General features: G+C 35.0%; 1 protein-coding gene, 2 non-coding genes and 1 pseudogene across 6 annotated transcripts; 2 read left to right on the forward strand and 2 right to left on the reverse strand.

Moving 5' to 3' along the window:
* The first annotated feature begins 142,539 nt into the window (after nt 1–142,539).
* CDH18 (cadherin 18) lies at nt 142,540–458,408 on the forward strand. Of its 4 annotated transcripts, none has more exons than XM_045888209.1 (11): nt 142,540–143,025; nt 222,122–222,416; nt 249,935–250,054; nt 342,616–342,783; nt 370,602–370,789; nt 384,209–384,462; nt 400,035–400,171; nt 422,279–422,400; nt 428,676–428,793; nt 449,677–449,928; nt 457,727–458,408. In XM_045888209.1, exons 1-11 carry the CDS (start codon nt 142,798–142,800, stop codon nt 458,215–458,217), a joined length of 2,373 nt encoding a protein of 790 aa, XP_045744165.1. In that variant the 5' UTR covers nt 142,540–142,797; the 3' UTR covers nt 458,218–458,408. The 4 variants fall into 4 exon arrangements, with proteins under 4 accessions (XP_045744165.1, XP_045744158.1, XP_064451683.1 ...); XM_045888202.2 differs by having other exon boundaries at nt 142,595–143,025; nt 422,279–422,395; nt 428,644–428,793; nt 457,727–458,242; XM_064595613.1 differs by lacking the exon at nt 249,935–250,054 and having other exon boundaries at nt 142,595–143,025; nt 457,727–458,242.
* On the reverse strand, nt 219,617–219,723 carry LOC123836319 (U6 spliceosomal RNA). Its single transcript, XR_006788937.1, has one exon. It is a non-coding gene; the product is annotated as a U6 spliceosomal RNA (small nuclear RNA).
* LOC123836912 (U2 spliceosomal RNA) lies at nt 234,662–234,786 on the forward strand (annotated as a pseudogene).
* A 111,099-nt stretch (nt 458,409–569,507) lies between the features above and the next one.
* Nucleotides 569,508–569,646, reverse strand: LOC123836166 (U4 spliceosomal RNA). Its single transcript, XR_006788873.1, has one exon. It is a non-coding gene; the product is annotated as a U4 spliceosomal RNA (small nuclear RNA).
* Nucleotides 569,647–576,716: the final 7,070 nt, after the last annotated feature.

Consider the following 576,716-nt stretch of genomic DNA (forward strand, 5'->3'; position numbering starts at 1 on the left):
TTTATGTAACAATGCAGACATCAACTTACAAATTAAGAAATAGAATGTATAGCAATGTATAATGTATAAACCACCTTTCCCCTTTTCACTTTTACAGTAGGAAATATTCAACTTTTGAGCAATACCATTTTATAAAAAGCAAATTTCATTATGATACGCCATTCAGTAGTTTAGAGGGTATAAAGATATATAACCTGGTATGATTAAGAAAGATGAATTTAGAATGAGAATATAGAAATCTGTGTTCTTTCAATGGTCTAACTATTTTTTAAGATTTATTATTTTAGAGAGAGAAAGAGTGTGCAAATGGGTAAGGGGCAGAGGGAGAGGAAGAGAGAGAGAATCTCAAGTAGACTCCCACTGAGCATGGAGCCCCATGTGGGGCTCAGTCTCATGACCCTGAGATAATGACCTGAGCTGAAACCAAGAGTCAGATACTTTTTTTTTTTTTTCAAATATTTTATTTATTTATTTGAGACAGAGAGAATGAGAGACAGAGAGCACGAAAGGGAAGAGGGCAGAGGGAGAAGCAGACCCCCTGCTGAGCAGGGAGCCCGATGCGGGACTCAATCCCGGGACTCCAGGATCATGACCTGAGCCGAAGGCAGTTGCTTAACCAACTGAGCCACCCAGGTGCCCCCCAAGAGTCAGATACTTAACTGACTGGGCCTCCTGGAGAACTAACTATTTTTAAATAAGTGAATGAGATGACTCTTAAACAGGAGAAAAGTTATTTAGCCTCCCATTCTGAATGGCTCTTCCTCATGTTTAAAGCATAACATTCAGGTGAATGTTCATGGAAAAATGTTGTGCATATTTCAAGTGTATAGAAACTAAAAGAATGTAGCAAAGCAAATCTTCTAGCAGTATTTGGCTAATTACAATTTTATTTCAGTCTTTGAAATGTCCCAGATATATCATTTGCTCATACCTGGTTACAAAAGCCCTATTCAGCACATGGTTCTAATAGTGACAATAGACCTGCCCACCTGCATGTGAACCATTCCAGGGCAGGAGGAAAACCCAAATGAGTAACGCACACCTGTCTTCCCTAATCTGGCTGGCTGGTGATATTGGAGGCACTGGAACAAATTGTTCATCTGAGCTTCCATACTCTTGATCCATGTTCCATGATCTGCTTCCAAAATCCCTGGCTGGCCGCCTAGGGACAGAACCAACTCTGTGCCATGCATTCATCCCTGGCACATAATCAAGTGACATTTCATTTTCTTCTTACATGTTTTGCTTTTCTGATTTATATTCATTCTATTAATCTTTTAAATGGTAGGTGCTCAGTATAACAAGTCAAATGATAAGGTTAACAACCCCCATTTCCCTTTCTTCAATGCCTACTGAGCTGAAATATCCAAAAATTAGAATTTTTATCCATGTATACCTTTCTTTATACATCTATAAAACATGTGTGAACATATATGTGTGAACTTATATATGCATATAGATATAATACAGACATAGATTTTTTCTACTTTTTAATGTAAATGTGTATGTTATTTTACTGTGCATTTTTACATAAAACTGGATCACTAAAATCTCTACACATCAGTTACATCAGTCTGATTCTTCCTTGTCTTTATTGTCTCTGGATTAATTTGTTTTCATCCCTGCTTCTGTGTTTATGTCCTGCCACATTGCATCATTTTTCTCTTTTGTCCCTCTTCAGTCTTATCCCTCCAAATTTTCATTTGATCCTATATCAGTTGACTAGCTTGGGCAGCCATAATGAAATCCCAAGGACTGTGTATCTTAAACAATAGGAATTTATCTTTCATAGTTGTAGAGGCTAGTAAGTCCAAGATCAAGGTGCTGGCCCATTCAGTTTCCTGGTGAATGCTCTCTTCTTTCTTCCTGCTTACAGATGGCCCCTTGCTGTGTCCTCATATGGCAGAAAGCAAGCTCTTAGGTGTCACTTTTGATCAGGACATTATTCTCATATGAGGGCCTTACCCTCATGACTTTATCTAAACCAAATTGCCTACCCAAAGGCCCTTCTCCAAATTCCATCACACTGGGGGTTAGGGTTTCTATATAGGAATTTTGGAGGTACATGCTTCAGTCCACAGCAACAGTTCCTTCTGTTTTCCTATTTTCAACTCTTTTAAAAATTATTATTATTATTATTATTTTTAATTTCTAAACATCCTCTTTCTTCCCTCTGCCATTCTTTATTCTACCAGTCATTTCAGTCTCCTCACTATGTTCCAGTCCTCATTCACCTCTTTCTCCAAAGTCACCTTATATGACTTTTAAGAATACACCTGAATGTTATAGCCATCTGTTTTTCTGAAACCCTTCAAAATACTAGAAACTAAGTCTACACTCCTTCCCAGAAATGTTTGGTGATAATCATCAGTTAGGTCCCTTTTCAAGACAGTTTAAAGGTCATGAGTATTGCTTGACTTCTGTGCCCACTCTGTACTCTAAAATGCTGAAGCAACAAGTTTTTAGTAAATGTAAATGTATATAAATATGCAGAGAATAATATATAATATATGATACTTATGTGCATGCACAAAATATATTATCTTTTTTTAAATTATTTCTCCTATAATTATGTAGGTTGCTGAAATCTGTGACATTTTGTGTTGTCTAGGATATCTCATGACTTTTTTGCCCCTGGATTTATTGAATGCATTATATAAAGTGAAATTTAAAATTATTTGTTTCAGGGCTTTTAAACAGAATTTCTGGACATTTCATTAAGGAAAAAATTGACTTTGATCCATTTATTACTCACTTGAGTAATAAAAAGAAAAACTCAGGAGATGACAATCAGTAGTATATGAGTATCACTGGTTTGAAATAGTCGAGGCATGAATCACCCTTTCAGATGAGATGTTCTCACCAACTTCGAAGACATCTCCTGTGTGACTCTGGAGATATATAGCAGTTGGGAAGAGCTTGTTTCTCCCTGAGAAAGAAACTCACTCTATTTTCAGTCCAGTGCTAAGGAGAATTTCATGTGTATGCAAAAAGGTATTTTTAACACAAATTTGGTATTAACATGGAATTGCTGACTCTTCCAAGTGTAAAATTGTGGCTTTCAGAAAGAAGTAAACTGGGACACTCTGTCAGCATCCTGGAAATGATACCCATTCTTTACTAAAGCAAATGCCAAACATTTAAAATGAAAAAGCAACACATTAACTCAATGAAAAGGCTAGATTGTTCTAATCAATAAACTCTACAAGAGTAGTTTATTCTTAGCTAATACATGTTTATGTCTCTAACTTATCACAACAAAAGAACATTCTTTATAACATTTTGATTTTCTAAACAACATGAAATATTTAAAATAACAATTGCTTTACCTCAGATTGTGTTTAATTGTTATTGATCTTTCTGCTCTATGTAAATACTAACTCAGAGCTTGCTTTTCAGATGTTTATCAAAGTGCACACTTCTGGAAACTCCTCAATTTACTTTTCTGCATATTAATTTTTCACCCAATACAGTACATTTTCTCCAATTTATTGCATTTCATTAAAAAATTACTGCATTAGAAATATAGCAATTTTATAAAATGTAAAAGCACATTCTGGCAAAATATGTTTCATTGGATAAAAAAAGATGAATTTCATGTAATTTTTATAGAGACTTGATATACTGAAAAAGTTGAGAGAAATTATCTAATGTATACTTTGAACTCATATTTCAATTAACTTATTAATTTATTTACATTTATTGTTATATAAGTTATCATTTATAATTTATTTGTATGTGTGTAGTTAGCCACGCTAACTGGAAGTCTTTTCTGGGACCTCTGGATGTTGGGCAGATATTATCTTCATTGTTTATGGGAGTAAACTGAAGTCATACAAATTCACAGACTTGTCCAATGGGGCACACTTCATAATAGCTGAATCACAATGGAGCATGCCCTGTCTTCTTCCATTTTTTGTACCTCTCCACCATTCATCCTCCTTACCCCCTTGATTGTGGATCTGATGGCCTTGCCTCATGTTACAATTCTAAAGCTTTCTAAAATCAGTGGGACACTGACTATCTCATGTCACTACCAAATCTACATGTAAACTGGTAAAGAGCATTCTTGTTATTACCCATACCCAGTTCTCAGGATTCCCACCCTAGACCCACCCTGACTCTTCCTCTGAATCGGTTGCATCATCATATTATCCCTTCTTAACTAATCAAATTCTACATAGTCCATATACCGAGTTTTATATATTGTAGCCCTAAAATATATTTAATATGTGTTCACGACTTTCATATCTGCTGGCATCACACTAATTCAAATCACCGTGACCCCTTCTATAAAGGTTTCCTCTCATTTGCTTTCATCAGCAGATGCTGTCCTTAAATCCTTTACGATATACCAGCTAGCAGAAACTTCTTAAAAATATAAATCAGCAGTGTTGCTCTTCTCTTTCAAAACCCTTCAATGAATCTCAATTTTATGTACAATAAAAGACTATATGTTCTTGTCAGGGCCTCTAAAATCCTATATGACTTCACACAGCCTCCGTCTCCAACTTGATTCTCACTTATACCCACCAAATTATACTTTAACGCTTTCCCCTCCTCATATATTTGAGCCTTCCTTGGGGGCATTTGAACTTGTTATTCCTTTTGTCTGAAATGCTCTTCTCTACTATTTTCCTATGGCTACACCTTTATCTTTTGTGTTTAATCTCATCCAATTAAAAATAATGCCCTTTTTCCTAAAGTAGCTGCTATACTCACATATTTTCTCATGTTCTTCAATGATACTATTTATTAATTTACTCCTTTTTTTTTTTTTTCCCACCTCCAACTAGGAAGTAAACCCTCCTTGAACCAAGATCTTGTTTTCCATTCACCTTTGGGTCAACGATATTTAAAATATTGCCTGCACATAGCCCAGAATATATCCAAAGACAAATATAGACTATAATTCAAACAAGTTAGGCTTTTAGAAGTAAACTTTTAAAAACATTTAATTCAAGTATACATAGAAGATACTGCATAAGTCATGTACATACACATAAATAACTACTGCAGATTGGACATACTTATACTATATAAAATAGAGTATTACCTGTATTCCAGAAACCTTCCTTGTATACCTTCACAACCCCTCCCTCTTCCCCAGATGTAAACTTTTTTCCTCCTGATGCCTTACCATATAGATTAATTTCATCTGTGTACTTTATATAACTAGAATCATACAGCATAGTTCTATTGTATTTGGCTTCTCAACATTACTTTTGTACAATTCATTTTGTTGATTGAATCAGTAGGTTTTTAATTTTTTTTTTTTATTTTATTACTATAGATTATTCCATTGTATGAATATACTATGAGTTATCCATTCTACTCAAGGGCATTTGCCTGTTTCCAGTTACTATTAAAAATAATACAACTAAGAACATTCTTATATTTGAAATCTGGGAAGACATATGTGTACCTTTTCCTGGGTATATGGTAGGAGTGAAATGCTCTGTTATAGGGTAATGTTCAACATTAATAAATACACCCTAATGCCTTTCCAAAGTAGTTGTACTAATTTACACTCCCACATCATTGTATGCGAGTTACTCTTGTTACTGTTAATCTTGCTAATTATAGTCATCCTGGCAGATATGCAAAGATATCCCATTATGTTCTTCCCTAAACTATATTTTTCGTATTTAAAACTACAGTAAATTTTATTTTTTAATTTTTTTAAAGATTTTATTTATTTATTTGACACAGAGATAGAGAGCACAAGTAGGCAGAGCAGCATGCGGAGGGAGAGAGAGAAGCAGGCTCTCCGCTGAGCAAGGAGCCTGATGCGGGGCTCCATCCCAGGACCCTGGGATCATGACCTGAGCCAAAGGCAGTCGCTTAACCAACAGAGCCACCCAGGCACCCCTAAAACTACAGTAAATTTTAATAAGTAATGTAATTAGCATTCACGTTCTACCACTGAATCCATCAGTTGTTTTTATTTGCCCCTTTGCTTTATTGGTAACTAGCTATCTTTATTTTTCTGGCCATTTGAAAACAATTATTAGGCATTAGATGCAGGCTTTCTGAATGGATAGATTTAGCACTTTTGACATTCTCTGAACATATTTTTTTTAATTTTTTTATTTAACAGTTTTCCAAGTAAAATGGTAAGGTGCAATATAAATACAATGTAATAAGTACACTTATTTCAGATGCTAGAGAAACAAATTATGTTTTGTAACTTGTGAGGATAAAATATAAATGAGAAAAACAAAGGCCATGACAAAAATAAATGAGCTCATCCATTTTGTTCACCATATTTAAAATATGACGCTGGCCCCACCTGACATTTGTAGATAATACCACCATCAGGGCAAAAGAAGAATATCACCTGTTCTTTGTATCTTTCATTAATTAGTACAAAGATAGTTATTAAACACCAAAGGACGGTAGTTTGGAAGCTAGGGAGCAAATGTTTGCATTTTTTTTTTAACTTAAACAGTTTTCTCATTTTTGTAATGCTTATTGGCATAACAGGGACAGCCAAAGAGTTGCAGCATGTTTGTCTATGAAAAGAAGCTCTGATAATATATTTCAAATCTGTTTCCACAAAGTCTTTGTTAGGGGCATTGGATTTTTTTTTTCTTTAATTAGGTTTATAAGAAATGTGTATCATTAATTCCTTATACCCTATCTCTGGAATGAATGAGAAACTACAAACCATTTTTATGAAATACTGATTTACTGTTTATTGTTATATGAGGTTGTTTTTAAAATATTTACTTACAAACAAGCATTTTGGATATTTGTTGCCTTATACATTCCCCTTATCAGAAATTTTACTTCTTTTTGGTCTGTGAGAGTTCCATTTAATCAGTAAACATATTTTGTTTTAATTTGATTTATCTTAAAATCATCATATTAAAATATATATTTTAGAATAAAATCTGAAAGTAAAAAAGATATGCTCTAGCAGTTAGAGATGGATATGAGATCATGCCACAAGCTTCGATAAGCTATTTTCTTTTTCTGTAAAACAGATTCATTCCATTTTCAATATTCTTAATTATTTGATGTAAAAAAAATTGTTTTACCTCTATCTATCAATGTTATCTTCCCTAGAAATTCTAATTGGATTGTTTTCACTATTATTTAAAATACTAAACTGATCTTGTGTGGCAGAACAAATATATATATTTTTTAATGTTCTGATACACATCTCAAGCTTAAACATGATTTTTAAAGTGTACATAAATACATTAAAATTTATTTGTCCTGCTAAGAATTAAAAAAAAAAAAATATCGTGATGAACTGCATCCCATGAGCCAAGTAAGTTAGCATTTCCATTTTGTTCAGTTAAATCTTTGCAGTTGATGTCATTTATCCAGAAGACCACATACCATTTTAAAAGAGAAAGTAATAAGGTATTAGTTTCAAACACTTGAGATAAAAAGTTAGAGGGTTTCCTCTACTATATATTAACCTGATTATGTTTAATTTTTTTCATTTTCTTCTTGTGATATTAAATTAAAAAAATGAAATGTAGAAGAACAAAATGTTTAACATATATCTTGGAACAAAGGATATCCTATCTTATTGACAAATTTAATTTCAAATATCCATACTTATATTTATTCTAAATTTAAAAACTGGACATGGCAGTATCTGTTTTAGGAAAATACTATTTTATTTTTTATAATATATACTACAATTTATTATTGCTTGATTGGTTTGCCTCTTTCTGTCTCATTTTTTAGTCCCTTTTATTCTTGCCGCCTTGTATCTGTAGGTGTCCCCAATCCTCTTTTATTGGCCATTCATTACTCTCCAAGTATTCTTACTCCCTTGTTCAGCTCATCAACTTTCATGGTAATCATTCATAATTTTATGACTCCATGTATCTAACACTGACTCTTAACCTCTGATCTGATCTTTTATTTCCAGCAATGAACAGACCTCTACCACATGATCATGTTCTTTCCCTTAATCTTATTCAGTATATAACACTGTTAGATTTGTAATACTAGATTTTTGCTTATATTACTCTAACAAAGTACTAAAATATAAACTATTTAGGACCCCTCTTTGGAGTCTAAGAATATTTTTTTATAATTGAAATAAGAGCAATATGTACTATACCTTCTTTTATTTTTCTGAGACCAACACGATATAGTATAGAGAGTGAGATTTAGAATCAGTCAGAAATTGGTTTGAAGCTTGATTACATTAATATTTGCATCACCACAAGCAGATTATTTAATTTTCTATTTATAAAATTGCACAACACTAATGGAAAGGGTTAAAATGTTATGTTTCTAGCACAGCACAGTGTCAAGCAGAGAAAAGGCACTCAGTAAATCATGGGTCTTCATCATTTCTGTTCTAGCAATTAATCTACTGATTTTTCTGTTTATAACATTGACAGCACCATGATTCCATCAAAGTCAGAAAGCCTAAAGTAATAGTTGAGTATTCCTTTTCTAATCGGATTCCAGTTCCATCATTCTTTGTCATTAAGTATCTTGTGGATAACCAGATTTTCTGTATTCCAATGACTACCACTGATCATTATCCTTAATCTGGCTCATTTGGCTTGCAGTAGTTCTTACTGCATTTCTTCTCTTTTCCATTTACTATTATTTTTCACTTTTTTTTTCTTTTATGACCTAAGTGTTCTACAAACTGCTTGAGAGCAAACATCACATCATTAATTTCTCTTATATGTCCCCCTGGCCTGGTGGTATGTTATGTGGTTGGCATATATTTTATTTGGTTGGTTTGGAAGAAATATACCTAATTCCATTTTGACATATAGGTCTGATGCCTACTCAATCTGATTATACTTTTTTGTTACCTAGGTATCTTTTAAAAATAAACCTGATCAAACTGTGAGGATATTCTGAAATGACTTTAAAACAGCTGACCAGAACTATTAATTAAATGCATTGCCTTATTTCTTTATTATTGACTATGTGAATAAGTAAGCACATAGCTCTGAGAATAATAGCTTGCAATTTGCTAATGGAAAAGGAAGTTTATCCAAAATGCCAGTCTTTGAACTCATTTCAATGAGTAGAATGTTCAACAACTAGAATGTGTTTATTAAAAAAAAAAGAAAAAGTTGTTTTTCCTATTTAATGATGTAGCAATTTTGTTACTTTTTTTTAAGATTTTATTTATTTATTTGAAGAGAGAGACACAGTGAGAGAGGGAACACAAGCAGGGGGAGTGGGAGAGGGAGAAGCAGGCTTCCCGCAGAGCAGGGAGCCCGATGTGGGGCTCGATCCCAGGACCCTGGGACCATGACCTGAGCTGAAGGCAGTTGCTTAACGACTGAGCCACCCAGGAGCCCCAATTTTGTTACTTTTTTAAGGATTTTTGATTAATATAGATTTGCTATATATATCATTTTACATCCTTCAGGCATAATATAGAGAAAATTAAAAAAATTATACTATCTAATTGGAATATAAAGTTATATGTATAGCTAATGTAATATTAAAACGTGATAAACTTTCCCCTTTCTTATCCAGATTTATGAGCTCTTAATCTTCTCTCAGGCTTCCATATTTTTAGTTATTAAAGATTAGAAGCCCAACTCATATCCATAAAGTTATGCCATATTTTTCTTTCTGAACAAAAGCATTATTGGAAATATTATTTATGTCTCATCATAATTGAATTAAATAATCTGAACAGAACAGCTGCCCAGAAATAAGCATATACTATGTTTTAATGACCAGTAACCTCCACTTGGTGGTTAGAAATGATCTATTGTCTTTCTTTTCATATATAAATCAAATTAGAATGTAAGATAGTTCAAACACAAAATAAAAATATTTTTTCCCTTCCTGAAAACACGTTGCTTTTTTTATGATCACTCCATACCATCTGTTCAGTATTTACTATATAGGTGTCATTGTAGAAAAAGGAAACAAAACGTTGTGTTCCATTGTAGTGCATGCATACATCCTCCATATTGCAAGTGTCCTCCCTGGGACAGATTTAGCTATTTATTGACATGGAGGGCAATACATTAAGAATTTCTGTTCTCTGGTAACACTCTTCCCCATAATGTAACAAGCCTAGCTCTTTAAAGTCCTCTTCTCTTTTCCTTGTTCCTTTCTTAAACCTACCCTCACCAGGGAAATATAACCTACAGGATAGTGAAACTGGTGATCCCCCGTACAGATTTTGTACTCTCCACACTAATCACCAGAGTGAAAAATATCTAAAAAGTCAATGCCACAATTCTAGCTCATGAATTCAGCTTCAATAAGTACTTTGCTAATATATAATGCTATTTATGCAATCTACTCAATAAAATTATTTTGAATATATTTCTCTATATCAGGAAAATTTGCTACAAGATTTTTAAAATATACTAAAGATAGAAATGGTCTGAATGTATCGAGCCATCTAAACACATTGTATATACATCAGAGTTCATAATTAGTTTCTCAGATGTTTGGCAGGATTCACCAGTGAAGCCATCTGGTCCCAGAGATTACTGTACTGGGAGGTTTCTTGGTTGCTGATTCAATCTCTTTACTCACTATTGGTCAGTTCAGGTTTTCTGTTTCTTCCTGATTCAGTCTTGGAAGGTTGTATATTTCTAGGAATTTATCCATTTTTTCTGAATTTTCCCGTTCATTCTCATGATCCTACGTGTTTCTTTAAAATCAACTGCAATGTTTCTTTTTTAATTTTTAATTTTATTTGAATTTTCTTTTTTTCTTTGTCTGGCTGAAGGTTTGCCCATTTTAGTTTTTGTTTTTGGAAAAACCATCTATCTTTTAGTTTTTTATATCTTTTCTTTGTTCCTCTGGTCTTTATTTCATTTATTTCTACTCTGATTTTTAGTATTTCCTTCCTTCTGCTAATTTTAGGCTTAATTTGTTCTTCTTTTTCAAGTTCCTTGATGTGTACAATTAGGTTGTTTATTTCAGATCTTTCTAATTTCTCTATTTTCTTTTGAAATCTTTCTAATTTCTTAATAAAGATTTTCTCTTGCTTGTCAGAGTTATGGAGAAAATCTATTATGTTTGTCCTCCCTTATATTCTCACACAGATATTGTTATACTGTTAACTTATATTCAGGTAGGACTTATTATTTGTTATAAATTTCCAGAGAATTGAAGTTTTTATTTGTTTAAGAATGGCTTATAGCATTGCTATGCTTGCATTGTTCATTTTTATTTAAGTGTACAATAAAGTAATACCAATTTATTTTTTATGCATGTGTAGAAGATGCATAAAATACAAAACAAAGACCTCCTACAATCCCACCATTCAAAGATAATCACTGTAAACACTGCATATTCTTCAGAGTACATATATATAGAATCACTTTATTACATTACATGTTGCACATATAAGGTTTTAGAACACTTTCCACCAAATGATACAGCATTGGTTGTTCCAGTAGCCTTAAATATTTCAATATAATATTGAATGGATGTGTCAAAATGCATATCCAAACCACTGTGTTTGGCTCTTTATTGCTGCTATCCAAATTTTTGTATGGTCATTTTGTTCATACATTTTGAATTTCTGATCATTTTCTTAGCTTAGGTCCCATAAGGAAACTACCCAAAATGCATGATTTTTTTTTAAGATTTTATTTATTTATTTGACAGAGACACAGCAAGACAAGGAACACAAGCAGGGGGAGTGGGAGAGGGAGAAGCAGGCTTCCAACTGAGCAGGGAACCCTATGTGGGGCTCGATCCCAGGACCCTGGGATCAGGACCTGAGCCGAAGGCAGATGCTTAAGGACTGAGCCATCCAGGCACCCCAAATCTTTTTTTTTTTTTTTTTTAGGTTCTAAATGTATAGTTCCATGATACAATTTAAAAACTTTACTCAAGTTCTCCTTATCTGCATGACTAACCCATTTTGTGTACTTTCATTGACTACTCAGCTGGCTGAGTGCATTTTCTGAAACAACATATGGAAATATTCTTGGTATGTCTTTTCTTTGATATTCTATCATGTTCTAGTTCTAAAAATTTTCAGTCAAGTGATAGACTTTAAAAACATTTGAAAATTCCGGGTATTATGTTTTTTCTCTTTCACACCACTGTTCTCACTTTTTCAACAGCATCTTTGTCTTATACCTTCAAGGGAAGTTAGATTGGAATGAAAGTCAATCATTTTCATCCTTTTAAGAATTTTTTGGAAAATTCATAAAATAATGTATGCAAATATATCGGGGAAGGTCAAGAAACTAGTTTTTTTTTTTTAAAGACTTCATAAATGGGAGTAGTGTAAATCCATGATTTTATGAAAACTTGTGTAATCTAAATAAATAAACAGGAAGTAGATATTGGCCCACCCATGAGGGTTATGCTTATTATGGCTCATTGTTGCTATATGTTCTTTTTCTTTCAGATCGCTTAAGAGCCATGTCTGGTTCAATTTTAAACTCAAGATCAAAAAATAAATTTAAACAATCTAATATCAAGGAAATACAAAGTGTTCCTTTATCATTATATAGTATCAGTGAGTTACAAAAGAGAAGTGATAATCTCATTAATATCTTTCCTGCCTTGGTGAATTAGATGGGAAGTCATATCATTTTAAATGGATCATGTATAATGAATACTAAAATAATATTTTCTGAGACTTAAGCATTAGACTGAATCTCTTTAAGATTTTCTTGGAAAACTTAGGATAATATTATCTAGCATAGAGCTTTTGATAGCAGAGCTAACTATGTCAAATACTCTAAAGATAGTGAATTTTCTGATTTTTTTTGTTTTTTGGTTTTTCTAACTTACAGACTCATCATTTATTAATTATGGGTAATTTATCCATTAAATATGGATTTTTCACTGGGTCCATATTACCTTTCCAACTTATTAAATGTTTGTAAATAATAAATATGACTCACAAATATATATTTCTATCTTTAAAAACTAGAATCTGACACTGATGTAAGACAAGAGAGACAAAAATAAAAAATAGATAAATCATGGTAACAGAATATCCATAAGTAAATAATTTTACACATAAGCATTCATCATGCAATCAAGGAAACGTCATATTAAGGTTAAAGAAGGTATCTGATAATAAATTATGCCAATATTGGAGAAGTCAACTAAAATCTTTTCAAACAAGATAATAGTGCACTGAGAATGAATTATAAAAAATAAGATCTTAGAAAACCAAAAGGAATTATAGTGAATATTTATGTTACCTGTGGGAGGAAAGGTTAATATAATCTTGCAAATTTTAGAAAAAAAATATTGCAGAAGAAAATGGTTAGGATTGAAAATATATAAATTAGAGCCCTCTGGAATAATAATTAAAAATAAATAAATGGGACTAATAAAATATTTACTTCAATCTCAGTGAAAGGACAGCAATTTTATTATGTTATAATAGTAAAAACATGGAAAATCTCTTGACTGTTATCATTATTATAAAATAAGGAATTATATAAATAATGCATAGAAACATTGAAATTAAAAAAAATCATAGAGGACAGGCAGTAAACAAAACCAAGAATATAATCTCAAAGAATGCATACAATGAATCCCAGTCTTGCATGTAATTAATGGTATAAAATTTTGCCAAAGAAATCATTTTTCCAATATTCCAATATTGCTTGCAACCTATCAAGTTCCTGGCACATGGGGGGCACCGAGGGCCCAGAGTAAGATTAAACACCTAAACCCTGGCCTCCAGTAGGTACAGTCCAGCTTTGAAACTTACTAACAGCAGATCATAGGTTTTAGATGTAAGTATGGGTCTTTTTTGAAGAGCGAGCATAGCTCCAGGTCAGTAGTAGAGGGTATCTACTCACATCAGTTAGGGATTTAGGGTGCCTGAAGTTCTGCCATTAGCAATATATGGCTTTGTTCTATAGCACATGTCCAAAACCAAGCAATATTGGCTGAAAGAATACATAAAATAGCAAAAATGTAAGAGGAAAGGGCTGTGTAAAATACTCCCTGTGTCATACTAAAAGCCTGTTAGCATCACCTTAGTAGGTCACTAACAGTCAGCTAGCTGAAGGGGAAATAGGATCAAAGATGGAAAACATGTGGGTTGGCCAGTCATCACTGGTCGTTCCTAAAAGCAAAGTAATTTAGTTGTAAGCCCAGAAAGAAGAAAAAAAGACTTATTTAAAAAAGACTTCCCTCATAAAGACTTATTTGTCTACTTTCTTTCATTTTAAAATGGATTCGTCAATGAAATGCTTAAGCATCATAATGATTAGTAAAGTGTTTCCCTTTTTTGGTTACCCAAATATCACATTTTAATAGAAAATATTTCCTTAATGAAAATGCGGATTTGATTTTCTCAGATGGGCGCTTTAACTCTGAAAACAAACAGTCCTCTTTTTGCGTCAGTTCACAATTACAATAGAGGATAGAAGAGAAGAAAGAAAATGCATGCAATCTTCAAATGCACAGACAGTAATGCCAATGTCGACTCTTAAATAAATTACAAACATGTTTTTGCCTAAAAAATCCAATACTAGATTATTAGAGTTTTGTTGACAATTCTTTCTGTATATAGCTAGTCTTTTATAGCCATGTAACAAGCCATAACTAGACCAACTCCATATATCTAAATAGAAATTTTGGTCACAGCTGGCTGCAATGCATGTCTTAATTTAAAAGAAAAGGATATACAAATATTATGTAGCTATTTTAAAATAAACCTTTATATGTACATAACACATATAACCAATAGATAAATTATTCCCTGCTTTGTAAAATACTTTCATATATGTTTTATTTTCTTTGTTTCATATTTCCAGACATACATGTTTCCAAACATACATATATATGTTTATGTACACATATATATATTTGTCTACAGAGGTCTGAAATCACTGTGAAAATAGAAAATGATTCTCAATGTTTTTTTCTTGTTTATTCATCAAATTAAATGCAGATTGCCTAGTGCTTCTCTCTCCTAAAAATGGTCAATAAAACAGGCAAAGATACTTAATTTCTATACTATGAGAAACATAAAAAGATACTGCTTGACACTTTACCAAGCTAAGGAACAGAGTTTATTTTTCTCCAGAATATTCTACACACTTATCAGGGTAGAAATAAAATTTAATTAAAAGGGGATATATAATATATTATATATATATATATATAATTATTATATATAATAATTCAGATTTATAACCACCTTCACTACTTGAGATTTTACTAAGGTATTCTTAGTTCACAGTTTTCTGCTTTTGAGATTCTTATATGAATTATGTATGACAACTGAAAACAAGAAGAGTTGAAGTGTGAAAATCTCTGAGAAGGATTAACACCCATGAATAGTCTAAGGATAAAGCTGCATAAGAATCTCTACTCTACATCAATATTTATCATATTTGTTGAGGTTATGAAACTCTATGATATTTAATGACAAATGTGCTTCACTTCAAAATATAGCAAGTGTATGGAAAAATGCCCTGATATATTGTCAGTGCTGGTCTCAATTGCACTGGAATTGAAATACAACGGATTTACAACCTGTTATCAGGAAGTTTCAAAGAGAGCCTGTAAGCCACCTGAGGTCAGGGGTTAGGTCTTTATTTTTACCCTGTTGCTCTTAGTGCCTAGCACATGTCCAAAACCAAGCAATATTGGCTGAAAGAATACATAAAATAGCAAAAATGTAAGAGGAAAGGGCTGTGTAAAATACTCCCTGTGTCATACTAAAAGCCTGTTAGCATCACCTTAGGGATCCCCAGGTTGCAGCCCTAAATGAGTTTTTTAAGCCAGTTCATTTAAGTTTGGAAAAGCTAATGAGTAAAAATAAGACATGAACTCATGTGTGATGTTCTGTTCTGCACCATATTCTGTTATTTTTATGGATAATGTTAAACTTTTAAAACCGTGTGATGTGGCATCATTTTGTCAAATCACTTGCAACAGTGTCCCTGAAGAAAGTTTCTCACCGGTTCTGCTATGTGTCCTGACTGGTCTGACCTCTGCCTGTACCAGGAAGTAATTTACCCTTATTTAACTCAACGATGGCCGCATCTGGTCTTCCTGTTATTCTGAAGCTATTATTGGCAGTTGTTCAATATATTATGCAGAAGAAATATAAAATATATGTGTGTGTATACACACATATACATATTTTTCTCCATAGCACAAATATTCCATCATTAATATATATTTGCTATGATTTTAGCTATTTGACAGATTTTATTTTTTTAAAAACAAAACTATACAGTTTAATGAATATTTGTAATATTACAAATAACGAATATTTGTAAAATGAGTATCTGTTTAGCTATCACCCAGGTCAAACAATACAAGATGGCCAGCACCCAAGAAGCTCCAAGATTCCCTTTCCAATCATCACCCTCTTCCATGCTTTTAGTGGTAACCATTAAGCCTAACTTTTATGTATTAATTTCCTTGGTTTTCATTTTAGTTTTGCCACCAAATTACACATCCCTAAACAAATATTTCTGTCTGTTTTTGACTTCAGAGAAATGAAATCACATATTATATATGTATTTTGTGGCTTTCTTTTTCCATTTAAAAATGTTTTGAAATAAACTCAAATTTATAGAAAAGTTGAAAATATGGTACAAAATTTTTTTCTGCACTGAGATTAAATCGCTAATATGTCCTATATAATTCTCCATAATGTCCCTTACTTCTGGGATTCTTTAGTATGTATTTCTTTATTTTTTAAATTTTATTTTATTATGTTAGTCACACAATACATCATTAGTTTTTGATGTAGTGATCCACGATTCATTTTTTTCATATAATACCCAGTGCTCCATGCAGTACGTGCCCTCCTTAATACCCATCACCGGGCTAACCCATCCCCCCATCCCTCTCCCCTTTAAAACCCTCAGTTTGTTTCTCAGAGTCAATAGAGTCTCATGGTTCATCTCTCCCTCCGATTTCCCCCCCTTCATGTTTCCTTACCTTTTCCTAAGGTCCTCCATGCTACTCCTTATGTTCCACAAATAAGTGAAACCAGATGATAATTGACTTTCTCTGCTTGACTTATTTCACTTAGCATAATCTCCTCCAGTCCCATCCATGTTGATGTAAAAGTTAGGTATTCATCCTTTCTGATGGCTGAGTAATATTCCATTATATGTATGGACCACATCTTTATCCATTCATCTGTTGAAGGGCATCTCGGCTCTCTCCACAGTTTGGCTATTGCGGACATTGCTGCTATGAACATTGGGGTGCATATGTCCCTTCTTTTCACTACATATGTGTCTTTGGGGTAAATACCCAGGAGTGCAATTGCTGGGTCAGAGGGTAGCTCTATTTCTAATTTTTTCCAAAGTGGCTGTACCAACTTGCATTCCCACCAACAGTATAAGAGGGTTCCCCTTTCTCTACAACCTCTCCAACATTTGCTGTTTCTTGCAGTGTCAATTTTTGCCATTCTAACTGGTGTAAGGTGGTATCTCAATGTGGTTTTCATTTGAATTTCCCTGATGGCTAATGATGATGAACATTTTTTCATGTATCTGTTAGTCATTTGTATGTCTTCTCTGGAGAGGTGTCTGTTCATATCTTCTGCCCATTTTTTGACTGATTATTTGTTTTTTGGGTGTTGAGTTTGAGAAGTTCTTTATAGACTTAGATACCAGCCCTTTATCTGTAGTGTCATTTGCAAATATCTTCTCCCATTCTGTGGGTTGCCTCTTTGTTTTGTTGACTGTTTCCTTTGTTGTGCAGAAGCTTTTTATCTTGATGAAGTCCCAAAAGTTCATTTTTGCTTTTGTTTCACTAGCCTTTGGAGATGTATCTTGAAAGAAGTTGCTGTGGCCAATGTCCAAGAGGTTACTGCCTATGTTCTCTAGGATTTTGATGGATTCCTGTCTCACATTGAGGTCTTTCATCCATTTTGAGTTTATCTTTGTGTATGGTGTTAGAGAATGGTCGAATTTCATTCTTCTGCATGTGACTGTCCAATTTTCCCAGCACCATTTATGAAAGAAACATTTTTCCATTGCATATTTTTTCCTGCTTTGTCGAAGTTTATTTGACCATAGAGTTGAGGGTCCATATCTGGGTTCTCTATTCTGTTTCATTGGTCTATATGTCTGCTTTTGTGCCAGTACCATGCTGCTGTTTCTAAGACTTCTAGTACCATGTTGAACAATAGTGGCGAGAGTGGGCATCCTTGACGTGTTCCTGATCTTAAGGGAAAGACTCTCGTCTTTTCCCCATTGAGGATGATATTCGCTGTGATTTATTCATAGATGGATTTTATGAACTTGAAGAATGTTCCCTCTATCCCTTTACTCTGAAGAGTTTTAATCAGGAAAGGATGCTATATTTTGACAAATGCTTTTTCTGCATCAATTGAGAGGACCATATGGTTCTTCTCTCTACTCTTATTAATGTGTTCTATCATATTGATTGATTTGCGAATGTTGAACCACCCTTGCATCCCAGGGATAAATCCCACTTTGGTCGTGGTGGATGATCCTTTTAATGTATTGTTGGATCCTATAAGCTCGGATTTTGTTGAGGATTTTAAAATCCATATTCATCAGGGATATCAGTCTGAAATTCTTTTTGATGGGGTCTTTCCTGATTTGGGGATTAAGGTAATGCTGGCTTCACAGAATGAGTCTGGAAGCTTTCCTTCTGTTTCTATTTTGTGAAACATTTTTAGGAGAATAGGTATTTTTCTTCTTTGAATGTTTGGTAGAATTCCCCAGGGAATCCATCAGGCCCCGTACTCTTGTTTTTTGGGAGGTTTTTGATCACTGCTTCAATCTCGTTACTGGTTATTGGCCTCTTCAGGTTGTCAATTTCTTCCTGTTTCAGTCTTGGCAGCTTATAGGTTCCCAGAAAGGCCTCCATTTCATCCAGATTGCTCAGTTTATTGGCAAATAGTTGTTGATAATAATTTCTAATAATTGTTTCTATTTCCTTGGTGTTAGTCGTGATCTCTCCCCTTTCATTCATAACTTTATTATTTTGGGTCCTTTCTCTTTTCTTTTGGATAAGTCTGGCCAGTGGTTTTTCAATCTTATTAATTCTTTCAAAGAACCAGCTTCTAGTTTCTTTGATCTGATCTACTGTGTTTCTGGTTCTTAATTCATTGATCTCTGCTCTAATCTTAATATTTTCTCTTCTAACGCGTGGCTTAGCATCATTTGTTGCTTTTTCTCTAGTTCTTTAAGGTGTAGAGTTAGTTGGTGAATTCGGGATTTTTCTATTTTTTTGAGTGAGGCTTGGATGGCTATGTATTTTCCCCTTAGGACCACCTTTGCAGTATCCCATAGGCTTTGGACTGATGTGTTTTCATTCTCATTGGTTTCCATGAATTGTTCAAGTTCTTCTTTGATTTCCTGGTTTACCCAAACATTCTTGAGCAGAGTGGTCTTTAGCTTCCAAGTGTTTCAATTTCTTCCAAATTTTTTCTTGTGATTGAGTTCCAGTTTTAAAGCGTTATGGTCTCAGAGATGCAGGGAATAATCTCAATCTTTCGGTACCGGTTGAGACCTGTTTGTGACCCAGTATGTGGTCTATTCTAGAGAAAGCTCCATGTGCGCTTGAGAAGAATGAGTATTCTGTTGTGTGGAAGTACTATATATATATCTATGAGGTCCATCTGGTCCAGTGTGTAATTCAAAGCTCTTGTTTCTTTGTTGATTTTCTGCTTAGATAATCTGTCTATTGCTGAGAGTGGAGTATTGAGGTCTCCTACAATTAGCATATTGTATCAATATGACTCTTTATTTTGGTTAACAGTGGCTTATGTAGGTGGATGCTCCCATGTTGGGGGCATAGATATTTACAACTGTTAGATCTTCTTGTTGGATAGACCCTATAAGAATGATATAGTGTCCTTCCGTGTCTCTAACTACAGTCTTTAGCTTAAAATCTAATTTGTCTGATATAAGAATTACAACCCCAGCTTTCTTTTGAGGTCAGCTGGCATGGAAGATGGGTCTCCATCCATTCACTTTCACTCTGGTTGTATTTTTAGGTTCAAAATGAGTCTCTTGTAGACAGCATATAGATGGGTCCTGTCCTTTTATCCAACCTGCAACCCTGTGCAGTTTTATGGGAGCACTTAGGCCATTCACGTTGAGAGTGATTATTGAAAGATATGAATTTATTGTCATCATGTTGCCTGTGAAGACCTTGTTTTTATAGATTGTCCCTGTAAATTTATTTTCTATACACTCTTGGGGTCTTTCTCCTTTTAGAGAACCCCCCTTAATATTTCTTGCAGGGCCAGCTTAGTGGTCACATATTCTTTCAGTTTCTGCCTTTTCTTTGAAGTTCTGCATCTCTCCAACCATTCTAAATGACAGCCTTGCTGGATAAAGTATTCTTGGCTGCATGTTCTTCTCATTTAGTACCCTGAATATGTCTTGCCAGGCCTTTCTGGCTTGCCAGGTCTCTGTGGATAGGCCTGACGTTATTCTGATATTCCTCCCTCTGTACATAAGGAATCTCTTCCCCCTACCTGACCTTAAGATGGTTTCCTTGGTTCTAAGATTTGTGAGTTTTACTATTACATGCTGGGGTGTTGGCCTGTTTTCCTTGATCTTGGGAGGGGTCCTCTCTGCCTCTAGGATACAAATGTTTGTTTCATTCCCCATATTAGGGAAGTTCTCAGCTATGATTTGCTCAAATATATCTTCTAGTCCTCTCTCTCTCTCCACTCCTTCAGCAATTCCAGTAATTCTGACATTGGAACATTTCATGGTGTCACTTATTTCTCTGATTCTATTTTCATGGATTCTGAGTTGTTTTTCCCTGGTCTCCTCTTTTCCCTTTTTCTATTAAATGGTCTTCTAGGTCACTAATTTGTTCTTCTGACTCACTTACTCTAACTGTCAGATTATCTAGATTAGATTGGATCTCATTGATAGCAGTTTTAAATTCTGCCGATTCAGCTTTCATTTCTGCCCTTAGAAACTCTATGTTGCCATTAATTGATTTCTCCATTCTAGCTATTGTCTTCACAATCGCTAGCCTGAATTCCATCTCCGACATCTTGGTTATATCTGAATCCATTTGTAAATCTGTGACATGAATTATAATCTGAGTCTTTCCTATTTTGGGGGTTCCTCCTCCTAGTCATTCTGTTGGTGGGTGGTTGAGGGAATGTATAGGGTCCAAATTATTGACCACAACCTGAGCAAGATGCAGCTGTTTCCTAGGGACCTTAGGATTGCTGGCCTCTTGTTTCTCAACCTGTCTTGTGGGGGAGGGGCCAGCTGCACTGTTACTCAGGCAACACTGTTTGGGCAGAGTTGCCGGCCCCTCTGGTGGGGGATGGGCTCAGTGAAAACCATTTTTGGGGGGCTTTTGTTCTCTGGTGGCTTTCCCTAGCGGCTTTCCATGTCTCTTCTGAGAGTCAGAGCAGAAGAGACTGTTTCCAACCCTCTGCCTCAGAGCAGAGAGACTGCAGTCTGTTCTTCAGTGAGCTCTCCAGGCCACACTATCTCTATATCTGTCTGTGCTGCTATGAACAGCAGCATCCTGGGTTGTGCGCCCCTCAGCATCGCTCCCAGTCCTCGCCTTCAGGTTGGGGCTCATCTCTGCCCTTTGTGCTTCTAGAACCACCAGCCACCCCCAGTTCACACTTGCAGCCCCACTGCTCCAGGTTTCCATTGGGGGGTGCCCTAAAGTCCCTTCCCAGTCGCTACCAGTCTGCGAGTCTGTGTCCGGTCCCCAGCAGGGGAGGCTATCGCTCACCGGCGTTGTAGGATCCCCACGGCTGGGCTCCCTCCCGCTGCCATTTATCCTCTGATATTTGCCCGTGGAGTCATGGCTCCCTGCTTCGTACCTTGAAACCAACCACGTGAGATATTCTGTTTGTAGAGATCCAGATTTATCTTCTTAAATCTCAGGCTGATTTCATGTGTGTTCAGAGTGGTCTGGTAGATATCCATCTCAATTCTGGGGACTCGTTGGAATAGGGCCCCCTACTCCTCTGCCATCTTTCCCCCCCTCCTATTTGATAGTTTTAAAAGGACAATAATTTAATGCCTACTGCTTTCTTCATATGTATAATTTGAAATTCAACCTGTATTGAATATAAACTATCACTAAATATTTCAAGACACTTTTACTGCACAGTAAATCCTGCATAGTAATTAATAGAGAAGCTCACCATGGAATTAAATACTAAATTTATTGTTAATTAATACTAATACTAACTTAATGCCAGCTTAATACTAACTGCTGATGATTAAAAATTATTATAACTGGGAGCCTGGGTGGCTCAGTTGGTTAAGTGACTGCCTTCGGCTCAGGTCATGATTCCAGAGTCCTGGGATCAAGTCCCACATCAGGCTCCCAGCACAGCGGGGAGCCTGGTTCTCCCTCTGACCCTCTCCCCTCTCATGCTGTTTCTCTCTCTCTCTCAAATAAATAAATAAATAAAACTTTAAAAATAAATTAAAATAAAAATTATTATAACCTATTTTAGTAGCTAAGAAATGTAGTCAGAGGGTTACCTTCAGAGTTCCTTACTACAAATAAATTCCTATTTAGAAAGTGGAGAGGTGAAAAAGGTTGAAATTGAGCATATGTTTATTTCATTTTATATAATATATAATTCATGAAAGAGTATGGAAAGAGTTACCTAAGGTTCAGTTCCGTTTGGTATCTAAATTATACATAACATTGGTTTTCAACTGAGGAGAGAAAACCTACATTTCCAATGATATCTTTGATTTTCCCCTTGATTTGAATAAAGCTTAGTTTATGGAAGTTTATTTTCCCTTATAAGTATGCCACAGTAAGGTAAATAAGGTACAGCCAGTTTTTAAGTAAGTATGATGGAATTAGCATGCTGCTCTGAAGTGGGCATTGTTTTTAATTGTAAAATGCCCCTTACTATGTTCAAATTTTAGTATTTTAAGAAAAAATAAAGCAATGTATTTGGGCTTGGGTATCTCAAACTTTATATGTAAATTTGTTTTTTTGTGATGGATTTCATAAAAATAGATATTTACAACAGGCGTATTTCTCTTTGTCAGCAAGCTTATTTACTAGGTGACTAGATCCACAGACTTGTGTACATACCCTTGTTCTGTGTAGCTACTAACCATGAATTTGTAGCCACTTTGGCCTGTGAATTTTCCTGTTCATTCTTAAACTCTTTCTCATTCTGCTCTAATTTTTTCAACTCTGACTCTGCTGTCTATACATTCCATTAAATTCTTTAGCAGTTGGTAATATTCATTATATGCTATAAAATTTAAATGTTGCCTCTTCCTTTGTCCTCAGGCTTGCCAGGCCACTCTATTATTTTTAAAACTAATAACAGTATTATCTCTTAACCATTCTCTTAAAATATTTTTTTAGTTAGTATAAAATCAATATAAGCACAGGTTACAATAAATGTTTAATACAAAGTTGTGGAGGCACAGGGTGGCTCAATCAGTTGAGCAGTGGACTCTTGGCTTCAGCTCAGGTCATGATCTCAAGGTCCTAGGATCCAGCCCCTTGGGCTCAGTGCTCAGCAGGGAGTCTGCTTGTGGATTCTCTCTCTCTCTCCCTCCACCCCTCACCCACCTTGCTCGTGCTCTCTTTCTCTAAAATGAGCGAGTAAACAAATAAATCTTTAAAAAAATACAGAGGTGTGGATCAAATTTAATTGATTCACCACTTTCACCATGATTGATGAAATTGTTAAAATAGGCACCATTTTTTTGCATTTTGTCCTTTTTTTATGGCTTATTTCTGTAATGCTACAATTGTGAAACTTCTTTTCCTTTACCATCTTGACACTATCATGAAATGGTGAGCACTCTAACTCACTCTTCCCCTAAACTTTGCTTCTCTTCATTTTACAGTAATGTTCTTAATTCCCAAGAACTCCTTTTTTTGAGATTACTACTTTCTTAATGCATGCTTCTTGTGTTGATTGATGTTATTTTCAAATATGTAGCATATTTGACAAATAAAAAATTAGGAAAGAAATATATTTATTAAGAATACATATTTAGAATAGTATATACATATATTTAGAACATGCTATTGTCATTCTAGAAATCTGTTCAGATTATCTTGTTTTTTTAGTTTCTGCTGTGTTTTATTATTTGTTTATTCCAATTGAAGTGTTTTCTTTAAATGTCTGCTGATCTTTGGTTTTCCAATGTATTTATGAATTAAGGACATATTTAATATAAATCTCTATAGGGTTTTATCTATAGTCATGCTGGGCCATATCCCAAATATGACACCCAATGTAGCATATTTTTTGCTGTATCTAATGAGAACTTTGTAATCTTCCAAATATGGATCTATATTTCTAGGTTTTCTCTCAATTTTCATATTGAGTATACTTTTTTTAGGACAATCTTGGTGCTTCTCTTCACAGCATTAATGCACACTTCTATAAAACTAAACAAACTAAAAAAAAATCAGTTTAATACTGATTCCAGCCTTTTTACTTTTTCTTTTCCTAAAATTAGGTTTATTATATTAACAGAAATCAACATGGAGTTACTAAGTGGTCAGTAATAGCTTTTTGAAAAGCAACATATATTTTTCATAAATATCAATTAGGAATCCCAAATGATCCAAAGGTTAGATTTAGATGTTATTTTAAAAATATTTACTAAGTATAGATAATGTAATAGGGCCTAAAATGAAATGCAAAGATATGGTAGAATGAAATTCTATTAATTCACTGATTATAGTCTCCTAAAAATAGATACTCTAAAATGATGCTATGATTTTTAGTTTTCAGCTATAGATTTAGATTTTTATAGCTATAGATATAGCTCTTTTGTCAAAAAGATTTTCCCTTTTCTAAAAACAATTAGAACTCCCATACTCAATTGATCCAATAATTTTTTTTTTACATTTAACTCCCCAGCCCTGCTCTACCACCCCTAAATACTCATAACACACAGACAAAAATCAAAACAGTCAAACATTCCCGTATTTTGACTAGATTCAAATGCTCCAGTTGTGCTTTGCTGGCAAGACGAAAGCTATGTCAGGATGACATAAAGCAACATACTGATTTTCTGTGCTGTTTTCTAGTCTGCAAAATAATCTACACTATTAAATCTACTTCAGGAAACAAGCTATACATCACTTTGTCAAACTAAAGATGAACAGCAAAGTGGATTCATTTTTCTGTCAGAGAAGAATATGTGTGATATTCATTAGTTATGGTGTTGTCTGCAATTGTTTTTAAACACTAATCATTTCATATTTTATTCGGATGGAATTTTTCTGCCTACCAATAATGCCTATCAAGTATAATTAACAAACCAGAGGGATTCTAAAGATTACTTATTGTTGCTATCCATTGCATTGGGCCAAAATAATGCAAACCAAGAACAAGATTATAAACATTACCCTAATGAGTGAATGAATTAATTAATATTTCTTTTTGTAGGTAATAAAAACACATTTATTCCTTGTTTTTTTTTTTTAAGATATTCAGCATTAATTCTGTGCACAGACTTCATGTGTTTTTGTTATGGTTAATTATACTCTTTCTAAAAAATTTATAGGCTACTATGAATATGTTTTAATCATAGATATTCTAGGTATTTTGGAAAGAGCTGAGATTTTATATTCTTTCAAAGTAATCTGTGAGTATCGTGCATGCCTTTCTGTCCTAGAACCCAATGATGGATATTTTGAGCATAGCTGTTTACATGAAATTCTTTCCTAGATGATGAGTCTTTTGAAATATAACCCAAGTAATTGCTTTATTTAGTAATATAGTAAATATGTGTTCACCAATCTTATTTCCCTGTTTGATCAGTAAAAATGGATAGAATAGATATTTGTAACAATTCAGATGGTGAAATTTCCATAGATTCATTTTCTGTTTTAGAGCTTCTAGTTTCAAGCAATTGAACAATCTTATAATTACATTTTACTGTTGTGACGCATCTTCATTTCTGTCAGAATTTTTCCTCTACATTTCTCTCATATGGGTAAATATATTATGTGGAGTTTAAGTACACTAAATATTGAGAGCCCTGGAATTGCTAACTTTGCTACATAGCAGCCAGTTCAATTTATTGCAAAAATGCTGATAATTTAAAAATGCAGTGAAATATAATTTCATAAGTTACTTCAGTAACTTTTTATCTTGAAGTATATTAACGTTTGCCTATTCTATGAAATAAACTAGAGACTGTATGAGCTAGTGATTACTGAAGAGTCATAGAGAGAGCCACATCATGTATTTGCATGATGTATGTGTGCATCTTTATATGTATTTTGACTTTAGAGCATCAGCAGAGCTATGGAGACACAAAGGGATCAGTAAGCCAGGAGAAGCCATCAGACAATATTCTGGGAGGTAGTCATTAGGTTACAGTTCAGCCTCTGTTGCAGTTTGAAATAGAAACAGAATAATTAGAATGAACATTCAGAAAAAGAACTAAGGTGTACATGTATGTATATATTTACTTATTTATATATTTGTATTTATATATAATATATATTTATATTTTAATTCTAGATTTTCAAATTGAGTTGAGAATTAGTGAGTTGCTTTTGTGTTTAGAATATAACAGATTCAATGACTTTGAAATGCCTCAGATTTCTAAATATTTATAACCATCTGGATCCATACCTCTGAATGGTGAGAAGTCAAAAGCAAAGGAAGATAATGAAAACACCCCCCTACTTCCACCACATAATTGAAAAGCAGAGAGTATTTTTAAGATGCAAATGTGTATTCTTATGCAAAATGTCCTTACAATACAATAATTTTAGCACTCCTACCAGAAATATATTAATCCAGAGTTCTGTACACTATAAAGTTACTATAATTGTTTTTTTTTTTTAATTTTAATTCCAGGATAGTTAACAGTGTTGTATTAGTTTCAGGTGTTCAATATAGTGATTCAACACTTCCACACAACATCATTAATCCCCATCACCTATTTCATCCATTCCCCACCCACCTCTCCTCTGATAACCATCAGTTTGTTCTCTATAGTTAAGAGTCTGTTTTGTTTTTATTTAATTAACTCAGCTTTATGATATCAGATCCCTGATTACTCTGTTAAGGTTTCTCAGGCACAACATAAGCCAGTTTCAAATTAAATAGACTACATTCCAATACTTTCTAAATACTTGAGGAAAATAATGAAAATAAAGTGTCAATTTCAAATGTGTTGTCAATTAATAGTGTATTTTAAAGGAAAAAAATGAATTATTCTAGAAAAAATACAAAGACTGGGAAAAAACAATCCTTTAAAGATGCACTGGTAGAGCATGGCTCACCTGGGTGGCTCAGTCAGTTAAGCATCTACCTTTGGCTCAGGTCGTGATCCCAGAGTCCTGGGATGAGCCCTGCCCTGGACTCCCTGCTCAGCAGGGAGTCTGCTTCTCTCTTCCTCTGCCTCTTCCTCCTACCCCACCATTGCTTGTGCTCTCTTTCTCAAATAAATAAATAAAATCTTAAAAAATAAAAATAAAAAAAGTAAAGCACGGTTTTATGATTTCTACTTTTAAGTAAAATGAGGTTTACAATGCCACAGATACACAAACTTTCAGCCTCATTTACATTTACAGCATTTAGATGTTTCACCCAAGGTGAAAAATACTTAGCTGGTATGCCATGACACTCTGCGTCTCACACACTTGAAAGCTATCTCTGCGCTTTCTCACTGAGCCTTGGATTCCTACTCAAAATTGTGCTCAAAAAAAAAAAAAAAAAAGTCGTGCTCAAGGCTGTCACAGCCAATTGAAAGGAGCAGACCCTGAACTTGAAACTTATTCACCCCAGATCTAATTAAATATAATTAGTGCACAAAAACATGAGTTAAACTGATTCTTAAAATAGTCACTGTCAGTGAACCCAAGCAATGAATGACCCAATCCAAGTGAGGCAAAAGTATCCTGATAATTTTACTTAATACAATTTTAGTAAGGAAGTATGGGTTTAAAAATATTTGTCTGCAGGCTGACAAACTTTTGATAAATAATTTTAAGCCTTATAGTAAAAGTCATGTTTGTTTTCCATTTATTAATATCTATATGCAATGTAAAATAACACATTAAATATCAAATATATACATTTTCAAAAGCTATTTACAGTAACGTTCTTAATTTCATGACTGAATGCATGCAATTGTTTCTTGATATCCACATTGTATGGTTTACCTGATAACTTAAATTTCAGGCAGTACTTAGCAGAGACAATTGGTATTGAGAAAAATTTCGGTCACAGAAAATCTTCACAATTGTAGTTAACATTTTCCATATGTTATGGAGTAGAATTATCTTGATAGTTATTTTTTTTTTTTAAGATTTCATTTATTTGACAGAGAGAGAGAGACAGCGAGAGAGGGAACACAAGCAGGGAGAGTGGGAGAGGGAGAAGCAGGCTTCCCACTGAGCAGGGATCCCAATGCAGGTCTCGATCCCAGGACCCTGGGATCATGACCTGAGCCGAAGGCAGACACTTAACAACTGAGCCACCCAGGTGCCCCTTGATAGTTACTTTTTTTTTTTTTTTTAAAGATTTTATTTATTTACTTGACAGAGAGAGACACAGCGAGAGAGGAAACACAAGCAGGGGGAGTGGGAGAGGGAGAAGCAGGCTCCCCGCAGAGCAGGGAGCCTGATGCGGGACTCGATCCCAGGACCCTGGGATCATGACCTGAGCTGAAGGCAGTCGCTTAACCAACTGAGCCACCCAGGTGCCCTGATAGTTACTTTTTAAAAAATATTATAAACCTTTTTTCTTTTGTAACTGGAGGCAGTTGTTAGACCAAAACCAACCAAATATTTATATATATATATATATATATATATATATATATATATATATATATATATATATATTTATTTATTTATTTATTTATTTGCGAGAGAGAGAATGAGAGGGGTGAGGGTCAGAGGGAGAAGCAGACTCCCTGCTGAGCAGGGAGCCCGATGTGGGACTCGATCCCGGGACTCCAGGATCATGACCTGAGCCGAAGGCAGTCGCTTAACCAACTGAGCCACTCGGGCACCCGAACCAAATAATTTGTAACTATATTTTATCTATTAAGCAAAGCTGATGTGTTCTGGTTTAGCCAAAAATTATAACTTCCCTACTTCCCAGCAAAATTAAAACAAAGTTTCAATTTATAAAAGAGTAATGTACTTATTTTAAATACTTTTTCCCAGCCCAAATTCTGAAAAGAAAGGTATATTTACTTGCTTATATTCTCTTTAGAATTTAGAGGGAATATTATTTAAATCTAAAACTTACACATAGTTTCCAAATGGACAAGACTGAGCTTGAGGGTGCAGGTCTAGCTTATATAGTTCAAAATAGGAGTGAGATCTCACACATAGTTGCTTCTATGTCAAAGATTCTGTCAGGAAGCTGGGAAGTGGCTGTAAACTCTAATGCGTCAAATACTTAGATGAGTTTCTGTTACCAAGTGTTTAAAGGGGGAAAAATGCACATACCTCAAAACCTGTTTTCCTTTTTCTAAACAGAAGACTAGGATTGAAGTACAAGACCAAGGAAAACTCATTTTAAGGCAGAATCTCTTGGGAGATACTAAGAATAGACTTAGTGTTACTCCTTTTATGCCCAGGGAAAAAACATCCTAAGAACATGTAATTTTATTATTATGGCTAATATAATATTTGATTCCACATGTGTAGCTGGGTTTGCTTTTATTTGTTAAACATTAACTGTCTTATGATTATGAAGTAGGTCAACCATTCAATCATATATAAAATGGAAAGCTTGATTCATTGCTTAGACATAAATACCATGGAGAAGAACAGTCCTGACCACTTCAATACAGACTAAACTAAAGCTAGCTTTCTTTAGCTTGCTTGAGTTTTTGAGCAAACTTTGGGCACATGGAATACATTTCCTCTGTACCTTTATTTTAAGGTAGTTATAGGTTCTCAGAAAGTTGAAATAAGTACAGGGAGGCCCAGTTCACTTTTCACTTCTCTTGTGACGTTCACATCCTGCATAGATGCAGTACACCATGATGTTTACATTTGTACAATCCACAAAACTGATTCAGATTCTGTAAAATATACACTTATTTGTGTGTACATGTGTATGTATAGTCCTATGCTATATGCAACAGCAACAATCAAAATGCAGAATTGCTCTATCAGACACCCTAATGCTACTACCCAAATGCAAACCCATTCAAATGGTAACCATTAATGTGTTTCAGTCTCTCTAATTACTTTATTTTATTTTATTTTTTAAAAAAATTTTATTTATTTATTTGACAGAGAGAGACACAGTGAGAAAGGGAACACAAGCAGGGGGAGTGGGAGAGGGAGAAGCAGGCTTCCTCCGGAGCAGGGAGCATGTTGTGAGGTTCTATCCCAGGACCCTGGGATCATGACCTGAGCCGAAGGCAGACGCTTAACAACTGAGCCACCCAGGCACCCCATCAAATTACTTTATTTTAAACATGTTATATAATCTGCTTGAGGTCTATTCAAGCTATCACAGGTGTTAACATTTCATTCCTTTTCATTGCTGAGTAGTTTCCATGGTATGGGTAACTCACAGTTTGTTTACTCTTCACCCATCAAAGGACATTTTGGGCTTTTTCACTTTTTGATTATCATAAAGTTGCTATGAACATTTATGTACAGATTTTTTGTATGAACAAAAGTTTTCATTGCTCAAGGATAAATGCCCATGACGACAACTGCTGCTTTGAATGGTAAATGTATTTTCCATTACATTTAAAAAGATGTAAAAAGAAACTGCCAATCTATTTTCAAGAGTGATTGTACCATTTTACCATTTTACATTCACACCAGCAATGAATGAGTGATCCAGTTTCTCCATATCCTTGTCAGCATATTTTGTTTCAGGCATTCTAATAGATGTTTCATGATATTGTATTGTGGTTTTAATTTACATTTCCATAATGGCTAATCGTGTTGAACATCTTTTCAAGTGCTTATATGTTATCTGTATTTCTTATCTAAAGATTTCTTCAGTGAAATGTCTGTTCATTTCTTTTGCCCATTTTCTTTTTTTTCTTTTTTTTCTTTTGCCCATTTTCTAATTGGATTGCTTTTTTGTTTACCATTGAGACTTGAGAGTTCTTTATATATTTTATATACAAGCCCTTTGTCAGATGTGTGGTTTGCAAATATTTTCTCATAGATGTATTTTGTCTTTTCAGCCTTCTAACAAGGACTGTCAAAGAGCAATGATTTTTACTTTCCATGGGGTCAAACTTCTCAATTTTTTTCTAATATTGATTATCCTTTGGAGGTTAAGTTAAAGAACTCTTTATAAATATAGATATATGCACAAATATAAGATATATAACACATATGCATATTATATATGATATATATATAAAGATGTAAGATATATATACATATATAAATCTCCCAAAGATTTTTTCAATTTTTTTTTTCTATAAGCTTGTGGTTTTATATTTAGACTTAAACCTTTGATTCATTGTAAGTTTATTTTTTTATAAAGGTATGAAGTTTAAGTCATTTTCAGTATGTATATCTTAATTTCTTTTCTTCCTTTATTGGCCTGGCTAGAGCATCTAGTAGTATGATGAATAAGAGTAGTGAGAGCAAACACTCTTGCCCTTTTCCTGATCTCAGGGTAATAGCATTCACTCTTACAACATCAAATATGTTAGTTGTAGATTTTTTTGTTAATGCACTTTATCTATTAGAGAAGATATCCTCTAATCCTAGATTTCTAAGTGCTTTATAATAAATTGGGTTTGGACTTTGTCAAGTTGCTTTTTTTCTGATATGATCACATTTTTTTCTATATCCTGTTAACCTGGTGGTTATTATATTGGACTTTTGAATATTTAACCAGTCTTGCATATCTCAAATAAGTCCCACTTGATTATTGTATATAATTTTTTCATGTTTTGTTAGATTAATTTTTTTAGTATTTGATATAGATTTTTTATATCTCACATCATGAAAGATACTATTCTGTGTTTTTCATGTTCCACACTGTATCTGGTTTTGTTGTCAGGACTACCAGCCTTATAAAATAGGTTCGGAAGAGTTCCCTCCCCTTCTATTTTCTGGAAGAGATTTTATAAAATCAGTGTTAATTCCTCTTTAAATGTTTGGTAGATACCCTAGTGAAAACATTGTGGCTTGAGGATTTATTTTATAGGAACAGGTTAATTACTTAATTTCTTTACTGGTTATTGGACTATTGTCTGTTCCATCTGGGTTCAGTCAGGCTCTTTCTTCTTGCTGTTTTTTAAATATATTGTCATAAGTATTGTCTTTATATACATTGAACACCACATCTGATGGTGGAATTATTTTGACTCAGCAAAGAAATATGGCTTAAAAAACTCATGAGAAGAAGAATGGTATATTGTATATTCTCCTTTTTTTACCCATTTCATTTTTCTTTCCTTCCATTAATACTTTATTTTTATTTATCTTGATTCCTTTAGTTGTGTTTAAAGGAGAGGCCCACTGATGACAGAAATTAGTTACCTTCTCTAAAAATGTGTTTATTTCCCCCCATTTTGGAATGAGATTCACTGAATAATGATTGAATTCATGGCTGGCATTACTTTTAGTTCTTGAACAATGCTGTTCTACTTTTTTCTGGACTCTATGTTTTCAGATAAGACAACTGCTATCATTCAAATATAAATATAACAGTATGACATCTTTTCATATTTTCCCACAGATCCCTGAGGCTCTACTGTTTTTTAGTCTGTTTCCTTGTGTTGATAGGATTCAGTAAATTATTTTGACCTGTCCTAAAGTTCACTGATTCTGTCTTCTGCCATTTCCCTCTACTATTGCTCCCACCCAGATTGTGTTGTTGTTGTTGTTGTTGTGCTTTTCAGTTTTGTATTTTCCACTTGGTGCTTTTTTATAGCTGTTATTTATCTGCTGAGATTTTCTACCATATCATTTGTTTCAAGATTCATAATTGATTATCAAAACACTTTTATGATGGCTGCTTTAAATTCTTGCCAGGTAATTCCAAGATCAGATTCATTTTGATATTGACATTAGTTGATTGTGTTTTTCTCACCAAATCATGAATGTCTTCATTCTTTTTTTTTTAATTTTTATTTTTTTTATTTTTAAAGATTTTATTTATTTATTTGAGAGCGAGAATGAGAGAGAGAGAGAGAGAGCACATGAGAGGGGGGAGGGCTAGAGGGAGAAGCAGACCTGCCGCCGAGCAGGGAGCCCGATGTGTGACTCGATCCCGGGACTCCAGGATCATGACCTGAGCTGAAGGCAGTCGCTTAACCAACTGAGCCACCCAGGCGCCCCTGAATGTCTTCATTCTTAGTATGATAAGAGAATAGGGATTTTATCGTGGATCTTTGGTTATAGTTAGGAGACTCAATCCTGTTTAAATCTACTATGTCACCAGTTGCCCTTTTACTGTTTTGTATATGTTCTGGCATTCCTTTGTAGTCTATGGTTTCAGTTTAATTTTCAGGTCCCTTGTAATATTTTCTTATCTTATTTTTATTTATTTATTTTTTTTCCTGGGGCTTCTGGATTTCTGACTTGGTCTCTGTGCTTGCAGGATCACATAGTGTTTTCCTGAGCCACCTTCTGCAAGTGGGAAAGCAATCTCTTTCATGGGTAGAGAACTGGCAGGTGCTGGGCCTGGGTGCCCTCATGCCAATAAGTAGAGGTTCAGAGATGCCAGGGTCTGCTGGCAATGTGAAAGAATCTGCCCCACTACACTGGAATGGGGGTGCAGCCTGCTCACTTGATGTGTGCTTGGCTTCTCCTTTCTGGGTGATTTGTCCAGAGAGGCAGGTTCTTCTTGTTTGTTATTGATGGTTCTAGATTGTAGACTTCTCTGGAGGCCAAACTAAGATTAATAGTAAATGAAAAAGAAAACCCAGGCAATTCACTATCATGCCATTTTGAGTCCTAGAGTCCCTACCCAGGCACACTTTGACTTTCCCACTTTTAGATCCTTTTATAGTTGTCTTTGGATTATTTCCAGTGTATTTAGTTGTATTTAGAAGAGGGGAGTAGGGAAGAGTAAATCTATGCCATCTAATATGGGCATGTATCCTAATTATTGAGGGAATGAACATAGCATGTATGTATCTAGATCACTAAATATACCAGCTTAATATAGTGGCTAATTAGGTGAGTATTTTATTTTTAACAAAGTTATTGAGTGAAATGGGCAGAGGATAAACATCAACTCTAAAAACAGAAGGTACCTCTGTAGAGTACAATGCATTCTCTAGGTATGGACAATGTTGAAAGGGGATGGGATTTATATATTTCTGTCTTCTAAACCAGTCTAAGCAATTGCTGCCAAAAACAAAATCTTAATATTAGGAGTTGTGTACCTTTATTGCATGTAGACTGTAGGGACTAGAATTTCCCAAGTTTTATACTTTGTTTATTAAGTACAGACTTTTTTTTCCCCCCCCAGTCCTAAATTAAGGTTGAATAGTTGGAGTTTGTTCTTTTTTTTTTTTTTTTTTCTGGTCAAATATCATTATATTAATAGACATAGGACACTTAGATATTTAGATGAAAACAAAACAAAGCTTGATAACATTGGAAACTCCATTAGTTATTAGAAGACTGAATGTTAGACCAGAACAATCATTTGGACAATCATCTATTTTTTATTAAAATAGAAAAGTAAAAGGGAAAAGATGTCAAGAGGTAATTTCATCCCCAGCTCTTCAACTCATATAGATCTTTAAATTGTAAGTGAATATCAGTTTGTTTTACTTTACTGGCTGAATTAGTGAACCTGGTTTTTATGATAGTGGTAGTTAGAATGTTTGAAGTCAGAATGAGCATGTGTAACAACTGCTTTTTAGTAGATATATATATATATATATATGTATATATATATATAGTATATATGATAAAATAATTATTGGAAAAACAAAACAAAACAACTGCCTGAATCTCATTTCTTAGAGAATTTTTTTCTTTATAAATTAATGACAAGTTTTCCACAAATAGCACAGCAATGGATATTTTTTTTTCTTTATAGGAAAGTTTTAAATACGTGTTCTGCTAGTTTTTTTCATATTAATATTTAATTACAAATGGAACATTGTAATGGCCTAAGGGGTAAGGGATTAGGAAATAAAAATAGTTTTAAAAGTATTCACTGGGGAATAAAAAGTATTCACTGGAAACTTTAGATCCTGATTCTCAAAGATTCATAGGATATTATACATTTTTTTATGTTGAGATAAAAATAAAGGGTTAACTTGTTTGTTTTTATTTTCTCTGAAATTAGATCATAAAATGTAAGGCAGATAATGGATCAGAGGACTGTTATTCAAATATGATATTTAAATCACATCTCAGTTTATAGCTTGGAATGGCTTTTATAGCTTGACAAGATTGGTTATTTACAATCTGAATTCTATCTCAGGATTAATATGTTTGGATTCATTCTATATCTCCTTGAAATATTACATTTAGTTTCATGTTTCCTTCCAATTCACTTTGAGAACTGAATTACTTAGATTGATATGGTATAGTGGGATGAAAATGGCATTTGGATTGAAGAGACTATATATGAATTTGAACTTCACCATAAAGCAACTGTATAGGCTTGTTAAAGTTTTTAACTATTCTGATTCTTACATTCCTTACTGGAAAACAAGGATTATAAGCATTTCTGTCCTGTGTACCTCATGGTCCTGTGAAGATCATGATTCAAGATGAGATGAGATGATGTAAACATACTTTTTAAATTATTTTATTATCATTGGTTCTAAAATTATCTCTTTACATCAAACTTAGCTAAAAATTATCTTAAAGAGGCATCATGCTATCACCTAGCAGAGAGTATGTCATAAGGCAGGTTTTCCATTTGTGATATGGTTCACTCAGTGCCATCTCCAAATCTTTTTTTTTTTATTCTTATGTTAATCCCCATACATTACATCATTAGTTTTAGATGAAGTGTTCCATGATTCATTGTTTGTGCATAACACCCAGTGCTCCATGCAGAATGTGCCCTCCTCAATACCCACCACCAGGCTAACCCATCCTCCCACCACCCTCCCCTCTAGAACCCTCAGTTTGTTTTTCAGAGTCCATCGTCTCTCATGGTTTCTCTACCCCTCTGATTTCCCCCGCTTCATTCTTCCCCTCCCACTACCTTCTTCTTCTTCTTCTTTTTTTTTTCCTTAACATATATTGCATTATTTGTTTCAGAGGTACAGATCTGTGATTCAACAGTCTCACACAATTCACAGCACTCACCATAGCACATACCCTCCCCAGTGTCTATCACCCAGTCACCCCATCCCTCCCACCCCACCCCCCACTCCAGCAACCCTCAGTTTGTTTCCTGCGATTAAGAATTCCTCATATCAGTGAGATCATATGATACATGTCTTTCTCTGTTTGACTTATTTCACTCAACATAATACCCTTCAGTTCCATCCACGTCATTGCAAATGGCAAGATCTCATTCCTTTTGATGGCTGCATAATATTCCATTGTATATATATATAGCCATCTCCAAATCTTGAATTTGGTGTGTGCTAGTCATCAATCCCTATCAGGAGCTAGAGTCCAGTCCAATTGCTGCTTTGACTGCTTGTCCCTGAGTTTCAGGGGATTTTTTGACATTGACTGTACACTGGAGATTTACCTCATGTTTCTGCCTTCACCTCTGTTTTCTGCTCAAACTTGGCTCTGGCTTTTGACTTGATGTCAAGCTAAAGTCATATTCCTTAATCTGTCTCAGCCAGCCTCAAACGGGGTAAATCAAGAAAGGTGATGTCTGTCAGCCTTGTGAAATCCTTTTGGAAGGATTCAGCCTGTGGGTTGACTTGTTTCAAGAGAATATCGGTAAAATGGCAGATTGAAACCCAGAAGTCAAGGATCAAAGTTATCTTCTAGAGTTTTAGAATAGACATATTTTCTGTGGCAAATTTGACTATTTGTGAAAATGTAGCTCCCTTGATAAGTGAAAATATTTTATTTGTACATATATCTGGATCCAGAGAGTCACTTCTCAATGGCAGAGTTCTTTATTAATCTGTTAGTGATTCAGTGGCAGGAGTGTATTATACTTAATTTCAAGGGCCAGGGCTTTAAGAACTTTGTGTATGATTTAAGTTATCCCAGGTAAAGATGAGAATCTGTTGAAGTGAAATCATATCTGACTCAATTTAGGGGAAATAGTCTCACTGAAGTTTTCACATTCTTCTTTCAAAAAGGGGTCCGTACCCTCCTGAAATTTCAGCAATGCTAGGGCGTAAGACCTCTGCCCATGGCATGGATCTTAATGATCTCGATCCCTGACTTAATATACTCTTTGATGCTGAGCTATTATTTAACTGTCTGATATCTTATTTCCTATTTGAAATCCATTTTCTTGGTTGTGTCTTCATGCCCTAGACCTAAACACAACTGCCATCTCCAGGCTTACATGAAGCTCCAGGAGTTGAAAGGAAAACAGTGTAGTATGATGAATGAGCATGATTTGCAAGACAAGCCATTTATATCAGTCACAGTTTCTCATCTAGCTTGAAATACATTCTTAGGAAGATATGTCAGTGATGCATCCTATTTCTTCTCCTGTAAAACAAAGAAGATAGGATGGTTGAAATAGTTCTTAACCGTAATTAAGGGACAGTCCAAAGCAGATGTTTAGGTCATGGACAGTGAATTCAATCCTGTATTCAATCCTGTCTCAAACAAGTGTTTATTGTATGACTTTTGCCAGGTTGTTTACTCTCTCTAAACTTTTTTTTTTTTTTTTACATCCACTTTTTATTAAGGGGATGATAAATTGAAAATATATTGAATCCTATAATAGGCATTGGAAATAGAGAAGTAAAACAAGAAAAAATGTAGCTCTTGTATTCTGGGAATTGAATTCTACTTGAGAAAAAATAAGCAAGCAAACAATACAAAATTATGAGACAGTTCTAGAGGGGAGGAGGGTGGGGGTATTGGTTAGCCTGGTGTTGGGTATTAAGGAGGGCACGTTCTGCATGGAGCACTGGGTGTTATACGCCAACAATGAATCATGGAACACTACATCAAAAACTAATGATGCAATGTATGGTGATTAACATAACAAAAAAAATATGGGACAACTTTGTTGTTGTTGGCAAATGCTGTGAAGGAAATAAACAGATTTTTGGAGAAAAAGTACTGGGGGAGGGGTCTCAGTTTAAGCAGCATAGTTGAAGAACCCCTCTCTGAGGCATTGCTGTTGAAGCATACTATGAAAACTGAAAAGGAACTAGGGAAAGAATTCTCTGGATCCATAGGCCAATAAATACAAATGTTAGTATGGGGTCTTGATTGGTTGGAGCAAGTGAGGGGAAAAAAAGCCTACATGAGTGAAGCACAACTAACAAGAGATTTGGGGATACATTTGGAGATTTATACAGGGATCAGTTTATGCAGAGGAATGAAAGCCAAATAATGAATTAGAAGCTTTTCTAAGTGCAGGTCCAAAAGGGTTTTGACACCATCTGATACACATATTAAAAAACAGTGGTCTGGTTGATGTGCCAGAGAATGGGTAGAGGGGAGAAACATCTGAAGATTAAAGATCTGTAGTTAGCAAAATAGTGCAGTGACTTAAGATAGAGAATTCTGGTGTAGGCTAGAAGGATGGCAGAGGACAGGAGACAAAAGTCAGCTATATTTTTACAATATTTAAAACATATATAACTCAATGAACATATATTTGTATATTATTATTACTACCAATTCTCCATGTTTAATGTTGATTGACCATCATATAAACAGGAAGTTTTATCTTCAAAAAGTTAAATACAATAATATCCATCTATTGGGATTTCTTTCTTCTTTTTTTTTTTTTCTTCTTTTTTTTGTGTGGTATTAGGTTGTTAAAGTCTTTCTAGAAATAAGGAAAGACTGTCAAGTTGCTAAACTCACAAACGTTGGTAACTTTCAGCATTTCTTGCACAATCACCCAACACTTGTCAAAGGTATAAGAGCCATGTCTTTTTTCTGTACAACTAGAGTAAATAATATGAATAGAAGAAAGCATTACTAAAGCTAATAAATCTAAATAATTCTTGATTTTTATTTACTGTCTCCTAAAATTACAATATAAGAAGTTGAAGTGAGATAAAAGTGCGCTCTAACTAGATGGCATTTTTTTTCAGTCCACACAATAATGGAAACTCTATGCTATTGCAAGCTTCAGTCCACAAAATAATGGAAACTCTATGCTATTGCAAACTTTTTTCCAAGTCTTAAATTTAATAATTCAAAATGATCACTAATAATATACCATCCCGTATGTTGAGATGAAAGTTTTGGTCCCCAGTATATAAATTGCATTCCAACCCAAGGATGGAAAGAAAATATCTTAGGTCTAATCATTCTTTAAGAGACAAAATACTTTTCTAGCATTATGTTTTAATTCATAATTAGTGTACACACAGTTATAAATATAATTAGGACAGAAAATTATCACAAAAAATGTCAGTAAATAAAGGAATTGGACTTTTTTTTTTTTGTCAGTGATACAATGGTAAAATAAACTATGAAGCTAAATAAATCCAGATTATAATCTGAGAAAATGGACATATTTATACAAATTAAATTACTAAGAATACGATAAAATGCTAGGCAGGATTTATTGCTTGCTTGTAATTTTAAGAAATGTAACATTTTATTACTGAATTTCATAAATATGTTTACTTCATGAATTGTATTTAAAATGCCACTGAATTAAAAATAATCATAATAATAAACTTTGATGTTTACTACCGGTAGACCTACAGTAGGGAAGAGGAAAAAATTAACTTGGATTGTTGTCGAAGAGCTCATTTTAAATGAATTTTACTGGCAAATAATTTTATCTTTTTAAGGAAAGAAAAGGTGGTTCAATTATGAAAGGCCAGTTATTAAATGTATTTGCTTTTTTCTGAAATTATTATTAAAATCTAATGCTTTTCTTGGTGTATAAGAAGTAGCCATTCCAGTAATCCTAACTCCAACTAAAAAAAAAAAAAAAAATTATAAAGACATACTCAAAATATGTTTAAGTACACTAAAAATTACATTAAATTAGTCATTTTTTTAAAAAATGAAAATGTGTCCTTGCATAGATTATCTTCATAATTTTTGAAGATGTAAATTAGGCAAGGACATTTTAATTAATTAATTAATTTATTTATTTATTCACTTGTTTATTTATAAAAATATTTATTTATTTGAGAGAGAGAGAGACTGAGAACAGGGGGAGAGGCAGAGAGAGAATCTCAAGCAGACCCCCAGCTGAGCAGGGAGCCCAAGATGCATGGGTCTATCCCCCCTGACCACCTCCAGATTATGACCAGAGCCAAAACCAAGAGTTGGCTGTTCAACTGACTGAGCCACCCAGGAGTTCCAAGGCCATTTATTTTTTCTAAAAATTTTGGTCAATACTATTTAAAAGTACCTATATATACACTTTATGTCCTGAGAATTATTTCAGAAACAAATTATTACATGCAAAATCAGTTTGCTTAAGTCATTGGACACAATATCTGGAAAATATGTCCTACAAAAATAATAGAAGGGCATATTCTTTAAATTTCTGGTGGGGCGCCTGGGTGACTCAGTTGGTTAAGCGACTGCCTTCGGCTCAGTTCATGATCCTGGAGTCCCGGGATTGAGTCCCGCATCGGGCTCCCTGCTCGGCAGGGAGTCTGCTTCTCCCTCTGACCCTTCCCCCTCTCATGCTCTCTCTATCTCATTCTCTCTCTCAAATAAATAAATAAAATCTTAAAAAAATAAATAAATAAATTTCTGGTGACCTTTGTAATTTATTTTGATTATATTTACCTTTCTAGTTCTAAAATGGAATTATAAAATTATGTATTTTATTGGGATATGAAGTGCATTATATGATAATACATCTAACTGCTGAAAGATGGTACCTCTATTAAATCTTTGATCCAAGATATCTGATGTAGGGGTGCCTGGGTGGCTCAGTCGTTAAGTGTCTGCCTTTGGCTCAGGTCATGATCCCATGGTCCTGGGATCGAGCCCACATCGGGCTCTCTGCTCCACGGGAAGCCTGCTTCTCCCTCTCCCACTTCCCCTGCTTGTGTTCCCTCTCTCGCTGTCTCTCTCTCTGTCAAATAAAGAAATAAAAAAATATTTAAAAAAAGATATCTGATGTAATAATAATAGTTAAAAAAATAACTTTGGGTTTCAATCAGGAAGACTATAAACCAAAGGATATGAAAAAAAGTAAACCATGGCAACAGAGTAAGTTCCCCAAACCTGGAATCACTGGGCCCCCAATCCCTCAAACTTTGCCCTTCCTTTTGTCATGGTCTTGGGATGTCACATATTTCCTGAATGTTTCATGGCTTCATGATATATGCTGTTAAATTGACTTATTTTTAAACAGTGGATAACAAAGGATGGGTCTATGTATCTATTGCTTAAATAAGAAAAACTTCTGGAAGTTTTTTGTTCAAGACAATGGTTATTTCAAAAAGGAAGTCTCATCCTTCTCAACCACCCCCTTAAAAAATTAAATGGAATAGAATAAGAAATGTTTACTGCCCATAATGAGGATAGATACTGTTTATGTTATATTTTTCTTGAAGTTTTATATGTGTATTTGTGTGTGTGTGTGTGCGTGTGTGTGTGTGTCTTTACACATGTATATTTGGTTGTTATGTTTATGGTTCTGACTTGCTATATAAAACATTTGTAACCCAAAATAATTGAAAAACATTATTCTAATCTATATTTATATTCGACCAATATCACTCAGGTTCTCCCTTTCCACTATGGGCATTCATTTAACCCTATTTGGCCATTTTGCCTCACCACATCAGACCCAAAGTTAAATCATAGCTTCACTACCCCACTTAATACTTCCATGCTGATTTCTTGCTAAGAATGTCAGTCTCTATTACATAGCAAGTGCTCAAGAGATGTTATTATACCAAATGAAAACTACTGCCTAACCAGATGAATGAATGATAAGTATCCAGAGAAGGCGCTTTTCCATAACCACAGTTACATTGTTATTATAGATCCTGCCTACCTCAGTCTCAAATTTCTGTCCTGCAATAGTCTAATCATGAAATTTAGAACCTTGATAGATACTAATGGGGCGCTTGGGTGGCTCAGTTGGTTAAGCGACTGCCTTCGGCTCAGGTCATGATCCCGGAGTCCCGGGATTGAGTCCCACATCGGGCTCCCTGCTCAGTGGGGAGTCTGCTTCTCCCTCTGACCCTCCCCCCTCTCATGTGCTCTCTCTCTCCTCTCATCCTCTCTCTCAAATAAATAAATAAAATCTTTAAAAAAAAAGAATCTTGATAGATACTGATGTTTTTTAAACATCTATGATGATAATCAAAGGTGATTAATATTTTATTTTTCAAAGAATTATTTTAATCATGTATAATAATATCAGTATGTATAATTACTTGAAAATAGCAGACCTAGGGTGCCTGGGTGGCTCAGTTGGTTAAGCAACTGCCTTCAGCTCAGGTCATGATCCTGGAGTCCCTGGATTGAGTCCCACATTGGGCTTCCTGCTCAGCGGGAAGTCTCCTTCTCCCTCTGACCCTCCCCCCTCTCATGTTCTGTCTCTCTCTCAAATAAATAAATAAGATCTTAAAAAAAAAAAAAAGAAAATAGCATACCTAGTCATACTGATACTTACAGTGGTATTATTGTCCATGAGAAGTATATTTGAAATTGAGATCACAATATCACAATCTATATACAAGTATTACTACATCTGTATTCATTAGTCACCTGTTTTAACTGAAATATTTGACAGCCTCTATATTTTATTTTTAAATCTTTTCCCCAAAAAAGGAATTTTGTATTCACATGCTAAATAAATAAAGATAGCTCTAGTGTTCTTTTATTTAAAATTTCAAGGTATACATTAAGAATCCCACAGTTTTCCCCAAAATGCAAGCATTTATATTATTCCAGACCATCAAGTTTTTGTTTCATTTTGTTTTGTTTTTTTAAAGATATCCAAGGGGCATCTGGGTGGCTCAGTTGGTTAAGCATCTGCCTTTGGCTTAGGTCATGATCCCAGGGTCCTGAGATCGAGTCCCGCATCGGGCTGTCTGCTCAGCGGGAAGCCTGCTTCTCCGTCTCTCCCCTGTTCACATGCACTTTCTCTCTCTCAAATAAATAAATAAAATCTTAAAAAAAAATAAAGATATCCAAGAAACAAAATTGGAGCATATTTGCAGTGTCTATTAATTTCATTATATTGAAAGTGTCAGAGTAGCTATTTGACCCCTCTTTTTACAGAAGTATAGAGCACATTGCTTTTAACCATTTTCGTATTGCTTTCAAATTTTTAAATATGCAGTATACAGTGTTTTAAAAACAAGATTCAGAACAATTCAGGTTAAAGGACTTACTGTATAAACATTCCCACATTATCCTTAAACATTTTGTACAAATTTTTAGCAAGAGAAACAAATATCATTTATAATTAATTCTTTTAAAAATAAAAGGAATGCCCTTTAACTTACTTGTACAGTATTTCTTGTTGAAAAACAACTGAGACAAAAAGGATACATTGCTCTTTTTACGCCTAAGGAGGAATGCTTAAAACTAGCAAGGCAACACATGACTCAACAAAACAAAACAAATAAAAACATGTAACACTACATTTGAATCAACTGCCTTGATATGGAGAACTACAGCAACTTTTTGGGATTGTTAGCATAAGAGAATTAGAACTGAAAGTGTCATAGTGTTAGCATACTATGTGGCATCACGTTAAATTCATATGGATTGTCTAAACATGAATTTGTGCCACTGTTATCATGTAGTACATCTTGTATGTGATCTACAGAACCTGGGAAATAATCACCATTTCAATTGTACCATTTAGAACAATCATGTTAACAAATTAAAGGAGACCAATCAGGAGAAAACACACACACACACACACACACACACACCAGTAGAAACAAGCACGGGGAAGACATTCGGAAGAGACAGAGGGGGAAAGAGAGCCTTACTGTTCCTAAAATCTAGCTCAGTATTTTTTTTTTTTTAAGATTTTTATTTATTTGACAGAGAGAAACATAGCGAGAGAGGGAACACAAGCATGGGGAGTAGGAGAGGGAGAAGCAGGCTTCCTGCAGAGTAGGGAGCCTGATGCAGGGCTCGATCCCAGGACCCTGGGACCATAACCTGAGCCGAAGGCAGACGCTTAACGACTGAGCCACCCAGGCGCCCCTCTAGCTCAGTATTTATGAATGACAGATACATTAAGATTCTTCCTTTTCTTTAATAAAAAAAAAAAAAAAGTTCTCAAGTAATTAAAATTACCTGGCCTAATTAAGGATGCCCATAGAAAATACAGTGAAGCATGCTAAAACAGGCCATCTAAAGCTTATTATTAATACTCATTTTTCCAAGTTGGAACAAGTAAACGAAACATTGCTCTCAAGATGCAATAAGCTGGTCATTAACAAGTGTATTGCCTATGGACTGTGAGAGCCCTTGAGAAATTTTGGAAGGGCCTTCCCTTTTGAAGGTACAGGACAAATGCAGACAACAAAAGACCAATCCCTGGAATAACAACTTAATTTCTCTTTCCCCATTTCCAAACTGTGTCTTTGAAAGCTTATGCATAGGAAATGTGCTAAATAAATTAAAGATATTATGAAACCCATTGTTTTCTTCCCACATTTTATCTAGGGTTATATTAACAGAGCAACCTAGGTCTTAAGAAAAATGATTGGAAAGGCCCAAACTTACCCACTTTGATGGATCTAGACCTTTGGATCCTATCAATTTTCTTTGCAATTTCAAAAATATATTAATCACATGAAAACCATGGTCTAAGCACTTGCAAAAAAAAAAAAAAAAGAAAAAGAAAAGAAAAAAAAATGATGCTTATGTAAGTAAAAGCAATCCTATGTGTGGTAGCATGGTATTGTTGCAAGAATCACCTAAGACCCCCCTCTCCCATATCCATACCTCAAAGCTACATTTTTTCTAATCAAAGCCCCTCCAGTGCATACTTTCTGTGTATGTGAACGTTCTTTTTTCTTATGAAATGGAAGTAAAAATGGGCATTTTTAAAAAAATGTTTAAGCATTTTTTCTGGCATGCTTCAGGCTTCAGTGTTTGTAAGAATTTTTTAGGGACCCGCTTGTTTGCAATTGGCCTTCCCATACCTGTTAGAAAGAGAAGGCTGGAATTCTTAATCGCAGGGAACAAACTGAGGGTTGCTGGAGTGGGGGGTGGGGTGGGAGGGATGGGGTGACTGGGTGATAGACACTGGGGAGGGTATGTGCTCTGGTAAGCACTGTGAATTGTGCAAGACTGTTGAATCTCAGATCTGTACCTCTGAAACAAATAATGCAATATATGTTAAGAAAAAAAAAAGAAGAAGAAGAAGAAGGTAGCGGGAGGGGAAGAATGAAGCGGGGGAAATCGGAGGGGTAGATGAACCATGAGAGACGATGGACTCTGAAAAACAAACTGAGGGTTCTAGAGGGGAGAGGGGTGGGAGGATGGGTTAGCCTGGTGGTGGGTATTGAGGTGGGCACATTCTGCATGGAGCACTGGGTGTTATGCACAAACAGTGAATCATGGAACACTTCATCTAAAACTAATGATGTAATGTATGGGGATTAACATAAGAATAAAAAAAAAGAGAAGGCTGGTGCATAAAATATTAAAACATTTAGGAAAGATGAAACAGGAATCCACTGGATTATCTTCGTCCCTAAAAGAGAGATGTTTAGTTTTCAGAAACTGAAGTGCAGCAGAGTGTTGTATATAAACTCAGATTTACCTCATTCCACTGGCCTGATGTATACAAAAAGAGCCCAGCTCATTAAAACTCTTCCCAAATCTAATGCCCCTGAAATCATTCGTGGATTAACTTGTTCATTCTTTTATACAACAATAGGGAAAATAGCCCCTCCTCTCATAAATTTTATATATATCAAATTTATATGTTTAAAACTTACTACTTTTTTTTTTAAAGATTTTATTTATTTGACAGAGAGAGACACAGCGAGAGAGGGAACACAAGCAGGGGGAGTGGCAGAGGGAGAAGCAGGCTTCCCGCTGAGCAGGGAGCCTGATGTGGGGCTCGATCCCAGGACCCTGGGATCATGACCTGAGCCGAAGGCAGCCGCTTAACTGACTGAGCCACCCAGGCACCCCTAGAACTTATTACTTAAATGGGGAGGAATTCAAGAGAAATAGGGTTGAGAAGTGTGGTGAGGAATATCAAAATTTAAGATGCTATTAGAGACGGAAGTAGATATGATGTGTTGGAAATTGAACATTTTAGTCTATTTCAGCAGAAAAAGCCACAATAGAGGTAAAAATTGTCAAGGCAATAATACACATTTATTATTTAAAACCATGAGAATACATATGATCTCTTTCCTAGATAATACAAAAGTAAAGAGGTCCAAAAAACTGGTCCTCTTAAAAAATTTAAGGGTCAGAAGGAGCCTCAGAAAATGAGGCTAAGAAGAGGTGCCAGTAAGGTAGAGAAAATCCAGGAGACTCTAATTCTTAGAAGCAAAAGGAGAAATTTGAAGTAGGAAAGAGTGATCAACTATCTAAATCCCCCTGTTTGGTCTAGGAAGATGACACCAAGAACCAACTATTGGATTTAACAATAGGGAGGTCACTGGTCATCTTAAGATCAGTTTGAACGGAGTGACGATAGGAAAATGCTGACTAAAATTGCTACAAAGAAGAAAAAAAGGAAGCAAAATGGAGATGGTGAGTATAGGTCACCCTTTCTCAAAGTTTTGCTTTCAAGAAAGTAGAGAAATGATGGAATAGATAGAGAGGGAATTGGGGCCAATATTGAGCATATTCATATACTCGTAGAAGTATCCAAAGAAAGTGAGAAAAATAATGGATGGAAAAGAAAGAGGGAATGATTGATAGAATGATTTTCTCAGGAATATAAGAAGTCTAATGCACATGTCAATTACCTGGAATTTGATGGTATCACGAATACATTTATTGATAATTTTAAAAAAGAGAGAAAACAGATAATATGGAAAAGATTTAAGTTGGCAGTTACATGTGATAGTAGGAACTTATGTTTCTTCTGGTTGTTCCTTCTTGTGGAATAAGAAGTCTGATCATCAGTTGAGTGTTAAAGATGGGGGATAAAGTGGTCAAAGTTTAAGATAGAAGAAAGAATGAAAGAATCAGCTAGTAGCAAAGGATATTGAATGGAGCAAGATTGTATAGTTTCTAGGGTATTGGGAGCACATTTTAGAGTAATCATAAATTTAATGAGAAACCAGTGAGCATGGACACAAGCATAGAGTAGAAAAAGAGTTCAATCTCGCTGGTGTTACAATTTAGTCAAATGATGCATTTAAGTATTTAAAGAAGAGGGAATTAAATGAGTTGAGTGTGTATGCAAGAGAATATTTTTAATAATTCTACATGGGGTAAACAGGAAAGTGAGGACATGGTGGATGTAAGGTACTATGAAAAATGATAGAATCACTGGACCATAGGTTCAAGGATGGTCAAAGAATTGTTAAAGTTGAGATAATAAAGGGGATGAGCTGCAAAGATTGGAGATGGTGGGAAAGAAGTGATGCCTATGAACAGAAAGATAAAGTCTAGTGGATGAACATTATAGAGAGGAATTGAGGTATGGTGCAGATCAGTATCATTGGAGTAAAGTAGGTCAAGAAATTGAAAAGCTCAGCGTATTGGAAGGGCCATCTAGGTAGATTTAGATGGCATTATTGCAGGGAATGAGTGATTCAGGATTTGAAAAAGCAGGGCTGGGGGGACTATATAATACACATTCTCTTGTATATAGAAATTGTATGCTAAATATGTCTTCACTGGCTATCAAACAGACCCTTTCTTGTGTCAGTGTTTTTGACTGTGAAATCTTCAATGTGTTCCCAGCAGACTGGATCTTACATGCTTACTGCTCTCTCATCCTTCAAATGCCTAACTGCTAGTATATCAGAGAACCAAGAATCCTACAAATAGGATATATAGTGCATCCTTATTGGCTTGCAAAGTGATATGCTCTAGCCCTTCTTTAGTCCATAAATTTCAATCCAGAAACTCAACTCCCAGGGGGGAAAAAAACAAATCATACACTTTAAATGGATGAAAGGCAGACTAGGTAAAGAGGTCAAAATGGGGCAGTTGGAGTTATCTTTGTTTAAAGGAGAAGAAAGATGGCACAGGAAAGGGGTAGACTAAGAGAAAAAGGAGAAAATGAAACTTAGAGAGAAGGAGGTATAGGTATCTACGTAAAGAGATAAACACTCAGAAAACCGGTTGGAGAGGCATATAGGCCAAGAAAGGGACATTGGAGGCAGGAGTTAATATATGAGCAGAGAGATATATGAAAGACTTGAGAGATTTTGAACAAAATTCTCATAGTAACACTCAGTGTTAAGCAAAAAAATAAATATATATTCAATATACATAATATTATACATACATAGTATATATACATATTTCATGTATATATATTTATATGTAACATTTTCCCATCTCTGGACCTGAAAAGTTTACCAAGTTTCAGGCACCTGCACCATATGCAAATATGAATGAGAAAACTTTTGTATTGGATCTGTAGTCAGCCACCAACAGATTTTAGACTTCTGCTTTAAAATGCCCTGTGTCTGAAAGCTTAAATGAGCTAGTGCTATATTTAAAGCAGAAAAAAATTGTCATTAGGGAATATATCAATAGCTTTAATATCCACGTCTCAATTTAAATCACGTTTCTTTTGGAAAAATATCCATCACAATTTTAAAAGGGCATGTTAATTTCAAAAGAAAATAAAATTTCATTTTGGAGTCAGTAATATTTTTTTTTTCCTTTGTAAGACCTATACAACTGAGAGAAAAAAAATTAGCTGTAGATATGTGTTAGCATTTTAACTAAGTTGAAGTTATCTTGACAGATGAAATCACAACTGAGATTAGATTGAAAAGATATAAAATTGTCATTGAAGAATCCCGTGTTTGAACTAACAGGAATCATTTTATTAATAAAATATGTGTAGGATTATGACACTCAAATAATTCTTAAATATGACAAAATTAGTATTGTAATTTATGTAAGCAGTGTACCTCATGTGACTTCACTGGCATTGTATGTCTAATACTATTTGTCTACATGAATATTTCAGTAACTGAGTACATATTGCACCAACCCATGACTGTAGCATATATTTAAATTATATCCATCAAGATGTAGCACATGGCAAGGCCTTGATGCCCTTTCCACTCTCAGATTTTCCAAGTTTTGATTTATTTTTCATTTTTCAGATTTTTTCTGACATTTGTCTTATGTGTTTTGAATTGGGTTATTAAACTACAGAAACATCTTTGATATAGTTTTTTTGAGTATTTATTTTTGCATTGTTTTACTTTGTGAGCACTGATGATGATGATCTTTAGATATATGATGGATCTTACATAACACAAACAAGGCCTATTTTACAAGATTAGCAAGGCTGGCATTCATGAAGCATGTTCCTTAGCAGCCTGCTAGACCTCTTGTAATCAAGTGCCTCTGAACTCCTTGCACTTGCTACCTTACAGTTTTATTTATTTCTCACACATGTGTCCCTGGGAGCTTTATGGAACCTCTCAAGCAGTAACTACCTGATCAATATTTCCTCCTCGATTGATAAGATTATAGAACATGAAATGCCACTGTGGAAAATGTAGAAATGCTTTCTCTCTCATTTCCATGGGATGGAGGGATTTTTGATTTTTAGTATTTGGGTATTCCTCACAGCCAACTTATTTTCCTTTTCATTGTTTCCTTTACTCTTATGTTGTAACTCTGCTTCTCCAGTGTGTATATATTGTTTGTGTCTCCTCTCTTACTCTACATTTAGCTTTTGAACACATTCCATGGGCAATAGTGTAATTAAGAATGTACATTCTGGCACCACATTCCGTGAGTTGGAATCCCAGCATTATTAATTATCAGGGATGTATGAAGAAGATCTCTAGTAAGTCACTTAGCCTATCTGTATTCTATTTTCAGCATCCATATACTGGGGATGATAATTATAGGATGTGACCCTTCAGGAACTTTTAGTACTAAATGAGTTAATATTGCAAAGTGCTTTGAATATCACCTGGGATGCACTAACCTCTTCTTGGTCGATGTCAGTTGCCATTCTTGACTTTAATTCTGTCACTCTGATTATGCATCTGAAACTATTTCTCCCATCTAAGTTTCTACTTCTACCACTACTTCTCATTGTGATTGAGTCTAACCAGCATTAGCCCTGCCACAGAAAGCCATTGTGTTTTCATTTTTAGTAAATCATTGGAAATTTGGGAATCCTGAAATTTGTGGATATAATATGAAAATTAAACAGGTATAGATAAGTTTAGCTGAGTCCATTTACCACTGAAAGTGTAAATAAAACGCAGTGCCTAGGCTACAAAATTTGGCTTATGGTAGTCATATTAGCACATCAAAATATAAGGTTCTGATTAATCAGGGTCTTTCTTGATTTTAAAGTCCTTGTAAATCATGCATTAAATACCATGCAGGGATGCCTGGGTGACTCATCAGTTAAGCGTCTGACTCTTGGCTCTTGCTTTTGGCTTGGGTCATGATCTCAGGGTTGTGAGATCGAGCCCCATGTCAGGCTAGGTGCTTAGCACAACTCTGTTTGTCCCTCTCCCTCTGCTACCCCCCCATAAATAAATAAAATCTTTTAAAAATACCATGGAGATGATTCCCAATTTCTGGGTTTCAGAATCTGAGGAAAATAATGCTGAGACCTAGTTAAGGCATTCACTGATTGATTGATTGATTCATTCATTCATTCATCCATCCATCCATTTATTTATTAAATAACTAGTGCATATCTACTCTGACTTAGAAAATCAGACTTGGGCAACCAAGATAAGTTTGCATACTAATGGAGACCTAACACATATCTACCAAAATTAAAAAGTTGATTGACAAGGCAAATTATAAATGTAGGAAGGTGCCATGTCCATAATGCTTCCTGTCTGCTTTAGTCTGGTGCCACCTAAATATCCATCCTTATTCCCAACACCTCTTGTTTACTGGTCACCCTAAGATCCCTTTATATTACTGTCCCTTCCTTCTATGGCTTGCTCCCATTTCCCATAGAAAATGTTTGAGCCTTTCTAGTAATTCAGACTTTTCCCTAATGCCTGTAGTCTGTGTGTATAGTAGCACTATTTTGTTCACACGGAGCATGTAGGTGCCCTCAATAGCTATGCCTGATGCCAAACTAAACCTAAATGGTTAAGTAATTAGATTCAAAGGCCAAATTTTGAGTCATCTAGTACATGAATGGAAGAATTGGTGACTCATAACTATTAAGAGGTTTATCACAAAGATGAGTTGGGGCTTTTTTCTTTGCCATTGATCATAGAAAATATGAATGTATGTGTACTTGGCAAGCATAGTGATTCCCGACGATTATAAAAAGTATAAAACATGTTTTACAGTCTTGAATGGACTCCCAAAATATTCTATGGAAGTCTACTTCCGTCATATAATCAAGAATAGAAACCACTGTGTGAGGCTGAAATCTCAAAACATTGGAAAATGCTCTAGTCCTCTTTCAGCCCAGTTTCTGGAACTGCCTCTGACTAAGGTCCATCAGCCAAAAAATGGGATGATAATAATAACAGTCCCTGTATCCAGCTGTGTGGTGGGGATTAAGCAAGGTCACATTTTAAAGAGCTTAGTAGAGCTTGACTTTCTGTGAGTGGTCAATAAGTTTATTAACAGATCCTGAGGTTCGGGGTTGCAATTCAGCTGACAGATAATTCACAGCAATACCAGCTTTAGGCTCTTATCTGTCCAGGCTCAGCCCTATGTTTCTTCCCAGTGTCTTGCTTACTTTTTTTTTCTATTCTTGGCCATTCTACATTTCTTTCTTTAAAAATACTTTGTTCCTTGCATGCAAGTATTGCATATCGGGTCGTACTTTTCCATGTGAAATCTATATAATGTTTGGCAATTTCTAAATCAAATGCAAAAGGAAGTAGTCTTGACCATATCTAGGATTCCCATCTCTTATATTTTTTGACAAACTCTTCAATAGTTTTTACATAAAGCTTTCTATGGCAGATCCTATTAAGAGTATTTGCAAACATTAATTCATTTCTATCAATGATTTCTAGTACTGGGAAAAAATTAATTCATTGGTGAGCAGCATATTTGGTGGAATCCATTCAGTATTTGGGTGCAATTTAATTCAGTTTAAGTGTATTTGGACTGCAGCCATTGAAAGCCATGGGGTTTCTTTGCAGGTAATCTGGAGATGCCTTTGTCCTCCTCACAGAGTCTGGGTATTGCTTGAGCTTCTCCATGGCAATAAATCATGCAGCATAGACCCTGGTGTGCTGTGTTGTTAGGATCTCTGCATGATCAAAGAGCAAGTTGTGTAAATAAATAGATTTATCTCAAATAAACACGATAAAATAGAATGGATTTAATAGACATGAAATCTCTTATGGGCTCAGTGACCAAATTCTGTTTAAAGGCTCAGAATCACAATAAAAAAGCAGAATTTAGAAAAGGCATGCCATCACCTGAGTCAGAGGGTAAACACTTGTAATTTATTTACAAATAAATGTGTACATCATAAATTCTTCAGTATTCTAAAGATAAATTGAGGCTCAATTTCACATTTCTTTTTTTTTTTTTTAAAGATTTTATTTATTTATTTATTTGACAGAGAGAGACACAGCGAGAGAGGGAACACAAGCAGGGGGAGTGGGAGAGGGAGAAGCAGGCTCCCCGCCGAGCAGGGAGCCCGATGCGGGGCTCGATCCCAGGACCCTGGGACCATGACCTGAGCTGAAGGCAGTCGCTTAACCAACTGAGCCACCCAGGCGCCCCTCAATTTCACTTTTCTTAATTCACATCAGATACATATTTTCCCCTTAAGTTTTTTATACATAGTCTTGACAAAATTACCTTCCCACATTAGAAAGCAGCTAACCTGCAGTGGCTCTAATCAGAATATGATTTTATTAAAATAACATATTACAGGGCACCTGGGGAGCTCAGTCATTGGGCGTCTGCCTTCGGCTCCGGTCATGATCTCAGAGTCCTGGGATCAAGCCCGGCATTGGAATCCCTGCTCTGTGGGAAGCCTGCTTCTCCCTCTCCGACTCCCCCTGCTTGTGTTCCCTCTCTCTCTGTGTCTCTGTCAAATAAATAAAATCTTAAAAATAAAATAAAATAACATATCACGACAATTTCTTTCATCTATCTTTTCATACTGTGTTTTAGAATCTTGGATCTTTAATATTAAAAGAAATATTTTATGTTATTACTATTGCTAAGGTACTGGTTACATTTACTCATTTTAAGAGTCAAGATGTTACATCGGTTAAAACTTTAGTATCTGGAGTTAGGCACTTTTTGAGTTCTAATCAAGGCTTCACCACAGTATAGTCTTTTGACTTTGCAAGTTATATAACCTCCTCTATAAAGTGAATGCAAGAATCAAAACTATCTCACAGAGTTTTGTGAGGATGAACCGAGTTATCATATGTAAACTAGTATGCCACCTGGGAGGGAGAACATTCTCTGTGACTCTCTCGTGTTTCTGCACATGTTCTGAGCAAGAGGCATCGACATCCCTGTCTAAACCATAGATGAGAGAGAAGATAGATATGGAGATAGGAAGAACCATCGATCATAGAGATAGGATCTCTTTTCATGAAAGGGGGAAAATTTATTTTTTTTACCTCATAATAAAGATAATGTCTCCATCCTAGGGAAAGGTTGAGTGCGTGTGCTAGGAGCTACCTTTGAAAGTTAGGGATTTTCTATGCTTGGATTCCTCAGTATATGTACACATGTGCAACATGCATACAAGCTATTTCATAGGGTCCCCATGACACTTGTGGGGCAAGGAAAACTAATGTGAACATGAAACTCATGCTGTATGCTGTGTCCTGAGTAATGATGTCTTCTGTGTCTGAGTTGGGAATCCCATGTTTTATGCCACCATTTATAAAAACCTCATAAGCAGGCTAACTTGGCTTAAAAGCAAGGTAAAAATTTAAATCCTTTTTATAGTTATTTGGTTACATAATTAGCACTCAATAAACATTAGCTGCTGTTAGTGTAAGTACTAGTATTATTTACTTTAAAGAAGTCAATGTAGGGGTGCCTGGGTGGCGCAGTGGGTTGAGCACCAACTCCTGGTTTTAACTCAGGTCATGATCTCAGTGTCGTGGGATCAAGCCCTAAGCTGGGCTCCGTGCTCAGCACAGAGTCTGCTTGGGATTCTTTCTCTCTCCCTCTGCCCCTCCCGCTTATGCTCTCTGTCTCTCTAAAAATAAATAAATAAATCTTTAAAAAAATAAAGAAGTCAATGTAAAATTCCCAAAACTATCAAGACCAATAGAATGCCAACTGACAAAAACAACCCTGCAGCAATCCATTTAATTTTTGTTTGCCTTTTTTTTTGAATGACACAATGTTTAGATTAATCAGACTATGGTCTAGCTATTTGGATCCTTCATCTAAATATGGATTTTTTAAATTTATGTAGATGATTTCCATGTTGAAAATAAAAGTTATTTATGTTTAAAAGAATTAATTAATTTGGTTGCTAGCCATTACATTCTGAAATTCCTAGGCATAGCTTATCCAAAAGAAAAAGGAAAAAAAAATGGTAAGTAAAATTTGTAAATTGGATCACTGATTTTCATTTTGGTAGCAAATTGAAGCGTCATGCCATATCAAATCTTTTGTAGTCTCTCCACATAGAAAATATGTCAAAGCAATATAATCATACTTGAGAGTCAATTTTATTACCTATAATTTGTTTGGAGTCATTCAATTAGAAAAATGAGACTGTTTTGATTGATAGAAAAGTTGAAAACTAGGGCTTATGAATAACACATGTTAATGGTAGGGGCGCCTGAGTGGCTCAGTCAGTTAAGCATCTGCCTTCGGCTCAGGTCAGGATCCCAGGGTCCTGGAATCGAGCCCCACATCGGGCTCCCTGCTCCACAGGAAGCCTGCTTCTCCCTCTCCCACTCCCCCTGCTTGTGTTCCCTCTCTGGCTGTCTCTCTCTCTTTGTCAAATAAATGAAAATAAAATCTTAAAAAAAAAAAATCTTCTCTGCCATGTCAGGTGTATGGGAAGTATTGAAGTTGTATTCCATTTGGGGAGGTGTTGGAACTGCACACTTTCAGATTCCGCATGGGTCCCCAGTACTCTTCAGTCATGACTCGTCTCTGATGCTCACTCAGATTTCTCATCTACATTACTTCTTTGTTTCCTGTATGCAGCTAATTTTAAACTTGTGTTAGAGGATTCCTAATGTCTTATCAAAATTTAAAATGCTATAATGGGGGAAAAGGAAACAAAAATAGTAAACATGACTACTGTTTGAGGATGCGTTCTCATATTTTCATTAGAGTACAGTCTAGATGGATAGATGTTGCATTTTCTGTAATATGTGTGAAGTTGGAAGTGTAGTGACAAAGGGAAAGCAAATTGAACCCATATACAAGTGACAAAGATACTTAAAGGAGATAATCTCTTTCAGATCTATTGATGTGTAACAAAATCCATATTTATTGGTATAAGGTAACAACTTTTATTCTTATGTTGACAGTTTCTGTGGAACAGGAAATCAGACAGTACCCAAAGGGCATGGCCTGTCTCTGCTTCATGCTTCTGGAGCCTCATAAGGGAAGATATAAAAGGCTTGAGGTTTCCTAACTGATTGGCTGCTGAAATCATCCAAGGGCTTCTTCATCAATATATCTGGGGTTGAGGTTGATATATCTTGAAGGCTGCACTCAACTGGGCCTATCGGTACATGCCTATAAGTGGCCTCTCCATGTGACCTGGGCTTTGTTACAACCTGGCAGTCCATGGATTTACATGGTGGCTCAAGTCTCAATGAGCAGAGAGTTGCATAGTCTTCTGAGACCTAGTCTTGCCTAATCAGAGTGTTACTTCTATGCACCCTGTTGCTCAAAACAACCACAAACCCAGATCCAAGTGGACGATACAGAGATCCCACTTTATTTTATTGCAAGACTGTTGCAGAATTCATGTTAAAGCTGTCACCAAATATATGTAAAGGGGGCTGTCTTTCTAATGATAAAAATATAGTAATCTATAGCTAATTTGGGAAGTAAGTCAATGTTTTCCTTTCCTCCAAAAAAATATCTCACAATGCAGGAGCATCTTGAGCATTTTTTTTTTCTTTTTTAAAGATTTTATTTATTTGACAGAGAGAAACACAGCGAGAGAGGGAACAGAAGCAGGGTGAGTGGGAGAGGGAGAAGCAGGCTTCCCGCTGAGCAGGGAGCCCGATGCGGGGCTCGATCCCAGGACCCTGGGATCATGACCTGAGCCGAAGACAGACGCTTAACGACTGAGCCACCCAGGCGCCCCAATTGAGCATTTTTAATGATACTAAGAAGACACATAATGCTTTTTTTGGTTCAGCTTTTTGATTCCTCAATAATTATTCATATGGTCTTTGGAAGAATAATAGCAAAATAAATGTTTCAGAGGCCAGTAAAATTAAACAGAGAATATATATAAATATCCAAGGATGAGAGAATAATTGTTGGTAGAGAAGTAAGACTAAAAGTAAATTCATTAAGTATGTAGCATCTCCGTGATTTTATATATATATATAATATTTTTTTCTATTTCTATTGTAAGCCAATAAGGATCTTGTTAACAACAGGTGGAGAGGAGGTTTGGGATGATTTTTACATCAAAACATAGATCTGACAGTGTCATATATAATATTAAGCTGCATGATAGCACTTGATGTTTATTTGACAGGCTTTATCTACTATAATATCTACACAATTTATTTTTTTAAGACTTATTTATGTTAGAAAGAGAGAGAACATGTGATTGGAAGGAGGGGCAAAGGGATGAGGAGAGAGAGAGAGAGAGAGAGACTCTTGAGCAGACTCCCCACTGCGTACCGAGCCCATTGTGGTGCTCGATCCCAGCACCACAGGTCGTGAGATCACGACCTGAGCTGTAATTAAGTCAGATACTTAACTGACTGGGCCATCCAGGTGCCCCTCCACATAATTCTTTAACTGAAAAAGTTTGTTTCTATATTTAGCATTTGTGAACATTTTGATCATTTTTTAAAGCACTATTTTGTAGTATTTTCAGGCTCATTTAACCATCACAACCTGATGGAGAGAAGTATTAATACTGCTTCAGTTGACCGAGCAAAAGCAGAGTATATGTGAAACATGAACAGAACAAGAAATGATTTTGTTTATATTCCTCTATTAAAGTGTTTCCTTTGGCAGTTTATGTTACAGGGATGGGATTCGTTACTCTGAATAAAAAACACTCTCCTTGTGAACTGAGATTAGTTGTGACAATACCCTGAGAGACAAAAAGTTTGCCTGTGAAACTGTTAATTCAGTAATACTCCCCATCTTCAATTCTGATGTTAGTAATATCCTCCTTCTTTAACAAAAGCCAGAGATATATGTGAGAGACCTTTACTCTAGCCACTGATTTTCAAACATCTTTGTTTCTAGACCTTTTTTTTTTTTTTAATAGTTTTAAATATTCTTGATGGCTTTAAAGAGCCTCAGTTTAAGTTCCCTGGTTAGCTTTCTAAAAAAGACCAACCCTAAAGGCCCTCGTTGGCAACCCTGTCGGGACCCTCTCACTTTTTCTGTATCTTCACTTAATAAACTTCTATCGCTTTACTCAATAAATAAATAAATAAATATAAAAAAATAAAGAGCCTTACTTTATATGGGCTTTATTTATTGATTTAGTGTATTAAAAATTAAAACAGGAATTTTTATGAAAATTTCTTTCTTCATTCTTTATTACCAATATACTCTTTAAAATTTTTTTTCTTCATTGTAAGTGAAAAATATATAGATTGAATTATATTATGACTGAGGTTGCATGTCTTTTCATAATACTTTACATTTCTTTTTTGGTGAAATCTTTATATTCCTTGCACAATTGCATATTGAGTTTTGCATTTTTCTTTTCAGGAATTTTATATGTTTCAAGATAATTTATCACTAAGTTACAAAGTTTCTGTAGTTTGTCTTAGACTTAGACTTTATGTTGTCATTTATGTGTATTTTTTGCCACTATTTTCATTTGTGTTTTCTATTTTATAATTACAATGTTCTTTCTGACTTAAAGTCACATAAGTTCCTCCTATTGTTTGTTCTTTTTTTTAGAGAGAGAGAGAGAGTGTGCACAAGTGGGGGGGGGGAAGGCAGGGGCAGAGGGAGAGAGAGCACCTCAAGCAGGCTTCAAACTCAGTGCAGAGCCCTACTCGGGACTGGATCCCATGACCCTGAGATCATGACCTGAGCAAAAAATCAAGAGTCAGACACTTAACCCACTCTACCACCCAGGGGCCCTTCCTATTGTTTTTTCAAGTGCATTATTTGTGTATATCTAAATTTTTGTGCTTTCTAAAATTTACGCTTTTATCATGTTTGAGGTAGTAATCTAATTGTATTTTTTCTAGATGATGAAAAAATTGTCACAATATAATTTTGAGATGATTTATCTTTTCCTTGTTGCTTTGAAATGGTATTTTTAATGTTGCACGAAATCCCCTCATGTTTGCATGTGCTTACTTTGTTCTCTGCCTCTTAATTTCAGAGATGAGAAAAGTAAGTTTATATGTTTTATCTAATATATATTATTTGATAAAGAGAAATTTGTGTGAATATACTTTGGATAAATGGTGATTTTAGAGAAGATGGTGGTAGTGACAGCAACAATATTAACCATATAGCTGGGACACAAACTAGTGCCTCTTAACATCCATTCTACAAGTCATACTTGCTCACCACATTATACCCAATGAGTTTTCATCTCTTTGAATTATTGCTTATTAAGATAGTTCAAATAAGAGTCACCTGTGTGGCTCAGTCGGTTATGTGACTGCCTTTGGCTCTGGTCATGATCCTGGAGTCCAAGAATCTAGTCCCATGTCAGGCTCCCTGCTCAGTGGGGAGCCTGCTTCTCCCTCTGATCCTCCGCTCTTCTCTCTCTCTCTCACTCTCTCTCAAATAAATAAATCTTAAAAAAAAATAGCTCAAATGATTAGTTTGCTTAAAAATTCTTGACATATAATTGTCTAGTGAAATCGAAGGTAAAATAGAATTTTCTGTAGGATATCATGAATTATAACCTAAAAGTTTCAAAAATAATAAGAATTTAACCGGAGACGTTTATTATGCTATGTATTATGGTCTAGAAAAGAGTATTTTCTAACGTTGGGTCTGCAATTACTTCAAAATGGGTTTTGAGAAATAAAATAGAACTGTGAAGTGATCTACTAATGCTGAATTTACCATTTATAAGGTCTTATTTTCCATTATAGTATAGCGATAGCTATCCTCAATGTAATTGAAAAGGGAAGAAAATTAACATAGAGACAGTTTAATATGTTTGGTCTTTTATAAGCTTATTTCTTCATTCACTATTTGTTTGTTTCCATTTATGTATAGGAAAACATAACCCAGAAAGCCTACTATAAGTCTATACTTGGTGTAATCATCTCCTTTTTTTACATTATTATTACCATTTTTTTGTTCATATTGGAACAGAACTTCAGTCATATATTCAAAGTAGAAATGAACATCCTCTCTTCCATCAAACCATTTGACATCTGTAAAAATTTAAATAGGATAACTGGTCTACCACAATAGACAAAAACTTTACTTACATGATGCTTTTGAGATCTCTTACTACTTTTTCAAGGAATGGTCTAATTTTGATAAAGCAATTAAAAAAAATCTCACTTCATTTATCTAATCATAAAATTTGTTTATTATTTACTCTTTTTTTGTAGTGGATTTTTTTTTTTTTTTTGCAGGATATAGAAGGCACAGTTATTAATGCACTCCTGAACAAACAAGTGCAATCTCTGCATTAATCTGTGTCTGTGAGTCTTGATATATTGGGGCAAGACCTAAGCACATGTCATGACGCATTATGTTTACTAATTCACAGAGAAATTATTGTGCCATGTCCTATGTTGCCTGAATTTCTTCCATGATTCTGTTCAAGATAATAGAATTTTAAAACCTTATTTTTTTATATATGAAAAAAATTAACTCTGATGACACAGTGCAATAAAATCTAATCAGGAAATGCTAAGTCATTGTTTAAAGATAAATGTGGATTCACATTATCTTGGAGTGTATCAACTTTCAGTAGTTGAACTGTCATATTAAAAGTTACTCATTTTCTGAAGTTGTTCTGTTTAAAGTCAGAGATTAAGGCTGGCACTGACATATTTTGGCTGTGTATTTGTGACCTGTACATATGCAAGTTTTCCTCAGTACATAAAAATCTCTGATTTTAAAGGATACTACTAGAATACTAAGACAAACATCATTTCAGAGACTTATAATACTGCTCGCTTTCTTATAGAGTTGTGAGCACCTGAAGACAGGATTTCCCTTTCTTCCATGTCTCACTGTTCTCCTTCAACTGCTCAAGAATTAATACCTATGGGTACTTGCCCATTCTAGAGGCTCAGTTCAATTTTTTTTTTTTTTTTTGAGATGTATCAAAGAGCTACCTAATAAAAATGGAATTTTTGGCCACATTTTGTAATGCATTATGGTTCATGTATTTTTAGTGTTTCAACTTGTATCCTCTTCTAGGTATTGAGGAAATGTGACAATAAATAATGTAGTGTGTTTTTCCTTCAAAGAGCTTACAATAATAAGTTCTTGCCTTAATATGATGTGTATTAATGTGCATCTGCATCCGTTAATTCTTGTTTTCTCATGAGAGGTAAACTGAATGAATATAACTTGCTGCATTTATATAGAAGTTGCACCTCAGAGACATGAAACAGCATTTTCCAAGTCTCAAGGTTATTGTGTGGGGACCCAATAATGTGAAACCCACCTTTTTAAAACTTATCCTAAAGTCTTTTTTATTCTTCTAAACTGTCTCACAGATAGGATGCTGCATTCTCCAGTTGCTTAAAGTACTTTAAAACTTCAGGACCATGATTCTAGAAGAACATGCAAATATGAATTTTAAGTCCTCAGAGCCAGGAGGGAAAAAGAGGGGGGGGGAGGAAGGAGGGAGAAATATAGGAGAATGAGGGAAAAAAGCCCAGAATGTAGGTGACACAAAAGAATCCTCATTTTTTGGAGCTTATAGAGAAGTGGAATCCAATCACTGTATATCAGATTCTTTTTAATCCACAATTTGTGAACTCTTAAAAAAGGAAATAATTTTTCAAAGTCACCATGAATCAGTTGTTTCAAGTTGAAAAAAAAATGTTATCATGGAGCTAGTAAAATTAACTTAAAATGTAGACATGATATATGTTGATTTCAATCACGAATTTGACAGATTTTCTCAAAATAATTTGTGGACATTCTAAAATCATGGATTGCATGATCTTTAATTTACACTATTTTAATAGAATATTCACAGAAGATTGCTTATAGGAAGACTGCCATCTTGATTAACATGTGCATGTTGCACAGCCCTATACTTGGCATTGGCTGTGAAAAACAGAATTCTTAGCAGCAAATTCTGTTGAAACCATGTATATAAAATATCCAAGTTAACCAGAGTTGCTAGGTTTAGCTTATATTTTGGATGACAAGATAAAAAAATTAAATGCCCTTCACAGACTGGAATGATTGCAATAAGTTAACAAAAATAAAATTGTGTAAGAATAAATGTGAAATCCTGATTTAAAAATAATATTGGGTATCTACTAAGTTTCAGGCACTATTTCAAGGAGTTGGACTACATCTATCACACATAGGGACAGCTACCCTGCATTAATGGATCATGGATCTTATGGTTTAGCAGGGACACATAGAAAATAAATAATCGGGCGCCTGGGTGGCTCAGTTGGTTCAGCGACTGCCTTTGGCTCAGGTCATGATCCTGGAGTCCCTGGATTGAGTCCTGCATCAGGCTCCCTGCTCGGCGGGGAGCCTGCATCTCCCTCTGACCCTCCCCCCTCTCATGTGCTCTCCGTCTCTCTCATTCTCTCTGTCTCAAATAAATAAATAAAATCTTAAAAAAAAAAGGAAAAGAAAAGAAATAATCATATTTTCAAGGTAATAGGTATATGTATAGGGGAAATTTAGGGAAGAATAAGGGGTATGGGAACTGACCCAAGAGAGACGGGGGAGTTGTGGGCTTCAGTATTAAATACCTGGGTTAAGAGTTGTCTCATGAGAAGTAAGACTTGAACAAGAACTGGGACAAGAGGAAAGAATAACACATGTGGATATCTGAAGGAAACATTTTCCAGCAGAGGAATAGCTAGAGCTGGGGTAAGGGAAGGGATGTAAGTCTAGTACAATCCAGTACATCGAAGAAGGCATATGTAAAGGACGTGGAGTACATGAGGGGCGTCATATTAAGAGGTCAGCTCCTATAGCATCCTGCGGGATAGCATAAAGGACTTGTGGCTTTTGATGGCTTTCAGCTAAGGAGTGATATAATCTGACGATTTAAAAGGGTCCCTGTTCCTGCTGTGTTAAAATTAGACTGTAGAAGGGGACACAACAGAAGCAGGAAAATTCCTTAAGAAGTTACTGTGGGGTGTGAGTGAGGGATCAGAGTCGAGGCTCCCTCCAGTAATGTTGGCCTGAACAACCTGAAGCATTTAACATGAATATATCCACAATCATTCAGAAGTCTAAAATAAAGGAATGATTAATTTGTGGAGTAAAACCAAGCAGTGATATTACTTGTAAGCTTAATGGAAGTCAAAAACAAAAGTTCTATTAAAAGATGAAATAACGAATAGATGTTTATGGAGCCCTAGCTACAATCTGGACATTGGCCCAGGCACTTAATAAATATTATCTCCTCTAATAAAATATATCCAATGAGTAAATTAAGAGAAAAATTCATAAAAGAAAAATAAAAGATAAAAACATATACATATATTTGTACAGACATACATATATAGATATTAATGTTTCATGCAGTCAGGCTGTCTTAATACAATTGAAATGTTAATATTTCAATTTCTTTAAAAAAGTAGTAGTTTCTCTCAAATGGCAAGTTTTACAAAAAGCAGATATGGGATACATATGAATAAATTCAGTCTCAGTGGAAATGCCCCAGACTGCTTTGGGAAACAGTGATAATTTGAAGAGCCCTATCAAATATTAAACACCACCCTCAGGTATGTTATACAGAGAATAATTTGAGAATGAGTACTATTTTTTGAGGTTGATTCCATTATTGGGATTCAGTGATTTGTATATTCTATGCCTGTAAGAATTTAGAAAATAATCAGGTATCTCATGGTCAGTCTTTTTCAAATTAAATTTTAACTGTGTGTAGCCTTCACAGATCAACCTTGATCTGTCTTCCACCATTGGCACAACTTAGCATCTGCTGAGGTCAAAGGCTGAGACCCTCCCTGCTCCCATCATGCATTTCACTTTACCAAGAGATGTGTGGAGCATTCTCTTTGCCAGTTTTCCCAGAGAACAACCCATGGATAAAAAAGACCCAAAACTTCCAACTCCAACTCTGACAAATGGTATCCCATTTTAAAATTGCAGTATTTACCATTTGAGAGTTCCAGCAACAAAGTTTGGAGAACAGAAGAGGCAGGAAATAAAGACAACATTTTAGGCAACTTGAGTTTCAGAAAAGGTCAAATTTAATTAATGTAAAGGAAAGAGGGCAACTGACGTAGGTTGTACATGCAGACAAATGAAAGTGATGCAGTCTGAGGTCTCAAACTTGGCAAGATGAAGAGTTTAAAATGCTAGTGAGGGATCCAGGTAGAGGAAGAAGACATCGCTGAGAAATGAACTGGGGAAGACCATGGAAGATACAGTACTTCTCAAATGAAAGTTAGGGGCGCCTGGGTGGCTCAATCAGTTAAGCATGTGACTCGATTTTGGCTCAGGTCATGATCTCAGGGTCTCCAGATCAGCCCCACTTCAGACCCAGCAGGTAGTCTGGTTGAGATTCTTTCTCTCCCTCTGACCTCCCTGCCCCCACCCATATGAACTCTCTCTCTCTCTCTCTCTCTCTCTCTCTAAAATAATAAAAAAATATTTTTAAAAAGAAAATTAACAAAGGATTCTCTAAAAGGACTAAGAAATCAAAAGCAGACTCAGGCAAAAATGCTAATTTTCATTTTTTCCTTAAAATCAAGCAGTTTGTTTTAGTGCAACTTCAAAGCTCCCCATATCACTGATTTTCTTTTCTTTTCTTTTTTTTTTTTTAAAGATTTTATTTATTTATTTGAGACAGAGAGAATGAGAGACAGCATGAGAGGGAGGAGGGTCAGAGGGAGAAGCAGACTCCCTGCCGAGCAGGGAGCCCGATGCGGGACTCAATCCAGGGACTCCAGGATCATGACCTGAGCCGAAGGCAGTCGCTCAACCAACTGAGCCACCCAGGCACCCAATATCACTGATTTTCTAAGAGGGTATTTACTGTCCTTCCTATAGCACAGATACTTCTTTCCTAATGGGCCTTGATTGCATAGGTTATAGAAGTAATTTTTGTTAGTTCATTCAGATAGAGAAAAGAAAAAGAATTAAGACTGTAGTAGGTGGGAACTAATTTCAGTATCACCATGAAAAAAAACCTTAAGTGACCAACTTCTATCATATGACTTATTTTTAATAGAAATGTGACTGTGTTTGTGTATGTGAGTGTTTCTTTCCAGAGGTATTGACTCCAGTTATGATATATTGACTTGGGGTTGTGTTTTGTTTCTTGTAGCAAAAAGTGATTCTTGAACCCCATTCTCCGAGAAGCATAATATTCAAATTGCTTTTATTATTTCTGACACTGTCCTCTATCTTATTAGTTATCCATTCATATTTTTAACTATTGTTTGCCAACAATGAAAACACAAAGCCAAAATATTTAGTAGTCTGTGTGTATATTTAGATGGATGGATGGATATATCCAAATATGAACATGTGCGAATACTTGATGACCTCACCTATCAATGTCATGCTAATTGCATTTTCTTATGGGGAACATAGGGGCCACATTTTAATTGTACATGTACACATTCCATATCTCCTTGCACTGCCACTGACTCATTATGATTCTCTAATTTCAGACCCAGGTTGTAACCATGATAGAAAATTCTTATTTGTTTTATTTTATTTTGTTTCATAGCTGAAAAGTCAAGCAAAGTCAGGATCACTGAAAATCCAGGACCCTGGGAACTTGTTAGCGTTTTCAAGAAAAATCTCTTTCTAATTTTTTTCTGCTGCAAATCAAATCTCTCTCTCTTGCTTCTCAAAAATGTAAGAATAACTATTTCAACAGATACATTTATTTGTATTTTATCTCCTTCTAGAATCATAAATTTCATAAAAAATGTGACAAGCATTATATTTTCTTTATTTTCTCAAGTTATTCATATTTTAAGATATCCTTGTACTAATGACTAATATAAGGAGAACCCATTTCTTTTTTAGCACAAAATATGAAAGGATCCTTGCCTACACACAAAATATCAATTTCTGCTTTTAAAAAATCAGTACCTCTTTTCTGTCATTTTTCTTGATTCCTTCTTTCTTTCCACAGTGATGGGCAAAAGAGATTGATTTTCTTTAAAATACTCATATTCTTCCTGCCATTTTCCTGACCAAATGCTTCAAAGGCTCTTCACTGTATCTAAGAAATGTCTAAAATCCTTTGGCTGGCATTCCAGCCCTGTGAAAGTCATCTGGACCCAGCTAATTCCTCGGGCTCAGGGTCCAATCTCCCCTTTGAAGTATCCTCATGGCTCCCTGTCTTCTCATTCCTGGTCTCCTGTAGTTGTGACTCATAACATTGAGCACTTTTAGCCTTCCCTCCTACCCACTGCATTTCACTTGATTCCATTAATTCTTCAAACTAAGCTCAAACAAATCTCTTCTATGCAGTTTTTCGTCATTCTTCTGTGCACACATTATCTTTCCCAGAGCATCTGATGTCTATAAATTCAGAATGCAAAATAAGCATTACCAAGATAATTCCACTCTTCTTTCTTCACTTACAAATGGAATAACATTTCAGGGGTGAAGGGGAGTGCTGACAATAGAGGAAACTATGAGGCGATCTCTAAAATTTGTTTCAGTCAGAAAATTCTTTGATTTTATTCTCTAAGTTTGACACTATTCCCAGCCCACTCCAGTCGAGTGTGTGTCACCTCCAGGCGACTAAATCCATGGGCACTCTTCAGTTTTCATCCCCCTTAATCTCTTAGAGCCTCAGACACTGATGCATTTGTCTGCCTTCTTCAAGAAAATTTCATATGAATTCGATGAATGTGCCTCCTCCTTCTTGCCTTTCTCTGTGGCTACTTTGTTTCAATCATCTTTGCTTTTACAAAGCTTTTAAATGCTGTAGATCGTTAATAGCCAGACAATCCTGGGTTTCTTTTTTTCTTACTCTGTGCTTTCTTCCTGAGCACTCTTAAACATGCCTTTAATTATTACGTGGAATCGATGACTCCTAAAGTGTATCTCTAACCCAGACACCTTCTCTGATTTGCAGAGCTGTAAATCTAGCTGCTTAGCTGACACCACTACTTAGAGTCTCAAAGACAGCTCAAATTCTACCACATCTGAATGTGGTTACCGCCCAGCACCCACCAACCTAAATATAGGCTCTTTCATGGTTCCTTTTCTCTACGGCATCTATTACTGAAGCAAGTTATCTAAAAATAACTCTTAGTAACTTCCTCCCTCCTCCTGTATTTGGTTCACCTTCTCTATGGGTATTGTTTTTGCTTGGATCGCTATCATAAAATACTCTAGACCAGGTGGCAAGGAGAACATTTCCTTCTCACAGTTCTTGTAACTGGGAAGTTCATCGGGGTGCCAGCAGATTCAGTTCTGGTGAGAGTCCTCTTCCTGACTTGCAGACAACTGCCTGCTCATTGTTCTCAGATGGCAGAGAAAGACTGAGCTCTTGTGTGTTCTTATAAAGACACAGTCTCATCATCGTGGCCCCATCTTCATGATCTCATCTAAACCTAGTTATCTCCTAAAAGTTCCTCTTCCAAATATTATCATTTTAGGAGTTAGGTTTTTAACATATGAATTTTGAAGGCACATTCAGTCCATAACAGATGTTGTCTCCTAATGATCTCTGGGATCTGTCCCCCTCTCTGTCTCTTCACCAGCAGCACCCTCTGTCAGATCATCATCCTATTTGATCCAGACTCCTAGCCCCCTCGCCATTTCTTGCTACACCAAGAGAACAAAGCTTTTAATGGGAATGTGAGTGCAATCATGACACTGAGCTACCAAATACCTTTCCATGCCTTCTCACTGTTTGGGGATAATATCATAGTCTAAAAGAGGAGCTGGCGCTTGCCCCCCGTTAGGGCTTCCAGCTCCTGTCCCTAGCTGACTTCCCTTCCCCCACTTCTTGATCTTTCAAGAGTCAGCCACAATAGCTTTCTTCCAGTTGTGTAATGCTTACAGGCATTTGAAGATGTTCTACCCTCTGCCCAGAATGTTCCCTCTGCCTCCAGTCTGTTTACCTGGTAGGTATCTACTTATCTTTATCACATCAGCTCAGATGTCACTTCAGAAAGAATGCCTCCCCCAGGCCAGAGGAAACCCTCCTTTATATACTCCTTTATACACTTCCACTATACATTCCCCACCCCCCCCCGGAATTTAGAATGTTTTATTATTATTATTTGCATGATTATTGGGTTGATGTCTATCTGTACCCTACTGCCTGGTCTGTACCATCCCAAAAAGCAGGGTCTTTCTCTACTTGGCACATGTTTCATCTCCAATTCTAGGACACATCGTGCACCTTACTCAAATACTTTCAAATAGACGATTATATTATGTATTTCCTTCAGACATGTTTGTAGCGTTATTTGACTATTGTAGTACAATACATTCTTAGAGTACTTATGTCAACTCTTGAGTTCCTTTGCCATCATGTCTATAAAGTTTATGAATTATTAATATAAGTAAAGGAGTATTGATTGCCTAGAAATATCTCTGACCATATCCACTTGTGAATCCATAATTGAACTTACATACAAGATTGCAGCTGTGATAGTCGAATTCTGAAGATAGGAAAAGCAAATAAATCCCCACAACATCAGTTCATAATACAGAGCTTAATGGAACACAGACCACTGCTTCTGCGTCCTTAAGGAAAATGTGCTTGTTTACACTCAGAGGTAATCTAAGCCCGTATAGAGTCGTTTCTATTCAGGTATGAATAGACACTTTAAAAAAACGATTATAGTTTTGCTAACTAATTTGGGTTCCACTTCACTAGGATATATTTCATAGTATATTGTATTTCCTTAGTAGATGTAAATAACACCAATTTGCAATCAGTACTTTTTATATTTCCCTCTTATTCCATCCCATCTTGGCCACAGCTATTGAGCAACATGGGGACTGATTTATTTCCTGAGAAGAAATAAGAACTATCCACATTTTGAAGGTTAACTGATACATTAGCAGAAGAAAAAAAATATATTTAGTGGACACCTAAAGGATGTTTGCCATAACAAGAATGAACTCACAGGCTGAACGGAAGTCGATGTTCATGTATCAAAGAGAAGAGGAAAATAACATATGGTTCAGTGCACATATTTTAAGTTCTAAACTATAGTAATTATCCTTGAAAGAAAGAAAGAAAGAAAGAAAAAAAAACAGAAGAGGGCACAAGGCATCCTCAGACCATGGTTATTTTATTTGGATTATTGAATCTATTATATATTTACTGTCACATATTTGGCAGGAGGATATGCATCTGCTAGGAGTTTAAAGATGCATGATAGTTGGAAATGATATTCTTTCTGTTACAATGATCATTTCAGGGAAGGCAGATTTAAAACATGCACCAAATAGGTTTACACTTCTTTTGGATTAGTATCATTTTTGGCAAATCTGAAGTAAATGATAATGCAAGAGAAGAGTAACTATACCAACAGACATCAACACTTGTGTATTTTTATTATTTATTTGGTAATTATTCCTTTTATTTATTTTTGCTGTTTCATGTATTGGATATCTTGGGCATCAGATTTCTAATGCAATAATAATTATTAAAAAGTAATATTTACCAAAGAGCTTCAGTTTAACAGAAATGCAGGAAACCACTTTATTTGCATTGTTTCAATTTACCCTCCTAACAACTCTGTAGGGTTATTATTTAGATGGCTGAGATGCTTTAACAAAGATCATGGAGCTGCTGACTCATTGAAGTTCTAGTTCCCTGGGATAGATGTCGCTGGGTGTTATATTTCCTCAAAAAAAAAAAAAAAAAAAGTGGAAAACACCAATTTTTCTTCTTTGCATTAATATAATTCTCATTTTGTAGTTAATAAAGCTGATCTTTCTGCGGTGGGGAGAGGTGTCCAACATAACAACATGGAGTTAATGTGTGACTGAGCCAGGCTATGAACCAGTCTAACCAACTGACACCAAAGACTCTACCCTTACCCACTGAACTTACCCATCTCCCTCTTAGCATAAATGCTCAACCTAATAACCAAATATTATTTTTGATGTTGTTGTATTTCTGATTTAGAGAAGCCTCTCTAGCAAGGAGATTTCAATATTAGATTTTTACATTAACATTCAGGACTGATAAAATATAATTAAATTTACCACTGTAAATAATTATCCTTATACCACTGCTTACTTGGAAGAAATGAAAATCTCAGCTCAGGTGAAAATTGGTCACACGACTGGCCACTGGTTACCAATGTGTTTGGCATGCACAGACAGTGCTCTCTGAGGAGGGGCTGTCAATGACCTAGAAAGGCATGAATAAATTCTAGATTTTTTTTTTTTTAACATTTTGATATCCTTCAACTGTTGAAAACAAAGTTCCTAAAATTACACAAGTTCTTTTTAGAAGAATAGAATTTTACAATAGAAAATATGAATATTCTTTGTAACTACTTTAGACTCAAAATGTGTCTATTTTTATTACTACATATAATTAATACATAATAAATATATATTATTGTCCTGTCTTCTCCTTGCACATACAGAACTTTAGGCTAAGGTTATGGCAGATGTTCATACTATAGAAAAGCATTTCTAGGGGGCGCCTGGGTGGCTCAGTTGGCTAAGCAACTGCCTTTGGCTCAGGTCATGATCCTGGAGTCCCGGGATCGAGTCCCACATCGGGCTCACTGCTCGGCAGGGGGTCTGCTTCCCCGTCTGACCCCCACCCCCCTCATTCTCTCTCTCTCTGTCATTCTCTCTCTCTCAAAAATAAATAAAAAAAATTAAAAAAAGAAAAGCATTTCTAATTAAAGTTTCTATGTTTAAGAAACATTGTCATTGTCGATATTAGAACTCATCAAAACAGTCATGCTTTGAAATGTATGAGTACTTGAATTTCATTTTCCATTGAACATTTAATCATATTCTGTTGGCTTTTTTTTCTCATAAAAAAAGAAAAAAAAAGGTAATGAGTGATCAGGTACTTCTGACAATTTTTATAGTGATAGTGAATAAGCCTTCTGAAATAAGATTTTTATTTCCTTACCAAGAAGAGAAGAAAGCAAAGCAACAACTACTCTTTCATTGTTGCTAGGATACATCATTGAGAAATAATAAAGGCAAATTATATATTAGACACTTCTGATTAACTCTTCCTTATCTACATTCAAAGAATATAAAGCATACAGGTCAGGTTGCTATAATTATAAGATATTATTTCATTTTGAGTCAGAAATATATTATTCCTAAATACTGAATGAATGTTGGTTTAAATTGTGATATTTATAAAGTTCAAGAAATATGATAATTTTGGAACTTAGTAAATTTGCTAAGTAAATTAACCAAGGCAAAGTACAATGATATAATTCTATACTAGTTTATTTTGTGAATATGCTTTTCCTAATTTTTTAAGATCAATTAGTCATGGCCAAGAAACAAAGAAAATGATCAGAATTTGTGGAAGTAAAAAAAAAACAGTAAAAATATATCATCATAATTTTTTAGCTTTATAAACTATTATAATACTATGTCTAACCAAATACAAAGTATGGTGCTTGTCAATTTACAGAATTAGGTTTAGTCGACAGCATTTGTCAAAAATATATAACAATAGATTTTTTTTTTTTTAAATGGAGCTATCTTGCAACACTTGTCTTTTTAGGATACTGAGGGAAAGGTTATCACAAAGACAAACAAAATAAGATTTTTTCTTTTGAATTAGTAGACACCTTTGGGCAATCATCATGTTCTGTTTAAATTTCAGGCTTATTATGGTAGACATACCACTATCATTTTATCATTAATCACCAAACATTGGAAATTCCCTTTTCTAATTGGTCTTTATTTCTCTCTAACGTGCTAGATCACTGTGTTTTAGTTACCAATTACTGACAAATGGTGTATGTGAAAGCTTAGAGAGACACACAGACTTGGGCAGGTGCTTGTTGCATTTGGATTGCTTGTTGGTTTTGTCATTACTTTGGCACAATCATGAATATATTTATATTTTCAAACATTCTTTCTTTAATAATTGATCTTAGATCGATGCATATTTGACTACGTTTTCTATTTGCATAGTATGCATGCTATTTTGAATAGGTGAAGGAGCTGGTACACTTTTCTAAATAATGCTTCTCAGAATTACACAAGTTTGAAAGTACTTCAGAATGATTTTGTATAAAGTCTTGGAATTTTGGATACTGTTAGTAGTTCACTTTGATAATATTGCAATAAAAAGAAGCTTAGGATAAGGGCTTGCTAATGAGTATGTTGTCAAGGTATAGAACTTCTCAGTGGTAATAACATTGTTTAGGTTAGTAAGAAATATCTTTAATTGGATTTACTTATACACTTTCTAGATACAGTCATAGATATAGATATATTCTATTTAGAAAGGGTCAAAATTTCATTAGGTATTTTGCATGAAAACTTAAACTTTTTAACATATATTACACATTTAAACTTAATATTAACAGGAAGGAATGATCAAGGGGGAGATTTTGTTTGTTTGTTTTTTAATGAGAATGTGAGAATTATATAGTTAAAGCCCATGGATCACATTTACTAGTCCTATGAAATCTCTTCTCTCATATAATTTGTACCAAGTGCCATTAATTATTTTTACATCTGATATCACTAGATATATGAAAACTATTGTCATCTGGTTTTCATTTTTCTGATAATTAGCTCTTCATCAATTAATGGATTCTTCCACTGTCTCTAGGGACTATGATACTGACTATTAATTTATGAAAACATACATTGTTGAGGAATATGTTAATAGCTAGTAAAAGAAAATATTTTGTTCATTTTATAGAGAAGTGTACTAGCTTCAGAATGTAATTGTTTAAAAATAAATACAAGTGGTATTATTAAGGATGACTAGTGTTAGTGCATACATCTATGTTTTCCCCACTTGAAAAAAACATTTTAATAATACCAAATGCAGTAAACACTATATAAATCTAACTGCTACTTGTCAGCTTTTTCCTAGATTTTCTGGCAGCCCTAACTTTTAATGTTACAAGTCCTGTTGATTTTAATACATTGTTTCATGGCCTGTGATACAATTAGTCTATGCTGACATTTTCATTGGCTTTTTTTTCAACAGGTTAAAAATGTATGTAGAAGCAAAGAAATAAGCCATTAGATTTTTTAGCTTTCCTATAGCTAGTGTTGATGAGTGCTTTTTGATGAAAGGTCAGAAAAATTTTTGAAAAGTGGCTTTTAGACTAAATGGCAAATCATAAATATAGAAACATAGAAATCACTTAAATTTATTATAAAATTGCTATAGTTCTAAATGTATTCCAACTCATTCCTTATCCCATGGCCAATATTTTAATGAACTATTAATAAACAGAAAGGATTGCAAATCATTCCCAAATCACAAACAGGTTGTGCTCTACAAGTTCATTTGTAAGCCACTGTTAGAATTTGGAACATATTTCCTCATAAAACCTGTGTGATGAATGTGGTTAGGACACGAAGCCAACCTGCAAGATTCTACCTAAATCAAAATGTAATTAAAATGTAGCACCAGGATCATTATAGAACCTGGCCATTACTTATCCAGTTTCTTCTTTAGGAAACAGTCTCCAATTTCTAACTTGGAAATTGGAACACTTGAGCTTCATCTTTCTTCTCTATATCTCCCTTTGTTTGCAGAATTCTCCCTGCCTTCCTCCAGCCCTACCTTTCAGAAGCTCCCACTTCAAATAATATAAATTGAGATCCTTTATCAGTATGGAGAAAAATCTCTTAGCAAGAAACCATTTGTAGTTGCAAGATCTTCATAAATCCTATGCTTATCTCTGAGACTTGCCTTTAAGACTGTATTCTGTCCTGTGGTCATCTTTGTATATCTGCATTTTTCAAGAAAGCAGATCCACAGCTGTCACCATATTCTCAGAGGAATTATAGACCTGCTTCCCCAACAAAACAAAGATATGGAAAGTAAACCATGCCATAGATCAGAATCAAAACGTAGCTTTTAACTGGGTAGCTCAGTCAGCTAAGCAGCATCTGCCTTCAGCTCAGGTCATGATCCCAGGGTCCTGGGATCGAGTCTTGCATTGGCCTCCCTGCCCGTTGGGGAGCCTGCTTCTCCCACTGCCTGCTGCTCTCCCTGCTTGTGCTCTCTCCTTCTCTCTCTGACAAATAAATAAATAAAATCTTAAAAAAATAATAATCAAATTAACTCTGTGATTAACAATATAGGATAGAATTGATCACAAGAAGATACTTCAAGATCATAGATGTAACATTTGTTTTTCAGATGAGAAAGGCAAAAGCCAAAAGTAGTACTCAATTAACCAAGCTTATGTATTTAGCTCCTTTACAAAGCTAAAGTTAAGCAAAGATCAGTGTTGTATCACATTAACTGAAAACTTATGTATAAAGAGATTTCTGGGGCTTTTTTGCCTCTGATAATATTTTCCTAAAGTAGTCCTTTACACGTATACCCTTAAGTGCCTCCCCACATTCTTAGTCCTAACAAGTTTTGACAACTTGAGGTTACACATATTCACCTCTCTGGTTTTCTATTTGCTACTAATTATGTTTATTGGATAAAGACTTTTATAATATGGAACAATTAAATTGTCTAACAGAGGTGCCTGGGTGGCTCATCTGGTTAAGTGTCCGACTCTTGATTTCAGCTCAGGTCACGATCTCAGGGTTGTGAGATCAAACCCTGTTTGGGGCTCCATGCTGGGCATGGAGCCTGCTTTAGATTCTCTCTCTCCCTCTGCCTCTCTCTCTGCTTGTGTTCTCTCTCTCTCCAAACAAATAAATAAAATCTTAAAAAAAAAATAAAATTATCTAACACAAGAGGGATTTAAGTGTCATGTGTTTCAATGATTTTATTCAGCCAATGACAAAAGATACTTAGGAAGATTGTACTTTCCCAGAGCACAGTCCATTTTGTCAGCATGTACTTGGGAAAAAACTCCCTATGTCCTTTGAAGTAATGGGAGGAATATGGGGACATTTTTTTGTTTTTCTCATAGAAACAAGCAAAATCTTCTTTGGATGCTTGAGTGAGTTCTGTATGCATATTGCAAAATTCTGTTCAGATGATTTAAATGTACACTCCTTCAGAAAGAAAACAAAAACCTTTATTTGCATTACTGAAAAAACTAAAGTGAGGGCTGAAGCTCCTGATTACATTTTTAAAAATGTCCCTGATATGTCATTATTTTGAGTTTTAACTACCAAAGTAAGGTTCTGTTGCTCTGTTCATAATAAAACACATAACTTTTTTTTTCCACTTACCTTTTCAAAACTACTTAGAAGCTAGCAGATAGCAAAGGTCACTCTCAGCATTATTTGCAAGGAAGGGGAGAGATACTGTTTCTGGTAAGATTAATCACCTACAAAATTTCTAAATCTGGCATTAGACATTCTGAGGCAAAAATGTTATGACTTAACACTTCCCCTTTCAATTTTAGACTTAAAATGTCTAATGCTTTATTATTGTATGGAGATGTTTTAAATTCTGTGACTGGAATAATAGCTCTTTCTTGGCTTGTCTAAGTTTTGTACAGGTTTAGAAGATCTATTAAAATTATCCAAGTTAGGGGCACCTGGGTGGCACAGTCATTAAGCATCTGCCTTCAGCTCAGGACATGGTCCCAGGGTCCTGGGATCAAACCCCACATCGGGCTCCCTGCTTGGAGGGAAACCTGCTTCTCCCTCTCCCACTCCCCCTGCTTGTGTTCCTGCTCTTGCCATCTCTCTCTGTGTCAAATAAATAAATAAAATCTTAAAAAAAAAATTATCCAAGTTAAACCCTGGTTGGGGAAAGCAGTCATATAGAGATATAGAGGAGTTATTTCAATTCTTTATTTCTTTTATTTTAAATAGTTCAACATTTAAGACATATTTGAAATAATACTCAGGATAAAAAAAATGGTAAAATTATAATATGTGTCATTTATTATTTTCTAGATGACCATTTTTTTGGGATAATACCAGGTGTTTGATAAGAGTTAGACATTATTTACCTATATCTTGCATTACCCTGCAATAATGAAGTAACGCTTGCAGCCAAAGTTATGTCAGCACATTCCTGTACTCTTCCTGTCTATATTAGTTTTCCTAAAATTGGCAGGTTAAAACAATATTTATTATCTCACAGTTTCTGGGGGCTTGGTGTTTGGGAGAGGGTACCTGGGTGGTTCTTGCTCAGGATCTCTCGCAAGATTACAGTTGGCTGGGTCTGCACTCATCTGAAGGCTCTATTAGGACTGGAGAATCCACTTTCAAGCTCACTTTCCTGGTTGTTTGCAGGCTTCAGTTCCTTGCTTGTTGTTGGGCTGAGGTCCTCAGCTGTTTACCTCATGGGCTTCTCTGTAAAGCAACTCATAACATGGCAGCTGATTTCCCTGAGAATGAGTGATCCAAGAGGGAGGCAGGAGGGCGGGAAGAGAGAGAACCCAAGAGGAAAGCTGCAGCCTTCTTGTAACAACCCCAGAAATGATATGCCATCAAGTCTGCCATACACTCCTATAGAATCAGCCACTAAGTCTAGCATGCAATCAAGGAATGGAAAATGAATCTCCACCATCTTGTTAGGAGAGGATTCAATAATTAGTGGTTATGTTTTTAAGACTTCCACACTAATGTTACAGACTGATTCCATATATGTTTTGTCACATGTAAAGTACCACATTTTTCCCTCCGAGGATTATGAACACGTTAAACTTGAAATAAGTATTCCCCTGATATTTTTATAATACTAGAAGCAAATTAACACTGTGATGGCTTAATGTATTTGTTTTGGTTGAGTCAAGAAAAATTAGGGCTATGCAAAGCTATGATACAGGTGGTGAAAATTTATTTAGGGTGTCATGATATTATTCTGAGACAGATGAACTAGTTATTCCTTTATATTAACTTAATGCACATGCCATTTATTTGTTTTTTGATTGAGATACTGGGATCTATGTGACAATAATTCTATGCTTTAAACATCATATGAAAAAATACCTATCCAATAATTGAACATGTGATATGGCAATTACATTTATTTCACAAGATGCCATAATATTAACCACAGAAAAGGTCAGTATTGGGTTTTTGAGTCTAACATTTTGTTTATAGAGTATATTTATCTGATATTTCAAATTCTACCAATATATTCTAAGTTAATGCTTCATAGATATTTTAATGCCTTTTATGTGAACTTTAATATTAAATATATTTCAAAGACATACCGTATTATACTTAAATACTTATTTTTTTCCAAACTCAGTGAAAAGTCCAGACCTTCTGAAACTTGGAACTATCCATATCAGATTTTTTTTTTTTTTAGAGCTCGAAATACTCTTTTTTTGTTTGTTGGTTTTGAGTTTTTATTTAAATTCTAGTTAACATATAATATAATATTGGTTTAAGGAGTAGAATTTAGTGATTCATCACTTAGACATCTCAACAAATGTTCTCCTTAATACCCATCTAACCCATCCCCCACAAACCTCCCCTCCAGTAACTCTCAGTTTGTTCTCCATAGGTAAGAGTCTGTTTTTTAGTTTGCCTCTCTCACATTCTCTTTGCTTTTTGTTTCTTAAATTCCACATATGACTGAAATCGGTATTTTTGAATCTTTTAGGTAAATATCTAATAGTACAATTGCTGGATCATAGGGTAGTTCTATTTTTAATTTTTGAGGAAACTCCATACTGTTTTCCAGAGTGGTTGCACCAGTTTGCATTCCCACCAACAGCCTTAAGAGGGTTCCCCTTTCTCTGCATCCTTGCCAATATCTGTTGTTTCCTGTGTTGTTAATTTTAGCCATTCTGACAGGTGTGAGGTAATATCTCATTGTAGTTTTAATTTGTATTTCCCACATGATGAGTGATGTTGAGTATCTTCCCATGTGTCTGTAGCCATCTGTATGTCTTCTTTGGAGAAAAGTCTACTCATGTCTTCTGCCCATTTCTTAACTGGATTATTTGTTTTGTGGGTGTTGAGTTTGATAAGTTCTTTATAGATTTTGGATGCTAGCCCTTTATCAGATATGTCCTTTGCAAATATCTTCTCCCATTCCGTATGCTGCCTTTTAGTTTTGTTGATTGTTTCCTTCACTGTGCAGAAGTTTTTTATCTTGATGAAGTCCCGATAGTTCATTTTTGCTTTTGTTTCCCTTGCCTCCGGAGATGTGTCTAGTAAGAAGTTGCTTTGGCTGAGGTCGAAGAGGTTGCTGCCTGTGTTCTCCTCTAGGATTTTGATGGTTTCCATATCAGATTTAAGACTTATTCTCAAAGGCTCATTTTGCTTCCAATGCAATTAATGTAAGGGATTCAAATGTAGATAAATTGAAGGATAATTAGTTTGGCTCATTTTAAAATGAGGAAAGATTTCTTGGAAAAAATGTAACAGAAAAGATGCAGTTACAAAAATGAAGGTGCATGATTATATATTTTCTTCTATTAAATTTATAAAATTATTATTTTTTAAAGATTTTACTTATTTATTTGAGAGAGAGCACATGTGGGGGGTGGGCAGAGGGAGAAGCAGACTCCCCACTGAGCTGGAAGCCCAACATGGGGCTGGATCCCAGGACCTTGGGATCATGACCTGAGCCAAAGGCAGATGCTTGACTGACTGAGCCACCCAGGTGCCCCTAAATTTATAAAATTATTGAAACCAGTTTCTTCTTTATTGAAATGATAGACAACATTTTGAAAAGTAATTATATAAGTGGAAAGTAACATATCTACTTTTAGAAGTATACTGTGTTGATTTGTGGTTATTGAAGGTGGTCATCAATGTACCAAAATATGACCCCCAAAAGTTTCTCCAGTATATTAATAATTATGACAAAAGTAGTAACATAAACTAAAATTTATTTAAGACAAGACCAACAAAGCCTATGTGATTATTTTATTTTAAAATTTTATAGATGAGGAAATCAAATATCATAGAAGTAAATTTCTGAAGGCATAAGGTCACAAAAGCCAAGCCAGGATTTTAACCTGGTCTGCTTGATTCCATTTACTCAGATGATATTTTTGGAAGTGCCCTTTTCTGCAGAGGCTTTATTGATATTTTTAAAAGTGTCCATTGTTCTTAAAAAGGAGGAAAGGCAGATTTCCAGTAAAAATATAATAGCTTGTAAAATCTTAGTATTAAAGTAAGCTATATGTTAAAAACTCAGGAAAACAGATAATTAAAAAGAGTACAAACCAAGCCTAACCATGACATTGACATATTACTATTGTCAATAATTAGTATGTATCCATTTTATACTTTCTTTGAATTATGGATATTTACATGGACTCATACCATACATGACATTTTTAACATGCTGTTTCACTTAGCAATGCTTTCTCCTCATTTCCAAATAATTAAGGTTCACATACCTTATTTTTTTAAGATATCATTTATTTATTTATTTATTTATTTATTTATTTATTTATTTATTTAGAGATGCAAGCAGGGGGAGGGGCAAGAGGAAAGAGGGGGAGAGAGACTCTGAAGCAGACTCCGCACTGAGAGTGGAGCCAGATATGGGACTCAATCTCATGACCTGAGCTGAAATCAAGAGTCAGACAATTAACCAACTGAGCCACCTAGGTGTCCCGTTTCTACATTATTTTTATTGACTCATTATTCCTTTATATGACTGTACCCATTTTATTTAAGCAATATTTTATTAGTGATCATTTTCCCTAAATTTTCAATAAGTAGCATTGGGATGAAACTCCATAAAGTTCTGTATTTACATATTGATTAATTTCATATAATACATTCTAAAATTTTGAATATGTTTCCTAACATTATTATTAGCAAATTAGAAAATGCAATATATTGATAAGTTTTTGGTCATAATAGCAGCAGTTCTTGATATACATATAAGATTAAGAAAATTATCTTACCAAAATTTTCATGACCTATGTGAAAAAAAGAAAATTTGAGAATTTTCTCAGACTGGAATAAATACTGAATAAGTATGAAAATACAGCATACTCCCAGATTTTATAATCCAAAATAACAAGAATAAAAGTATTTCCAAGTCTATAAATTTAGTGTAATCCCTTTTCTATATTTTTTTTCATATCATAAACAGAATTGTTCACTATGTACTAATTATATACATTTTTATGTTTCTTTTTTCATTGAACAATTTTTGAGTGATTCATCCGTGGTATACATACACTTATAATTATTTCATTATTGCTCTCTAATATTGCTATATATGAATATGAGTATTTAATCATTAAAATGTAGACAACATTTGGGTCATTTCCAGTTTAGTAGTAGTATGAATATTCTAAGCATATGTGTATGTATATTTGTACTTATTTCTGTTGGATATATATGTGATTGAAATTGCTGGAACATAAAGAATGTATATATTCAAATTTATTAGTACAAAAGTTTTTCAAAATAGATATATTAATTTTAATTCATTGTCTGTGTAAGAAATTTTCAATTTGTCTACAACCTAACACCTAGTATTGACTTCCTTTTTAATGATAACCATTTGGATAAGTGTACAATGGTAATACATCATGGTCTTTATTCACATTTCCTTGATTACTAATTAATCATTGTTTTATGTTTATTGGTCATTTAGCTATGCTCTCTTGTAAAGTCATTCTGTTTAAACTTTTTGCCTGTTTCTTTTTTCATACTGACTTTTTGTTTTGTAGGAACTCTTTACATATGACTAATTTGTCACAAACCTAAACGGCAAACATTCTCCCATTCTGTCAATTGTCTTTTCATTCTCTTAATTTTTTTTAAGAAATCACATTTCTTATTGTTAACATATTTTATTTTCTTATGATTAACAAGTTTTTTTGTATCATGTTTTATATTTGCATACATTACAGTCATGAAGATATTCTCCAGTTTTTTTTTGTTGTTGTTCTCTGATAGTTTTTAGTGAAACAACTCTTTTATCAGTGTTCTTGGCTCTTCCAGCTCTGCTGTCTGGCTTTGTTCCTTGACCTATGGTTGTATTTCTCTGATCTCTGTATCCATGGTCACATTGCCTCCTTTTCTGTGTGTGTAATTTCCCCATGCCTTTCTTTTTTAATAACAACAGTTATGATGCTACTTAGAGTCCACTTGAATAGTCTAGGGTGGGGGTGCCTGGGTGGCTCAGTTGTTAAGCGTCTGCCTTCGGCTCAGGTCATGATCCCAGGATCCTGGGATCGAGCCCTGTGTCGGGCTCCCTGCTCAGCGGGAAGCCTGTTTCTCCCTCTCCCACTCCCCCTGCTTGTGTTCCCTCTCTCGCTGTGTCTCTCTCTGTCAAATAAATAAATAAAATCTTAAAAAAAAAAAAAAAGAATAGTCTAGGGTTAATTTAGTGATCCCCATTTCCAAATAAGGTAACATTTATGAGTTTCAGGGATTAGAGCATGGATACCTCTTGGAGTCCATTTTTCATTCTACCACAGGTAGGTTTATGTACCTCCCACCACAGTAAAGATACAAAACAGCTCCCTTACCACATGTGTTCCACTTGTGGTCTTTTTGTAACAATACCCACCTTCCTCTCACCCATCTTTTCCTCTCTTCCTAGTCTGTGGCAACTACTCCATCAGTTCTCCATCTCCATATCTCCATTTTTATCATTTTGGTAACGTTATATAAGTGAAATCATATGTAAACATTTGGGATTGGCCTTGTTTTTTTTTGTTTTGTTTTGTTTTGTTTTGTTTTTCATTTAACGTAATTCCCTGGATCTTTCTTTATTCCAGCTATTCCCAACTGTTGGCTTTATCAGTAGTCCATCCTTCTTAACTCTGAGTAGTTTTCTATGGTATGGATATATGACAGTTTGTATAACTACTCATCTCTTGAAAGACATTTGAGTTATTTCCAGTTCTAGGCAATAACAAATAATGCTACTATAAACATGTGTGTACAGGTATTTGTATGAAAATAAGTAGTCATTTCTCTGGGATCAGTGCCCAGGAGTATAATTGCTGGGTTGACTGGAACTGCTAGAGGTTTAGAACTCTGTCATTTTTAAGTATTGCATCCTTTGCTCTTTGACACTGAGGGTTTTAGAGCAAATTCAAGTATGTCTCATGGCTTTCTTCAGATAAACTCCTTTATAAAAATTATGACCTTAATAAGGTTAAGCTCAGCATTTATGGCTTATTCTCTCAGAAGTTTCCATAGACTCCTTGCAAACAGACTTTTATTGGGGACCATATTAGTTTGCAAGATATATTATGAAAAACCTATCCAGTGCAACTAAAATTCCTTTTCCAGGAGAATCTCTGTTCCAATTTCCCATTAACAATTCTCTGTATTTGCCCCAATGTTTAGCTAACCTGCCTCTACTCCAACAGTGAACATAGTCTAGACCAAGACTGAACTATCTACTACCTAGATTGATGTATAAGTAAGTATTTTGACTCGAGGTTCCATTAAGATAAGGAATTCAATAGGGTATCTCAAACCTAAAGGTTGGCATAGAGAACAAAGATCCATGAGCTATCTTCAACAAAGACAGAATTATCTGTGTACATCAAAGAGAAAAAATCACCTTCAGGGATTTTTTGGGCTTAATGATTAACCTCATCGGTCTTCTTAGGCCCCTAAGAAATTCTTCAGGCAAGTGTGACACAATGATAAATTACTTTTTGGTGTTCTCTAATATTGGTTGAGTCTGAGGGAAGATAGAAATGTTCAGAGATCAAATATTACTGACTTTATAGCCCCTAAATGTTTGTGCAAAGAGTTGTGAAGATAAATAGGAATTCATTTGGAGAAAGTTGTATGACAACACAAAAATATCCCAATTTTTCTATAGCTGACAATGCATATTTATTAATTTTCTCTAGTAATGAAAAATAAACATAAAGAAAAACATTGCTATAAAAGGAATTAAAACGTGTATTTTCATAATTTAAAAAGTCAAGTTATAAATTTTGAAATTCTTCTCCCTGATATTTTGGATGTGGCCACTATCTACTTAATTCTAGAGATCTAATATTTTGTCATTATCTATCTATCTATTTATTTATTTATTTATTTATTTATTTATTTATTTATTTATTTATTTATTTATTTTAAAGATTTTATTTACTTATTAGAGAGAGAGAGAGAGCACATGGGGGGGGGGTCAGAGGGAGAAGCAGAATCCCCACTGAGCAGGGAGCCCGATGCAGGACTCGATCCCGGGACTCCAGGATCATGACCTGAGCCGAAGGCAGTCGCTTAACCAGCTGAGCCACCCAGGCAAACTATTTTGTCGTTTTTTAGTATGTTACTTAATGTATCTATTTCTCATATTAAATAAGTAATTAGAATACATATATAAAAACATATATTCATATAAAATATCAGTTATATTTAATTTGCATCAAAATATTCAAGTAGTTACTAGTTTTTTTATGTGTATACACTGAAATCTATCATTGTTTTCACTTTAAAGAGGAGGTTAATAAAAATAAAATAGATCCAACTTGAAAATATCAGTGAATTTTCTTATAGTGATTCCTTATTCTTATACTAATGTGCTTTAGGATGATCAGAATTTAGAGAACCCTTACATCTCTCCCTTTATATATATAAAAAAAGATAAAAATCTTACTCCACAATCAGTAGAGTCTTTTAAAGTAAGTATTTTTTAAATTCAAGAAATGCAAAATGATGAGTTATACAAAGCAAAAGTAAAAAGGTTCATGATATAAGTTACTGGAATAAAATAAGAGAACATTTTTCCCATCTTTGATCCTTATCACAAAAATTTTTAGTATTAAATAATTAATACAAAGAAGTTAAATATATGTGTTTTTACCAGACGTTATCCCCTACCAAATTTGGACATTAACAACTCCCTAAAAGAGAATTTAGCCAAGATAAAACAAAATAACAACAAAAAAACCAATATGTGTTGAAAGGTCACATTAATTTTTTTTTTGAAAGGTCACATTAATTTTAATAGAACTTCCCTGAATAGTCTCTACTATTCTTTCAATGGAATAAGCAAGACTGTTGTCCTTTCACAATGTCCCCTTGCTCATTTTCCCTTGAACTTGTTGTAATGTGAAGTTTAAATTATCATGTGTGTATATCTGTGTATATGTATAAATGTCCTTTGCTTATAAACTAGGGATACATTTTAAAGTCATTATTGTGTCAGTCTGTGTGGACTTGAATGTACACTTTGGTCTTTTTAAAGTTCCCCTGTGAGAGTTAGTAATGTGCTGTGTCTAAGAATAGTGTGGATATTTGCAAAGGCTGAAGAATTTTTTCACTTTGATACTGAATCAGTAAACTGATTAACATAATTTATATAAATATTTGCATATTTATACAAATATATTTTATAGTACTGTATTACTTATTGTTGCATAACAAATTACTCCAAAACTTAACAGCTTAAAAATAAATATTTAAGGGTGCCTGGGTGGCTCAGTTGGTTAAGCAACTGCCTTCGGCTCAGGTCATGATCCCGGAGTCCCGGGATCGAGTCCCACATCAGGCTCCCTGCTCAGCTGGGGGTCTGTTTCTCCTTCTGACCCTCTTCCCTCTCGTGCTCTCTGTCTCTCATTCTCTCTCTCTCAAATAAATAAATAAAATCTTAAAATAAATAAATAAATAAATAAATAAATAAATATTTAATATCCCACATAATCTTTATGTGTCAAGACATGAGTAGCTAAATTGGGTGGTTTTAGCTCAGATTCTCAGAGGAGAGTACCTTCAAAGAGCATGGACAGGGGCCTCCATCTTCTGAAATCTTGTCTGTTTCTGAAAGATGCTTACCTCGTGGTTGACAGACCTTAGTTTCTTCCTATCTTGGCTTCTGCTCGAGTGTTCACATGATAGGGTAGCTGACTTCTCTCAGAGGGAACAATCCTAAAGAACATAAGGTAGAAGCCTTCCTTCCTATATTCCATAATTTCTACAATATCCTTATAGGTTATACAGCTTGGCTTTACTCAATGTCAGATGGGACTACATAGGAACATCAATATCAAGAGTCAAGACTCATGGGGGTCACAGATCATTAGTGATGTTACTTTAGCTCAAATGCCTAATTCTAATGTTAAGAATTGTAGACAATATAATTGATCATTATAAAGGTAATAACTTCACAAAACTTTCCTTACACACTGCTTGTTTCCAGCTTCTTCTCATCATAAAAAGCTAAAATTATATTCTATAATTTATGATTTTAATGTGTCAGGAAGAAATGGGTACTGTGTAAACTAATATTAATGATAAGACTTTAAAGATACGATTGTCCTTCATATACCTAAGAAAGTAATATTGTAGCTTGATGGTTATTTTAGCTAAGTCAAGCAGGGTCTTCTTTTATTTTGAATAATGTTAATTCATTATTATTTCTAACATTGATTATTGTATCAAATGTGCAAATTAAATCTAGTTTTTATTTTGCCTTATCCTCTCTGATATTCACCCAATTGTGCACTTAACTACTCATCCTCATTTCTCACAAAGTGCTAGGACTAAGGGAAAAGAGAAGTTACCTAGAAATACAACCAAATAAAATGTTGGCAAGACAATGGCCTTGAAGGCATTTTATCTGTGGTAAGTCTTCATTTTGTCTTTCTTTCCTCCTACTAAGAGTCCCTCTCTCCTACTTTGCTCCTAGGAAACACTTTTAAAAATGAAATAAGTAATTACATTCCATTCTCTTGGTGAATGTGTGAGTCAGTTAGAAAGCAAGTTTAAATATAACAGGGAGATCAGATCTGCCCAGGCTAGAGTCTGTATCTTTTCCAAAGCTGATGTTTCTATTCTGAAAACAGAGTATCTCTGCTTTGGGAGAAATTCAAAGGTTATAGAGACCTTGTACCAATTGGATGCTAGAGTCTTCTCTCTTTTCCTTCTGACAAATATAACCCACTTAATGTTTGAGGACTTTTAATTACAGGGTACTTAATTATATCCTGAGGGAAAGTTGATCAGTTTGGACTACTATAGTTGTTTTATGAGTTCTTCCTTACACTAAGTAAAAAAATTACATTTTTAAGTGTGATAATTTTTCATTTATATGCACAACCTATCTCTAAGCCAAGACTCATCCAGAATTAATGTCTCTAGTTCTCACAACTATTTTTCATAAGTCAGGATGATGTTCATGGTCAGAACTTTTGGTTCAGGAAATGTTCCCACTTGCACCTCAGACTCACCTTCATTCCTCTGTAACTTCAGACAAGAATTCTGAAATAAATGAAATTATATTGCCATTAGGAAGTGAAACTATACAATTTGCCCACTTTAGAGTAGAGATGTACTGCCACTTTAGGAAAATAGAAGGGTTCTTAGTCCTCAATATGCTCATTTCTACTAGTCTATCAGTTAGAAGAAGGATTGGTAAAATGGAATGATAACAGCGAACCCCAAAGCCAGAAGCTGCTAATGCCCATATTAGGAATTCACAGAGAAGAAAGAATCTTTGGTGACAAACCTGGATGTTGTAGTCTTAGAAATGTTATTCACTGTTGTAGAAATGGAGGGTTCACTATATGTTTTCCCATTAATAGTAAAGCTTTATGGGACACCTGGGTGGCTTACTCAGTCTAGTGTCCAGCTCTTGATTTGGACTCAGATCATGATCTCAGAGTCATGAGATTGATCAAGCTCCACATCAGGCTCCATGGTAGTATTACGCTGCATGTTAATTAACTGGAATTTAAATCAAAACTTCAAAAGAGTGCTATGAAATAAAAGCTGATTTACTTGTCAAAAAAAAAAAAAAGTACCACAATAAATCAAACAGCATATGAAAATAGCCAAATTGAGTTGGTTTAAGTTCAATATATTTCAAAATTTTTATAGAATATAGGAGAAAATGTTCATGTTTCTCAATAGATAAGAAAAATATTAGATAAGGGCACCTAGGTGGCTCAGTTGGTTAAGCGACTGCCTTCGGCTCAGGTCATGATCCTGGAGTCCCAGGATCAAGTCCCGCATCGGACTCCCTGCTCAGCGGGGAGTCTGCTTCTCCCTCTGACCTTCCCCCCTCTCCTGCTCTCTCTCTCTCATTCTCTCTCTCAAATAAATTAATAAAATCTTTAAAAAAAGAAAAATATTAGATGAAATTTTTCAATTGCCATAAAATTCTTACAAAACTATGTAAGAGCATTTCCTGTACCAGATAATTTAAAGCAAGCAACATACTTATTGGTAAAATAATAACATTTCTGTATTGGTCAGGATCCACCAGAAAAACTAACCAATAGGATAGACGGATGGACAGATGACCAGACAGACAAACAGAGAAATAAATAAAAGGAGATTTATAATGGCAATTGGCTCACGCAGTCATGGAGGATGAGACATGCCATGATCTGCTCTCTGCAACTGGAGAACCAGGAGTAAAATACCTGTTGTGCTTGCTATGTCTGTGTGTGATTTAAAGAAAATGAACATTACAGTGGCTCTCCAATCTTTTGGTTTAACACAATCTTAAATTTATTGACACCTCAAGAGCTTTTGTTTATATGGATTGTATGTATCAATATTGGCCATATAAGAAAGTAAAATTAAGAAATTATGAAAATATTTCTTTTATTTCCATAAAATAACAACTCATTGCATATTTGCATGTCATGTGTTTTATTTTTAAAAAATATATTTTCGGGGCGCCTGGGTGGCTCAGTTGGTTAAGCGACTGCCTTCGGCTCAGGTCATGGTCCTGGAGTCCTGGGATCGAGTCCCGCATCGGGCTCCCTGCTCAGCGGGGAGTCTGCTTCTCCCTCTGACCCTCCCCCCTCTCATGCTCGGTCTATCTCATTCTCTCTCTCAAATAAATAAATAAAATCTTTAAAAAAAATAAAAATAAAAATAAAAAATATATTTTCAAAAACAAAAAATAGAAAAATTGTTTTTCATTTTTGTAGATCTCTTTAATATCAGACTTAATGGAGGGTAATCATTTCACATTTGTCTTTATGCTTTCAATTTGTTGCAATATCACATGTCTTAGAGTCTCTGGAAAACTCCACTTTGCACCGGAGAGGGAATGAAGTAAAAAAGGAACGTAACAACTTAGCAGTGTTAAGAAAACAGTTTAGAAGAAAAAAAAAAAAGAAAATAGTTTTGATCTCCTAGACCCTTGATAGAATCTCCAGCAACCCTGTGATTCCCTGAACAACCCTAAGATCTGCTGATGTACTACAGGGAAGTTATTTCTGGGGCCAAATGGACTTGAGCTCAAATTCCAGTTAACTCACTTATGGTTTTGTCTCTTTCAATCACATTTTCCTCATTTGCCAAATGGTTCTTTTAATACCTCACAAAATTATTGGGACGTGATTTTGAAGATGACATGAAATAACATGAAATTATTGACCGCTACTGATTATTATTACAGCTATTAATAATGACACTGGTAATAGAGCTCCTCTGTCATTAAACATTCACTGCATCTCAGGCTTTGCTGTCTTTGTTTGACATCAATTAACTCACAGTGGATCTGTGAGTTCAGTTTCAGCTTGAGTTCCATTTTATAGATATAGAAGCTGATACAAAAATGGTGCTTAAGATATCACAGCCAGTCAGTAGAGGAATAGGATACCAACTCGGGCATTCTAATGAAAGAGCTCTTATTCTTAGCTATGATATGCTGCCTTTGTTTGGCAATTAAGACATAAACAACATGGGCACCTGGGTGGCTCAGTCGGTTAAGCATCTACCTTTGGTTCAGGTCATGATCTCAGGGTCCTGGGATTAAGCCCCACTTTGGGCTCCCTGCCCAGTGGGGAGTCTGCTTCTCCTTCTCCCTCGCCCCCTCCCCCTGCTTGTTCTCTCTCTCTCTGTCTCTCTCAAATAAAGTCTTTTTTTGAAAAAAAAAGACATCAACAACAAATGGTAGTGCAGTTTCTTAACTAACACGTTTTCCTCTAATATAACCTAACATATTATTTTTATATAATCTTGTTAAGATCAATAATGATTCCAATTTTATATGTTTCTTGGACTCATATGAAAGCACATGACAGATTTACTGTCCCTTTTTAAGCAAGCATCATGCCATATGCAGTTTTACTTTGCTTGATAACATACTAATACTTCAGCAATGTTTAAAGCGAGCTGGATGCCTTACTAATTTAATGTTCACAACAACCTTCTGAAGAATGTGCTATTTTTATATCCTTTGTATAAGTAAAGATGAAAGAATTAGAAATGAAGCCACTTTGTCTTCCCCCAGGGAGGCACTCAGGGATAGAGCTAGAATTGGAGCTGAGGTAGTCTAGCACCAGAGTTCATTCACTGAACCACTGAATTATAACTATAAATCTTCTCTGTTCACCTGTATTATTGTAGAGAGTAGGAAAAGGAGGCGAAAATGTGGTAGAAATTTATAGCTCTTTCATGATAATTATTTGAACAGCTACCACATCTCAAAATGACACAGCAAAAAATGTGTCATATCTTGATACTATGTGGTATCAACTGCGAACTGTCCCTTTCCCACTTTGTTTGCAATGTTCAGTTGTCTGTAAATGATGTGATTTGATGACATCCTTGTCCTATATTTGGTAAAATTGAGCTGCTTTGGTGGTAAAAAAAAAATAAATCTAGAGCAGGAGAGGGGAGAAAAGGAGGTAGGGTAGATCGGTTGAGCTGTTAGGGGGAGAGAAAAGTAAAATTTTTTTACTGAAAATTGCTAGAAATCATCCTCTCCCTTCGATTGCCAATGGAATAACAAAAGAACATTGATGATTACTCACACGGATACAAGTTATTATAGGTGTTTTCAAGATTATGTGAATAGTTTAGAGTATTTGTTATTCCTTTCCCATTTTTTAATTTTGTTTTATTTATTTGTTTATTTGTTGAGAGAGCACAAACAGGGTGTGGGGAGGGGCAGAGGGAAAGGAAGATGGGCTTGATCTCAGGACATCATGACCTGAGTGGAAATCAAGACTCAGTCACTTAACCAACTGAACCACCCAGGTGCCCCTTCCATTTGATTTTTAATCTTACGTATTTGTTATCCATATAAAAGGATAATGATGTGCTATATATTTATTCCTCTTTGGATAATTTTTGTATTTTTATGATTTTAATATTTTGCATAGGAATTCCTTTTAGTAAGAAACAACAGGAATGATTTCACATTAAAATTGGAACTAGACTCAAGGGAAAAAGTCGTTGCTCTGTTAGGCAACTTTTAATAACTTTTCTGTATTTCTACTTTCTTTCAGGACTGTTTTCCTTCCTTCATTGTTCTCACTCTGTTCCATTAATGGGTCTTGAGTTTACCTCAGAGGCTCCCCTGCCCACATCACCAACGGTTAAGGGAAAACAATTTTGTTAGCAGTCATTTATAAGAAGGGATGATCAGAAGCAGGCAACCTTGCTGCTGAATTTATTTTCAGCCTTTTTAGTAGAACATGGGCTCCAACTGTAGCTATAATTTTAACTTCCCATTGACTGTCAGTTGAAAATATATAGAAAAAGATAGGCTATTCTCAGAATTCTCCATAAAAGGTTTAAAGATTATACATTTCAACATATTCAGCTGACAACCTATGCTTTACTATACATAAAAATAATCACACATTGAAAAGAAATAAACACTTTATGGACTATAAAATACATAGAACAAATTGTATTCCTTAAGTCATGTTTCAGAAAATCAAATGAAATTTAAACAAAAATGACATGAATAATAGCTTAACATTATATATTGAAATGACATAACATAATACTAAGCAATAGAATTGTTTTAATAATTTAAACAGTAAGCATATTTCTTCTGTAAACTCTATTCTTGTATATTTAAAAGTGGAGATTTATTTTTGCATTTAGAAGTAAAAACTCAACTACAATACATATGTGGCCTTAAAATCTAAACATTAAAACCCTCTGTTTTTCATATTCCAGTTCATATGGTATTTTCAAATTCTAGTTAATATTCAAATATAATATTTATATGCATTATATGACATTAGATATATAAAAATTACTTTATTAAAAACCATGTAATATTGGAAAACAAAAATGACCAATTCCAAAACATTAATTTGAATAAAATAATAACTAGATAGCTAGATGTGTCTTAGTATATATAAACTATGCCTTTCATTAGATGTATTGAAATAGATCCCCGTGATTCTGAAAGAAGAGACAAATAGCTCTGAAAATATACTGGACAAAACAATCCTAACAGTCTAGTCATTAGAAATGTGAGAGCAAAGTTCATGATTAAAAGTCAAATCCCAAGTACCTAAGAGGAAAAAAGGAAATTAATGTAATAAATGATCTATGGGTAGTGTGGTGTGATATTCAATGCCCACAACTTTGTTTTCGAGTATAAACTGCTCATATTTTTTTTAAGTTCGTTGAACACTTCTCTCTAATGGTGTAGTGGAGTCTTCCATACTTGTCCTCAAAAATAATTTCAAATAATTGTTTTTCCCATTCCTTAAGACCAGTGACTCCAAACATTAGTCTCCAGATATTAATTTCCAAACATTCATAAGAATCATCAGAAGATCTTGTTTAAAATGTAGTTTTCAGACAATGCCCAAATATTATGATTCTGTGAGTCTAGATTGGGGCTCTAGAATCTGCATTTTGGGCCATCTGAAGTATGTGGCAGGCAGGGTATGTCTATAGGTCATTTTTTGTACGTAAAGTCTAAACTATCTTGAAAAGCCCAAGCACATATTTTCTTTTATAGGATTAAATGCGTTCAGTAGCCTGTTACTCCTGTTACCAATCTGAAAGCGCTCTGGGCATATAAATATAATTGTATATCTATAAAGATAATAAAATGCATGCAATGATATCTTCATAACTGATAAATTTCACATTTTCCCCTTCTTTCCTTTATTAGGGAGGACTTACATGTAGTAGAAATCTATTCCTTGATCATGCATATGCATTTTCTGTTCTGGTATTGTCCTAGGGCATTGTTTCTAAGATGATAGAGATCACATATTAATGAAAAATTTTCTATTGCTTCTTCCCAAGTTTTAAAATCTTCACTTCTATCACAATGAGTATATATATTGATGCCGTGCTGTCAAGAGAGTCTCAGAGAGTTTAGAAACAAAATTATTTTAGACATTAAAGTGAACCCATGAAATGAATTTTGTGTTTTGTATTTTTAATATATAATTTTTACTTAACACCATTTATAGCAATAATCCAACCTATTCTAGTTCACAAAGTATTCAGAATATCAGTTTTAAAAAATGTATGATTTTTTCTTGTCTTACATAATTTACTTTTAGTTATTCTAAGAAAATTAAACTTTTTTTAATTTATTTTTTTAAGATTTTATTTATTTATTTGAGACAGAGAGAATGAGAGACAGAGAGCATAAGAGGGAGGAGGGTCAGAGGGAGAAGCAGACTCCCTGCCGTGCAGGGAGCCGGATGCGGGACTCGATCCCTGGACTCCAGGATCATGACCTGAGCCCAAGGCAGTCGCTTAACCAACTGAGCCACCCAGGCGCCCGAAAATTAAACTTTTAATGTAACTTTTGAAATAAATCATCCAAACGAGAAGTTCGTTTATACTTCATGAGTATATTTTGTAATCAACACCTACATATCACTAAATGTACATCTACCCCAACGTTAAAAACAATGGAGGATAGAATGTAATAGAATACCTCTGTACTTACATTTTAAAGGTGAAGTAATGAGGGGCACCTGGGTGGCTTAGTTGGTTAAGCAGCTGCCTTCAGCTCAGGTCATGATCCCAGGGTCCTGGGGTCGAGCCCCGCATCGGGCTCCCTGCTCAGCAGAGAGCCTCCTTCTCCCTCTCCCTCTGCCTGCCACTCTGCCTACTTGTGCTGTCTCTCTGTCAAATAAATAAATAAATAAATAAAATATCTTTAAAAAAAAAAGGTGAAGTAATGAAACAGATTTAAAAGAATAGCAAAAAAAAAAAATGAACATTGCTTTTGAGTGTGCAATTACCTTCTCAAAGGTGAGTAAAATAATGCTATAAGACTTACATAATGTGAGGTTCACATATGACTTTTGATAATACTGAGGGTCTAACGCAATGCCCGTCATCTAGTAGTTCCTAAATCATGGGGGTGCATGGGTGGATCAGTCGTTAAGCGTATGCCTTCGGCTCAGGTCATGATCCTGGGGTCCTGGGATCGAGCCCAGCATCGGGCTCCCTGCTCGGCGGGAGGCCTGCTTCTCCCTTTCCCACTCACCCTGCTTGTGTTCCTGCTCTCACTATCTCTCTCTCTCTCTCAAATAAATAAATAAAATCGTTAAAAAACAAAACAAAAAAACAGTAATCATGGTGAGGTATTACTGAAAAATTTAATATTCACATATTAGGAAATGGCATCACCTGAATTCAGGTATACAAAATAGTAACGTTTAGTTTTACCATGAAGTTTAGTTTAAAAAATGTATTAAAAATTTAGTCAAAAATTCCATCTACTTGCCAGGGTATGGGCCATTTTGATTATCATATACTGTGAATGAGTATGTTTAAAATTTGATTAAACTCATCAGTGAGGAAAATAGCAGAATAATTAAGGTGATTCAAAGAGCCCTTGAAGATCTGGGTATTTATCAGCATTTAGAAAGTGAATGTTGGACTAAAATAAGATTACTTGGTTAACTATGAAACTGATAGATGTCCTTCAGGACAATAAAACCATAACCTTTGATGGTTATCTTTTCTAATGAACAGAATCATTTGCATTTGTCATGATAAAAATCTACAAGTTATCATGTAACTTGTCAGAATATCAATCTTGAATCAAGAGTAAATGGCATAAAAACAAAGAGATATTCTTCTAGATATTTGGATAATATTTGAGCACTTTATTAAAATAAGGCATTTAAGGGATGTGTTATCTTTCTTTTGATTTATTTCCAAATTTTGAATAATTTTTCTTAATATTTCTTCTGGCCTCTCCTTTTATACACATGCCTTCTATAATATTACTGTGTAGTTTATGACACCACTTAATAAACTTTCTCCCCTCTCCTTCTGCCAGAATAACACTTCCCTGGAGAGAGGGAAGTAATTAAGTGTGTGAATTCAAAGGGGCTCCCTGCAGGGCTATAGGCATCATGCTAAGTAAGAGTAAATAGAAATTGTTTGAGATGTCAACAATTAGAGCAGACATAGTCAATAAGAATTTAGAGATGAGATTAGCAATAGATAAGCCACTAAATAGGAAATATTCCTTTTGAGAGTTAATGGAATCTTTATTTGGAAAGTTCTGACATTCTTAGTGTTTCTCTGTGAGCATACAAATGTTTCAAACAGATTTTTCATTCTAATTTTAGATATTTTGGATGTTGCATTAAAAATTCCTTCATGTTTTGAACAGATATAATTAAATGCTATTTAACATGCCCTTCAAAATGAGACACTTCAATAATTTACTGTACATCATTCCATAGTACTTATGTCCAGAGCAATGATTGCACCAAATTGATCTCTTGACATTTTTCTCAGCACTTCATTTTCAAAGTAGTTGGTCTTGTACACATGCATATGAACCAAAAATATTGCAATTCAGAGGAGCTCTTCAGCAAACTGTCAAATAAATCTATCCTTCAATGCTTAATTCACTTGAAAGCTAAATTCTATAGGTATGATGGTTACCTAAATGAGTGTAATTACTCTTCATTTTAGGGCTTCTAAAAATTCTTCTTGTTCAAAACTACTCAGTTTGCATTCACCTCAGTATGAGTGGATGGTATTTATTGTTTGGAAGCGTAATTTAAATAAAATCTAATTTAATATGTTTAAGTGCCTAATATAGGTAAGTCTCTGTGATAGATGGACTTTTTTTTTTAATAACTTCTAAATTATTTCATCTCTTGTTTCCACTGAATGGAGATTAAATATTTGGTCCATGGGATAATTAAAGAGTAGAAAAGAGATAAAATACCCACAAAGATTAATGTGAACATGCTTTGATTGGTCATTTTCTCCAAAATAAAAAGCTTTGCTCATGCCACTCCCCAAAGCAATGTATTAAGATTTGACCTTGGGGGCGCCTGGGTGGCTCAGTTGGTTAAGCGACTGCCTTCGGCTCAGGTCATGATCCTGGAGTCCCGGAATCGAGTCCCACATCGGGCTTCCTGCTCAGCAGGGAGTCTGCTTCTCCCTCTGACCCTCCTCTCTCTCATGCTCTCTGTCTCTCATTCTCTCTCTCTCAAATAAATAAAATCTTTAAAAAAAAAAAAAAGATTTGACCTTGTGTGAATTGTGTTGTTTAACTCACCTAGTAGGATATAATGAGGTTCCTAGTAAATGATTATGAAGTCACCTTTGAAAGATATAAATGTCTTTGTTTAAGTATTTATTTAACATGTAAATAGGCATGAAGTCACATGCAACACTGAGAAGAAACCGAATAGAGAAATTCAAGCAAGTTAGACCCAAACTAGGAGCTACAACCATGCTTTTAAAGAAACAACTAATCAGACAAATCAAATATGTTACTTAAATATCTGTGACCTCTGACACCCACATGTATTCCATTTCCTTATAAAAGTTTAATATTCTGGTTTAATATGAACAGTTTTAATATCTAAACACTTCTAACATTTACTAAATGTTTGCTTCAGCCACAGCATTGCTCTAGCAATTACTTTGTATCTGCTATTCTGATGACTCACAACAATGCCATGTTTCAGATTTAAAGTTATATCACAACCAAGGAAATAAAGTAGCTACTTCAAAGAAATTTACCCAACAACAAAAGTTTTGTTTTTTAATTTTTTTTTTTAAGATTTTATTTATTTGCGAGAGAGAGAATGAGAGACAGAGAGCATGAGAGGGAGGAGGGTCAGAGGGAGAAGCAGACTCCCCGCTGAGCAGGGAGCCTGATGTGGGACTGGATCCCGGGACTCCAGGATCATGACCTGAGCCAAAGGCAGTCGCTTAACCAACTGAGCCACCCAGGCACCCCAAAACCAAGTTTTGATGTAGGAAATGGTTGGGATTTGAAGCTGATGGTCAAGAAAGAATTATTGAGACGTCTTTGCTGCAAAAAGGTGGTTTTATTAAAGCATGGGGACAGGACCCATGAGCAGAAAGGGCTGAACCAGGGTCAGGAGGAGTGGCCCATTATATACTTTCAAGTTGGGAGGGTGTTAGGGATAGTGTAAGTCTCTAAGGAACTTTGGAAGCAAGGTTGCCAGGACCTTACGGGGGCTAGCTGTCATTTATTACTGTCTAACAAAACCCTAGTCATGAAGCCCTTCAGATGTATATCAGTGGGTCATATGCATGGGGTTGGGGGGTGATTGCTAACATATGTCTTAGGGGATTTAGAGATAAAGGAAGTTTCTAAAGGAATTTTTATATGTTAAAGTAGACTCACAAAATCCTGGGGCTCTGGCTAAAATTGCCTCTTGCCCTTAGCAAAGTATTAACATTGAGGCAGCTGAGTTCCTAGAGGAAGGTGATTCTGCTTGTTTCAAGGACTTGTCAGTGGGCTGTAGGGAGTAAGGAAATTTAATTTATTTTGCCTTTGTTTTCCATACCAAGTTTTAAATGGTAACCTGGAACTTTTAGGCTCACATTTTATTCTATTTCATCATTTCCTTTACAAATATGGGTGTTATTATGAGGTCAGTATTTGACGTATCAATTCTTACTGCCTTACATTAGGGTTATGAAAAATAAGTTATTGGCAAAAAAATGTTTTTAAAGAGTTACATCTTCTTCATTTTAAGAATTCACATTTTTTTCCAAAAAAAAAAGAATCCACAAAACTTTTTTTCAATTCATTTAGGGCATACTTACCACCCTATAAAAAATCTTTCTTTACAACATTACACTTGCTTTTTTTCCCTTCCCATTTGACTCTGCTTAGATTAAAACACTAAATATATTGAGCCAGTTAAGCTAATTTTAGTTAAAAGATTAGACTAGAATATCACTCAGTGGATCCAAAAGAAACATTAATATCACATTCAAGTTTATATTTCTTTAGTTTATCAAAATGAGAATACGTATAATGGTAGATATTTGAATGCATGAACAAACTAATTCATAGTTGTAAACACATTTTTGTTTTTATTGGATTTTTTTGGATAGTACTTATTTAAGAATTTAGAAAATTTGAACATTTTAAGTGAGAATTAGGTTTTTTAATTAAAATGTAAATTATTATTTTGTGCCACAAGAAAAGATTTTCATAAAATTTCTCCTAGGTTTGAGACCTTTATCATAGACCCTTAAAATAAGCATTGCTTGTGCCACTTAAAAGAAGTATAACTGTAGTTGAGTTTCTTAATGTTTCTGAGCTTTGATTTTCATCATAGATAAAATTAGCATTTGTTATGCCTTCCTCTTTGAACAACTGCAAAGCTATGTGAGAGAATGGATATAAATTGTCTAACGCAATGCCCGTCATCTAGTAGTTCCTTCCATTGTGGCTCAGCCTTCCTTTAGGGCCTCATTGTTTTCTCTGTCCATCCAGCAGATGGGTTGAGCAGATGGAGACTTAATCACAAGGTATGGGCATGCTTAGAAGTGAGTTAATCATTTCCACCTGGATCCTATTGACCAGAATTGAGTCGTAAGGTCACTTTTTTAAAATTGTAATTCCGGTATAGTTAACATACAGTGTTCTATTAATTTTAAGTGCACAATATAGTGAATTAATAATGCCATACAACTCATGGTGTTCATCACAACAAGTGCCCTCCTTAATCCCCATCATTTATTTCACCCATCCCCCCACCTACCTCCTGTCTGGTAACCATCAATTTGATCTCTATAGTTAAGAGTCTGTTTGTTGGTTTGCCTCTTTGTTATTTTCCCTATGTGCATTTGTTTCTTAAATTCCACATGAGTGAAATCATATGGTATCTATTTCCCTGGCTTATTTCACTTAGTATAATACTCTCTAGCTCCATCCACATCATTGCAAATGACAAGATTTCATTCTTTTTTATGGCTGAGTAATATTCCTGTGTGTGTGTGTGTGTGTGTGTGTGTGTGTGTGTGTGTGTGTAACACATCTTCTTTATCCATTCATCTATTGATGGATACTTGGGCTGCTTCCTTAATTTGGCTATTGTAAATAATATTGCTATAAGCAAAAGGGTGTGTGTATCCTTTTGAATCAGTGTTTTTTGTATCTTTGGGTAAATACCCAGTAGTACATTTACTGGATTGTAGGGTAGTTCTATTTTTAACTTTTTCAGGAAACTTCATACTGTTCTCCAGAGTGGCTGCACCAGCTTGCATTCTCACCTACAGTACAAGGGGATTCCATTTTCTCCACATCCTTGCCAACACTTATTGTTTCTTGTGTCTCTTATTTTAGCCATTCTGACAGGTGTGAGGTGATATCTCACTGTAGTTTTGATTTACATTTCCCTGATGATGAGTGATGTTAAGTATCTTTTCATGTTTTTGTTGGCCATCCATATGTCTTTTTTGGAGAAATGTCTGTTCATGTCTTCTGCCCATTTTTTTTTTTTTTAAACTGGATTCTTCAGTTTTTGGATGTTGAGTTGTAGAAGTCTATATATTTTGGGTACTAATCCTTTATTGGATATGTCATTTGCAAATATCTTCTCCCATTTGATAGGTTGCTTTTTAGTTTTGTTGTCTTCTACACTGTTGCCATAAGGTCACTTTTAACTTCAGTGGGGACTGGGAAATTAGTCTAGTGATGTGTCCAGGAAAAGTGGAACATAAGTATAGTAAACAATGAGCCAGTCCCAATCATAGTTTTCCAAATATCTGTCTCAACCTTCGTCTTCCACATACAACATATTCATCTCATCCTAAAGGAGACAATATGCATCCCAGATTCAAAGTGTCCAAGATTTGGGGGCAGTAGTCTTTTCCAAAAGACCAAGGTCTAAAAGATATTCCTACCCACCCACCTGACACACACATCCAAAGTCTAGGGCAGAACCAGATTAGGATAAGCACAACAAAAAACAAAACTCCTTGGGAAAAGAAGAATGGAGGATAAGGAGTAGTTCCCACTTCATATTAATTTTGAAATATTCCTGGGAACTCTCTTATCTCATATAGAAAATAAGGCAACTAGCTTTACCTTTTTAATTCCATGGCTACATCTAAAGTGGGCACTGGTCCCTCTCTTACCCTGAGGAATCTGTCTCCTTACCTGCTTCCTGGATATGCAAGCCTCAGAATCCAAAAGCTGATTTGAGTTTCAGGGTGCCAGAATATTTTTAGTCTGAACTCCTTGTTTCTTTGTCAATAAGATTTCCTCAAAAACTGGTAGGCTTCCAGTTGATTTGTTTCTGATCATTTCCATTTGGCAGTAAACACAAAGTATTGCTTAGACAAAATGTAAACTCTCCTTTATTTCTTTACATCTCACCTCAATGTTCCTTCCTCTCTCAAATTAGTGATGGCTACCTTGAGGTGATCCAAGTGTGGAGGTAAAACTCTCAATCTGATCGTTTATGTAAGCAGTCATTTTTTTTTTTTTAACACATCCTAATAAGCTTTTTTTTTTTTCTTTTGTTTAATCTCAAGGACATTTTCAAACCTGACATTCAGTTGTTGAGGTCCATATTGCACCCAAAGCTTTTACAAACTTTTAAAGCTCTGGACTATCTCTATTCTTTTTGTTCTCCTACTTAAATATAAGGAAATACTGCGGTGCCTATTTGGCTCCGTCCATTGAGCATCTGACTCTTGATTTCTGCTCAGGTCATGATCTCAGGGTCCTGAGATCAAGCTCCATGCTCAGCAGGGAGTCTGCTTGAGATTCTCTCTCCCTCTCTCTCTCTGCCTCCCCCTCTGTTCATGCACACACTCTCTCTCTAAAATAAATAAATCTTTTAAAAAATATTTTAGGGACGCCTGGGTGGCTCAGTCGGTTAAGCCGCTGACTTCGGCTCAGTTCACAATCCCAGTGTCCTGGGATCGAGTCCCACATCAGGCTCCTTGCTCGGCGGGGAGCCTGCTTCTCCCTCTGCCTGCCTCTCCCCCTGCTTGTGTTCTGTCTCTCTCTCTGACAAGTAAATAAAATCTTTAAAAAAATATATTTTAAAAATAAAAAAGAAATAATAATACAATAAAGAACACTAATACAATAAAGAAAGCTAATTTCATTCTTACAATGCTTTCGTGATGCAGCCATAAATAGGCATCACAGCCCAGCTGACTCCTATTAGTTAGCATGTTGTCATCCTTGTGGGTTACTGAAGCTGGTAATTTTACCAAAATTTGCTACTTCATAACATGGTGACAGGACCCAAGTGCAAGGTACTAATTTTGATATAAGTTGAAGGAATACCAGCAGTTCTGACAAGTCCTGTGATCTTAGTGATTTAATAGAAGTTTATTTCCAGCTCAGATAAAGACTAATTGAAATTAAGGGTAATCCTGTTCCATTTTGTCATTCACACACCAGGCTCCTTTAGTCTCTTGGGTGTCTTACCCTATTTTTAGGGTGCAGGATCCCGTGGGAGTCTTTCATGGGATGGCCCTTGATAGACTTTTTACCACTTTCAGCCATATTCCTTTGGCAAGAACTCAGTGATCATAGCCACACCTGCAAGAAAGGGAAAGAAATGTAACACAGTTGAATGTCCAGGAGGAAAGAAATAATTTTGGTAAACTTGAGCCAGGCGTTATCTTAACTGCTAGGACAAAATAAACACTTTATAGTTTAACTTTTAGTTAATTTTAGCTGCCTGTTGAAGTTAAGATACAGTCTGAAATAAAGAAAGATAAAGACACAATTTGGTTCTCCTTTAAAAATTTATTTTACCAAAAAATAAAATAAAAAGTTAACAAGAAAAATGTATCCATGAATTGTTTTTTTAATGAAAATGGTTAAATTATCATTTGCAAAGTTTAAAAACATAAGAAGTTTAACTATATTCATATATAGTACACCAATAGAAATTAAAAGTTAAACATAGTCTTCCTTCTAGATTTAAGAATTTTACAGATCCAATTCTATTTTGGGTATTTGCATTTAAAAACAGGAAAATTCTGGGGGTGCCTGGATGGCTCAGTAGGTTAAGCGTCTGCCTTCAGCTCAGGTCATGATCTCAGGGTCCTGGGATTTGAGCCCCACATTGGGCTCCCTCCTTGCAGGGAGCCTGCTTCTCCCTCTCCTCCCTGTTCATGCTTTCTCTTGCTCTCTTTCTCTCAAATAAATAAATAAATAAATAAATAAAATCTTCAAAAAAATTAAAAATAATTAAAAAAATAAATAAAAACAGGAACATTCTGATTATATATACATCCCTCATGGAAGAAAAAGCACAATGTGTTTTCAAATACAAAGGTGAGATTCCCCAATACACTAGAAAAAGGCAAAATTGACCGATGAAATGAGGTACTTTCAGTAGCTGAACTTCCTGTTAATTGAGGCCGCACCAAAACCCTGTTAGCTAAATATTATTATGTCACAACGTCAAACTCTTAATTCCTTCAATAGTTCCGTACTAAGTGTCTCCCATATGTGAGAAAGTGTAATTTAATGGAAATTTAAGAATAAATAAGACTCCTCTACACTTAGGATTCGAGTTGGGTTCATGGTTACCTGGTACTTCTAGGATGGGCAGAATCAGCATCACCAGTGAGCTCATTGGACAAGCAGTCTCAGACTCCACCAGCCATCTGTTTTCAACAAGCCTTCTGGATGATTCTGATGCAAGCTAAAGGTTGAGTATCACTGGTGTTGTGAGATCCTTTAGGGACAGTTATGATGTGTGAGAGAACATACTTACCCTCCCTCATCCTGAGCATCTTTCTAAATCACACCAGTAAACAGTAAATGTAACAACTGAGCTTTGGCACTTTTTGTTTCATTTACCTGCTTTATGTCCTATACATATTATAAAAATTCCTGTGGATAAGTTACAGCAGAGAAGGTCTTGTGGGTATTCAGTAAGGGGATGCATAAAGTAAAATAATGTAAAAAAATTCAATTCAACAAACATGTTTTTACTTTATTTATATTGAATCTGCTTCCCCCTTCCCCCCAGAAAGCCTGTAAAGATATAGTTAATGGGGAACGAATCAAAAGTAAAAATCAAGACCATAAAAGGAAGAAATCAAGTCTGTTCACTATGATGGTAAATATAGATTATATGATTGAGAATTAGATTTTATTCTTATCTCTCTTTGAGCCAAGATTAAAAGGAAAGCATGATTAGTTACATTGAGATTGTTACTATAGAAACATATGAAATGCTTTGTTGTATATTCATAGAGATGTTGTGGAAGATATTATTAAAGACATTAAGAGATCCCAAACTCAGTAGCCTAAAGGAAGCAGGCAGATGACTTAAATAAGCAATTAGGGCTGGATGGAATGAAATATGGAGAAGATTGTGCTAACCTGAAGATTAGAGGCCACTTTCAAGTGAGCCTGTATTTCTCAGCTCACAGAGATCATTGCCAAACAATACAGACCAAATTTTGCCATATCTCCAGATTTTTTGAGAGAAGGTAGAAATGTGGATTTTTAACTAAAAAGTTTTAAATATTTTTAAATAAGTTATAATCTAATAATTTAAATATTAAAAGGTTTAACATTTTTAAATGTTATATTTCATATATATGTTGAAGAAGTGACATGTTTCTGAGTGTCCTAGACCACCCACTAGCACACAGGTTCTGTATTGTATCATATTCTTTCCACAAATTCAAAAGAAAATTATTTCTGAGTTTTGTATCTTCAGGAAAAATAACCTGTTTATGTTTTGACACTATGGAATACAAAAAGTGACAATGCAAACCTTTTAATCTGGATGCCCAAAGTCTTCAAGTCTTTCTGTTCAATTTTTGGTCCACTACCAGGAAATATATAGGCCGTTTAGGATTGAATTTTACATAATCTTTCATTTTCATCTTGTCTTTTCTATGCCTCCTTTCTCTAAGCATTGCATTTTAATTTTATTGTATCTCTTATGGTATGTCAACTCAATTATCCCTCTAGCCTCTCGAATTGTTAAGTACATGTGTGATCATATTTACTGAGTACCAGTTAGAGAGACTACATCCACATTTTGAACAGGGGGTTCAGATTCTGGAGGGAGTGCACACGTAGGATATTCCTGAGATTTCTTTCTGGGCCGTCAGTGGTCTGAATCATCAGCCCACGTTCAACAACAGCAGCTGCCAGTGAGCTGCATCTGTTAAGACTCTATTACCTAGAACTCAAGCATTTTATTGCTGCAGGTAAAGTTGTAACATCCTAAAGTCACACCAAGGTATCTTGTGTCCCTGAGAGTTCTCCAGAAATTCTTGGTGTTCCCAAAGGAATCTGTCCCTCACTGACTATGCCTGCAAACCATAGTGCTGTAATTTTCTTTGCTGTCACTGCTGATGAGCTGTCACTTACACAGACCCAGATAATACTTTCAATGATATAGAAAAAGACAATGATGGAACTTCAAGAGTAAAGGTTTTCCTTTTCTCTGAGTCATGCTTAGTTGGGGGCTTTTTTTTTTTTTTTTACATGATAACAGCTGAATTCCAAAGTTAAAGTTCTCTGCATCAATGTGCGTGAACTTTTCCTTAAAATTTCCAAAGATTGCCATGGTGTCTGTCTTGATAATCAAAATCAGCCATGACCTATAGCAAGAATGACTTTTTTTTTTCCAAAAACAAAAAAACTAGTAATACCCTATATCTCCAAGCCAGATACCTCCCCCACCCCCCGCACCTTGTGTTTTATGACTTATGTTGTTGTTTCTGGGACCTTTGTCCTTTTATGAAATTGTTCTTCATTCACATCCATCCAGTTCTTTCAGATATGCTCTTATATCTTTGGATTTTCCTTCATTTGGTAGAGGGATGCTGAAATAAACAGAATTGGATTCTTATTTCCAGAGTTATTCTGGGCCTGTGTACTTGAAGAATGGAGCATGTATTAGTTTTCTATTCCTGTGTAATGAATTAGCACACTTTCAGGCACTTGAAAGCAAACTCATTTATTATCTCTTAGTTTTCATGCATTAGAAGTCAGGGACCACTTAACTAGGTCTCTGCTCAAGGTCTTACAAAGCTGCAGTCAAGTTGCAGGCCTTGAAGGTGTTCTTACCTGAAAGCTTGACTAGGGTAAAAAAAATATATATATATATATATAGATATCTATATAGATATCTATATAGATATCTATATATATATATATATCTGGGTGCCTGGGTGGCTCAGTTGTTAAGCGTCTGCCTTCGGCTCAGGTCATGATCCCAGGGTCCTGGGATTGAGCCCCACATCAGGCTTCCTGCTCAGCGGGATGCCTGCTTCTCCCTCTCCCACTCCCCCTGCTTGTGTTCCCTCTCTCGCTGTGTCTCTCTCTGTCAAATAAATAAATAAAATATTAAAAAGAAAAAATCTGCTTTTAAGCTCATTCAGGTTATTGGCAGAATTCATTTTCTTCTGGCTGTAGAACTCACGATGGCTTGTTTTCTCAAAGCCAGTGGTAGTTTATCTGACTTAAGGGAGGGCCCCATCCCTCCATTTACTTGATTAAGCAGACCCACGCAGTATAATCTCCCTTCTGAATACTTCAAGCCAATTGATTTAGGACCTCAATTAAATTTGCAAAACCCTTTAACTTTTACCATGTCAATGATCTATAGCCATAACTTATTGACTATATAACATTTATATATAATTTATTGACTAATAACAGATTATGCCTGTACTCAAGGGAAGAAGACAATTCATTGGGTATGTTTCCCACAGGGAGCTTCTCAACTCTCTCTCTCTCTCTCTCTCTCTCTCTCTCTCTATATATATATATATATAAATTAATTAACCTACATATATAATATATATATTAAATATTTTATTTATTTATTTGAGAGAGAGCACAAGCAGTGGGAGGGGCAGAGGGAGAGGGAGAAACAGACTCCCCGCTGAGCAGGGAGCCCAATGCAGCCTTATCCCAGGACCCTGGGATCATGACCTGAGCCAAAGGCAGACACCTAACCAACTAAGCCACCCAGGTGCCTACCCATATTTTAATACAGATAATGATTGATTTCATTCATCAATAGACTCTTAGTAGTAGCATCTTACCCAGGTGTATCATATTGTTTTATTTGTGTTTGAATAAGATATTTAAATACATTATGGTATAAATTAAATAATCAATTACTCAAATATAAACTCCAAAAATAATTGCATGAATCCATTTCCAGTTTCCATTAATTGAAAGGGCTTAGGTCTCCAGTTCCCAGGGAGAGGTAAGATATACCTAACACATGCCCTATCTCCTTTTACTTTTACAAAAACCCAATTAAGTAGCGTCTCATATTAGTAAATGTAAAGAGGTTATGAAACATGCCCAGTTTGAGGAATATAATGTGTCCTAGAAGTTTGGAATACAAGTTTATTTACTCTGGAGTTTACATTCAAATGTTATACTCTAGTTCCTCTCCTTGGATGATGCTGTCTTTGTGGTGAAAAAACTGAAGAGGTCACGAAGAGAGGTTTATAGACATAAAAAATAATGATGTGATAACTTTATGAACAGATAAAAAGACTTTAGTGTATTATATCAGTTGAACTACAGAATTATTAAACTAAAACAGGCATGGGACTAGCTCTTGATTTGCTATTTTACTATTTCCTGAGTGCTGGTTTTATGCCAGACACTGCCTTAGGTTCTGAGAATACAAAGATGATACCCTGTTCACCAATAATGAATTACAAAGAACAAAAACTAGCTAAAGTGTATTATGGTAAGCGAAATAGAGAAAGACAAATACCCTATGATTTTGCTCATATGTGGAATTTAAGAAACAAAAAAGATGAACATATGGGAGGGGGGGAAAGGAGAGAGAGAAATAAACCATAAGAGACTCTTAACTATAGAGAACAAACTGAGGGATCATGGAGGGAGGGGGATGGGCTAGATGGGTGATGGGTATTAAGGGGGGCACTTGTTATGATGACCACTGGGCGTTGTATGTTAGTGATGACCCACGGAATTCTGTTCCTGAAACCAGTATTGCACTACATGTTAACTAATGAGAATTTAAATAAAACATTGAAAAAAATTAAAAGGATACTTTAGGAAATTGGTGATACCGGAATAGAATGATTGTTCTACTTACAAGTTTCGGAGCTGGGCTAAGTTATGTAACCTTGCCACAGCTGTGGATGATATATGAATATTCACCTCCTAGGATTATTATAACGCTATAAAGAAATAATTCAGAGTGAATGTTTAGTGCCCTGCATATAATACAGTAATAAATACCATCTGAAGAAAATAACAATGATGACAGTGATTACAAGAATAATAGCAGTGCTGAACTTTAAATAGGAACTTTATTTTTATTTATTTTTTATTTATTTATTTTTTAAAGATTTTATTTATTTGAGAGAGAGAGAATGAGAGACAGAGAGCACGAGAGGGAAGGGGATCAGAGGGAGAAGCAGACCCCCCGCTGAGCGGGAACCTCCCCCCGATGTGGGGACCCCCCCCCGATGTGGGACTCGATCCCGGGACTCCAGGATCATGACCTGAGCCGAAGGCAGTTGCTTAACCAACTGAGCCACCCAGGCGCCCAGGAACTCTATTTTTAAATTTTTTTTAAATATGAAATTTAGTGCTGTGTGAAAGAAGCAAACAAAGGAAAATTGGCTAAAATATATAATGTTGATAAAGTTGTGGTATGTAGGGGTAAATCTGGCCAATGCGTGCATTTTGTTGGGCTAACATTATTTCCATATCTATGATGATTAAAATGGGCTGAACCTTTAGACTATGAAACATCTGGTTTTCCAGAGTCCACCTTCATATTGATTACCTATTTTTCTATATATGCCTGGACGTTTAAGCATTTTGAATCATTAACCTTGAAATATAAGTGATTAGTGGTTTTTACTAGTGCCTAGACTTATGGCACAATAAAAACATAAATTGCCCAAGGGAATACATGGCTCTAATTGAAGGAATGTTATTCTATGCAAATATTTGAGGAACTCTGAAGATTTCATAACATTGGAATTACTCCATAGCTGAGCTAACAGAATATCATATAATAAAATCTAAATCTAAATAATCTTGTATTATCAAAAGGAGAGAGTAAAACACTCAAAAAATATATTATGGAACAACAACAACAAATCTATGATTTTGGAATATCTAGAAAAAATCTTTTCTCACCAAATTGTATTGGGCTAACACAAAATAGACCAAATTTTCAACAACGAAGTGTATCCCCCATCGACAACTAATTAAATCTATTTGGAGAGTGAAAATCCACCAGCTTTGAAAACAAGAACTACATGGTCTCTCTCTCTCTCTCTTTTAAGAACTACATATTTTTTTTTTAATATTATTTATTCATTTTGACAGAGAGAGAGATAGTGAGAGAGAGGGAACACAAGTGGGTGGAGTGGGAGACGGAGAAGCAGGCTTTTCGTGGAGCAGGGAGCCCGGCGCGGGGCTCGATCCCAGGATCCTGGGATCATGACCTGAGCCAAAGGCAGATGCTTAACAACTGAGCCACCCAGGCACCCCAAGAACTACGTAATTTCTAAGGAACTAAAATGATGTTGACATTCCTCACAGAGTCATGAAATCAACTCAAAGTTAGGGTGTGGTGTGTATTGGTTATCAAAAAGAGCTATGAATCAGCTCATTTTTCTTACCTACTTAAGATTTCATATACATCTACAAGTAAGACATATTTGAACGACTTTGCCACAAGGAAAATTAGAAGTAAATAACATTAACAATTATAAATGTGAAATTGTAATATTGATACATTAATTGTTCTAGCAAATCTTACAGGAAGGAACCATGTACACTGGTAGGAAAAGTGGGGCAAGAGATTTTCCCATTAAAAGTTGGGGAGGTGGTATAACAGGATTATCTGAAAATATGAATTTAAATAGGATTGCCCATTAGTAACTCCAGACAACTTAGTCTGGATAATGCAAATATAATATTACCTAATAACAGATTGAGCAAACCTACTATTTAGATGTATATTTAGATGTAAGCTACCTTTTAGTTTATGAAATGGATTATTTTATTGAATCCTCGTTGGATTCCACTAAGGAATCTAAGGAATAGCAAGTCATAAATGAGATCAAAAGTTTTGTTGTTAGCAATTCTGGGTAGAGTTATCATCATTAAAATCAGAGCAAATATAAATGTTACAAAGGAAAATTGTTAGTTTTTTGGTAGAGAAGATCAAAAATAACTTGTACATTGTGCTATAATCAAAAGATGCCTATAATATTCATTTGGGTGGATCACCCAACAGGTAAAATTACAAGATGCTCATGATTAGCCACTGACACTCCAGGTTATGTAGAATGAAATTAACACTAAGTAGTCTGGGATTCTGCCTATCACAACCGTATGCTGATTAATGTGCTAAATTCTTAATTGTAGGATGACACTACTAAGTTTTAGTGTCTGGGCTAAGTTAATAAATTAATAATTCTCTGCTTATTTTTGAAAAGTGCCTAAAAGGAACACCAATGCAGTATATACGACATAGTGCAGTAAAATGAACATCAGTTTTTACATTTTTATTTTCTCCATACACTGCCTTCACACCTGCTTTGTCACTTCTAAGTTTAAGTTTTTTCTTTCTTTCTTTTTTTTTTTTTGAGAGAGAGGGCCTGTCGGGGGTGGGGGTTGGTGGGGGCAAGGGCAAAGGGGCAGAAGGAGAGCAAGAATCTTCAGCAGGCTCCACACTAAGCGAGCGCTCCATCTCAGGACCCTGAGATAATGACCTGAGCCAAAATCAAGAATCAGATGCTTAACTGACTGAGCCACCCAGTTGCCCCAAGTTTCTTATCCCTTAATGATGCTTTGGTTGTACTTCACAATTTTTCTGGCCACTTTTAGTTATAAATTTTTTTTTAAGCCAGTAGAAAACATTAAACTCAAAATCAAGTGTAATCTATTTCTGTCTTTACCACACCCCTACTCCTCCCATTTTTTTCTCTTCTCATCCCATATTCTCCATGCCCATTCTCTCTGCCTCCTATGCAGACACGAGCTGGAACTCTAATTCTTCGACTGAATGGGATCTGGTATGGTTTTTTATTCTTTTTTTCTTTTTTTTTTTTTTTTTCTGGACTCTGTGACCTCTAGGATAGGGTATTGAGAAAGAATAGCCATGGAGATGGACACACATTTATGTTGGAGGATATTCTTAACTTGATGGGATTCAATCTGTTTCCATCAGAAAACTCTAAGGATGTGATGGTGTCTCTTCATATAACATGCATGGTTTTCATGAGGTGAAGGGTTTCTGCCTAACATCACACCCCAATTTATTTTTAAATCAACATACTGTAAGTGATATAACCCCAAATAAAATATAGTGAAATTAGTTGAAAATACACGTATGTATATATGTGTGACCTAGTATGCACTTCTCTGAGGTCTAGATTATGACACATTTTTACAATATATTTGGATGATGATTCTCTGCTTTTTAAAATATTAATCATGTTGGCTCCCCTAGTTCTCTTTACTTGAGCCACTACCCAAATCATCATAAATAAAGCCCAAGAGTTGGATCTACACAGAGATAGGAGCTGGTGGTGAATTTGGGGAAATAGAGGAAAAATAGTGGAAAATCAGGCATCATTAATTTTTGAACCAGTAATATATACTAATATTATTATATTTCACTTGAAATATAATTATATCAGTAAAATAATTAATATGGTATAGTACTTTAAATGTATTTTTAGGTAAACAGATCACTCACAATCAGTAAGTATGGGTTAGCTATGTCACCTACATGTAGATCATATTTCATATCTGGTATTTTAAGGCCATTTATGAATAAATCACACATTGGTAGGATAATATGGCATTCATATAATCAGTAAGTAAGCCACCAGGGAATAGGCTGTATTCCAAGCTTTTGCTTTATGAAAAATGTTTGAGATACATTAGAAATGCCACATATTCCATAAATCTTCTAAAAATGTACAGAGGATGGGTAGATACTTATGTAGGTTTTGAATCTTTTTTTCCTCACTTTATTGTGTGGTCCTTTACTTTCTAATTATCTAGATTTATCTACATTTAATTTTATTCAATTCACAAAACTTTTTGTCAGATATTTTCCTGACAGGGTCAGTGACATGAAGTAAAATAAGAATCTGATTTTTTTCTATGATATCAATTTCAGTGTTCTTTTAGAATCAAGTATCAAATCATATCATGGAAATGTTTCTATTGAAAGGTTGTTGGGTGTTGTCTAAGTTCACTTCTTACATTCTGAGTACTTGCTTGGATTGTCTTTTGAATAGAATGACTCTGTAATTTATCATCCAAACCCACTTTTTTTTCAAGTTTTTATTTAAATTCAAGTTAACATACAGTATAATATTAGTTTCAGGTATAGAATTTAGTGATTCATCACTTATATACAATACCCGGTGCTCATCACAACAAGTGCCCTCCTTAATACCCATCACCCATTTAACCCATCTCCCCACCCACTCCCCCTCCATCAACCCTCAGTTTGTTCTCTGTAGTGAAGTCTGTTTTCTGGTTTGCCTCTTTCTTTTATCCCCCTTGTCCATGTGCTTTGTTTCTTGAATTCCACATATGAGTGAAATCATATAGTATTTATCTTTCTCTGATTGACTCATTTCGCTTAGCATAATACACTCTAGCTCTATCCAAGTCACTGCAAATGGCAAGATTTCATTCATTTGTATGGCTGAGTAATATTCCACTTCTTCTTTGTCCGTTCATTAGTTGATGGACATTTGGGTTGTTTCCATAATTTGGCTATTGATGATAATGCTGCTACAAACATTGGGTACATGTATCCCTTTGAATCAGTATTTTTGTATCCTGTGGGTAAATATCTAGTAGTGCAATTGCTGGATTATAGGGTAACTCTATTTTTAAATTTCCGTGGAAACTCCAAACTGTTTTTCAGAGTGGCTGCACTAGTTTGCATTCCCACTGACAGTGTAAGAGGTTTCCCCTTTCTCCACATCCTCAACAACACTTGTTGTTTCCTGTGTTGTTAATTTTAGCCATTCTGACAGGTGTGAGGTGATATATCATTGTACTTTTGATTTGCATTTCCCTGATGGTGAGTGATGTTGAGCATCTTTTCATGTATCTGTTAGCCATCTGGATGTCTTCTTTGGATAAATGTTTATTCATGTCTTCTGCCCATTTTCTAACTAGTTTATTTGTTTTTTGGGGGGTGTTGTTATAAGGTATTTATATATTTTGGATACTAACTCTTTATTGAATATGTCATTAGCAAATAATATCTTCTCTCATTCTGAAAGTTGCCTTTTAGTTTTGTTGTTCATTTCCTTTCTGTGCAGAAGCTTTTTATCTTGATGAAGTCCCAATAGTTTATTTTTGCTTTTGTTTCCCTTGCTTCAGGAGACATATCTAGTAAGAAGATGCCACATCCAATGTCAAAGAGGTTACTACTTGTAACCTCCTTGGTGTAAGAAAGTGGTACAGTTTCATTCTTTTGCATGTTACTGTCCAGTTTTCCCAACACCATTTTTTGCAGAGACTGTCTTTTTTCCTTTGGTTATTCTTTCCTGCTTTGTCGAAGATTAGTTAACCTTAAAGATATGGGTTCATTTCTGTGTTCTCTATTCTGTTCTATTCATCTATATGTCCTTTTTTGTGCCAGTACCACGCTGTCTTGATCACTATAGCTTTGTAATGTAACTTGAAGTCTGGAATTGTGATGCTTTCAGCTTTGCTTTCCTTTTTCAAGATTGCTTTTGCTGTTTGGGGTCTTTTGTGGTTCCATACACATTTTAAGATTGTTCTTCTGTGAAAAATGCTCAAATCCACATACTTCTATGTGTAAAAAGGGGAAATATTAATCATGTTGGGATACCAGGGATGAAATGAGACTATCCAGGGCAAACTGGGATGTTAGTTCCCTACTGAGAAATCCTGCACCAAAAAATAGGAGATTTTCTCTTGCATTTTCCCGTTACCTTAAATGTTGTCCTGCTTACCTGGTACCAGGTAGGTTCTCAGCACTTTTGTGCTTTACTCATCTTGTCTTTGCACCTGACATGCTCTTCTTCTTTCTTTTGGTATTGGACAAAACTTAGTTAGATGCCCTTCTTCTTTAGAACCCCAAATGGTGCCCTGCAGCACAAGATTGTCTTCTGCTCGCAGACAGAATTGAGCAGTCGCTAAATGCCTGCTGGGTTTTCCTAGATGCTGGGTTTTGTAAGGACACATTTCCTTCTTGACAGGATAATAATTTGATTATACTGATTATGTGTTCTTCATGCACAATCCCCATTCCAAACTGATTGCTCTCAGAGTTTTATTATAGAAACACCTCAAGGCATCATTAGTTTTGTAGAGAGAAAACGCTTTATGTGTTTTACGAGACTTGATTTTTGTTTTCAGGAGCAATTGTGGAGATCTCTATGCCTTAAATGGTTAGAAGGTTTTGTTTTTAGTTTTGTTTTCTCTGTATACCCAGATTTGGCAAAGATGCCCTTCCTGGGATGGGGAGGGGAGGGCAGAGAGCAAAAGAGGAAGCATTAAGTTAGAAACTCATGGTGGGGATCTCTGAGATATTGTCATGATTGCTGTTATCCCTGAACAGAGTGTAGGAGATACAACTGAAAAAGGGTAGAAACATTTGTTGATTCAATGGTTGAGGGGACTTAACCTTTTTCTTAGCTGGATCCTGTGGAAATAAGTTCTATCCACTAAATACCAACATGCCGGATCAACAATGCATAAAGAGAAGAGTGTGGAAGTCAAGCCTTCTTTCTTCATTCTCCTGCAGCATATAGGGGCTGTCAGAGATGAGCCAATTTTTCCACATCCCCAGAAGGAGCACAGGGGTAGTCCAGAGATATTGATGAGCTTTGAGAGACATCGAAGACACTGGGAGTCCTGCAGGGAGACTCATCCAAAGATACACTAGGGATGTGGAATTATCCTTGGAAACAAATTGGGATGTTTGCTTCAGCCCGGGGAAGAGATGACTCCCTGGGTACCTGACACTAGGTACTCTTCTATCCCCACCTGTCACCTTGAAAAGGGTAGAATCCAGAAAATACTATTTTAATTTGCATAGACAGAATTTACCAGGATTTGCCTCAATTCAATATTGAAATAGAGATTGAGTTTGATTTTTTTTTGTTGTTTTTTCTAACAAAAGCTACATTTTCTATACATCTGGCTGTAGATTATACATCAGACAGCTTTTCAAATTTAGAGAGAAAGGATTAAGAATTCAAAGATACTACATAGCAATGATTTGCAGGTCCTGTGTTTGGTATTTTACATATATTATCTCATTTGTCCTTCAAAATAAGTCCTATTTAATATTATTCAGAATTCCCACAAAAAGTGTGGCTTTATTCAAGGACTCGCAAATGGTTTATTTTGTGATGAAATCCTAAGGAACATGTGTGGGCAGGAGAAAGAATGAGCCAGGGCAAGAAGAAAAGCCAAGAGTGTCTTATGGAGCCGGCACTGTGGGAAGTTGTGACTTGATCCAGCTGGGGATCCTGAGGAATTGAGAAGTACTTACTCCAGATTGTCTGCCCAAGGCCCAAAGACAGCAATGCTGTGTTGTCCGTCACATAACATTTCCTCATTGGTTGTGTTCTCCCTCTTCTAAGTTTGTGCCAGAATGGCTGAGTTGGGTCACACTGTGTTCACATGCATGAGTGGCAGAAAATCCTGGAATAGAAAATAAGACATATGCTAGGCAGCTAAGGCAAGGCACTGCTTAGTTTAAATCTGAGCACAGCTGGCTGCTACAAGAGCCAGAATAAAGTTTGGTCTAGAAGATGGAAGATAAGACAAAAAAGTTGTCCTATGGATCTCCAGCTGATTTCATGAGCATGCAATCAGGGTATTCACACAGGGTTCTCTGCTCAGAAGGCCCCTGAACTTGGGAATTAATACTCTGTGAAATTCTTATGAATGTTATCTTTGAATTTGTGTTTTATAAGTGAAGCTGGATGGGGCAGTGGAGCGTGCACTGGGACTTGGGGTATCTGCTCACACCACTGAGTTTCACCTCCCCCAGAGTCCCCATGGTTTTGACTGCTTGGCTGGAGGCTGCCCACTCCCTTCTCTCTGGTGCCATGAGCACCATCAGGCTTTACACTCCCCCTCTTTCTCATCCTAAGACTCCTGCTGCCTTCTGCCTGGGACAATGACTGGATTGCATTGGTGGGTGGATTAGAGGATTCTATTCTGTCTTTGCCCTCTGTCCCAGTGGATGTGTAGTCATGGGCACAGAGAGTTGTCCATATGCCTTCAGGAGGAGGACAAGGCAGTTGCTCTTCTCTCCCTGGTGGCAGTGCTATGGATGGGATATTTGGTAGGAGACTCAGTGAGGTCTCCTGAGCACCCTCAATCCAGGGACTAAGTACATCTCAGTTTGTAAGAATCACATAAGATTCACCTAGTTGTAGTAGTTGTTGTAGTTTGGGACTATGGGAAGAAAGACTGACTTCCCCACCGTATTAACCAGGTTCTCTAGTTTCTGTATCTGATGAAGTGTATCTGATGTTTTTGGGAGCTTGCTGATGAGGGACTGCCCATTCCAAGGTTAATGTATTCTTAGAGTTAGTAAAGGAGACTCTGGTTTTCATTTGCAAAATAACCAGTACCAAGTCCATACCACCCTTCTCTACCTGCTTTACCTAGCTTGAGAATAAAGTATCATTCTCCAGTACAGATGACCATGGAGTCAGTCCTTCCCACACTAGGAGCCCACTTAAATCTTTCAAGCTAGCCAATCCTATACCTGTTTAGCCTACCCACCCTGCTTTGCCCATTATTTTCCTAGAAAGCCATGATAAAGGCTTTCTAGCAGTTTCCTTTGCAATCTCTCTGCCTTGTTCTCTCTCACCAACCAACCTCAGTGCTCTCTCATGTTGTTTTGCATGGTGTGGCATGTCCCCCTACTCTTCGAAATTGTGAGTAATGAACTATCTTTTTAATGGGAGTCATCTCCCAATCTGTTGGCCTCACCATTCCTGAACACAAACAAAATTCCCAACTACATTTTAAAATATCCACTGGCTGGAGCCTGACTGCATTTTCATTTTATACGGTGCCCTGCAACACAGTCTGCATTCCATGAACTTTAAAACAGATAGATTTAAGACTCTTGTTTAAAGTCATACTTATTAAGTGACAGGGCTTAGATTCTAGTCTAATTTTGTTTTCTTTGGAGATTTCTTCTGTTTATACCACTTTGCCTGAACTCCTAAAGTACATTCACCTAAGAGGCAGTTTAATATTATGGGTTGAGGGAGTAAAGTTGGTATATGGTGTTAAAAAAAAGGAACATACATACATACAGATGCCAAAGTGATAAATGGAAAGAACAAATGGATATCTACCATTTGGTCAGTTTCCTCCTACCTCATAAGTGACTTTTGGTAAAAAGTACCTTTATCCACTGCATCCAGTGAAATAGTACAATATTTGTAAATTTTGGTGATTTTGGAATCATATGTATACTAATAGAAGACCCCTCCTTGATTTGACTTAACACTGCACCTCTTGGGAGTACAGAGGAGGAAAAATAATCCTCTCACTACTCTCTGAGGTTCTTGGCTGAGGTAAGCCCTGTAATAAAAGATAAACAGAAGAAAAATAAAAGCTTAGTAACATGTTGGTGACCTTAAAAAAAAAAAAAAGAGAGAGAGAGAAAGAGAGAGAGAGCCAGCTATTTTGCAAGCAAATTGAGTTTATTTGGAATTAGCAGAGGAATTGTGATTTAGGACAAGCAAACTATCGCTAACCATAGGCAAGTCGGGAGAACAGAGCAGAGGGGCTTGCTTTTATGGACGAATGGAGGAAGTTGGGAGGGGCTGTTTAGGGGAGTTCACAGGTGACAGCTTCTCATTGGCTGGGCTGTTTCTGGGGAAGGAGCAATTGGTTCTTCCTCTTGCTGGGGAATATAAAGTAAACTTTTTCCTGTTTGGTGGTAAAGTGTGAGAGTGCCCACTTCAGGGCTTCCCAGCTCAATTTTTAGTAAGGTTTCCTATATTTTCACAATGTATACTTCTTGTATGTATGAGAGATACCCAGGAAAACTGAGTAACTCCCCATAGTGGTTCAAACCATCACTTAAAATACCATCTTCAGCGAAAGGCAAACGATGTTGGGGGAAAGGGGAGGTAGTAATCAGAAGTTACTGGGCAAAAACACAGTAAACGAGGCTATGGCTGTTATGAAGATTTAAATCCTAGTGTTGTTTATTAATAAGAGTCTCTGAAGATTTAGAATCATCTTTTCCTTCCTAGTACACTAATACTCGAAGAAGTTTATTTGTCTAAATCTTTGAAAATATTTCCTGTGCAGAAGCTAAGGAACAGAGCCTTGAAGTGTAAAATGTATTATATACCTTAAAACGTGGTACAGAGGGCACCTGGGTGGCTCAGTCAGTTAAGCGGTTGCCTTCAGTTCTGGTCGTGATCCGGGGGTCCTCAGGCTCCCTGCCCCATGGGGAGCTTGCTTCTCCCTCTCCTTCTGTCTGTTGCTCCCCCTGCTTGTACTCTTTCTCCCTCTCTGTCAAATAAATAAAATCTTTAAAAACAAACAAACAAACAAAAAAACCTAGTATGTAGTTGGAGGAACAGGTCAGACCAATATAAAAATGATGCATTTTTTGAGAAGCAAATGATCCAAATTAGAATAAAGTTATCTGCAAATATGTCAAAATTGCCTAAAAGTGTTGTGAGAGTTAAAAGAGAAAGAGGCTGATGAGGAATAGTCAAGGAAGGCAATGTAAGGTGTTGGGACTTGGAATACTCTTTGAAGGATTTGGATATGGAGAATGAACAGAAAGTGAGGATAACACATGAACAAATACATGCTCACCTTAGCAGTACTTAGTGCGGTGGACTGACCAATGGCAGGAGTCTGGTTAGAAAATATTAGAAAATAAAGCTATTCTTTGGCAAGTCCTATTTTAAAGATTTATGAATCCAGTCAGGAAATTTTAAATTGTCAAATTGTTGAATGGATGATGACAAACAAATTATGAGAAAGTTCCAGTAAAGAGTAAAATGTGAGAGACGCCTAATTGAGCACATGTTTACCAACTGAGGAATTTCTGTTGTTAACGTTTTTGTTTCATTATATGATATCGCAACAGTCTTTTGCTTTTAGACAGTTCAGAGTCTTAAGCTGGAGTTTGGTTTGAGGTGATATTTCTAAATATGACATTTTGTTATATAAATGTCTAATTTTTATATCATTTTTGCATATGAGATTAAATTGCTTTTAATTTGCTTTAACTTGTGCATTGTTTGTCCTTAGTAATTTCATTTTAGTCAAGCAAAAGGAGAGGTTTATTGCTGGGCTTTCCTTCCAGTTTGGTAACAATAATGGTTTGATTTAATGTAATTTTAAAAATGTTCGGAATGCCTGGGTGTTTCAGTAGATTAAGCATCTGACTCTTGGTTTCTGCTCAGGTCATGATCTCAGGGTCCTCAGGGTCGGGAGATCAAGTTCTGCATAAGACTCCTGTCAGTGGGGAGTCTCTCTCTCCCTCTGCCCCTTCTGCCCTGCCCCCCACCCCAAATAAATGAATAAATCTTTATTTATAAATAAATAAATAAGGACCAACTAATTTTGAAAAGTTCACCAAACTTTAACTCTACATTCTCACAGCATAGACTTTATAATTTGTATTAATCTGATTGTTTCTGATCTGGTTCTAATACTGTCATAAGAAAAAAATAAAAACTAGAAACAACAAAGCCATTCTATGACTTTGTTATGTGCTCAGATCTGTAGTGATGTTGAATATCTAGCCATCACTTGGTTTATTTCTTGATTTATCAAAAAGCACCCCCCCAAAACAAAACAAAACAACAAAAAATGCCCCTAGAAGGATTTATGGCAAGCCTAAATGTCCTACTTATACCAGTGAGTACTTTATATTGAATAAACATTATTATACATTGGAAATGTAAGATTATGGAGAATTATACAAAGAATAGTTAACTTGCTGTAGATTTTGAACTCTCATTAACAAGGAAATCACATGATACTCTTGTACTAACATAAATATCATTTCACTGAATTTTAGATTTTTAAACATTTGTATATTTCTAATCTCTAAATTATTCAAAATAAAAAGTGATTTCAGATGTGAAATTAGGTCTCTTATATTGAGAAAATAAAAATCTTTGTCCTGTAGAATTTTTCTCCTTAATCTAACTAAGGTATACATTTTTTCATTGAATCTAAATTCCTTAAGACCGCTCAAGAGATAGTTAGAGGTATTTTTGAAAATTGCCCTATTAGCAAAAATTCTATTCTTGTTCAGATACTTGAGTTAAGCTGATCACATATTTAGTTTGTTCCTGATGTTTATTGTTGAGAAAACGATGATTTGTAATGGAGTGTTATTTAAAAATCTTGATCCTGAATGTTGTGTTTTCCTCAGTATCTTGATTTGTATTTGTCATGACGCTCTTACCAGGCAAACACAAATGGAATGTGTTTTTTGAGCACTTCTTTTTTTTTTTTTTTTAAAGATTTTATTTATTTATTTGACAGAGAGAGCGAGAGAACACAAGCAGGGAGAACAGTAGAGGGAGAGGGAGAAGCAGGCTCCCCGCCAAGCAGGGAGCCCGATGTGGGGCTCGATCCCAGGACCCTGAGATCATGACCTGAGCCGAAGGCAGACGCTTAACCATCTGAGCCACCCAGGTGCCCCTTGAGCACTTCTATGTCCCACATATTACACCACATGCTTTAAAGCCGTTATCTGTTTTCCATGTTCACAACATCCATTTTATGTCAGCTGTATCTCATCACTTCACACTGAAGAAACTAAAACCTAGACAAGTCCAGTCACTAGCCAAAATCCACTCCAGTCCTAAGTTGTAGACTGGCTTCACAAACCACATGGTTTAATTTTAAATTTTATTTAGGCTTTCAGTCATGAACAATGGCAGAATTGCCTCAATTTTGTAATCCAGGACTAATTATTTTGCTACATTGAGAAGAATAAATTTTAATTTGTAGTTGTAGTAGTTTTCTAGGACCTCCATAACAAAATACCATGAACTGGGTACCTCAAACCACAGTAATATACTTTTTCACATTTCTGGAGGCTAGAAGTCCAAGTCAAGGTTCTGGTAGGAGTTTCTTGCTCCTGAGGCCTCTCTCCTTGACTTGTACATGGTCACCCTTTCACTGCTTCTTCACAGGAAAAAACACATTTCTTCTTCTTTTTTTTTTTTTTTTTAAGATTTTATTTATTTATTCATGACAGACAGAGAGAGAGAGAAAGAGAGAGGCAGAGGGAGAAGCAGGCTCCCGAGGAGCAGGGAGCCCGATGCGGGACTCGATCCCAGGACCCTGAGATCATGACCTGAGCCGAAGGCAGACGCTTAACCATCTGAGCCACCCAGGTGCCCAAACACATTCCTTCTTAAAAAGACAGCATTCCTGGTGGATTAGGGCCCACTCCAACCTCCTTTTTACTTAAACATCTCTTTAAAGAGCTTACCTCTCTAAAGTTGTATTCTGATACACTGGTTGTTGAGACTTTAACATATTAATTTGGGAGTGGGGCAAAATTTAGCCTCTAACAGTGGTCTCTTAACAACCTTTGATTCCATAATCCCAACCTTGAACTCACTGTAACTCAGAGGTACCTGTTATTAGGAAGATGTGCTGTCTGTCATCATTACAAATGCTAGTGTGTATTTACACATGTCCAGCCTTCTTGTATTTTTTTTATAGGAAGACTGCTCATGAGTTTTCAACATCATAAATAGGATACACTGTCATTTTAGGTTTATAATACTTGGGGGCAGTATTTCTTAAACATAGTGAGTATCAGAATCACTTTCTGAAACAGAGCCGGGGCCCCATCTTCAGAGATATACTAAGTCTGGAGTGGTATCTGAAAATAGAACACGATTTAAATGGCAAAATACTAAGACATACACACTGACTCAGGTCATTTTTAATTTTTATCCCAAGAAATGTTGTGAATTCATTTAGCATAGTTGTTGAAACAAAGTGAAAGCTTGAGATAATTATTAGGAAAAGTCTTTTGCTGTGAGCAACATAAGCAAACATAATTCCTCTCACTATAGAAAAGAATAACTTTGCCTTTTCCACCATTATCCCTAAATTCTTCTGTCTAAAAACTCCCTTGAAAATATCCTAAGTGAGTTATCAGTTTGATTTTTTTTTTTCTTTTTTACAATCTGGCTTCCCATATATAGTAACTTCTTAATCTACATGATAGTTGATAAGCTCTTATTTGTTTTAGTGGCATTAAATCAACATGCAATTTTATCTGTTATAGATAAAGAGGATAGTAATTTTTAAAACATTACTACTGAAAAACATATTGTGTTTTGAGGATCAAGCACAGCTGAGAGCTTCATACCACCTCGAGCACCAGATGCTCCATTCCCTGTCATTTGTGTAGAATTATTTACACACGTGGATGGGTGAGCAGAAGGGTGGGGAAACACCAAGCATTCTTAATATTTCGAAATTTGTTATTTTTTTAGATAATTTAAGAAAGGAAAATGAAATACATACAGGAAAATGCCTCCTTTCTTTCCAGTGTGTTCTACCTAGTTTCCAGTCTTCCTCAAATGGGAGATACCATAAATTTGTCATATATTCCTTTGAGATATTTTGGCATAAAGAAGTAAATTAAATGTATATATTTGTCTCACTTTTTAAAAACATTTAATGGCATACTATTCTGAAACTGTCATTTTTTAATGATATATACTGAAGATCTTTCCAATCCCTATATAAGGATATGCTTAATGTTCCATTGCATGGACCTCTCATAATCCCTTTTAAGAGCCGTATGTAGATAGACATTAATAAGTAAATGTTAATAGGTAAACTTTTGCTGTAAAAAAAATTCCATTTAACACAGTGTTAAAATTGTGTGAATATTAAATAGATCATTTCCTGTGTATGTAATTCCTATAGCAAAATTTCCTCATATGACAGGAAAAGATTATGTTGACTACCTTTTATTGTTATATTCAATTTTAAATGATATATCTTAGTCTGTAGGAGAATATATTAGTCAAACAATAACTTCTATGACTTTTGTAGAAATTGACAAATTGTCCTCAAAGGGATTGACCTGTTTTACATAACCTTAAGCCTCCTACAATCTCACAACTGAGTTAGTAAACCTTTGGATATTTTTGTAGTCTATTGGGTGAAAAATTAGATGTCAATGCAGTTTTAATTTCTATGTTTCTTATTAACAGACTGATGATTTTCTTAATATGTTTAAAAGCCTTGTTATGTTTTCCTCCCAGTGATTTGTTCATTATATATTTTGTCTAGTTTGAGGAGATGAGATTACTGAGCACTTTGCTTGCTTTGCTTACCATAATTACGCCATGTAGACATTTTCAGATTTTATGAATTGGTTTTTAACAAGCTTTTCTTTTGATTTCATGGGTTAAAAAAAAAAAAGTCTCCCACATTATAGCCTAGTACATTTATGTTGCTACGACTATAGTTATCCAGATTAGCTGCTTATGAAATGCAAGAATTTTCATCTCTTTCCAAAGACAGATTGTTTTTAGGAAATCTGCTGTGCGTGTATGTGTTTGTGGTTCTGGGTGCAGTCTTGGCTTCTTTGCTTTTTCTGAATCATACTGATTTCAGAATGGTTTTTCTACCAACCTGGTATCTTCCTCCCACCCAAGGTGCCATTGAAGACAAGGTTTTACACCTGGGTGTGAATACTCACCCTCAGTTTATTTTTGCTGAGATTTATTATTAACGACTCCCCTTGCTCTTGACATCTCTTTCAATGGTTCTTTGCCTCTATTCCCTTTCATGTACTACATGGAAATTGCTTTAGTTCATTTCTATAGTTTTTGGAAGCCCTTACATATAATTTAGATTCTAGGGATTATATATTGTTAGAGACTGAATGTGTTTCCTCAAAATTCATATGATGAAACCCTAATTTCTAATATGTCTGTATTTGGGGGGTGGGGCATCTAAAGAAGTAATTAAGGTTAATTGAGATCATAAGTGTAGGATCCTGATCTGATAGGTTTATTATCCTTATTAAGACAAAAACCAACCAAACAAACAAAAAACACCAAGAAAGCTGTTCTCTCTCCCTTTCTCCTTGTGCACATGAAACAAGGGAACTCCATGTGAGACATATGGAGAAGGCAGTGGGCTAGGAAGCTAGGAAGCTAGGAAGAGAGCTTTTACCAGAAACTGAATCAGCTAGATTCAGCTAGCTGTTGTTTAAGCCACCTCGTCTATGGTATTTTGTTATACTAGCCCCAGCCGACTTACACATATGCCTCTCATCATTTTATGAGAAAAGGCATTGGTAATTTTTTGTTTGTTGTCTTTCCTCAATCATATTGTTGCACTTACTGCTTTTCAGTGTAATTCAATAGGGCATGGAAGTACTATTTATATACACATCTAGTTTTTTATTGGATAATTCTGTGATAATTCTATTTAAAAGTTGAGTTATCAATAGTCTTCATTGCCACTGATTATTGGACAAGAACACATATGTTCTATTTAGCCCAAATGGCTTTATAGGAACCATTATTAAGATTCTCACTTTTTAAAATCAGCTATTGGATGAGGGATAGGGCATGGGTTTTCACAAATGTGAACAGGGCAGTTGAGTATTTTTTTTTCTTTTTTTTAAGATTTTATTTATTTATTTTATAGAGACAGCGAGAGAGGGAGCACAAGCAGGGGGAGTGGGAGAGGGAGAAGCAGGCTTCCCGCTGAGCAGGAAGCCCAATGCGGGGCTCAATCCCAGGACCCTGGGATCATGACCCCGAGCCCAAGGCAGACGCTTAATGACTGAGACACCCAGGCGCCCCTTGAAAAATTTTCAATAGGAAAATAAGAGGATATCTGTGACCTCTCTAATTCACCACCAAAGCAGCAATATTGTGGTATATCATGGCTTGCATGGCCCATGATGAATAGGAAATGTTAAATCCTGAGATAGATAATGGGATATAGAGAATATATGAGGTTCACTACAGGTGTTAGAGCAGATATGAAACAAAAGAACTTTCGGACCTCATGGTTATCCTATGTCGATGTATGTCCTCACATGTGAATCCACATGGTACAGCCCTGCAGGAGGGTGTCTTACAACTAAAAAAACACTAGAATGCTCATAGTTTTAGTGGTAATAATATTATTACTAATTACAATTGAGAAATTTATATAGGCCAGGCTCTTAAGAGATATTATATCATGTAATAATTTTTTCATTCATACTGAATGGTGTTGCTAAGCTCGTTTCAAGTAGGCCAACTCAGTCTAGCAGAAGTTAGTTTACTCAGATAAACCAGTTTACAAATGGTGAGTGACAAAACCAAGACTCAAACTTAGATCAGCCTGACTCCAAAGCCTTTCTTTTCAAGTTTACCACCTGGCTAATCCAGATAGTCTTTCTAGGAAAGACAAGGCATATAATGAAGAATTCATTCTCTATTTTGATAATTTATAAATTTAGCATGATGTGGGTGAAATATTATGAACAATTCTTTTCTCTTCCTATTTAACTACATCTTAAATGAGCTTAGTTATCTATATGTACAAAACCATGCTGATAAAGACATATTACTTTGTACTGCTTTTTTAAAAATCATGTTTCACAGAATATTCTGTCAGCCAATAAACCAAAAGCCTGGTTTTCTTTTTGGTTTTAAATTAATCGTTTGAAACAAAAGAGGATTGCTCTCTACTAACTGGGTTTCTGCTTTTCAGACATACCATGTCTATATGTTCCTCAGTAAGATGTTCAATATTGAAATTATTGTACATCCTCACAATTGTCTGATATATGGTAGTTAAAAATAATAAGTGAGGTCTATAGTAAACATAAAATGCAGTTATTATTATGGCCAAAAACAATTGCAAAATACTAATGTAACATGCAAAAAAAGTATCAATTTAGCTTTCTTCATTTATCCTCTGTTTGTTTATATATCTATTACTTATAATTTATCTTCAATACTATATATGCATATTAATTTTTATATGTAGAAAGTAGAGCTTAGCATCAGAGGAAGAAAATTATTATTATTTTTGCTTTTCCCTTTATACCCAATTGTATTGTTTTTATTTATTTATTTTCTTACCATGAGTAGGTAACACTTTTATAATAAAAGCAAATAATAAAATCATCATCATAATAAATGTTCTCAGGATCAAAATCTAGACCTAGAGATTATACTTTTAATTATTGGGGAAGTGAATACCTTCTGAATATTCCAAATAAAGATATATTAGCTGAAAAACCTCTATAGGACCACAAAGTAACTATTATATTAACAATGTGGCAAATTCCCCATGTAAACATATCAGCATGCTATCTAATAATACTCTGGAGGACATTACAGGGTTTTGTTGTTTTGTTTTCACATGATTCAACAAAGTTATATACTTTAGTAGCCCACAAAAGTTAACTGGAATGTCCACAGGGACTTTATTACAACTGGGAGACCCTTTTATATATCCAGTCTTTTAAGTGATTATATTATGCAAACATATTACCTACTTTATTCTCTAATTGCTAAAAGCTATAAAAGCATAAACAGGATAATGCAATAACTGGAAATATATGCAGCAAATTGCAAATAAAAACTCAATGAGTTTTAGGATATTAAAAGTAAAACCCTTTACTTTCTTAGCTACCTCAAAAATTAGATATTTAATGTCTCATTTTATTAATATCTTAAAAATCTCTAAAATCTTGAAAATATTAGGATTAATTTTCTTTTTATAGATCTGAGAGATTGATAGCAAAATAGATGAAGAAGGTCCTCTACAACTTCTCCATGTAATTTTTTTTGTCATAAGTCACCATCACAGAAGAAAATTTCCATTTCATTTAAAAACCCCTACCTATGTAGGGCGCCTGGGTGGCTCAGTTGGTTAAGCAACTGCCTTTGGCTCAGGTCATGATCCTGGAGTCCCGGGAATCGAGTCCCACATCGGGCTCCCTGCTCGGCAGGGAGTCTGCTTCTCCCTCTGACCCTCCTCCCTCTCATGCTCTCTGTCTCTCATTCTCTCTCTCGCAAATAAATAAAATCTTAAAAAAATAAAAAATAAATAAAAACCCCTACCTATGTAGAGGTTGTTACTAGAGTTTAGTTTACAAGGATAAGAGAATCAGACTCATTTAAAGTGTAAGCTCCTTATCTAACTGAAGCTATTAGAAGACATTTGAATATGTATGACTTTGATTTTTTCTAAGCTGAATTGTAAAGATAGATAATGTGGGAGAAAAATCACATTTATCCTGAACATTATATATCATTGATTATCATAGTACATACAGTTAGTTTTTAAATTTTATACTAAAAGGCGAAAGATTTATACGATCTGAAGAGAAACCAGAGTATTCACTAGATATAATAAATAAAGGGCATTCTCTATTTTTATCTTTAAATTTTGTGGATAGAAAAAATGTAATAAAAATAAATATGAATTAAATTCTAAAGTGTGATATCCATATAATATAGTATAGTAATATAAAATATTACTAACACATTTCAAGGGCTTATTATGAATCAGAAAGAGTGCTTTATCTTCTCTTGGTTCTCATAATACTAACTACAGTTTATGGTTTAGGTACTACTATCATATCATCCCACATCCGAGAATGAGATTTTTGAGATATTAAATAACTCACATCTCAAGGACCAATGACAAGTAGATAGAGGTGTAATGATTCAAAGCCATGTCTATTTAAATCCAGTGTTGGAGAAAGACACTGAACTTAAATAGAACTGTCTTCATATCTCAACTTTTAGGCAAGCTATTTCAATGCCAGAGTCTTAGTATCTTCAATTAGAAAATGATCATAAAACTATTTAATTAAATAAGATAATGGCTTTAAGGATATAGCCCATTTTATATCATGTAGTAGATATGTTTAAAATGTTCATTTCTGTACTTCACTCCATAAATACTCGCAAACATAAATTCAGTGTAAAAAAATAGGTTGATGGAATCTGGGTCTTTTATCAATAAATAATACATTGATTTAAGTGGTTGTGCAATCCTTTCCCTTCTAAAATATTTGTTCTCTAGACTTCTATGATACCTCACCTACTCCCTGCCTCCACCACTACCACCAAGCCACATATTTCTTCTATTTCAAGGCTCCTAATTCTTTACTCTTTTTTATTAAAGATTTTTAATTAAAGATTAAAGATGGTTTATTAAAGATTTTATTAAAGATTTATTTATTTTAGAGAGAGAGAGAGAGAGAACACACAGATTGGAGTAGATGCAGAGGGAGAGGGTCTCTGTTGAATGCAGAGACTGACGCCTGACTCCATCCCAAGACCTTGAGATCACGACCTGAGCCAAAATCAAGAGTTGGTTCCTTAACTGACTGAGCCACCCAGGCACCCTTCCTAATTCTTTACTTTTAATTCTAAATGTTGAATGCCTAATACTGAGTCCTGCACCCTACACTCTTTTCTACTTCAGTGTCTTCCAACATAATCTTATTAACCAGTACCTTTAAGTTACCTCAGTATCCTGCTGACTCTCATGCTAATACCTTTTTTTTTCTGACTTCCCCACTGAGCTCTAGACTAGTTAGGGTCACTGCTCACTCAGTATCCCCTTTCAGATGCCTTATAGGTAGCACACATTTACTAAGTGAAAATAGACTCTACATTCTTGCCCTATTACTCTTTTTTTTTCCCTATTACTCTTTAACTCTTATGATTCTGTTTGAATTTTCTGCTTTCTAACCCAACCATCATCAAGTCTAACACATAGTCTTAGCATATATGTATATGAATATTCTACCTGCTGAGCTAGCTGGATATCTTTTTTTTTTTTCTTCTTTTCAAAGATTTTATTTATTTGTTTGACAGAGACAGAGACAACGAGAGCAGGAACACAAGCAGCGGGAGTGGGAGAGGGAGAAGCAGGCTCCCCACAGAGCAGGGAGCCCGATGCGGGGCTCAATCCCATGACCCTGGGATCATGACCTGAGCTGAAGGCAGACGCTTAATGACTGAGCCACCCAGGCGCCCTAGCTGGATATCTTTATCCTTCCTATGATAGTGCCTTATATTAAGCTACCATTATCTCTCACTTGCACTTCTGAAGTAGTCTTTAGATCTGTTCTTCATTTAATCCTATTGATCCCTCATGTTCCATTATTTTCATGGATATTAGAGTGTTCTTTTAAATCAGTTTATGTTATGCACTACTCAAAACTCTCCAGTTTCTACTCATGTTGATTCATATAAAATTACATCTTGAGTGATGTCAGCAAGATGGCAGAATAGGAAGTCCCAGACCCTACTTCCTCACATGGGGACACTCATTCAAATTCCCATTATTAGAAATACAGAAACCAGTTATGTTGCTTCTGTACCTCAGGCAAATATGAAACCAAACACATCAAAAGTAGTAGGAAGATTTGTGTTCCTTTCTCACTATAAACCCTCCTCCTGGCACAGCGTACCATGCAGTTGGGAGGACACTCTAAGCTCCCGGCCTCTCCCTGGGGAAGGAAAGAAAAGACTAGACAATATGTCCAACATTCTGATAATTTTAGGAAAATTCCCAAATGACAGGCCTCTGACTCTTCTGTCTCAGAATGCTGTCAGGACCCAGCAACGATGCCCACTCTTACCACTTCTATTCAACATACTATTAGAAGTCCTAGTCGGAGCAACTGGGCAACCAAAAGAAATAAAAGGCCCCCAAATTATAAAGGAAAAATAAAGTTATATCCAATCACAAATTACATGATCTTATATAGAGAAAACCTAAAGATGCCTCCTCACACACACAAACTCTTAGAACTAATAAACAAATTCAACAAAGTTGCAAGATATAAAATAAACATACAAAAATTGTTGCATTGCCATTCACTAACAATGAACAATCCAGAAAGGAAATGACACGCCATGTTCATATATTAGAACCATGCCATGTTCATATTAATATTAATTAGTTGATTAATATGAATTATTAACCATTAATATTGTTAAAATGCCCATACCGCCCAAAGTGAACTACAGATTTAGTGTAAGCAACCCTTATCAAAATCCCAATGACATTTTACATTAATAGAAAAAAAAATCCTAAAATTCACACAGAACCAAAAAAGACCCTAATAACCAAGCAATCTTGAGAAAGAACAAAGCTGAAAAGCATCACACCTCCTGATTTCAGAACATATTACAAGCCAGTACTAAAACAGCACATTACTTGGATAAAAACAGACACATAATGAAACCGTATCAAGAGCCCAGAAATAAATTCAACAGATATCCAAGAGTGCCAAGAGTAAGCGATGGGGAAAATATCCTCCCTTCAGTGAACTGTGCTGGGAAAACTGAGATCCATATGTAAAAGAGGGAAATTAGACCTTGTCTTATACTATACACAAAAGTTAACTCAAAATGGATTAAATACTTCAATTTAAGACCCCAAACTACAAAACTCATAGAACAAAAAATAAGCTGTAAGCTCCTTGACATGATCTTAGCAATAATTTCTTGTATTTGACACCAAAAGTAAAGACAGTAAAAGCAAAATTAATGGCACTACGTCAAACTAATACGTTTCTACACAACAAAGGAAACCTTCAACAAAATGAAAAGGCAACAAATGGAATGGTAAAAAATATTTACAAATCATCTATCTGGTAAGGGATTAGTATCCAAAATGTGTAAAGAACTCATATAACTCTAGCAAAATAGACAAACAGATTGAAAAATGAGCAGAGGATCCACATCGACGTATCTGCAAAAACGGCATACAGATGGCCGGGTCCATGAAAATGTGCTCAACTGCACTAATCAGGGACATGCAAATCAAAACCACAATAAGATACTACCTGATACCTGTTAGAATGGCTATTATTAAAAAGACAAGAAATAACAAGTGTTGGCAAGGATATGGAAAAAGAAATCCCTTATATACCATTGGGAATGTAAAAAGGGTACAGCCACTATTGAAAACAGTATGGAGTTTCCAAAAAATTAAAAATAGATCTACCATGTGATCCGGCAATCTCACATCTGGGTATATACCCGAAGGAAATGGAAACAGGACCTTGAAGAGATATCTGCACTTCATGACAATTACAGGATTATGCACAACAGCCAAGAGGTAGAAACAACTTAAATGTCCATGGATAGATGAATGGGTAAAGAAGATGTAGGGGACACACATACACTGGAATATCATTCATCCATAAGAAAGAAGGAAAACCTTTTATATGCTACAACATGGATAAATCTTAAGGACATTATGCTAAGTGAAACAAGCCTTTCATAGAAGGAAAAACACTGCATGGTTCCATTTATATGAGGTATCTGAAGTAGTCAAAGTCACTGAAAAAGAAAGTAGAATGGGGAGACAGAAATGGGGAATTGCTCTTCAGTGGGTATAAAGATGACTTATATGACTGGATTCTAGAAAAATCTGCTATCCAACATTGTACTTATAGTGACCAATACTTTACTGTACAGTTAAAATTTGTTAAAGGGGAAATCTCATGTATGTATTTTTTATAATAATGATAAAACCACATGTTCTTAACCATAAGGCAACACTGCCTCATAAAGCTAATTTAAAAGAAATCTAATTTCTCACAGGCCTTTGGTGTTCTTACTCCCGGCTGTCTCTGATGCCATAGCTAAGCCCACTCTAGCCTCAGTTCTACTACCGTTGAGCACAGCTGGGTTTCATTTTCTTGATTTCTTGATCACAGAAAGGTCATTTTGACTAAGGACTTGGTGTCCACTGTTCTCTGTCTGTAATGATTTTCCCTCACATCTTTGTGTTTGATGTTTTATGATTCAGGTCTCCACTCAAGTATCAGGCCCATAGGAGGGGACCTCCTTCTGACTACACATTTTAAAGTTCCCTAAATTCACTTACCTCTAAAACACTCTGTTCATTTTCATTTTGTTTTCCTACCATTGTACATATTTCTGCCTAAAAAAAAATTGTGTATTTGTTTACTTTCTCAGTCAACTCTAACATAATATGATAACAAGAACATTCATTGTTTAATCAGTAATCCTCAGCATTAGGATAGTGGTCCATAATAGAAGTTCAATAAATCTTTAATCTTTGCCATATCAAAAAAAAAAAAAAGACAAATGAGTTTAACAGTATTTGAAATCAAAACCTTTAAGTGAAACCCATGAAAACCACATGAAATGGTATTTTCTTCTAAAACTTTCTTAACTCTTTCAAACACAGAGAATGGTATTTCTCATCTGGACTCTTTCTGCATGTTATTCAGACATTTCTTATCATCTTATCTCTTTCCAGTTACCTCACAGTATTCCTGTGAAAATCAAATAATAAAAAAATATGAGAATGTACTTGTACATTATAATTCAAGATAAATATTTTTATAACAATATTGAATCTTGTTTATATATGTTTTATTTCTCTTAGTCTCCGATTAAACTTAAGGTTTTCTTTCATTTCTGTTTTTTATTTTGGTATCCTGCAAGATCACAGTACAGTAATTTGCATGTAATAGAATTTGATAAATAATTTTTATTGAATACATAACAGCAAATTTGCCTACAGTGTTAGGTTTGTAATAGTTTGGCTTCTATTGGTATTATTGAATATTATAAATAATTAAACCATATCAAAATTCAATTATCTGGGCACCTGGGTGGCTCAGTCGTTAAGCATCTGCCTTCGGCTCAGGTCATGATCCGAGGGTCCTGGGATCGAGCCCTGCATTGGGCTCTCTGCTCAGCGGGGAGCCTGCTCCTCCTTCCCCCACTCCCCCTGCTTGTGTTCCCTCTCTCGCTGTGTCTCTCTCTGTCAAATAAATAAATAAAATCTTTAAAAAAAAATTCAATTATCATTGAAAACCTAGATTGTATTCTATACCATCTAGGCCATTAGTTTGAACTATTTATTAGATTAAGTTCATGTTTGTTATTAGATGATTCAGAAATTAATTCAAAGGACATTTTTCTTTTTAGGCCCATTCTGCTAATCCAAGTATTTGAGAAATAACAGTGAATATCCATCCTGTTTTTAAGAGGTTCACAGTCTAGTTTGAGAAAACAAAATATGTGATAAAACTTTATAGTACAAAGCAAGATGCTGTTTACAGTATGCTGGAGGTGCAGAGAAGTACCTGATCCATGAGTAGTGGTGGGGATTATAACTGGGGGACACACAGAGGGAATGGTGCTTGTGTTTGAAGGACAAGTTTACAGTTTGGGCCATAGCTGTGAAAGTCATTTCAGATGTAGAGCATTCAATGCCATGTGAACACACACTGTGTGTTCATACTATCATCATTGAGCATATGGAGTATAGAGTTTTATGAGGATATGGCCTATGATAAATTGTCTTTCTAGTCATGTTGTTTAAGTGTAGTTTATTAAAATTGACAAATTTTCTATAATTAAAAATTTGTACAGATAACATGGTTTATGTGATGCATAGGATTAAAAAAAAAATTGAGAACAATTCCAGATTGGACATTGCAGCTGTGGTACTCCAGTGCATGTATGTTTGTCTTCTTCAGGCAGACTGCATATTATGGGATATTCTTTAGGGTTAAAGTGTGGCCAAGTAGATATAACAAGCTCACAATGTGATATAAGCGTTGTCTATATTGGTAAGAGCATGATTGTAATGATAAAGGGTAATTCGCCCTTTATGAACCTGAATAGAAACATGAAGTTCTATCAAACATCTGACCATTTGAACATAGTTTTTTAAATATAAATTTATAAAAATACTACACATACCTTTTTCTGTTTAGGACATGTTATCAAATTTTATCATTAATTAAAATTCACATGTACAATACTTAGCATTAAACAATCTTATGACACCTTATAGATTTTTATTTTCTAAGAAAAACTGTTAACAGTTGGTTTGACTCAATATTTTACATAAAACTTCAGTATGTATATGGCATAAAAAAAATTTAACACTCAGAGTGCCTGGGTGGTTCAGGTGGTTAAGCATTTGCCTTCAGATCAGGTCACGATCCCAGGGTCCTGGGATCCAGTCCCCCATCTGGCTCCTTGCTCAGCGGGAAGTCTGCTTCTTCCTCTGCCTGCCCCTATCTGCCCCACTTGTACTTTCTCTCTCTGTCAAATAAATAAATAAAATCTTTAAAAAAATTTTAGCACTTAATTTTCTTACAAATAAGAACCATGATGCTCCATATTATATTTTAATTAAGCCAACAAGATTCCATATAAATTAAGGAAACTGAACTACCCCAAAAGAGGAAGAATCATATTCCTACTTGTTATAGGAAAGGTGAGCCACTTTACTGTAGAAATGATTAAAGAATACATACTATAGGGGCACCTGGGTGGCTCAGTCAGGTGAGTATCCAACTCTTGATTGCATCCCAGGTCATGATCTCAGGGTCATGAGATTGAGCCCCATGTCAGGCTCCGTGATCAGCAGGAAGTCTGCTTCTCTTTTTCTTTCTCCCGCTCCCTCGGCCCCTACTTTACTTTAATTTGGGACATTTATGGTAGTTACTTCTAAAATGTATGTTTTAAAAACATTTTCAAAACTTATATAGGAAATATTTTTTTTTCTAAATTGTATATAACATACATCATACAGATAGAAAACCATAGCTCTAAAAGACATATAAGTATTAAGTATTCATGGGACACCTGGGTGGCTCAGTCAGTTAAGCATCTGCCTTTGGCTTAGGTCATGATCCCAGGGTCCTGGGATTCAGTCCCGCATCGGGTTCCTTGCTCCACAGGGAGCCTGCTTCTCTCTCTCCCTCTGCCACTCCCTCTGCTTGTGCTCTCTCTCTCTGTCTAATAAATAAATAAAATCTTTAAAAGAAAGTACTAAGTATTCATTATCAAGACATTATATAATAATTCTGTATTTTAATAATGTTTAGCTTAGTTTATTCCAAGAAATATAAAATTCAAATTATAATTAAAATATTTTCTTATATCCAGTTCATGATAAATAATCCAATAAAACTTTGCAATGATGCATGTAATATATTTCATGTAAAGAGCATGCCACTCTTAATTTAAGAGACATACTTTAATTTTTTTTGTTTTCTCAGCTGTGTCAGTGGACTTTGAGGCATTCAGATAATCTTGACTGTGACCATAACTCTGATTAATTCTTATAGAGACTCGTGAGGTTATTACACCTATTTTACTTATGAGAAAATTTGGCTAAGTTCATTGGACTACTCAGTGGGTCACTCAAAACTGAGAGAAGCCAAACCTGGTTTTATTTGTGCATTTAGCTGAGTCCTGATTATGAGCACCAGACTGTGCTAATCAATAAGGACATAAAGATTAAAGTTAAATTCTGGCTGGAGGTTACAGTCCAGTTTGGAAAACAAGTAAATGCATAAGTCATGTGATTAAAGTGATAGGGTGGAAAAAATTATATTTTATGTTCTTGTCTGCTGTTCCTGTAATAAAACATTAGTAAGAGAAAAGCATATAAATTTATTTCATATAAGTTTTACATGATATAGGAACCTACATAAGGAAATAAAACCAGATAAAAAGCAGTTAGAGCCAGACTCTTCTATAATGAATTGGACAAAGAGTAGTAAACTGTGAAAAATGTCCCAGGGAAAGGGACTTGGGCTAGTTAGTTAATTGGGTAGAAGGACATGACTAGAAAGATCAGAGTTAGCAAGGCTTTTTTTTTTTTTTACAGATTTGTCTTGGTCTCAAATTCCCATCCTTGGTGACAAGACTGTTTGCTTCCTTCTGCTATAAAGAGGACTTATTTCACAAGGGGATATTATCTTCTGCCTTTAGGAAGATCAGAGTGCCCTTTTGTATCTGTTCCTTTTCAGGTCACTCTAACTTAAAATAATCTACATGCTAGAGTGGCATATTTTGGGGTGGCATGTTCTGAACTTCATGACAACAGAGAGAACAGGGGACCACAGAGTGGATGGGCTCTGGAGACTCACTTGGGGGACTGGTGACTCACTGATCATTAAAACAGAGAAGTAGCTTTTCATTTAAAAGAAACAGCTTGCTCAAAGGCACAAAGACTAGCAAGAGCACAGCATAGTCAGGAGACAGTGTGGAAAATATGAGTAGGTGTTTTCTGGGCAGACACTGAGGATGACAGGGAAAGTGGGAAGGTGCCAAATATTGAAAAGTCATGAATTTCATCTGAAAGTGTTTTGATTCTCTCCTGGAGGTGATGCAGAGACATGGGGGCGATTTCAAGCAAGGAGTTGAAATTATATACAGTGTGAGGACAGACTTCAAAGGCAGAGGTGTTGAAGGGGACTCTACACAAGGATCACGCCTTCTGTTTGCATTGCATAGTCTTGTGTGCTGTGAATGGCACAGATAAAGCATAAGATGTAGTTTCTTACTTCAGAGGGAAAGGAGAAAAACAGGATTGTAATATTTGTGATCAAAGTTGCAGGGAAAAAAAAAAAAAAAAACTGCCACCAAAAATATGTCCTCTGGAAATTAGGATAGAGTGTTATCCATCATCTTGCCATCACCACTCTCCACTCCCCCACATTTTCCTTTCCCTTTTTTCTGTCCTCTGCACTTCATTTCCCCCTGAAATCCAAAGGCTGGAGAATATACAATTTCAGTTCAATGGTTGTTAAATTAGGGATAAATTCAGCTCTGAGTAACAAACATAAAAGAGGTGTGTCTTTAAAAATGTTTTCTCTATTAACGAAGCTTAGAGCTTTTATGGAGGTTGCACTCACTCTGCAGTGTTCTCTGGGATAAAGTTGGTTGGTTTCTCTATCTCCAGGCTATGACACTCATTCTCATGGGCCAAAAGGGAGCTTTAACCATCATAGGATTCAAGTGGCAAGATGAGGGGGAAAGAATAGATAAAATACATGTCAGTATTCTTCTAGGGAAATTTCCTGGGAACTTGAAAGATAATACTCTGCTTCTCTGCCATTGTTTAGAACTTAGTGATAAGGCCATATCCAGCCACAACAGAGGCTATGAAAAATAATGTTTATTCTGGGTAAGTGAAGTACAGGGACATAATGCCTGGCAAGATGTATGGGGTGCTCAGTGTTGGAAACCAGATAGTGAGTTAGACCACTAGGAGTTTGTACCGGTAGTGTTTTTGATACTTTAAATCAAACTGAATAACCATTTTAGAAATTTATTTCATGAAACTCTAACATCTTAGATGATATGTGTATGTGTAGTATGCGTGTGTGTGTATGTGTGTGTATAACAAAAATATAAATTAAACAAAAATAGTGTGTTGGGTGGAAATACTTTTAGAAGACATGAAGAAGTTCAAAATATCTATTTGTTACTTGGACATATACAGATAAGTACAGAAACATTGCATTTGGTATCACCATTTTCTTCTACTTTTCTAATTTTTTGAGTAGTGTTAGCTAGACTTTAGGAAGGTTAGAATCAGCCACATGAAAATTGGAAGTAATTTTATTTTAGCTACTACAGCCAAATAGATCAATATTGTGAATATTATCTTATATTCTCTTCAAGACATTGCCCTTCCTACTAGGTATATAAATTCAGGAATACGTGAAATATTAAAATAAAACTCCATATAAATATGTTTGCATTAATCTAACAATAATGGAATTGGTCTTGAGACAGAAAAAATAGTGACAACATGAATGATAAATAGTCTGTTTTATTTCCTTTTATTTATTTATTCTTAGTCAACATAGTAGCAATATCCATACATGTATTTTGATCTATAAATAATAAGATACAACTTATAAAGGTATATAGTATATGACATTGCAAAGTTTACTAATGCATATTTGGCTCAATATTTGAATAGCTTCCTAATTGCCTCTGTGTAAAAAGGAACTTAGTGAAAAAGCAGGATTTTATTGATGAAAAAGAATTTTCTGATCCAATATTTGTGGCTTTGATTGTGACATTCTTTGAAGTGAAAAGTAAAGTATGCTTTTAAAAAGTTTTTCTGTAAAACATTTTTAAAATTAAATATTTAACTTAAAGTGTGTTATACTACTCTTGCAGCATGTACTCTGAATTAATTTCTCTATTTCTCATTTATCTTTCATTCAATGTTGTTGAATTCAACAAACATTTGAATGCTGTTCATTCAACAAACATTTACTCATTGGCTACATTATTAGAAGTACTTTACAGGAGCTGGAAAATACCCAGACATAGTATGAGAACTTAAAAAACAACAACAACAACAAAACAAAAACCAAAACAAACAAATAAAACCAAAAAAAACCTGATACAAAGGGAAAATTAAATAACACCTATATAAATAATTAGAATGCTGGTCTGCAATAGTAACACAGGATTAGATAATGCTATGGTGATTTAGAGGAGCAAACAGTTCCATTGAACTATGGTATCCAGACTTGCAAGTGAAGGGTTTGAGATTTTACCCTACTATCAAGCTTACGAGTTAGGCTGCCACAGTTTTGTAGATGCTGACAGAACATATGAAACTCAGAAGCAGAGAAAAAAGGCCTTCTTATCCAAATCACAGCAGGTGGCATGAGTTCTCCTTGCTCCTTACATCCTATGGGGTAACATGAAGCAGCCCAGGTACATGCCACACACACACTATGGGTCATGGCTAAGGAACACTAAGCTTTGGAATCCTCAGTGTTATATTGGGTCTGCTAGCAGACCTCTTCAATCCGTGCCCTAAAGGAAGACATTATAATCCAGTCAGAAAACAAATCTGCTTTCTGCCCCAAAGGGAGGTTCTAACTTACTTTCTTTCAAGGCTGTTTGCTATACATGTACCCACGGGAAAATAGCATCAAACAAAGCTGTCAATGCCACTCATTCAGAAGATGTGTAGAAACACAAGAGACCCAAAGAGAATTGTTCTCCAAAACAGAGAGGTCTTTGTGGAGAAACATTCGTTAGTCTAGGCCTCAGATGATAGGTATTACTAAAGGAAATTTGGAGAGTAAGGCTCTTAAGGCTAAGAAAGAAGAATGAGCCATGTGAGGGAGTAATGCCTGTATGTACATACATAATACTTTCATACCTGCCTACATGAAATTTAATATCTATTACACTTGCAATATTAATATTTTTAGAAGACTCTATTTGAGAGAGAGCACAAGCAGGGGGAGGAGCAGAGGGACAAGCAGACTCCCCGCTGAGCTGGGAGCCTGACACAGGGCTCCATCCTAGGACCCTGAGATATGACCTGAGCTGGTCAGATGCTTAACTGGCTGAGCCACCCAGGTGCCCAACAATATTAATATTTCTAACAGAAAAACATAATATGTCAAAGTTAGTGCTTTCTTATTTATATTATTTATGTATTATATTTTAGGGAGAGCCATACTTTGAGATAATTTTAAATGTATATGTGTATATATACATATAGGGTAAAATCTCAAACCCTTCACTTGCAAGTCTGGATACCATAGTTCAATGGAACTGTTTGCTCCTCTAAATCACCATAGCATTATCTAATCCCATTTTACTATTGCAGACCAGCATTCTAATATATATATATATAATATATATATATCTAATATATATATATCTATATATATATATATATATATACACATATACACATACATCCTTTAAGCAAATGCAATTTATCATATCGAACTTTGGAGCTAAGAGAATATCCTAAAATGGTCAGGTTGAGATTGAAATATTGATTTGGGGATCAACCTAGTGATAAAACTTGAAACAAATTTAGGCGAAGCCCTCCACAATCTATGTGGTTTATGAGTATTTGCATTTTTACTGTAAGCAAGAGTTCCAATTGACACAGATTGAGAAGAGTAAAATTGCTAAACAGATAAATTGCCAATTGAAAGAGAAAAAACAACTATTTTCTCAACGGAGAAAATAGTAAAAATGGTGAAGGACAAGAAGGTAAAACAAAACTCAGATGTCAATATCATTAGAAATGGAACAAGAACTAGACAGAACAAGAGAATGATACCAAAATTCTTGATCATTGAATCCAAAAATGGTGGAAACCATAGGTCCAGCATCAGACATATGCCTGAGAATGCATCTTGTCAGCAATGGGAGTTATGCTTGTAATCACAAGATTTTAGAACATCCTGAAGGTAAGGCAAACACACACACAAGGATATATAGATAAGTATTAAATAATTGTTAACCTTAAAAAATGGCTCTTGTTCAGTATTTGTAAACTTCATCTTTATAAGTACTCCAGAATTCAAACATAAAATTAATTCCCTTATATTTAAATCTGCCTGACAGTGTGACGGCTTTAAATAATTCATCATAGAAAAGTTAAGTTGCTTTATTTTCAAGATGACACAAAGAACAGCTTTCTCATCTGATTAATATACAGGTTTGACAGTTGGGAAACCCCACTTATGTGTATTGAGCATCATATTCCCATTGACTTGTACTTACTTCTCCCACAAGATGTCTTTATATATCTCACATTGAAAGTAATTCCAAACAATATGGACTTTCCATTATACTTTATCTTCTTTGACATTTTATGTTTAGGCTAGGCTTGCTCTATGCAAAGTCAGATAAATTCCTACCAAGTAACATATAATGCTAGAGTTTAGAAGTTGGTAGCAATTAAAATTCTAGGGTTTTTGAATATGTGGAGTATCACATGTCACCCATCACATATGGAGACTGGAATGGTAAATTCATGAAATAAAGTCAACAGAGTATTTTTTTACAAAGACATTTTCAAAGTAACAAAAAGGGCAAAACTTTTTAAAAATGCAACAAAAGGCATTCTCTAGACCTCTTTAGAGTTCAAAGTTTAAAAGTTAAGAACAAATTGGTAAAAAAAAAAATCCAGGAAAAGGCACACATTTCAAGCAGTAACATTTGGGATAAATGTGAGCATACATTTCTCTGAGAATATTGTTTCCTAGGAGCTCTCTGAAGGAATGCCTGAATTGAAGATCTGTAAATGCCTATCTTGGGTGATGTGAGTAACTCAGTGTAAGTGAGGAAAATAATTTACAAATAATACTCAGTTATTAAATCATGAATTCAGATAATCAGATTGCTGCACATGCTCAAAGATAATTCAATTAGAATCTTTATTCATAAATGAAAAATGTGAAGCTCAGAGTAAAAAAAAATGCTTATGAAAATGTGATTTAGTGTTCTATAAGATGAACATTTGTGGCCATGTCTCTTGACTCATGGTACACTGTTACTAACTCTACTGTGGAGGAGGGAGCAGTTAAAAAAGCAAGGGTCCAGTATCTGGAAGCAACGTTTCACTTAAGTAACTGAGCAGAGGGGAGAGGTCTACATTATACATTATTGCATGTAATGAATTATTTGGAAATTACTTCTTTTTTGGACTGACAGTAATGTTTTTTATCAGAGACAATTCTTTCAAATAACAGATGTCAAAGTTGATGATGGAAAGCAGCAAATAAATTTATTGGAAAAATATTGTGCAGCCATCAAAACTGATGAGGGCTAAAGAATCAGGTTTTGGAAGTGGAAACCAAAAGTTAGATAGTAATTTCAGGTACTCACCACTGAAACAGTGTAGCTAGAATGACTCTTAACTCATGCAACTGCCCCTGGACTCCCCCAGAAGGCTGCTGGACTAACATCTGCTACATCTGGACCTTGAGAACCTCAGCACCATTGTGAAAAATTTCTCAATTGTCTCTCCATTCATCCATCATTTGTTTCAGGGTGCTGGAACATATAATTACCATGCATATGTCATTGGTATAAATTCTAATTAAAATGTTGTAAGAAGAAAGTACCAGGTCACTAAGTGTTTAGAGGTGAAAGGGCTCTGTTTATCAGACTTCATATATTGGACTGTTCCATGAAAGTTGGGAAGGTGTTTGAGTGCTGCTTAATCAGAAAATGGCAGATGTCTGCAACATATTTCCACTGTGTTAGTCTTAATATTTTAATATAATTTGTGTTTTAATTCTTTCTGACCTATGCAGGGATGGATTTCTTGAAGTAGAGCAGATTTTTATATTTGGAGATCTGTCTTCTCATAGTAAATGAAATTACTTACAAAAGTACAGTAGTAATATTTACATTTGTTCTTTCATTCCACAGAGACTTATCACTTTATAATTATCATAGTAGAGATTCTAAAGATACATTTGTAGATTAAAATGCATTTATATATTTTTGGAATGCCAGGCAAGATCAATATTATAAAGAACACACTCATTCTACATATCTGTAATGCATTACAAAAACCACTTTCTTCACCTTCACTCATGAATTATGCTTTGTTAAACAACTTAACATAAAGGGCAAAGATGTTAATTTCATTTAAAAATCACACCAAGTGGTGTGAAAGTATTAAGATAGCACCTTCTGTATATTCATCAATTTGACTTTTTTTTTTTAAGATTTTATTTATTTATTTGACAGAGAGAGACACAGCGAGAGAGGGAACACAAGCAGGGGGAGTGAGAGAGGGAGAAGCAGGCTTCCTGCGGAGCAGGGAGCCCAATGAGGGGGCTCGATCCCAGGACCCTGGGACCATGACCTGAGTCGAAGGCAGATGCTTAATGACTGAGCCACCCAGGCGCCCCCATCATCAATTTGACTTCTAAGAAGAATGACTAAAGTTTCTTTTCCAAAATCTGTGACTTGAAAATTGTCTGTTGATACATAAAAAGTATATAAAATTCAAGTAATTTATTAGACTGGAAAGAATATTAAAATCAATTATTCAAGCCACAAATTTTGGTAAATGAGAAAATTGAGACTCAAAGAAATTAGATGATTCATATGTTTGTACTATAAGTACATTGTTGAAAAAACAAAGGAAACAAAACCTGTTTTTTTCTGACTTTCTTTCCAGTGCTCTCATCATGTTGGAGCTGCAATGGTATTTTAACATATTAAAAATATGTTAGATTGACTCCTTTCATTTATTTAGTCCTATGCATTTAAGTTTTCTCCATGTCTTCTCAAGATTTGATAGCTCATTTCTTTGTAGTGCTGAATAATATTCCATTATCTGGCTCTACCAGTTTATTTATCCATTCACCTACTGAATAACATCTTGGTGCTTCCAAGTTTTGGCAATTATGAACAAAGTTACTATAAATATTCACATGCAGGTTTTTGTGTGGACATAAGTTTTCAACTCTTTTGCGTAAATAGCAAGAAGAACAATTGCTGGTTTTATGAAAGAGTATGTTTAGTTTTGTAAGAAACCACCAAATTGACTTCCAAAGTATTGCTATTTTGTATTCCCACCACTCACGAATGAGAATTCCCGTTGCTCTTCATCCTCTTAAGTATTTGGTATTGTCAATGTTCCAGATTTTTACCATTCTAATGGGTATGTAGTGGTATCTTATCATTGTTTTAACTTGCATTTCCCTGATGGCATATGATATGGACTATCTTTTCATATGCTTATTTGCTATCTGTATATCTTCTATGGTGAGATGTCTGTTAAGGTCTTTTTGCCCATTAAAAAAAAAGTAAAATTAAATTAAAAAAAATGAAAAATAGTGTTTTTGAGTCATTTTTAATTTCAATCAGTGAAATATTTATCTTTGCTTCCATAAAATATTGCAAACTTCAAGTTATATTTACCAGATAATTAAAATGAAATCCTAGTTCTAATCAATACAGTTCTTGCACAACTGGTAAAAAAGCATAACCATTAACCCTAATTTATGGGGAGAGATACTGATAGAGAAAAGCACCATATTCTAAGTCTTATGTGAGATTTTTTTCATTCCCTACTTGATATAAATATTTTTCTCAATTGTGTGAAAGAATTGTCATGGTGACTTATTTGTATACAGTTTGTTAAATCTTTATATCATCATGTCATCTACCTTATAATTTTTTCAGACTTAAATTTCAGTTTGTGTTGGTGTACCGGGGTGAATTTTATGAAATGAGAAAGTGATTCACCTAATATTTTTACTAGCTAGAGCAGCCATAATCTTGAATCCAAAAATTTTTTTTTTCCTAAATACATATTAAAACACACAGATAGGGGCGCCTGGGTGGCTCCATCAGTTAAGCATCTACCTTCTGCTAAGGTCATGATCCTAGAGTCTGGGATCAAGCCCTGCATCAGGCTCCCCGCTCAGCGGGGAGATTGCTTCTCGCTCTCCCTCTGCCTGCCACTCCCCCTGTTTGTACTCTCTCTCTCTGTCAAATAAATAAATAAAATCTTTAAAAAAATAAATAAATAACATATATACAGCAAAATTTGCTACACAATTTCATGTTTTTATAAGCTAATAATTTCAGGGTCAACTTTTTTTCCCCTTATCCTCTCTTCTCTTCCAGAAATGTGTCTTAAGTTTGGCTTTATTGTCCAATTGTACTGAAATCTAAGTCCAAGTCCTCGATATTTCATATTTAAAAATCAAAGCATTTCCTCCTGCTATTTTTGCCACCATTATTTTGTTCCTTTTACCTTTCTTTACATAGCTGCTAGAATTATGTGTAATGTCATCCCCAAGCTTGAAATCTGTTTTGCCTATATATGAAGACCACACCCAGGAGTATTATCTGCAGACCTCTCAAAATTCAGTCAAGCTATAATTCAGCCAAATGATGCGCTCTCGCTTATATTCAGCTGTGCCAATCTGATATCCATGTATGGAGTTATCTTAAATCGCATACATTTTTTTTTTCAGCCATGTTCCTTTCTGCTGTGTTTTATTTTTTTCTATTGTACTTATTAAGCAATTCAAGTATCTACTTGATTGATCTATGACAGTTTTCAACTGTAAAGTATTTTGAGTATTTTGTTGAAGTACAGTGAGTCACATGTAGCATGTAATCCAAGTATAGTATGTGTTGTGAATCTGTATCACATTTAACAAAAAAACAAAATGAACACAAAAGCAAACAAAATTTACATTTACTGTGGAGTGCCTAATAGATCCCATGTTCTAAGAGATCATATTACACCTGTGCAGATACTCATGGTCAGTTTCTGAGCATTTCTGCAATCCCAAGGGCTGCATTTCTGTTGTTTCAAAGGATTTTATACATACATACATATATAAATATACAAATATGCATATATATGTATATATGCACAAATATTCAAATACATAAATTATTTTAAAATAAAAATATATACAAATAAATATATGTATATAAATACTAATATATATATTATATACATTTGTTTTTAAATATTGAGAACAGTACAGATAGGGAGGTCCTTATAAAAATGTATGCAGTATGCAGGCTTATGCATGACTATGTGTATGCGTGTTTGCATGTATTTCCAAAAGAATTTGTATATATTCTTTACTTATCAGCATCACACTACAAAATAGTATAATTTGCATTCAGAGAAAATACTTAAAGCTACCGTGTTTTGTAATATATATCATTTTCTCTCTTTCCATTAGGTAGAAAATGGTTGTCCGTGTTCACTTACTGTGAAGATTTGGAATCAGACAACTACACCTTTGATTCTCCAAGTGTTTCAGGATGTAAATGTAGCCTGACCTTTCCCTAATGGGCAGTTAAATCATGGACACGCTAAACAATTTACTTTGGACTGTCCTTTCAAAAGATGCTCTGGCTTCTCTCTTGAATGCGCACTAAGCATTTATAACTGACAAGGAAAAGAAAGGAGACTGTGAACTGGAAAGCTATCTTACAATGAAAATTACGAGCACATCTTGCATCTGTCCAGTCCTAGTCTGTCTCTGTTTTGTGCAGAGGTGTTATGGAACTGCTCACCACAGCTCCATCAAGGTGACCAGAAACCAGACCAAACATATTGAAGGTGAAACCGAAGTCCACCATCGTCCCAAAAGGGGATGGGTTTGGAATCAGTTCTTTGTTTTAGAAGAACATATGGGACCAGATCCTCAGTATGTTGGAAAAGTAAGTTTTTGTTATTTTTTTTTTCTTATTCTAAGAAATTATGGGATAAGACGAGAGTGGGGTTGGGTTGGTTTGGAAAAGACATGGAAAGTAGAATGAAATATGCTATAGAATACTATTACTTCTACTAAAGGGTTTAAAATAATGACTGTAAAAAAAGGAGCTTTACCAGCCATGTCACCTCTCCCTAAACATTAGTCCATACATTCTGGACTGAATGTTCTTCACCAGTATATTACTCTTTACATTATTTTGTATAAAATGGAAATATTTAATTGAACACACAATTGAATAATTTTGTCTTTATTACCATGAAGGTATATTGAAATTCACAAAGTCATTTATTTGTGCATTGATATTTATATTTTTTAATCTATTGCTAATGCACATGAAGCAAAAGAGCACACTTTTTCAAGACACCTAATTTATTTTTATTAATTGTTACAGGAATTGTATTTGAATTTAAGTCTTTTAAAAGCACATGGATATTTTTTCAATTCCCCAAATTAATTTCCATATAAATGCTGATATATATTTTAAATATGCATTCGGTATACACAGGATGTACAGATTTTATTAACATTCCAAAAGAATGAAGTTGATAAAATAATCAGTAACTTCAGACAAACTTCCCTTTCTCTGGAAAATACAAGACAATTTAATGGCTTATCAAACCATTAGGAAATTGTGTGCTCAGTAATAGGGGACAGCTTAACCACGTGTCATGTAGGCTCCAGGGTAGAGAATAGAGTGGGAGATGGAGAGACCTTCTGATGAATTACGGATCATTGAAAGCAGCCACTTAGGTTTGTTCAGTACCTCTGGGAGAAACAGTAAGCACAGCAGTAGAATCTCCATGACTGCAGGCTCAGTGAATTCCATCTCCCTGCTTGACTATTTATTTTCACTTTAGCACTGTTAGTACTAAAAAAAAAAAAAAAAAAAAAATGAAAGAAAAGAAAAGAAGAAAAAAATAGTACTGCATCCAAGCCATGGTACTTCCCTCATATGTAGGCAGTGTAGGATCACAAGCCATCTGCTTTACCCCTCATCCAACAGGGATGCACTGGGTTGCAGCTGTATTTTCCATAGCCAGCAGGAGGGGCAGAGTCAGAATGTGGTACATAAAAAAAAGATCTGAAACAATTCTATAATTTTCTTATATGCACATTAAAATGAGATGAAGCAACTCATCTTCATCATTTCCTTTTTTTTTCTACAAAGTATTTGATAAAGTAAATGGAAAAAGATGTGCTGAAATAAAAACATAATATACTAAATTACTTGAAAGTTAATTTGGTTATGAACTTCAAAATGCTTTTCTATAATAATTTCTTATCCTTGAAAAGGAGAAAAATAAGAAACAAAAAACTTCCCCCCTTTAGGTGTATACCAAAAGGAAAACATATTTTATTATCATAAATATTCTGTTATGTATATTTCTTGTCATTTCAATCTAACTGAAAAAAAAATTTGCTGAAAAGGGACATATTAGACAAATTTCATTTCCTCTTGCATCATCTCATTTGGTAAACGATGTAGCCATAATAGGTAGATCAATTTCAAACATTCTTTCTGGGCTTGAGTGCCAATGAACATATGGTTGAGAGCTTGTTACCAACCAGGAGGAGGTGGAGGTCTGTGAAGCTGTTCATATTTGTGGAGGTTCTTTAGAAATTGGTATCTGTTCTATTGTTTACAGAATCAGTAGACAAATATAAAGGGTCATACCCAAGGATGTGGTTCTCTTCTTCACTATCTGACCTGATACACTCACTTAGTCTTTCTACTCTATTCTAATCTTCCTTTATGAGAAATTCTATCTTGATTGTATAGATTCTTTCCACTTATCTATTACTACATACATACATAAAAACATAACTGATTTTTAAGACTACAAAGCTCAATCCATAGTGATTAAAATAATGCTCTTTGCCCCATTATTTTAATTGGTTCAAGATGTAAATTTATATTTCACACAAATACATTCATAAGGAGCCAGCTATGTATTTTCATAGCACTTATAAATAAAATATAGAATCATTACAATTACTATGAGCATGAAAAAGAACTGAAAATTATCAACTTGGACCTTTTCTGCCACAGAAATGATAGCAGTTGTGTCAGTAGAAATAATTAGTAGTCATGAAATGCAGTTTTTGTATTAAAATAGTATTTTTGTAGATGTATTATGTATACATATTTTAAATTAACCTTGAGCTCTTGATTATAATTTTGTATATCTGCAGTTATATTTCACATTATAAAACAACTTTAATTGGGCTTTTGATTAGGGCTCAAACTCCTAAGTGTTTTGATACATACCGACTTCTCATATATTTCTTATAAGTTTTTTAGCGTTTTCTAGTCAATGATTGGATTATTATGAAGGCGTTTATTTTGTTGACAGTAGTCAATATATACTGCTCACCACTAAGACTTTTTTTTATTTTATTTTTTTATTCTTATGTTAATCCCCATACATTATATCATTAGTTTTAGATGAAGTGTTCCATGATTCATTGTTTGTGCATAACACCCCGGGCTCCATGCAGAATGTGCCCTCCTCAATACCCACCACCAGGCTAACCCATCCTCCCACCCCCCTCCCCTCTAGAACCCTCAGTTTGTTTTTCAGAGTCCATCGTCTCTCATGGTTCGTCTACCCTTCCGATTTCCCCCACTTCATTCTTCCCCTCCCGCTACCTTCTTCTTCTTCTTCTTTTTTTTTTTTTCTTAACATATATTGCATTATTTGTTTCAGAGGTACAGATCTGAGGTTCAACAGTCTTGCACAATTCACAGTGCTTACCAGAGCACATACCCTCCCCAGTGTCTATCACCCAGTCACCCCATCCCTCCCACCCCACCCCCGACTCCAGCAACCCTCAGTTTGTTTCCTGCAATTAAGAATTCCTCATATCAGTGAGATCATATGATGCATGTCTTTCTCTGTTTGACTTATTTCACTCAACATAATACCCTCCAGTTCCATCCACGTCGTTGCAAATGGCAAGATCTCAGTCCTTTTGATGGCTGCATAATATTCCATTGTATATATATATACCACCTCTTCTTTATCCATTCATCTGTCGATGGACATCTTGGCTCTTTCCACAGCTTGGCTATTGTGAACATTGCGCTATAAACATCGGGGTGCACGTACCCCTTCGGATCCCTACTTTTGTATCTTTGGGGTAAATACCCAGTAGTGCAATTGCTGGATCATATGGTAGCTCTATTTTCAACTTTTTGAGGAACCTCCATACAGTTTTCCAGAGTATCCGCACCAGCTTGCATTCCCACCAACAGTATAGGAGGGCCCCCCTTTCACCGCATCCCTGCCAACATCTGTCGTTTCCTGACTTGTTAATTTTAGCCATTCTGACTGGTGTGAGGTGGTATCTCATTGAGGTTTTGATTTGGATTTCCCTGATGCCGAGCGATATTGAGCACTTTTTCATGTGTCTCTTGGCGATTTGGATGTCTTCTTTGCAGAAATGTCTGTTCATGTCTTCTGCCCATTTCTTGATTGGATTCTTTGTTCTTTGGGTGTTGAGTTTGATGAGTTCTTTATAGATTTTGGATACTAGCCCTTTATCTGATGTCATTTGCAAATATCTTCTCCCATTCTGTCGGTTGTCTTTTGGTTTTGTTGACTGTTTCCTTTGCTTTGCAAAAGCTTTTTATCTTGATGAAGTCCCAATAGTTCATTTTTGCCCTTGCTTCCCTTGCCTTGGCGAAGTTTCTAGGAAGAAGTTGCTTCGGCTGAGGTCAAAGAGGTTGCTACTTGTGTTCTCCTTTAGGATTTTGATGGACTCCTGTCTCACATTGAGGTCTTTCAACCATTTGGAGTCTATTTTTGTGTGTGGTGTAAGGAAATGGTCCAGTTTCATTCTTCTGCATGTGGCTATCCAATTTTCCCAACACCATTTGTTGAAGAGACTGTCTTTGTTCCATTGGACATTCTTTCCTGCTTTGTCAAAGATGAGTTGACCATAGAGTTGAGGGTCCATTTCTGGGCTCTCTATTCTGTTCCATTGATCTATGTGTCTGTTTTTGTGCCAGTACCATGCTGTCTTGATGATGACAGCTTTGTAATAGAGCTGGAAGTCCGGAATTGTGATGCCGCCGGCTTTGCTTTTCTTTTTCAACATTCCGCTGGCTATGTGGGGTCTTTTCTGGTTCCATACAAATTTTAGGATTATTTGTTCCATTTCTTTGAAAAAAGTGGATGGTATTTTGATGGGGATTGCATTGAAAGTGTAGATTGCTCTAGGTAGCATTGACATCTTCACAATATTTGTTCTTCCAATCCATGAGCATGGAATGTTTTTCCATTTCTTTGTGTCTTCCGCAATTTCTTTCATGAGTATTTTATAGTTTTCTGAGTACAGATTCTTTGTCTCTTTGGTTAGATTTATTCCTAGGTATCTTATGGTTTTGGGTGCAATTGTAAATGGGATCAACTCCTTAATTTCTCTTTCTTCTGTCTTGTTGTTGGTGTATAGGAATGCCACTGACTTCTGTGCATTGATTTTACATCCTGCCACTTTACTGAATTCCTGTATGAGTTCTAGCAGTTTTGGGGTGGAGTCTTTTGGGTTTTCCACATAAAGTATCATATCATCTGCAAAGAACAAGAGTTTGACTTCTTCTTTGCCAATTTGGATGCCTTTGATTTCTTTTTGTTGTCTGATTGCTGTGGCTAGGACTTCCAATAGTATGTTGAATAGCAGTGGTGATAGTGGACATCCCTGCCGCGTTCCTGACCTTAGGGGGAAAGCTCTCAGTTTTTCCCCATTGAGAATGATATTCACTGTAGGTTTTTCATAGATGGCTTTTATGATATTGAGGTATGTACCCTCTATGCCTATACTCTGAAGAGTTTTGATCAAGAAAGGATGCTGTACTTTGTCAAAAGCTTTTTCTGCATCTATTGAGAGGATCATATGATTCTTGTTCTTTCTTTTGTTAATGTATTGTATCACAGTGATTGATTTGCGGATGTTGAACCAACCTTGCAGCCCAGGGATAAATCCCACTTGGTCATGGTGAATAATCCTTTTAATGTACTGTTGGATCCTATTGGCTAGTATTTTGGTGAGAATTTTTGCATCCATGTTCATCAGGGATATTGGTCTGTAATTTTCCTTTTTGATGGGGTCTTTGTCTGGTTTTGGGATCAAGGTAATGCTGGCCTCATAAAATGAGTTTGGAAGTTTTCCTTCCATTTCTATTTTTTGGAACAGTTTCAGAAGAATAGGTATTAATTCTTCTTTAAATATTTGGTAGAATTCCCCTGGGAAGCCATCTGGCCCTGGGCTTTTGTTTGTTGGGAGATTTTTGATGACTGCTTCAATTTCCTTAGTGGTTATAGGTCTGTTCAGGTTTTCTATTTCTTCCTGGTTCAGTTTTGGTAGTTGATACATCTCTAGGAATGCATCCATTTCTTCCAGGTTATCTAATTTGCTGGCATAGAGTTGCTCATAATATGTTCTTATAATTGTTTGTATTTCTTTGGTGTTGGTTGTGGTCTCTCCTCTTTCATTCATGATTTTGTTGATTTGGGTCATTTCTCTTTTCTTTTTGATAAGTCTGGCCAGGGGTTTATCAATCTTGTTAATGCTTTCAAAGAACCAGCTCCTAGTTTTGTTGATCTGTTCTACTGTTCTTTTAGTTTCTATTTCATTGATTTCTGCTCTGATCTTTATTATTTCTCTTCTCCTGCTGCGTTTAGGCTTTATTTGCTGTTCTTTCTCCAGCTCCTTTAGGTGGAGGGTTAGGTTGTGTACTTGAGACCTTTCTTGTTTCTTGAGAAAGGCTTGTATTGCTATATACTTTCCTCTTAGGACTGCCTTTGCTGCATCCCAAAGATTTTGAATAGTTGTGTTTTCATTTTCGTTGGTGTCCATGTTTTTTTTAATTCTTCTTTAATTTCCTGATTGACCCATTCATTCTTCAGTAGGATGCTCCTTAGCCTCCATGTATTTGAGTTCTTTCCAACTTTCCTCTTGTGATTGAGTTCTAGTTTCAAAGCATTGTGGTCTGAAAATAGGCAGGGAATGATCCCAATCTTTTGGTACCGGTTGAGACCTGATTTATGACCTAGGATGTGATCTATTCTGGAGAATGTTCCATGGGCACTAGAGAAGAATGTGTATTCCGTTGCTTTGGGATGGAATGTTCTGAATATGTCTGTGAAGTCCATTTGGTCCAGTGTGTCATTTAAAGTCTTTATTTCCTTGTTGATCTTTTGCTTAGACAATCTGTCCATTTCAGTGAGGGGGCTGTTAAAGTCCCCCACTATTATTGTATTGTTGTCGATGTGTTTCTTTGTTTTTGTTATTAATTGCCTTATATAATTGGCTGCTCCCATGTTAGGGCCATAGATCTTTACAATTGTTAGATCTTCTTGTTGGATAGATCCTTTAAGTAGGATATAATGTCCCTCCTCATCTCTTATTATGGTCTTTGGTTTAAAATCTAATCTGTCTGATATACGGATTGCCACCCCAGCTTTCTTTTGGTGTCCATTAGCATGGTAAATGGTTTTCCACCCCCTCACTTTCAATCTGGGGGTGTCTTTGGTTCTAAAATGAGTCTCTTGCAGACAGCATATCGATGGGTCTTGTTTTTTTAATCCAGTCTGATAACCTGTGTCTTTTGATTGGGGCATTTAGCCCATTTACATTCAGGGTAACTATTGAAAGATAGGAATTTAGTGCCATTGTATTGCCTGTAAGGTGACTGTTACCGTATATTGTCTGTGTTCCTTTCTGGTCTATGTTGCTTTTAGGCTCTCTCTTTGCTTAGAGGACCCCTTTCAAGATTTCCTGTAGGGCTGGTTTTGTGTTTGCAAATTCCTTTAGTTTTTGTTTGTCCTGGAAGCTTTTTATCTCTCCTTCAATTTTCAATGACAGCCTAGCTGGATATAGTATTCTTGGCTGCATATTTTTCTCATTTAGTGCTCTGAATATATCCTGCTAGTCCTTTCTGGCCTGCCAGGTCTCTGTGGATAGGTCTGTTGCCAATCTAATGTTTCTACCCTTGTAGGTTACATATCTCTTCTCCCGAGCTGCTTTCAGGATTTTCTCTTTGTCTATGAGACTTGTAAGTTTTACTATTAGATGTCGGGGTGTTGACCTATTTTTATTGATTTTGAGAGGGGTTCTCTGTGCTTCCTGGATTTTCATGCCTGTTTCTTTCCCCAAATTAGGGAAGTTCTCTGCTATAATTTGCTCCATTATACCTTCTGCCCCTCTCTCTCTTTCTTCTTCTTCTGGCATCCCAATTATTCTAATGTTGTTTCATCTTATGGTATCGCTTATCTCTCGAATTCTGCCCTCGTGATCCAGTAGTTGTTTATCTCTCTTTTTCTCAGCTTCTTTATTTTCCATCATTTCATCTTCTATATTACTGATTCTCTCTTCTGCCTCATTTATTCTAGCAGATAGCGCCCCCATTTTTTATTGCACCTCATTAATAGCCTTTTTGATTTCTACTTGGTTAGATTTTAGTTCTTTACTTCTCCAGAAAGGGTTTCTCTAATAACTTCCATATTTTTTTCAAGCCCAGCTAGTATCTTTAAAGTGATGATTCTGAACTCTAGATCTGACATTGTACTAATGTCCATATTGAGTAGGTCCCCGGCAGTCAGTACTACCTCTTGTTCTTTTTGTTGAGGTGATTTTTTCCATCTTGTCATTTTGTGCAGAGGAGAATAGATTAATGAGAGAACAAAATGCTAGCAGAGTAACGTCCCCAGAAAATATACTCTAAACAAATCAGAAAAGACCTGAAGCAGTGGGAAAAGAAAGGGAAAGAGAGAAAAAAGAAAACGAAAAAGATAAAGATAAAAACAAAAACAAACAAAACAAAACAACAACAACAACAAAAAACCAGAATGTGATCAAATATGATCAGGCTGGTATATAGATCAGTGCCACACACTAGATTTGGGGTGTATTTTGGTCTTTTAGAAGAAAGTGCCTCCCAAAATTTTAAAGAAAGAAAAACTTATATATGTACAAAAATAAGGGTTGATATGATGAAGGGATGGAATATGACTGTAAAGATGGAAATTATAAAAAAATTTATAAAAGGAATTGATAAGAAGTTGTTTGAAAAAAGAAAGAAGAGGATTTAAAAAAAGAAAAAAAGGAGAGAATGTGATCAGGCGGGGGAATAGAAAACACCATATACTAGAGATTTAGGGTATATTTTAATCTGTTAGAAGAAACTATCTCAAAATTTTAAAGAGAGAACAACTTATATATATAAGCCAAAAATATGGGTAACTACTATGAAGGGATAGAATATGACTCTAAAAATGAAAAATATTTTTTTTAAAGGGATTGATAAGATGTTGGTTGAAAAAGGGAAAAAGAAAAATTCAAAAAAAAAGAAAAAAGAAAAAAAGACAGTTAAAAAAAATTAACTTTGAAAGACTAAAGAATCATGGTAAAAAAGCCATGAATTCTATGTGCAGTATTCCCCTAGCGCTGGAGTTCTGCCCTTCTCATTGATCGGTAAACTTGGTCTTGGCTGGCTGTTGTCACTGATCTTCTGGGGAGGGGCCTGTTGCCGTGGTTTCCAAATGTCTCTGCCGGAGGCGGAATTGCCCCGCCCTTGCCCCCTCCCGGCTGAGTCATCTGCTCGGGTTTGCGCTCCGGGGCTTTTGTTCCCTGCGAGCTTTCCGTCCAGCTTTGGAGGCGGAGAGTGAAAATGGCGGCCTCCCAATCTCCGCCCCGGAGGAGCCGAGAACTCGGGGCCCCGCTCCTCAGTGAGCCCCAGAGAAAAGCCATCAGTCACTCCCGTCTCCCCGGTCTCCGGCCGCACTCCGTGCTCACCCGGCCTGTGACCGCGCGTTTCTATCTCTGGCACCGACCCCGGGTGGAGTCTCCCAACCCAGCAGATCCCTGCGGTGCCCTCCCGCGCGGCTCCTCCCGGGGGAGGAAGGTGAGTCTCCCCGGATCTGCCGCTTGCTGGGTCCCTGCTGGAGGAGCAGGGGCCCGACTGTGCCGCGGATCACGGTTTATGGCCACCCCGAGCTGAGAGCCCGCGCCTGGGCTCCGCCTCTGCAGCCGGCTTCCCTGCTCCGTTACCTGGGAGCTCTGCCGCCCTCAGGCACCCCCGGTCTTTCTGTGACCCCGAGGGTCCTGAGACCCCACTGTCCCGGAGGGTTCCACCCCCCGCTTAGCCACCAGAGTGACGTCCCTTGGTGGAGCAGACTTTTAAAAGTTCCGATTTTGTGCTCCGTGGTTCTATCATTTGCCAGAAGCGGCCGATGGAGGCCCCTCCCCCGCCGTCTATCCTCCCGAATATCGCCTCGGATTCACTTCTCCGCACGTCCTACCTTCCAGAAAGTGGTCGCTTTTCTGATGAGAGAGTTGTTGCTCTTCTTTTCTTCGATATCCTGTTGAATTTGTGGGTGTTCAGAATGGTTTGATCCATATCCAGCTGAATTCCTGAGACCCGACGAAATCCAGGTCTCCTACTTCTCCGCCATCTTGCTCCACCCCCCCCACCACTAAGACTTTTGTATATGGCTAAGACCATGATCATAGAGCTATTTCTAATCGTAAATAGTAGAATTATACATATTCATGCATAATATATATACACCATTATACATGCCTATAATTATACATATATATATGTATGTATAATGTATAATCCATATGTTTCCTGATGGCATTGACCATGAAAGATCAAATACCGAAACTAGCATGGATATATATCATGAATTTGATCTCATGGAATTATTAAAAATCTTTTTGTGTATCTTACGGACTTAAAGAAGTTTTTTAAATAATCGAAGGGTTAGGGTAGGGGAACTATAATAGCACACTGGTTAGAAAGTAAGTCCTTTCCTCCTAGAACAAATTATATAGTAATGGCATTATAATTTTAAAACAAAAGTGTTTTTTCTTTTCTAAAAATCATGTAAAAAACTTGATTTTTACATGAACAGTGCTGAATGAATCCCATTATTACTGAGGATATAATTTTATATAAGTTATCACACAATTTCTAAAATTTATGCCATCCATAAACACCTAACATTGGAATAGACTCATTGTCTTCATGAGATACCAATGATTACTAAGCAAAGAGCTAGGTTTGAGTTATAGCTTCTCTGCTTATTATCTGTCTTATGGCTGGCAAGTCTCTTTCATTCCCTGTATTTCTGTTTCCTTAAAGGTGAAACTGGGAAATACTGTTTGGTATTTCTGATACTAATTCAACTATAAAGTTTAGTTTATGGTTTAGATCATGGGTCAGTTAAACTATAGTCTGTGTGCCAAATTCAGCCTGTGCACATTTTGATATTGTCAACATACTAAACAAGTTTTGGGTTGTTTGTTTTCATTTTTAAATTCTTGAATTTTTTAAAAAAGTTTTGTGACATATGGGAATTATGTGATATTCAAATATCAGTTTCCACGACTAATGTGTTTTTTTAAATATAGCCACACTGCATGTATGTATTGTATATGGCTATTTTCAAGCTACAATGGTAGAATGAAGAGGTGGACAAAGAAAGTAAGGTACCCAAAGTCTAAAATATTTACTAATGGAATTTGCAGGAAATGTTTGTGAGCTTCTAGTTAAGATGTCTACCTCACTTAGTATATTGTGAATACTTTAGAAGCAAGTTCTAGGACTGCTTCATCTTAACACATACAGTATCTATCTCAGTGCCTATTGTAATGATCAAATGGTAATTCATGGAAAGTGCTCCCTGAGTATAAACTTTTGTAGCCATGTTAACGGTTGTGATAATTATTTGAAATTATTGAAACAAAAATCTCACTAATAATTGCCTTTATGATGGATAGAATTTTTGAAAATTTTGAAATTTTCAAATGGTAAAATTTTTGACTTCATCATTTTCACTGGAGTACCATTCACCCATAGATATTTTAATGAATGTTTATTAACTCTCATGTTTTAATTTTTATTGTTGTTGTTTTGTTGCTATTTCATGCAATTATATAATGAGTGTTCTACACACAATTAACATACATATAGGTATGTCTGTGGGAGAAATTTCCAAAGGTGAGATTCTGATTCAGATAAATAAATCTTTAATTTTGGTAGATACTACTAGATCCCCTTCTGTAGGTACTGCAATATTTTGCACTTCTCTCCCTGATGTAGAAAAGTAACTATTTCTCTACAGCAGTGCCAATAATGGGGTTGTAAAACTTGGAATTTTGCAAATATAATAGGTGAAAAATAGCATCTTTGTGTACTTTTAATGTATGTTTCTCTTATTAGGAGTGAAATTGACCATCATTTCATATTTGAGGGATACAAGTTTTTTTTACTAACTGTTCATGTCCCTTGATATTATATTCTTTTGTTAGACTCTTTAACTTATCAATACTAAGTTCTTTATGTAATAGGTACAATAATTTCTTGCCAATGATATAAGTTAACAATAGTTTTTTCACAGTTGCCATTTGTCTCTGGACTTTGTTTATAATTTCTGATTTATAAAAAATTTATTATTTTAACATAGTAATTCCTGGCATTTTTTTTGTTCTTTATTTTTTCCCCAATATTTTCTTTATTGACATATAATTACAATATAGAGTTATATTAGTTTCAGTTATAGAGTGTAATGATTCAGTGGTTCTATGCATTACTCAGTGCTCATCATGACAAGAGTACTCTTAATACTCTTTATTTTACACATCCTGTCACCCACCTCTCTGACAACTACCAGTTTGTTCTCTGTATTTAAGAGTCACTTCTTCATTTGTTCATTGATCTCTTTTTTCTTTGTTTGTGTTGTTTTTTAAATTTCATATATGAGTGAAATCATATGGTATTTGTCTTTCTCTGTTTTACTTATTTCACTTACATTATACTGTCTAGGTCCACCCCTGTTGTTGCACATGGCAAGATCTCATTCTTTTTTATGACTAATATTCCTTCATATACCCACACCACATCTTCCTTACCCATTTAACCATCAACCACTTGAATTTCTTTCCTATCCTTGCTATTGTAAATAATGCTGAATAAACATAGGGGTGCATGTATCTCTTTGAATTAGTGTTTTTGTTTTCTTTGGGTAAATACACACTAGTGTAATTACTGGATCATATGGTAATTCTATTTTTTTGTTTTTTTGGTAATTCTATTTTTAAATTTTTAGGAAACTCCATACTCTTTTCCACAGTGACTGCACTAGTTTACATCCCCACCAACAGTGCAGGAGGGTTCCTTTTTCTCCAAATCCTTGCCAACACTTGCTATTGCTTTTCTTTTTGATTCCAGCCACTCTGACAGAAGTAAGGCAATATTTCATTTCATCTGTCAGAATGGCTAGAATAAGAAAGACAAAGTCCTAGCATTCTTTGACTAAACCATGTTTTTTTTAAAGATTTTATTAATTTATTTGAGAGAGAGAGTGAGAGAGAGAGAGCATGAGTGGGGGATAGGGGCAGAGGGAGAGGGAGAAGCTAACTCCCCAATGAGCAAGGAACCCAACATGGGGCTCCATCCCAGAATCCCTGGATCATGATCTGAAATAAATGCAGATGCACCTCTTGACTAAACCATATTGTATTTGACTCGGAGTCTTCTGATATTTGAGGTTATTGGTGTTCAGAATTAGTGACAGTAGATAAAAATACATTCTTCAGGCCTTAACATATATAGCTTATGGTGTGAAAGTGGAAATGTTTATGTTAGAGACCAAAAATTATAACTTAGAATACAGTTGAATTTCTGTTTTTTAGCCACTCGCTATTGGCTGTTTTATGTCTTTGTCTCATGGTTCCTGATAGATTGTACCCTAGAGGTGCAGGTTGTAATTGCAAAGTGTATTGACTCCAACTAGTTTATGTTAGAAATATTTAAACATATGTAATTGGTAGAATTTACCTAAAAATATACATTGCAAATAATGTCTGTTAATGCCTGCTGCAAATAATGTCTGCTGGCAATAGGCTTCATATATTTCCAGTGGTAACTCCTTGTGATTAGCTATATGCTTTGCTCCATAAGTATGCATTATTTTCATTTGAATAATATAATAGAAGATTATTTCTTTAACCAGCCAGGCATTCTTACATAAAAAGTAAAGAAAACTCTGTTTTTCTAGGGTATCTGTAAGTGGATATTTTTTACATTGCATTATTTGATAATTAAGGAGAATGGAATAAAAATCATAGATAAGAAGTCAGAGACTAAAAGGTGTGTTTCTACTTAGCAGTGCATTTTAGGCTAAGATATTTAGTCTATTCACAACTTTATGTTTAGGTGTAGGGCTCTATTGACATTAAAGATACATTTGATAATAAAAACTTAAAATTTCTCAAAATAAGCAAATGAATTATATTTTCCATCTTCACTTTCTTACATTTATGGTGTATCTGCTCTGTTTATAACTATTAGATTTTTTCTAGATATAAACCATAACTTGTAGAAGCTATTGCTTACATCTATTAAGAGTTTAGTTACTAAAATTCTACCACTCTCTCCCTCTCTGCATCCTATCCTGAATAGATGAGTATAGACTATACACAATTATTCTTAAATTGCTTTTTTAAAAACAACTAACATGTAGAAGATAAGCAAGAAATTTTAGTAAAATAAAGGAGCTAAGAAATCATCTTGTTAAATCAATCAAGTAATAGAAAGCAACAATGCTCAGAACAGGTAAGTGACCTCTTCTTCTTCAGGGGATTAGTTATGGTAATGCCAAAGAAGGAATTGTAACGTATCTGATTCTATAATGAGAATCAGTTTCTAATAAACAGTGCATGAAATTCTTCTCTCATCATCACTATTACTGCCATTATTCTATACTTTTTTCTTTCTTTAAAAGAGAACCTTCAAATCTCTTTTAATATGAAGTGCTGTAGTTTCAAATTAAATAAATGATTCTGAGGTTAAAGAGAGAATAAATCATGTAGAAAGGATAGGGAAGGTTCAAGCTTTTAAGAAAATAATGTATAATATCTCTAATATCATTATGAGCTCTGAATTAAAAATTAAGTGTGCAGCAGGGAAAGGTCCTAATTGTCATTTAATATTGTCAAAATGATAATTTTATGAACATTTTTATCATAACTTCCTTGAAATAGAAAACTTCGTGTATCAAAACATGACATTTAAATTTTATATAGATGACAATGTGATGACATGATGTCGTGTGAAATTAATTATGACACACAGTTCTATATGGAAATGGAACTTTTCAAATATTTATTGTGGAAATTTAACTATTTAGATCCAGTTCTACAAGAAATTGGATGCATAAAAGGGGATTTTGATTTGGTGTATATTTCATTTAATTTATAGAGATTTAGGATCTTTTTTTAAGGAAATCAGATTTCATTAAGGTTAATTACATTTTTAGAGAATATGTGATATTTTATTATTTAAATATAACTTAAAATGTTTAAGTTAATTAATTCATTTCTTAATGCTACACTGACAATTTTTAAAGGTCATACTACATATGCCATGGCCATGACATTTATATTTATTCACATTGTGAACTTTATATTGCTATATAAACATATCCATCTGTGTGTGTGTGTGTTTATCAGTGGTGCTAACCCAGAAGTGACTTTCATCCCTGGGAGCTTTGGCAATGTCTAGAAACAAATTTTGCCGGGGCTAAATTGTCTATTAGTTATAGATGGCATCATCAATAGGGTTCATGATACTTAAAGGGCCCAGAAAACGTTTTAATGCATTTTCAAATCAGAATAAAATATGAAAATATATATTATTTAGGCTGTATTATATTAGTCTTTATATCAATACAGCTATAAACAGATTTTGTCACTTTAATTGAAAACGGGGCCCAAAATGAAAAATGGTCAACCATCCATGGAAGTTCTAATGTGAATCTGATTTTGGGTTCAATGTACTTCTTTCTGAAATATAACTGTGTCCCATTTCTTTTTAATTCATATACTTGATTTTTTTAAATTTTAATTCCAGTATAGTTAACATAGAGTGTATATTAGTTTCAAGTGTATAATATAGTGATTCAACAGTTCCACACATTACCCAGTGCTCATCATGACAGGTGTACTCTTTCATCCCTATCACCTATTTCACCCAACCCACCATCCACCTCCTCCACCAAGAAGAGGTCACTTAATTATTTTGAGCATCATTGTTTTCTATTACTTGAAAAAATTAGCAAGTGATTTCTTAGCTCCTTTATTTTACTAAAGTTCCTTGCTTATCTTCTACGTGTTTGTTGCTTTTAATAAAGCAACCATCAGTTTATTCTCTATAGTTAAGAGTCTATTTCTTGGTTTGTCTCTAGCTTTCTCTCTTTATTTTCCTTTAATCCTTTGTTTTGTTTCTTAAATTCCACATATGAATGAAATCATATGGTATTTGTCTTTCTCTGACTGATTTATTTCACTTAGCATAATACTCTCTAGCTTCATCCATGTCTTTGCAAAAGGCAAGATTTCATTCTTTTTAATGGCTGAGTAATACTCCACTGTATGTACACATATATGTATATAGATAGATATGTAGATAGATATAGATACATACCACTTCTTTATCCATTCATCAGTCAATGGACACTTGGGCTCCTTCCTTTACTTGCCTATTGTAAATAACACTGCTATAAACATCAGGGTGCATGTATCCCTTTGAAATAGTGTTTTTGCATTCTTTGGGTAAATACTCAGTAGTGTGATTACCAGATCATAGGGTTGTTCTATTGTAACTTTTGAGGCACCTTCATATTGTTTTCCACAGTGGCTGCACCAGTTTGCATTGGCACCAATAGTATAAGAGATTCCTTTATCTCCACATCTTAGGGAACACTTGCTTCTTGTGTTTTTGATTTTAGCCATTCTGACAGGTGTAAGGTGATATCTTATAGTTTTGATTTGCATTTCCCTGATGATGAGGATGTTGAGCATCTTTTCAGGTGCCTGTTGGCCATCTGTATTTTCTTCTTTGGAGAAATGTCTGTTCATGTCTTCTGCCCATTTTTAATTGGGTTATTTGTTTTTAGGGTGTTGAGTTGTGTAAGTTCTTTATATATTTTGGATACCAACCCTTTATTGGATATGTCATTTACAAATACCTTCTCCCATTCAGTAGGTTGCCTTTTAGTTTTGTTGATTGTTTCCTTTGGTGTGCAGAAGCTTTGTATTTTGATATAGTCCAAATAGTTTATTTTTGCTTTTACTTCCCTTGCCTGAGAAGACATATCTAGAAAAATTTTGCTATCAGGGTGCCTGGGTGGCTCAGTCAGTTAAGCATCTCTCTCTTGATTTCAGCTCAGGTTATGATCTCAGGGTCATTAGATCAAGCCCCACATTGGGCTCTGTGCTGGACCTGAAACCTGCTTAAAATTCTCTCTCTCTCTCTCTCTCTCCCCCACTCATCCCCACCTCCCACTCACTCTCTCAGAAAGAAAGAAAGAAAGAAAGAAAGAAAGAAAGAAAGAAAGAAAGAAAGAAAGAAAAAAGAAAGAAAGAAAGAAAGAAAGAAAGAAAAAAGAAAGAAAGAAAGAAAGAAAGAAAGAAAGAAAGAAAGAAAGAAAGAAGAAAGAAAGAAAGAAGAAAGAAAGAAAGAAGAAAGAAAGAAAGAAAGAAAGAAAGAAAGAAAGAAAGAAAGAAAGAAAGAAAGAAAGAAAGAAAGAAAAAAGAGAAAAAGAAAAATGTTGCTATGGCAGATTACAGAGAAATTACTGCCTGTGCTCTCTTCTATGATTGTTTTGGTTAACTGATATACTTTATAAAGTTTAAAGTTAATACCTTTACCATAATCCTAAACTATAGAAATAATTTAGTATATTTAAACACTCTGCTTTCCATTTTTCATATTATATTTGTCTAATATCTTTTTCCTCATTAAAAAAGTACTTTCTAGGTTTTTCATGATTAAAATTATTTAAACATTAGATTTTGCTTGGATTTACTCAGATTTACCAATATCTATTTTTTATTGCTTACATACAATCATTTATTTATTTTCTATTTAGCATGTGAGCAGTAAAAGCTTTTTTTTTTTTTTTTTTTTTTTTTTTTACACTGAATCATTGTTTTGTGTGTATGGGATTCTATGATGAGTTTTTCCATTACTGTTTTCTTAAAGTTATATTGTATGGTGAATCTATTTTTGATGAGAGATTTGTTGTGATTTCATTTTTAATTTCCTCTTTTGTTTAGGTTGATTTCAGGATTATCACTCTTTGTGGCCTATAGATGCACTAATGTGTCTAGACTTTGATTATTTTTCTTTATCTGGCTTTCTATTTCTTTCAGTATGTATATTAAGTAAGTAGGGTTGCCAATACACAGTACTCTAAACTGAGTGGTTTATAACAGAAACTTATTTTCTCACCATCCTAGATGCTAGAAATCTGAAATCAAGATGTTGGCAGGGTTGATTCCTCTTGTGGTTTCTGAGAGAAGACTTTTTTAAGGCCATTCTCCTTGGCTTGTAGACAGCTGTCTTCATGTTCACATGGTATTCTTCATGTATATGCATCTCTGTGTCCAAATTTCCCCTTTTCATATGAACATCAGTCAGATTAGAGTCCACTTAATGAACTCATTTTAACTTAATGAGCTCTGTAAAAACCCTATCTCTAAAAGTACTGGGGATTAGACTTTGAAATACGAATTTTGCTGGTAATTCAACCCACAGCAGTGTAAAATCAGTCCTTGTATAATTATTGAGATTTTTATACTTAATTATAGAACTATAGTATATGTTGTTTCTTTGCATTTTTGATTTCCTCATTTATTGTTTCATTCTAAAATTTCTATTTGATATAATTTCTGTCAAATTTATTTCTAGCATACAAATCCTCTAAGTTGAATGTTTAGTATGTTCTTTGACTTACACATGATTAATTTAAATATATTTTTAAATTTCTAATTGTATTTGGTTCCATTTTTCCTTTTTGTGTAATGACCTGTCCTTTCATTTTTACTTCTGTTTCTTCTCATAGGATTTTAGTTATTGCAAACCACTAATTAATAATCTTGTTCAAATTTTCTAATTTATGTTTGTGCTTGATGAATTTGCATAATTCTTTTGTTTATTCACTGTCATGGAGATTCGATCCCAATATGCCTTTTAAAATTTTACATTCATTTGCCCTCAATAGTATACATAAGTAGGAATAGGGATTTTGGTTGGATTCCTCCAAAATATAGCTTAAGAAATATCAGTGGAAAGTCACTTATCTTTTTGTCTGCTGGCAACCAGTTGGTTTTATAAATCTGAATGAATATTAATTTTTAAATTTTAACTATAATTTCTTGTCCATACATTCAGTGGAAATAGCAACAACAGTAACACCAATAAACACACACACAAAATAAAACATATCTTTCATCTGGGCTACAACTTTTGGTTTCAGTTTATTGCAGAACTCTTATTAGAATCAAGAACTTCTACTAGACCATTAACTTCCTTGTACTTTCTGAAGCTGGTGGGTAAATTGTCTAATTTTCATTTCATGCAGTGTTTTTAAGTAGCCTTGGTTTTTTCAGATACCTTCATTCTGAGAGTCCTATACCTTGAGGAGAATGAAAATTGCGATTTCTAATATTCAGGAGATGCAATAACTAAATTCTTGGTACCCAAAGCTTTCATCCAGTTTAATTTCCCCCAGAGGAATGAGGCTGGCTGCCAGCTGGAAATGATCTCCCAGGTACTAAGTTTTCTCTCCTTTCCTTTTCTCCAGAGAATTATCTTTCACTGTTTTTATTTTTTATTTTTATTTTTTTAAAGATTTATTTATTTATTTATTTGACAGAGACACAGCGAGAGAGGGAACACAAGCAGGGGGAGTGGGAGAGGGAGAAGCAGACTTCTGCTGAGCAGGGAGCCCGACCCGGGGCTCAATCCCAGGACCCTGGGACCATGACCTGAACCGAAGGCACATGCTTAATGACTGAGCCACCCAGGCACCCCTCTTTCACTGTTTTTAGCTCATTCATATAATACTTCAACTTTTAATTTTTATACATCATTTTGACCATTTATAGTAAGATACATGTCTTTTTTGGCTTTGCCATTTTATTGGTCATATCTTGCCTCAAGTTTTTCTTTATACAGAAACAATATTTGGATTAGGTAATCTTCTTAATATCTGTTCTGGATATAAATAATAGTATTAGGGGTGCCTGGGTGGCTCAGATGGTTGAGCATCTGCCTTCAGCTCGGGTCATGATCCCAGGGTCCTGGGATTGAGCGTGCATCGGGCTCCTGGCTCAGCGGGGAGCCTCCTTCTCTCTCTGCCTCTGCCTCTTCCCCTGCTCATGCTCTCTCTATCTCTATCTCTGTGTCTCAAATGAATAAATAAAATCTTAAAAAAAAAGAAATAATAGTATTAGTTTTACCATGCTTCAATATTTTCATGCAGAAGTAGAGATTAATCTAAATATTTCCAAAATATCAAAGAGTAGAAATATACATTCCAAAAACCTTATTGCACTTCTTAACTAAAGTCTAATTTAGTTCAACATGTATATTCCCTAAGGAAATGAATAATTTTCAACATAGGTATTAGGATATTCTCAGGATATCTGTTTCATTATTTTATTGGTTTTTATTCAATGGATTTTGAACACTGCATTGCACTGGATCTCACATAACAAAGGTATTTAATTTGAAAGTTGAGCCACAGGGTCTTCAGATGCATCCAGGCTTTTATTTTTGTTTTTAAAAGTCGTAAAGAAAACATCAAGCGTTCATTTTAAGAATTAGAATGAAATGTAATCAACTCATTTCCTGTAGGATATTTATTTTTCCTATATATGATTTGTCACTGTATTCATAGAAATTTAAACAATATATGGTATGAAATCATTTTCTATGCTAAAAAATATTACAAAATATATATTTTTAAAGATTTTATTTATTTTTTTGACAGAGAGAGACATAGCGAGAGCAGGAACACAAGCAGGGGGAGTGGGAGAGGGAGAAGCATGCTTCCCGCCGAGCAGGGAGCCCGATGTGGGACTCGATCCCAGGACCCTGGGATCATGACCTGAACTGAAGGCAGACGCTTAATGACTGAGCCACCCAGGCACCCAAAATATTACAAAATATTTAAAAAAAAAAAGCCTAAACTATAATCATGGCCTTTGGTTTGCATCATTTAGAACTAACTATAGCTTGATTATAGGTGAGTTTAATAAAAATTGAAGACTGCTTAAGATATATTCATTCATTCAAAATTTATTGAGTCCTTTCTCAGCTCTGGTCACTCTCCTAGGTATTATTTATATGATTATGAAAAAAGGAGATTTATTAGAGGACATTGACATTAAACCAACATTCACACAAATACATACTTAATTATGAACCATGATAAGGGTTACGGGAAATAATGTGCTTCCTATGTAGTGTAAAACCTAGACTGGTGATTAACAGGAGAACTCTCTGAGGAAAGAACAGTCAGGCTGATATCTAAAAGTGAATAGGACCTAGTCAGTCCAAATTGGTGGTATGCTCATGACTATTGGGAATGGAGGCAAGTCCATGGTGAAGGAATAACACATGTAAAGATCCTAGTATGGAAAGGACTCTTTGGATTTGAAGTTCAAAGAAAGATCCAGGTGCCTTAATTCATATTTAGAGAAATAGGGAGACATGGTTGACTTTTCAGAAGAAAATTACATGGCATCATTGTATTTATTATTAGGCAATCACTTTGCTCTATGAACAACTGAATTGCAGGGAAGAAGCTCAGGAAAATCAAAAGTAGTTTAATTTCTATAAAGGAGCTAATATAGAAACAGATAGTAATAGAGTGTAGTTCGCTTACTTACATTTCAGTAATGGTTCAAGGGCTAATGTATTCATGGACTATATAATGCGTTATGGACTCAGGAGAAGTCTTGAGACATATATATAAGTAACAGTGGTGGAAGTCACATTGGATAGGTAGCCTTGATTTTTCTACCTATATAATTGTTTAACCTTGGTAAATCCAAACTTTCAAATGGAGTTTTATTATGCACATTAATAAGGCAGATGAATGAAATGATTTCAGGGATTCTATTCACTTCTTCAGCATGAGTTCAATGGTTTTAAAAAACTACAGCATGCCATAGCACATACCCTCCCCAATGTCTATCACCCAGCCACCCCATCCCTCCCACCCCCACCACTCCAGCAACCCTCAGTTTGTTTCCTGAGATTAAGAATTCCTCATATCATGAGATCATATGATACATGACTTTCTCTGATTGACTTATTTCGCTCAGCATAACACCCTTCAGTTCCATCCACGTCGTTGCAAATGGCAAGATTTCATTCCTTTTGATGGGTGGGTCTTATACGCAAACAATGAATCATGGAACACTACATCAAAAACTAATGATGTAATGTATGGTGATTAACATAACATAATAATAATAAAAAAAAAAACTACAGTATGCCATACACTGTACTGGATATGGAGGTTATACTAATGAAATACACAGTCCCAGTCATTAATGAAGAGGAAGCAAATTCAAGGACAGATGATTGAATCACATTGCTAATGGTATAATAACTGCTAAGCACAGGGGTTGGTGGTACAAGAGGAAGTGTGGCATACTTACATTCTCAGAAGAGGAAGAGCTTGAACTAATATTTCGCTATTGATAGAGAATGAGACAGGAGGAAACATTTTGAGGTGACATGTTTATGGCATAGATTGTGGTGATGTATACTTATCCCCAGACTCATCAAGTTGTATACATTAAATATGTACAACTTTTTGTATGTCAATTATACCTCAAGGAAGTGGTTTAAAAAAACAGAACCATAGGGGCACCTGGGTGGCTCAGTCGGTTAAGCATCTGACTCTTGATTTAGGCTCAGGCTCAGGTTATGATCTCAGGGTCCTGGGATTGAGCCCCACGCTCAGTGGGAAGTCTGCTGGAGGATTCTGTCTCTCCCTCTCCCCCTGCTCCTGTTCTCATTCTCTCTAAAATAAATAAATCAATCTTAAAAAAAGATAACCATAAAACATTTTTTAAATTGAGAAAAAACTGCATTTTTTTATTTTTTTAACCTATGAGGTTATTTTTTCCTTAATAGTTTTAGTTGTGTCTGGGGGGCTGACCTGTATTGAAGAGGATTGAGCAGTCATATAGGAAGAAGGTTATAATTTAGTTTGAACCTATGGATTATTTACTTACTTTACTTGTAGTACCTATTCCTGCCTTTCAGGCCTTTTATCAGTTGCCCTCTAGTCATTAATTGTCTAGAGCGTGTAAAAATTTACATATTCCTCAGCATGCTACTAATCCTGAACTCATCTGCTTTTAGTGATTGACACAGTGTTTGTATTGGTTAGTAATTTCCTGCTGGTTGTTGAAGGAAACCATGTGAAACTAGTTTAACAATGGGAAATAATTTACTAGTTTGCGTTTCTGAAGAGTAGAACAGGCTTCAGGCACAGGCAGAATCAGAAATACAAATGATGTGATTAGGAGTCTAACCAATTCCCTAAAGCCGCAAACTCATAAATTATGTGAAGTCCAAGACCCAAGATTTGCAGGCAACAGTTCAGTTTCTTTGCTCTGTTATAAAAAGGATTTCCTTGCTTGCAGCTAGATAGAGAGAGATTTTAAGTGCCCAAATATTTTTCAATTCCATGTTTTAGGGGTCTATCTTTTAAAACCTCCCTTTTTTTTTTTTTTAAGATTTTATTTATTTATTTGACAGAGAGACACAGCGAGAGAGGGAACACCAGCAGGAGGAGGGGGAGAGGGAGAAGCAGGCTCCCCGCAGAGCAGGGAGCCCGATGTGGGACTCGATCCCAGGACCCTGGGATCATGACCTGAGCCGAAGGCAGTCGCTTAACCGACTGAGCCACCCAGGCGCCCTAAAACCTCCCATTTCTAGGAACAAGTTTCTCTATCAGAGTCCTTTGATTGAAAAAAATCTACACTGGTTAACAAAAACAAAATAAAATATACAAATATAAAACAAGATCAATGCATTTTATGGAAAAGATATACATCCTTTCTTTGAGCTTTATTGAACTATTGTTCAAGCACCGTGCTGGACTGATGAGTCAACCTCTGCCAAATAACTTAAGTCTCAATTTCTGATTTAACCATTAAAAAGGTTAAATTAGGGGCACCTGCGTGGTTCAGTTGGTTAAGTGTCAGCCTTTGGCCCAGATCATGATCCTGGGGTCCTGGCATCAAGCCCCTCATCCAGCCTGCTTCTCCCTCTCCCTCTGCGGCTCCCCCTGCTTGTGCTCTCCTGTCAAATGAATAAATAAAATCTTTTTTAAAAAAATAAATAAAAAGGATGAATTATCATGTGTTCAGACAAATGCTGTCCAATAGAACTTTCTGCAGTTTTGATCATGTTTTATATCTGTCCTGTCCATTATGGTAGCCACTAGCCATATGTGGCTATCAGACATTTTAAATGTGGCAACTGAAGGGATACCTGGGTGGCTCAGTTGGTTAAGCAGTGGACTCTTGATTATAGCTCAGGTCATGATCTCAGGGTCCTGGGATCAAGCCCAGTGTGGGGCTCTGCACTCAGTAGGGAGTTTGCTTCAGGATTCTCCCTCTCCCTCTGTCCCTTCCCACACCCCACTTGTGTGCACAAGTGTGCTCACTCTCTCTCTCAAATAAATAAATAAATCTTAAAAAAATGTGGCTAGTGCAATTAAGGGACTAAATATTTACATTTTATTAATTTAAATTTAAATAGCTACTTGTAGCTATTGGTTATAATATTGAATAGTACAGGTTTAGACTAATCAGAAAGGAAACCTAACCTCATATGCAAATAATATACATACAAAAGTACGAATCTATGAAAGTCACATAAAATTACAGGCATAGAGAATGAAATTAAACACAATGCATCTAATAGCCCGACTCTAATGTGTAAAAAGTTATGAAGACTGGAAGGGTCAAACCTGATTTTCTTTTCCTCAGTTTCAAGTAGCATACATTGTTATTGTTCAATTTATTTGTATGTATGGGGTTGTAGGTGGTGCTTGCACTCAGAGGCATGATTTAATAAATCACCTTCTTGACTGCAACAGAATCTTACTCTGAGTAATTTAAAGATAAAAGTAACTTTCCAGATGGATATTGGATAGATCACAAGAATTGGCAGGAAGGCCAGTGAGTTAGTGTTGAATTAAAGCAGGAACGAAGGGAAGCTTAGTGGTTGTAAATGCAGCCAGGCTGATACCCAGAAACAACTAAGTCAGAACTTCGCCACTGATATTTCTACACCTAGATGTGCACTGCTATTATCTGTGTTCTTTTTTTTTTATAAGATTTTATTTATTTATTTGAGAAAGAGTGTGAGAGAGAGAGAAGGAGCATGAGCAGGGGAGAGGGGCAGAGGGAGAAGCAGACTCCCTGCTGAGCAGGGAGCTGGATGCAGGACTCAATCTCAAAACCATGGAATCATGACCAGAGCCGAAGGTAGATGCTTAACCAACTGAGGCACCCAGGTGCCCTGTCCCTGTGTTCTTGATAACACAATCACAAATAACATCTGATCTGCCCCTTGGTCTTTTTGTCACTTGAAGTTTTAAAGCTCCAGATAAGAGCATATGTTAGCTCCGTCTAAGTCTTGCGCCAGTAGTCTGGCTGCCCCAAGTAAAGAGATACAGTCTGGCTCCTGCAGTTTCCATAATTAAAACAGGATTCTGTCTTCTACCAAAAGCCTCACAACGGGGTGTCAATTCTTCAAAAATAAAAAGGGGGTCCATAAAACATACAGTTGCCCAACATATAGTTTTATATAATTCCCAACTGTATAGGAAAATTTAATGTATTTGACTTTTGTTTTACTTCATTATTTTATGCATTGTGTCTCCAAGATAAATATGATTCATCCTATTAAAAAAAACCTCAAGAATAGAGTTCACTATCTTTACTTTTTGAACTCACTTCAATGATGTCCACTGACTTTTTTTTGAAGAAAGGGATTTTATTTATATATACGTGTGTGTGTGTGTGCGTGTGTGTAATATACCTATATACATGCTGAAAGTAATGATTCATAAACTTGTTCTGGAACATCTTGTCTGCTTGGTAATTGCTGTTCAGTTCATTAGCTGCTTTGCATTCATGGGTTCTTTGTGTTGTTACATCAAAATTATGGGAAGTATTAAACACATCCATAGTATTCAAGGTAATATAAACTACTTTTAATTAAAATAAGAGGAAAGGAAATGCTGTAAGAGAGACCTGTATATATTTCACTTGGAATTACACTCCTTTCTTATGTATGACTTATGTTATGAGTTTATGCTGTTTTTTTTTTCTCCTTTTCTCCTTGTTACTCTTGTTCTTTGAACCCTGTTATTACTGTTCCATTGAATTAAATTGACCATGAGGAGTTTTCAGTTTTATTACTATTTTTATAAACATTGAGATGGAGAATAGCAAAATAATATCTAATTATGTATCAATTATCTACACAAGCAACATTAAGTAAATATTTATGTTTCTGGGGGGAGGAGTGTCAATGTGCAATTCAGCTATGGGAAACTAAAGACTCTTTCTGAAGAGCTGTTAATTTGCATCTAAGTAATTTCTATTCTATGCTTTGCAGCTGCATTCTTCTTAGTGTCTGTAAGAAATGTTGAAAATAACAAGGAGATAAGTAAATGCTACATTTAGGTTATATATTCAAAACAAAGCTTTGATCTATGTATATTACTAGGTACAAATAGTAATAAGGTATATAGTTGTAGTTTTCGACTTTGGATATTAGAATCAGGTGGACAGGGCGCCTGGGTGGCTCAGTTGTTAAGCGTCTGCCTTCGGCTCAGGTCATGATCCCAGGGTCCTGAGATGGAGCCCCACATCGGGTTCCCCGCTCCGCGGGAAGCCTGCTTCTCCCTCTCCCACTTCCCCTGCTTGTGTTCCCTCTCTTGCTGTGTCTCTCTCTGGCAAATAAATAAATAAAATCTTAAAAAAAAAAAAAAAAAGAATCAGGTGGACAGTTTAAAAAAATCATCAAGCCTAGACTGTACATCAGATTAAGTCAGGAAGTCTGAAAAATAGAACTTGATATCAATATATTTTAAAGCTACCAAAATGATCCTAAATTTGTATCGCTCAGAACCGCTGGTTTTCAGGCTCAGTTTGCTAATGATACACAAGGATATCTTGAACAAAATGACAAGAATCTTTAATGGTGTTGGAAATTGTTACTTTGATTTAATACCTGGCATCTGTAAAATGATCATTGCAATGTATATATGCGCTCAATCTCCTAAATAGTCTTGAATAATGCTAGAACTCCTAAATGAAATTATATTTCCTCTTTGAAAAATATATGATTAAATGAGATTGAGGATTTTTCTCCACATAGATATTTTCATGTCACCTTTATTATTTTGTTATGTTGATTTTCATTTTTACTGATATAGTACATGCACCTAGGGAGAAATGTCAAGTAGTACAAGAGCAGTTTTAACAAAATTGATATTTCTCTTCCTTACCATTCCCTGCTCACAGACATTCTTTACAGATAAAAACCAATCTGCAATATTTTAGTTCTTTTACTTTAACATGACTGGGTTTATTTTAATTGCCTGCTGTGTTTTATGAAGATCTACTGGTTTACTAATCCTTTCTCTTTCTACCTTCTCCCTACATTGTCTTATCATTCATTTTTCTTTTTTTTTTTAAGATTTTATTTATTCATTTATTTGAGAGAGTGAGAGAGAGAGGGAGAGAGAGAGAGCACATGAGGGGGGGAGGTCAGAGGGAGAAGCAGACCCCCCGCTGAGCAGGGAGCCCGATGCGGGACTCGATCCAGGGACTCCAGGATCATGACCTGAGCCGAAGGCAGTCGCTCAACCAACTGAGCCACCCAGGCGCCCTTATCATTCATTTTTCTTTTTTTTTCTTTGGTTGTCTTTTTAGCATATATAAAAACTGGCATGTTTATTTCTTCCCTTGTTAACCATAGATAGGCTACCATTATTTCCCAATTTTTAGGATTAGGATATAGAAAACCGTTTCATTGGCTTTGGAAGGCATTAAAAGAGATGACAGAATTTGGGCTCTTTTTATTACTAGCTTCCCCCATTAGTTCTCCAAGACATTGCAATTTACATTTTTCTTAAAAATGTTTACTTTACATTTTCCAAGAATATGCACTGTTGTTGGGAGAGGTTTATGAGTGGCTGTTGAGTATTCTGCATGGAGACATCAAGTACTTTTTCTATAATTTTTCCATTAATCTTTATGATTCAGAACATTTCACCCCCACCCTCCATTTACTTGGCGTTTTTGTCTCCTAAGCTTTTCAGGAAATATGCAAGACAGGCATAGCAGAGTCCTCCTACTTTTATAAGAATTTTTTTAAGAATATAGTTTCCTTTGTCCTTATATGTCAGTCATCATTATTTCATTTGAAATTTATCTTAAGAACCTAAGAAATGTCTTTTGTGTTTAGAGAAAACCTTAGAAACTGTACTTTGCATAGTGTTTAAAACTTTTAAATAGTTTTTATAGTTTAATGAGCCTTCAAGGAGAAGAAAAAGTTTGTGTTCAAACTCCCACCTTGAGCAGAAAGACTTAAGGGAACTTCACGTAAAGGAAAATGTGAATTATGTTATAATGTTTCTTGAAAATTATAGATGGTTTGCAAACTTCACATGTCTTAATTTGGGGGCTATACAAACATGTGAAAGATACTGTATGATACTGTATGGTATTAGCATTTTTATCAGAGCCAACTGCATAATCACCAGTTTAACTAACATGTTGACTTCATTGTTTTCCATTTTGTTAGATGTTAGACAATAGGAAAAAAAAAATCTCCCGGCATAGTAATGAAGCAATGAATTTGCTTTCATACATTTTCACATTAGTAAATAATTGTGTTTACATATGATATGTAATTATACCATATCCTATTGTTTTTTCATAATTCCTTAAGATGTTTTATCATATCGTGTATGCTTTGCAATGGTATTTAAACATCCAAATTATATAATTTAATCAACACCTGTAATTAAAGATTAGAAGAAAAGTATAGCTTTAAAAGACACTAAGATTAGTTTTGGAATGAGTGGAAATTAATATCTAATATATTTTATACTCAATTCTGGTAAAAACATGGAGACAAATATGATCTCTAGATATTTCTGAACTTGCTTTAAGATATGACTTATGATGCAGAAATAAACTTTATTCATGCTAGTAAATAGAGGCTCATTTTGTTCATGTCCCTCCCCCTGTCCCAGTTAACACAAAGATACTTATCTGCTATGAGTATTTTTTGAAGTTCTGAGAATTCATCATAGTTTTTCTTTTTTCAACTAGGTATACTCTTTTAATTAAAAATTTTATTGAGATAATTATAGCTTTACATATATTCGTAAGAAATAACACAGAGAGATATAAATTCTGCCCAATACCTCCCAATGGTGATATTTTGCAAAGCTACAATGTATTATCACAATCAAAATATTGACACTGATGCAATCCACCAGTTTTATTCAGATTTCCCAAAACCTTCTTATAATCTTTTATTTGCATCTGTTTGTCTTAAGTTCTATAAAAACATTATCACCTGTGTAGGTCCCTCTGTCCACACTGCCACATTCACCCCACTGAATGAACCCAACCTGCAAGGGTCCATCATGTTGCCCTTTTGTAACCACAGTAATTTTCCTCCTGCCACCATCTTCTTCCTCTCACCCTTCTACCATCACTAACCCCAGGGAAAAAATATGAGTCTGTTCTTCTTTTCTACAATTTTGCCATTTCAAAAATGTAATAGAAATGGAAGTATACAACATATAACCTTTTGGGATTGACTGTTGTTCACTAGGTGTAAGTCTTTGGAGAGTCACTCAATTGGTGCAGGTCTGTTGCTTCTCATTGCAGCATAGTCTCCATGACTGGCTTATAACACATGTCAGTTCACCAGTCATTTGTCGAAGGGCATCTGGACTGATTCTACTTTGGAGCTTTTACCAGTAAAGCCTCTATGAACATTCATTTATAGGTGTTTGTATGAACATAAGTTTTCATTATTTGTGGATAAATTCCAGAGTGTGCAGTTGATGTGTTACATGGTGGTAGCATGTTTATTTGCTTAAGGAACTGCCAAAATGTTTTTTTAGAATGGTTGTAATATTTTATATCCTCACCAGCAATATACAAATCACCCAATTCTTCATATCTTCCCCAACATTTTTTATTTTAGCCATTCTGATCTTCTGTGGTTAAATTTTTTTTTTTTTCCTAATGTCTAGTGATATTTAACAACTTTCTATGTGCTTATTTGCAATCTGTGTCTTTGGTAAAATGGTTGTCTAGGTCTTTTGTTAATTTTCTATTCTTTTTTAACTGTTAGGATTGGAGAGTTCTTTATATATGCAAGACAAATTTGTTGGATATGTAGTTTGCAAATGCTCCCAGTCTCTAGGGAGCAATTACATTATCTTGTGATTCTCTTCACATAGGTTTTCATGGAGAAAAACTTTTTAATTTCAATAAGATCCAACTACATACTTAAATTTTCCTTTTATGCATCATGCTCTTGGTGCCAAGTGTAAGAAATCCTCTCCTAGCATTAGGACCAAGATCTCCCCCTGCAAAGTTGTATACTTTTAGGTTTCACATTTATGTCTACAGTGCAATTTGAGATAATTTTGTATAGAATTTCTTGAAAAGGCTATCCTTCCTCCTCTGAGTTGGTTTTGCACCTTTGTTAAAAGTCAGATGAGTATATTTGTGTGGGTCATTTCTGGGTCATCTATTCTATTCCATTGATCTATAGTTTGGTTTAACTAACTTAAGGGCTGTGTCCTCCAATAGAAATTTTAGAATAAGCTTGTTTATATCTATAAACTATATTGCTAGAATTTTGATAGGCATTGCATTGAACTGATCAGTTTTAGAAGAATTGACATTTTACTGTTTGAGTCTTCCAATTTATGATATGAACAGTATATCTTTATTTATTCTTTGATTCTTTCATCAGCATTTTGCAATTTTCAGCATTCATTGCATAAAATATCCAGTGCATGTTTTATTACTGTGCCATTTTTAAGTTTATGACTTTCTTTAGAGTAATTATAAAAGGTGTTTGTTGTATTTTAATTTTAGTTTCTGCATGTTCATTGTTACTATTGATTTGTGTTTGTTCACCTTCTATCCTGCAAACTTGTTGAACTCACTGATTAGTTCTAGGAGTTTTTAATTTTTTTATTTGTTTTGTAGGTTTTCTGCCTTGATAATGATGTCCTGTACAAATAGAATTTTAACTCTGCCCTTTAACCTGTATACATTTTTATTTCCTTTGTTTGCCTTCTTGTAGCACTAGCTAGGACTTACAGTACTAGAATAAGACTGGTGAGAGATGACATTTTGCCATGTTTCTAATCTTAAGGGAAAAGAATTCAGCTTTTCACTATTAGGTGTGATGACACTTGTAGGTTTATTATTGATGATCTTCCTCAAAGTTAATTAATCCCTCTCTACTTCTAACTTGCTGTGAGTTTTTATCATGAATAGACATTGGAGCTTCCCTGATATTTTTCTGCATCAATTGATAAGAGCATGCTTTTTTCTTCTTCTTTAACTGATTCCTTTTGTAGAATACGTTGGGTGAGTTTTATTATTCTGCCCTCATGTTAACTGACTCTATCCTCTGTCTTCTCTACTCTACTATTAAGCCAATCTAGCATTTTTCCTAGTATTGTATTTTTTTATTCTATAATTTTCTTTTGGCTACTTTTTAATAACTTCTTTTCTGAGATTACTTATCTTTCTCACTTGTTTCAAGATAATTTTTAATTTATTACTGAAGCATTTTCACAAAAGCTACTTTAAAATCCTTGTCAGATATTTCCAACTATCAGTTCATCTTGGTGTTGGCATCAATTGATTGTCACTGATCATTCAAGTTTTGATTTTCTCGGTTCTTTGTGTAGTGGGTTAGTTTCCATTATTTTCTAGACATTTTTTCCTTATTATTATATTAGCCTCTGAGTCCTACTTTAATGTTCTGTTTTATCAGGCCATCAGCCAGTTTAGGTTTAGCAAGTAGGTCTTAGCCTACTTTTATGGCTCATGGTTCAAGTGGTAGTAAATGTTCAGTGCCTTTGTGGTATTCTTTTGTTCGGCTTAGTTAATGTGGAGTCACCAGGATCCCCATTCATCCTAGATGGCGCTGTCTATGAGGGCAAAATGAGTTTTCCCTAGGCCTCTCTGCTAGGTGTCTCTTTGTGGGGTAGTGATATGGTGAAATGCTCCTACTGGTGACCTCTGGCTTCCCTAGTGTCCTTGGACAGAGATGGAGAATCTAAAGACCATTAAGTCGCAGAAGCTTTGTGGACTAGACTAGAGGTTGTTGGGTCTCTCCAGCATTGCTGCTCACCTGTCTCAGTAGCTCTTAGTGGAAAAGAGGAGTCTTACATTCTGTGAGGAAGCAGAGCTCCCATTAATGGCTTGATGGGGCTCCCAACAATCCCTCTTGTCCAGGTTATCTGCTTATCTGATATTACCAGAGGGAATTCTGTTTTTCAAAGATTTTATTTATTTGACAGAGACACAGAGAGAGGGGAACACAAGCAGGAGGAGAGGGAGAAGCAGGCTTCCTGCCGAGCAGGGAGCCCGATGCGGGGCTCGATCCCAAGACCCTGGGATCATGACCTGAGCTGAAGGCAGATGCTTAACGACTGAGCCACCCGGGCGCCCCAGAGGGAATTCTGTTTGATCCAGGGGAGAACTCAGCCTCCTCAGGTGCCTTCTGTTACCAGGATTATGAGTCAGAAAATAAACAGTTCTGGGTGGCATTCTTCTGTGGGGTTAGAAGATGTAAGACACCCTACTGCTGTCCTATTCCTTCAGTCCCAGGATTACAGAGAGGCTCACACTTCTTACCACCTTTTAGTATTCACTGCTGATTACCCCTTTGCCCTTTCCAGGATTTATAATTGTGCTTATGAGGCAGGAATAGGGGAAAATTGAGTCTGCACTGTCTTTTTTGTACTAGAAATCTAGCATACATTTCATACATTGAATTACCTTATTTACCAGGGTGAACACCTTATTTATCAATTTATCCTGTGTGTGTGTGGGGGGGGGGGTCCTGCTAGTACATTTCATGCATGTCTATGCCATTAATGTGTGTTGTTAAATCTAGTTAGAATTAATCCCATTTCATGATGTAATGCTACTTATAGCACTATTTTAGAAGAAATAGAGTCATTGGGTTGTGGTTGAATCTTGATAATTCCATTTGGATTTTGAGAGACAATATTTGATTGCTTTGAATGTTTTATTTATTTATTTATTCATGAGAGGCAGAGAGAGAGAGAGAGAGGCAGAGGCAGAGGGAGAAGCAGGCTCCCCGCCTAGCAGGGACCCTGATGAGGGACTCGATCCCAGGACCCCAGGATCATGACCCGAGCCAAAGGCAGACGCTCAGCTATCTGAGCCACCCAGGCGCCCTGATTGTTTTATATATAAATATTCAAATGATTTTCCAAGAAGATAAATATTTTTTACCTGAGTCACTTTCCCATTTTTAACATCCCAGAACTTATTTAAAATAGGGGTTATTTTAATACAAAATTTATTTCCTGTTTAGGTGATTGCTTTGCATGTGTGCAGAGGTTTCTCTAGTTCTTCTCTCCAAAATGTATTGCAGTAGAGTTCTACATTTTTCAGGAATATATTTAAGCTGGGGTTGGATTTTCAAGCACCCTTCCCTCCCACACTCGCAGACTCTCTCCTGACTCTTAAGAATGCAGTACCAAAACCCTGGTTTTTATTTGTTTTACTCACTGTCTTTTCTAAGGCTGCAATGCCGACAAATTATGTGTGTTCTCTTGTCCTTCTAAACTTAAATTTCTCTTAAAAAGATTTTATTGCCCTCAAACACCAACAAAAACCCACGATGAATGCAATGGGATAAAAGACAGCCTGAATGATTTTATTGTGGAATTCTTCCAAGTCAAACAGACTTCTGTTTTACCCCTGATGGGCCTGGCTTACAACTACTTCATACCTACTTTCCCAAAATAAAAGGGAAAGATTTGATGATGAATTTTAAGGGCAATAAGTACTTGCTCTTGATATAGTACCAAGAATATTGGTAAAATGACTTAAAATGCCCATTAACAGATTACAGCCAGTTACATAAAATTTATTTAATAGTTCACTTATACTACTTATTTTAAAGTTAGTAAAGGGTTAATAATCAGTAAACACTTTGGTCCTAGTCCTAAGGCAGGTAACAAATAGAATCATTTTACCACAAAAAAACAGCCCAGATCACTGTCTGAAAACTGGCTACTTTCTCTAAGGTGTATGCTCTGTCTTTAGAAGAAAACAGCAAAATATGAGTAGAAGGCAGGTGAATTATGGAATCACAGATTTTTTTCCATAGTAAATGGAGCAGTTTCAATAGTTATAGAAGTATGGTAATTATCACTTATTGATTACCCAGAGCCAGACTGTAGGGTGGTCCAGTGGTCTTGTTCTGAATGTCATGCTATCAGGTCATTAAAATAGCAGTGAAATAAATTTAATGTACAATGCTTGTAATCTGATATTCACAAGTTCCTCTATGCATAGATGTCTAAATGATTTTTCCTTTTGTTAAAGTAGAAGTAAAGTTTTTATTAGAGTTGATTCACATCTATGGAGCAAAATTATTTGCTCACATTAGGTAGAGTGTTTTGTATGTTACCTGTAAGTCTGTATTCTAACTTCTGTTGTCATCCTTCTTGTAGATATTTAACAAAATTGTACTTTATCATGCACTTGTGATCCAGCTTGCCTTGTGCACTAACAATACCTCTAAAACACCTGTCACAGAAAACTTCTTTAGTTCCAGTGAGCTAACATTCAGAAACCCAATAATGCCCGACATAAAACTGTTTACCTGTCATGTGGTTAAAAAATGTGTGTGTGTGTGTGTGTGTCTGTGTACAAATGTAAAGTTCCGTAATATTCATCCAAAAGCAGTCTATTGTGGAACACCACAAAATGCAGTGAAGATGAACAAGAGCTGTGAGGAGTGGGAAATAGCTTGCTGAATTTCTCAGAGTACTGACTCTGCTTCAGCTAGTGTAAATGAATGAGTAAGGAAATCTATTTCTTTACCTCCTGTTTCTGTCAAATTTCTTGTGAGAATGTGATTCCCATTCGGAGTTTGAAATGGAAAATAAAAATAGAATACTCTTTGGCTTCTGCTGTGTCAGATAATTACTTTCAAAATTCTGTAACTGAAAGCCATTTGGGATTGGAACTGTGTTTTTGTTCCTGTGAAACAGAAATTCTGTCATGTGCAGCTATAGGATTGACTGATACTGCTGGAAGTTAACTTTCTACTTAGTGAGCATGAGGATCTGGTTTATCCAGTTACAAGTAATGGGGCAGCTGTTAAAGGGAAAGATCATTCCAGCAAGTTAATGTATTTTCACATAATAGAAGTATTATATATGCAATACATTTCTTATTTTGAATATAAATAATAAAGCATACACCTTTAAGAGAAGTATTTTTTTTTTTTCCCACTCCTTCTAAATACAGGTTGGCCAGTGGATGTATACTGTGCGTATGTATGGGTGTGAGTGTGTAAATAAGTAAATGTTTACTACCACACAGTGACACCCACATTCTCAAGTGAGGACACTGACATTTTATACATGGTTTATATAGTAATGATTTAGAGATTTATGTTTCTAACTAAACCCATCTTCTGAGTATCACTCGCCTCTGGGTAATACAAATTTAATACATAGGTTTGAGGGCTTTGCTGTCACCTCAGAATTAACCTGTACAGAATTGAACCCTAAGTCTCTCTCCTCGCATCAGCCCTCCCCTACCTGGTTCCCCCCCCCAGACTCCTCCTTTCAGTAATTACACTTCCACTCACTCAGGTGTTCATGCAACACACCTGAGAATTGTTCTTGACATCTCTTTCACACTCACCTGCCCCTAAACCCAGTCTGTAGTTTGTCCTTGTCAGCTCATCTAAAATGCACCTGCCATCAGTCTGGGCTCATCATTTCAGCCCACTCTGCTCTGGTTTATTTTGTCATCATCTCTTACTTCTAATACTGAAGTAGCTTCGTAAATGATATCCCACTTCTCCTCTTACACCATCTAAATGCTTCCTTATCTGGCAGCCAGACTGATCCTTTATAAACAGAAATCTAGTCCCATCATTCTAGGGTGTAAAATCCTGCAGCTTCCAAGCGCATTTAGATTAAATTCCAAATCCACAGCACAGACTGAACGGCATGGTCTGGCCTCTGGATGCATTCCCAGCCTTGTCTATTGCTGCTTTACTTGCTTTTTCTCTCCCCCCATAGCAACTTCTCATGCTTCTTTATAGAACTTTCCAAATTAGAGTGTTTTCATTATCTGTGTATTAACAGCTGGATTCGTCACTAGATCCTAAAATCCTTAAGTGCAGATATGATCCATCTTTTGTTCACTATGTACTTCTGAACAGCAGATAGCCAAGCATTGGGCCTAGCCAAGCACTGGACCTAGTAGATAGTCTATGATCAGTGAATAAAGGAAAGTTGAAAGAAGTAGAATTTCAGAATTTATACATATATAGTAAAGCAAAGAACCAAGATTGAAACACAAGTCTCCTGGTTTCTACAGTTTCTGGTTTCATCATTTATAGTACATTGACTAGGAGAGTTTAGGTTAGATTTTTGAAAAATTAAGGATATTTAGGGAGGAGAATAAAGAAGACTTAAAGGATAGCAGGGTATTCTGATCACATATTCAGCCCATGAGACACTTGGAAAATAGCTGAAACCATAAACCAGTGCAATGTGTCTGGTAATGTTGAGATTTATGATATTTATGTATATACTACATAATAAATGGGAAATAGTTATAAATACATCAAATGCTTTTTCTACATGTATTGAAATTATCATGTTTTTTTATCTTTTGTTCTGTTAGTGTACCGTATTGATTAATTTGCATATATTGAACCATCTTTGCATCCCAAACGTTTGTTATGAAACCAGCATAACCTGATACCAATACAAGACAGACAATACAAGAAAAGAAAATTGCACACCAATATCAATGATAGACATGAATGCAAACATCCACAATAAAATACTAGCAACTGAATTCAATAGCACATAAAAGGACCATATACTAAGAGGAACACCTTTTTTTAATAATAGTAAAAAATATGAGAGCAACTATTAAAAATCTGAAAATTGATGAACAGTCAAGAAGAGAGGAAAATGTGAACTTCTACACCAAATAAACATATGGGAAAATTTCGGAAAAAGCATGAGCTAGTTGGATTTTTCCCATTCCTTCAACTGCTTAACTTCTAAGAATTGGTGTTGCCCAGTAGTACAAGTTTCATAATTCTATCTATGGTCTAAAAGTAGCACTGTTAGTAAAAATAGTAAGCAATAATAGCAGTTACATATGTATGTATCCATAATAGATGCATTTATATAGAGATATATAATTGTATATACTTTATATACACATATATATTATATAGTATATATATATATATATATATATATATATTACACATATATAAAATATATCCCCCCATCCCCTCCCCTCTGGTAACCATCACTTTGTTCTTCATAATTAAGAGTCTATTTCTTGATTTGGCTTACTCTTTCTCTCTCTTTTTTTTTTCCTTTTGCTTGTTTGTTTTATTTCTTAGATTCCACGTATGAGTGAAAATTATACGGTTTTTGTCTTTTTCTGACTGACTTATTTCCCTTAGCATTATACTCTCTAGTCTCTAGTTCCATTCATGGTGTTGCGAATGGCAAGATTTCATTTTTTTTATGGCTGAGTAATTTTCCATTATACATTCATATGTATATATATGTATGTATACCACATCTTGTTTATCTATTCATTAATCAATGGACACTTGGGCTGCTTCCACTACTGGGTATTTACCCAAAGAATAAAATAACACTAATTTAAAGGGATGCATGTACCCTGGTGTTTATAGCAGTATTACTTACAGTAGTGAAAATATGGAAGCAGCTCTTCTCACAGATTTTTGACACACAATGTAACTCAAGTATGTTTTCTCTCCTTTTTTTTTAAAGGTTTTATTTATTTATTTGAGTGAGAGAGAGAAAGTGAGAGAGAGAGAGAGCACGAGAAGGGGGAGGGTCACAGGGAGAAACAAACTCCCTGCTGAGCAGGGAGCCCCATTCAGGGCTCGATCCCAGGACCCTGGGATCATGACCTGAGCCGAAGGCAGACGCTTAACTGACTGAGCCACCCAGGTGCCCCCCCCCTCCTTCTAATAGCTTTTCTTGATTCTCATGCTATTTTAAAATCATTTTTTCACAATAAAAGTTTTAAAGAGATACTAAAAACAATGTTATTGTGTTTTACATATAAGATAGAGCAAAGTTGTTTTGAATTTTTTTATTGGCCCTTGTATTCTTGCTTTCAAATTGACTACTGAGTGGAACACTTTGCAATTGATTTCTTAATTGGCTGCTGAGTAACATACATGAACTGAAATTATAAATGTGGCATTACTAATAATCATTAACATCATAGGGTCAAATATTTATTAAGCAATTTTTAACAGTAGGCATTATTTTAAATACTCTATGTGCATCAACTCCTGTCCACCTCATTGTGCACTTTGAGGGAGATAGTGCTATTTTTACTTTACAGATACAATAACTGAAACCCAATGGAGGTTAAGTAATTTGTACAAGATTATACAACCAGCAAATGAAATAGCATTTGCAGACACGGTCTGACCTCAGAACCCTGAGAAATTAATACTTGTAAAGGCAATTGCCTCACAATTAGGGGGACAGAGCTATCATTTTAATTTTAGAGCAGTCTAGACTGGTCCCTTAGATACTTGAACTCACTCAGAACACAGGGAGGTGGAGAAGATAACAGACATTGTGCAGATATAGATGGCCCTTCCCCACCAAAGCAGGATTTTTACCCTTGAATGTGAATTTATTGACACTCTCACAACTCATCCTTATTTGCTAAGCAGGGAGAAAGCAGCTAAAAACCCCGTCTTGGGGAAACAGGAGGAAAAGGCCATGGTGAATGCTGAGATACAAATATAGTTTTAAAATCAGTTCAAAGAGTTCAAATTTCTCTATTAACCATGTGACTATTTCAGATCATAACTAAAATATAATGGAAGTCACAGTCATTACTGCAATAGGAGTATAAAATCCTCCATTTATTCCATTGAATGGCATTGATAAATTGATTATACAAAACTTTATGTCTTACATCACTTGAGTACTGGACATCAACCTTGTCAATGACAAAACACTAATATATAATCTGATATGAAGCCCACTATTTTAAAGCCAAAGCAACAGGTAAGATGGATCTCATAAGTGGAGATGCTAAGTATAAGTTTGAATGAATATAAATTATGGTAAATTAATAATGTCAGTTTCACAGTTAAATTATGGAAATATCCCTGGAATATTTTCTTAGATTAAAGTTGTTTGAAGGACAATACCTTCTATCAGTTACTGGAATAGAATATACTTCCCAACCCCCTTTTGGCCGTACAGAGACTGGACTCTATGTGAGCTAGAAGAATACCTCTCCCATGGTAATCCACTGAGATTTTAAGGTTAGTTGTAGTTGTACGTTAACTAATAAATCTGATGGGCAAGGTATGGTTAACTATCTGTGTGGAGTGCAGTGAGGTCAGGGAAGAGTCAGAGTTCAAGTGCACGATGTCAGGAGCATTATGGGGGGATGTTTTAGAACTGCTAGGACCCTAGACTATGCTATCTACTTACCTGCACTTTACTTTCATTTTTAGGGTTAAAGTGTATATCTAAGGGGACTGATAAGAAATACAGGTCAATAGCTTTTGGGACTGAATGCTGGCATTTGGATAGCAACCCCAAAACTGATCAGCAAACCAGAATGTATTACTTTCACTTTAATAGATTTACTTTACAAAATGTAGGTGAAACAATTACTCTATTTCTCTAAAATCAAATACAAAGTAAACTAATGTATTCTGTGGCCATATGGGGGACTGCAAATAGCACTCAGTGAGACTAAGAAGTCTGTCATGTTGACATTTTCCATCAGTGGTGACACAGCAGGACCATCTTCATTTAGAAATAATGGAGGGCTGTTTACATTATTTTAGTGTTCTTTATTGACTTTCTTTTTGTTTTCTTTAATTGATTATTCTAGTCTAACATAGTCTTAAAAGTATACGATGGAGAGAAAGCTGTGGCCTCAAGATTCTTTTCTTAGCATTTTTGTTGTTGTTGTGACCTGAAAAACAAAAACAAAACAAAACAAAAAATGCACTATTTTTAAAATCTGTGAGTGCTGTAAAGTTTTCTCTCCTGAGTTTATTCTTGTTCCTAATGTTTTGGAGAGAGCAATGTTCTACTTGTGCATGTCCCAAGTGCCCAACACAGGTTTCCTTGGATTTTATCCTACTTTTTGAAATACAAACACAGGAGAGAATATCCATTATTGCTGAGTTCCTGAACTTGGCTGGAAAAAAAAAAAAAATAAAACAAAACAAAACAAAAAAACTAGGGACACCTGGGTGGCTCAGTCCATTAGGCGTCTGCCTTTGGCTCAGGTCATGATCCCAGGGTTCCAGAATGGAGTCCTGAATTGGTCTCCCTGCTCAGCACAGAGTCTGCTTCTCCCTCTGCCCCTCCCCACCACTCGTGTGCGTGCACGCTCTCTCTTGATCTCTTTCTCCCAAATAAATACATAAAATCTTTAAAAAAAAAATCTGCCACAGCCATACCTATACAAGTCTTTAGGGACAATTTTTTTTTTTCCTTTAGGTAAACTGAAATTTCTAGGTCATATGGTAAGCATATGTCTAACTCTATAACCAACTGCCCAACTATTTTCTAAAAGCGTTGTACATTTCACATTCTTGGAGAATATGTGACAGTTCCTATTGTTTGGCATTCTCACTTGGAATTGTCTATCTTTTATGTTTGCTATTTTTAGGGTGTGTGAGGAGGTATATTATTGTGGTTTTAATTTTACTGCTTACATCATTTCAGGTACATATATCTGTCTATCTTTTATGAAATGTCTGTTCACATATGTTGCATATTTTTTATTGGGAGGTTTGTCTCACTATTGCATTACAAGAATCCTTTCTATACTCTGGATATAAGATCTTTGCAAGATGTATGTGTTAAAAATATTTTCTCCCAGGATGTGGGTTGCATTTTCATCTTCTGAATAGAAGTTTTTAAGTTTGATAAAATCCAATTTATGCTTTTTATGTAGTTAATTTTTTTATCCTGTCTCATAATTATATGTCTTTCTGTCTCTCTCTATATATATGTATACATATATAATGCAAATCATCTAATAGAAAATATTATCTATCCTCAAAATTTGCCTGCATATTTTCTATTAGATGATTCACATTTCAGCTTTCTTATTTAAGTCTATGATCCATTTTTGAATTGATCTTTGTATCAGGTTGTTTATTTTTTTTCCCATGCAGATACCTAGTTTCTCCACTACCATTTGTTAAAGGAATATGCTTTCTATTGACGTTGTCTAAATTAAGTGACCATATATATGTGTGTCTCTTTCTGAACTCTCTTATTCTACTTCGTATATATTTGATTACTGTGGTTTAAGTTATCTCTACATCCAACGGGGGGCTCAAACTCATACCTCCAAGATCAAGAGGCACATGTTCTACTGACTGAGCCAGCCAGATGCCCAATGGTTTAAGTCTTAAAGTCAGGTGATCCTGGTATCAAGGTCCCTTAAATTCATTCCTTTCTTTTTCACAAAATGTTGAGCCAATATCTATGTCTTTTTCATATGAAAACTAGGGATTTTATTTTGGATTCATATACATAAATATAACTATAATATATGTATTTGGAGAGAAAGGACATTTTGCCAATTTAAGTACTTAAATCCTTTAATATGGCATAATGCTTAATTTATTTGGATCTTCTGTAATCAATTTATCTCAGTAATATTTTGAAATTTGCAGTATGGAGGTGTTGTATGTTTTTCATTAAGTTTATTTCTAATTATATTGCTTTCTTCATACTATTATAAATAGTATTGTTTTGTATAATATGGTTTGCTAATGTTCTGTTGGTAGATAGAAATGCATTTTTTAAAAATATTGATTTTTATTTTGTTACTTTACTAAATGTATTTAATTTTGGCAAATTTTTGTAGATCTTTAGAATTTTCTAAATGAACTCTTATGTCATTTGGTGCAGTTTTGAATAGAAAGGATTGGCGTGAGCACCTTACCCTTTAACTTAAGGAGAAAGAATTCAGTCTTTTATCATTTAGTATACTCTTAGCTATATGTTTCTAGTAGAAACACATTGTTATGATGAGATATTTCCACTTCTTTTTATTTTTTGACAGTTTTATTATGAATGTGTATTGATATTTTTCAAATGCCTTTTCTGTATCTATGGAGTATTAATATGATTTTTATTATTTATTCACTCAATGGGATGATCTACGTCTATTGAATTTCAAATACTGAACTAACATTCCATTCCTGGGATATACCTACCTAGTCATTATGTGTTATCCTTTTCATATAATGTGGAATTTTTGTTGAGAATATTGACAGGGAATATTTGTCTATAATTTGTCAGATTTGAGGATAAAAGTAATCAATTTATGTGAAGTTGTATATGATAATATTAATTCTTCATTACATGTGTGAAAGAACTTACCAGTGAAAACCTTTGGGTCTGTTGTTTACATAATGGTAAGGATTTTGAATCCAAATCAGCCTCTTTATTAGCTATATTTCTATTTCTTCTAAAAGCAGGTTTGATATGTTGTCTTCATATTTCATTTCATTTCTTGAGTATTGGTATAAAAATCTCCAATTCATACCTTTATAGTCTTTTTAAAGCCACTTTATTGAGGTAAGGTTGACATACAAAAAAACTGTATATATTTAATGAATACAACTTACAGGATTTGGAGATAAGTATATACCTGTGAAACCATCACCACAATCAATGTCATAAACCTGCCCACTAGCGCCAGAAGTTTCCTTCAGGCCTTGTTATTTATTTCTGTGTGTGTGATAAGAGCACTAAACATAAAATCTATCCTCTCAGCAAATTTTTGAGTGTATAGTATGTTAACCATAGACTCTATGCTACACAGAGCTCTAGGACTTATTCATGATGTACAACTGAATCTTTGTACCCTTTGACCAACACCTCCCTCCCTCCCTCTTCCCCCAGCTTCTGATAACCACTGTTCTACTCTCTGCTTCTATAAATTTGACAATTTCAGTTTTCTCGTCTAAGTGGAATCCTGCAGCATTTGTTTTTTGTGTGTGTCTGGATTATTTCACTTAGCTGCAGTGACTTAGGGCAAATATAAGTGTTGTAAATCAAAGAAAGGTGGCTGGGGTATAAAGAGAATGATGTTCCTCATTTTTGACATTTTAGGTTATTCCCCATCATAACAATAATTTAATTATACTGGGAAAGTCTAGATAATATTTTATTTCCCACTACACCTTCCATGAACTCTCAGTTTCAGACACAGGGGCTGCTTCTTTATGTTTCCAAAGGAGCATTCCTACTGGTGCTTCATAGTTCAGTATTTGGCCTAATTTCCTTGTGTCTATTTAATTAGTGCTACAATTCAACAAAATTTTTTTGGGACACTTACTATATCAAAACAATTTCAGAAAGGGTTGGAGTGAGCACCTTACCCTTTTCTTTAACTTAAGGAGAAATAATTCAAAATTCAGAATTTCAAAATTATGGCAATAAATATCTGCTTAGTTACATCTGCTATGTAAATATCTGCTATGTGAATATCTGCTATGGCCTAGGCTAAATGCCTTTGTGTATGTGTGTGTGTGTGTGTGTGTGTGTATAAACATTTGTAATGTAGTACAAACATTGGTTACATATATGGTTACATATTATCAACTCACTTAATCATCATGAAAGCACTATGATCTCTCTATTTTAATCTGTATTTTACAGATAAAGTCAAGTTGAGATATTTTTGTTTCACTTATGTATAAAATCTCTATGGGGTATCTATCGGTTTGTGTTTTGTTTGTATATATATTCTGATAGATGCTAGAGATACGACAGCGAGAAAGATAAATATTCTCTCTGAGTAAATGGAGTAGTGAGTCAGACAATTAATAGGCAAAACAGCAATAACAACAAAACACAAACACATACATGTATGCAAGTGTAAGGATGGGTGTGCACAGAAATATAGACTGTGACTATGGGAGTTTTCAAATAAGTCTGAAGATCCTCCGACATTCTTCTCCTTACGAGATGATGCTAAGCTGGCCTCGGTGACTCAGTCTTGATTCTAAGCTTACCTCAGTGACTTACTTATGACTAATGGGAAACAGTGAGGGTGATGCCATGTGACTTCTGAGGCCAGGTCAGTAGACACCATGGAGCTTCCTCCCTGGGGCAAGCCAGGGACCATATAAGAAGTCTGATTGCTGTTTTGGGAAGCTTCTGCCTGCAGAAGGAGGGAGGGGTAGCAGTCTTTCCCATAATATGAATATTTATATCCCAGGGTCATTTCTTTACAGCAACATAGGATTCTTTTAATTCTTTATTTGTACTTACTTTAGTCTCTGATATCTTTGCTTTGCTTTTTTGAAGTGCCCTGGGTCAACCTGTTCTGGTGACTCTAAAAACTCGTGCTTTTTATGGTCATTTATTAAAAATGGCACTATGCTAATTATGTAGTAAACTTTCTGTTCCCCAACTTGAAAAATACCATATGTGATCACTCAGTCATGAAAACTGGAGATATTCATCCACTTGACAAATATTGATTCATCACATACTCTGTGACAGTGCAATATTCTTGCTACTGTGATTAGAGCAGTAAACAAAGTACAGGATGCCTTTATGAAACATACATTCCAGTTGGAAGACAGGCAAGAAACTAAAAAGCAACATATAGTGAGACATATCATGGTATTTGATATAGAGGAAACAAGCAAGTGTGAGAGAGAGAGAGAAGCGAGACTGTGGCTAGGGATGCTATTTTTTATTAGGATGGTCAGGGAAGAATTCACTGATAAATGGCCTTTGCATAACGACCTGAGGGTGAGAGAGAGGGAGACATGCGTAATTATAGCATAAGAGCATCACAGGTGTATGGAGCAGAACACTCAAGAATTCACTAATAAATAAACTTTGCACAAAGACCTGGGAGGGAGAGAGGGAGCCGTGCGTGTATCTATAGTGTGAGAGTATTGCCAGTGCTCTCACATGCAGAAGCCCCGAGGCAGGATTCTGGCTAGGGAAGTATGAGCTGATAGAAAATTAGGTTAGAGAGGCTGTGTAGAATTAGATCATGAGTCCCTGTAAGAAGTTAGAGAAGGAAGCCTCAGCTACCTGGACTCTGTAATTTAGCTGAGAACTTGAGAGCTTTCAGTTTTCAACCTGTCAATTTCATAGCTTTACATAGTATGTAGCAGTTAAAAAATCTCCAATGGCTAGTAGTAGAAAAAAAAAAGATATTGAAAGAAGGAAAAGATACTGCAGAGGAACAATGATCACAGAGTTTTAAATACAAACTGAAAAGAATCCATTTTCATCACCTGGATGGTAGCCATGGGGAGAAATGATGATAAACTCAGAATGTCTCTAAAGTTCTTGACATTCTTTTTTTGTACTTAACATGGAATTACACAATAAATAGTCAATATGGACAAAGGTCTGAAAAATGAATTATATTTTGCGAGGTTATAAATAAGGAATGTACACTGAGAAATTACATTGGTGGGGCTCCTGGGTGGCTCAGGTGTTAAGCGTCTGCCTTCGGCTCAGGTCATGATCCCAGAGTCCGGGGATCGAGCCCTGCATCAGGCTCCCTGCTCAGCGGGAAGCCTGCCTCCCCTTCTCCTACTCCCCCTGCTTGTGTTCCCTCTCTCGCTGTGTCTCTCTCTGTCAAATAAATAAATAAAATCTTAAAAAGAAAAGAAGAAATCACATTGGTGAGCAATTTGACAGTTCATAAAATTAAAGGTTCTATTCAACAACCAACTTACAAGGAACACTGACATGTACACAGCTTAAATGTGCAAATAGTTTTGAGCATTGTTTTAATAGCCAAAAATTGAAACAATCTAAAGCAAAGAGTAAAGGCAAAATATGGCAATCTTGCATGATGAAATGCTATATAACAATCCTGTCAGATCAAAATTAATATAAAAATTATGACTTACATGTCTCAACATGATCAATTGTCAAAAAGAAAATGTTGATGAAATTTCCAGCTATAGGATGATGGTACATAGAGAATGACATCTTTTTTTTTTTTTTTAAGATTTTATTTTATTTACTTGAGAGAGAGAGCAAGCAAGAGAGAGAGAGCATGAGCATGGGGAGGGGCGGAGGGAGAGAGAGAAGCAGACTCCCCACTGAGCAGGGAGCCTAATGCGGGATCGGAGCCTGATCTGGATTCGATCCCAGGACCCTGGAATCATGACCTGAGCCCAAGGCAGATGTTTAACCAACTGAGCCACCCAGAAGCCCCGAGAATGATATCTTTTTAATAAAAATTTTCTTTTTTTTTTTTTTTTTAAAGATTTTATTTATTTAGGGCGCCTGGGTGGCTCAGATGGTTAGGCGTCTGCCTTCGGCTCAGGTCATGATCCCAGGGTCCTGGGATCGAGTCCCACATCGGGCTCCTGGCTCAGCGGGGAGCCTGCTTCTCCCTCTGACCCTCTCCCCTCTCATGCTGTTTCTCTCTCGCTTGCTCTCTAAAAAATAAATAAAATCTTAAAAAAAAATAAAGAAAAAAAAGATTTTATTTATTTATTTGACAGAGAGAGACACAGTGAGAGAGGGAACACAAGCAGGGGGAGTGGGAGAGGGAGAAGAAGGCTTCCTGTGGAGCAGGGAGCTCAACATGGGGCTCCATCCCAGGATCCTGGGATCATGACCTGAACTGAAGGCAGATGCTTAACGACTGAACCACCCAGGCGCCCCTAAAAATTTTTAAGCACAAGGAGAAAAAAGGTCTATATTTTGCTTATAGATACGTATGTATATAGAAAAAGTATAAAACAGTCATGAGAGTGTTGAACATAGTTACATTAGGGAAATATAAATTTAAAGATTAAACTACATCTTAATGTTTTGATTTTTCCTTAAAAAAGGTTTATGGAAATAAATTATATTTGTCAAAATTGGGCAGTGGATTCAAAGGTAATAGTTATATAATTGTACCTTTCTATATATCTAGAGTATTTCATAACATAAAATTAACATGATTTTTTTTAAGATTTTATTTATTCATGAGAGACAGAGAGAGAGAGAGGCAGAGGAGAAGCAGGGTCCCTGCTGAGCAGGGAACCTGATGCGGGACTGGATCTCAGGAGCCTGGGATCATGACTTGAGCCAAAGGCAGACGCCCAACTGACTAAGCCACCCAGGCATCCTAGTTAACATGATTTTAACTAAGCACATTATATAAAATATATAATTTTTAGCTAAATACATTATATATAATCATAAATTTATATATTAAAGTTTATGTCTGAACACATTTTGAATAAATGAAATGAATTAGATATAAATGTATAATATACATATGAGTATAATAGATATGTACATAAGTATATGTAATATGCATTATATATTTCATATACATATACAGTTAATTGTATATGCACATATATAGAGTTGCAAAAAATAGTTTCTCCCTGAATTGCAGAAAGAAACAATAAAAGCTGAAGAGAGAGATTTAGTCTTTAAAGATTTATAGAGGATATTTCCAAGAGATATAAAATAGTTCAAAATATTGTAAAATATGTTTGAAAAATACTAGTTCTCTGACATGTTACACATACAGGGGATTATGTCTGCAAATAAGTGAGGGAAATATGACATTGTATTGTATCCTTTTGATTTTCCAAACACATGAACAAAATTATTTTGTGTCTTCTATCATATCAAATATGTTAAATATGGAAGTATTCTGTCACCCAAGCTGAAAACATTCATTTATTTACAAATGTATCATCGTCAGATGCTATATGCCAGATGCTTAGCTCTTTAACAGTTAACTTTATAAACCCATTGTCCCTAAACTTATTGATCAAGTGAAAATTATTCTTTAACTCATATATAAAAACAGTTTAATCCTAATTTAATCCTCCTTTAATCTCAATTAAGTAACAAGCACTTATAAAATGCTGAGATATAAAATACTTTAAATTGGCAACTATATAATTTGTGATGCTGAATAAAAAAATCTACGGTGTCTATCAATTACAGTCCACAAGATTACCTAAATATTTAATTTCTCTTGTATATGTCTGAGTTCTATTGTCAGACATTGTAAGATGAATTCTTGGCTTATAAAGAATGGAAATCAATAACTTTTCTAGATGCTTTATAGTTATTTCCCATAGGATAACTTTTGGAAATATTCTTATACTTTATTGAATTTTACACTCTTAAATTTAGTTTTTGTCTATATATTTTCTTTGTTTAACCATTGTAATCTTTAGAAGCCACAGGCTATGACATTTTTAAAAACAAATTTGCTTGAAACATTACACAATGTCACAGATATGTCATATAACTAAAATTTATTAATGAATATTGAATGAATAAATGAACCTTTAGAAGACAAAACCTGGAAATATATTTTTACTCATTTGTAAAATGAAGAAAATATCAGCTACTTGTATTATTTTTATATATAAAGGACACAGGATTGTATTTTGCAATGAATAGGCACTTGATAAACAGCACAAGATATTTTAACATTAGTGTATAAATAAATTAAAATTCATGATAGGCCCATTACTCACATATAACTCATACTATTTTTCAAATTCCTCTAGTAAATGTTTTCTTGTCTTCTGAATTCAAGCAGGATTTAATTGTACTCATTGTAATGACATTGTATTAATGTCCCAAGGTAAATATAATACATGGACATAAGACTACACAACTCATATCAAGGTCTAAGAAATGAGACAGAAGTATTCCTAAAAATATGTGGGGAGGGGAGAGGCAAGGGACAGAAATGACAGGTTGCGTGTAGCCCATCTGGTAAATGAGCTTTCCTTAACAGAAGAGCTGATTGGCTTTACTATTCAGGAATTTCTCATTGAAACGGTATTAAGTTTGGAATGTTAAGAGCATGAGTTGTAGTTATTTATTGGGGCGCCTGGTGGCTCAGTAGTTAAGCGTCTGCCTTCAGCTCAGGTCATGATCCCAGGGTCCTGGGATCGAGCCCCACATTGGGCTTCCTGCTCGGCGGGAAGCCTGCTTCTCCCTCTCCCACTCCCCCTGCTTGTGTTCCTGCTCTCGCTGTCTCTCTCTGTCAAATAAATAAAAATAAATAATAAATAATAAATAAATAAATAAAATCTAGTCTTTTTTTTTCTCTCTTGCTGCTTTGAAGGTTGAAAGCCCCTAATATAATAATATGTAGGCATATGTGTTTTACAAATGTTAATTCATGCCTTTTGTGATTTTTATTCTGTATGATCCATTCGTCCCATGTCCATAGCTTGCTGTGGAACCCATTCAGAGAGGTTAAGAGATTTTGTATCTAGGTGTGCCTTCTTAGTATATCATAGAACCAAGATGTGGACCTGTCAGACTCTCAGTTTCACATTCTTTCCATTGCTGAATGCTGCCTTCCTGTTACATACAGGAGTGCAACACATTAATTTATGATTCTGATGCATAAACCAGCAAGACCCTTCAAAAGAGTTCTATCAAGATTTGTTCATATTTATTAGGCAAAAAACAAAGTTAATGCACCTTAGAGCAGCAAAGAACTTCCATTTCAAACACATTTCGCATTTCTGAACCGGGTGTCATATTCAGAAGTCTCAGACTACACAAAATACTAAATTGTTTCCAAGAGTAGTGAGGCAGTTAGTGAAATTAAATGTTTACATCCACAAATAGAGATACATCCTCTGTATTTGTAGGCAAAAAGAAGTAAAAGTCTAGTTCTCATAAGCTTTCCTGATAAACTGAGTAAGGCCTAAAGTTATAGGAAGGTTTAGATTGCCTTCTCCATGCAGAGTTTTTATCAAAACTAGGAGAAAAATAATTTGTGATTAGGAATGGAGTTTGCCTCTGCATAGCTAGGAGGTAGGGAGAATTGTTATCATTCTCAGTTTACAATGGGAAAAACCAAGTCACAGAGAAGTTAAGTAACTTATTCCAGATTACAGGGCAAGGAAGTTTAAGTATCCTCATGAAAATTCAGAAACTCTGCCGCCAGAATTAGTCTCTTCATTGTCATTTCTGCTGTGTTGCCTCTGCCGTACTGTAATATATCCAGAAGGACATAGCTTTTTATTACCTAAATTTGGATTTGCTTTTCCTCACATCACAACCTAGAATACACCACATACACATCCCTTTTGTCCTCCCTTACCTCCATGGAAAGGAGTGTTTTCATTTTTGCATCAGTATGTGCCATGCTCGTCTAATACTTAAGTTTAAAATAGATCTGGGGCGCCTGGGTGGCTCAGTTGGTTAAGCCTCTGACCCTTGATTTCTGCTCAGGTCATGATCTCAGGGTCCTGAGATTGAGCCCCACGCTGGGCTCCACACTCAGCAGGGAGTCAGCTTGAGGATTGTCTCCAGCTCCTTCTGCCCCTCCCCCCACACATGCACTCTCTCTCGCTCTCTCAAATAAATTTTTTTTTTAAAATAAAATTAAATAGATCTTTAGGCCAGAATATACATTTTCTTTTCAGAAAAACAACTTAATTCGTTATAAACATGAGAACATGTTGACTAGGTCGCAGAGATAGATCTTTGTAGCAAAGAAATACAGAAAGTACCAAAAAAATTACAGATGTGAAAAGTGTAATGTTGCCTCTTGTTTTTCATGTAAAATGAGAGATCGCCACCATTCTTCCCCCTCTGCTCCCATTGTGTTTTCCATTTGCACCCGCAGTTCTCTCTGAACTTCATCTATTTTGAGTGTTTAATTTGAGTGCTAGAAACTTTAATGTTAAAAAAAAAATATGTGAAGCTGTCAAATCATTTAATCATTCTTCACTCTGTAAGGCAACTATCTTAGAGCAGTTTCACTAAAACTCAATTTTATGTGAATAAAAGATAAATAATCCAACGATTAGTTAAGACATATTTAATCGAAACCTTTGGCACTTACATAGAGCTTGATTTTAGAGCTTGGGTACTACTTACATCATCTGTTACTTTGGTTTTTATGATCATAATTCTGTAAGAAGATTCTAGCTCATAGATATATTTCTATTTTTATTTTCTATAGAGTTAATGGTATTTATTTTTGCTGCCATATGGAAATTTTAAATGATTTTTCTGATGTGTGACATTGAATAACACATTTATTTGTGAGTTTTTTTTTTCTTCCAAAGGCATTCTAAATCTTTGATATACTCAACCTAATTTTATATCACTCAGTAAGAAAACTCCTCGGCTGGCTTGATTTAATCACTAGTAGCATTAATCTCTGCTAAGAAGTATGAGCTCCTCCAGTATGTGCCATAACAGTTCCCATGACCAACCCTTTGCCCAAAGCCAGCATAAAATGTGACTTAAGAGTAACTATAGGGCGCCTGGGTGGCTCAGTCGGTTAAGCAACTGCCTTCGGCTCAGGTCATGATCCTGGAGTCCCGGGATCGAGTCCCGCATTGGGCTCCCTGCTCAGCGAGGAGCCTGCTTCTCCCTCTGACCCTCTCCCCTCTCATGTACTCTCTCTCATTCTCGCTCTCTCAAATAAATAAATAAATCTTAAAAAAAAAGAGTAACTATAACCCATATTTTAATGTAGGAGCCATTATGAAAGATCTAGAAATTGTGGTCATATAGAAAATATCAAAAGAAGAGATTACAGTAATGTTAAGAAAAAAAAGGTAAATTTTGTCTCTAGTGAATTTGCAGTCGGTGGTGAAAAATCATTTCACTCTTCAGGGAAGTTATTGAAGCAGAAATGAAAAAGAGTCAACATGAACCAGGCTGTGATGTTCTGCTATTTGGTAGATTAGATAACCAAGAGAAAAAAAAAAAAAAAAAAGTGTCTAGAAGCAGTGTAAAGGATTTCCATGATAAAATTGTTTTCTTTTTTTTTATTCTTTAAACAGATATATATATATAGTGAAAAATGATGTAGAAGATAGTGACAGCAAAATTTAATATATTAATAAAATAATAAAAATAACTCATAAAAATGAGACACTGTTGTTTTAAAAGGAATAGGAAAATTGTGACAATGGAAAAATACTGGCATAATAAGGATCCATTCTTACTTTCTGTTTAGCAAAGACATAGATATTAGTTTTATACAATTAGGCTTAAGGCATAAACCAATGGGCATTGGTATCTGTAACGATATTCAGTTAAATGACAAATACTTTCCATATTTGTGAATGTGGACGTGGTACATGAAGACATGGATGACTTGACTGATGGTTAAAAAAAAACAAATACAAAAACCACAGTTATGTATTGATGCTTAGGAAGCAGAGTATTATTATTACTATTATTTGTTGAACCTGCAGGAATTCGCAGTCTCATCCTCTTCTCAGTTCATTCATGTCCTAGCTCAGTAATTCCAACAGTGTCTTCAGCTAATTTCTGATTAATATTCCCACTACATGAGGCAAAGTTCCCCTGTTGCTGGGAGCAGAGGAGTTGAAAGGAATCTTAGGTGATCTGGTTAAGGCAGAGATGAAGACACAGAATCTTACCCTCCTGATTTTACATTCAAACACTAGGTCCAGTCCCAGAGTTTCTTTATAAAGGGAGACCATTAAATGGGACTAAACAGATACTGCCCAGTTATCACCCTTTAAGTTGGTAAGTAGCTAAGAGGATTATATTAAAAGGTACATTAAGAAAGTTATATAAGAAAAAACATTAACTGTTCCCTCTTACATCTTTACCAAGAATGCCTGGGGTCTTGCATTATATAGAATACATAAATTCCCACTCTTACATGGAAGTATCTATACATTGACTTGTGCTGCAGAGAGAAATGGACTAAAGTTTTTATTCTATGTCATGTGAGGGAAAATGAACTTGGGTTTTGGAATCAGACAAAGCATTCAATTCTATGAACCTTGGATTTACGGGCTCTATGGGGATGAGAATAGATTGCTAGTTAGTACCCCAAAGTCTGCTCGCCTGTTGTACATTTTAGGGATATAAACACCCCCTTGCATGTCTGCCAGCTTGGAATACCTTATCCAGCATTCATTAGTCATGCATAGCCATGGTTAAGGTTTGGCAAAGTGGGATGTTAGTGTGAGTGTTATGTGTTGCTTTCACACAGACCTTAAGAAGGAAACTGTATGGGGCGCCTGGGTGGCTCAGTTGGTTGGGCGACTGCCTTCGGCTCAGGTCATGATCCTGGAGTCCTGGGATCAAGTCCTGCATCGGGATCCCTGCTCAGCAGGGAGTCTTCTTCTCCCTCTGACCTTCCCCCCTTTCACGCTCTATCTCATTCTCTCTCTCAAATAAATAAATAAAATCTTAAAAAAAAAAAGAAGGAAACTGTATGTAAGATTTTCAGTTTCTATTACTTTGTCTTTTCCCCTTGTCTCAGACATGGCAAAAGCAAGAATGACAATCTTAGACCCACACATGGAAGCTATTGAAGATGGCAGAACTTCCTTACTAGCAATAGACTGCTTCCATCTGGACTAAGTGAAAGGATAAAGTTTATATTGTATTTCACCTCTATTTGTTCCAATAATTTATTCTCTACTTAAAACAATGACCTTAGGCAAGTTACTTAATCTCTCTGATATTAGATTCCCTCATTAGAGAAATAGAAGATAAAACCAGATTTACAGTGGCATTTTGATAATTAGATAACCAAAGGCGTTATTCAACTTACATTTAGTGATATTTTCCTATAAAATTTAAGACTATAGATTTTGGTGTTGTAGAATCCTTTTTGCGAGTCTGCCTTCGCTATCAATTTGTTGTCCTACCTGGTCGGATAACTCTCCATAGATTCAGTTTCCCCTTTATTAAATTGTATAGTACTTAACCACTAAAACTAATAGAAAGATAAAATTGTTAAAATATGCCCATATATTATTACACTTACTGTAAGATATGTAAGTTTTATTTTATTCCTAGCCACAAGTGAGAGTACCTTTTGTGTATGCAGAGACAAAATCTTTGAGTATGCATCCCGGACAGTAGAATGCAGCCTCAGGTCTAATGGAATGAGGAGGGGTCTTTGCAGAATTCAAGTAGAAAGGGAACTGGCTGTTCCTTCATACCTCTGTGGCCAGGGATGAGATGCCAGTAAGAGAAGATGGACCCTTATTAACTATAGAGTCCATGAGGGAATTATGGAGAACAGGGCAAATTTTATTTTGTTTTTGTGTTTTGTGGTATCTACTGTGTCTTTTGGGTTTCCATTCAAAATCCCTTGTAAGTTTAATTGTGTACAGTAATGGAAGGTGATTGTTTGTAGAATGTTTCCTGAGTCCAGTTGTAAGACTGGCACAGAGGAAAATAGAGGTTATCCATACATAGTTTCACATGAGTACAGCTGTCAATAATAGTGATTCGATACTACTTATTACAGATGCAGAAGAGCGGTTACTCAAAAAAACCTGCTAGTTATGTACTAATATCTATTCTTAAATATGAATAGCTTCTGTGAACCTAGACTTTGTCTATGTTCTATGGCCATATGCTCAGAACATAGAAGGCCATAACCACACAGTGATATTTTTGAATGAATTCATAAATGAATAATAAATAAGTAAAAGTCAGTAAATTATTAAATCTATGATTAAGTAAATAAAAGAATGAGCAATGATGGCTGATTAAATGGATGAATAAATGTTTATCAAGGTATAAATTTTGTAGATTCTTGAATATGGAGAGTTTATAACCTCATATTCACTTTTGTTGTTACTTTCACTTTTTATCAAGGTATAATTGACATATAATAAACTCACTTAAGGCATGAGATTTTATAAGATTTGCCATACATATACACAATCAAGAAGGTCATGATATCCACCACCCCAAAAATTTCCTCATACCCCTTGGGAATCCTCATCTGCTCCTCTGTTTCCATCCCTAGGCAACCATTTATTTGCCCACTGTTACAAATAAATAAGTTACATTTCCTAGTGTTTATTATAAATGGCATCATGCAGTAAGTACTCTGTCTTATCTAGCTTCTTTTAATCAGAATAATTATTTTGAGATCTATTAATGTTGTAGCACATATAAATGTGTTTTTTGTCTTTTGCTGAGCACTATTCTACAGAAAATATATATCACAATGTGTTTATCTATCCACCTGCTAATGGAGAGAGACCTGAACTGTTTGATGTGTTTGACTAAAATAAATAAATTGCTATTAACATTTATAGATATGTCTTATATGGACACATGCTTTCTTTTCTCTTGAAAAATACCTGGGGTGTCAAGGTTGGATATATGGTAGCTGTATGTTTATCATTTTGAGAAACGGGCACACTGTACCATTTTACATTCCCACCAGCAGCATCTGTGAACCCCAGTATTCCTTCCCCACCTCTCCAATATTTGATGTGCTCATTCTTTGTAATCACTGTAAAGGTTTTTAGTGGTATCTCATGGTGGTTTTAATTGAATTTCCCTAATGACTAATAATCCTGAGCATTTTCCTTTCTGCTTGTATTTTATCTTCTCTGGTAAATTGTTTGGTCAAATATTTTACTTATTTATTGTATTGGATTAATTTCTTATTATTGATTTAGTTTCTTATATATTCTGGAAAAAAATCCTTCATGATATACATATTTAAATTGTATAGAATTTCACTCAGTATATGACTTGTCTTCATTCTTTTAACATATCACCCAAACAACTTACTTTTTTTTTTAATTTTGATGAAGTCTAATTTATCAATATATTGAATATATAAGCATGGATCATGTGTGTTATATCAAACATTTTTTACCTAACCCATGATCACAAATGTGTTGTCATATTTTTTTGTAAAGCTTTACAATTTTGGTTTCATTGTTACCACTCTGGTCCATTTGAGTTGTTTTGTTTATATATGTGAATTATGGAGGGAAGTTTATTTAATTATACATGTATATCGATAGTTGCTGCTTCATTTTCTAGAAAGATTATCAGTTCTTCCCTGCATTTCCTTTGTACATTTGTTGAAAATCAGTTAGCATAGATGTATGGATCTCTTTAAGGACACACTATTTTTTATTAGTGTATTTGTCTATCTTTATGCAATACCACACTATCTTGATTACTGTAACTTTAAAATTAGTCTTGAAGTTAAATAGTCTTAATCCCCAATATTTGTTGTTGTTGTTGTTGTTGTTGTTGTTTTCTTTTTCAATATTATTTTGGCTGTTCTTGGTTCTTTGCATTATCATTTGAAACTTAGGACCAGGTTATTGATTTGTAGAAAAAATCCTACTGGAATTTTGAACGGAATTATGTTAAGCCAATGGGTCAATCTTGAAAAGTAGGCCTTTTAAAATATTGAGTATTCTGACCCATTACTCAGTTATTTCTCTCTATAATATTTTCTTTAGTTTCTGGCCATGTTTAATTTCTCTTAAGCCATCCCTTATATCTTTTCAACATTTGTTCCTAGTTACATAATACTCTGATACTATTTTTAAAAATAAATTTTGATTTCAATTTTTGTTTGTTGGTTACTTGTCCACAGGGATAAAAATGATTTCATATCTTGAGCTCATATTCTTCCATCTGATTAAATTGACTTATAATTTCTATTAGCATTTGTTGATTCAGTGGGGTTTTTTTTACATAGATAATATGATCGTCTGTGAATTCACACAGGTTTACTTCTCATTTTCTAATACAGAGACATCATATTTATATTTTCTGCCTTATTTCCTTGTCTAAAATTTTACATAAAATGTTAAATACAAGTGGTGATAGCATATACTTTGTTATGTTCCTGATCTTAGGGGGAAAGCATTCATCTTTCATAATCACGAGGTGGATGAAATTTTTCGTAGATTGCCTTTGTCAGGTTGAATATGCTTCCTTCTGTTTCTAGTTTGTTGTTTTTATCAGAAATGGATGTTAGATTTTGGCAAATGCTTATGAGTGTCTATTGAAATATTTGTATAATTTCTTAGCTTGTTACAGTGAATCTCATTTGATTTTCAAGTAAGTATTAAATCTGCATTGCATTCCTGAGATATTCTCAACTTTGTCATGATGTATTAGCTTTTTAATACATTGCTCAATTTGATTTGCTGGATAAATTGTTTAGAATTTGTATCCACAAGTGATATTGACTTATACTTTTATGGTAATATTTTTGTCTTATTTTAGTATCAGAATAATAGTGGAAATGAGTTGGAAAATATTTTAATTCACCCTTTCAATTTCCTGGAAGAGTTTGGGTAGGATTGTTTTTGTATGTATGTATGTATGTAGGTATGTATGTAGGTATGTATGTATTTATTTTTAGTGTTTAATTGAATTTACCAGTGAAGCCATCTGAGCCTGAAGGTGTTTTCATATGTTTGATTGATGGATTGTCTTTTGAAAAAGTTCAAATTACAAATTCAAGTTTTAATAGGTTAGGGCTATTTGTATTATGTATCTTCTTGAGTGAGATTTGGTAATTTGTATCTTCAAGGAATTTGTTCATTTCATAAGTTGCTGATTATTGGAATAAAGTTGTTCATATTATCCTCTTATTTTCTTTTTACTATTTGTAAAACTTAAATGATGTCCTCTCATTCCTAGTATTGAAAACTTTTGCCCTCTCTTTTTCCTCATCAGTCTGACTAAAATTCTAATTAATTTTAGAAATTTTAATTATTTTTTAAGCATTCTTTATATAAGAGCCCTAGTGTTTTAAAGAACTTCAAATATAAAACCTACTTTAGTTTAGAAATATAGAAGAGACAAAAGGTCAGTCTGCATGACAACTTAGAGCTATATTTACTGGGTGATTCTCTACCTATTTTTACTTTGATCAAGGAGGAATGGAACTTTCATCTCAATACCTCTCATAATGCCAACCACTTAGACCATAATGTCTTTGACCACAATGCCCGATTCTTCATTCTGTATGTTTTTGGATGCTCTAGATAAGCAGACAGAGGCCCACGCCGACCCATTTGACTCTTTCTATCATCAGTTGTCTAAGGTTATTATTTGGACACCATCTGTCCTGGTATAGCAGTACATTTGAGCTCGATTCATAATGTAACCTGTCCAAATTGCATTGCTTTTTACCGTGAACCTCTATCACCTTTAATATACATTGTGTAGAAAGAGAAACAAAACAACAACACAGTTATCCATGTAAACCTGTTTTTGCATTATGTTTGCATTTTCTTTTTCCACATTTGTGTAAAAACATGTGACTGCTAAAGTATCCTGTAATTATGTAATATTTTATTCATATCCACTTTTGAAGCACTGGTCGTTTTTTACTGAGCATTATAAGTGATTTACTAGCATCACTAGTCTTCACCCCATCCTATCTTGACTATTAATTACTATTATTTATACTTTTTAAGTGAAAAAAATTGAAAATATAAGATATTTCCATTATTCAGTACTACAAAGATATACTCCAAAGCACGCATTCTATAGTCATACTTTAATATGGTATTAATATAGTCCTATATTAATATGTTACCTACGTAAGAAAAGTCTGTGGGCTTATTTTATGTAAATACAACCAGCTGTTGTTTACTAATTTTCCAAATTAACACACTGACAGTATATGGCACTATTCATTACTCCATGTTTCTTCCTCCATTTTAATTTGACCATAGTATTATCTCTGGTCCCTACATGAATTTTTCCCCTCTTTTCCCCTGTTTTCTCGCCTTCCCTTCATCCCCTCCTCTTTATCTCCCACCCTTCTTTTTTTCCTTTTTTCTTCAGTATTGAGTACCTATGAATAGTTCATGTAAATAAATAACAATTAAGCCTTTACTGATGCTCTGCATCTATCTGTCCTTCTCTAGGCAGTGATCCCTCCTCCACTGCATAAGTGATGAGTTTCTTGAAGTCCGATACATAATACTGTAGTGTTTGCCAGCAGCAAGGATACATTTGGAAGGGGCGCCTGGGTGGCTCAGTCATTAAGTGTCTGCCTTTGGCTCAGATCATGGTCCCTGAATCCTGGGATCGAGTCCCACATCGGGCTCCCTGCTCCGCGGGAAGCCTGCTTCTCCCTCTCCCACTCCCCCTGCTTGTGTTCCCTATCTCGCTGTGTCTCTCTCTGTCAAATAAATAAATAAAATCTTTAAAAAAAAAAAAAAAAAGGATACGTTTGGAAGGTAGAAAAGAACACTTGCTTTTGCTTCTCTTTGATACTACTCATTATGCCCTTACCTTCCAGTGTACCCTGATTTTCTTTACCGTGTCAAATCCACTGTTTAATTCATCTGCTAAAATTTTGATTCCTGTAATATATATATTTTTTTACTTCCAGATGGTATTTTTCAAAAGCCTCTTCATTCCCGATGGTTCCTTGTTATTTGAGCATCTTTGTACTTGCATCCTGTATTTCTCTAATCATTTTGTGTGCAGCGTAATTTTTCTGTAGTCTGGTTGTACATCTGCAGTTTTTGATCATTAAAAATCAGTTGTTTTTCAACTTCAGTTCCCACTTGTGTTGGTCTGCCTTTTCATGTGTTTCATATGTTTTGTTGTTGTGAAGACAGCTTCATTTTCATACTGTTCCTATGGTCCCCACTTAGTGAAAATTTCTTCCGTAGAGCATATGCATCTGTTTCAGCTGGTAATAGAGGCACACCCCCGCCCCTGGACTGCCTCAACTCAACTCTCTCCCTCTAATTTTTGCAGAGAGGTAGGGGAATAAACATTCCAAGCATCTTCATCTTCACAGCCTGTTGTTCCAGTCTGACTCCTTGTCCCTTCTGGCTACTGGCTTTTTTGAATTCCTCCTGCTTCTGCCCTGCTTCCCAACATCTGCCACCTTGGCTTGGGGTGCCCACCCCAACGCCCACATATTCCTGTCCAGGCTCCAAGAATTTTGAGCCATAGCTGTTGGGCTCTGAAATCCAGGCATTTTTCTGCTTTAGCTTCTCATCACCTCCCACCATCCCAAATTCATATTATTTTGGAGGGATTCCCGAAGAGCAGCAGTATCTCCAAGTGTTATCCTACATCTTGTTGAAATAGAGAAAGGGTTTCACAAAACTCTCCAGAAAGTTCATTCATTTTTTTGTATTACTCCTCTTATTTTTTTAATATATGTGTGTGGTTATCTGATCTTTCTTTAAGTATCAGTGGTTCCAAGTTTTTAGAAGTGTTTTCTGGATTTATTTATTTATTTTTTAAAGCTTTTATTTATTTATTTGACAGAGACACAGCGAGAGAGGGAACACAAGCAGGGGGAGTGGGAGAGGGAGAAGCAGGCTTCCCGCAGAGCAGGGAGCCCGATGCGGGGCTCCATCCCAGGACCCTGGGATCATGACCCAAGCAGAAGGCAGATGCTTAACGACTGAGCCACCCAGGTGCCCCCTGTTTTCTGGATTTAATTACCATATATAAAAGCATTTAGATTATCTTTTATTTTGAATGTCCCACTTACCTGTCAACTGTCCAGATCCATTTATGAGTTTATAGATAGCTCAAAACTCAGTCATTCCCAAGTATCTTATCATCTTCCATATTAAAACCCTCACCTACCCTTCAGTATCTCCTGTATTATTTTTAAACTGTAAAAGGCATAATTATCTCCCTAGTTCCCAAGATAGTAAACAAATTGCCACCCTTGACTCTACTGATTCCTATTTCTTAAGTTATAAAATCAATCCATTTCTAAGTTTTTAATATAATGCCTATTTACTATCTCAGTAATGTGTCCCCATGTTGCATCTTGAAGCTCCCCCCACCTCCCCCCCACACATTTTTTTTTTTTTTAATGCAGACTCTTAACTTGTCAGGTTTTCTACAACCTTGCCTCTTTTAACTCAAATTCCACATTGCTTTATCTCCCTAGAATTAAATAGTGCTTCTGTCTTCTGTGTGTGTTCTCTCTCTGTAGACACCTCCCTTTCAAGGTCAGCACATTTGCACAGATTTTTTTTCCTTTTTTACAGCAAAAACTTTAAATTGTTTGGCATGCCATTCAAGGACATAAGCCCTACCTACCCCTTCAGACCTCTCCTGCTCTGATCTCATCCTGTAGGCTTTGGAACTTAAGCATGAATGCCACTTTTTTTTTTTGTTCTCGAATTTACACTTACTGTTATATTGCCTGGTCTTTAATAGTTGTTTAAGTTAGCTGGTGTTTAGTAAGTGTTCATTGCATATAGATGCTGAACTATGAAGCCGACCCAAGAATCATTTATATGCCCCTGCAATCATGCATATAGATGAGATCTTGATAAATTTTACAAGAAACATTATGAATATGAGAAGAAAAGATATAAAAACATTGTACAATAATACAACAGCATCCAATTGTTAACATTTATTTAAGAGGAGACCTATCATTAATGTTTAATCTTAAGTTTGGTGTTTAATGTATGGCTATTGCAGAAAATGTGAAAGTGTATATACAATTTTATACATTTAGTCTTTTTTAAGCTTTTTCTTTAAATTCTAGTTAGTTAACATATAGTGTAATATTGGCTTCAGGAGTGGAATTTAGTGATTCATCATTTACATACAAACCCAGTGCTCATTTAGTCTTCAATAACTATGCATGTGTGTGTACAGTAATGTCATTTGGCTAAAGTATAAGACTCCAGGTTCTGAAGTTAAAGTATTCAAATCTAAATTCTCTTACTTAATAGCTTTATAACTTTGGACAAATTAAGAAGAAGATTCAGCTTGCTAATTTAAACAATATGGGGATAAGAATAATATCTACCTCAAAAGTTACTTAAAATATGTTAATATTTTAGCAGGATATATGACGTATACGACTCTATCATCTTCCTACTTCTGCTATAACAAATTATCATCAACTTAGTGGCTTAAATAACAAATTTATTATCTTACAGTTCTGGAAGTCATAAGTTCTAAAATTAAGGTATCAACATAGTTTCATTCATTTTGGAAGCTCTAAGGGAAAATCGATTTCTCTTCAAGATTTAAGAAGCTGCCTGATTTCCTTAGATCATATTCCATTCCAAAATCTGTAAGCCGAGCAGCATAGCATCTTCAGATGTCTCTGTCTCTTCCATGGACCCTCTGCTTCTCTCATCATATATTTTATCTGACTCTTCCTATATATCTTACCAAAACACTTGTTACATTGGGCACACCAGGATAATCAAGGACAATCTCTCCTTAATTTATTCATGTTAGCAAAGTCCATTTTTCTAAGTAAAATAACGTAATAAGGCGTGGATATTTGGGGGAGTATAGTAAGTGAAAAATAAATGTTGTTTTAATTTTTTTTGTAGGAGAAACACTGCCAGTCATGTTCTATCACTCCAAAGTTTGCTCCAGATTACAGTTAATTGATTGAAGGACCCTAGTTTTATAAGGGATTGGAAAGAACATTTTAAAGATATCTAACTAGGGGCGCCTGCGTGGCTCAGTTGGTTAAGCGACTGCCCTCGGCTCAGGTCATGATCCTGGAGTCCCGGGATCAAGTCCTACATCGGGCTCCCTGCTCAGCAGGGAGTCTGCTTCTCCCTCTGACCCTCCCCCCTCTCATGTGCTCTCTCTGTCTCATTCTCTCTCTCAAATAAAAATAAAAAAATCTTAAAAAAAAAGATATCTAACTAGATCCAATGAAAATACACAGTGGAAAATAATTTGAATATTTCTTTATCTAGCAAGCTGTAGGAAAATCATAAAACTTTACTTTTGAAAGTAAACAGTTTATTTTAAAATTTAAAGTTTAAGGTCCTACAAAGGAATATGATATAAGTCATTGTTCTTACCAAACTTACAAATGTCCCTTATTATTATATTATATAATATAATTGAGGGAAATGTGTGGGTACAAATAAAACATTCCTTAGGTCATGTTCAAAGCCTTATTAACATTGTACCTGAAAGAACAAGTCATTTAACCTCACTTATTTACTAAAATAGCCATTTCAAAGTTAAGGAAATTTTGAGGTGGGCTTACAGCATTCTTTTTGCATTGCATTTTTTTTTTGTAATCTCAATGGCAGGGAGGCTATATCGATAATTATGTTTTACATAGCAACCATTGCAGTATACTCTTGGTGCTTAATAATTTTTTATAATTATTAACAATAAAAATAGGACATTTTATGTGACATATAATGGACTTATAATAAATGCATACTTGATGATATTTGAAACTTTATAAGCCATCTCAATCAAGATAATGAAAATATTGCAGTCACTAACTTGCAGCCCTGATCCCGACAACCACTGATTTGATTTCTCTAATCACAGCTTACATTTTGCATGTCTATACATTTACATTCTATATATTTTACAAATGGAATCAATATATGTACTTGTTTTCTATTTGGCTGATTTCATTCAGCATTCTCTTTTGAGATACATCCTTATGCATCATTAGGGGATTCATTATTGCTCAAAAACTCAGTGACTTAAAACAACAGATATTATCTCATAGTTTCTGTGAGTCAGGACTCCATGGCCTCTTTGAGTGTGTCTGATTCAGAATTTTTCATAAGACTGTGATCAATTTGTTCAGTGGGGCTGGAATTATCTCAGGGATAAATTATGCATAGAATCCACATCCAGGTTCACTCACATGTCTGTCAGTAAGCTTCAGGTTCACGCTGTCTACTGGCTGGACACATCAGTTTCTTGTCCTGTGAGCTTCTTTATAAGGATTCCTATACAAGCAGCTTGCTTCTCTCAGAGCACCAAGAAGGAAAGTGAGACTGCAACAGAGTTACAGATGACAAGAATGAGCAAGCCTTGTGGAAGCCAATATCCTTTTATAATCTGTTTTTCAAAATGACAGCCCATCACTTTTATCTAATTAGGAGTTACTGTCCCACCCACACATAAGAAGAAATTATATATGTGTGTAAATAGCTTGAAGCAGAAATCATTATGGGTAATTCCAGTCACTGCCCACTGTAGGCCACCCTCTGACAACCCAGAGATTCATATCCCTCCTACAAAATACGCTCATCCTTACCCAGGTCTGCACAAGTATCATCCCATTATAGTGTTAGCTCAAAATACTGGATCCCATTATCTAATCCAAGTCCAAGTGTAGATGAGGCTCTTTGGATATAAGTGCATAAGTTCATATCCTTAAATAAAATTCTTTTTGGTCTGTAGTTATGTGAAACTATAAAAACATGTCATTTTCTCACCACACACACAATGATGGGACAGGCACTAAAACCAACAAAACAAAACAAAATAAACCACTATATATTCAAAAAGGATGAAGCTAGAGACACAAAGGATTCTCTGCCAATGGGATTTTGAAATTCAGTCTAGCAGATACTAGAAGTTCCTTAACTAGTTCTCAAGATGTAGGAATAATTTTCATGAATCTAGCCTCTGGATTCTCTCTCTCTCTCTCTCTCTTTTTTTTTCTTTTTTTTCTGCAGTCTGTGTTATCCTTTCATTTTTTATATAAAAGTTAGGATGTGTTTACCGATGAGTGGCTTTCTTACCTGGCTTCCTGCTATTAGAAATTTTGAAGAAATGTCCCTATTACATTGTGTCACTTACTTAAATTATTAAATTATGTTAGAACCTTTGTTAATTCAAGTTACCATTAATCTTTGTGTGGGGTCTATTTTTGGATTCTCTATTCTGCCCCTTTAATCTGTATGCCTGTATTTATACCAATGTAGTTTTCTTGTGAAACCTGAAATCAAATAGTTTCAATGTACCAATTATGTACTTCTTTTCTAAAACTGTGTTGGCTATTGTAAGTCGTCAGTAATTTTTGTATAATTTTTAGAATCAGCCTGTTAATTTCTAAAGTTGACTGGAGTTGTATTTACTCTATGGATCAATTTGGGGGAAGATGGTAATTTTATGGTCACTTCCAATTTTCAAGTGTGCTATAACTTTCTTTGTTTTGCTTTTCTAATTTTCCAAGCAATGGTTTATAGTTTTCAGTAAAGAGATCCTTACACATCTTTCTTCAAATTTATTCCCAATTATTTAGGCTTTTTGATGCCCTCATAAACGGTATTGTTCAATGTCTTAATTTAATTTTTAATTTTTTGTGCTAGTGTGTAGAAATGCATTCAGTTTTCAAATATTGTCCTTGAATACTGTGACTTTGCTAAATTCATCAGAAGAGTAGTTACTCTGTGTGTGTGTGCGTGCACGCTGTGTGTCTATATACATAGTTTCCTTAGTACTTTTCTAGGTAAACAAATACGGTTTTGTGAATACAAGCAGGTTTACTTCTTCCTTTCCAAACTATATATTTTGTTTGTTTGTTTGTTTTTTGTTTTATTGTAGTTTAGAACTTTCAATACAATGTTGAATATAAGTAAAAATGAATATACTTCCTTTTTTCTTGGTGTTAGCAGGAAAGATATTTGGATATTTATTTATCTTTCAATGCAAAGTATGATGTTAACTTTAGCTCTTTGTAAATCCTGCTTATCAGGTTGAAAGTTTTCTTTTATTCTTAACGTGCTTAGTGTTTGTGTCATAAATGTACATTAACTTCTGTTGAAATACCTCTTATGAATTTATTGAGATAACTGTGTAATTATTTTCCTTAATTGTCTTAAGATGGTTAATTGCATTGTTTAATTTTTGAATGTAAAGCAAACCTGGGATAGATGTCACTTGCTCATGGTATGCTATTCATTTCATATAATTCTGGATTCTATTTGCTAACATATTATGAAAAAATATGTCATGTCTTTTTTTTTTTAAAGATTTTATTTATTTATTTGACAGAGAGAGACACAGCGAGAGAGGGAACACAAGCAGGGGGAGTGGGAGAGGGAGAAGCAGGCTCCCCGCAGAGCAGGGAGCCCGATGTGGGACTCGATCCCAGGACACTGGGATCATGACCTGAGCTGAAGGCAGTCGCTTAACCAACTGAGCCACCCAGGCACCCTGTCTTTCTTTTTTTAAAGATTTTATTTATTTGACAGATTGAGAGAGAGTGAGTGAGCACAGGCAGGAGGAGGGGCAAGGGAAGGGGTAAAGGGAGGGGCAAGGATAGGGGCAGGGGCAGAGACAGATGGAGAAGCAGGCTCTCTGCTGAGCAGGGATGCCTATGTGGGGCTCAATCCCAGGACCCTGGGATCATGACCTGTGCTGAAGGCAGGCACTTAACCAACTGAGCCACCCAGGGGCCCCTATGTCATGTAGTTCTATAATAGGTTCTGGGCTATAATATTTTCCTGGTTTAATAACATACTCTGTAAGTTTTTATTCTTTGGAAATTTACTGAGACTCGTGTTATCAACTATATGCTCTCTTAGTGAAGATTCCTCGTGTACTTGACAAGAATGTATTTAAGCAGTTGTCAGGCTTAGTGTTTTGTAAAGTCAACTTGGTCAAATTGTTGGATAGCACAAGTTTTTTTCTCCCTTTTTATAAGTTTGTGGTTTATATCCGTTACAGAGAGTGATTTGTTAAATTTACCACCACTGTGTATTTCCCTGTTCCTCTTACGTCAATTTTTGTTTCATGAATTTTTGTGATCTATAATTAGGTCTATGTGTATTTAGGATTTTTGTATGCTCTTAATAAATCATGAAATTTTCTCCTTTAACTCTTTTCATATACTTTGTATTGAAATATACTTTGTATATTCATAAACTTGCTTTTTTATGTTGATAGTTGGCTTGTATATCATTTCTCATCCTTTCAGCCTTCTTATGCATTTTCACTTAAGGTACATTATTTTACTTCCAATCTAACAATTTCTGCCTTTTAATTGGTGTGCTTAGTACATTTATGTAGTTTATTAATTTTTATTGAGCTATAATTCACAATATATACATCCTTTTAAAATGTACAGCTCATTGGCTTTTAATACATTCTTAAAGGTGCACAACCATCACAACTCCCTAATTCCAGAATATTTGCATTGCCCTGGAAGAGAAACCCCATGCTCAATAGTAATCGGTCTCCATTTCTCCTCCTATCCCCAGCCCTTGGCAGCCACATTTGTTTAGAGGTTTTGTTTCACATATATTTCCACATCTCTTGGGTACATACTTAAGACCCCCATTTCTGGGTCATATTGAAGTGGAAGAGTGAGATTCTTGTCTCAAGGAGTTGAAGAATGAATCTCACAGATAAAGGAGAGTGAGCAAAGTGATAGACTTTTATTAAGCAAGGATATAGAAAAAGCTCTCAAGAGTGAGAGGGGTCCTGACCAAGTTGCCAATGCGGCCCTCCACCCACAGTCTTTTATTTAGAACTGACCAGGGAGCATGTGGCCTTAACAATCTTGGGACATCTTAGTTTTAGTAAGACTGGTGATAACATCTTTAATGGCTTACTTCTTCTTTGGGGTCTGGTTATTCTTTGTTGGTCACAAGGTGACTGTCATAAAAAGACCCTACCTCTAATGCCAGGACAGGATGGTCTGGTTTGTTCCCTTATCTCTGGTTTCGTTATGCCTCAGTGTTTCTGGGATTTCTGTGACTAATCACATAGCCCTCTACCTATCTGTCCCTATCTAGCCCTGCCTGTCCCTTACTCAGTGAGACCCTTTGGATGTACATCAGTGGGTCATATGCCTGGGGGATGATTGCCAACATGTATCTTGGGTGGTAGGGATAAAGGAAGCTTCCAAAGGAAGTTTTATATGTTAAAGTAGACTTACAGGATCCTGGGGGTCAGGCTAAGATTGCCTTTTGCCCTTAGCAAAATGTCCACATTCAGGCAACTGAGTCCCTAGGGGAATGTCACATGCCTGTTTCGAGGACTTGTCAATGGGCTGTGAGTAGTAAGGGAATTTGATAATTTTTCTTCTGCCTTTGTTTCCCACATCAATATGGTAATTATATGTGTGACATTTTGAAGAATTGCCAAATGCTTTTCAAAATGGCTACACTATTTTAAACTTCCATCAGCAGTGTGTGAAGGTTCTAACTTCTCTACATCCTTGCCTACACTTGTATTTTCTCTTTTTAGACTTTTAGTCATCCTAATGGGTCTGCAGTGGTAGCTCATTATGGTTTTAATTTGCATTTCCCTAATAGCTAGTGATATTGATCATCTTTTCATGTGCTTATTGGTTATTCATGTATCTTCTGAGAAATGTGTATTCATTTTTTTGTCCATTTTTTTTTTTCAGTTGGGCTACTGGTCTTTTTATTGTTGTGTTATTTATAAATTCTAGGTACTAGACCCGTATTAGATATATGATTTATAAATATTTTCTCCCACTCCGTGAATTGTCTTTTCACTTTTTTGATATCGTGCTTTGAAGTGTCATATTTTTTAATGTTGATAAAGTTCAATTGATCTTTTTTTTTAGTTGTATGTGCTTCAGGCATCATTGCTATAAAAACATTGCCTATTCCAATGTTACAAAGATCTACACCTGTGTTTTATTCTAAGAGTTTTACAGTTTTAGCTCTTAAATTTAGTTTTTTTTTAATCCACTTTATGTTAATTTTTGTATATGATCTGAGTTTGGGATGCAATTTCAGTTTTTGCATATGTATATCCAATTTGTCCTTTCAAGATTTGTTGTAAGAACTGGAGTTGAATTATCCTGACACCCATGATGAAAATCAATTGACCTTAAAAGTATGGGTTTATTGGAGCTCCTGGGTGACTCAGTCAGTTAAGCATCAGACTCTTGGTTTTGCTCAGGTCATGATCTCAGTATTGTGAGATCTAGACCTGTGTCAGGCTCCAAGCTCAGTGTCCCCACTGAGATAATCTGCTTGAGATTATCTTCCTCTCCTTTTGCTTCTCCCCTGCTTATACATGCATGCTCTCCCTCTCTAAAATAAATAAATAATCTTTAAAAAAGTATGGGTTTATTTTTGAACTTTCATTTCTATTCCACTGATTTATAGGTTTATTCTATCCCAGGACTGCATGGTCTTGATCACTGTAGCTTTGTAGTAAGTTTTTAAATCTAGACTATCCTGTCTTCCAACCTTGTTCTTTTTCGTACCTTTCTGGCTATTTAGATTGCCTTGCATTTCCATATTAATATATGAACAGCTTGTTAATTTATACAAAAAAGGTACTAAACCTGTATTAGATATATGATTTGTAAATATTTTCTCCCACTCCATGAATTGTCTTTTCACTTTTTTGATATCGTGCTTTGAAGTGTCAGTGGACAATGGGCACGTGAGGAGCCAGATTATCCAGTTTAGTGGGGCTAAATTTTTTTTTTTGTTTGTTTACTAATTTTTTTTTAAGATTTTATTTATTTATTTATTTGAGAGAGAGAGAATGAGAGACAGAGAGCACGAGAGGGAAGAGGGTCAGAGGGAGAAGCAGACTCCCTGCCGAGCAGGGAGCCCGATGCGGGACTCGATCCAGGGACTCCAGGATCATGACCTGAGCCGAAGGCAGTCGCCCAACCAACTGAGCCACCCAGGCGCCCCAAGTTGGGCTAAAAATTTCTTGTGAATGGTGACATGCCCAAAGATTAGGTTAGATGCATAGACAGGAAACAGTGAAAATATATTCCATCTGAAGGCTGTGCAAAGCTCTCAAGTATTTTATTTAGGAAAGGATTCAATTCACATTTTAGAAATAGCACACTAAACTATGGTGTAAATGGAATGTGCATGGAACAGAAACAGGAAGACAGGTAATGAGACCACTTATGGGAAACTGCAATAATCTCAGAAGTACAAGGGCATGAATTAACTCTGGTAACTGTGATGGAGAGAAGGGGTGGGGGTCGGCAGATATTTTAAAGAGATCGAATCACAAGAATTTAGAAAGTTTTTAGTAAGGGGAAATGGAAAAAGAAAAATCATCATTAGTGCATAGGATTTCATACTGAGTGACTGAGAAAGTGGTAGCTCTGGTTATTCAAGCTGCTAAAAAACACAAGGCAAAGTAAAGAATGAGTTCAGACTTACAGCTGAGTAAATTGGTCTTTATGATTCAAACATTTCAGAATACCATTTCATCCTGAAAAGCTTAACTGAGAGGAAAAATTGTGCACAATAGTAGACCACAGAATTTTTATTTCAACCTGCAGAGTTATGTGTGCTCAACTCTGGGTTGAGTAGCCCCATACATCACAGAAAAACTTAGCAAGAAAACTTATACTTTGCACTGTATCCTCCTTGAGTCTCAATCCACAGTTTCTCTCCATTGAAAAAGCTTCAGTATTTCCATGTCTTGCATTTCCAAAGTTAGGACCCAATATCTAAGAGTTTTGCATTCTGCTCCCTTGTGTTGTGGTAGCTTTAATCATGTTTTTAAAATGAGCTTTCTCCAAAAACACAAGTAAATAAATAAATTTAAAACTGGGTGGTGTTTGCTAATCTTAAAGCAATTTATATTGAGTGATAGGATTAAATCCAGAACACACATGAATAAAGAAAAAGTTTGATGAGTGTTAAATTTTAGAAAGTGTGTAGCTTTTATCCTTTTATAGAAATGGAGAAACAGGAATATAGATTGAGAGGTTGTGTCCTTTCCTCTGGGAAAAATTCCCAACAAGGGAAAATTGGTTTCACATTATGCTTCTGTCAGAACTACCCCTACTCAGTGGATCTGTTGCTCTTTCTGTCTCACTGCACTAAAAACTTCTTAAGGACAAGGGACCTGATTTATTTCAGCACATTGTTTGATACATAGTAGGGATGGATGCAATTTTTTTTTTTTTCCATTCCATCACATTGAATTGGTTTTAAACCTAGAGTAAACACAAGGATGGTATTGATACAGACCAAAAGAATAACTGAATAGAGATGTGGAAATTGCAGGTTTACGTGAGGGACATATGAAATAGGCAGGGATCCAAAAATGTCAGGACAGGCTTCAGCAAGACAAGACAGCCAATTAAGTAAGCATTACCTAGCAGTACCTGGGCAACTTAAAGCAAAAGCCCGGGAGATGTGGCTACATTCAGGACAGAATTTAGCAACCTGAGGCGTGGCCAAAACAAAAACAAAAAGAAAACAAATCAAAATTTTAAGCATCTCAGAATGAGAATCAAGCAAAGGTTAGAGGCTATGCATGGAAATGAGATGGTGCCTGAGATTGTCTAATGATTCCTACCACTTTGAGAGAGGGCTGCAAGATATTGTGACTTTTCCACATAACTGGCCCAAATAAAACCCAAAACTGTCGTTCAGTAACAACAAGAACATTTATATAAAAAAGTAATATATATTCAATCAATTAAAACTGAAAGATATATAAAAGGAAATTGACTAGCTCTCTGCAGTGTCGGCTTTTTTCTGCCCTCCCTCAAGCCTCACTGGCTTGGATTATATTCTTTCCTAACTGTACATATGTCGTGTTTATAAATATGAATATTCTACACATGTAGCTTTTGTTATTTATACTTTTATCTAAGTAAGATCTCAGCTTCTATATTATTGCATGGCATGGTTTTCTCAGTCTACAACAAATTATAGAGAATTCTTCAGAACTAACATATTCATATAATTATTGTAACGGTAATTCATAATTTATGAAACAATCCACCTCCAGTTGGACCTTTAGATTTTTTGCCTCTGAAATAATCAGTAAGTATTATTCATATATAGATATGCTTATACACAGATGTTTATTTTCTCTGGTTTTCCAGGACACTGTCATGTGTTTGGTTTGTTTCTTCTCTATCTTTCTGGTCCCTCTGACTTTTTAATTTTGAAACACTACAGGTTTTAGTCCTCAGTTCTTCCCTTTTCTTCTACATTTATTTCATAGATAACCTCATTCTGTTTCATTGCTCTAAATGCCACTTTTGTGCTGGATGTCTCCCAAATTTATAAAACCAACCATATTTGTCTTTTGAACTACAGACTGCGTATGAAAATGGCCTCTAGATCTCTACTGAGATCCCCAATAGAAATACCATGGTTAGCATGTCAAAATTCAATTCCTGATCTTCCCCATTCTAGTTCCTGTACCTGTATCCTTCCACATCTCATTTGATTACAATTCCAAATTCTTAGTAACTGTGAGAGAGGGAAAGAATCTCAAGCAGACTCTGCAATGATCGCAGAGCCCAATGTGGGGCTCCATCTCACAACCCCAGAAATCATGACCTGAGCCAAAATCAAAGGTCAGATGCGTACTGACTGAGCCACCCATGTGCCCCCATGGTTGTACCATTTCTTATCACTTTCACCACCACCCCGGTCCATGCTGTCATCATCAATCATTGTATTACCATTGTGGCAGTCTATCAGTTCTCCCTGCTTTCATTTTTGCTCCTCTATTTTCTGTTCACAGTAATGAAGTAGACACAATCCTTTTGAGACATAAATCAATTATGATAAACCATGGCTCAAAACTTTCCAGTTTCCCTTTATCTCATCCAGGGGTCCTCCATGATCTTGCTTCCAGTTACAGTGCCCTTCCATCCATAGAGGATATGCTCCAAGACCCCCAGTGGATGCCTAAATTCTCGGATAGTACCGAACCCTGTATATATGGTGTTATTTTTTATACATGCATGCCTATAATAAAGTTTAATTTATAAATTAGACACACGAGATTAACAGCAATGATAAAACAATTATAACAAATATGCTGTAAAAAAGTTATGTAAATTGTGTATATGGTCCCTCTTTCTTAATATATCTTATTGTACTGTACTCATCCTTCTTATTATGATGATGTGGGACAATAAAATGACTGCATGATAAGATGAAGTGAGGGGAATTATGTGGGCGTTGTGACACATCATTAAGCTACTACTGACCTGCTGATGATACATCAGAAGGAGGATCATCTGCTTCTGGACCACAGCTGACAGTGGGTAACTGAAACCAGGAAAAGCGAAACCAAAGACAAGGGGGGGGACTGCTGAATTTCTCTGATACCTTCTCCTACTGCCCTTCTCTGTCCATGCAATTCTGGTCACACTTGCTTCCTCACTGTTTCTGGAATCTGCTTGTCATGTCCCTAACTTGACCCTTTTGCTCTTTCTGTTCTCCCTGTCTGAGATGCTCTTCCCTATAATATGCACTTGGCTAACTCCTTCACCTCCTTCAAGAATTTACTAAAATGTCATCTTTTGAATATGCCCTATCTGACTCCTTTATTAGATCTTATTGTTGCTTTAACAAATCACTGCAGAATTAGTGCCTTAAAACAACACAAAATTACTTACCAACACTTTTATAGGTCAGAAGTTTAAGATACTTCTCACTGGGCTAAAATCAAGTTGTGGGCAGGGCTTCATTCCTCTAGGGAAGAATCCATTCCCTTGCTTTTTCTCAGCTTCTAGAGGCCTTTCTTAGGTCTTGCATGAAGATTTTTACATTTTAGAACCAGCAATGAGGTGCTGAATCCTTCTCACACTTCCGTTTTTCTCTCTCTCACCCAGCTGGGATCAGTTCTTCCCTTGTAAGGACCCATGTGATCAGAATTGTCCCATCTAGAGACACCAAGGTAATTTCCTTTTCTTAAGGACCTTAACCTCAATCATGTGTATGAAGCCCTTTTGCCATATAAAGTAACATATTCACAGGCTTCCAGAGTAAAGATAGAGACATCTTTGAGGGGCCAGTGTTCTGCCTACCATATTTCCATATTTAATATTGCCATCTCTCTACACATTCCCAATCACCTTTGATAGTTCTTCACCTTTACTTTCTTTCTCTCTTTGTAAAAAGGAGTGTAGGTCTTGCCACCTTCTAACATATTATATATCAGTCATGTTTTCTGCTTACTGTATATTTCTTCCCACTGGGATTAATGTAAGCTCTCCCAGGGTAGGAATCTCTGCATTACTGATGTGTTTAAGTACTGAGTACTGGGACTGGAACATAGTGAGAGCTCCAAAAATATTTGTTGGCTATATACTTCTGAAAGTGATTACTAGATCAAATGATAATCTTACATTTTATTGTCAGATGAATTTTCTAAATGATTGAAGCCATTCACATTTCTTCATCTTCTTTCCATCTCCCTTCAATGTGTAATTACTGCTTTTTTATTTGAACAAAGAGCTACAATGAACAGTAATGATAGAGTTTTAATGGAGATGAAATCACAACACATGCGAATGTGTGGACAGTGGTTTGGGCCAGTATTTTTCCAAAATTGTACTAATGTTAGTACACTCTGAGATTTTTTTTTTTTTTTCTTTAAAACCAGCTGCCAGGGATGTCTCTTTCTCAGCTGGACCCTAATTGGCAGATAAAAGAACACAGATTAACTCTGATAGAGAAGAGGTTCTCCTATGCCCCATATATCTCCAACTTTAATCAATTGATTGGGTTTTGAGGCTTTCTAACAATTAATAGTGAAATTCTCAACCACTGACTTGCCTCCTGCAGTGCATAAATATTTGGTACACCCCAATGTGGCTCTCTAAAGTATAGCTGATGGATATGGAATTATGACAACTTCAGACTTCAAAGATATTTTATAGTTTTTTTTTTTTTTTTAATCTTGTACATTAATACCCCTAATCTGGGATTCAGGGGATATAATAAACACATACTGTCTCCTGTTCCTTTTCCCTCCTCCTCCTCCCTCATTAGTTTCCTTCTCTAAGAATACACATTAATAATTTAAATGTTAAAAACTGAAATTCAACAGACTTCTGCATGTTTGCAAAGACCTCTGATGTTTCTAATTAAACAAACACATCCCTCATTTCCTTACTCTCATCTAATTTCTTAACATTTTAATCAATTAATGTTAGATTTGTGGTTGAACAAAGTGCTTTATCATTACTATTTTAATATAACTTTTTAGATATTAGTTGATACCTAATTAAAACCGATGGTTATGTGTTTTTTTTTTCTTGCACAAGACTGATATGTTCATTACCAAGAGACTATTATGATTTGATATGTTTTTTCTTCTTTACATCAATTAGTTATTAATAGCTCAATTGAATTTTGTTTCATCTGCTTATAGTTCAAAATATAATACATTCTGGAAAAATATAACACATTCTGGAATGAAGGATGTATAATAAATTTTAATAATGTATTTTCTATGATCTTCACATTGCATCAGTTGTATTTTATGTGTTGGGAAAAAAAAGTAGTGGAATTACTATATAATATTTATGACTTTATTCCTGGATTCCACTGGAATACTGTAAATATAAGTTTCTTACTCATAAAAAAAATACATAAAACATATAGTTTAAAATATTACAATTTCAAGTCAGTGACCTATCTTTTTAACATAGCTCAAAGTCCTGACTAAAAGCAACTTTTGAAATTAATTGCTCTGCCACAATCTTCTTAACCTTTTAAAGTTATTCTTCCCCAAGGGATAGAATATTATCTTAGTGAGGAACTCTGCATTGGAGTGAAAGCTATAAATTTTTAGGTCTTGATCCTAATGTGGTCTGGGGTGAATAAATAGTTTTCTAGGGGGAACTCATGTGAGCCGCATGAGCTTCCTAAGTGCCATAGGTTACTACTTAACACTTAGAAAGAGACAATTTATTAAAGTAATGCCAGAGAAGTGCTCATTTTGCTTTCCTTGGGTGGTTATATTTTCTTTCTTCATTCTCTTCCCCTTTTCTGTTCTCTAAAGAACAGTTAATTAACCCTACATTATTATGTGATAACATACACAGACATTCTCTCTTCTTGCTTTAGGACAATATAACATCTGTCCTTTGGCACAAAATACAACTTACTTTGCAAAATCTCATGACTCTAAAAGTATATATCCACCACTGTGTGTTGTGATAAGACCCTGAAACTGTTCTTTCAGTGGTATTTCATATTTCTAAACTTTCTGCTGCAAAGTGTTCAGTATATATGACTAAAATCAACTTTGTCTCCCAAATATTTTTACGTCTGTCAATGTAAGACACAACGAAATTCTCTCTTAAATAACATAATAGCTAGCTCAACTTACAACATCATATTTTGCTGTTGCTAAATCAGCATTACGTCTATATCCAGAGTATTTCTACTGTATGTACTCTACTCCCAGTTCTTTTGTTTGATGTCTTCTTGCTGCCCACACTCAGAGATAACACATTTCTATCCTGGTTATCTGTTTTACATGATTATCTGTATCAAAGAGCTTTCTCTCTGTATCTTAAGATTTTTACCTCTTCTAGTATGATTACTGCTCACCCATTTCATTTATTCATTCATTCACTCATTCATCCATTCATTCACTCATTCACTGTTTCTTGCCTTAAAAAAACCTAAAATACAACATGTGCTCTTTCAGGATCTTAAAACTCACTGATTAAGCAAAAGAAAAAAAATATAGCTGGTGGTTCTCTCAAGAGCCACTTCTGTTGCAGATATGTATTCCAAACTGAACTGAACATTTGGAAATGGGTATATGGTAGACAAGAGGTAATCCTGAGAGTGGATCACTTTATTCTTTCACAAATGGTTATCATCATAATCATATAAGCTAAATGCCATTGTAATAGTTTCCCATCTGCTTAACATAAAAGCTAATCATTCCAAGATTCAACTAGGCCTGCTGAGAGATTTACAAAATCCATTAATGTAATGATTATCTACATTATTTAAACACTCACGCTAAGCATTATTAACACCTTATATAACTCAAATACATATTTATAAGATTTTAATATAACTTTTACTATGTTATACAATAATATAAATAGTGCTAAATTATAATTCACTGATTTTATTGCACATCTATTTTAAAATTAGACAAAACTTTGGGAATATTTAGGCTTAGTTGTTTACTAATTATAAACACTCTATGAATGTGGAATGAGATTCAAGTCTTAAAATCTAAAGCCATAAAATTACTCACATTTTTGTCTTTTATCTGAAATGCTTAACAATCTACATAAAGCATAGAGTGTGTTATGTTTTTTTAAGATTTTTTATTTATTTATTTGAGACAGAGAGAATGAGAGACAGAGAGCATGAGAGGGAGGAGGGTCAGAGGGAGAAGCAGACTCCCTGCTGAGCAGGGAGCCCAATGCGGGACTCGATTCCGGGACTCCAGGATCATGACCTGAGCCGAAGGCAGTCACTTAACCAACTGAGCCACCCAGGCGCCCGTGTTATGTTTTTAATACATGCTTTGGATTGACAACTTTACTATTTCTCTTACATACTTCCATTGCTGGTCTATATATATAAGCCCATTCTTTAAATATGATTAACTTTTTGTAATACAAACTTTTAATCCAAAATAAAGGAACATCAAAATAACCTCACTGAGAACATAGAAGAATATGAAAATATATCCTGAAAATAAAAGTCACTTGTCACCATTGCTATGTCTTTCTGAAAGCAGTAGTTAGACGCGTAACATATTTCCCCTGAAAGGGTTTTAAATTAGTTATATAGATTTATAATTCATATATAGTATAACAATGGCTAATAAAACTGTCTCAAAATTTTTTTTTTACCTATTATATTTCAAATTTGGGTATTTTTTTAAAAAATTTATTATGTTAGTCACCATACAATATATCATTAGTTTTTGATGTGATCCACGATACATTGTTTTCGTATAACACCCAGTGCTCCATGCAGTACGTGCCCTCCTTAATACCCATCACAGGGCTAACCCATCCCCCCTCCCCCCTCCCCTCTAAAACCTTGTTTGAAAAATATGGAATGCTTCACGAATTTGTGTGCCATCCTTGCCCAGGGGCCATGCTAATCTTCCCTGTATCGTTCCAATTTTAGTATATGTGCTGCCGAAGCGAGCACCTGTCTCACATTTTATTTAATAACAAGAGTGTTTGAGAAAGTGTTTTTAAAAACATTTGTTTAATGAATTTGTTATTTTACTTTGCTATGATTTGGTTAGGGATTAAACCAAAGTTGCAGATTGTGAAACAGGCTGCTCTTTTGATATTTTGCAGGTGTCTGCTTCATAAATGATAAATCTTTTTCTAGGTGCTAAAAAGATATGTTGAGAAACCTAAAGAAATGACTAAATGCATTTCCATCCATGCATACAACTATCTCCACACAACTCATCTGCATTCTTCATTCAGTGGTTAATTTACTAATGAAGTGTGAAATCTTTGAAAGCTATGTTTTTCATATTTTGCTAATGGATTTCTTACGCCTCTTTATAAAAGCCCCCCACAAAAGTAATTTATGAAAGATATAATTTGTTGAATCTTGCTAAGTGATTCCCATCAGAATTTGTCCCTGTTTATGTCTTATGCATTTTCAAGAAAGAGGATTATTTTTGAGATACTATAATTTATATTTCAGTTGCCTCCATTTTACCATGGTATAGTCCTTTTGTCACAGTTTATTATACTTTTCTATATTTTATCTTTTTAAAAAATATCTTCTAAGAGTTCAAAGACTTTAATATAATCCCTGAAAAATTTCTCTTTATTATGGCAAGAAACCCAAAAGCTGTATGAACAAGGTTATATTTTTCAATGTTTCAAGTGTCAGAAATGAACAAAAGGTGAGTAGTTAAGGTTAGGTAACCAAAAAGGTTTCATATGAAGGATGACTGTTCAAATCTCTTGGGAGAAATAATTCTTCAAATATATGTTTAAGATTTAAGAAAATATTGTGTGGGGGCGCCTGGGTGGCTCAGTTGGTTAAGCGACTGCCTTCAGCTCAGGTCATGATCCCAGAGTCCTGGGATTGAGTCCCACATCGGGCTCCAGTCCCGCATCGGGCTCCCTGCTCTGCGGGGAGCCTGCTTCTCCCTCTCCCACTCCCCCTGCTTGTGTTCCCTCTCTCGCTGTGTCTCTCTCTGTCAAATAAATAAATAAAAATCTTTAAAAAAAAAAAAAAGAAAATATTGTGTGGTTGTTTCTAGTTAGAAATATAACAGTGGCTCTTATGGAAATATTTAATTAAGATGGTATAAGTTATAATAGATTATGAAATATGAATTATATGCAGTTTAAAAGCATTTCTTGGGGTACCTGGATGACTCAGTCAGTTAAGCATTCAACTCTTAATTTCAGCTCAGGTCATGATCTCAGGGTTATGAGATTGAGCTCCCTGTTGGGCTCCACACTCAGTGCAGAGTCTGCTTGAGATTCTCTCTTTCCCTCTCCCTCTGCCCCTCCCCTCATGCTCTCTCTCTCTAAGATAAATAAATAAAATCTAAATAAATAAATAAATAAAAATTTAAAAATAAAAGCATTTTCTGATGTTTAAATGATGAAAAAGTGGTTTATAATTACCTTAATATGTATTTATCTTTCTTACTAAATACTTCTTCTCTACTGAAATATTACTTCTATAATATTTTTAAAATGGTATTCCATTATTTTTGTTTTAATGAATGAGAATTTGCTAGTGTATTTCAATTAATTAAAAAATAGGCCCATGTATTGATTAAATCAATCAATTTTGATTTACTACTATTTAAATTTTGAGTTAAAGTTTCATAATTTAAAAAAAGGGGGATGCCTTGCTGGCTCAGTCAGTAGAACGTGTGACTCTTGATCTCGGGGTCATGAGTTCAAGCCCCACGTTGGGCAGAGAGATTACTAAAAATAAACAAACAAATAAACTTAAAAAAAGAAAATATTCTATTTTAATCTATTTTAATGTTCTTAATGTTCTAAATCTGAACAGTTAATCTGGAAAATTCTTTTTTAAAATTTTCAAATTACAAAATTAATACCTTTGTAACAAATAAGTGCCTCTTTTGTGGAGATTTTTAATAATTTGAGTTTTCTCCTACCATATATATTTTTCTTTTTTAAATTTTAAGTTTGAAATAAAATGCCAAGCAATTAATTTTAAAAAACCATTATTCCTGAAAGTATTGAAGGCAATAGTGATTAATTTCTTTTTCCAATTCTATTTTCTGTAGTTAGTGAAGTGGTGAATTAGTAGAATAACATCAAGTGTTAATTGTTTTTCTTTTAATTAGTATTATTTATTTCTCTTAAGTCAATAACTGGATTTTTTAGATCATGATAAAATTATCCATATCAATACCAAGTAGAGAAAAACTGCAGAAAAATAAATGATTTTAGTAACTGACAGGACACTGTGGAGATAAGAAAAGTTATAATCAAAGTAAGTTAAAAATTATAGATAGACAATTTTAAGGTAACATGATGTTAAGTTGGAATATAATTGGAAGCTACATTATTTAATTTTTATTTTCCAGCTGCACTCCAATTCTGACAAAGGCGATGGGTCTGTCAAGTACATCCTTACTGGAGAAGGTGCTGGGACTATATTTATCATTGATGATACCACTGGTGATATCCACTCAACGAAAAGCCTGGACAGAGAGCAGAAGACCCACTATGTGCTTCATGCCCAGGCTATTGACAGACGAACAAACAAGCCTCTTGAACCTGAATCCGAGTTCATAATCAAAGTACAAGACATCAATGATAATGCTCCAAAGTTCACAGATGGACCATACATCGTTACTGTGCCTGAAATGTCAGATATGGGTAAGAAAAAGCATTCTTTACTTTGGCAGCTAATATATATTTGAGAATCCAAAAAATCATCATTTGAAGACAAGTTTTTCGTGTGTGTGTGTGTGTGTGTGTGTAGAAATCTGAAGAAATTTTAAAATATTTTGATATTTACATGTGGCTTAAAATGTTAAAGAATATTGGGTCTAGATATTATAATATTAAAATTCATTTATGAACTTATAATATAGGTAATGGTTTGGTTATTAAGAAAAAACAAACAAACAAACTTTCATTAATGGGAAAACGCCAGCAATGCTTATTTGACACAGGTTTTGACCATATAATTTCTTCATGTATCTTGCTAGGAAGATACCAACACATTCAAGGTGAAAATTTACATAAATAAAAATAGACAATATAATATCTGAAGTCTTTTGCTACATGTCTTTTAAGCTTGCAGTTTATGAGCAAATGACATTAAAAATGTAAGTAATAGCTACAGTATTCAATAAAACCTTTTAGATACTCATAAGCATTTACATACCTTATTTGTTTAAATATAAATAATCCTTAAAGTATTTTGGATGCCATTTTAAAGATGTATAAACCGGCATACTGTAATTAGGTGGATTTCCCAAATTCATATATCTAGAAAATGGCCAAGAAGAAATTGACACCAGGTTCTCTTGAATATAGAGCTTACACTGCAGTTGATGGGTTATGACCTAGGTCTCTAGTCACTTGGATGATCTGGGGATTTCTCATTACTTACAGATCTCTGTCATATAACTATTTTATTTTGTTTTTATCTCCTATGATAAACTTTCTAAATCGTTAAAATGAAGTTCAACTATGATAATTTTTGACTATCTCTGTAAGACTCTAAGCTGGGATGTAGAACACAATTTTTAAGTAAAGATTTTATATATTTGAGCTTATATGTATTACTAGATATGAGTATTATGTATGTAAGTCTATATGGCTCAACACCATTAAGCTGGCAGGTGAGAGTTTATGTAGAAACTCTACAACAGACTTCCTTCTCTCACCTTGTCAAGGAACTGACACCCCATTTGCTAGCCCCTTTTTGTCTCACAGAAGTGAAGATCTCTGTGACTCCATCATTTATGAGAACGACATTGGTAAGGCTACATAAGAGCCCCAAGGAGCACAAGCGAAACCACCATAACCAAGGGGCAACGCACCAAACAGAAACACAGGCAGAGTAGTCATTACCAAGCAAGTTACTGAGCAGAAGAAAACAAGAGCCCTAGTGTTGTCGGGATACTACAAAGAGATTTCTGTAACTCAGAGTCATGTTTTCTGCAACTAGTAAACAACAAAATATCAGAATATGATTAAGGCATGCACCATCATTGATATGATCCAAATTATTGTCCTGGAGCTTGAGAATGCATCAGACTGGAAGAAGTAACTAAAAATCAGAGCAAAAAATCCCCCAAATGTGGGAATCGTGGTACAAAATGAGATTTAAAAGATATGCTCATTAGACCTCTCATGTGAATGACGTATGTTCCCAGACAGCAAAAAAGAGTAGTTGAAGGAATGAACAATATTATTTTCCTCGAGGTGAAGAATATATTGAATTTATGAGTTTAATAGTTTTTTTTAAGGAAGGGTTAGAATAAGAATTAAACCTAGGTAAATCCTGGCATAATACCTAAAACCCAAATAAAAGATAAATTTTTATAAAATTTCAGATATTTTTAAATTGCCTACTAATTTATATACCTATATATATATATATATATATATATATATATATATATATATATATATACACATCTTATTTATCACTTGAAATACTAGAATCTGATTGACAGTTGAATGTATAACATACAAAGAAAAAAAAAAAAAACTCAAGCTCCAAATCCTCTGTTCATCAAAATATGATTCATTTGTCAAGGTAAAATAACTGTTTGGGGAAGGATCCAGAAAGTAGATCATCACCATATCTTATCTAAAAATATATTTGAGAAAATGTTGAAACTGAAAATTGTTGAAATGTATCCAAACAGCGATCTTTGAAATCAAGGAAAATGACAAGGAAATGAAAAAAAATACATTAGAAATGTACCCTGAAGTATGTGTTTGTGTGTGTACACAGTTAAGTGTAAATGGGTACATTTGAGGATGCTAAAGGACACTGTACAATCTAAGAATCATGAACCTTCAAGGAATTATTGAAGCATAAGCTCTAGTTTGAGCACTTAGGAACAAGTCACATTTCAAAGTCTTCATCCAGGACTTGAGAGGGGGATGGGAATGGGAAATAGTATTCCTAAGTTCTTTTACTGAGATAAGTATGGTTGAGGAGAAATATATAATATCTGCAAGAAGTAGAGAAAAAGGGGCATCTGTGTGGCTTTGTCGGTTAAGCATCTGCCTTCAGCTCAGGTCATGATCTCAGGGTCCTGTAATCAACCCTGTGTCAGGCTTCCTGCTCAGTGGGGAGTCTGCTTCTCCCTCTGCCTCTCCTCCTTTCCCCCTGAGAGAGAGTGCTCTCTCTCTCTCTTTCTCTCAAATAAATAAATATATATTTTTTTTAAATAAGCATGCATTTAAAAAAAAAAGTAGAGACAAAGAACAAAACAGAATAGGCTTTAAGTAACTGTATTACTGTGCTTCTAGGCATGATTCCATTGAGAGAGAGAAAGAGAGAGAGAGAGAGAACTCACTAAAGAAAAGCAGATAAAAAAGCATCATCATAGTATTCAATGTACATTTTAATATGAATGTATAGGAGTGCCCTGACAGTTAGTGGAGGGAGGAACTCTCTTTCCATGTCTGCTTCAGAATGGGTGATATTTGCATTGATTCTGATTTTAGAATTAAAAAGCTAGTAATATTTTAGAGGAAGGACCAGCCAACAATGACAGGGGAGACAAATTCAGCTTGCTGTCTGTTATTGTAAATAATATTTAACTGGGATGCAGGATCTAGTTACAATGTAGCTGTAAAGTACTGCCTTGTCTTTGCCCCCTGCTCAAAATAAAGCTGTTATCTTTCTAGCCCTGTCCTCCATGGTGCTTGGCAGCCAGGGATGCATGGTCTCAGACATGTTTACCAAGTAAAACACTGACTTGAGGGGTGCCTGGGTGGCTCAGTCGTTAAGCGTCTGCCTTCGGCTCAGGTCATGATCTCAGGGTCCTGGGATCGAGCCCCACATCGGGCTCCCTGCTCAGCGGGAAGCCTGCTTCTCCTTCTCCCACTCCCCCTGCTTGCATTCCCTCTCTCGCTGTGTCTCTCTCTGGCAAATAAACAAATAAAATCTTTAAAAAAAAATAATGTTTAACTGGAATACAGCCCCGCCCATTCATTTAAATCTTGCCTATGGTAGTTTGGGCATAACAGTGGCAGAACTGAGAAGTTGCAATGGAGACCATTTGACTCACAAAGTTGAAAATATTTCCTGTATTGCCTTTTACAGAAAAAGTTTGCCAACCTCTATTGTAAGGGCTTGCAGGGGATGAGACTGGAGGCAGGGGGAATAATTAGAGGATAGCACCATAGTTCTGATAAACAAAGCATCTGCTACTCTAGGGCAGTTGGTGTTCTGCCAGCCCTGCTGAATACACACATATACCCGAACATATGTTATTTGTTCTAAATGATAAGATTGAGCTTCTTCTCTTTAGGTGGATACTGTTAGTTATCTAACTATTATTCAGCTTGTCTTTTTGTGTTACTACAAATCAGTTTTGTTCAGGGTGACATGATGCAGAATCAAATATTCACCTCCCACCGCTCCCTTCCATCTAGGACACACATATTTCACCCATGGCCCATAATGCAGATGGGGTATGGAAATGCAGCAGCCACTGGTACCGTAAGGATGAAAGCTTACTGCTAAGTGAGATGGAGCAGAAAGTTAAAAGGGTCTGGAAGAATGATTCTATTGCAGAACTGATGCTCTCTCCCAGGCCTGCCAATGCTAAAATCATTCTTGACAAAGTAAACCTTGTTTCCGTTTAAACTCTTTCATTGGATCTCAGATACATATAGCTACATTGAATCTGAATTGGTACTTGGACAAATTCGAGATTTAACAAGGACCCCAAAGGCAAAAAATTAAAACCAATACTGAATCCAAAAGAATAGTGAGAATGGTTTCAGCATCAGATAAGAAACAATGATGCCATTTTCCATGAAGTGCCTTGATTTGGGTATGACACATGAAATCAGCATTTATCTCCCTTTCTATGTAATTGTGATGTTAGATGATTGTACTATGGCAGCTATTTCCCTTTTTGCTTATGATGCAGCTAACAGTTGATTTCAGATATTTAAATCTTGCTTGCCATCAGCTGGAGAATCAATTGCATCCATAGAAATTTTGATCAGCAAGGAAAAGGAAATTGGACATTTGAATGTTGACTTTGAGTTCTGCAGAAAATCTGAAGTTGATCACTGCAAAACAACTAGTTGGTTTTGCCAGGATCTGAGACTACAAGTTGTCAAAGCAGTTGTGGTAAATGGGCGCCTGGGTGGCTCAGTCATTAAGCATCTGCCTTCGGCTCAGGTCATGATCCCAGGGTCCTGGGATCGAGTCCCACATCGGGTTCCCTCCTCGGCGGGAAGCCTGCTCTCCCTCTCCCACTCCCGGGGCTTGTGTTCCTGTTCTCACTATCTCTGTCTCTGTCAAATAAATAAATAAATAAAATCTTAAAAAAAAAAAAAAAGCAGTTGTGGTAATAATCACTGAAACAGAATCAAGGAATATTTATTGAGCACTTACTATATGCCAGGCATTGCATGTAATTTGTAATAATTTCATGCTCACATCATAAGGGCAACATTATGGTTATCCTTGTTTTACAGATGATAAAACTGATACATAGAGTTAAATAATTTGTCCAAGACTACATGGTTAGTAAGAAGTGCAACTGAAAAACATTTCTAAGCCAGATAGAGATTCAGCTTTTAAGTTCCCAATTTTTTTAAAATTTAGTTAAAAATGTAAAATCTGGATCAAGCTATTTGTGGAATAATTATAACAAAAATAGTGGATGTTCCAGAATCTGTACCGTTTATTGAGCCAGAAGTGGGGGTTTCCTTCTTGACATGTGAAGATAGATTCAATGTTATTATAATGTTCCTTTTTGTTTTAAAGGATTGGATTTGGGGATGGCTACATACCATGAAGAGGAAAATTAATCCTAAAGTTCCTGAGAGTAAGAGAATAGACATTTATTTATATTAGAAATCGAATCCACAGGGAGTCCAACAAGGATATGTTTTTGGAAAAGGATTTTCTAACAACTCGAAAATGTGTACACTAGATATAGTGTGGATAAAGACAATGGGCAGTTTCCAGGAACGTATGTGTGCCAAAAGCTGAAAAACCTTTGTGATGCAGATAGTGTGCAAAGTGAAACAAATGGAGGTATTGAGCAATGGAAAGTAGCCTCCTTAACTGAGCTCAGGAGTGGGGCTCAGGTGGAGGACCAGTGTACTCATGATGCTGAGACAATGGGAATAGTGTGCTTTCCCCCACACTTAAGGACAAAGTTAATAGTAAACAAATCTGTGATTAAACTATAAAAATTAAAACTTGAATCTGCTTGTGAAAACACAGCCACTAAAAAACAAAACAAACAAGTATATGAAGGATTTTTAAATGTAAGATAAGATACAATAAGCAACAATCAATAAGACATGAATTTAAATGAATAAACATTTGAAAATACAGATGTCAAATAATTATGCTAAATGTAATAAAATGAAAGATGAACTGAAATACTGGCAAACATGGCTGACAGAGAACTAATTTTTATTACATAAGGGGATTTTTTAATAACATTCACAATCAAATTAAAAATGGGGAAATTACATTAGCAGGAGAGTCACAGAAAAAAGAAACGTGTTACTTATCCAAAGAAAAACCTCAAATTCGTTAGTAATTTAAGAAACCACGAAGGAGAAGGAGAAACCAGAGTTCACCTACCAAAGTACACAAGCCTGATAATTCACAAAGTTGTTAAGGTACAGAGCCATTAGCAGACAGGTGAAGTCCCACAGTCGTTTTGGGTAGCAATTTAATAGTATTTTAAATTGAGAACATATTATAGACAACTATCCTATAGATGCATTCACATGATTACACAAAGAGACATGTTAAAGGAATGCCATTGTAGTGTTATTCCTAACAGGGAAACATTGGAAACACACTTGAAATCTACTAGTAAGGAAGTTTTCAAGTAAATGACTCTTCAAACACATACAGATTACATGTGCAGTCTTAAAATGAACGAATTTGTATGTATATACTGACATATGAAGATCTATATTGTTTTAGTGAGAAAAAAGTTTTCAGAAATACATGTGGAATAGTCTAGTTTATTTTAGAAAGTAAGGGTGTGTTGTATGGTGTATGTGCATATAGGACATATCTTAAAAAAACACACATACTGGTGAAGGCGATTACTTCGAAAAATGGGTTGTGGCTTTATCTGCTATCAGAGAAACGCATTCTTCTTTACTAAAAATATATATTTATATATATATATATTATTTATAAAGTGATAATAAAAAGTGAAATGCAGACTTGTGATAAAAACATTTTAAATGACAGTAATGCTTAAAGATATATAGGTTTATAATACTAATAATGGCGAATAGTATAGGTAGATGACAACAAAATTTTTCTCGGCATATGGTGTCTGACAAAGTCATTGTTTTTGTCATATACTCATTAATTCAGTTTTGAATTACCAAGCCATTAAAAAAAATCTCCCTTTTTGTATCTCTTTAATTCTTTTTGCAGAGAGGACAGAGGGAAGGCATTTTATGTAAGGAAGGAAGGAAGGAAGGAAGGGAGGGAGGGAGGGAGGGAGGAAGGAAGGAAAGGAAGGGAAGGAAGGAAAGGAAGGAAAGGAAGGAAGGAAAGGAAGGAAGGAAAGGAAGGAAGGAAAGGAAGGAAGGAAAGGAAGGAAAAAGGAAGGAAAAAGGAAGGAAAAAGGAAGGAAAGGAAGGAAAGGAAGGAAGGAAAGGAAGGAAGGAAAGGAAGGCAAGGAAGGAAAAAGGAAGGAAAAAGGAAGGAAAGGAAGGAAGGAGAAACAAGGTCCCTAAGTTTGAACAGGTTACAGACATATAAACAGAAAATTTCAATATAGTGTTCGTTAAGCAAAATCCAAGGGAACCATAAAGTGGACAGTGAGTTCAGCTTGCAGACTTAGAGAAGACGTCCTCAATTAATCTTACATAGTGTGCAGGGGTTTGTCAGACAAGAACTCCACATAGAAGATACAGTAATGAGGGGTGCCTGGGTGGCTCAGTCGTTAAGCGTCTGCCTTCGGCTCAGGTCATGGTCCCAGGGTCCTGGGATCGAGTCCCACATCGGGCTCCCTGCTCGGCGGGGGGCCTGCTTCTCCCTCTCCCACTCCCCCTGCTTGTGTTCCCTCTCTGGCTGTCTTTCTCTCTGTCAAAGAAATAAAACCTTAAAAAAAAAGAAGATACAGTAATGAAAAATACTCTTGTCTTCCCTGTAGGTTTATGGTCTACTTAGGTGTGTACAGTGAGCGCGCACGTGGGCGGGTGCGCACACGTGTTAAGCGGGAAAATAAACACAATTGTCATGCAAATGATGAATTCCCTTCACAGTTTAGCGGATTATGCTATGGGAATGCAGAGAAGGCAGCACAAGAGACTTCCTGGGTGTGCAAGAGTTTATCAGATTATTTTTTTTTTGTAGATCTATAGTGCTAAGTAACAGTCATGGAGCCCTCCAAGTAATTGCTGTGTGGAATATTACCTGTGAGGAAAGCAAAATGTGGTTGCATGTTTCTTGTCAGTGAGTAATAACCAGCAGACAAAGTCTTGGCATTCTGGATGGTTTAATAAAGAAAGATGCAAAATAAACTAGAGCGTTTTTCGATGCGTGTCTCAATACAATGTTATCCTTTACCTCTTTGATTTACTTCATGTAATTTCAACTATTATCTAGGGAATCATATCCCTCTACAGCAGGGTTTATCAACCTTGCCACTAAATGGCATATTAGACTGGATGATTCTTTGCTGTGGAGGACTGCCCTGCCTTGTAGGATGCTCAGCAGCATCCCTGGCCTCCAAACATTAGATATTAGTAGCATCATTTCTACCACCACCATATTACAGTGTCTTCAGACATTGCCAAATGCTCTCTGCGGGGAGAGTATTTTTTAAAAGCATTTCAAAGTAGAAACATGAATTGGAGAATATGCTATTTGTTAAATTTACAGTCACTTCCAAAGGGAATCTCATAGTGTTAGAATACTCATATATTTTATGGCCAAAAATGATTCTATCTGCCCAGGTCAGCAATTTTTATGGTTAATATTAATTGCCATATTCATATGCACTATATTATGAAAACAGTGAGGTATACCAATGAGTAAAGTTAGGTTATTTGTGCTCACAGAGCAAAGCATAACAGTATGGCTACTTGAGAGTCATTATGGCTCTCATTTTTAAAAGAAAATCTGCTTGTTGTTATAGTGTTGATTTAGAAAAGGACCATTTGATTATGATGAATGCCTTGTAGGCTGCTGACTGTCAGATTGCATTTTTTTTTTACTTATCTAAAAATTTGATCAAATAAAACAAAATGAACATGTGTGGACAGAATGACATTATAATATTATGGACCTGGATAGGTCCATGAAGACACTTGTACACATTTTATCAATGAATATTTAACTTTTTTTTCTTTTTTCCTTTGGTATGCATTACATTATCATGCCAGTCTTTGTGATTTTACCACCTTCTAGCAATTATTCTATACAATAATTTTCTTCTTTGTCCTTTAAACAACTTTAAACAAGTACTTCTTTAATTTTGATTTAATGTAACTTCATTAAATGTCTAAGTTTTTCAGAACTGAATTTTAAGAATATGAAATAAAAAGTTAATAATACTGATTATCATGGCACAAAGAGGAAACTATGAGATTAAATTATACCTGCTTTTGGAGTCAGCAGTCTAGTGCATGTGTGGCATTTAAGAAATGAAAATAGGGTAAGTAGAAATGTACTTGTAAACAGTGTTACCATTCTCAGAAAGGACATTATAAGTGTCAAGACATTTAGTGATACTAGAATGTTGTATTCTTATAAAAAGTCGGTACAGGTGTTTTTATTATGTATATTGAGAAATCTCTTTAAAAAACATTTAAAACAATAATTTTAAAATAATTTAAAAGGATAATTTGGTCTCTTCTATATTTAAAGAAATATACCCCAATTTTTGAAATTATAGTCTTCCTTTTATCTAAAATCAGTAGTTTTTAGTATAAGTTTAAACTGTTTTGCAGTCACTCTAAATTTTCAAAAATAATTACTTTGTACCCAGCAATTGTTTCAAGAGTAACAATACTAGATCACAATGCAATTTGCCTTAAAGTAAATTTCACAACTTTTTTTGTTGTTGTTGTTTTTCGCAACATATCTCTAAGGAATTGTATAAATCTCTACTTCATTTCTTCTGTGTATTAATAAAAGATACCTATGGATAAAAATCATTTAATAAATATTTAAGATATTATAACAAGACTATAGAAATAATAAATTTCAATTTACAGGAGAGAGAACAAATATTACATTTTATTAGGTTATAAGTATGCAATTTATAAACTTCAACTTCAGTGGAGCACTGATTCTTAGTTTGACATAAAAAGAAAAGATATGAAGTTTTACTGTATGACCCTTAATAGCCACAAGGTGCCTTGCACTTGGAGATGTATTCAAACATCCTAGTCTTTTTCATGTCTTTGTTCTCCAGTCTCTAATTCCCAGGCCTATTTGCATTTGCAGCTGTGTTCTTTCTTGCAAAGCAACAAGAAGAGACACCAGCTGTGCTTACTTTATTGCACTGCTTATTGGGAGACTGATTTAGTTCTGGCCAAACATCTTGGGAGCTTCACCCTGGATAGCTTCCAGGATTCTAGTAGCCATTTTAAAATCATTACCCTTGGGCATAACTTCAAAATGAGGTAATTTCAATGAAATGAGGCTGACACTGCTATTTACATGGTAAATTAAAAGTGTGTATGAGGAATCACATTGTATAACAAAGTGAAAGTTGAACAAAAAAATTCTAAGTTTCATAACTTTTTTCTTCTCATAACTTTTCCCTTGTGTCGGTTAGCTAGTGTTTTATAACAAATCAACCCACACCTAGTGGCTCAAAACAGCATCCATTTTAAAGTGAACTACAAAAAAGATATAAATTAAGAAAACAATCCCATTTATAAGAGCATCCAAAAGAATAAAATACTAAGGAATAAATTTAAGAAGGTGAAAGATCTGTAAGCTGAAACCTGTAAAACATTGATAAAATAAACTGAAGAGGAAACAAATAAATGAAAAGGTATTCCATGTTCATGGATTGAAAGAATTAATATTGTTTAAATGTCCATTCTATCTAAACTGACCTACAAATCCAATGCAATCCTTAGCAAAATGTCAGTGGCAGTTTTCACAGAAATAGAACAAACACTATTAATATTTTTATGGAACCTCAAAAGATACCTCATAGCCACAGCAATCTTGGGATAAAAAACAAAGCTGGAGACCTCACACTTCCTGATTCCAAACTATACTACAAAGCTATAGTAATCAAAACAGTATAGTATTGGCATAAAAACAGACACCTAGACCAATGGAATAGAAAGAGAGACCAAAAGTACTCATGTATATATGGTCAATTGTTGACAAAGGAACCAAACATACACAATGGAGAAAGGATATTCTCTTCAATAAATGGTGTTGGGAAAACTGCACAGCCACATGAAAAACACTGAAACTGGACCATTATTTTACATCATACACAAAAATCAACTCAAATGGATTAAATACGTAAAACTCCTGAAGAAAACATGAGGGTAAGTTCCTTGACATTGGTCTTTGTAATGATATTTTGGATTTAACACCAAAGGCAAAAGAACAAAAACAAAAATAAGCAACTGGGACTGCATCAAACTAAAAAGCTCCTGCACAGCAATGGAAACATTGACAAAATGAAATGGCAACCTATGGAATGGAAGAAAATATTTTGTATGGATCTTAGAGCAGCATTTCAATAGTATAAAAGTGCAAGTTTCAAGGGTTTTTGAAGAAGAGGCCCAGAAGTTTTGCTCTCTTACTTTTGTTGTATTATAACCACATCACTTGAAACCATATTTTGTCAATCTTTATTGAGTAATTACAACTAATTACAAAAGTTGACCCTTTTCACCTACACTTTGTCTGCAGGAAAGATTTTTTTTGAGGAAAGATTTTGAAGAAATATTGCCTCTTAATTATTTGAACATCATTGTTCTTATATCTGGTAAAAATTTATTATTGCTTCAGGAAGTAATGATTAATTTTATTTTCCTATATATAATAAAGTTGTAAATGCAAAAAATTCCACATAAACCAACCTCGTTTCTCATTTTTACTCAATGATAGATATGATTCACCAGATTACATTTTATGCTACTACTGATTCCTTAGATTCTCCATTTAGTCTTTTTTTTTTTAAAGATTTTATTTATTTACTTGACAGAGACACAGCGAGGGAGGGAACACAAGCAGGGGGAGTGGGAGAGGGAGGAGCAGGCTTCCCACAGAGCAGGGAGCCTGATGGGGGCTCGATCCCAGGACCCTGGGATCATGATCTGAGCTGAAAGCAGACACTTAATGACTGAGCCACCCAGGTGCCCCTCTCCATTTATTCTTTATTAAAATAGACTAGACTTGGAATTCCCCTAAGAAAACTGATCAATTTATAATGGAAAATACTTCACTGGGATATATATATATATATATATATATTTTTTTTTTTTTTTTTAATCATAAGATGGACTCAATTCGGGCGCCTGGGTGGCTCAGTTGGTTAAGCGACTGCCTTCCGCTCAGGTCATGATCCTGAAGTCCCGGGATTGAGTCCCACATCGGGCTCCCTGCTCGGCAGGGAGTCTGCTTCTCCCTCTGACCCTCCTCCCTCTCATGCTCTCTGTCTCTCATTCTCTCTGCCTCAAATAAATAAATAAATAAAATCTTAAAAAAAAAAAAAGATGGACTCAATTCACAAAAATTAAATTTGCACATATTTAAAAATATATATTCAAAGAATGATTTTCATGTGTATACCCCTCAGTGTAGGAATACAAAGCAAACCAATCAGAGTTTTGGAAGTTCTACATAGAAGTCATGTGCATGTAATTGTAAAAATATAATAAGTGAAACTTCTATAGCGGCCAGTGGAGCATTTTGTTATATAGATTGGCCTTGGATCGCTTCTCGGCCTTTTGGCTAAGATCAAGTGTAGTATCTGTTCTTATCAGTTTAATAAATTGGCCTTGGAGGTTAAAATGTATCTTGATGGAGATATTTTTTAATAAAAGTCATTTAATTAATGTATGCTATTGCTCCTATATTTTATTGAAAGCATATACATTGAAATTATTGTAAAGTTTTATAAACTGGGAAAAAATTATGTGTGAAATCACTGTATTAGGGCATATGCTATTGAAATTTCATTCTCAAAACTCAGATATGCAATAAATTCAACCTCACTTTTCATTGAACTTTACTCCTAATTCCGTTATGAATTTCAAATTTCTTTTTTTGAGACACCATTTTGGATATTTTTCTTTACTTTCTGAGAGTCACATACAGAGCAAAGGAACAGTAACCCAGTATAGTAACCCAGTATAGCAATCAGGTATGAAATGAATGCTCAGTGTTCAGGTATAGAGAGAAGACTCAGCATGAGGTATTATAACCCCAGCAATTAGATAAAAAATAAATGCACAGTGATCAAGTGTAGGGAAAGTCATAGTGAGAAAAATTAAATAAAAACACCGCAGCCCAGTTATAATTAGAAGGTACAGTGATGAGGCATAGATAGAAGGGAAAGTGATCCAGTAAAGATGGCACAGTGAGGAAGAGGAATGTCTATGCCATTGTGGATTCCTGCTGCCATCTACCAGATGTCTCTGTTCCTACTAGTTTTCAGTGATCAGCCCTTGATGGTCATGGCTGCCTGTTCTCCATTTAATTTGTAAGTCCTCTTGAGATCCATTGAGTTTCTCTTAGCTAAACTTCCTTCCCACCTTAGTAAATGGGAAATATTTTGTTGCTCCCATCCACTGGTAAGGAGAGAACTCAGAAGATCAGATCAGATACTTTTTTACCTTCATAGGTGAAATGGCCTCTTAAATCTGCTGCCATGTCACACTGAAGGACCATGGAATATTGGAGAAGTTGTGCTCCTTCAGAAGAGGACACTACTCCGAAAACTTATTACAATATTGCATGTATATAGCAAAAAACAAAACAAAACACATAAATATAAGCAAATTTGATGGCTTTTGTTTTATTCAACTGTTTATGATAATTTGTTCCACAACTATAAAAAATACAACAAACTAGAAAAATCTAAATATGTGTCAAAAAACAACATGGGGGCGTCTGGGTGGCTCAGTCGGTTAAGCGACTGCCTTCGGCTCAGGTCATGATCCTGGAGTCCTGGGATCGAGTCCCGCATCAGGCTCCCGGCTCGGCAGGGAGCCTGCTTCTCCCTCTGACCCTATCCCCTCTCATGCTGTTTCTCTCTCTCAAATAAATAAATAAATAAAATCTTTATTAAAAAAAAAAAAAAAAACATGGAATGTCATGTAGCTATTGAAATTATATTTGTTGGGGCGCCTGGGTGGCTCAGTCGGTTAAGCGGCTGCCTTCGGCTCAGGTCATGATCCCAGGGTCCTGGGATGGAGTCCCGCATCAGGCTCCCTGCTCAGTGGGGAGCCTGCTTCTCCCTCTCCCACTCCCCCTGCTTGTGTTCCCTCTCTTGCTGTGTCTCTCTCTGTCAAATAAATAAATAAAATCTTAAAAAAAAAAAAAAAAGAAATTATATTTGTTTAGTTGGCATGGAAATATCCATGGCATATTATCAGGTATAGAAGAAGCTGTGGTATATATATAATTACATGATAGACTTTTGAATGAACCAAAATAAAATTATGGAAAGACATACAAAACACTATTAAGATTGCTTTTCTGAAGAGAAATGATAGTGGAGTTGTATTTATTTTTCTTACTGAGATCATGTTGTATTTCTCTCATTTAAAATACCCAGCTTGTCATCATGGCATAACTTAACCTCTTCATGCCTCTCCTTGACATGTCAAAGAGGATATTCCAAAAAGAAACCATAAATATTTCAAAAAGAAACCAGAACAACAAGATAGAGTAACAAAAATGAGTGCAAGATTTTGAAAATTCCTGGAGCATTGAAAACATTGAAAATTGAATAGGGGAAAAGAGACAGACCATATTCATGACCATAAGCATTAAAGGTGAAAATTGTTCTACCCATGAAAGCCCTAGTAAATTCACAAACACAGAAGGACCTGGCGAAATCACCCAGGCAACTTAATAAATTAAACATTCATTCATTCATTCATTATTTTATTTATTAACAAAAAAGACTTTTTCAACTTCATCTACACATACAAAGAAAATGTGTTTTTATTCTATTATAAAGACTTTGATGATTTTTTCCTCCTAAGTATGGCTAACTTAGGGATATTGGAACACTGGAATGAAGCAGAAAATAGTTTTCAGTAAACCAAAATTCCACATCAAAGAGGAACAACAAAAAAGAACAAAACAGATTTTACTAGTGGACAAATATCACAAGGTCCCTTATTCTGAGGCAAATCATTCCTCTCCTCATTTTGGGGGACACAAAAGTCCTTGATCTGCCTGGCAACTATATTGACCCATCCAGCCACATTTATTTAGATGTAGCATTCCTATTTTAAAGGGATAAGCATCAACCCAATTTGTTTTAACTTTAACATTTTTCAGCTTTATTGAGTTACAATTAACAAATGGGGATTTTATATATTTAAGGTGTGCAACTTGATGTTTTGATATATGTATATACTGTGACATCACCAAGCTCAAGCTGATTAACATATTTATCACCTCACTTCGTGAATGTTTCCTACCTTCCTCCCTTTCTTCCTCCCTCCCTCTCTCTTTCTCATTCTTTCTCTCTGTGGTGAGAGTGCAAGATCTATGTTGTTAGAAAATTTCAAATATACAATATATATGATATTGTTAACTATAGTCACCATGCTATTTTCTAAATCTACAGAACTTACTCATCTTGCATAATTAATATTATATACTATTTGACCAACATCTCCCCATTTCCCTTACCCCAAAGCCCCTGGAGACTATCATTCTACTCTCTGCTTTATGGTTTGAATATTTTAGATTCCACATGTAAGTAAGATAATGTATTTGTCTTTCTGTGTCTGGTTATTTTCCTTAGCATAATGACCTCCAGTTTTATCTACATTGTTGCAAAAGGAGGATTTCCTTCTTCTTTAAGGCTGAACAATCTTTCATATATATGCCATATATATTTTTATTTCCACATTTTCTTTAGTCATTTGTCTATTGATGGACATTTGGACATTGTGGTCATTTCTATATCTTGGCTATTGTAAATAATGCTGAAGTGACATGAGAGTATAGATATGTCTTTCAGATAGTGATTTCATTTACATACTCAAAATTGGGATAACTGGATCATTTTAATTTATTGAGGAAACTTTATACTACTTTTTATAATGGGTAGACCAATTTACATTTCCATCAACAGTGTATAATGGTTTCCTTTTCTGCACACCCTTGCCAACACTTCTTATCTTTTATCTTTCTTATAATAGTCATTCTAACAGATGTGAGGTCGTATCTCATTGTGCTTTTCATTTACATTTCCCTGATGATTAGTGACATTGAGCAACTTTTCATGTACCCATTAGCCATTTGTATGTCTTTTGAAAAATGTCTCTTCAGATCCTTTGCATATTTTTTAATCAGATTACTTTTTTTTGTCTATTGAGTTGTGTGAGTTTCTTTTATATTTTGGATATCAGTTCCTTATCAAATATATAGTTTGCAAATATTTTCTCCTATTTCCAGTGTGGTGTTTTCACTCTGTTGACTGCTTTCTATGCTGTGCAGAATTTTTTTAGCTTGACGCAATTCCATTTGTCTATTTTTGTTTTGTGTTCCATATTTTGTTGTCATATCCAGAAAATCATTGGCAAGACCAATGTCAAGAAGCTTCCTCTATATTTTTTCCTAGGATTCTCCTGGGTTCTTTATTGTGTTTTACTCTACATATCTGTTTCTATACTGTTTTGAGTATTGTCACTTTGTAATATATTATGAAATCAAAGTGTGATGCCTCCAGTTTTGTTCTTTTTGTTCAAGTTTGCTTTGGCTATTCAGGGTCTTTGGTGTTTCTATACAAATTTAGGGGTTCTGACAGGGATTGCACTGAATCTGTAGATCACTTTGAGTCATAAGGACATTTAAAAAATATTAATTCCCCTTAATTTTTTAAACATTAAAAACAAGAATTAAAATAAAGAAATAAATATCTATTACAGAGAAATAGGGATAATTCAGATAAAATAGAATAATTTAAATTAAAAATCTACTTTGCTTAACTGTGAAATCTGAGATTTTATTGCATTCATTAAACAAGAGTACATTGAAATGAAGAGTAAAGTTTCCAGGGAACAAAAATAAATAGATTTCTAAAATTAAAATAAGATGCTGAATTTAAAACAAATACTAATCAGTGGACTGAATGATGTCAAGATATAGCTGAAGACTATGTGATAGACGTAAGTGAAGACTAAGTTGGTGATCTAGCAAATAAAGCCAGAGACATCTGGTATTGTGTAGTACAAACAAGACAAAGTAAAAAAACATATGGGGCACCTTGGTGGCTCAGTCAGTTAAGTGTCTGCCTTCGGCTCAGATCCTGATGTCCTGGGATAGAGTCCCTCATTAGGCTCCCCTCTTGGTGGGGAGTCTGCTTCTCCCTCTGCCCCTCCCCTCCACTCATGCGTGCTCTCTCTCTCACTCTCTCTCTCACAAAAATAAATAAATATATTTTTTACAAAAATTAAAAAAAAAAGAAAAACACGGTTCAGTGGTAGACATGGGTGATCACCTGGAAATATTTTACTTTTGTTGTGAGGAAAAAAATAAAGATATTGAACAAAAGAAAACCTGAGTTTTCAACTTGAAGAAATATAAAAAAGTACCAAGCAGGAAAACTGATTTACTAATTTGAAAACCCACATATCAAATTTCCCTGGATAATGAAGAAATTTTAAAATGTAATATAAAAAAGAGAAGTTTTTAAGGACAAGTATTTCTCTATATTACAGTTTTCATGAGTAAAGATAGAAACGAAAAGACAATGTCAAACTGTATAAAAAATTCTAATTTAATTCCAGCAGGAAGATTATCAATCAAATATTAGTGAAAGTAATTTTTTTCAGATATGAAAAGACTCAGAAAATTTCCAACATGGAAAAACTAGGAAAAATCAACAACCACATCTAGTGCCTAAGCATGAATACACTAGAAATATATATTATGAACTTTAAACCATACAGTATTTCTAGAAAAAAGAATATATTGGTTTTAGAAAAAGAGTAGAAAATATTCTATATGCACTAAGAATTTTGAAAAATCATTTGATCTTGATACTTGTAACATTCTCATTTTTGTGACAAAGCTTAGAAATAAAGGTTTTTGCATCTTTTCAAATTATTCAGGTCACATTAACTGGTTTTGCAAAGAATATTTTTTTGTATAATAAAATAGTGCTTATTCTTGTTTTTTAAAAATAATTTGTGGAAATAAAGATGAACCAAATGATAAAGAGCAAAGGCTATTTATTCAAAGTTTGCTGTAACAAGAGAGTTAACCACAATCACTTGCATTTTTTTTAAAGGATTTTATTTATTTATTTGAGAGAGAGAGAATGAGAGACAGAGAGCACGAGTGGGAAGAGGGTCAGAGGGAGAAGCAGACTCCCCGCCAAACAGGGAGCCCGATGTGGGACTCAATCCCGGGTCTCCAGCATCATGACCTGAGCCGAAGGCAGTCACTTAACCAACTGAGCCACCCAGGTGCCCAATCACTTGCATTTTGGCAGAGACTCAAAAGCAGGGAGAAGATTGGGGGAGGCTTATAGTGGACAAAATAGAAAGTTTTGAGTATGCCATGATTGGAAGCTGATGTCATAGAGAAGCTGTAGATGAGCTACTTAGAGCATCCTGTGTGACTGGTTACAAATGCGAGTCTTATCTGATTGCGTTTAAGTTGGAAATGGGGAAAAATGTAGAGAAGCTGTAAGTTATTGATCAAGCCGTGGTCGTTTTGGGCTGAATGTTATTGTTTGACTTCCTGGATTGTTGTTAAGGAAAATCATTTAACCTCCTACACATATGATTTATGGAAAATATGTAGCCTGGCTCCTGGGCTGTTTATTGTAGATAGCAGGTTGATTTCTTGGGCTGTTTGCTACAGATTACGAGTCAGAGTTCTATTTTTATATATGGCCTAGACATTGTCCATTTATATCCAGCCTCCTAAATAAAAGCCTAGAAAAAAATCACAAAAGCCATTTTTTGTAGAGGAAGAACATAATATAATGTATACTACAATAACTTAAAACATGTAGCTGACAAAAATTAAAGTGAAAAGGCAGTAAATTATATATATTTCCTTAGAAATCATTAAGAGAATGTTTGCTGCCTAAAATTATTGAAGCAAAATACAGGAATTTAATTAACCATTTTATCCATAGTGATAAAAGTAACTAACGTAACTAAAATTAATAAGGGGGGTGCCTGGGTGGCTCAGTTGGTTAAACGACTACCTTCGGCTCAGGTCATGATCCCGGAGTCCTAAGATAAGAGTCCAGCTTCGGGCTCCCTGCTCAATGGGGAGTCTGCTTCTCTCTCTGACACTCCCCTCTCTCATGCTTTCTCTCTCTCTCTCAAATAAATAAAAATCTTTAAAATAAAATAAAATAAAATTAATAATGTAATTAAATTGTGTGATGGGAGAGGTATTGAGCGATAACTTTGATGCAGTGAGTTCTTCATTTTCAATTATGGTATATCAATGAATATTTTTCAATTGTGATACAATCAAAATTTTAAATTCTAATGAAAGAACAAGCAGTAGGCAAAAAGTTGGTACACTCAAACAATGAATCTGGTGAGAGTGGGCATAGGAACCAAAAAGTAAAAAGCCTTCTAATTATATGTATATATGGTTTAGTTGTAATTTATTTTGTTTTTGACTACCTTAAAAATATATAGACTGTGCTACTATGCTATTTTAGAAATCCATTTTCCCAGCTAATTGGTTAAAATAAATAAATAAAATGAAGTTTTTTACTCAATGATTGAAATTAGTGGTTGAATGTCAATTGTCTGTGTATATATAAATATGATGACATAAATATGTATACAAAATATACAGTATATATTATGAATATATGCTATAATCTTCAAGTAAACTCTTCCAGACTTTTATTGACAACTTTGTGAGCAAACAAGGACAAAATATTTTTATCTTTGTATTTCATTTTGTGTTGCCTTTTTTTGTTTGTTTGTTTGTTTTGGTTTTGTTTCTGCTTTGTTGTTATTGAATGAAAATTCAGCTGAAATAATATTCCATTATTCGGAACAATGCTGAATTTGGTAATTTTCTTTATTTTGCAAATAGAATATTTTCTAAACAGTGAAAATTAAAGCTATTTATAGATACAATTTCTAATTTTTGATAAGAAACTAATATTAAATCAGCAACAGTACATGTACTTAATCACCATACATGGTAAAGTAAAGAAATAACTGGTGAATACTTTGAGAAGTATTGAAGTTTTCAATTATGTGTGTGTGTGTGTGTATATATATATATATATATATATGAAATTTTCATACATATATGAAAATTTTCTCCACTTCAAAGAACACTTTCTCTTAAAATCTCATAATTTTATTTTGCATATAATGAATAACTCTCCAAATGATGTCTTTCAGATTCCAATATATTGACTAATTTAAAATTTGAATGTAAAGAACACATAGATTTTCATTTAAAAGTACTAACTATATTAGAATCAAGTACAGAAACTAACCTTTTATTTGGTAAAGTATAGTCATTACTCAGAAAAGCAATGAAGGATAGTCAGGGAGAAACCTGTTAATACCTTCTGTATCACAGAGTTTAAGCAAGAAAATAAAATCCACTGCCAGTTAGATCAAGAGCAGGAGTTACAAATATGGAATGAGCTACAAAAATGAAAGGAGAAGTGAAAAACCAAGTCGTGGACCATGAGGCAAGTAGGGCAGGAGTTTACTATCCCTAGGGCTGGAAGAGTAGTGTTACCTGACCTCAGGAGCTGGGCTTTATTGCATGGACCCATGGAAGAAGGCAGCTCAGAGGGAGCTGGGACCATTGCAGAAAAGCAGACACTGCTAGAGAGACCACCCTAAGCTGAAAGAGGGAGGGAGGGAGGGGAGGTAGACAGCAACAGAGGTAGACACATCTTTCTTTTCTGTATTGCAATTTTCTTCTAGCATCTGCTTTTATTTAGTTGGTAAGGCAGGCTGCAGAAGAGCACAACAGTGTTGTCAGTACCTGGAGAATGCTTCCCCTAACTATTCTACCACACGCCTTTATTTTACAAAATGTATATAATGACTTGGCTTTTGACCAGGTAGACAGAGCATTGAAATATAACACTAAGTCTCCCCAAATAGATGCACTTGGATGGTCATTACATACCATCAAGGAAACACACATGCACACCAAATGGTGGAAGATATGGATGGAACTCTTAAACTCCATCCTGACTGGTTGGAGAAATAGATTATAGAGGAAAGAATGTCACATATCAAAACAGATAGGACCAGGCTTGAATTCTGCCTTTTCCAATTGTCAACGACACAACCTTTTGAACCTCAGTACCCCCATCTATAAAATAGGATTAAATGTAATTTTCTCAATAGATTAATGTCATTATTAAATTGAATGGCATATAGTGGAGTGTTTTTCACCTCACTGGTGTTAAATGCATGTTACTTCCTTATTATTTTTTTTTCTATTTAGGACTGTAATATAAAATTTACTTGAATAATGTGAAATTTTACACTAAGCAGTTCCATAAAAGGGATCTAATTGAAAACACACAGACTTAATGATAGCCATGATTTAAAATACATGGTTACAACAGTGATTTTTGTTTTGGTACCAAATGTTTCAGAAGTGCTCTTGCAGAAGGAATTTTTTAAAAATCCAATGACTCCTGGGTGAATACTCAAAGCTTTATCAAATTACACAATGACTGGAATCCTGTGTTATTGCTCTGTTGGTGAAATTACAGTTCTCCTGTGTAGAATGAAATTTAAGTTGTATCTTGGTAACTATTGCTTTTTCCCAATCCCTGGAAAATTCTTCTGAGAATTAAACCCTATGAGATTCCTTCAGAGAGATACTCTCTGCCTTCATATATCTTCAGCTGCTTTTTACTCAAAAGTTCTTGCTCAACATTGATTCACTTGAGATTTTCACAGAGCTGTGAACCCTGACAAGTCATGCATAACGATTTGCAGTGTCAGAGAATATTTGCTTGTATTAAAATGCCTTATTAATATTTCAAATTGGTCTTTAGAGACTTTTAAGAAAGTCCATTTTTTCTGCTCCATTGATATGTAACTTTCCAAAATGCATGCTATTTATAAAGCATAGTACAAAAAGAAACCAAATGAAAAGAGTGACACAAGGCAATTCCCAAAAGAAACAAGGCTTAAGTTTTATTGTAGAAAAGATATCTTGAAAGTTTTTTTATGTACTTTAATCTTTTTTTTTTTTTCAGATTTGTATAAAGCATCAGCTGAAAGGTATTAATCCCAAGCATGGGAACAGCTGAGTGTGTGCCACAAGATATATTTAACATGAAAATATTGTGCATTAAATAGCCAATGAAACTTTAGAAGGCAATGTTTCTGTGGTTGTTTTTCATGGGAAATTGTTGTAAAAATTAAGAAAGCTTATAAAGCACTTTTAAAGTTTTATTTGATTAGAAGCTAGTTATAGGGTGCCTGGGTGGCTCAGTCGTTGGGCGTCTGCCTTCGGCTCAGGTCACGATTCCAGGATCCTGGGATCGAGCCCCTCATTGGGCTCCCTGCTCAACGGGAAGCCTGCTTCTCCCTCTCCCACTCCCCCTGCTTGTGTTCCCTCTCTTCTGCCTCTCTCTCTGTCAAATAAATAAATAAAATCTTAAAAAAAAAATAGAAGTTATATAGAGAAGGGGCTACTACTGGTTTAATATCTATTGACCAAATGTATATAATAATTTCTAGAAAAAATTAGATTATTTGAATATTCTAGTAGAATAATGGACTTCTTGGCATTACTTCATATATTTCTATTTGAAAATCTAGCATTATAAAGAATAAGAATTTTCTCTTTTCTACTATGTATATAATTAAGGCATACAGCATGAATAAAGGAACGGAATTGTCTAATGTGGGATACCCTTCTCAGAATAGATAAATACTGATTTTTTTCTCTTAAACATTTAACCAGGAATAGAAATCCTTCATTAGCATAAATAATATATCTCATTAATTTACTTAAAAATGCCAACAGTTATATCACTAGTAGTGCCTAATGTTTAAAAAAATCAGATACCATTAATTTCTACCTAATTTAATTTTATCAACTTGTGAGATGAACTTTTTATTTTATCTCATTTATGATGTAGCAAAGGGAATTATCCGTCATTTTATTGTGAAGTATAACTTTAGACTCTTGTCCAGATTCAGTGAAAGAACACCTGTAAATTCTGAGAATAAATGTAATTTCTTTCCATTGCAACCGTGACACATTTTATTAGCTTGCTAAGTCTCTTGTACCAATGTACCACAAGCTGAGTAGCTTAAACAACAAAAATATTTGTCTCCTTGTTCCAAAAGCTAGAAGTCTGAGGTCAAAAGTGTCAGCAGAGTCATGTTCCCTCCTCAAGTACTGGAAAAGGGTTTGTCCCAAGCCTCTCCTTTAGCTTCTAGTAGTTTGTTGGCAATTTTTGACTTTCCCTGGTTTGTAGAGGAAATTCTCTGATCTCTGTCTTCATCTTCGCATAAAGTATTCTGTGTGTGTGTATGTGTGTGTTTCCAAATTTCCTATTTTTATAAGGATACCAGGCATGTTAGAGTAGGGGCCCACTCTACTCCAGTTTGGCCTTATCTTAATTAATTACATCTACAAAGATCCTATTTCCAAATAAGATCGCCTTGATGTACTGGAGTCTAGATCTTCAACACATGAACTTTGAGGGGAAACAATTCAACCCCTAACGCACCCTGAAGAGTTCTATTTTTTTATTATCTATTTTTCCTAATGTAAAATAACTTCTAAAAGCACCAATGGTTCTTAAAATGTTGCCATCGAGGCTTCGAGTCAATAAGAACGTAAGATATGTGTAATTTTCTCTTTTGGCCTGAAACCCCCTTACCAATTCTCCTTGGTAAGAAATCCTGAAACAGTTGGCCAGGGGACTTAGTTGCCGTCCCTGCTCTTTATTTGTACCCCTACTGTGTTCAGGGGCCAGGCTGACTTTCGCTTGGGCTGTGCTGTACTTTTGCACATGCTCCCTTCAACCAGCCATCTGTGTACCCAAAGCTGTGGCCTGATCCCTTCAGATGCCACCAAAGTAGAATGATGGAGATCATTTGCTCTACCTTACTTCACGCAAATAGAATAGCCAAATACTGTGAGACCTACTACAGAGAGATGTGTAACTGTTAGTGACAGTACATTTTGACCAGGGTAGAGAGTTAATATATTTCCTTTTTCTCTCCTGGATCCCTTTTCTGCTCACTTCTCTGTGCTACTTTAAACCTTCACTTAGCACCAAGAGGCTACTTTTTCTTTTCTTTTTTTTTTCCTTTTCTCGTTGTTCTTCATTTCACTTGTCACTCCATTCATGCCTTTCAGCTTTCACTTAACAAGGCTGGACTTTTATAGACACTTTAAGCCAAGCAGAACGATTTTTTATTTTTTATTTTTTGTTTTTTTGTCATGTGGTGATCCAGTCTATTACCACAAGGGAGGTGTGATCTTGCACTATTTGTCTTTCTCAGATTTCTCTATGGAATGGTTGGTTCGGGACTATTTTTAAGACGTTAAAAATAATTTAAACCTAAATAACTATCACAAAGCCAGAGAAAATTTTTAAAATCTGAGGATTTTATAAGTGTGGCTTCTTAAAAGATGACCATTATTTTATTTATTTATTTTTTATTTTTTTTAAAGATTTTATTTATTTATTTGAGGCAGCGAGAATGAGAGACAGAGAGCATGAGAGGGGGGAGGGTCAGAGGGAGAAGCAGACTCCCTGACAAGCAGAGAACCCGATGCGGGACTCGATCCAGGGACTCCAGGATCATGACCTGAGCCGAAGGCAGTCGCTTAACCGACTGAGCCACCCAGGCGCCCAAAAGATGACCATTATTTTAATGCTTTATATCTATACTGTTCTCTCTTTCCTGAATCTCAGTAATCCTTGTATAAGCCCAGTACGATCAGCATTTTTCCAATCAGATCAAATATTTGACTGATATAATTTTATAACGCTTTATAAAGTATTATAAAGGACTGTTTATAATTTAAATTTTGAATGTAAAGAACACATAGATTTTCATTTAAAAGTACTAACTAGGGGCGCCTGTGTGGCTCAGTCGTTAAGCATCTGCCTTCGGCTCAGGTCATGATCCCAGAGTCCTGGGATCGAGTCCCACATCGGGCTCCCTGCTCTGCGGGAGGCCTGCTTCTCCCTCTCCCACTCCCCCGCTTGTGCTCCCTCTCTTGTTGTGTCTCTCTCTGTCAAAATAAATACATCTTTAAAAAAAATAAAATAAAATAAAAGTACTAACTATATTAGAATCAAGTACAGAACCTAACCTTTTATTGGTATAGGTCCATATTGTTATTTAGCCACAATATGGACTTCTTACACTTTTTAGAGCTTTGTCTGGGCACCTGCTACAGATTTAATTTTTTTTTTCAACGTGCAATCAACAAAAATGCCTCCTAAACCAACTTTTATTTGTAGATGTCTATCTACTGATATTCTCTGAACAGGTTGGAGAGATGAATGTGAGGCACGGAACAAGTGTTTTGACATCACAGGAAAAGTCCTTGGAACTTTGTTTTATAAACATAACAATAATTATACCTAGGAGTGTAATTTAACTAACTCTGCAAAGTTTAATCAAGCCAGGAAGTGTAGTGCATTATATAATGAGAAAAATCATGGTACACACACAAGCCTAAATAAGGCTCTCTCAGAATGGAATATCAGTGAGGCAAGAAAACATTTTTGTTTTTTATATAAACTTTTAATTTTGAGATCACAGATTCACATGCAGTCATGAGAAATGATATGGAGGGATTCTTTGTATCCTTACCCCATTTTTCTCCATGGTAACATCTTACATAATTATCATCTTGCCAAAACTATAAAAAATATCTTAGCCAGGATCAAAATTATTTAATCTACCAATCTTATTTAGATTTCCCTAGTTTTACGTGTGTGTGTGTGTGTGTGTTTAGTTCTATGTGATTTATCATAAATGTATGCTCATGTATCCCATACCATAATCAAAATACTGAACAGTTCTAACATCATGAGGACTTCATGTTGTTCTTTTAAAACCAGCCTCCCCTAACTCTACCTCCTTTCCTTCAACCTGGCAACCACAAATCTGTTATCAATTTCTAAACTGTCATCATTTCAAGAAGGTTAAATAAATAGAATCATACAATATATCACCTTTTGGGACTGTTTTTTTTCCCACTGGGTATAATTTCCTGAAGATTCATACAAATTGCTGCATGTATCAACAGGCTGTTATTTTTATTGCTGAGTAGTATTCCATACTATCAACTACCACAGTCTGTTTAACCATTTTCCCAGTAAAGTACATCTGAGTCATTTCTAGTTTGGGGCTACTACAAATAATGCTGCTGTGAATATCTATTAACTTTTGCAAACACGGTTTTATGCGGACATATGTTTGCATTGCTTTTGCATTAATGCCCAAGACTACAATTTGCTGAGTTGTAAGCTAAATGTGTGTTTGATTTTATAGGAATCTGCTAAATGTACATTTCCACCTGCAGTGTATAAGTGACCTAGTTTCTCAGTATTCTTGCCAGCATTTAGTGTCCCCACTGTGTTTTATTATTCATTATTAGAGATTTCTTTTAGACATCACACAGTCCTCCCCTTCTGAGTATGCATAATTGCTAATCATATTTCTGCTTATAATCTCAATGTAAAAATACTATTTAGAGGCCAGAATCTTAACATATTATTGGAAGTCCATGTGCATTTATAATCTGCTAATAAGGCTAGTCAGCCATACTACTTCTATTAAGTTTTCTAGGATGCCTTGAAGACAAAGAACAAACTTCGCTTCAAGTTGCATCTGCATTTCAACATGGAAGTAAAATCTTTGTAGTTAAACAGATATTAGGCCCTTAATAAGTGTGCCATACCTAAATAATTGAAGTACTTATTAAAACTAAAGACTGAAAATTGTCAGTGCTTTCATAGTCAAGTACCAAAATGAATGCAGAATTTCATACAGACTTACTTGATTGGGGAAATATTTTTGTTTGCTACACAACCTGAATTAGTAGGTGGAATTTTTCTAGTTAGGCAGAATAAAATATCAAGTATGCCCTATTAGATGATTCATCAAGTACATTTCATGAATAAATGAGAGCTCTTAACCCACTAAATTTACAGTGGAGTTATATAGCCCTTAAAAGATGGTTGTCTTGTTATACCTAGATCAGTTTTCATTTGGGAAAAACTGAAATATGGTATAAATATACCTAATTATGCAAATCGTATTTGAAAGATATAAACATGAAAGAAATCAGAAGAATACAACCACTAATTTTACCTCAAAATACAGTATTTTAATGTTTATAAATTCCTTTAAAGTACACTTTAATTTTCAAAAATCCAGTGTAATAGGCATATTCTGATACCCATTGTATAAAGATAATTATGTTGGTACTATATAGAAGAACCTAAAGGAATGAGAACTGAGCCTTGGAGACCAGTTAGGTGACTCATTAATAGTCCATGTAAGAAATAAAGATGGCATAAATGATGGAAAATGGTTTGAATGTACTATTTTGTTGCCACTGATAATTTAATGTCAACTCACCCGCATTCCCCCCAATCACAAACCATCCAATCTCCCATTTTCTGAATAGGTATGTAACATGCAATGCATGTTCTCACCCTGCCTTTAACTTTACCCCACAGTTGAACACCAGTTTGATTCTTTTTTCTTGATCATCAATCCAATCTAACCCTGATTATGTGTCAAAGAGGCCTTTCACAATGTTATTGGCACATAAAAAAATGTATTAAAATATGGGAAATCAAATATTTCCTTTGGTCTCTCATCTGGTACAGTTGTTGGCAGGGGAAAAAAGCAAGATAAATCCAAGAATTCTATTTCATAAGATACATCCACTATAGTGTTCCATAGGTATGTCAGAGTAACCTGTTTCTGTGTATAAGTCACATGCTAAATGTTACCGCACACTAAAATTTGTTTTCCTGAATGCACAGGTACCTCTGTTCTACAGGTGACAGCTACTGATGCAGATGACCCTACCTATGGAAACAGTGCCCGCGTGGTTTACAGTATTCTCCAGGGACAACCCTACTTCTCCGTAGATCCTAAAACAGGTTAGTGCATTTTTGTATAATTTGTGTGCATGTGCGCTAGAATAGAAGAAAGCAATGTTTTTATTTCTGTGTCTTCTCCTCCATCAGACATTGTTGTTTTAGCACATTTTAAAATGTTCTTGCTTTTTCTAACATGATGTAATTGAATAATTGAAGATAAATTCACTGTTTTCCTTAATATTTTGATTATCCATCACTTATACCAGTAAAAATTTCTTATCTTTGCATATCCCTGTATCAATTACTTTCTGCTTAAAACAAATATAGAGTGTTACATCCAATGAGATTTTCGAGTGTATCATTTGTTAGGTTTACATATTAGATTTAATTCTTTGCCAAAGATGTTAAATAATTTATTGAGAGTTTCCATACTTTATTTGAATTTGATTGTTACATAAGTTTTTATATGTTACATTGGGGGAATTGTTATGTCTTTTTTTTTTAAAGATTTTATTTATTTATTTGGGAGAGAATGAGAGAGAGCACATGAGAAGGAGGAGGGTCAGAGGGAGAAGCAGACTCCCTGCCGAGCAGGGAGCCCCTATGCAGGACTTGATCCCAGGACTCCAGGATCATGACCTGAGCCGAAGGTAGTAGCTTAACAAATTGAGCCACCCAGGCGTCCCTGTTATGTCTTGAACTGAGGTTTTTTGCTAATGAGAAAATTCTTCAGTCTTTAAATATTGTGTTATGTAAGATAAGTTAACTGAGAGTAAAGACAAAAACATATGAACTTTTTTTTTTGAAAAAATGGGAATTCTCTCTTTCCTCTCTTTTTTTTCTGTCCAAAACAATCATGTCATATTATGTGATGTCAAAGAGGGAATGGAAGATACTCAGTAAGGCATTATAGGATTATATTCAGCAGCATAATCTAAAAACCACAGAGAGCTCATGATCCCATTGGCAAATAATTTGTTAATAAAAAGTTGACTGAACATAAACCATTTTGAAAGTAGCCAAATGTTCAGTAAGAATGAGTTTCAAGTTTTACTAATAATTTCAAAGATATACATAATCATGAGACACAGATGAAGAGAGAGATCCAGGATATTCCAGAGGTTCCTAGGTCCTTTCTAGTTACATTAGATTCATTCTGAATCGGATTAACATGTGTGATTATCAAGTAATGGGCACAGGCACATAACACAGAAGAAAGCCATGTTTTTTTGTAAATATCCCCTTATACTCCCATAATTACATAGCATACAAAATATTTTTCAAGGAACCCTGCTTCATAAGTTCATAGATTCCAGGTTTGTTTACCATTATCTTAGACAAGGTACATCCAGCTGAAAAGATGCCAACATACTCTCAGTAGTTAATATAATTTGAATGCTAGGAATATTGTCATTATCATGTTTTCAAGAGGAATCCGCCAGCGTACTTATCTTCTTTCTTTCCCTGGTGTGTTCCAACACGTAAGTACACTGGACAAGAATAGAGCTCAAGCATACTGCTTAACTTCTATCATAATTTATGAAGAAAATAATGAATATGTATAGATAGGTAATTGAAGAATATGTACATACATATATGCATTATAATTATAAGATAAAGTATATATAATGAGTATCAGATAGGCAAGTCCTTTTAGTACCAAGATAGTATTAAATATTCAGAAATAAAAATGTTAATTAATATAGTAGTCAAAGCTCTGGGATAAAAATATACATATATTGTATATATTGTTATTCTGGTAGGAGAGTTTAGAATTAATTGAAAAAAAAGTTTTTTATTGAAATATAGCTGACATATTACATTGCATAAATTTAAGGTGTACCGTATGTTTGATACATTTTTATATTGTAATAATATTGCCATGTGACCATAAAAAATCTTAGGACAAATGGAAATGCTATTTAATATTGGTGTTGCTCATTTTGTTCTATTTTCCCAACAAACGTGATAGTTTTATATATGAAATACATATATTTTTCATTTTATTTATTTTTTTAAAGATTTTATTTATTTATTTGAGAGAGAGAGAGAGAAAGCACGAGCAGCGGGGAGAGGGAGAAGCAGACTCCCCATTGATCAGGGAGTCCAACGTGGGGCTCAATCCCAGAACCCTGGGATCATGGCCTGAGCCAAAGACAGATGCTTAACCGACTGAGCCATCCAGGTGCCCCTATATTTCTCATTTTAAATATGCATCTCCTGGGTGGCTCCGTCGGTTAAGTGTTTGACTCTTGATTTTGGCTCAGGTCATGATTTCAGGGTCATGAGATCAAGCCCCGCTTTGGGCTCCAACACTGAGAATGGAGCCTGCTTAAGATTCTCTCCCTCTCCCTTGGTCCCTTCTCCCCCTGCTTTCACATTCTCTCTCTCTCAAAATAAATAAATAAATTAATTAAATAAAATGGGAAAGAAATGAGGATACTGTGTTTCAGTTAACACACATACCCACCCACAAATATGCAGAACACACATAGCTTCAGTCCATTTACTCCTACGCATAACCAAATATTTATAAGTATTATATTTACTTAATAGATTATTGCTAATATATAGACATCATATACAGATTTTTAAAAATTTTCATCCACTCTGAATTTGTTAACAATGAAATACCAATTCTGCATGTATCTGTGTGTCTGAGGGTCTGAGAATGTTTGCATGTGTTTGTTTGAAGACATGCATGAATTTGCATTTGTGCGCATGGGTACTTTGGATGGATAAGCACACTACTGAGGACACGATTTGACTAGCGTTGGACACTGTGATAGTTTGTGCTTTAGTAAAGAAAGTACATCAAAAACATAATATTCAAATAAAAATTTCATTTGGTTATACATGTTTATCATAGATTAACTAAGTACTCCATTAAATAAATAAAAATCATCTGAAACATAAATAAGCTGCTATTCAAATACTGCTCTATGATATTGCCATTACAGTCCTTTGCTCCCTTAAGCAAGATGATTTATTAAATGCAAGTATACCTCTTTGTTGATATGTCTTAATTTCAATATTATATTGACTGAAGCATCATAAGAATCTATGGATATATGTCCTAATGTAAAAATTCTTTAAATATGCCAGTCTCTTAGATAGCTGTTTGTAGAAAGCGCTACAAAACAAAATGTTCATTATTCTCTTTAGTAAGACAATTTGGTAAATTATGCTTAAAAGATATATTATTGTGCAATTAAACATCCTCAGAACTAATGAATTTAGTGGAAATTGTGCTTAAAATGACTGGAATAAAATACAAATATACTGAAAACTAAAGGATCAGTTGCAATGGATAAGATGTTATATAAGAAGTGTTGGGATAATGGTTACTTAGAATAGTAACATTTTCATAGTATCATTTTTCTTCTATGCTTTGGTTTGGCATGACTCTATTTCAATATGTCTCCAGTTACTTTCAATGAAGATGAATTATATTGAAGGAATTTTTGTGACCAAATAGAGTTGTGAGTGCTCATGGTTAAAATCAGGACTTTGGGTTGCCTTGTTTTTATTGTGTTAAAAGATACAGTTGGTACTCACCATAGTTGTCCAAAGATGAGTTGCCCATAAGACCTTGCTGCCTATTTTACAAAACATCCATGAATTGCTGTATCCAAAGAAATGAATTATGTTGCTCTTGATTTGCTATACTATTCATAACTGATTTAATAAGGTATGTATTGTTTTACACTGAAAATTTGTTAATTAGTATGATGAAAATAAGTCTTGTGAATCATCTATTGTTTTAAATAAGTTTGGTTGAGTTAACTATGTCATAATGTTTGCTTAATGTATAACAACAAAAGAAGAGCGCCCATTAAAAAGTGATATTTTAACATTATGATGTTAAAGATGCAGAAAATTATGAAAGAATAAACTAAAGGAGAAGACAATGAGATATAAAAGATATAATATTTCTGTTCAGATTCATGTAGAAAATATGTTAATGTAAGCTTAATGAGTAAATTCTATTTGAAGATATTGATTTTAATTCAGCAAGAGAACACTTTCAAATTTAGTAAGTGAAGTAACCATTTTCATGCTCATGAAAACATTTAACCCTAAGCAAGGCATGTTGAGGAAGGCTGATGAGTGAGAAAGCCAGGGGAAATGGTCAGAGAACCAAAGTTAAGAAATCTGGGCTGATCCTAATCCAGTTAACGGAGCATCAACTGCATTAAAAATAAATCAATATATTTCTAGGAAGAAGTTGCTTTGGCTGAGGTCAAAGAGGTTGCTGCCTGTGTTCTCCTTTAGGATTTTGATGGACTCCTGTCTCACATTGAGGTCTTTCAACCATTTGGAGTCTATTTTTGTGTGTGGTGTAAGAAAATGGTCCAGTTTCATTCTTCTGCATGTGGCTGTCCAATTTTCCCAACACCATTTGTTGAAGAGACTGTCTTTGTTCCATTGGACATTCTTTCCTGCTTTGTGGAAGATGAGTTGACCATAGAGTTGAGGGTCCATTTCTGGGCTCTCTATTCTGTTCCATTGATCTATGTGTCTGGTTTTGTGCCAGTACCATGCTGTCTTGATGATGACAGCTTTGTAATAGAGCTGGAAGTCTGGAATTGTGATGCCGCCGGCTTTGCTTTTCTTTTTCAACATTCCTCTGGCTATGCAGGGTCTTTTCTGGTTCCATACAAATTTTAGGATTATTTGTTCCATTTCTTTGAAAAAAGTGGATGGTATTTTGATGGGGATTGCATTGAATGTGTAGATTGCTCTAGGTAGCATTGACATCTTCACAATATTTGTTCTTCCAATCCATGAGCATGGAACGTTTTTCCATTTCTTTGTGTCTTCCTCAATTTCTTTCATGAGTATTTTATAGTTTTCTGAGTACAGATCCTTTGTCTCTTTGGTTAGATTTATTCCTAGGTATCTTATGGTTTTGGGTGCAATTGTAAATGGGATCGACTCCTTAATTTCTCTTTCTTCTGTCTTGTTGTTGGTGTATAGGAATGCCACTGACTTCTGTGCATTGATTTCATATCCTGCCACTTTACTGAATTCCTGTATGAGTTCTAGCAGTTTTGGGGTGGAGTCTTTTGGGTTTTCCACATAGAGTATCATATCATCTGCAAAGAGTGAGAGTTTGACTTCTTCTTTGCCAATTTGGGTGCCTTTGATTTCTTTTTGTTGTCTGATTGCTGTGGCTAGGACTTCCAGTACTATGTTGAATAGCAGTGGTGATATTGGACATCCCTGCCGCGTTCCTGACCTTAGGGGGAAAGCTCTCAGTTTTTCCCCATTGAGAATGATATTCGCTGTAGGTTTTTCATAGATGGCTTTTATGATATTGAGGTATGTACCCTTGAACCCTCCTACACTGTTGGTGGGAATGCAAGCTGGTGCAGCCAGTCTGGAAAACTGTATGGAGGTTCCTCAAAAAGTTGAAAATAGAGCTACCATATGATCCAGCAATTGCACTACTGGGTATTTACCCCAAAGATACAAAAGTAGGGATCTGAAGGGGTACGTGCACCCCGATGTTTATAGCAGCAATGTCCACAATAGCCAAACTGTGGAAAGAGCCAAGATGTCCATCGACAAATGAATGGATAAAGAAGATGTGGTATATATATACAATGGAATATTATGCAGCCATCAAAGGGAATGAGATCTTGCCATTTGCAACGACGTGGATGGAACTGGAGGGTATTATGTTGAGTGAAATAAGTCAAACAGAGAAAGACATGTATCATATGATCTCACTGATATGAGGAATTCTTAATTGTAGGAAACAAACTGAGGGTTGCTGGAGTGGGGGGTGGGGTGGGGGGGATGGGGTGACTGGGTGATAGACACTGGGGAGGGTATGTGCTCTGGTAAGCGCTGTGAATTGTGCAAGACTGTTGAATCTCAGATCTGTACCTCTGAAACAAATAATGCAATATATGTTAAGAAAAAAAAAAAAAAGAAGAAGAAGGTAGTGGGAGGGGAAGAATGAAGCGGGGGAAATCGGAGGGGTAGACGAACCATGAGAGACGATGGACTCTGAAAAACAAACAGGGTTCTAGAGGGGAGGGGGGTGGGAGGATGGGTTAGCCTGGTGGTGGATATTGAGGAGGGCACATTCTGCATGGAGCACTGGGTGTTATGCACAAACAATGAATCATGGAACACTTCATCTAAAACTAATGATGTAATGTATGGGGATTAACATAAGAATAAAAAAAAATCTTAATTTAAAAAAAAAAAAAGAACCACTTCCCTTGACTTAGTTCAAAGACAAAGCCAAAAATCCACCATCTTTAGATGGTCTTTAGAACAGGATCGGGGGATTACACAAGAGGTGGGTGTGCAGTTTTGAATTAAGAATTCAAATCTCTTAATGGCCATGGAGTTTATAGCCCCTTGATGATTCTCTCGGCTTTTTTCAGTCAATAATCTATTAATTACTTTGTGTTACCTTAGCTATTGCATATATGTTATGTCTGTGCCTATTTCAGATAAATTGTTGAATCCTCCTGATGGTAAGTTCACAAAACCTGAAAACCTGGATTATCAACCTGATGTCAGGGAAAACAGAGGGATATGCTGGTTTACAAAATTCCAGATGAGCTTTATTTACAATTGATTATAACATTAGCAGTGGTGAATTTGACCGTAGTTAATATGAAACATATAAATCAGCAATAGTCAATAATGGCATCTTTGTGTCTATATAAATAGTACTCATAGTGAGTTTTTGCTACTCCTAATAAAGACTATTGGAAGAGTTATCTAATTTAATATAGATGTGCTTATAATTTAACTTGAGTCATTTTTCATACAAACTTCATATGTTTTTACTCATTAAATAATGAGTATTCAAAAGAAAATACAGCAGCTGAGAACATTTCTGTTGATAAATTCTACATTTAATTTTCAGGTACATAAAAAAATAAGACTAGATAAGGCCACCTTTTAATTATGCACATTCTGCATGGAGCACTGGGTGCTAGATATTCTTTTTTTTTTTTTTTTTCAACACTCCTGGGGCATTTTAGCTCTCAAGTGGTTTCTGCTACATGTTGCTAAAAAAGGGTAGACATTGAGTTTCAAATCTTTTGTCAAACCCTTCTGCACTAATAACAGCAATTCCGCAGGTAACAGGACACTTGACATCCAATAAAATATACTGTACCTAGTAATGCCTGTGGGTTCTAAAGTCACAACCATTATTACTTATTTTTACAAGCATTATTGTAAACAAAGAAATTGTTTACTTGTCCTTCCAATGAAAAGATTAATGTATTTAGTTATGTTATAGTTTAATTAATATAGTATAGTACAGTAATTCATATTTATTATTTTTCCAAAATACTAAGGTTTATTCCAAAATGATTTAAGGATATTTCATGAGCAAATCCAAGGATGTTACTTAATATCATAGTAAATTGATCAGGTTACTTAAATGTTATGTCTCTGTTTGCTTGTCTGTAAGTATGGAAAAAAAGCTAAATCTAATGAGAAAATTAATGCAATGCTCTTAGCCCAGTCCTTGGAAAGATATAGGTAGTTAGTAAATTTCTCTTGTTTACTCTCTTTCCTTTTAAGATTAAGAAGAATTTCCAAAATTACATAGTGTGCCACGACAAGAGTTTGAAATAACTTACCTGAAATAGGAAAAAAAAATAATTTTGTTTGAAAGAATTTTTAGTCCACATAACTCTACAAAAATGTGAGTTCCACATATTAACTTGTATATAACTAAATTACACTTCTTTTCAGGCATTTATTTATTGATTTTTCTTCTTTTCAGGCATTTAAAGAAAGTTTTGTAAATATTTTTATTAAGACAAATGTAGAAAATTTTTTTATTATGTTAATCACCATACATTACATCATTTGTTTTTGATGTAGTGTTCCATGATTCATTGTTTGCATATAACACCCAGTGCTCCATGCAGTATATGCCCTCTTTAATACCCATCACCAGGCTAACCCATCCCCCCACCCCCCTCCCCTCTAGAACCCTCAGTTTGTTTCTCAGAGTCCATAGTCTCTCATGGTTCGTCTCCCCCTCCGATTCCTCCCCCTTCATTTTTCCCTTCCTACTATCTTTTTTTTTTTTTTAACATATAATGTATTATTTGTTTCAGAGGTACAGGTCTGTGATTCAACAGTCCTACACAATTCACAGTGCTCACCATAGCACATACCCTCCCCAATGTCTATCACCCAGCCACCCCATCCCTCCCACCCCCCACCACTCCAGCAACCCTCAGTTTGTTTCCTGAGATTAAAAATTCCTCATATCAGTGAGGTCATATGATACATGTCTTTCTCTGATTGACTTATTTCGCTCAACATAATACCCTCCAGTTCCATCCACGTCATTGCAAATGGCAAGATTTCATTCCCTTTGATGGCTGCATAATATTCCATTGCGTGTATATACCACATCTTCTTTATCCATTCATTTATCAATGGGCATCTTGGCTCTTTCCGTAGTTTGGCTATTGTGGACATTGCTGCTATAAACATTGGGGTGCACATACCCCTTCGAATCCCTACATTTGTATCTTTGTGGTAAACACCCAGTAGTGCAATTGCTGGGTCATAGGGTAGCTCTATTTTCAACTTTTTGAGGAACCTCCATACTGTTTTCCAGAGTGGCTGCACCAGCTTGCATTCCCACCAACAGTGTAGGAGGGTTCCCCTTTCTCCGCATCCCCGCCAACATCTGTCTTTTCTGACTTGTTAATTTTAGCCATTCTGACTGGTGTGAGGTGGTATCTCATTGAGGTTTTGATTTGGATTTCACTGATCCCAAGCAATGTTGAACACTTTTTCATGTGTCTGTTGGCCATTTGGATGTCTTCTTTGAAAAATGTTTATTCATGTCTTCTGCCCATTTCTTGATTGGATTATTTGTTCTTTCGGTGTTGAGTTTGATAAGTTCTTTATAGATTTTGGATACTAGCCCTTTATCTGATATGTCATTTGCAAATATCTTCTCCCATTCTGTCAGTTTGTCTTTTGGTTTTGTTGAGTGTTTCTTTTACTGTGCAAAAGCTTCTTATCTTGATGAAGTCTGAATAGTTCCTTTTGCCCTTGCTTCCCTTGCCTTTGGTGATGTTTCTAGGAAGAAATTGCTGCGGTTGAGGTCAAAGAGGTTGCTGCCTGTGTTCACCTCAAGGATTTTGATGGACTGCTGTCTCACATTTAGGTCTTTCAACCATTTTGAGTCTATTTTTGCATGTGGTGTAAGGAAGTGGTCCAGTTTCATTCTTCTGCATGTGGCTGTCCAATTTTCCCAACACCATTTGTTGAAGAGACTGTCCTTTTTCCATTGGACATTCTTTCCTGCTTTGTTGAAGATTAGTTGACCATAGAGTTGAGGGTCCATTTCTGGGCTCTCTATTCTGTTCCATTGATCTATGTGTCTGTTTTTGTGCCAGTACCATACTGTCTTGATGATTACAGCTTTGCAGAAAATTTTGAATGACAACTTAGAAGGAAATAAGTTAGACATGGAAATAACTAGCCTTTTATCTTTAGAATTGACTGTCCCAACTCAAAATAGTGGGTCTAGATGAGATAAAGTGGCATGCTATCAGTGAAACAATTGTTATTAATGCACAGGTCTTGACCAACAATAGCTCTGATTCTCAAAAATGACCTTCCCTTAACATTTTGTAGCAAAAAGCAGTCAGCTATAAAAATGCACTCAGTGGAAGACCTCAGTGAGTTTCTTAGGATGTAACTGAAAACAAGGTTTCAACATTCTTTGCCCAGTGTACATGATGTAATTAAATTCATCAACAATTATGTTTCTATTTAACTTCTTTAATTTTATTTCAACAGTGAACAAAAAATTGTTTGTGTAAGATCACTGTGCATAAAAGATGTAGAGCATCTCTTTTTAAAAGTTTTGTGGGTTTCAATATTAATTTTGCATAATTCCAAATGAAAATCTACTTGAAAATAGTTTTTTTTCCCAGAATCAGTTTTTTATATTTATTAATAGCTCAGCTGTTAAAATGCTTAATTTATGGTCCACAAAATCTGCAGAAGGGAAAAAAGTCCATAGTAGAATATATTTTGTCATTTTTTCTTATTCATAGCCTACTCTAATTGATATAACAATAATTGCACAAATACATTTTTAAATAATTTCCTATAATTAACTGCATAATAGACTTTTAAAAATAGTTAATTAGTAACCCCAATTCTAAAGAATTTGCTTCTCTTAGAGAAGAAATCATGCATTAATTCAGAACTGTGTCATGTTGCCAAATTACTGAAAGAAACATTAGCTCACTTTTTTTTCCACTTTCTTTTCTTTAGGGAAGAATTCTAAATAGTTTCTGAAATGTAGCAGAGTGTATGGGGATTAACACAAGAAGTCCATTTTATATAGCACGTAAAAAATAAACAGTTAATGAACTGTAGTAGACACTGGTGGTTGTCCACTTAATTATCAATTTCTCATTTTGCTGGTCCTATTAGAACTCTAATTTTGCTCATTGTAGCAACATACTCAGCTAAAAAGCTAGATTTCCCAGCTTCCCTGTAACTACTGTGACGTCGTTCTAACCAGGGAAATATAAAAGAAAGACCATTGGAAGGTTTTTGATATGTCTGTTTAGGTGCCAGTGCTTCCTCATTTTGCCTTCCCATCTTCTGGATTTAAGCATACGCATAATCATTGGAGGTACAGCAACTATCTTGTGACAATGAGCACATGAGATGAAAGTTGCATGGAAGAAACTGGTGAGCAAACCCCTGGCAGTGAAGTTACTCTGTCTGAATAATTTTTGTGCAAACAGAGACAGTGCTGATACCTGACTTTTGTGAAATGTGCTTTGCAGACCAGTAAACCGCCTTCCCAGCGCAATGAGCTGCCCACACAGGTGTAGAGCTGGTTCTCCTAGACTACTTTCATTCCTCTCAATCCAAAATCCAGGATCCATAGAAAACGCACAGTGCTTTCTGTATATGAGTAGCCATTTTACAGTTCTAGTGCCAGCACTAAACTAGAAAAGGAGATTTTTCACACTGACTTGAATATCAAAAGGTATATTAATTGTTGATATTCAGGGAGCTCAGAGAATGAAACCAAAGATAATTTTCTCTGACAGGCCATTGAAAATGTATATCTGAAAAATAATTTTAGCTGTCATCAAGATGTAGCAAATACACTATTCAACACTATAGATATCAGATAACTCTCCTACTTCATCACGAGGAGATCATCATGTCCTGTTTACATCAACAGAATTAATAATATCTATCAAATTTAATTGCTATGGATATAGTTCTAATGAAAAAAATATATAGGTTAGTGTTCTATGTTAGTTACACTATTTGTTACAGCCTTAGATAGATCCATATAATTGAAATGGTTTGACTTGGGACACTTAAGTGAATAAGATTTTATTTATTTATTTGACAGAGAGAGACACAGCAAGAGAGGGAACATAAGCAGGGGGAGTGGGAAAGGGAGAAGCAGGCTTCCCGCAGAGCAGGGAGCCCAATGCGGGGCTCGATCCCAAGGCCCTGGGATCATGACCTGAGCCGAAGGCAGACGCTTAACGACTGAGCCACCCAGGCGCCCCCACTTACGTGAATTTAATGGTATGTGAGCTAAACTTAAATCTGTTAAACAAGCAAATGAAAAAAGGAAACCATTTGAATCCATTTTTTCCTCAAATGTCAACTTCTTGCAACTATATTGACCAACTATTCCCTAGAAAGGGAAAAAAAGTAATCTCTTTGAACATAAAATAGTAGTGATAGGAAGTGATAGGAATCAATGTTGGTTCATGGTAACCTGTTTTATACAATTTCTTCCTGGTAAAAACATATTTATCTTATGTAATTTCTGATTGTTTGTTGTTACATTATAGAAATGCAACAGATATTTGCAAATTGATTTTCTGTCCTGCAACTTCACTGAATTCTTTTATTAATTCTAACAGTTTTGGGTGGAGTCTTTAGGGTTTCCTATATAGTAATAGCATTTTATCTGCAAATAGTGACAGTTTTACTTCTTTCTTTCCAATTTGAATGCCTTTTATTTCCATTTCTTGCATAATTGCCCTGGTTAGGACTTCTAATACTATGTTGAATTAAAATGGTGAGAGTGAGCAACCCTGTTTTGGTCCTAGTATTAGAGGAAAGGTTTGTAGCTTTTCACTGTTGAGTATTGTAGGAGTGCTAACCACACTGACTTCATCTTTGGCCATCCATCTTGTTTTCTCCTCTGGTGCCTAGATGGTGCCATTTTAGATAACTAGCAGAGATCCTCTGGCTCACAGATGGTGCAGCCTTAGGTATCTACCCTGTGACCTCATCACCACTGTTGTCACTCTAGAAGGGCTGGGGATTAAGGTCCAAGTAGGAACAGAGAATAGGGGCTGAGAGTAGCTGCCTTGTGCTCTGGATCATCCATCTGCCTGATTGCCCCATCAGTAAGTTACCTGAATAAAACTCTGTATAAATGTTATGGAGTGGTTTGGTTGGTTTTTCAGTATTAAAGTGTCTTCTCAGTCTGGAGGGTACGTTACTGACCCTCCTTCACCTTGAAATAATTTGCATAGTCATCAGGATGCAGAAAAATGAAACAAGCAAGCATAAAGGGACTGTAACAGGGGAAAGCTCCTTGTCCATGCCAGTGTGGGGAAGGGTAGAGCCAGGGAACCCATTGGAGGTAGGTGAAAAACCAGGTTGGGCAGCCACCTCCATGTGGGGAGCCTTGGTCAGGTTTTTTGAGCATTTTGGACCAGTGTATGAGTACAGGGACGCCCCTAAAATGCCTAAGGAATGGTTAAATATCTTATTCAAAAGAGTAGAGTAAAGGAAGTAGAGAAGGGAACGCGAACACGCCACTGTAGCAGTAGCTTGGCCACTGATCCTTGCCTTAAGATGCATCACAGAAAAGGAATTATGAGTAAGAAGAGAACTGGAACAGACCCAAGAAGCACTGGCTTTGGAAAAGGATGTACAAGCTTCATATTCCTCTAATACAGACATTATGTCCAAAAGAATTCAAAAGCAAGAAGAGCAGTTAGAAATTATGGCGTGTAAGGTGGCAAAGATGTATGAGCACATTAGAGTGACAACTATTAGGTCTTAAGAGAATTGGGACCCTAAATCATGAGACCCCTGGGGTAATGATTCCTCTGATGAGGACATTATCATGGAGGAGGAAAATGATTTTCAGACAGGACTTTGGATTCAAACAAAGACCCAGGCCACTCATGAGCCCAGGGATGACCAAGAAGAAATTTCCACTAGTCAGAAAACAGCCCTGAGGGAATGTTCTGCAGCTTGGTGGAGCTAACCAGCTAATTTTAAGCAAAAGGGCTGAGAAGGGCTGGCTTCTTGGGTGTAACCGCTGTGGGATGCTGGGGGAAAGGGTATTCTGTTAAGTGGATTTCAAATGTCAAAAACGGCCGCAGTCATTTCTGGACCTGCCTGATGACAAGATTATACAACACAGGCATGGGTGAGGATCAAAGGTGCTTAGCTAATTTGACTGATTGGGTAAATGTTAGCATTAAGTTAACCTGGCCTAATGAAGGGGATGTTCTCTCGCCTCCGTTTTGCTGGACTTCTAAGGAAGAACTAGAAGAAATTATACATGAACTGGGAATGAAACATGCCATATAGCCTCCCATCTTCTGGATTTAAGCATACGCATAATAATAAGCATATGTATTTTAGAAGCCCACACAGAGACTTGTTTTCCTCTGGTATTGAAGACTGTATCTTTGAGGCTGACTCAAAGGCATGAGACCTTTGAGACCCCTCATCGTATAGGACTTTAGTATCTGGCCTCTATGGTTAATGGGCCCACTGTTATAATAGCAGCTATGGTGGCTGATTAACGGAAACCAGAAGAATTCATGATGAGGGAAATAGATTGAAAAACAGAGGATTCTGCTGATGATAAAATATCAGCAGGGGGGATCCATTAAGGTCTCTTGTAAACTCGTGGCAATATCTGGTATTATCAGGGACCCCAAGAGAAAATTTAAACAGACAACCCAATTTGGTCTTGCTAAACCTGTGGAAGGCACTGCCTAAGGGAAAGCAGTTTAGCCCCTTGGAGGAAGGCTCAAAAAAGTCAGGTGTGTCATCAGAGTGCTCCTCCACTAATAGAGGAATTTCAGGGGTAGATACCTCCTACCCCTAGAGACTAGGGGTTAGGCCAGTGTTGCTCACCAGGGGCCCCGTGTGGAGTTAACCATTTACTGGTCTTAGAAATTTCAGAGGGAAATAAAGGCTACCGATGGTTGCAAAGGGCAAATTATCAAGGTCCCGACAAACCTTGATAATACCTTGATAACAGAGGCTTCCTCCCTGCTGTTTTGTAGTGCGTATTTCCTCCATTCCTTAGTATATTTTGGGCGTAGATGTTCTGTAGGATCTGGATCTAACTACAATGACAGGTGAATTCAAGTTGCATAACATGCGACGATTTATCCTCCCTGTCTCAGGCAGCCATGCCATTACAGGTATACTTCAGGTCTCACTGATGGGAGGTAAATACCAACAAGATCCATGGTCCAGGTCAACCAGTGAAATTTCTGGGCATCATCTGGCCGGGTAATACGAAAATGATGGCTAAGGCAGTCATTGATTAAAATACAAGCCTTTCTATTCCCTAAAACTGTAAAGGAATTACAGGCTTTTGTTGGTTTATGGGGTTCCTGGAGACTTTATATTCAATCACAGACATTAACACCTTTCTATGCCTTGGTTAAGAAGGGAAGTTCATGGAATTGGGGTGTTAACTAACCAGAGGCTTTCTTACAGGCAAAAATGTTCTAAAAGAGGTAAGTGCAGGTCCTGAGAGTATTTATGCCAGACATGAATTATATATTAAGTTTATATACAGAAGGGTTTGGCTGGGGCTTCTGACGATGATAAAATGAGAAATCGATTACAGCCATAAAGATGTTGGGGGTGGAATGTAAGAGTACTGACAACACTAACTCTATAGAGTATAGAGGATATATTACTGACCCTTCCCACCTCATAATAAATATATTGTTAGCTGTGGGTTTGTCATATATGGCTTTTATGATGTTGAAGTAAGTTCCCTGTATGTCCACTTTGTGGAGTTTTTAATCATAAATCAATGGTGAATTTTATCAAATGCTTTTTCTGCATCTATATGATTTTTATCTTTCATTTTGTTAATATAGTGCATCTAATTGATTTGTGGATGTTGAACCATCCTTGCATTCATGGAATAAATCCCACTGATCATGATGTATTGTTCTTTTAAATGTATGGCTAAATTTGGTTTGCTAATATTTCCGTGAGTATTTTTTGTATCTATGTTCTTTAGGGTTATTGGCCTTTTCTGATGGTGTCCTTGTCTGGTTTTGTTGTAAAGGTAATGCTGGCTTAATAAAATGAGTTTGGAAGCATTCCCTCTTCTTTAGTTTTTTGCAAGAGTTTGAGAAAGATTGATATTAATTCTTTGAATTTTTGGTAGATTTTACCAGTGAAGCCATCTGGTGCTGGACATTTGTTGGGATGTTTTTTTTGTTTTGTTTTGTTTTTGTTTTTTTTAAGATTTTATTTATTTATTTGAGAGAGAGAGAGAGAATGAGAGAGAGAACATGAGAGGGGGAGGGTCAGAGGGAGAAGCAGACTCCCTGCCGAGCAGGGAGCCCGATGTGGGGCTTGATCCTGGGACTCCAGGATCGTGACCTGAGCCGAAGGCAGTCGTTTAACCAGCTGAGCCACCCAGGCGCCCCTGTTGGGAGGTTTTTAATTACTTATTCAATCTCCTTAGAAGTAATTATCCTGTTCACATTTTCTATGACTTCATGATTCAGTCTTGGTAGATTGTGTGTCTCTACAAATTTATTCATTTCTTCTAGGTTATCAAATTTTGGGGCATGTAATTTTTATAGTAGTCTCTATGATCACTTGTATTTCTGTGATATCAGTTGTAACACCTCCTTTTTTCATTTTTCATCCAGCTTAGTTTCACAATTTTTTTTTTCTTTTGTCTTCTTAGTCTCTATTTTGTTTCTGCTCTGACCTTTATTATTTCTTTCCTTGTACTACCTTTGGGCTTTGTTTGTTCTTATTCTAATTCCTTGAAGTGTAAAGTTAGGTTGTTTTCTGAAGTTTCTCTTGTTTCTTGAGGTAAGCATTTATTACTATGAACTTCTTAAAACTACTTTTGCTGCATGCCATAAATTTATTTCCATTTTTGTTGTTCTCAAGGTATTATTAAATTTCTTCTTTGATTTCTCCTTTGACCTATTGTTTATTCAGTAGTATGTTCTTTAATCTCCACATATTTGTGGGGTTTTTTTTGTTTCGTTTTGTTTTCTTCTTGTAATTGTTTTCTAGTTTCATATCATTATGGTTGGAAAAGATACTTAATAAGATTTTAATCCTCTTAAATTTATTGGACTTGTTTTCTGGTGTAATATATATATCCTAGAAAATGTTCCATGTGTGCTTGAGAAAAATATGTACTCTGTTGCTTTTGGATGGAATGTTCTGTGTATGTCTGTTACATCCATATTGTCTAACATGTCATTTAAGTCCAGTGTTTTCTTACTGATTTCCTGTCTAGGTGATTCATCCACTGATTTAAATGGGATATTGACATCCCCCTACTATGATTGTGTTACCTTTTATTTCTCCCTTTAGATCTGTTAGTATACGCTTTATATATTTTAGTGTTCCAATGTTAGGTGCACAAGTATTTACAAATGTCATATTCTCTTGTTGGATTGAACCCTTTATCGTTATGCAATGTCCTTCTTTGTCACTCATTACAGTCTTTGTTTTACAGTTCATTTTATCTTGGGGAACCTGGGTGACTCAGTTGGTTAAGCATCTGACTCTTGATTTTGGCTCAGGTCATGATCTCAGGGTCATGGGATCAAGCCCTGCATTGGGCTCTGGACTCAGGGCAGAGTTTGCTAGCATTTCTCTCTCCCTCTCCCTTTGCGCCTCCCCCAACTCAGGTTTGTGTGCTCTCTTTCTCTCTCAAATAAATAAAATCTTTTTTATAAAGTCTATTTTTCTCTTATATTAGTATAGTTATCCCAACTTTCTTTTGGTTCCCATTTGAATGGGATATTTTTCTCCATTCCTTCACTTTCAGTCTGTGTATGTCCTTACATCTGTTTGGAATCTCTTGTAGGCAGCATATGGATGGGTCGTGTGTGTGTGTGTGTGTGTGTGTGTGTGTGTGTGTTTATCCATACAGACACATGTGTCTTTTGATTGAAGAATTTAGTCAATTTATATATAAAGCAATTATTGATGGGTAGGTACTTTTTTTCCATTCTGTTTATTGTTTTTTAATTGTATCATAGTTCCTTTTTATTCTTTCTTCTCTTGCACTCTTCCTTTGTGGTTTGGTGACTTTCTTTAGTAGTATGCTTTAATTACTTTCTCTTTCTTTCTTTTTTTTTAATAATGATTATTTATTTATTTATTTATTTATTTATTTATTTATTTATTTGAGAGAGAGCACAAGAGAGCACAAGCCAGGGGGAGGAGCTGAGGGAAAGGCAGAAGCAGACTTCTTGCAGAGCAGGGAGCCCAATGCGGGGCTCCATCCCAGGACCCCAGGATCATGACCTGAGCTGAAGGCAGATGTTTAACCACCTGAGCCACCCAAGTACCCCTAATTCCTTTCTCTTTATCTTTTGTGTATCTACTATAGGTTACAATAAGGTTTACATATAATGCCTCATGACTATAACAGTGTATTTTAAGTAGATAACAACTTAAGTTTGATTGCATACTAAAGCTCTACCTTTTTACTCCCCTGACTGCTATTTTATGTTTTTGTCACATTTTACACCTTTTTATCTTGTGTATCCCTTAAGTAATAATTTTAGTTACCATTATTTTTACTACTTTTGTCTTTTAACCTTAACTGTAACTTTATAAATGATTAATCCATTACCTTTATTGTCTATTCACTTTTCCAGTGAAATTTGGTCTTTAGTGTGCATGTGTGTATGTGAATTTTTTTGCTAATAAGTGCCCTTTCTTTTCATCTTAAAGAAATTTCTTTCACATTTCTTACAATTCTTACTCTTGTTGAAGATTTTGACTTTTATTTTTTTAATGTTGTATTTTTACTGAGAGCGAGAGATAGCTAGAGAGAGCAGAGCAGGAGAGAGGGGCAGAGAGAGAGGCAAGCCCCCCCCCCCAAGTGGGAGCCCAAAGATTTTGACTTTTAAAAATTAGTGTTATTTTTATTATATTGTGTAGCATTTTCTCATCTCTGGTCTTCTATAAACATACTTTTTAAAATTTCCTATTTCTGTCATTTATGTAGCCTTCTAATTTACTCTCTTTCTCAAATGATTGTCATAACATGAATATTTAGCTGCTGTGAGAAAACGAAATGCTTTGATCATCAAAATAAAAATAAAAAATCATTAGAAAGTTGCAAGGTCACCAAAAAAAAAACTATCCCTGAGAAACAAAAACAACATGTTTTCTATGTATATAATGGAAAAACAAATTCCTGGAATGCAAGTTCTTTGAGAACTTCCATTACTCATGTTTGTATCTTCCATAATGATCAGTGAATTGTGTGACCTCTAGAAGAAAGCACTAGTTTATAGAAATACAATATGATTTGGAAGGTAGTTTCCAAAATAACACTAGTTTCTTTCTTTTTTTTTTTTAATTTTCTTTATTTATTTGAGAGAAAGCAAGAGAGAGAGAGAGCAAGCAGGGGGGAGAAACAGAGGGAAAGGGAGAAGCAGACTCCCCTGCTTAGCAGGGAGCCTGATGCAGGGCTCAATCCCACTACCCTAGGATCATAACCCTAGTCAAAGGCAGATGCTTAACCGACTGAGCAACCCAGGCACCCCCTAACACCAGTTTCTAATAATAACTTCTATTTTATGTTATGGCCATAATTATTTCATGTTTCAGAAAATTTCCTTTCTTTCATATATTGAATTTAGATAGGTCGAACATCTGAATCAGAAGAGAATAATGAGATTGTGGTTTTAAGAATATATTTTTCTATTTTTCTCTCATTTTTCTTTTCCTTTAACCTTGGGTGTCTAATTCTTTTAACTTTTTGGCATAAGTCCTTCCTTTAAAATCCAAATAAAAGGCTCAAGCTCCCATCCCATGCAGTGTAGGAAGAAAAGTGCTCTTCCCAGTATTCTGAATGCTCCTGATAGGAAACTAAAAAAAAAAAAAAAAAAAAAAAAAAAAAGAAAAAGTTGGGAGGAAGCTTCTCTGCTTCCAGGGTCCTAAGTCCTAATTTTAGCTCTAAGGGCTACTATCTTCTCTCTACTTCTGCTGGGGAAGAGTCCCAATTTCTTTGTTGTCCCAAATGCTGCTAATGTGGGAATTCTGGGGAAACCAGAATTTTCCAAAGATTGAGGTTATGTGAAAGAAATTATGATCCGTGCAAACAGGAGTTAACTTGAAACTAGAAACTAAATATTACAAAATCTTCCTTAAAAACATTGTCAAAGGATATTTAAACTGCTGTTTTCATTTCACAGGGGTCCCATTTTTCTCTCTTCGGGCCACGTTTTCTTGTTTCCATCTTTTCAACATCTTTCAGAATGCTCCACAGAAACTTGACTGTTATTATATAGAGGAATAAGGATCTTCTTTTGCCTCACTTTTGTTTATCTGACATACACAAGCAGGCTTCACCCTTCTCCAAGAGACACATGGACTAGGGATTTTTTTCCCTAAGAGAAATTGTCCTTCCAATCACAAGCTACCCAGTCAACCTCAAACATCTTTTGAAATATTTCCCCTCTGCTATTTCCCAAAATAGGCATGGTTTAATATTTTAGACATTCTTAATCCTCTTTTTGTACCTTCAATACTAGTCATTTTTCTTATTATAATAACTTACAACAATCATTACATGTTCTCATTGTATTTCTTGACCCTTATTTTTCTTCTTTTTTTTTTCTTTTTCTCACTGCATTTCCCCACTTGAGTCACTCAATTATCATGATCTCTATAAATAAAATATTTCCTAATTTTTCCTCTGAATCTCATAGCCAAGGAGTTTCACAGAATGAGAATTACTTAAAAAAAATGGCTATGTAACAAGACCCATGGCCTATTCTTGTGAGAAAAAAAATAAAAGCCCTTCCTAGTGGGAATGCTCAGGTATACAAATATGTGCACAGGCCCAGGAGTCCATCAAAATATACTGAGAGTAAGGCTTTGCCATCGGCACATCCATGCTTGCAAAAGGCCCACAGGGGACTCATTCTTAGTTTGGGAAGCATTCATCCAAGCAGTAACATAAGTATTAAGAGATGGGGGCTTTATTCCCTCAACGCTTTCTTGTGCAGAAGATATACATGCAAACTTCAGAAAATTAAAGTAAATGAAAATCTATCATATAAACAGCTTTCAAAAACCCTCTCCATATATATATATATATATATATATATAATATATGTTTACATTATTAAATTCATATTATACATGTAATTTTTAAAATGTGCATGTGTCCTACATAGTTATGGCCCACAACTGACATTTGTTTCATATTCTTGAAGTATCATTCATTCATACTGTGAATAAATACAAATCAAATATATTTGGTGCAGAAAATGTGACATTTTCCATTAACTGAGCATTTATGGTTTTACTTCTAGTATGTTGGCAGAGCCTCTGTACACTCTTAGTCTCTGTTTCCTCTAATATCAGCATTTGAAAACAAATAAAGCAATGCTATTATGCCTGTCAAATGGTTCATTGTTGTTTTCATCCCCTCATTCCTGACAAACATGGTGAGCTGCTCTCTCCAGGTGACTGCTTGATTGACTATTGGATGTAGCTGATTGATAGGAGTGGCAGCCCAAAGGAACAGTCTTTTGTTTAAGGGACTTGATGACCATATGTAAATGCAGTCAGTAATATTGACAGGGGGCACCTAGGTGGCTGCATCAGTTAAGCATGTGACTTCAGCTCAGGTCATGATCTCAGGGTCCTGAGATCAGCCCCAGGTCAGGCTCCATGCTCAGCCTATAGAGTCCACTTTTCTCTCTCCTTCCCCCTCTGCTTCTCCCTGTATTCACATGTGTGTGCACTCTCAAATAAATAAGTAAAATCTTAAATTATAATAATTTCAACACCTTGGGCTTCTCCAAGTTTAATTTAAGACCCAAGCAATTTGAACTACTCATGGAAACAGGTTTGATTTTTAGAATTAATTGTTCTCTAACCAATATTCCTTAAGTATATAGTAATTTTTAATATAGCTATAGTTCTCAATTTTCATTTTGTCTCACCATTTCCATTTTTTGTTTTCATATTTGTAACATCTTTTTCAGGAATAATAAGATGATTCTCAGTGTGCAAAACAAAATATTAGAGTAGCACAGGATAATATAATAGTCAACAATGAAATTATTGAGACGTGAAGGCTAAAGCTTTGAATTTTTTTTTCAATTTCTTTCATTATCTCTTTCTCAGTGAACCATTCTGGGACCTTATTTATGTATTACCTCAATCAAATCATGATTACTAATACCTATATGTAAGAAAATGAGTATGGCTTAGTAGAGTTAATGGTTGTGATTACAAAAAATAATTTATTCTGAGTCTCTTTCATTATCCATAAAATGGGAAAACCAATGAGTACCTTATATGATTATTTTGCAGATTAGAGCTAATATATTCAAGATACCAGGATAGCTCCTAACATTTGCTTGTAGTCATTAATTATATATATATGAGTTTATATATATGAGTTTATATATATATATTTGAGTTTATATATATATTTGAATTATATATATATTTGAATAATGTAGTCATTATATTTCTATACTATATATAGAAATAGACAATATTATTCTTTGGAGGAAACATGCTTATTTTACCTTTGTTTGTCCACACTTCCTAGCATACAACCCTGTATTAGAGTGAGTGGCTAAAAACTGTCTGTTCCTACTTTGTGTTATGTGTATTACCACAATTTTGAAAATTGAAAAGAAACAAAAGTTGCCTTAAATTTATTTTCTCATTTCCTTAAAACTTTTCTTACCTTTGCTCATTTGCTTTATTTCTTAAATTCCACGTATGAGTGAAATCATATGGCTAGAGTTTGTGGTTCCCAAGTGAATATAGCTCTTTGCAGAAGTGATAAAACAGGCTCTGAGTTTGATAAGATAGGCATTTATAAACAGACATAGAATTTATCTGAGATGGACCAGCTGCAGCATTTACAGTATTTAAAAATGTTCTCACTTGTCAGGGACAGAAGGAAGATTCCATGTGGATTTCCTTAAGGCATCCCTGACTAGAGATCTGGAGCAGGGAAGACTAGAAACAGCTTTCCTAGCCGGGGCCCATATTCATCTGAGGAAGATAGAGGCGGATCACTGAACAGGCACCCTAAAGACTTAGATGGATTGACTCTACTTTCTGGGAACTCATGGAATACACTCAAGGCTGTTCACATCACTTTTTTTTTTTTTATTAAAAGATTTTATTTATTTATTTGACAGAGAGAGACACAGCGAGAGAGGGAACACAAGCAGAGGGAGTGGGAGAGGAAGAAGCAGACTTCCTGCGGAGCAGGGAGCCTGATGTGGGGCTTGATCCCAGAACCCTGGGATCATGACCTGAGCTGAAGGCAGACACTTAATGACTGAGCCACCCAGGAGCCCTGTTCACATCACTTTTGTTTTGTTTTGTTTTGTTTTCTAATCTTGATAAAGCCTTTTTATTACCATGCCTATCATGGGTCCATTAGAGTGAAAGGTTTTCAATTTTTCTTCTTGTGACCTAAAAAAAAAAAAAAAAAAGTATTCTCTTATTCTAGAAATATTGAACTTTCCTCCTTATATTTTCTTCCTTTGTTCAAAAGCTAGGGCATTTTTAAAGAAATATTCAATCATACCACAGTGTCAAATTTTCTTCTGATAATTTTTTTTTAAAGATTTTATTTATTTATTTGAGAGAGAGAATGAGAGAGAGCACATGAGAGGGGGGAGGGTCAGAGGGAGAAGCAGACTCCCTGCTGAGCAGGGAGCCCGATGCGGGATTCGATCCAGGGACTCCAGGATCATGACCTGAGCCGAAGGCAGTCGCTTAACCAACTGAGCCACTCAGGCATCCCTTCTGATAATTTTCTATAGTACTGTGAGGAGATATGTCAGATTTAAGAATAAAACTTGCATAAAATGATTCATGATTTACAGTTTGTTAGTGCTCTGACTAGTAAAATGGAATTCTCTAAATCATATAAGACTATAAACCACTTATGATAACTAATATGTCTACAACAAAGATGAATATATAATTAATATACAATTTTGCATTTAAAATACAATTTAAATAATGTTATCAGTTGTATATCCTTCTATTAACATAAATGATAAGAAATATGAAACTGAGATTGACCTATAGCTAATTATTTCATTACCAGGAAACAAAACCAAAAATTCCAAACTGGCCCTCTCAGATATTCACATCAAGAGTGTTCATCACATTTTCCCAGTGCAATAAGACAAATGTGTTCAGTTTTTTTTTAAGCCACTTTCATAAATAGTGAATGTGTTCAGTCTTATTTAGAACAACTGGGTAGCTCTTGTGATCACTTTATAGATGATAAATCATGTTTAAAACAGAATTCTACTGAAAAATATTGTTAGTGTTGACAGCATTTAGACAAATTCAGCCTCCTCTGTCACTAAAGCTGACGTTGATTATGCAATACCCCATACTCTCGGTGGCATGTCTTTGCCAATATAGAGTATACTGACACTTTCACAGTTCCTTCTAGGTTCATAATGAATACATTTTTAACCTCCAAATCAAGATACACATTTTAAAATTAGAGTGTTTGTTTTTTTTTTTGAGAATTTATTTACCTGAAAGCTTTAGAGGTGTGAACAATGTCTATACTGAAGCTAATGATCTTTATTAGAAAGTAATTAAGTTCCATGGAATCATGACCACCACAGCCTATTAAACCATTTTTAGATCATAGCAAAATAGAGTAATGAGACTTCCGTGTCCCATGTGATATTTATATGGTACAAGGAATGTGGTTACCCCAAGAATCGGTCATCTAGTATGGTTAACTAAAACACTCACAAATGATCTATAGTTACCTAATTTTTGAAATCTATGAAAAAAAAAAGCAATTGATTTGCTTTTACTAATTAAAAAGCCTTTTCCATGAGGATATGTAAAATTATGTTAGCAGAATTCCCTCAAATTCCAATAAAGATTCTAGGTTCAAATTTGCTTCTAGGAGTTCAATTTAAAGAATCAGTTAGGGGCGCCTGGGTGGCTCAGTTGGTTGAGCGACTGCCTTCGGCTCAGGTCATGATCCTGGAGTCCCTGGATCGAGTCCCGCATCGGGCTCCCTGCTCAGCAAGGAGTCTGCTTCTCCCTCTGACCCTCCCCCCTCTCATGTGCTCTCTCTCATTCTCTCTCAAATAAATAAATAAAATCTTTAAAAAAAACAAAAAAAATAAAGAATCAGTTAGTTGAATGAGATGTGATATTATACTTTTTTTTTTTTGAAATCCAGCCTTAATCTGTTAAAAGAAAATAATTACTGGTGAGTTCTGGGGGCAAAAGTTTATAGAAAACAGAACACCAGACCCAGATTCAGATAACAGAGGTGCATTTCTGCTCCAGTGTGTCCTCCCCTTGTGGTCTGATTAAGTCAATTCATGACTCTGAGTTTCAGTTTTTTCCCTATAAAATGAAAATAAAAATACCTCCCTTAATTATCTGTCAGGATAGCTGTGGGTATTTTTAAAACTTACATAGTATCAAAGGCATGTTCATATACAGCTCTAAGCATTTCTTTGGAAAAATGTCTATTCAAGTCCTCTGTCCATTTTTTAATTGGGTTGTTTTTTTTTTGGTGTTGAGTTGTATATTTTCTTTGTATATTTTTACATTAATCCTTACCAGATATATTATTTGCAATTATCTCCTCCCATTCAGTACGTTTTCATTTTATTTTATTTTGTTGATGTTTTCTTCACTATGCAAAAGCTTTTGATTCTGGTGTAGTCCTACTAGTTTATTTTTACATTTGTTTTTCTTGTCTCAGGAGACCTATCTAGAAAAATATTGCTATGGCTGATGTCAGAGAAATTGCTGCCTGTGTGCTCTTCTAGGAGTTTTATGATTTTAGGTTTCATATTTAGGTCTTTAATCCATTTATTTTTGTGCATGGTGTAAGAAAGTGCTCCAGTTTCATTCTTTTGTCTTTAACTATCCAGTTTTCCCAGCATCATTTGTTGAAGAGACTATCTTTGCCTTATTATATATTCTTGCTCCCTCCTCCATAGATTAATTGACCATATCCGTGTAGATTTATTTCTGGGCTCTCTATTCTGTTCTATTGATCTTTATGTCTATTTTTGTGCTAGTACTATCCTGTTTTGATTACTAAAGCTTTGTAGTATGTCTTGAAACCTGGAATTGTGATGACAACATTGCTGTGGCTATTCGGGGTCTTTTGTGGTTCCATACAAATTTTAGGATTGTTTGTTCTAGTTCTGTGAATAATCCTGTTGGTATTTTGATAGGGATTACATTGAATCTGTAGAATGCTTTAGGTAGTATGGATATTTTAACAATAATTTTTCTTCTAAGCCAAGAGCATGGAATATCCTTCCATTTGTGTTGTCTTGGAGGAGAAAAAAACAAACAAACAAACAAACTCTATGCACATCAAGGAATTATCATTATAATAAAATTTAATTGTGATAAACTTATGCTGCAATGTATATTATAAGTAAATAAATGCTAAATTATATGATCCTATCTGGGATTAAGTAGAGAGCAGTGCAATCAACTGGATTTTGACTTCTATGTTTGAGGCTATATTCCAGCTTTCGAGTAGTGATGTTGAAAGGGTACTCACTTCTGGAAGTTATCTATCTTCTTTATGTGCATAAGAATGTTAACTTTGGTCGTAGTTGCAGTCAAAAGTTATTGTGCCCAGTGCTCGCAATAAATTGTGACTTGAGCTCTTAGAGTTGAAGTTATCTAAGTGTCAACTCAGAGAGCACTAACCTATTCCTGATTGCAGCACCCAGGATGCTGATTACAATGTGGAAACCTGTGTAAAGGAGAAGCCTGTGCATCATTTCAGTGAACTTGGGAACAGTAATTGCGATTTTGTGACTATTTTTATAAGTGATTGCATGTCAGGCAAAAAAAAAATATAATACATTTTTAGGCTTTTAATGTGTTCTAAATTTTACATGGAGTAGACTAGCCATTTCTGTTGTATAAGCAGATCACTAATCCTTCATTTTGTCTCTGAGTAGCAAGATGTTATTTAATATTCAAGGGCCTGGCAACCTTAGATTTAACACTGCAGTGATATTTTTAACATTACCCTTTGTAGCAAAGATACAACATAACCACAATTTATGCCCCTAATTTGTACTTGTTCAATAAACAAATCATTAGTTTGGAGACAGAAGGTCAATGCAGAAAAAAAAAAAAAAAAAATTACGAGTGCATCCTTCCAGCAAATTGATGCATTGTTTTCTATGGATACACACAGACTTGAAGCTATAATTCTATTCCCCATCCTTTTCACACATGCATGCACGAACACGTGCACACAGTCATGCACCAGAAAACAGGTATTTTGTTGTCTCACAGGTAATGGAATGAATAAAAGGACCGAATTCTGAGGTCATTCAACACTAATGACCTGAGCCTCAATTTCAGGCACTGTCCGAGCTGTTTCCATGCACTGTTCCTGAGATGTAGCAAGATCTTCTTTCCTCTTACCATCCTGCCTCTTCTAGATGTCTTTCTTGAAGTGTCACTTGAGAACATTCTTACCTCATAAATTATGTCATTCATCATATATAGTTGCCCTCATCATTCATTCATTCAACAAATATTCACTTTCAATAAACATTCATTAACATTAATCTTATACAAAGTGCCAAAGATTGTAGTAGGCAAGGGGGGTAAAAGAGGAAGATTACCCCCCAACCCCCCCAACATCTTAATTATAATTTAACCTTAGAATCTACCCATCTACTGGGTGCTGTATCAATATGACGTTAGGCTAGTTAAATGTATATGGACTCAAAAACAAGTTTATATTTTGCCTTCTTTAAGACTAAATTGGCTTTGAAATATGTCTGGTTATTTTTTTTTATTTTCTTGCCTGATAATTACATATTCAAAATATATCTGTACATGGAGGAAACTACTTCTTAGTTTTCTATTAATTTTATTTATTTTAGCTTATTTTATTGTGTTGTGTTAGTCACCATATAATACATCATTAATTTTTGATGTAGTGTTCCATGACTCATTGTTTGCATATAACACCCAGTTCTCCATGCAGTACGTGCCCTCCTTAATACCCATCACCGGGCTAACCATCGCCCCACCCCCACCCCCCCTAAAACCCTCTGTTTGTTTCTCAGAGTCAATAGTCTCTCATGGTTGATCCCTCCCTCCAATTTCCACCCCCTTCATTTTTCCCTTCCTTCTCCTAATGCTCTTCATGCTATTCCTTATGTTCCACAAATAAGTGAAACCATATGATAACTGACTTTCTCTGCTTTCTATTAATTTTCTTTAAAAGTATTTTATTCAGTTTTGTAGAAAGTGTTTTGAGTACCTCTTCTGTGTTTTTCCATCACCATTTCTCAGAACAGACTTCAAAACACTAGAGGGCAGTGGGGAGCACGTGCATCTTGAGAAAATAGCTTAGAAATGGCTGGATTTGTGTGTCAGTTTTTGGAGACATATTTTCCAGTACATGCTATGGATATGAAGTGTGCAGAATGGGAAAATGGACAATTGACCTCACTCTGAGATAGATTAGATGAACTTTGGAATGGGACTTGATTCAGATTGTTCAGCTTCAACTTTCCTGGTAATATTTCCTAGTGGCATCATCCAGTTACATCTGGGAATGATTAAAATAAAATGCCAAAGTGAGATAACAAGAATTTTAAGGACCAGTTATGTAGGGAGTTACAAATTACTACTTATATGGAAATCATAAAATCCTTCCCAATCGGAAACTCCCAAGAAAAATGCCCTTTAATTAGTTGAGATGGTTGTAATAGTTTTACTTTTTAACTTTTAAAATATTAAGTTGATTTCATATCTTTCACACAATTTCTAGGAATATTTGTTGCTTGAAATTGAAAACTATGGTTTATCTTTTACTAATTCTAGAAGCAGAGATTTAGAGGTAGTACAAATGTAACAAACAATAAGAGGACTGCTGTCAAAATAATTATATGTATTGAATCTTAATTTTTAAGAGTTGACTGTAAACATTATAAACTTCAAAGATGATTCAAATGTTATTTTACACTGCCTTTTTTTCCTTGGTTTTCTTTGTATTTTTGAGGATTTTATTTAAATGTTGAATAGAGGCGTGCCTGGGTGGCTCAGTTGGTTAAGTGCCTGCCTTTGACTCAGGCTCAGGTCATGATGCCAGGGTCCTGGGATGGTGGGATGGAACCCTACGTCATGGGGGGGTGGGGATTCCTCCTCAACAGGGAGTCTGCTTCTTTCTCTCCCTCTATCCCTCCCCTTGCTCTTTCTCTCCTGCATGTGCTCTGTCTCTCTCAAATAAATAAATAAAATCTTTTAAAAATTAAAAAAAAATAAACACAGAATAGAGCTCTCTGTAGCTCAGAAATCTAGATATAAACTTAAAGTTTATAGTACTTGAGATCATGTAATTAACTTCCCCTTCAATATTATATGTATAATCTCTTACCTAATCCAAATTATCTATAAAGAATTTTTTATAGTCAGTTCTGTGAATACTGAATCACTTTCCTTCTTAGGTGATTTTGATGAATTTAAATGGGCAAGGCTTTCCTTTCTTTTTTTAAAACAAACTCAAATTATTACAGTTATTACTACTTTATTTGATATTTATATAAAAGTATATATACCATAAGGGTTTCATTAAAATCGCATCATTTTCTAGATAGTCAAACTATACAATTTATTTTCCTTCATCCTTTGTTATAATCCAATACACATTTGCCTCCACAAATTCTCATCATTAACTTTAGGTGATCCTTGATTGGGTGTTTGTGCTGGGGAAGACATTTGTGGTATCTCTAGTTGTAATTGCGTGTTTCTCTGTGACAATGAAAAAGTATTGATTTCATTAATTTTAAAAACAGTGAGTTTTGCTAAAAAGCTTGTTTTATAAATACAAATGTATTCCCACATGATTGATATAATAAGGAACCATTTTTGCATAATGCAAATTTTGTATATGTTTATGTACCATTTCATCCATGAGAAACACTAGGTGAAGATAGAGAACTTCATACAACTGAATACACAAAATGTGCAAATACACAAGCATATACTTCAAACACCAACTAGCTACCTCAGTGCATGTGTAATGAGCCATACCTATCCACATCAGCAGTTATCACTTCCCCATCCAATTTCAGAGAAGCTCCCTTCCATAACCTGACTGTAATTCAAGCTCCAGCTCTTCCAACACCCACTATCACAAGCAAACTTCAGCTCTTTTTCAAGGTAAAGTGTGATATCCATTGTAGCACTAATGTATTCCTTAGCCATTTAGCAGGTGTAAACTGTTTTCATTACGTTCCTAATTTTTTTGTTTGTCACTGGCAAAATTTTTGAGTATTGTTCCGCTGGCTAAATTTTTCCCATAAACCCTGTGGTTTCTACTGGGCAATATTTCATTGCATGGTGGTTTTCAGGAGTGTGTATGTATGTTGTATTATAACAGAACAACTTTAATAGTATCAAATTCATATTAGAATTAGTTAATCAATGCATATTGCAAGTATTCTGTCAGTTGAATGTACTTCTGGGGGACTTATTAGAGATGACACACAATGTATTATGCTGCTCATACTATTTTCTTCCTTCTGATACATATTAAAACATCCCATCCTCTCTTGTAGTAACATTGCCGCTGTTACAATTGAAGTGTGGAAAAACTGTATGTGGTACTTCCAAACCTGGTACTTAAAAATATCCTGTGTGATTCTCCAGGCATCTCTTCTGCTTCCTTTGAGATGTGTCAGTGTCCAGTCTGAGAATATCTTCCTTTAAATCAAGAGAACTTAATACAACAAATTGGTTATATATGTGGTCTAATATAACAAATTAATGTAACAAATTGGTTATATATGTGGTCTAACAGCAGAGAAGCCAAGATATAAGGTGGGGGGGAGGAAGAGAGAGAGACAGGGTTAGAGTAACTGGAGCAGAAGATGATGTTGTTAGAGCCTATAAATCAGGGAATTGGAAATTGGCACCAATGTGTGCCAGCCTGGGTAGATCTAAACCCAGGGAGGAAAGGTGGCTCTCCTGAGGCTGCAACCCAAAGCAGAGAGAAATGAGAAGCAAAATCTTGGCAAATATGTTCCCATACATGGATCTTTTGACAAGACCTCCCAGAAGCCAAGGGCAGGAAAGTCTCAAAGGCAGTTGCTCGTGAATACAAAGCAGAGAAGAGAAGAGCTGTTAACTGGATCTGAAAGCAAATAGAAAATGATCTACGTAGGTGAACCTTGAACCAATTTGTCCTGGCTTGCAGGACCCTGCTTTGGGAAAAGCTGCTCGGTAGAGTCACCTGACCAGCACTGGACTGCACTGTGATGAGTAAACATTGAATTTGTTAAGTTACTGAAGTTTTAGAATTAATTTCTTGGTCACTTAGCTGAGGCTGTTGTAATTGTAAGGGTTTTCAATTTCTATGGTGGACATTTGGGTTTGTATCCTTATCTCCTTCTGAGAGAGACCTGATTTCTCTTTGGGTCTGGGCAAGCAGATTAACCCCCTGGATACAGTTATGGATTGCATGACCTTAACTAATTCAATCAGCTGTTTCATAGCAGGGCATGCCATGTAAACAAGTCCAACCAGAATCTTTAATTTGTCCTTAAGATATTCTTTCCTTTTGATCATGAATGAAACAGTGTGTAACCCTAGAAATTCCTGACAGCCATGTTCCAACCTGAGACGTGTCAAGCCTATGATAAAGCTGTAATAAAGAAAAGAAAGTTGGAAAGTAATTAGATCCTTGGTGATATCATTAAGCTTGCGGATCATAGTATCTACCTTAAAAATTGTGGGAAATGAATATATCACATTAAAGAGTAAAGGGAATGTATTTTTTCTCTTCATTCATTATTTTTTCATGTTACATGAAATACATTAAATTCTAAGTTACAAGTATTTAATTTTTTAAATTAGTATTTTTATAAACATATAGGTTTATTTCAGAAAAACTGGAAAATACAGAAAAATATAAAAATTTAAATTATAATTTTGTTATCTTCCCATCTGAACAGAGCCATAATTTACATATTTTATTCTATCTTTTATTATTCCTATGCATATATTTAAGTATATATTATACACATAATAAAATTAGATCTATGGCTGAACATATTTATATTTTATTAAAATAAAACACTTATTCTATTAATGAAGGCTTTTGTTCCCTCCATACTTTAGTCTTTTAAGTAACACCTTATCAATATATATTTAAATTAATTTTTCAGGAGTGCCTGGGTGGCACAGTCGGTTAAGCACCCAACTCTTGGTTTCAGCTCAGGTGTGAGATAAAGCCCTGCGTTGGGCACCCCACTCAGTGTGGAGTCTGTATAAGACTATCTCTCTCTCCCTCCACGCCCCCGCATTCTCTCCCTCTCTCTCTCTTAAATAAATAAGATCTTTTTAAAAATTAAAAATAAATTTTTCATCTATCTCTATTTCCTAGGTAGACTTTTTTTTTTTTTAACAAACTAAGCTGTTACTATTTTATTTTATTATTTTAAAGATGTTATTTATTTGAGAGAGAGAGAGAGCAGAGCAAGAGAGAGAGAGAGCACATATGAGCCGGGGGCTGGGGGGTGGTGGGGGCAGAGGGAAAAGGAGAAGCAAACTCCCCGCTGAGCAGGGAGCCCTACTCCAGACTCCATCCTAGCACCCTGGGATCATGACCTACAAAGGCAGATGCCTAACCAATTGAACCACCTAGGCGCCCCTAGTTGTTGCTATTTTAAATAAAATCATATATTTTACAATATTTTGAAAATTACAAACTGATATTTCTGTAAAATATAGACAATTTTATTTGCATAAATTTTCCTGATAAGGTAAAAGTAATAGAACAATGGGTCTATAATTTTGTAGGGAAGATTGGAAGAGTTTCTTAATAGGAAAGGAAAATGATCTGAAGAAGAAACAAAAAATTATAGAAAAGAAAATCAAATAAAATTGTGGCACAGAAAACTGGATGGAAAAGGAAATGATGATACAGCTATAAAACACTTCTCTGGATCAGAGTGACTCAATATTCATTTTCATTCACTCACCACTTGCCATTTCTTAGTTCTCTAGGAACTCCTGACAACATGGGCATGCAAGCATTGCATAAATGGAATTGCTCAAAATGGTTTGAGCAATAGTAATGCAATGAACAGATAGTAGGTAGGGCATAGAGGGAGAAAATTTGAACCCCCTGGATGAAGTTTAAAAAATTTGCCCCAGGAAATTTTTAATGAATGTGTATCATGAAACTCTTGCCAATGATACTTCAAGTGGAAAGTTGAGGGTCATGGAAGATGAAGCTGAATGAGTTCCAAAAATGACAAATAATTTTAATAGCAACCACCTGTTGTGCTCTTAATATATGCCCCCTTCATGACTAAACCCTCATTTCATTCGATATTTATTAAAACCCTGTGTGCTAATAATTATCAGATCATTATTAAACAAAGCAAGTGTTAGAGAGTTAAATGACCCCTTTACGATAATAGATTTAACAAGATTGAAAATCATTGTAAAACAATCTCTTACATTAGAAATTCCATGCTGCTAACCAATAAAGAATACTACCCTTTCTTTTCCCATTCCTGCTTTAGCCACGCTGCAATCACAAATATGTAATAAAAGAGGAGGAAAAGCAAAACTACATCACAAGAACAAACCCTGTATGAGCATCTACGGAGCTGCAGAAGTGGCCACATGTGTGCAAATAGTAATCACATATCAAAAGGACCCACCATATACTAAGAAAATAATATTTGGTAAAAATTACTAGCATCTTACAGTATAATTTCTGATTATATAGAATATAGGGAATAGTTGCTAAGAAGATATGAGAGATTCCTTAAAGCAGCAATGGCAGATGAGGGTTTGTTCCCCATTCCCAAAAATGGATTTGTGATTAAAAGCACAGCACAAATTCCAGAAGGAGGTAAGAGTCAAATGTATATGAAAAAGAACCTTATAAAATGGAAAAAAAAAATATGTGAATATTCAAATATCTAAAAGGGAAAGAACTTGCTAAGCAGTAAGGCATTGGAGAATATGGCAAATAATAAACATATAAGGAATAAGCAACCTCAGTAGTAGTAACTGGCACTTGGGATCCTTTTCTCTACCTATGAAGTGATTTTTTTCGCCTATCAATTGAGTTAACATGATGAAGCCCAAGAGGCTTGATGAAACCAACACCTCATGTCTTCCTTCTATAAAGTTGAGAGTATCAATGGATATCTTGTCAGGAAAAAAACCAAAAAACAAAAAATGTTATTTGCCAGTTATTTGATAAGTTATGAGATAAGGAATCTGTCCAACATGAGAAAAAAAAAAGGATATTGAATAACTCAGCATAAATGCGAGAAACAACTACCCTCTGCTTTTACCCACTTAGGATGCAGCAGAGAGGAGAGATTGGAGTAATGAAACATAAAAAAATTAGGGAAGAGGATCTGCTAACTCTAGTCCCCGCAATGGGGGAACAGCCTCTGAGGAAAGCACACTCCAGCTGCTTTCAATATGTCAGAAGCTTGCAAGAGGGACCTTGTGGAGAATGAGGGACCTCGAAGCACTGATGTGGGCTTTTTAGGACTGATATCTTTGAGCAATACAATGAGCTAGTTCTGGAAGTGTCAAACAGTATAAACAATATCAGAAAGGGAGATAGGAACAGAGTGATGGAGACAGGGTGATGGGTTTTGTCTAAGGACATGCTAACAGGAATGAGAAACAAGGAACTTGTCCTTCTGCCTCCTCCTGACTTCTGTCTCCCTCTCGTGTCCCTGTGGACAGAATCTAAGAGGGAGGAGCTGCTAAAGCTGAACTGTGGTTTGCAGAGTCTGAGCCTGAGCATCCGGAATCAAAGTATAAATAAAGTTGTAAATAGAAATTTGGAGCTAAGAAGCAATAGCTTACAAATTGCTATGTGTATCGAGTATCTGAAATACTTTCTACTCCCTTCTAGGACTCCATCTTTAAAAATAATTAAAAATGTGAAGAAAAATATGTGAACAAAGACGTTTTTTCAAATATTTCAAATATTTGAAAACAACCTAAATCTTTAAGTATGGGGGAATAATTTTATAGGATAGAATAATGTTATAGGATAAAATACTATGGCCATTAAAAATGACAGCAAATAATTTTTATGCCAGAAAATATTGAAGGAAAAGGTGAATATTCTAGATTAGGGTAGTGTTCATATGCTGTAGCATAGAGTGAAAATACAGTAGATTAGTGAAAATAGATTAATTCCCTCTCAGAATATAGCCCAGCTCTTTTGGGGTTGGCAGAGCCACTCAACTTCATGTGGTCATTTAAAGCATCATATTCTTCTATCTTATTACTCAGCTATTTATGAAGCGATGTTTCCAAAATGCATTTCAGCTCTCAGTACAAGAGGCCAAAGTCCTGCAAATGCAGCTATTTTTTTTTTCTTGGTTATTTTTGAGATACTGCCACAATATAAGGAAGTCGTTTCTAATGATTACCATAAATACTAACTTAGGAGGACCACATTGGTAGTGCAACTATTCAACTCAAGTCTTCAGTGACACTAAAGAGGGATTTGCACATAAGAAAAATAAGTGGGTAAGAAGGCTAAGTAACCTTCCAAATTTAAAGTTCTGTCTAACAAACTATAAAATGTTACTATTTTAGAGATTTTCTAAGCTTTCCAAATTAATGATGAAGTTTTATTTATCTGGACATTTGCAAAATGAATTATCAAAGCATTTGGCTATATTTAATTCAGGTTCATGTTTAATACACCTAATATCCTTTTTTACCCATATGTTGTATATTTGAAGTCTATGATAATAATTGACTTGTGACCAATATAGTTAATGTAGTTTAGAGACTATCAATTAATGACCCATATAACTAATGTAGTTAAAGTTAAAACATGCAGGTCCAAGTGATAAAAACCCCCATCTGAAGAAAAATTTTTGGAGAGAAAATCCTAAGCACTATTGAAAAAAAATATAACAGATAGAAATAAAACATTTTGTTACAGAAAACAAACTTGTATTAGACAAATTATGGGAGAGCACTACTGATTTTCTTTCTTTTTTATTCCCTTTCTTTGGATTTTTTTTTTTTGTAACAATATTTGGATATTTTTTCATTAAATCTTTAAATGAAAATCAGTTTTTTATAGTTTCTTCATTTTACAAAGTCAACTTTTAAATGTACTGAACTCTTATATTTGCAAATCCTTGTGAAGAACATTTATATTTTCTGCCCATTGAGTTGAACCCTCTGTTCCTGACAAAAATCACCATAATGTAAACTTACAAGTGTAGTATTTTCTCTTCTGCCACCTCAGGAAAAAAAAAAAAAAATAGAGGCAATAATCTGGAAAATTCTTCCTTTTCCCTCTTCATTTTCTATTTAGTTTGTGAAGATAGTGTGAAATTTGATTTGCGTCAATGATTTTGTTAGAAGTATGATTTGTGTAATGGTTCTGAGGTCAGACTGTCTGGACCTGGATCTGACTTCACACTTTCTGGCCATGTGAACGTGGGCAAGTGATCTATCTTGCCGATGGATCCATTTTCTCTGTGAAATGGAGAAGACAAGAGCACCTCTTGCACAGCCTTATTGTGACAAGTACATGTGTCCATAATTGTGAAGAGTTTATTGCATAGTAAATTATCATAGTATTTTAAACAGTCTGATCACAAGAGTAACATATGCTTGTGAAACTTAAACAGTGAAAAATTGGAATGCAGAAAGCTGGCTGAAGTTACTTGAATTAAAATAAATATTTTGCTAAAACATTTTATAGAGATATTTGGGTTTTATATCGAAAGACACAACCACAGGAGGGGTGTCTTGGTGGCTCAGTCAGTTAAGCATCTGACTCTTGATTTCGGCTCAGGTCATGATCTTAGGGTCCTGGTATGGAGCCCCACGTTAGGCTCCTCACTCAGCTGGGAGTCAGCTTGTCCCTGTCCCTCCACCCCTCTCATGCTCAGGCTGTCTCTCTGTCTCAAAAAAATAAATAAAATCCTTAAGCGGCTGCCTTCGGCTCAGGTCATGATCCTGGGGTCCTGGGATCGAGCCCCACGTCCGGCTCCCTGCTCAGTGGGGAGCCTGCTTCTCCCTCTCCCTCTGCCTGCCGCTCTGCCTACTTGTGCTCTCTCTCTATCTCTCTGTCAAATAAAAATAAATAAATAAATAAATAAATAAATAAATAAATAAATAAATAAATAAATCTTAAAAAAAAAAAAAAAGAAAAAGAAACAACCACAAGAAATACCTGATAAGGGCACCTGGGTGGCTTAATCGTTAAGCATCTGCCGTCAGCTCAGGTCATGATCCCAGGGTCCTGGGATCCAGCCCTGCATCAGGCTCCCTGCTCCTCGGGAAGCCTGCTTCTCCTTCTCCCACTCCCCCTGCTTGTGTTCCCTCTCTCCCTGTGTCTCTGTCTGTCAAATAAATAAATAAAATCTTTAAATAAATAAAATTCTGGTTTATCTTAGTTTATACATGGGTTAAGAAAGATTTAAAATAAAAAAGTTCTGGATATAAACAAAAACTACACCATTTCTCAACCATAATACATCTGGTCATATCAATAAAATATAGCTTTAATTGGGGAGCTTGGCTGGCTCAGTCCATGGAGCGTGAGATTCTTGATCTCAAGGATGTATGTTTGAGCCTCACGTTGGATGTAGAAATTATTTAAAAAGTATAAAATCTTTAAAAAACATATAGCTTTAATTGCTAAAATAAATAGCTGAAAATACATAGGTAACTGTTGGCTTTTTAAGTATTTCATAAAGCTATATGCTATTACTCCTTGGTAAATAGTTTAGTTACTGAAGATATTTAACCTAATGACATTTAACGTGACAGTTCTTCATAATTCCTAGCATGTTAAAAAGAAGCCAAAGAGAAAAAAGTTAACACATAAGGAAAAACTTTCATTTCCTTAGTGTCTCAAATTGGAAAAAAACAAATAATTTTTTAATGTAACATAATATTGTTTGCTGTTAAATGAAATAATTTGTTACTTGTTCTTGGCTGAATTCAAATGGGCATCACCTGAAGAAATTTCTCATTTAATTGTATCCCAAACTATATGTGTCTTAAAAAAAGTTATTTCTGAAAATAACTGTTGAGAGCTCTTTATTCTTGTCTATAATAATGGGGTTTGAATCTAAAAATATCTAAAAATTGTGCTATATAAAATACCCCTGATCAGTAGATTAACACAAGTATTGACAAAATATTTCTTACAGCTTCTTATCTTTCTGTCAGATAATACTTATGCTATTTTCATATTGCTTTCTTTCAGACACATCCTTAATCCTATAGAGTTAATCTTTCCTAAACTCTCCTGAATTTAAAAAGAACCTTAAGGGCATTAACACAACCAACCAGGAAGGAAATTTGTAATAAATTACCCGGTCCTTCATGAACATTTTTGAGGATTAAAATGCCGATGGGAGGAGCGGCTAGGTGGCTCAGTCATTAAGCATCTGCTTTCAGCTCAGGTCATGATCCCAGGATCCTGGGATCAAGCCCCGCGCCAGGCTCCCTGCTCTGCGGGAAGCCTGCTTCTACTTCTCCCACTCCCCCTGCTTGTGTTCCCTCTCTCGCTGAGTCTCTGTCAAATAAATACTTTTTAAAAAAAAAGAAAGAAAGAAAATTGTGAACACAGGTCAGTTACCTAGGAGAAAATGGAGAGTTGCACCTTAGTTTTCTCAATGAACCTTCTCAATGTCAAAGACATCAGCAGAATAACATGAGAGACATTGTCCCATCCCATGAGAAAAGAAGTCATCAGGTATTTATTGGCTAGGCACTCTTCCAAGTGCTTTAATTAAATGTTCCCAGCAGCCCTATGAATGTTATAACATTATTATATGGATTTTATTGATGAGTAAACTGGAACACAAGCAAGTGAAAATACTAACCCACGGTCACAGAGGCGAACAGTAGGTGGATAGTGGTTCAAAATCTGCAGGTCGGCCCTTTACCACTAGGTGATGCTGTTCTAACTGCCCGTGTTCTTTCTGTATCTAGCTAGATAGAGCTGCCCTCTTAGTCTACAGATTTGTGAACACAGTTCCAACAACTGCGGTCTTAACAACTACTGTATGTTTCTCAATCTTCCCAAACACAACACATTGTTTAACTTTATGAGGGGGGGGGGTATGTTAGGACTATACCATGCAATAATAGTAAAAAATGTCTTCATGTGTTTCATTGCAGAATGTCCAGTAATTGTCCCCACACTCCAGCATTCCTTTCCCCATCACTTGTGTTGACTATCTTGTGATATAAAAAATCATCATATAGAGTGCATTACGTCTACTCCAGTCATGCTCTTGGCCTGCCTTCTGAATTCAGCTAGACACATATCTGGTGCCATTTACATGCACTGGAGTTTCAAAATTACATTTCTCTATTGTACATACAGTTCTGCCTTCATTCTCTTCTACAGTTGATGTGTGTTCTCTGTTTTCATGATCTAGTGTATTCATCGTATACTTTTCTATTAAAAACCAAATCTAGACAAATGTAGAAATTGAGTTACTTAAATTTAAAATGATTACTTTTTAAAACTTCTATTTGGCATGTTTCCATGACAAAATTATGTAACTTGACACAATGGATATAAGGTTCAGCAGTTTTCACCAGGCAAACTTTGTCCACTTTCATAACTCTAAATGGGACCAGTCAGGAGGCAGATGTGGAAAACACCAACTAACTTAATGTAAACCTTAGATAATCTACAGAAATATTAGGTTAAAAAGGATGTGCTAAGTAAAGTATCAATGACAGATTTATTTGAAATATTTATAAGCAATACTTTTAGCCATTATAACTTTCTGTGTTAATTTTTCTTATCTATTTCCTACTTGAACCAGAAGAGCTCATTTTATTCCATTCATCTTAGATTTGGTAAAACCAAAGCACAGCAGATTGCATCCTGAAAGTCCATCAATTCTCATCAGTTTTTTCCTTGAGTGACTGCTTAGTCCCTGAACTTGACCCCTTTCTTATGCTGATAAATTACTTGAGAAACATAATTTACTTTCTTTTTTAACAAAACCTTATCCGTTTACCCATAATCCTTGAATGAATTCCAACTAGTGTATCTAAGTGTTTGCCAGATATGTCTACCTAGATATACATTAGGACTACAAACTATAAATGAACCAACCTGAGAAATAAGGGACTCGCAGTGCTGCGTTTTATTTTCCTTTCTCGTAACTCATTCATTTGGCTTAGACATTCTTCTTGACTTTCTCTCTTATTTCACCTTGTAGTTAAGCTGTCTTTGTGGATTATTGATCTGTTCTCTGCAAAGCATTTTGATCCTTTCAACTCTTCTTTATTCTCAGTAGGAGTATAGTGTCTGTCATCATTTTACTTAAAAATCCCCCAATTGGTCTCCTGCTTCCCAGGTGGATTTCCTTGAATTCTCTCCTATCTGTTGAGCAGAAGTTCTGACGTGGGTTTCAAAAGGTATATGAATCTCTTGAAATTTGTAAATATTGCTATTTCCACCTCCAATCATACACTTCTGCATATTCACACAGAGCTAGAATGACCTTTTTAATATACAGCCTATCATGTTATGAGCCTCCTTACAATTCTTCAAAATTTCCCAGTTCTTGAAGATAAAAGTTGAATTTGTCCCTAAATGTCATAGAAGCTCCTTCATGTCCAGATATTTAATTCAGTCTCTAGCCACGCATCTAAGCATCCTTCAGTAGAGTAACACAAACTCATGGCTTCCATTCTTTGCTCCCTTATAATAAGTGTTTATGTTCCTTAAAATCGATGGTCCTATAAAGTACGTTCCCCTTGACACTAATATATTTTGCTATTAACTTAAAATTTCTGTATTGAAAGCATAACTCATTTGTACCATTTCTTTAATTACCTTAAACCACTAAATTCCATATTTTACCTGAAAAAAATTTAGCAATTTTTAATAAAAGGCATTATCTTCATGGAGTTTACCAACATAAGCTTCTTTTTTGTCCTGCTCTGTTAGCCCTTTGTACACCATACCCTCTGTGAGTATTGTTCCCCAGACTTATAGGGGAATATATCCCTCCCCTCTTCCTTTAGTTCACTCTCACTCATTTTTCAGATGCATTTCAAATATGACTTCCAGGTGTCCTCAGGTTCCCATTTCACTACTTTGCAAAGCACTGGACCCTGGACCAGAAGAATCTGCATTGCCTGGGAAGTCAGACAGGCCAATCCTCAGGACCCACTGAGGTCCAGAAGATAGAAATTGATTGTTCTTGTTTTTTTGTTTTTCATTTTGATTATTTTTAACCATTTTATTTGCTATATTTGTACAGGCCTGGCATAGAGTATATATACATATATATATATATATATATATATATATATATATATATATATATATACACATACATATATACATACATAATTGAGATATACTGAATTTTCAGTAACATATATTTTCTTTTCCTTTTCTCAGGCAAAGTGACCATTATAAAGATTGCACATCTAATTTTTTTTTTAAACCACCAATTTTTTTAAGGTTTTATTTTTATGTAATCTCTCCACCCAACATGGGGCAGACTCACAGCCCTGAGGTCAAGAGTCGCATGCTCTATTGACTGAGTCAGCCAGGTGCCCCAAGATTGCCTATCCAATCTTGATGTAATATTTTTTTTCCTGAAAATTCACTTTACTGTATGAATGTCTATATAAACACAGGGTGTGTGTTACATTCAAGGCATCATGAAAAATTGGCTGAGTGGGCAAGGACTCAGAGGTGTTGGTATTTTACTCCTTATTAATATATAGCCTCAAAATATTATGGTTTGATTCAGCAAAATAGATTAGTTTGAAACCAACTGATATCACTAAAATATTTTTTTTATATATATGTAGATGCAGTGTTAACACAAGAAAGTGAATTTGGACTGGTGTGAATACTCCATGGCTGAAATGTCATTCAGTCAGGGAACATATTGATAGTGTCCCCTGTAGTCACCTTCCTTTCATATTTTTGACAATTAATTAACATCATTCATTACAAGATTATGTTCAATTATTTTTAAAAACCCCTCTCATTCATACATCTTTTAAACTACACTGAACTCTTTGACTTTCATTTATTTTATTCAAAACTGAGTTAAGCTGATAAGTCTGTTATTATTTTATTTAATACTGACTGTAATTCTCTGCAGTGATTCTCATTAGATAGTTATCTCTTATTAATTAAATGGATAGCATTTACATTTTAAATTACTCTAACAGGTCTTTTGATGATAGTGGTCTAATGCCCTAGAAAAATAAAGAAACTTTAAAAATAAGTGGAAGGTCATTATCATCTTTTTTTTTTTTTTAATACTAATGTGAGTCATAGAAACTAATAGAATATTAATGAGGACTTTATGTCAATTTAAAAGTCTGGGTGAAAATATCATCACAATATATATTCAAATGCTTTCACCAGTGCATTCAAAGACCACACATTCCCAGAGAATATCTTAGTGCTGTCCCATTCAAAACACATAGTGAAAATAAAATGTAATTGCATATAAAATTTTTAATTTGAAACTACCCAGGCAGTCATTTTAGGTAATTTGTCTCTTTTAAGTATTTTAACTGATAATTTAATACCGACAAAGTCTTTGTCATCATCCTAAATAAATCAATAAACCAACTATAGTTTTGAAAGGAAATGAAAGTGTTGTATAACTTTTGATTAGCTTTATTATTATTGGTAAAACTGAATATTCAAAATATGTTTTAACTTATTTTTTTAATTATGCATGTCACGTGGCTATAGGGAGTAATAAATGCAACTAAAATAGTGCTCTGGCATAGAAAGTAAATTCCTATTGTAAATGGATTTATAAGTGTACAGGTTAGGTATATCAGCCACATTAAGGTGAGAACAATTATCCATTGGATTTTAATATAAGGTTAAAATAATTCATTAATATAAGGACATTCAAATATATAAAACTTTATAAAACAGGGTATTTGAGTAAATATATTAAGTAAAATTAACATATGTATACACTTATCAGTTATTTAGCAAGTAATATATATTATCTGAAATAAATCATAATATTTAAAAGTTTAATTACTTTGAATGTTAGTCCTGTGTTTGTGTCACTCAGGATTAGCAAACCAGTTTATATATGTCTGTTACACACTTCACCTAACCAACAAACACTATGGTTATAAGTCTCATGAAATGTGTTACATTATGAAATTCTGAAAGATACCCTTACAGTTTTAGGATGAGAATACATAATCTATTTTTATAACTAATTAAATATTAAATGTATCCATTTATAAATACAAATAATATCGACAATAAAGTATTTAATGTTTAATCCATTAAAGAGCTCTATAGTAAGAAACTGTTTGATCTATTTTGTACAGATAACCTAGAATTACTTGAACCAACACTGATATATTCTTGTTAATTTTTACACTTAAAACCTAATCTGTAGATCATAGTATTTATTTCTGTCACTTGTCAAATTAGTTTTGGGAGAAAATAATTTCCTAGTGAAATCTTAAATTGCTAATTTAAAAATAGGAACATTTTATCCAAACACAAAAGATTAAGAAATTAGGATTTAATTCAAAACTTTATTGAAATTGATGAGTTTGGTATTTAGAAAAAACATATTTGAGTATCAGTTCATACTGTAATTTTAAACTTCAGAATTTGTGACTGAATTAATTTTTCTCTGATACACTTCTCCCTCTCTTTGTATATCCTCCCCTGTCATCCAACAGAAACTTAGACTAGGGCACAAATCACTTTTCATTAAATATAGTGGTCTGCATGAGCTCATAACCTCCTCTCTCTTTCCTCCTCTTGTCCTTACTTCTTGTCCCTATTACAGGTTTTGTGACAACGAAATATTCTAGTTCTCTTTGGATGCAGAACATTCTGCCAAAAAAAAACAATTTGCTTTGGGGAGATTGGCTTGAATCAAATTGACTTTTGGAAAACTGACCTAGAGCTATTTCTATCTGCTTACAAAATAAGTTTCTTAAATTTTTTATTGGTGTCACAAGTTTAGCTTGTTCAAGTACAACAGCTATAACGTCCCCTTGAAATAATTTTTTAGGCACATGTTCTTCACTGATTGGTATTGTAATATTCCATCTATTCCCCCCTACCAGACATTGGGAGATATATTTGATTATTCCCTTCCATTCGTCCTCTAGAATAGATCATCAGAACCTCTCATTTTTCTATAAAATATGTGATGGGTAATTTTTGTTTCAGTTCTGTTAAAGGTCATTATGACATCTTCCTTAGCTCTTCTTACTAGTCTAAATAAGCTCAACTTGAATTTGGACTCAGTTTTCTCAATCCATCCTGCCTAACAGTAAATGCTTTTCATATGAAATCACTGTTTTGTGTTCCACATATTCTGTCACAGTATCTTATTGCTGATATTTAAAATCTAAAGTTCTATGTATTTCAGGACATTTCTTTTTTTTTTTTTTAAGATTTTATTTATTTATTTGAGAGAGAGAATGAGAGACAGAGAGCACAAGAGGGAAGAGGGTCAGAGGGAGAAGCAGACCCACCGCTGAGCAGGGACCCCCATGCGGGACTTGATCCCTGGACTCCAGGATCATGACCTGAGCCGAAGGCAGTCACTTAACCAACTGAGCCACCCAGGTGTCCTTCCAGGACACTTCTTAAATTCTTACCACCGTAATAATAATAATAATAATAATAATAATAATAATAATAATTAATAATAATTTTCATTGTATCATCGCATTATTTTTCCTTAGGTTAACTGCCTCACTGTTCCCTTATTTAATACTGCATTTCCCTGTGCAGATAATTTCTGTTTTCAGAAGTACCTGTTTTTATGTTAATATCCTAATCCATTCTCCCTTTCCATTCATAACTTACATATTCCCTAAGCTTTGAAAATTTGAAGATCAAAACAGTTTGCCTTTTTAGTTTTTTTTAAAGATTTTATTTATTTATTTGACAGAGAGATAGATAGAAGAGCACAAGCAGAGGGAATGGCAGAAGGAGAGGGAGAAGCAGACTCCTGGCTGAGCAGGGAGCCCGATGCGGGACTCGATCCCAGGACCCTGGGATCATGACCTGAGCGGAAGACAGACGCTTAACCATCTGAGCCCCCCAAGCGCCCAACAGTCTGCCTGTTTAAATAAACACCTATAATGACGAATGAGTAACAGAATTCTATTCATGGTACTACTGCTGCGTAACAAACATAACTGAAGGTGCTGATAAGAAGAAGCCTTCATTAAGCTACCAGGTGTCTTTCGGTCTTGCATCTTAAAAGTATAAGACTGAGCACATAGCAACTCTATGAATATTAATAGATCATTTTAAAATTAAACCTTTTTAGGAAATAATGTATAAACATATTTTGGTTATTTGATAACTCATTCCCCAGTTTGTTACTTATACAGAAAATAATTTTTACCCCAGAGAACAAAAATGAATCTAATAATGAAAGGGATTTAGGATTTTTTTTCATTTTATTTTGAGATAGTTTATGCGACTTTATATTATTTCATACTTCATAACAGGAAGTGGGTAGCATTTACCATAATAAAAAAATATGTAAATTCTTTCTACAACATTCCTGACAGGTGATAGTTCTAAGGTTTATTCTTTTTAAAATATTTACCTTTATAAATATGTTGGGAATTCTTTTATGGAAACATTGTACCAATCATTGATGATCATGATTGTTGTCTATCCTATGTAAGTCTTCTTGATCACGTCTAGGTTTCCTTAAGCCATTCATTTTTTTTTCAAACATGTTTATGAACACTCAACTCTGTGTCATTCATCCTTCTATATAAGGACATAGTGATAAAAAAAATAAAACTAGGATGTTCTTTGCCCTCAGGAAATAAATACAGAAATTCCCCAGGCCTTAGTTTCCAAAGTTCTAAATTAGAGATAATGTACCAGCCCTATGTTTGTTTTAGGAACAAACTGATTTAATGCAGTGAAGAGTATAGCATTGTGTCTTGTGCATAAGACACATTCAATGAATGTTAGCCTGTTTCAGTGTAACCTATCACGGTATCCACATCATAGAAGAGACTCACTTTGAACATATATTTTATTAAACATTCTAAATGTCTTTGCATATGCATTGGGGCCATTTTGAAATATATGCAGGTGATTTCTTTGTACCTAGCTTTGAAATCTCACATTATCTTTCATCCTTTCAGATATGGTCAGTTTTTCTACCTAGATTAGATTTTGATTTAATGAACCTGGAATTCCTCTCAATTTTACATGGTATAAACATTTTATCAGCTTTCTACCTATGTTAGCACATCAATCACAAATACAATAATAAACATCACAGGATTGATTAATCCTCAAAAGCCTTTCTAAATGCTGCTAGAAATTTATCTTGAGTTTCATACTAATTTTCCCATAAGAAAAATTGATCATGGGAGAACAACTTAGGATATTTTAAGTGTCCCTAAATATAATTTTCTCTGGAATAAACTATCTATTGTTTAAAGGACTATTGGGGTCATCATGTCAAATATGTAATTAAAGTCAAGGTCACCAAATATTTTTAAGATTCCATGATATAATCAAGTATCATGCTGCTGGATGCAAGTTATGTCACAGGCATTAATGCATTTCTTCAAAATTCTTGCACACTCTTATGTCAATAATTGATTCCACTGTATTGTACAGACTCATGTCATGTTTGGTATTCATTTGGTAGAATCAATTTCAGGAAATAAATTTGTCAAAATACTGATTATAAAGATTATTATAAATTATTAAATATCCTTTACTTTTCCCTGAGAACTTCATGAACTCTATGCAAAAGTTAAGGTACTAGAGTAATCTAACATTTTTTTTTTCCAGTTTTTAAAGTTCCTCTTATTCAAGGCTAATGAAAATCTTCTTGAGAAAGAATTCCATACTGTGACAAAGAATGTCAACTTCCAAAATATTTTGTGTGAAATATTAAATAGCTGATTGAAAATGAATCAAATAAAAAAAAATGTTCACTGGTCAAAAAAATTGAGAATTGGAGTTAAACCAGATTATATAGATTTATTCAGTATAAGACTTGTCAATGCCTTTAGCATGTAAAATATAGTGAAATAGTCCAGGGGGAGGTGTGGTAGCTTCTATTTCCTTACTCACTGAGCATTACTCATTAAGCAATGGTCTCATCTTCTTTCCTTCAGAGATTATCTTTCAAGCTTGATTTTCTCCCAAATTCATTTGGAAAATTCTGGCTTGGGAGATCCTTAGCTTAAAATTGCTCCCAGGACCACTGAAGCAGGCGAAGAATTTAGGATATCAGTGTACAGGCACTCATATCAGTGAGATCATATGATACATGTCTTTCTCTGATTGACGTATTTCACTCAGCATAATACCCTCCAGTTCCATCCATGTCATTGCAAATGGCAAGATCTCATTCCTTTTGATGGCTGCATAATATTCCATTGTGTGTATATACCACATCTTCTTTATCCATTCATCTGTTAATGGGCACCTTAGCTTTTTCCATAGTTTGGCTATTGTGGACATTGCTGCTACAAACATCGGGGTGCATATACCCCTTCGGATCCCTACATTTGTATCTTTGGGGTAAACACACAGTAGTGCAATTGCTGAGTCATAGGGTAGCTCTATTTTCAACTTTTTGAGGAACCTCCATACTGTTTTCCAGAGTGGCTGCACCAGCTTGCATTCCCACCAACAGTGTAAGAGGGTTCCCCTTTCTCTTCATCCTCGCCAACATCTGTTGTTTCCTGACTTGTTAATTTTAGCCATTCTGACTGGTGTGAGGTGGTATCTCATTGAGGTTTAGATTTGGATTTCCCTGATGCCGAGCAATGTTGAACACTTTTTCATGTGTCTGTTGGCCATTTGGATGTCTTCTTTGGAAAAATGTCTGTTCATGTCTTCTGCCCTTTTCTTGGTTGGGTCATTTGTTCTTTGGGTGTTGAGTTTGATAAGTTCTTCATAGATTTTGGATACTAGCCCTTTATCTGATATGTCATTTACAATATGTTCTCCCATTCTGTCAGTTGTCTTTTGGTTTTGCTGACTGTTTCTTTGCTGTGCAAAAGCATTTTATCTTGATGAAGTCCCCATAGTTCATTTTTGCCCTTGCTTCCCTTGTCTTTGGTGATGTTTCTAGGAAGAAGTTGCTGCAGCTGAGGTCGAAGAGGTTGCTGCCTGTGTTCTCCTTTAGGATTTTGATGGATGGGGGGATGGGTTAGCCTGGTGATGGGTATTAAAGAGGGCATGTATTGAATGGAGCACTGGGTGTTATAGGCAAACAATGAATCATGGAACATTACATCAAAAACTAATGATGTATGGTGATTAACATAACATAATAAAAAATGCAGAAGAAGTGTACAGGCACTCAAAATCAAATGGCTTTCCTCAGTCAGTGTCTATGTACTTGAAAGGATTTGATTATTATAAAATTTGAAGGTAGCGGGGATAATCAAGTTCATGCTTATTTATAAATATTAATTAGCATCAATGTATATTATGTATATTAAAAGCATTGCAAAACTAAAACTGTAAATTATAATTTTTCAGGGGCATAGGACCGTTTTATTTCTTCATTAAGGCATTTTCCTCTATTAAAATCCTGTCATTATTTGAAAGTTCCAAAAATGCCCAAATGCACATTAGCAGTACAGAGAAAAACAGTTTTTGAAAACATTAATTTGGCTAGCTTTAATGCCCAGTTGCATTATTGTAATATTTAAATATCTGAAAAAAAACCCTGCAGAACTGTTAGATGAGTACTTTAGTGTAATTTTCAGCTTCTCATAGTTCTGAATGACCTTTTCTCATCAATGTTATAACAAAATAGGGAATTAAAGTAGATACATTCATTCATCTGATGTTTTTATCAATTTCTCCAAGTCCTCCTTGTTCATTTTGCATTGTTTCTAAAATTATACCAGCCTCATAAGCCTACCTACTTATTATTCTCACATACATTGTATTTTATTTGTTATGAGAATGAAAGCATAGGTGCAGTATGCTATAATTTTAAATAGAGCTATAATTTTATTGTGTGCATTTTGCATTAATTTCACATACTATGCGTATCACAGATAAAGCGAAAGCTTACAATTAATGTATACATAGAGAAAAAAAGGACAAATCCATGGTATGTGTCTTATGGCTTATCAAATTTTTATAAATTGTATAGGAAAGGTAGAAAAATAGGTAATAGGAAAGTCATTTTGACTATTTCATCAAATGGGATGGGGGTCCCAAGCTTCTAGAACTAAAACATGTAGGTAATATAAGCTGTGCAATTATGTACTTTTCAGATGATAAACTATATCTCTGTGGCATTGAAACATAAAGTTACAGAGAAAATTCTTGCATGGTGGCATTTACCTCTATTATACACAGCGATAAACAGCACACCTGGAGACTAGATGACCCATTTGTTCTTTTTTTTCCCTCAAAATACCTATGTGGCATTTCAACAGCACTACTGTTCATATGGGTAGCATATGCTAGCTTGAAGTAAATGCCAATATTTCAAGATAAATTCTAAAAACATAATAGCATCTTGAACATTCTGGGTAAGTGCTTATATTTTCAGGTGTAAAGAATGGCCATTAAAAAAAAAATAAGAGCAAACTTTCTTGTTAGATGAGATTTGAAACATCTGTAACAAATTAAAATAAGATAAAATATCTGTAAATATGTGTTCCATAAAAAAGTCAAGTTATCAGAAAAATGTAAAAAAAAAAAAATAGTAAAAAAAATAAGCCAAAGTGGTGACTGCATTTTATTAGAACCCATCTATTTTGGTCACCCAATGCACCTGGGAGTCTCAACACACATGACTTTGAATTTGAGCTGAGAAATGCTTATTATGAATTATTTCTTCTCCTGATGTGAAGTGAATGAAAAGACTGACTTGTTATATCATCTCCGCTGGGTTTTGGCTTCTCACAAACCCACAGGGTAACCCAGACTTCAGCAAGGGGTCAGGGGTATCAAGCATGAGGTAATCCCTAAAGTCAAGGACTGGTAACAGAGAATAAACTCATTACTCACTGTCCATCTGAGCTTGAATGTATATAACTTAGACTCTTAGAAAGGTCTCATTTCCCCTTGTAAAATCCTTCCCATCTCCAAAATAAGGCATCTCATTTGATAAAGTCTTTTTCTTCCAAAGCCCATTCTACAGGTCACTCTGTGCATTTTATTGTAATTTTATTTCATTTTGCAATGTATTTTCAAAAATGTAACTACCAACGTGAGACTTTGCATTTGAACTTCACTTGACTAAGTAAATTAACTTTTAAAAATCTCTTCTCTAGTTTTCTGAAAGGAAAAAGTAGAAGAGACTTAAATGCTTCATCTTAAAACAAATACCTTCTGGGGGCGCCTGGGTGGCTCAGATGGTTAAGCGTCTGCCTTCGGTTCAGGTCATGATCCCAGGGTCCTGGGATGGAGCCCCGCATTGGGCTCCCTGCTCAGCGGGAAGCCTGCTTCTCCCTCTCCCACTCCCCCTGCTTGTGTTCCCTCTCTCTCTGTGTCTCTCTCTGTCAAATAAATAAATAAAATCTTTAAAAAAACAAAACAAAACAAAACAAAACAAAAACAAATACCTTCTGGTCTATGAACTACATTTTATAAGTGTAATATATTTCTTTTGATTTTCAAGTAGACTCGGGTTATTATATGCTATTGCTCATATTTTTTTTCTTTTTTATAAAAGTGTCTTAAGCAATAGAATTTGTCCAAGAACTTCAGTCCTTTTATGATCTTGAAATAAGTGATATTTAATTGGAAAACTAAAAAAGTAAAATGAAATTAAAAAGATTAGAAAACAAGTACTATTCCAGTTAGATAACCTAGATGTAATAGAGACTTTTCTTTCAAAGCCTAAAGGATAATTGTATAGTTAATATGCCTGTCACAATTTCTACTAGTTCCTTTTCTAAGTTTTTTTGTCCTCCTGTAGGAATTGGGTTTTACATCCTGAGTCTCCTTTTTCTTTCCATCATTACTCTTATTAGTGTTAGTTTTCTATTATTGCCTAACAAATTACCACAAGCTAACAGACTGGGAAAATAACATTGTATTATCTCACCATTCTGCGGGTCACAATCTCAGGGTGGGCACACTGGGTTATCTGCTTAGTGTCACAAAGCTGAAATCAAGGTGTTAGCTGACTGAGTCCTTATCCTGAGGCTCTGGGGCTCTGCAGAAGAGCTCATTCAAGTTGTTGGCAGAATCTGGTTCCAGGGACTGAGGTCCCTGTTTTCCTGCTGGCTGTGATCCAGGGGACATGCTCAGCTCTGAGAGGCTGCTCTCAGTTTCCTTATATTGGAAGATGATCCCTCACTCTTCAGATCCCCCAACAAAATACCTCTATCTTGTCAGATCTTTGCACCTTCAAAACTCTGTGTTTTGATTACAACTATAATGACCGGCCAAAAACAAAACAGAACATAAAAAACAACAAACAAACAAAGAACCTCCCTGCTTTTAAAGGGCTGCAGTGATTTGGTTAGGACCACCTGGATAATCTTAATATCAGAAGTTCGAGTATTTAGTAACCTTAATTACACCTGCAGAATCTCTTTACAGTGTAAAATAACATAATCACAGGAATAACACCAGGGAGCCATGTTGATCATCTCAGAAAATCAGTTATTTTCCAAGTCAAAATTTTAAGACTTTTGCACTTTTTTTTGTCTCTGACCTGTTCCTTTCTCTTCTAATGCAAATATGTGTGATATATACATATTTAATTTACTTCAAGAAAGAAGTACCTACAGAGGAATTATATTATGTGGACTCATATTCTGAAAAAAATAAGCAGCAATATATATGTATCTCAAAATGTATTAATTCTTTATTTTAAGATTTTGTTTATTTATTTGAGAGAGAGAGAGCACATGAGAGGGGGGAGGGTCAGAGGGAGAAGCAGACTCCCTGCTGAGCAGGGAGCTGGATGAGGGACTCGATCCAGGGACTCCAGGATCATGACCTGAGCTGAAGGCAGTTGCTTAACCAACTGAGCCACCCAGGCACCCCTCAAAATATATTAATTCTTAATAAATATTAAAATATTGTGACTTCAAGATCTTTAAATGGGTATTGTTTGCATTTTTATTATAACATTTAGAATAAATAAGAAAATATTTTTACAGTTTAGTTAACAAGCAAATAACAGAATCATAAAATATGCATTTTTTTCCTTAAAAAATCAGTCATTTCTTATTTAATATCTGTTACAAATTGACATATAGTTTTTGGTGGTGAAATATATCTTATACAGTTGTACTACATTAAACTGAGTTCCACAAATACAGAATTCTGATTATTTGGGTAGCATTTATGAATAGCTTAAAGGCTAAAGCAAATTTACAGAATTTTCAAGTAGTTAGGGGTCAGAAACAGTGCTGGATATTTTTTTTTTGGTATAAAAGATTAGTACAGTTATTATATATTATTTCAACTTATTTATTAAGGAAATCTTCTAACAATACTTATGCACCATTATTTAATTAATGTCTGCCCTTCAGTCAAAATAAATACATATTCTAATCCACATCATGTAAAATGCAAATTAAAACAATGAAATACCATTGCGCACTACTGTAATGGACAAAATCTAGAACAATGACATCAAATGCTGGTGAGAATGTGGAGCAACAGGAACTCTCTTTCATTGATGGTGACAATGAAAACTGGTACCGCCATTGTGGAAGACTGTTTGGCAGTTTCTTTTTTCTTTTTTTTTTTAAGATTTTATTTATTAGAGAGAGAGAGAGAGATAATGAGAGAGAGCACAAGCAGGGAGAAGAGGGCAAAGCGGGAGTCGATCCCAGGACCCTGGGATCATGGCCCGAGCCAAAGCAGACACTTAACTGACTGAGCCACCCAGACACCCCTGTTGACAATTTCTAACAAAATTAAACATTTGGTCCAGCACTTGTTCTTCTTGGCATTTACCCAGAGGAGTTGAAAACTTACGTCCACACAAAAATCTGTACATGAATGTTTATAGTGGCTTTATTCATAACTGACAAAACTTGAAAGCAACCAAGATGCCGTTCAGTAGCTAACTGGATAAAGTGTGATACATTCATACAATGGAATATTATTCAGTGCTAACAGAAAATAAGCTATCAATCCATGAAAAGACCTTGAAGAAACTAAAATGCATAATACTAAGTGAAACAAGCCAATCTGAGAAGGCAACATACCTTATGATTCCAATTATATGATATTCTGGAAAAGGCAAATTATGGATGCAATTAAAAAAAAAAAAAAGCAAACAAAAACAGTGGCTTCCCGGGGCTTGGAGTGGGGAAATAAATGAACAAGATGAAGCACAAATGATTTTTAGGGCAATGAAACTGTTCTGTTTGATACTAATATGGTAGATACGTATCATTATGCATTTGCCTAAACCCATAGAATGTATAGCATCAAGACTGAATCCTAATGTAGACTATGGATTTTGAGTGATAATGGTGTGCCATTGTAGGTTCATCAGTCGTTTTATTTTTTTTATTTATTTATTTTATTTAATTTATTTTTTATTATGTTAATCACCATACATTACATCATTAGTTTTTGATGTAGTGTTCCATGATTCATTGTTTGCGCATAACACCGAGTGCTCCATTCAATATGTGCCCTCTTTAATACCCATCACCAGGCTAACCCATCACCCCACACCCCTCCCCTCTAGAACCCTGAGTTTGTTTCTCAGAGTCCATAGTCTCTCATGGTTCATCTGCCCCTCTGATTTCCCCTCCTCCATTTTTCCCTTCCTACTATCTTTTTTTTTTTTTTTTTTAACATATAATGTATTATTTGTTTCAGAGGTACAGATCTGTGATTCAACAGTCGTACACAATTCACAGTGCTCACCATAGCACATACCCTCCCCAATGTCTATCACCCAGCCACCCCATCCCTCTCACCCTCCACCACACCAGCAACCCTCAGTTTGTTTCCTGAGACTAAGAATTTCTCATATCAGTGAGGTTGTATGATACATGTCTTTCTCTGATTGACTTATTTTGCTCAGCATAATACCCTCCAGTTCCATTCACGTCATTGTAAATGGCAAGACTTCATGTTTTTTGAGGCTGCATAATATTCCAGTGTATATATATATACACCACATCTTCTTTATCCATTCATGCGTCGATGGTTCATCAATTGTAACAAATATACCACACTGGTTGGGGATGTTGATAGTGGAGGAGGTTACTCATGAGTGAGGGCAGGGATATATATGGGAAGTCTCTGTACTTTCCAGGCAATTTTGCTGTGAATCTAAAACTGCTCTAAGAAAATAGTCTACTAAAAAATAATTCAATGGGATGCCTGGGTGGCTCAGTTGGTTAAAGCATCTGCCTTTGGCTCAGGTCATGATCCCCGGGTCCTGGGATTGAGTCCCACATCAGACTCCCTGCTCAGTGGGGAGTTTCCTTCTCCCTCTGCCTGCTGCCTGCCCCCCCACCCCCCGCTTGTGCTCTCTCTCTGACAAATAAATAAGTAAAATCTTTAAAAAAAATTATAAAATAAAAAAAAAATAATTCAATAGGGGCAACTTACTGGCTCAGCCAGTAAAGCATATGACTCTTGATCTCGGGGTTGTGAGTTCAAGCCCCACATTACGCATAAAGCTTACTTTAAAAATATATAAATAAATAAATCAAATAATTAATAATGCAACAAAATATAGGGTAAAAATGGGATGTTTTACAAAACTTTATTGTCCTTAACTTGAATAGTCTAAGACAAATATCTGAGTAATATGTGATTCAATATGAAGTACTAAAACTACATTTGAATTCTATTTTTATTGAAATAAAATTTACATACATTTCTTTCATATTTTTGATGAGCATTTCTACAATTTTGACAATACATGTAGTCATGTGTCCACTAACATAATCAACAAATAGAACAGTATCCTCTCCCTTTAAAGTTTACACCTATTTCCAAATAGTTAACCACTCCTTTCATCCCTTGACCTGTGTTCTATCCCTATAGTTTTGTCTTTATTTTTTCCAAGTGTCATATAAATAAAATTATACATTATTTAGTCTTATGAGTTTGGATTCTTTCAATTAGCATAAAGCCTTTGAGAATCATCCAGAGTAAAACTTTCAGTAACTCTTTTCTTTTTATATCTGTGTGGTATTCCATTGTAAGAATAAATAGTAGATTATTTACTATTTCAAGAAGAGTTGGGATTTGGGCGATTATTAATAAAGCTACTATACTTGTTTAAGTACAGGTCTTTTATGAATGGAAGTTTTTATTTTCCTTTAGTAAGTACCTAGTAGTGGAATTGCTGAATTGTATAACAGGTATATGTTTAATTTCATAAGAAATTGCCACAGGTCTTCCAGAGTGGCTACAATATTTTACCACCCCACCAGCAACATATGAGAATTTCAGTTGTTTTATATTTTTGTAAGAAATTGGCATTATCATTTAAAAAATAATTTTAGCAGTTCTAATAGATAATGTCATTCCATTGTGTTTTAATTATCATTTCCTTCATGACTAATGATGTTGAGCATCTTTTCATGAGTTTTTCCACCACTGTATATATTCTGTGACATAGTACCTGTTCAAGTTTTGTGCCTATTTTTAAAATTTGAGTTATTTTATATTATTAATTTTGAAAAAGTCTGTATAAAATTCCTTTACCATATAACAGTCCATGTCTTATCTTTTCATTAACTTAACCATGATATTGACAACATCAACAGCTTAAGAAGTAACAAATTTGAAAAGAAACAAGTGTGGGCATGGTACTGGATTGTCATACTTTTCAACAGTGTTTAAAACATTTGGAATTGGTACAGCAGATACAGTTCATCTTCTACTAATCAAACTACCAAGTGTTTATTTTTCTCACTCACTATTTAATATGAGATCCATACATAGTAATTTGTTTTGACAGTTACTTATTTCAAGGAATTTCTGATACAAAGCCATGTCATAAAAACCCAGAAAGTGTTTATTGTATGGTAATTTAACAAGGCGCTGAGAGAGGCTCTCCTGTCCAACCCCAACCCCACATACTTCTAATGATGTGGCCACTCTTGTTATTTAACTATAGAAAGTATTTTTTTTAATTGTATTATGTTATGTTAGTCACCACACAGTACATCATTAGTTTTTGAGGTAGTGCTCCATGATCCATTATTTTCATATAACACCCAGTGCTCCATGCAATACGTGCCCTCCTTAATACCCATCACCGGGCTAACCATCCCCACACCCCCCTCCCCTCTAAAACCCTGTTTGTTTCTCAGAGTCCATAGTCTCTCATGGTTCATCTCTCCCTCCGATTTCCCTCCCTTCATTTTTCCCTTCCTTCTCCTAATGTCCTCCATGCTATTCTTTATGTTCCACAAATAAGTGAAACCACATGATAATTGACTTTCTCTGCTTGACTTATTTCACTTAGCATAATCTCCTCCAGTCCCATCCATGTTGATGTAAAAATTGGGTATTCATCCTTTCTGATGGCTGAGTAATATTCCATTGTATATATGGACCACATCTTCTTTATCCACTCATCTGTTGTATAACTATAGAATTTAAAAGACAATTTGATTTTACTTGAAAATATGAACCTGATTTTTCTAAAAGACAGGTTGTGAAAATATTCTAAAAATATTTTAGGGGCGCCTGGGTGGCTCAGTCGTTAAGCGTCTGCCTTCGGCTCAGGTCATGATCCCAGGGTGCTGGGATTGAGCCCCACATCGGGCTCTCTGCTCAGCGGGGAGCCTGCTTCTCCCTCTCCCACTCCCCCTGCTTGTGTTCCCTCTCTCGCTGTGTTTCTCTCTGTCAAATAAATAAATAAAATCTTTAAAAAAAATTTAAAAAATATTTTAGAAGTTTATAATTATCAAATAAATATACCAGGCAAAAGAAATTTACTCATACTTGGTACTGTTTATTATTAGCAATTTTATCAGCAATCAGCAATTAACTTTATTAAAAGCAGTTGGTACTGTTTATTATCAGTATTAATAACTACCACCAGGGGTGTCTTCCATATTCCAAAGAACTCCACACACAGTCTGTGTACTTTATATAAGTAAATATTACTGAAGGTGAGGAAAGTAAATACAATTGACCCTTGAACAATACTGGTATGCATGGGTTCACTTATATGAGGAATTTTTTTCAATTAATAGAATAGCGCTGTACATGCATTTTTTTCTTCCTTATGATTTTTAATAGCATTTTCTTTTATAAAGGTTACTTTATTATAAGAATATATATAATACATATAATATATGAAATATATGTTAATTGATTATTTGTGTTACCAGTACATTGTTAATTTCAGATGTAGGGTTCAATAATTCATCAGTTGCATATAACACCCAGTGCTCATCACACCACGTGCCCTCCTTAATGCCCATCACCTAGTTACCCCAGGACATGCACATGCTGTCATTGCTTGATGGGAAGAATAGTCTTTTAGCTCCTGTGCCACATATAAAAATCATCACATCCATATAAACAAAACAAATGTGGATGTTAAGTTGAGGCACAAGACAGTTGAATAAAGAACAGCAAAGAAATGTCTTTAATGCGGTGGAATAAGCATATATGAGTTTAGAAGTATTTGCAACAGTAGCTTCAATTTTGCGTGAAGGAAATATTCTAGTAATCAGATAGACTAATGTAGATACAGAGCATCCTCAATTCTGCCATTTATCCCTGGATAGGGCTTTTACATTAATGATAAGAGTTGTACATTACCAGAGGCCCTCTTGCTCCAAATCTCAACTGGCCAATGTACAGTCCCTCTGGGCACACTGCACACTTTTCTGTTAAGAATTAGAAAGGACAAACTCCTGCAGGCCTAATGGCTATACCTCACCTCACCCAAAGAATACCAGCTTCCCAGAGTGAGAATAATGATTTTCAGGTTGTTTCAAAGCCCAATGCTCTTGAACATAGAGAGGATGTTTTATTGGATGAATGATACTTTGTTTCTTGATTGGAAATGCATTTAAAGCTGATTCAGCAAAACTATCTCTTAGATCCATTGTTTGCAACTTTATAATATTTAAAAGAAATTGAAAACTTAAAATTTCTTTAGAGACCATGGATTACAAATATCTAAACATATATGTTAAAACTAATTGATAAATAGTTCTATTATAAATTCCCCACTGTATTTAAAATAATGTCTTAAAACAATATTATGTTTTAAGAGTGTAAGAGTACCTTTTAAGGCTTTTATGTGATAACATTGGCAAGCAGTACCATGTCTTGATTGTAGGATTCATTTTTCAAAGTTTTATTTGTAGAGTTCATGCTATCGGAACACTGGCATCTTTTTTCTTTCTTCTACACATAATACAGATTAATTTATTTTTAAAGTTATTTTGAATGATTATTTCTAATTACAGGTTATCATTTTTTCTTTTTTGATACATTCTTTCCCAAGTAAAAAGCTCATAGATATACATATAGATTTTGATCTAATTAGGTAGCAAACTGTATATTAATGGCACAAGAAAGTACAGGTTTAATTAAATTCTCACCTAGCTTTTATACATTTCACTAAAAAAAAGTGGTTATTGCTGTCATAACCTTGACCTTTAATACCTTACATATTCTGCAAGCCCCAAGACCAATGACAATTTCATCAAACCTCAAGATATTTAGTTGTTCTGCCTGGTCATCTTCATACCATGCTGTTTCTATTTCTATTATCATAATCATTTTAGCCCTACTGCTATTAGGTAATTGTATGAATAAATTGTTATTCTCTGCTGACACACTCAACAACACACACACACACACAAACATACACACACACAGGTTATACTGGCATCCATCTTTTGCCCAGCTTTATTGAGATATCATTGAAATATAACATTGCATAAAGTTTAAGGTACCCAATGTGATGATTTGATGCACATATATATTGAGAAATAATTACCATGGCAGGGTTATTGAATACTTCTGTCATCTCACATAATTATCAATTCTCTTTTGTGGTGAGAACATGCAAAATCTACTGTCTTGGCAACACTTAAGTTTGTAAATCTGTATTGTTAACTATAGTCATCATGCTGTACATTAGATCCCCAGACTTATTAATCAAAGAACTGAATTTTGTACCCTTTGACTGACATCTCCCCATTTCCCCCCTCCCCATCTTCTAGAAACCACTGTTCTACTCTGTTTCTATGAGTTTGGCTCTTTTGGATTCTGCATATAATTTATATCATAGAGCATTTGTCCTTATCTGGCTTTATCTGGCTTATTTCACTTAGCATAATGTCCTCAAGGTTCATCCATATTGTTACAAATGCCAGGATTTCCTTTTTTCTCATGACTAAATAATACTCCATTGTGTATATACACTACATCTTCTTTAACCATTCATCTGCTGATGGACACATAGGTTGTTTCCATATCTTGGCTATTGTGAACAATATTGCAGTAAACATGGAAGTGTAGATATCACTCTTGAGATCCCAATTTCATTCCCTCTGGATATATACTCAGAAGTGGAATTACTGGATTATATAGTAGTTCTGTATTTTAATTTGCGGATGAACTTCCATACTCTTTTCCGTAGTGACTATACATTCTACCAACAATGCATAAGGATTCTCTTTTCTCCACATCCACACCTGTACTTGTTATCTCTTGTCTTTTTAGTGATAGCCATTCTAGTAGTTTGTGAATGTGAAATGATATGTTGCCATGTTTTGATTTGCACTTTTTGTTGATTAATGACGTTGAGCATTTTTCACATACCTGTTGACCATTTTTATCTTGTCTTTAAAATGTCTATACAGTTCCTCTAGCCATTTTTGAATATAATTGTTTGTTTTTGAGGTTTATTAGCTATTGAATTGTATAAATTTCTTAATATCTGGCATAACAACCCCTTATCAAATATGTGATTTGCAAATATTTTCTCCCATTCTCTAGGTTAGCTTTTCATTTTGTTGGCTATTTCTTTCTCTATGTGGAAGCTTTTAATTTCTATGTAATCCCACTTAGTAATTTTTGATATTGTTGCTTGTGCTTTTGATATCATATCCAAAAAAAAAAAATGTTGTGAAGATCAATAGCAAGAATATTTTCCCCATATTTTCGTCCAGGAATTTTATGGCTTCAAGTCTTATGTTTAATTTTTACCCATTTCAAATTAATTGTTGTGAATGGTGTAAGCTAGGGGTTCTATTTTACCATTCTGCATATGATTAAGTAGTTTCTCCAGTACCATTTATTGAAGAGACTATCCTTTCCCCATTAAGCATTCTTGGCTTCCCTGTCAAATATTAGTTGACCTTTCATGCAAGGGTTTTTTTCTGGGATCTTGATTCTGTTCCATTGGTCAATGTGTCTATTTTTATGCCAGTACAATACTGTTTTGATTACTATAGTTTTGTAATATAGTTTTATGAGGAAGTGTGATGCTTCCAGCTTTGTTTTTCTTTCTCAGGATTGCTTTGACTATTAGGGTTTTTGTTGCGTTGATGTGAATGTTAGGATTGTTTTTCCTATTTCTATGAAAAATGATATTGGAAATTTGATAGTGAATGCATTGAATCTATAGATAGCTTTGGGTAATATGGACATTTTAACAATATTAATTTTTCCAGTACATGAACACAGAAACAGAATATCTTTCCATTGGTTTGTGTCCTCTTCAATTTCTGTCATCACTATTTACACTTGTCAGTTTACAGATCTTTCACATCCTTGGTTAAATTTATTTCTAAGTACTTTAATATTTTTATACTATTGTGAATGGGATTGTTTTCTTTATGTCCTTTTCAGATATTTTGTTTTTATTGTATAGAACTGCAACTGATTTCTATATGTTAGTTTTATAAACTGCAACTTTACTGAATTTGTTGGTTAATTCTAATAGTTTTTTTTTTTAAGATTTTATTTATTTATTAGAGAGAGAGAGAGAGAACAAGCAGGGGGAGTGGCAGGCAGAGGCAGAGGGAGAAGCAGGCTCCCCGCTGAGCAGGGAGCCTGATGCGGGGCTCGATCCCAGGATCCTGGGATCATGACCTGAGCCAAAGGCAGTTACTTAACCAACTGAGCCACCCAGGTGCCCCTTTAGTGAAGTCTTCAGGATTTCTTTTTTTAGTGAAGTCTTTAGGATTTCCCTATCATCTCTATACAAATACGATTTTACATCTTCCTTATGAAATTGGGTGCATTTTATTTATTGTCCTTGACTTATAGCTCTGGGTAAGACTTCCAGTACTATGTTAAATAAAAGTGGTAAAAGTGGGTATCCTCATCTTGTTCCTGATCTTAGAGGAAAAGCATTTACCCCTTAACCATTGAGTATGTGTTATGGGATTATCAAATAGCCTTATGTTGAGGTAAATTCTTTTTCTACCCAGTGTGTTAAGAGTTTTTAACATGAAAGGATGCCATATTTTATAAATTGTTTTTTCTACATCTACCAAGATGACTGTATTATTTTTAACTTCCTATTAATGTGATATATCACATTTATTGATTTGTGTATGTTGAACCATCCTTGTATTACAGGAATAAATCCCACTTAAGCATTGTGTATGATCCTTTTAATGTGCTGTGAGATTTGATTTGCTAATACTTTGTTGAAATATTTGTAAAATATTTTGCATCTACATTTATCAGGGATGTTGACCTGTGGTTTTTCTTTCCTGTAGTATCCTCATCTGGCTTTTGTATCAGAGTAATACTGGTCTTGTAACATGAGTTTTGGAGTATTCTCTCCTCTCCAACTATTTGGAAGAGTTTGAGAATGATTGAAATTAATTATTTAAATATTTGATAGAATTCGCCAGGGAAACTATCTAGAGCTGGTCTTTTCTTTGGAGATTTTTGGTTACTGATGCAATCTCCTAACTTGTATTTGTCTATTCAGATTTTCTGTTTCTTCATAATTCAATCTTGGAAATATGTATGTTTCTAGGAATTTATCCATTTCTTCTAGGTTATCCAATTTGTTGCTGTATAATTTTCCATTGTAGTCTCTGATAATCTTTTTTATTTCTGTGAAATCAATTTTAATGTTTTCACTTTCATTTTTTATTTTATTTTTTGAGGCTTCTCTCTTTTTTCCTTAGCCTCACTTTGTTGAAGTTTTTTTCAATTTTATGTATATTTTCAAGTAACCGACTCTGGGTTTAATTGATCTTTTCTTTTATTTTCCTGGTCTTTGTTTCATTTATTCCTATTCTGATCTTGTTATTTCCTTACAGCTAACTTTGGGCTTAGTTTGTTCTTGTGGTTCTAGTCCTTTGAGGTGTATAGTTAGGTTGTTTAACTGTAATGTTGTCTCTTCTTCTTCTTCTTCTTCTTCTTCTTCTTCTTCTTCTTCTTCTTCTTCTTCTTCTTCTTCTACTTCTACTTCTTCTTCTTTCTTCCTTTCTTCCTTTCTTCCTTTCTTCCTTTCTTCCTTTCTTCTTCTTTCTTTCTTCTTCTTCTTTCTTTCTTCTTCCTCTTCTTCCTCTTCTTCTTCTTCTTCTTCTTTTTATTTTTTTTTTAAAGAGGCTCAATACTGGCCATGGAGCCCACACAGGTCTTACACTCATGACTCTGAGATCAAGACCTGAACTGAGATCAAAAGTCAGATAATTAATGGACTGAGACACCCAGCGTCCCTGTATTTTCTTAATGTAGATGTTTATCACTTCTATTTTAGAACTATTTTAATGCATTCCATAAATTTTGGTATGGTCATCTTTGTTTGTTTCAAGATATTTTTTATTATAATTTCTCTTTTTATTTCTTCTTTGACCCATAGGTTTTTCAGGAGTGTGTTATTTAGTTTCCACATATTTGTAAATTTTCCTGTTTCCCTCTTGCTATTAATTGCTAATTTTATACCATTTTGGTAGGGAAAGATACTTGGTATGATTTTAATACTCTCAAATTTGCTAAGACTTATTTTGTGACCTATCACATAACTTATCCTGGAGAATGCTCTATGTGTGCTTGAGAATAATGTGTATTCTGCTGCTGTTGGATAGAATGTTTTTATATGTCAGGTTCATTTGGTCTACAGTATAGCTCAAGTCCAATATTTCTTTATTGATTTCCTGTCTGGATGATTTATCCATTGTTGAAAGTGGGGTACTGAAGTCTGCTACTATGATCACATCATATTGGGTAAATTACAGATCTCTATGTCTTTGGGGCCAACTATTGGAAGATTATTGTGATCCTTTGGTAGTGCAATGTTTCCTTAATTTTCCAAATTTCTTGAAGTCTTGGGATGGTGTCTTTGCATTTGCAATCTAATTACTTCCTCCAGTCTTTACTGACTAACCTTAGCAGAGAATTACCCTCTGTTAGCCATGCTAGAGATTCTGAGACTTTCTTGGCCCTTCTGTGGATATGCATGCTTCACGCATCTTGGTCCCTCTTATGATAGATTTCTTGAATTTGTATCCTTCTCTTAATCCTGCAATATATCAGGCCAACTGCTGACAGCTTACCTTTGCTTTCCCAAGGGTAAGCTAAAGCTCAGGTTTGTGGTTTCTTTGTGGTCCACAGATTTAGGGCTGGTTTTATACATGTTCTCACTAGGTATCTGCCTAAACTTACTCTCTCTACCTCTGTGAACATACATAGGAACTGGACACAGTGTGGGGGAGTATTAGGATGAGACGTATATAGTACTGGGGGTACCTGTGGGTCATTTGAGGGAATCTGAAGGTAATACATCCCAAGTGGCTCATAGGCCAGCTTCTTGATGGAGTCTGTGATGCATTCAGTAGGATCTACATCCCTTTAATGTTCTCCCATAGTTCCATTTGCTGCTCTCCCAGACTCTTCCACCTGCTCACTGTGTGCTGGGAAGTCAGGCACTCACTCACATGCTCTCACTTTCCCTCATGGGAAAATCACAGATTGAGAAGATCTCATATGAAACTGAGTTGCGCCGCCTTGGAGCAAGTGCAACTTGGGTAAAGTCAGACTGTTCTTACCCTCTTCAAACTGTCTAAATTCATAGTTTTTTGTTGTTGTTGTTGTTGTTTTGTTTTGTTTTTGTTTTTCTTCCAGTGGTATGGGAACTTCTCTGCTGGAAATCTGGACTTCCACAAAGACTCTCTCACCTGTGGGTAATTGTCTAAAACAGTATTTCCAGGGGCTCCTAGACAGTGGCTGACAGGGGCTGAAGCTACTCATGGGCTACTGCATGGTTCACAGCTGTGACGAAGGTCTGCAGGCCAGTCACCCAATGCATGAGTAGGTGTCACTCCTCCCACGCCTCTTGGTGTATGGTGCTAAGTCCCACAGCTCCCAGAGATACTTTTGTCCATGGATGAAAGCCAAACCATTGTTGTTGAGGGGGATTACTGAAAATGACGCCTTATTCAGCCATGTTGCTGATGTCATTCTAGCTTCTATGTTAAATTTAGACATTAGTGTTTTACTTGGAATCTAACCTAGAACTAGATACTCTATAATACTTTACAAAAGTTAATGCCATTTGTTATTCTATGTACAGATGTCAAAGGAGTGGGCAGCATAAAGGCTATATATTTGTCAGCAGACATTTAGTATTTTTCGTATTTCTTCAGTTTCTGTATTTGTTTGAGTGCTTGTTTCTTTTCTTCTTTGGTAACCTTTGGTCACTCCCACCTGGCATTTTATGTATTTATATATATTTTATTTTATTTTTTAAAAGATTTTTTATTTATTTATTTGAGACAGAGAGAATGAGAGAGGGAGAGCACATGACGGGGGGAGGGTCAGAGGGAGAAGCAGACCCCCCGCTGAGCAGGGAGCCCGATGCGGGACTCGATCCTGGGACTCCAGGATCATGACCTGAGCCGAAGGCAGTCGCTTAACCAACTGAGCCACCCAGGCGCCCAACTGAGCCACCCAGGCGCCCAGTATTTATATATATTTTAGCAACATCTAATTCAGTTAAAATAATCTCGTAAATTCATATGGTGCTCAAAGGAGAAAAAAATGTATTTGTATAGTCGGCCCAATAGAACTTGTTTAAATCTAGGGTTGTTTGGTTGATTGAAAATGGTCTTAGTTTGATTTCAAAATATCTTCTCTATTAAAAGTTTATATTTTAAGACAAAGTTTATTAAAAGAATTGAAATGTTGATTCTGAATTTGTTCAACTCAATTAAAGAAAAAGACAAAAATGGTTATCACTAGATTTTGGGAGATCTAATAAAATAAAATTGAAGATGATAAGATATACTGACAGTATTTCCAGTTAAAATGCTAGAAAGAGTTGCCTTTTTTTTTTTTAACATGCTCAGAAAAAAACAGTTACCCAGAAATAAATTTCCTGCATACCTGCATGGAAGGTAACTCTAAGGGAAATTGCATTCCTGATGATTATGCCTGAGTATACTTCACAGCCAGAGTTTCAATGACTAAAGACCTTATATTAGTGAGCCAGGAGAAATTTGTCAGTTAAAAAAAAAAAAGAAAGAAAGAAAAGTGAGTAGACTAAAAGTATCACTTGTCTCATGCTTCCTCTATGTATAGGAAGAATCAATTTGCTTTCATCTTAATCCCAAATAGAAGGAGCAATTGACTTTGGGGAAACCCTGTAAAATTTATTGCTGACAGCATGTTAGAGAGTACTTTCTAAGGATGACAGAACACATGAATTGATTTTGCTTCCAGTGACACCAGGATAACTGATTCTCTCAATCACGTAGCATAGCTCCGGGGTTTGTTGTCACTTCTTCCTGCAGTTTGAAAGGTTTATATCAAACATGTGGGAGGACAATTTGGAAGGAGATATCCAATCTGGTGCTTAATTAGTATGATGTATCCAACTGCTATTGCCTGTATTTAGATAATATACAGAGAGTTAGTCTACTAAATATATAAGAAAGAAAATGTTGGCTTAAATATAATAGCAGTATTTAAACATTAGCAAATATATGAATGGACAAAATAATGTATTCTGCAAATATTAATTAAAGTCAATTTTAATAAAAGACATAATTTAGGAAAAGTATTCTCTTATTAAATGATACTGTATTCCCTTGTGCCTCAACTTTACCGTGGATAACATACAAATGCGTTTATTTATTTTTTATCTTTTTAAAGATTTTATTTATTTATTTGACAGAGAGAGAGACAGTGAGAGAGGGAACACAAGCAGGGGGAGTGGGAGAGGGAGAAGCAGGCTTCCCGTGGAACAGGGAGCCCGATGCAGGGCTCAATCCCAGGACCCTGGGATCATGACCGGAGCCGAAGGCAGACGCTTAACGACTGAGCCACCCAGGCGCCCCACAAATGCATTTAATTATCAAATACAGTAGTTGACTTTAGACTACTAAATGAAATTTCTTTTGGGTAGACAATATTGATATCTTGTCATCTTCATGGAGTCTGTATGTACAGACATATGCGCATATACATTTATACATAGACATGGTATGGTTACTTATACAGATACATATGTATATGTGTATTATGTTATATTATTATTTGTTGAAACCTATACACATATACATTCACATACATTTAGATATGCACATGTACATATAATCAATTTCATATATGCATATATGCTTTACATATTATAAAAGTACTTTCAAATACCTATGATATAGGCAGGGATGTTTTTAGTTATATAATACAAGAGAAGGAACAGAATATTATAAATATATATATATATTTTTAAGATTTTGTTTATTTATTTGACAGAGAGACACAGTGAGAGAGGGAACACAAGCAGGGGGAGTGGGGGAGGGAGAAGCAGGCTTCCCGCAGAGCAGGGAGCCCGATGTGGGGCTCCATCCCAGGACACTGGGATCATGACCCGCGCCGAAGGCAGACGCTTAATGACTGAGCCACCCAGGCACCCAAAAACTATATTTTAATCATTTGCTTTCATCAACATGTGAATTTAATAAAAATGTTAAAAGATTAAATAAAATTTAAGTAATGAAATTGATGGTAAATCCTAACAACCAAATAAACGGCTGAAATCTTTTACTTTATGAAAAACTGTATAAAATGTTAATAGCATGAATAGCGTGATAGCTATGATTCAGGAAGTGCTTACTTAAATCTCAGGTAAGTTTTATAACCTTACAAAGAACTTTATATAAATTACCAAACCTCAAAATAAAAACCTCTTATTTTTTTACTTTTCCATTCCCTGAGGAAACTGCTTTTCTGAGGTGTTAAGTGAACTCACAGAGATAAAGAGAGAGCAAGACAAAGAGCTACCCCTATTTCTGTCTGATTCTGAAATTCTTGCCGTTAACTTCTAGGTTTTACAAAATAATCCTAATCACCCACAATTCTTGTTTTTATTATATCTTCTTATCATAGGCTTTTATCCCCTCAAATAAAAACAGAAATGCAGATTGATGCTTTTAGCTTATTAGTTCCTCAATGTGCTCATGGTGCTCCTCATCATAGATTATGGCAGCACACGAAGTTTTACCTTATAATTTGAGTGAGGCTCACACAGAATTGCCATTTTGGACAGATTTTTGGATGAAATTCTGTCTCTGGTTTAAGTTTTCTTATTCTCTCTCAGCACCCTGACACTTTTTTTGAAAGAAGTTGAGTTTTTATGCGGCTGCTACTGATGGGGTGTTCTGACCTCTAAACAATCACGATACTGTCACAGAGGGCCTGGTCTTTCTACTTTATGTCCTGATATTTTTAATGATTTTTTTTTAAGAACTACATATACAACTAGCTATGGGAAAATGTCTTTGACAAGAAATTCTATTGAAATGTTTTTTTCTTTTAAACCAGAGATATTTTCTGGCAACTTTATTCCTACAATATTTTCTGGATAATATTGGCCTTCATGTATTCATTCTTCCCACATTGATTTAGAAAGCATATAATAATACAAGGATAACGTAAAAGGGCGCTTCCATATTTGTTAGTGTTAATTTTTAGTTAATCTTAGTTGGAAGACTCTTTTTGTTTTACAGTTACAAACATATTGCTAAGCAAAGGCTTATCTATGTGGCTATGCAAAAATTTCTAAGAAGCTGCTTTAGTGTTAGTATTTACTATGTGAAATTTTTAAGGTGTAAGTTAGAACAAGTGGTTTATAGATTTGCTTGTCATGTGTATTTCTTCCAGCCATAATTGAAAACTCTTGAGGAAATTTGTAGATAAGGAAATATCTGGAGGGCAAATAGTAAATTATTGTGAATTATTGACTTCGCTTCTGCCATAAAACTATCTTGCTGAAAAAGTAAGTAAAATATGCAAATGCATCAAGAATATATAACTAGAGTCACCAAATAAGGCAAATCTTTTTATTACATTTAAATATATATTTTTCTAACTTAAAAAAGAAATCTCCCATGTACAAAATGTAATTTATTGTGAAGATTAAGAGAGGAGGAGAATATTTGAAGTCATTAAACTGGAAGTGTTATAATGTTGGCTCAAAGCAAAGATTTTTTTCTTTAGGATCCTGTAAGTCCTCTTTAACATACGGAAATTCTTTTGGAGAATTCCTTTATCTCTACCCACCATCCCCCCCCACCCCAACTTACAGTATGTAATCAATCACTTCTCAAAGTGCAACTCTTTCTACCCATGGATCTGATCCCTGTGCTTTAATGAAAGCACCTTTTTGCATCAATAACAACAACAACCCCCTAAGGTTTTTTTTCTTTAATTATTAAAATGATGAAGAAAAGTGACACCTGATTATAAAATAATTTATCATCAAAGTTAGAGATTTCTTTTTTTTTATTATTTATAAGAACGTACACCAGATAAAGAGATTTCATGTACACATGATGTGAGCATCAGTAGAATAGCTAAGGGGTAAAAGAAGAAAGAGGAAGATTTAATTAGGCAGAGATGTATTGGGTTCAAAAGCTGAATCTGAAAAGAAACAACAAACAAACAAAATGTAAAAATTAATTGGTAATATCTACTTAACAGATATTCCAGAATGTCTCATCTGACTTCTTCCCTTTATAATTAAGACACTAAATGTACAAGGCATTCAGCTGAGATATGTTTAAATCTGGCTCTAGAATCCAAGACTCTATGTGAATGGATAGTTTGAAAGTTCTGTCAGCAAGTTTCTTTAGAACACATCACATTTCCCTCTCTGAACATAATAATAATCATAAGTAAATAAAAAATAAATAAATAAAAGGCATTACATCATCCTTTTCTGCCTGCACAGCTCTGTTTTCAACTAACAAGAGTAGTTTATTGATTTTCTCAACTTTCTTATACTGATAAGTGAAACTAAGGTTCTCAGACATGTGGGATGGACCCCCCAGTCTCCTGTATGTTGTATCATTATCAACAGAAAACTAGAAAAAGAGAAACCAGGAACAGAGCAAGTCCTGTATGATCAATCTGTGGCTTGGCTGACTTGGCCTAGGTTTTCAGGCACACTAACCTCCAATTTCCTGGACCTGTTCCCTTAGTAAGTATTGCTGCAGAGAGGAGATTGCTGCTTCTAAATTACCTTTGCCTGCTTGGGTCTGGCCTTTGGGACCCACTACAAAGCCTTAAACTCCATCTATCTCTAATTGCTTAAGGGATTCAAAATTTTGCATTTCTTGCCCTTAAATTAGGAATGTCAGTAAGAACCATAACTCCTCTAACTTTATCTCGTGAGACCACATTTCTTTCCTGGGGAGGTGGGTTATAAATATACCCAAATCTGCAATTAACCGAAATTAAAAACAAACAAAACAAAAACAAAAAAAACTTGCATCAGTGTTTTTCAATAACTCCCTTTTATTCTCATTCTCAACTAAGAGCATTTTTAAATTTTTTATTGAATTTTTATTTTAGTTTTCTTAATCTTGAACTTTTTAATAAGGATGTATTTTGATTCCAATTGGTTAACATCTAGTGCTATATTAGTTCGGGTGTACAATATAGAAATTCAACAATTCCATACATCACCCAGTGCTCATCAGGACAAGCACCCTCCTTAATCCCCACCACCTAGTTCACCCATCCCACCATTCACCTCCCCTCTAGTAACCATCAATTTGTTGTGGATAGTAAAGAATTTGTTTCTTGGTTTGCATCTCTCTCTCTCCCTCTCTTTTTTTTTTTTTTATTTTCTCATTTGTTTTTTCTTAAATTCCACATATGAGTGAAATCATATGGTATTTGTCTTTTTTTTAACTGACATTTTACTTAGCATTATACTTTCTAGTTCCATCCATGTTGTAAATGACAAGACTTCATTCTTTTTATGGCTGAGTAATATTCCATTGTATATATGTACCACTTTTTTATCCATTCATCTATCCATGGACACTTGGGCTGCTTCCGTATCTTGGTTATTATAGATAATGCTGCTATGAACATAGGGGTGCATGTATCCCTTTGAATCAGTATTTTTGTATTCTTTGGGTAAATACCCAATGGTATGGTCCCTGGATCATAGGGTACTTCTATTTTTAACTTTTGAGGAGCCTCCATTCTGTTTTCTAGAGTGATTGCACCAATTTACATTCCCACCAAAGTGCATGAGATTTCCCCTTTCTTCATATCTTCACCAAAACTTGTTAACTAAGAGCATTTTGGATCTGAAAATCCAGTATCTTCTAGTCAGAAAGTTTTCTCCTTTACCTGATCCTCATCCATCTTTTCTTCTTCCCCTTCTATCTTTGAACATGGCATGTTCTATATTTTATCACCTTTAATGATTTTTTTCATTTATAAAATAATGAAAAATTTCCCCTATATCAACTTTTCTCTTTTATTCTGTGCTTTTTAAAACTCTTCTCTATGTTTCAACATTTTTTACATCATTTATTTAATTTGGATTTTTCAGTACTGATGCTGTAGTTTATTGCTTTTAGATTTTTAATTTTTTAAAGATTTATTATTTTTGAAAGAGAGAACAAGCAACTGGGGGGAGGGGCAGGGGGAGAGGGAGAGAGAGAATCCCAAAGCAGACTCCTCACTGAGCACAAAGACCAACACTAGGCTCCATTCCAAGACCCCAAGATCATGACCTGAACTGAAACCAAGAGTCGGATACTTGACTGACGGAACCACCCAGGTGCCCCAATTTGTAATTTACTTTAGATTCAGTAATTAATTTTGTGTTTTTGAATTGCATTTTTCTTCATACAAACCATATTTTAATTTGTATTCCAGTCTTATTCATCTTCGCAAACGACAAGTCTGTTCTTCTGGTTCTTCGGGACAAAAACAAACAAACAAAATAACGAAACAAAAAAATAGCCAAACAAATAAAATATCATTCTGAGTTTTTCCCTTCTCCCATACCTTGCAGCTAATCCACCAGCAAATCTCAGAAACTCTACCTTCATTATATACCCTCAATTCAATTACTTCATTTCTCCTCTATTTCTACTACGGACGTACCTCAGAGATATTGCAGGTTCAGTTCCGGACCATTGCAGTGAAGCAAGTTGATGAATTTGTTTAGTTTCCTCATATATACTATACTGTAGTCTATTAAGTATACAGTAGCATTATGTCTAAAAAATGCAATGTATATTCATTAATTAAAAATACTTGATTGCTAAAGAAAATGCTAATCATCACCTGAGCTTTCAGGGAGTTATAATTTTTTTATTGGTGGCAGGTCTTGACTTGACTTATTGAGTGCTGACTGACCATGGTGATGGTTGCTGAAGGTCTGGGTGGCTGTGGCAATTTCTTAAAATAAGACAACAGTTTATCTTCATATAGCCTATTGATTACATTTTTAAATGACAGTTGAACTAGATAACATTTATTGAATAGTTATCACATTCAAGCACTGTTCTTTTTTTTTTTAAGATTTTATTTATTTATTTGAGAGAGAGAATGAGATAGAGCATGAGAGGGGGTAGGGTCAGAGAGAGAAGCAGACTCCCTGCTAAGCAGGGAGCCCGATGTGGGACTCGATCCCGGGACTCCAGGATCATGACCTAAGCCAAAGGCAGTGGCTTAACCAACTGAGCCACCCAGGCGCCCCAAGCACTGTTCTAAGTATTTCCAGTTTCACCTCATTTTAGCCTCTTGGTAATAGAATGGAGAAGGTACTGCTATTACCTGGATTTTACATCTCAGGAAAATGAAGTTCAAAGAGGTTAAGTAATTTTAGGGGAGAGGTGTGCCTGGGTGACTCAGTCGGTTAAGCATCTGCCTTCTGCTCAGGTCATGATCCTGGGGTCCTGGGATTGAGACCCACATTGGGCTCCCTGCTCCACAGGGAGTCTGCTTCTCCTTCTCTCTCAGCCCCTCCCCCTGCTCCTGCTTGCTTTCTCTCACTCTCTTACATGCTCTCTCTCTCTCTTTCAAATAAATAAATAAAATCTTTAAAAAAAAAAAAGTATTTTTTTTTTTCCAAAGAGGTTAAGTAGTTTAACCAAGTTCACAAAGGCTTAAGTAAAAGACCTGATCCAAACTTGGGCATTCTCATTTTAGAGAACAGATTCTTCATATGCTAAGCCAGCCTGAAATTGTCTCGAGTATATGGATGACTTCTCTTTGGGGCTGGACACTCTTCATCTGAAAGCTGTTGAAATTGTTTGCCAAGATCAGAAGTTGGAAGCTGGTTTGATATAAACTGATATTACTATGTTAGAGGTTCAGTAGCCTTAGGAAGCAAAGATACTACTGGGACCAGAGCAAACCTGAACAAAGGGAACAGATGTCCTATCATTTTTTTCCTTTTATTTTTTTTTCTTTATATTTTTGGTTTTGGCGTATTGTAATTTTTTGAAAGGATCCACGTACAGAAAAACATTTTAGTGTCTGGCTTATTACAACTTCCATGGGATAATTTTATCCAAACTTCTTCCTAGCTATGACCCACAAAGTCAGAGAAGAACCTTGAACTCCTCTGCACGGGAAGAAGGAACAGCAGTTCTAATGAGTTATCTGCTTTCTGTTTATTGTTGCTTTGCTAGCTCTAGGCTTCCAGACACAGGTGATTCAGAATGATTTAGCAACACAGCACAAAAAACTGGTCTTGAACATATTGCTTTCATCTGTCTTACAGCACCTACTCATTAGAGTTTGTTGGTGAAGTAAAACTAAGACAGTGTTTATGTGTTTCCTGTGACACATAGGATTCGGAAAAATGTATACTTTATCCCTAAGATTTTTCCTATCATTTGGTTTTCAAGCTGCATTAAAGATTAATCACTAAAAGCTTATGTTGCTTGGATGGCACTTTTACAGTGGTGAGTAGATTTTCCCCTATTAGAACATTTCTTTGGTCAATTCAGTTGGACTCTAAGTGAGTGGTTTCCTCAATTTGCCTTCTTTTCCAAAAGCCAAAGCCAGTTATCACTTGCTCAAAATAAAATTTGGACCTAAATCAAGAAGCTGTGTATAACTTGGTCACTTACCTCTTATCAGTCAAGTTAGAAGGAAAGACACTGTTTTAAGTTGCATAGTTCATGCAAAATATTCAGTAAATCCCTAAATGCACTAAAGAAATATTTGATCTACATGCAGTTACCACCGTAGTGTAATATTGACAGGAGACAGAATGGAGAAGAGTGTCTTCCTATAAAATAAGGCAAAGGAGGAACAAATTAACAAATGGCCCACATGAGCTGCATTAGAAGGTTTCTTTTAAATGACATTACAGTTAAGGTACAGGGTTTTATGAAAATGAAAATGTAGATTCAGAATTGGCAGGTCTGGGTTTGCATTTCCAGCAAGTTCCCAGGTGCTGCTGATGTTGTGACTCCAGGCACCACATTTTGCCTATAAAAGGTCTAAAAATTTGGGGAGAAACTATGGTGCTTCTGGTTAGTATGCTCTATGCCACATTAATGATCATCATGTCATTTATTAAGTTATTATTTCACTTAACAGGTGTTTACTGACAACTTGTTCTATGTGGGGCCATCACTAACGTGTTTGGTGCCTGTCAGCAAACAAAAGGGATCCATGTCAATGACCACCAGTATGACAGCCTAGTTGTCGGGGGCGGTGAAGAGAAGATAGACAGTACACAATAAAAACATAATAAAAATAAAATTACATCAAATAAAAAAAAAAGACATATGGATCAGGAGTGTGGAGACTAGGACCAAACAAAGTTTGGTATTAAATAAAACCTCAGGGTTAATATTGGCATTAATAGCATGCCCAATTTATAAGGAATAAAAACGATCTCCCTGGGAAAAAAAAAATCTACCTGCAATTTGTAGATTTCCAAAAGCTTTATTGTAATATTCCCCAGAGGAGCAAAACTCTATTAAGAAAGAGGCACAGATGGTTTTGATTCAGTCTTTTTCTCTCAGTTTTGCTTGAGAGGAGATGGTATTTATTCTGTCATTTCTGGCTGAAAGAGAAGAATTGCATTGCTTATAAAAGGTAAATCCATGGTCACGTAATTAAAAAAAAAATCATGCTTGCAAATTGCAAATGGGAGTGGAGATTCAGCTAAGAATACACATCATCCTGATTTTAGCTTTTTTTTTTTTTAGTGACTATGGTAATTCCACAAGTTTATGTAAATAGTTTTGTCTTTACAAATAGCTTGAATTTAATGTATATTGATAACACATTTTGGAGATTGGAGATAGCAGTGTATATGAAAATTGCTAACCAAACATTTTAGAGGTAAATAATTAAAATTTAAATTATAAATACATTTCTCTCTCAAGATACATCATGTGAACTGAACAATTACAAAACATAGAAAATAAAGTAAAATACTTCCACTAAGAAGATCATTTGGATTAAAAAAATAAGCATTCTTGGTTGGAAAAATGTTTGTGCATGGTTTTTGAACCATTAAGGAAGTGATTAATAAAAAAAGTGATTAATGTTTATTAATTAAGCCCCAGACCTAGTTGTAAAATCTGCACTTTATCATCCTTTTCTGTAGTGTTTATTGCCCTAAGTGAATCAGACTATAAAAATCAGGGGAGGTCTTTTTAACTCAGTAATTGAAAATCATCGATTGAGCCAGGTCTATTTCAGCAAATAGTGGTTTTATGGGTAATATGTCACAATTCATTGGCACTTTACTAAGAGAAAAATTCCTCTTTACTTTTAGGAAATTTTCCCTTGCTGCCATCACCTGTAATAAATACACATTTTGACTAAAAATTAATGGGAATGTCTATTTTTCCTCTCCCAAAGCACATAAAAATGATTGTAACTCATCAAGGCAATTACTTTGGAGAATTATATTCTGTAAAACCATGTTAAGCTTGTTAAACATATCTGTGAACTCCTCTTTCAAAATCATATTCAGAGATCATTTGTAATGCAAAACAAAAAACTGAAGTAGATAAAAGATGGATACACACACACACACACACACACACACAGCCTACTTTATAAGAATTTATACAAATTTTCTTCTTTTTTTGGCCCAAACATATCATAATCACCTAAATCACTTATTAATTAGATATAAGTATCAAGTTACCACATACATTTCCAACATCAAATGCAACTTCCAAAGATGAAGGGCTGTATTATCAAGGGTTTGACAGACACTCAATTCTCATTTCTTGTGGTCTTCAGGGAGTGATTCCACACACACAAAAATAAATAAATAAATAAATAAAAATAAAAATCACAATAGCAACATCTTTGACATGAAAATTAAACTGAGAGAAGACAATTTTTAGAGTTTCCATATGTATCTGCATATGTAAATTTTATTTTTAGGTAACCTGAAGAGAATCACCTAATGACCAAACATCAATACAGATTCTGATATACTTATGTCAAAAGAGTTGCCTACAGTAAAATATAAAGTACTCTGGTAGCAACTCTGATTAGGTAGGCCTACAGATCTATGTAAGGACATGCTAAATTTATCCATTTGCTCTGGAAAAACAAATCTGGTATAAGTAATCAGTAGAAAAATCACTGAACACTTTTTAGCTAATCCAGATGAGTTATTTGATATTTTGTACCTTTGTCCTCATCAACAAATTAGGAATGATATGTAAATATCCTGCCCTATCATCTCAGGGAGCCATTTTGAGTTGAAAATTAAATTATGTTTCAAAGCTTGGTAAACTTTAAACTACTAAACAAATTGTAAGAGCAATGTTCATCCAAGCATCTTCTTTGGGAGAATATTTCCCATAAACTGATTATATTATCTGGTCATCCTGACACATGATAATATAATAAAAACAGTAAGAACAATGTTAATTTTTGCCTCTGATTTTGCTTATGTTTTCCAGGCAGTTTTCTAAGTGCTTTGCACATGCCTTTTGTTTGTTTGTTTGTTTGTTTGTTTGTTTAAAGATTTTATTTATTTATCTGAGAGAGAGAGAGAAAGAGAGGGCACATGGGCAGGGGGAGGGGCACAGGGAGAGGGAGGAGCGGACTCCCCTCTGAGCAGGGAGCAGAATGTGGGGCTCAATCCCAGGACCATGAGATCATGACCTGAGCCAAAGACAGACGCTTAACCAACTGAGGCACCCAGGTGCCCTGCACATGCCTTTTATTTAATCATTACAATAACCTTAGGGCAAGATAAGCACTCATGACCCACATTTTCTAAAGGAGGAAACTAAGTCATAGAGAATTAATTTCTTTAAGGCCACATGGTTAAACAGTGAGAATAGGATTTGGACTCTATCTAGTCTGTCTTCAGAGTCCATTTCTTAACCAATACATTATTGTCCATACTGCCTAGATAGATTTCTAGTGTGGAAATGGAAAGAAGAGAAAACATTATCTTGCCCTATTAGACAGCAGTATTGTCATGTATCAAAATATAGTTACAAGCTCATTCTTTCACACATTATAAATAGTTCTGCAGAAATTGTGTAATATAATAATTTAGATGAGAGAAAAATTTTCCTTTAACTTAAATTCCTGCATACCATTACAAGAATACCTCAGGGAAAAGGGACTTGTCTTGAATTTGACCAATATTTCCAAGTTTAAGTTAAGAAGTTCCTAGAACAGTATAATTATATCCAGGGTCTTCTCATTTCTGTCAGGGCCTACATGTTTTGGTAGCAGAAAATAATTTAAATATTAAATAGGAGGTAACCCACCCTTCAACACCTCATTCTCTAAATAAATTTTTAACACCATATTTAAATTAATCCAGATTGAACTCACATGGTTATGTAATGTTAATAAAAAAGTCATGCTATTTAATATGTGCATATCTGCTTCAGGACTGTTTTCTGTACCTCTTTGTATTCTGAGTGCTTAACAGGTGATAATACAATCAGTGCTCACCAAATTGATTACTTCATTGAAGGAATTAACGGAATTATTTTGATGATTTGTAATTTGTTAGAATTTGGTTGTATTAACATGCAAAATGCAATTGGAGGAAATAGGCTGCATTTAATATCTGTTGACATATGGAGATGTGGCTTATATCTTTGCTTCATTATTAATTCTGTTTGATGGCAGGGCTGCAATGTAAAATTTGAAGGCAATATATAATCCTACTATAGAGTAAAGAGACATCACAGAGACTAGGATATATAGGAATTTTTCTAATATTCTTTAGAATGAGGACCTAGGTAAGTACACTGGAGACCAATTATTGCAGTATAGATGAATACACTGCATTGGCCAGTACTTAAGACATCACTGTGTTCTTTTACTTAGAGGCCTCCAGCAATCAGAGCAATCTTTGCAGCCTACTGTGAATCAGCCAGCAGTCAAGGGGAGAATGCATACAGAAAGGCATGGGTGCGCTCAGAACACAGGGAGGCTGGGACACAAACAATAAAGTTCACCTTCTTCCCTAATTGATGGTGCCCAAATTAAGAAAAAAAGATTGAAAATAGTAGACTTTTAAGTGTTCTATAGACCTAAATTTTGGTAAGTAAGGACCTGAATCACAAGGTGATTAAGTGAAACAACAGCAAAAAAATCATATTTAACAGAATGCTCGGGACATGGAAGGTATTCATAATTATGTATATATGCACAAAATTAGAGATAAATGAGACTCATGACAGTATATTATAAAGTCCTGCTCATATAGTTAGGATTAAAGGAAACTGTCTAAAGGAAAGGGTCCTGGGTTTGGAAGTAGCACAGAGGCTTTTACAACAGCCAGAAGATCAGAAAGAATGAAGGGAAAATAACTGCACATTTGGATGAGAACCTGTAGGAAACATGGTTAGGAGATGCAATTCTACTTGGAATTGCAAACAAACAAAAAACGCAAACCTCTGGAGCTACAGATTGAGATATTGCCAATGCTGAGGAAAGCAAAACAAATAGCTCACTATTCTAAATTCTCTAGGGGAAAATGCAAATCAGAGGATACTTCTTGAACTGTGAAGTTTCTGACTTGCATATTTGCTCTGGAAAAAAAAGAGTACATGCTTATCTTTGAACAAAACTGTAAAACAGAAATGCGTTTTTTTTAAAAAGGCAGATGATAACTATATTGAGAATTTGCTATGTAATATGCATTGTTCTAAATGTTTTCATGAATTAAGTAATGCAGTTTCACATTAATCAAATAAAATATTTGTTGGTGTTTCCATGTTATAGCTGAAGAAAGTCAGGCAAGAGTATGGTGAAACCAAGGTTTGAGTGTAGGCAACTGACTTTAGACCCCTAGACCCTCAACCATACCACACCACCAAAGTAAGTATGTCCTTTTTGCAAATTAGTCTACAAATATAGCTAAGAGAAAATCCCAATGACTAAAGCATGTAATTGATGATCAAAAAATGAAGTTCAAAAGAAACAGTAAATTTTTCAAAATTTTAAGAGAATAAGAAATATTCTTAATTTATTTTTAGGGAGGTATAATTGACACATAACATGATAATATTTTTAACTATACAACATAATGACTCAACATTGTATATATCATGAAATGACAACCCCAGTAATTCTAGTTGACATCTGTCACCATATATAGTCACAAATTTTTTTTTGTGATGAGAATTTTTGATATCTACTCTTAGCAACTTTCAATACATAACACATAGTATTAGTAGCTATAATCACCATGCTGTACATTACACCTCCATGACTTATTTATTTTATAACTCCCTTCATTTCACCCACCCCCTACTTCTCGTTCTAGCAACCAACAATCTGTTTTCTGTATCTACGAGGTTTTTGTTTTATTTTAGATTCCATGTATAAATGAGATCATACAGAATTTGTCTTCCTCTGACTTATCTCACTTAGTACAATGCGCTTGAGGTCCATCCATGTTGTTGCAATGGCAAGATTTCATTCTTTTTTTATGGCTAAATGAGATATTTTTTAAATAGTGCATAACAAATATAAATTTTAATGATATTAACAGCATGTGGTACTATCTCTGAGTGATTTTAAACATAGTATTGAATGATTATTATCTGTATCTCTTCAGTATTTAAAAAAGACAATATTATCTTGTCTTCAATTTTTATGGATAAAATGTAAGTTCCTTAAGACACTTTATAAGCCCTTCAACAAAGCTCTGAATGTTTTTGTGGTATATAGTAAAGTTTCTTGACCCAGACTATAACTTAAAAATAGCCTCAGAGTTTGAAAAATTGCTGGTCCAGTGACCTTGCTAAAGTTACTACAAAGGAGATATTAAGAAGTAAAAAAAATATATATTTTTAATTCTTTTAAGAAGTAAAAAAATACTTTAAATCAAGGATTTGAGTAAACAAATTTCTGTTAAAAAACAAAGAAAAAATGACAAATGTAGAATCATTTTGAAACTCAATGACGTAAGAAGGAGTAAAATTGAAAAAACTTATGTTCATTTATATTACTCTGCTGCTTCTGAATTAACTGAGAATATGCCAAAATCCCAACTTGATACACCTTCTCAATTATCCATATGCATTAAATATCTCAGGCTTATGGCTTACCTGTGCTCACATTTGGTGCTCTCTCTTTAGTTAATTCCTTTTAGAGTTATTTCTGGAAGGGAAATACTGCCAAGCAAGATGTGTAAACTCTTGCCTAGTGAGCTTATGCAGTAACTTTGACAAATGGTACTTGAATCAGTGGAAAGACATTTATAGTTTCTCTGGAAACCTAAGAGTGAACAGCATTGAAATAAGCAGCGAAAGGTGCTAAATCAACAAAAGTGATATGATTTCTAGGTTTGTTTTAATAGAAAAAGTCTCCAAATAACTAAATCAATGCCTCATTTGGTCTTTGTTCTTCAACCATCATTTGCCATGTTAATTTCCTTCCTAGTTCAATCCTTCTTCCATATCCTTCTCTGATTATGTCTTGTTCTCTAATACAAATCACTCTTCAAATTATAAATAACTCTATACAAAGAATTCCAAAATATTTTCAGGAAACCAGATCTTTATATTCAGTCTGCAATACATTACATTGATTAATGCAGTATTTTTCTATTTACTTCATAGGCCACCTTAGGTGCTTCTTTTTTCTGCCCTGTCCCCCTGCTAAGAAACCAAATGAGAAAGTATTGAATGACAAGTTATTGGTTAAAGAAAGGTCTTGGGATGAGAATTGGAAAGTAATCTCAAACTGTAGGATCCTGATCCACTTCACAATATATGAGCATTCTTAGCTACAGAAACAAAACACATATACATGCACAAACCAAACAACAAACCAAAAAACAATGGATTCCTACTAACTCTGTATGCTCTTTCATGGAACACAGAAACAACATTAAAAATACAAATCTACAGTAGGACAAGGTTTATATGTATTAGTTGTAGTTGGCAGGTGTCATGTAGGATATAGCTTGACAAAGGAAGGGCCACATTGATAATTAATACATGAATGGCAGAGGTGAGATGTGAATAGATTGTTTACATCAGTAATTGAAAAAAATTAAAAATAATCTGCTTCCCCACCACTTAGGGGTTTTTTTGTTGTTTTGGTTTTGTTTTTTTTTTTCCCTCTACAATGTTTTTCTTTCACTTTTGGGACATATTGTCTACTTTCCTAAGAGTGTCTAAGTGTTCCCTATATTGTGCAAAAAATCCTCCAAATTTGGTGGAGGAAAATTCAGTGTAGTCCAGCTGTTATCATACTTTCTGTTTAAACCTGACTTATATATTATATCTTTGCTAACACAAAGGAGTAATTCTGCTAAATCTGCCCATCCAATAGTTACATTTATAGAAGAAACAAAGAAATGTTATTTTCAGTCAAAATAGTCTTTTATGGGGCACCTGGGTGGCTCAGTTGTTAAGCGTCTGCCTTCGGCTCAGGTCATGATCCCAGGGTCCTGGGGTCGAGCCCCACATCGGGCTCCCTGCTCAGTGAGAAGCCTGCTTCTCCCTCTCCCGCTCCCCTTGCTTGTGTTCCCTCTCTCGCTATGTCTCTCTCCCTGTCAAATAAATAAAATCTTTTTAAAAAATAGTCTTTTATCATTTTATATGCATTAAAATTAGAAATGTTGATTTTATCACACTTGCTTCTTTTTAATAAAAATAATTTCTGTCCTGATTATTAATATTTTAATATACAATGCAAAGAATGAAGACTCAGTGAAGAGCAATTCAGGCCATTAATTGTAGTAAGTGGTACTCTCTTCATTATGTTGGGCAAGAGTGAGTTTATATCCATCCATCTCTTCATAACTATCAATATTATCCTGATTTGCCAACCCAGACCTTTCTACTGAATGCCATGTGTTCAACCACTCATTAGTCTTTTTCACATAGATAGCTCTTAAGCACATAAAAGTCAATATAGCCATGAATTAACACTCTCTTCACTGATCTTTATATTATACTTCTAATCTTGTAGAGAGACTCGTCACTGACCCAAGTCCTTAAGCCAAATACTCAAGTGACATTTGAATCACTCCATTTCCCTTATAGCCCACTTTCAATCAGTAGTCTTGCCCTTAAAAACTTACTCCAAAATGTCTCACATATCCTTTCCTTCATTTCATATCTACTGTTAAATTTAGATCTGACTGCCGTGTTTCCCATTTTGATGTCCCTGACATCAGTTCGTTTCCTACACTGTTCAGATCACATCATGCTTGACTTAGCAACAGTGTTTGTCACTTGGATAATTTTCTGTTCCTTGAAATATTTTTCTAGGAAGTTACACTCTCTTGATTTTCTTCTTTACTCAATGATTACTGGTCATGTGTTGCTTCCATATTTTCTCCCAAACTCATTGACATAGGGCAGTGTTCAATATTTGAGCTTCTTCTATTCACTCATCCCTTTGCTAATCTCATCATGCTTAATGGCTTTAAATATTATCTCTATGCTGACCACATTTATAACGCTAGTCTGGACTGCTCCTCTAAACACCAACATAATATGTGCCAGCTGAACTTCTCTGTCTGGTGTCTAGGAAACATATTACAGCTCATGTCCAAAGTCAAATTCCTGAACTCCAACCACTCCCCACACAAAATTCCCACAGTTTTCTGTATCTATCCAAAATCTTGGGTAACACTCCATTCCTGTTTTGCTTTCATACTACAGATCTCATTACAAAACACTACCTTCAAGACATACCCAATGTCCAACGCATCTCCTCACTTATATTCTAACTAAATTTATTGTAAATATCTCCTAACCTATCTCCTTAATACCACCTTCTTCCACACGGTCTTTTCCCGACCCAGCAGCCAAAACAGTCACGTTAAGACAGATGAGATCCTGTCATTCTTTTGCTCAAAACCTGCCAATCGCTTCCCATCTCATTTATTTGAAGGTCTTACAATAATGTGCATGTCCTAAATAATCTGGCCAATCATGTTATTCTGATCTCATCTCTTCTTGTTCTTTTTGCGTTAGAGATGCTGGCTGTTCAAATTTCCAAATGATAAGAATCTTAAAACTCCATTATTTATAGGAAGTTATATTCTGTGTGTTCATTGCATATCAGTCATATGGAGGTCAATTTCATTTTACGTCTTCTCTTTATTCTATAAATACTATTTTTACCTGGACTGATAAAATATATTTACATGCACCATAACTGAAATATTTGAAATATATGTGTTTCTGTATATGTATGTGTATATGCACTCCAGCTCTGGCAAGAAGGGCTGGGTGGGTAGGTGAGAGAGAGGGAAGAAAAAATAATATTTAGGAAATACACAGTCTTGGTTTAATGGTGTTGGGGTAGATCTAGAAAGCCAACTATGAGTAATAAATGTGTGTATGCATGTATTATATGTGTCTGCATGTGTGCATGTGTCTGCATGTTCGTGTGTATGCATGTATGTATATGTATCTCTGTGTGTGTATTCCAAATTTGAATGCCATTGTTGTGTAGCAAAATTACCCCAAAACCCAGAGTTTTCAAAACAGCAGTAATTTTGGAAATCAGGCAGTTGAGAAGGGTTTGTCTGGGCAATTCTTTGATCCATGTGGCATTGGCCTGGTTATTTGGTAGCATTTAGCTGACACCTGGACTTGTGTGGATGTTTAAAGATGTGTCTATTCATATGCCTATTGCTTCAGTGGGAAGAGCTGGAGGATCTCAGATGGATCTCTTGCCCTTTCTTTCTCAGGACTTCTCTATGTGGTCCCTTTTGCTGGGTAGCTAAACTACTTACTCAAAGATCAAGGTAGAAGTTTTCAGTCCTCTTAAGTACAAGGATAGAATTGCATTATAATGTGACTTCCATTGTACTGTATTCATCAAATCAATCATAGTTCAACCCTGATTAGTAGTACTGATATTTGATTCCCTGCAAAAAGAGGAACATAAACAGTTATTGTCCACTAGGAGCAAGATGAATCTTTGGTTTCTAAGTTTATCAGTCTTTCTTCTGTTGTACAAAAGACTCAGTCCTGTGGTCTCTGGGTGGCTCACTTGGTAAAGCATCTGCCTCTGGCTCAGGCCATGATCTCAGGGTCCTGGGATGGAGCCCAGCATCAGGTTCCCTGCTCAGTGAGGAGTCTGCTTAGCCCTCTCCCGTTGCCCCTCCACCCCACTTGTGCTTGTGCTCTCTCTCTCTCTCAAATTAAGAAAAAAAAAGACTCAATCTTTAGCTTTTGGAGTCATATCTTTCAGTTACCCAGAATTATCCATGATTTGTCTGACATCTTGATTTTCCTCAGAACTTGGATTCCAAAGCTATGAGATCCCAACCAGGCCAAGGCAACCAGAGATTGCTTTTGAAACACAATGGCAAGATGTAGACATCTTTCCAAAATCCATTTCAGCCTCTTTTGTAGCATTTTCCCTGAACTCACAAGAAATCGGAAAATCACAGGGAAGTGATTATGACAGCAGAGTCTGAATTCTAATTGTACAGACTAAATGTTGGCTATCTCATGACTCTCTGTCCTTGGACAGTTTTCTTATCCTTTCTATTCTTGCAATCCCTTTATGCTGAAAGCCTGAAAATGTATAGAATGTTTGGCCATCACAAATGTCCTGGCAGCCCTATGATTTTATTGGTATGCTTATTAAATATATTCACTAGCAAGACTGGCCTTTTGAAATTATAGCTTACATTGAAACACCAATAACAGATATAAAAATAAACAAAATGCAAAAAAAAGAAAGAAAATCCAAATAAACCATTCAAAGTAAGAAGTATCTTTAACAATTTATCAATGCAACTGTATTCTCCTTGAGTCTGTCTGATTTATGCCTCTAAATCCACAGAGGGGGTAATACCTACTTTTGTGATGATATTCCCCTCTCCTTATCTTCTCTGTCTTCCCCAACTCCCTTCCCCCTGCCCTCTCTTCCTGTCTCTCTTTCAAAACAGGCCAACCCTTTCCTATAGACTCCACAAGGTTAATTCCTTGAGATAATGCCACTGTAGCATTAGGACTTTAGTGTCAGGAAATCCTGGATTATATTTCAAGTTTTGCAAGTTTCTGGTCTGGGGAGAGTGACTTAAGCTTTGAGGTTTTTCTCTTATCGAGTGTATGGGCAAAATATATGAGATATATACCTGAAGGGAGTGCCTGAGTCATAGTTCATACTCAAAACATGTGAATTCTCCTTCTTTTTCTCCCCAGGAGAAATAAAATGCTTCACCATCAATTTTAATGATAGGAAGAGAAAAAAAAATAGAGAGGAGGAAAAATTGAATCTTCCTACTAAAGCATAAAAATGTCTTCCTTCATGAATTTATGGTTGTTAATTCCATGAGTCATAGCTTGAAGCTAAATATGTTGAGGGTTCTTTTTGTTCTTTTAATTCTGGGATGCCAGGGTTTTATAGAATATTATATATTTTTCCTTAAAAATAAAATCAATTGTATAACAAAAATATAAATAAAATCTGAAGTAATCTATTACCCACTGGAACTTTAGAGTTTCAAATGTGCTAAATGTAGCTGTAGAGATTACCTCATCAGCTCAGCCACAGTCAGTAACAACATCTGACAAGTAGTGAAGCTTAGTCACACTTTCCACAGGGGCAGCAACAGAGCTTTTCAAACTTTCAGTCACTTGAGGAACAAAACAGAGAAATATTCAGAGAGTATTTTAATCACTGAGTACCTAATCTCTACTATTCTCCAACAATCATTTTCCAAGAAATCCAGTTTTCTTTATGCAGCTATGCACATTCCAGATCCTCACCTTTGTTCTTATCAGATCCCCTTTCCATGGATATCCTATTTCTCTGTTCATGCTTCCATAATCTACAAATATTCTGTTCCACCATAAAGTACTCTTTGATCATACTCATCCATTTTGATAACTATGACCTCTGATGTCTGAGTTTTGTTTACCATTTAATAAAATATATTTTCTGTATTGCTTAATTTTGCAGATTTATATATGTACCTCCCTATCAATAAATACCCTAATCATAAAATTCTAATGTCACAAGCTCTGCCCTATATGTTTCTGTATCTCACATTTTATACAGAGCAGAAACACATTCAACATACATTGAATTGGTGATGAATGAAGAAAATATATTTCTGGAGCTGTCTTGCTGATGGATATATATAGATTTAATACCTAAATGTTTTTGCTTTCAATATAAACAAGAACTTACGGAAACCCCGTAATCCTTACAAAGTCAGTAGGGAAAATTTAGAATATGTAGCTGAAGAGATATCGTATATGATATACTCAATAATGAAACAAACAACAATTGAATAGCTAATATAATGAATCTGCCAGATACCTAGTACACCACAGTCAGGCAGTTAGAAAGTTGAATTTTTACTGCCTAGATTTTAAGTGTCATCATGTAGAAAATGATTAATGAAACTTCTAAACATTTCAAGTCTCTCAGTGTTCATATTATTTTAAAGAAACATCTTCCAATGAAATATGAGCATCTTGAAGACAGATATCTTGTTTTCTCAACTCTAGGTGGATATCTCAAATTTGATCATTCATGAGAATTACAGAAGGAGCTTGTCACAAAAACTGATACTTTGACCCACTCCCCCAGATTCTAATTCAGTAGATCAAAGGTGGCTTCCTTAAATTTGCATGATAATTGGCACTCCATGTGATTTTTGTTATTAGGTGGCCCTTGTGCCTCATTAGAGAAATACGGGGGGACTCCTATATATTTTAATATACATTACATAATGATATGATAGACTTTAAATGAATGAATGAGTAATGGAGTAAATTAAGAAAGAAACATAAGAAGGAGACAAAGTGTGTTGTAGTTTAGACATGGAAGAAAGCATGCCCGTTTCTCTTGTAAATGCATATGTGGACCTTGGTTATTTCTGTAGTAATCTGAATGTGCACGCTGGTTTATTTGTTCTAACCTTTAGGAATTTTATTTTGTGGTCGTGTGTAGTATTACCTAAGGAACTAGATTTGTACATTTCCATCTTAAATTCTTTTTAGTGGGTAAAAATGCAAGAACACATTTTGCAGGATATATTGCTCTATATGAATATTGTCAGTCAGGGAAAAAAACATATGGTAGGTCCGTGAGCTGGGTTCTAACAAGTAATGCTTATAACCACAGATGAGTTTTCAATGTTACGAACTTGTATTCAGCAGAGAGTAATTCCCAGTTACAAGCCCCTACATATCAAGGTGATTGGGAAGCAGTAGTCAGAAGGTAATTTTCAGGCAGTGGGGCACCTGCAATCATTTACCAGGAAGGTAATAAGAAACAAAACAAAATGATACAAGGGTAATCACATCCTGTTGATTCAACCCAGCTTCACAAGAGAATAAGAGGCAACTTTTCCGGTTAAAATTTTTGAAGTAAACATTACTAGTGAAGCTTATCCAACAAACATTCAGAATATGGTATTACCGTTACCTAGCATGTTTTTAATAAAAATAAACAAACAACAACAATAACAACAAAAAAACAATAAAATAATTTTAGGTAATTAATTTAGCTGCTCTGTATTTTTTTTTTTAATTTACTTAAAGAAAAGACCATGTGGTAGGTATGTCCTTTTTATTAAGTTTATTTGGAAGGCAAAAGTAAGTTACAGTACAACCACTGGGTAGATTGATACATGGCAGAAAGAGCCAAACAAACATCATTTCTTACTTGGACTGTGCAAATATAGTTTATCCAAGCTTTTTACATGAGTTTAGGCTTCACAGTTTTGAAAAATGTATATATTTGTTGTCTGTGTGCATGTGTGTATCCCCATATGTATATTCATTTATTGGCATGAAAAGATGGAGATAAAAAGTAAAGAAATGTATAAATACATAGTGGCAGCGCTTCATCTTTTGAGTTTTGTCTTTTCAAACTATGGCCTGCACCCACTTGCACTGGACTCACCTGAAGGAATTGTTATGGCTGTTGGGGGTGGTCATTAAGAGGATATGACCTCCAGTTGACCTACAAGCTGAACCCAGGAAATCAAAGATTCCTCACCTCCTCCCTTGTCTTTGAAATATTCTTTCTACCCACTATCCCATAGTGGAAGCAGTTTTTTAAGAAAGCAGTCTGAGTAAGCAATATGTTGTTGAGATCATCTAGACTGTTTTTATGACTGAAACCACTTAAGTCCTCTGTATAAACTTTTAGAGAACATTCTTGTAAGTGGGTATGGAGATATACTCATCTTACAGCTTTCCAAGGCCAGTCTTATATGTAAGTTCCTTTGCTTTTTAAAACTGCCACCTAACAATCTGGAGTGGCCAGACTCTTTCTTTGGTCTCCATCTATGGGGGGAAATTTTTAAATCATCAATGGACTGAATATTTGTGTACCCCCCCAAATTCATTATGTTGAAACCCTAACTCCCAAAGTGACGATATTTTGAGATGGGGCCTTTAAAAGGAATTAGGTTTAAATTAGGTCATAAGGGTGGGGCCCTCATGACAGAATTAGTGGATTTATAAGAAGCACAAGAGAACCATATTTCCCTTTTTTTATCTTTGTGTACAAATTGGGGGAAAGCCATATGAAGACATAGTGAGAAGGCAGCTGCCTGCAAGCCAGGAAGAGAGCTCTCACCAGGAAAAAAGACGACACAGACATTACGCCCTTAAAAAAAAAAGTAACCCAAAATGGATCAGAGACCTAAATATAAAACACAAAACTCTAAAATTCCTACAAGGAATTGGGAGAAAATCTAGATGACCTTGGACATGGCAATGATGTTTTAAATATAACACTAAAGTCATGAACTGTGAAAGAAATTGTTAATCTTGACTCCAATTTTTTTTTTTTTAATTCTACACTGTGAATGATATTGTTAAGAGAATAAGGAGATAAGTCATATCCTGGCAGAAAATATTCGAAAAAGACAAATCTGATAAAGGACTATTACCTAAAATATACAACAAACTTAAAACTCAACAGTAAGAAAACAAATAACCCAATTTAAAAACTGGACAAAAGACCTAACAGACACCTCATCAAAGAAGACATACATATGGGAATAAGAATTTGAAAAACTGCTCAACATCATATACACAGGGAAATGCAAATGAAAACAACAAGACACCATTACACCCCTAATACAATGGACAAAATCTGGAACATTGACTACAACAAATGTTGGACAGGATGTGGAGCAACAGTAAGTCTCATTTACTGTTGGTGGAAATGCAAAATCGTACAGCCGCTTTGGCAGTTTGGCAGTTTCTTACAAAATTAAACAGTCTTACCATATGATCCAGGAATCATGCTCCTTGATATTTACTCAAGGATTTGAAAACTTATATTCACACAAAAACAGTATACAGGTATTTATAACAGTTTCATTCATACTTCCAAAACTTGGAAGCAACCAAGATTTCCTTCGGTAGGTGAATGTATAAACAAACTGTATATCCAAAGAACGGAATATTGTCTAGCACTAAAAAGAAATGAGCTATCAAGCCATGAAAAGACATTGAGAATCTTTAAATACCTATTATCAAGTGAAAAAGGCAATCTGAAAATATACACTGTATGATTCTGATTATATGATTTCTGAAAAAGACAAAATTATGAAAAGAGTAAAAAGATCAGTGGTTTCCAGGTATTGAGGGAGGGAGAGATAAATAGATGGAGCAGAAAAGATTTTTAAGGCAGTTAAACTACTCAATACTATAATGATGAATATATTCCATCATTGTCCAAACCCATAGAAAGTACAACACCAAGTGATCCCTAATATAAACTAAGGACTTTGGGTGATAATGAGGTTCAATATAGGTTCATCAATTATAGCAAATGTACCATTCTGATGCAGGATGTTGATAGTGGGAGAGCTGTGTGTGTGTACTCCGAGAAGGAATAGGGAGAGGGTTCACGATAACTGTACTTTCTTCTCAATTTTGCTGTGGACCTAAAACTGCTCTAAAAAAGTCTATTTAGAAGGAAAAAATAAGTTACTGGGCATCAGCTGTGTTCTAGGCTACCCCACTTACAAGCATCTGGGCAATGTGTTAGAAGGAGATTATTGTATACTGGGATCATATTCCTATGACAATTTGACAGAGCATTCTCCAGTTACCTATGTGCCTTTGGGGGAAGTCATAGCTAAGCACATCCACTGAACCATCTTGAAGAGAACTGTGAGTTGAAATGGGTTCTTAAGATAGTCATTTCTAGGGTGCCTGGGTGGCTCAGTCAGTTAAGCGACTGCCTTCGGCTCAGGTCATGATCCTGGAGTCCCGGGATCGAGTCCCGCATCGGGCTCCCTGCTCAGCGGGGAGTCTGCTTCTCCCTCTGAACCTCCTCCCTCTTGTGCTCTCTGTCTCTCATTCTCTCTCTCGCAAATAAATAAATAAAATCTTTAAAAAAAAAAAAAAGATAGTCATTTCTGAGAAATATGTATCAACCCTGGACATACTGTTTTCTTACCATAAGCAAATTTGGCTGACAGGTTTCTTCTCACCTTGTGTCTGATGTAACTCTACTATAAAAGAAGGGATATAATGGCAATGGAATGAAATTACTGAAATTCATACTCTAAAACAAGGCTTGTGCTGATTTCTCTTCTCTGATTCTCTTAAATGAATAACATTCAAATTGTATAAATACATCTATCATTCACTTTGCGATAATTGATTTTACTGTTATATTTTTATATTTAGCAAATAACACTTAAATGATTTCATTGTAAACCTTTATCCTGGACAATAATCTCAAACTTCTACACACCAGAGCCAAGTACCATTTATAATGTATTATTTTTAGAGCATCTTTATTTTTTTTCAAATATTAGAAAATATATGTTTCTTTCATAAAATATTTTTATAAATTCCTCGCTTGTTCATTTCTGCACCAATTCAATTCCTTTTTATACAATTATCATATGTGATAAAACATTGCTCTTTTTAATAAGGATGCTTGAGGCTTTTTTGTATGCATGAATTAGTTGAATCATTTATTACCATATTATTATAATTTCTCTTGATAAGAATAATTTTCATTTTTATTTAGCTTCAGGAAAATTTTCCTGAACTCCCTCAATTAAAAATTCACAAATATTGAAAGTTGTAGGATCGATTTTCCTGGTTCCTGAGGCTCTCCTCTCAAAGTCATTACACATACAATCAATTTGGTAAAAAAAAAAATACTGCTTCAATGTTCTATGTTCAAACTGATTGACTAATCCTTTCTACTTCTAAAAGACTATTTTTAACTTGAATATGCAACCCTATTTACTCTCATTATATCAATATACTGTCTATAAAAATGTTTGTTAAACTCTGTAGTTGTCAGTTTTAAATTATAATTGGCATCGTCCTATGAATTGCACTACTAACTAATCAATTGTGTGTTTGGTTGAAGCCATTGGCGCCTTTCTCAAAAAGTGACATGATCTCTGGGGCACCTGGGTGACTCAGTAGGTTAAGCCTCTGACTTTGGCTCAGGTCCTGATCTCATGGTCCTAGGATCTCATGATCTCAGGGTTCTGGGATAGAGTCTTGTGTTGGGCTGTGCACTCAGCTGGGAGTCTCCTTGTCCCTCTCCCTCTGCCCCTCCCTGTACTTGTGCTTGCTCGCTCTCTCTCAAATAAATATTTTTTTTAAAAAGTGACATGATTCAAATATTTTTTAAGAAGTAAAAAAACGTGGGGCGCCTGGGTGGCTCAGCCGTTAAGCGTCTGCCTTCGGCTCAGATCATGATCCTGGAGTCCCAGGATCGAGTCCCACATCGGGCTCCCTGCTCGGCAGGAAGTCTGCTTCTCCCTCTCCCTCTCCGCCTGCTTGTGTTCCCTCTCTCGCTGTCTCTCTGTCAAATAAATAAATAAAGTCTTAAAAAAAAAAAAAAAGAAGTAAAAAAAACGTAGTTGTTAAATGTTGACCTATGTATCGAGTAGCAAATGTGTTTATATTATGTATTTATATGCATATATAAAATAAATGTAAATACATATATGCATATACTTATTCATAATATAGCTCATCTACATGAGGACTTTTTTTTATAACTCAGGTAATAGTCCCTGACCCTCTGGAAAATGTGTTTCAAAGTTTTTAAATTTAAGGTTCTACTGACAAAGCTATCTAATTTATATGTACCTATGTTTGATACAAATGGAGATATAACACATAACATTTTTTTATATCTTTATTGAATCCAAGTACTAGTTCATAAAAAAGTACCTTTAATGTGTCCTTTGGCACTATGAAATCAAGAATGTGATTTTTACCTGGTATTTTTGGAATCGATTTCATCACTTTGTTTTGCTTGGGTACTTAGATCTAGTTCTTATTGTGGTTGTTATATCCTTTTAAAAACAGTGACTTTCTTAATCTGATAAATGTTAAAATGACTCCTGCCTACAATTTTTGTTCAAGTACCCACAATTCTTCAATGTTTTCCATCATCAAACTTTGACAACCCTGTCAGGAAGCTATGTAAATTGTTCTGTAAAGAGGAAGATTAACCTCTCCTCAAATCATCTTATCTGACACTTGTGAGGAGCACAACTTGTGAAATATTTAGTAATCCAGCAGAGGAGCAAGCTTGGGCTGTGCAGCTGCCCTCCAAAGTACCCTAAGGAACACAAAGAAATGAGCTTCCTTGGGCGCCTGGGTGGCTCAGATGGTTAAGCGTCTGCCTTCGGCTCAGGTCATGATTCCAGGGTCCTGGGATCGAGTCCCGCATCGGGCTCCCTGCTCAGCGGGGAGTCTGCTTCTCCCTCTGCCTCTCTCTCTCTCTCTCTATCTCTCATGAATAAATAAATAAAATCTTAAAAAAAAAAAAAAAGAAATGAGCTTCCTCTTTTTTTTTTTAATTATGTTATGTTAATCACCATACATTACATCATCAGTTTTTGATGTAGTGTTCCATGATTCATTGTTTGCGTATAACATTAGGTGCTCCACTCAGTACGTGCCCTCTTTAATACCCATCACCAGGCTAACCCATCCCCCCCACCCGCCCTCCCCTCTAGAACCCTCAGTTTGTTTCTCAGAGACCATAGTCTCTTTTTAAAAAAATTTTTTATTGTTATGTTAATCACCATACATTACATCATTAGTTTTTGGTGTAGTGTTCCATGATTCATTGTTTGTGTATGACACCCAGTGCTCCATGCAGAATGTGCCCTCTTTAATACCCATCACCAGGATACCCACCCTCCCCCCCTCCCCTCAGAACCCTCAGTTTGTTTTTCAGAGTCCATCATCTCTCATGGTTAATGGGCTTCTTAATTGCCATGAATAGAATGTTTTGGGATTTGTGGTTTTAAACAAAGGATTCGAGGGTGCCTGGGTGGCTCAGTTGGTTAAGCAGCTGCCTTCAGCTCAGGTCATGATCCCAGGGTCCTGGGATCGAGTCCCGCATAGGGCTCCCTGCTCAGCGGAGAGCCTACTTCTCCCTCTCCCTCTGCCTGCCTCTCTGCCTACTTGTGCTCTCTCTCTCTATCTCTGTCAAATAAATAAATAAAATCTTTAAAAAAAAAAAAAGGATTCGATGACATGGTTTTAGTAACATTTTTAAGGCAGTGTTTGTCTCAGAAGACTGGCTTTCTCATGAAAGTATTTCATTTAAAAATGCACTTCTTAAAACAGAAAGAAAAAAGGTATATCTGTGCTATTTCTCAATTAATATATAATTCATACTGTTTTTTTTTTTTAAATATGTATTACAGGAGTTATTAGAACTGCCTTACATAATATGGACAGAGAAGCCAGAGAACACTATTCAGTGGTCATTCAAGCCAAAGACATGGCTGGACAAGTAGGTGGGCTTTCTGGATCGACAACGGTCAACATCACCCTGACTGATGTCAATGACAACCCCCCACGGTTTCCTCAGAGTATGTACTGGTTTCTTATGACTTACATTTATTACTCTTTATTTGCATAAAACAAAATGATATACTTAAGTATATGATGTCATGTTACTGTTAACTTAAATGGGAATATTTTGTGTTTGTGCTATATGGTTTCCTTTCTATACACAAGAGTAAAGAAATCACTCTACTTATTGTCTCCTGAACCTGGTAGATAATTGCCACCATGTTAAAAAATATGTGTTTCAATTGGCATTATAGTTAAATATTAAAAATGATATACTGGTACTAAGTACCACTAAGTATATCTTGCATTTGCTAAAGCAGTTATGTATTAATAAGGTATACAGGGAGATACCCAAAATACATTCTGATCCTGACATTCTACTCTTGCAAAAAAAAAAAAAAAATTGCATATGTGCTTTTGGTGACTGAAATTTAAAAAAACAAAATCATGTTAAGAATGGATGCTCTCCACACCCACCCACCCATCCACACACACGCGTGCACATACAAAACATCCCACAGCAAGGTGCAGCTAATACAATAAGGTCCGCTCTCAGTAGAATATGAACCTTGTAAATGGAGGGCACAAACTTTCAGGCAATTCAGGGTCAGAAGGTGTCAGTTCTGTTGAGTGTGAAGAAAAAATGGTGTTTATGACATCATCAGAATGGGAAAGAAATACATTTCAGTATTTCTAATGTGGCAGAAATTGTGGATGACATTTTATAGAATAATCTTTAATTATCATAAAAATCCTGTAGGGGTGCTATCCCTTATGTCCTTTCGACACATGATGTTTAAAAATTGCAATAAAGTAGACACCATGGTATGTCAATACAGGCTTTTCACAAGTTTGTGTAAAATACTTTCCCCCACTATATCTCTTAATATTTCTCTTGGTACACTCCAGGCCTAGCCACAATGGTATACTGCCTGTTCCCAAAATATAATAGTCTTACACATTCTTAATTCAACCCAGAATTTTCCATATTCACATTTCTCTGTTTAAAAGTCTTGTTATAAATTTCTCTGAAATTTGTTGCAGAATTAAAGAGTTAATAAATTCTTGTTTTCTGTTACATGGCACTTTCATGTTATATTTATTTCCATAGGTACATATGGCTTCTACTATTATAAGTCTCTTTAAGTAAGAATGATGCTTAAATTGTCTATGTAACCTTAAGTGTTCAGATCAGAGCCCAGCCCTTGATAAATGATTGCTAGATGAATGAGTGGATGAGTTGAATTTAAATACTCTTTCAAACTACCATTGTTAAAAGACATACAAGTCAAGTTCATAGTTAGGTAGCATCAGTTTAAAATATTGGTTCTAGAGATGGGGCATCTGGGTGGCACAGTTGGTTGAGCATCAACTCTTTGGTCATTAGATTGAGCCCCGCATTGGGCTCTGCTCTGCGTGGACTCTGCTTTAGACTCTCTCTCCCTTTGTCCCTCCCCCCACTCTCTTTCTCTAAAATAAATAAGCAAATCTTTAAAATATATATAATGGTTCTAGAGATAGATTATGTGACCTGATTCATTCATGTGGCCTTTGTTCTATGAAGAAAGTAGGTTTATTATAAATCATAGATAAGTTCACATTACATTAAACCACAAAATTCAATTTTATAACTTTACAAATTACAGTGCATTTGTGTATTTATTTCATCACTCAGTTCACACAATGTGCACATACACATATACCACTCTATTAATGCTATTCTTTTGTAGTATAAAGACACTAAAGTTCAAAGATTTTTTTTAATGAGCAATAATGCTAACATCAATTGAACATAAACTGTATTACAGTTTACAAAGGCAACTTGTCTACCTTATTTTCAAGTAGATACTATCGCTGCTATTTGAAAGATATAGATTAATATTACACCTCTTAATAGAATGAAATTTAAGGGGTACACTACAAAGATTCAATAATGCTTGATCAGGATGCAAATAGCATCTCTCACTCTCTCCCTCCTTTTCTCCATAAACTAATTTTTAAATTTATGAGTCCATTAAAGTTGATTTTAAAAATCAACAGAAAACTGTACTTGTGATAAATATGGAGAAATTATTCCTAATTTTATTCTTTTGATTAATAACAGGGTTATTGTTGAAACATCAGGTTATGGTGAAAACTGTTATCTTACCTGATGGGGAAACAGAATAAATGTACACTCTCTGAGTGAACTCAATGTATCTAGGAAGGTCTACCTTTCTTCCGTCAGGAGCAGTCTATGCAGAATGACAGGCAGATGTCAACCCTGCCACATTGTGAGACGCACTTAGAGTTTTGAAGCAGAGTCAGTACGCACCCAGAACCTTACACTCTGACTTGTTTAAGAGATACTTTAATCTGTACTCATATTGCATTAAACACAATGCTGCTTTCAGAATAATTAGTGTCATCTTGACAAGAGTGGCTTGTAGTAAATTATTTTTAATTTACCTCTAAGCATCATAATTCATCAAATGGCTACATATATAATGGGAAACTATAAATGCTTGGCGAGAAAAGAGATATATTATGAGGATTTATGTTCATGAAGCACCATGAAATGCACAAATCTTTATAGAATTCAACTTATGTAAAGATTATATCCAGTCATCAAATGGATCCAGTAGTTTGTTTCTCTTAAGATGTGACTTTTTTACAGGTCTCCTTCTGACTTCTTTCTCATTTCACCTGTCTCAGAGAGCCATTGTTTTTATATCACTACTATGATCAACTCTAGCATAAACATCTGCACACAAAACTTTGCAAAAATATTCCTTCAAAGCATTTTTCCCCTTTTTCTTTTGTCTGTAACCTACCATGCCCCGAGGAAGTGAATCAGTTTGTTATATCTTGTACTTTCATGTTATCACTGTATTTTTTAATTTGAAATAAATTGACTCTGAACAAGTGTTTGAAAACTAGGGAATGAACTAGACTGATAATTTCCTTTATGAAGACTTTACACTAGGTAGTTGCAAACCCAGTGACCTAGGGTGAAAGGCAAATAAAGATCCAGGCTGAAGTAGGCTGCCTGTCACTGTCAGGGAGACAGAGGGCAGAATAGAGACCGGTTGGTACATGCCTAAGAATAGGATGGCCACTGCTCAGTTCTACATATTGCATACATGTGGCCAGGAAAATGTTAAGAAAGGGAGACCCTTGCAAGATTCAGAGCGAAAGAACAAATCAGCCCTTCTATATTGAGTATTTACTCAAAGGACATAATTGATGCCCAATTCTCCTTCACAGAAAAATCTTGGGGTGTAAAATTCCCCCATATTATTCCTTCTCTTGAAAGGAATGTATTCCACTTCTTAAGATTCTTGCAATGCCCTTTTCTGGTTTTCACTATGTTACAGTAATATTGCAGTTATCGCTTAATTTATTCTTAGGTAGGTAAAAAGTCACTGACCTCCATTATTCTGTGTAAATAACACGCACATAAAAATCACTAACTTACATGAAAATTCACAAAGCGGACTTTCTGTACTCTAAATGAAAGGATCTGTATTTTTACAATTGCCTTTGAGTAAGTAAGAATGAATAACCTATTCATAGTTGATATAATGCTGTGGAATATTTGGAGGATCAAGGCCTAAAAGTTCAATAGATGGCACTACTTTCTATAATACTAAGAGTTACAGATGTTTTACCTGCATTGAGTAAATCTTAATGTTGGTGAAAAATAAAACACAACTGATGAATATATTGATGTTGTTATGATTTCGTTGATAGCAAAATATATTAGAGGAAAGAACATTATTTTCACTTTATTATTTACATTTTCATGAAAAGAAATCTAAATGGCATTTAATATATTCAGCGTTAATATTTTATTTGAAACAGGAATTGAAAGAAACAAAACAAGAAAGCCTCTCCTTTGATCAATCAAAATGTGAAGTGTATGTTTTAATTACCAGCGAGTTGACATTTCTCTAGTGTACTTTAAAAATGACATCTAGTTCACTTTTTCTTTTTCTTCAAGTCTTTATTTAAATTCCAGTTAGTTAACATGCACTGTAATATTATTTTCAGGTGTAGAATTCAGTGAGTGCCTTACACACTATACCCAAGTGCCCTCCTTAATGCCCATCACCCATTTAGCTCAACCGCTGCCCACCTCTCCTCCAGCAACCCTCAGTTCTCTATATTTAAGAGTCTGTTCTATGGTTTGCCTTTCTCTTTTTTTTTTTCCCCTATGCTCATCTGTTTTGTTTCTCAAATTTCACATATGAGTGAAATCATATGGTATTTGTCTTTCTCTGACTTATTTTGCTTAACATAATACTCTGTACTTCCACCCACATCATTGCAAATGGCAAGATTTCCTTCTTTTTATGGCTGAGTAATATTCCATTGTGTGTGTGTGTGTGTGCGTGTGTGTTTACCACTTTATCCATTCATCAGTCCATCAGGTGATGGACATTTGGGCTCGTTCCATAATTTGGGGTGCATGTGTCCCTTCAAATCTGTATTTTTGTATCCTTTGTATAAATACCTAGTAGTATAATTGCTGGATCATAGAGTAGCTCTATTTTTAACTTTTTGAGGAACCTCCATACTGTTTTCCAAAGTGTTTGCACCAGTTTGCATTCCTACCAACAGTGTAAGAGCCTTCCCCTTTCTCTTCATCTTCGCCAATATGGGTTTTTCCAGCCAGTGTTATTTTTAGCCATTGTGACAGGTGGGAGATGATATCATTTTGGTCTGGTTACAGGTATGTATTTTGAAACTTGCTGAGGGTTTTTCTAAATGTCAGTATGTATTTCATTGAGATAGTGTCCTTATGTACTTTAGGAAAAGGTAAATTCTACAGCTTCATACTTAGTTTTCTACACATGTAAATTAGTTCAAGTTTATTCATTGTGCCATTCAACTTTCTATATCCATACAGAATTTTGTTTGTCGACTATTGAGAAATATATGTTAATGTATCCCACTGTATCACTGGATTGTTCAATTTATCCTTTTATTTTCTTTTGGTTTGGGTTTTTTTTTTTAGATATAGTTTGAAATCATGTTACTGGATGTACACAGATTTAAATCAAGATATAGTCCTCTTGGATTGAAAATATTTCATTGTGGAACATCTTTCTAATAATCATCTATAACTTTAAGTCCATTTTATCTGTAATATAACACACCAGACCTTTTTTTATTTTTGATTAATGGTTAGATGGTATAATGTTTTCCATCATTTTACTTTCAAAGTATATTATTTTTATTTTTTAAAAGTTTCATATGAGCAAAAAAAAAAGTTTCATATGAGCCACTAACCTAAGTTTCTGGTATTATTTTGTTTTACTTTAATATGATTTCACAGTATCTATTGCTTATTTTTATTTAATGTACGTACAATTAATTACTGATATATTTCTGTTCAAGTCTACCATCTTGCTATTTTTTTTTAAATTTTGCCCTTTTTCTTCTTTTTTACATTCTTTGAATTAGTAATATTCTTCACTGTCTTCATTTTCTCCTTCAGTAACAATTTATTTTACTGATTTTTTTCTTTAGTATTTGCTCTAGATATTATAATTTATTTTAGTTCATCTTAAATTATAATTTTATCATTTGAAACAAATGGAACAACTTCAAAACTGTTTAACTCCATTGCATTGATTTTTTTTTTTTTGCTATTTTGACATCTTATATATTAAACCCTACATAAAATTGTCATTATTTTTGTTGTGTTAAATAGTAAATGATAATTTTTAAGTCAACAATAATTTATCCTTTTTGGTGGTATTTCTTCTTCCCTGTATTGCTGTGTTTGTAAAGGAAATTCTAAATTTTCTTAAAATATCCCTTTCTGCTGTTCCTTTTAGTACTGGTCTACTGTCAATGAATTCTTTCCTTTTCTTTTTTTTTTTTAACTTATAATTTTGCTTGCTTTTTTTAGATGGCATTCCCACTAGGAGTAGAATTCTAATTTGGAGGATTTTTCTTATTTTAGTAATAAATTATACAACTTAATTGTCTGCTGACCACCCTCTTGTCTGTTGAAAATCAGTTATCAGTCTTATTATTGCTTCACTGTAGATTAGTTTATTCTACTTTAATGGATCTTTCTTATTTTAAATATTTTTATTTGAATTTGATATTCAAGAGTTTAACTATGGTGCCTCTAAGAGGTACTTACTTAAAAAAAAAAAAAATCTGCTTTTCAGTTATAAGGAATTTTTAAGCTATTTTTTGTTAGTGCTAGAAAGTTTTGGTCAGCATTTATTCAAATATTTCTTTTATTTTACTTTATCACTTCTACTGGTTGTGCAAAAGCATGCATGCTAGGTCTTTTAGCTGTGTACTATAAATCTATTATTCTTTTTTTGTGTGTTTACTTATTATTTTTATCTCTCTCTTTGTAACTTGCATATTTTATTGACCTACATTTTAGTACAATAATCTTTTCCACTGTGTTTATCCTCTAATAACTTGTCTATTAAAGCTATTATGTACACACTTCAGCATTGAAATATTTTTGTTGTATAATTTTCACGTGACTTATTAAATACACATTATTGGTATCTGCTAAAATTCTCTATTTTTCTCCCACATGTTCTTAAACATTAATCATGATCATTTCAAAACTCTTTTCTAATAATTCTAATATCAACATCATATCTAGGTATTTTTATTGTTTTTTTTTCCCTTTTGGTTTTGGTAATTTTCCAATTAGAAGCCTGCCTTGGAATTATTCATTGAAGATTATGTATAAACACTTACAGAAGTCCCTGCTTATGTCATCTTCCTCCAAAGAATTATTTTCTTGTAGATATATGGAATTTTATTTACCTAAATTAGTTAGATTTTCTTAGAACTGCTTTGTTTCATTTTCCCCTTATTCCTGGGATGTAGCCCTTATTCCTAAACACAAATTTTTCTCTAGTATCAATTGAAGCATTTACCAGTTCTGATTCCTAGTGTCTCCTGGCTTCTGAAATCTCTATTAGCTCTTTTGTCTTCCTGTTTTGCTTTGTCTTGGTTTCTTGGAGTCTCCACATACGCACATGTTGTATATGTACCTGCAATTATCACAGGAATATTGCTTCACATTCTGGGGACTATTTCTCTGATGTTTCTTCTTTCTATGCCTTTGTTCTTATTTGAGCTACGATGCCAGGGCTGAACCCCAACCTCTCTCTCCACAAACTAATTGTTGCTTGGATTCTTTCCCCTAGCACTGCATATTTAAAAAAATGCCCTGAATCATTGTCAATATAAAAACTCATATTGTTGGGGCACCTGGGTGGCTCAGTCAGTTAAGCATCTGCCTTCAGCTCAGGTCATGATCCCAGGGTCCTGGTATCGAGCCCTGAGTCTGGCTCCTGACTCAGCGGGAGCCTGCTTTTACCTCCCAACCCCCACTCATGCTCTCTCTCCTCTCTCACGTTCTCAAATAAATAAATAAATAAATAAATAAATAAATAAATAAAATCTTTTAAAAAACATATTGTTCTTACTTTCTCTCAAGGATTGTATCTCAGGGCACCTGGGTGGCTCAGTTGGTAAGCATCTGCCTTTGGCTCAGGTCATGATCCTAGGGCTTGGGATCGAGCGAGCCCTCAAGAGCCCTGGGTCTGGCTCCCTGCTTAGCAAGGAGCCTGCTTCTCCCTCTCCCTCTGCGTGCTGCTCCACCTGCTTGTTCTCTCTCTCTGGGTCAAATAAATAAATAAAATCTTAAAAAAAAAAAAAAAAAAAGGATCATATCTCATCCAGGCTTTTTACATTGAATACTCTCCAGTGACTTGAAATAGTCATTGTATGTTACTGTGCAGCTTCTGTAGCTATACTCCAGACACGATCACTTCACCATCTTCATTGGAATGACCAGCCCACTGAAGTTTAAATGGAAAGAACATGGATAATACATGAATAGTATGTCAACTTGATATCTAATATGGTTAGATTGAAAGTATAAATTCAAAAGAAAGCTGGAATTCTCAAATTAGCTGTAAAACCTAAAAGTTATTGGTCTATTGTAAATATTTTTTCATTCTGCTTTGTAGAGTCAAAGTGTGTTTATTTAATGTTATGGGATTTAGTATATAAAATAAGAATAATTAAAAGTTATTATATGTTTATTCCATTAAACAGGGTACAGATACCTTTAGGGCATATTCTTTCATACAAGGTAATAGCTATAAATAAATAAGGCTGTGGCATTCTATTAATTTTAAAATTGAGTATTTTGAAATAATTTACGATAGTCTATTTAGTAACTTACCAGTTATAAAATGTCAATCATTTTATGATTTGTTTTTAATCTATTTGGCTGTATGCTATGGCAGAGTTGTAAGATTGATTCCTTTTCTTTTGCTCACCTATTTTGTATAGATATGTATGCGTATGGTAATAAGCATATATTTCTTAGAAATTATATGATTGTTACTAACTAGTCTTTACAAATCGTTTTTTTAATTCTTCACAGAATGCTGAAAAAAGTAGGAATGATCTTCAATTAGAATTTATAAGTTTACAGTTTCTCGGATTTTATGGCATGTTTATGAATAAAAGTGAGAGAATGCTAAAAAAAAGTGGCCCCCTTTACTAGGACTTTGAAAAAAATTTCTTAAAGGATAATCAGCTTTGTAGTAATGCATGTTGACATATGGTAACAGCAAATGTGTTAGGGTAGGCAAATTTTTTATTTATTTATTTATTTATTTTTTTAGGTTAAGCAATTTTAAATGTACTATTCCATAGTACAGTGGAATTTTAATATAGGACAATTGTCCTTTTAATGTGTGACATTGTAATGTGCATTCAATTGGCTGTAGTATTTGTCATACTTTATTCATATAGTAAAAACATTGCAGTCAGGGCTTAGCATAATGATTAATGATCAGTATTTAATAAGAGTTTTTTAGATGCAGGAAAATCCCAGATTCCTTGTGTGTCTTTTTAAATTTGAGAGTCGCATTTCCAAGGTAAACTTCATCTGCTGGGTAAAGCAATTTAAAATAGAGATTTAGATGGGGCACCTGGGTGGCTCAGTTGGTTAAGCGACTGCCTTCAGCTCAGGTCATGATCCCGGAGTCCCGGGATCGAGTCCCGCGTCAGGCTCCCTGCTCAGAGGGGAGCCTGCTTCTCCCTCTGACCCTCCTCCCTCTCATGCTCTCTGTCTCTCATTCTCTCTCTCACAAATAAATAAAATCTTAAAAAATAAAAATAAAAAAAAATAAAGTAGAGATTTAGAAACTTCCTGGTTAATCTTATATATAATGTCGACATCCTGGATAAGTCAGATATCACAGCCTAACCACTTACATGTCAATCAGCCTTCCCCCAGAATCACCTATAAATAAACATTTATCTTATATAAGTATTCACTTTCCCAGGTAAATACTATTAAGGTAAGAAAAATATTAATTAGTCAAAATAAATATAATTATCAAATTGATTACAGCTTTTATAGGCTGGGACCCAGGGTTAATTTTAGGGAATGACTTATTTACTGATCTGGCAAAATTACTGAAGCAAAGAGACAAGGTCTTTTAAAAAGCAATTAGAATCAATATTATCCTGGGGGGTGGGGCAGTATATTACCAGCGGCAAGCTTCAATAAACCAAATGCCCTTTTATCATTCTCACCAAGTCTTCCTTTCTTAAATGTACTTCATCTAATCATTAGCATTTCATGATACAGTCTAAGAAATTATGTGAAAGGATCACATATGGCATATGAAATTATAGCTCATTCAGAAACAGAAATATGAAATGATGATATTTCTATCTCTCTGCCACATAAAATTACATAGTCTTAAAACCAAAATGGATAATTACAGCACCATTTAAAAATGTGTTTGAAACTTGCTAATGAGGTAAAATACAACTAGAAATTTCTCATGTACACTGAAGCTAAGAGAGAAAAAAAAGAAAAGAAAAAAAAAAAACCTTTATCGATATACTACAGGTAACTTGGTACCTAAATTTCTGTAATACATATTGCATCACCTCATATCTCAGCAAGTCCCAACTTTACATCCAGGCATTTAAATGATAATTATGTCAATATATTTAACTTTGACAGATAAGAGAAAACACTACCTTGAAATAATTCCAGGCATCAAAATGTTACAGATCCGTTTGTAGACAATTGATATAACAGACATTTCATTTAGTGAAAAAATTCTCTCCACTGTCTAATTTTTTCCATGAAAGTTATCTAATTATAAGAAATTTAGGTGTAGAAATTATGAACGTTTTGCTTTGACAAAAATGCCTTCTAATGAGAAAAATGAGCTTTAGAGGATGAGGAGACACATTGTGGTGGACCTGAGCACTGATTTCTGTATTTTAGAAAATGGTTGGCTCAGTACATAAGACTTAGCACTAGAATGTAAACTGGCAACAGCTACCAAACTTCAGAGTCTCCTTTTTAACAGAGTCACATCTTCAGCTGGTGAGCTTTCGCTGTTGCATGTTTGTATAGGTACTCTCTGTGCTCCCTGTCTCCCTGAGGCTGAAAATATAGAGAACATTATGGGAGTCAGGATTCCTTTCTACTGGAACTCTGTTGTAGAGTTCTGTGCATCCTAAGTGTCATACTCTAGAATAATGAGAGTTTAGGGAATTATATGTATTCTGCTACTGATATAAGTTTTCCCCCAATAGACTTTATATTTCCGTCTGATTGTAATGCACTTGCACAAGTGGCAAGTTGGCAAGCTGATGTGGAGTCCAGAGGGAGCATAAGGCAGAATGTAGGTTCCAGAACCTGGTATCTTAGCTTGTTAGCCCTAGAAAGGGAGAAAGTGTACAATTACAAGAATTCACTGGGGATGTTACTAGAGTTAGGTGTCTGGCATGAAACCAGGGTTTGCTCTGAAATGGAAAATGGAAAACTTCACCTCCCAGTAAACAGAAGTCACAACATAGACACTGACATTAAGAATTGACATTAAGATCTCAAACAAACTGGGGGAATAGGAGATTAGATACAACTGAATGCAGAGTAGGTAAATTGGAAGATAAGTCTGAGGAAACTAGCCAGAATGCATCAAAAAGACCAAAGATAAACAAAAACAATTAAAATATATAGTAAAGGAAAACAAAGTTCCAATGTATAATACTAGGAGTTTCGGATGAAGACAGCAAAGAGAATTATGAGGCAGTATTTAAGAAACAAACAAACAGGGACACTAGGGTGGCTCAGTCAGTTAAGCGTCTGCCTTTGGCTCAGGTCGTGATCCCAGGATCCTGGGATCTGGAGTCTCACATCGGGCTCCTTGCTCAGTGGGGTGCCTGTTCTCCCTCTGCCTGCCTCTCTCTCTCTGACAAATAAATAAATAAAAATCTTAAAAATGAACAAACAAGCAATAAACTAGACTAAGAGTTTTCAAGAATAAGTATAGAGGGGTGCCTGGGTGGCTCAGTCGTTGAGCATCTGCCTTCGGCTCAGGTCTTGATCCCAGGGTCCTGGGATCGAGCCCTGCATTGGGCTCCCTGCTCTGCGGGAAGCCTGCTTCTCCCTCTCCCACTCCTCCTGCTCGCGTTCCCTCTCTCGCTGTGTCTCTCTGTCAAATAAATAAATAAAATCTTTAAAAAAAAATAAGAATAAGTATAGAGGTTAAACCTTAGACAAATAATCATAAGAAATCTCAAATGTGCTGGAAAAATATTATCACCTAGATGTGTATGGTAAAGTTTAGAATATGAAAAACAAAGAGAACGAAATTTGACATTCCATGGGTTTCTCATTGATAATAATGGAGTACAGATGACAATAGAAACTTGGCCTCAAATTTAATGAGAAGATGAAAAATAACTTTTACTCCAGAAATCTTTAACCTATTAAATTGAGGATGTAATAAAAATAACCTATTAGGGCGCCTGGGTGGCTCAGTTGGTTGAGCGACTGCCTTCGGCTCAGGTCATGATCCTGGAGTCCCGGGATCGAGTCCCGCATCGGGCTCCCTGCTTGGCGGGGGGTCTGCTTATCCCTCTGACCCTCTTCCCTCTCATGCTCTGTCTCCCATTCTCTCTCTCAGATAAATTAAAAAAAAAAAAAAATCTTTAAAAATAACCTATTAAAATGAGGATGTCATAAAAATATATGTTAAAACAAAAATAATGAGTTCACTGTTCAAAGAGCCTCATGGGAAACTGCTTAAGATGTATGTTTTGTATTGCAGTTATTCACAACATTCATTCTCGTTTGTCTTTCCCTAGAAAATTCTGTTTGGAATAGAATTTTACTGACTTCTCGTCTTGATATTTCTCTTACCTGTCCTGGTATATTCAATTATTTGTTTCCAATTATCCATTTTCTCTCTGCCTTTGACATACTTTCCTATAAATAGAAGATAATTTCCCATTGAATTTAGGATTAGCTAGTTAATTTGCTTTGGTCAATGGCATGTGAAATGTCATGGTTTGAATCACATCTGAGCAGAAACCTTAGTGAGCTTGCATGCTTTGGCTCAATTTCTCTTGTTCTTGGCCTCCACTCTGATAAGAACATAATTTTAAAAAAAGCTAGTCCTTCAGTCTAATGAGAAAACACTTGTGCTTAATGGAGATGAGCATACCAGAGCCCAGCAGAGCTTCACCAAGCCAGAGTTCTTATATAATGTGAGAAGAAATAATGTTTGTGATTATAAATTATTGATATGGAATTTGTTAATGCAGCAGAAATTGTCTAATAAACAAAATTATTATGCATTCTATATTATATCTCTCTAGAAGCAAGTTTTTGTCACCACCACCACCATGACCAAAACAACAAATTACGTGGAATTGTGTTTGAAGAAGAAAATAGTATGAAGTAAAGCTTATAGGATGCTAGAAAATGACTGTATTCTGCTTTGGTAAACATTTTTGTGGGATAATTTGGAAGGTAGAAAATATAGCTAATGACCCTCATGGCTTTAAGAGAAGAGGTTTTAGGAAAGAATGTCTGTAGTGTGAGTTGATTGCTATAAGCTGCATTTGATAAGATACTACAAGAAAAAGATGAGTACAGGAAAAAAAAAAAAAATACCAGTCTCTTTTCTAATAGATATGAAAGGGAGGAGGAAGAAACCAGAAATTTCATGACTTTTAGGGCTGAAAATGCAAATTTAAAGGGTTTACCAAATAAGTTAGCCTCAGAGCCTTAGGGACAGAAATCCTTGTAATGATTGCACAGAAAATTTACTGAATTACCATGAGCCATTAACATTCTTTTCCTTTCAAATAGGGCCTTTATTTTTATTATTCTGTCCTTATTTATCCCTGGTTATATGTTGAATTTGTGGTGGGCAAATAATTTGTCCTTCTAATTCAGTGGTCTCTGGATTAAACTCTGATATGACTGTATCACATGATTTTGAAATCCAAACCCGGTTCCATAGTTTAAAGAGATTTGGGGGGTATCAGGAAGCAGATAAATGGATTTCATCTATAAGAGGCACTCAGATTATCTATTTGTGACTAGAGGATGGGCTATGGACAGATCGTATTGTTTGTTCATAATTGTTAGTTCCTTTCCCTCTTTCATCATGTTTTCCTATAGGTGGCAAGTATGTCCCTCCTTTAACTCTGTGCTTTGCCAATGACTTTGGCCAACAGAATATGCCATGTTTGAGGAGAAGCTTTAACTGCACTTCAGTGGTTTCATTTTATGTTCATGATCTTGCCTCCTTCCAGTGGTTGCTTTTTCAGGTCATATTCTGGAATGAAAATTCATTTGAAATTAAGCCTATCCCTGCAGAGTGATAGTTAATTATAGTTTTCTTCTGTCTTTTGTGTGTGTGTGTGTGTGTGTGAACAACAACAACAACAAAAAGGTGTTTTTTATTAAATCACCTGGACAGGACCCTTGGGCAGAAAGAGCTACACCGGGATTGTGAGGAGTGACTGATTATGTACTTTTTTGTTATTTGGGTTAGGGCTTAAGTCTGTCAGGAATTTAGAAGCAAGGCTTCCAGGACCTTGAAGGGCTAGCTCTGTTAAGATAAGGTCATTTACTACTATCTAGTAAAACATTAGTCATGAGACATTCAGATGTACATCAGTGGGCCATATGTTTGGAGAATGATTGCTAACATATATCTTGGGGGGGTAGAAATAAAGAAATTTCCAAAGGGATTTTGATATGTTAAGGAAGACTTACAGGAACCTGGAGGTCAGGCTAATGTCAAGCAAAGGTTGCTTTTTGCCTCTAGCAAAATAGTAACATGAAGGCAGTTGAGTTCCTTGAGGAAGGTCACTGCCTGCCTTATCTGTATCTGTCAATGGGCTGCAGTGTTTGTAAGGAGATTTATTTTTTGTTTCTACATTTCTTTTGCTTTTTTTCTCCATATCATTCCCCGCCTGAACAATTTTGACCCTTAAATCTTTAAGGTTGCTGAGGGTGGAAGGTCTTATCTTCTGTAACACATTCCTGCTGAATGAGGGGTATAGTGATGTCCCTATTTATGGGTTAATATTGGTCAGTTGGGGACTTACATACAGAAGTTATGAAAGGCAGAGGCAGCTAAATCCAAGGTAGACCACACGTATGGATCTCCCTATGTAGAAAGGATCATCTGTCAGCTTGAAGTCATGGATGGCATTGAAGGACTCTCAGCACCAGGTAGAGAGACATGGGAGAAAACAGCAAAATATAATTAGAATAACAAAAAGAGGGGCACCTGGGTGGCTCAGTCAGTTAAGCTTCTGCCTTCAGGTCAGATCATGATCCCAGGGTCTGGGGTCTGGGGATCAAGCCCCATATTGGGCTCCCTGCTCAGTGGGGAGCCTGCTTCTCCCTCTCCCCTCCTCTGGTGCTCATTCTCTCTCATGCTTGCTCTCTCTCATGCTTGCTCTCCCTCTCTCTCAGACAAATAAATAAAATCTTAAAAAAAAAAAAAAAAAAAGAAAGGAAAAAGAAAAAGAAGCCCAAGAGTCTTGATAGTTGACAAACACCCTCCTTCAGTTCAGGAGTTTAATCACTAAAGGAAAGAGAGGGATGGTTTAATGTGCCAATTTGGGTATTCATGTCTTTTAGTAACCCTGTCACATTTTTGTGGTATCTGGAGTATATACAAACACTCTGTTTTAATAAAGCATAGTTTCCTCCTTGAGCTGCAGTCAGGATATCAAGGCACCACTGAGTTTTAGAGCGCCACTTTTTTGAATTTTTGCATGTCAAGCTTAGTTAAAGATGGCCACTGTATGCTTGGCTAAAGCCTCTATTTGCAATTTTACATTAATAGAGGTGGCTCCTGGGACAAAAAATGGCTAGGGGATAAAACCATCAAGAAGCTGTCTTTATTGGATGCCTCACCTTAACAATATCTTAATTATGAGGAATCACTGGCAAGTAGGAGAAGATGTGTCTGGGGATATAGGCATCCCCAAGTGCAACATCCAATCCAATCATTAGGAAAGTGGGGTTACCATTATTTTCACAAGTCCATAGTTAACCCCATGAAGCAAGATATACTGCAGCTTTTAAGGAGCAATTTTGTCATCCCAGCTATACAAAATTGGTCAAGGTGATAGCTGAGTTATACAATTGTTGGGGAATCCATCCCATTTTCCAGCCATTCAAGTAATCATATGCCCATGGGTTCTGTTATTATCTCCACAGAATAATAAGCCTGAAGATTGTCTATACATGAGATGTTGTGGCAATTTCTCTGAAGTTTACCTCAAGTTATCTAGCTTAGACAAACAACATTCAAAGAATCAAAACTAGAATTTAAGATTCACAAAGGTGTGTTATTCAGACATGATTTTTCTCTATATAAATGCCCTCACTTCCAGAGATAGCTAAATCAAGACTAATTCTTTATAAAACAAGTCCAATTTTAACAAAGGCCTAATTATTTACATAAGCAAGATCAGCAAGAATGATGACTGGCCATATAGATCTTTTAAAATCTGCTTTGTTGGAACTTTTTATAAGAATTCTCTTTTTTATTATTATTATTATTATTATTATTATGTTCAGTTAGCCACTGTATAGTACATCATTAGTTTTTGATGTAGTGTTCAGTGACTCATTAGTTGCATATAACACCCAGTGCTCATCGCAACACGTGCCCTCCTTAATACCCATCACCCTGTTACCCCATCCCCCCACCCCCTCCCCTCTGAAACACTTAGTTTGTTTCCCAGGGTCCATAGTCTCTCTCAGGGTTCATCTCTCTCTCTGATTTCTCCCCCTTCAGATTTCCCTCCCTTCCCCTGTGGTCCTCCTTGCTATTATTGTTTATATTCCATATATGAGTGAAACCATATGATAATTGTCTTTCTCTGCTTGACTTACTTCACTTAGCATAATCTCCTCCAGTTCTATCCACATCAGTGCAAATGGTGGGTATTCATCCCTTCTGATGGCTGAGTAATATTCCATGGTATATATGTACCACATCTTCTTTATCCATTCATCTGTTGAAGGGCATCTCAGCTCCTTCCACAATTTGACTATTGTGGACATTGCTGCTATGAACATTGGGGTGCATGTGTCCCTTTTTTTCACTACATCTCTATCTTTGGGGTAAATACCTAGTAGTGCAATTGCTGGTTCACAGGGTAGCTCTATTTTTAATAACTTGAAGAACCTCCATACTATTTTCCATAGTGGCTATACCAGCTTGCATTCCTACCAACAGTGTAAGAGGATTTCCCTTTCTCCACATCCTCACTAACATTTGTTGTTTCCCGTTTTGTTAATTCTTGCCATTCTAACTGATGTAAGGTGGTATCTCATTGTGGTTTTGATTCGTATTTCCCTGATGGTTAGTGATGTTGAGCATTTTTTCATGTGTCTGTCAGCCATTTGTATGTCTTCTTTGGAGAAGTGTCTGTTCATGTCTTCTGCCCATTTTTTGACTGGGTTATTTATTTTTTGAGTGTTGAGTTTGAGAAGTTCTTTATAGATCTTGGATATTAGTCCTTTATCTGTAATGCCATTTGCAAATATCTTCTCCCATTCCATGGGTTGCCTCATAGTTTTGTTGACTATTTCCTTTGCTGTGCAGAAGCCCTCAACTCTATGGTCAACTCATCTTTGACAAATCAGGAAAAAATATCCAATGGAATAAAGACGGTCTCTTCAATAAGTAGTGCTAGGAAAATTGGATAGCTACATATAGAAGAATGAAACTGGACCATTCCCTTTCATCATACACAAAGATAAATTCAAAATGTATGAAAAACCTTAATGTGAGACAGGAATCCATCAAAATCCTAGAGGAGAACATAGGCAGTAACCTCTTCAACATCGGCCAAGCAACTTCTTTTAAGACATGTCTCCAAAGGCAAGGGAAACAAAAGCAAAAATGAACTTTTGGGACTTCATCAAGGATTCTTTATTGAACTTTTAGTAGGCTCTCTAGGCCGGATTCAAGCCAAATACTTACCATCAGACATGCCTGCAATACCTGTAGATTTGGGTGAATTCCTCTTCTCAAGGTTCCTGCACCTGCCAAAAAGTGACATTCTTTACTCAATTGGCAAGGCTGCTGGGAACTCTGTAAGCAAGGTGTCAGGCCAACATTTCCAAGGGGCTTTATGGCTCCATAAAGTCAACCTTAGTTCCTTAAAGCTATCTGGTCATATCTGAGTCTATGAATGTCTCCCTCAAATATGGCATCCCAGTCAAATCCTTGGTAAAACCACCAAAGTTTCCAATTGGTATCCTGTTACAAGGAGAAGAGATTCTTATTGAACATATGTAAATGACTATGACTGCCATGAAAGAAAAAATATCCCTGAGACCTTGAATATCAGAGGGTTCGGGTAGAGAGAAAAGTTAAATGCTTTAATTTGTTCACAAATGAATACTTTACCATATTTCTCATAAGACATAGATATTTTAGGAGAAAATTTCCTTAATTTGGAAGAGCAAACATTAGAGAACCAATAAGAGTCATAAAAACTCTAATCACCTTCCTCAATTCATTTAGTCCCATGTAACCAATTTTATTCAGTTTGAATGCAGGTTCTGCCAATTCTTACCCAGTTTAGTTGTAGGATTTTAAAGATATCAAGTACCTGTATTTGTAAAAGTCCTTTTTGTGAATCTGGGGTGACTGGACGGCTCAGTCAGTTAAGATTCTGACTCTTGATTTCGGCTCAGGTCATGATATCAGGGTCTTCAGATCAAACCCTGCATGCTTAGCAAGGATTTTGCTTGAGATTCTCTCCCCGTCCCTCTCCCTGTTTGTACAATTTCTCTCTAAAATAAATAAATAAATAAATCTTAAAAAAAAAAAAAAAATCCTGTTCATGAATCTCCTTGAAGTTGACACATTTCACAAGAGCATCAGAACAGTAACTATAAGTGACAAAAGACTTAAAAATGGACATGGTTAAAAGTTTGATATGAGAGTTCATTATAATGCATTTGACAAGAAAATTCAGTTATATAACACTTCAATAATCAGAATATCAAGTGATGACCTTATACCAGAACATAATATACCAAATAAACAAGCCTAATTAGTCAAAGAGACTTCATTTACAATTCAAATCTTGAGGAAGTCTGTTAAAAACCTTAGAAAATTTTTAAAGTAGATGCCTAAATAGGATTTTGGATCATCAAAGACATGATAAAAACAAAACCTAGAGACTTGTTTTTCTGGGCAACTTTGTAAACAAAGATTTTTTCTCTTTATCTGTTCATAGTTTTCACATAATGTGAGCTAGAATTAAATATTTGCTGTTGTAAACTACTGAGATATTTTGGTGATTAATCAACATATAAACAGCTAATAAACATGCTACGTCTGTTATTTTTAGAATTATCACTGTATCATCTAGTATATATTTTTTATCATGTGTCTTGCTCATTTTCTCTCTCCCTCATAAGAATGTACACTTGGTAAGGATGAGGACTTTTGTCTGTTTTGTTTACTGTATTCCCAGAACCTGAAATTATGCCAGCATGAGGTAAGTGACATTTACTGAACAAGTTGACAAACCTAGGCTGACCCCAAATTTCACATGGGTGAGTACAAATTCATAAATAACAAAGAACTTTTAAAGAAAAAAATCAGAATGGGGGAGAAAAAGCAGATATCAACATCCATTTGGTTTGACAAATAGATACAGTGGATTTCACAGAGCACTTAGGAAGCACACACATGTGTACCCTGGGGCCTGGTATATTTCCACAAAAATTAGAAAATGGAAGGCAGGGGCACCTGCATGGCTCAGTCGTTAAGCGTCTGCCTTCGGCTCAGGTCATGATCCCAGGGCCCTGGGATCGAGCCCCGCATCGGGCTCCCTGCTCGGCGGGAAGCCTGCTTCTCCCTCTCCCACTCCCCCTGCTTGTGTTCCCTCTCTCGCTGTGTCTTTCTCTGTCAAATAAATAAATAAAATCTTAAAAAAAAAAAAAAAGAAAGAAAATGGAAGGCAGTGGTACCATTGACCATCAGTGTGAAAGTAGATAAATTGACATTTATAAATTGATTAAAGACTTATGTGCTGTTTATGCTTTAAAAGAAAATACAAGATTATTTCTTGGCATCAGAAGAGGGAAAGATTCAAAAAAGAAATACATTACACATAAAATGATCGATATTACTACATAAACATTTTTTTAAACGAAAGATATAAACCTTGGGAAATGACAAGTTACCTGGTATTTTAAAAAACATAATAGTTAAGGGGTGCCTGGGTGGCTCAGTGGGTGAAACGTCGAACTCTCGGTTTCAGGTCAGGTCGTGATCTCAGGGTCTTGCAATCGAGCCCCTCTTTGGGCCCTGTGCTCAGCTTTAGAGTCTGCTTGAGATTCTTTGCCTCTGCCTCCCTCCCCCACCACTCCACCTGCATGCTCTCTCTCAAATAAATAAATCAAAATTTTTAAACATAATAATTATAATAATTATACATATAATTTATGAGATTTTGTATCAAAATCAGAAAAGTTAGCAACATATGAAATTATTGCCATAAAAGAAAAGATCATCTTTACAGAAATCTGAGGATAAACCAACTATAAACATCCAACTTTCTTTTTAGAACTAGTTACCATTTTTAATAGAGCAGAAAGAGAAATAACTTCAATACACTAGGAAAAGAGCGCTTGAAGTTCTGATGTAAATATATTTTTGTTGAAATAATTAAAAACAAAAATAGACTCCCTGATAATGTGTAAAAGGAGATATGAGAAATAAATTAGGAGTGCTATAAAACTGAAAATGCTTAATTAAGATCAGTCTTGGAAGCAATAAATATGAAAAGAACCAATAATATTACAAACTGCTATAAAAATAATGAAAGTAGGGAAAAAGAAAAATCTCTATACAGTAAACAAGGAGAGGGACATACGGGAGAGGACTTTAACTATGGAAGGCAAATATCACTTCAAAACCGACAAAAAAAAATGTTTTGGGGAAAGAAAACTTTTATGACTGAAAAAGATTCAGGACTCAGATTAAAATATCTCGACATGTTTTAATATTAAAACTCCATCCAGGGCGCCTGGGTGGCTCAGTCGGTTAAGCGACTGCCTTCGGCTCAGGTCATGATCCTGGAGTCCCGGGATCGAGTCCCGCATCGGGCTCCCTGCTCGGCGGGGAGTCTGCTTCTCCCTCTGACCCTCCGCCTCTCATGCTCTCTGTCTCTCATTCTCTCTCTCAAATAAATAAATAAAATCTTTAAAAAAAAAATAAATAAATATAAATAAAAATAAAAATAATGATGTAATGTATGGGGATTGACATAACAATAAAAAATTAAAAAAAAAAAATCCAACCTGCTAAATGTGTTAACAGTTAAATGGAAGAAACCTTAAAAGTGAAAAGAAGGGCGCCTGGGTGGCTCAGTCGGTTAAGCGACTGCCTTCGGCTCAGGTCATGATCCTGGAGTCCCGGGATCGAGTCCCGCATCGGGCTCCCTGCTCGGCGGGGAGTCTGCTTCTCCCTCTGACCCTCCCCCCTCTCATGCTCTCTGTCTCTCATTCTCTCTCTCTCGCAAATAAATAAAATAAAATCTTTAAAAAAAAAAAAAACTCCATCCAGAACTATAGACATCTTGGTGATATTTGATATAAAGACCAAATTATTATTAAAGTTAGGAGTGAAAGAAAAAAGCTGGCCTAATAGCATGAGTCAATGACCGATTGCAGTTTTCTCTTCTGCTGAACTATATCCCCATCTTCTCAAAGTTTATAATCGTGCGAATGTGGATACAGTGGTTGGTTTGGGGGACGTTTTTGTATCACGCAATTTTTTTTTTTAAAGATTTTATTTATTTATTTGAGAGAGAGAATGAGAGAGAGAGCATGAGAGGGGGAGGGTCAGAGGGAGAAGCAGACCCCCCGCCGAGCAGGGAGCCCGATGCGGGACTCGATCCCAGGACCCTGGGATCATGACCTGAGCCGAAGGCAGACGCTTAACCATCTGAGCCACCCAGGCACCCCAATTCCTGCATTTTAAAAACAAATATGGAATGGCTTGTTTTTTTTTTTTTATACATAATCCTTTTTATAACAGGTATTGTTTAAATCAACCCCTTCATTATATTAACTAGATCTATGATTATATCTGACATAAAATTTTTAAATGTATAAGTACATTGTAGCTATGTGATATATATATTTATATCTATCTAACATCTATCATCTATATCTATCTATCATCATTATCTATCATCTATCATCTATCTATCATCTATCTACCTATCTATCTATATGACAGTTTCTCTCACAAATGCTCTAAGAAAAAGGAGGGAGCTGGGAAAAACTTTCCCCTTAATTGCAACAGAGAGAATTAAAAGTTAAGTCTCTTGGTTTAAATTTGTGTATGTCGTTACATATCTATTTATATAATTTAGAGACTTGAATACACAATCTCTGTCTCCCTGTCTCTCTTCCTGTCTCTCACTAATACATAAATGGAATGGAGATACGCCTTCATACAACATGTGTTTGTATACATAGTCCCACACTGTTTGAGCATATATGTGTATATGCTTACACGCCTGTATGAAAGTGCAGTGAGGTTTTTAATCCTTTTTCATCCTCTTGGAAATGTATAATGTTACATAGCATATAACCTTTTTGTGAACTTGAGCAGAGTACTCTGAGGGATATTTTGGCAGCCATAGAAGTGCTGATTAGGCTGTGCTATAAATTATCCAAGATGGGCATTTTTTTTTTCCCAGAAGGAGTAATTACAGAGTAAAAATAATATGAAAAGCAAAAGATCATTCACCATGTATTCCAAGATTCTAGGAGTTATGACCTTTGTTAATCTGATTTAGATAAAAGTGCATTTTTTTCCGAAGTAGTAAACTATTCCTTCTAGGCAATTGAGCCACATCATGGATAGAAATGGCAAAGCTTCAGGCTGTTAGTCAAAGATTTACATTTTGAATCATATTCTTTAAAGTTTCTCCCAAAGGTTCTTCAAGTCTATAAAGAATGACAATTCTCATAAATAACAGGTAAATGAAGGTTCAGATGTAATTATTATTATTCAAAGATGATAATGTCTATTCATGGACATTTGACTCTCGGCTTTCAGAATTCTTAAAGGTAATACTATATGTTATATGTCTTTATGAGTGGTATTTGCATTTTTGTTAGAATTAGTATTTAGAGAAAGGTTTGTCTGATATCTTTTCTTATTTTAGGATAATTCAATATATTTCCTCCCATGGTTAATCAAACTATATTAAAAATGTGACACATAAAAGTATTTAATGGATTAAAGTTGCAAAGGTGCATGTGAATCTTGTGTTTATGCTAAACATAACTATTAATAAAACACTTAAGCATCAATCATATACTAGGCTCCTTAGAAGGACTCCGGTCCCAAAGATCTTGTTTCTTCGAAATTAAATTCCTAGCAAGTCTATTTTTGATATTCTTTGTGATCTTTTTATCAGAGATATCAGAGGTCATTGACTCAATCTCCATTTATCATAATATATATATGTTATATATTTACATATATTATTATATATTATCTAATATACTTACATATGTATTTATTATATATTATATGCAATTATATATACATATATAATATATTTATTATATAATATTATATTATATAATATTATATGGTATAGATTTCTAATTTCCTCTTCTATTAATCTTATATATGTGATACATATATATTTCTAATTTCTTCTTCTATTAATGCTATAATTCTCTCACTGGAGTATCACCTTTTACACACACACATACACATACCCACACACACACTCAGAGGTTTTATTTTCCAAATTGCCGGTATTTCTTATCTTATTAGAGAGGCCCTTTATTCATTCTCTTTATTGATTCATCTATTGATGGAGACTTGAGTTGTTCCCATATCTCGGCCATTGTGAGTAATACTACAGTGAACGTGGTAATATAGACATTTATTTGAGATTCTAATTTCAGTTCTTTAGGATATGTACCCAGAAGTAGAATTTCTGGATCATAGAGTAGTTCTAGTTTTTAATTTTGGAGGAACCTCCATACTGTTTTTCCACAGCTGCTGTACCATTTTACCTTCCCACCTACAGTGTACAAGGGTTCCAATTTCTCCGTAATGCTACCAACACTTTCTGTCTTTTGTGTTTTGATAATAGTCATTCTACCAGGTGTGAAGTGATCTCTAAATGTAGTTTTGATTTTTATGATAATGATGTTGAACATCTTTTTATATAATTGTTGGCTATCTGTATGTCTTCTTTGGAGAAATGTCTGCTTAAATCCTTTGCCAGTTTTGTAATTGGCTTATTCTTTTATTTATTTTTTTTTTTTAATTTTGCTCTTGACCTGAAGTTCTTTATATATTTCAGAAATGAACCCCTTATCACATACATGGTTTACAAGTATTTCCTCCCATTCTGTAGGTTGCTTTTTCATTCTATTGATTGTCTCCTACACCGTGCAGTTTTTAGTTTGGTGTAGCCCCACCCATCCATTTTTGCTTTTGATGCCTGAGTTTTTGATGTCATATCCAAGAAATAATTGCCAAACCAATGTCAAGAAATTTTCCCTATGTTTTCTTTGAGGAATTTTACATCTTCAAGTCTTATATTTAAGTCGTTGATTCATTTTGAGTTGATTTTGTCGAAACTATAATGTAGAGGTCCAACTTTTTTCTTTTCTTTTTTTTTTTTTTTTTTTTTTTTTTTTATGTGTGTATCTAGTTTTCCCAATACCATTTGATGAAGAAACTATTTTTCCCCTTTTACTCTTGGTACTCTTATCACAGGTCGGCTGGCCTTACATGCTTGGGTTACCTCTGGGCTCTCTATTCTGTTTCACTGGGTTATATGTGTATCTTTATGCTATGTCATACTGTTTTAAATACTGTAGCCTTGTAATATATTTTGAAATCAGGACATTTTAAGCTTCTAGTTTTGTTCTTTTTTCTCAATTGCTTCATTAATTCTCTGTCTTTTGTAGTTCCATATTCTGAGTTTCTCTTTCTATTTCTGTGAAAAAACCACTGGAATTGTGATTAGAATGGCAAAGCATTACCTGTGAATTGCTTTAAGTAGTATAGACATTTTAATAATATTAAGTATTCTAATCCTTAAACACAGGATGTCTTTCCATTATTCCTATCTCCTTTCATTTCTTTCATCAATGTTTTGTATTTTCTAGTACACAGTCATTTCACTTCATTGGTTAAATTTCTTTTTAAGTGTGTTATTCTTTTTTAATGCTATTGCAAATTGGACTGTTTTCTGAATTTCCTTTTTGGATAGTTTGTTGTTAGTGTACAGAGACACAACTGATTTTTGTGTTTTGATTTTGTATCCTGCAACTTTACTGAATTTGTTTATTCTAATATATATATATATATATATTTTAGTCTTTAGGTTTTCTACCTATAAGATCTTGTCATCTGCTAACAGAAATAATATTACTTCTTCCTCTCTAATTGGATACCTCTTATTATTATTTTCTTTCTAATTTCTCTGGCTAAAACTTCAAGTACTGTGGTGGATAGAAGTGGAAATATTGGACATTCTTGCTTTTAACCAGATCTGAGAAGGAAGTTTTTCAATTTTTCATCATTGACTATGTTGTTAAGCTATGAGCTTATTGTTATAGCCTTTATTATGTTGTGGTACCATTCTTCTATGCCTATTTTTTTTTAATTTTGGTATATATATTCAGTATATATTTTCTTAAAGAGCCACACCATATTTATTCTTCTGGAATTTATAGCATTTTTTAGGAACCTGACTATTTATTCTGTCCTTAGAAATTCTAAAAAATATCCTAAACCTCTTTTGATTTATAAATAAATCTCATCTATCAGCTATTTTCTAGTTATTAGGAAACATTTTGAATACATTTTACAATTCACAAATTCTCAACTATATGGAAAGTGTATGAATGCTGAAATATTAATCTTAATATATTCTAACTTGTCTAATGGGGCATAGTGATTGGGGAAGAGTTACTGTACTTGCAATTCTTAGAGTGTATCAACAAGTATCAGCTCTTTTCCTGAACATGATTATCTTCCAGGGATATGCTCCTTCTTTTAAGATGTGACTTAAATGTTTTCTGGGACATGAATCTTTTATGACCAACTTATACAGTTTTTTACAACTGTCTTTGTAAAAACAACCTGCTTTGTAACACTACCACCATAATAATTCTGTGATTTGCTTATTTATTTCTGTGAACTAAGACTTCTTTTGTTTGCAAGGGTATCACCCCAGTTTTTTTTGTTTGTTTGTTTGTTTTTTAAGATTTTATTTATTTATTTGAGAGAGAGAGAATGAGAGACAGAGAGCATGAGAAGGAGGAAGGTCAGAGGGAGAAGCAGACTCCCCGCTGAGCAGGGAGCCCGATGCGGGACTCGATCCCGGGACTCCAGGATCATGACCTGAGCGGAAGGCAGTCGCTTAACCAACTGAGCCACCCAGGCGCCCTATCACCCCAGTTTTAACTAGCTGAGAGTCCTTTGGGAGGCTTAGAGTTGTGGAAAGTTAAGCTGCAACTTAGAGACCTTAGCAACCAGGAACTTGACAACCTAGCCTTTCTACCTCAACGGCGGGAAATAGGAGATATGTTCTAATTTCTTTTCTCTCTCTCTCTTTTTTTTTTTTTTTTAACAGAACAGTGTCCTATTTCATATGTAACTGCCTAGGATCATTATGATATTTAAAAAGATTCTGAGAATTATGGCTTCTTTCTGATACTGAATTTGTGCCCTGAGATTAGGTACTTCAACATGGATTTTGGAAACATGACTATCGTCAGAAACCCCTTCCAACATTTCCTAGCTTTGCCACCGAAGAGAGACTAAAGTTCTTTCCTAGTTCCAGTACCAACATTTTGGGGGATGTCCCCTCTTTGGATCATTGTGAGTCAACTGCCTACCCTTTCACAAATCAACTGCAAGCAGAAAGGGGGTCCTGTAAAAATTGGGGCCTTATGCTCTTCACAGGTCAATTAAATATATCAAGACGGGTAGAGTGTTTAGCAATATGACAAATCCTGATAAAAACACATGATTAATGTTAGGGGATATGTGTTTCACAGAAGAGGCTGGTATATACAGGAAATGTGAAGTTGGTGAGAATTGTTGAACTAAAAAAATAATGTCAGGTAGCATCTCAAATGTTTATAGAGGAAAACGGGGAAGAATCTTTGTTGAATAATGAATAAACACAAATACATAAATCAATCCATGGTATCCACATATAGCATTTTAAAACATACAATTGTATCTTTAGAAATAAATTAGAGTACTCCATACATTTACCAGATATATTAACTTAAAAAGATATTATCACACCATAACTAAAAAAATATTGGCTTAGGGAAATTATTTTCATACAGGCTCCATATTCACTTACCTGTATAGTTTAATTATATCCATGCAGAATGTTAAATCACCATTCATTTAGTCTTGGTTGAAACTCTTTTACAATTATATTTTAATTCAAAGTTCCTGTTATTTATATTGTTATTTGAAATTTGCTATAACAAATAAGTTGTTTTAATAGATATGTTTCTAATTTGTCAATAAAACAGTTGGTAACGACATGGCGATTCATATTTCATAAGTTTCTATAAGGAAAGTTCTATGAGCTCTTTCTGAAGAAACTTAGTATCAGGACAAACTTTGAAAATTTTTAAATTGTTTGGTGTAAACATTTAATATCAGGACATACTGAAAAATATATTTTTGCAAATCAGATCATGAGATATATATAATCAATAGTGTTTTAATATATATAGTGTAAAAATTAGTTCAATCACAAATACTACATCATCCCATGTAGTTATATTTATTTTTCTCATTCTTTAACTTAGTCATTATTTTTACTAATTTTACTAATTTTATTTTATTTATGACTTTATTATAAAACCACTTCAAATTCTTTCCAGAAGCTGACCTGGAATACATGGCAATTAAATGCATAAACAAATTTACTATCTCTCTTTGTCATGGCTTATACATTTCACTAAACTTAAGTTTATTGATCAGAATAATAATCATATTTATAGGTATGCTATATTATTTTCTTTGTTTTCACTTTGAATTTCAAGTTTTGAATTTCAGGTTTTCAAACTCTTATATTTTAACTTCACATGCTGTATGGAAGCAGAGATGCAATTTCACATGCTGTATGGAAGGAGAAATGCAAGAAATACTTGACTAATTTAGTTTTTGCTCAACATAAGAATACAAATTTGATCTCCCTTACCTTTTTTTCTGTTGCCTAGGGATGTAGAGCTAATAAAATATTTTATATTAAGATATCTACAAATTATTTTTATATATTTAAAGTTTATGTAAACCTAGCATTTCAGTACTAAACAATTTTGTACTTAATACAGTGTTTGAGTGTGTGGTCTAGACATTTCCATGTCTTTTTCTTGTAAAACTTTTTTTGTGACTGGTATTACCATCAAATGATTTTAATATGAAATATTTTTCAGAGCACTATCAACTGTATGTTCCTGAGTCAGCTCAAGTTGGTTCAGCTGTTGGGAAAATCAAAGCAAATGATGCAGACACTGGTTCAAATGCTGACATGACATACTCTATCATTAACGGTGATGGTATTGGGATATTCTCCATCTCCACTGACAAGGAGACCAGAGAAGGGATACTTTCTTTAAAGAAGGTAAAAAGAACATACTTTCTCTGATTTAAGCAATTCACCCATTTTTCCACGAATGATCCCTGTTGGTGTCAATAGTCTATATTGTCAGATCATTAAAATGATAAATATTTCCTCTTTAAGATGTAGTTACATTTTAATTATGACTATGTCTGCCTCTTTGGAGCTCCTCTCAGAACATAGAATTTTTTTAATGGGGAAGATCTAATGTAGAATATACTGTGAATGTACCTGCCATCTTTGTTTTCAAATAACAGCTTTATCACGATTGTCAGTTCTATTAATGCCATTACTCTATGTTTTACTAATCTAAGTAACATTAAGAGACTTTTCTAACCAATGTAAAAATCTTCATCATGTTAGCTAACGCTCACGGGGAGACGGTTTTGTTTGACAGTCATGGATTCATCAAGACAGCTTTAGCAAAACCATTAACCTCCTCCTGACTCTTTTTTCTTGCTAAGAATTTGTCAGTGGACTAAATCTATCTATCACCTTTTTGATTTTAGAGTACAATATGTTTATGTCCTTGTAAAAATGTAGTGGAACATAGAAAATTAACAAAGAAGGATTTCAACATAAGTCCTAAAGCAGTGTGTGTTGAATGTTGAATGGTTTCAGCTTGGAAATCTAGTAACGTTCAGATCTTTGGGCTTTACCTTCATATATTTTTTTCCGAAAGACTGAAATGGAGCTGAGGAATTGGACTTTTTAATAAATACTCTCAGTGATTCTACTGGAGAATGTATTCAAAACACGGGCTGAGAAATTTTATCCTGATGTGCTACTGTAGATATTGAAGTGAATCCATCATCTGTCTCTCTGTCTATCTATCCATCTATCCATCCATCCATCCATCTATCCATCTATCATCTAGCTATCTACATAATTATTTACTTGTGTGTTTTGTATATATTTTTCTATTTGAACTATATAAAATTTTATTAATTCTTCTGATAAATACCATTTTATATTAAAATTGAGGATTAATTTGTTTTTAGATGCTACAAAAGGGACCTGCAAAGTAGATTTTAGAGTGTTTAAATATTACAGAACAGTAGTCATCACTAGTCTATGTAAAATATTGATGTCTTCACCTAAAATCTTTATCATTTTAATCTTTCTTTCCTGAGATTGTAATGAGAAATGTTGTAAAACAAATAAATGAGAGGGGCACCTGGATGGCTCAGTAAGTTAAGCATCTGACTTTGGCTCAGGTCATCTCAGGGTCCTGGGATTGAGCCCTGTTTGGGCTCCCTGCTCAGTGGGGAGTCTGCTTGTCCCTCTCTCTTTGCCCCATCTCCTGCTCATGCACTCTCTCTCTCTCACTCTCTCTCTCTCAAATAAATACAATCTTTGAAGAAAAAACTTTAAAAAACAAAACAAACAAAAAACATATAAATGAGAATATGATAAAATGAGGATTTTAGTTGTAAGTTGAGAGACTGAATGTGTGTCTCTATGCAGATGAGTAAAAGTCAATAGAGACAAGAAATTGAGCATACTAAAGAGTTAATTGATTTAAAAAGATGGACTGGGGTAAAGATGACCCTGTATAGGATCTTGATCACAGGTAGAAAGAAACAACCCATGATGATCTGGCTCCTTTCTTGAGTAAATCAAATAGAAGTGCAAAGTAAATGGTTGCTAATAAGTTTGCAATGATCCAGCTGGTGTGGGGAAGGTGGGGGAGGGGAGCAGTTCTTGCCTATTGAGAACTATGGTCTTTATAAAGTGGGAAGTTACAACATATTTGCAAAAAGTGAGGGTGATGGATGGTTTGACTACATAAAGGATCTGAAATACATCCCACTATATATCATGGGATTAAGAACAGTGGGGATTTACCACCCTACATGGCCTCAGTTAATTTGATGGTGTTTGTGAAAAACAAAGGCAAAATGGTTTGTGTGCATATGCATGCACATATATTTAATTAACATACAATAGTTATTTTCAAGATGAGAATTATTTCAATTGTGTAAATGGTAGTGAGAATATACTCAAAATGATCTCCACAGTTAGTGAGTTCAAATTTTCTTTCACTGTTTTTCCATGAAATTATTTTTTGATAGTCTGCACCTCTTTTTTTTTTTTTTTAAGATTTTATTTATTTATTTGACAGAGAGAGAGACAGCTAGAGAGGGAACACAAGCAGGGGGGAGTGGGAGAGGGAGAAAGAGGCTTCCCACTGAGCAGGGAGCCGGGTGCGGGGCTGAATCCCAGGACCCTGGGATCATGACCTGAGCCAAAGGCAGATGCTTAATGACTGAGCCACCCAGGTGTCCCTGTAGTCTTCACTTCTTCCAAGATGCTTTCGTGTTTTCATTCATCTAATTTTTGAATCCTTCAGATTAAGATTATTAATCTGAGTTACTTCCATTGCTATATGTCATATGTTGTAAATAATTGCAATTTGAAAAATAAACTATGTGGGCGCCTGGGTGGCTCAGTTGGTTAAGCAACTGCCTTCGGCTCAGGTCATGATCCTGGAGTCCCGGGATCGAGTCCCACATCGGGCTCCCTGCTCAGCAGGGAGTCTGCTTCTCCCTCTGACCCTCCCCCGTCTCATGTGCTCTCTCTCATTCTCTCTCTCACAAATAAATAAATAAAATCTTTTAAAAAAAAATAAACTATGTAACTTATTCAGGGGTACTCATTCAGGGGCGCCTGGGTGGCTCAGTCGATTAAGCCTCTGCCTTTGGCTGAGGTCTTGATCCCAGGGTCCTGGGATCAAGCCCCAAGTTGGGCTCCCTGCTCAGTGGAAAGTTTGCTTCTCCCTCTGCCTCTGCCCTCCCCTCTCCCCCGCTCCTGCTTTTTCTCTCTCTTGCTCTCACTCTCACTCTATCTCAAATAAATAAAATCTTAAAAAAAAAAAAAAAGAGGCACTCATTCAGGTGGCAGGAAATGGATCAAACAGTCTTTTAAAATCTGTCCCTTATATAATCTTCTAATGCAGCTCACCTTAGCCTTCAAGGCAGAACTGCTAATCTTCCCAGAGATCAAAATCAGCACTGCTTTCTAAATCGGCTTGCAGAGCATCAGCCCATTCCTTTCCATATCATTCCTTTATCAGAAAATTGCCAAGTTGAATTCACCGGTCCATGGTGTGGTACATTGTAAATACACTTTGATAACTTTCATTCATTGTTTAATGGAGCCTGACTGGGTGGAAAGGGGGAAAAAAAAAGATGAATGCAACTTGATGCCCTCTTTCCTCTGGCAGAAACCTCTGTAGCTAAAGATGCAGGCTTCTTAGCAGCCTTTCTCAGATTCTCTTCCTGTGGCCTCTCTATCAATTTGCACTCTTTATAGTACTTGTTCCATTTTTTTTTAATTCAAAGATCCAACCCTATTGACTCTCCTGACTTTCAGCAAATACCATCTGTAATATCATTTTCTTTTTTCAGATGTGTTTAAACACAAAGACAGTGTCTATTATCTTAAGCCAAAAACACTTAATCTTGGTCTTCAAGTCAATGAAGAGTAGTGGAAATTAAGGATCTTTACTATCAAAGGAAATACAAATTTTGGTCCTGCCACTGTAAGATCTATGGCATTATTTCAAGTCTTTGAATCTGCTGTTTTCTTATTAAAGCACTTTACAAGGTGTTTACTAAAAAATGGATAAAAATGTGAAAGTTGTGATCTAAGCTGTGTCTGCCGAAAAATTACAATAATACTTCAATTTCTACTTTTCTCCTTGTCTTCCTTTTTTCCTCTGTTTGCACCAAGTTTTAATTACACTTTTCAGACCACTCCATGTAGTTATTATTGTCGCCTCCTTTATTTAATGTTATCCAGTTCATGCATAAGCACATAAAAAAATATTCTGTGTATATTATATCACATATGCATGTTGTCATTCATGTTTTTTGGTAATCTACTTCTCTTTCCTTCTCCTCTAAAAGATTTTTTTTCAAAGTTCAAGTTTAATATTATCTTTGTAGTTCAATATTTCCAGGTACATATCAGTCACAAATATCCTTCTCTGGATTATCTTTTCTATTTTACATATCAGAGTAGGCATTTCACTAATTTCTCACTGTAGAAAATGTAACAATTCTAGATCCCTCTTAAATATGCTAGATCTGATAGAGTAGAAAGACCTTATTCTAATAAATTCACTGTGAATGCACTGATAATTTCCATGGATATGTATCTACACATGCTATAAGTGTATCTGTCACCAATGCTTGCTAAATATTTTTGCAACTGAAAACTTTGTATTTTTAAGCTTCATACTGTTCACTGTGTAAAAAGATTGCTATCATTTTTTTAACAAATGATTTGAAATGGACCATAGAGTAAACATAACAATTTATAGAAGTATTTTTATAAAGTTTAAGCTAATCCTAAGAAAGAAAAATATGAAATATGCTCAATTATAACCATACTAGATCTATTCCAAATAACCACATTTTTGGTTGTTTAATGGATTATTTTTATTGAATTTTTCTTTAGTATACCTTTGCACTGACTGATAGAAAAAAAATCAGATTGTTCTGGCCATTGGATTGTAAAGTTTTGGGGCTCTGAGCCACAAAGTGCAATGAGTAAGACATCCCAACCTGTTGCAAATGCCCACAAAGACAAACACATGAAAACACTTTGTTCTTAAGAAGAAATAGGTTTCTGGGGCACATACGTGGTGCAGTTGGTTAAACGCTTGACTCGGTTTTGACTCAGGTCATGATCTCGGAGTCCTGGAATTGAGCCCCAAGTTGGGGCTCCACACTCAGCTCAGAGTCTACTTAAGACTTCTTTCCCTCTCTCCCTCTGCTCTCCCTCCCCCACAGTCACCCTCTCTCTCTTTCTCTCTTTCTCTCTTTCTTTCTAAAATAAAGAAAAAAAATCTTAAAAAAAAATAGGCTTTTAATTCTAATGAACTATTTACAAAAACCAAACATTCACTAGGGATTTTATTATTAAAAAACTCATCCAAGCTGCTATTTTTATTCTTATAAGGGTCTAATATCTGGAAAGTAGTTCTGCTGCTCAACCAGAAGTTAAAGAGAGGAGTCCATATTTCAATTCAGTGAAATCTATCACTAGATTTGAAATGACTTTTGACAGAAAACTACTTTGGGGCAACTTTGTTCTTACCACTCATATATAGGCATGGCCATGAAGTGATGGAGACCAGTTGAAACTACTTTGGATGTTAGTTGACTGTTTTCTTTTTTAATTTAATTTTTATTTTTATTTCTTTGACAGAGAGAGGCAGTGAAAGAGGGAACATAAACAGGGGGAATGGGAGAGGGAGAACCAGGCTTCCTGCTGAGCAGGGAGCCCAATGAGGGACTCAATCCCAGGACCCTGGGATCATGACCTGAGTCGAAGGCAGATGCTTAACGACTGAGCCACTTAGGCACCCCAGTTGACTGTTTTTTACACATATATTTCTATAATATAATTTAGTACATTAGTTGGAAATTGGTAACCTGTTGAAACATCCTGATAAGTTAAGCTAATCATATCCATAAATTATTGATAAGTTTTCATATGTGTGGGCATATGGAAATACACACACATATTGCTTGTATAAAAATATATGTAAGCAATATATAAATATACTTTATATATATTATAAAATATATGTGTATTTGTTATTTGAAATTAAAATGTCCCATTTATTCTTAGTCTTCAAATGACAGTAAGCGAACATTTAATATTTATTTGTATCAATATCCTTAGAATTATACACATAGAATGAACATTACACTCTTTTGCACAGAGAAATATATACAAGAAAGCTTATACATGTGTTCTAGTTTCCACAGAATGTCTACCATCCAGGAAAGATCTTTGACAAGGACACAAACCAAGGCATAGTAAGAAAGTCTAACTGAAGAAACATTATTCAAATCCATGCCATTTTCCTCATGTTTTGGCAAAATGCTGTCATTTAAAAATACACTTTTTTTCAGAAAGCAAAAATTAATAATAGTATCAGTTACTATTCCAGAATTTGGCCATTTTGTGGAATGATTAAAGTGACATTTGCATGTATTAAAATATTGCTATCAATTCCATTATTATCTTCCATTCTTGCATTATAAAACCTGGATGAGAGTGCAATATAGAAATTGGACCAAGGTGAGGTCATAAGGAGTCTCTTCTCTTATTACTAAAAAAAAAAAAAAAAAAAAAAAAAGGAAAAGAAAAAGGAAAAAAAGAAAGAAAGAATTTTAGGACCTTCTCGAACTCCCAGAAGAATGGATTCATAGAGCAACTTGGCTGAATTCTGTTTTCAGCATCTTTCTACTTATGTTGGTTATATAAGTCCAGAGGAAGAATATACCAGTGTGATTTAATGAATACTAGAAGTGATTAATGAGAAACAGTTAAGTCCCATATATGTAAAGCTGGCTGAAAAATGATTGATGAGAACGATAACTATCTACAGTAATGTGAAATGTGTTAATATTAGAGGGAAAAGTATTATTTTATAAGAGAGAGCAATGATATGTAAAAGTAATTACGAGGAGTAATAGGATGAAATTAAGAAACCAAAATTTAAAATGAAAATTGGAGCCAACTCATTGACAGTGAACTGCATTAGGATATTGAGCAGTAATTAAGGAAAAGGAAGAGAAGCCCCAGTGGCTGGAGAAGTTAATATTATACCAGAATAAGCCCTTCTAGCAGGGACAGAAGAGAGAGAGGATTTTGTGCGAAAAGCATTTAAGTTTCTTAGCTCTCTGAGTCTATGAATTAAGGAAATTATAAAGGCACTCAGAGTTCTGGTAGCCAGAATTAATAAAATTATAATTAATGAAGTTATCAATTCATTTTCAGTGTTGTAGCAAAGACTTGAAAAGATGTGTAAATGTGTCTTTTGATGGTGAGGACACTATATTCCACTAAAAATCTGTTCATCTTCAGTCACCAAATTGGAATGTTATACTACACTGTTTAAGTGCTAAAGATTTCAGGCAGTCTATATGGCGTAGTGCTTAGGGGGAAAGCCTGTAGAGTCCCACGGCCTGAAGTCAGATCCCATGTATAGCACTTACTGGTTGCTGCTCCTGGGGAAGTTTAGTTGTTCTGTGCCTCGATTTTCTCATTTGTAAATGGGAAGCAATTATAAGTCATGGAAGCGTTGTGATGATTAAATGAGTTAGTATATGTTAATCGTTTAGGTCACACATAGGTGTCAGCTATGCATATTTTAGAAATAATACAGAATTTTTCATCCTTCAAATATAAACCATGTAGTAGTACTTTTCTGTACTCTAAATACAGCTATGTTTGAGAGGGAGGAAGAGCTATTAATCACCCACCATGCACTAGGAATTATGCCAGATACCTGAAATATGAAGATGAATTAGATAATACTCTTTCTCTTAGAGAAAACTGAGTAGATGTGAAACATTATTGTAATACCAGATGTCAAATGCTAACGATACAGGTTTACTTACATTATTACGAGCTCACAGGTAAGAGGGCCAACTTTTCAAAGATGAAGAAGGGTCAGGAAAAACTTTGCACAGGAAATTACATTTAGGCATGCATGGAGTAATATGTAGCAGATACTAAGTAAAATAAATGGAGTCAAGGGCTTTATATTTAACTGCATTGTCCTTTAAGTGTGGAGGTCACAGGCAAACAATTTTGAACATTAAAAATGAGGAAATATTATATTGGGGGATACATCATCTAACCAATATAGTTGTGGCACGAGGGACCTGAAATCTATGTCTTTCCTGAAGAAATCTTTATGGCCCATAGCGGCAGAGTGGAAATTTCTGAACACCAAACCTGGGGTCTCATCCTACAAGTGGTTGAATTAGAATGTAAATTGAATTCCCAACAATGCTGTAAATGTCTTCTTCCTCAGGAAAGCCAGGGCAGTCACAGAAATTGGAACAGGTGAGGAACGGGTTATATTCTCTAAAGCCCAGAGAAAGGTCAGGTCAGCCAAATTTCAGACTGTCCCCAGAATTGTGAGAGAATAAATTTATGTTGAATCAAGCCGTCTACTTTGTGGTAATTTGTTGTGGCAGTCCTCAGAAACTAATGCATCAAGACAAAAATCTAACAGACCAATAGAAATATTAAGCAACCTCATTTCTATGTACCTAGGAAATCATTCTAAGCACCATTCCAGTAAAAGAGAGCATATCGCAGGTGCAATTATCCCAGGAATGTTTGGATGGTTTAATGTTAGAAAAACAAATATCTTACACTGAATCATATAAAATCATCTTTTGTGTATGTCATACATTGTTAATATCAGCAATTTCATATGGTTAATGCTCATTTTTTTATAGTTGAGAGTTGTTAATACATATCCATGTTGTATTTGTGGTAACTATATTTTTCTGGCATATTTAGTTATTAATTATGATTGTCATGATTGTATCATAGTTAACATTGTTAGATAAAACACAGGACACCTAGTTAAGTTCTAATTCCAGATAAATTATAATTTCTTAACTAAGTATGTCCCATGTGATAATTGACACATACTCTCTCAAAAAACAATTTTAATTTACTAAATTTGGCAACCCTAAGCATAGCATTTGTTAAGTATGCGCTGATGTGATAGTCTGTGTTTGTAACTCTCAGAGCTTAAACTACAACTGAACTTGTCCAGAGAATTGAACCCAAGGCAAATTCTATAAAAAATGAAAAAAGAATTTGATGGCATTCCTGGAATATTTCTTCCTAAACATTAATATTATGTTAGTAATCTCTGGTAGAATATCTTTGTCTTATTCTTACCTATTAAACACTAAACTGATAATCCAGACATACAGTTTTCCAAAAACAGAAAGTTGAAATAGTCTGCAGTTTTGTTAAATGAAATAAACTATATTTAAATTATAAAGCTCTATCCCCCACACCAAATATCTTGGTGAGGCAGAATTTATGGAGTAGATAATGGGTGAGCAAATTCTCAAAGACATCTCTTTCAAAGAGTCTTCAGATAGCTCTAAAAGGAAAAACTCTTCCCTCAGTTTTTTCTTTAGCTTGAGTGTTTTCATCACTTCAGTCCGAATGTTGTCAGCATATAGACAGAAAGACCTAAAAGCATGAACAGTTGACATTTTAATATAGAACTGGAAAAAATTTTTTTCTTAATCTCATGAACAATCTCTGGCTGTACAATCCCCCTTATCAAGTTCATAAATAATGCCTCATGTTTATGGAGCTATTCTGTATCTGTTTTTGTTTTGTTTTAAGATAGGAAAAACATATGTTTTGTGTTTTAAAAACTCTCAACCAGGGGTGCCTGGGTGGCTCAGTCAGTTGAGCATCTGCCTTAGGCTCAGGTCATGATCCCGGGGTCCTGGGATCGAGCCCTGCCTCAGGCTCTGGGGCAGCCTGCTTCTCCCTCTCCCTCTGCCCCTCCCCCCATTTGTGCTCTCTCTCTCTCTCTCTCTCTCTCTCTCTCTCTTTGTCTCTCTCTCTCTCTCACACACACACACACACATACACAGTCTCTCTCTCATATAAATACGTAAAATCTTAAAAAAAAAACCCATCAACCAGACATTTTATGTTTTTGCTTTCTGTGGTAACTCAATAGCCTGGGGGTGAATTTTCTTTAAGATTTTATTTATTTATTTGAGAGAGAGAGAGAGTGTGTGTGTGTGTGTGTGAGAGAGAGAGAGAGAGAGAGAGAGCATGAATAGGGGGAGGGGCAGAGAGAGAGAGAGAAGCAGACTCCCCACCAAGCAGGGAGCCTGCCAGAGCAGAGAGCCCACCACAGGATCCCAGGACCCAGAGATCATGACCTGAGCCGAAGGCAGATGCTTAACTGACTGAACCACCCAGGTGTCCCTCAATTTTTTTTTCTTTTAATCATTTTCCTTCCACTATCTTCTTATCAGAACCAGGCTTTAGATGAATAGATTTCACCATTCCTGGTATACTGTTTTTAATATACCATTTTTAGGTTAAAATAAAAATCTGGTAACTATGGAAAGTATAACCCAGAGTTCTAAATAATTTCCCAGGACTATATGATTAATAGGAAATTACTGGAAGATCTATTTAAAATGTGTGGATGATGAGTATTTGGATAGCTTTGCCAAAATTATAGAAGTAGCAAAAATAGGGGCGCCTGGGTGGCTCAGTCGTTAAGCATCTGCCTTCGGCTTGGGTCATGATCCCAGGGTCCTGGGATCGAGCCCCACATCGGGCTCCCTGCTCGGCGGGAGGCCCACTTCTCCCTCTCCCACTCCCCCTGCTTGTGTTCCTGCTCTCGCTATCTCTCTCTCTGTCAAATAAATAAATAAAATCTTTTAAAAAAAAGTAGCAAAAATAATAATCCTAATCCTAATCCAGTATCTATATACTATTGTAGTTTTAATGCAAAACAAAAAGTTACCATACTTTATATGCTATACATAATCCTACAGTCCAAGAATAAATGGCGGAATTTCTTCTCAGTTTTTCTGTACTTGCAATTTAGCAGCGCCAGATTTTCTACATAAATGAAGTTGTAAAAATATTTCCATTTCCATTAATTCATTTTCTTCTAAATCCCTGTCTCCATCTTAAATAACCCTCTCATTCCTTAGTGGCTCTAGCTGGATTCCTATCCATCTATCTGCCATCCATCTTGTGGTAAACAAGTCTTACAAAGTGATTATCCCCGCCTTGGGGTAGTTAAATATATATTAGATAATCATAAGCATGAAACCATGTGTCTATATAAACAGCCTGTACCTTAGCAGTAGGTAGGCTAGTGTTAAGATAAATGACATCTAAGTTGCCAAAGGACCTGAATAAACCAAGAGACGGCCGTCATATTGAACGCACAGCTCGATAATAATATCCGATGGTGTAGAGGTGGCCAAAATTGCCTCTACAAACTTCCTTGAGAGTCACAAAGATGTAAAAGCCTACGACAATGAATAAATGGAGATGACTTTTGAAATCCTGTGTTATAATGAAAAAGAGATGTTAAGCATTACTTAGTAAACAAATCCTATTTTGTTTTTTGGGTAGTTTTTTGTTTTTAAGTCTCAAACACGTAAGTTCAAAGAGAAGAACCTTAATCATTATAAAGTTTACCAGATGCAGCAGGTTGACTTTAAGAAATTACGTTGATCTAAACATATGGTAAACCTGCCAAGGGTGTTGCTTTCCATGAACAAACTACCTGGATTCTGGCATCCCACACTCCTCTGCCCCTAACAAGGATCATATCCAGCTACCCAATGCCTGATAGGCAGCAAGTGGGTATTGTTTCTAGATCAGGCTATTTAAATTTGGATGAGATTTGCTGAATTAGTCAAAGACAGATTCTCATTTACTAATGTTTAGGAGAGAAGTCAAGGAAGGAAAAGGACTATTGATTTCTATTTTAAATTCCCTCAGAAGGAAATGATTCCCAATTGATGGAGTCATAAACTTCAGAACCAATTAACCCTTCTTTAAAATATATAAACCTAAAATATATAGTATTTTATCATATATAAATATATATGTATATATGCATATATATATTTATATATGATATCTGTGGTCTACTTTTAAGAATTTGAGTCCTTAAATGTTTTTACATTTTTACTTTGTCTCATAAAAACTTGTAAAATATTTCAATGGCCCACTCTCATCCATGTCCCTGAGACGTATGATAGGTTCTAGGTTCTTAATATCTCATTTGGAAATTAAATTGTTTTACCTTCTATGCTATCTTCAGTCTCCAAGAAGGCCAGTTTTCCAAGGCAATTCAGAAGAGATAAGGGAAATAATCATCAGTAGGCTTGATGTTCTGTTTATAAAATCCCTTTAAGGACACTCTTTCTAATCAGTTTCTCCTTTGCTGTTAGGGTAAAGGAAACTATCTGAGTTCCTCCATAGGAAATAATCATTCTCTGATCTTTCAAGAAAGAAAGCTGCAAGACTGGAGCATGCTAGTTAGATTTAGTGCACCATGCTAGCACTAAAATTAGTGGCAGATATAGGGATGAAAAAATATTCTGTTTCTTCTCATAGATATTGATTAGGAAGACCAGCATCAATGGATACTTCACCTGGCTCTGAAAAGGCTGATGTCTGGATCCTTTGCACTAATATCACTATGAAAACTTTTGACATTGTTAATCCAAAATCTGAGCTCATTTTAGGTCATAGAATCTATTATATGCATCATGTCTAACACATTACATTCAGTTATATGAAAAAGTACTTTTTCTTAGAAACAATACCTACCTGCTTACAGGTACTCCTATTTCTGATTTTGTATACTTATTATTTTCATAATATCTAGTATGTCTTATGGCATTAAGTACAGTGATATAAATGTCCATTTACTATTTTATATCCTATATTAGACCATATGTTCCTTGGAGCAAAACACTTGGATGACTTTATTCATTATTGTAATTCAAATCCATGACTGCTGACCTATATTATTAATAGGAAAAATATATATATTGGCTCGATGATTTTAAAAATTAAGACAAAAAACTAAAAGGCTTATGAGAAACTATTGATATGGACTCAAAGCTAAAAAACAAATGGTATAAACAAAAAAAAAGATTATAATTTAAAAAATAAAATAGATCAAAACTTTATATTAAAGAATATGGAAACAAAACATGTAACAAATAAAATCTTTAAAAAAAAAACATGAAATGGTATTACCAGCAAAACAAAATAAATATAATTAAAACAATAAACATAAGATTCAAAAGTCTGCATAGTTTACTAAGATTCTAAGGAAATGTTGTTGAATTGAAAACTTAAAAGTTTATCAGATTGTAGAATAAAATACCAAGTTTAAAACCAGCAAGGCGAAAGTAAGATGAGGATAGATTAAAAAAAAAAAAAAATCAATGATAGAACATAAATTGTTTAAATGCAAAACAAAAATCTATTTTTTAAAGTTAAAAAATTAGTAGGAAATATATTTTTTAAAGATTTTATTTATTTATTCGACAGAGGGAGACACAATGAGAGAAGGAACACAGGTAGGGGGAGTGGGAGAGGGAGAAACAGGCTTCCCACAGAACAGGGAGCCCGATGCAGGGCTTGATCCCCGGACCCTGGGATCATGACCCGGGCTGAAGACAGACGTTTATTAAGCCTACCGGGCACCCCAGTAGCAAATATTTTTAAGAGTGCTAATGCAAACTGAAGAGAAGATAGAAGTTACTAGAAACTAAGAATGAGAATCTCCAAAAGACAGTATTTGTTTGTCTGTAGGAAATATTTTTTTTGTTCCTAGTTATCATCATATTTATAGCTTGAAAAATTACAGTTGATTCAGACTTGAGTTTTCATGATTTTTGCTTTAGATGTTATTATGAAGACAAACTTCATAGTCTGTTGATAAATGAAAATAGATTGAATTAAATCTATCCACATCTGTTTGTTTTCAAAAATGCAAAAAAAATGTTTGTTTGAAATGCAATGATAGTTATAATATTGGAAATCTTATGTATTTTTTCCCAACAGCCACTGAACTATGAGAAAAAGAAGTCATATACTCTCACCATAGAAGGAGCAAATACACATCTTGATTTCCGCTTCTCTCACTTGGGTCCTTTTAAAGATGCTACCATGCTGAAGATCATTGTTGGAGATGTGGATGAACCACCACTCTTTTCCATGCCTTCCTATGTCATGGAAGTCTATGAAAATGCCAAAATCGGGACTGTTGTTGGCACAGTTTTGGCACAAGATCCTGACAGTGCTAATAGCTTAGTAAGGTACGGTATGCCTTAATTTTGTAGACATTTAAAAATTTTTATTGCCTCTCACAATAATTTAAAATGAATAATAAAATGTGAAATATTTTATTTCCAAGTTATTTTCTATTAAGGTAATTAAATTAGAAAATTGATTCCTTGACTGAGTAATGTAGCGATGGGTTTCTGTCAAATTTAGAATACATGTAACTATCTCCTTGAATGCAGTTGACTGTCAATAGCATGGCCTTGGACTGCACAGGTCTGTTTATAATACATGGATTTTTGCTTATAGTACATGGCTTTTTTTATAATAGTTCTGCAAATGTATTTTCTCTTCCTTATGACTTTCTTAATAATGATTTTTTTTCCCTAGCATACTTTATTGTAAGAATATAATATCTAATACATGTAACATATGAAATATGGGTTAATCGACTATTTACATTATTGGTAAGGCTTCCAGTCAACAGTAGGCTTAGTATTTAAGTTTTTGGGGGGTCAAAAGTTATACGTGTTTTCTACGGTGTGTGGGTGAAGGAGATCAACACTTCTAAATCCTGTGTTTTTCAAGGATCAATTGTATATTGTTGACCACATAGATTATATTTTTTCATTTGACTTAATAGATGTGAGCGTAATTGAATGGAAAAGTTATGTAGAAATATTTAACTAGAGAATTTTGAGTTCTTAGTGATAGGAAGTGTAGCTATAGTACAAATTAAGGATTTGGGAATTATACTCATCTCTGCCTCCTGGTTCTGTCACAGTAGTTGTGTGCATTTAGGAAATCATCTACTCTTATCTGTAAAAAGAGAAAATTAACATCTGTCTCTCAGAGTTATTGTGAGAATGCATGAAGCAATGTGCATGAAATGCTAAACAGAGTTGCTTGCATCTAGTAGTCACTCTATAACTTCTAACTTCTAAATTTTAAGGCAGCAGAGAGTGCTATTTAGAGAAGTACTTACTTCCTGAAGATGGAAAGACCAGGGTGGGAATTCTGGTGTCTGACTTACTAGCTATATCATCTTCTAGTCAATCAACCTTGCTGAATCTCAAATATATGAGCAAGGAATAACGATGTTGTATAAATATGTTGATAGAATTAAGTTAAATTGATATAAAATACCAAGCACAATCAGTAAGTTATCACTAAATAATATTTTTTTATTGTGGTATGTCATGCAGTAGGGATAATGAAACTTTTCTTGCATGATCAGAAAGGTGTTTCCTTTTTCTTTTTCTTTTTTTTTTTTGGTCTCAATTATGATAAAAATCAAAGGGTTGCATACTGGTACAAGGCTTTTTAGTTACCTTGTATTTATACCTTGGATAATCCTAAGGCCCTAGAAAGTTTGAAATCTTTAACAAATTTGTCGGCTTGATCCTATCAAGTCCTTATTCTCAGATTCTTCATTTATTATCCTTTTTTAACAAAAGCTATTATGGTAAATATTCTCCTTGATGTCTATGTTATGTTTATAAAGGGTTTCAATTTTCTTTTATATAAGCATTATTATTTCAGTTAAAAAAGAAATGCCGGCAGCACTCATGCATGGACAGAAACAATTTTCTGTGCACTAATGTATATATTCAACAATCCTATTCCATCTGTGAGTACAAAAACAACACCTTGTCAATTGATAACCCCTCTGTCACAGTTACAGCAAGAGTTAAGCATGGTTTGAAGTTTCAGGATAGGCAAACTATACAAAATAATATGCATAAACCCAATTTTAGAAATTGATCTCTGATCAAAGGGATGGATATTTAAGTCAATGTGTTTAGTTGTCAAATGAGGGAGAAGCCCACTATGCTTCATTATTCCATGGAATGCCATATTTCAACAATATTTTTGTCACATAATAATAAGTAAAAATTCTTCTAACAACATTAAAAACTAGAGCATTCTAAAAGATACTTATAAATGTGTCCATCCTTTATCAAAAGAAGACAATACACTTTGAGAAAAATATTTCATGCTCTTAGTTTGATGTGAAAAGATTTGATAAATAATGGTAAGAGTTTCTTTTGAAAACTCAAGTTTGATATTAATGATGTATTCTGTAATACATTTTTACAACATAACAAATTTTAAAAACGCTATGAGGGGTAGAATATATTTTCCAAAATGGTAGGCCAAAGGGAGGAAAAATTGAGGTCAGACACAAACTTCTTTCAGTGTTGGTCTATATATCCCAACATACACAAAAAACACTCATTCCACAAAGAATAATAGTTCTTACCCAAGGACAATACCACACACACACCAGAGGATATTTGGCAATATCTTAAGACATGTTTGGCCGTCACAACTGAGGGAGGAATACTATCATCTGTGGGTAGAGGCCAGGGATGGTGCTAGAACATCCTACAATTCACAAAAGAGTCCCCACAACAGAGAAGTAGCTGGTCCAAAATATCGATAATGCTGAAAATGTGAAACCCTGACATAGAGCAAACCAAACTGGGCTGTCCCTTGGTAAAACGGAAGGAGTAATTATTCTCATGGAAAGAAATTCTGAAAATACTTTTTTTTTTAAAGATTTTATTTATTTGAGAGAGAGAAAGCAAGTGAGAGAGAGAGCACGAGTGGGGTGTGGGGTAGAGGGAGAAGCAGACTCCCCAGTGAGCAGGGAGCCTGATACGGGGCTCGATCCCAAGACTCCGGGATCATGACCTGAGCCGAAGGCAGATGCTTAACTGACTGAGCCACCCAGGCGCCCCTGAAAATACATTTTTGAGGATTACATACCAGTATGTATATTTCACATACATGCATAGCCATGTGGATGTTTCAACATCTACAGTTCATTTAATAAAATGTTATTTATATGTAATTAATTGTCCCATGATATTATTGATTACCTCAGTAATGGCTCCATATTATTAAAAGCTTTTAATTGAACACCTGCTATGTTACATATGTTCTCCCAGTTTCTGGGATACAAAGACGATTGGTATATTGTCTCTAAACACTAATATTGAGACATACTAATCCATTAGAATACGCATTATCCTTTTTATTTTGTTTTGGTTAGAAAACTAAAATGAATCCTTCCAATGCTGCCTTAAAATAACTAGACTCTATAGCTGCTGTTTGGGGGCATAATTAACATAATATTTATTCTTGATTTTAATAAAAATGTGTCATTCACACAGGCCTCTAGGTGTAAACAGTGAATAAAAAACAGAAAACATTAACAAACAGAAAAGCAAGCTATACTTCCACCTCTCTCAGGGACCAAATGTTTGTACTAATTAAGGAAACGTACTTTGAAAAGATGTACCTTGCAATGTGCCCTGAAATGCAATTAACTCCAAGTTTGCAAAATTGATAATGAAAGGGAGTTTGAGTCTTATAGGCATTTGTGCAAACTTCCTGACATCAGTCTTTGTGTTCCAATTTTCTAAACTATTAGTAAGATTCTTCAGATTTCTAAGAGCATACCAGGTCTAGCTTTTGTCTCTCTTAAAACAAGACTGTGCAATTTGCAGCAATCTAATCATCACCTTGTATTTTGAAAATGAAATCAGAATCAGGCTTTTTACTAGCAGTGAAGAAACCCTTGATTTAAACAGTCTGTACTCACTTGCTGGTATATTACAAATGGAATTCAGGAATTTCCTGTGTAGCTACTGAGAGATGAGCAATTCTATACTGGACATGAGAAGCTAGAGAGCTTTCTAGAAAGTGACTGTTAAAAATAGTGATTGTTCATTGCTTGCTATCTGTGGGCCAGGGGCTTTATATAGCATGCCAAAAACCCCTGTAAGAACCCTAAAGTGTCTGTATTATTCATCCCATTCGACAGATGAAGAATTGAGGGCTCAGAAAGTTAAGTAATTGGACCCATTTTCCATAGTGATAAAGTGGCAGACTAGGAATTTGGATCCGGTTTTACTTTTCCCCCCAAACCCTGTTTTTAGCAATATTCTGCTACATCTTATATATCTCAACTAACAAAAACAATAAAAACTGCACTTACAGAAGTCACATATCATAAAGTAGGAAGCAGATGAATATTTTGCATGTTTATAAAGCCATTAATTAAATGCCAGTACGTGGGATCTCGTATTCACGTAGATGTGTTTCACACATGGGAAAAGGGATCTGAAGACAGTCAAGTCTTATTTTACCTCTAGCATCTCAAGAGCAAAACTGTTCTTAATTTTAGAGTTTCTTCATATTATAAAGTCTAAGACATTAGACTTGATTTAGTTCAACAAAAAAGAAAATTATTGAAGTCCTCAATATTTCTCATATGATGAAAAGCTTTACTATAAATTTATATGACTAAGTATTTCCCTCACATCTTTACTTCTTTTCCACTCTGGTTCATAATCTGATTTTATCTGTACATTTACTCATTGTTAAGATTTTTATTTTTTTCTTCGTATGATAACCTTAAAGCAGTCAGAGGAAATATTAAATATTTTGCATAATCATGTCAAATGCTCATCATGACACTATTTAGGGACAATAGCCTATTTACATGCTAACATAAGAAATAAAATTGTGGGCGCCTGGGTGGCTCAGTTGGTTAAGCGACTGCCTTTGGCTCAGGTCATGATCCTGGAGTCCCTGGATCGAGTCCCGCATCGGGCTCCCTGCTCGGCAGGGAGTCTGCTTCTCCCTCTGACCCTCCCCCCTCTCATGCTCTCTCTATCTCATTCTCTCTCTCAAATAAATAAATAAAATCTTAAAAAAAAGAAAATTGTGATCAGATTTAGAAATATTTGCCAAAATAAAAAAAATCTTTCTAAAATATCTTAAAAAAAAAAAGACTAGTTGCAGAGAATTAGAAGTGTTTGTTCAATCTGTTTTGAGTTTAGCTGTACTTTCAGTGAACAAACGCTTACAGTATATTCACCACATACTTATTGTTATATTTGTTTTCCTATGCATTTCTGAATTTTCACATAGTTCATGATGAGATGGGAGTTAGAACATTGCATTAATTTTGAATGCCATAACAGCAAAAAATTAGAAATATTTCAAAATAATGACAAGGTCATGTTGCAAAATTGAAAAGTAGAGTAAAAACAAATATTTAAGAAGGTTTGCATGCAGGATTCATACTCTTGAAAAGAAGATGAAAAATTATCAAAATATATTCATGTAAAAGATCATCTGATACAAAATGAGCTTTTATTCTATAGACAAAATTTATTTGTAAAAGTTTAGTTCATTTAAGTCACGAATACCTTAATTCGTTCCATAATAGGAAGACTTAATCTACCCTCATCAAAACTATCATGGTCTTCTGATACAAAGGGGACAACTTGGGACTCCCAGGTGGCTCAGTGGTTAAGCATCTGCCTTTGGCTCAGGTCACAATCCCAGGGTCCTGGGATGAAGTCCCGCATTGGGCTCCTTGCTTGGCAGGGAGCCTGATTCTCCCTCTGCCTGATACTCCCACTGCTTATGCCCTCTCTCTCTCTCTGACAAATAAATAAAATCTTTAAAAGAAAAAAAAATGAGAACTCATTAGAGACATTTAATGCAAACGGGGCAGAGATAGAGAAAGGAGGCTCCCATTTAAAGCCAGAAATCTTTGTCTCTGGCTTGTATTTTGTATCATATTATATATGGTTAGCACATTTACATTGACTAATAACTTGACTACAAAATGTCATGTGAATATGACATTTGAGAATGTAAAGGGACTTAAAGATGATGGAAATAACCCTGTTCTTTTTTTTTTTTAAGATTTTTAATTTATTCATTTGAGAGAGAGAGAGAGCACCAGACAATGAGAGCATGAGCAGGGGGGAGGGGCAGAGGGAGAAGGCTCAGCGGGGAGCCTGATGTGGGACTTGATTCCAGGGCCCTGGGATCATGACCTGAGCCAAAGGCAGACACTTTACCCACTGAGCCACCCAGGTGCCCCCGAGATAGCCCTGTTCTTATAAAGATACAGATATCTTCGACCAAGAAGGCTGAGTGACTCACACAGCTAACTAATCATAGAGACTGGATAAGAATGTGATCATTTTTACCAGGCTTCAATAAAGACACAAAAACTCCTGCAGATTTTTTTTCCATTTGGGGGTTCAAATTTATCTGACAGTCTAGCATATGGTGGTACCCACCCCAAATCGCAGTCCGGACCCCAGAAGAAGAACTTATTTTCTGGGTGGCAAGCATAACTCATTGAGCCTTGGAATGAATACATAAACCCTGGCTTAGTGATGCTTTGCTAGTCTACTGACCGGAGACTAAACACCCAAATAGCTTGCATGTAATTTTTTCAAATAAATGGTAATTGCTAAACATGGTTCCATAGCATTCTAGAACTCAGGAGTATTAGAATTTCTGATATCTTAGTTACTTACAGGCATGAAAAACTGAGGAAACAATTTTTAGGCAGAGATTTTTTTCTTCTTTAGATATTTTTTGTTTCCTTGGATCAGGGTCTTGGTTCAGGAAGTTAAAAAGCTTCTAAAATATCTGTGTCCTATATGTGCTGCCTGTTTTATTAAGTACAATACACACTATCAGGTGGTAAATGGTCCTTGTGTTTTTCTGTTTGTTTGTTTGTTTGTTTGTTTGTTTGTTTGTTTTTTTCCAGAAAGATTATTTTCTGGATACATGGATTATGGAGTAAATTGCATCCCCAAAGTAAGCTAAGGGAACCTTAAATCATTTAATGAATCTAAGCTATACTGCAAGTGTGTGACTTTTTGTTAAAGATGAGGCCAAGTTGTTGTAATATCCCACAGGGTGCATATTGATTAAACTTTATCCCATCTATTGATCATAGTCAGTAAAACTTATAAAAGCTGTTGTTTGGGAGGCAAAATCTCAAATAAATTTTCTTTGCCACTCACATTCTATATCTACAAGCATCTAAATTGTGACAACTGAAAGAGGTCTCCTATACTTTAAGCCAACTGATGTTTCTCTAGGTAAATCACTGTAAAAATAGATTTCCATTACATAAGTTTTAAATTAATTTCTTACAGTAAAATGGACAGAGTATAATGAAAATAATAGGTGCCTCTGAGGACTGAAATTTTATTATCAAAATGAAAAATAACATTCCAGTGCACTTTAACATGACTAATAATTATCTTGAGTTTCTATCTACATAATCAAAGGGAAATTGAGTGCCAAATGATGAACTGGTAATTTGTTTAAAGTTGCTTCTGTTAAGGAAAATACTTGAATGAAGGGAATCATTATTGAGATTGACTGTTTGCTCTGGCCAATAATTTGTCTGCATATTTGTTGATCCATAAATTCTAATTTGAATAATGAATTTTCATCATATTTCAGGGTAATGCATTTTCTCTTTACTTACTGCACTAATACATATTTACTAGAAATAAGAGATGATGCATATGTTGTATGACAGAAAAGAGAGTAACTGTAGGAATAAAAATTATAACCCAGGATTATAACTTATGATGGCCACATTGCAAGACGTTTTCCTATGCTACATGGGCCCATGTATGTGTCAGTGTGAAATTAAGTAAGGTTTGCATAGGGAACTGGTCCAGTTAGAGGGATCTTAAGGACTACCAGGCAAATATGAGCTCGCACAAACTTAATTTCACTTACTCTAGTCGATAGCCAAGAGATTACCAATTCCTCACACACAGCATCTTATTGATCATTGATCATATAATTTCCCAAATAGCATTTAATATAGATGTTACCTTGATGATTCATGATTACAATGATGATTCATGCAGAATGCAGTGAACACATAGTGGTGGTAGAGATTTAATGATGTGTCATAATCATCATATTAGAGTAGCCTTGTATCTGCCTCAACATTTCCTCTGTCATGCTTACCCTTTGACCAAATATGCCTGTAGATTGGTCCCAGGAATTAACTAGATATACTATGGAGTGTCACTGTATTATGTCTTAAAATTATATCTAGAACAATGAGTTCAGTGAAATACTGTGGGAAGTATAAATGAATCTGTCATTTTTCAATATTTAGGTATCTCTTGATGACAGACGAAAGTAAGCTAAGCACTCACTCTTTAAAAAAAAAAAATAGTTTCCTAAATTAACCTAACAAATTTCAAATATTAGGAGTATGTATGAAAGATATTAGAAACGCATAAAAAAAACTGTCTCTATATGAAAATATACTGCTCTAAATAAGTGAAATATGATGACTTATTGGCTTGATTGTTTCTACCAAAATGGGTATAAAAGAAGTAAAAGCTACTATGAAATGCCTTAATTAATTTCATACTAGGTATCAACATGTTCTTTATATTTGTTGAATAATTGATTAGTTTATTGATTCACTTATGAGCCAAAGTCATACACCTATAATATAATGAGTGAAAGCAAAAGAGCTTTATTCTCATATAGTTTCCAAATGAAAATGACTCATATGCACCAAATAAGGAATTACAGATAATTTCATTCTCTGATAGATTTTTTAGAAACAAACAGTAGTTCATGCTATTTACATGGAAACTCTTGTTCCTTCAATAATAATCCTTATTCAGATCCCATTGTGCTTACAACACTTTGCCAGAAAAACAAAACAGAAAAGAACGAACAAACAAAAAACAGCACTTACTATTTGTGAACTTTCTAATCAAAATAGACTCAAGGTTTCCAAGACATAAAACCATCCTAAAAGACATTGAAACAAATGATATTTATCTATTAAGGCCTATCATTTGGTACCCAACCATAAAATGCTTTCAAGTATTACCTCACTTAATCCTCACAATAAAATTAGGATGTAGGTCATATCTGCATTTTGCTTACAAAGAAAATTCAGAGAGGTGATATATTGATTAAGTCACAGAGCTAAGAAGTGGTTTAGATTTATGAGCATCACATTTACTTGGTTTCCAAACGTGTGTAAATTTCTTTAGTGCTTAACACCATTTTCACACATATGCTGGATCTATTTTAGAGGCAAATTTCCATAGAGTTCATCTTTGTGTTTTGAATAAATCAAGGCCAGGATCTACATCTTGTAGACAGAGAAAAAGAATATAGATATTTTTCAGCAGCCTCAAGAGGTTATTTTCTCTAAAATATCTGAAAATCGGAAATTTTGTTCTTGATAAAGTCCCCTACACATTCTTCTTTCTTTTCTATGTATCTTCAAGAGCCTTTCTGTGTATTTAGCCTTTGAAGATGCCTCTCTAGTCATCGCTGCAAAAACCACTTCTGAAGCCTTGTTTTGTTTAGAATTTTACTCTTGTCTCTGATTTTTGTTTTGTTTTAAAAGATTTTATTTATTGCGAGAGAGAGAGATTGAGAGAATGAGTGGGATGAGGGGCGGAGGGAGAAGCCAACTCTCCGCAGAGCAGGGACAATGTTGCAGAACTCAATCCCAGGACCCTGGGATCATGACCTGAGCCCAAGGGAACTTGATCCGAAGACCCTAGGATCATGACCTGAGCCGAAAGCAGACGCTTAACTGAATGAACCACCCAAGTGTCCTTTGTCTCTGATTTTAAACTCTGAGCATTGATCATGTTAGTTTGCAAATTCTTCCCTTTTCTGTTTCCCTAACTAAATCATGTTTAATTCCCAGGTCTTATTATTTCCTCTTTTAAATACCCCTCATTCTTTACTTGTGCTCGTTCAAATAAATACTTTTGAATGAATAGATAAAGCCTTAAATACTTTCAAGATCTATAAAGAACTCAAATTCAACACCCAAAAAAATCAAATAATCAAGTCAAAAAATGGGCAGAAGACATGAACAGACACTTCTCAAAAGAAGACCTACAAATGGCTAACAGACACATGAACAAATGTTCATCATCATTAGCCATCAGGGAAATTGAAATCAGAACCACACAGAGTAGTGAAAAGTAGGGCCATATGCACCTCAGTGTTCATAGCAGCAATGTCTGCAATAGCCAAACTGTGGAAAGAACTGAGATGCCCTTCAACAGATGAATGGATAAAGAAGATGTGGTCCATATATACAATGAAGTATTACTCAGCCATCAGAAAGGATGAATACCCAACTTTTACATCAACATGGATGGGACTGGAGGAGATTATGCTAAGTGATAAGTCAAGCAGAGAAAGTCAATTATCATATGGTTTCACTTATTTGTGGAACATAAGGAATAGCATGGAGGACATTAGGAGAAGGAAGGGGAAAATGAAGGGGGGGAAATCAGAGGGGGAGACAAACCATGAGAGACTATGGACTCTGAGAAATAAACTGAGGGTTTTAGCGGGGAGGCGGGTGGGGGGATGGGATGGGTTAGCCCGGTGATGGGTATTAAGGAGGGCATGTACTGCATGGAGCATTGGGTGTTGTATGAAAACAATGAATCGTGGATCACTACATCAAAACTAATGATGTATTGTATGGTGACTAACATAACACTATAAAATTAAAAAATAAAATAACAGTGATAGGATCCTAAAAAAATTAAAAAAAAATAAAATAAAATAAGGGAGCTTATAAATATTACTTGATGGACTTAAATTGTATTTTAATCACTTGACCTAACTAGCTTCGTGATATTGAATAAAATTCTTCATCGCTCCATACCTCACTTTCCTCCTCTGTAAAAAGGGGCTATTTTTTTTTTTTAAGATTTTATTTATTCATTTGAGACACAGAGATACAGAGAGAGGGAGCATGAGCAGGGAGAGAGGCAGAGGGAGAAGGAGAAGCAGGCTCCCCGCTGAGCCAGGAGGCTGATGTGGGGCTCGATCCCAGGACCCTGGAATCATGACCTGAGCCGAAGGCAGATGCTTAACCATCTGAGCCACCCAGGCGCCCCAAAAGGGGCTATTAATAGTACTTGTCTTGTGCAGTTGTTTTGAGTTTATAATGAACTAATATATAGAAAACATTTAAACATTTAAAGTATATTATGGTACACTGTGAGTGCTCCATGAATGTGAGCTTTCTTTACTTCTTATTAGATAGCTTTTGTAAATAATTCATGTATGAGTATTTCTTTTCAATCTTATCTATCATCCCTGGATAGTCTTATATGAAGAGAGAAAGTAGAATTTGAAGAATAACATCTTGCCAAGTTATATATACTCTTGCCTCAGATTATGCTAGTTCATTTTTTATAGCAATGGACAATAATATTTTTAAAAAAACTTCTCAGAACTATTTTCTCAGGTTTTATCATTAATCCCAATTTATAATTTACATCGTCTACAGAAATGGCTACTTGATTTTATGCTTGTTATATATCCCTGAAAATGTCAAATTAACATTAGCATTGTAAAAAAATCTAAATATTCATATATGAGTTCATAAAGTATTAAGATGTTGTGTTGACCTTTTTGAAGGTTTATGGAAGGAAGCAAATGGATTTTATTATGAATATATTTTAAAAAGTTACCTACTGAGAATATTTTCATCTACTTTTTATTTGTTTGATAAACATTTTTATGGATCCGTGATATTTCCCTAATTTTAAATCATTAGCAGTGAATGATTCTACATTTAAAACCCCAAAATAGTTTTAAATCGTTTCTTTTCTCTTACATTTTCATTTTTTTTCTTTTTTTTTTCCAGTTTTTATTTGTATGGTTAGGCAGAAATCCAAGGTTAGAGTAAAGCAGAACTCTTTAGTTCTACTTGAGTTGAAATTCAATTGCAACTCCACGTTCAAGACTCTGCATCCAAGCATCCCCTAATATCTAGCCCTTAAATTGTAGATTTCTCAGGAGAGTTAGGTCACAGAGAAAGCTAACAAGTAAATAACATGAAACTGAAGACACATACCTAGCATTATACCTACCATTTAAAAAATATTTAAACATATTTTTTAATTCAAATAAAAGCATTTTTATTCTGAAAGTATGCTTTCAGAATGCTGCTAGCATTTACATTAGAAAGTCTGTGTGAAGTGCCTAAAGGAGAGCAGATTGCCCTGATACAAACACTATCCATGTCTTAGTCTTAATTTAGCTTAGAAACAGAAGAAATCTAATTTTTAAAAAAGATTTTATTTATCTATTTGAGAGAGAGAGAGAGAGAGAGCAGAGGGAGAGGGACAAGCAGACTCGCCACTGAGTGCTCCATCTTAGAACCCTGAGATCATAACCTGAGCCTAAATCAAGAGTTGGACACTCAACCAACTGAGCCACCCTGGCGCCTCCCCCCCATTTTTTTTTTTTTTCCACACTGACAGTTCTGTAGCGAGCAGATTTCTAAGATGAGGCATGCCATCCCATATTTCATAGGGGTGAGTTGATAACAATGTAATCTGAGTTTTGCTGATAGTTGATGCAGGAAACTTTGGAATTGAGTATGTTTTAACTTTAGATATAATTTTCCAATACAGAGATCATGGTTCTTAGGGTACTGAAAAATGGAAAGTGTCTTGAAGGCAGGTTAATGACAACTAACTTTAGATGATGTGATAACCAGTTTTCCAACTGATACATTTTAAAGGAAGTTATCCTTTTTGTGTGACGAAACTTCTTACATCTTTAAGGCAATCCTGCCTTCATTCTCAACATCAGGGTCTCTGGAAAAAGAATATTATGAGAAGGATCTTTTTGTGATATAAACTCAAGTCAAAATCAGTTTCAGTGCACGAGGACCTAATGCTTCAGGAAAGCCCGATGACATTGCTCTTTCCCACTGTTCTGTAGTGTCTGGATCTTCTGTCTTTTCTCTGAATCAGATTTGCTTTATACCTGTACCTCTTCCTGTTTAAATTCCTTCTTTAGTTTCAGCTTTCTTCAACTAGCATACAGTTATTATTAGAACAATCTATGCAAAATGATCTAGTTCTTCTTTTGATCACACAGTTGCAAGGGTTGTATTCTAGCTCCGTAAGGTGTTACTTTCATTGAATGGGATTTCTTAGGATGCTCTACAGTTTTGATCTGCATGATGCTATTAATATCTTCTGTCATGTGTGTGCATGTGTATCCACAGGTTGTTATAAGGTTTCACACTTTTGCACTGTGTTCTACATACTCTGTTAATACATTACACCTAGGAGAGGCATGGTATTGTATTTCCTGACTCGGGCTTCACAGATTCACATTCAATATATTCTTGAATTCACTGTTAAAAATAAAAACAAAAAAAACAGTTTATATTTTATTGAAACTGTTCTTTTCAAGTTAACGAATGATGGCCATCTTCCCAAATCCAATAACCCTTACTAACCTCACTCAGCCTCTTAGTAGGATTCACTATAATTGTTCACTTGAAACACTCTCCTTTCTTGGCTTCTGTGCCACCCACTCCCACTTTGCCTCCTCTCCTGGACTCTTCCTCTCCTTTTGCCAGCACCCACTCTTGGACATATGCTGGGCTGTTTTAGGCTCAAAAGTCTGGGTGCTAGAGTGTTCAATATTTCACTTTTGTCCTATCGTTCTCTCCCAGATGAAATCATGCCTTTCCCATAACCTTAAATTTAGGCTGATACATCTCAAATGGGTATTTCCTGTTCAGAAAGTGAACTTAAACTCTGCCCCCATATCCAGTTCTCTAGTTTTTATTCCACACGTTTATCTAATTGGCTTCTAAGGCCTAATGTGTCAAAATCATTGATTACTTCCCAGTTTTTTTTCTTTTCTCCCAAAGGGTGTTTGTTTGTTTGTTTGTTTCTCCTACCTCTATTCAGCTCAGTAAATAGGTTTATCAATTACATGGTAGCTCAAACACACATACACACACAAACACACAAAACACACTAAATTGAATCATTTGTAATTTCCCCCTTTACTAATGCCACTCAAATAAAAAGTTTTATAGGCTGTATTCAGTATAGAGCATTATTTTGTACAGTTCTGTCCATTTTCTTACTTTTTCCACCTTTATTCAAGATGACATCATTTCTTTTCTGAATTGTTTTTAACTTTCTGCAATCTAAGAATCAAAGTAGCCACGGTGGGGGCGCCTGGGTGGCCCAGTCGGTTAAGTGTCCAACTCTTGGTTTCGGCTCAGGTCATGATCTCAGGGTCATTTTGGTTTCCTGGATTTCAAATATTCTTCCCCTAGTACTTTGTGCCTAATCAGTTCATTTTTGTTCTGAAGGTCTAGATGAAATGTTACTTATGCTGAGGTTAAGGAAGAGGGGAGAAGTATTTGAGATTTAAGGAGGAAACACTTCCTTCAATAGTTCTAGAAATAGTTTGGAACATTTCTAGAGAATATTATGACTGTTTACTATTTTTTAATTCATATTTATGTGAATAAACTGTTGCTGGATAATGTAAAACTCCAAAACTTAGAGGCAGAGAAACAAGTAATTAAAAAAGAAAGAAAGAGGGATGCCTGGCTGGCTCAGTTGTTAAGCGTCTGCCTTCGGCTCAGGTCATGATCCCATGGTCCTGGGATTGAGTCCCACATCGGGCTCCTTGCTCAGTGAGGAGCCTGCTTCTCCCTCTCCTTCTGCTGCTCCCCCTGCTTGTGTTCTCTCTCTTTCTCTCTGACAAATAAATAAATAAAAATCTTTTAAAAAAGAGAGAAAGAAAGAAAAGAAATGAGTAATTTATAACCATAGTGTATGTGCCTGAACTAGTTGAAGACCAGCTAAACTAGGCTGGCTTCTTTTTGCCAGCTCTGCTTAACTCCAGTGCATTCAATAATGCATCTGCTCATTTACTAGGTAGCTCTCCTCTAGGATGGGGTACCTGAACTGGAACAACTTTGTCCTTGTGTCTCTCATCTTCCTTCTGGGACTAGTGGACTAGCCCCAGAATGTTCTTTTTGTGTCAGTGGCAGGGCATAAGAAAGAATAGGCAAAGTCTTATGAAACCTTGGCCCAAATATGGAACAGGACACCATCACTTTCAATGATGATGATGATTACTTTCAATCACTTTTCATCTCATTCTTTTTTTTTTTTAGTTTTTATTTAAATTCCTGTTAGTTAACATACAGTGTAATATTAGCTTTGGGTGTACAATTTAGTGATTGGACACCTACAAACACCCGGTGTTCATCTATTTGCTAAAGTAGGCTGGAGGCAAAATCTAATGTGAGAAAAATCTGAAACATCTTATGCATTGGAGATGGAAGATGATTTGTGGCCAATAATGCAACCTACCTCTCATTTAGTTGTTTTCTCATTTTCTCACTCAAAAAGTGGGCTAGGTGATGCAGATACAATGATAATTAATTGAAATGTTTTGATTTTTATTTTATATTTATCTTCAAATGTCAGCTATAATGAAACTCCGGGATAAACTAATCTCTGACATCTCCTACTATCCTAAAAATTTTGTATATGTAGCAATGAGAAGTTTCATTAAAGATTTAATGTTTTGTTTTGTTTTGTTTTCCAAAGTACTATAGACTTCCCAGGGGCAATTTTTTTTTTTTTTTGTCTCTACCTTATTAATCCCAAAGTTCCTACTATCTACTGTTCTATTAATGGAATTCAGAAAGGTGTTTTTTTTTTTTAATTTGAATTAGTAATTAGAGTAAACATTAATTAAGGGTTGACAGACAAAAATAATTGATGTCAGTTCTATGCAAATATAAAGTTGCCAGGCAAATCTTAGGAGGCAAATATAGAAACTAAAAATATACATTTAAATATTTGAATATATCTGATTTAATACTGCCCTTGTCTTAGTTTTACTTTCTTCGTTGTATTATCAAGTGAAAAGAAGAGCTATCTGTTTTTTTCCCTAGGTACTTCATTGACTACAGTGCTGAAGATGACAGATGTTTCAACATTGATGCCAATACGGGAACCATTAGGACTACAAAGGTCCTTGATAGAGAAGAAACTTCATGGTACAACATCACAGTTGCTGCTTCGGAAAATGGTAAACTACTTTATGTATCATAAAAAAAGATGTCACTTTTACATGAAGATTTATACCGAGATTTTCTCGGGAGCAGGGCTCTCACCATTTTTATTTGAGGCGCCAGCATCCAGCATCTAGCAGAGTGTACAGAACATATTAGATGCAGTTACTCATTGTCAGATGCAGTGAATAAATCTCATACTTTTTTTTTTTTTTTTTTTGCTTTAATCTCAGCATACTGGTGGAAAATTGACATCACAGAACACTTCATCCCCATCCCTGAGTCAAAATATCTGGTTTGCCGCCTAATTGTGAGGCTCGCTCTGTGGGTGGTTTCCACTGCTTGCCTACCATGAAAAATATTGCTGTGAGCATTAATATGAAAGCTTTTCCTAGACATGTTTTTTATTTCTTTTGGGTATATACCCTGAAGTGAGATAGCTCAGTCACATAGAAACTCTATATTTAATTATTTGATGAACTGCCAGACTGTTTTCCAAAGTAGCTACATTTTACATTCCTAAAAGCAGTGAGGATTCCAATTTCTCTATATGATTACCAGTATTTATTGTTATGTATCTTTTGATTATAATCATTCTAGTGGGTATGGGGTGATAGCTCCTTATGGTTTATGCACTTTCATAATGTCCTCTGTTACCAATCAATGATTAGACTACTCCAGCCTTTTATATCCTGCCTGAATTTTTATGTTTTTACATCTGCAAAATTAGCTCAAGTGGTTTCCATTTAGATAATTTTTTCAACATAATATTCTCTTTGAAAATAGCATTCACTAATTACTTTTAAATGATTGTTATAAAGAATACATGAGTGGATTCATTTATGATCATTCTGGTTAATTTTCATATTCAAAATAACCAGACTAGGAATAGAATTGCATGCTCTTTGTCACCTAATGACAATTAAATGACTGTCAAATGATAAGAGCTCATTCAATATCAGTTGAAAAAATAAAGGAATTAATGGGTTAATATATCCAAGAAATGATAAGGGCATTGAAAAAGATTCAGAAAAGATTATGCACTTTTGGGGAACAGGCTCCAAATATAGAAGATGGAAGGGAAGAATCCCTGGAGAAAATGATATTTGTTAGAAAAAACAGGAACTTACTTTAAAATAAATTCAAATGTCACTCCAGAGGTATTTCAATAAGAAACCATACTTTAGATTACTTCTAAATATCACCTTAGTCCAAATAATATTTGCATGAAGTAGAAACTAATTTGTGAATATACATCAGTTCATATATACCATGAAAATTATATTATTTGCAATGATCGCTGAAGGGAATGCTCGTTTTTACTTAAGTAACATCTTAAATATATACTTAATAAGTTATTTTTCTTTTCTTTTTTTTTTTACTATTTGTTAGTACTTCATATGGGAAATTAGTTAATGCATATCTACTAAGTAAAAAGGTATAGTAGATCGCATTATACTCAATTATATAGATGATAATTTAAAAAAAATAGCCTTAGGGACACCTCAATAAGCATTACTAAAAATAATTCAATCCTAATTATAAATAGATATGTAGAAAGAATGAGCAATAGTTAAGGTTTTATAGACATATTGGAGACTTCTTTAGGAAGTGCACATTCATACACCGATTCCTTGGCATAAGTGCCTTATTAAATATCACTGGGGGCCCTTCTGTATACAGTTGCTTGTAAACATTAACCTCAAATTCAGCCACATTAGAAAAGCATTTACTAGTATATCCTGTTTTGGAAATGTACTTGCTGTTTTTTATAAAATGGATTTTTTAAAGGCTCTATTTTTTTGTAGAGCAGTTTTAGGTCTATGGCAAAATTAAGAGGTAGCTACAGAGATTTTCCAAATAGTCCCCACACCTACACATGCATAACACCCTCCATTATGAACATCCTCCACCAGAGTGATATATTTGTAACACCTTTGACACATCATCATCATCCAAAGTCTATAGATTAGCTTAAGTTTCATTCCTGGTATTCTGTGGGTTTAGATAAAAGTATGGTGGCATGTATTCATTATTATAGTATCATACACAGTGTTTTCCTTGCACTAATAACCCCATGTGTACTGCCTATCCATCTCTACTCACCCTGATCTCCGGTAACCACTGTGTTTTTTGTTTGTGTGTTTGTTTTGTTTTGTTTTGTTTTTTACTGGCTCCATAGTTTCTCCTTTTCCAGAATGTCATATAGTTTGAATTATACAATATGTAGCCTTGGGCGCCTGGGTGGCTCAGTTGGTTAGGCGACTGCCTTCGGCTCAGGTCGTGATCCTGGAGTCCTGGGATCGAGTCCCACATCGGGCTCCCTGCTCAGCGGGGAGTCTGCTTCTCCCTCTGACCCTCCCCCCTCTCATGTGCTCTCTCTCTCTCCCATTCTGTCTCAAATAAATAAATAAAATCTTAAAAAAAATAAAAAATAAATAAATAAATATACAATATGTAGCCTTTAAGATTGGCTTCTTCCCTTAGTAATAAGGGAAGAGTAATAAGTAATAAGATCTTCCATGTCTTTTTATGGCTTGATAGTTCATTTCTTTTTAATACTCAATAACATCCCATTGTCTGAATGTACCACAGTTTGTGTATCCATTCACATACTGAAGGACATCTTGGTTGGTTCCACGTTTTGGCAATTATGAATCAACTACAACAATAAAAACATTCATGTGTAGGTTTTTATATGCACAGAAGTTTTCAATTCCTTCTGGTAGATTCCAAGGAGTGCGATTAGTGGGTCAAACTAAGGGTATATTTAGCTTTGTAAGAAACTGACAAACTTTTCCAGAGTGGTTATGCCATTTTGAATTCTCCCCAGCAATGAATGAGAGTTCCTGTTGTTCCACATACTCATCAGCATTTGCCGTTAGATTTGGGTGACTCCAAGGTATAGAGTGGCATCTCATTGTTGCTTTATTTTGCATTTCTCTGATGACGTATATATGGAACATCTTTCCGTACATTTATTTGCTATCTGTCTGTCTACTTTGATGAGGTGTCTGTTAAGATCTTTGGCCCAATTTTTAATCAGGTTTTGTTTTCTCATCAGTAATAAGAGTTCTGTGTATGTTTTAGAAAGTAGTCCATCAGATGTATATTTTACAGATATTTTCTCCCAGTCTGTGACTTGTTTCTTCATTCGCTTGACATTCTTTTGCAGAATTGAAATCAGGTTTTTAGAACTGTTCTTAATGTAAGTTTCTGAGGAACTTGGTGTGCTATGGAATGACATTTAGAAGTTAATATTTTAAAGAACTTTTTTTTTTTGGCCTAATAGAGTGTTGTGCAAGTAAGACAAAGGTGCCCCTTCTGGGCAGATGAAACAATGAAGCAGGATTTAAGAGAAAATAAGAAGCCTGTGATAAAAGTTGTCTATTATTTAAATAAATAAATAAATAAATAAATAAATAAATAAATAAATAAATAAAATTTGTTTTAAAAATAATAAAAAAAATAAAAACAAACCAGTTCTGTGCACAGGAAAAAAAAAAATCCCCTTCCTCCAGGGGAACAGGGCGCATGCTAAGGGACTGATGTGAGAATATGGGGTGTCACAAAAAGTGTGTGGGCCTCTGAACATGTACGTAGGGCCCAAATGCAGTGCAGCTCTTATTTTCATGGTGTTTGATTCTGCTTTCCTTTATCCTTCGGTTCTAAGTCCAAGTGACTATTCAGCTGCCTCATCATATGGTAAAGACAGAAAATATGTGTCTGGTCTATGATATCCTTCCCTGCTACTGGTGAATAACTGATAGCTATCTTGCTTTTGTACAGTGTATTTTTACAGATGTGTCATCCTAATAAAAATCTCTGGAATAGAAAGGATGGGTATTATTTTCATTTTATAGATAAGGAAATTGGGACTCATACGAAATATGAATCTAAGTATTCTGACTCCTAGATCCGTGTTCTTCCTAATATGGCCTTTAAGGGAAGCTGATATTCATTGAATCCAAGTTTGGGTTAGATATTTTAACTAACTGAGGTTTATTTTGTTATTTATCTTTAAAATGCATTCTGTGGCAGAAGATTATTTCTAGGATTTTAATGAAGACACTAAGAATCAGATGAATTCAATAAGCTGCCTTGATTAGAGAAGTAGAAAGTGTTGTATTCTCATCACATATCACAGTTGTTGAGGAAGAGTGCTTTCCAAATAAATACCTGGAATATTTCTGTTACAGGTAACAATGCCTTCCCTCCATGTAATCCATAATTTAGCTACTTAGAAATTTCTATTACATTTCTGGTTTGTAGTAGCAAATAACCACATGATTTCTGTGGGTCAGAGGTCCAGGTAGGTTCAACTGGATTCCTTGCTTAAGGTCTGGCAAGACTGAAGTCATTGTCAGCTGGGCTAGGCTCTTATCTGGAGGCTCTGGGGAAGAATCTGCTTTAATGCTTATTCTTCTCATTGCCTGGGTCTACTTCCTTAAGATGTAGTTGTAATGTCTCCATTTTCTTTTTTGTTTTTTAAAGATTTTATTTATTTATTTGACAGAGAGAGACACAGCGAGAGAGGGAATACAAGCAGGGGGAGTGGGAGAGGGAGAAGTAGACTCCCCGCTGAGCAGGGAGCCCAATGTGGGGCTCAATCCCAGGACCCTGGGATCATGACCTGAGCCAAAGGCAGACGCTTAATGACTGAGCCACCCAGGCGCCCCAATGTCTCCATTTTCATCCGTTGTCAGCTGGGGCAGCTTTCTTCTCCTAGAGGCTGCCTGCATTTCTCCTCATGTGTTTTTTTTCCTTCTTCAAACAACCAACAGTGTGTCAAGTCCTTTTGCTCCTTTGAATCTCTTTGACTTTCTCTTCTGCTACCAGCTGGGAAGTCTCTGCTCTCAAAGGTATCCACTTGGGGTGCCTGGGTGGCTCAGTTGGTTACATAATCACCTCTTGATTTCACTCAGGTCATGATCTCAGGGATCAAGCCCCACTTCCATCTGGCTCCATGCTGGGCATGGAGTCTGCTTAGTATTCTCTCTCTCCCTCTCCCTCTGCCCTTCCCCACCCTGCACCCACACATGCATGCTCTCTCTCTCTAAAAAAAATATAATAATAATAATAATAATAATAATAATAATAATAATAATAAAAATAAAATAAAAATAAAGGTATCCACCTTATTGGGTCAGGCCCACACAGATAATCTCTGTATTTTAAGGTGAACTGAATTGGGACTTTACATCAACAAAATCTTTTCACATTAGTACCTAGATTCATGTTTGGTTGAATGAACAAGGAACAGGAATCTTATTCTGTCATCTTTAGAATTGTGCCTATGATAACCCTAAAATATCTAAAAAAAAAAAAAAAAAAGAAAAAAAGAAAAGAAAGAGAGAAAAATGAAAGCTTATTCTTTTTACTGGATAATAAATATTCTTTCAAGGTTGTATGCTATGACTTACTTTTCCTTTTATATGACTCTCTAGTAAAATAGTGGGACTTTTAGGCACTCGATATATAGTTATTAATATAGTTTTCTCAAGTAAATAGCTACCATTTCCTTATTTATGCCTCAGGTCAAGATAATGTATAATTTTATCCACACCGCTTTTCAGAAATTCATGTTATGATCATAATTTACTATTAGCTAAACCAATGAGTACTTTTCATTTCTGATCACTCCGTGATTTCTTTGTGATATTTGACTATATTAATCATTCTCTTTTCACTTGGCATTTTCTACTTTCTTAGCCACCATTCTAATACTTTGGTATGGTATAATTTATCATTTCTATCCTAAACTACACATTGATTAATTCACTCAAAATATATTAATAAATGATACTTGCCTGGCAGTATCGTATGTTAGGCAGTAAGGATACTGAGGACCCTATTTCACTTTGGAGCAATTCAAGAAGCTCATGCAGAAGACAAGGTAAATAGATGATTGCACTATGGATAATTATTGTGGCAATAAGGTTTTTAGGGGCTAGAGAAACATAACACCATGGTAGTTTACCCTCCCTAAGAGGATCAGTGAAGGTTTAATAGGATAATGCATGGATTCAGTCTTTTTTTTTTTTTTTTTAAGATTTTATTTATTTATTTGACAGAGAGAGAAACACAGCGAGAGAGGGAACACAAGCAGGGGGAGTAGGAGAGGGAGAAGCAGGCTTCCGCTGAGCAGGGAGCCTGATGCGGGTCTCGATCCCAGGACCCTGGGATCATGACCCGAGGAGAAGGCAGACGCTTAATGACTGAGCCACCCAGGTGCCCCTGCATGGATTCAGTCTTGTGATGAAGGATGAGTAAAGGTTAGCCTGCATTCTGTTTCCAACTGTACCTGTATTAGTCAGGGTTCTACAGAGAAACAGAACCAATAGGATTTGAGTCTAGAAGATTCAGAATCAATAAAGAGATTTATTTTAAGAAATTTGTTCCTGCAGTTATTGAGGCTGGGAAGTCAAAACTCTGAAGAGCCAATGTCCCAGGTCAAGTCCAAAACCCAAAACCAGAAAAAGCCACTATCTTAGTTTAAAGGCAATCAGGCAAAAGAATTTTCTCTTATTCAAGGGAAGGTCAGCCTTTTTTTTCTAGTCAGGTCTTCAACTGATTGGATAAGGCCCACTCACATGAAGAACAATGTGTTTTAGTCTATCTTTTTTTTTTTTTAAGATTTATTTACTTATTTAAATAATTTCTGCACCCAACATGGGGCTCGAACTCATGACCCCAAGATCAAGTCGCATGCTCTACCAACTGAGCCAGCCAGATGCCCGTTTTGTTTACCAATTTAAATGTTAATTTAATTCAAAAACACCCTCATAGAAACAAACAGAAAAGCGTCTGACCAAATATCTGGACACACCATGAAATAGAAACTTGTAGTCCAGTATCTAGGGTTTTATGCATGTTAAAGTTTGCGAATCACTGGCTTAGGCTATTCTAAAGTAAATTATTATTAAGAAACATTGCTTCCAATCACAACTTAATTTATGTCATAGCTCCATTTAGTACTAATACCAAAGGCATGAGTACACATATACGTCCTGAATTTTTCTTTATAAAATTTGGCCCTGTCTGTTCTCAGCTTAATTCTCAGAAAAACGTATATCATACTTTTAGTCACAGATCCTCAAACAGGCCATGTTCTTTCAATAATTATATAATCCCTTCATCTCTCAATGCCCTCTGCTCATTCTGTTCTGCTTTACAAACATCTGTTTACTTTTAAGAACTATTTCATATGTCACAACATCTGTGAAATCTTCCTCAACCTCTTAGGCAAATTTTATAGCTTCTCCTTCTATATTCTAACTTTATGCATGGCTGAATCGAGCACTTATCTCTTATTAGATTTAAATATGGCACTTATCACATTTTATTGTAATATTTTTCCCCTCTACTAGATTGTGAACATCCCAAATCTAAAAATCAGGTCTAATTTATCTTTATCATAGTATCCACAAATACTAAGAACATTTCCTGACACATCAAACTGTGTTAGATACATGAATACTTTTTGTCCTTCATTTCTGTACCTACCTTTACTGCCCCAAAACTTCATGACTTACTACACAGTTCAATGATCACTAAATTATATATATTTCCCATTTTGCCTAAAATATCTATTTCTCTAACTATTTCTCCTTGTTCTGTGCACCATATGTGAGAGCTTATCCTGATCAATACCCTGAAACGGGACCCCCATTGTTCATTGCTTGGCTGACAGTTGTATTTCCAAAGGAGCCGAAGTCAGGGAGCTGGTACTGTATTCATACTTCTAATAAGTCTAAAAGTTTTCGGGACTTACCAGAGTTCACAAATTAAAGAACAGCACTACTTGTTTTTTGCACTGTTACAATGTTTTCTTCAGCTCTCTGTTTCACTTCTCTAAACAAATTATATGCATAACTCAGTCTAGAAACCAATGTTTACGGCTGTTTATTTGTTGACTCTTGTTTTTTTTTTCCTCAATTCTCATGCAAACATATTCAAAGATTAGGACCCACAAATTTCAAATTTAATCTAATTGTAACTTTAGGTGATGGAAATTAAATTTAGATTTTATGAATTCATTCCTCTTTGCCTGAAATGTTAGCAGCGGCATCTAAGAAGAGTGAGTGGCTTTAAGTCCTTCTAGCTTCTACACATTATTTTTCTATTGTCAGCATGCTTATTTTGATATAATAAATTGCCTTTCACAAGTGTGTTCATATCAGTAATTCCCCTTAACATACAAAAGGATCCTATTTGACACTTTTTTCCTAGCAGACAAAGGGAAGAGCACCCAAAGAAGTTGGTATTGCTTTAACCAAGGATCAAAAGTAATAAAACAAAATACTTTTATGAAATATTTGTTTATAATGTATATGTTAGTGTATTAATTACCTGTTGCCATGGAACAGATATGTACAAAATATCTAAAAATAATTCAATTTGTTCTAAATTTAAAAGAAATTTATTGGCCCACATACCTGTAAAGTTCATAGGTAAATCAGGCTTCAGGGTTACTTTGATCAGGTCCCTATAAATATTTTTCTGTGATTTTTTTTTCTTTTTTGCATTCCTTGGTATCTCATCTTTTACTTTAGTGTTGCTGTATTATAGTAACAAGCAAGAAGGCCTGTGCTAACTTGCTGTATGGTAACAGGATGAATGCCACCTGAAACTGCATTTCACGCATCCTCATTCACATCCACGGTGAGATAAATTGTCACTTCAGACATTCATTACAAATATTGCTCCAGGGGTGCCTGGGTAGCTCAGTGGGTTAAGCATTTGCCTTCAGCTCAGGTCATGATTGGGGGGGGCGGCGGGGACGGGGTTGATGGAGCCTCACTTCCAGGTCCCTGCTTAACAGGGAGTCTGCTTCTCCTTCTCCCTTTGCCCCTCCCCCTACTTATGCTCTCTCTCGCTCGCTCTCTCAAATAAATAAGTAAAATATTTTAAAAAATGTTGCTCTAATTAGGTCTGAACTTAATCTCCATTCACTGTTTTTAAAACCTGTATTTAATACATAATATGTGCCCATAAGTAGATAAATTATGGCAAAATGTATGGGGTTATTCACATTGGCTCAGGCCCATCAAGGCCCATTTCTTATCTTTACTTGCAGGCCAATTCCATTCAAACCTCTTTTGAGTTTTACCCATGGGGAGAATTTGGGTGATGCAATTATAATATATACTATGTTCTATTTTTTTTTGTTTTTTGTGTAATATGCCGATACATTTGAGTTCTTAAAATTTGCACTATCCCAATCTCAGTATCAAATTCTAGAAGAATGGGAACAAATGTCTTTATTCAAAAGGAACTTGACTAACTGAAACAATTATTTGCAGCATGGCTAAATATTTCTTTTATAGTTTTCCTGGCTCTTCAAATTTCCAATACCTTTTCCAATTTCCTTACATATATCAGATAATCTTACCTCTCTAGTGCTTATCAAAAAGAACAATCAGAAAAGGTTTCCACAGTTTCCTGCCATCAGATCTAGAAGCCTAGCTAATACTGTGGGCATTAGTTTCCATAAATCTGTCTTCCTTTGTCACTTCACAAGGTGCTGTGAGTGAGCTCTCCACACCATGTTTATGGCCACCCCTCCATGTAGGCCCTAAATCCTCATCTTTCTTGTTCACTCAGTCACTGAACTGTCAATTAATTCCTCTCCTTTAACTTCATTCCCCCCCTCCATAATTCCTCTGTCCTCAAAAATAGGCTTTAATTCTATCTGAAAATAAAATGTACTCAAGCAAACAAAAACTGAGAAACTACCTTGATTTAGGGTTTCCAAAGCCAGATACAACTGTATTATCTGACTCCCTTTCCTGATAAACTTCTTGAAAGAGATGCCTGTATTCACACCCTGCACTCTCTATCCCCATGCTCTTTAAAATCCACTCTTAGGGACACCTGGATGACTCAGTCGGTTAGGCGTCTGCCTTCGGCTCAGGTCGTGATCCCAAGGTCCTGGGATTGAGTCCCGCATAGGGCTCCTTGCTCAGCAGGGAGCCTGCTTCTCCCTCTCCCTCTGCCTGAAGCTCTGTTTACTTGTGCTTACACAAGTAAGCGGATTCTCTGGGTTCTCCTTTCTACACATCCTCTCCAACGTCTGTTGTTTCATGTGTTGTTAAGATAAGATATTCCCAAATAAATTAAGACTCTAAAACATGATACTCATAATGAATGACTCAAGATAGACACACATACATACACTGCCAAACAAAGGGTAAAGGTAATACATATCTTCTCTTTTTACTTTAGTTCTGGGTAGAGGGAATGAAAATATGAAAATGTTACCCATCAGAAATTGTGTATATGATACTTCTTACAAATCATTTTAGATCACCTTGGCCTCAATAACTGTAATAACAGACACATAAAATATGTGATACAGAAAAACTTTCAAACAACCAAAATTGAGAAAGTACATTGCTGTTGAATAATTCATTAAAAAGAAAGAAAATTATCTCAAAAGGATGGTGTAAGTTTCAGTAAGGAATAATGACAAAGAAGTGGTACACATGAGAACACCTTTCTTTGTAATAACAAAATGTCAAATTTGACAGATTAACAAACCCACAAATATCATCATCATCCTCCTCCTCATCACCATCATCACTTAAAGGCACAAATTTGAGAAACTTGATCCAAATTAAAGCACTTAAAAGTTATTACAATGTATAGAAAGGGTAAAATGTTTATTGTTCTTATATTTTCCAGAGATACCCAAGCATGTTAATATTTCTGGGTTAAGAAAAGAAAATAAATTTAGTATACAGATTTAAAATTAGAAGACATAACAGGATAAAGCCTTAAAATACTGGAAAATAATATTAGGAGTGATAAAAAAATTTTAAGACAAATTTGAAGTACACAATGAAGTGGTAAAAATATATATTGATAACCAAAGTGGTGTAATTGTAATAAACCCTCCTATTAAAAAAAATTACCATACTGAAGTGTAGTAAGGAAAAATAAAATCATCTTATGCTACTTGTAATAGGCACATATGAGATACAAAGATATAGAAAGTTTTAAAATAAAAGAATTTATTTTAGAGAGAAAGTGCGAAGCAGGGGGAGGGGAGAATCCTGGAGCAGACATCCCACTGAGCACAGAGCCTGATGCAGGGTTCCATTCCGAAATCCTGAGATCATGATCTGAGCCAAAATAAAAAGCCAGATGCTCAACTGACGGAGCCACCCAGGGCCCCTAAAGAATACATACCATTTTCAAGCATACAAAGCAAAATATATTGACATTAATGACATGCTAAACCACGTAACAATTAAAAAAAAATGTGTTGATACAAGATATATTTTCTAAGAACCATACAGTCAAATTGTTACAAGACAGAGTTGTTTGCAAGTCAGTAGGGAGAATAGATGGACACCTCAACAAACAGGTGAAGAAGGAGCTATGATATCTGGTTCTGCAAAGAAAGTAAACTTACTTACATACCTTACAACTATGCAAAATAAGTAATTCCAGTGCATAGAAGATAAACATAAAATTTTAAATGAAATGTGGGATAACATTACTGTGACTTTGGAATAGAGAAAGTTTTATAAAAATACAAATTGTACAACCCATAAAGGAAGACATTGATAAATAAAACAATGAAAACTGTGCTTAGTTGAAAATCAGCCCATAACTTGCTATCATGAATGAAGTTGTGTATCCATATATGAGGTGTGTGTATGCTATGTATACACACATATATCTGTTAATATTTGGATAAATTAAAGTAATTGTACCAAATGTTTCCAATTAGAATTATAATATATGTCAAATATATTGATATCTTAAGTATATGTCAGTCTTAATAATAAAATGAACACCAATTTAAGAGCCACTCACCTCAAAGAAATAAGTTTTAAATACACCCCTTAGGGGCGCCTGGGTGGCTCAGTTGGTTAAGCGGCTGCCTTCGGCTCAGGTCATGGTCCTGGAGTCCCTGGATCGAGTCCCGCATCGGGCTCCCTGCTCGGCAGGGAGTCTGCTTCTCCCTCTGACCCTCCCCCTCTCATGCTTTCTCTCTATCTCATTCTCTCTCTCAAATAAATAAAAAAATCTTTAAAAAAAAAAAAAAAAAATAAATAAATAAATAAATAAATACACCCCTTAAAGGTGAGTGGGTGGCTCATTCGGTTAAGCATCAGACTTGGTTTCTGCTCACCTCATGATCTCAGCGTAGTGAGATCTCAGCATGGAGTCTGCTGGGGATTCTCTCTGTCCCTCTCCCTCTGCTCCTCCCTCTCACTCACTCTCATTCAAATAAATAAATAAATAAATAAATAAATAAAATAAATAAGTAAATAAGTAAATACACCTCACTATTGCATCCTTCTTCATTCCAGAGCTTACCAATATTGAATTTAGTATTATTTGTCCCTTTCTTTTCTTTATAGTTTTACCAAATACATTTGGGTATATATATATATATATTTATGTACGTAACTACATCTTTGGCTCATGGATATTATACATAGATAGGTTAATATTATATGCACTTTCTTTGTTTTTTTTCCTCAGTGCTATGTTTTTAAGATTCGTCCAGGTAAAGAAATACAGCTGAAGTTTTGTTTTTGTTTTTTTTTTCATTTTCACTATGATGAGAAAATAAATCTATTTTAATTCATGTTTAAAAATCCCAATGTAGGGGCGCCTGGGTGGCTCAGTTGGTTAAGTGACTGCCTTCAGCTCAAGTCATGATCCTGGAGTCCCAGGATCGAGTCCCGCATCAGGCTCCCTGCTCAGCAGGGAGTTTGCTTCTCCCTCTGACCCTCCCCCGTCTCATGCTCTCTCTCTCTATCTCATTCTCTCTCAAATAAATAAAAAAAAAAATCTTTAAAAAAATTAAATTAAATTAAAAAAATAAAAATAAATAAAAATAAAAATCCCAATGTAGGGGTGCCTGGGGGCTCAGTCGTTAGGCGCCTGCCTTCAGTTCAAGTCATGATCCCGGAGTCCTGGGATGGAGCCCTGCATCGGGCTCCCCGCTCTGCGGGAAGCCTGCTTCTCCCTCTCCCACTCCCCCTGCTTGTGTTCCCTCTGTTGCTGTGTCTCTCTCTGTCAAATAAATAAAATCTCAAAAAAATAAAAAATAAATAAAAATCCCAATGTATCTCAATTGTTATAGCTTCATATATTATTAATATTGCTGATATAACATGTCTTGTACATGTTTCCTATTGTAAATATGAAAACTTCTCAATATATGTAACTTGAGTACTCATACCAAGAGCATATGATATATTCTTAGAAGTATTCTCAAATGTTTTTCAAAGAGAATGTTTAACATGTTTTTAATAAATACATAATAATAATCAATGATTGACCCAGAAATTAGTATGTATGTTTAATACATGAGTTAAAGCTCCCTAAATATATTTCATTTATGCAGTAAAATTCCACTCTAAAATATGCTTGTATTCAGTTCCAAAATTATATTAGCTGTCCCTAAAGTCTCAGCTTTTGTGTTACTTGAAATTGTAAGAATTTAATGGTTCCAGAAAAGATGTCTTAATATCTTGTATATGAATCTCAACACATTTTAGGGAATTATTTACTAATTATTATTTACTAAAATTATTTACAAGGTAACAAAACATTTACCCTATCTGTTCTCGTATATTTAAATTGAAGGTTTTATATTTTGGTCTAAGGCTTACTTTTAGTGATATTTTATATACAATAAGGGTCAAGTTTAATTTACTTCACATTTTTTTTTACTTCACATTTTAATTTCCAGTGAATCCATTATTTGTTATAAATGCTATTTCTCCATTTAATAATCATGGCAACTTTGTCCATTAACACTTGACCACTTTTGTTTTTGATTAACTGTCTCTTTTGTATGTACCACTAATCATATAAGCATATATTATATAACACTGTACATACATCCACACACACAGTCTTATGCTATATCATTGTCTTGATTATTGTGGCTACTTACTAACACTTAAAATTAAGTTCAGCATCATTCTTTCATCAAAATTGTTTGGGCTAACTTAGGACATTTTCAGATAAATTTTAGTATCAGCTTGTCAGATTCTTCAACAATATCAGCTGGAATTTTTATTGTATTGCAATTAATCTATAGTTCACGTTTGGGAGAATGGATGTCTCAAACATACTGAGTCTTTTATCTATGAACATAATATATGTTTCCACTTAACTAGGCATTTTAAATTTATCTTCGTAATATTTGTAGGTTTCAGCATACAGATGCTGAACATATTTTATTTGGTTTCATTTTTTTCATGTTACATAAATTTGATATTTATTTAAATGTTTATTTTTATTATTATAGAAATAGATGTTAATATAAGCTTGTATCCTACAATATTGGTAACTCTTATATTAGCAGTAGCAGCTTCTTGTAGATTATTTGGTCTTTTGTACACGGATGATCCCCTCTAAAGAAATATAGATTTGTTTCTAACTTTGCAATTGGCATAACATTTCTTTCTTTCTCTAATTGCACTGACTATAAGCTTTAATATGATTCCCAGCAGAATTGATACAGGATATATCCCTGCTTTTTTTTTTTTTTTTTTTTTTTTTTTTTTCTGATCCTTAGGTTAAAGCATTCAATCTTTCACTTGTAAGTATGACAGTTACAGGTTTTTGTTATACAATTATTCAGGTTGAGGAAGTCTCTTCCATTCCTACTTTACTGATTGCTTTTTTTTTTCTATTTAAATCAAATACAGTGTTATGTTTTGTTGTATTTTTCTGCATCAATCGAAATAATTATGTGTGTGTGGTGAATTATATTCATTGATTTTTAAATGTTAAACAACCAGCCTTTCCTTCCTTGAATATATCCCATGTGGTTATGATGAATGTAACCAAAGCTGAAGGAGATCCTTGCACTCAGCTTATGGGTCTCTCTACTCTCAAGTAGCATAGTTCTTCAGCGTCCGTTTGCGAAAGTATGAGAAGAATATGTTCATATAATTTCAGTTTTATAGTCACTTATGACAGCAGGTTAGTCTGGTATCAGTTGGTATTTCTGGCCAAAATCTGAATTTTGCATTCTTAAATTCTATTTCAAAACCTGTTAACCTTATATTTGTAATTATTTAATTTATTTAAATATTACACCAAAGAATGTCATAGATGTGCATAATGGAATCAGGATTTGTGTAGGTCAAGCTTAAGTTTTCCTAAGACTTGATAAAAGTGATTTTAGCTAAAAATAAGACTATTATAATATTTCAGGGAATTTCATTAAAATGCTACTGTTTTTAAACTGTTTTGAACATATCTTCATGTCCTTCCTTCCCTTGGAATAAATTTGGGGCCCAAAGATGATGCAGTAAGTGTGATTTTTTTTTAAGAATGGTGATGCTGAACCCCAAGCAGCAGCAGATCCATTCTCAGAGATAAGGCCTTATCTCTACACCAGAGTAGAGATTGCTGAATGATTAGATATTCGGATATTTTAGTACAAATGTTTGGGAAAAAAAATATATATATATATATATTCATATGTATATATAATTTTCATTAAGGATGTCCTATGTTAGTTGTTTTCTGTAATTAACAAAACCACTTTTGAATGCTGACTGTATCAGATAAGAAAATTTTATTATCCTTACATTACTTACCCCCCCAAAAATGCAAAATGATGGTCCATTCTATTAGTGAACTTCTGTCAGCATAAAAACACATGATTGCAAATGTAGTTCAAAGGATAGCATGATACTTGATCACAAGCTGAATTTGTGGGGACTCAATAAAGATGAAAACTCGATGATCACAGACACTATAGATGAATAGACCAAGAAGGAAAATAAATGTAAAAACTCTGAATTATCACAAAAATTAGAAAATAAATGGTACCTTTGTTAGATTCTTTCATGCAATTGAATGGGCCGATTTTAACAGATTTTTTTTCAACTATTTTCCATTTATATAGCAAATGCATCATCCCCATGCAATTAATTTCACTTAGAGGTGAATTACTTTGGCTTTATGGTTCTAACTTAAAGAACAAAACAGCATTTATTCCTAAAATCAGAGGCATGATTTAAACTTTAGCAGCTTCCCACTTACTTAGTCTCAGGCAAAAATACTAAGACATTTTGGGAATTTCTGGAGGATTTAGGGGTAAGGAGGAAAAAAAATATCATAAGAGTTGAGACTCCTTCTAGGTAATTCACTTCAAAGTGAATTCTTTATGATGATTGGGCCTTTAATAAAATTTTATACAGCAAACTGACAAAAAACCGCATAAATACACTGAGTTTGGGGTGATGTGTTTCTAAATACTTAGTAATTTTTTTTAAAGATTTTATTCATTTATTCATGAGAGACAGAGAGAGAGAGAGAGGCAGAGGGAGAAGCAGGCTCCCGAGGAGCAGGGAGCCCGATGTGGGACTCGATCCCAGGACCCTGGGATCATGACCTGAGCCATAGGCAGACGCTTAACCATCTGAGTCACCCAGGCGCCCATCTAAATACTTAGTAATTTTTGAAAGAGCTTCTAGACAACTACCAGGTTTTTTGAACTACTATAAAATAAGTAAGGGATTTAAAATGTATAGGGGCAGTTATTTTTTTTTATCTTATAAATGTCATAGAATGTTTTATTTTAAACCTTCTTATTTGGCAACAAGAAAGAAACATTTAAGAGTTAATCAATTAGATACCAGATATGAATTCTTACTTATCCATTATAACAAATTATTTTGAATACAATATTCGGTTTCTCAGTATTTAAACAGGATACAAAGAAGGAAGGGAGGAGAGAAAAGGAGCATCTGCAGCATACCAGGCTTGTACAAGGCATTGTGATGGTTTTAGCCATAAAACAGTTCTTAAATAGATTAAACACTCATATTAGTAAGGAGTATCTATCATCTATTAGCTATTTTATCTTAGTTAATTTTGCCTAAAAATGATATATGACTTTTACATACAAATTTCAAAATACCAGTTAAAAAGAGCAGAACAGTCTCATTTCAAAACAAATAGGCTGAATGAGAATTTTCAGGGACGCCTTGGTGGCTTAGTCAGTTAAGTGGCTGACGCTTGGTTTCCACTCAGTTCATGATTTTGGGGTGGTGAGATCAAACCCCACATCGGGCTCCACACTCAGTGGGGAGTCTGCTTCAGGATTCTCTCTCTCTGCCCCACCCCTTTAATAAAATCAATCAATAAATCTTTAAAACAATTTCAGTTTCATCTGAGTACTAGTTTGCAAAATTTATTTTTATTTAAGGAAATATTAGAAACATATTTGTTAATAAAATATTAGCCTAGCTTGATTCATGAAAGTTCAGACTGTTTGGTTTATACATATTTGCTTTTAATGAAAACTTTTAATAGAAACCAAAGAAACACAGACCAGAAAACAAACAAACAAACAAACAAACAAACATCAATTAAACACATTTGTAACACACATTTGGAAACACATCCTCATAAGCATGGGAATTTATGAATCATAGACAGATATAAATGTGATTATTTAATTAAATTCATAATCACTGCAATTTACTATTGTAATATATGGGGTTTTTCATGTTGACTGAATGAAAACACATTTTGAGGAAAATAATCTACATTTTACTGACAAGAAAATTTGCACTAGTCTAAATTTATACATTTAAAAGTACTTAATACTAACTTTGGAATATGAATATTTAGATTAGACATCTATTGAATTCCTTAGTAAACTATACCACATATTCTAATGGTCATGATTTAGAGTTTTAGGAGGGAAATATGTAAGTCATAACGACTGTGGGATAAAAATAAATTGAACACTTAAGACTCACAATTGTAAAGAGAACAAACTGAAAAAAATATTAATATTTAATTTGTTTTCTTCATTCTATATTGATAATGGGGAATCTACGGGAGTGGTATATTTCATTGCTCTGTTTGCTAGAGCCCATCCTAGTGGCATGCATGTATCAGACTTATCAAATGAGCTCACTGGATAAAATGGATTGTTCCCCAAGTTATGGAAAATCCTCTAAAAATCATAGCATCAAACTAGCAATTGCATGGGAATACCGTATACCAAGACTTTCACTGCATCACTATCTGCAGAGAGAGCACTCTGCTAACGTGAGCTGCTTTTACATTGGTATTGGGTAAAACATGGATGATTTTTAAATAGTGTAGTTGCTGCTAAAAATCACATGTATAGGATTGCCAGCACATTGTGTTTTGTTTTTGCTTTGTTTTGTTTTTGATCTTCGGAAAGAATTCAAATGTGCAGTCTGCTCTCTCCCAGGATCAGTATTTTAAAATTTACATGATTACCTTAATTGTTTCTCAAAAACACAATTTGGCAAGTTAAATAACTCATTGCAGATTAAGTAATGAAGGCATAGAAATAATAAATAACTTTCCAAATTTCGTGTTCCTAAATAGAGGGCTGGAAAGGGGATTCATATTTAAATTTGTCAGATTCCAATGTGTTTTATTTACTCTGCCATCAAAACGAATTAAAATTGAACAAACAAAAACAGAAACAGACTCATAAATACAGAGAAGAAACTGACGATTGCCAGAGAGGAAGAAGGTGTGCAGGAGGGTGGGTAGGCAATACAGCTGAATGGATTAAGTACAAATTTCCAATTCTAAAATAAATAATTGCAGCCTGGGGATGTAATCAGTAATATTATAATAACTTTGTATGATGACACATGGTAACTACACTTAACATGGTGAGCATTTTGTAATGTATGTAATTGCCAAATCACTTATGTTCTTGTACACCTGAAACTAATCTAATATTGTATGCCAATTATACATCTATTTAAAGAAAAACCAATTGCTAGAAATAAAGCATGAAGATAAAAGTAACAATAGCAATAACAGAAATGTTGCATTAAGAACTTAAGGAACAGAAGAAAATGCTTTGAACACACATGAATATGTTCACATTTTATAGGTAAAGTTATTGTCATTTGAAGGGTAACATACTAAACCAGTGGCTGTGGGAAAGAAAGAAGAGAAACCTAAAAGAACTTGCCAGTTTGCTAATTTAGAATTAGCTAATTTTATTATTGAGCAGAGAATACCAGAATGCAGGCAGGTAGACTGCAAGAGGATACAAAGCCATAGTGGGTTTTCAACCTCTAATTATCTGGAATTAAAGGCACAGTTTTTACACATCATGCCACTTTTAGTAAATAGACTGCAGGTATTCAGTTTGCATTGGTAATGACAGTAAGCTTACTCCAACATTCTGTTTTTCCTAACTCTTCATCAGCACCTCCTGAGGTTGCCCCTGGCAGGGCATGGCACACAGATCATTAGTCGTAACCACACCAAGGTTAAATTCAGTTCAGCTTCCCCACAGAACACATAAGGGTAGTAGGTCTGCAGATAAACAGGCATTTGTCTGATGCTAAACGCTGTGCTTTTAATCAGTAAGTTATGGAATAGTAATTATACACTGGAGTAATAAAATAATATTCGATCAACATAGAGTCTATTTCCATCTAGAAGAACTGAGAAGAATTGAGTTTCCTGTACCCCAGTATGGAATGAGTGGAAGGCCAGTCCCAGTCCAGAGTTCAGCATGAGCAAGACAGAGTGGGGACAGTGAGAAGGTGAATGTTGAACACGGTCAGATGCTAGTTGTTCTTTTATTCTAGTCTTTCATCAAGATATAATCTTTCCAGAATCTTCTACAAAACAGGTTTCTTTCCTTCTTTTTCTTTTTTTCCTAACTTCACTAAGGTTGCTTATAATTCTGCCTGCTCAGAAAATAACAGAGAACTATTTACTCAGGGACAATTACGGCTGCTGATACTAATGATTAGAGCCAATAAAATTATTCTTGCCTCGGATTTCTAGAACAGGTTACTTTTGTCTGCTCTGAAAAGGTGAGCAAGTACCTAGTTGGGAAATATAGGAATACATGAAAAAAATCATATATGACATTTAGAGTAGAAGAGATATATTTATATACCGGCGAGAGTAAGGCCGTGAATATCCTATATAGGATAAACCTTGGTGAATTGTAGAGCAAGTATGCTTTATTGTTCTTTCCCATAAAAATCTAAATAATCTTAGTACTTATAAATTTTAGAATCAGCTTTTAATTCTATGGACATTGGGATTTGCAACAGATTACATTGAATACACACGTCAGTTCAGAAGGGTTGGTTTTATTTGTGATTTTGCGTCTTCCTAACCACACACATGATATAGCTCTTAATTTCTTTAATGAAGTCTAAATAAGCTAAACTAATATGACACTTCAATAAAGTGGTCTGCATATAGGTCTTTCACATCCTTTGTTAGATTGAGTTCTAGCTTCCTTATAGCTTTGTTAATTAACTCTAGTTTTTCACCATTAAGAATAATGTAAGCTGTAGTTTTGTTTAGTGTGCCCTTAATCAGCAGGAGAAGGCACATTTCTACTTATTCGCTGAGAGTTTTTGTTTTTGTTTTTTGCTTGGTTTCATTGTGTTTATCATCTATGGACATTACATTCTATTTCTTTGTTTTTCTGTATGTGTTGAGATGATTATTTTTGTTTGTCCACCCTTCAATTCATTAACCCTGTGAATAATTTTTATGCTTTTTAAAATGTCCTTCCTCATTTCTTTCTTTGTATCTTCCTTCCTTCCTTCTTCCTTTAATGCTATACAAAGCAAGTGTGGAACTAAATTGATAAAGATAGATTTTTTTTTTCTTTTTTACACACCAGTGGAATGGGTTTGCTCTCATTTTGTTTAGGCTATTTACATGTAAAATCTCTCATGAGTGAGAATGTCTGGTATTGATATCGACAGGTCACAAGCCACAGAAAACAAGCTTTCGAGTATTTTCTCCTTCCTCCGTTTTCTGGGAAAAAAGATGTATAGGACTGAAATTACCTGTTTCTTTAACTTTAGGTAAAATAATCTAGACGTGATTTTCTTTTTTTTTTTTTTTGCTTTAGAAAAATTATGTTTTAAATGAAATTTGATTTTCTTTAGTTACTGTAGTACTCCTCAGATTTTCTATTCCTTTTAGAGCCACCTATGGCATTTTTTTTTTAAAGATTTTATTTATTTATTTGAGAGAGAGACTGAGATAGAGAGATCATGAGAGGGGGGAGGGTCAGAGGGAGAAGCAGGCTCCCTGCCGAGCAGGGAGCCCGATGCGGGACTCGATCCCGGGACTCCAGGATCACGACCTGAGCCGAAGGCAGTCGCTTAACCAACTGAGCCACCCAGGTGCCCCTGGCATTTTTTATTCCATCCATATTCTTACTAGTTTTAGTATCTTCAGTATATGTCTATGTATATCCATACCCACTTTTTTCAAATATAACTTCTCATGTTCTACTTTGATAAATTGATAAATTTATCTAGATTTTATGTCTTTTGTTTTAGTAATACTTTTTAAAATTAATCTATTTTAATTTGGGATTTTTAAAAAATAATGACAGAAACATCAGCAATAAAAATATACATATTTAATTTTCCCATTATTAATTCTGCATTTATAGCTTTAACATGTAAAATAAACTAAACATTTGCCTTTTCCTCACATTTCAGAACTAATAAACTTACTGAAAAATGGAAAGACTGTGTTTAAGAGTTATTTAAGGTGTTATTTATAATATTTTGCTATCTGCCAGAATTATATATTAATTCTGTTATGTTCTGATTTCAATTATTATTTCTCCCCATGTATGACTTAACATCACACACTGCATGCATTTTTTTCTATAAGAAGAAAGTTATTCTTTGTGCAAAAATGGTAATTCTTTATTTTCTCCAAGTCTATTTAAATTTGAAAACTCAAACTTTTTAAAGATTATGTATTTTTTTTTACCAACTGCTATGCTTTTCTTAAATTAACGATGAAACCAATTGTTGATCCCTTAGACTCTGACAGCATACAATGAACTCTGACAACTCCCCCCCCCAGTTCCTGAATAACATGTAATTTCCTTGATATGACAAAATATCATTTTAGCATTCATGTCATGCCTTGGTGTTCATTTTTCATTTTTCTGTAAGTTAGCGAGTTCTAGCAAAGAGTGCCATCATAAAGTTTTTTGCCAAAAGTCCTGTTGTAGCATATGGAGCCAGTGACAAGCTACAGTATTAAGGAGATTTGTTTTAAACCAAGCCTCTAAAGTGTGCATGGAAATACTAAATATATCCCTGCATGTTTTGCAGACAATCCTGGTTTGCTGAGCCATGTCACAGTGGGTATTAGAGTTCTGGATGTCAATGACAACCCACCCGAACTTGCCAGGGAATATGATATTGTTGTCTGTGAAAATTCAAAACCTGGCCAGGTAAGTTAATTGTTTCCTTACTATCATTGGAATGGGAGAAAAACAAGCAGCTCTATTTCTATTATTTTAGGTATAATCCTCAAAATCCCTCAATATTATTTTTGTGCTCAGTGAAAATAATTTTATAAAGCTTTAAGTACAAATAGATTTCTTTGAGAATCGTTGAAAATAAATTTTCTCCAGAACCCAAATGTAAATCAAAAAATGAACTCATTAATACATACATTCATCATACCAATAAAATTATATTGAATGCTTTGTGTGAAGCCTTGTATTAAATGAGGAGGAAACTGTGAACTTTCTTGTCCTGTGACATTGTACTATAGTTTTGCAAGATGTTACCAGTGGGGGAAACTGGGTACATAGCATCTCTCTATATTTCTTACAACTGTATATGAATCTATAATTATAAAAAAATAGAAAATTTAATTAAAAGTAAAAACATTTTTAAAAGATATAGTACCTTAAAAAGAGTAATATCAAAAGCTAATTTTTCATCCAAGAAAGATAAAACCCAGGGGCACCTGGGTGGCCCAGGCAGTTGAGCATCCACTCTTGGTTTCAGCTGGGGTTGTGATCTCAAGATGGCGGAATCAAGCCCCCCTAGACAGGCTCTGCACTAAGCATGGAGTCTGCTTGGACTCTTTCCCTCTTCTTCTCTGTCCCCATTTTGCTCCTCCCCCCTGCCCCTATTTGCTCATGCACACACATGTCCATGCTCTCTCTCTCAAATTAATAAATAAAATCTTAAAAAAAAGAAAGATAAGACCCAGAAAACAATGGAAAGATAAATTCCCAACAGTTGCAAGATAATAACTGACAATCATGAATTTTTTTTCTACCAAAATATCCCTCAACAACAGACCAGAAAATCTCAGAGTTAAGCCAACAAAAATGTGAAAATCTCTTACCATAAGGTACACTCTAGAGCTTTTATTGGGTAAAAAAGAAAAATAATTACACTGGCAGCCTGGAGTCATAAGGAACCTTCAAACCAAACACAATCAATAAATATATTCATAAAAACTAAATCATTAATGAATAAATAGAAATCAAAGGAACATTTTCCAGAGTTTAAAATAGACGTAATATACATGGCAACAAGAGATCATAAGTTAGAAAGACAAATGAAGTTAAATGAAGTTAAAATATTCTAAACTCTTTTAATTTAAGTTTTGGTTCCTTAAAATTTTAGAAATTTGGCCTCTTAAAATTTGAGCATTTCTAAGAAATGATTTATGTGACATTGACAAATGCTTTCTTCATCTCTAAAATAAAGAAAATTGTTGGAATTTCAGGGCCCTTCCAAGCATGAAATTTTATGAGTATATGAGTAGATAAGTCTCAAATTCCTTTAAATGTGGATTACTTTATTCTCCTCACATGGGAAGCCATTCCGTTTTTTAGAGAAGGCTAAATTTGTGACAAAAATGTATCTTTATCTTCTGGGTCCCATTTACCATTTATATAGTATTTTTCTTTTCTTCAGAGAACAAGACTTAGCACCCCTGAGATCTAATGTATATAGATTTATTTATGTGATTATGGTTATTATCCTTTGAAAACTATATTCATAGTTAGCATCATTGTTGTCTTTAATATTGTATGATTTTAGGTGTCACATTAAGATACTTGGGTTCTTTATATTGCTTAAGTATCTGTTTCTCTAAACATTTGTTTTATCAAAATGAATTAAAACTTTTTACTGAGGGAATGAAAAGCCATTTGAAAATATTGTTTATCGCACTCTTATTTAAACAAACCATTGCCAAACTGTGTGGCCATTTTTTATGATTAACCTATAACAAGGGAAATGATCTGAATCTTTCTATTGTTTAATTTTGCCACCTTTGGTTCATTTAACTTTTTGTTTGTAGCATTTCTGGATAAACTTTGTGTATTTTGATGCAGAGTAGGAATAGGGAACTCTAAATAATGATTTGTGAAATAGGTTTTCTGAAGCATATTTGTATTGCCCAGCTGTACAATGTCTCCTCTTTCTATAACGATTGCTTTTAGAATTATAGATATTTTTATTATGGATGCTGTGCATCTAAATATAACAGCACGTGACCATGGCAGAGAGACGTGTCTTTTGTGAAGCAGAGGTTTAAACCCCATATAACAGCAAAGTTCACATTGAATCAGGTATCAATGCACCTGAACTGCAACAATATATTTCTCTGAGTTAATAAATTTTCCTGTTCTGAAAAAAAAATCTTTTAAGTACCTTGCATGAAAGAAATATTAAGAAGAAAATCATGCATGCATGAAATTTGAAGTCAGTTCCCAAAGTAAAGTGAATTCATAATAAATGAGATGGTTCTACATGTAGAAACTGAAATATAAATGACGGAAATGTTTTCTATCTTATTTATATTGACTTTCCCCTCTGTGTGTGTGTGTGTGTCTGTATGTTTCATTACAAAGTAAACTTAGGAAGTATAACATATATTTAAAAAATTGTATCACCTAATACCAGCATACCTGGTGTTCATCACGTCTAATTATTAATAATAAACTTTGTATGAAAAAAATACCTAGATCAGTAGAGATTTTACATCAAGATTTTACAAAGGTCAACTCATTGAACCAACAGAAGTTAGTGTTATTATTAAATAAATTTATGATCCCACTTGAGATTATATTATAAACAAATTCATTGATTAATTAAGAAGATACAGTGTGTTCCATAGAATATTCTCTTTTTTTTTTTATTTTATTTATTCACTGGAGAGACAGAGAGAGAGGGCACAAGAGGGGGGTGGGGCAGAGGGAGAAGCAGACTCCCCACTGAGCAGGGAACCCTATGCAGGACTCAATCCCAAGACCCTGGGATCATGACCTGAGCCAAAGGCAGACTTTTAACCAACTGAGCCACCCAGACACCCCTAGAATATTCTTTTAATTTAAATGTTTAGTTAGGACTAGCCCATTTACCTAACAGAAGACTACATTATTTGTATATATCTGTGACACTGACTAGTTTGATGTTTTCCCCCTTTAATAAAGTACTCAAGAAGTAATAGACCATAGAAAAAACATTTAAACAGGGTGATACATTTATTTGGTGAAATAAATACAGAATTGATTCTAATTAGTTTCTGCTAAAAGTGAATCGTTATTCATGGGTATTACCAAAATTACCATGGGCAATAATTACCATAATTTTTGGTAATTATTTATAAATACCAACTATCAATTTGGATTCCCTCCCCCCTTTAGTAGACTAAATCTGTGACTGTGTTTTTCTCAGGTCTTTCAAAATAATCAAACACTTTATGCACAAATTACATAATATGCACATGATAGAAAACATCTAAGTTCAGTTAGAAAGATTGAGAGACAGAAAAAAAATTGTTACGGATTGTACATCATCAACAATTTACACAAATGGAGGGCACAGGTAGCACAGTGTAGATAAATCATAACTGACAAAAGCATAGAAAATACTGATGACGTATACATGGCACTTATCTAGATATTTGCCAGAAGCTTACATCTTTTCAAAATCACAGACATGTTCACTTCTGAGGTGATTTTCCTAATAAAAGTCTAGGGAAACAAAAAATGGAAATCTATCTCCTACTGAAAGAGAAAAGGTGATTAGTAAACAGAAAAATTGAATATACCATTCCCTAATAAGAGGCTGTCTCTGAGTTCTAGATAAAAGCTGAGCAACATTCTAGGTTTTTGGAAGCATTTTTCAGAGCATTATCGAAGAATAAGTATGGATGCATGAGGAACATTCTTCAGGAATTCAAAACGAATGGTTGACTCTTAAGCAAAACATGGCAATCAGCTCATCTTTTGCTATGGACACGAGATCAAGAAGTTTTTAAGAAAGATAAATTTGCCATTAGGATGCCTGGGTGGCTCAGTCGGTTAAGCGGCTGCCTTCGGCCCAGGTCATGATCCCAGGGTCCTGGGATCGAGTCCCACGTCGGGCTCCTTGCTCAGCAGGGAACCTGCTTCTCCCCCTCTCTCCCTCTGCTTGTGCTCTCTCTGTCAAATAAATAAAATCTTAAAAAAAAAAAAAAAGAAAGATAAATTTGCCATGAGTGAGCTTCCTAGTAAATTCAGATTTGAAATTACCTGTATAAAAATGGAAAGTATATTTTATTAATGATAACAGTAAAACAGTAAAGATATAATATAAATTATATCAGTGTTTAACAAATAGAATAAGCTTGTTTGTAAAAAGTTAAAACGGGAAGGAAATAATTGTCCCAAATTAGTAATAACAGGAAATATAAAATAATTTAGTTGATTTAAATAAATTGTTCTCTGCCAATCTCTTCCAAAATCACATTCTAAGATAAGAAGTGAATTTGCAAACATATCAGTAGGTTATTAAGTATCATCGAGAAAATAGGATTGTGCATTGGAGAATGAAAATGAGCAAGGATTAGGGGAGATAGGACATTTATTTTTGAAAAAAAAACTTGTATTTATTTTATTTAACCCTGAAAACAATCTTGAAAATTTGATATTTTTATTTCAGCTTTATGTTAAGTACCTGAAAACGTAGGTATTTTCCTCAGATTACACACTCTCTGAACTCTATGGAGCTTTTCACACTTGAGAAAAATTGTCAGATTGCTTCCAATTATCCATCAATTTATTCTCCTATCAAGTCAAAAATCAATAACAAGGGGGAAAAAAGGATCCATTCAGAGACCAGCTGTAATTTAAACAAAAAAGAAAGCAAACAACAAGGAGATATGTAGATTTTTCAGCTCATAAATTAATAGTGTGAAGGGAAGTAAAGAAGAGAAGAATGATAGAGACTTCTTGGGATATGTGGGGGCTGGGGGAAGTTTTACCTAAATTTCTTGCTGAGAAAGTACATTCTGAGCAATACAGAGCCATATGCAGATATGGATGAAATAGAACACTTCCATAGCCCAAAGCACTTTCTTCACTTCCCCTTTATGAAGACACATGTTTTTCTGGTCCTACTGTCACTGATGACTCCTTCTTAGTACTTTTACATTCATCTTCATCTCCCTGACCAACTAATGGATTCAATGCATGGATAGGAATTTAGCTTTTAACTGTTGTACATATTGGTATATTATTTCACTTGGAAAAGATTGAAATGGCATGAAATTGAGTAAGATGTTTTTAGAAATCATAGCAATTTTTGAAATGAACACACTATATTTCACATGCAGGAAACACTCTCTTTTTTAAGATTTTATTTATTTATTTGAGAGAGACAAAGCATGAGCAGAGGGGCAGGGTGCAGAGGAGGGGCAGAGAGAGAGGGAGAAGCAGGCTCCCTGCTGGGCAGGGAGCCCAATGCACAGGGATCCCAGGACTCTGGGATCATGACCTGAGCCGAAGGCATACGCCTAACCACCTGAACACCAAGGTGCCCCAGGAAACATTCTTTTTATGGCTTCCTTTCCTCTCTTTCTTTTAATTTCTCTAAGGAAGGGCTAGGAAAAGGACACCTAAGCATTAGGATACTAATTTTTAAAAGAGGAAAATATTATCTTGCATATTAGTTTGGATATTTCCTAAGACTGTAATGGCTACCACTGTTGAAATTTGTGTTCTGTTCATAAGCCACCTGGAATATTTCATGTATATATTCTAACTTCCTCTGCTCCATAATGTGCATAGTCCGAATTTTAGAATTATTTTCTCTCAACCACTGTATATGAGAAGTATTCCATAAAACTGTGAGTAGTCTGGTTTTGCTTCTGGCACTATTTTAACAGTTTGGGGGCACATCACAGTTCTTTGGGGTCTCACATTCCTAATCTTAGCTATGTTAAAATAGAGGGGCTAGGTCATGCTCTCAAAGGTCCCCTAAACAGTAAAAATATTATGACTCCACTGTTTTTGCATTTACTTACTGAAAACAACATACACTGCAAAGCTGTTCTACACGAACACTAGGATATTTATATTTGTACAAACAATACTTCCTGTTTCCTCAAACAGGTGTTCTTATAACATCTTGCAGCTAATTGACCCCAAGGTACTGTGGGTGATAAAGAAAAAAAAATTAAATGCTTGTGCTACCCTAAAAAATAAAGTGTGGATGATTATAAATTGTTCCGTAACGTGTTTCCTAAAATCTCATGTAAGAACAAACCAGTTAGCTGGGACATTTATTACTTGGATTTGAAAAGACTCAAGGTGGATAAAGGTGACTTTTAAAAATCCTTTTGTGATGGTAATTAAAAATGCTATAATATAATTATAATCAAAGGAATAAGCCAAATTAAGTTTCCAATTTAGTCTTTGCTTTTTCTCTTCAGGTAATTCATACCATCAGTGCCACGGATAAAGATGATTTTGCAAATGGACCAAGGTTTAACTACTTTCTTGATGAACACCTATCTATAAACCCAAACTTCACTCTGAAGGACAATGAAGGTGAACATGATTTACATACACTTTTTAATCTATGTGATATCTGTTTTGACTTCATGTGGAATAGGCCTGAGCAGTTTTGCTTTATTCATACATACCCATGAACAGCTTGCAAATCAGCATTCAAAGTCAGTTTGATGTTAATGTATTATGATCTGTGAATAGCTTGTATTTAAAATTGAGCCATATGTACAAATAACTTTCATTGAGTTTATTCAGAAGCATCCCTTTAAACAAGAAATGTACATGTGATATGCTCTTGGGCAAATTTTAAGAGAAATCTTAGCTGACAAACATGTTTATGAGAGCTGCTTGCAATTGCTAGGAGGTAGAAAAATTTTAAATTAGGAAAAATGAAAAATATGTCCTAGGGACAGTTAAGAAAGGAAATTCAATGTTTGAACTCATCTTGCATTAGCAAGGCTATCAAGATGTGGTGTACAAATTATATTTCCTCTTATTATGAATATTTTTCAAAATATGGGTATAAAATATGCATAATTGCAGAATATTGTGGAAATTTTGAATTACTTTTGTTTAAACTTCTGTATTGTGTGGGGGAAAAAAGAACACCATAATTTAGTAACTAGAGAAGAGTCTCATGTTTTAGATTCCCTATTTGGTAGATTTCTCAAGGTTGTATAAAACTCCATTTTGCTGTAAAGGAAACATTGAATCAGTCAATGTGTGCAATGTTCTGATTTGTATCAACTTTCTTCTTCCCCAAAACTATCTTTGATCACTTTTATCTGAATATGCTGTTATTTGGGATTTAACATTTGCCTCAGAATCCTATGAGAGAAACAATAGTGCATTCATTTAGGAGTAACATTTAATTCTTTAATTCCCTCTCTGTACCCTTCAGGGAGATGTATTTTCAAATATATATATATATATATATATATATACACTAAATGTCAACTCACTAAAACATTATGTCCATTTTTCCTAAGCTTCTTTAAATTATCATAACAAGGATACCAAATTGTACATGTGGCCATAACAAAGTTTATATGAAAATAAAAAGCTGCTTGTTTGTCTCTCTCATTTTAACTGCCCTATGGTCAGCTTTACCTATGGAAATACATATTTGTGCGTGTTTGTGTATGACAAATTGTATTAATTGATTGCTATATATTTATGTACATTTGAACGTCCCATTCTACAATCCCAAATACATTTAATGTAATTGTGTGAAATATGTAAAAAAAAAACAACTCTATTCATATTTCCCATATTTCAGATAGTTACATAATTTGGGGAACACTCAACTTTTTGCCTTAGTAGATTTTATCTAGATCCCTATATTTATATTTCAGTTGTTTCTTTTTCCATTCTGATAAGGATTTTATTTTACATTTTTTTTTAAAGATTTTATTTATTTATTTGACAGAGAGAGACACAGCGAGAGAAGGAACACAAGGCAGTGGGAGTGGGAGGAGAAACAGGCTTCCTGCGGAGCAGGGAGCCCGATGCGGGGCTCGATCCCATGACCCTGGGATCATGACCTGAGCTGAAGGCGGACGCCTAACGACTGAGCCACCCAGGCGCCCCTTTATTTTACATTTTTTAAGTAATTTTAATTTGATATTATCATGAAAATTTGACTTGGATTTAAAGGTGTATTATATTCAAGTTATTTAACCTATGTAAGTAAAATAGAAACAAGAAAATTTTACTATTGTTGAGACCCTCTCAGTGACTATATAAAAGTTCTTTATATAAAATTTTTATATCTGGAATTTGTGAATTTAATGAATGGATATACTCAAAAGGGCTTAATTCAATTGTTTGACATCACTAGTGCTGGGAGCTCATTTTAAGGAATTCCCCTCAAACATATGCACACTTTTAAAAGGGTTTATGATGCTGATGTGAATTTTTTAACCTTTGTTTTAACCATAACTATGAATGCTTAAACCAGCTATACTATGTCAAGTATGTGAGGCCTATGGACAGTTGAGTAGGGATAAAGATGTTTTAATCCATTTGTAAGACTGTTTTAAAAAATATTGGGAATTGATAAAATTATAAATAACACGGGAAAATTTCTTTTGAATAGGTAACAACAATTTCTAGAAAAGATTCAAATGTACAGCTGAAAGCATGTGCTTATACAAGCAGGCTTAATTATGCTAGGTAAGCCAAGCCACCTAACTTTCCGAGCTCAGTTTGTATATCCATAAATTAGGGTTTAAAATACCCACTTTAGGAGTGCCTGGGTGGACTCAGTCGGTTAAGTGTACGACTCTTGGTTTTGGCTCAGGTCATGATCTCAGGGTTGTGAGATTGAGCCCCACGTAGATCTCCACGATGGGCATGGAGTCTGCTTGAGATTCTCTCTCTCCATCTCCCTCTTCTTTTGCCCCTCTGCTCCCTAAAAAACTAAATAAATAAACAAAATAAATAAAATAAAATACTTACTTTGGAACATTGGGAGAATTAATCATACCATATATAAAGATGGCCTTTTCTCTAAACACATGGCAGCTAGAGGTAGTAATATGTAAAGATGAGATTAAAAATGGAATAGCCATACCAAAATGAATACACTCATACAAATATATGGACCCTTATGAGGAACATAAATACCAAAACCAAGCACAAAATTAAATCTATACTTGGATATGACAATTTAAAACTGTTAAGCATCAAAGATAAGGAGGAAGAATTTTATACTATCAAAAAGAAAATGCAAAATAATTAAAAAGCAATGATAATTAGATTTTTAAATGATTTTTTTAGAGAGCGAGCGTGGGGCGGGAGGGAGGGAGGACCAGAGGGAGAGGGAGAGAGAGTCTTAAGCAGACTCTGTGCTGAGTGTGGAGCCTGATGGGGGCTCAATCTCACCACCCAGAGATCATGACCTGAGCCAAAACCAACAGTCAGTTGTTTAATCGACTTACCACCCAGGCGCCCCAATAACTAGATTCCTGGTTAAAAAACAATAGATGGCAGAAGTTGATAAAAATCATCTGCTCAAAATGCTGATGAAAAATAATTTGCTATTATCAACCTTCTCTAGAGTTAGTTAAAAATAGTAAGCTATCAGGAATCAAGGAAGACTCATTATTAACCAATGTACAAAAATAAGCTTTTTACTTTTAGCTACTGATGTTTTGGCAAATATTGTATCAATCTTTGTTTTCAGGATCTCTGCGGAATATAATAAGAAAAAATGTGTAATTAGGTTTCATTTCATATGTTAAAACTTGAAGAGTAAACACTAAATTAACAGCATGAAAATCTGTTTTCCAAAGCAAGGAATGATTTCCAGAAAATTAAATAATAAAACTTATTTTATCAATAGATCAGAAGACCAGAAAGGAGAATAAAAGATGTAAAGTCAAAGCATAGAAAATGAAAGAAGAAAGTAGAAATTCATTCAAACATACTGTGGCCATTATCAGATTGAATATCATTTTTAATCAAAGCTATATCATATTTAAATATATGTAAATACACACACACACACACACACATATATATGCTGCTTAGATGAAATACACCAAATTCAAATGATATAGAAAGTTTGGTATAAAAAGTTAGAAATACTTAGCCTATTGCTTCAAAAGAAACAACTATTGCTGGAAAAAAAAAAAAAAAAAAAAAAAAACAAATCCCAAACCTGGTGTCTTAAAATATCTTTATTTAGGTCACATTTCTAAGAATGAGTGATTTCTGATAGGTTTGTCTAAGCAATTCTTCTGATCTCAGGATGACTTCAGGCACTACAAATAATCAGCATTGTACAGAATGTTCTCAATTCAAAAAGAAAAAAAGAACAATAATAAGTAGAAACAAAACACAAGATTATCCTTGTTAATAGATGATGAAATTGTCTATATGAAAATTTAAGAGAATCTTAAATTTTAAAGCACCTTCAGTAATAATGAGATACTTTGCCAATTTTTTGGAATGCTAATTAAATGCCTCAAAATGGATAGATTTTCTATATTTAAAAAAATATGAATAGGTAGTAAATCAGGTACAATTTAAAATGGCAAAAATGAATCAAATAAATTAGCCCAAAACCTTTCTAAAATCATTAGAGGAAAACAAATCCAATGTATAATGTTCAAGTTTACCCTATGTAAAGAGCAATGTTACTGAAAATATAAAACCATGCAAGAAAAATAATATATTTACCAAATTAGTGAATCAGAGCAATCAGATTTTCATATTAATCTATAAAATAAATATAATTTTAATGATAAACTGAATTTAGTAATCTGTTAATAAAATGCAAATAGCAAAGCATTAAGAAAAGCAAGAATGTATTAAAAAGAAGATGAAGGAGATATATAGTTAGCAGAAAGAGAAGAAAAGAGGGCATATGCTAACAGCTATCAAGACATTATAAAGATGAATGTAGGGAGTGTAAACCCAGACAGCTGGATTTTTTTTCTTTTTTTTTTTTGTAATACAAGTGCATGACTTAACACTTCCATTGCCAAGGCATCCACTTCAAAGAGGCACCTACTTCAAAGGGGAATTCACTTCAAAGAGGGCTAGCTGGAAAAACACATTTCCAGCCATAGGACTAGATAAAGATCCAGGCCTCTTCCCCTGTCCCCTGAGACTCTTTGTTTTAGAGCTCTTAATTGGTTTTGATAACTAATCATTTGGGCCTTCTCTCTCTCTCTCTCCTTGTTTTTTAAATTCCCATTTATATGTTTTAAATTCATTGATGGAGTGAGCCCCCAAAACCATAGGACCCACCCTTGACCCCAATAACAGCAGAACTTCAAGCCCCCCCCCCCATTCTCTTTCTCTCTACCCTCCATGTCTTTGTGTGGACCCAGATGTGCCATGTGATTTTCCAGGACATGTGAGTAAAAAGCCTTTTTTCCAAAGTTTCCTGATAGTTATTGCTGAAGAGTGTCTTGCAATCATAATAAGAATCACAAGCACTGGTATAACCACAATATTGGTTATTAATAGTCTGAAACCAGCACAAAACAATGAAGTACTCCTTAAATATGGTAGGAGTACAGAAATAGATAAGGAGAAGAGGAGAACGAATGGAGGGGACTGAAATGAAATGATTAGATAACAAAATCTATATATAAATATATGAACTTGATAGAAGACAAAGGTAGCATTTCTAACCATTGTGGAAAGGGTAATCCAAAGAGTATATAGAATTGGATCAACTGTTTATATATCTAGAGAAACTAAAATTAGAATCTCTCAAATACATGCACAAAAATAAATTATATTAAAGAACTACTTGTACAAGCAATATTTTGAGAAATTTAGAAGAAAATAAGGTGAACAAATTTTATATAATGGGGTAGAAGAGGATTTTTGTATAAAAGATACAAATAGCACATTCATAAAACAGTAAACAATGTGATAATATTGCATCAAATGATTTCTAAACAAAACTTACAAACAGGTTATAACCTGGGGTGAGATATAGCAATACTTATAAATGAGTAAGGATTAGTGTCATGAATATATTTACAAAACAAAATAAACATTCCAAATAGGAAACAAAATAGTTAAAGGATATAAATAAGTAATTGAGAGAAGAGGAATAATAAAATAGTAAATAAACCTATGAACATATGAACATGTGTTCAAAGCTATTAATGATCTTACACATAAACATAAGAAGACAATAACAAAAATGTCACATGCATCCCATTAGTCAAAAATAAAAACAAAATCTGGGAATGTCAGCGGTTCAGCAACCAAGTAGTCATTGAAGATGTATAATAAGAGCCTTCACACCTTTATGTTGACATTGTACCTTACCTACATGGTAAGCAGTGAGTCTTGACCCAAATTCATGGATGCTGGCACAAGGCTCTTTATTCCCGGGTCAGGGATGAATGCTTCATTTCTCACGGCATGGGAAGCAGTATGAACTTCATGTTTTTTCTGATTCCTCTAACCCCAAAGTCTCAGAGAGTGACATGGAGTGGCCCAGGTGCATGGCATGCACATAGTGGGTTTGCTTCACAGCAGAGGAGCCTTAAACTAGGGCATTCCCAATATTCTATAATGGGCTGCAAGGAAATTCGGTTGGACTTTGCCCCAGAGGTTGTCCTTACATGTATATAATGGGGTGATAAATAAACCTGCCCTCTGCTCTGGAAGGAGGCCCTCTGGCCATCTTGTAGCACTATCTTCTGTGTTCTGAATGAGAGTCCATGCTGCATGCTGTGACATGAGTAATCAAGTCCTTTGTATCTGACCCAGGAACCTTGTATCTTCCGGCAGCATCCATAAATCTGTAGCAGACTAACCTGTTAGCACATGAGTCTGGTAAAATCTCAATCCCTCTTGACACATCATTGGACTAATTCCTACTAAAAACTATTGTAAAAAAAAAAAACCAAACATTTATTATAACTCATTCATAAGTATATACTAATCTTATTCCAGAGACAAATACCTTAACCGTGTTTATGCCTGCAATCATATCATGTCACTAATGTCCTCATAGAAAGTCAGATCTTGGAGAACAAATGTCTCTGTGCATGTTCCATCCTACTTACATAAATTTTCTTTATTTGGAGCCTATTTTTCAGTATTCCCTGTGACATACACTGTGGGTGTATTAGTAGAAAACACCAGCATGCAGCTAATATTCTGCTCAAAGAAACAACAGTCCTAATAAAGGAAATATGTCCATTCAAAGAAAGCATAGCCCAAACACCGACTGCTTTGGTTGATAGAAATTTTTTCTGTCCTTTCTTTCTTCCTATATTTCTTAAACATATTAATCTTAGCAATTTCACAATCATTGTCAACTATCTCTAGTGTCTCAATAAGACGACAGGTTTTTGTTTCTCATCAGGGACATTGGAGAGACAGTACTGGGACACATGGCCTTGTGTCTTGATATGTCTAGTAAATTCTTGTTCGATGTCACATGTAGCTCACAGACCTAGGAGAGTCTCCACATGACAATGTGTTTCTTCAGGGAGTATTCACCATTTTCTCTGACAAGCAAGGAGAGAGGGGGATCATTTTTTTTTTTAAAGATTTTACTTATTTATTTATTTGAGAGAGAGAGAGAGAGAGAGAAACAGCATGAGAGGGGATAGGGTCAGAGGGAGAAGCAGGCTCTCCGCTGAGCCGGGAGCCCGATGTGGGACTCGATCCCAGGACTCCAGGATCATGACCTGAGCCGAAGGCAGTTGCTTAACCAACTAAGCCACCCAGACGCCCGGGAGAGGGGGATCATTACGTTAATCCAATCAGAGTTGAGCTAAATCAAGGTTGATTTGTAGTTTTGTTCAGATTCAATCTCTGCCCCATTGCTAAGACATGGCCCTCTAGGACTTTCAACTGGGGGCTTGTTTGTGTACTGGGACCATAGCCCCGCTCACTAACTATAACTATTACCTGTTCAATACAAAGAGAGGGCAAAGAAAAAAATCTCTTCTATGTATTCCAGGCCTTTTCCACTTAGAGTTTTACATTTCTGCTCAACTTGCAATTTAACTTCCAATTTAAACTTTTAATTTAACAAATGTCTTTAGGGAAAGTCAGCCATGTGTTTAAGGTCCTTCAATTTCCAATTTGACTGCAGGCGCAGGAGACTTCTGAAAGTTCTAGTTTCTCTGTCCCCAGGTTGGAATTCCATCTTCCCATTAGTTTTTAGTACGAGCAAATGGATTGTAGTCAGCAGCCCCCTGTTCATGTGCTTCCCCTCTCTGGAATCTTGCCCCATCCTGTTATCTTGCTTCAGCAGTTCCTGAATGCCCTTAAACAGATACTTCCTTGGAATGTTCAGGCTTTCTATCACTAAGAGTATCAGTCAGTCAAAAACCATTTTACCTAGACCTCCATTTTATAAAACAAGGACTGTTTGGCAATAGTTTTGTTAAATAGTTGGCATATAAACTGGACTCAGAAGAAAGGATGCTGTTCAGTAGTAACCTAATTATCATAGAGATGCTGGCTCCCTGGATGTTCACTGATATGCTGCAGATATTTATTCCTTAAAATTTAATTGAAATTGGGGCACCTGGGTGGCTCAGTTGTTAAACGTCTGCTTTCGGCTCAGGTCATGATCCCATGTCAGGCTCCCTGTTTGGTGGGAAGCCTGCTTCTCCCTCTCCCACTCCCCCTGCTTGTGCTCTCTCTCTCTCACAGTGTCTCTCTCTGTCAAATAAATAAATAAATAAAATCTTTAAAAAAAAATAATTGAAATTGGTTCAGAACACCATCCTATATACTGAGCAAAACCAAGATCCTTTGCAAAATTTCTGAAAGTTGGATTGGGTAACAACATTGTCACTCCATGCCAGGTACCACCTCAACTGATTTTTTTGTACTTCTCTGGCTTTTGTTTGCCCTGTTACTCTCCCATGTCTGCTACATTCCTTCTCCCAAAGTACCACGTGCTCAAAGCATGCCCTAGTATCAAGAGTATGGGTGAACAGAGTACAGTGAAAAACAGCCCAGCTTAGCAGATAACTGAAAGGAATAGTAGATGAAAGCAATTGTAGCCTAAAAATAGATTTCAAACTCATTCTTCTAAATCTTTTGGGCCAACTAGGTACAGCTAAATAAACTTGGCCTGGGGATAGATCCAGAAAGTCACCCCCAGAGCACTGTGGCATTGAGATTCACAAGAAGATATTTAAATACTGGCCCAAATCTACTCACTACCCCTTATGATGTTGGAGAAATTGCTGGGAATCAGAGCTCAAAGAATTTCCCTAAGTGGAAGCATTACAAGGATCAAGTAGGTTGAAAGAGGCAGTTAGTGTATATTGGGATGCACTTACTACTAGAAAGAGAAAACAATACAGACTTTTTGAGTGGACACATGAAAACATTGCCAATTTAAAATTTCTGGTAAGATAAGAAAACTCAAATGGACACTGCTGAAAACTGAATTAGTAATCAGAAAGATGGAAGAAGAAGCAACACTGCCCAAGAGAACAGTGCTTTTCCCATATTCTCTCAAGGGACTTGAGAGGTGGGGTCCATGTCCTTGGGTACCTCCTGCTCTTGAGTCCCATGGCATTTTGCTACCTCTCCTGGTTTCTGTCATCTACCAAGCTTCAGTCACTTCCCTCTTTTCACCAAAGTCTGGGGAACCCTGACTCCATCCCCTCTGAATCATAACTGGAAAAAGTTAATGCCCTTAAGAGCAAATTGGCCAGCGCCTCAGCCACCCAACACCCAGTATCAAAGAGTCATCAGCCAAAGCAGATCCATTTTTTTTTTTTTTAATGACAGATGGTTGTATGATAACTGGCATCTCCCTAATCACAGCCATTGTCATACTGTGGGCTCTCTCCCCATTTAGACTGTAAGATTCAGGAATACAAGGACTTTTGTCTGACTTATTTGCCTGTTGTATTCCTAACTCCTGCCATGATGTATGACACAGAGGATATTTTAAGTAAATATCTGTTAAGCAAAATAAGATGGAAAAGCAGAAAAGAATGATTTAGAGGTAGATTCTGGAAATAGGTTGCCTCTATTTGAAACCTAGGTTCTCTGCTGATTATGTGTGAGACCAGTGCCAAGTCCTTATTCTCAGTGTATCTCAGTTTCTTCTTCTTTTTTTTATTTTATTATGTTATGTTAATCACCATATATTATATCATTGGTTTTTGATGTAGTGTTCCATGATTCATTGTTTGCATATAACACCCAGTGCTCCATTCAATATGTGCCCTCTTTAATACCCATCACCAGGCTAACCCATCCCCCCACCCACACCCCTCTAGAACCCTCAGTTTGTTTCTCAGAGTCCATAGTCTCTCATCATTTGTCTCCCCCTCCGATTTCCCCCCTTCCTTTTTCCCTTCCTGCTATCTTCTTCTCCTTCCCCTTCCCCTTCCCCTTCCTCCTCCTCCTCCTCCCCTTCTTCTTCTTCTTCTTCTTCTTCTTCTTCTTCTTCTTCTTCTTTTTAAACATATAATGTATTATTTGTTTCAGAGGTACAGGTCTGTGATTCATCAGTCTTACACAATTCACAGCAGTCACCATAGCACATACCCTCCCCAGTGTCTTCACCCAACCACCCCATCCCTCCCAACCCCTACCACTCCAGCAACCCTCAGTTTGTTTCCTGAGATTAAGAATTCCTCATATCAGTGAGATCATATGATACATGTCTTTCTCTGATTGACTTATTTCACTCAGCATAATATCCTCCAGTTCCATCCACATCATTGCAAATGGCAAGATTTCATTCCTTTTGATGGCTGCATAATATTCCATTGTACCACATCTTTACCCATTCATCTGTTGATGGACATCTTGGCTCTTTCCATGGTTTGGCTATTGTGGACATTGCTGCTATAAACATCGGGGTGCACATACCCCTTCAGATCCCTACATTTGTATCTTTGTGGTAAATATCCAGTAGTGCAATTGCTGGGTCGTAGGGTAGCTCTATTTTCAACTTTTTGAGGAACCTCCATACTGTTTTCCAGAGTGGCTGCACCAGCTTGCATTCCCACCAACAGTGTAGGAGGGTTCCCCTTTCTCTGCATCCCTGCCAACATCTTTCGTTTCCTGACTTGTTAATCTCGGTTTCTTCTTTTGTAATATGGAGATATGGAGATAATTTTTACTATTTCATGCTTCTGAAGAGAGATCAAAATACAAAGAATTTGAAATCACATATGAAGGGCTACAAGTTATAAAGGTCACATTGAAAGTAACTAAAAAATAAATATATAGATAGAAACTAGTAAGAAATACCCAAATAAATTACTCTGCATAAAGAAATATTTAAGATTGATAGAATATGTATATATATAATCCCAGAGAAATTCCCTAACTTGATGGATAAGAAAATACTTTTACCAATTTCCAGACAATGAATTTAAATTGTAAAGGAAATAAATGGTCCTGAAGTACTCATTTGCAAAATTACAAGCTAATAGTCGATGGGTCTTCTTTATGTGACATTTGAAAAACAAAAAACAAAAAACAAACCTACAATAAAATAATCCTCTTCCTATTAGGATATCACTCATATGACAATTAGGGAAGAGTATTTTATTTTTTTTTAAAGATTTTATTTATTTATTCATGAGAGACAGACAGAGAGAGAGAGAGAGAGAGAGAGAGAAGCAGGCTCCCAAGGAGCAGGGAGCCCAATGCGGGACTCGATCCCAGGACCGTGGGATCACGACCTGAGCCGAAGGCAGACGCTTAACCATCTGAGCCACCCAGGCGCCCTAGGGAAGAGTATTTTAAAATACTGAATGCCTCAGAAAATCTAAAATCTATCAATTATAATAAAATTCCATGGATAAAATATTTGGAGATATAGCAGCCACATGAAAATAAGATAATAAATACCTGAAAAGGTAGAGACAAACTATAAAATGAACAATGTGTAATTACACATCAAACAGAAATAATGATGTAAGTGTAGAGTTTAATTACATGGATGAGCAATAATGATAATATAAAAAACATGCTTCTTAAGAAATGTCCATGAAATGGACTTTGGATATTTTCAATAAGAATATACTTATTTATTGTATTTAATTTAAAAATGAAGAAAATCACCTGAAATACACACACACACACACACACACACGCATGCACACACACACACAGAGCTTCATTTCATTGCTTGACATTTATACTGACTTCCAGCATTCTACAGGAGACTCACACTGTTACTATTCATCAACACTCTTACTCTCCTTAGAAAGAATGAGTTTTTTTTTTTTTTTCCTCTAAAAGAAATTATTGTAGTCAGGTCTTAAATTAACATTGGTTTTCTCCTACCACTTAATCTGTAAGATGGCATGCATTGTCTGTGGTGTATAAGGCAGTGAGTGATCTAAGCTGTCCAGAATGTTAGGAGTTAAAACACAAAGTTCCTGCTTTCAGGGGACTTGCCATCTAGTTGGGGAAACCAAGATGTTATGAAATGTAACTTGAGACTGAAGGCAGTGAAACTGGAGTAACTTTAAAGAGATCACTAAAGGTTGTACTGTTCAAAAGAAGTAGAACATGATTTGACTTTAAAGGATAGAATATGTTCCGCCAGGTAGAGTGAATCTGAGAATACTTTTCAATTAGATGGGGAATTGTGACAGCGCAGAGATGACAAAATATAACATCAGTTAGAAAAATCTAGCCAGGGAGATTGGCAAAGCAGAAACACAGGCATTGTATTCACTATTGAGAACATAATTAGTATTAAGCACTGTGCTGTATTCCATGCTTAAAAAAAAAAAAAAAAAAAAAAAAAAAAAGATATTCTGCCATTAATCCTTTAGTTGTTCTAGTACCAAATGGTGGTGGATAGAAAATTTTGTACTTAACCAAAATCTTCAATATTTATCTGGAAAATTAGGACCCTTACCTATTGAATACTAAAGACTTCGATTTGGAAAATAACCAAGTGAAGGATTTCTACGATATATATTGTTTGTTTAATAATGACCTTATTTATCATTAACTAACATATCAATAATAATACAGTTTTATTTAAAATAAACAGTTCAGGAGATAATTTTTAAGTCACAACATTTTAAAATTACATTACTCTAAAACAACAAAAAAAGCATGAAAATGAAAATTTTTCCTATGGCCACCTAATCTTTATTTGTTTATTCTTCTTCAAAGATTTATTTATTTATTTTAGAGAGAGAGCAAGGGGGCTGGGAGGAGGGATAGAGGCAGAGGGAGAGAAAGAATCTCAAGTAGACTCCCCACCAAGCCCAGAGCCCCACACAGCTCTTGATCTCATGACCCTGAGATCATAACCTGAACAAAATCAAGAGTCAGACACTTAATGGACTGAGCCCCGCCCCCCAGAGGTCTCTGACCATCTAATCTTTAAATTGTGATAGGTAAACTTCATTTTAACCTCAAAACTCCATTGTTTAATTCCAACTTCTTAACCAAATATCTATAGCAAATGAATTGTAGCCATAATGTCACAAAGTCCGTGAGTATAAGCTTATACCAGGGTTCTGTGTACACAATAACTTTGTTCATTCATTTTGTAATATAAAAGTGTAATCTAATCCCCCAATATAAAATCATCATTAGTCTACCAGGTAAATATGTTCTGCTTCATGGTCTTTATGCTGCCTCTTGAGGGACTAGGTTTTATCTGATGCAAGGAGATTTGCCAGCCTACTTAATTCTAATTGTCAATGCATTTGTAAATCTTACAGATTTTACTAGGGGAGAGATCATTTATAACTATATGTATACTCATATCTCTGTTTGCAGGGCTCTAAATCACATTTAATATGCCTTTCAAATTTGAAAATCCTTATCATAATTTTGTTGATAATTTGCTTTCAAGAACATCTACTACCCATATTTGTTTGTTTTCTTCTTTAGATATACGTTTTCCACTTTGTAGATACTCCCATTCTGTGGGACTGTGTTAAAAGGTTGTTAAAAAGGTGTCTTTTGGGGGCACCTGGGTGGCTCAGTCGGTTAAGCGTCTGCCTTCAGCTCAGGTTATGATCTCAGTCTGCTTCTCCTTCTGCCCCTCTGCCTGCTTGTACTCTCTCTCTCTTCTCTCTTTCTCTCAAATGGATGAATAAAAATCTTAAAAAAGAAAAGTCCTGTCTGTTAAAAAAAAAAAAAAGGTGTCTTTTGGGGGCCTTTTCTTTCAGATTTCACAGTCCATTGGTAGTGAAATGCAGTTATTTAGTTTGATACATACTGGGAACCACCAGAGATTTTATGTATATTTGGTACTTCTTTGGCATTATCAGATTTGTAGTAGTCAATATTCCCATAGTTTATTTTTGTCCTTCAAATGAGAACTCACAGCTGGTGTTGTAATGTGCTTAATTTCTCTACAGAGCATAACCATTTAAAATTCTGTTTTTATCCACAGGGTTTCAAGAGACCATTTAGCAGTTTCTCCCATTCCTAAATAAAATAACACACACATAGTCTGAACTGAGAATATATTACAAATGATGCCTCAAACATCCTATAATGGATGTGGTCGCGGTTTTGCCTTGCTCAGACTTACCTGCAGTCTGGTGAGGCTGAGACTCACTGTTTCGGTTCTCCTAGGCATCTCCTTTCCTTCCTAGTCAAATCTCAGTCCTCCTTACTAACATGAGTGCCGTCACACCTGATAGAATCACACTGTCCTTTACGAGAAGGTAGAAACTCAAAACGTGACTTGTGAGAGGGTAAGGAGTTCACATACCATCTTGACCCTAAAATGGGGAAGCGTGACTTGCAAGTATAGTGACTTGTTTTGGTGGCCCTTTTGCTCTAGATAGGAAAATATTCTTTTGTTTTCTTCTTAGTTATTTTTAATCTCCGTTGATTTTTTTTTTTTTTTTTTTACTTCTGTGTATTTTTTCCTAATGTATTTGTCAGGCTCCACCTCCTCTCGCCTTTTTATACTCCTACTCATGGTGACAACAAAAGGACAGCTAAGTCATATTCTTTAGGCAAAAACATAAAAGTAGAACAAATAAAAATATGACTAGTTATACCATTCCATGCCTCTTTGTTTTTGGTTTCTGTTTGTGAAAATGTAGGTTATTCTCTGCCATAATGGTTGGAAGGACATAATGACTCCTATAGGAGTCATGTACTCCCCACCCCACCCTGAGGCAGAAGAAACATTAAACAACTTCATAAATAGGATTATGTATTCACTTTTTAAAGCTAAGGATTTGGGTGCCTGGGTGGCTCAGTTGGTTAAGTGACTGCCTTCAGCTCAGGTCATGATCCTGGAGTCCTGGGATCGAGTCCCACATCGGGTTTCCTGCTCAGCAGGGAGTCTGCTTTTCCCTCTGACCCTCCTCCCTCTCCTGCTGTCATTCCCTCTCTCAAATAAATAAATAAAAAATCTTAAAGCTAAGGATTTATCCTTACAATTTCCTTCAGTGTTTATAAGTTTAGTGACTCCAAACATAGTATCATCTACTTTGATTCATCCATTCCCTACTAAGAATAATAATAGTTGTTAAAGGTATGTGATCAATAATGGGTAGAGGGTTTCTCTTATAGTTCATATATATATTTTTTCTTTTTTTATAAACTACTCTCATATCTACCTCTACAAGTATTATATTATTGTGATATGTTCATGAATTATTTTGAATTTTGGGTTGGATTTCTATTTTAAAAGCTTCTTTTTTTTCATCACTTTCTCCACTCTTATTAACACTTATGCAAATTCATGTGTTATTCATGAACAGATTTGCTGATATTCTTCAAGATTCATATTTTTGCTTCAGATGTATTTATATTCTTTTTTAAGTCTCTAATACATAGTCTTGCATATACAGACATAATGAATAGCAAAGAGGAATTGAGCAATTTCAAATGTGGTTTTAAAATGTTGATAATAGATGGTAGCTTCTTTTTGAGGAAGATGTTTTCCTGCTGTGAGTGGAAGATGAGGGCTCAAAAGAAAATGGCAAAAGAAACTCAGAATAGCTACTGCCTGGCGTCTGATAAACAATGGATATTAATAGATTGATTACTAATCTCCTTTGAGAGCATAGTCTAAGTTTCTCCACATACTTGGTGGAACAAACTGAGATGGTTATAACTATTTTGCCAACATATTTTATTTTTATGAATCTGAAAGCAGAAACCCTAGACATTGGTTGGTTGTGTTTATCTGGGATTTAGAGATTATCAAGAAGGAGTGTGGCAGATGGTCAAAGGGATGACATTCCAGGGTGCAAACTAGGAACATAATGACATATTGGATCATACATTTGTGGCTTGGCAGAAATGCAAGTGAGGCCAGGGGGATGTTTACAAACTTAAATGAACAGGAAGAACTGGAGTTTGAAAATTGATATTTGGGCAATTAGAGGCTATAAGAAGGGGAAGCCAGGAAGCAGGAGAGAAGGAATGAACGTTTAGTAGAGAGCATGAGGAGATAATACTGCTGAAGTGTTACAGGATATATAAATTCATTTTCTTTTTAATGTTTTAATACATGTCAACATAATAAGGAAACTGTAACAGAAGACAAGTTCCTGCTGAGTGTAGTTCAAATCATTATTTATCAAGTACCTATTATGTGAAAGGAGTTTTACGGAAAAGCAAAAGAGCATTGTTTCATGCGTGGGCTCCAATCATAGTTAAATTATGATCTTATTGCTGCTGGAAGACCAGAAAATAAATGAAAACAATATGAAGTCATGCATATTTATCTGTCTGGTGAAATTAAGTTTTTATTTCCTAGCTTTCACTTCAGACAGATTAAAAAAAAAAAAAAGTTTAGTTCAATTCGAGATCCACATCTGGGGATCTCAAACACTTCTGCTATTCTGACGGATTTGGAAATATTATTTTAATAGCCTGTTGGCTATGCTTGAAGCATATCTTTATACCTGCATTATCAGGCAAAGAATCCTATGAAATGGCAGGGAGTGTTTAGGTGTCTAATAATATAAGTGTTTTAAAGAACACATAGTTTTAATACTTACCAAAATATACTTACCAGAGAGTATTTAAAAAGCATCCCTATTTTAACTTAAGTTATTTTACAGTTTACACAAGTAGCACAGAGATTAGAATCTTTCAAGGTCTCTCAAAATATTAAACAAAAAGGGGCGCCTGGGTGGCTCAGTTGGCTAAGCATCTGACTCTTGATTTCAGCTCAGGTCATGATCTCAGGGTTGTGGGATCAATCCCCACATCAGGCTCCACATTCAGCATGGAGTCTGCTGGAGATTCTCTCTCCCTCTCCCTTTGCCCCTCCCCCTGCTCTCTCTCTAAATAAATAAATAAATAATCTTTAAAAAAAGGTTAAACAAAAATATAGGACACATAGTAGTAGTTTCAGAAAATTATGTCTGAATTCCAGAACTAATATGCAACTTGCATCGTGGTATCATATTCTGTGGCCTTCTGTCCCTGTAGATACAGAGAGGTTGCAAGTGTACCTCTCTATTCAACAATATATTTTACTGTAAAAATTTTTTATGAATTATCAATCTGTTATTTCCCTGGAGTTTGGGTGCCTGGGTGGCTCAGTCGTTAAGCGTCTGCCTTCAGCTCAGGTCTTGATCCTGGGGTTCTGGGATCGAGTCCTGCATTGGGCTCCCTCCTCAGCGGGGAGCCTGCTTCTCCCTCTCCCACTCCCCCTGCGTGTGTCCCCTCTCTCGCTGTGTCTCTCTCTGTCAAATAAAAAAAAAAATCCCTGGAGTTCTTAGAGCTCCAAAATGAATTTTATTCTTATGATTGCTTTTCAAAGGACTCCAAATCTCACTTCTTTCACTATTTTTAAAGTGTCTACATGAGTCAGAACTTACATATGCACAGCAGTCTCCCTACCTCCTCCTGTATGTGCCCATATCCTTTTAAGAAAAAGAAATAGAATATATATCAAAATAAAGAATGCTCTGTCACCTGTTTTGAAAGATTAAACCACATTCAAGGCTATTTCCAAATTACACTGAAGATATAGTTGCTGGGAATATCAGGAATATACGGACTATATTCAGAAAGACATGAATTACTAAGAGAGTTTCCCAATTTTTCTGGCCATTTTCTGAGACCCTTTGGTCACCTGAATCCATATGGGATATGTAGAATTTTCACACTATTGCTTCAAAGACTCTTCATATGAAATATTTTTCTAACTTTTTTCTCATCCCAAAGTCTTCTAAAATACCCATTGGGGTAAAATAGCACTTTTAAGCTAGTAGATTCAAAAGTATGCACAGTATTCCAGTGCAGTCTTCTCAATTAAGAGATGCATAGATATCCCATACATTTATTGAATGATTCCAAGACTGTTTTAGTTTCTTTTTTTTTTTTTTTTTTTTTTTGACCTCCCTATGGCTTTATTTCTGCTTTCAGAGATATATATTGCAAAATAATCACTGTTAAGATCTCTCCTATATGATATTTTTACCATCTAATATGCATCTTTGTTTCACATTGTTTTAGTTTAAGGTCTTTGTGCTAGCTTTTCAATATCTTTTTCAATACTAACCAAATATATTTGCTTGGCTTCCAAGAGTCCTATGACCTTCTGTCTTCATCCAAACTATTGAGAATTAGAATTAAGAACCAAACTTGGGTGTGTTATTAGAGACTGTCCTTTATTTGGCATTGATAATTAGCACTTTTCATTCACAGATGTTCCATCCTACTTGCCCTTTATTCAGCTCATATTAATTTTTTATCAACTTCGAAGTCAAGATTTTCTATAACACTTGGTTTATACTGCTTTAATTATACTTCAAGTTTAGAGATTTGTTGTTGCTTTTGACACCTAATTTTGCAGTTTCAACAAGACAAATTTTGTTCTCTGCACATAAGATAAAAGTAAATAAGATATATATGTATATGTATGCATATATATCTTCCTACCTCTTTCATTTTAGTTCAAAGTTTTCTTGTTCAAGTTCAATGATCCTTCAGTCAAGTACATTTTTTGCAGTTCTGGTTAGATACACAATATCCCTTTTCAGGAGCTCATTATTCTGCTCTGCTAAGTCTTTCTAGGGAGGAAGCTCTTTGCTTCCTGAATCCTCTTTTCTTTTCAGAAGTCAAAACTTCAGCTGGAAAAAAAAAAAAAAAGAATATTTTTATGTTGCTGTGTCTAAGAGCTTTCTATTTAGGAACCTAAGGTGTACAAAAACGTTTTCTGGCTTTCGCCTCATTTCTGATTATGTTTCTGATTGCATTTCCAATAATTATTCTGAAAGAGAGTATGCTTCCAGATTAAGAATGTAAAGTGAACATTAGGTCAGAGCTATAAAAGGAAGTCCACACCTACCATTGCATGTTAGGTCATTCTACATTATTAATCATGTTTATTGAAATCAAGGACCAGTGCCTTACATCTCTTCTTCAGAGGCCAGCAGTGAGATTCTCAAACATGTTTGCACCTGTGAACACTTAGTTCATATCTTTGCCTTAGACAAGAGAGTTGTACATATAGGCAAGTCTATATAAATCATGGTGCAACATCCTACAGCCAAGAGATGTGCTTCCTCAAAGCTTAGGTTTCTGGGAGAGTGCTTGTGACTGTTTTAGTTATACAATACACATGATGTAATTTCTGCTTTTTGCTTTCTCTATTCTCAACTTGCTTCAGAATAGACAATTGATACATTATTTTTTTCCTTTTTTACTGGGTAAGAAACCTTTTGTAATTTCTCATTAGGTTATTTATGCTCTATAACAAGCCTTCAATTATATGTATATGTGTACATATATAATCGTGTGTGTGTATATATGATTAGAAATACATATATATGATTCATGTGTTTTATTACCTGTATTAAATTGAATATTTTAAAAATGTATTATTTTTCTTTTTTTTTTCTTTTTTTTTTTTTAAAAGATTTTATTTATTTATTTGAGACAGAGAGAATGAGAGACAGAGAGCATGAGAGGGAGGAGGGTCAGAGGGAGAAGCAGACTCCCTGCCGAGCAGGGAGCCCGATGCGGGATTCGATCCCGGGACTCCAGGATCATGACCTGAGCCGAAGGCAGTCGCTTAACCAACTGAGCCACCCAGGCGCCCCTGTATTATTTTTCTATTGCATTAATTTGGCCCTGTAAAATCAAGAGAGCATAGCTGTAGGTTATTGTATCATGACTATCTTAAACATACTCATATATAACAGAATTCTAATTTTCAGGAAAAAAAAAAGTCATGAGATGAAAGAATTTCTAAATGTAATTGTTTAATGATTCACTTACTTTTTAGTGAAAAATATTTAACTCATAGGTGTAGTTGCAGGTTAGGTTCTCTGGAAGCCAACTCTGAACTGGGGTTTAGAGGGCAGGTTGTTAACAGGAGTGTGTCCTTGAGATCAACATCTGTGGGGCAGTGGGAGGAAGAAGCAGAGTGAAAAATTGAGCTGTTATGCAAATTTAATGCCTCACAGCTGACCCAAGAGTAACGTTCTGGAACTAAACATGTCGTTCACTATGTCTACATTCAGTAGAAATGGCTCCACCTTTATATCATTGGAACAATGAGTCATTGACAATGTACTGCTCCAGAAGGATGCAACAAAGGGCCAGGTGATAATCTACAGCTAGGGTAGCTAGTTATTCCATGCGGGGAATCTGCACAGCTCCTCTAAGTGTACATACCAGAAGGGTCTTTTGGCCAACAGACTTGCTGGAATGAGGAATAACAATACTAAGATAACCATATATTATGTGCACTTGAGAACTTCAGTATAATTAGAGATGAATGGGTAAAAAGGCAGTCTGACATTGTGGTTTTGAGCAGGATTCTAGAATGCATTGAGGTTGTATCCTAATTATTCACTAGCTCTATGACTTTGGGCAATTTATCCTCTGGGTCCCAGGTTACTTTTTTTTTTTTTAATTATTATTTATAGTAAAAATGATTTTTCCTAAAAAATTAGAAATTTAATATCTTCTCCCTTATAAGGTTGTGTGGATAGATCAAAATCTATAATCCACAGATTGACCATGCAGGCATTTAATGTAATATATAGCATTTTAAAAGTACATAAAAAATAGAATTAACTATTCTATCTTGTGAGCACAGGATCAAATTAGATTAATTAATGAACTAGATTAATTCATCATTAACTTTCTATGGTACACCTACTATAACAAGAATGCTTCAAATCACAATTAAGTCTGAAGTTTATCAATTGATCTGGTCTCTTTGTAATTCATCATCTATACCAGTGGCCCTCTTTTTGCTATTATGTCCATGTCCAAAATGTTGACTGCTTCTCCACTCCTCTGTCTTCCACTCTTCCCCTTCTCTTTTAGTTTGGGCTCAATTTATTTTTCCAAGTCAGTATCTCAATTTAAGAACATATATTAGTCACCCTCCGTGTTCCTGTGTCCATTTCATAAACTAAAATTAAAAAAAAAAATCACACATCCCCATTTTATCCATTAAAGGAAATGTGAATCTTGAACGGCGGCTTTACTAAGTGCATTTTGTTTTGCTTGTGTCTGTCATAGATAACACAGCCAGCATTCTGACAAGGCGGAGGAGATTTAGTCGAACTATTCAGGAGGTGTATTATCTCCCCATTATGATCTCTGATGGTGGAATCCCCTCTCTCAGCAGCACCAGTACCCTCACCATCAGGGTTTGTGCATGCGAGAGAGATGGGCGCGTGCGGACCTGCCTTGCGGAAGCGTTCCTGTCCTCGGCTGGCTTGAGTACAGGGGCCCTAATCGCTATTCTGCTGTGTGTTGTCATTCTCCTAGGTAAGCCATCCTGCCTCCTACTGTTGTATGATGGCGATTCGGAATGTACCCTACGATGGCCAGCAGTGCCTTGGAAAAGAGAGAGAAAGACAGTCATTTTGACAGAGCTTAAAAATTAGGAACACAAAATTTGGACCACAAAGTATAGCTGTTTAGACTTCCTTTTAATTAGCCCTCTCAATACCATGGCTGATCTAGAAATAATTTGATTCACAATTGATGAGAGAGTTGAAATACCGGAAGGAAGGATAGATTATGAGAGCAATCCTTTGGGGAAGGGTCCATTTTAAAAAGAATTCATATTAAAAATTCTAAATACCATATTAAAAGGGCTCTTATAAGTTATTTCAAAGAATATAGTGGTATCATTCTAAAATGAATCTAAACACCAAGTGAAAAATAGATTTCTTGTAGAAATTTCTATTAGTTGAAAATATTATTTAATCATCAATGTTAGCTGAATCAAAAGTGATCTTGGGTAAGATGGTGCAGATCCCTGGATGAAAATTTTTTATCAATTTTATCAAAATTTTAACAAAATGTTTACTGGAAGTCCCTGAGATTCCTTTTGAAAACTACAACATTGATGATTTCATGTCAGTGAACAAATATCTAATGTTTATGACATGGTGTCTTTTTCTTGGAACAAGTTTCCAAGGGCAAGGGCTAAAAATAAAGTAGCTGAAATTAAAAAAAAAAAAAAAGTGATCTTGGATAAATTAGATATTGTCTGAGTTAGCACAAGATCAAAGAAGACTTTTCATCTCTTGCTGAATGTGGGCCCTGATCCTCACTGAGCTGGGGGCACGAGAGGTGTGCTTTATTAAGGTCCCTACAGCAGGAAAATCTAAAGAGAGAGATAATAAACAAGGCTGAGCTGTGATGAGTTCCAGCGTGGTCACTGCATCAAGAAGGATGCCATGACAGGACAGAGTGAAGGGAAAGTCAGAGAAGAAGGAGGAATAAGAGTAAAGTATGATGTGATCAAAGTCAAAGGGAAAAAAAGTGTATCAAAGAGGACAGAGCATTCAACAGTGTCAAAAGCTGCTCTGAGGTTAAATAAATTGTGTATCTAAATGTATCAGGGGCACCTGGGTGGCTCAGTCAATTAAGCTTCTGCCTTCAGCTCAGGTCATGATCCCAGGAACAAGGCCCCCGGTGGGCTCCCTGCTCAGCTGGGAGTCTGCTTATCCCGTGCTCTTTGCCTCTCCTCCGTCCCCTGCTCGTGCACTCTCTCTCTCTCAAATAAATAAGTAAAAAAATCTTAAAAAATTAAAAAAAAAATAAATGTACCCATTGCACTTAGCAAGAGGAGCATGGAGGTTCAGTGCCCCACCACTGGAAGTATTTCACGGTGGTATAGTCTTACAGTAGATTCAAGGTGAAGAAAGCTAGGAAAAATAGGCTTTCTGAATTTTATTTCCTTATGTATTAATTGGTTACAACTGTTATTTGCTTTAGACAGTTACGTATTACCTTTTTTGTGTTTGAAAATTAAAATAGAAACTCACAAACAAAACAAAAACAGAAAATAAAATAAAGCAAGAACAAATATTGATCCCTCCAGAGTTCCTAACCTAAACCACAAAGAATAGAACCCAGTGACTTTAGTGTAAGTTCTTCCAAAGTACTGATTCTGAAAGATAGTTCATTCAGAGTAGTCACTTATCTTTGCCTTTTATTTTCATCTATCACCATCAAACCATTTTTATATACTAAAGACTTAAAAACTTAATTGAAAAATGTTAATATACAGGTACATTTAAGGTATATTGTGTAAAATAACATTATTTCATGAAACAATACTTCCCTTTAATAGATTTTATAAAAATGTTGTTTCTCCTTTGGGGTAAACAGGAGAGCATTCTAAATTTTATGCTCTCCCATAGGACTAAAGAAACAGAGGTGCTATTTAACATGTTTACTCCTTCAATTTTTTTTGAAACTCAAAGTGGTTTCTACAGTTTTATGCAAAGGATGCAGAATCATTTCATAAGTTTGGGCTTAAACAATCATTATTTATGATGTAATTTTTATTTTTGATGATATTTGTAAGGGTTTTTATTGTTATTCAGAAGATACCTAGCCAACAGACTCAGAATGTAGTCATTTGTAACTTTAAAATAATGTTTGTTAACGTGCAAGCTCATAATTTTCAAGGAAAATATCAGCAACACCAGAGGTAGCAAAACTTTACTTTAGAACTTTTTGTGATTCTGAAATAACATTAAAAACTAACAGCTAAACAAATTGTGAAATTAATACTTTAATATTGAAAAGTGTTCTGATTATCAGCTGTGTGTGAAAATGACTTGTATAAACCCAGCCCTAGTTTTGCTACTAATTAACTGTATGATCTCAGGCAACCTGTTCAGTCTCTTATTTCTATTTACAAATCTATAAAAATAAAGTATCAACTGGGCGCCTGGGTAGCTCAGTTGGTTAAGCGACTGCCTTCGGCTCAGGTCATGATCCTGGAGTCCCGGGATCGAGTCCCGCATCGGGCTCCCTGCTCAGCGGGGAGTCTGCTTCTTCCTCTGACCCTCTTCCCTCTCATGCTCTCTCTCAAATAAATAAATAAAATCTTTAAAAAATATAAATAAATAAAGTATCAACTAGTGAAGAACCTTAGAGTCATCTATAAAATGTTGTGGTACTTATTTATGTTTTCTTATAGACTCCATCTATGTGTATATTGATTATCTGAAATTGGTGCCTGAAAACCAGTGGGCCTTAATTTGAATGGTACATGTGCACATTGTGAGTCAGGTTATGATTTGTCAGGATTACCTTTTTAAGATCCTTTTCTGATGGGATGAATGGGAGAGAATTTAGGGTGAGCCTTCACGATGCAATCAGAATTTGGTGCTAGAGGAGGGATAACTGGAGTTCTCTTTCCCTTCCAGGGATCTGACATTTCTTTCCCAACCTCATCCCATCCCTCGTGAGATGGTCCAGAGCAGTTGTCAGAGCAAACCTAAATCACACTTAGTGCAATAAAACATTGAGTCAGGCTCTGAATCAGGCCTCTGTCACCTGCCCTTCAGTCCACACATCACATATAAGAAGGTGACTTAGATGAGTCCATCACCTGGATTGTTCCTACTCTTGGATATAAATTTCCTAATCAATGAGGATCAGGGTAGATTTGATGTGAGGGGAGTGAGGGACTAGGAGCAAAGGTAGAATCGGTGAGGAGAGAAGTGCCAACCTGCTTGTCAGCTGAGCTATCTCACGTGACTCTGTGGGTTCCCCTTGGTTTGAAAAAGTAAGTTTCAGTGAGAAACACCATTAACTGGTATGACCAATAGCAGGACAGGAGCTAATAAAAGTAATCTCCCTGACTTGGGCCACCTCATTTCTGCCAAACTTAGTATCAACATATGATGTTATGAAAAAGAATGAAGTTATATTTATGGATAAAAAAAAATATCTGCTAAGGAAAGTATTTTGGGGAAATATGTTGGGAGTCAGTATATAATGTATTCAAATGCAGGCTGTATGACAGTTCAAGTTACAAAAACTCAAAACCCTTTAGAACTCCAAGCACTTTGGAATCATGGATAAATAAATTAATATATGAATGAGTAGAATGATATGAGAAAGGAAATATAAAAATGTTTCCCCAAATTGGAATTCTTTCATGAATAAAACTCAATAAATTCATTTTGTTTCTTAAATAAAAAGAATAAAATGGATTTAAAATCCTAACCAAACTCAGAGAAGAAAAAGAAATATACTAACCAAGGATACAATAGTCATTAGAATAAAATCCTCCCCAAATACTACAGTTTAATATTTCAACCCAGATTATATAAAATTTCAAAATACTGAAAATCTTATATAATTTTGAACAAAGGGATAAGCACTGTATCTCATTGATTTTACAATGCCATGGCTCTGTCAAATTATCTCTTCCCAGATGACCCACTTTAAGAAGAGGTACCTTGTTTCACATGAATGGGTTGATAGACTGTGGAGCGAGGGGAGTCATGTGAATATACTCATTTGACTGCCATTTTTAAAAAGAGTTTAACTCTCAAAGCTATGTGTGTAATTGTTATCTTCATTCTCTAAAATATATTGGGTTTGGGGTTTTTTTTTTACAAACATTTAGTTTGGCTTTCGAACGTTAAAAATTATTATCAAGCAAAATTAGGTGTTTGGTATTATTAATGACCATAAGCTGACTTAAAACTATATTTAAACATTATTTTCCTAGTGAGGTTATGCCGCATCATCACTTTCACAGAGATTATTCTTGTGTTAGTCCACAGAGTATCTACTGTGTACCATTTGCTCCAGAAACATCTACTGAACAAACATGAATATAAAGCAATTCACTGGAAAAACACCTTATTATCTGTGTTTCCACATTCTTCTCTGATTTTCTTTAAAGTTACCTTTGACTAGAGGGACCACATGTCCATATTTGCCCTGATGTCCTGGAGTAATTGTAAATGAAATCCCCTTTCACTCTCAAAAATGTCCCAGATTATATGGTTAATCATATGTTGATATATTAAATAGATATGGAATAAATCTAGAAATCATTGGTCACTGGCAAATGACTGTCCATGCCTAGGAAAGAGATAGATGTAAAACCTCAAAGTTCAAACTTAATTAATATCTATATTTTGAATCAAAATATATCAGGAATATTTTTTAATTTGGGAAAATAAGTAAATATGAGCTATCATCACAATAATCCCAGCTTTATCCCCTGTATTTCATTAGGCAAATATGGCACTGATATTGTGGAAGGATACAAATTACCTCCATACTTTAATAATGATATTGATCACATTCTCCCTGCTATGCATGCACATAAACTCCCTTGAAATCAACAATTAACCATTTTAACATAAAGAAAAATAACTTCATTTATTGACAAAAGTAAGATATTTTACTATAAAAAAGTCTGTAGAAATAGATGTTTTAATTTAGAACAACCTCCTTACTTAATCATAAAGAGGAGCAAAAATATATAATGGATGATAAATCTAAACCTCTGAATGGAATGAAATGAGTTACTTGGGGATGCTGTTTGGGGTTTTAAATTAGAATGCCCTAAGCTGGTTTTACACTGAAATAAATAGTAAGGTATTGGGGCAGCTTGGTGGCTCAGTAGGTTAAGGGCCTGCTCTTGATTTCTGCTCAGGGTCCTGGGATCAAACCCTCTGTCAAGCTCTGTGCTCAGCAGAGAGTCTGCTTGGGATTCTCTTTTCCTCCCCTTTGCCCCGCCCCCAATCTCTCTCTCTCTCTCTCTCTCTCTCTCTCTCTCAAAATAAATGAGTAAATCTTTAAAAAGAATAGTAAAGTATTAGATGCATATTTGCTACATTCAGCAAAAGTCTTTTTTTTTCTTTCTAAAAATAAGGTGCTATATTAGATAATGTCTTTGAAGTATAAGTAGCATATTTGAGAAACTATTTTTATATAGCATAATATTCAGGGATGCCTGGCTGGCTCAGTCAGTAGAGCATGTGATTCTTGATCTCGCAGTTTCACGTTAGAGTCCCATGTTGGGTATAGAGATTACTTAAAAATAAAAATCTTGGGCGCCTGGGTGGCTCAGATGGTTAAGCGTCTGCCTTCAGCTCAGGTCATGATCCCAGGGTCCTGGGATCGAGTCCCACATCGGGCTCCTGGCTCAGCAGGGAGTCTGCTTCTCCCTCTCCCTCTGCCTCTCCCACTGCTCATGCTCTCTCTCTCTCTGTATCTCTGTGTCTCAAATGAATAAATAAAATCTTAAAAAAAATCTTAGATAAATAGATAAATAAATAAATAGCATAATATTGGTGAAGCAGGGCAACATATGGCATCTGCATTTCATTTTCAGGTTTCTATAATCACTCCAGACACAGTGACTCACTGTTTCCCCATGTCTGCCATAATCTCTCTCATTCAATTCTGCCATTACTGAGTCCTTTTTTTCCATACTTTTCAAGATGATTTTCTAGCCCTTTCTATAGGTGTTTTGTCTTTTTGTTTGTTTGTTTCTTCATTCCATAGGTGCTCACTTGCCCTTTCTCTGCAAAATTAGACTCTCCAGTACATTGTGACCATCTCTTTCCATGTGTAGTAAACTCTCTGATAATTGTCCTTTGTATTTCTGGCTTGAAAATCTCCTTTTCCTCTTTCTATTGTTGTCTTCAAAGTACATATACACTGTTTTATCTAGTTTAAAAATAGGCAAGGCTCATTTATTATATCATTTAGGGATATGCATAAAATGGGTTAAATTATAAAGAGAAACAAGGAAACGATAGCGATATAGTAAGAGAAGGTACTTTTTAGAGGTATGAGGTAAAAGGTCAATTTCTAGGGTACCAGCTATGTTCTTTATCAGAGAATAGCTAACCTGGTGTTTGTTTGCTTTACAAGTATTTGTTAAAGATACATATCAGCAAGGTTGCCAGATAAAATACAGTATATAGAAATAGATAAAATACAATATAGAAATGTGAGTTTCAGGTAAAAATATATGTCTGTGGGTGTATATTTGTATGTGTGTGCATATAGCAAAAGTATGTCACATGCTATATATATATAAACTGTTTCTATATATGTATATTTATGTTATGCATATATATCTATACACATATATGTACACATATATACATGCCTTTTGAATGTACTTCTTTGATTACTATATTGTAAAGAATATTTAAAATAACAATGCACTAAAAATTGCTGTCATAAAACCTAGATTATCAGCTGGCCAAGAACATTCTGTAGAGCTGAAGTAAAGAATATTGGGCTTAATAGCACAAAGTAGAAGTGAGGTAATTCTTTCTATTTAGTAATGGCTTAGTATCATCAAATAGAAAGATTTGAAAATACATGAGAAACAGCCAAAGCAAAGTGCCCAAGATCCATTTACATCATTTCATCTAATGGTTGTGACATTACTGGTAATAACCCACATGCCCAACTCAGTTCCTTGTTCCATATTTTTTAAAAAACAAAATGGATTATGATAATGGAAGCTTCATCACCTTTGGTGTGAGAAGTCATAGATTACAGTCTAAGTTCTTCCATCTGCCATTTGTGTAATCTTAGAGTTGGATCTTAGTTATTTACGTAATTTCTCTGGAGCCTCAGTTTCCTTGAGGAAACCCATACTTTGCTGGGGGGATTAAATCAAGAAGTTATGTAAAAAACATTTGGTAACCTGAAAAATTCCTCTGAAACATAAGTTAGGTACAAATAAAATAACATCTTTTGTGCAGCTTGATAGATACATGCAATTATTAATGCCTGATAATAGTATTCTAAAAGATAATGGGCAAAAGAGATCAACCATGTAAAATATACCTGCTTTGGTTTCCTACAAATCATCAAAAGTAAAGGGTTTAAGGTAGGGGCTCCTTCTTCCTATTTAACAGAAACTTAAAATATCCCTCCTTTAGTGTATCTGCCTAGAATCTATACACAGAACAACACTCAGCATTATTCCTCCAGGCAAAATTCCATATACTCTTCCATCATCTGTTTCCCTCAGTGTGAAGACTGGATGATAGACCACAGTGAGCCAGGAATCCTGAATGCATAAGTGTGACAAATGAGAATATTATGTTTTTCTAGAGAAGATCAATGACTCCCAAGGCCTTATAGAGAGAATCATTTTTCACATTCCTTGAGATTTTAAAACTCTCCAACTGTTACCCAGAGAATGCAGAGATCAAGATTGTGTTACAATGCAAGCCTAAATGGAATGTAGTTGCTGATGTCAAATCTCCAAGAACTTCCTTCCTTTTTGCTAACTCTCCATCCTCTTTCCATTTTTCTTCAGCAATTGTGGTACTTTTTATCACCTTGAGACGCAGCAAAAAAGAGCCCCTAATCATCTCTGAGGAGGACGTGCGGGAGAATGTGGTCACCTACGATGATGAGGGTGGCGGTGAGGAAGACACTGAGGCCTTTGACATCACAGCCTTGAGGAATCCATCTGCTGCTGAGGAGCTCAAGTATCGGAGAGATATCAGACCTGAAGTGAAACTCACCCCCAGACACCAGACATTGTCCACCCTGGAAAGCATAGATGTTCAGGAATTTATTAAGCAAAAACTGGCAGAAGCCGACCTAGACCCCAGTGTCCCCCCTTATGACTCTCTTCAGACTTATGCCTATGAAGGTCAGAGATCAGAGGCTGGGTCCATCAGCTCACTGGATTCAGCAACCACACAATCAGACCAGGATTATCACTACCTTGGAGACTGGGGACCCGAATTTAAAAAGTTAGCTGAACTCTATGGAGAAATAGAATCTGAAAGAACAACTTAGGGGGTTAATTCTTGCAACCTTCTAGAATTCGCTTCCTGAGCAAGTGGAGATATAACCTCAGCAATGGCAAGGAAGAAGAGTGGAGACAATACTTGGAACTGAGCAAGCTGTACACAACTACTGTAGAAACAAGTGCCCTTTTCATGATTGAAACTGGGTTATTTAATCAGAAGACAGTCAAATTAAAAAAATACAGAGAAAAAGCTATTGTTCCTTGTGTATATTTTCAATTGCTCAATAAAGTCTGTGGTACTGTTTAATTAAGAATACCTGAATTAAGCCAAACGATGATATTTGTTTCAATATTTTGTGATTTCTTTTCAAAAAGCAAAACTAAACAAAGATTCAAAATCACTTGTGAGTAGGGGTGGTACACTACGGAATGAAACATGTGCAGGTAATCGGGACCTCTTTTTCCACTTTTCTGTGTGGACTCTTGAGACCCACACTCTGTTATTGTGACAGATCTTATTAGCATTGTCTTGTGTTCGAATGACATGAGGTATATCCAGTATACCATGTCATTCCATCATGGACTTGTATGTACCATTTTCCTTTGCCCTCCCCACTTCTTTTCTCCATACAAAATTGATGGAGCATGGGGATTTGCTGCTTGTACTATAATGTATGCAACTTCTGTGCACCCATTGTGCACTGCTCTGAAGCACAGAGACCATAGTCTCTGTCCTGCCTGCCCTCCTTTCTTTTAACAAAAGACCCCCCCCTTTTTTTTTATGGATAGAATGAATGGTTTAAGTAAGATATACTCAGATAATCTGATATGTCAGGGAAAGATTTAATTTGAAAAATAGTCATAAACCTTATCCTGTATAAAACATTGGAAAATTCAATGATTAATTCCATCCCATTTGTTTTAAGACATTTACATCAGCAGTTTTGATCCTGCCAATACCTAAAATTAGTTGTTGGACATTTTGATGGTTGGTTTATACTTCAGTCTAATTTGCTTACTTATAAAGCATGAGTAGTCATCGAAAATATGTACCTCACATGATAACAATGTAATCTGAAAAGATGATACTCCAATTTACATAAATCTTGAAGACCTTGGATTGACTTACCTTTATTCCTTCACACAGGTTCAGATTGTCCCCATCTCACTGACTGCTTAGCCCTTATCTGTTTGGGATCTACAGGAAAATATATAAAACTGAAGCAAAAAAAAAAAAAAAATAGGAGATTCACACTTATTATCCTTGGAAACGTGCCTCAAAGTCTCTGAGCTTCAGGGTCCCAAACAGCAAAATAAAGATGGTAAAGACTCCCTGCCTGTCTCACAGGGTTGTGTGAGGATCAAGAAGCATCTGTAAAAATGCTTTGCCAACTGCAAAGTGTTCTGTTATGTAAAGGCTTGCAGACACTAATTTTCTAATTCTGTTAGCTTACAAATATATAGTTACATACATTTTGAATAAAGTATATTATCATGAGAGAATTTCATAAAACCTTCAACACTGTAGCAACTGCTAACTAAACATAATACACAAGTTTAATTATTTTGATATTTTCCCAAATAAACTAATTTTCTTCAAATTTCTTGTTCTTTTTTTTTTTTCCTGAAATGGTTTAGATAATATTTTGCTGTTGTTGCTATTGGTCTTAAAATAAGAATAATGGTCCTATTCTCCAAAAATTACCATATTTATGTATTTCAGATAGATTGGAATTTTGAAACCCACAAATTAAGAATTATCTCAAGGAGGAATTTTTCCTTTACTCTTTGAATTTCTCATAATCAAGTGTCCTCAAATGTTCATGGCATTTTCTGTCTGATTCCACCTATGTGCAAAATTTTAAATTTTGCCTCTGTTTGCAATTGCCCTATGCTATTATATTTCAGTTTCAAGGTATGGGAAGTAAGTAAGCTTAATTTGAATAATTCTCAACATGTGTTCTAAGCCTGAGGATAAAATTTTTTTAAGTTTTTTACCACATTGTAGCTTTCCAGATGCTGCTTTATCATTTTTTTATATCATAATGCTATGCATTGCAGTATAAAGCTGTATCAGAAAAAAACACTCAGGGGTTTTGGGGAATAACTTCTGGAGACACATACTCTGATTATACTAATGTTGGACCACATTCACCCTGAAATAAGGGTACACCTTTGGAGAACTACTGTGGATGTTGGTGTTAGGACTTTCCTATGCAAAGAGGAGCAGGAAGGTCAGGTTTGGGAACTCCATTACATTAGGCTTTGTTTTTATATTTTAGATAAACTGTTCATAGCTTTTATTTTATTTTGTTTGGTTTGGTTTGTTTTGTTAATATTCACCTGGTAACTTTACAGATGTTACAGGTAACTTTAAAACGTAAAAACTTTACGTTTTTAAAGACTTAGGTGAAAGTGAATGGAGAAAATAGGCATTTAAGGACTCCCAAAATTATATCCTGTGAAGAATGCATGTGCCATTTATAGATTTCAAGAGGGCTTGAAAGCTGAAAATGTATGTGTACATTTAATCATTTACATAAAAGCCAAGGTCCTCTGCATGTGTTTTGAGTATGAAAGTATTTCCCTTATTATATGAAAAAAACACCTCAGATCCAACTAATTTTTAATTATACATTATAAAGATAATGGATTGTTTCTAAGCCCCTAATGTTAAATATAATATGGAGGAAAATGGAACTTCTGTAGTCCTGAAATACTATGTTTCTGTGTTGATTTATCCTAGAATTTTGTTAATGAAAGCATTCCAAGTGTTATATTTTATATGAACTCTGAAACTAGGCAATTATATTATTATTGTAAATATGGATTAAATCTCATTTTTAAAATTCTACTACTTTGAGTCAAGAAAAAAAATAATGATATATAAATGTTCTGCAAATAGATTGAAGTCATCCTAATACTTAATATCTTGCTCTAAGAACTCCACTTGTCAGTGTTGGAAGAAAATTCTCAAAGACTTTAGTGGGCAAAGAGTTTACATATCAACTCTTGAGTATTCAGTAATCACAGATAATTAGCTATGGAATCATATGTGATTCCATATAGAATCAGCTGTGGAGTCACTCATGTGTCTCGAACAACACATTTTGTAAGCGTTAGTTGATACTTATAGATCTAAATAAAATATAACTTCGAAATCAACTTACTTATTTCTAATAAAATAGTTTCCTACAGACCATCCCTATACAAAACGGTGGCTGCTAGTTAGAGGAAATATAAACAATTATGATAATTTTTTATCCAAGGTGTTTTTTACAAGAATTTTTAAATTCCAAGTATTCTTTGTGCAAACACTGGGAAATTAATAGATCTTGCAGGAATCACTAAAGATGTATCATCAGAAAGTCTTTCTATGATAAATCTGTATAAACACAGATCTGAAGTGGAGATTGAAGACAAAATTATCCTTAAAATAAGACTCTATAAAGTTAACTTATGACTTTCTATAACCTGGTATAAGAAAAAAAAATATTCTGAGAGAAATTGCATTCACATAACACACACACAAACATGTAGAAACATATATGTCTTCTTGAAAAATATTTGAAGAATAAAAGAATATTCAAAATAGTATTGATATGATCCAATTATGTGGTGAATACAAAATTTTAGTACCCAACATATGAACAATTTACCTGGAAGTTAATGAACAGTTTTTAACCTTTATTTTGTATCCAGCCTCAGGCTAACCTTCAGTACTGTCAATGATGAGAGCTGATTCACAAGTGTGCTTACACAGAGCAGACAAAATTATTAGTTATAAATCCAAATTTTACAAGTGAAGATTTAATGGACACAGTGCAGCTATTAAATACTAACAAGTGCTTGGACTTAGATACTTTGTATACTGTACAGTATAGTCAGAGATATGGGTAGAAGGAGGAAGATGTATTGAGTCCACCATTTTTAGCAATGTAGAAAGCTTAAATACACAATTAGTTTAATTTGTTCTTATCAACCTGCATCCATACGTTTGATTTGTTTTCTTCTTTTTGGGTTAGCTGAATGTATAGGGAAAACAAACCAAAATTCAGGTAGACTCATTCATTTCAACAGCCATCAAGAAGTGCTAGTTAACTAGGCATGGTAATAGGTATCCTGGGGCATGCATATATCCAAAACTTTTGGGTAAGTCTTTTTGCTTTTTAGTGTGGACAGTGTTTGATTAGCTATTCAACAAATTAGAACTCTAAAGCTGATTATTCCGGGAAGAGGAAAGAGTCCCATATTTCAAACTGAAATTGTACTTAGCTTCAAGGTATGATAACATTCAATTAACTCACTTGGCTTTCAATTTTGAGAATAGAAGAAATCTCAGAATGGTCCTTTGGAGAAATGTGACTTGAATTCAAATTTTCTCTCTCTCTTTTTTATCCTTTAGGATTAAGAGCAAATTAAATATTATCTGAAGGAAACAAACCATTTCAACTTTTATTTTCTACTTCATCTGCAGAAGGTAAATTTTTTTGCAATGTAAAATTAGAAATCTCATAAACCCTACAGGCAAAAGTAGCTCGCAACCATTTGAAAATAAAACTAGTACAGAACCCACTCTCTTTTTCAAAGATTCCAAATACAACATTTTAAAGTGAAAATATGAATATGAACACTCTTTAACATGTCAAAAGTTGTATTCTTAACTTTGACTTATAGCAATGAAAGATGTAGTTTTGTTGTTTTTAAATAAGGTAGAGATGAGAGGATAACAGAACACATTCTTCTTTGGAGCATTGATACAGAAAAAAAAAAGTGCTCTTAGGCTAGTAAGGAATGATTTTATTTATCGACTTTGCTGAGTCTACAGAAATGAGGGATCTTTACCTTTCAAAAGTACAAAAGCATCAAATCTATTTCAGTAATGATTCGTTTTTAAAGACTTAGGTGAAAGTGAATGGAGAAAATAGGCATTTAAGGACTCCCAAAATTATATCCTGTGAAGAATGCATGTGCCATTTATAGATTAAAGTGGGTTCACCAAATGGTTTAGTCTTACTGCCTAGCAATATTAGCTTTGGAAGTAGGAAAATGGACCATGATAGTTAGTGTCACCCAAATAATTTCATCAAGTCAATTTTTCATATGTCAAATGCATCAAATTCTTACTGTAAATCATCTATTCTTTTCAAAGTACTTTTTCAAATGCCTTAATTTCAAACAGAAATTCACACTATCTAACATTTATTAATTGAGTAAGTTCTTCTAATCATGCATTACATGTAAGATACTATTTCAGGCACTGAAAGGGATCTGAAAAAAATATCTTGGTGGTAGGGATTATCATCAGTGAAATTAGAGTCTCACTTCAGAGGTAAGACCTACATATAAAAAGTTATAGAGGATTTAATACAAAGCAAAAAGTGGCAAGCGTTCTAAAATAGGTTTGGATACAATGTTGGGAAAGGTCCCAGGGTCCCATTGAAACTGTGTCAATACTGTGTCTACGTGGAGCAAAACTGGAGTTACTCTATAGGACAGAGGAATGGTACAGTTCAGGGAGAAGTAGAAGCAAAGGGGACAGTGTAGACAAACGTACAAAGGTTTCCATACAATTCTGTATGGAATAGAGGATTCATGCAGGGAAATAATGCAAGATGCTAAGCAAAGTTGGATTTAGATTAGGGTGATTGAATGAAACTTACTTTTTAACCAGTGTCATTGAATTTATTTTTCCCCAAAACAAGAGAGTGACAGTGGCCAGAGTTCCCTTTTAGGTATCTGAGTCTTTTATTGATGTCTATCATTCAGTGAAGATAGAGTAAAGAAAGACTCTAGAGTTACATACACCTACAGAAGAAAGAGTAGACTCATCATTTCCAAAGTACAACTACTTATTTTAGGAATATATCTTGAGAAAAAAAAGCCATAGGTGATGTACATTTCAGGTTTGATTGTTGGAGTCATTTTATTTTATCAATTTATTCATTATAATAATAATAAATTAAAATGAGGGCAAGAAATATACTTTTAAGAACAGTATCTATTCATATGAATTTATTCTTAACTGGATAAATGTGTCTATCTTCTATAATCTTTGTTTTAGGTATAAAAATATTTTAAAATAAAAAACAAATATCCAAATGCCAAAGACTGAGCTGAGGCCTTATTAATACTATATCAGTTATTTTTAAAAATTATTTTTAATACTTAACACAAGAGATGTCATAAACTCTAGTGTTTCATTGTATATAAATTTACATTTGGATTTATTTTTAAAAAGTGGCTATCATACAACATAAGATTAAATAATTTGTTAATATCATAGGTAGACTTAGCCTGAAATCCCTATTTTTATATCTTCTATGTCTCACTTTTTCTTCTTTCACATCGACTTGCCTTTTTTTTAAAACCCTTGAATAGCTATGTTTGAGCAATTTCTATATTTCATGTATTTTTCAGAACAAATTCAAGAAAATGTTTTTCAGAAATAGAAAGTAGTTATCATGTTATTTTCAGGGTTTTGATTTTCAACGCATTTTCTCCCCCTCTGTCACTAATCATGCTCTTCCTCACCAAAAAGTAATAAAAGAAAATTGCATTCAGAAAAATACCCTGTGAAAGTCACTTTTTGAGCTTGAGGTTTCCTTCCATGATGTGATTTTGTTTTGTAGTTCTTGAAACACTGCACATTTCTAGACTCTTGGAATTCATTTTATCTTCATTCTTTAAAAGATAGCAGGGGGCTGTGGGGGGGGGGAGTCATTTTTGTTCATGTGAAATTTATTTAAAATATTTCAAAAGACTTTGAATATATATCCTAAAACATTGAAAGTATCAATCAAATTAAAATAATGCTTTATTTTTTGCAAAGTATTTTTCCAATATCACACTTCAAATCTTTAAAATATAATTATCATTTTCAAAAAACAACTATAATTTGATCGATACCCTTGCCTTCATTTAAAAGAAAACTTAGATAATTGGTTTTCCAGAAGAGCTAACACTGAGTAAATCTCCCAAATTTCATCACCTAAGTTATGTTTTGTTTCTTATTGCTCATGTTTCTCATTGATCACACAATGATAGTATATGACAATTAGCATATCAATAAAACACCACATTACAAATTACTTTTAATTGTATCTAATAGATTAGGCTGAGGTACAGTGCTTAAACTTTTTTTTAATTTATATTTCATTAAGTTCTCCTCAGAATATTATTTCTGAGGCATGCAGATATATGCACTCCTTCCCCTGCCTCCTGCCAACATTTATCATTTTCTTTCACCTCAGTCTTAAATTAGTCACCTGTTCCACCTGTCCTCAGCTGTCTCAATTTCAATTTGAAAGAATCAAGGATACAGGACAGTGAAATTCTTTGCTGGGACAAACTGTCTTGAGAAAACCAGGTCACAACTCAACTTTCTTGATTCCTACTCTGTGTCTTGAGTTAAAATATGAAACAGGACAATATTAGAGGGAAAAGAAACCCTTAGGTTTAAGAATCTAGGATTCAGAACACGTAGTTAGGAATCTTGACTGAAAGTACTTGTATAAGTTTAAATGTCAAACATTCTTTAAATTATCCTACAATTTAAAATAGAAATAATAATACCTTTATACTTATCTCGCAAAACTTTTAGGAATACCAGATGTGATTTTGTGTATAAAACACAGAAATGAGGGGTGCCTGGGTGGCTCAGTTGGTTGTCTAACTCGTGGTTTCAACTCAGGTCAGAATCTCATGAGTCTTTGTGCTCTGTGCTCAGCAGGGACTCAGCTTGAGATTCGTTCCCTCTCCCTCTTTCCCTCCCTGTGCTTGTGCATGCTCTCTCTCTCTAAAGTAAATAAATAAATCTTTTAAGGTTTCATTTATTTATTTGAGAAAGAGAGAGTACAAGATCAAGAGTTGGGGGAGGAGCAGAGGGAGAGGGAGAAGCAGACTCGCTGATGAGCAGGGAGCCAGCCTGAAGCAGAGCTCATCCCAGGACCCGGAGGCAGGGCTCGCTCCATCCCAGGACCCTGGGTTCATGACCTGAGCTAAAGGCAGGCACTTAAACCACTGAGTCACCCAGGTGCCCCAATAAATAAATCTTTTTAAAAAATAAAATAAAAAAGCACAAATAAAACACAGAAATGAGTATAGTCCTTGGCAGATTGATTAATCTTATTATTGTGGTTTCTTTTTTTGCACCCTCAATCTTCCCCAGTCTCTGGCCTAAGAAAATTATGACTTTGGTTATATAATACAGGAATAAAGGCTTTGCATATTTTCATCACAGTGTAAGGACAAAGATGCATTCTCCATCTGAGGAGACCAAAAAAAAAAAAAAAAAAGGAGCCGTTTTAATGTTTACCCATTGGATTCTTCTTTTCACCATGCAGAGGACAAAGGAAATTATGATCTCTATTTAACTGTATGGATTAGATTTCCCTCAATACCTTTTGTTCATAAAAATCTAAGATTAGACTAATAAAATTATGAATTATACATACACTATATTGACTTCTCTGTTTCAGAATATTTTTTTATAAACACCAGTCTCTCTTATTACATAATTATTTAAAAATGTGAAAATTAGTTCTTGGGATTTTTTGAAAAACAATAAAAATGTTTAGTGCAAGGATATTTGGCAGTTTATAAAAACTTTTAAAATTCAAGGGAAACAAAACTCATTAGCGTAGCCATGGAATATATTTTGCATAATCAAAGAAACACACTTCTATGATGTCTGGGACCTCTTTGAGGAAAATTACAGGGACTCTATCATGTACAATAACACTATGCTATTATAAAATAATTAATGAATACCCAGAATAATAAACAGTCTAATGTCACTCAGTGCTTGCAAATTCTTAAATAGAATAGATATGATCCAGAATATAGAAGCAAACCTAACATCTCCTTTAAATTCTATTTTCCTCTCCATTTGACCCACAACCCAAGAAAAACTGGTTGTTGATTGTTATTTATACATTATTGATTGTGATATTGTTGTATCTCCAGTAGATAATAGTCTATCCTCTAATTTCAATCAAAGAAGAATGTTCCTATCTAAGGAGGGATTGAATAAAATTAAAAATGATTTATTAAGGGCTGCTTTATTGCCAGACAATAAAACTTCATATTCTATATATAGGAAAAGAAACATTTATTTTCATAAAACATAGCTTCCTTTTGAGGAAATTAATATCAGTACATTTCATTAGCACCCAGTAAGTTAAGAATATTATCGCACCTAAACCAATTTTACCATATATGTTAACTAAATAGAATTTAAATAAAACCTTGAAATAAAAAAAAATATATTAGTGCAGGTCTAATTGGAAACAACAGTACATTTTGAGGAAATTTCAGCTTTCCTCTATATCCCAATAATACACCAGCCCGTCTCTGTTAAAAGACAGCTTAATCTTCTTGTTCACTGAAAAGGAGAAGTCACTACTTCAGTCAAATAACAGAAGTCCACATCTTTCTCTTTATCACTCCCAAATCTTATTTTGTTTCCACAAACAAATTTTACATCTAGAACATTTCATAAATCCCTCTGAAGTCCTCTTCAATAGTGACTTACTTTTCTGTCAGTTAGTTAAAGAATTGTTCTCTCCAATTTACTCCAAGAAAATTATTCAGGAAATTAAAAAAAAAAAAAAAAAAGCAAACAGGAAAAAAAAGTCAAAATGTTGGTGAATTAATACAGTTTTCTGAGAGTGTTACAACCTGGCACATTTTATCACTGATTTTTGCCAGTGATTTCTTAAAGAGAAATAACCAGCAGCCTAACCAGGTTACACTGAAGTTTTTATAGAAAACATTAAATATAAGGGAACTGAATTTTTTAATCGCCCAAATAAAAGTTATGACAATATTACCATAGAACAGAACCTGACTATAGGGAAAAGGAAGTAAACAAAGAATTGTGTGTGGGGGCGGGTTGTTTGTTGGGTGTTTTTTGGAGTATAGTTGACACACGATGTTACACTAGTTTCAGATGTACAACATAGTGATTCAATAAGTCCATATACTATGCTGTGCTCACCACAGGTGTAGCTGCCATCTGTCACCATTCACTGCTATTACAATATCATTGACTATGTTCCTTATGCTGTGCTTTTTATTCCTGTGACTTACTGTTTTATAAAATGCTAGTGACCATGCTAAGAAGATTAAAGCCAGAGGTAGGTAAAAGAGGTAGAATATTTGGAGTCAGAGATGTTTTCATATTGCACTGGGGGAACAAAGCATCCTTAGGCAAAGTATGGAGCAGAAGATAGGGATTTCACTCTGTTCAGTCATACTTTTATTTTATTTATTTTTTTAAAGATTTTATTTATTTATTTGAGAGAGAGAGAGAATGAGATAGAGAGAGCATGAGAGGGAGGAAGGTTAGAGGGAGAAGCAGACTCCCTGCTGAGCAGGGAGCCCGATGTGGGACTCGATCCCGGGACTCCAGGATCATGACCTGAGCTGAAGGCAGTCGCTTAACCAACTGAGCCACCCAGGCGCCCCAGTCATACTTTTAAATAAAATCACTTTCACTACCACTATGCACAGGGGCTGACAAAGGTCAGTGTGGAAAATCAAATGAAAACAGAGAGCACAAAAAAACTCAAATCTTTGAAGAATGAAAATACCTCAGATTATCCAAATTATTACAACAAAAGACTAGCAAATTAGGACAGCTAGCTAATGGCAGTCGCTTTCTGTATGACCTTTAGAAAGCAAATTTTTGTTAATGGGAAAAAGTACTCAGTGTGGATCTCTAGGAAAGCCTCCAGTGGTTGAATTTCCAAACAGAAATTGGAAGAAGAAATAAAGCTACCCTGAAGAACTCATCTGTAAAATAATTTGGGCCTACATGGGGAGAAGTGAGAGTGGAAAAGAGAGAGATTCTTAATTCCTGGCTCAATTGTTTAATGTTTGTAGGAATATTCAGATTTTCTAATTCTTCTTGAATCAATTTGGTTAAAACTACACTTTTCTAGACATTTATCTTCTTAAAATGTTTTCAAATTTTTAGCAAGAAGATATTCATATATTCTTACTAGCTTTTGAATATCTAGTGCATTTGCATCCATCTCTTTTTTTATTGCAAAATGTTTTTCTGCCTCTCCCGTCTTATTTTTATCAAATTCGAAAGAATTTTGTCAATTTTATCACTTTTTAATGAATGGTACTCATTTTTTATATTTTCTCTATAGCATATATATATTTTTTAATTTCCTAATCCTGCTCTCAGCTTCATGCTTTTTAAAATTATTCTGCTTTATTTGGCTTTATTAATTAATCTAACTCACTGAAATTAAGATTCTCTTATTTTCTAATATTAGCCTTCTAAGATATAGATATCTCCCCCAACTATTTTATCTGTATATATCCGGGCAATACTATCTGCTATAACACAAAAGTCCAAATATCAGTGGTTTATCAGAAGTTTATCTCATGCTCTAATAAAGTCTATGTTCCCGATCTGTAGTTGGATCTGCCCAGGCAGTGATTCATGCATCCAGTCACCTTCTGTTTTATATTTCTGATATCCCCTAGGTCTTGGAGTCAAATGCTGGACTTTCTGCATCCAGTTGCCTTCATGGAAAAGACAGGCCAATCCACTCATATCCTATTAGATGAGATCAGCTATATGGTTTACCTAGATGCAAGAAAAGGTATGAAATATTATTGCATAAAGATCATTTGGGGACTGGTCACATATGCATCCTCTGCCTATACATGTCAAAATTCCAGACTCCTAGAAGCAAAGGAGATGTTCAGAATAAATCATATATATTTTTTTTCCATAAACAGTTTAAGTACTATAAACCATGCTTATCAGTTAGGGAACAATGAGATGTCTTTGAAAATCTAAGCCCTTCGATGTTATCCAAGGGTCAAATTGCAAGCAGACCTTTTTTTTTTTTTTTAAAGATTTTATTTATTTATTTGACAGAGAGAGACACAGCTAGAGAGGGAACACAAGCAGGGGGAGTGGGAGAGGGAGAAGCAGGCCCCCCGCCAAGCAGGGAGCCCGATGTGGGGCTCGATCCCAGCACCCCGAGATCATGACCTGAGCTGAAGGCAGATGCTTAACGACTGAGCCACCCAGGCACCCCGCAAGCAGACCTTTGTAAGGAAAACACTGAGGTTTACAATGTGAATTGTTTCCTAAAAACTTGCTTTGGTGTTTTTGGGAGAAAGTGTCCAGTTTCTTTCCATTAAGTATGTTAGAGGTAAGGTTTTTTTGTAAATGCTCTTTATCAACTTAAGGAAATTCCCAATTATTCCTTGTTTGCTGAGGGTTTTTGTCATAAATGTAGTCAGGGTTCTCTAGAGAAACAGAACCACTATGATGTGTGTGTGAGTATATATATATAGGTTTATTATTATAGAAATTGACTCGAGTGATTATTAGAGACTAGTGAGTCCAAAATCTGAATGTGAGCAGCAGGCTGGAAACTCAGGAGAACGATGGGGTACAGATGAAGCCCAAAGGCATTTTGCTGGAGAATTCCCTCTTGCCCTAGGAAGTTGATCTTTGTATCCTATTCAGGCTTTCAGGTGATTGGATGAGGATACCCACATTGTGGAGGGAAATCTGCTTACTCAGATTCACAAATTTAAATGTTAATCTCATCCAAAACATCCTCCAAGGTGACACCCAAAAAAACCATAATGGGTATCAGATTTTGTCAAATGCTTTTTCTGCATCAGTTGATATGGGTACATGTCTTGTGTTTCCTTAAGCCTGTTAATATGGAGGATTCCATTGTGATGTCTAAATGTTGAAACAATTCTTGGAAATCAGAAATTATTTCACTAAGTCATAGCATGTAATTTCTTTATACTGTTGTATGATAAAAATGTTGTCTAATCTTTGTCTGGGTTCCTGAAATAGAGCTTCTAAAGTTTTGGGATTTTTTGAGTGATAGGAGACCTTTGTTATTCATAGCGGGGCCCTGAAATCATCCCTTAGTTATTGCTAATAAAGTAACTTATGATGGACCTCCAAAAAGTTTCAGCATGAGTAAAGGATAAGAGTAATGCCAATAAGACCAACCATGTGATTAGATGACTCAATCTTTGAACCAGGTGATATCAGTTCAAGCTCTGGGGAGTGAAGGGGCACTGGACATTATATACCGTCACTTAGACAATTATTCAATCACACCTATATAATGAGATCCCAACAAAAACTCTGGACACCAAAACTCAATTGACCAGTCTGGTTGGTGATCACATTGATGAGTCAGGAGGAGGATATGTTCCAATTCAACAGGATTAGGACTTGATAGCTCCACATTTATGATCCTTCTAGACTTCTCCTGTAGGTCTCTTCATTTGGCTGATCCTAATCTGAATCCTTGATAACAAAACACCAATTTAAATCATGAGATTTTTCTGAGTTCTGTACATTATTCTACTAAATTATAAAATCTGACAGGGTTGTGGGAATCCTAGAATGTGTAGCTGTTTAGTCAAGGTGAAAGTGGAATGGGGACCCCTGAACTTCTGGCTGGTGTCTGATTTGAGAGCAGTCTTGTGCCCTTTACTTATAGAGTCTGGGCTAACTCTAGTAGCTAGTCCACGAATTGTATTGTGGTATTGCATATAACATGTTGCATTTGATTTGCTCATACCGTGTTGAAGATTTTTGCATCTATGTTCATGAGATAGGTCACTCTGTAGTATTCCTTTCTTGCAATATCTGGTTTTGGTATTAAAATAATGTAGAATTCATAAAATGAGTTCTGAAGTGTTCCCTCTGCTTCTATTTTCTGGAATAGTCCAATTATTGCTATAATGATTCCCTATGTGTTCAGTAGAATTCACCGGTAAAATCAATTAGTTTTCTTTTTTTCTTTTCTGGAGGATTATTAATTGTTGATTAAAAAGTTTAATAGATGTGTCTATTGAAATTGACTTTCTCCTGCGTCAGTTTTAGCAGTTTATATATTTTAAGAAATTGCTTCATCTAATTTGTTACGAGTTATTTATAATATTCCTTTATTATCCTTATAATACCCATGGGATAATCTCAGTTTACATTGCCCTTCTTTTCTTGCATGCTGTCAACTTTTCCCATTAGTGCCCTTAACATAGTACCCATAATTCTTTTATACTCCAAAATCTTTGTCATATCTGGGTTTGATTCTGATGCTTTCTTGGTGTGTTCAGATTGTGTGTTTGCTTGCCTTTCAATATGGCTGGTAACTTGTTTTTTTTTTTTTTTTTGAAAGAGAGAGAAAGAGAAAAAGCATGAGAGGGGAGAGGGTCAGAGGGAGAAGCAGGATCCCTGCTGAGCCGGGGGCCCGATGTGGGACTTGATTCCAGGACTCCGGGATCATGATCTGAAACTAAGGCAGTTGCTTAACCAACTGAGCCACCCAGGCGCCCCCCGCTGGTAACTTTTGATCAAAGACCAGACATGGTTAATCAGGTATCAGAAACTCAGGTAAGTAGTCCTTTAGTGTGAAGTTTTACATTAACTTGGCCAGGAATTGGATACCATTTAATATTTTTGTTACCTGCACATGCCAGAAAATTCAAAATCCTCTAGTGTCCTTGTTTCAAGTTCTCTTGAACTCCTTCAACAGAATCTGTGTCTTGCAGCTCTTTCAGTTGTAATCCACTGTTACTGTAGTGTAACCCTGTTAATATGGTGGTAAGAAGTAGGGAAGGAGAAGGGTCTTCTAATCTCATCATTAAATCTATGCATTTTAGTCATCTGTGTCCTTGGGCTGTGATTTTTTTCCCCAAATTCTTAGATAACCCCCTTCCTTAGCCCTAGAGATGAATGGAATCAGGTAAATGTTTTTTCCCTAGGTGGAATAATGCTCTAATAAAGCCTTCCCTGCCCCCTTTTCTTTGTTTACAAAGAATACTTTGTGTTTATTTCTCAAGGGTTGATTTTCCCCTCAACTTGTTAGAGCCAGGAAGAAATATTTATTGGCCCTTGGGTGATGTAAAAAACTGATAAAGTTCTTGCAAATGAAACTCACAAAATTGTGGGCTCCTCAAGACTAAGCCCCCAGGAGTTTCTCATGGTCATGTTCGTTACAATCAACCTCTAACAATTTGTCAAAATTACTATCTTATTGTTCCTACCAGCTCATACTCCAGTGGCTTCTGACCCAAACAAGCAAATCTTGGCTGTTATTTCTGTGTATTTGCATGTCTCTCTACATTCCTGTGTGGAAGTTTGTCCTGAAGATCATTCCTCTGCTAGGTCCAAGAAAAGTTATGGATTTTTAGTTTATTCAGCTTTTTCTTTTTTTCTTATAAGGATAGGAGTGATGACTTCTAAAATTTGTGCATGACAGAGATAAAACCAAGGGTGACTGGTCATTTTTAATACAATAATTTTTCAATCATACATTTAATAAGTCCTTTTATTCATTTAAATATATTGATTGCATCTATTTTCATTAATTGATTTTTTAAAGTTTTAATTTATTTCTAAAATCCTTAGTCTTCCAGTTTTTGAGGTGACTCTGCTGATGTCTGAGGAGCAGAGACAGGCTATCCTCCAAAATTCTGCCCATATGCAGATTTGTGAGCAAAAGAAATGATTGTTGTTATTGTGAATCACTAAATTTAAAGTGATCCATTATGAATTAATAAAAAACTAAAATATGTAGATTAAGAGATTTTTGTTGTTATTGTCTTATACAGTACTAGAGTTATTATCAACCAGGAACTATCTCAAACTAAATAACCTTTGATGACACTTGCATTTTATGTGCTTTTCCAACCTCATTAAAATGAGGCTAGCATATGTTCCCCATTCTTAGAGGAACGTTGTTATTGATCTGAATCAAAGACCCAGAACTGGGATGGTCTATTCTCATTTATCTCTCCTTCATAGTGTGATCATTGATGATTCACTAGTCTTGGTCCTAGATTTATGAGATTTATGAGGAGTTTTCTAATCTGAGTTTTCAACTTGCATAAGCCCTTAATCTTTTTCTTTTTCTTTTTTTTTATCCATTGTCTCCTTGTAGCTCTTTAAAATAATTTCCAGGACATCAGTAGGAGACAGAAGCCCATGGGATCACTGCTAGCTAGAAGGCTTGTTTACCTTTATAGATTCATGCTCTTTCACTGTTTGGATCCTGTTAGGATTTCCTTTACATAATTGTCTGCTCAACAGTGCCTTGAAAAATATGTCTTCATATTTTATCAAATATTTGAAGTGTTTTGCACAGAGAGATTTTTTTTTTTTTAAATAAGATACCATATTCCCTTGTTGCTAGAAAGACAATTAGTTTGCATTTCTACACTCTTACTTTAAAACTCTCATTTCAGAACAATTCTCTAAAGGCTAGTGACCGATCATGCCGGCTACATCTCAAAAGAAAACCACTTGTTATAATTCTATCAAACCTCAAGTTAAGAGAAAATAAATGAAAAGGGAATGGTGAACCATATCCAACAAGTTTTAGCTTGAGGATATATTCTTTGCTGTCACTTGCTTCCTTTTCTTTTCTTTCTTTTTTTTTTTTTTGAACACTCAGATAGATATGGGAAATAACTAACCTTTACTGAGGATTCAGAGGGGTCATAAAGCAATTCACTTTCACAGTAGTTGATTACAATCACTTCATAGGAGAAATTCTCATCACAGCTTGTGCTTATGTTGGGAGCATTCTCCTTACTTAACCCATGTAAAAATGTGCTTTTACCAAAAAAGGTATGAAGAACACCTTCTTATCTCATTCACTCAGCTTTTTCATGTGCTTAATATATATATGTACATACAAAAATGCACAAATAAAATTAGTACTCCCTATAATCTTTAATCTCAAATCCCTGCTAAGCTGTATAAATAAATACATTACTATATTCATCCATTAAAATAATTCACAAAATAACCTTCCATGTATTTTTTTTAAATTCTAAATATTTTAAAATTTTAGGTCACATTTTCATTATTATATTCTTAAATTCACTGTATTATGATCTAGAATTATGACAATATATACTTAATTTTTGAATATTTAAAAAATTATAGCCAATGGCATGATAAATATTATTTTAAATATTCCACAGATATACAACAAAATGCATTCTAACTTCAAGGGATGTGATGTTTTAACACTGAAAAGTGTCTAGTTATATAATATAATGAGTACTTTTTTTTTCTCTATTAGCAACCTTACATGGTGGTCTGCTCAACCAGTATTTTAGGTGAGAATTTTGATACTAAATAGTTTAGTTTTTTTCATAATTTATTTTATCTAAATGGCAGCTTGTCAGATTTTCTTGAATTCAATATGTTTATTGGGGAATACCTAAATTTGCATTGTTTTCACTATTTCAGTTTTTCAATTTGAAGGCATGGGCATTTCTGCATCTCATGAGGGTATTATCTTTCGTTATTTGTTTTTCTCTTCCGTCTGCTCCTTTTCTTATCATAACAATATTTCTATTAACATGTGTTAAAGTGTATACTTTCATATTTCTTTCTCTTTCTATTCTTTATTTAGTTTTTAGATATTTCTTCAATTTGGTATCAAAGATCAGTAATTTAGGTATTGATGGTAATTAACCACCCTCCAATTTGTCTGCTTTTGTTGTGGTTTTTGTTGTTGATTTTAAGTTCCAGATGGTCTCTCTGTGATTCCTCTTGAATCTTTTTAAATACAGCCAACACCATTAATATGCAAATGTAGACTCTCTCTTTCAGTGACTGTCTTGGTTTGGACATCATATTTAGTTCTATCTGTTTTAATACTAGTGCTATCCAATAGAAATATAATGTGAAATGATGTGGTAAAGTACTATACAAATATGAGCATACCACATATTTACATGAATGTAAAAGATATAATTTTACATATTTTTAGTTTCCATACTGAAAACAAGTTATAGAAAAAGGTAAATTTATTTTTGATAACATATTTTATTTATTCAATAGATAAAAGATATCAAATATATCAAAGTATCACTTCAACATGCAATCAATATAAATATTAATACTTTATTTTAATTTTGCTATATATTTTTTTAAGATTTTATTTGTTTAGGGAGAGAGAGGACACAAACAGAGGGAGTGCACAGGGAGAGAGAGAGAGAGAGAATCTCAAGCAGACTCCCCAATGAGCGTGGAGCCTGGAGATTTGTGTCAGGATTCTGATATCATGACCTGAGCCAAAATGAAGAGTCAGATGCTCAACCGACTAAGCCACATAGGCAACCTATAATTTTTGATATATTTTTTAAATGGCTGTATGTTTTATACTTAAAGCATATTTCAATTAAGTCATCAATTTTTCATCATTTAAAATGAAAAGTAATCTTTAGTTGTGCTAGTCACATTTCAAGTGCTTATTAGCCATATGTATCTAGCGGCTACTATGTTGGACAATTCAATTTTAGTACTTGACCACTTCAGTATGTGGTTATTTGACCTTTTTTTTTTTTTTCCTGGTATTCAGTTCTGGTTCTTAGAGTGCAAGGAGAGAGTTTGCATTCCATCTATCTATTTTCGACCAGTATTAGGACAAGGGAAACCTCAGCGGACCTATTTACTTTCTTTCTCTTCAGCTTTTTTGAGACCAGAGACAATAGAAATTTTGAAGCAAGACCAATATCATAGGTCCCTTAGGGCCAAGCTATGAAAGATACACATAGATACACAGGCATGATAATCTACAAAACACAAAACAAAAAACAAACAAAAACAACAACAAAAAGGATAAAGAGAATTAATTAGATGAATTTCAACAGTCTTTCCTGATAAAAACTTTTAGGAAACCAAGAACAGAGGAGATGAAATTTAATGAAACTTCATTACTGAAAATAAAGGTAGAAATGATTATTTTTATTGTGAATTTTATTAGAAGCAAGAGTAGGATGCTTGATGCTCATTACTGAATCTGCTATTCAATATATAGAAGGTCTGATCAAAAGAAAGGAAGAAGGAAGGAAGGAAGGAAGGAAGGAAGGAAGGAAGGAAGGAAGGAAGGAAGGAAGGAAGAAAAAGAAAGAAAGAAAGAAAGAAAGAAAGAAAGAAAGAAAGAAAGAAAGAAAGAAAGAAGAAAGAAAGAAAGAAAGAAAGAAAGAAAGAAAGAAAGAAAGAAGAAAGAAAGAAAGAAAGAAAGAAAGAAAGAAAGAAGAAAGAAAGAAAGAAAGAAAGAAAGAAAGAAAGAAAGAAAGAAAGAAAAGAAAGAAAAGAAAAGAAAAAAAGAAGAAAGGAAAAAGAACGATATTTAATGATAAGAATTGTAGGGGAAAAAAGATACCTTTATTTGAGATCATTTGACTGTCCAAGTAGAACATCTGAGAAAATCTAGAAACAATTATTAATGGGGAAAAAAAAAAGAAAAAAATGAGTAATATTGCTAGACACAAGTTTATGGGGGATAAATGAACACCTTTTTTCTTATTTTTTAAAAGTATTTTATTTATTTATTTGACAGAGAGAGCACAAGAAGGCAGAGAGAGAAGGCTAAGCAAAGAGCCTGACACAGGACTTAATCCCAGGACCCTGGGATCATGACCTGAGCCTAAGGCAGATGCTTAACCTACTGAGCCACCCAGGTGCTCAATGAACACCTTTTTTAAAAATAAAAATAAACAGATTTTAGGTGTAGTACAAATGAAAGAAGTTATTCATTCTAAATAAAAATAAGAATTTTCAAGCCTTGTTTTTATTACCTGAAATCTGGATCAGTTCCCTTGCAATTCATATTTGGATTATACATAAATGTGACCTTCAGCAGCTAATTACAGCACTCAATGTTTATGGTTAGACATTTCCATATTATAAGATGTAGAAAGATGACTTTTGGGACATTGTAAGCATGGAGGCAGCATATCACAAACTGTCAAATTTTGGGTGTGTCTTCTAAACAGCTTTTCACAAAATGTATGTAATGCTTTATCCCTTAGCAATATTCCCATTCTTATTGGGCTTTTGCTATCCATTTTTGGACACTGCCTTGGTGGAAAGATGGACTCTATGTCTTACACTTCTGTACTTGGTGGATTGACTAATATGTTTCTCTTTCTAATCAACAGCCTCAGATGTTCTAATTACAATCTATCAGAGTAACCAAAAATTGTGATAATTTATCTCTGGATACCATGTCATGGTGCTGTTCAATATAATATTCACTCACCAATAATGGAAATTTCTACAATCTGTACTTTCCGATATGGGAGCCACAAGCCACATATGACTATTGTGTAACTGAGAAACTGAATTTTTTAATTTTATTTAAATTTAATTGGTTTAACTTTGCATAGTCATGTTCATGGCTCATGGCTAGTATATTAAATAGCACAGCTATAGATCAACATAGCCATTAGAAAAAATTGTATTACCTAGTTGTGTATTCCATGTTTAAACATTAACATATCCTTTTTAAATGTGTCTTGTTTTGAACTTTATGGAACTAATTTCACCCTTCATAGATCAAATAAGAAATCATTTTCTTTCCTACCCAAAATGTATAGAACTTTATTACAGTATCATCAAAGTATTCTTACACAGCTCAATAAATAAATGAGCCAAGAAACTCTTCAAGGACAAAAATAAATATTTATTAGGAAAGCAGAACCTATTTGTCCTCACTTAGGGTATACACAGATTTTGTCTTGCTACTGTGTCAGTCCCTACTTAACAACCCATAATGTAGACCTGGTTAATTTCCCAAACCTAAAAATTAGGAAAAGTTAGGAAAAATGGGTAAGTATAGACCCATTCCTTCCCTTTCTTCACAATTAGCATAAATAATGTGATGCTACATGTGACACTTTTTTAGTCATGCTAATCTTGTTTATGCTTATATCTGCAAATATTCTATGAGTTAATATTCTATGAACTAAAGAATTAAGTTTAAGCAAAATAAGTTACATTAAAAAAATTTCCCTGGTCAATAACTGTCATGAGAACTTAAATTCACTTGGTTCTGAAGAGCTATAGAATTTTTTTTTAAGTTTAAAAATTTATTGAGGCATAATTGACATAAAATAAAATTCACATGTTTAAAATGTTCATTTTGATAAGTTTTAACATATACATAATCCTTTAGCAGAAAGTTTGGCATTTTGATTGTGGGAATGGCTTAAAGTTCAACTGCATAATATAACAGAAAAATGAACCGAAATAAAAAGTCAGAATTTACAAAAAGTTTACAAATTTTATAAATTTGTACAAAAATTATAAATTTTATAAGAATTTTACAAATTTTAACAATTTTATATTCTGCATGGAATAAGGTATTGAGTATCTCTATATCAATGGAAAATAATGTCCATAAACAGTATCTCCACCATCATCTTTAGTATCCATCTTGTAGAATAAATACTAAGTCACCACAGCATGCTGAGGAGATAGAAAGTAATCCCTTGTCAACCAATGCTAGTTTCATTTAGATATAGTCACCCATTATAGTTCATTTATGCTACATAAGCATTTGTAGAATGGAATTCAAGGCATTTAAATAACGACAGAATAAGAAACTTGGCTCTCTGCCCGAAGAAGTCAAGCTTATGAGAGACATCATTTTATGTGTCCCTGAGGAACATAATCCACAAGTGTTGGGAAATGGCCATTCGAAAGAACATAGGAGTTCATTTTAGGAAATGAGAGTGGAAGTATGCAATTAGAAATGTTATGTCTTTTCAAATTCTGTGTGGACTCATATATAATTCAATTCATTAGAGTTATCATTAAATAGATGTTTATATATGTATGTGTGTGTGTGTGTGTGCATATTAGAGATTGCTTTCAATACTCCATGATTCACTTGCCTGGACTCCAGATACTTCTATCCATTATTAGTTAAGGTACATCTAGTCCTCTGAAACATCATATAATCATCATAGTAAAAAACATTATTGTCAAAGGATAACATTTGTCTAGCTTCTTGCAACTTACAAAAATATCATTCATTAATAGCTTTTAAGGTAGGCAGAGAAAATGTTTTTTTTTTTTATTTTTAATGTGTTCTTTTTTTTTAAATTTTATTAGAGAGGAAACAAAGTCAGGAATGAAAGAAAATTCACAAGGTATGTAACAGTGACAAGCTAAAGAAAAATTTTCTTTCTTTCTCATACCATGCACTCTGTTCTCTGAATTGCTAATTCAATTTAACTTTAACTTTGCTTCCAAATGTAAGTAGCAGCCATAAGATGTAAATCACCAAATGCATGATGATTGATAGTATCTTGGTGAACAATCAAACGATGATATGAAAATGACATGATACAATGGAGAGAATATCACACTTTAAACAGGGAACGAAACTGTAGTCCTATTTCCCTGATGACAAGCCATATGCTGTAACACAACTATTAATACCACTGAGTGTAAGTCTACTCAACTTTAAAGAGGATGGTTAAAGCCTGTGATCTCTATGTTAGTTTACACCTAAAAAATTCTACACTTTTTTTTTTTTAATTTCCTTATCTGATTTCACTCAATTTAAGGTATCTTATTTTAAACATTTAATCATCAGTATCATGAAAGAGAATGGATATTCCTAAGGATGCACACCTACAAACTTTAGCTCTTTCATTAACATGCTCATTTCCAGATTTCCTGATACTTAATTTCTCAAACAGTCTTGGAAATTCAGTGTGTGCACTTTATAGGCAGATGTGAGTATTTTATCTATGATCCCTGCACATGCTAAAACATGTGAATCTGTTCTGAAATTTTTACTTCATTTTGCCATAAATGGTTTGTGATTCTTCCGTAGCTATGATTACTTATTAAGTTAGGACAAATATGATTAATTACTCATTGCCATCTGTGCAATCCAATGTCAAGTATTTCCTTGAAGTAATAAGTGATACTTACCAATGTCTCAAACTCAGCACCTTGAATGGATTATGAGAGCATTAAGACACTAAACCTTATGTGCCAGTGGGAATATCATATATCAGTTTTCTCAGAACTCCTTAATTCCAAAAAGTCTTTCACAAACTTTCCATGATAAAGTCAAGTGAACACATTAGAAAAATGAAAGTGCATAAAAAAGAGAGTGTGTGAACATGAGGAAAATTAACAATATTGACAAATTCTTCCATGATGACATCAGCCAAAACTATTTATTAAAATGAAATACACAAATTTATTCTCCTCTGGACAAAATGACAAGACAGAAAAACTCACCTCAAAACTGATAGGGACATACTCAATACAGACATTAATAAGATGTTGGAACTAGAGTTCAGAATGATGATTATAAAGATGCTAGTTGGGCTTGAAAAAAGCATGAAAGATACTAGAGAATCCCTTTCTGGAGAAATGAAAGAACTAAAATCTAATCAAGTTGAAATAAAAAAGGCTATTAATGAGGTGCAATAAAAAATGGAGGCTCTAACTGCTCAGGTAAATGAGGCAGAAGAGAGAATTAGTGCTATAGAAGAACAAATGATGGAAAATAAAGAAGCTGAGAAAAAGAGAGATAAACAACTACTGGATCCTGAGGGCAGAATTTGAGAGATATGTGATAACATAAGATGAAACAATATTTGAATAATTGGGACCCCAGAAGAAGAAGAAAGAGAGAGAGGGGCAGAAGGTATATTGGAGCAAATTATAGCAGTGAACTTCCCTAATTTGGGGAAGGAAACAGGTATCAAAATCCAGGAGACACAGAGAACCCCCCCCTCAAAATCAATAAAAATAGGTTCACACCCCGACATCTAATAGTAAAACTTACGAGTCTCAGAGACAAAAAGAAAATCCTGAAAGCAGCTTGGGACAAGAGCTCTGTAACCTACAATGGTAGAAACATTAGATTGTCAATGGACCTATCCACAGAGACCTGGCAGGTCAGAAAGGACTGGCATGATATATTCAGAGCACTAAATGAGAAAAATATGCAGCCAAGAATACTATATCCAGCTAGGCTGTCATTGAAAATAGAAGGAGAGATAAAAAACACTTCAGGACAAACAAAACCTAAAGGAATTTGCAAACATGAAACCAGCCCTACAAGAAATATTGAAAGGGGTCCTCGAAGCAAAGAGAGAGCCTAAAAGTAACATAGACCAGAAAGGAATAGAGACAATATACAGTAACAGTCACCCTGCAGGCAATACAATGGCACTAAATTCATGTCTTTCAATAGTTACCTGAATGTAAATGGGCTAAATGCCACAATCAAAAGACACAGGGTATCAGACTGGATAAAAAAACAAGACCCATTGATATGCTGCCTGCAAGAGACTCATTTTAGACCCAAAGACACCCGCAGATTGAAAGTGAGGTGGTGGAAAATGATTTACCATGCTAATGGACATCAAAAGAATGTTGGGGTGGCAATCCTTCTATCAGGCAAATTAGATTTTAAACCGAAGACTATAATAAGAGATGAGGAAGGACACTATATCCTGCTTAAAGGGTCTATCCAACAAGAAGATCTACAATTGTTAAGATCTATGCCCCTAACATGGGAGCAGCCAATTATATAAGGCAATTAATAACAAAATCAAAGAAACACATCAACAACAATACAATATAGTAGGGGACTTTAACATCCCCCTCACTGATAGGACAGATCATCTAAGCAAAAGATCAACAAGGAAATAAAGACTTTAAATGACACACTGGACCAAATGGATTTCACAGATACATTCAGAACATTCCATCCCAAAGCAACAGAATACACATTCTTCTCTAGTGCCTATGGAACATTCTCCAGAATAGATCACATCTTAGGTCACAAATCAGGTTTCAGCTGGTACCAAAAGATTGGGATCATTCCCTGCATATTTTCGGACCACAATGTTTTGAAACGAGAACTAAATGACAAGAGGAAAGTTGGAAAGAACTCAGATACATGGAGGCTAAACACCATCCTACTAAAGAAGGAAATTAAAGAAGAATTAAAAAAAATTCCTGGAAACAACTGAAAATGAAACCACAACTGTTCAAAATCTTTGGGATGCAGCAAAGGCAGTCCTAAGAGGAAAGTATATAGCAATAGAAGCCTTTCTCAAGAAACAAGAAAGGTCTCAATACACAGCCGAACCCTACAACTAAAGGAGCTGGAGAAAGAACGGCAAATAAAGCCTAAACCCAGCAGGAGAAGAGAAATAATAAAGAGCAGAGCAGAAATCAATGAAATAGAAACCAAAAGAACAGTAGAACAGATCAATGAAACGAGGAGCTGGTTCTTTGAAAGAATTAATAAGATTAATAACCCCTGGTCAGACTTATCAAGAAGAAAAGAGAAATGACCCAAATAAATAAAATCATGAATGAAAGAGGAGAGATCACAACCAACAACAAAGAAATACCATCAATTATAAGAACATATTATGAGTAATTATATGCCAGCAAATTAGACAATCTGGAAGAAATAGATGCATTCCTAAAGAAGTATAAACTACCAAAACTGAACCAGGAAGAAATAGAAAACTAGAACAGACCCATAACCAGTAAGGAAATTGAAGCAGTAATCAAAAATCTCCCAACAAACATGAGCCCAGGGCTAGATGGATTCCCAGGGGATTTCTACCAAACATTTAAAGAAGAATTAATACCTGTTCTTCTGAAACTGTTCCAAGGAATAAAAATGGAAGGAGAACTTCCAAACTCATTTTATGAGGCCAGCATTACCTTGATCCCAAAACCAGACAAAGACCACATCAAAAAGGAGAATTACAGACCAATATCCCTGATGAACATGGATGCAAAAATTCTCACCAAAATACTAGCCAATAGGTTCCAACAGTATATTAAAAGGATTATTCACCACGACAAAGTGGGATTTATTCCTGGGCTGCAAGGTTGGTTCAACATCCACAAATCAATCAATGTGATACAATACATTAATAAAAGAAAGAACAAGAAACATATGATCCTCTCAATAGATGCAGAAAAAGCTTTTGAAAAAGTACAGCATCCTTTCTTGATTAAAACTCTTCAGAGTACAGGGATAGAGGGTGCATACTTCAATATCATAAAAGCCATCTATGAAAAACCCACAGCAAATATCATTCTCAATGGGGAAAAATTGAGAGCTTTTCCCCTAAGGTCAGGAATACCACACGGATGTCCACTATCACCACTGCTAGTCAACATAGTACTAGAAGTCCCAGCCATAGCAATCAGAAAAAAAAGAAATAAAAGGCATCTGAATTGGCAAAGAGGAGTCAAACTCTCACTCTTTGAAGATGATATGATACCTAATGAAGAAAACACAACACACTCCACCCCAAAACTGTTAGAACTCATACAGGAATTCAGTAAAGTGGCAGGATATAAAACCAATGCACAGAAATCAGTGGCATTCCTATACACCAACAAAAAGACAAAAGAAAGATAAATTAAGAGGTCGATCCCATTTACAATTGCACCCAAAACCATAAGATACCTAGGAATAAATCTAACCAAAGAGGCAAAGAATCTGTACTCAGAAAACTGTAGAATACTCCTGAAAGAAATTGAGGAAGACACAAAGAAATGGCAAAACATTCCATGCTCATGGATTGGAAGAACAAATATTGTGAAAATGTCAATGCTACCTAAAGCAATCTACACATTTAATGCAATCCCTATCAAAATACCATCCACTTTTTTCAAAGAAATGGAACAAATAATCCTAAAATTTGTATGGAACCAGAAAAGACCCCGAATAGCCAGAGGAATGTTGAAAAAGAAAAGCATCACAATTCTGGACTTCAAGTTCTATTACAAAGCTGTAATCATCAAGACAGCATGGTACTGGCACAAAAACAGACACATAGGTCAATGGAACAGAATAGAGAGCCCAGAAATGGACCCTCAACTCTATGGTCAACTAATCTTCAACAAAGAAGGAAAATAATGTCCAATGGAAAAAAGACAGTCTCGTCAACAAATGGTGTTGGGAAAACTGGACAGCCACATTCAGAAGAATGAAATTGGGCCATTTTCTTACACCAACCACAAAAATAGACTCAAAATGGATGAAAGACCTAAATGTGAAATGGGAATCCATCAAAATTCTAGAGAACAACACAGGCAGCAACCTCTTCGACCACAGCCTCAGCAACTTCTTCCTAGAAACATCACGAAAGGCAAGGGAAGCAAGGGCAAAAATGAACTATTCAGACTTCATCAAGATAAAAAGCTTTCGTGCAGCAAAGGAAACAGTTAACAAAACCAAAAGACAACCAACAGAATGGGAGAAGATATTTGTAAATAATATATCAGACAAAGGGCTAGTATCCAAAATCTATAAAGAACTTATCAAACTCAATACCCAAAGAACAAATAATCTAATCAAGAAATGGGCAGAAGACATGAACAGACATTTCTGCAAAGACATCCAAATGGCCAACAGACACATGAAAAAGTACTCAACATTGCTCAGCATCAGGGAAATCCAAATCAAAACCTCAATGAGATACCACCTCATACCAGTCAGAATGGCTAAAATTAAAAACCAGGAAATGACAGATGTTGGCGAGGATGCAGAGAAAGGGGAACCCTCTTACACTGTTGGTGGGAATGCAAGCAGTTGCAACCATTCTGGAAAACAGTATGGATGTTCCTCAAAAAGTTGAAAATAGAGCTACCCTACGACCCAGCAATTGTACTACTGGGTATTTACCCCAAAGATACAAATGTAGTGATCTGAATGGGCACATGCACCATTGTTTATAGCAGCAAGGTCCACAATAGCCAAACTATAGAAAGAGCCAAGATGTCCATCAACAAATGAATGGATAAAGAAGATGTAGTGTATATATACAGTGGAATATTATGCAGCCATAAAAAAACCCCAAATCTTGTCATTTGCGACAACGTGGATGGAACTAGAGGGTATTGTGCTAAGCGAAATAAGTCAATCAGAGAAAGACAAGTATCATATGATCTTTGAGAAACAAGACAGAGGACCATAGGCGAAGGGAGGGAAAAAATGAAACAAGATGAAACCAGAAAGGGAGACAAACCATAAGAGACTCTGAATCTCAGGAAACAAACTGAGGGTTGCTGGAGTGGTGGGGAGTGGGAGGGATGGGGTGGCTGGGTGATGGACATTGAGGAGGTTATGTGCTATGGTGAGTGCTGTGAATTGTGTAAGACTGATGAATCACAGACCTGTACCTCTGAAATAAATCATACATTATTTTTTTTTAAAGATTTTATTTATTTATTAGAGAGCGAGCGAGAGAGAAACAGCATGAGAGAGGAGAGGGTCAGAGGGAGAAACAGGCTCCCTGCTGAGCCGGGAGCCCGATGTGGGACTTGATCCCAGGACCCTGAGATCATGACCTGAGCTGAAAGCAGTCGCTTAACCAACTGAGCCACCCAGGTGCCCCATACATTATATGTTAAAAAAAAAAAAGATAATAAGAAGGGAAAAATGAAGAGAGGGAAATCAGAGGGGGAGATGAACCATGGACTCTGAGAAACAAACTGAGGGTTCTAGAGGGGAGGGGTGGGGGGGGGTCGGTTAGCCTGGTGATGGGTATTAAGGAGGGCAAGTATTGCACGGAGCACTGGGTGTTATACACAAACAATGAATCATGGAACACTACATCAAAAACTTATGATGTAATGTATGGTGACTAACATAACATAATAAAATAAAATTTAAAAAACTTACATGAGAGTCTTGGTTTGTTAAGGATTAAAGTATGGGTTTTTGGATCCTATTAAAATACAAAACTGTAACCAATTAAGACCACATCTTTTACCATTAGTATGTATTCCCTTTGTCCATACATAGCAGAATAGTGAATATGAAATATATTCACTATTCTGTATTCTGTTATTTGACAGAAATTATTCCCAGAACTTGACATTTTAAAAATGCAGGTAATTATGTTCTATAATGAGGAACTTTTCAACTGCTATGATGAGCCTCAAAATGGAAATTACCAAACACATTGACTATTAAATTAGCATCCTACCTTTAGATCATGGATAATTTTGAATATTCCTTCATTATTAAATTTAACCATAGGCAAAATACATACGTTTGTTCCTCTATGTTTTCAGAAAGATGAACAAATATATATATAATTATCTAATAGTATCCAGCAGAAGAAAAATCCTAAAAATAGAGTACTGGCACTAAAAATTAAATGTGAACGTGTCATAAAAATATCCTCACAGTATGCAGTGTGGAAGCAATGGGTCACAGAATTCTCTCAGTTACACTCACACACCGATATTAATCACTACCATAATGACATTTTCCTTTTGAAGGTGGTGATATGTAGTTATGGTTAAGGATTTAATATAATGAAACATATACAAATGGATATTTATGTGCAAACACAAATTTTGTATGTATCCTCATAGATCCATGCATGTCATAATGGCATGCTAAAGAACGACATCAGGAAAGAATCAAAGCATTTATGAATTAACCTCTAATTACTCAGGAAAGAATTTAGTTGTTCTCTAATAATCAGTAATTTAAAATAAAAGAGCTTGTACGTAAAGATAATTGTTCTGGTAAAGATTATCCCATACTTATTTATTTATTTACTTTTCCAGAAAATATAACAAAACTGCTGGCCATTTGAAACCATGACATTCTACTTCTTCTGCTAACTTGAGCACCTTTGTTCTTTGGTCTTTGTTCAAGCTTTATTATGGGCCCTTTAATCAAGACTTTTTGAGCCCTATTCTAACTGTAGTTGGAAAACAAGCCCAAGAACCTATTAGAAGGAGAGTAGCAACTGATAAATGGTAGACATTACAGCTGTGCCATAAAGAAACCATGGTGTCACAGCACATTATATCCAAATAATTACTTTACCTTTAGACATAAAAGTATATTTTTCAATATGTTTTTGGAGGAAAGTGAGTATTTTTTAATGTATAAATTATAGAGTGTGAGACTTTCCCAATAAATGACTTCTGCCCATATTAAGTATTTAGGTTCATCATAGCCAAGGAGACAGAGTAGATACAGAAAGGTAGAAATAAATAGCACATTCATTATATAAATTAGATTCATTTTGATATTTTATGATAAATTTTCACTGCTGAACTATTGATATGATCTCCATATACCATGATCACTTAAGGTGGTGTTTTTAATGGAAGAAAACCAGATTTTATTTTATTTTATTTTAATTTATTTATTTTTAGAATAGAAGGCAAGATCCTTTTTTTTAAGATTTTATTTATTTATTTGACAGAGAGAGAGAGAATGAGGGTGAGAGAGCACAAGCAGGCAGAGCGGCAGGCAGAGGGAGAGGGAGAAGCAGACTCCCCGATGAGCAGAGAGCCCGACAGGGGGACACTAAGGACACTAAGATCATGACCTGAGCTGAAGGCAGTTGCTTAACTGACTGAGCTACCCAGGTGCCTCCCAAAAAACCCAGATTTTAATATAGAAAAGAAAAAAGTTTATAAGCAATAGTGTTCAAAATCAAAGTGTGTGAAATTTGGGTGTGGTTGATAGTAGAAAGAAAAATGTGTGAAAAGTCTATAGAAATTATCTGCATTGTCTTTGCAACTTTTCTGTACACCTAAATTATTTGGTGTATTGATTTTTTTATTAAAACATATTGAAGTGTATCCCAAAGCAGAATATACCCAAGTTCCTCCTTAAAAGATGACTTGCTCTTCTGACATTTCTAACTTTGGGTTAAGGTTTGTCTGATATATCCTAGAAAATAGGTAATTACTCTCTTACTCTTGACCCTCCCCCTGTTTGTACTAGGCCCAGAACCTATTCCTACTTGTAGAGGACTGCTGGTCCTAGATGAAGAGACATTTCCCTTGACCATAAAATCAGCTTAATTTAACCTGGTTGAGAAAAGGAGGATGAGTTTGCCTTCACATCTTCCAAAATCTCTTAAGATGTCCTTGCAACGTAATTCTCTTCTCCATAAGTTGTGTGATGATACAGTCATTTTCAAAAGAAACAAACAAACAGAAAAAGATCAACCAAGTAGCAAATGAGGACCTCAAGTACTCAAAATACTATTTTCCACCAAAAGGAAATGAGGCTGCTTGGAAATCTTTTCCTGGAAAGAAAATCTACTAAAGATCTATAAAATAGGCATGGGGTCCAACTTGAAAAGGCCAAATAACCAAATAATAGCTGATGAGAAAAACATTTCTACCATATCTTTCAACCTAAAGGGAGGGAAAAATGCTATAAGAATGTCAGAGTTACACAAACGTGAATCAATTCAATAGATCTATCATTAATCATCAACAGTTGCTAACTGATAAGTGGTAGACATTACAGCTGTGCCATAAAGAAACCATGGTGTCACAGCACGTTGTATCCAAATAATTACTTTACCTTTAGACATAAAAGTATATTTTTTAATATACCACCAAAAGAAACTATCCAGCCATCATGTCCCTCCTGTTTGAAACAAAATACTATCTATTGAAGGAGACATGTTAAGAAAATAAATAATGACAAAATATGATCAAGCCTCTAATTGAGATATAATTTACAGGAAAGAGAGAAGACAGATAATTGTCATTTACATTGTGTGATAATGAACTTTTGAGCAACATACTTTTATATCTATAAATCTATATCTATCTAAATATATATGTATGTATGTATCTTTTTATCTTTCTGGCAACTAGCAAGTGGGGTAAGAATCCTGGTAGTCTGATTCTAATGCACTTGCAAGATCATCTCATTATTTTTTCTGCTTGCATTAGTAATATTTTCTTTGTTTGAAAATCATAGTTAATAGACATATCATTAATGTAAATAAATATACAGAGGTCACCATAGTCATTAGAATGTTTACATCTTCTGTGACACACACACACGTTCCACTATACTAGTGTATCTAGTATATACTAAATAGTGTATACTATCACTGTACTTATAAATTCTGAACACATTACTATTTCCAAGATAGATAATGGCTTCTGATATACTGATAATATGTATATTTAGCTTGTTATAAAAATAATCTTGTACAGTTATTACATTAAATATTTTATTTTTCTACTGATACTTATTTTCAGAATGAGGATATCATATATCGGGCAATAATGTTATGGACTGACTAGTATCTAATGAAGAAATACATTTTTATTATTACTGTTTTTAAGTCCTATTAAAGGGAGACAACAGGTTTAATATAAATTTCCTCTGTATCCAATACAAAGTATTTTTATTCGGAATTTTACAGGCCAGAGGTAGTAAGGAATCTTTGCAGAATAACAAATGATTCATAGGTAAAGAAAATTTCAACATGGAAATTCTTATATAGATTATGATACATCTATAAAGGGGATATAGATGTAGATATCTATCATCTATCTATCATCTATCATCTATCTATCTATCATCATCTATCTATCTAATTTATCTATCCTAAGCTGAAAATGAGAGAATATGATAGGTATGCATGTACATGACCCCCTTTACTACCACAAACATATATGTGTATCAAAATTATGTGCAGATTAATGGAAAGACATGGGTTATTGGACTCTTATTCATCTGTTTTTTAATGCTATTTCTGCTTCCTAGAAGGTCTGAGATATTTAGACAAATAATGAGCTTTCCATATCCTTTTTAATAGTAAAAACTGTTAGTATCTTACATTTTACATAGTTATTCTTACTACAGGTAGTTTGCAATGTGGTTCTGGTATCAAGGCCATGTTCATGCTTGAGTGTGGAATTCTTTCATTTCTAGTATCACTTGGAGGGTTTTATTTCAACCTTGTTTGAAGTCATTCTTATCCAGTATTTTATGTTCTGTTCTTCCATGTGCTAGGCTGCTAGAACAATTCAAAATGAACTGATCATTTCCATGAATCATTCCTTTCTATTAAAGAAAAATAATTGTCTCTTGAAATTCCTCAATTGATATTGCAAATGTTTTTCTGTTTCTCAGTATTTTTAAATGTTTTTGCTCTAGATATGAGTAAACATATGATGAATCTGCAGTCTATCCATTGTGAATGACCTTGCTAGCTCTCCGTGGGTGTGGTCTCAGAGCTCTCACCTCATCAGTATTACCAAAGAGCTATGAGGGTTTATAAACGCTGCAAGATTTCTTCCAGTGAGAAAGCAAATTTAAATTGAGTAAAACCTGAAAAAAGCCATCTCTTTGTATTCCTCACAAATATCCCCCTGGTTCCAGCAACTGGGGATCTTTTGGTTAACCATTTTTTTAACCACCACATGTAGGCAACAGCAGTTCCATAATGATAAAGAGTCTCAAATTATCTTTTTATTGACTGTAATTACCTCAATTATCGTAAAGCCTATGGACAACTGGAGATATATAATTACAACACATTTGTACTTAAAAATGGAGTTCCAGTACTTAAAGATCAGTATTTAATGGGAACTACTCTGAAATAAACTGCCACAAGTGGATTTATGCTAAGTTATCCACAAAACTACCAGATGGTTAAAGATGTTTCCATTTTATTTTACAGAATATCAAGTGTAAAACTCCAAATGGCATAGCCAAATTTAGAAAGAAACAAAATACATGTTCAAGACTCTCAAAGTAATGCTTAGTCAGTTTTACAATACCTTGAAATTGATGTTATTCAACTGGATGAATTTTATGTGAAAAAGATTTAATCAGTTACATAAATAGTTCATACACATAATGTTGAATTCCAAGTTAGTTGTTCTACCAACAACCTATTGAATTGAACTAAAATTTCCAATAAACCTATATGAAATTCTATAGATTCTATCTGCAGAGTGCATTTGCTTCACAATTACTTCCTTTCTATTAATCAAGTAATAATAAAAAAAAAAACAAGTCAGGCATGGATTATGGCAACTTAGTTTAAAAGCAAGACCTACAGTATGGTTTGGCCATTCCAAAATGGGCAAATCAGTTAGGATTTGTAGTTCCTAGATGACCAGAAATACAACTGCTACTTGAATAACACTGGTTTGAACTGTGCAGGTCCACTTATATGTGGATTTTTTTCTGTAAATACAGTACAGGGCTATAGATATATTTTTCTTATAATTTTATTAACGACATTTTCTTTTCTCTAGCTTACTTTATTCTAAGAATATAGTATATAATATTCTAAGTATATAGTTATTTAAGTATATATAGTATATAATTATTCTAAGAATATAATATATAATATATATATATATACAAAGTATGTGTTAATCAACTGTTTATGTTACCAATAAAGCTTGTGGTCAATATAGGCAGTTAAATTTTGAGGAGCCAAAAGTTATACACAGATTTTTGACTGTGCAGGGGATCGATGCCTCTAACCCCTTTAAACCAGCATTGTTTAAAGGTCAACTGTATTTCCAAGGGAATCAAAGGGTGGATTTCATACATATTCATTACCTGCATTCTTTCACTTAGGATCATACCAAGTTTCTGTGCATTTTTTTTTTAAAGTAGGCTCCACACCCAGCATGGAGCCCAATGTGGGTCTTGAACTCACAACCCTGAGATTAAGACCTGGGCTGAAGAGTCAGATACTTAACCAACTAAGCCACCCAAGTGCCCCTCAAGTTTCTGTGTATTAGGCAGAAATGATTGTGACTGGACGGTGACAAATTACTTTTACTAGATATTTCAGTTTGAAGCTATTTTTGGGTAAAATAGCTTCTCTTCTATCAGACCCATTTGATAAGATATCTAGTAATGGTCAATAACTTTCATAATTTGACCTGTTGCAGCTCATATGCCGAAAGCAATATAGAAAAGAAGGATGTCCCTAAAAGTACAGGATCTGAGAGTTTTCTGTTACATGTACACCTCTGATAAAATGTATCTACTCTCCATCTGACTTATCTCTTCCCCATTCCACACTGTTCTACTACCCATAGCTTGATTCCAATATGTTTGCCTTTTGTTTCTGCTCTACCCCTTGGCATGAGTTTTTCCAACAGTGTAATTCCTTTTAGTTTTCTCTCTTCTGAGTTTGGTGTCCTTTTTTATTGAACCACACCTGACTGATTTTGGTTTGGAGATCAAGAACTTGTTTTTAATTTCTCCTCCACTTCTAATAAGTAGTATTTTGTCTCAACCAATCTGCACAGTACCAGCAAAACTATGTAAGTTTAGACCCAGTTACTTTTCAGTGCTGCTCGAAGTGGAAAAAAAATGTCAAGTTACATGTTAGAGAATAATATGTTTTTCCTCAGTTTGAAACTACAGAGCTAGTTAAGGCAGTGTTTTTCTCCCAGTATGCTTGTGGCAATGCTTTGCTTCTATTTGGGATTTTAGCACTGAAAAAAAAAAAAAAGTTGGAGGCATTAGAATCATCTCATTAAAATGACTACACAGCATTCTTTGCCAAGAATTTATTTAGGAATTTAAGATGTATTAAGAGGTCACTCACGGATTTTACTATGTGCATGCTTCTGGAATTTAGTTAAGTTCTTGAGTATCTAAATTGAGAGAAAATCCTCCTACTACCTTTTAAAATGGTTTCATACTATAAATATACTCTGCACTATGACAGAAATAAGATGTTTTAAGGCAACAGCTTCTTAAGGACATGGCTTAGGTTCTTTTCCCTTTCTGGGCATTATTAGAATCTTAACAATGATGCTGAATTCGGGGTTATTTGCTACAGAACTTAGCATAGTTCTGGCTTCTAAGTAGGTAATAAATGTTCAGTATTTGTAGAACAGACAAATTAAAGAGTTTTGTAATGTAAAGAAATAACTACCGAAACAATATCGTAAAGTGAGAATCACAGAGAGGTTGTTTATATAAAAAAGCAGTAATTGTATACCAGATATATGTAACTGGTATACACGGGTTTAATTTGGGGAGCCTGGGTAGTAAAAGTTGGTTAAATTTCTGACTCTTGGTTTCAGCTCAGGTCATGATCTCAGGGTAGTGAGATTGAGCCCCAAGTCAGGCTCTGCACTCAGTGGGGGGTCTGCTTGAGATTCTCTCTCCCTCTCCCTCTGCCCCTCCCATTCCTGTGCTCTCTGTCTCTCAAATAAATAAATAAATCTTAAAAAAAATAAATTGGGTTTAATTTTTAACTGCCAAACCCCCTATACAGAGAGTTAGCAACAATCATTTAAAAGGGGGTATATACTGATTAAGTATGTGTGTTTCTTCTCCTTTTTAGTCATTTTGTATAGTATTTATCAACTTCTGCTGCATCTTCTAATGTTCTTGTCCAGCAGCAATCTCCATCAGAATGGCCACTGAATGACACTGAATTTAGTGTCAGGGTTTTAGACTTCAGCCACCAAAAATTTTTCTACTTGCTTCAGCAATGCATTTTTATTAACATTTCCTATAACACACACCACACTGGCATTTAATAACTACATTTTTTTAAATGCATGGCTCTTTGTTTTCTTGTGTGGAAATTACTTTTTCTGTTCTCTTCTCTTGAACTCCTTCTTCACTCTCTCATTTTCTTCAGTATCCTCAAACTGTCCTGAATTATGAGGTAAGTTAATTCCTTCTTTGATAAGGAAAGACACATTGCATGGATGAGGGTGACCTGGTTTAAAAATTAAAAGAAGAAGAAAGAGCTTGCCTTCTTCACAGACATCAGCACTTTCTCCCCACCCCCCCAAATCCCAAGTAATGACCCATACCATATAGTTCACAATTTTAATTTTTAAATACATCAGTCATTTGTCAAACTACATTACCACCTGAACTGTGTATGTATTTAATTTAGTTATGTAAATAGTTACATGTCAACCTAGTTGGTTTTATATATATACATATAGTTACTAAGAAATAAGAATAACAGCATGCCTAATGAAAATGATTATTTATTCATTCTCGATCATAAATTTTATTGCAATCTATTAAAGTTGTATGTGTAGCTGGTAAGATTTGGAGTTTTAATAGCAAGTGTATTGACATTTGAAGACTTTTGATATGTTCCCCAGCCTCCTTGCCTCAAATCTGTATCATCCATAAAAGACTTTTACTGAAGAAAGAATGGTGGAAATAGGGGATTACATCCAAGCACCTATGACATGTTCCCTGATTGAATCCTCTCCTAAGAATGGCTTTGCCTCAGTTTTGAACTTGTTGAGCCTTCCTTGAAGAAAAAAACTAAAGGAACAGAAAACATAGTTTTTCTTTGCCACATTTTTCCTCAAGCAATTCTTCCAGCTGGAGGCATGATTCCACAGACCTCTCATATTTTGCAATGAGTTGTTTCAAGCAGCTTTTTACATTTTATTTGATGTTATACCACACATCGCTACTTTTCTTTAGTTGCAGTATTTTCCCAAACTTCCAACTACTCAGAAAGCTACTGATCTCACTGGGTAACATGAAAGATTTCCCATCAAATGTTGTATTTGTACTGCAGAAAGAATGGAAAGTTAATGATTGTTTGAAACCATATTTTCTGACATTGTAGAAGTCATTGTTTATATTAAATGATGCCTTTCTAAAGAGCGAATGCTACTTTGAATAGTTGGCATTCTATTCACCTGCATGACACAGAGCTAGTTTTTAAATAATTATGAATTTCAGTTTTCTCATCTGGAAAATGGAGTGACAGATCAGTTGCAATTAGTGGAAATATTTGAGGGTATTCCTTTGATAGTCATCAAGAGTAGGGAACGTACACATAGTGCTATCCGAAAACTGCTGAGTTCTTGGCTCCTGTAATCAATTTCAGATGGAGCCCAAGATGGGGTGGGGTGGGGTGATAGAGAACATGCAACGGTTCTGCCTGTCTTTTCTCTTCTTATTTCTCTTTATGTTGTTGTGGTTTTATGTTGTTGTTTTGTCATTTATCTGGGTAAGGTTTTGTTGACTTTTCCAGTTTTCTTGAATACACTTACTTTATTTTATTTCTTTTACTTTTTAGTCCTTTTATTTACTTTTATTTTCAAAATGAGTCATTTTAAAGTGATCATTTCAGTGGCATTTAATACACTCCAAAGTAAAATCCCTTACTTATTTTTGTTTGTTTGTTTTGTTTGTTTATTTTATTATGTTATGTTAATCACCATATTACATCATTAGTTTTTGATGTAGTGTTCCATGTTTCATTGTTTGCGTATAACACCCAGTGCTCCATGCAGAACGTGCCCTCTTTAATACCCATCACCAGGCTAACCCATCCCCCACCCCCTCCCCTCTAGAATCTTCAGTTTCTCAGAGTCCATAGTCTCTCATGGTTTCTCTCCCCCTTCAATTTCCTCCCCTTCATTTTCCCTTCCTACTATCTTCTTCTTTTTTTAAAAAAATATATAATGTAGTATTTGTTTCAGAGGTACAAGTCTGTGATTCAACAGTCTTACACAATTCACAGCACTCATCATAGCATATACCCTCCCCAGTGTCTATCACCCAGCCACCCCATGCCTCCCAACCCCCAGCCCTCCAGCAACCTTCAGTTTGTTTCCTGAGATTAAGAATGCCTCATATCAGTGAGATCATATGATACATGCCTTTCTCTGATTGACTTATTTCACTTAGCATAATACCCTCCAGTTCCATCCATGTCGTTGCAAATGGTAAGATTTCATTCCTTTTGATGGCTGCATAATATTCCATTGTATATATATATATACCACATTTTGTTTATCCATTCATCAGCTGATGGACATCTTGGCTCTTTCCACAGTTTGGCTATTGTGGACATTGCTGCCATAAACATAAGGGTGCATGTACCCCTTTGGATCCCTATATTTGTATCTTTGGGGTAAATACCCAGTAGTACAATTGCTGGGTCATATGGTAGCTCTATTTTCAACTTTTGAGGAACCTCCATACTGTTTTCCAGAGTGGCTGCACCAGCTTGCATTCCCACCAACAGTGTAGGAGGCAAAGAATCGGTACTTAGAAAACTATAAAATACTCATGAAAGAAATTGAGGAAGACACAAAGAAATGGAAAAATGTTCCATGCTCACGGATTGAAAGAACAAATATTGTGAAGATGTCAATGCTACCTAGAGCAATCTACACATTTAATGTAATCCCTATCAAAATACCATCCACTTTTTTCAAAGAAATGGAACAAAGAAAATGGAAAAAGAAAGAAACAAAGGAAAGCATATTAAATAGTAAACATACAATAAATGAGTAGGAATTGGGATGTGGGGAATTGATCAATGATAACCATGAATAAGTAATGGTTTTGATTAAGAAACAATTAAAAACCTAACAAACAAAAACAAGATTGATGCTGTATAAAATAAATCTATCTTAAACAAAAAGATAGTGAAACTATGCAACAGATGAAAAGAAAGTAGTAGTTTTATGTAAGTATTCTGAAATGGAATAATGACAAGTCACCATATTGCTACTAGGAAGGGCAATTAGTTTTGAACTATTGATTTAAAAAAAATGCATATATATAGACATTCATATAGACTTAAATACCAAGGCATATACATAAAAAAACAAGAAATAAAAAGTTTGATATTGGATATATCCTAATATGCTTGCAGAAATACATGAAAGAAGATAATAGAGAGCACCATTTCTGCTCTGTATTCTCATTTTTACAATGAGTACGCAGGTGTATGTTACTTTCACATTTTCGAAAGTTAATTTAAAAAAATAAGTAGAAAGTTAATTTAAACAAAAGAGATCTTCAGGGAATTTGTAACTGTTAGGTTTTATTGTTTAGGGTATGGTCTTATCTAATAATGCACATTGATGTGACTGTAATATCATTTCAATTTGGTTTGATATAATTTAAAATAATATGCAGAACAAAAGTAGAAGCTCACTCTTAACTATTGTGTCCTTCTTGGTACTTGCTAGTTTTGAGGAATAATCTGTCATGAGGTATTTAAACACTACTGAATTACACAGGTAGATGCCTATAAAGACTGAATAGTAGAGGCATTCATCTCATTGGTCCCAAATGATTTAAATGACATAGAAGCTGTTGGACAAATGACTCCTTGGATGTGCTGGAGGTACTTTCCAACACTTCTTTGACATCTTCCATTGAGAAGGGCACACGTATATTGTTTTGTCACAGTCATGAATAAAGACTCATTTGGATTAAATGGAAACAATAGTAAACAAAACCATTAAAAAGCTTGGAATATGAGGCACCTGGGTGGCTTAGTCGTTAAGCATCTGCCTTGGGCTCAGGTCATGATCCCAGGGTCCTGGGATCGAGTCCCGCATCGGGCTCCCTGCTCGGCGGGAAACCTGCTTCTACCTCTCCCACCCCTGCTGCTTGTGTTCCTTCTCTTGCTGTGTCTTTCTCTGTCAAATAAATAAATAAAATCTTAAAAAAAAAAAAAAGCTCGAAACAGAAGTTGAATACTTTAACCATGAGTAAAAACACACTTAAAATAGAAAAGAAAAAAAACTATTGAATAAAAAGGTTTATAAAATTTTGAAAATATGGGGCACCTGGGTGGCTCAATCAAGTGACTGCCTTTGGCTCGGATCCTGATCTCAGAGTCCTAGAATTGAGCCCTGCATTGGGCTCCTTCCTCAGCAGGGAGTGTGCTTCTCTCTCTTCCTCTGCCTGTCCCCCTGCTCATTTTTTTTCTCTCTCTCTCAAATAAGTAAATTTAAAAAAATTTTTTTTTTGAAAATACACCTAATTTACAAAGAGAAAGTAAGTTTCTGCTCATTTGTTTACTGAATGAAAATATGATATGTTATTCATATAATACAGGTTCAATCATGATTTTATTTAGAATAATGATCAGGGGCACCTGGGTGGCTCTGTCGGTTAAGCAACTACCTTCAGCTCAGGTCATGATCTCGGGGTCCTGGGATCGAGCCCCACATTGGGCTCTCTGTTCTGTGGGAAGCCTGCTTCTCCCTCTCCCACTCCCCCTGTTTGTGTTCCCTCTCTTACTGTGTCTCTCTCTGTCAAATAAATAAAAAAAAAATCTTTAAAAAAATAGAATAATGATCATATTATTTACAAACCCTGTTTCTTTTTTCCAAAAAGAGTTAAAGGATTTTGCAAAATTCATACACTAGATCAAGACAAAAAAATAATAATTGAACAAATAGGGATCAATGAAAGAGGAGACAAAAATAGAATCGAGACAGAAATTTTAGTTAGCAGTCAATATATTGCTGTAAAATAGCTCAGAGTCAAATCAATTATATAACTGAAGTTTCCAAAAGCCAAAATAAAAGACAGAATCACTATTGGTCATGTGAATTAAGTTTTCCATAATTAAAAAAATCTATAATCTATCAAGTATTTGTGTTAAGATCATAAACATCCTTAACTCTGAGACCTCTAATGAGTGTCATAGGTGGATCCTCACAGCTGCATCAGTAGACACCACCATATACTTAGTAACTAACCCATAAACTTCTTGCAGTAAATATGACAAGGATTTGTATGTTTTTGTCTAAAATTCCATCTGGGTAGAATAATGCCATAAAGTCAAAACGCATCCTAGGAAAAGTTCTTTTTATGGCTGGAGGACGCCAACTTGGCATAGACTGTGTTCCAAGTACACAAGCCTGTGGCTTGACTCAATCTTTATTTAGATATTCTTCTATAACCATTACCATGAATTGAATGTGTTCCTGAAAATTCATACGTTGAGGTCTTAAACTTCATTATCTCAGAATGTGAACTTATTTTGAAATAGGGTCAATGAAGATACAGTCAAGTTAAAATGATATCATTGGGGTGGGCCCTAATCAAATGTGACTGGTATCCTAAAAAGAGGAAATCTGGGCACAGAGACAGATACACATAGAAGGAAGACAATGTGAGAAGACAGAGAGAATACCATGAAATGATAAAGGCAGCTGAAGTGAGGTTTCTATAAGCCAAGAAACCAATCTTGCTAACACCTTGATCTTGTACTTCTAGCCTTCAGAGCTGTGAGACAATACAGTTCTGTTGTGTAAGCCACCCAGTTTGTAGTAGTTTGTTACAGAAGCCCTAGCAAACTAATAGAACCATTTCTCTCTACCATGCTTTTGATAAATATTGTGTTGATGTATGTTTGAGGATATCAGCTTTGAGAACTATCTGGAGGTGCGTGTTCTGTGCTGCAAGATAATTGTGTTTTAACTTTCTGCAACCCTACTGATATGCTTCACAAAGGCAAGTATTTTTGTCTTTTCATTCACTGATATAATTCAAGAGACTTGAATGGTATGTTTGGCATATGGTTGGCACTCAATAGATATTTGTTGCATGAATGATTGAATCCTCTTATGAGAGTTGAAGGGTCTAACCATTACTCCTCCCTGAGTAGACTGTTACTCAACCATATCATGGTTTGAATGCACCTGATGTTGGCACAATTGCTAAGTAGAAAACAGAAAAACAATCCACACATTTAGTTTCTACAGTTGCACTGTTTTATTGCATGGGGGCAATATGAATATAGATGGTCCTCGACTTACAATGGTTGTACATAATGATTTTTCCTTTGCAGGGGTGCAAAAGTGATATTTAGTAAAAACCGTGCTTCACATTCTGAATTTGGATCTTTTCCCAGGCTAGTGATATGTGGTCCAATCCTCTCTCATGATGCTGGACAGCGGCATCCAGTGCAGCTCCCAGCCAGCAATCTGATCAGGAGGGTAAACAACTGGTACACTTACAACCATCTGTACCCATAAAACCATTCTGTTTTTCACTTTCAGTACAGTATGAAGTAAATGACATAAGATAGTCAACACTTCATCATAAAATGAGATTTGAGTTAGATGATTTTGCCCAACCTTAAGCTAAGGTAAGCATTCTGAGCACATTCAAGTTAGACTTGGCTAAGCTATGATGTTTGATAGGTTTACTAAATGCATTTTCCATTTAGGATATTTTTAATTTATGATGGGTTTATCAGGATAACCCTATCATAACTTGAGGCAGATCTGTAGTTAATTTGATTTGCCATTATTAGCTAGAAAGGGATCTTGAAATCAGGATGAGTGCTGATAGCTCAAAGTTTTAAGTGTAACTCTGCCCAACTTAAGAATATGTCCAATGGGAAGAAAGTCCATCCCTTGTTATTTGCTTGTTATCATCTAATTTTCTGATTTTTTGAGACTATTACTGATAATCTTGATTCATAATTTCCTTTACAAAAAATTCTATATGGAATCTATGCTGAGTTTGTACAACTTAACTCCTATTCCTGGAGATAAGATCAAGGAAGACCAATGAATACTGAAAGTAATATTATATTATTTTTAATGTGATTCTTAGGTCATAATAAAAAATTAGAGTGGTCTTAGGTGGATTAGATATGCTTAAATCTCATCTATTTTTCAATTAGTATAGTAGTGATGATATTAGAAATGAATTTGATTTGATTCTGAGTCAAAGTTCCTAATGCTTTCAAAATAGTTCAGAACAAGTAGTTTACTGACAATGAAAATCATCATATGGAATAGTTTTTGTATAATTTGAAAAGTATTTTCTATCTGTGTAGGACAATAGTCTGTAACTAGATGTTTTTCATATGGAAAATACTGGGAAAAATACCCAAACATATCTAAAAACAACAGACTGTGCCATAATTAAATAGGAAAATAAAAGATGTATGTAATTGTATATGGTTTATAGATGAAAATAAGAGCAAAATATTAGTGAGAATTGTTGTAAGTGAGCATATGATTTAAAATCAAGCAGATCTGAGATCAAATATTGACTCTACTCACAAGTAATTTAAAGTATTCATACTATTTCACTTCTTGGAACCTCAGTTTTCTTATATGGACAAGAGAGGCAAATAAGGCTTTAATATATATATTTTTGTGAGTATTAGGGACTATATGCAATGCTCAGTGTCTTAAGTTCTGGCTCCTTAATAAATAAGATTTCTTCATATTAATTAATTATATTAATAACCACAGTCTAAGCCCAAGAGAGTTGGAGTTACTAATCTAAGTGTGTTCAGCTTGGAGGAAGGTCCTTGTAACTGGATATCTGAGCAAGCTAGATTAGCTATTTATGGAAAATGAAAGTGATATCAATACAGAGGTGGGTCAAGCGAAAATCTTAATTCTTAAGGAAAACACATATTTAAAATGAATAAAATTACCAGGTATGAAGAGTAAAAGAAGTCCTGTGTTAACTCTATCCTTAATATACAAATACATACAGGCTGAGAATTGGAAAGATCCAAGGAGAATGGAAAACTGAAACAGGGAGCCTTAGTGCAGATTTTAGAAACAAAATAATAGGAAGTTTATGGCTTAAGAAGAAAAACCCAGGGGCGCATGGGTGGCTCAGTTGGTTAAGTGTCTGCCTTCAGCTCAGGTCATGATCCTGGGACCCAGGGAGTTAACCCCACCTCAGGCTCCCTGCTCAGCGGCGAGCCTGCTTCCCCCTCTCCCTCTGCCCACCATGCTCCCCACCCGCCGGCTTGTGCTCTCTTTCTCTGTCATGTAAATAAAATAAAAAATTCTTAAGAAAAAAAGAAAAAGAAAGAAAAAGCCAGTCACTGCAGCCTCATAGAATAATCAGAAATTGGAATATATCCTAAAATGGAATATCAGGGATTGTTAGTAAATGTAGGAGATGTAGGAAGAAATACATACGTGGTTTATAGTTGGATAGGAAAGGGTAATTTATTTTTTGAGTTCCATTAGACTAATGGAAGTACAGTATTCAGTCACAGGAGAAATCTAATGCTATAAAACACCACAACAAGTAGTAAGTGTGAATCCCACTACCAACATTCCTATTATTGTTGGGCCCTAAATTCTGGATATGATGGAAAGAATTTTAATTTGAATATATGTTTAAGGACCAAACCCTAATTTCACTACGTTCTGTCTCTAGAATTTCCATTGTGTTCCTCCTATTAAGATCAGAAACAGAAGAAATTAAAACATTCCATTTGTGGCAACATTTTTTAAGTCCAGACTCCTTGTACAGTCATCTCCCGCCTGGAAGGATGAGTAGTGAATCTTTCTAATAAAACACATTCCCAAATGAATTGGGTACACTCCTGATACTCTTCTGATGTTCTTCTGGCAAATGTGTCCTCAGGTGAACTGCCCTATGGAGTATGAAGTAGAGTTTAGAATTTGTGATCAAAGGGGATAACCATGATTTATAGCCTCCCTTTGATTCTTCTCTCGTCCCCTTTCTCTTCCCTTGAATGTGATTACTAGTTATTAACGAACATCTAGAAAATATGAGATAAAGATCATACTACAATCCTCAAGTGAGCCAGAAGCTTTTTCCTCTTTTATGGGTACTAGAATAATTTTATAGGATAGGAATTATCTTTTTCTTGATCATTTCATAAAATTGAGTATATGGATTTTTCAGTGTCTACTATTTAAACTGCTGATTCAATTTGGTTAGTATTGATAAAGAAATTCAGTATTTACGTGTTTATTGAGAAAGTTTGGTATATGTCTACATTACTGGAAATTACCTATTTATCTATTTTCAATAGGTATTTCTATTTAATATCTATTCAATTTGCAGTCCTATTTCATATTCCCCAAATTATCTCTCTCAGCTTTTCCTTTTTTTTCTTAAGGACCAAATTCTTTTTTTTTTTTTTTTTTAGTTTTTGATGTAGTGTTCCATGATTCATTGTTTGCGTATAACACCCAGTGCTCCGTGCAGTACGTGCCCTCTTTACTTTTTTAATATGTCTTGAGATCTTAAAAGTACTATTATTAATCTTGTCAGGGCGCCTGGGTGGCTCAGTTGGTTAAGCGACTGCCTTCGGCTCAGGTCATGATCCTGGAGTCCCTGGATCGAGTCCCGCATCGGGCTCCCTGCTCGGCAGGGAGTCTGCTTCTCCCTCTCCCACTCCCCGTTTGTGTTCCCTCTCTCGCTGTGTCTTTCTCTGTCAAATAAATAAATAAAATCTTTAAAAAAAAAAAAAAAAAAAAAAAAAAAATCTTGTCAAAGAGTCAAATTTGGTTTCTCCTTCCCCTTCCTTTGCCTCCTTCTCCTTATTCTTTTCCTTTTATCTACCCACATTTTATTTTCTTCTATTTCTTTTAATTCTTCTGTAAAAAATCACTTTTCTATGTTCTAAGGACTAATTTGTTGCTGCTTTTTTTTTAACTTCAGGACCTTTTCATTCAATATTTTCTTATTTTCTAAATTTTACATTTAAGGATAAATTATTTCCATCTACTGTTTTATTTATATCACACTAGCTTTAGGATGTAGTGTTTTCATTGTCATTCATTTCAAAATATACTAAGTGATATTATAATACTATTCAATCATTTATTGTTTAAAGAAAATTATTTTATTTTTTAATAATACCTGGTACTCTCATAAATACCAGATATTCCCAGAAATAGCATTTGGGCCTCTGATAATAGACCAGGTAATTCCAAAATATCCTGTAGGTTGTGTAGGGTCTCATGAATCACTTTATGGTGGTATATATTAGGCGATTTCTTTGTATACACAATATAAGAAAATATAGTTATACAATAAAAAACCAGGTAATATGTAGCAAAGGCAAGGCATACAGTGGCAGATGATACCATTTGTTAACTTATGTCCATCTGTTGTTTCTACATTTTTTAGTCTCATCGTTTTCTTGTCAAAAACTTGCTTGTGACAATATTCCTTAGGTTTGGGGGAAAAATTAAATCAGATATTTTATGTAAAACTTTTTTCGTCTACAAAGCATGCACTATGAAGTTTTAATATAACAAAATGATATGTTTCAGAAAGATGTAAAGCCTAAGGTCTTAGTAAATACAATAGTTTGGTGATGAATACTGAATGCTTGGTATCATGGTGAAATATATCCCTCCTATTATATAATGTGGTTCAGAAAGTATAGACTGAAACTGAGAAAATGTGAGACAGCACAGGTCTCTACAGGGGGGAGTTGTCAAAACCTGTGAAGGGTTTGAGGTTTTATCCTATTTGTGAGCTAACAAGTTAGCCTCCCAGTTTTAAAGTCGTAGTGAAAAACAAGGCACCTGGGTCAGAGACAGACCATTATTACTTACAGAAAGCACCATGATCATGTACAGATCAGCACCCCCTTGCCCCAGCTCTCAGTTCACTTGGAGCAATGTAGAGGACTCCAGCTGAATGCTACCACACAATGGGATTGGGTCACAGCTGAGGGGCTCCATGTTCAGGAAACCCCCAATTTAGAAGTGATCTATATGTAAACCTACCCGGTATTTCCCAGGAGATAGGCATTATTTTTATTATCCTCAGCAGGAAACAAAAATACGCCCTCTGCTCCAAAAGGAGATACCATATCCCTGTTCCAAGGTTATTTGCTATAAAAACGTCCTGAAATAAATAGTCTGGAACACAGGTTATAAATGCTGCTTCACAATATTTTCTGAAATACAAGAGATCCCTTGAGAATTGTCCCTAAGTGAGAGTACTCAGTACACATTTGTGCCCATTAATAACACTGATCATTCTTATTGAAAATCTTATATGTAATTTTCCTAGAAAGCATAAAGATTAATACAGATTCTATAAGGGATATTTGGGGAACTAAGCTTTTGACATTTATTTCTGTTTACTAGTAAGTATTACAGTCTTGGATATGAATTAAATGGAGAGTCAAGAAATAACCACATGATTCATAACAAACGGTGACATTTATTTGTAATTTCTAAATGAAATGACATTCACCATTTCTCCTGCACTACCTTTTCATCTTGGAACGAGATAACATCACCTATGATATTTCATCTCGCAGAGATGGAATAAAAACAATCTAAATGAATGTCTTCTACTTGTAAAATATGATAGCAAGTACCAGATAATATGAATTACACATTTTCAAAAAAAGAGTTGATGGTTTAATAAGAACCTTTTGGACATACTTAGTACATAAATGATTAATCCATGTTAAAATATAAATCACTGACAAAAGCTTGTCACCAGTTAGTATAATATTGCTAATTGCCCATTTCCAGGAATTACCCAAGTGCCAGAATTTCCCTGACATTTTCCTCAGGCAAGGCAATTGAGAGAAATCTATTTAGTCTCTTTGCAGTCTCCCTTTTATGTCAAAGAACTTCATTTTCACCCTCTTTAGTAATCCCACTGATCCTCAAACTGGCTTCCTTTGTTTAATATGCTGTTAGAAGTTCATAATATCACTTTCAAGACCACTATCTAGTGATTCTCTATTTTCATTCTGCTTGACTTCTAGTTTTGTTTCCATATGAACAAAGAGATCCAAAGAGAGTTACCTGAAGAAATAATCTCTGATACGCTTGCAGAGTACAGCTCAGGATATGAATCTAAGCTTGACCTTGTGTGATGTCAAGGGCTTTAACTGAAAAGTAAATTAAGTTGCTTGCAAATTCAAACTTGAATGGGTTGTAGACTTAAATTATTAGAAAAGGGGATTCTTTTTGGATTAAAAGTCTCTGAGACATCCCATGACATATAGATCACCCAAGGATTTAAGCCATAACTTGAATGACAATATTAATGGCTGAAAGCTTTGAGAGATGTATCATGGGCATAAACTGAATACAGATTAACATAATCTCAGATAATTTAATTTTGATGTGAATCTACAGCAATGTTATTTATTAGGGGTATGTGTTATTTTATTTTATTATTTTTTTTAAACAAACTACCATGCTCAAGAACATCAAAAGTTATCTCAGAAGTGATTTATGTAAAACAGACCTGGGACATTTACCTGACAGGAATAATATGAACCAACAATGTACTAAGAAACATAGTATATCTAATTAAAACTTACACATCATTATTAAGAGCATAATGTGGTAATTTAAAAAAAAAATGATAATCTTTGATAAATCTCCAGTGGTTGCCAACTCTGGAAAACAATATTGTCCTCAGTTCCCAAGATTCCATTTTTTCTTGAAGAAAAAGTATGCAAAACAAGTATTACCTTAAAGTAGCTGAAGCCCAGAGTAAAGAAAAGAGACTAGATTTAGTGTGAATTACCCTCCTGAGAAAAATAAAGAAGTTATACAAAAGCAGTTTCCAACTAAAAATTGAAAAGACTATTCTAATGGTGAGAAATCTAAACATTGTAACGATGGGACAGATTGCTTACTGAGAAGTCACTGTCAGCAGAGTTATGTAATATACGCTAAATTACTGCTTACCAACATCTCATGACCTTCCTTGCCAGAAATGGCCTGGGAAATACCTTTCCAATACTGATATTCTGTAGTTCTGTGGAAGTTGATATGTAGATTTTTAAAATTTCTTTCTTGTTATTATTTTTTTCATTTCAACAAGAACAATATAAAGCAATATTTTTTTTCAAAACAAAACTAAAAAATAATGGTAAATGGTAAGAGGAGGATATAACGATCAGAAGTATGGTTCAAATAAGGATTATTAAATTAATTCACTTTTGGATTGATTTTTTTTTAAGATTTTATTTATTTATTCATGAGAGACAGAGAGAGAGAGAGAGAGGCAGAGGGAGAAGCAGGCTCCCAAGGAGCAGAGAGCCCGATGCAGGACTCGATCCCAGGACCCCGGGATCATGACCTGAGCCGAAGGCAGACGCTCAACCATCTGAGCCACCCAGGCGCCCTGGATTGATATTCTTATATGACACTAATATTGCAATTAAAAAGTCAAAATTCAGTCAGTTTTTTTTTTTTTAAGTCACCAAGAGAATATTAAGTTTATGGAGGATAAAATATTTTAACAATGAATTTTATGTTTTGGTGAGTAATATTATTTAGGACTAATGATATTTTTTAAAGCTGGGATTTGTAAGGCTAAGCAAGGAGGTATGTAATGCTTCTTGCATAGCAAGGTAGGTTCTCAGAAAGTGATGTCTGCCATAATCCTCTGGGAGCATAAGCTCTTCCACATCTCTTATAGAGGCTGAGATCCTGCTTGTTTCTACATCACTGCTTTTCTGTACGCACAGCTCCCGGTCCTATAGTGATGTTAGATCAATGCTACTCTGTCCAGGTTCTCACAGTCACTACTTGCTATTTTCCAGAGAGAGAAGGTGTAAACACTGAGAAGAACAGCAAAAAGAATTTCTCCTTTATGACACCGGATTGATGCATCAAAAATATATTTGTTTCAACTGACGGTTGTATCAGTTATCTACTGCTGCATAAAAATATATATATATATATCACCTTTTAACAGTTTAAGAAAGCAGACATTTATTATCCCACAGTTTTTGAGGGTTAGGAATCCAGGTGTCACTTAGTTGGTTCCCTCTGGCTCAAAGTCTGTTACGGTTTTATAGTTAGACTGTTGGCAGGGGTGTGGACATATTTAAAAGCTCCACTGGGGAAGTTGTCCACTTTTAAACTCACTTTCATAACTGTTGGCTGGTTTCAGTCTCTTGTTACCTGGACATCTGCACAGGGCTTATCATGCAACATGAAAACTGGCTTCCACCAGAAAGAGAGAATGAGAGAATCCAAAAGAGAATGAGAGAGATAAACCAAGATGAAAACCTGAATATCAGGAGGTAAGATTAGTGGTAGCCATCTGAGTGTCTGCTTACCACAGTGGTCTACTAATCTTTTAATCTCTGGATTCCTACCCGAAGTATTCAGGGTCTGCATACAGTAATACACAGCTCTCGGTGGAATCTGTTTTATTAGCAACAGATGAATCACTATTCATGAGTTCTTTCTCAAGGAGAACGTGACCTTACTACATGGCGGTGTTCATCCAAACTAATAGGTTCAAACATCTCTTATTAAGGATACCATGTGTTGTCATTCTCTGATATTATTCAACAGAACACCAAAATTTGCATTTGATAAACAAAGATTTATTTTTAATATTAAGAATATATTAGGGCGCTGCGTGGCTCAGTCGGTAAAGCGTCTGCCTTCAGCTCAGGTCATGATCCTAGGGTCCTGGGATCAAATCCCGTATCTGGCTCCCTGCTCAGTGAGGAGTCTGCTTCTCCCTCTCCCTCTGCCGTTCCCGTCCACTTGTGTTCTCTCTCCCTGGCTCTATCTTTCTCAAATAAATAAATAAAGCTTAAACAACAACAGAAAAGAATATATTAACCTATTTTCTTGAGTATCCATTTCTACCTATTTTGTATTTTCACACAGCTGAAACACACTTATGTCCCATTTTTATTAATAGGTTTACTCCCCTTTTCAGATAAATTGGGAAATTTAACATTTATCAGAGGTCAGCTCTTTGCATTTTCAATTTTGGTCTAATTCTCACTTTGGTTCCAACAACTTTGTCTCTTCAGACCTGTACTTCCTTGTAACCTCTGTTCAGTATATGCTAACTTGGTTTGATATATTTTGCATTCCGAGTCTTTGACTAGGTTTATTACCTGCTATTAATTGTTCAACTATGATTGGACTAAATTCCAATATTTTGCTTTAGAAACTGACATGTCTTATTTATTATGCATTCACCTTAGTAAATAGAATATTGCTGCATGTTTAATATTGCTATTAACAATATCTGTAAATGTTCTCATAATTTGCAAAGCTTTATTTAACACTTTCATATTTAATAATTATAATAACGTTTAGAGTTATATATTTTCATTTTATGATTAAGTAAATTGACACCTGGGGTTAAGTGATATCTGTATTGTGCAGTTATTTAAATGGTAAAGTCAGGGGCGCCTGGGTGGCTCAGTTGGTTAAGTGACTGCCTTCGGCTCAGGTCATGATCCTGGAGTCCAGGGATCGAGTCCCGCATCGGGCTCCCTGTTCAGCGGGGAGTCTGCTTCTCCTCTGTCCCTCCCCCCTCTCATGTGCTCTCTCTCTCATTCTCTCTCTCTCAAATAAATAAATAAAATCTTTAAAAAAATAAAAAATAAATAAAAAATAAAAAATAAATGGTAAAGTCAATACTTAAATCTATATTTTGTCTATTGCATACCTTAAAGTCTATGTAAGTAAATGACTACATCGCATAAGGTTAGAATACGGAAAATTATAAAATAGTGAAGAAAAGTCACTTTTAAATGTTTTTTTCCTTCTTTTAATAAGCCAGGAACATCTAGGAGAAACTTGTTTCAGATAAAATTTGGTTTAAATAGGTATCCAAAATGATATACCGTTATATTAGTTTTGGTAAACAGTTCTTACATTCTGTACTGCCAAATGCAAGGAATGGTGTTCATGGATATTCTGCTGATTTTTGGAATGCTGGATCTCTCCAAGTGTTGGTAGCACTGTTTCTCATCACACTCTGTGCCAGAACTCTTAGCATGACATCTACTTATGATATTGCTAGCAAAAACAAAAGCTGATGCAGGCGTCCCAGGATAAACATGAAGAAAATGCACTGGCCTAGTGAGCAATAGACAATTTAAATTGCTCTAATCAATTCAATAAAGTGGGTAATAGAATGTGGTAGTTAAGCAATAAATAAATATTTTTAAATGGTGTATTATATACACTTCTTAAGTGGAATCCTTAGATGCAAAGAGATGGTTCTGATTTATTTTATTTAGAAAAGAAAAAATCTGGGCGCCTAGGTGGCTCAGTTGGTTAAGCGACTGCCTTCGGCTCAGGTCATGATCCTGGAGTCCCTGGGTCGAGTCCCGCATCGGGCTTCCTGCTCGGCAGGACCTCTGACCCTATCCCCTCTCAGGTGTTCTCTCTCTCTCATTCTCTCTCTCTCAAATAAATAAATAAAATCTTTAAAAGAAAAAATTTGTACCACCATTTTCATTTAATGATTTTATCCCTGAAGTTTCTATATAGAAAATAACCCTGCCAAAATTTCAAGGTGCTAATTTCATTTCTTTGATTACATTGCATTAGGGTATTATACTTGGGGGAACATTGCAGAGGGAAATAAGGGATTCATTTATTATCTAATATCCTCTCTTTCTCTCTCTCCCCTGTTATTATTTTCAATAATAAAATATTAGAACTAGACAGAATTTCTGAAAAAAGGAACAATTTAGCCCAATTTATTTCTATAAAGGAATGAGAAGATTAACCTGTATTTAGGATCCACTCTTTGCCAAGAGTCCTACATGAGTTATTCTACATTTTTTTTTAACAGTAGCTTTGCCAAGTAGATATATTTTATAGGTTAAAAAGTAAAAAGTGCTTAAATAATTTATTTCTAACAAAGGTAATAATTAGTATAGCTGGGAGTTCAGTATCTTCCCTTAATTCTTCCTTACAGTTTATAAGAAGATACCATAATGAGGTAGTGATGGTTGCCATAAAGGGATATCCATTGCTTAAGTTTTGTGGGAATTAGCTTGCTTGCTTTTTCCTAGTGAATGATTCATTTTTAAGTTATGAATTTATTTAAAACTGTGCCATGCCAAAATAACATGAATTATAACATATTAAGCAAAATGTTCAGAATGGAAAATTTAAGTTTAAAATTGGAAAATGAAATTATTTCCTGTCTTCAATCTACTTACATGGTTGCTTGTGGCTGGTTATGGCTAATGAGATAAATTAAGTAGAGAATAAAATACTTATATATTATTTATATTTGAATAATACTTTGAATTCATACATTTATTCATCTCATACAAGATGTTTTATTCAATCTGCCTTGGTCTCAAATGACTCTCCCCTTCTGTACACCTACTTCCTCCACCCTTCCTTGGTAACTCTTACTAATGTGTCAAATCCTTGCATTATCAACTCTGAAAACTTTAATTCTCCTTTGGAGGTGGAGCTGCTTCTTTACTTCCATCTGTCCCTTCACCAGTAACAGCTATCTTCTCATCACCACCCCCCACAAAAAAAAAAAAAAAAAAAAAAAAAAAAACCCAAAAAAACCAAAAAGCAAAACAAAACCAAACCTCAAAACCTCCACATTTTTATCAACATCCAACCTTGCCTACTTCTGTTTATGGAAGTAGTCCTATCTTGGATTTAGGCTAATCAGTTTCTGCTCCATAAACCATCTTCTCTTCTTCCTTACGACTCATCCCCTCATTTCCTTGAATTTCATCATTCTGGCTCTCTTCTATCTTATCAAAACTGAAAAAAAATAGTTAAACTTTATTTGATTCTAATGCATCTCACTATGATCCCACTTTCTCTTCTCTCCTCTAATGCCAAGTTTCTCAAAAAGGTGGAAGGTCCTCATCACATATTCATTCCTTAGATAACTCCAATCTGAAGTCGGTCTCCACTGCTGCTTGAAGGAATTCTAACCTAGATCACCAATAACTTCCTCACTGCTTAATCTTAATGCAACTTTTATTTCTCATATTAATTTACAGTCTTTGCAACATTTAACATGCTTTTTTTGTTACTATTCTTTTTTCTTGGTTTTTGTGATTTCATATCATACTTGATTTTTGTTTTCTGTAGTATTTCTTGTCAATGTTCCTGTTTTTGTGGATTATGATCTCCCCTATTTGTCATAGTCTGAGTTCAAATAATATAACACCTCCTATTTAGTTTAAGGAGTTTACAATTGCAAATGTCCATTTTTTTCTTTCCAGGATTTGCAATTTTATTTATATTTTTCTACTTATGTGATATGTCCATAATACATTATTTCTTTTAATTTAGACAGTCAATTATCTCCATAGACTTAAAATAAGCAAATATATATTCTATGTTTATCTTTTTTTTTTATTTATTTTTACCATTCTCAGCAGTATTAACTTTAGCATAGCTCAAATTTCTATTTGGTATCCTATTCCTTCTTCCTGAAGAACTATTGATAATATTTTTTGTAGTTTAGAGCAGCTCTCCTGCTAATGGATTCTCTTGGTCTTCCAAAATTTATTTCACCTGAGAAGGTCTTTAATGTTCACTTTTAAAAAAATACCATTATTGAGGCATAACTGGCATATAATAAATTACATGTATTTAAAGTTTAAAATATAACTTGACATATTATCACCAATGAAATCATCATCACAAAAAAAGCAAGCATATCCCTCACCTTCCTTTAGTCAGGCAACCACTGTTCTTTTTCAAGTTACTATAGTTTCTTTTTTTAATATTGATAAAGTCCTACGAAGATTTCCATATAAATATACACAAACACACACACACACATAGTAAGATATATATGGGAATATATATATGTAATAATTTTCACATATATATACATAATATTTCCTATAAATATATTCTTCATATATATGTATATATATAAATATAATCTTATGCTTTACATTTAGATCTATGGCCAATTTTATGCTAATATTTATACGGTATAATCTCTGGATCAAAGTTTTCAATATGGCATATGAATAGATAATTCTTCCATCACCATTTGTTGAAATAATTATCCTTTCTCCACAGAATTGCCTTAGCACATTTATCAAAAATCAGTTGTCTATATATGTGGGGGACTTATTTTGGGGTTCTCCATTCTGTTTCCTTATTCTGTTTATCTTTATACCAATGCTACATGTTTAAAATAAGTTTAGGATTTTTTTTTATTTTTTTATTTATTTATTTATTTATTTATTTTTATTTATTTATTTATTTATTTATTTTAAAGATTTTATTTATTTGACAGAGAGACACAGCGAGAGAAGGAACACAAGCAGGGGGAGTGGAGAGGGAGAAGCAGGCTTCCCGATGAGCAGAGAGCCTGATGCGGGGCTCGATCCCAGGACCCCAGGATCATGACCTGAGCCGAAGGCAGACGCTTAACGACTGAGCCACCCAGGCGCCCCTAAGTTTAGGATTTTTAATAAGTCAGAGAATATTATGGGCACCTCGGTGGCTCAGTCGGTTAAGCATCTGCCTTTGGCTCAGGTCATGATCCCAGTGTCCTAGGATCAAGTCCCACATTGGTCTCCCTGCTCAGAGGGGAGTCTGCTACCTCTGTGCCTTGCTAATGATCTCTCTCTCTCTCTCAAATAAATACACAAAATCTTTAAAAAAAAAGTCCAAAAATTAGTCCTCCAATTTTATATTTTTCTTCTAAGTTGTTTTGGCTCTTATAAGTCCTTTATAACCCATATGGATTTAAAACTTTTTTGTCAATTTATCCCCCCCCCCAGAATAGTTAAAAATATTTGATTTTGTATGGCATTGAGTTGAATCTAAAGATTAATTGGGGAAGAATTAACATCTTAACAATAATCTCAATATATCTCTCCACTTTTTTTTCGGTCTTTCTCAGTAATGTATAATTTCAACATACAATTTTCCCCATATTTTATCAGAATTTATCCCAAATACTTAAAACTTTTGTTGCTATTGTAAATTATGTTGTCTAAAATTCAAATTTTGTTTCTTACTGGTATTTATAGTATAGCTGATTTTTGCATTTTGATATTTTACCCAACAACTTTGCTACATTTATTTATTACTTCTAGTAACATTTTGTGAATACAGTTAGGTTTCCTACAACAGTGCTTATGTTATCTGTGAGTAAAAACAGTTTTGATACTTTATTTTCATTAAGGTTGCCTTTTATTTCTTTTTTATGTCTTATTGCCCTGACTGGAATCTAATGTAATCTAATTAGAAGTGGTAAGAAAGACCTTCCTGTCTTATCCCTCAGTATGGGGGAGAGAGGAAGCTTTACTCTTTCACCATTAAATATGATATTATCTGTAGATTTTTTAGATGCTTTTTATCAGGCTGAGGAAGTTTCTATTCTTTAACTGGTTTTTTTTTTAAGATTTTATTTATTTATTTGAGAGAGAGAATGAGATAGAGAGAGCATGAGAGTGGGGAGGGTCAAAGGGGGAAGCAGACTCCCCGCTGAGCAGGGAGCCCAATGCGGGACTTGATCCCAGGACTCCAGGATCATGACCTGAGCCGAAGGCAGTCGCTTAACCAACTGAGCCACCCAGGCGCTCCTGATTTTTTTTTTTTTTAATGAAGCACGAATGTTGGATATTTTTCAAATGATTTTCTGCATCTGCAGTTAAGTAACCATATGGGTTTTGGAAAAGTTGTTTAAAGTGGTGAATTGCATTGATTAAATTTTAGGTATTGTATCAACTTTGTATTCTCATAATAAACTGTATTCAGTCATGATGTATTATCATTTTTACATGTTATTGGATTTGATTAGATAAGTTTTTCAAAACAGCTTTCATTTTTGTTTTCACGAGGTATCCCTTGGTGGAAGTACTGAATACATTTACCTTCAGAAATAAGACTAAAACAAATATATCCTGAACGGACAGAATAGAATATTTACTGTTTGCATTGACTCAATAGAAATTATGCAATTAATACAAATATAAGAAAAAGAAAATGTGCATTGATTGATGGATCTGTAATAGCTTAGAATCAGAATATTTTTTCCTGTTGAAAATCAAGTAATATAATTATCAAAATATTAAATATCAAAAATGCAAAAATGATAGTGTAGTCGGAGGAAACGTTTATTCTTTGCTCATATCAGGAAACTAATATAGAGAGCTTAATCCTAATGAATAAATGTTTTATAAAGACAAATTATAAAGTTAACCACTAGAAAACATGTCACAAACTAAAAGTTAAAAAAATATAAAAAAGAAAAGAGCATAAAAGTTTAAAGGGAGCTAAGATCAAGCATATTGTAATATTAATAAATACCAATAAATTTAAAGGTGCTTAATCCACCCATTAAATTTCTGTTCAGGTGGTGCCTGCACAGCTCATCTGACTCTTGATTTCGGCTCAGGTCATGATCTCATGGTCATGGGATCAAGCCCCGCGCAGGGCTCTGTGATCACCAAAGAGTCTTCTTGTCCCTTTCCCTCCATTGCTCCTCCTCTTCCTCTTCTCTCTCTCTCACTCCTTCTCTCTCAAATAAATTAATAAAATCTTAAAAAAGAAATTTCTGTTCAGACTGAGTAACATGACAAATCTGAAATTTGTGTCTTATGTAAGGGATGTAACTAAAACAAGTTAATTCAAAAAATTTAAAAATAAAAGAATGAGCAATGATATATTAAATATAGACAAAATTATACTGGAAAAGAAGGTTAAAAAAAGGGAGGAATAGCAATTTTCATATCAGTCAGGTGAATGCAAACCACAAAACATAAATTAAAACAAAGAAGACTTGCAACACTGACATTTTGCAGCATATGCAAAAAACAAACTACTATGAACTTCTAAAAAGAATAAGGAAGCCCTTAATGCAAGGTTTTTGAAATAGTTCCAATGTATGATTTTAAATGAAAAACATGTTGGAAAACTGTATAAATAGCAGGCTGTCTTTGGTAAAACTTAGTAAACTCACCACCATACTCTTATTCTGTGATGAATAAAAAAAATATTTCATAAAGTTTAGTATAATTAAATTTAGATTTACATCTGACTATTTTGTTTTTTAAGAATAGATTTTTTTAAATGCATGTAATTTCATTTGGATTGAGGCATGACTTGAAATAATTTTAAGTACATAATTTATGTCTTATATTAAATATGTCCAAATTCAAAGTGAGCTTCAATTTATGAGAATCAGAAATTCCCTCTACAAATAAATACATTGTATTTTGATATTTCATAAAATAACATTTTTCATTTTGCTTTGAAATACCCATTCACTGTTATAAAAGCCAATATTTTTTCATATTTAGCTATTTTTACAGCCATGGCATTTGTTTTTACTCAGTGGTTTCCGTTTTGCAGTTTAATATATAAAGTATATTAAGTCTTTATTCCACATTACTAACTTTTAGTTTTTATGCTCTAGTATCTTCTTAAATTAAAACAAAATTTATTTTTTAATGTCTTTAAAGTGGCACTAAAGCAAAAAATATATTTGGTATCATTAAATTGTTTGATGCTTAGCATCATATATATATAAATATATATATACATATTTCTTCAAGTAATTATTCAGTGTGCATTACTTATGTTACCATTTTACTATCCAATGTATATTATTTATATTATTTATGATACTACAGCCAGAAGGAGAAGATATTGACAGGTTTATTTGTAAGTTAAAAAAAAAGTTGGAGGTCAAATATTATAGAATTGTGCAAGATTTTTAATATTTAACCTACATCCGTTATTCGGTTTCCTTTGCATTCATTACTTAAATTTATGTGAGGGTTAAAATTGAGAGGGTGACCTTTCTCTAATTTCACTTCATTCAAAACTTGTGTGAATGTGACTGAATCAAGAAGGATTAAATTGTTTGTAAAATCCAATTTACCACTCTCTAGCAGGTTCCCAGAAACACCAGTCCTGAGACTTCAAAGTCATTTAAGAGTCTTTGTAATTTGGATCTAACTACAGTTGAATAAGCTTAAAGAAATTAGTAAAATACCTTGAAAAAATATATATGTGCGTCTATCAAATGCAGTTCTGAGCACTCTCAACCTATCTTCCTCCCACCCTACTTTTGTCTGAATTCTGATTTATTGAATTCAAACTAGTTCTTCCTGCCTCCCACCATCTTTCCCTTCTCCCTCTCCCTTTCTCCCTCCTCTCTCCATCTTTCCTTCCTTCCCGTTCTAGGCCCTAGACAATACATTGGTTTAAATTGTGAGCAAAATGGACATGGTTCTCATCCTACAGCTCCACTTTTTTTGGGATCAGATATAAGAACTGATTTGTATCAATGTATGTATGAGTATGTATGTCTGTTTATGTGTGTGTGTTTTGTGTGTGTATGAAGAGAGAAACAGAGAGACAGAGAGAGGAGAGAGATTTGAGAAGAGATTATTTACTTTGATATTCTTTTTGCATGATATGACATATAAAGTAAAAAGCAATTTTACAAAACCCTTATCTCCACCTAAAAGCAAGCTACTTGAAGTGAAGCTAATATTTTATTTTCATTAAAGGAAATGAATAGATATGAGTCGTTTTAAAAAGCATGATGCTACTTATTCCACAAAACATTTCCAAAGTTTCTTCTTTACTTTTTGAGGACTCTATTAAAATAGGTGGAAGGCATATCCCATGCCTGTTTTTCAATATAAACTATGATTCTGTTAAATAGATTGTAATTGAAATCAGACAAATGTGCATATAAAATACGGTATTTTTATGAGTGCTAAAATAAATAATTATACAATTATAAATAAAAAATTACATTAATCTAAAATTATAACCTAAAACCACAGATAAAAATGTTTAATCTTGAATTAGTTAGCATATGTTAGGTTGTTTTACTATAATAAATAAACTCTGTATTTCACTGGATTAAAAAATACCCATTTTTTTTTTGCTCAAACACTTCCTTCAAGATTAGATTTAGCATTAGGGGAAAGGGGTGGAGTGGAAGGAAGCATTGCTCTACCTCTTTCTTCCTGAAGGACCAAGTCTCAGGTGCCTACCACTCCATGCATCCATGATTTCCTAGGCAGGAAAATTAAATTAGTGGCAATTCAACAGTGGCTTCTCAAGGTTCCATCTGGGAAATATACCAGTCATTTCTGCTGAACTTTCATTTCTCAGGGCAAATCATGTGATCACAACAAACTTCAAAAGTGAAGTGAAGTACAATTTGACCATGCGCGTGGAATATGGAAAACCAGAATTATATCTCAAGAACAAAAATGATAGAGCAATGATATAATTGTAAGCCTTGGAGTATCAGAAATTCAAGGTTTGGGTGAGGGATATGTTGAGAGCCGCTGATGGAGAATTCAGCTGAAGGTAGTTCAAGATTGGCACATGGGCTGAAAAATTCCCAAGTATCCTGACTGCATTAGTAGATTTTTGTCAAAAATTACAAATCATGTCTCAGAGTCTCACCACCCTTTCCAAGCTCTAACAGGTGTGGGCCAGGAGACTTCAGTTTGAATAGAAATTGATAACCTCAGACTCATGAATGGATGGCATTCTTTGGGCTTAGTCTTGCATCTTGAAATATGCATATCTGGCGTCAATACTCACTACATGTGTCTTTATGAAGGAGCCTCTGCTGTGATTTTCTGTTTGCATGACGATTATCATCCTGGAAAGCAGAATCATTACTAGATTCCAGTCTAGACTAATGAATTCTGTATCTCATAAGCATTTGATACATCTTTTTTCCCAAAACATAGTCCCTGAACCTAAACTTTAGTAACAGGTATGGGTATTACTTCAAACTGCACCCACACCTGAAAATGTCCCTGTCTTTCCCAAGATTTGATCATCAAGAATGTATCTTATTATTGCCACAAAATGGGGTTTGTCCTGTTTATATACTGATAAAGTCCAGTGCTTAAACTTGGTATTATTTTAGTTAACTAATGTGTTGGCTCTCTTCCATGGGACCCATTCCTTCAGGCTTGTATCGCTGAATCAAAGTTATTTCCAATTATTGCCTGGATTTGGTTTTTGTGGCTGCTGTAACCAATTAACACATACCTGCTGGTTTAAAAGGACAGAAATTTATATTCTCTCACAGGTATGGAGTATCACCAATCAGAAATCAAGGTGTTGACAGAGTTTGGACATGCTCCCCAGGGCCTATATGGGAAATCCAGTTCCTCATAGACAACCACATCAAAACTACGAAGCTCTAATTTGTACCACCATTTTTTAAATCAGTAAGTTTTAAAAAGCAATGTCAATTTTTAGTCTTTACCATGCACACATTTATTTTTATGTATTTACAATGTTTTCATAAAATTGTTGCACATTTAACATTTATTTAAACATCATAATGATGAGATAATCTATTATTCTATGGTCTCTTTTTTTTCTTCTTATGTTTGATACTCTTTTTTTTCTTCTTATGTTTGATACTCTCCACTGAAACCATTGCAAATTTGGTAAATGGTGTCAAGACTTCTCTTTCTCTTTCTCTCTCTCTCATATATATATATATGTATATATGTATATAAAAGTATATATATATGTATATAAAAGTATATATATATATAGATATGAATTTGGGAGTAAAGACAGTATCATTCTGTATTATCTTCTCTCATCTTATTTCTCACTTAACAAAATATTATGAAAATGCCTCTAAGCCTCTAAGTGTGTACATATATACCATGTATACAAAATGTGTGTGTGTATATATATATATATACATATACACATATATATACTATCTTAAAATATATAATATTTTTATTTATACACACATTTTAATATATTTTCAAATATATATATTTATATATATGACTTATTTTTAATAGCAGCATAATATTCTCCATTAAAATGTACTGTTTTTTACCTAACGCTTGCCTGTTAATGGATATTCCAAAAGTTTCCAGATTTCTTCTACTATAAAAATGCCAAAATAATCACTGTACAATTTTATATAGTGATGCTTTCATCTCTATAGATTTCTTGTATAAAGTGGGATTTTTGACTGACGAATGTATATTTTAATTTTAATTATCAGATTGCTTTTAAAAAGTACTTTACCAATGTACATCCGTAAGAGCAATGTGTGAGAATGCCACATTTCTTATATTCCGGCAAGCACTAAGTTTTATTATTTGTTTTTCCTAATGATAAGAAATCTATTTCATTTTTATTTTTATTCAATTTTTTTGACAGCCCCTAAGGTTGAGTAGCTTTCCTTCAGTCGACTGCCAGACTTGGGATTCTCTTTGGATATACCCTTTCATGAATTCAAATTCTTTGCCAACTATTTTTTTTATTACACTGTATCTTTTTCTTAATTAGTAGCCGGTGTTTGAACAATATAACTATCAAAACTTTATCTCTGTTAAACAATTGCCAGTCACTTTGTTTTGAAGCTGTATAATGGAATAGTTATAAATTCAAAAGTATAAAACTTTGTATAGTAAGTATTATATATATTTTTTTTTACTTCTGGATTTCTTCTCTTATCTCTAAATCTCCCTTTGTGTATGCATTTATCCCACTAACATTTATTCTATACTCTTGATTCTTTTTAAGTATTTTATCTTCCATGCAATTTATATTGATCTTTCTATATTGTGAAGCAAAATTACAAAGTATTTGTCCAGATGCATAGTGTATTTTTCCAACAAAAGTACATGCCCCATAGAAATGACATACCATCCTGTCATATATTAAATTTCTATACATACTAGAATGTAATTTTGGAAACTTCATTGCATTTCTGTAAACTATTTTCTATTATTATTAAAATGTTATATTGGTTTTGCTAAAATTACTTAAAGAGATGGTTTGATGTTTGATGACAAAAACCTTTTCTAACTATTCTACCTTTTTAATACTTTTTAAAATATTCACCATTTATCTTTTACCACAAGACCATAAAATTGTTTTATCTAATTAAAAAGTCAGTAAATTTCCAGAAATATATACTCAAAATGCTGTGCTTATCCCAACTTTACCATCAGCTTACAAATATTTTTTCCATGAAGTAAAACAAAGATATTTTTAAATGGCTACTAAAATCCATATACTATAGCCTTCATCTTCCTCTTTAAATATTGGGTTAATTTTGTGTGAATTCTTAGAGCAGACCAGTATAATTTTTAACCATTATAAGTTAATAAATTTAACCATTATTATACATTGTAAGAGCTCAGAAATCATTTATGAAACAACGCATTCCAATATTTTGCTACTCTCCTGTCATTCATTACATCGATGGTTATGACTTAGTTTTGCCATTCTCTATTTTGTGCTGCGTTTTCTATTCTCCGTGTTAATTCAGAAATCATCAATTTGTTCTTTCAGCTTACAATTTCTATTGTGTCTCTCAGACTTTGGAGTGCCCACTATTTTTCCTGGAATAGACCATACTTAGATACGTTTGAATATATTGGAATTGAGATCAGGACACCAAGAGGTAGAAAGCAAACAATGGGTTTCACAAACCTCCTATTCTCTTTCAACAGTAATAACTTAAGAATAGCCAGATCTTTTTCTACATTGCTCCCATCTTTTACCAAATGATGAAAAGCTTAACTTTTTCTTAATTTTCTGAAAGTCCTTGAAGCTCAGAGCTATCATTTCACAATGACCAAGATGATTGTAGGAAAGGACATAAGAGAAGGTGACTTTCAAGTCTATAACTGAAATCCCTTTAGGGGACACTGGGTGACAATTCTCAAAATTTAAGGGAATTTCAGACCATGTTATTGCTTATACTCTGGCATCAGTTTGAAGTTTGTAAGGTGGACATTTACAAAATCTTTTTGAGAAGCAAAAATGTAATTTTTTTTTACAAATTCCCAAATATGAAAAAGAGTGAGTAAAGTCTTTTCCTAAAAAACAGACTTAAAGAAAAAAAAAAAAAAATCTCCAGATATAATCCCTCAGAACAGAACAGTGTGCCTGGCATACCTTATTCAAAAACAATTACGACTGACAATAAAATGTAAAAATTTTATTTGACTTCAGGAGGTATGTTAATAGATTAGAAATAAGTAAATTTTACGATCTAAAAGAAATCACTTTCCTTCAAATATCAGAAATATTAACCAACGTATGGAGCAACTTGCTATCAGTAAACTTTGGCATCAGCATCAAGTATATTCCACAGTTTCAACTGCAAAAACAAAATATAGTTCTTTTCTTGTGGAAGAAGATTTGCTAGCATTAAGCTTAATAATGCCATACAAGTTTTCTTAGTAAACCTGACCATTCATCACAGTGTGGTGATATGTTGATATTATACATTCACAGTAATTACTAACATGGCCTCTTGAACTATGAACTGAAAAGGAACCCTTGTGGAGCTCTGAGAGATGGTATTTATGAATTAACTGTTATTTTAGCATTTTACTGTTCTAATCACTTCACCTTTATTGATGCCAGGGAGAAAGGGGACTGCTGAGTGCAGAGGGGCTGGAGACAATTATCAATAGTCATGATTTACTAGTTCCCCTTTCTCTGCCTGAAGGAAAAAATGGTACAGAGTGTCAGTACACATCTCAGGTCCCATGGATTTTCTACAGCAACAACCTCGAGGTTGAAAAGATGATGTTTTACAGATGGAGGATTAGGACATTTGCAAACGAAGATTATGTTCAACAACTGTATTAACTAGAAAGTTTATTCGAGATGCTCCTTGTTCACCAGTAACCTCCCACACTCAACTATACCAATCATTCCAAGACAGCACAGCACACACAGATACTCCCACATGAACACACAGGAGGCTGCCATAGCTGGGATTTTGTCAAATACGTTGCATTTCCTCCTTTATATAAGTTTTTTTTTTTTTTTTTTTTAAGATTTTATTTATTTGACAGAGAGAGACACAGAGAGAGAGGGAACACAAGCAGGGGGAGTGGGAGAGGGAGAAGCAGGCTTCCTGCTGAGCAGGGAGACCGATGTGGGACTTGATCCCAGGACCCTGGGATCATGACCTGAGCCACCCAGGCATCCCTGAATATTCATTTTTTTAAAGCTTATTGATTTAAAAAACAGAGGTACAAATTCGAGCTTAGTAGTTTCGATGTGGGAAACAAAGGCAAAATAAAAATAAAAATTCCTTATTACTTACAGCTCACTGACAGGTCCTTGAAACAGGCAGAGTGAGCTTCCGCTAGGAACTCAGCTGCCTCGATGCCGACACTTTGCTAAGGGCAAACGGCAGTGCCCCCAGGATCCTGTGAGTCTGAATTAACATATAAAAATTCCTTTGGAAACTTCCTTTATCTCTACCCCCCAAGATACATGTTGGCAATCATCCATCAAGCCTATGACCCATCGATGTATATCTGAAGGGTCTCATGACCAAGGATTATTAGACAGTAATAAATGACATTTTCCTAACAATAGCTATTCCCCTGAAGGTCCTGGGAACCTTGCTTCTAAAATTCCTTAGAGAACTACGCTATCCCTAACCCTTTGTCAACATGAAAGTATATAATGGGCCACTCCTCACAACCCCAGTGCACATCTTTCTGCCCACGGGTCCTGTCCCCTCACTTTAATAAAACCACCTCTTTGCACCAAAGACATCTCAAGAATTCTTTCTTGGTATCGGCTCCGAACCCTAATATCTTTCCTATCTTTCTACACCAGTTTCATTTTCTGTCAGCTCTGTATTTGTCACATCATATATCTTATTATGTGTTTTGTTATCTTCATAAGACCAACCCTATGCATATTTTCACATATACTGTACTGTTTAGACATACTCTTACTATTTGCAGTTTCTCCAGGGGGACAGAATATAAAAAAAAAAAGTTTCTTTTTTTTATTAAAGATTTTATTTATTTATTTATTTATTTATTTATTTATTTATTTATTTATTAAAAGATTTTATTTATTTATTTTTTAGAGAGCGAGCGAGAGAGAAACAGCATGAGAGGGGAGAGGGTCAGAGGGAGAAGCAGGCTCCCCGCCGAGCCAGGAGCCCGATGTGGGACTCGATCCCAGGACCCTGGGATCATGACCTGAGCCGAAGGCAGACGCCTAACCATCTGAGCCACCCAGGTGCCCAAAGATTTTATTTATTTATTTGAGAGAGAGAGCACAGTGGGAGAGTGATAAGGAGAAGCAGACTCCCCACTAAGGGAGAACCTGACACTGGGCTGGATCCCAGGACCCTGAGATCACAACCTGAGCAGAAGCCAGACCCCTAAATGACTGAGCCTTCCAGGCACCCAAAAAAAATGTTTCCTAAAGAGAGGTTTTCAGGGGCACCTGGGTGGCTCAGTCAGTTAAGCGGCTGCCTTCGGCTCAGGTCATGATCCTGGGGTCCTGGGATCGAGCCCCGCGTCTGGCTCCCTGCTCAGTGGAGAGTCTGCTTCTCCCTCTCCCTCTGCCTGCCACTCTGCCTACTTGTATTCTCTCTCTATCTCTCTGTCAAATAAATAAATAAAATCTTTAAAAAAAAAAAAAAGCGGTTTTCAAATTTTGCTTCATCAGTTTTAACCATAGCGATACAAATACACACACGCAAATATGTATATATATGTATATATATTTGATTTTATTTAAATTCAAGTTAGTTAATATATAGTGAATTATTAGTTTCAGGGGTAGAATTTAGTGACTCATCAGTTGCATATAACACCCAGTGCTCATTCCATCAAATGCCCTCTTAATGTCCATCACCCACCTCCCCTCCACAACTGTCAGTTTGTTTCCTACAGATAAGAGTCTCATGGTTTGCCTCCTTCTCTGTTTTTATCTTATATTATTTCTCCTTCCTTTCTCCTATGTTCATTAGTTCTGTTTCTTAAATTTAACAATATACATGGCAAAACACCTGTGTTCCTGTGTCAAACGCATTGCCAAATTCCTTGGTCACAGGAGAAATTGACAACATTTGCCCCAGGCAAGGTTCAGTGAGACAATTGCCCCCGCCCCCCCCCCCCCCCCCACCATCTAGGGCTAAGCTCTTCTCTGCACCCCCTGTGGCTCCTCATTCAAGGGCTTTTACCTTCAGTACTCTGGTGACTTTTTCTCTCCCTCTTCCCTTTAGCAGTCGCTCTGAGGGAACTGAAATGAAAAAGAAGAGATAATTCATTTTCAGTGTAGGCATTTGCAGAACTCGGAGCCAGAGGTACAGGTTAAAACACAGATTTGAAGCTGAACATACATGAGGGAGTTAAAAAAAAAGAAGTTTGCCTCTTCTCAATTAGATGGAATAAAGGATATTTTTTTCTAGATTATAGGAAAATATCAGAATAGAGAATTTTGACATGAATTTTCTCTTCATTGGGTCTTGCATTTTAAAAGGCAGCAATCTCTATATAATATATGATGGGCCTATTTTCAGTTGTTTTTTAATTAGTAGTTTCTTTGATTTACCAAGTATAAAATATTATAATTATCCTCATAATGACCCCAAACTATGTTGCATTAACTTATTTTGGAACAAGTAAATAAAGCGGAAAATAATGACAAATACGCACTGGCTTTAAATCATGAGCTCTGAGCCGACTTCTCTACTGACTCATAGACCTTGTCTACACATTTCCACCTGCAGCGCACTGCAGGTATTTCAAATGTAACATTTCTTTCTTTCTTTCTTTTTTTTTTATTTCAAATGTAACATTTCTAAAATGACTTCCACTGGCCATTTTCCTTTCTTTTCTTTACCTCTAAAGCTCATTCAGAGGTGGGTATTGTCTAATTTTATTTTCTTGTATCATCAAAAGCTGTTACAAGTCTTTCATCAAGGATCATCAGTTTCTTATGAAGGCAGACAGTTACATCTACTCATAAGATTAATACTCCTTTAAAGACCACGCAGCCCAGGCAAATAGACGCCACAAATGGATACAAAAGAAGAGAGGTGATTGAAGGAGACAAGGCCAAGTGGCCCCATGCGGGCCTTTCTCATTTGCTGTTTCTCACGGAGATGTTATTCTTGGACCATCAAGCATTTTGAATGTTTCAAAATATGAGAGTTGAGAATCATGCTACGTCAAATTTAGCCTTGAATTGTTCTGTCCAAAGATCAGCTTAGATTTGTGTCGTTTTTGAGGTTTAGAATTATTCCACGAAGTTTACAAGGTAGGCCTATTAATATGTATATCAATGTGAGCTCATTTTATGAGAAGTTACAGAGAAGAGACCATGCTGTCTCCGTCAGAGCATTTATGTACCTGAAAAGTTGAAAGTTCATTCAGTGGAGGTGGTAGTAGCTTGTTTACAAAAATCTTGCATACATCCTGATAAACAGAATCTGCAGATGAATCAAATGGGGAATCAAAACCTCCTAGAAAGTATTAAATTACAGGGAAGAACTTATTACAGTACATCTAATCTCTATTTTGAAGATCGTCATTTCTTCCAAGCATCGCTGTAAACTAAATTAACTTGAACTGATGTTCCAAATGAGAAGCTGTGTGCATGTGCTTATTCCTAATAATGTCTTCAGCTCTGGGTGAAAACTCCCACCTGGGCTAACTCATTTCCACCTCTGCCTCCTCATGTAAGTTTATGTATCCAGAGTAAAACCTTGCAAGCGCTCTGAGAATGTTTATATAAGTAAACACAGCATCTTATAAATTCTTACAGTCTTCTAATTTCCTGTCATTTACGTGCTAATATAAATCCTGCTACTCAGGTCTTGCAGTTACTGTGATTTTTAAAAAAACTTTATAGAACTACTCTGATGCATTAGACAAAATTTGCAACTTACACTGTTTTAAAACATTTTTTTTTAATTATTTGAATTGTAAAATTGAAACATTCTTATTACAAAATTTGCAAATTCAGAAACTTACTGGGAATAAAATGTAGAACTCTTTCCCATCAATAGAAGAAATCTCTTTTTATTACCAGTCTGTCCAGTCATGAATTTTTCTTGTGATTTTCTCTTTAAAATTGCCTATCCCCTTCTCTCCCTCGCTCCCTCCTTCTTTCACATTCTCTCCTCTCCCCCATCTCTCAATCTGTCTCTCTCCTCTTCTCCTCTCTCTCCCCATCCCTCTTTCCCTTTGTCTCTCTCCTCTTGCTCTCTTTCATTTATCCTCATCCTATGTATCTTTCTCTCACAATCTGTTTCTTTCTTGGACATTCTTTAGTTTTCTATCTGGAGTCATTTGTTAGTGCTCTTTCTCTCTGACTCTACACACACACACACACACACACACACACACACACAACTATCTCTTGTATTGAACTACAGTTACATTCATAAGAATCCCTAACATTTCTTATCTGGGTTATATCTAGATTTTTTTTCAGTTTTTGCTTTAATTTTTAAAAAAAAATTAAGATTTTATTTATTTATTTGAGAGAGAAAGAACGAGAGAGAGCACGAGAGAGGGGAGGGTCAGAGAGAGAGGCAGACTCCCCACTGAGTGGGGAGCCTGATGCTGGACTCGATCTGGGGACTCTAGGATCATGAACTGAGCGAAAGGCAGTCGCCTAACCAACTGAGCCACCCAGGCGCCCCAGTTGTTGCTTTTAAGGGGATATTTCCACCCAATATGTCCTCTAATTGTGTTTTCTGATACACATGAAAATTAATGTTTCTTATATGGTAACTGCTCATAGTTCTTACTTCTATGTAATGCTCCTTACATTGAGTAAACTTAATGAAAGAAAACTAAGTGCGAGGATAGTAAGAAAGTTTATTTGTTCTCAGTTTCAAAAGGTAATGTTCTTAGAACAGGATCATCACACTGAGGAGTATTTGTTGTTAGCTTGGGACAATTATGAGAAGCTAAGAAAGTAGCTTCTATTATTAATATATTGATTTGTTCATTTTATTTTTTATAGATGTGGATTTGGGATTTTATTTGGTATGTTTCAGAATTAATAAATATCGTTGGGAATTTTTATTAGCTGTTTGATAAACATGTTCTCCTAATTTCAGTAGGAATATCACTTCACTATGGGTTATAATTCTATTAGAAAGTTCTGTGAAACCAATTATTATCTTGTATAGGATTTTGCATATGTATTCCAAAGTTTTATATTCATTTCTCTTTTTTATTTCTTAAAATTTGTAGTGCTCTATTTCTATTTTTTAAATCAAGATTTGCTACTATATAAAACATTTTGAAATAATTTTTAAAACAAATATTCTGAAATATGAATTTAAAGTACAAGAGAATTATTCAGTTGAATACCATTTTAGTTGAAACTCGTATAAGCCACTCTGAGACTCTCTGTCTAGATTAGGCTAATTAAACACATATATATATACACACACACACATCTAAGATAAAATATATTAAAATAGGTATTGAGTGTGTTGTATTGATCAATACATTTACAACTAGTTTTATCTTTTAATTTTGCTTATACCAATATGTTTTTTCTTCTTCCCTGACTTTTTTAGGTTGATTCTATTTCCTTTGTTTCTGTTTTCCTTTTCAAAATTAGACATTATTTTCCTCTTTCCAACAACTGCAATTCATTAAATGCAATTTCATTAAAATTTGTCTAGATATGAATATATTTCCCCATCCTACCCAAAATTCATTTCTATACTAAAATCTGGGAAGTTGTCCAGCATTTATGTCTTTGAATATTCCCTCTTGCCCATTCTCTGTTTTCTCTTTCCATATAAATGAGAAAGTTCCCAAGATGAAAGCTGATCTATTTTTTTTTTTTTTGACCTGATTTCAGAAATGTTAGCCCATCATTTCTATGGTGTTCTATTATTTAAAAGTTTGTCAAATAAGTCCAGCCTCCATTCAAGGGGTGACTTTTACACAAGGACATGGATCCCAGGTACAGAGATCTTTGGGGATCATTGGCGAGACTGCCCACAATAATAAAGTATTTAATGATATGAATTTATCTCTGGAATGGCCCATTCACATTTTTTCAAACATAATAACATTAATTATTTATTTATAGCTTTATCTGATCAAAATTACAGAATTTGTAATGACATTATCGTAAAAGAAAAATAAATAAATTTTAAGTATTTTTTTTATATTAAAAGATTTTGTAGGTGACAAGTAAACACTACAGTATAAATCATTCTTATTGTGTCTTTGTCTTTAACAAATCTGGTCTCTCAAAGGCTGAGGGAATTTTATTATTCTTGGCAAATATCAGATATTCACCAAGGTATACTTGTATTACTAAAATATTTGATTTACTTAATATGATATAGTGCATTTCACTCGTGGTCATTTATTTAGATTTTATTATTTTTTTTTACCAACTCTCCAGCCACACCCCTTCCTGCTCCCATTCTCAGGAAAAAAAAAAAAAAATCACAAAGCATAAGCTGCTTAACAGTAACCCAGTTTTCAATGAAAAACTACAGACAAGGGCACTTTGGTGGCTCAGTCAGTTAAGTGCCCGCCTTTGGTTCAGGTCATGATCCCAGAGTCCTGGGATCGAGTCCCACATCGGGCTCCTTGCTCAGCCGGGAGTCTGTTTCTCCCTCTCCCTCTGCTGTGTTCTCTCTCTCTTTCATTCTGTCAAATAAATAAATAAATTCTTAAAAAGAAAAAAAAAAAAAACACGGACTAAAACTGTTGACAGAAGGAATTTAGATGAGTTTAACTAGTGCTGTATTTCCAGCACAAAAAATATACATAAGATTTGTTAGAATATTAAGTCAAATACAATATTCGATGAAACAAATAAATGGAAAAGATATAGCAAACTCAGGAAAGGGTGACATGACCACAGACATTAGGAATCCATCTTGGATCTAGAGTGTGGACCTTGGGGCTCTGAACAATGATCAGATCAGCAATAACGTTGTTTGTTTCAATCTATGTCAGACTTCAACATTTTACACAAAATTGGGATAGAAATAAAACCCTCGTAATTACTGAGAATAAATTTTACTTAAGACTATTGAGATATAGGCATCAATTGATTTTAAGTTTGGTTTATTTGTATGTTTTATTATTACTTTTTACTACAACCTTTTAGCACTTTTGAGTTTCCAGTCCAAGCAATGCATATGTTACACACATGGAGTTTTATCCAAAATTGCTATGATTGCAAAGAATTACAGGCAGATTACCCAATTGGTCATATAATGTTGCTATATGTGGAGACACGATCATGCCCTTCATTGACTTTTAAAAAAGTCACCATTGTGAATAAATGTGTAGAATACTAAATATGTCCCTTTAAATGTGTTTTAGCCTATTTTTTGCTTATTCTTAATTGTGGATGTGATAAATACAAAATTAAGGATATCCTGGTAAGAGTGTTTTAAGAGGGGCACCTGGGTGGCTCAGTCAGTTAAGGGTCTGCCTTCAGCTCAGGTCATGATCCCAAGACACTGGGATCAAGCCCTGCCTCGAGTTGGGCTCCCTGCTCAAAGGGGAGTCTGCTTCTCCCTCTCCCTCTGCCCCTCCCCCTGCTCATTCTCTCCCTCTCTCTCTCTCTCAAATAATAATAATAAAAATATATAAAGAGTGTTTTAAGACTGTGAAAACTTAGGTGGTTGGATTAGTTGGATTAGTTCCCTGTAAAGTGTTACCACCAATTTAGTAGTACCTTATAGTACAGTGGGTTAGAAACCTCGCTGGGCTAAAATCCAGTGTCAGGAGGACTGTGTTCATTTTTGGAGGCTCTAAGGGAGCAGCCTTTTCCTTATCATTTCCAGCCTTCAGAGACAGCCTCCTTTCCAGCCTGTAGCCCTCCTCCATCTTAAAGACAACAAGGGAGGTTAGAGTCCTCACATCTTCTCGGCCTCCCTCTCCACTACAGACTTTTGTAGCTACATTGGGCTCCCCTGAATAATCCATGATAATCTCCCTATTTCATTTTTTTAATCAAAATTAGAGTTTATTAGGGCAGTGTGACATAATGGCCTAAACCACTAAGCCAGTCGACAGAGCACCCTTTTCAAAAGTGGGCACCAGCATACAATCATGTAGCTTCCCCACTAAGCCTTATTAACTACAGTCACTTAATTGAATCCTAAAGATTGACTAAAATATTCTTCACTTTCATTTATTGCATAAGCTTTTCTAAATGCACAATTCACCTCCCACTTCTGGCGGGAGGGACATCTCATCCAAAAACCTACAAAGGGGGTCTTGTGCTTATCTAATGGTGAGTACCCCCCAAATACTACTCTCACATCTGTCCCATGGCCATAGCACCAGATTCACTGACCAGACAAAGACACACCAACCCCACACCTGTCTGGCAGTGCATTCCTGGAAAGGCTCTGTACTCAAGACCAGGGGAGGAGGAGTGTTCCAAATGGGGTGGGGGGGCGCTGAAAGAAATTGAAACTGAACTCTTCATCAGGAGTGTCCCTGGTGGCTTTGGCTCCTCCTTGTAGGTGAGGCCTACGGATCCTTTGCTCTTCTTTTTGGAGTCCTCATCTACCACCTGCACCGGGGCTGAGCTGGCTACAGTCGGGGAGGGGGGTGGGGGGCAGTGTCAGAACTGAGTAATAACATTTAACACTAGTTGTTCCTATACCTCTCTAACCCCTTTGTATAAATTAACCATTTTCCTGCTCAAAATTATAAGGTAGGTGTTGTTGTTACCCCTTATTTAGAATCACAGAGAGATTCACTAATTTGTCAAAGGTCTTAAGGTTACTAAGCAGTAGATTCAGAATTTGAATTGCACTCAAACATCTATGGGATCAAATCAAGCTTCATGGCCAGCAGAGAAAGCCAAGGCACAGACAGGGTAAGCCGGTTTTCTCCAACCCAGAAGCAGAGTCAAACCAGGACCACCTGTCTCTCCAGTCCACGCCCAGGCTGCATGTTGCAGAGAGGCCCAGGCTTCTGTTCCCCCTGCTCGCAGGCTTCCTTGAGCCCATCTGCTGCCCTCACCAGCCCTTGCCCTGGGCTGCTTTTCACTCCCTAGGCTCTTCCACGTCACCCCTTTGAATCAACCGTCTCCCAGTTCCTCAGCATCCCTGAGAACCATCTGAGCCCCGTTGTCCTCAGACAAGGAGCATAGCAGCCACCTCTCCTGGGGCACCTGGATCTTTCAGGGTGCAGGGTTCAGATAAAGTTCTAGCAACCTTCTCTATCCTCACCTCCTATGGTCCTCCCACAGAGGCAGCACTTCCATCCTCTGGCCGCACCTGCAAGCCCTATTACATCACCATCCACCTCCCCACCAAAATGGAGGGGCCCCTCACTCCCTTTGGGGCTGGTTTTCTGCATCTTGAGTGTCAGTCAGCTCTAGCTCCTCCACTCACCAGGCCAGATCCTGGACCAGCTGCTCTGCCTGTGATGGGTTGGAAAGAGTGGCCAGGAGAGGGACCCCAACACCCCTATGACACCCTCTTCTTTCCTCGTCTCCACACATCCAAGACCACCTAATCTCTCTATTTAAAGTTAGCTAATTGGCCAATTTACTTCCCCTTTGTCATGCAATCTGACCTATTCACAGGTGCTGGGGATTAGGACGTGGACGTTTGGGAGGGGGCATTAGTCTGTCTACTATATAGCTTTGAGATAACTTTAGGTTGGGAGGCATTAGTCAAGTACTCCCATTTAAAGAAAATATGCATTTATCAACATTGAATTTATATTATTTAAAATGCACATCTTATAATAATAATGTGACTTGAAAAACAACGTGAAGTAATCTTTTAAGAAATGCTCCTTAAGGAAAGACAAGACTGAGAAAATATTACAAAGACTCAGACTATTATTACAAAGACTCAAACTATTATCAAAATGCATTTGAATTTTGAATATGTGTGCATGTTTGTGGGTATGTGTGAGAGAGAGCATACAGGGAAAGAAGAAGGGAAAAATGAGAGCAAAGGAGAAAGAGGATACGATATGTGACCAAAAGAAAGTTTTTCATGAAATAATTTTTTGTTTAAGATAATATTTGTTCCAGGGGCGCCTGGGTGGCTCAGTCGGTTGAGCCTCTGCCTTCAGCTCAGGTCATGATCCCGGGGTCCTGGGATCGAGTCCCACATCGGGCTCTTTGCTCAGCAGGGAGCCTGCTTCTTCCTCTGCCTGCCTCTGTCTCTCTCTCTCTCTGATAAATACATAAAATCTTAAAATAGATAGATGATAGATAGATAGATAGATAGATAGATAGATAGATAGATAGATAGATAGATGATAGATAGATAGATAATATTTGTTCCGTTGAAATCTCTCTGAGATTTCTTCGGGAAAGATTTGTTTAGACATGCAATCATTTACACGGTTCTTTAACGGCCAATTTCCTTTTACTTAAAAGCCACCTTTGCAAATTTCTAAGTAAAGGTAATGAAGGTGCTGAAATTATATAGCTCCCTTCTTTCATGTTGCATTTTCTCTTTCCTCTCTGACACCAGTGCACTGTTGTGCTACAACCAATAATTTTCCTTTCCCAAAGTGTTTTCTTTCAAGAGAAAATCAACAGGAATTTCATGTCCTTACTTTCTTATTCAAATTGGTTTACTGTATTCTCTTTACATCTGTGTGTGCAGGTGTGTGTGTGTGTGTTTTAATATAATGCACTTCATGATGCTGACCTAACTTGGAAGAAATCCCATCCATGTTTGTTCATAATGCCTTGACTTTGACTCTTTCAACGTTTATTCCTTTCCTCAGTTTCAAAAAGCTGTTCTATTATTCATAGTCTTTTGAGCTAGAACTAGTGGCAATACTTCTCTGAACTTAACCTGACAAGACAGGTTTAATCATCTCTTGCCCTTCATGTTCATTTATTTGACAGAGAGAGAGATAGGGAGAGCAGGAACACAAGCAGGGGGAATGGGAGATGGAGAAGCAGGCTTCTTGCTGAGCAGGGAGCCCGATGCGGGACTCGATCCCAGGACCCTGGGATCACGACCTGAGCCGAAGGCAGACGCTTAACGACTGAGCCACCCAGGCACCCTCTTGCCCTTCATGTATACATAACCTCCACTTATCATGCTAAGGGAGCTATATATGTCCGAAAATCCCTACATTATTAATAAAGTCCCAGGGACAATATTAATCAATGTCATTTTGACTCAACTTCCTAATACACAGTCTATGAACCCTTATTTATGATTCTCACCCCAATTTTCTACTACAAAACCTTCTAGAGTTCATCCAAGTTACCTCTGATTCGTTGTGTTGCCTCTTGTGTTTCATATAATACTTAACACATTTATAACTTTATAATTATTTTTATTAGTATCTTCCCTCCTGCTGAGACCATGGACTCGTTAAAAGACTGTGTCTTTTGTCCAACTCTGTCTTCCAGGTTTTAGCCTAGTGGCTGAAATAGAGAAAAGTTCAAAATATTTTGAAGGTTGAAGAAATGCAAGATGATTTGCCTGCTTAAACAGGCTTTGAATAGATATTATGGGAATAGAACTCAATAACCCTTTCCATTTATTCATTATTATGTATTTTCTAGATCCTGTTAACCAGTATTTTCCAAAAATATATGGAGACTGTATGTATAAACTCTAGTCCTATAAATTCAACTTAATTTTATGCCACAAGAAGTTAACAGAACTTTGGAAATAACACGAGTTTTGGACTCTGTGACACCTTAGTTAGAATCCTATCTCAACTCACTCTAGTCATGTGATGCTGAATATTGATGTATAAAAGAACTGAATTTTCTTTGGATACAAGATAATATAGCCCATATGTTAAATTTCTTTTCAATAAAAATATTTCTTCACTTTTTTGAATATCTACATCTTGATTTACATCTGTCTGTTTTGCTTAACTTACTGTTCATATTTATGGATGCTATTATTTTATTATTTTTTATGTATTCCACAATAAACCTGTGTAAGTCTTTGCCAACATGCCTTAGACTTCTTTTTTAATTAAATGCTTTATCTTATTTGTTGATTTTAGGGGCTATTTATATTCTTTTGTTTTAGAAAAATGTCATTTACAAGCTCTTTTGAGTGGGAAGTTCTCTTTCATTTAGTTTTCCCTTCCTTTTCCATCTTATGGTTGCCTCTAACAAATCCCATTTTGACACATATTTTATACTTGGAGATCTTGCCCACCATTCACAGGAACACAGCTGCTTGCCTGAGTTCCCAAGGGCAACCCTGCACCACCCCAGGTAAACACGTAGCTTTGTAGTTACCAGCTGCAGCTATGGGAGTGGTCTCAGTCTTGGTCAGACCCTTTTCAATGAATGGACTGTCACCCAGGGCCTGCTTTAATGTGTAAGTTTCCTATTATTCCATTTCAGCTCACATCTTCCTACATAACCTAAGTTCCTGGACATATGGATGGATTAGTTTAGTTTCTGGATTCAAAGGCTAAAGGGATATGCCAGCAGGTGCTGCTCATCACCCATAATTTCATTGTATTTAGCCTCTGTAAACATATTCAATTTTTAAACATACTTCTACCTATTCTTCTTCTGTTTGTAGTAGTGGTGTTGATGCTGTTAGTAGTGATAAGACACAGCACAATGATCTGAACAAAGAAGCCAATTAATATTATTTAATGAGATCCTCTTTTCCAACAAAGCATCACACAGAAATGTCAAACTCACATTTGCACAAATATGAAAGCAATACATTTCCCCCTAAATTATGCAATTATTAGTGCAAATCATATATTGCTTCCTAGCATTATCATACTGAGTTATAGAGCCTGGAACCTTGAACTTGCCTTGAACTTCTCCTTTTCCTTCTGCAATGTAGCAAAACAGTGACCAAGTACAGAAGATCATAAATTTGTTACTTGTCTTATTTATTTTTTAAAGATTTAATTATTTATTTGAGAGAGAAAGAGAGAGATAGAACATGTGAGGGAGTGGGGGAAGGGGCAGAGGGATAGAGAATCTTCAAGCAGACTCCCAACCGAGTGTGGAGCCCATCTTGGGGCTCTCTCCTAGGGCCCTAAGATCATGACCTGAGCTGAAATCAAGTCGGATGCTCAACCAACTGAGCCACCCAGACACCCCTGTTACTTGTTTTATATCAAAATATTTCTTAATTCTCGGGCACCTGGGTGGCTCAGTCGTTAAGCATCTGCCTTCAGCTCAGGTCATGATCCCAGGGTCCTGGGATCGAGTCCCACATCGGGCTCCCTGCTCAGCGGGAAGCCTGATTCTCCCTCCCCCACTCCCCCTGCTTGTGTTCCTGCTCTCGCTGTGTCTCTCTCTGTCAAATAAATAAATAAAATCTTAAAAAAAATATATTTCTTAATTCTCTATTGTTATTATCTAATTCAGATTCCTTTCATGTCTGATGTCATGGTGCGGGTGTTATTTACAAAAGTAAGACAATATATAAACTTCATGTCGGTATTTTAAAGTAGATAATGTGGATCCACTGAATTTTTTGAACAAGAAAATATTAGCTAAATCTCATAGTTTTAGAATAGTATAAAAGATAGACTGCTATTCTTGCCTCTACTTATAACTCCTTACAATATCTATTTGCTTTGATATATCTACATGTTTACATGCATTAGCAAGATAAACTTGCATTTCAGGAATGTGTCTTGACAGGCTTTCTAACTGTTTGGAATGGATTGGGTAATAAATCATAACTTATTTTCCTATTACTTATCATATAAAGATGGCAGACATTATAGTTATTCTTGTGGACATAGGATACGATGGATTTTATAAATGTTACAGACTACAAAGAGTGGCAAAAAAAACTGAAGTTTTTCACATTGTTGTGAGTTGAGTTCATCCTAGTAAGCAATAGATAAGTAGCAGGGCTTTTTTGTTGTTGTTTTTTTTTTAAGCTATATGCTAAAGATATATAAATATCAGTTTGGGGATCATATACAATATTCTCCATAATAAATCTGTATTCAAGATTTAAACTATGACTCTATAGCATTTGATACTGAGATGTTTGTCCTTCAAAAATGCTACAATCTACAGCAATGCCCTTTAAAATGCCATAGGTCTGTATTTATATCTATATATTTATATCTGTATCGGTACATGTGTGTTGTGTGTGTGACCTTAATTTTCATAACCTTTGCTAAGGACAAAAACAAATAGATGGAGAGGATTTTAGAGATGAAAAATCTGAAACAGAGAAGACACTTTCCACAGAAAACCATGAGAAAATGTACTGTTGTTTCCTAAAATAGCAGCAACGGGATTTAAATTTTGACCAACAAAATACGCATAAACACACTCACACACAAGATTGTTAATGTGATTTGGTTTGAAGTAAACGAGGTCTAGATTTTTAGTGGTTAAGCAGCTGACCTTCAGGAAATATGGGTAACAGTCATTTCTTACATACTGTCATTTCTGTCTTACAGAACAGTCATACAAGACTGTCTTACAAACAGTCATTTCTTACATAAAAATATGCTTTAAAATTTTCATGATGGTTTAAGCCATTCTCTAAAATTAAAAATTGTCCTCTCAAAAATTTCTCAAATACGGGCGCCTGGGTGGCTCAGTCGTTGAGCTTCTGCCTTCGGCTCAGGTCATGATCCTGGGGTCCTGGGATCGAGTCCCACGTCGGGCTCCTTGCTCGGCACGGAGCCTGTCTCTCCCTCTGCCTGCCTGCCATTCCCCCTGCTTATGCTCTCTCTCTCTCACTCTCTCTGTGTCAAATAAATAAATAAAATATTTAAAAAAAAAAATTCTCAAATACTGTAAGGTCTCTGGGGGGTATATAAACCCATATGAGATGAATAAATACTGGAGCTTTTACTTCTATTTTTAAAAATTTCTACTTGGGATATATAGTAGGACATAAGTAATATTTAATAAATAATAATCAAATGCTGGTGGTCACTGTCAACGTTTCTACTGTTAAGCCTGCAGATGGAGCCCACTGTTATTTATAATTTATGTGCCATTTATTATATAATGCCTCATAACTTATTTTTGAGTAGACTTATACCAAGCCGTTATAAAATTAGGCCAATTCAGTTGAATATATAGTGTCTTCCTCCAAAATGAGTCATAAAATTATTAAGTCTGTTGTAAAATCTACAAGATGGAATTGTGGGGGGAGGTGATATTGAATTTTATGTATATATATATTACAGATATAATATGTACATTATATACAGAGATATATAGAGATGTAATATATATGTGTTGAATTTTATAGTTTTAACAGCCGAACGCGCTAACCGATTGCAAATTTTATAGTTTTAATGTACAGATCCTTCTTCACATGCATACATAATCTCTAAACTGCTTTTTTTAATCTGGATTCAAGAAGAAGGGGTTTTAATATTCTTTTCATTCGATGGCATTTTTGTTCTGGGAAACCAATAAAGACAGTGATAGTGATATATAATTTCAATATAAAGACCTTTAAGAAATAGAGATATTTGGGGCACTGCATTCCTTTTGGGTAGTAATTTTTAAATTACCTAAGTTAAATTATGGTCTAAGGTAAAGTATGGTTACAACTTCTCATATTGGATTATTTTTGGTGAAAATGCACTTATTTCTAACTAATTGGATAAGACATATAGAGGGAATAGCTGTAATTCTGTGTCATGAGTCATATTTCTGAATAGACTTGAGACCTTAAATTAGAATACATTATTTTTGTTGAGGTTTCTGTACACAGCTTCCCTTCAAGGGAAGATTACATTTCTTGAAAAAGCAGGAACAATGACCACTGCCTTATCTATATATTAAAGCTGACTTTCTTTTGTGCTGAGAGGATCAGTATCTATTTAAAATGATATCTTCTTTACAATCTTATCCAATTAGTTAATGCTCATGGACTAGAAACCTAATGGTGTTTGCCTGTTGATTTTTTATCTATATCAACCCGCTCTTAGAAATCCATAGAATTAAAGAACAGATTCAAAAGCTTGTTTTTACTCTATGACAACTCCTGTGGGTGTCCAGGAACTCAACTCATGTGGGGGCAAATCCTTGAAATACCTTGTGGCATTTTCTAAGAGATATTTTGACAGAGGTCCATTTAGAAATAAATACAGAGGGTGATTAGTCTTGAAAGATTACTGTTAATTAAATAGGCAACAGTGAGGGGTGCCTGGGTGGCTCAGTCCATTAAGCGTCTGCCTTTAGCTCAGGTCATGACCTCAGGATCCTGGGATTGAGCCCCATTGGGCTCCCTGTTCAGTTGGGAGTCTGCTTCTCCCTCTACCCCTTTCCACCACTTGTGCATGCCCTCTCTCTCTCAAATAAATAAATACATAAATAAAACCTTTTAAAAATAAATAAATGAATAAATGAACAACAATGAAATATCAACGTCAGGAAGAACTGTGCATTGGTTTGGGTTGTGTGTGGTGTTCACAGAAGTGAACATGAGTGGATGTACAGTAGTGTTTCTATTTCCCATGAGTGGAATATAGTCTCAGATGGTGTATAACCGTCTGTCAATTCTGACTCTATTTCTTTTCAACATGATCTTCTGGTACCTACTATCTTACTTTATTCACATTCTTCTCCAATGTAATCCAACATCTCCTTCCCTACACTTTCTTCAGCAGGTTTCTCAAATTTAGTTTTAGTGAGAGTGGGAGGATACATAGGATTATTATTTGCTTACCCTTTATGCTTTCTAGTTTTATTGTTAAGGTCTAATCTCTTTTCCTGACATCTCTGTGGACTTTGACTTTCTCTAGATTCAGTTTTGGCAGAGTCTCTTCAGATCCTCAAAATTCATATTTTTATTATTCTAGATACTATGTGCCTCTGAATGGTTAAGAGAAGATGATCACTGAGTTGAAAAGAGGAAAACCCAAAGACTGATATTTCTAGCTCTATTACTAATAAATTATGTGTAAATAATACACAGATTTCTCAGAAAACAAAACAAAACAAACAAAAAATGACATTATTCAAGAGTGTATCTGAAGGAAAATATCTTACATAGGTTAAAATTTTAATTATGAGGTAACTTATTTAAGTGTTTTCTGGATTATTTATGTATTACTTTATGTAATTAATATTTATTAAGGACCTATTATATGCTAAGTCTTGTGGATACAGTAATAAAAAGACAATAAAGGAGTCCGTTCCCATGGAGTTTACTTTTGATTAAAGGAGACTTAAAAATAAGTAAACAAAGATTATAAGTAGCTTCATTAAAGGTAAGTATAATGGAGAAAATAAAAGAAAGTAATAAGAGGTGACTGGAGGAAGGATCATTTGGATTATGTGGTCAAAGAACTGAGGTTAAGACAACCCTGGAGCTAGAATTAGAATGCAAGGGAAAGTGAGAAAATTATTCTCTGGGTAGAGGAAATAGTAACTAAAAAGTCTTCAAGGAAAAAACAGTTTAGTTTTTGTACTAGCTTGCTATGACTGCCATAATAAAGTACCACACATTGGTGGGCTTAAATAATAGAAATGTAGTGTTCAGCGGTCTGGCTGCTATAAGTCTGAGAACAAAGTGTTGGTAGGGTTGCTTCCTTCTGAGAGCTCTGAGGAAGAATCCATTCCAGGACTCCCCTAACTTCTGGTAATTTGCTAGCAATCTCTTGTGTTCCTTCACTTGTAGAAGTTCCTTCACTCATTCTGCCTTCATCTTCACATCTCATTCTCCCTGTATGCATGTCGATGTCCAAATTTTCCCCTTCATATAAGGACACCAGTCATATTGGATTGGGGACCCACCTTGTTCCATAATGATTTCATCTTAACTTAAGTAATAATACCTGCAACAATTCTGTTTCCAAATAAGTTAATATTCTGAGGTTCCAGGAGTTGGAGTTTCAAGGTATGAATTTTATGGGGACATAGTCATACCCACTAAAGATTGTGTAAAGTAAGCTTTTGCTGTAAAATAAACATCCCAAAACATAGTGGCTTTAAACAATAACCATTTATCTCACCCATGATTTTATTTGTTGGCAATTAGATCTGGAATCAGTTGGTGGCTTAACTAGGTTCTTTCATGCATTTGTGTTCAGCTGATGGTTTAATGGAGCTGCTCTGCTTCTAGAGGTTGGCTGGTTATCAGCTGATGTGGCAAGTACAATTAGGCTAAGTGTCTTTTATCACCCACCAGGGTAACCCAGAGTTATTCACATGTTGGCATCAGGTTCCAAGAGTAGCAAAAAAGAATGCCCAGTGTGCAAGTGCTTTCCAAACCTCTGCTTATTTTAATTTACTAATGTCTCACTGGCCAAAGCAAGCCATGCCCAAGTTCAATGGGTCAGGAATTAGATTCCAACTCTTGGGAAGAGGATCTGCAACATGATATGACAAAGGTCATGATGCAAGAATATGACAAATTTGTGGCCATTTTTATAATTGACCACAGCTTATCTCAAGACCAGAAATAAGATTTGTATGAATATCTACCTGTTTCAGTGGAATCATTTTTTAATTTGGTAATGTAAAAATACAATTAATATTTTTATTGTGTATGTGAAAAAAGTGAAAACAGAAATGATTTTTAAAAAAGCCAAAAATTAATTCCCCCATCCTTGCTTCCATAACCCCGTCTCCCTGTGACCATGGGGGATGACTTTCATTATCTGCACATTTTTCTCCATGCAATGCACATAATTTATAATATACGTGGTATCAACCATTTTTCCAAGCCAGACTCAAAAGTTTAAGATTCTCTCAGTACGATGACAGAATTATATATGCAATCAGTGGCTCTCAGTCATACTAGCTCACATTTGAACAGGTTTTGGATATTTATCTTTATCCTCTTTTAACCTCAATTAATTACCACAAAAGAATCTGCTTATAAATTTCCCCCTTTACTCTAAAAGTATTACATTAAGAGTTGAGGGTTACATATTTAATTGACTTAGTTCTTAGCTTCAAAAAGAGGATTCAAATTCTTTTTCCATGTAATGTACTAATTTCCATTGTACTAATTTCCAATGTTTTTTGCTTATCAATGACCCAGTATCTACCCATTCCCTCATATTTCTAAGAGTAGCCTGATTCCCTGCTAGAAAATTATATTTTCCCTTTTGAGGAGACTTTGAATGCCCTCACATAAATAAGGGGTGAGAGTTAAATTAGATCTATCTGATTCATTGCCTTGGAATTTTCAATCTTGAGATAAATGATTTAATGATGAAGCAAATAAAACAGAAGTTCATTACTTGTGGAAGCTCCCTAATGGGATTATTGAGTAATTTCTTATTCATAGCCCTCAATGCTGCCTAATGTTGTCTTTTGTTAATCCTGGTTCTCCAGTCTCTTTGATTCTGCAAAATACCTATTTTTCTAACCAATTGTTTTTCTCCTCAAGTTAACCAGGATAAATCTCCATTACTCATGTACTCTTACAAACTAAATGATTAGGGTTTACTTATTAGGAAAATGTAACGCCTATGAAAATTCTACTTCTTCTGTCATGTTGAATAATATAAAATTATATTTAAATAATAATTAATTTTGAGTGAAAACATACTCATTATAGAAAATGTAAACAACATCCGGTCTTGTTTTTACTTCCAGTTTCATGAAAAACCTACTGACTTGTTTTAAAATTTCAACTATCATGATTAGAAATTTCCATAAGAATATAAAAATATAATCTACAAGTCATTATTTCTATTTCCTGTCACACTGTCTACACTGTATGGTCTTTACACTGAATAATGTAGTTGTGTTGAATATTTGAGCAACTAATGGGGATGATTTGAGAATGAGTATGCTATAGGCAGAGGGAACTGATGCAGATAAAAAAGTTATATTTGATATGAAAATGCCTAGGTTGGGAAATGGAAAGTTTTTATTATAAAGTGATGTAGCAGAGAAATAATTTTGATTAAAAGGGAAAAAATGACTAGACATTTTCATATACCATAAAAAATATCTCTAAGGCATTTTAAAGACTTTAAATAATTTTTTTTGCCATTTAATTAATAGTGACCAGGAAATCAAGTACATATGTTAATAGTTAATAAAGTCTATCAAAATGTCAAAATAGTTGTAAAAAAAAACCAACCTAAAGATAATTTTAAGATAACAATATAGAAAAATCTGCATATGTATTTGTTTTGCAATGTTGTTTTTGTCTGCATTTGACTTCTCTATTTTCTTTTTTTTTCTATCCTTTTTTTTTTTTTTTTTTTTTAAGAGATTGAGATTGAGCAGGAGTGTGTGTGCAAGCCGGGGGTGAGGGGAGAAGCAGAGGGAGAGGAGAGAGAGAATCTTAAGCAAGCTCCATACCCAGGGTAGAATCTGATGTGAGCTCAATCTCATAGACCTGAGATCATGATCTGAGCCTAAATCAAGAGTCGAACACTTAACCAACTGAGCCACCCAGGCACCACTTGACCTCTCTATTTCTAAAATGTTGTATGTGTAACAAATAATTATATGATGTTTATCCAATAAAAGGTGTATGTAGCCAGCATTGATGGGGTACTGCTCAGGTGCTAGCTGTTGGTCCTTAGCATGTATGTCATTGTACTAATTTCCAATGCTAACATGTACATTTCTTTGCTAAAGTCTTCATTTGGTGGCAGAAATCTGCCTTACCCATGCATACAACAGGTCAGAAATGCCAGAAAAAAATTTTTTTTGAACATGCCTTAACCTATGATCAGTGGAGCAATATCCTTACTTTCTTCACCCACTGGATGGAGAAACTCCAAGGCACATATTCTGGTTTTCTGGCAAGATTAAATCCCAGTCATTCATGGCGCTATTTTCCTTGATACTACATTGTTGTTAACTACCTGTACCTCCCTTTCCACTTCATGTGTCCTCTACCTTTGGCGGTTTCTTGGGATGACTTCCAAAGTAAATTAATTGCACTTGAATCTTTGTCTCAAGATCTGCTCCTGGGCAAAACTAAACTCAGATGAAAGGGAAATATTTTATACTATTTGATTTAATCTTTCCAATAATTGTTTGCCATACATAATAGAAATATGTAACATTTATTTGGCATATTATAATTTACACAGAACATTCCTTATATTGTGGCATTTGATACTAATTTTTTCATTGCTCCTCTTTGTAATGCATGCACTCATAAAACTAATTTTCCTTGTAATTTTTCAAAATTGCAGTTCCATCCTCCTATGTTTTTGCTCATGTGGTTCACTGTGACATGAATATTCATCTCTGTTATGTTCAGTCCCAAATTTCAGTTCATTCTTTATGATTTTATTCAGGCAGAAGTAGATTACTAAACCATTTTTTCAGTACTTGTTAGTGTATGAATCTACTGGAATATCTTGTAGTTGAGTTAAATCAAGTTAAAGGCAAGGTATAATTTATATATTTTTTTATTACATGTAGCAGATTCTAGGTCATTAGTCAATAATTTCAAGTGGGCCAAGCTTTAGTTCCTGAGTTCACTATTAAAATTTTGGTTTGTGAACTTTACTTTTAATACTTTTAATTTATTAATTTTTTTTTTGTACATTCTCATAAGATTTTCAGTCCTATGTAGCACAGGTCAGATATTATTGTAAAGACTGTTTATGTACATTACATCTTCAGTAGATGAAGGCTTCTAAAGAACAAAGACCACAAAAATTAAAAAAATAGAAAGTGAGAATTTTTCTGCTTACATGCTTGACTCTAGAAATGTAATATTATATATCTATAAAGAAGTGAGGGATGTCGAGAAACAGACTTGAAATATGTAGCTTGGGAACTTGGAGTAAAATTTAGAATGTTGGCCTTTATTTCTATATAATTTAAAAAGAGTATCTTCCAATTATCCATGATATAAAATGCCACACTTTAATTCCAGATTTAGTGACTACCGATTTTTAGTTGACCTCTGGGCCATTTACCATTTCATATCTAATTTGAAAATATTTATAATGAACATAAAAACCTGTTAGTGCACAATTCAGGCAACTCTAAATTACTAAAGTAGTTTTCAATGAATTTAATATAAGTATATTTTAGAGTTATATATATATAAGGACCAGTAATTCAAAATTGAAAGAATGCTCTTTCCAAGACATTTTCTGAAGTGGCCAGTCTTATTTATACTGGCAATTAGTTTTACCTAATCACCTTAGCAGTTGTAATGGCTGTCTGCTGAGCAGTGGTAGAAACAATAAAATTGTCTTTTTTAAATCAAAATAATTACTTAGAAGGCTGGATCACTTGTTCATGTGGTTCAATGCACCTTAATTCCTGGCCAAGGTGTGAAATAATTAGGGGTAAATTCCAGCCCAAGCTTGGCCCTTGTATGGGCCATATCAGAAAGGGGTTCTCTTTTCAATTTGTGCAAATATGCTTTGCTTTCCATTCTTCCTATAATAATAACATTTTTTTTTTTTTAATTTGCAAGAAGGTATAATGAATAACATGGAAGCAGGGGTCACTTCAGGAGATAATCAAGAATGAGTCAACATTCTGTAAGGAAATCTAAAAATAAAGCTAAAGAGAAATTCTGCCTACTACAGTCGTAGGGAAATATATGGATTCACAATGTCAAATACCTGCAAGGCAGAGAGACTAAGTCTTCAATTGCGAATGGAACACTTATATTATCTAACATCTCCAGCAGACAAATATAAGACACTTTAAAAAATTACATCAGTTCCTGAAATTAAAGATAAGAGAAACTATAATATAAGAAAATGAAAACATTTTCTACCTAGGTCTAAGCTCCTCATCTTAAGGCCAAGCAAAAAGAAACGAGTGCAATGAAGTGAGACTCTGTTGGGAAGTCAGGTTATTACTTCTTCCAAAGCTTCAGGTTATTTATAATAAAAAAACACATCTACTTGGAGATTAAAAAAAAAAAAAAGTCAGTCAACCATGTACTCGGGAAGATAGAGAAGTAGTGTACTATTTAAGATATTCTTAATGATGTGGAAAACTGGTATAAAAATTTTCTGATTTGTGTGTTTTATTAATTTGTTCTAATATGTTCTTTTTTGGTAACCTGTAGATGAGTTCATTTTATGTTTAGATCTCCCACGACACATTGTTCACGTTTTTTTTTGTGAACTATATTTAATTTTTAACTTAATCAAAAGCCAATAATATTTTTAAAAATATAAAAATTATATAGAATAGGAGCACCTAGCTGGCTCAGTTAGGAGAGCATGAGATTCTTGATCTTGAGGTCATGGGTTCTAGCCCATGTTGGGTGTAGAGATTACTTAAATTAAAAAAAAAAAAAAAAAAACCTGCAAAATAATTTTTAAAATAACGTAAAATATAAGATGTCTGAAGACATTGTTAAACCCACACTTCTGCTTTCTAAGGCTTACTTTCCGGACACTAATGTGAAAAAAAAAGGTTTCTTCCAAGAACTAAAAGGTATTTTGCAATCACTTCTCATTTAAATTGTTATTAAACATATGCTAACACTGAAGGGATTTTATATTGAGTTGAAAATTAATAAATGGTAAAATTGGATGAAACTATTTTTCTTTTCTTTTTTTTTTAAGATTTTATTTATTTATTTGAGAGAGAGAATGAGATAGAGCATGAGAGGGAGTAGGGTCAGAGGGAGAAGCAGACTCCCTGCTGAGCAGAGAGCCCTATGTGGGACTCTATCCAGGGACTCCAGGATCATGACCTGAGCCGAAGGCAGTCGCTTAACCAACTGAGCCACCCAGGCGTCCTGAAACTATTTTTCTTGACTAAAACGTAAATCTCTCTAAATTTGAAAGGTACTTCAAAAAAATCTTGGTTTTCCAACTACATGGTAACTACAAATTGAAACAGGAAAAAAACAACAAAAAAAACCTAGAGATGTGCATTTTTGACCAGCCATTTTTGACTTACCTTTAATATATAGATACATCTTATCCTTAATAATAACTCCTTCCTAAATTTCCCATATTGAAAATTAGAGTCCATTATGTTTTATCTTATAATTGATCATAATTCAGTTAGAAAGAAATTAAATATTTAGTAAAAAGGTGGAAAAGTTATTAAAAATCCTGTAGCAACTCATCACTAAAAATATAACTTTTCTAGTGTTAAAAACAAGACACCAGGTCCAAAATGGAGTCACTTATGCTAAGCCCCATTATCACCAATCCAAAACAATTTAATTGTGGTTTCTATTCTCCCAGAAACTTAATTTTAAACCAGTCAATAGGGAATCACCCGGACAGCACGAGTTAGGTCATCTGCCTCATAGACCACTGCCAGTCTCTAAAGGAAAATAACCTTGCAACAACCAACTTGCTTTTTGCTTAATATAATTTCCTTGCCCCACTCTCTTCTGCTTATAAATATCTTTCATTTTGTACAGCTCCTCAGAGTTCCTCTCTATCTGCTGGATGGGATGCTGCCTGATTTGAACTGATTTTTGCTCAGATAAATTCTTAATATTTTTAATATGCCTCAGTTTATCTTTTAACACAAAATGGAAATGACCTACATTGAACGATATTTTCCCGTTATTTATAAAGAGGCACTATAAAATCAGTAAACCGTAAGTTAGAATTTGATCAATATGGAACTATAAACATTGTCTTTGCATTTACCTGGGGAAATAATGCAAAATGTGATACAGGGCGAAGTAGAGATGTGTTGCCTACATATTAAATCACCACCACCAACAACAAAATGATTGAAAATAAAACTTTGGAGATACAATTTTAAGTGTTGGAAAAACATTTAATAAATGGAAATCAAGACATTGAGAGTAGAAACACAAGTAAAAATAAAAGGTCATATGTTATAAAAGCTGGAAGGACCATCCACTTTGAATGTGTTTCAGTAGGAGAGGTTCATGCTAGTTGGCATAACCAGAAGAAACTTCATGAAGAAATTGAGACTTATTTTAAATCTGGAAGAATGGATAACAATAAAATATATTAGAAAGATAAAACAAGAAAGAAAGAGGATCTGTGAACTATGAGTCCTGGAATTGGAGTGATTGGGGATTTTCTTTCAGACTGATAAGGATCCACCACAAGCAGAAGATGCGTTATTTACCTTCCTTCCCTAAAAGAAAGAGAAAGACACCCACAGTCAAATCTAACCACACAGAAGGCCAGAAGCTATTAGCAAATAAAAAAAAGAAATATCCAATTAATAGTAATTCAAAAGTTTAATAAAACCAATGCCAAAAAAAGAGTTATTTCAAACTAAATTCAGAGAATGTGTAACACCCCAAAAAATATAGTAAAGGAAATGGAAAAAAAATAATTTAAATTAAATATAATATCTTGAAAGAGGTAAAAATAAATCAACTAGATACATGAACTAAGTATTTGAAAATTTTATGATTTTTAAAATAAAAAAAAGTATTGTTGGACACTCTGGTTTAAAAAAAGGAACACTTCTAAAGAATAAATTTGCTGGCAAGAGATAATGGACAGGAATTTTACAGAAGGGGATAAAAAGTTTTAGGGAACAATTTGGCCATATCTAGTGAAACTGAAGATGCACATTTCACACAGATGCTAGGTATTAGAATATTCATAGCAACTTTGTTTATAAAAACAAAGCACTTGAACCAAAGAAACTGTCCCTTGTCATTTGAATAGATAAATAAATCATGGATATTCATAAAATACTGAGTGTATTAGCGCAAAAACACTTTAAGTGGAAAATACAAGCAATCAAAGAGACATGCAAACTTATTCATATGAATTTTTCAACACTCGAAATTATACGATATAAAGCTTAAGGATAGATACATATTTGTTGAAAGAGAAAAAGGCCTGACTAATAGAGAATAAAGTGGTTATTACTGAGGGTGGGAAAATGCAATCAGATATTGGCAAACTGGATATTTCAAAATTCTTTCTTTATTCTGAATTGTGGATATGATGTATTTAATTAATAAAGCAAATCTGGAGCTAAAAAAGATGAAATAAACTTTGATTACACATTTAATATACATCAAGAGATATCTAATATAAAAATAATGAATTGAAATTATATTTAGAAGGTGTATGAAGATAGATTATAAAAAGTTATATAAACTAAATGAAAAATGAGGGAATGATAGAATAGGAAATTTATTGTTAAATAAATCAAATATCTAATGATCAGGAGAAAATTGCCCATTCCTAAATCTGAAAAAAAATGGAAAAATGAGGTATACTTTCTTACCTATAAGAATGAGAAATAAGATACTGACTTCTTTCAACAATTATAGGAAAAGGAGGAAGAAATATGAAACATTAAAATAACTTGAGAAAGCCATCCAGCACTATTTCATTTAACTATACATCCACAAAACAGGAGAGTCAGTATTATTACTCCTGGGAATCAAATCTAAAGAAATAAATTTGCTAGGGCCCCTGGGTGGCTCAGTTGTTTAAGCAACTGCTTTCGGCTCAGGTCATGATCCTGGAGTCCCTGGATCAAGTCCCGCATTGGGCTCTCTGCTCAGCAGGGAGCCTGCTTCTCCCTCTGACCGTCCCCCCTCTCATGTGCTCTCTCTCTCTCATTCTCTCGGTCTCAAATAAATAAATAAAATCTTAAAAAAAAAAAAAAAAAGAAAGAAATTTGCTGGGTTATAATGAAAATGAGATACAGCACATTGTGCTTTGTTTTTTGTTTTGTTTGTGTTTTGTTTTGCACAGATTCTGGAATCCATTACTTGCTATTTGTGCTTGGAAAATTTACTTAGCATCTGGGTTTCTCAGTTTCCTTATCTGTCAAATAATTGTAGTACTTTTTGAAACAATTATGTCATTTTAGTGTTATTGAGAAGAATATCTAAGAAGATATATATCTAAGAAGATATCAAACATATACACAAGGTTGTTAATATTGATCCTAGAAATGGGAAGTTTGTCTGTAAAAATGTGGGTATTAATGATGTTTAGAAAACACAGTATGTGTGAATATGTAGCATTCACAAATGTTATACATTCCAATATGATCTGTGCTTATATATACATGTGAAGTGATGAATAAAGGGATTGTCACTAAGAACGAAAAAGGTGAAAACAATTAACAACTCTAAAACAAAGTAAAGAAATAAAAGTTTAAAATTTTAAGATATGGAAGAAGATCCAAGTAAAACAATAAACACGGATCTACTTTGTTGAGTGATGTGTTTATGATGTTATATTTTTAAAAAATTTCTTTAGGTTGCGACTTTCTTTTCATTTACTCTAGTTTACTAACACAGTCTCTCCCCCACCCCCAATGGCTTCTTAACACATCTCAGTCTAAACAAATAAACACATCATTTAAGTGCTACTTATATTACTCCTTCAGAAAGACTTCTCTGACTTTTTCATGCAAAGTTTTTTTTCTTCATTTTTTATGACCTCATTTTTAGAAGAAATTTTCAAAAGAATTATTAAGAAAGAAACTAAAACAAATAAAAATTGCTATTACCAAACAAGTGGTAATTGTCTAAAGTGTGCTGGAATGGACTCATAATGCCTTGTGAGGCATTACATTTTCAAGATTTCATGTTGGTAGTTGCAACTCAGTCATAAATGAGTTTATTTGTTTTCTAAGGCTGCTGTAACAAAGAACAACAAACTGACTGGTTTAAACAACAGAAATGTATTGTGTCACAATTCTGGAGGCTAGAAGTCTGAACTGGAGTTGTTGGAAGGGCTAGACTCTTCTGAAGGTGCTGGGGAAAATTTGGTCCAGGCCACTCTCCTAGGCTCTGGTAGTTCCTTGGTTTGTGGTAGTGTAATTCCAATCCTCACGTTCTCTCTGTGTACCTATTTGTCTCTGTTGAAGTTTAAAGCAATTTTGGAAAACCATCCATCAATATTTCATTAAATTATAAATCTGTTACCCAGGCACTAGGCTCTTGTCCCAGATGCACCTAAGAATTGGAGACAAGAGACCAGAATGGGGAGATAGAGTTTATTGAGTTGGTAAGTACAGGACACTTTCAAGAGTGAAAGCGGGCCACTACCTGGGCAAGAGTGGCAATGGCCCCAAGTAGCTCTGGCTTCACCCTTTGAAGCCTGGTTTGTGTACCTGTAAATGTGGCTTTGATTGACAGCTGGTGGTTATATAACATTTGGCCTCTGCACATGCCTCCCTCCATCATGCATTCTGTTATAATTGTATTTATCTATGTATTGTATATTTATGAGTGTCTAATGAACTTCTCTTGTGACCATAAAGGTAGTGAAGGACAAGTTGCACCTTTTGTGCACATGCTCAGATCTTAGAAGTGCCCTTGTTGCTTTTAAGCCAGTTTTGTGGCTAGGCTTTTCCTGATCTGCTAGCCCTTAGATGTGATTCTGAAGGTATGGCTGTTAACCTTAAGGGGTGGTCAGTACCTGCTTTATCCCTCCTCACCCATGCCTAACTACCTAAAAATCCATTAAACATAAGACTGTAATCTCATTCTTGGGAATCAAAGGTTTCCGAGGAATACCATTTATATTGGATTAGGATCCACCCTAATCTTGTTTTTACTTGATTACGTCTGCAAATACTCTATCACCAAAAAAAAAAAAGGTCACATTCTGATGTCCATGAGGTAAGGACTTCAACATATCTTTTGGGGAACACACAATTCAACCTTTAACAATGAAAATATTTATACCAGGGAAATTGGCAAATTTTACACATAATGGCTTCTTTCCTAAAGCCAATTATATTTACCAGTATGCTACAGGTGTATGTATTATATGTCATAAATAGACTTTATTAAGCATTTGCTTTTCTCTTGGGAAGATAACATGAGAAACAGAGAATGAAGTAAGTATTAAGAATGCAAAGCCACTGGACTCTCCTGACAATACTTTTTTTTGAGGTGTACTTGGGGCATCAGATCTCCCTTGCTTAGATAATTCTCACACAATTCCTTTGTACCTATGACCTTCTATTCTAATTTTCAGATAATTATGTTTTATTTTTAAATATTAATTGGTCCTGAATTTTAATAATTTAGTTACCTGTTTTTGTTTGTTTATTTGTTTTGTTTTGTTGTTCTAACTATCTTAAGCTTTTGAGACAGAGTCCAGTGAAATTTATTAAGCTTAGAAATAATAATGATGGGCTAGAGTAGTAGAATAAAATAGAATTAGCATAAGTCAGCATAACAATAAAGTATGGCATTACTAATTAGATTTATATTTGTATTACTACTCATTTTGAACTAACATAAATTTTTAACTAAATGTTTACAAAATAAGTTGTTGATGTGTTAGAATCAACACAATCCTCCTTTCCCCCAAAAGGCATTATTTCCAGGTCATTAATTGAAAAGATGTCACTTTCTTTGACTTCTTTCAAATTTTGTAGTAGTGAAAAGTTTAAACCTTTTAACATTGATCATACTGAAAAAGATTGCATTTTCTAGATTTCTTTTTGAAATATACATATGAAGTAGTTAAGTTGGAGGGATACTTTATTTATGAAAATATTGTTTATACACTGTTTCTAAAGACCTCCAACTAAGGAGTGATTGACACAAAATCCATTGTTTGTTAAACTATGAGGAGAAAGGAAGACAAGGAATAAAATATATATTCTCCTATGGAGAATGAAATTAAGTATGACTGCTGAAGTTTCCTAGTGGACAGAAAATAAAAAGAATTTCCTAGTATGTATGTGTTTCCTTCCCCATTTCTGTTCTTCACACCCATCTTTCAATGGATTGGGAACTTGTTTTTCTTTTATTTGTGGATAAATCTATATTTTGAAACGAATCCCTTGGAAGTGAGAGTATATAAAAATGTGTTAGTAAATTTACAAATAGGACAAATAATTTATTCACCTAATAAATGCTGAATAAGCATCTTCTGTTTGCTAGTCCCTGGGCTAGTTCTGTACATACCAAAATAAATTAGATCATCTTGTCTATGAGAAACATACCATCAATCTATAAAAATAGACAACCAAACTATTACAATATTACATATAAAGCAATAAGTGCAATCAGACACAGTAAATTTTATAATTTTTATATATTGAATAAAGCCAAGGATTCAAAATAAAGCAAAGAAATTAAAAACTAGATGTCTCTTAACTAAATCAAAAATGAAGATTTAAGGCGATTACCATGGTGTGGGTCATGGCATTTATTCTTCTGAAAAACATTTTAATAAGTGATGTCCTGTTAAAATTATTTCCCTTAGATACCATTTTAATTCACTTGGGCTTCTCAGTTTTGTACTCTAAAAATGCAGCACACAATGCAAAATATTTCATAAAATCATGACTTTTTTTTTGTAGTAAAACATTTTTTTCCCAACTGCAAGAAACAAAGATGGACTCAGAGAGTATAAAGTAAAAGTGTTTTATAATAAGTGTATCCATAAAAGGAAACTGGAAAGCCATAATCAGAAAACACCATCTCTAGAAAATAGGTGAGTGCTCTTTCTTGTTCTCTCTTTTATCTCTCCCCTTCTCTCTCCTTCTCATTTTTATGAGATTCTCAACAGTTCTCTACTGAAATTGCAATTTCTTCCTGCACTCCCACTTAGTTGTCCTCTCTTTACTCAGCCTCCCTGATACTCATTGTCTGTGCTTCTTCCTGCCTATAGCTTGCACCCACCTGTAATGGCTGTGCTGTCCTCTCAAGCAATCAAGACCATTCCATTCCATCTCTCACTGCCAGGACATGTCCCCATTAGATCATTGGTCAGATTTCGGGAAAGGGGACTGGATTTATCCAGGTTCAAGCACTGTGACACGTTTCAGTATTTCATCATGTTTCTGGACTGAACAGCCTTCATTATCATGGAACGTGGGTCTGAGAACTAGTAGATACATTCTGAATACATTGCAGTGTGATTTTACCTTAGAAATGTAAGAATATCTATAATACTATCAGCAGAAACTTAATTTTTTACATTCCAAGATATGTTTGGGGAACTTCAAAAAAGTTGTATTTGAGAGAGCATGCATTCTTGTATTTAAAATTTTCTACAGGACCATCAAATCTGTAGGAGTGGACCTACGTTTATAACTGATCCAAAGATTCACTGAGAACCTATGTTCTTTATACCAGTTTAGTTAGCTTTAGAGACTATAAAGAAGGCAAAGTGACTCAGAGAAAAAGGGTTTCATTGTGATGTCCCACAACATGTCAAGCATACTTTCCCAAGCACTTTATCCTACTGGTTCCCCTCTCATCAAAAAGAGACAAGCCTGAATCAAGTGCAGACTACTTCAGCTCAGGGAAGTCTCTTCTCCATTCTAGACTTCTTTACATACCATGGTTTTCACATGTTCCCTATGGGTCCATGTGCCAAGTCCAAATTTGCCAGTGCATCCTGAGTCTAGAGGTCAAACTTCAGACAATTAACTAGGTACCTGAACAAGTTTAAGAACCAGCTGACATGGATGGAACTAGAGGTTATTATGCTAAGCGAAATAAGTCAATCAGAGAAAGACATGTATCACATGACCTCACTGATATGAGGAATTCTTAACCTCAGGAAAGAAACTGAGGGTTGCTGGAGTGGTGGGAGGTGGGAGGGATGGGGTGGCTGGGTGACAGACATTGGGGAGGCTTTGTGCTATGGTGAGCGCTGTGAATTGTGTAAGACTGATGAATCACAGACCTGTACCTCTGAAACAAATAATACATTATATGTTAAAAAAAGAAGTAGCAGAAGCAGAAGCAGAAGCAGAAGCAGAAGCAGAAGCAGAAGCAGAAGAAGAAGAAGAAGAAGAAGAAGAAGAAGAAGAAGAAGAAGAAGAAGGAGATAGCCGGAAGGGAAAAATGAAGGGCGGGAAATCTGAGGGGGGAGACGAACCATGACAGACTATGGACCCTGAGAAACAAACTGAGGGTTCTAGAGGGGAGGGGGGTGGGGGGATGGGTTAGCCTGGTGATGGGTATTAAAGAGGGCATGTATTGAATGGAGCACTGGGTGTTATATGCAAACAATGAATCATGGAACACTCCATCAAAAACTAATGATGTAATGTATGGTGATTAACATAACATAATAAAATAAAATTAAAAAAAAAAAAAAAAACAGCGGGCGCCTGGGTGGCTCAGATGGTTAAGCGTCTGCCTTCGGCTCAGGTCATGGTCCCAGGGTCCTGGGATCGAGCCCCGCATCGGACTCCCTGCTTGGCGGGAAGCCTGCTTCTCCCTCTCCCACTGCCTCCTGTCAAAAAGACCATGTCTATCATGGTGATTTGTTTCTAACATCCACAGGTTAATGATCAGAGGCAACACAGGCAGTACAACTTCTAGTATCTTTTGTTGCAATTATTTTCATTGAGGACTATTAAGCAAAACAGATTTTGTCTATTTGAGTTGCCTGTAAATACATAACTCATTATTCTTCAATTGACTAAACTCATTTGGGAAAATTTACAAAGATAAAGCCTGACAAAAATGATTGATTACCTTTTTTCATAGAAGACATGTTGATGTATTTCAAGAAGAGAAGACATGTATATTATAGCAAGCGTGTTTGTTATTTAGGAAATCTTTTTAATTATTTTTTAATGGACTAACACATTTTAATTAAAAATAAATTATTAATAGCTATCAAAGCCTTGAAAACTACTTATATATCTAAAGTTCATAACATTTCCTTTTTTTTAAGATTTTATTTATTTATTTGAGAGGGGACGAGAGGGAGAGAGAGAGCATGAGCAAGGGGAGGGAGAAGCAGACTCCCCACTGAGCAGGAAGACTGACCCAGGGCTGGATCCCAGGACCTGGAGATCATGACCCGAGCTGAAGACAGACACTTAAAGAACTGAGCCATGCAGGGGCCTCAATAACATCTCCATCTAAATAGACATGTTGAGATTCTAAAGTAGAGCATTTTATATTTTTGGATAAGTTTTATTTCAAATAGGCGTGTATATATGAGTGTTTTAGCAAACTATAATTCATTGAGTAATTTCTACAGAGAGAGTTGTCCTACTATTCCATTTGACCAAAATTTGGATGTAGACTTTTCCTAAATTTATAAATGACAAATTAGAAAACACATTCACAAAAATGAATTCAACATGCATGTGGAAGAGTCTTTAGGATGTGATTTGGTTATTTTATAAATCAATGTATTTTTTTTAATTTATTTATTTACTTGAGAGAGAGAGAATGGGGATGGGGGTGGGTCAGAGGGAGGGGGAAAGAGAATCTCAAGCAGACTTCTTGCTGAGCTCAGAGCCTGATGTAGGGCTTGATCCCAGGACTGTGAGATCATGACCTGGGCCAAAACCAAGAGTCAGACCCTCAACCAACGGAGCCACCCGGATGACCCTAAATCAATATATTTTTAAATTTATTTTTACTATTCTTTTTTTTAAGATTTTATTTATTTATTTGAGAGAGAGAGATTATGCACGAGTAGGGGGAGGGGCAGAGGGAGAGGGAGAAGCAGACTCCCCACCGAGCAGAGAGCCTGATGGGGGGTTTGATCCCAGCGCCCTGAGATCATGACCTGAGCTGAAGGTAGCTGCTTAACCGACTGAGCCACCCAGGCACCCCTGTTTTTATAATTCTTAAAATCCATAGCCATTTCCTAAAATTTGATGTTTGTAATATATGCAATACCAGACATTACAGCAGACTATTGATTATATTTAATATAAATAAATTAAAAAGTAAATTAATTTTCAATATTTCATGTGCCAAGCCCTGTGCCATATAACACCAGGCTTAAGAAGAAACTGTGCCATATGGGCTCTTTCCAGATTTAACACACCCTGCATTACAGTGGTGCATTCATTGAGCTGAAGGTAGCTGCTTAACCGACTTAAAGATGATAAAGTTTAGGGCACCTGGGTGGCTCAGTTGGTTAAGCGACTGCCTTCGGCTCAGGTCATGGTCCCGGGGTCCTGGGATCGAGTCCCGCATCAGGCTCCCTGCTCTGCGGGAAGCCTGCTTCTCCCTCTCCCACTCCCCCTGCTTGTGTTCCCTCTCTTGCTGTGTCTCTCTCTGTCAAATAAATAAAATCTTTAAAAAAAAAAAAAAGATGATAAAGTTTAAACACATCCAATCGGAATTTTTAATACACTACCAACCTCTACTTGAGTTGTGTATATTAATAATACATATTCAAATATGAAATATATCACTGTGTAAGAGAGGAACTTTTCAATCAGGTATTACTTCAACAAATATTTTTGCATATTTACTACCTAAATGTTTTAGACTTTAGGATCACAGTGAGAAGAGCAGTCCATGTCTTCACAGAACATGTAGGCTAATGGGTGAGACAGTTAAAATAAGAAATACACAAATACATAAAATAATTATAAATTTGGGTGAGAACTAGACCTAAAACAAACAAAAAGATACAAGCTAATATGAAAGCAAAAAAAAAAAAAAAAAAAATTCATCATCAAATGGAGTGGTCTATAAGAAAGCTTTATCTGCAGTAACAGCCTGTATGGTTGCACCCAGACACTGATTTTTCACTCATGAGCTTGCAAACTGGCAGTGACTTGGTTAGAAGTATATTGAGCCAATCAGCCTTCTTTAGGACTTTGGCCCTGAGCTGTTTTGAGCAACGGAAATATTTACTGGGGTGCCACACTAAGGTTATCGAGTATCTTAACAAATGGCATAGTATCCATTCTTTTGAATTCATCTTAGTCCTGAGTCTTAGTCTTATTCTGAGTCTTATAAGGTCTGTGTAAATAATAGCAGTTGTCAAATTTTTTTACACATAATCACAAGCACCAGTTCACTTTTCTAATCTTACAAATTTCATAATTTCTAGGATCTCTACTTTCCCTTTTATCTCTTCTTGTTCATAGGCCAGTTTTAAGTGTGTGTGTGTGCGCTCATATTTTTTGTAGCATTTTATCATAGAAAGCTAATCAACCAACACTCATTGCCAACATTTTATTAATTTCCAGGTTTAGTAGATATAATAGGTTTGGATGTTATAGCTAAATTTGACTCCTGGTAAAAATTTATCTTTGGTCAGATTTGGTAAATCAAAGAAACTACTAATTAAAAGGGAGAGTACTAAAGCCAGGACACCCCAGACTTAGCTAGGGTGGCATATTAGGTGAGCCCATGGAAACCAGTCACTCTTAATGAGTACTCATGAAGCACTTACTCCCTTGGTATTGCCTAAGCTCGTGCTAAATTTTACTATGAAAAATATCTAGTCCAGACAGCTTTCCATGTTTCTGACTCCCTCTTCTATATGGCAGTAATGTCTTACATGGAAATGTACTTTATGTTGTTCATAAAATATTAATACAAATGCCTGGAGGTAGCTAGTTTCACTCAGTAGTCTAGAGCTCTTTTGGCCAGATGACTCGTTGGCCACATTTGACCTATGCCCTTCTACTTCTTAACTTTTTTAAAATTCCTTTTGCAAAAAATCATTATTCAAAATACAGAGGAGAAGAAGATAAGGTAAACTTCAATAAAATTTTTGAAAACAAAAATTTAACCTTATCATTGATAACAATGAAGCTGATACTACTAAGAAGAAATTTTATACCATGATAAATGTGGGGTACAATGATTTTTCTTCAAGATACTGACTTTGAAGAATATTCATTACAATACTGACAACTAAGTCTGAATTTGACTTTTAACCATTGAGTAATTCCTGAGAAATATTTCGATGGTACACCTCAAACTGACAGAAACTATCTCTTATACTTTTGTATTTATGCTTAGTACCATGTACCTGGTACAGTGCTAGACCCCATCAAACAATTGTTGATTGGTTGGACAATAAAGAATTTACTTTGGAAGGAAGATAGCACAGCCATGTGCTTCTGAATGTCTTGAACAACTTTAAAATCCCCTACGCCCTTCATCTTAGCAGGCTTTTTATTGAAAACTCTCAGGGCATTTGTAGAAAGGACAACAGACAAGTGCTGTCCAGTCCTTATGCCTTTAGCAATGCTCCTTACTAGGTGCACTTTTACTGTACTCTTTTCTATTTCTGTGATTTTGGAGCTGGTGAGCTGGGAAGTTGGGGGGTGAGGGGCTTTCAATGTCATGGCTTTGAGAAAAGTCTTGAGTTCCTGAAAGTCATCATCCCAGTTGTGTCTCTCATTAGCTGGGGGCCTTGGGCCACTTATTCTTAGCTCCCATATCTCTGAGCCTCAGTTTACCTAACTGAAAGATGGATAATCACATCTACTTCATAGGATTATAAGAATTAAATGTCTCAGACCTTTTATATGTCTTCCCTTGTGTTTTTCTCTTTCCTATTTACTTATTTATTTATTTATGGAGAGCAGGGTGAGCAGGAGAGAAAATAGGGGTTTTTGAAGTGAGGAGGGAATGAGTTTCTTCATCTGAAGAGGAGTCATTATTGAATAAACAACCCCCACAGGGCTGACTCATCACTCTTCTTAGGGAACCCACCTTCCAAGAGTTGTGGAGAGACCTCAAATACTTGGTAGAGCTAATATTTAGGGAGAGAAGGGCATCCACTTAAACTTCAGCCACCTCAGTCTTATTCTAATCCTGCATACCATCATCTTAAGAATGTCTTTCCGGGGCGCCTGGGTGGCTCAGTCGTTAAGCGTCTGCCTTCGGCTCAGGTCATGATCCCAGGGTCCTGGGATCGAGCCCCGCATCGGGCTCCCTGCTCTGCGGGGAGCCTGCTTCTCCCTCTCCCACTCCCCCTGCTTGTGTTCCCTCTCTTGCTGTGTCTCTCTCTGTCAAATAAATAAATAAAACCTTTAATAAAAAAAAAAAAATGTCTTTCCAATGGAGCTCACAACCCTCCTCTACATAATGGTCACTGTGCTCTTCCATTAGATGCCCTAGTGAAGCCAAATTGCTTCCTGATAGAGCAAGCCTGCTGTATGGTCAACCACAACTAAGACACACTCTCTAACAGCTCCAGTTCTGATCAGAAACCAAACTGGAAGATCACACTTGTGCCTGCTCTGTCTAAGCCTAGTTTTGCTCAGGCCGCTTTACTTGATGGCTGGAACTGGCTTGGAGAGTGGCCTGGGTGAAGTGAAGAGTCACTGAGACAGCTCAGGTGGACTGTCAAGCTCATATCCTTTCAGGTAAAGTAGGTACTGCTGATAATGCCCAAAGACTTCAAACATGGTAGGTTTGGCTTTGATATAGTCCACCAATGATTCAGTGACCTCCACTGCCATCAAGCTTCAGGCATTCAAGACCCTCCATAATCTATCCCAATTGACCTTCCTTTTCTATTAGAAATAAAGCTCCTTAAAGGAAGGGGTTTCTTATCTTTTCATCATTGTAGCTCAATTGCCTACATTAGCATGTGGGATACTATAGGTAGTCAATCAGTACTTTTATTTTTATTTTTTATTTTTTTAAAGATTTTATTTATTTGACAGAGAGAGAGACAGCGAGAGAGGGAATGCAAGCAGGGGGAGTGGGAGAGGGAGAAGCAGGCTTCCCGCGGAGCGGGGAGCCCCATGCCAGATTTGATTCCAGGACCTTGGGATCATAACCTGAGCCAAAGGCAGACGCTTAACAACTGAGCCACCCAGGCACCCCATCAGTATTTTTAAAAATGAGAAAAAGGAGAAAAGAAAGAAATAAAAAAGCAAAAAGAGAAAATATTAAAAAAAACAAATACATGATTGAATTTAAATTATTTCAAAGTGTATATGGAAAAAATAGGTTAAAACATTTTAACACTTTTTGAAAATACTATTTTAAAAAAGTAAATATAGATTGAATTTTCCATGTATTAGAGCTCATTACATAAATATAATTGAAATGATATGGCATAAGCTAAAAACTAACCATGTAAATAGCCAGAATTGAGAAATCCCAAAATAACATTGTATAATGTTTACAATAAAAGAAATTGTATTAATGTATATAAAAAACATTTCTGTTTTGAATGGACAAGAAGACAAGAATGACTCAAAAAAAAAAAATCAAAGGAACTAAAATTCCTGTGCTTACGTTCTTCTGCCAAATTTCTATCTTGAAGAAGATTGTTTGGGGTGGGGGTGGAGTGAATCTCGAAAATCTTCTGGAGTCTCACTGCAGGAGAGTGGAAAAATTTCTCAACTATACAACCATGGGTATAAAATACGTGTTCCTTTTCTGACCAAAAAGTTATATCAGGAAGAAAAGAATATAATGCCCAAAGAAGGGGGGGAACCCTAAAACTGAACAAATAAATTAAAGAAATGCTACTCTGAAACTGTAAGTGTATAAATCATTTTTAATGCTTTCTCTAGTATGATAATTACATATAAAATAAATTACATGCATTGTGGTTATTTTTTTAGTTTCTATCAATTGAATAATATTACTACAAATCCAATACATTTTAAAATATATGGCTTTAGGTGTCCAATTTAAAAGAATATGTATTTGAAGAATATTATTTGAATGAATTAAAACCTGAAGAAAAAAGAAACTGATAGAAAGACTAATAGAGATCTTGTATATAAGACTGAATTGACATTCCAGGTTTAATTTTGTTTTGATAGTTTTATCTTCGCATTAAAAGTCATTCTAATTTCCTTGGTTGAAAAGACAGCTAAAAGGGAACTGAGCCACAAACTTCCCAATTTGATTGTCTTAATCATTGTTTTTAATTTAAATTAAACTGAATGGCTAGAATAGAGATTTGTAATGAAATTTGTCTGATCATGGGCACCGCTCTTTCTAATCCTATAAAAAGAAAAAATGAGACTTAATTTCTCTTAATATAGCCTCCAGATAAAGACTTATACTTCCTTTTAGCTATATTACTGCACAGAAAGCATTCAAATTTTGACTTAAAACTTATCTATTGCATACTATTAATTAGGACTTAATGTGCAGGTTCATTAAGGATATGCAACCACTGGATTTATTTTGGCTTTTATTTTAATTGCAATAGCTATAATATAAAATCTATTATCCTGCACTTTTTAAAATTATAATATATCCTTATGTAGTTTGAGTTAAAAAATGATCAGGAATGCATGTAATGTTCCTATTGGTCATGACCGGTTATACAAATCTACTTTTATCTCAAATATTCTTAAAGGTAGGTTCATATTTTAATCCCATTAAATTAAAAATTAAAAGACACAAAATTATCAACCAAGAAAAATGGTTTTTATTCTCTAGTTTCATCTTGATAATAGACATTTATTGTTCACTTTCTGTTTTAAATTATAGTGTGCTGACTTGAATCTGACAATAGGCTTTATTTAGTTTAGTATGTGTTTCCAGAGGTAACTGTAACATTCTTTAATACCTACTAAGATACTTTCTCATATGATGAAACCCTTATTCCTAGATCTGTACACTATGAACCAGGTGCTGATGCAGAGGTTTTAAAAGTGGAAATTAGGGGTGCCTGGGTGGCTCAGTCGTTAAGCGTCTGCCTTCGGCTCAGGTCATGATCCCGGGGTCCTGGGATTGAGCCCCACATCGGGCTCCCTGCTCAGTGGGAAGCCTGCTTCTTCCTCTCCCACTCTCCCTGCTTGTGTTCCCTCTCTCTCTGTCAAAATAAATAAATAAAATCTTTTTTTTTTTTAAAGTGGAAATTAAAAAAAAAAAAAATCCTGATTGGAATTCAGGTAAAACCATCCTGCACAATTCTAACAACATACAAACTGGCAAGATTATAAATTCAATGCAATTGCAGCAAAGTGGGATAATTATATCAAGAAAGACTGTTGTCCTGTTGTATTGATTCCTATCAAATTTGTCACTAGATATTAATCTTTATGGGGTGGTCATTGTCAGTCACTTTAATTCCCGGTTTAAATAAGTGACTGCATTATCATTTTCAATTACATTGACATAATTCATTGTCAGGGACATCTTCGGAGGAAAATAAACCTATATCTCTAATATTCCTTTTCTGGAATTGAAGAAGCGGAGTCAGGTCATGGGAGGTGTTCTATCAACTGTGAATAGGGCACAAACCTGAGGATTACTAATTATAGATGAAATTTCAAGAACTTCTTGGAGTTGAAAACATTTGATTCTTTTTGTTGTTTCATCAGTTTTTTAACTCAAAATTGAGGAAAAAGCAAAATAATAATGAGAGACCATTAACACTAAGCACAGTGTTCTCAACTGCCAGGGTTAAATACAGGGAAATTTTTGAAATATATTAATATAAGAAATAAACTTGGTGTATGATAAAAAACTGATTATTTAAAATAAAGGTTTAACAGCAACAAACAGCATTTTTAAAAAGCATTCCTTTTTAAGGGACTTTCAAAGAAAATCCAACTACCTCACTTCTTAAATGGTGAAATTAAAGCTCAGAATTTAAGGGGTACTTGGCTGGCTCAGTTGGTTGAGCATGTGGCTCTTGATCTCAGAGTATGAGTGAGCCCAATATTGGGTCTAGAGATTACTTAAAAATAAAATCTTAAAAAAAAAAAAAAAACCTCAGAATTTAAGACATGTATATCAATGTTCTTTCTACTGTAACATATAACAGTGACATTAGGTTGCTATTCTGCAGTATATTAAATACTAAATTTCACATTGGCTAAATACCATTTCTTTGATAAATGGATCAGCTTACAATGTTTTCTTTGAAAGTCTATCCAGTTTGTGTAAACAATATTGGACAGATTAGTAATGCATGATAGAGTATGGATATATATGTATCTCCATATATAATGTCTCTATCTTTATATTTCTATTTACAGTCATAAGTTCTATTTACTACTTATAAAATTCTGCTGGTCCTTGATCTTGGAGGGATGGTAATTACTTTTAACTGGATGTGGGGTAGAATTTTTAGATAGATTGACCTGGACAAAAATTTGATTATTTTTATAGCTAAAAATGTAAAAATGACCGAACAAATTCAGAATCTACCCAAGATATATTCAAGAGTTGAGGAAAGAATAAGACATGGGGCAAATTAGAAGGCAGCGATTAGAGAAAACTAAGCCTCTTTTACATATTGCCCTGCCCTTGATCCATTCTATACACTATTTATATTTCTATGGACAATCTTAGATGACTAGAAATTAGATTATTTTATGAAAGCTTCCATAATGGCTACTGTTATTTGGTAAGTTAATGTCCCTAAGGAAGAAATAGATATTTGTCTCTGTTTTCATTTTACAGGGAAGCATTTTCACCTATAGCACTACTAAGTTATTAACTTTTATAATTACCCATTTTTCTTGGATATTAAGGATTAATAAGCAATCTTCTAAGAGAGAGAAAGTGGAAGAAAGTTCAAGATGCCCAGAGTCCAAACTTCCTTTTTAGTTGGGGTCTTGTGAGATGGAATTAAAGAAGGGAGAAAAGCATTTCTCTTTTCTCTGGTTCCTTCTCTTGTTAAGAAAAATGTTTCTTCTTCTAGGGGCTCCTGGGTGGCTTAGTCCATTTAAGTGGCCGACTCTTGATTTCAGCTCCAGTCATGATCTCAGGGTCCTGGGACTGAGCCGCCCCCCTCCCATTGAGCTCCACCTTCAGCAGGGAGTCTGCTTGAGGATTCTCTCTCCCTCTCCTTTTACCCCTCCCCCACAATGCTCGCTCTTTCTCTTTCAAAAAAAAAAAGTTTCTCTTTCTGAGGAAGTATCTCTGGAGCTTATTCCAGTGCAGAAACTGCTATTCTGATGACCAAAATTAAGTGTTCTTTATTTTGTCCAGCTTTGAGTCATCTTCAGCAAGTATCACTCTTCCATATCAATTGTTCTGATTCCAATAAACAAGCCCCCATCTTCATCTGCGAAAGTCCTTGTGGAAGCTGTACTCAAAGAATCATATTGTTTGGATTGTTTTGGTTTTCAATTGGTTGTTCCAGGCAAGCTTCTGGAAACTGATACTTTAAAAATCCAGATCGTGATAATCTGAGCAATCTCCTTCATCTCAGACTTTTGCTGTGTTTTCTCACATGAATGAAATAAACAAACAGATTTTGTATTAAAAGTATCAAACTGACAACTTCCATAATTATATATACATTCTATATGAATGTCTTTGCTAACATGTAGCCAGATTGTGAGTTAAATTTAGCTTAATTTAAATTAAGACAATTTTTTCAAGGTTTGAAATAAGATTTTTTAAATTCATATGTGATACAATAAAAAATTATCCCAGATAATCATTCTCAAAAGTTGCAAATGTGTTCTGATGGATAGAATATGTTTATGTTTCAATGCTTTGTGTATTAAATATTGAAGTGTTGCCTCCAATACTCTCTATGGGTTTATATTTTGCTTGATTGTTCAACTTTATATGTGAAAATAGCCTCATAAACATAAAGACCCTAAATTTTGCAAATTCTGATATAATCCCACTTTATTAATGTATTTGAAAAGATTAACAAAAACTATTTTGTAAACAACTGATCATCTACAATGCCATCCTCTTTACTGTTTTGAATTTTCTATTTTCCTCTGTAGTTAATCTGAACTAGGCCCACACAAGTTTCCTTTATAATCAAATGTCCCTTGTTATGGGGAATTTTTTATCTTCTCTACATACCTGCATTATATTATTTCCACCTAATTCCACTCTTTGCTAAACATGATTTAATCAGATGACTTAAAATCCTGAATTAACACTTAATAAAGATTTTTTTTCTTATTTGATAATTATTGCTTCATTCAAATTAAAATAAACAACCTATTACTTCAGAAAGTGTAGTGGACAACATATCATATGGAACCTGACATTGTACACTGTCCCAGATTAAGCCTCTTCACTCTGGCTGTGGGGCTGTCTTACATGTATGGTGATTTTACTTAAACCCACAGTCCCATATGTTGCATAATTACAGCTCCACAGATAATATAATCTGGCCAGTATGACTTGTCTCCGTAATGCTTTAACACACTCTGGGTTACAAAGACCATATCCTGTACTTACACCTATAATAATTTAAACAAAGTACTACATTTGCAATTACAGATTAAAATACATTGTGATCACTCCAAGCTTTTGCTCTTACTCAGAAAAACAAGGAATTTGAAGAACGCAATTTGTATCGCAAAATTATAATTAAATCTGCAAAATATACGACATAAATTTTTAAGTATATTAATGTATTTTTCTAAGTCGTCTTCTTCTTCTTCTTCTTTTTGGCATACAATTAGTGGCTTTTGGACTTTTTTTTTTTTAAGATTCTATTTAATTTGGTGGAGAGAGCAAGAGAGCACAAGCAGGGGGAGCCCCAGAGGGAGAGGGAGAAGGAGGCTCCCCGCTAAGCAGGGAGCCTGATGTGGGACTTGATCCCAGGACCCTGGGATCATGACCTGAGCCAAAGGCAAACGGTTAACCGACTGAGCCACCCAGGCGCCCTGCTTTTGGACTATTTGTAACATTCACAATTACTTTTGGGACCAAAATTCACATTTGTACATTATTTAAAGCATCATTTCATTTTGTTTTATATCATGTTTATGAATCTCTGAATCTGTGTAAGTTTGTGTCTATGTAGGTCTGTACTTGTACTTGTGTGTCTGGGTATATGTTTGTATGTCTGTGTGCATATTAGAATTACTTGAAATAGATACCAGATAAGGATATATGTTTTCAATTACTAAAAGAAAAAAACATAAATTTAATGATGAAAACTAAAATAGTGTTCAAAAATAAACTTTAAAATGCTTTAAAAAATATTTGTATTCTCAGTTCCCTTTATAAAAAACATTCCCAGAATAACGATTTTCCTTTTTTAGTGGCTATTGTATATTTCTTGATAGAATGAACAAAATAACACCATTATTCTATGTTGAAATTTGTTTTAAACTAGAATATATCAAATGATAATAATTTCCTCAGAATCATTTGGAAAGCAAACATCCAATATAGGTACTTTATGAATATCACCACCCATTTGCTTTTCTCTTTCCTTCAAGTTGAACTTTGTGTGGCAACTAAAAGCCTGAAAACTAATGGAATTTGCACTGTGGTTGGTACATCAGAGCACTGCTTTTAGAATTGACATTCTGTGGGAAATGAAGTAAAACCTTATTATGCAACAAATTATACAATTTAAATAAAGAAGCAGCTGGCCATCACAAGGTTTTATGTGAGAATCATAGCAAACTTTGCACAACTTTATGGAATCAGATTTCCAATGGATTTGTTATCAGCTGTGGAAGATTCACAGTGGCAATTCAATTACCACTACTTATAGGGAGTAATTGGCATTATTCAATGATTCATAAATCAGGAAGCATTCCATCTAGCAAAGAGAAAGGAGGTCCACAAAGCTGTAGAAAAGGAAAAGTTTTTAAAGGCAGAAAGGAGGTGAAAAAAGGAAATGATTAGCAAAAAATGCATTGTTTTAAGCAAGGTCATTTTCCAAAGGGGAATGGAAAGGTCTCAGGGGATTACCTCCTAGTGTTGATCAGGTAATTCCAGGTTGACTGGTTAAAGATTCCTGGGAGAAGCTGAAACTGCAATTAGGTTAAGCATTAAATCTTGGTTTGCTGATGTGGGGCTTAGCAAAACTGACTCCATTTTGAGACTCATCTCCTTTTTAACATTATGCATGGATGGCCAGAAAATAATCTTGGAAAAGACAAATAGTGTAGTCCTCAGAAAAACTGTGTGTTATCAGTTTGGAACTTGAAAGGGTAACATTCTAAAGAGCAAGATTATTAGGGGCCCCCGGGTGGCTCAGTTGTTAAGCATCTGCCTTCAGCTGGGGTCATGATCCTGGCATCCTGGGATCAAGCCCCACATGGGGCTCCCTGCTCCGTGGGAAGCCTGCTTCTCCCTCTCCCACTCTCCCCGTTTGTGTTCCCTCTCTTGCTGTGTCTCTCTCTATCAAATAAATAAATAAAATCTTTAAAAAAAAGCAAGATTATTAATCCAAAGCCTCAGAAGTAATAAATAATTACTTCACTCAAAGCAGTCTGAACTAAGTGAAGTTAAGGTAAAGGGGAAAGACAACACCAGAAAGGAAAGAAGGAAACATAACCTGAAGAGAATTGCACATTATGGCCAAGTGCTTAGACTCTGCTTTTACAACAACTGGGAACCGCAAAGCTAAGTCACTTCTTTAGATTGAGGAATTTAACAGGATCTTTGTCCCTTTAAAATTTTTCAATCTGATCTCCTACTCTGTAATGGAGCAAGACAGGCAATAATTCCAGTCTCATAAGGCCTTCCATCTCTGGAAACTATTTTCTTCAATTTTTGCACAAAAACTAGCCAACTCATGTCTGCACTCATCTCTATCTTGTAATAACCAATAATAGTCACTATACACTATTATTTTCAGGTTTTGAAATCACTTCACCAATATCCAGAGGCTTCAGAGGCTTCAGTTTTACCTTTTTTTTTTTTTTCAATTTCCTAACACGAATCTCCAAGTTTTCAAAATTCAATTTTATTTTTTTTTCTTGTCTGCCATCTCCCAAATACCATGCCATATAGTTTAGGTTTTTGGCAATGGGTGAACCCAATAGTATGCTAATAAATATTTAACAACCAGATATCCATAAAATAAAATAAAACAAACATAAAAGCTTTGATTTGTAGCACCTGAATATTTCTTTGGTGTTAATACTTCTACCATGGATATTTGAGGCTATGCTCCATCTATCAATGAATGCAGAGTTGAGCTCTCTTGACGCATCAGTAGGAGGCCCAATATGAGACAAACTTTTGGTATATATTTTTTACAACTTTCTGTATTAGTAAAGGTAATAATAGACACAATTCTAATCTAGGTTGTATTTGCTGTTTGAAATGGTCCTATTAGTTTCACATCTTTTAAAATACAACTTTGCAGTTCCTCTGGGTGTGTTTCTTAGCCATTTAAACTCACTTACTTTGACCAAGAGAATGTGCCAGTTCTGAGCATCTGTCTCAAGAATCATTGTACTTTTATTCTCTACTTTATACCTATGCCTTCACTTTGAGAGCAAGATCAGACCAGCCAGCTGAGGGATTTTAGAAACATGAGGGAGACAGTTGAGCCCATCAGCCATGAAGAAGCATGGACCCCCAGCTCCAAGAAGCCACCACCCAGAAACAGTAGCAAACCTAGCTGGGACCAAATTCAGCCCAGATTAGTTGAACCACACTGTCTCTGTATAGACCACATATTTGACCCATTACAGATTGCCAACAATCCCAAATGTGATATCCATATCACACACTACAATGGTCTAGAACTGAAGCTTAATTTTATTTCTCTCTTTCTGTACACACACACACACACACACACACACACACCTCAACACTTTCTTGACAACTTGAGGAAGTTTACGTTTGTTAAAAGTTGACTATCAACAAATCTTACTATTTAATGCATTTGAACAATATTTCTATCAGATATTTCTTTTTCTTTTTTCTCCATATCTATACTACTGACTGTTAACTGAAGTAATGGCCTAATTTCTCAGCATCAACCTGGCTCCTTTCATTGCCTTGCCACTTATTTTCTTCTTATAACTTTGTCCTAAACTTATTCGGTGACGTTCAAATGGTCTTTCCAAATAAGGAAGCAAATTTATTAATGGAAACCCCTCTTTCAAGTACCTCTTCAGGTTCAGTTTGCAGGTGCTCAGTGAAGAAACAAACAATAAACAAATTAACAAACTTCCGTTTCAAAGAAATTTACTTTTTAGGACATAGCCATAGATACACATGGGTTTTTGTCTTTGCACAATTTCACCAATTTTCCTTGCAATTTTTCAAATTTTTTTTTAATTTTTAAGTTTTTTTAATTTAAATTCAATTAGCCAATCATTAGTTTTTGATATAATGTTCAATGATTCATTGGTTGAATATATTACCTAGTGCTCATCATATCACATGCCCTCTTTAATGCCCATCACCCAGTTATACCATCCTCCCACCCACCTCCCTTTCTGCAACCCTCAGTTTGTTTCCCAGAGTCAAGAGTCTCATATGGTTTGTCTTCCTCTCTGATTTCTTCCCATTCAGTCCTCCCCCCAACCCCTATTGTTCTCTGTTCTACTAAGGTTCCTTAAATAATAGTCTTATATGGAGCACTAATCTTTGAGAAAAGTTTTCAATTAGCAATAATCACGCCTTGGATAAACCTCATTGGCTATGATACTGCCACTGTGCAAAGCTGGAACACTAATCTTTGAAAATTGTGAAATGCCTCAAGAGTTTGCATTAGACAATGTGGTGATCAGACCCCAAGGTGACTTCTAATAATCCTGTCTTTGGTATTGACACTTTTGTGGGATTCCCTCTCGCTGAGTGTGGGCCAGATCTGTGATTTACTTGTAACCAACAGTATATGCAAACAGGATGGTTTGACACTCCCTTCACTTCTTGATGACAAAGGTGGTAGGAAGTCACTCCCATCATTACCTTTTATAAGACTCAAACTTGCTAGTAAATCTATCTATCATATCTATCTATCATCTATCTATCAATCTATCATCTATCTATCTATCTATCTATCTATCTATCTATCTATCCATCCGTCAGTTGTGGGAGAGTCTGTGTTGTATGAATGGAGGTCTTTGTCCTTGGATTCCCCCACCAGAAGATTTACATGGGGATCTGTGCTCCAATGAAGACAGCCAGAAGGAAAGTAGTAAGCACAAAGCAATTTACTAAAGCAAAGTACACTCTCAGGGTGGCAGAGTGGGCAGGTTCTGGTTGATGGAACCAGACCCTAGGTTATTTTGGGATTGGATATTATTGGGTCTCTCTGGGCTGGGAGGAGGTCTGACATACAGTGGGGTGGTCTCAAATGAAGGCCCTTCCAATCATTTGGGAAACTCCTACAGGTTGGGAAGGGGAGTTTTTGACCCAACGAGGTTTGTAACCCAACCGTCCAGGCAGCCTTTCTCCCTCCACCTGGGAGGGGCTATGCTCTCAAAGCAAATGCATTAAAATGAGTGTAGGGGCTATCCTGGGGCAGAGGTGGAAGAGGAGAGCACATGCTCTGCACCTGAGCTCTTTGGTCTGTAGCCCCAAGGTCTTGGAAACCACAAGGTCAGGATGTTGTGCCCTCCAGCTTTTAATAGGTAGCTTACTTATCACCTTTCTTGCCTCCAGTTCATGTTTGTCATTCACCTTCAAGAACTTGGGACTCTGCCCCTGGGCATTCTTTCCACTGCTTATATCTTTCTTCTACCTACTCTATATCTATCTATCTATCATCTATCTATCTATCTATCTATCTATCTATCTATCTATCTATCTATCTATCATCTATCTATCATCATCTCTCTATCATCTATCTATCTATTGGTTTGTTTATAACTTCTCTTAATGTCTTTGAAGACGCAAGCTGCCATGAATGCTGTCAAAAATAATAAGAACAAGAAAGAAGATCATTCTCTAGTAGATCTTTGAAACAGAAACTTCAATTCTGGCTAACACATTCATAGCAGCATTGTGAGGCCCTAGCTAATATGCCTGGATTTCTAACCCATAATAAGTTTGAGAAAATAAATGGGGTTGTTTGAAACTGCTAAGTTTGAGGTAATTTGTTATGAAGCATAGAGAACTAATCACAGCATGTCTCCTCCCAGAGAGAAAGAATATATTCTAGTTAACTTTGACGAAGTCCAGAAAACAATTATCCTACCATCATCCTTTTTAACAAACCCCCATCCTCATAACTTTCTGCAGCTTCTTTAATTATATTGATTTAATTATGTTTTCGAAGAGTTTGTTTTTTCTTCACATTTCTGATATTTCAAATATTTTATTTTGGTTATTAAAAGTTTATACAAGCTTAGTATTTTTTCACACTCATTTTGTAATAAGATATTTTATGATTGATAGTTTTACTAACAAATGCATGAAAAGGAAATGGCAATTTATAAATTGTAATTCTAAGTTAAATTTCCAATTTAGAAATCAGAAATTGGTTGTTACAGTAAAGTCACAATTTGGGGGATATACAATATTGTTTCATTTTTAATTTTCTGCTCATATAGCTAATATAAAATCAATTGGCCATTGAATTTTAAATGTGTATGTGTATAAATAGCAGAGCTAGAGTGAACCTACGTCTAACTCTAAAACCCATAGTCTTAGACATTAGTGCTATTTTATCATCCTTATATTTATATTCTTTGCCATAAGTATGATAGAATTAATGTTATCTATTAATATTAATTAAATTTGTATTCAACTATTTTAATTAAATCTGATTACGGTTATTATTTATTTAAATAATAGTTATTGAGCAGCTACTATATTTATTTATTTTTTTTAAGGATTTATTCATTTGAGAGAAGGAGAGGGAGAGAGAGAGAGAGGGGAGGGGCAGACGGAGAGAATCTTCAAGAAAACTCTCTGCTGAGCAGGGAGCCAGCTGTGGGGCAGATCCCACAACCCATGAGATCATGACCTGAGCTGAAGCCAAGAGCCAATATTCAAATGACTGAGCAACTGAGGCACTGCAGAGCTATTATATTTATTTATTTATTTTAAGATTTTTATTTATTTATTTATTTATTTGAGAGAGAGAGAATGAGAGAGAACACATGAGAGGGGATAAGGCCAGAGGGCAAAGCAGACTCCCTGCCCAGCCCGGAGCCCGATGCGGGACTCGATCCAGGGACTCCAGGATCATGACCTGAGCCGAAGGCAGTCGCTTAACCAACTGAGCCACCCAGGCGCCCAGAGCTATTATATTTAAAACACTGTGTTAATACTGTGCTGGGGGTGGAGAGATAAGCAAAAAAGATTGGTTTCCTGCTCTTATAAAACTTAACACTATATGGTGATCAAAGATAGCCACATTAATCAAATAGTCATTCTAAAAAATGGTTCACAAATTGGTATATAAAAGCTAAAGGAAAACATCTGTGGTTCATTGATAAACCATGTGTTGTTTAAAGTACATTCCTCTGAGTTGTCTGACTCTGATTTTGGTTCAAAGAGGATTCTGGGCTTTCTTTATCTTTGAGCCACTTTGTGGTTATCCAAGTGCTAGATAACTGATGCACTTGCAAATAAATGTCTGTAGACATGCAAATAAATTCTGCCCAGTGGAGAGACTAACCTTTTCTTCCTACTCCTCTGTTCTACTTCCTCACCTGATGGAAAAATGGCAGCCAGCCATTTACAAATTTACTTCAGTAAACTTTGTTTGGCAATCTGTGTTTTACCAAGCCCTCCACATGATTCTGATGAACAGATACGTTTGGGAACCATTTCATAGGTGATAGAGGCTTCACGTTTGTGTTTTGATGGAATTTGGAAATTAGACCCAAATTGTACTAAGAAGAGTTAGTGGGGAGTGATAACGTGGCTGTCAGGAATAAAAACAATTGGAACTATTCTGGCTTAAAAGGAGAGGAGATAAGATAACTATGGGGTGGGGGTAGTAATGTAGTTAAGGGTTAGTTGCTTGATGTTTGTTGTTGCTTTTTTAAATAGATATTTAAGGATAGTTAAAGGCAATAGGAAAGGATCTAGTCTGGAGAAAAAGTCTGAATATAAAATAAAATAAATGTATTATAACAAAAATATTCTTTTTTTTTTTTTTTTTAAGATTTTATTTATTTATTTGAGAGAGAGAGAGCACAAGAGAGGGGAGCGGGAGAGGGAGGAGCAGACTCCCCGCCGAGCAGGGAGCCCGATGCGGGACTCGATTCCGGGACTCCAGGATCATGACCTGAGCCGAAGGTAGTCGCTTAACCAACTGAGCCACCCAGGTGCCCATAACTTAAAAATATTCTTAAGAAGACTGAAGAAGATAAAGTCCAAAGTAAATATTTTCAAGTTCACCATTAGATGAGAATTGCTATTTGCTTTTAGTGAAGATTTGGCAAAGTTTTCTGTAAAGTGTGAGTATTTTATGCCTTGAGGAGCAGTCTTTGTTAAAACTAGTCAACTTTGCCATTTCATCAGGAAAGCAGACATCAACAAGTAAGAGAATGGGCATTGCTGTGCTTCATTAAAACTCTTACTTGCCAAAGTAGGCAGCAGGGTCATTTTTGGCCCATGAGCTAAGTTTCCAGCCATTGCTTAAATGGAACAGGAACAAAAGAGTAGAATATACTGAGCTATAAGAATGCTTTTGTGTTGGTATATTTGTAGAATAAAGATGGAAGGGGTTGACTTTTTCTTTTTCTTTTTTTTTTAAAGATTTATTTATTTATTTGAGAGAGCGAGAATGAGAGAGAGAGAGTACATGAGAGGGGGGAGGGTTAGAGGGAGAAGCAGGCTCCTCGCCGAGCAGGGAGCCCGATGCGGGACTCGATCCAGGGACTCCAGGATCATGAACTCAGTAGAGTTAGAGTGTTGCAAGTTAAGTGAAAACAAAACAAAAGGTTAAAAGGGGCAAAGGGCTTTTACAGTATTTTCAATGCTGTTAATGAGCTTGTGATCTGTAAAGTCTATGCTACACAGGAAGAGAAGAAAACCCTACCGAATTATAAGTATAGAATACCAATGGGCCTAATGTGTCCATAAAGTAAAAAGACAGTTCTAGTGGTATAAAACTGAATAAAGAAAACCTCACTTAAAGTGAAGTCAGAGAAAAAAAAAAGTGAAATCGGGAGGCCAGAGAGGGGGCTCTCATGCCCTACAAATTCTCATTAACTGCTGTCCCCTACAGGAAGAGACATTGCATTCCCAACAGCAAAAAACCTACTTCACTACTTTAGCAAGAAGAAAGAATTTCTTCTTGCTCAGCAACAAACTCAGCCAATTAGAAAATTCCACAACTCAGCCAATGAGAAACCATTACTACCCAGAACTCTCACTTTCCTCTATGGACTTCCAAAGCAGCCCCTCCCAACCTCCTCCTTTTCTTTATAAAGCAGCAGTTCCTCTCCTTTGATCTCAGGGCTTACCTATGGTTTGCTGTAGCTTACATGTCCCAAATTGCAATTCCTCTGCTATTCCTCAGTAAACCTATTCCACTGGTAAAATAACTGGCTATTTTACTTTTAAGGTTGACAGTGGTAAACACTGTGAAAAAATGAGAAGCTTGTGAGTTCCAGAGAAATAATTCTAGGGGGGCAAAGACAGCTACATTAAAATTATCTATGGATGTTTTAATTTATTTTTATTTGAAGGATAATTTAAATTTTATTTTGACTGTGTTTTACATGATTTAAGTAACCATCTTTTATTTTATTTATTTTCTTAAAGATTCTATTTATTTATTTTAGAAAGAGTGAGAGAGAGCAGAAGCCGGGGTGGAGGAGAGGCCGAGGGAGAAGGAGACTCCCTGCTAAGCAGGGAGCCAGATGCAGTACTTGATCCCAGGACTCTGGGATCCTGACCTGAGCCGAATGAAGGCAGGCACTTAACCAACTAAGCCACCCACGTGCCCTAGTGATCATCTTTTAACCAAATATTGCCAAGCTATTTTTGTATCCTTTGATACATGTTTAAGATTACGTTGGGCACCTTCAAATAGCAGTGCTAATAGGAAACAAAAAATCAGTCATACTCAAATCATGAATGAAGCTTTTGCCATGAATGAAATACAAGTAGTGAAAGGTCATACTGTACTAATGAAAGTTTCATGGAAGTTTCATTAGAGAAAAGAAGTGAAAAATTAAGAAATCACACATTGACTAGGCTTCATTAACTCAAAATAATCTGAAGCTTAATGATTTATCTTTGATTAAGCAACATAAGCATTATATTGAACTTTAATTAAAATGCATTATTTTTGTAGATTTGTTTGTATTAGTATGATTATATGTGTTAATATGGCAATGTTCTGATGGTTATTTGGTTAAAGATTGTTGCTATTTGCTTACACATATCTCAGTAATGTAATTAAAATGATGTAACTAAAAAAGGGGGACAAGTTTGAACAATGATGTTACAGGTGATGCAAACATTTTAGGTAATTTAAATATATCAAATGTTAGTTCAGATGATGATAATTATGGGTCATATGGTGAAGATGCACATTTTTATGTAAATTAGAAAATAAATCTTAAAATAACTCAAGCTGGCTTCTTTTGGTGCATGCCACCGTTCTTGGCTACATTCAAATCCCTTTGGAATGCAAAAAGCCCTAATGAAAGCTATGATTAACTAGTTACATAGTTGATAACCGAGGTCTAATTATAAGTTTAGACATCTCCTTGCCTAACAAAGAAAAAGTCATTGCTGCTGACAGCTACACAAGCTATAAAAGCTGGGAAATGTCTAAGTAAGGGCATTTAAAACAGCTGTGACATTGTCAGGGTAAAACCCTGCCGTTTCTCTTAGGTGAAGTGAGAGAAGATGTATCATTAAGTACACAACAAGACACATCTTTATGTGCGAATTCACCAATTCTCATAGGTAGTAAAATTATAACTGCCAATTTTTTAAACAAAGCCTACAACTCTTGGAGTTTTAAATAGAAAGTAATGCATTGCAATCACAAAACATTCACAAAACTTTTCTTGGGAAAAACTGTCTTCATACTGTTTTTTATTTCTTTGTATGATATAACTACACTCCTCCAGTTTGCAAAGACAGCTACATTAAAGAGCAGAATTTAAAGGTGTCTCTGTGGCAATTTGATAAGGTAAAAATAGTTTATAACATTAAACATTAGGTGTTAAATTCCAAACTTCTGACTGAAAAACATAGAGTGAAATTTAATAAAATTTTGTATCTGTTTTTATATCTAATTATATATATATATATAATGTTATATAGGTATAATTCTATATTTTATAGTCAGAGATAGCCAATAGTCAAAATATGTTTTGTAATCAAATATATATATGATAGTACTCACATATATAAATTATATATATCAATTGACTATTATGTACAATACATGATTATTTGATAATATTTGCCTATAAAATATAATCATAAAATTAAATATATAAAGAGAGAGTATTATAACTTTATTGTTTGGTTTTTGTGTTAAATTTTATCACTTAAAAAAACAAATTAAGAAATAAGAAGCCCTAAGATTGAAATGGTTTTACTTTAGAGCTTTTGATAAATTCACTCTGTAAAATAAATTAGCAATTTGTAGAGGTTTTCCACTATGTGGCTTGATTTATACATTCATTCAGGAAATGAATATGTAACAGTTAATATGCAGCGGCACTACCTTAGGCTGTTGTTCAAGGTTGTGGAACAAAATAGACAGAACCTCATGAGCCTTTCAGTCCAGAGGGAGCATTCATTGGCCAATGAAAAATGTCAACCAAAGATAGCCTTTATTTTACTAATACTAAAATGCATCTTTT

This window comes from Mirounga angustirostris, unplaced genomic scaffold (assembly GCF_029215605.1).
Source record: "Mirounga angustirostris isolate CCGP_5_RB_7025 unplaced genomic scaffold, mMirAng1.0.hap1 SCAF_7, whole genome shotgun sequence".
Lineage (NCBI taxonomy): Eukaryota > Metazoa > Chordata > Mammalia > Carnivora > Phocidae > Mirounga > Mirounga angustirostris.

Excerpts from the sequence above, each read along its gene's own strand:
- CDH18 (XM_045888202.2), top strand. The coding sequence starts at position 142,798 with ATGAAAATTACGAGCACATCTTGCATCTGTCCAGTCCTAGTCTGTCTC. Across the intron at positions 143,026-222,121 it reads ATCCTCAGTATGTTGGAAAA|CTGCACTCCAATTCTGACAA; the intron begins GTAAGTTTTTGT and ends TTTATTTTCCAG. Across the intron at positions 384,463-400,034 it reads AGTGCTAATAGCTTAGTAAG|GTACTTCATTGACTACAGTG; the intron begins GTACGGTATGCC and ends TTTTTTCCCTAG.